The 576,716-nt window shown below is 41.2% G+C and overlaps 7 protein-coding genes and 1 long non-coding RNA gene across 14 annotated transcripts; 4 read left to right on the top strand and 4 right to left on the bottom strand.

Moving 5' to 3' along the window:
* Positions 1-80,783: 80,783 nt before the first annotated feature.
* On the bottom strand, positions 80,784-94,407 carry si:ch211-67e16.11 (uncharacterized). 3 transcript variants are annotated; one of them, XM_063498147.1, is made up of 8 exons: positions 93,397-94,407; positions 92,833-93,105; positions 90,004-90,228; positions 85,907-86,077; positions 84,495-84,638; positions 83,911-84,077; positions 82,767-83,039; positions 80,784-82,688 (listed from the first exon to the last, which is right to left on the bottom strand). In XM_063498147.1, the coding sequence occupies exons 1-8, from the start codon at positions 93,641-93,643 to the stop codon at positions 82,512-82,514; spliced, it is 1,677 nt and encodes a 558-aa protein (XP_063354217.1). In that variant the 5' UTR covers positions 93,644-94,407; the 3' UTR covers positions 80,784-82,511. The 3 variants fall into 3 exon arrangements, with proteins under 3 accessions (XP_063354217.1, XP_063354219.1, XP_063354218.1); XM_063498149.1 differs by having other exon boundaries at positions 84,507-84,638; XM_063498148.1 differs by having other exon boundaries at positions 93,400-94,407.
* A 2,721-nt stretch (positions 94,408-97,128) lies between these two features.
* Positions 97,129-123,186, top strand: ttll4 (tubulin tyrosine ligase-like family, member 4). 5 transcript variants are annotated; one of them, XM_065472047.1, is made up of 22 exons: positions 97,129-97,227; positions 98,264-99,333; positions 103,454-103,643; positions 103,725-103,916; positions 106,896-107,046; positions 107,125-107,195; positions 107,340-107,394; positions 110,782-110,900; positions 115,543-115,653; positions 116,141-116,217; positions 116,304-116,498; positions 117,196-117,278; positions 117,375-117,503; positions 117,593-117,715; positions 118,098-118,196; positions 118,679-118,813; positions 118,899-119,036; positions 119,126-119,222; positions 119,502-119,712; positions 120,792-120,859; positions 120,949-121,019; positions 121,140-123,186. In XM_065472047.1, exons 2-22 carry the CDS (start codon positions 98,803-98,805, stop codon positions 121,291-121,293), a joined length of 3,000 nt encoding a protein of 999 aa, XP_065328119.1. In that variant the 5' UTR covers positions 97,129-97,227; positions 98,264-98,802; the 3' UTR covers positions 121,294-123,186. The 5 variants fall into 5 exon arrangements, with proteins under 5 accessions (XP_065328119.1, XP_065328120.1, XP_063353044.1 ...); XM_065472048.1 differs by lacking the exon at positions 103,725-103,916; XM_063496974.1 differs by having other exon boundaries at positions 103,454-103,916.
* Positions 123,187-130,647: 7,461 nt separating this feature from the next.
* Positions 130,648-145,442, top strand: prkag3b (protein kinase, AMP-activated, gamma 3b non-catalytic subunit). Its single transcript, XM_063496978.1, has 10 exons — positions 130,648-130,743; positions 130,842-130,923; positions 134,286-134,344; positions 134,593-134,638; positions 138,757-138,811; positions 139,134-139,260; positions 139,748-139,913; positions 144,448-144,485; positions 144,733-144,879; positions 145,124-145,442. The coding sequence occupies exons 1-10, from the start codon at positions 130,663-130,665 to the stop codon at positions 145,238-145,240; spliced, it is 918 nt and encodes a 305-aa protein (XP_063353048.1). The 5' UTR covers positions 130,648-130,662; the 3' UTR covers positions 145,241-145,442.
* A 23,437-nt stretch (positions 145,443-168,879) lies between these two features.
* On the top strand, positions 168,880-169,899 carry LOC134644291 (uncharacterized). Its single transcript, XR_010096478.2, has 4 exons — positions 168,880-168,955; positions 169,069-169,220; positions 169,334-169,366; positions 169,671-169,899. It is a non-coding gene; the product is annotated as an uncharacterized LOC134644291 (long non-coding RNA).
* Positions 169,900-178,373: 8,474 nt separating this feature from the next.
* On the top strand, positions 178,374-234,843 carry fer1l6 (fer-1 like family member 6). Its single transcript, XM_063497649.1, has 45 exons — positions 178,374-178,449; positions 188,007-188,118; positions 189,199-189,253; positions 193,372-193,503; positions 193,633-193,695; positions 193,805-193,883; positions 196,389-196,545; positions 198,689-198,875; positions 199,162-199,263; positions 199,412-199,502; positions 199,596-199,713; positions 199,883-200,109; positions 202,340-202,438; positions 202,584-202,833; positions 203,842-203,962; positions 209,993-210,093; positions 213,837-213,939; positions 214,274-214,393; positions 214,666-214,818; positions 214,920-215,091; positions 218,929-219,053; positions 220,116-220,250; positions 220,365-220,514; positions 220,609-220,716; positions 220,818-220,880; positions 220,982-221,080; positions 221,586-221,811; positions 222,521-222,669; positions 222,762-222,881; positions 222,981-223,023; positions 225,617-225,661; positions 226,124-226,215; positions 226,354-226,482; positions 226,575-226,718; positions 228,911-229,038; positions 229,113-229,283; positions 229,519-229,673; positions 230,401-230,543; positions 230,760-230,848; positions 230,935-231,033; positions 231,361-231,481; positions 231,589-231,709; positions 233,062-233,219; positions 233,314-233,414; positions 234,663-234,843. The coding sequence occupies exons 1-45, from the start codon at positions 178,374-178,376 to the stop codon at positions 234,841-234,843; spliced, it is 5,613 nt and encodes a 1,870-aa protein (XP_063353719.1).
* Positions 234,844-235,166: 323 nt separating this feature from the next.
* On the bottom strand, positions 235,167-246,135 carry si:ch211-67e16.4 (uncharacterized). Its single transcript, XM_063497143.1, has 10 exons — positions 245,898-246,135; positions 244,726-245,215; positions 244,507-244,656; positions 244,015-244,244; positions 243,391-243,510; positions 241,103-241,187; positions 240,632-240,819; positions 240,428-240,514; positions 237,273-237,351; positions 235,167-236,806 (listed from the first exon to the last, which is right to left on the bottom strand). The coding sequence occupies exons 2-10, from the start codon at positions 245,162-245,164 to the stop codon at positions 236,577-236,579; spliced, it is 1,608 nt and encodes a 535-aa protein (XP_063353213.1). The 5' UTR covers positions 245,165-245,215; positions 245,898-246,135; the 3' UTR covers positions 235,167-236,576.
* Positions 246,136-251,876: 5,741 nt separating this feature from the next.
* Positions 251,877-469,498, bottom strand: ttn.2 (titin, tandem duplicate 2). The gene is given in 249 exon segments (XM_063497648.1): positions 251,877-252,230; positions 252,470-252,760; positions 252,869-258,646; positions 258,774-258,984; positions 259,112-259,494; positions 259,722-260,027; positions 260,198-260,773; positions 261,051-261,350; positions 261,822-262,127; positions 262,284-262,599; positions 262,721-262,989; positions 263,112-263,414; positions 263,525-263,827; positions 264,158-264,457; positions 264,610-264,900; positions 264,999-265,592; positions 265,721-266,002; positions 266,096-266,398; positions 268,033-268,196; positions 268,299-268,440; positions 268,582-268,881; positions 268,966-269,256; positions 269,531-269,842; positions 270,231-270,533; positions 270,675-272,406; positions 272,685-273,019; positions 273,177-273,476; positions 273,611-273,898; positions 274,012-274,305; positions 274,456-276,222; positions 276,337-276,636; positions 276,725-276,875; positions 276,974-277,125; positions 277,296-277,595; positions 277,686-277,973; positions 278,104-278,400; positions 278,495-278,797; positions 278,916-279,503; positions 279,608-279,904; positions 280,001-297,094; positions 297,254-297,556; positions 297,696-298,283; positions 298,486-298,782; positions 298,927-299,124; positions 299,213-299,317; positions 299,673-300,260; positions 300,345-300,632; positions 300,790-301,080; positions 301,525-301,812; positions 304,744-305,049; positions 305,128-305,430; positions 305,785-306,087; positions 306,187-306,474; positions 306,559-306,858; positions 307,807-308,109; positions 308,194-308,493; positions 308,597-308,872; positions 309,012-309,314; positions 309,394-309,693; positions 309,817-310,101; positions 310,218-310,544; positions 310,728-310,992; positions 311,117-311,804; positions 311,928-313,932; positions 314,244-314,537; positions 314,813-315,112; positions 315,338-315,619; positions 315,734-315,890; positions 316,065-316,216; positions 316,303-316,466; positions 317,499-317,637; positions 317,744-317,855; positions 318,072-318,259; positions 319,333-319,614; positions 320,576-320,881; positions 321,368-321,670; positions 321,871-322,152; positions 322,240-322,390; positions 322,794-323,017; positions 323,258-323,572; positions 323,939-324,238; positions 324,724-325,020; positions 325,207-325,303; positions 326,855-327,075; positions 327,170-327,317; positions 327,577-327,728; positions 327,840-327,969; positions 328,161-328,342; positions 328,432-328,740; positions 328,889-329,003; positions 329,117-329,431; positions 329,532-329,758; positions 329,895-330,203; positions 330,363-330,662; positions 330,771-331,064; positions 331,149-331,433; positions 331,602-331,779; positions 331,891-332,009; positions 333,316-333,458; positions 333,588-333,744; positions 334,013-334,315; positions 334,426-334,932; positions 335,034-335,336; positions 336,936-337,116; positions 337,220-337,338; positions 337,436-337,560; positions 346,283-346,436; positions 346,521-346,826; positions 347,067-347,263; positions 347,499-347,604; positions 347,719-348,018; positions 349,037-349,336; positions 349,418-349,533; positions 350,984-351,170; positions 351,519-351,815; positions 351,896-352,183; positions 352,427-352,726; positions 352,907-353,054; positions 353,298-353,449; positions 353,550-353,840; positions 353,968-354,082; positions 354,442-354,629; positions 354,927-355,229; positions 356,000-356,299; positions 357,051-357,320; positions 357,493-357,759; positions 357,869-357,993; positions 359,411-359,819; positions 360,429-360,707; positions 361,205-361,471; positions 361,863-362,132; positions 362,829-362,997; positions 363,103-363,200; positions 364,086-364,352; positions 365,934-366,057; positions 368,197-368,339; positions 369,563-369,689; positions 369,791-369,930; positions 370,426-370,692; positions 370,924-371,190; positions 371,329-371,595; positions 371,692-371,818; positions 371,992-372,131; positions 372,706-372,969; positions 373,223-373,489; positions 373,619-373,885; positions 374,830-374,956; positions 375,060-375,199; positions 375,323-375,592; positions 375,936-376,214; positions 376,313-376,708; positions 378,606-378,656; positions 379,164-380,810; positions 382,624-382,668; positions 383,300-383,407; positions 388,017-388,493; positions 388,955-389,053; positions 389,298-389,423; positions 389,700-389,975; positions 390,132-390,383; positions 390,630-390,707; positions 390,796-390,873; positions 391,041-391,088; positions 391,302-391,373; positions 392,916-392,972; positions 396,350-396,376; positions 396,484-396,561; positions 396,675-396,884; positions 397,249-397,509; positions 397,751-398,018; positions 400,988-401,071; positions 401,160-401,343; positions 401,463-401,748; positions 401,838-401,948; positions 402,106-402,393; positions 402,792-403,082; positions 403,217-403,504; positions 403,920-404,207; positions 404,301-404,579; positions 405,213-405,494; positions 405,845-406,123; positions 411,013-411,300; positions 411,554-411,832; positions 411,934-412,215; positions 412,332-412,610; positions 414,309-414,590; positions 414,916-415,194; positions 415,283-415,570; positions 415,658-415,936; positions 416,017-416,295; positions 416,384-416,662; positions 416,888-417,169; positions 417,460-417,738; positions 417,837-418,124; positions 418,218-418,496; positions 420,383-420,661; positions 420,830-421,108; positions 421,198-421,479; positions 421,596-421,874; positions 421,977-422,264; positions 422,491-422,769; positions 422,864-423,145; positions 423,228-423,506; positions 423,598-423,879; positions 424,116-424,679; positions 424,964-425,242; positions 425,947-429,712; positions 437,622-437,629; positions 441,623-441,673; positions 443,016-443,231; positions 443,234-443,296; positions 443,899-444,165; positions 444,499-444,624; positions 445,519-445,803; positions 447,048-447,279; positions 448,027-448,195; positions 448,328-448,472; positions 448,554-448,814; positions 449,203-449,463; positions 449,723-449,983; positions 450,119-450,382; positions 452,299-452,559; positions 453,956-454,216; positions 455,253-455,516; positions 455,611-455,883; positions 456,158-456,424; positions 456,511-456,792; positions 456,877-458,573; positions 458,660-458,828; positions 458,935-459,099; positions 459,198-459,430; positions 459,726-459,967; positions 460,163-460,390; positions 460,473-460,621; positions 460,730-460,869; positions 461,555-461,752; positions 461,846-461,912; positions 462,139-462,397; positions 463,136-463,195; positions 463,493-463,732; positions 464,259-464,372; positions 464,464-464,697; positions 466,603-466,758; positions 467,378-467,453; positions 467,543-467,754; positions 468,023-468,102; positions 468,273-468,560; positions 469,097-469,300; positions 469,408-469,498. Coding segments are annotated over 249 exon segments (93,966 nt in total). The 3' UTR covers positions 251,877-251,937.
* A 41,775-nt stretch (positions 469,499-511,273) lies between these two features.
* LOC134644269 (trichohyalin-like) lies at positions 511,274-529,784 on the bottom strand. The gene is made up of 25 exons (XM_063497138.1): positions 529,695-529,784; positions 528,505-528,647; positions 527,904-528,062; positions 527,686-527,823; positions 527,525-527,602; positions 527,354-527,412; positions 525,159-525,324; positions 524,969-525,075; positions 524,409-524,786; positions 524,197-524,323; positions 522,622-522,759; positions 521,714-521,862; positions 521,441-521,590; positions 521,288-521,366; positions 520,727-520,804; positions 520,482-520,628; positions 520,292-520,401; positions 519,875-520,192; positions 519,664-519,791; positions 516,677-518,757; positions 514,518-514,670; positions 514,262-514,411; positions 513,699-513,749; positions 513,497-513,559; positions 511,274-513,411 (listed from the first exon to the last, which is right to left on the bottom strand). The coding sequence occupies exons 3-25, from the start codon at positions 528,042-528,044 to the stop codon at positions 513,184-513,186; spliced, it is 5,217 nt and encodes a 1,738-aa protein (XP_063353208.1). The 5' UTR covers positions 528,045-528,062; positions 528,505-528,647; positions 529,695-529,784; the 3' UTR covers positions 511,274-513,183.
* Between the last annotated feature and the right edge of the window lie 46,932 nt (positions 529,785-576,716).

Below are 576,716 nucleotides of genomic sequence, written 5' to 3'. Positions count from 1 at the left end.
GCTATATTATAATATTTGTGCTAAACTAGAGTATTTTTGCTAAAACATAGTATTTATATAAAATTACAATATTCATAGTATATTACAGTGTCTCTGGTAAATCACAGCATTTCTGCTATGTTGTACTGTTTTTCTAAATCATAGTATTTCTGTAATGTTTAAGAATGTTTGGTTAAATATTTTCTTTCTGTTATCTTATACTATTTCTCCTAAATTCTTGTATTTTTGAGAAGTTATCATGTTTCTGGTAAGTTACAATATTTCTGCTAAGTTCTGCTATGCTATTGTATTTCTGCCAAGTATTATGATTCCTCTAAGATATTATAGTTCTGCTAAGTTACTACATTTTAGCAAAGTTCCTTTGCTTCTGCAAAGTTTTTACAATTTCTGCAACTTTTCAGATTTTTCAGCTATTTTCAGCAGACAGCTTCAGCTTTAAAGCATCCACACTGCATTTTCGCAGGAAATGCAAATTTTTCTAGTTCTTTATACTTTATTCTGGTTGCTTCCGTACGTTTTTTGCCGTTTAACTACTTCCTCAGTTTTCAGCCGATTTTCTCAGTTCAAACTCTAAACTGTTCTGCTATTTCTGCTAATGTGTGCTATGACTTTTGGTGTTTATTACTATTATACTTTTTAAAATATTACACTTTTTTCCTTTAATTTGTCCCATTGAAATGAATGGAAATCTTCAGAAATTCTGCTAAAACTTGCTTGTTTTTGAAACTTAACTACTTCCTCATACTTTCACCTAGAAACTCCATTCAAACTTTAAAATGTTCTCAGATTATTGGGCTATTCCTGTATGATTCAGCTTTTTCAGATCTTTTACCATTTTAATCTTATACCTCTTTAAGTTTTCAGTTGCAAAATTGTGATTTATTAGAAAATACATGCGTTGTTATCGTTGCTATGCAATTAACTCAGAGTGTGCACTTGTCCTTTCTGAATTTTCTCTTCATGTCTGAACAACTTCTTGCTACTCGCTCAATTTCCACTCAAGCCCCACAAATTATACATCAAAACGTAGGTATTTTTGCTGGCTTTCAGAAAATGTGACTATCATTGTTGTGGGATTTATAGAATTTTGGCAAATCTCCTCAGAGCAACACAAGGTCTTAAAACGCTCCATAGAAACTGAATGGAGAGTTTGTTCAAAATCACCGCTGGATTTCTCTAATGACAGGCATTTTCAAATCGTCATATCTCCTTAACAAAACAAAGTTGAGACATAACGCTTGTGCCAATATATCGTCAGACACTACTGATGCTCACAATTCAAGAAGTTTTTTCTCACCTATTACCGTTCTGAGATGACTTACACTTGTTTCAGGGTAGGAAATTCGTCATTCGCTCAGATTTCTTCAGATTTCAAACTCTGGAAATGAACCACTTTTTTCTCTCGTCATATCTTTTTGATGGATTTCCAGAGAGACCTGAAAATTTCCATGACTGTTCACCAAAGCCTGCTGTTTCTTACGGTGAAAGAATCATTTTGATGCTCCATATAGATTTAGAGTTACAAAACGTTGTTTGAGGGCAAGTCAAGGCAGTTTTGCTTTGCCTCTACTCAGTTACAGTGTATTACAAGTCATATATCTTCAATAATTTATATTTTATCTCTGAATTATGAAGACCTGCAGATTCCCCCATCTCTTCTGAACAAAACGGTGTCAGAATGAGCGTTCTAGCCCCTACGGTTAGGAAATGATGGCCATTTGTTCGAGGGGAGTCCTGAATGTGAGAAATACACTGAAGAAGACTCCTACTTCTCTCTGTGTCTGTGTGTGTAAGTGCTGATTACAGCAGGTGCAGCCAATTTAGCTGACCTAGATATTCCAAGCCCAGAGTCTTAACAGCCACTGCTCCCTTTACTCTCTGTGTATGTGTGTGTGTATCAATATTTCTCCCATGTTAAAGTATTACTCCTCCATAATAGTATTTCTGCTAAATCAAAGTACTTCTACTACATCTTAGTACTTCTGCTCAATCATAGTAATTCTGGGAAATCATAGTATTTTTGCCAAATCATGGTATTTGTGCCAAATCATGGTTTTTGTGTCAAATCATGACATTTCTGATATGTTATAGTATTACTACTAGGTGGAGGTATTTCTGTTATGTTATAGTATATGAGCTGAATATAGTATATCTGCCAAATCATAGTATTTATACAAAATTACAGTATTTCTGCTAAAAAGCAGAAATAGTACCTTTTAGCAGAAATTTCTGTCAAAAGATATTATTTATGTTAAAACATAGTATTTCTGCTAAGTCATAGTATTTGTGCCAAATAATAGTATTTGTACTAAGTCATAGTACTTATGCCAAATCATAGTATTTGTACCCAATCATAGTATTTCTGCCATATCATCGTATTTGTGCCAAATCATGGTATTTTTTTGCCAAATCATATTATTTGTGCCCATTTAAAATTTCTGTTATGTTATAGTATATCTGCATATTATACTATATGTGCAAAATCATAGTATTTATAGCAAATCATAGTATTTGTGCCAAAAACATAGTATTTCTTGCCAATTCATAGTATTTGTGCCAAATCATGGTATTTGTGCCAAATCATGTTATTTGTGCCCAATTAAAATTTCTGTTATGTTATAGTATTACGACTAAGTCGTAGAATTTCTGTTGTGTTATAGTATATCTGCTGATTATAGTATATTTGCCAAATCATAGTATTTATAGCAAATCATAGTATTTGTGCCCAAACATAGTATTTCTTGCCAAATTGTAGTATTTGTGCAAAAACATACTATGTCTGCATAATCACACTATATCTGTTATGTTATAGTATTACTACTAAGGCATAGTATTTCTACCAAATCAAAGTATTCCTTCAAAATCATAGTATTACTGCAATTTCATAGTATTTGAGCGAAATCGTAGTATTCATGCAAAAACATACTATGTTTGGAAAATCACAGTATATATGTTATGTTATAGTATTACTACTAAGGCATAGTATTTCTACCTAATCATAGTATTCCTTCAAAATCATAGTATTACTGCAATTTCATAGTATTTGAGTGAAATCGTAGTATTTGTGCAAAAACATACTATGTTTGGAAAATCACAGTATATATGTTATGTTATAGTATTACTACTAAGGCATAGTTTTTCTACCAAATCATAGTATTCCTTCAAAATCATAGTATCACTGCAATTTCATAGTATTTGAGCGAAATCGTAGTATTCGTGCAAAAACATATTGTCTGTTAAATCACAGTATATCTGTTATGTTAAAGTATTACTACTAAGTCACAGTACTTCTGCCAATTCGTAGTATTTGTACTAAATCATGGTACTTGTGCCAAATCATAGCATTTTTTGCAAATCATAGTATTTAAACCAAAACATAGTATTTGTACGAAGTCATAGTATTTCTTCTAAATCATAGTATTTCAAACAAATCTCAGTAGTTGTGCTGAAACGCAGTATTATTGCCAAATCATAGTATTTGTACTGAAACATAGTATTTCTGCCAATAAGAGTATTTCTACTAAATCATAGTACTTGTGCCAAATCATAGTATTTCTGCCACATTGTGCTAGTTGTGCAAAAACATAGACTGTCTGCAAAATCATAGTATATCTATTATGTTATAGTATTACTACTAAGTCGTAGACTCTCTATTTTGTTATAGTATCTCTGCTGAATACAGTATATGTGCCAAATCATAGTATTTATAGCAAATCATAGTATTTGTGCTAAAACATAGTCATTCTGCCACATTATAGTATTTGTGTAAAACCAGAATGTCTGCAAAATCATCATATATCTGTTATGTTATAGTATTACTACTAAGGCATAGTATTTCTGCCAAATCATAGTATTTGTACTAAATCATAGTACTTGTGCCAAATTATAGTATTTGTACCCAATTATAGTATTTGTGCCATATCATCGCATTTGTCAGTTCAACTTATTCAACTCTTCTCAACAGCCCAACACCTCTTCTTCACCCCGTTTCAGCATAATTTTGAATTTTTCACCCCTTTTCAGCACAAATCCCAGATTTTTCAGGTGTTTTCAACAGAAATCTCTTTTTAGCAGACATTCTGCTGATTCACCTGTTTTCAGTGCCACGTTGTACTTCTTTACCTCTTTTCAGTAGAAATTCTGCTGATTCACCTATTTTAAGCAGAATTTTCAGTCTTTCACCTCTTATCAGTACAAATCTCAGTATCTTCTGCTAATTTCAGAAGAAACCTTTTCACCTCTCCTCTTTTCAGTACAAATTTGAACTTCTTTACCCCTTTTAAGCTGAATCTTTGCCTTTCCACCTCTTTTCAGCAAAGGTTTCTGTTTTTTCACCTGTTTTCAGCAGAATTTTTCAGTTTCTTTACTGCCATACAATTTTTGCAGCGTTTCAAAGTTTTCAGTCATTTTCAGCAGACAGCTTCAGCGTTAAGGCATCCACACAGCATTTTCGCAGGAAATGCAAATTTTTCTAGTTGTGTGGATGCCCTAAAAGGGCTTCCACACTATTGAGTTCCTGTTTCTCTTTATTCTTTATACTTTATTCTGGTTGCTTCCGTACGTTTTTTGCCGTTTAACTACTTCCTCAGTTTTCAGCCGATTTTCTCAGTTCAAACTCTAAACTGTTCTCCTATTTCTGCTAATGTGTGCTATGACTTTTGGTGTTTATTACTATTATACTTTTTAAAATATTACACTTTTTTCCTTTAATTTGTCCCATTGAAATGAATGGAAATCTTCAGAAATTCTGCTAAAACTTGCTTGTTTTTGAAACTTAACTACTTCCTCATACTTTCACCTAGAAACTCCATTCAAACTTTAAAATGTTCTCAGATTATTGGGCTATTCCTGTATGATTCAGCTTTTTCAGATCTTTTACCATTTTAATCTTATACCTCTTTAAGTTTTCAGTTGCAAAATTGTGATTTATTAGAAAATACATGCGTTGTTATCGTTGCTATGCAATTAACTCAGAGTGTGCACTTGTCCTTTCTGAATTTTCTCTTCATGTCCGAACAACTTCTTGCTACTCGCTCAATTTCCACTCAAGCCCCACAAATTATACATCAAAACGTAGGTATTTTTGCTGGCTTTCAGAAAATGTGACTATCATTGTTGTGGGATTTATAGAATTTTTGCAAATCTCCTCAGAGCAACACAAGGTCTTAAAACGCTCCATAGAAACTGAATGGAGAGTTTGTTCAAAATCACCGCTGGATTTCTCTAATGACAGGCATTTTCAAATCGTCATATCTCCTTAACAAAACAAAGTTGAGACATAACGCTTGTGCCAATATATCGTCAGACACTACTGATGCTCACAATTCAAGAAGTTTTTTCTCACCTATTACCGTTCTGAGATGACTTACACTTGTTTCAGGGTAGGAAATTCATCATTCGCTCAGATTTCTTCAGATTTCAAACTCTGGAAATGAGGCACTTTTTTCTCTCGTCATATCTTTTTGATGGATTTCCAGAGAGACCTGAAAATTTCCATGACTGTTCACCAAAGCCTGCTGTTTCTTACGGTGAAAGAATCATTTTGATGCTCCATATAGATTTAGAGTTACAAAACGTTGTTTGGGGGCAAGTCAAGGCAGTTTTGCTTTGCCTCTACTCAGTTACAGTGTATTACAAGTCATATATCTTCAATAATTTATATTTTATCTCTGAATTATGAAGACCTGCAGATTCCCCCATCTCTTCTGAACAAAACGGTGTCAGAATGAGCGTTCTAGCCCCTACGGTTAGGAAATGATGGCCATTTGTTCGAGGGGAGTCCTGAATGTGAGAAATACACTGAAGAAGACTCCTACTTCTCTCTGTGTCTGTGTGTGTAAGGGCTGATTACAGCAGGTGCAGCCAATTTAGCTGACCTAGATATTCCAAGCCCAGAGTCTTAACAGCCACTGCTCCCTTTACTCTCTGTGTATGTGTGTGTGTATCAATATTTCTCCCATGTTAAAGTATTACTCCTCCATAATAGTATTTCTGCTAAATCAAAGTACTTCTACTACATCTTAGTACTTCTGCTCAATCATAGTAATTCTGGGAAATCATAGTATTTCTGCCAAATCATGGTATTTGTGCCAAATCATGGTTTTTGTGTCAAATCATGACATTTCTGATATGTTATAGTATTACTACTAGGTGGAGGTATTTCTGTTATGTTATAGTATATGCGCTGAATATAGTATATCTGCCAAATCATAGTATTTATCCCAAATCATAGTATTTATACAAAATTACAGTATTTCTGCTAAAAAGCAGAAATAGTACCTTTTAGCAGAAATTTCTGTCAAAAGATATTATTTATGTTAAAACATAGTATTTCTGCTAAGTCATAGTATTTGTGCCAAATAATAGTATTTGTACTAAGTCATAGTACTTATGCAAAATCATAGTATTTGTACCCAATCATAGTATTTCTGCCATATCATCGTATTTGTGCCAAATCATGGTATTTTTTTGCCAAATCATGTTATTTGTGCCCATTTAAAATTTCTGTTATGTTATAGTATATCTGCATATTATACTATATGTGCAAAATCATAGTATTTATAGCAAATCATAGTATTTGTGCCAAAAACATAGTATTTCTTGCCAATTCATAGTATTTGTGCCAAATCATGGTATTTGTGCCAAATCATGTTATTTGTGCCCAATTAAAATTTCTGTTATGTTATAGTATTACTACTAAGTCGTAGAATTTCTGTTGTGTTATAGTATATCTGCTGATTATAGTATATTTGCCAAATCATAGTATTTATAGCAAATCATAGTATTTGTGCCCAAACATAGTATTTCTTGCCAAATTGTAGTATTTGTGCAAAAACATACTATGTCTGCATAATCACACTATATCTGTTATGTTATAGTATTACTACTAAGGCATAGTATTTCTACCAAATCAAAGTATTCCTTCAAAATCATAGTATTACTGCAATTTCATAGTATTTGAGCGAAATCGTAGTATTCATGCAAAAACATACTATGTTTGGAAAATCACAGTATATATGTTATCAAGTCTTTTTCTGTCAATAAAATGACTCAAACCTTTCCTAAATTTGTTGTAAAAGACTCAGTCTCAATTAATGATAAAACTGAAATTTTGAATTGCTTTAATGAGCACTTTTTATCAGTGGGTTCCTTGTTTGATTCTGCAGAAACTTTTTTAACAAATTCTTGCCCAAAATTCTCTATGTTTTCTGGAGACCGTTTTAACTTTGTACCCTTTAGTGTTTATGAAGTGCATAAAGCTTTAAAGGCTTTGGATCACAGAAAACCTCCTGGTCCAGACTTGATGGAACCTTATTTTTTGAAGCTGGCAGCGGATTATATTGCAGAACCACTTTCAATTCTATTTAATTTTTCAATTAAAACCAAAGAAATTCCATCGGTTTGGAAATCAGCTTTTGTCTTGCCTTTGTTGAAAGGAGGTGATCCATCGGTGTTGACTAATTATAGGCCAATATCAAATTTGTGTGTTTTATCCAAAATCATGGAATCTCTAGTTTGTGACCAGTTGAAGGAGTTTTTGTACTCTAATGATATTGTTTCTAAATTTCAGTCAGGCTTCAGGAAAAAACACAGTACCAACACTGCCACTATGAAAGTGATAAATGATATTATTATGGCACTTGATAAGAAATTGTACTGTGCGTCACTCTTTATTGACCTCTCAAAAGCTTTTGACACTGTTGATCATGCTGTCCTAAAAAACAGACTGCTCAGCCTTGGATTGTCAGAACATGCAATAGCGTGGTTCTCAAATTATCTGAATAATAGAACCCAGTGCATTAAACTTGAAGGTCTTTGTTCTAAATTTGTTGCTGTCCACAAGGGGGTGCCACAGGGCTCAGTTTTGGGTCCCCTTCTGTTTCTTTTATATATCAATGACTTGGGTCAAAATGTCTCAGACACAAATTTGCATTTTTATGCTGACGATACAGTTATTTACTGTTATGGATCATCTCTTACTCAGGCCATTGAAACCTTACAGAAAGCCTTTGTTGCTTTCCAGCATTCACTTATCCAGCTAAAATTAGTTCTCAATGCTGATAAGACTAAGCTAATGTTGTTTTCTAAGTCAAAGAAGGTCCCAGAGCCTATTCCAGTGGTGTCCACCCTTGAAGGAAATGTCATAGAGATAGTTCATGAATATAAATACCTTGTTGTCTGGATAGATGACTCCTTTACCTTTAAACCACATATAGAGAGACTTGTAAAGAAACTTAGGCTGAAACTTTGTTTTTTTTTCCGTAATAAACAGTGTTTTTCCTTTGCAGTAAAAAAACGTCTTGTCACTGCAACCTTTTTATCTGTGTTAGATTATGGTGACATTCTGTATATGAACGCTTCTTCTTCATGCCTTCTAATGTTGGACACGGTGTATCATGCCTCCTTGAGGTTTATCACCAATTGTAGATATTTGACCCATCATTGTGACTTGTACTTAAGAGTAAATTGGCCTTCTTTGGCCATTAGAAGACAGGGGCATTGGTACACTTTTATTTACAAAGCTATGCTTGGATTGCTGCCTCCTTATATTTGTACTTTGGTCACAAGGACAAATAGTGGTTCTTACTCCTTGCGTTCAAATGATCAGCTGCTGCTGTCTGTTCCCCTTGTCCGCACAGAGTTGGGTAAGAAAGCCTTTGTCCACTCTGCGCCTTTTTCGTGGAACCTGTTACAGAAAGACTGGAAACTGACTGAACTGTTGTCTTTAAATGTTTTTAAAACTAAACTCAAAGGCCTACAGACTGCCTCAATAATGTGTAATTGTTTTGTGTAATTTTTAATCTTGTTTGTTTGTATGTATTTGTTTGGAAATGTGCTGCCTCTTGGCCAGGACTCCCTTGAAAAAGAGGTTTTTAATCTCAATGGGACATTCCTGGTTAAATAAAGGTTAAATAAAAATAAATAAAAAATATGTTATGTTATAATATTACTACTAAGGCATAGTATTTCTACCTAATCATAGTATTCCTTCAAAATCATAGTATTACTGCAATTTCATAGTATTTGAGTGAAATCGTAGTATTTGTGCAAAAACATACTATGTTTGGAAAATCACAGTATATATGTTATGTTATAGTATTACTACTAAGGCATAGTTTTTCTACCAAATCATAGTATTCCTTCAAAATCATAGTATCACTGCAATTTCATAGTATTTGAGCGAAATCGTAGTATTCGTGCAAAAACATATTGTCTGTTAAATCACAGTATATCTGTTATGTTAAAGTATTACTACTAAGTCACAGTACTTCTGCCAATTCGTAGTATTTGTACTAAATCATGGTACTTGTGCCAAATCATAGCATTTTTTGCAAATCATAGTATTTAAACCAAAACATAGTATTTGTACGAAGTCATAGTATTTCTTCTAAATCATAGTATTTCAAACAAATCTCAGTAGTTGTGCTGAAACGCAGTATTATTGCCAAATCATAGTATTTGTACTGAAACATAGTATTTCTGCCAATAAGAGTATTTCTACTAAATCATAGTACTTGTGCCAAATCATAGTATTTCTGCCACATTGTGCTAGTTGTGCAAAAACATAGACTGTCTGCAAAATCATAGTATATCTATTATGTTATAGTATTACTACTAAGTCGTAGACTCTCTATTTTGTTATAGTATCTCTGCTGAATACAGTATATGTGCCAAATCATAGTATTTATAGCAAATCATAGTATTTGTGCTAAAACATAGTCATTCTGCCACATTATAGTATTTGTGTAAAACCAGAATGTCTGCAAAATCATCATATATCTGTTATGTTATAGTATTACTACTAAGGCATAGTATTTCTGCCAAATCATAGTATTTGTACTAAATCATAGTACTTGTGCCAAATTATAGTATTTGTACCCAATTATAGTATTTGTGCCATATCATCGCATTTGTCAGTTCAACTTATTCAACTCTTCTCAACAGCCCAACACCTCTTCTTCACCCCGTTTCAGCATAATTTTGAATTTTTTCACCCCTTTTCAGCACAAATCCCAGATTTTTCAGGTGTTTTCAACAGAAATCTCTTTTTTAGCAGACATTCTGCTGATTCACCTGTTTTCAGTGCCACGTTGTACTTCTTTACCTCTTTTCAGTAGAAATTCTGCTGATTCACCTATTTTAAGCAGAATTTTCAGTCTTTCACCTCTTATCAGTACAAATCTCAGTATCTTCTGCTAATTTCAGAAGAAACCTTTTCACCTCTCCTCTTTTCAGTACAAATTTGAACTTCTTTACCCCTTTTAAGCTGAATCTTTGCCTTTCCACCTCTTTTCAGCAAAGGTTTCTGTTTTTTCACCTGTTTTCAGCAGAATTTTTCAGTTTCTTTAATGCCATACAATTTTTGCAGCGTTTCAAAGTTTTCAGTCATTTTCAGCAGACAGCTTCAGCGTTAAGGCATCCACACAGCATTTTCGCAGGACATGCAAATTGTGTGGATGCCCTCAAAGGGCTTCCACACTATTGAGTTCCTGTTTCTCTTTATTCTTTATACTTTATTGTGTGAATGCTGTAGGCATTCACACTATTGAGTTCCTGTTTCTCTTTATTCTTTATTGTGTGAATGCTGTAGGCATTCACACTATTGAGTTCCTGTTTCTCTTTATTCTTTATTGTGTGGATGCCCTAAAAGGGCTTCCACACTATTGAGTTCCTGTTTCTCTTTATTGTGTGGATGCCCTAAAGGGCTTCCACACTATTGAGTTCCTGTTTCCCTTTATTGTGTGGATGCCCTCAAGGGCTTCCACACTATTGAGTTCCTGTTTCTCTTTATTCTTTATTCCACTATATTCCAGTTGCTTCCGTACACTTTTTGGCACTTAACTACTCCCTCAGTTTTCAGCCGATTTTCTCCGTTCAAACTCTAAACTGTTCTGCTATTTCTGCTAATGCCGGCTATATCTTTTGGTGTTTATTACTATTATACTTTTTAAAATATTACACTTTTTTCCTTTAATTTGTCCCATTGAAATGAATGGGAAACTTCCACAATTCTGCTAAAACTTGCTTGTTTTTGAAACTTAACTACTTCCTCATACTTTCATCTAGAAACTCCATTCAAACTTTAAAATGTTCTCAGATTATTGGGCTATTCCTGTATGATTCAGCTTTTTCAGATCTTCTACCGTTTAAATTTTATACCTCTTTAAGTTTTCAGTTGCAAAATTGTGATTTTTCAGAAAATACATGCGTTGTTATGGTTGCTATGCAATTAACTCAGAGTGGATTGTGGAAATTTCTGAATTTTCTCTTCTTGTCTGAACAACTTCTTGCAACTCGCTCAATTTCCACTCAACCCCCACAAATTATACATCAAAACGTAAGTATTTTTGCTGGCTTTCAGAAATTGTCACTATCATTATTGTGGGAGTTACAGAGTTTTGGCAAATCTCCTCAGAGCAACACAAAGTCTGTAAAGTCTCCTTAGAGAGTCAATGGAGAGTTTGTTCAAAATCAGCGCTGGATTTCTCTAATGAGAGGCATTTTCAAATCGTCATATCTCCTTAAGGAAACAAAGTTGAGACATGACGCTTGTGCCAATATATCTTCAGACACCCCTGATGCTCACAATTCAAGAATTTTTTTCTCACCTATTACCGTTTGGCCATGAATTACATTTGTTTGAGGGTAGGAAATTCGTGCCTTGCTCAGATCTCTTCAGATTTCAAACTCTGGAAATGAGCAACTTTTTTCTCTCGTCAGATCTTTTTGATGGATTTCCACAGAGACCTGAAAATTCCCATGACTGTTCACCAAAGCCTGCTGTTTCTTACGGTGAAAGAATGATTTTGATGCTCCATATAGATTTAGAGTTACAAAACGTTGTTTGAGGGCAAGTCAAGGCAGTTTTGCTTTGCCTCTACTCAGTTACAGTGTATTACAAGTCATATATCTTCAATAATTTATATTTTATCTCTGAATTAAGAAGACCTGCAGATTCCCCCATCTCTTCTGAACAAAACGGTGTCAGAATGAGCGTTCTAGCCCCTACGGTTAGGAAGTTATGGCCATTTGTTCGAGGGGAATCCTGAATGTGAGAAATACACTGCAGAAAACTTATAGCTCTCTCTGTCTGTGTGTGTAAGGGCTGATTACAGCAGGTGCAGCCAATTTAGCTGACCTAGATATACCAAGCCCAGACTCTTCACAGCCCCTGTACACTTTGCTCTCTGTGTATGTGTGTGTGTGTCAATATTTCTCCCATGTTAAAGTATTACTCCTCCATAATAGTATTTGTGCTAAATCAAAGTACTTCTACTACATCTTAGTACTTCTGCTCAATCATAGTATTTCTGCTAAATCATAGTATTTTTGAGAAATCATGGTATTTGTGCCAAATCATGGTTTTGGGGCAGAACCATAATATTTACTTTATGTTATAGTATTACTACTAAGTGGAGGAGTGTCTGTTATGTTATAGTATATGTGCTGAATATAGTATATCTGCCAAATCATAGTATTTATGCAAAATTACAGTATTTCTGCTAAATAGCAGAAATAGTACCTTTTAGCAGAAATTTCTGTCAAAAGATATTATGTTAAAACATAGTATTTCTGCTAAATCATAGTATTTGTGCCAAGTTATAGTATTTGTGCCAAATCAAAGTATTTGTACCCAAATCATGGTTTTGGGGCAGAACCATAATATTTACTTTATGTTATAGTATTACTACTAAGTGGAGGAGTGTCTGTTATGTTATAGTATATGTGCTGAATATAGTATATCTGCCAAATCATAGTATTTATGCAAAATTACAGTATTTCTGCTAAATAGCAGAAATAGTACCTTTTAGCAGAAATTTCTGTCAAAAGATATTATTTATGTTAAAACATAGTATTTCTGCTAAATCATAGTATTTGTGCCAAGTTATAGTATTTGTACTAAGTTATAGTACTTGTGCCAAATCATAGTATTTGTACCCAATCATAGTATTTCAGCAATATCATCGTATTTGTGCCAAATCATGGTATTTGTGCTAAATCATGGTATTTGTGCCAAATCATGATATTTGTGCTCAATTAAAATTTCTGTTATGTTATAATATTACTACTAAGTCGTAGAATTTCTGTTATGTTATAATATATCTGCTGATTATAGTATATGTGGCAAATCATAGTATTTATAGCAAATCATAGTATTTGTGCAAAATTACAGTATTTCTGCTAAATAGCAGAAATAGTACCTTTTAGCAGAAATTTCTCTCAAAAGATATTATTTATGTTAAAACATAGTATTTCTGCTAAATCATAGTATTTGTGCCAAATCATAGTATTTATAGCAAATCATAGTATTTGTGCCCAAACATAGTATTTCTGCCAAATTGTAGTATTTGTGCAAAAACATACAATGTCTGCAAAATCACAAAATATCTGCTATGTTATAGTATTACTACTAAGGCATAGTATTTCTACCTAATCATAGTATTCCTTCAAAATCATAGTATTACTGCAGTTTCATAGTATTTGAGCAAAGTTGTAGTATTTGTGCTAAAACATACTATGTCTGCAAAATCACAGCATATCTGTTATGTTATAGTATTACTACTAAGGCATAGTATTTCTACCTAATGATAGTATTCCTTCAAAATCATAGTATTACTGCAATTTAGTAGTATTTGAGCAAAATTGTAGTATATGTGCAAAAACATACTATGTCTGCTAAATCACAGTATATCTGTTATGTTATAGTATTACTACTAAGGCATAGTATTTCTACCAAATCATAGTATTCCTTCAAAATCATAGTATTACTGTAATTTCATAGTATTTGAGCGAAATCGTATTATTCGTGCAAAAACATATTGCCTGTTAAATCACCGTATATCTGTTATGTTAAAGTATTACTACTAAGTCACAGTATTTCTGCCAATTCGTAGTATTTGTACCTAATCATGGTACTTGTGCCAAATCATAGTATTTTTTGCAAATCATAGTATTCGAACCAAAACATAGTATTTGTACGAAGTCATAGTTTTTCTTCTAAATCATAGTATTTCAATCAAATCTCAGTAGTTGTGCTGAAACGCAGTATTATTGCCAAATCATAGTATTTCTACTGAGACATAGTTTTTCTGCCAATAAGAGTATTTCTACTAAATCATAGTATTTGTGCCAAATCATAGTATTTCTGCCACATTGTGCTAGTTGTCCCAAAGCATAGACTGTCTGCAAAATCATAGTATATCTATTATGTTATAGTATTACTACTAAGTCGTAGACTCTCTATTTTGTCATAGTATATCTGCTGAATACAGTATATGTGCCAAATCATAGTATTTATAGCAAATCATAGTATTTGTGCTAAAACATAGTATTTCTGCCACATTATAGTATTTGTGTAAAACCAGAATGTCTGCAAAATCATCATATATCTGTTATGTTATAGTGTTACTACTAAGGCATAGTATTTCTCATAAATCATAGTATTTCAACTAAATAATAGTATTTCTGCCAAATCATAGTATTTGTTTCAAATCATAGCATTTGAACCAATTCATATTATTTGTGCCAAATTATAGTATTTGTACCCAATCATAGTATTTGTGCCATATCATCGCATTTGTCAGTTCAACTTATTTAACTCTTCTCAACAGCCCAACACCTCTTCTTCACCCCGTTTCAGCAGAATTGTGAGTTTTTTCACCCCTTTTCAGCACAAATCCCAGATTTTTCAGGTGTTTTCAACAGAAATCTCTTTTTTAGCAGACATTCTGCTGATTCACCTGTTTTCAGTGCAACGTTCTACTTCTTTACCTCTTTTCAGTAGAAATTCTGCTGATTCACCTATTTTAAGCAGAATTTTCAGCCTTTCACCTCTTATCAGTACAAATCTCAGTATCTTCTGCTCATTTCAGAAGAAACCTTTTCACCTCTTTTCATTACAAATTTGAACTTCTTTACCTCTTTTAAGCAGAATCTTTGCCTTTTCACCTCTTTTCAGCAAAAGTTTCTGTTTTTTCAGCTGTTTTCAGCAAAATTTTTCAGTTTCTTTACTGCCATACAATTTTTGCAGCTTTTCATCTTTTTCAGTCATTTTCAGCAGACAGCTTCAGCGTTCCGGCATCCACACAGCATTTTCGCAGGAAATGCAAACTTTTTCTAGTTGTGTGGATGCTTTATGCATCCACACTATTGTTTTCCTGTTTCTCTTTATTCTTTATTATTATTATTCTTCTAGTTGCTTCCGTACGTTTTTCGTCCGTTAACTACTTCCACAATTTTTGTGCTATTTTCACCATTCAAATTTTAAACTATTCTGCTATTTCTGCTAATTCCTGCTATGATTTTTGGTATTTTTTGCTATTATACTTTTTAAAATATTACGTTTTTTTCCTTTAATTTGTCCCATTGAAATGAATGGGAAACTTCCAAAATTCTGCTAAAACTTGCTTGATTTTGAAACTTAACTACTTCCTCATACTTTCACCTAGAACAACCATTCAAACTTTAAAATGTTCACAATTTATTGGGCTATTCATATATGATTCAGCTTTTTCATATCTTTTATAGTTCTAATCTTATCCCTCTTTAAGTTCTGAGTTGCAAAATTATGATTTTTCAGAAAATACATGCGTTGTTATGGTTGCTATGCACTTGGCTTTCAGTGAGCCACTGTAAGTTTTGCAGTCTTCTCTTCATGTCCGAACAACTTCTTACTACTCGCTCAATTTTCACTCAACCCACACAAATTATACATCAAAACGTAGGTATTTTTGCTGGCTTTCAGAGAATGTCACTGTCATTATTGTAGGATTTATAGAATTTTGCCAAATCTCCTCAGACCAACACAAGGTTGGAAAGGTCTCAATACAAAGTCAATGGAGAGTTTGTTCAAAATCACCGCTTGATTTCTGTCATGAGAGGCATATTCGAATCGTCATATCTCCTTAACGAAGCGAAGTTAAAACATGAGGCTTGTCCCAGTATATCTTCAGACACTCCTGACGCTCACAATTCAAGAATTTTCTTCTCACCTCTTACCGTTCTGAGATGAGTTACACTTGTTTGAGGGTAGGAAATTTGTCCTTCGCTCAGATTTCTTCAGATTTCAAACTCTGGAAATGAGGCACTTTTTTCTCTCGTCATAACTTTTTTTTGGATTCCCACAGAGACCTGAAAAGTTCCATGACTGTTCACCAAAGCCTTCTGTCTCTTACAGTGAAAGAATGATATCGATACTCCAAATAGATTTAGAGTTACAAAGCTTTGTTTGGGGGCAAGTCAAGGCAGTTTTCTCTTCGCCTCTACTAAGTTATGGTGCATTAGAAGTCAAATATCTTCAATAATTCATATTTTAATGATAAACTGTCAACACTTGAAGATTCCCCCATCTCTTCTGAACAAAACGGTGTAAGAATGACCGTTCTAGCCCCTACGGTTAGGAAATTATGGTCATTTGTTTGAGGGGAGTCCTCACTATGAAAAGTAGACAGCACAGATGCTGTCTCTGTGCTGCGTGTGTGTAAAAAGAGGTGCACCTGTTTTGGCGGGAAAAGGTACACAGCCTCTCTGATTGGTGGATTCAAATTTAGCAGCTCCCAGGCTGCTTGAATGACCTAGAAACTTGATTTTCTCTCCGTGTGTGTGTGTGTGTGTGTGTGTGTGTGTGTGTGTGTGTGTGTGTGTGTGTGTGTGAGAGAGAGAGCCTTTTTATGGGAGCATCTTATTGTATGATTTAAATTCAATATATTTAGACTGGTTGACTGAATTTGATCCTGTGTGTCTCTCTGTGCTTGTGTTCCATATGTGTTCATATTTGTGATTGTGTGACTGTTATACTTTTTTTTTGCTGATTCTTTTTTCATTTAACAATTACATTTGAGGGACCCTTAGTAAGTTCAGGATTTTTTTAGCTGTCCATTTTGCTTTTCCAATTTTTCTATTTAACTTATTACTATTGTGCTAAGTCATAGCATTTCTGCTGATTTACAGTATTTGTGCTAAATACAGCATTTCTGCTAAATCATACTATTTCTGCTATTTTATAGGATTTGTACTTAATATAATATTTCTGCTTAATTATAGCATTTCTGCCATTTTATACTATTTGTGCTAAAACATAGTATTTCTACTAAATGCAGTACTTCTGGGTAAGCATTGTATTTCTAAATATTTCTGCCAGGTCCCCAGGGAGTCAGTCCTCTGTAAGGACTGTAATATTCAAACTTACCTATCAGGACCTGGACGGCTTCCCAGCCAGCCAATCATATCTGAGCCCTGGCACATTCAAATTTGCATATTGGGGCCTTCATGGCTTCTAAGACAACCAATCATATCTGAGCCCTGGCACATTCAAATTTGCATATTGGGTCATTCATGGCTTCTAAGCCAACCAATCATCTATGTCATATATCTTTAATACTTCATATTTGTATTTTAAATGGTCAACATTTCAAGATTCCCCCATGTCTTCTGAACAAAACGGTCTAAGAAGGACTGTTTTAGCCCCTACGGTTAGGAATTTATGGCTGTTTGTTTGAGGGGAGTCCTGACTATGAGAAATAGACTGCAAAAATCCAGTCTCTCTCTGTGCTGCATGTGTAAAAGCCTGCACTTGGAGCACCAGTTTTGGTGGGAAAAAGCACACAGCCTCTCTGATTGGTGGATTCAAATTGAGAAGCTCACAGCTGTTTTACTGACCTAGAAACATGCTGTTCACTTGCTGCTGCTGTGAGAGAGAGAGAGAGAGAGAGAGAGAGAGAGAGAGAGAGAGAGAGAGAGAGAGAGAAGCATCTCATTGGTGGATAAAAATTTAATATATTCAGACTGGTTGACTGGCATAGACCCTGTGTGTTTGGCTCTCTCTGTGCTGCGTGTGTGTAAAAACAGGTGCATCTGTTTTGGCAGGAAAAAGTACACAGCCTCTCTGATTGGTGGATTCAAATTTAGCAGCTCCCAGGCTGCTTGACTGACCTACAAACTTGCTGTTCTCTTCCTGTGTGTGTGTGTGTTTGTGTGTGTGTGTGTGACAAAGAGAGAGAGATAGAGAGGGCGAGAGAGAATTTCTATTGAAGCATCTTATTGTATGATTTTAATTTAATATATTTAGACTTGTTGACTGAATTTGATCCTGTGTGTCTCTCTGTGCATGTGTGTTTCCATATGTGTCCATATTTGTGATTGTGTGACTGTTATACTTTTTTTGCTGATTATTTTTCGTTAAACAATTACATTTGAGGGACCCTTAGCATGTTCAGCATTTGTTCAGCTGTCCATTTACTTTTCCAATTTTTCTATTTAAGTTATTACTATTGTGCTAAGTCATAGCATTTCTGCTACTTTTCAGCATTGGTGTTAAATACAGCATTTCTGCTAAATCATAATATTTCTGCTTTTTTATGAGATTTGTGATAAATAGAGCATTTCTGCTAAATCATACTTTTTCTTCTATTTTATGAGATTTGTGCTAAATACAGCATTTCTGCTAAATCATACTTTTTCTGCTTTTTTATGAGATTTGTGCTAAATAGAGCATTTCTGCTAAATCATACTTTTTTTGCTATAATATGAGATTTGTGCTAAATTCAGCATTTCTGCTAAATTATACTTTTTCTGCTATTTTATGAGATTTGTGCTAAATACAGCATTTCTGCTAAATCATACTTTTTCTGCTATTTTATGAGATTTGTGCTAAATACAGCATTTCTGCTAAATCATACTTTTTCTGCTATTTTATGAGATTTGTGCTAAATACAGCATTTCTGCTAAATCATACTTTTTCTGCTATTTTATGAGATTTGTGCTAAATACAGCATTTCTGCTAAATTGTACTTTTTCTGCTATAATATGAGATTTGTGCTAAATACAGCATTTCTGCTAAATCGTACTTTTTCTGCTATTTTATGAGATTTGTGCTAAATTCAGCATTTTTGCTAAATTATACTTTTTCTGCTACTTTATGAGATTTGTGCTAAATACAGCATTTCTGCTAAATCATACTTTTTCTGCTATTTTATGAGATTTGTGCTAAATACAGCATTTCTGCTAAATCATACTTTTTCTGCTATTTTATGAGATTTTTGCTAAATTCAGCATTTCTGCTAAATTATACTTTTTCTGCTATTTTATGAGATTTGTGCTAAATACAGCATTTCTGCTAAATCATACACTTTCTTCTATTTTATGAGATTTGTGCTAAATACAGCATTTCTGCTAAATCATACTTTTTCTGCTATTTTATGAGATTTGTGCTAAATACAGCATTTCTGCTAAATCATAATCAATTATGTTTCCTCTAAGATATTACAGTTCTGCTAAGTTACTACATTTTAGGAAAGTTCCTTTGCTTCTGCAAAGTTTTTACAATATCTGTATTTTATCAGCTTTTTCAGCTAGTTTCAGCAGACAGCTTCAGTGTTCCAGCATCCACACTGCATTTTCGCAGGAAATGCAAATTTTTCTAGTTGTGTGGATGCCCTAAAGGGCTTCCACACTATTGAGTTCCTGTTTCTCTTTATTCTTTATTCCACTATTTACTAGTTGCTTCCGTACACTTTTTGGCACTTAACTACTCCCTCAGTTTTCAGCCGATTTTCTCAGTTCAAACTCTAACCTGTTCTGCTCTTTCTGCTAATGCCGGCTATGACTTTTGGTGTTTATTACTATTATACTTTTTAAAATATTACACTTTTTTCCTTTAATTTGTCCCATTGAAATGAATGGAAATCTTCAGAAATTCTGCTAAAACTTGCTTGTTTTTGAAACTTAACTACTTCCTCATACTTTCACCTAGAAACTCCAATCAAACTTTAAAATGTTCTCAGATTATTGGGCTATTCCTGTATGATTCAGCTTTTTCAGATCTTCTACTGTTTTAATTTTATACCTCTTTAAGTTTTCAGTTGCAAAATTGTGATTTTTCAGAAAATACATGTGTTGCTATGGTTGCTATGCAATTAACTCAGAGTGGACAGTAGAAATTTCTGAATTTTCTCTTCATGTCTGAACAACTTCTTGCAACTCGCTCAATTTACACTCAACCCCCACAAATTATACATCAAAACGTAGGTATTTTTGCTGGCTTTCAGAAATTGTCGCTATCATTCTTGTGGGAGTTATAGAATTTTGGCAAATCTCCTCAGAGCAACACAAAGTCTGTAAAGTCTCCTTAGAGAGTCAATGGAGAGTTTGTTCAAAATCAGCGCTGGATTTCTCTAATGACAGGCATTTTCAAATCGTCATATCTCCTTAATGAAACAAAGTTGAGACATGACGCTTGTGCCAATATATCTTCAGATACCCCTGATGCTCACAATTCAAGAATTTTTTTCTCACCTATTACCGTTTGGCCATGAATTACATTTGTTTGAAGGTAGGAAATTCGTCATTCGCTCAGATCTGTTCAGATTTCCAACTTTGGAAATGTGGCACTTTTTTCTCTCGTCATATCTTTTTGATGGATTTCCACAGAGACCTTAAAATTTCCATGACTGTTCACCAAAGCCTACTGTTTCTTACGGTGAAAGAATGATTTTGATGCTCCATATAGATTTAGAGTTACAAAACGTTGTTTGAGGGCAAGTCAAGGCAGTTTTGCTTTGCCTCTACTCAGTTACAGTGTATTACAAATCATATATCTTCAATAATTTATATTTTATCTCTGAATTATGAAGACCTGCTGATTCCCCCATCTCTCCTGAACAAAACGGTGTCAGAATGAGCATTCTAGCCCCTACAGTTAGGAAATTATGGCCATTTGTTCAAGGGGAGTCCTGAATGTGAGAAATACACTGAAGAAGACTCATGCTTCTCTCTGTGTCTGTGTGTGTAAGGGCTGATTACAGCAGGTGCAGCCAATTTAACTGACCTAGATATACCAAGCCCAGACTCTTAATAGCCACTGCTCCCTTTAGGCTCTGTGTATGTGTGTGTGTGTATCAATATTTCTCCCATGTTAAAGTATTACTCCTCCATAATAGTATTTCTGCTAAATCAAAGTACTTGTACTACATCTTAGTACTTCTGCTCAATCATAGTAATTCTGGGTAATCATAGTATTTTTGCCAAATCATGGTATTTGTGCCAAATCATGGTTTTTGTGTCAAATCATGACATTTCTGATATGGTATAGTATTACTAGTAGGTGGAGGTATTTCTGTTATGTTATAGTACATGTGCTGAATATAGTATATCTGCCAAATCATAGTGTTTATGCAAAATTGCAGTATTTCTGCTAAAAAGCAGAAATAGTACCTTTTAGCAGAAATTTCTGTCAAAAGATATAATTTCTGCTAAATCATAGAATTTGTGCCAAATCATAGTATTTGTACTAAGTCATAGTACTTGTGCCAAATCACAGTATTTGTACCCAATCATAGTATTTCTGCCATATCATTGTATTTGTGCCAAATCATGGTATTTTTTTGCCAAATCATGGTATTTGTGCCAGATCATGATATTTGTGCCCAATTGAAATTTCTGTTATGTTATAGTATTACTACTAAGTCGTAGAACTTTTGTTATGTTATAGTATATCTGCTGATTATAGTATATGTGCCAAATCATAGTATTTATAGCAAATCATAGTATTTGTGCCCAAACATAGTATTTCTTGCCAAATTGTAGTATTTGTGCAAAAACATACTATGTCTGCAAAATCACAGTATATCTGTTATGTCATAGTATTACTACTAAGGCATAGTATTTCTACCTTATCATGGTATTCCTTCAAAATCATAGTATTACTACAATTTCATAGTACTTGAGCAAAATCGTAGTATATGTGCAAAAACATACTATGTCAGCTAAATCACAGTATATCTGTTATGTTAAAGTATTACTAGTAAGTCACAGTATTTCTGCCAATTTGTAGTATTTGTACTAAATCATGGTACTTGTGCCAAATCATAGTATTTTTTTGCAAATCATACTATTTCAATCAAATCTCAGTAGTTGTGCTGAAACGCAGTATTATTGCCAAATCAATAATACTGCGTACTGCACATTCAGGGGAATCCTGAATGTGAGAAATACACTGCAGAAAACCCATAGCTCTCTCTGTGTCTGTGTGTGTAAGTGCTGATTACAGCAGGTGCAGCCATTTTAGCTGACCTAGATATACCAAGCCCAGAGTCTTAACAGCCACTGTTCCCTTTAGGCTCTGTGTATGTGTGTGTGTTTCAATATTTCTCCCATGTTAAAGTATTACTCCTCCATAATAGTATTTGTGCTAAATCAAAGTACTTCTACTACATCTTAGTACTTCTGCTCAATCACAGTATTTCTGCTAAATCATAGTATTTTTGAAAAATCATGGTATTTGTGCCAAATCATGGTTTTGGGGCCAAACCAATAATATTTATTTCATGTTATGAGGTTACTACTAAGTGGAGGAATGTCTGTTATGTTATATTATATGTGCTGAATATAGTATATCTGCCAAATCATAGTATTTATCCCAAATCATAGTATTTATGCAAAATTACAGTACTTGTGCTAAAAAGCAGAAATAGTACCTTTTAGCAGAAATTTCTGTCAAAAGATATTATTTATATTAAAACATAGTATCTCTGCTAAATCATACCATTTGTGCCAAATCATAGTATTTGTACTAAGTCATAGTACTTGTTCCAAATCATAGTATTTGTACCTAATCATAGTATTTCTGCCATATCATCATATTTGTGCCAAATCATGGTATTTTTTTGCCAAATCGTAGTATTTGTGCCAAATCATGTTATTTGTGCCCAATTAAAATTTCTGTTACATTATAGTATTACTACTAAGGCATAGTATTTCTACCAAATCATAGAAATCATTCAAAATCATAGTATTACTGCAATTTCATAGTATTTGAGCAAAATTGTAGTATTTGTGAAAAAAAACATACTATGTCTGCAAAATCACAGTATATCTGTTATGTTATAGTATTACTACAAAGGCATAGTATTTCTGCCAATAAGAGTATTTGTAATAAATCATAGTACTTGTGCCAAATCATAATATTCCTTCAAAATCATAGAATTACTGCAATTTCATAGTATTTTGAGGAATCCCTTTTGTTATAGTATTACTTCTAAGTCATAGTATTTGTACTGAAACATAGTATTTCTGCCAAATCATAGTATTACTGCTATTTCATAGTATTTGAGTGAAATTACAGTGTTTCTGCAAAAACATTGTATTTCTGCTAAATCATAGTATTTCTCTCATCTTAAAGTACTCAATTATAGTATTTGTGCCAAAGTTTAGTATTTCTGCCAAATCATATTATGTCTGCTAAATCATAGTGTCTGCCAAATCATAATATTTGTGCCTAAGCGCAGCATTTGTACCAAAACATAGTATTGCTGCTATATCATAGTATTTGAGCCAAATCATAGTATATGTCCTAAAACATAGTATTACTGCCAAATCATAGTATATGTCCTAAAACATAGTATTACTGCCAAATCATAGTATTTGTCCTAAAGCATAGTATTTCAACAAAATCACAGTATTTCTGCTATGTTATAGTATTTGTGCTTGTAGAAAAACCTGTGTTATTGTGAGCTACATTACCCAGCAGCCTCTGAGCAGTGAGGGAATTCATGGGATTCATAGATGGTCTTCCTTCGTTCCTGGGCTAACGACTGAGGAGAGAGCTGCTGGGAAGGGGAGCAAATAGCCCATCCTGTATTTGTTGGGGATGGTGTGTGTCACATAAACATGAGTTAATGTTCCATGCTTAAGATGTTCACCCTGCTCCTTGTGTGTACTGGTTTTAGTTACCTTTAGCGTATGTGCTAGTTAGTGATAGCTTTGGCAGCCCAGTTATTTTATTGTTTTGGGCTTGTTCCTGCTTTGTTTGTTCCCCCTGCAAATTTATGTGAATTTGTACACTGTAATATCGTTGTATTACGTAGTGGCTAAGTAGGAGGCTGACTGTTACTAAGTGCATCAGTGTACATAGGTCATCTCTTGTGTTGGAGTGCCCTTTTGTGGCACCTTTTGGGTAGTGCCTTAGTAAACGTGAACACTGCAAAGAAGTGGTATCAGACTGGTTTGTAGTGGAGGAATTTCTTTGACAGTTTCTTTCATCTTTAATCCGTATTCATGTTGTAATGTAGTAATTTTTGTGGCACAAATACCACAATATGGCAGAAATACTATGTTTTGGCACAAATACTTTGATTTGGTATACTTTAGCTTCTTCACCCCTTTTCAGCAAAATTTTCATTTTTTTCATCCCTTTTCAGCACAAATTCCAGCTTTTTTGGCTGCTTTCAGAAAAAAAAACTATTTCCAGGAGAAACTCTGCTGATTCACCTCTTTTCAGCGCAACGTTTTGCTTCTTTGCCTCTTTTCTGCAGAAACTCTGCTGATTCACCTCTTTTCAGCGCAACGTTTTGCTTCTTCGCCTCTTTTCTGCAGAAATTCTGCTGATTCACTTCTTTTCTGCAAAATTTTCATCCTTTTCGCCTCTTATCAGCACAATTCTCAGCAGCTTCTGATAAGTTCAGCAGAATTGTCAGTCTATCCACCTCGATGTAAAGAGCTATGAAAATCGCAGTCAAAATACACCAAAGTCCGCTGATTCACCCAGTATAAGAATTATGCTGCTAGCACTCCTAGTTTTTGAGTTACACGACGTTTTGTAACTCCAAAAAACGGCGCTTTTCGCCTCTCACCGCAATCTATTTCTGATTGCTGATCTCTTTGTTTTTCAGCCGCCCGCCCCCTTGCCAGGTGGCGCAATCAGTAATGACACGGCTTTGCAGCTCAAAGGTCGTGGGTTCAATCCCACCTTGGTCAACATTTTTTTTTTCACTACAAATTTATACACTATCACAGACCTGTAATTTATATTGCTAATTTTTTTCACTACAAATGAGTAGTGCAAAAACATACTATGTCTGCAACATCACAGTATATCTATTATGTTATAGTATTACTACTAAATCAGAGTATTTCTGCCAATTCAAGGAGGCTGACTGTTACTAAGTGCATCAGTGTACATAGGTCATCTGTTGTGTTGGAGTGCCCTCTTGTGGCGCCTTTTGGGTAGTGCCTTATTAAACGTGAACACTGCAAAGAAGTGTTATCAGACTGGTTTGTAGTGGAGGAATTTGTTGCCAGTTTCTTTTCATCTTTAATCCATATTCATGTTGTAATGTAGTAGTACCACAATATGGCAGAAATACTATGTTTTGGCACAAATACTTCAATTTGGTATACTTTAGCTTCTTCACCCCTTTTCAGCAAAATTTTCATTTTTTTTCACCCCTTTTCAGCACAAATTCCAGCTTTTTTGGCTGTTTTCATAAAAAAAAAAACCTTTTCAGCAGAAACTCTGCTGATTCATCGCTTTTCAGCGCAAGTTTCTGCTTCTTTGCCTCTTTTCTGCAGAAATTCTGCTAATTCACCTCTTTTCTGCAAAATTTTCAGCCTTTTCACCTCTTTGTAAGCACAATTCTCACCAGCTTCTGCTCATTTCTGCCTTTAGACAAGGAGGGCCAGGTTCAAATCCTGCTCAGGGCGACTCAATGTTTTTTTTTCACCACCATACAACTTTTTGCAACTTTTCATCTTTTTCAGTTTTTCAGCAGACAGCTTCAGCGTTAAGGCATCCACACAGCATTTTCAGCCTTTTCACCTCTTATGAGCACAAATCTCAGCTGTTTTCAGAAAAAACACTTTTGAGCAGAAATTCTGCTGATTCACCTCTTTTCTGCAAAATTTTCAGCCTTTTCACCTCTTATCAGCACAATTCCCAGCAGCTTCTGCTAATTTCAGCAGAATTGTCAGTCTGTCCACCTCTTCTCTGTGACAATGAGTTTGCCTCAGTGAGATGAGTAGCTGCCTTCAGCCCAAGAGGGCCAGGTTCAAATCCTGCTCATGGCAACATTCTTTTTTTTTCACCACCATACAAATTTTTGCAACTTTTCATCTTTTTCAGCTTTTCAGCAGACAGCTTCAGCGATAAGGCATCCACACAGCATTTTCGCAGGAAATGCAATTTTTTCTAGTTATTGTGTGGATGCCCTCAAGGGCTTCCACACTATTGAGTTCCTGTTTCTCTTTATTCTTTATCTTTATTATTCTTCATCTGCAAGTTGCTTCCGTACGTTTTTCGGCACTTAACTACTCCCTCAGTTTTCAGCCGATTTTCACCGTTCAAACTCTAAACTGTTCTACTCTTTCTGCTAATTCCAGCTATGACTTTTGGTGTTTATTACTATTATACTTTTTAAAATATTACACTGTTTTCCTTTAATTTGTCCTATTGAAATGAATGGAAAACTTCCACAATTCTGCTAAAACTTGCTTGTTTTTGAAACTTAACTACTTCCTCATACTTTCACCTAGAAACTCCATTCAAACTTTAAAATGTTCTCAGATTATTGGGCTATTTCTGTATGATTCAGCTTTTTCAGATCTTCTACCGTTTTAATCTTATACCTCTTTAAGTTTTCAGTTGCAAAATTGTGATTTTTCAGAAAATACATGCGTTGTTATGGTTGCTATGCAATTAACTCAGAGTGTGCACTTGTCCATTCTGAATTTTCTCTTCATGTCTGAAAAACCTCTTGCTACTCGCTCAATTTCCACTCAACCCCCACAAATTATACATCAAAACGTAGGTATTTTTGCTGGCTTTCAGAAAATGTCACTATCATCATTGTAGGGCTTATACATTTTTTGCAAATCTCCTCAGAGTAACATGAAGTTTGAAAACTCTCCATAGAAACTCAATGGAGAGTTTCTTCAAAATCAGCGCTGGATTTCTCTAATGAGAGGCATTTTCAAATCGTCATATCTCCTTAACAAAACAAAGTTGAGACATGACGCTTGTGCCAATATATCTTCAGGCATCCCTGATGCTCACAATTCAAGAATTTGTTCCTCACCTATTACCGTTTGGCCATGAATTACACTTGTTTGAGGGTAGGAAATTTGTCCCTCAATCAGATTTCTTCAGATTTCAAACTCTGGAAATGAGGCACTTTTTTCTCTCGTCATATCTTTTTGATGGATTTCCACAGATACCTGAAATTTTCCATGACTGTTCACCAAAGCCTGCTTTTTCTTACGGTGAAAGAAGGGTTTTGATGCTCCATATAGATTTAGAGTTACAAAACGTTGTTTGAGGGCAAGTCAAGGCAGTTTTGCTTCGCCTCTACTCAGTTACAGTGTATTACAAGTCATATAACTTCAATAATTTATAATTTATCTCTGAATTAAGAAGACTTGCAGATTCCCACATCTCTTCTGAACAGAACGGTGTTAGAATGAGCATTCTATCCCCTACGGTTAGGAAATTATGGCCATTTGTTCGAGGGGAATCCTGAATGTGAGAAATACACCGAAGAAAACCTATAGCTCTCTCTGTGTCTGTGTGTGTAAGTGCTGATTACAGCAGGTGCAGCCAATTTAGCTGACCTACATATACCAAGCCCAGACTCTTAACAGCCACTGCTCCCTTTAGGCTCTGTGTATGTGTGTGTGTGTATCAATATTTCTCCCATGTTAAAGTATTACTCCTCCATAATAGTATTTGTGCTAAATCAAAGTACTTCTACTACATCTTAGTACTTCTGCTCAATCACATTATTTCTGCTAAATCATGGTATTTGTGCCAAATCATGGTTTTGGGGCCAAACCAATAATATTTATTTCATGTTATGAGATTACTACTAAGTGGAGGAATGTCTGTTATGTTATAGTATATGTGCTGAATATAGTATATCTGCCAAATCATAGTATTTATCCCAAATCATAGTATTTATGCAAAATTACTGTATTTCTGCTAAAAATCAGAAATAATACCTTTTAGCAGAAATTTCTGTCAAAAGATATTATGTATATTAAAACATAGTATTTCTGCTAAATCATACTATTTGTGCCAAATCATAGTATTTGTACTAAGTCATAGTACTTGTGCCAAATCATAGTATTTGTACCCAATCATAGTATTTCTGCCATATCATCGTATTTGTGCCAAATTATGGTATTTTTTTGCCAAATCATAGTATTTGAGCCAAATCATGTTATTTGTGCCCAATTAAAATTTCTGCCATGTTATAGTATTACTACTAAGGCATAGTATTTCTACCAAATCATAGTATTCCTTCAAAATCATAGTATTACTGCAATTTCGTAGTATTTGAGCAAAATCGTAGTATATGTGCAAAAACATACTATGTCTGCAAAATCACAGTATATCTGTTATCTTATAGTATTACTACTAAGTCACAGTATTTCTGCCAATTCGTAGTATTTGTACTAAGTCATGGTACTTGTGCCAAATCATAGTATTTTTTGCAAATCAAAGTATTCGAACCAAAACATAGTATTTGTATGAAGACAAAGTATTTCTTCTAAATCATATTATTTCACCCAAATCTCAGTAGTTGTGCTGAAATGCAGTATTATTGCCAAATCATCGTATTTGTACTAAATCATAGTACTTCTGCCAAATCATAGCATTTCTGCCATATTGTGCTAGTTGTGCAAAAACATAGACATAATAGATAGTATATCTATTATGTTATAGTATTACTACTAAGTCGTAGACTTTCTGTTTTGTTATAGTATATGTGCTGAATATAGTATATGTGCGAAATCATAGTATTTATAGCAAATCATAGTATTTGTGCTAAAACATAGTATTTCTGCCACATTATAGTATTTGTGTAAAACCAGAATGTCTGCAAAATCATCATATATCTGTGATGTTATAGTATTACTACTAAGGCATAGTATTTCTGCAAAATCATAGTATTTTTGCAGAAACATTGTACTTCTGGTAAATCATAGTATTTCTACTAAATAATAGTATTTCTGCCAAATCATAATATTTGTTTCAAATCATACCATTCGAACCAAATCCTAGTACTTGTGCCAAAACATTGTATTTTTAGTCATAATATTTCTTCTAAATCATAGTATTTCAATCAAATCTCAGGAGTTGTGCTAAAATGCAGTATTATTGCAAAATCATAGTATTTGTACCCAAACATGTCAGTTCAACTTGTTTAACTCTTCTCAACAGCCCAACACCTCTTCTTCACCCCATTTCAGCAGAATTGTGAGTTTTTTCACCCCTTTTCAGCACAAATCCCAGCTTTTTCAGGTGTTTTCAACAGAAATCTCTTTTTTAGCAGAAATTCTGTTGATTTACCTGTTTTCAGTGCAACGTTCTACTTCTTTACCTCTTTTCAGTAGTAATTCTGCTGATTCACCTATTTTAAGCAGAATCTTCAGCCTTTCAACTCTTATCAATACAAATCTCAGTATCTTCTGCTCATTTCAGAGGAAACCCTTTCTACTCTTTTCAGTAGAAATTTGAACTTCTGCACCCCTTTTAAGCAGAATCTTTGCCTTTTCACCTCTTTTTCAGCAAAAGTTTCTGTTTTTTCACTTGTTTTCAGCATAATTTTTCAGTTTCTTTAATGCCATACAATTTTTGCAGCTTTTCATCTTTTTCAGTCATTTTCACTAGACAGCTTCAGCGTTCTGGCATCCACACAGCATTTTCGCAGGAAATGCAAAATTTTTCTAGTTCTTTATTCCACTATTTACTAGTTGCTTCCGTACACTTTTTGGCACTTAACTACTCCCTCAGTTTTCAGCCGATTTTCTCCGTTCAAACTCTAAACTGTTCTGCTCTTTTTGCTAATGCCGGCTATGACTTTTGGTGTTTATTACTATTATACTTTTTAAAATATTACACTTTTTTCCTTTAATTTGTCCCACTGAAATGAATGGGAAACTTCCACAATTCTGCTAAAACTATCTTGTTTTTGAAACTTAACTACTTCCTCATACTTTCACCCAGAAACTCCATTCAAACTTTAAAATGTTCTCAGATTATTGGGCTATTCCTGTATGATTCAGCTTTTTCAGATCTTCTACCGTTTTAATTTTATACCTCTTTAAGTTTTCAGTTGCAAAATTGTGATTTTTCAGAAAATACATGCGTTGTTATGGTTGCTATGCAATTAACTCAGAGTGGACAGTGGAAATTTCTGAATTTTCTCTTCTTGTCTGAACAACTTCTTGCAACTCGCTCAATTTCCACTCAACCCCCACAAATTATACATCAAAACGTAGGTATTTTTGCTGGCTTTCATTAATTGTCACTATCATTGTTGTGGGACTTACAGAATTTTGGCACATCTCCTCAGAGCAACACAAAGTCTGTAAAGTCTCCTTAGAGAGTCAATGGAGAGTTTGTTCAAAATCAGCGCTGGATTTCTCTAATGACAGGCATTTTCAAATCGTCATATCTCCTTAATGAAACAAAGTTGAGACATGACGCTTGTGCCAATATATCTTCAGACACCCCTGATGCTCACAATTCAAGAATTTTTTTCTCACCTATTACCGTTTGGCCATGAATTACATTTGTTTGAGGGTAGGAAATTCGTGCCTTGCTCAGATCTCTTCAGATTTCAAACTCTGGAAATGAGCAACTTTTTTCTCTCGTCATATCTTTTTGATGGATTTCAACAGAGACCTGAAAATTTCCATGACTGTTCACCAAAGCCTGCTGTTTCTTACGGTGAAAGAATGATTTTGATGCTCCATATAGATTTAGAGTTACAAAACGTTGTTTGAGGGCAAGTCAAGGCAGTTTTGCTTCGCCTCTACTAAGTTACAGTGTATTACAAGTCATATATCTTCAAGAATCTATATTTTATCTCTGAATTATGAAGACCTGCAGATTCCCCCATCTCTTCTGAACAAAACGGTGTCAGAATGAGCGTTCTAGCCCCTACGGTTAGGAAATTATGGCCATTTGTTCGAGGGGAATCCTGAATCTCAGAAATACACTGAAGAAAACTCATACCTCTCTGTGTCTGTGTGTGTAAGGGCTGATTACAGCAGGTGCAGCCAATTTAGCTGACCTAGATATACCAAGCCCAGACTCTCAACAGCCACTGTTCCCTTTAGGCTCTGTGTATGTGTGTGTGTATCAATATTTCTCCCATGTTAAAGTATTACTCCTCCATAATAGTATTTCTGCTAAATCAAAGTATTTCTACTACATCTTAGTACTTCTGCTCAATCATAGTAATTCTGGGAAATCATAGTATTTTTGCCAAATCATGGTTTTTGTGTCAAATCATGACATTTCTGATATGTTATAGTATTACTAGTAGGTGGAGGTATTTCTGTTATGTTATAGTATATGTGCTGAATATAGTATATCTGCCAAATCATAGTATTTATCCCAAATCATAGTATTTATGCAAAATTACAGTATTTCTGCTAAAAAGCAGAAAGAGTACCTTTTAGCTAAAATTTCTGTCAAAAGATATTATTTATGTTAAAACATAGTAATTCTGCTAAATCATAGTATTAGTGCCAATTCATAATATTTGTACTAAGTCATAGTACTTGTACCAAATCATAGTATTTGTACCCAATCATAGTATTTCTGCCATATCATCGTATTTGTGCCAAATCATGCTATTTGTGCCAAATCATGGTATTTGTGCCAAATCAGGTTATTTGTGCCCAATTAAAATTTCTGTTATGTTATAGTATTACTAGTAAGTTGTAGAATTTCTGTTGTGATATAGTATATCTGCTGATTATAGTATATGTGCCAAATCATAGTATTTATAGCAAATCATAGTATTTGTGCCCAAACATAGTATTTCTTGCCAAATTGTAGTATTTGTGCAAAAACATACTATGTCTGCAAAATCACACTATATCTGTTATGTTATAGTATTACTACTAAGGCATAGTGTTTCTACCAAATCAAAGTATTCCTTCAAAATCATAGTATTACTGCAATTTCATATTATTTGAGTGAAATCGTAGTATTTGTGCAAAAACATACTATGTCTGCAAAATCACAGTATATCTGTTATGTTATAGTATTACTACTAAGGCATAGTATTTCTACCAAATCATAGTATTCCTTCAAAATCATACTATTACTGCAATTTCATAGTATTTGAACGAAATCGTAGTATTTGTGTTAAAACATACCATGTCTGCAAAATCACAGTATATCTGTTATGTTATAGTATTACTACTAAGGCATAGTATTTCTACCAAATCATAGTATTCCTTCAAAATCATACTATTATTGCAATTTCATAGTATTTGAGTGAAATCGTGGTATTTGTGCAAAAACATACTATGTCTGCAAAATCACAGTATATCTGTTATGTTATAGTATTACTACTAAGGCATAGTAATTCTACCTATTCATAGTATTCCTTCAAAATCATAGTATTACTGCAGTTTCATAGTATTTGACCGACATTGTAGTATTTGTAATAAAACATACTATGTCTGCAAAATGACAGCATATCTGTTATGTTATAGTATTACTACTAAGTCACAGTATTTCTGCCAATTCGTAGTATTTGTACTAAATCATGGTACTTGTGCCAAATCATAGTATTTTTTGCAAATTATAGTATTCGAACCAAAACATAGTATTTCTACAAAGTCATAGTATTTCTTCTAAATCATAGTATTTCAATCGAATCTCAGTAGTTGTGCTGAAACGCAGTATTATTGCCAAATCATAGTATTTGTACTGAAACATAGTATTTGTGCCCAAAGAGTATTTCTACTAAATCATAGTACTTGTGCCAAATCATAGTATTTCTGCCACATTGTGCTAGTTGTGCAAAAACATAGACTGTCTGCAAAATCATAGTATATCTATTACGTTATAGTATTATTAGTAAGTCGTAGACTCTCTGTTTTGTTATAGTATATCTGCTGAATACAGTATATGTGCCTAATCATAGTATTTATAGCAAATCATAGTATTTGTGCTAAAACATGTCTGCAAAATCATCATGTATCTGTTATGTTATAGAAATAATACCCCGGCATAGTATTTCTGCAAAATCATAGTATTTTTGCAGAAACATTGTACCTCTGGTAAATCATAGTATTTCTACTAAATAATAGTATTTCTGCCAAATCATAGTATTTGTTTCAAATCATCGCATTTGTCAGTTCAACTTATTTAACTCTTCTCAACAGCTCAACACCTCTTCTTCACCCCGTTTCAGCAGAATTGTGAATTTTTTCACCCCTTTTCAGCACAAATCCCAGCTTTTTCAGGTGTTTTCAACAGAAATCTGTTTTTTACAGACATTCTGCTTTTTCACCTGTTTTCATCGCAAATACTTCTTTACCTCTTTTCAGTAGAAATTCTTCTGATTCACGTATTTTAAGCAGAATTTTCAGCCTTTCACCTCTTATCAATACAAATCTCAGTATCTTCTGCTCATTTCAGAGGAAACCCCTTCACCTCTTTTCAGTACAAATTTGAACTTCTGTACCCCTTTGAAGCAGAATCTTTGCCTTTTCACCTCTTTTAAGCAAAAGTTTCTGTTTTTTCACTTGTTTTCAGCATAATTTTTCAGTTTCTTTAATGCCATACAATATTTGCAGCTTTTCATCTTTTTCAGTCATTTTCAGCAGACAGCTTCAGCATTCCGGCATCCACACAGCATTTTCGCAGGAAATGCAAACTTTTTCTAGTTATTCTTCTAGTTGCTTCCGTACACTTTTTGGCACTTAACTACTTCCTCAGTTTTCAGCCGATTTTCTCAGTTCAAACTCTATACTGTTCTGCTCTTTCTGCTCTTTCCGGCAATGATTTTTGGTGTTTATTACTTTTATACTTTTTAAAATATTACACTTTTTTCCTTTAATTTGTCCCATTGAAATGAATGGAAATCTTCAGAAATTCTGCTAAAACTTGTTTGTTTTTGAAACTTAACTACTTCCTCATACTTTCACCCAGAAACTCCATTCAAACTTTAAAATGTTCTCAGATTATTGGGCTATTCCTGTATGATTCAGCTTTTTCAGATCTTCTACCATTTTAATTTTATACCTCTTTAAGTTTTCAGTTGCAAAATTGTGATTTTTCAGAAAATACATGCGTTGTTATGGTTGCTATGCAATTAACTCAGAGTGTGCACTTGTCCTTTCTGAATTTTCTCTTCATGTCTGAACAACTTCTTGCTACTCGCTCAATTTCCACTCAACGCCCACAAATTATACATCAAAACGTAGGTATTTCTGCTGGCTTTCAGAAAATGTCACTATCATTGTTGTGGGACCTACAGATGTTTTGCAAATCTCCTCAGAGCAACACAAAGTCTGAACAGTCTCCACAGAAAGTCAATGGAGAGTTTGTTCAAAATCACCGCTGGATTTCTCTAATGAGAGGCATTTTCAAATTGTCATATCTCCTTAACGAAACAAAGTGGAGACATGAGGCTTGTGCAAATATATCTTCAGACACTCCGGATGCTCACAATTCAAGAAGTTTTTTCTCACCTATTACCGTTTGGCCATGAATTACACTTATTTGAGGGTAGGAAATTTTTCCCTCGCTCAGATTTCTTCAGATTTCAAATTCTGGAAATGAGGCACTTTTTTCTCTCGTCATATCTTTTTGATGGATTTCCACAGAGACCTGAAAATTTCCATGACTGTTCACCAAAGCCTGCTGTTTCTTACGGTGAAAGAATGATTTTGATGCTCCATATAGATTTAGAGTTACAAAACGTTGTTTGAGGGCAAGTCAAGGCAGTTTTGCTTCGCCTCTACTCAGTTACAGTGTATTACAAGTCATATATCTTCAATAATTTGTATTTTATCTCTGAATTATGAAGACCTGCAGATTCCCCCATCTCTTCTGAACAAAACGGTGTCAGAATGAGCGTTCTAGCCCCTACGGTTAGGAAATTATGGCCATTTGTTCGAGGGGAATCCTGAATGTGAGAAATACACTGAAGAAAACTCATACTTCTCTCTGTGTCTGTGTGTGTAAGGGCTGATTACAGCAGGTGCAGCCAATTTAGCTGACCTAGATATACCAAGCCCAGACTCTTAACAGCCACTGTTCCCTTTAGGCTCTGTGTATGTGTGTGTGTATCAATATTTCTCCCATGTTAAAGTATTACTCCTCCATAATAGTATTTCTGCTAAATCAAAGTACTTCTACTACATCTTAGTACTTCTGCTCAATCATAGTATTTCTGCTAAATCATAGTATTTTTGAGAAATCATGGTATTTGTGCCAAATCATGGTTTTGGGGCCAAATCATAATATTTATTTCATGTGATGAGATTAAGTGGAGGAATGTCTGTTATGTTATAGTATATGTGCTGAATATAGTATATCTGCCAAATCATAGTATTTATCCCAAATCATAGTATTTATGCAAAATTACAGTATTTATGCTAAAAAGCAGAAATAGTACCTTTTAGCAGAAATTTCTGTCAAAAGATATTATTTATGTTAAAACATAGTATTTCTGCTAAATCATAGTATTTCTGCCAAATCATAGTATTTCTACTTATTCATAGTACTTGTGCCAAATCATAGTATTTGTACCCAATCATAGTATTTCTGCAATATCATTGTATTTGTGCCAAATCATGGTATTTTTTTGCCAAATCATGGTATTTGTGCCAAATCATGTTATTTGTGTCCAATTAAAATTTCTGTTATGTTATAGTATTACTACTAAGTTGTAGAATTTCTGTTATGTTATAGTATATCTGCTGATTATACTATATGTGCCAAATCATAGCATTTATAGCAAATCATAGTATTTGTGCCCAAACATAGTAATTCTGCCAAATTGGAGTATTTCTGCAAAAACATACTATGTCTGCAAAATCACATTATAACTGCTATCTTATAGTATTACTACTAAGGCATACTATTTCTACCAAATCGTAGTATTCCTTCAAAATCATAGTATTACTGCAGTTTCATAGTATTCTAGCGAAATCGTAGTATTCGTGCAAAAATATACTATGTCTGCAAAATCACATTATAACTGCTATGTTATAGTATTAGTACTAAGGCATACTATTTCTACCAAATCATAGTATTCCTTCAAAATCATAGTATTACTGAAATTTCATAGTATTTGAGCAAAATAGTGGTATTCGTGCCAAAACATACTATGTCTGCAAAATCACATTATATCTGCTATGTTATAGTATTACTACTAAGGCATAGTATTTGTGCCAATTCGTAATATTTGTACCAAATCATACTACTCGTGCCAAATCATAGTATTTGTTGCAAATCATAGTATTCAAATCAAAATATAGTATTTGTACCAAAGCATTGTATTTGTACGAAGTACAGTATTTCTGTCAAATCATAGAATTACTGCAATTTCTTAGTATTTTGAGGAATCCCTTTTGTTATAGTATTACTTCTAAGTCATAGTATTTTAGCTTTGTCATAGTATTTGTACTGAAACATAGTATTTCTGCCAAATCATAGTATTACTGCTATTTCATAATATTTGAGAGAAATTACCCTGTTTCTGCAAAAACATTGTATTTCTGCTAAATCATAGTATTTCTGTATATTAAAGTACTTGCACTCAATTATAGTATTTGTGCCAAAGTTTAGTATTTCTGCCAAATCATATTATCTCTGCTAAATCATAATGTCTGCCAAATCATAATATTTGTGCCTAAGCGCAGCATTTGTACCAAAACATTTGTTTGTTCCCCCTGCAAATTTATGTGAATTTGTACACTGTAATATCGCTGTATTACGTAGTGGCTAAGTAGGAGGCTGACTGTTACTGTTACTCATCAGTGTACATAGGTCATCTCTTGTGTTGGAGTGCCCTCTTGTGGCGCCTTTTGGGTAGTGCCTTAGTAAACATGAACACTGCATCTCTCTCATCATATCTCCGCGACGGAGGTACAAAGAGCTATGAAAATCGCTGGCAAAATACACCAAAGTCCGCTGATTTACCCAGTACAAGAATTATGCTGCTAGCCCTCCTGGTTTTTGAGTTACACAACGTTTTGTAACACCAAAAAACGGCGCTTTTCGCCTCTCACCGCAATCTATTTCTGATTCCTGATGTGTTAGTTTTTCAGCCGCCTGCCCCACTCCCAGGTGGCTCAATCAGTAATGACACGGCTCTGCATCTCAAAGGTCGTGGGTTCAATCCCACCTTGGTCAACATTGTTTTTTTTCACTACAAATTTATACACTATCACAGACCTGTAATTTATATTCCTATTTTTTTCACTACAAATGAGTAGTGCAAAAACATACTATGTCTGCAACATCAAAGTATATCTGTTATGTTATAGTATTACTACTAAATCACAGTATTTCTGCCAATCCACGGAGGCTGACTGTTACTAAGTGCATCAGTGTACATAGGTCATATCTTGTGTTGGAGTGCCCTCTTGTGGCGCCTTTTGGGTAGTGCCTTAGTAAACGTCAACACTGCAAAGAAGTGGTATCAGACTGGTTTTGTAGTGGAGGAATTTGTTGCCAGTTTCTTTCATCTTTAATCCGTATTCATGTTGTAATGTAGTAGTACCACAATATGGCATAAACACTATGTTTTGGCAAAAATACTTTGATTTGGTATACTTTAGCTTCTTCACCCCTTTTCAGCAAAATTTTCATGTTTTTTTCACCCCTTTTCATCACAAATTCCAGCTTTTTTGGCTGTTTTCAGAAAAAAAAACTCTTTTCAGGAGAAACTCTGCTGATTCATCTCTTTTCAGCGCAAGTTTCTGCTTCTTTGCCTCTTTTCTGCAGAAATTCTGCTGATTCACCTCTTTTCTGCAAAATTTTCAGCCTTTTCACCTCTGACTGTTACTAAGTGCATCAGTGTACATAGGTCATCTGTTGTGTTGGAGTGCCCTCTTGTGGCGCCTTTTGGGTAGTGCCTTAGTAAACGTGAACACTGGGTTTTTTTTCAGTTTTTTCACCACTTTTCAGCACAAATCCCAGCTCTTTCTGCTGTTTTCAGCAACAACGTCTTTTCAGCAGAACTCAGCAGAAATTCTGCTGATTGAACTCTTTTCAGCAGAATTTTCACTTCTTTTCAGCCCAAATTCTGCTTATTCACCTCTTCTGCAAATTTTTCAGCCTTTTCACCTGTTATCACCACAAAATCTCAGCTGTTTTCAGCAAAAACCTCTTTTCAGCAGAATTCTGAAAAGAGTTCTGCAGAACTCTTTTCAGCAGAAATTTCACCTCTTTTCAGTCCAAATTCTGCTTATTCACCTCTTCTGCAAAATTTTCAGCCTTTTCACCTCTTATTAGCACAAATCTCAGCTGTTTTCAGGAAAAACTCTTTTGAGCAGAAATTCTGCTGATTCATCTCTTTTCAGCGCAACATTCTGCTTCTTTACCTCTTTTCAGCAGAAATTCTGCTGATTCACCTCTTTTCTGCAAAATTTTCAGCCTTTTCTCCTCTTATCAGCACAATTCTCAGCAGCTTCTGCGCATTTCAGCAGTTGTCCGTCTCTCCACCTCTTATTTGTAAGAGTGAGTTTCGCTCAGTGAGCTGAGTGGCTACTTTCAGACCGGGAGGGCCAGGTTCGAATCCTGCTCAGGCCAAGGTTTTTTTTTTCACCACCATACAACTTTTTGCAACTTTTCATCTTTTTCAGCTTTTCAGCAGACAGCTTCAACGTTAAGGCATCCACACAGCATTTTCGCAGGAAATGCAAATTTTTCTAGTTGTGTGGATGCCTCAAGGCATCCACACTATTGTTTTCCTGTTTCTCTTTATTCTTTATTATTCTGGTTGCTTCCGTACGTTTTTCGGCACTTAACTACTCCCACAGTTTTTATCCGATTTTCGCCATTCAAACTTTAAAAAATTCTGCTCTTTCTGCTAATTCCTGCTATGACTTTTGGTGCTCATAACTTCTATACTTTTTGAGATATTGAATTTTTTTTGCAATATTTTTTGCCCATTTCTGCCATATCATCAGTGGCCTCACTGATTTTCCTTGCCGGGATGACCTGTGTTTTAGCTCAGTGAGATGAGCATCCGTTCTCAGACTGGGAGGCCCGGGTTCAAATCCCTCTTATGGCAACATTTCTTTCAGTTAACAGTTAAACTTTTTTTAACTCAATTTCAGCTTTTTCACCCCTTTTCAGTAAAATATTTCAGTTTTTTCACCACTTTTCAGCACAAATCCCAGCTTTTTCTGCTGTTTTCAGCAAAAACGTCTTTTCAGCAGAATTCTGAAAAGAGTTCTGCAGAACTCTTTTCAGCAGAAATTCTGCTGATTGAACTCTTTTCAGCAGAATTTTCACTTCTTTTCAGCCCAAATTCTGCTTATTCACCTCTTCTGCAAATTTTTCAGCGTTTTCACCTGTTATCACCACAAATCTCAGCTGTTTTCAGAAAAAACCTCTTTTGAGCAGAAATTCTGCTGATTCATCTCTTTTCAGCGCAACTTTCTGCTTCTTTATCTCTTTTCAGCAAAAATTCTGCTGAGTCACCTCTTTTCTGCAAAATTTTCAGCCTTCTCACCTCTTATAAGCACAATTATCAGCAGCTTCTGCTCATTTCAGCAGAATGGTCAGTCTGTCCACCTCTTCTTTGTGAGAGTGAGTTTGGCTCAGTAAGATGAGTAGTTGCCTTTAGACTAGGAGGACCAGGTTCAAATCCTGCTCAGGGTGATTTTTTTTTTTTTTTCACCACCATAAACTTTTTGCAACTTTTCATCTTTTTCAGCTTTTCAGCAGACAGCTTCAGCGTTAAGGCATCCACACAGCATTTTCGCAGGAAATGCAAATTTTTCTAGTTCTTTATTATTATTCTTCTAGTTGCTTCCGTACACTTTTTGGCACTTAACTACTTCCTCAGTTTTCAGCCGATTTTCTCAGTTCAAACTCTATACTGTTCTGCTCTTTCTGCTCTTTCCGGCAATGATTTTTGGTGTTTATTACTATTATACTTTTTAAAATATTACACTTTTTTCCTTTAATTTGTCCCATTGAAATGAATGGAAATCTTCAGAAATTCTGCTAAAACTTGCTTTTTTTTGAAACTTAACTACTTCCTCATACTTTCACCCAGAAACTCCATTCAAACTTTAAAATGTTCTCAGATTATTGGGCTATTCCTGTATGATTCAGCTTTTTCAGATCTTCTACCATTTTAATTTCATACCTCTTTAAGTTTTCAGTTGCAAAATTGTGATTTTTCAGAAAATACATGCGTTGTTATGGTTGCTATGCAATTAACTCAGAGTGGACAGTGGAAATTTCTGAATTTTCTCTTCTTGTCTGAACAACTTCTTGCAACTCGCTCAATTTCCACTCAACCCCCACAAATTATACATCAAAACGTAGGTATTTTTGCTGGCTTTCATTAATTGTCACTATCATTGTTGTCGGACTTACAGAATTTTGGCACATCTCCTCAGAGCAACACAAAGTCTGTAAAGTCTCCTTAGAGAGTCAATGGAGAGTTTGTTCAAAATCAGCGCTGGATTTCTCTAATGACAGGCATTTTCAAATCGTCATATCTCCTTAATGAAACAAAGTTGAGACATGACGCTTGTGCCAATATATCTTCAGACACCCCTGATGCTCACAATTCAAGAATTTTTTTCTCACCTATTACCATTTGGCCATGAATTACATTTGTTTGAGGGTAGGAAATTCATGGCTTGCTCAGATCTCTTCAGATTTCAAACTCTGGAAATGAGCAACTTTTTTTCTCTCGTCAGATCTTTTTGATGGATTTCCACAGAGACCTGAAAATTCCCATGACTGTTCACCAAAGCCTGCTGTTTCTTACGGTGAAAGAATCATTTTGATGCTCCATATAGATTTAGAGTTACAAAACGTTGTTTGAGGGCAAGTCAAGGCAGTTTTGCTTTGCCTCTACTCAGTTACAGTGTATTACAAGTCATATATCTTCAATAATTTATATTTTATCTCTGAATTATGAAGACCTGCAGATTCCCCCATCTCTTCTGAACAAAACGGTGTCAGAATGAGCATTCTAGCCCCTACGGTTAGGAAATTATGGCCATTTGTTCGAGGGGAGTCCTGAATGTGAGAAATACACTGAAGAAGACTCATACTTCTCTGTGTCTGTGTGTGTAAGGGCTGATTACAGCAGGTGCAGCCAATTTAGCTGACCTAGATATACCAAGCCCAGACTCTTAACAGCCACTGTTCCCTTTAGGCTCTGTGTATGTGTGTGTGTATCATAATTTCTCCCATGTTAAAGTATTACTCCTCCATAATAGTATTTCTGCTAAATCAAAGTCCTTCTACTACATCTAAGTACTTCTGCTCAATCATAGTAATTCTGGGTAATCATAGTATTTTTGCCAAATCATGGTATTTGTGCCAAATCATGGTTTTTGTGTCAAATCATGACATTTCTGATATGTTATAGTATTACTAGTAGGTGGAGGTATTTCTGTTATGTTATAGTATATGTGCTGAATATAGTATATCTGCCAAATCATAGTATTTATCCCAAATCATAGTATTTATGTAAAATTGCAGTATTTCTGCTAAAAAGCAGAAATAGTACCTTTTAGCAGAAATTTCTGTCAAAAGATATTATTTATATTAAAACATAGTATTTCTGCTAAATCATAGTATTTGTGCCAAATCATAGTATTTGTACTAAGTCATAGTACTTGTGCCAAATCATAGTATTTGTACCCAATCATAGTATTTCTGCCATATCATTGTATTTGTGCCAAATCATGGTATTTTTTTTGCCAAATCATGGTATTTGTGGCAGATCATGTTATTTGTGCCCAATTAAAATTTCTGTTATGTTACAGTATATCTGCTGATTATAGTATATGTGCCAAATCATAGTATTTATAGCAAATCATAGTATTTGTGCCCAAACATAGTAGTATTTGTACGAAGTCATAGTATTTCTTCTAAATCATAGTATTTCAATCAGATCTCAGTAGTTGTGCTGAAACGCAGTATTATTGCCAAATCATAGTATTTGTACTGAAGCATAGTATTTGTGCCAATAAGAGTATTTCTACTAAATCATAGTACTTGTGCCAAATCATAGTATTTCTGCCACATTGTGCTAGTTGTGCAAAAACATAGACTGTCTGCCAAATCATAGTATTTCTGCCACATTGTGCTAGTTGTGCAAAAACATAGACTGTCTGCAAAATCATAGTATATCTGTTATGTTATAGTATTACTACTAAGGCATAGTATTTCTACCAAATCATAGTATTCCTTCAAAACCATAGTATTACTGCAATTTCATAGTATTTGAGCGAAATCGTAGCATATGTGCAAAAACATACTATGTCTTCAAAATCACAGTATATCTGTTATGTTATAGTATTACTACTAAGGCATAGTATTTCTACCAAATCATAGTATTCCTTCAAAACCATAGTATTACTGCAATTTCATAGTATTTGAGTGAAATCGTAGTATTTGTGCAAAATCATACTATGTCTGCTAAATCACAGTATATCTGTTATGTTATAGTATTACTACTAAGGCATAGTATTTCTACCTAATCATGGTATTCCTTCAAAATCATAGTATTGCTGCAATTTCATATTATTTGAGCGAAATCGTAGTATATGTGCAAAAACATACTATGTCTGCTAAATCACAGTATATCTGTTATGTTAAAGTATTACTAGTAAGTCACAGTATTTCTGCCAATATGTAGTATTTGTACTAAATCATGGTACTTGTGCCAAATCATAGTATTTGAACCAAAACATAGTAGTATTTTTACGAAGTCACAGTATTTCTTCTAAATCATAGTATTTCAATCAAATCTCAGTAGTTGTGCTGAAACGCAGTATTATTGCCAAATCATAGTATTTGTACTGAAACATAGTATTTGTGCCAATAAGAGTATTTCTACTAAATCATAGTACTTGTGCCAAATCATAGTATTTCTGCCACATTGTGCTAGTTGTGCAAAAACATAGACTGTCTGCCAAATCATAGTATTTCTGCCACATTGTGCTAGTTGTGCAAAAACATAGACTGTCTGCAAAATCATAGTATATCTGTTATGTTATAGTATTACTACTAAGGCATAGTTTTTCTACCAAATCATAGTATTCCTTCAAAACCATAGTATTACTGCAATTTCATAGTATTTGAGCGAAATCGTAGTATATGTGCAAAAACATACTATGTCTTCAAAATCACAGTATATCTGTTATGTTATAGTATTACTACTAAGTCACAGTATTTCTGCCAATTCGTAGTATTTGTACTAAATCATACTACTCGTGCCAAATCATAGTATTCAAATCAAACCATAGTATTTGTACCAAAGCATTGTATTTGTACAAAGTACAGTATTTTTGCCAAATCATACAATTACTGCAATTTCATAGTATTTTGAGGAATCCCTTTTGTTATAGTATTACTTCTAAGTCATAGTATTTCTGCTTTGTCATAGTATTTGTACTGAAACACAGTATTTCTGCCAAATCATAGTATTACTGCTCTTTCATAGTATTTGAGTGAAATTACAGTGTTTCTGTAAAAACATTGTATTTCTGCTAAACCATAGTATTTCTCTTATCTTAAAGTACTCAATTATAGTATTTGTGCCAAAGTTTAGAATTTCTGCCAAATCATATTATCTCTGCTAAATCATAGTGTCTGCCAAATCATAATATTTGTGCCTAAGCGCAGCATTTGTACCAAAACATAGTATTGCTGCTATATCATAGTATTTGAGCCAAATCATAGTATATGTCCTAAAACATAGTATTTCTACCAAATCATAGTATTTGTCCTAAAGCATAGTACTTCAACAAAATCACAGTATTTCTGCTATGTTATAGTATTTGTGCTTGTAGAAAAACCTGTGTTAGTGTGAGCTACATTACCCAGCAGCCTCTGAGCAGTGAGGGAATTCATGGGACTTCTGAGCTAGATGGTCTTCCTTCGTTCCTGGGCTAACGATTGAGGAGAGAGCTGCTGGGAAGGGGAGCAAATAGCCCATCCTGTATTTGTTGGGGATGGTGTGGGTCACATAAACGTGAGTTAATGTTCCATGCTTAAGATCTTTACCCTGCTAGTTGTGTGTATTGGTTTTAGTTACCTTTAGCGTATGTGCTAGTTAGCGATAGCTATGACAGCCCAGTTATTTTATTGTTTTGTGCTTGTTCCTGCTTTGTTTGTTCCCCCTGCAAATTTATGTGAATTTGTACACTGTAATATCGCTGTATTACGTAGTGGTTAAGTAGGAGGCTGACTGTTACTAAGTGCATCAGTGTACATAGGTCATCTCTTGTGTTGGAGTGCCCTCTTGTGGCGCCTTTTGGGAAGTGCCTTAGTAAACGTGAACACTGCAAAGAAGTGGTATCAGACTGGTTTGTAGTGGAGGAATTTGTTGCCAGTTTCTTTCATCTTTAATCCGTATTCATGTTGTAAAGTACTAACTTTTGTGGCACAAATACCACAATATGGCAGAAATACTATGTTTTGGCACAAAAACTTTGATTTGCTATACTTTAGCTTCTTCACCCCTTTTCAGCAAAATGTTCATTTTTTTTCACCCCTTTTCAGCACAAATTCCAGCTTTTTTGGCTGTTTTCAGAAAGAAAAAACTCTTTTCAGCAGAAACTCTGCTGATTCACCTCTTTTCTGCAAAATTTTCAGCCTTTTCACCTCTCATCAGCACAATTCTCAGCAGCTTCTGCTAATTTCAGCAGAATTGTCAGTCTGTCCACCTCTTCTTCATGTGAATGTGTTTGGCTCAGTGAGATGAGTAGCTGCCTTTGGACTAGGGGGGCCAGGTTCAAATCCTGCTCAGGGTGACTTTCTTTTTTCCACCATCTTGGAACTTTTCAGCTTTTCAGCAGACAGCTTCAGCGTTAAGGCATCCACACAGCATTTTCGCAGGAAATGCAAATTTTCTAGTTCTTTATTCCACTATATTCCAGTTGCTTCCGTACACTTTTTGGCACTTAACTACTCCCTCAGTTTTCAGCCGATTTTCTCCGTTCAAACTCTAAACTGTTCTGCTATTTCTGCTAATGCCGGCTATATCTTTTGGTGTTTATTACTATTATACTTTTTAAAATATTACACTTTTTTCCTTTAATTTGTCCCATTGAAATGAATGGAAAACTTCCACAATTCTGCTAAAACTTGCTTGGTTTTGAAACTTAACTGCTTCCTTATACTTTCACCTAGAAACTCCATTCAAACTTTAAAATGTTCTCAGATTATTGGGCTATTCCTGTGTGATTCAGCTTTTTCAGATCTTCTACCGTTTTAATTTTATACCTCTTTAAGTTTTCAGTTCCAAAACTGTGATTTTTCAGAAAATACATGCGTTGCTATGGTTGCTATGCAATTAACTCAGAGTGAGTGCTGGTCTGTTCTGAATTTTCGCTTTATGTCCGAACAACTTTTTGCTACTCGCTCAATTTCCACTCAACCCCCACAAATTATACATCAAAACGTAGGTATTTTTGCTGGCTTTCTCACAATGTCACTATCTTTATTGTGAGATTTACCGTTTTTTCGCAATTTGCCTCAAAGTGACACAAGGTGTGACAAGTCCCCATTCACTGTCTATGGGGAGGTTTTGAAATTCAGAGCTGAAATTCTGTAAAGGGAGGCATTTTCAAATTGCCATATGTCTTGAACAAAGCAAAGTTAGGACATGAGGCTTGTGCCAATATATCTTCAGACACTGCTGACACTCACAGTGGAAGCAGTTTTTACAATTATCTTACCGTTGAGCAATGAATTACGTTTGTTTGAGGGGTGGAAATCTGTCCTTCTCTCAGTCTTCAAACTCTGGAAATGAAGCCGTTTCTTCTCTCATCATATCTCCGCGACGGAGGTACAAAGAGCTATGAAAATCGCAGTCAAAATACACCAAAGTCCGCTGATTCACCCAGTACAAGAATTATGCTGCTAGCCCTCCTAGTTTTTGTGTTACACGACGTTTTGTAACTCCAAAAAACGGCGCTTTTCGCCGCTCACCGCGATCTATTTTCTGACTGCTCATGTCTATGTTTTTCAGCCGCTCGCCCACTTGCCAGGTGACGCAATCAGTAATGACACGGCTCTGCAACTCAAAGGACGTGGGTTCAAGCCCACCTTGGGCAAAAAAAATTTTTCACTAAAAATTGATACACTATCACAGACTTGTAATTTATATTGATCATTTATTACAATTTTGCAAAGTTTTATAATTTTAGCAGCTTTTCTAATATGGACCGAAATACATACAAGTACCCAGACAGCAGACAGAGGCAGTAACTCTGATTGGTGAATTTGAGCAGAATCAGGTTGTTCTTTCATTTCATTTCTTTATTTATTTCACACATGGTTCATCGTGTTTCTTTTTCTACATACAGAACCTTCTGCCTCTTTTCAGCAGAAATTCTGCCTCTTTTCAGCAGAAATTCTGCTCATTCACCTCTTTTCAGCGCAACGTTCTGCTTCTTTGCCACTTTTCAGCAGAAATTCTGCTCATTCACCTCTTTTCAGCGTAACGTTCTGCTTCTTTGCCTCTTTTCTGCATAAATTCTGCTGATTCATCTCTTTTCTGCAAAATTTTCAGCCTTTTCACCTCTTATCAGCACAATAAATTTGTAGAAATATATACAAGTACACAGCCTGATGAAGCAGACAGAAGCAGTACCTCTGATTGGTGAATTTGAGCAGAACCAGGTTGTTCGGCCTCTTTTCAGCAGAAATTGTGCTGATTCACCTCTTTTCAGCGCAATGTTCTGCTTCTTTGCATCTTTTCTGCAGAAATTCTGCTTATTTACCTCTTTTCTGCGAAATTTTCTGCGCTTTTATGTGTTATCAGGACAATCCTCAGCAGCTTCTGCTCATTCCACCATAATTGTCAGTCTCTCCATCGCTTCCTTTGTCAGAGTGAGTTTGGCACAGTGAGTATGGTTGCTGCCTTGAACCCAGGAGGGCCAGGTTCAAATCCTGCTTAGGACAGCATTTTTTTTTTCACCACCATACAACTTTTGCTACTTTTCATCTTTTTCAGCTTTTCAGCAGACAGCTTCAGCGTTAAGGCATCCACACAGCATTTTCGCAGGAAATGCAATTTTTTCTAGTTGTGTGGATGCCCTAAAAGGGCTTCCACACTATTGAGTTCCTGTTTCTCTTTATTCTTTATTATACTTTATTCTGGTTGCTTCCGTACGTTTTTTGTCGTTTAACTACTCCCTCAGTTTTCAGCCGATTTTCTCAGTTCAAACTCTATACTGTTCTGCTCTTTCTGCTAATTATTGCTATGACTTTTGGTGTTTATTACTATTATACTTTTTAAAATATTACACTTTTTTCCTTTAATTTGTCCCATTGAAATGAATGGAAAACTTCCACAATTCTGCTAAAACTTGCTTGTTTTTCAAACTTAACTACTTCCTCATACTTTCACCTAGAAACTCCATTCAAACTTTAAAATGTTCTCAGATCATTGGGCTATTCCTGTATGATTCAGCTTTTTCAGATCTTCTACCATTTTAATTTTATACCTCTTTAAGTTTTCAGTTGCAAAATTGTGATTTTTCAGAAAATACATGCGTTGTTATGGTTGCTATGCAATTAACTCAGAGTGTGCACTTGTCCTTTCTGAATTTTCTCTTCATGTCTGAACAACTTCTTGCTACTGGCTCAATTTCCACTCAACCCCCACAAATTATACATCAAAACGTACGAATTTTTGCTGGCTTTCAGAAAATGTCACTATCATTGTTGTGGGACCTACAGATGTTTTGCAAATCTCCTCAGAGCAACATAAAGTCTGAACAGTCTCCACAGAAAGTCAATGGAGAGTTTGTTCAAAATCACCGCTGGATTTCTCTAATGAGAGGCATTTTCAAATTGTCATATCTCCTTAACGAAACAAAGTGGAGACATGACGCTTGTGCAAATATATCTTCAGACACTCCTGATGCTCACAATTCAAGAAGTTTTTTCTCACCTATTACCGTTTGGCCATGAATTACACTTATTTGAGGGTAGGAAATTTGTCCCTCGCTCAGATTTCTACAGATTTCAAACTCTGGAAATGAGGTGCTTTTTTCTCTCGTCATATCTTTTTGATGGATTTCCACAGAGACCTGAAAATTTCCATGACTGTTCAGCAAAGCCTGCTGTTTCTTACGGTGAAAGAATGATTTTGATGCTCCATATAGATTTAGAGTTACAAAACGTTGTTTGAGGGCATGTCAATGCAGTTTTGCTTTGTCTCTACTCAGTTACAGTGTATTACACGTCATATATCTTCAATAATTTATATTTTATCTCTGAATTATGAAGACCTGCAGATTCCCCCATCTCTTCTGAACAAAACAGTGTCAGAATGAGTGTTCTAGCCCCTACGGTTAGGAAATTATGGCCATTTGTTCGAGGGGAATCCTGAATGTGAGAAATACACTGAAGAAAACTCATACTTCTCTCTGTGTCTGTGTGTGTAAGTGCTGATTACAGCAGGTGCAGCCAATTTAGCTGACCTAGATATAACAAGCCCAGACTCTTAATAGCCACTGTTCCCTTTAGGCTCTGTGTATGTGTGTGTGTATCAATATTTCTCCCATGTTAAAGTATTACTCCTCCATAATAGTATTTCTGCTAAATCAAAGTACTTCTACTACATCTTAGTACTTCTGCTCAATCATAGTAATTCTGGTTAATCATAGTATTTTTGCCAAATCATGGTATTTGTGCCAAATCATGGTTTTTGTGTCAAATCATGACATTTCTGATATGTTACAGTATTACTAGTAGGTGGAGGTATTTCTGTTATGTTATAGTATATGTGCTGAATATAGTATATCTGCCAAATCATAGTATTTATCCCAAATCATAGTATTTATGCAAAACTGCAGTATTTCTGCTAAAAAGCAGAAATAGTACCTTTTAGCAGAAATTTCTGTCAAAAGATATTATTTATGTTAAAACACAGTATTTCTGCTAAATCGTAGTATTTGTGCCAAATCATAGTATTTGTACTAAGTCATAGTACTTGTGCCAAATCATAGTATTTGTACCCAATCATAGTATTTCTGCCATATCATTGTATTTGTGCCAAATCATGGTATTTTTTTGCCAAATCATGGTATTTGTGCCAGATCATGTTATTTGTGCCCAATTAAAATTTCTGTTATGTTATAGTATTACTACTAAGTCGTAGAATTTCTGTTATGTTATAGTATATCTGCTGATTATAGTATATGTGCCAAATCATAGTATTTATATCAAATCATAGTATTTGTGCCCAAACATAGTATTTCTTGCCAAATTGTAGTATTTGTGCAAAAACATACTATGTCTGCAAAATCACAGTATATCTGTTATGTTATAGTATTAGTACTAAGGCATAGTAGTTCTACCAAATCATAGTATTCCTTCAAAATCATAGTATTACTGCAATTTCATAGTATTTGAGCGAAATCGTAGTATTTGTGCAAAAACATACTATGTCTGCTAAATCACAGTATATCTGTTATGTCATGGTATTACTACTAAGGCATAGTATTTCTACCAAATCAAAGTATTCCTTCAAAATCATAGTATTACTGCAATTTCATAGTATTTGAGCGAAATCGTATTATTCGTGCAAAAACATATTGTCTGTTAAATCACAGTATATCTGTTATATCATAGTATTACTACTAAGGCATAGTATTTCTACCTAATCATGGTATTCCTTCAAAATCATAGTATTACTGCAATTTCATAGTATTTGAGTGAAATCGTAGCATATGTGCAAAAACATACTATGTCTGCAACATCACAGTATATCTGTTATGTTATAGTATTACTACTAAGTCACAGTATTTCTGCCAATTCGTAGTATTTGTACTAAATCATACTACTCGTGCCAAATCATAGTATTTGTTGCAAGTCATAGTACTCAAATCAAAATATAGTATTTGTACCAAAGCACTGTATTTGTACGAAGTACAGTATTTCTGCCAAATCATAGAATTACTGCAATTTCATAGTATTTTGAGGAATCCCTTTTGTTATAGTATTACTTCTAAGTCATTGTATTTGTTCTGAAACATAGTATTTCTGCCAAATCATAGAATTACTGCTATTTCATAGTATTTGAGTTAAATTACAGTGTTTCTGCAAAAACATTGTATATCTGTTAAATCATAGTATTTCTCTCATCTTAAAGTACTCAATTATAGTATTTGTGCCAAAGTTTAGTATTTCTGACAAATCATATTATCTCTGCTAAATCATGGTGTCTGCCAAATCATAGTATTTGTGCCAAATTATGGGATTTTGCCAAAACATGGTACTTGTGCCAAATTATAGTATTTGTGCCCAATTAATATTTCTGTTATGTTATAGTATTACTACTAAGTCGTAGAATTTCTGTTATGTTCTGCCAAATCATAGTATTACGGCTATTTCAAAGTATTTGAGTGAAATTACAGTGTTTCTGCAAAAACATTGTATTTCTGCTAAATCATAGTATTTCTGTTATCTTAAAGTACTTGCACTCAATTATAGTATTTGTGCCAAAGTTTAGTATTTCTGCCAAATCATATTATCTCTGCTAAATCATAGTGTCTGCCAAATCATAATATTTGTGCCTAAGCACAGCATTTGTACCAAAACATAGAATTGCTGCTATATCATAGTATTTGAGCCAAATCATAGTATATGTCCTAAAACATAGTATTACTGCCAAATCATAGTATTTGTCCTAAAGCATAGTATTTCAACAAAATCACAGTATTTCTGCTATGTTATAGTATTTGTGCTTGTAGAAAAACCTGTGTTATTGTGAGCTACATTACCCAGCAGCCTCTGAGCAGTGAGGGAATTCATGGGACTTCTGAGCTAGATGGTCTTCCTTCGTTCCTGGGCTAACGATTGAGGAGAGAGCTGCTGGGAAGGGGAGCAAATAGCAGATTCTGTATTTGTTGGGGATGGTGTGTGTCACATAAACGTGAGTTAATGTTCCATGCTTAAGATGTTTACCCTGCTACTTTTGTGTATTGGTTTTAGTTACCTTTAGCGTATGTGCTAGTTAAGCGATAGCTATGGCAGCCCAGTTATTTTATTGTTTTGGGCTTGTTCCTGCTTTGTTTGTTCCCCCTTCAAATTTATGTGAAATTGTACACTGTAATATCGCTGTATTACGTAGTGGCTAAGTAGGAGGCTGACTGTTACTAAGTGCATCAGTGTACATAGGTCATCTCTTGTGTTGGAGTGCCCTCTTGTGGCGCCTTTTGGGTAGTGCCTTAGTAAACGTGAACACTGCAAAGAAGTGGTATCAGACTGGTTTGTAGTGGAGGAATTTGTTGCCAGTTTCTTTCATCTTTAATCCGTATTCATGTTGTAATGTGGTAACTTTTGTGGCACAAATATGGCAGAAATACTATGTTTTGGCACAAATACTTTGATTTGGTATACTTTAGCTTCTTCACCCCTTTTAGCAAAATTTTCATTTTTTTCACCCCTTTTCAGCACAAATTCCAGCTTTTTTGGCTGTTTTCAGAAAAAAACCCTTTTCTGCAGAAACTCTGCTGATTCATCTCTTTTCAGCGCAAGTTTCTGCTTCTTTGCCTCTTTTCTGCAGAAATTCTGCTGATTCACCTCTTTTCTGCAAAATTTTCAGCCTTTTCACCTCTTATCAGCACAATTCTCAGCAGCTTCCTGCTTTGGGCTTGTTCCTGCTTTGTTTGTTCCCCCTGCAAATTTATGTGAATTTGTACACTGTAATATCGCTGTATTACATAGTGGCTAAGTAGGAGGCTGACTGTTACTAAGTGCATCAGTGTACATAGGTCATCTCTTGTGTTGGAGTGCCCTCTTGTGGCGCCTTTTGGGTAGTGCCTTAGTAAACGTGAACACTGCAAAGAAGTGGTATCAGACTGGTTTGTAGTGGAGGAATTTGTTGCCAGTTTCTTTCATCTTTAATCCGTATTCATGTTGTAATGTAGTAACTTTTGTGGCACAAATACCACAATATGGCAGAAACACTATGTTTTGGCACAAATACTTTGATTTGGTATACTTTAGCTTCTTCACCCCTTTTCTTCACAAATTCCAGCTTTTTTGGCTGTTTTCAGAAAAAAAACCTCTTTTCAGCAGAAACTCTGCTGATTCACCTCTTTTCTGCAACAGTCTCTGTCTTTCAGACCCTCGCAATCAGTAATGACACGGCTCTGCAGCTCAAAGGTCGTCAGTTCAATCCCACCTTGTTCAACATTGTTTTTTTTCACTAAAAATTGATACAATATCACAGACCTGAAATTTATATTGCTAATTTATTACAATTCTACAAAGTTTTATTATTTTAGCAGCTTTTCTAAAATGGACCTCAGATTCTTGTTAACGCTCCATGGCAGAAATATATACAAGTACACAGCCTGATGAAGCAGACAGAAGCACTACCTCTGATTGGTGAATTTGAGCAGAACCAGGTTGTTCTGCCTCTTTTCAGCAGAAATTCTGCTGATTCACCTCTGGTCAGCGCAATGTTCTGCTTCTTTGCCACTTTTCTGCAGAAATTCTGCTGATTTACCTCTTTTCTGCAAAGTTTTCAGCCCTTTTACCTGTTCTCAGGACAATTCTCAGCAGCTTCAGCTCATTCCACCATAATTGTCAGGCTCTCCATCTCTTTCCTTGTCAGAGTGAGTTAGGCACAGTGAAATGAGTTACTGCCTTGAGCCCAGGAGGGCCAGGTTCTATTCCTGCTCAGGATAACACTTTTTTTCACCACCATACAACTTTTTGCAACTTTTCATCTTTTTCAGCTTTTCAGCAGACAGCTTCAGTGTTAAGGCATCCACACAGCATTTTCGCAGGAAATGCAAATTTTTCTAGTTCTTTATTATTCCTCTAGTTGCTTCCGTACGTTTTTTGCCGATTAACTACTCCCTCAGTTTTCAGCCGATTTTCTCAGTTGAAACTCTAAACTGTTCTGCTCTTTCTGCTAATGCCAGCTATGACTTTTGGTGTTTATTACTATTATACTTTTTAAAATATTACACTTTTTTCCTTTAATTTGTCCCATTGAAATGAATGGAAAACTTCCACAATTCTGCTAAAACTTGCTTGTTTTTGAAACTTAACTGCTTCCTCATACTTTCACCTAGAAACTCCATTCAAACTTTAAAATGTTCTCAGATTATTGGGCTATTCCTGTGTGATTCAGCTTTTTCAGATCTTCTACCGTTTTAATTTTATACCTCTTTAAGTTTTCAGTTGCAAAATTGTGATTTTTCAGAAAATACATGCGTTGCTATGGTTGCTATGCAATTAACTCAGAGTGAGTGCTGGTCTGTTCTGAATTTTCTCTTCATGTCCGAACAACTTCTTGCTACTCGCTCAATTTCCACTCAACCCCCACAAATTATACATCAAAACGTAGGTATTTTTGCTGGCTTTCAGACAATGTTACTGTCTTTATTGTGAGATTTACCGTTTTTTCGCAATTCGCCTCGAAGTGACACAAGGTGTGTTAACTCCCCATTCAGAGTCTCTGGGGAGGTTTTGAAATTCAGAGCTGAAATTCTGTAACGGGAGGCATTTTCAAATTGCCATATCTCCTTAATAAAGCAAAGTTAGGACATGAGGCTTGTGCCAACATATCTTCAGACACTGCTGACACTCACAGTGGAAGCAGTTTTTACAATTATCTTACCGTTGAGCAATGAATTACGTTTGTTTAAGAGGTGGAAACCTGTCCTCCTCTCAGTTTTCACACTCTGAAAATGAAGCCGTTTCTTCTCTCGTCATATCTCCGCGACGGAGGTACAAAGAGCTATGGAAATCGCAGTCAAAATACACCAAAGTCCGCTGATTCACCCAGTACGAGAATTATGCTGCTAGCCCTCCTAGTTTTTGAGTTACACGACGTTTTGTAACTCCAAAAAACGGCGTTTTTCGCCTCTCACCGCGATCTAATTCTGACTGCTCAAGTCTCTGTCTTTCAGCCGCCCGCCCCCTTTCCAGGTGGCGCAATCAGTAATGACACGGGTCTGCAGCTCACAGGTCGTGGGTTCAATCCCTGCCTTTTCTGCTGTTTTTATTAGAGTTGTCAGCTTTTTCACCTTTTTTCAGTTATGTGAGAACCAGTTTGGCTCAATGAATAGCTGAAAAGTTCCAGCCTCTTCTGCTCTTTCGCACATTTTTCCTCTCATCATATCTTTGTTTGTCACCAGACCTCATTTGGCTCAGAGAGTTGAGCAGCTTCCGTGAGACGCGGTGGCAGAGGTTCGAGTCCTGCCTGTGATAGTTGCTACATATCTTCCCCGCTTGCTTGCATGCACTCTGCTTTCTTGACACTCTTCAGTGTACCCTTACACATAAAGCCATCTTCATCAAGCACGTCTACACCTCTATTTTGCAGATAATTCTGCTTTTTCAGTTGTTTTCAGCAACTGCTGCTCAAGTCTCTGTCATTCAGACACACCCCCCCCCCCCCCCCCTTCCTTTCCAGGTGGCGCAATCAGTAATGACACGGCTCTACAGCTCAAAGGTCGTGGGTTTAATCCCACCTCAACATTTTTTTTTCACTACAAATTTATACACTATCACAGACCTGTAATTTATATTGCTAATTCATTACAATTCTGCAAAGTTTTATGATTTTAGCAGCTTTTCTATTATGGACCTTAGATTCATGCCAGAAATACATACAAGTACACAGCCTGATGAAGCAGACAGAAGCAGTACCTCTGATTGGTGAATTTGAGCAGAACCAGGTTGTTCTGCCTCTTTTCAGCAGAAATTAGTGTGATGAGTAGCCACCTTGAGACTAGAAGAGCCAGGTTCGAATCCTGCTGGTGAAAACATTTTTTTTCAGCAGAAATTCTGCTGATTCACCTCTTTTCAGTGCAATGTTCTGCTTCTTTGCCTCTTTTTTGCAGGAATTCTGCTGATTTACCTCTTTTCTGCAGAATTTTCAACCACTACCAGATATTGAATTTTTTATGCAATATTTTTTGCCCATTTCTGCCATATTATCAGTGGCGTCACTGATTTTCCTTGCCGGGCTGAGCTGTGTTTTAGCTCAGTGAGATAAGCAGACGTTCTCAGACTGGGAGGCCCGGGTTCAAATCCCGCTTATGGAAACATTTCTTTCAGTTACCAATTCAACTTATTTAACTCTTTTCAACACAAATTTAAGCTTTTCCACCCCTTTTCAGCAAAATTCTGCTGATTCACCTCTTTTCTGCAGAAATTCTGCTGATTCACCTCTTTTCTGCAAAATTTTCAGCCTTTTCACCCCTTATCAGCACAATTCTCAGCAGCTTCTGCTCATTTCAGCAAAATTGTCAGTCTTTACACCTCTTTGTTGGGAGAATGAGTTTGGCTCAGTGAGATGAGTGGCTGCCTTGAGACCAGGAGGACCGGGTTCGAATCCTGCTCAGGGTGACATTTTTTTTTCACCACCATACAACTTTTTGCAACTTTTCATCTTTTTCAGCTTTTCAGCAGACAGCTTCACCGTTAAGGCATCCACACAGCATTTTCGCAGGAAATGCAAATTTTTCTAGTTCTTTATACTTTATTCTTCAAGTTGCTCCGTTCTTCGCCGCTTAACTACTCCCTCAGTTTTCAGCCGATTTTCTCCGTTCAAACTCTAAAATGTTCTGCTCCTTCTGCTAATTCCTGCTATGACTTTTGGTGTTTATTACTATTATACTTTTTAAAATATTACACTTTTTTCCTTTAATTTGTCCCATCCCATTGAAATGAATGGGAAAATTCCACAATTCTGTGCAATTAACTCAGAGTGAGTGCTGGTCTGTTCTGAATTTTCTCTTCATGTCTGAACAACTTCTTGCTACTCGCTCAATTTTCACTCAATCCCCACAAATTATACATCAAAACGTAGGTATTTTTGCTGGCTTTCAGACAATGTCACTATCTTTATTGTGAGATTCACAGTTTTTTCGCAATTTGCCTCGAAGTGACACAAGGTGTGACAACTCCCCATTCAAAGTCTATGGGGAGGTTTTGAAATTCAGAGCTGAAATTTTGTAACGGGAGGCATTTTTAAATCGCCATATCTCCTTAACAAAGCAAAGTTAGGACATGAGGCTTGTGCCAATACATCTTCAGACACTGCTGACACTCACAGTGGAAGCAGTTTTTACAGTTATCTTACCGTTGAGCAATGAATTACGTTTGTTTGAGGGGTGGAAATCTGCCCTCCTCTCAGTTTTCAAAATCCAAAAATGAAGCCGTTTCTTCTTTCGTCATATCTCCGCGACGGAGGTACAAAGAGCAATGAAAATCGCAGTCAAAGTACACCAAAGTCCGCTGATTCACCCAGTACGAGAATTATGCTGCTAGCCCTCCTAGTTTTTGAGTTACACAACGTTTTGTACCACCAAAAACCGGCGTTTTTCGCCTCTCACCGCGATCTAATTCTGACTGCTCAAGTCTCTGTCTTTCAGGCCGCCGCCCCCTTTCCAGGTGGCGCAATCAGTAATGACACGGCTCTGCAGCTCAAAGGTCGTGGGTTCAATCCCACCTTGGTCCACATGTTTTGTTTTTTTTTTCACTACAAATTTATACACTATCACAGACCTGTAATTTATATTGCTAATTTATTACAATTCTGCCAAGTTTTATGATTTTAGCAGCTTTTCTAAAATGGACCTCAGATTCTTGTTAACGCTCCATGGCAGAAACAAATACACAGCCTGATGAAGCAGACAGAGGCAGTACCTCTGATTGGTGAATTTGAGCAGAACCAGGTTGTTCTTTCATTTCATTTCTTTATTTATTTCACACATGGTTCAACAGTGTTTCTTTTTCTACATACAGAAATTTCTGCCTCTTTTCAGCAGAAATTCTGCTCATTCACCTCTTTTCAGCGCAACTTTCTGCTTCTTTACCTTCAGCCTGAAGCCAGCTTCAGCTGAAAAGTTCTGTCGAACTCTTTTCAGCCCAAATTCTGCTTATTCACCTCTTCTGCAAAATTTTCAGCCTTTTCACCTCTTATTAGCACAAATCTCAGCTGTTTTCAGGAAAAACTCTTTTGAGCAGAAATTCTGCTGATTCATCTCTTTTCAGCGCAACTTTCTGCTTCTTTGCCTCTTTTCAGCAGAAATTCTGCTGATTCACCTCTTTTCTGCAAAATTTTCAGCCTTTTCACCTCTTATCAGCACAATTCTCAGCAGCTTCTGCTAATTTCAGCATAATTGTCAGTCTGTCCACCTCTTCTTTGTGAGAATGACTTTGGCTGAGTGAGATGAGTAGCTGCCTTGAGTCCAGGAGGGCCAGGTTCAAATCCTGCTCAGGATGACATTTTTTTTTTCACCACCATACACCTTTTTGCAACTTTTCATCATTTTCAGCTTTTCAGCAGACAGCTTCAGCGTTAAGGCATCCACACAGCATTTTCGCAGGAAATGCAAATTTTTCTAGTTATTCTTCAGTTTCCGCCTGAAATTTTGCAGCGAATCTCGCCTCGCAGTTTTGAGACAAGCTTCATATATGTTACCTCATTTTGTGCGGCTGGATCAGGAATGGTGTGCTATGACTTTTGGTGTTTATGACTATTATAGTTTTTTAAATATTAATATTTTAGTGAAAATTTTCCCGCGCTTCTCTGCCAAACAGTTTTGACAATAGGGTTACATATGTTAGATCATTTTGTGCGGCTGGAGCTGGACTAGTATGGTATACACTTTTGGTGTTTATGACTTTTATAATTTTTTAAATATTATTATTTTAGTGCAAATTTAGAAAGATTCTTCTTTTGGCGCCATAGAAACAGACTTCATTTGTGGTGTGTTGGCTCCATCTTTTGGTCCCACTGATACAAATTTCAAACTTCATTTGTGGTGTGTTGGCTCTCTCTAGTGGTATGCCGGGAGTAGTACGGCCTGTCTACCCTTATTTGGATTACCGTAATGATGACAATATCAACGGTGCGCACAGCGTCGCTGCTTTCAGGAGCCATTGGAATTTTTAAGGTTGCGCAAATCATTCAAAAGTTACGGTAATGCTTGGTGGAAAACTCAATATCCCACAATTCATAGCACGCCTCTGCCGAGTCAAACAATGGCGGCCATCACTTAGTTTTTATTTTCCTCTTAATACTGTTTCTAGGTCACAAAATAAACTTTTAAGATATTTTCAGGCGAGAATATAGGTGTGTAAACTTCAAATATCTGCTCATTTTGTCAAAACATCCCATATTAGCGACAATGTTCTGACGATGTCGTTTCTGCTTGAGGCTAGCTGGCTAGTGTGGCTAGCGCGGCTTTGCTAACAAGCTACAGCCGGCCTGGATGACAGTGAGAGCGGCTTACTCTGGTTTCACACCCGGTCCTTCGTAAAGTCTCGTGGTCACAGCTGGACTTATTTTAAATAAATAAATGATTTATTTATTTATTCATTTTAGTAACGGTATAAACAGTGAAAGGTGGTGGATTGGCCAGATGTAAACTTCAAATATGTGCTCGTGTTACCAAGACATCCCATATTAGCTCTGATGGTTTCGGTGCCTGCAAAGAGCTAGACAGCTAGCTAGCTAACTGGCTGTCTTTTTGACTCAGGGTCATAGCTGGACTTATTTTTCGTTTTTATGAGCCGATGAGGGTTTTTTTTTAGTAACGGTACAAACAGTGAAAGGCGGTGGATTGTCCAGATGCTGGTCGATGTGGAAAAAATAACTGAGTTGTTTGGTGGTCGCTGACGCGGAGCTACAACCGAGGGCAGCTATCCACCGGTGTGTGTCAGACAGAGCATGCAGGGAACGAGGCGGCGAGGCGACCGCCGATCAACCGGTGGTAGATCGTGGATCAGGGAAACCGAAGGCAGGAGAAGCAGGCGGCTGCCGGTCAGAGCGTGAGGTGAACTGAATTTCAGGTAAGAAGTTATGAACTGCACTCTATTTGGGTCAGATATAAACCGAGTTTAGGTGTAGTTTATTTTCGTTGTGCTGACTTTTCAGTTATAATAACTCGTACTGCGTGCTAGCTAGCACGACGGAGTTTCTATACAGCTGTGTGCGCGCTAAGTTATTGATGTTGAACTTTATGACAGCCTCCCCTGTCATTCTCTCGCCTGTTCAAACTTCAGTCATGAAACTGATCAATGATCGGCTTTTCTCTCTTGTTTGTTTATCGCGCTAAACAACAGCAGCACGTTTAAGCTTGATCAGCTGTTGTTAGAATTCATTTGATTTTAATTTCTAGTATCAGCTGATGTTTGCTGGAGCCACAGCTGTAGAAGCGGCTGGTGGAAACCAGGAGATGACCTTACCGAATCATCAGAGCTGAACTGGTGATGGAGAAACAGGTTTACCTTTTTTTTAGGTGACATGAATGAGTTGAAGGGAAGTTATGAACTGTTTCTGAGAGAAATAAACACCAAGCTCCTTTTTTATTTAGCTGACAGCTGGTAACTGTGCAGGGGCGGATTTAGCAAAGCTTTTGCCAGGGGGCCAGGTAGGGCATCTTACAACCAAAGTTTGTATAATAATACACAAGATTGGCTGTAGACCATTGTTAATCATTCAGAACACTGTGTAAAAATAACAAAAAACAAAAAGTGAATGCAAAAGTGCATAAATATTTATTTTACGTGATTGATGTGTGTGGCGGGGCGTGGTCTGCAGTGCCGCTGCAGGGGAGGTGAACCCACCTGAGCGGCATCTGCAATCACGCCTCTCTGGCGTAGTCTGTGCTCTCTCGGCTGTTTTTTGGGTGTGTGTCAGGCTGTGAGTTGAAAAGCTACAGCCGGCTGTGTGGGTACACCAACCATGTGTGAAAAGTGGTCCATAACGTAATGCTTCAAAGCGTGTTCATGCAAACTTACATTTGAGAAACAAATTAATTCAGTTGTCCAGCGGTCCTTTTTTAAATTAAGGCTCCTATCCAAAGTGAGATCTTTTCTATCCTTTAGAAACTTGGAACGAGCAATTCATGCGTTTGTCTTATCTCAACTGGATTACTGCAATTCACTTTATGTGGGTGTCAGTCAGTCTAGCTTGGCCCGGCTCCAACTTGTACAGAATGCTGCAGCTCGCCTTTTGACTCGTGTGAAGAAACACCAACATATTACTCCGGTGCTTGCTTCCCTTCATTGGATTCCAGTGCGTTTTAGAATTACATTCAAAATCTTACTTTTAACTTATAAAGTGCTAAATGGCCAGGCACCGGACTATTTGTCTGATCTTGTGCAACTGTATACACCCTCTAGAGCACTTCGATCAAGTGATCAGCTACTCCTTACTGTGCATAAGTCTAGGATGGTTCATAGAGGAGACCGGGCATTTGCAGTTGTGGCACCGAAAATGTGGAACGATCTACCTCTCCACATTAGAAAGGCCCCAACTGTTACTCTTTTTAAATCGCATCTTAAAACATATTTTTTACTCTGGCTTTCGAAACTGTAGGAGAGTTACCGATTCTTTTATCCTAATCTGCTTTTAATTTTTATCTGTTGTTGTTGTTAATGTCACTGTTTAATTGTTATGTTGTACAGCACTTTGGTCAACGCCCTGTTGTTATTAAATGTGCTATATAAATGAATAAATGAAATGAAACATTGTCAGGTCTGCCGTGGTACAATGGGACTTCTGCTCATGAAACTATGTGCACAGCGTCTGCAAGTCGGGGCTGTACAAAGTCACTTCATCTTTACCCAAAACTGTAAGCTGTCATCTGTGAGGCGCGAGCGGTGTTTGTTTTTACCATAGTTCATGGTGGAGAATGGCTGCTCTGCTGAGTTTTGCTCTCTGTAGCTGTATGAATGGCAAACTACACTGATTACCAGCGGCATAGGCACACTTAAAATTTCTTCTGAAATTTTCGCTTTCTAGTTTTTACTTACAACCTTAAATCACCAATTATCAAACATACATCTCTTTGAGCAGTGGGAGGAAGCGCCTCCCAGTACCCAGAAGCACCTGCTGTTGGCACAAATGTTAGCCTAACTTTATATGCTCTTTAATCTCCAACAGCAGTCAGTTTGTTACAGTTTTCACGACAAATGCAATTAGAAAAATAAGAAACGGGACAACAGAAGTACGGAAAGATCCCAAGAGTGAGTTTGTTAGCACTTAGAGAGACTTCACACACACAGACACACCCACACAATGGCCGTTTATCAATGCCCAAGTACGCGAGTACGTACTCGCGTGCTCGGTGAGTACGTACTCGCCGAGAACGCACGGGAGTACGTACCCGCCGAGAACGCGAGCACGGACTCGTGGGCCGTCTCTCAATTCTCAAGTACGCGAGCACGGACTCGTGATTTGTACCAGCGTACGTGATGATGTCACAGGTCCGGAGTTTTTACTGCCGTCCCCTCCTAATTTAACTGTGAGTAACATGTTATGAAGCTTAACTTTAATCACAGCCAAACCGGTTTACTCAGGAACAAATAAAACACTGAAATAAACCAAACATTAACATTTAGAAGTGATCTAAGTGACTTATATATCATTTTTAACCTCAGTAGTGAAACCTCTATTAATAAAAATAGTGTACATGTACATACGTGTACATACCTTAATAAAAACAAGCAGGTGAGATGTTAGAACGCTTTTATTTCTATTCTAGTGGACACTCAATACTATAGACAGCTGCTGGGGTTTCTTTAACCTGAGTAGTGAGAAGACCGCGAGCGGGCGGGGAGGGGAGGGGAGGGGGGGGGGGGGACGATGTGCCGGGAGTCCGCTGTTGAGTTTTGGACGAAATGCATTCTGGGATATATAGCTGTACCAAGTCTACACCGATGCATGCTCGATAAAACGGGCAGATCGAGAACACATCCGGGACTTTTTCGCGTTCTCGGCTTGATGCGTACTTCGAATTGGAACAGTACTTGGTCTCCGACTGATGACGTATCACGAGTACACGAGAACGCAAGTACGCACAAGTACGCATATTGATAAACGCCCAATGTCACAGGTTAAAGCAGAATGCTGACCATAGCTACTTTAAGCTCAAAGTTTGAAACACAACAGAAATGTGTGTGTCACTTTAACTGCACTGAAGAAGCATTACGGCAGGTAAAACCATCCTTACTCAAAGGTGCTGATAGCGGTCCTGCTGATAGGTTAATGAGCTGGACCTCTGTGTAACTTATCATCTTGTTGCTGAAGAAATTAATTTTATAATCCTGTAAACTGGAGGTAAATCAATGGCATGGTAAACAGAAAAGGAAAATATGGAGTTATAAATATTTTTAATAAGTTGTGGACACAATTTTCTTCTGTAACTTCATTTTGCATTTCAGGTGAAGCCAGATACATAATATACATGTCTTTAATTGACTTCTATACCCCAAACTGGGCATAAAGCAATGATCATTTTGTTCAATAAACATTTATTTATGTAGCACCAAATCAAGATAACAGTTGCCTCAATGTCCTTTATATTGTAAGGTAAAGACTCTGCAATAATACAGAGAAAACTCCAAGAATCAGATGACCCCCTGTAAGCAAGCTCTTTGGTGACAGTGGAAAGGAAAAACTCCCTCTTAACAGGAAGACAGAACCAGCATTAGGGAGCAGTAACCATCTGCTGCCACTGGTTGGACACGAGAGGAGGAAAGCAGGACAACAGACACGCTGTGGAAGAGAGCCAGAGGTTATTGATAACTAATGATTAAATGCAGAGTGCTGTATAACACACAGAGAAGGGGAAAAGCTGAAAGAAGAAGAAACAGCCCCCAGCAGCCAACACCTACTGCAGCATAACTAAGCGAGGATTCAGGGTCACCTGATCCAGCCCCAACTATATGCTTAAAAGTAGAGACGATGTCTGTCTCCCAAATCCAAACTGCGAGCTGGTTCCACAGAAGAGAGGCCTGGAAGCTGAAAGACTCTGCCTCCTATTCTACAACCATACGTTCGCTGAATTGTGTCATGTCTTAACTAACACAATAAACTTGACAGAATCTTTGTGAATTTGACATTTGAATTTGGCATCTCAGGGACGATGCCAGGTTGGTTAGAATGGAAACTGCCGAGTTTTAATAACTGTAGTTAACTGGACGGAGCTCGTTCCTTATGCTGCTTGACTAGATCACTTCTGTGTTTTAAATGCACTTTAGAACAGCACACAGCAACACTACATATGAGCGGACGGAGGGAGGTTTGGGGTCTTCACACACCCCTGTTCTCTGTTAGCCATTGGGGCGGGGGGGGCTGGGAGGACCTGTTGGCCCTCCGATTGGGGCCTGGGATGCGGGGCCTCCCTGCTGCTGCGGAGCCGGGGGCGGTCTGCTTGTCTCCACCTCAGGGAAAAGGGTAACATCTCCTGGGTCTAGGTGCAGTTTCCCCCTCTGGGGGCGAGGGTACCTGGATAGAGCATGTTTGGGGAGTGTGATTGTGTGTACAGTGTCTATTTATGTCTGTCTCCACGTAGGGTGAGTGCTGAGTATTTGTATATGTGTGCATGAGGGTGGGAATGCAGGTTTGTGTCTGTGTGTGCCTGTTCGTCTGTATGTCAGGTCGGGTGTTAGGCTCCACCTCTCTGGGAACATCTCAGGCCCTCCAAAGTATGGAGGTCTATCTCCCCTCACCACACTGGCTGATGCCCTCAGGCATTCTTGGTGTCCGGGGCTGGGCGCTCAGGTATGTACCAGCTCACTCCCAGTGGCTGCTTGGTGGAGCCTGGCGCCGGTGGCTCGGTCAGGCCCCTTCTGGGGGGTGGGGGGCTCGGGTCTCTAGGCGTGGTCAGACACTTCGAAATTTTGCTGGTCACCCACCTGTGCAAATCTCCCGTCCGGACATCTGTAATGCTCAAAGTGTTGTATGGAATAAAGAGAATTGTGTTGATTGAAGTGATTATTGATTGAGCATTTATACAGCGAGTGTTGTTCTTCCTTCAGCCCAAAGATCAAAGAATTGAGATATTTAGCAATTTGCAGTACCCTCTGGTATGCACCTAGTTGGTCAGGGGTTCATCCTACAGCAAGATAATGACCCAAACCCAACTTAAATCTGTTGGGCATCTTTCTTGGTCTTCAGACAATAATTCTGATGGCTATAGATACAAACGGGACAGGCAAAGAAAAAAGAAAAAAAGGCACTGACCCTAGCCATGTGCAAAACTGGAGAAAAAAAACAGTCAGAAAAGATGAGGAGTGAAATTGTGGGACCTCAATCTGTAAAACCATTCCTATTTTGGGGGGTTGTCTCATTGTTGACCCTTTAGCGTGCTTGTTAATTTCAATAACAGTAAAGCAGCTGATCAATATCCCAGATGTTTTTAGCTGTGGTGGTATACTCATGAAAAGTATTCCGTTTTTGAGCATGATATTTTATTGGAATTATTAAGCAATAGATAAAGCAACTTAACAGCAGCTTGCAGCTCTTTTACTTGTAATTTTGTTTTTAAAACTCTAGATGGTAGCATGGTCACGATTTTGAAGTGTGGTCTACTTTCTTTCCCTGTCACTGACCCATTATATCCTTAAGCTCTTCTAAGTGTCCAACAGTTTCAGCTTCATCGTTGTTAACAATATTGAACTTGAAAAATGTAGGACTGCTTATCTGTATCTGCAGAATACAGTTTACAGGAAATTACATGATTTCTGTGAATAAGCATTTAGGATTATTGTTGTACATTCAGACATTCTATATGTCTGAAGTTATAATAGTCAAACATATTTGTTTTCATATATTACAACTTTATAATGTAAAGTTATAATATAACTGCTGTGGGTGTAATGCATGAATAAAAGAAGCACAGCACACTAGCTTAAGCTACAGAAGCAGTTATAAAGGATTAATGTATCCTCCTCTTACAGCACCCTGCTGCTCTGATTACATGATACAGAGCATCACCTCTAATTAATGACATCATTCTTCTAATATTGTTGGTTTGGGGTTACTGCTATTGTTTAGCATGAAAATCACAATGAATTACCATTTGGTTTCACTTGTGAATCAAAAAGAAAAAATCAGCAATTCAGACAACAGCAAGCTGAGCTGGTGGAAAGAAGCGTTTCACTTTCAACAGCTGTGCACAAGACTTTTGTACCCTCGTTTTGGATTCTAGCTGACCACTACAAGGCAACGTCCCACAGGTCCAGTTTGTCTTCAGCTACGTTTACTTTTAAAAAGCTGAACATTTGGCTCTTGGATGATAAGCTGGTGAGGCTAAACACTGCTCTGTGCCATGAGGAAGGCACTGAAGGATTTTCAAAGGGGGGGTTACTTGTTGTTGGTGTGTGTATGTGGAGGGTTGTCAGGAGGTCCCTCCTCTTGTCAGTCATGCTTAGCTGGTATTAGTGGGCTTTGTCATGAAGTTAACACACCACTGCAGTGGATGTGCCCCCCCAAAGACCCTAGGCCACACACACTAGAAAGTTAAGGACTAGACTCCACACACATTGATGTGGATATATCTATCATTGTCTTTTATTTTATCTCTTCTCTTCTTTTTTTCCAGCGTGTCTGTCTGGATCCATTCTTTTTTCTTTTTTCTTTTACTTCCTCGTCATCTCTCTCGTTTTTTAACAGCTTGATTCCTAGCACTTGTACAAAATGGTGATAAATATGAATGAGAAAGTGTCTGGATTCCAGAATGAGGAGTGTGTTTGCTGGGTTTCCACTGTGAAGTTTAAAAGCATAAAAGCATAACAAAATGTTGTGGATTTACCCTGCAGGTATATATAATACTCACACAAACAAACACACCTACACACACACACCAGGTACCATACCCATTAGTGATGTGTCGGTCGCGAACGAAATGGCTCTTAGAGCCGGGTCTTTGAAGCAAACGACGCGAGCCGGCTCCCATGGGTTTTTTTTTTTTTTTCTTTCTCTCACCCTCTCTCTCGCACTTTTTTTCCGCTTCACTCCTCACGCGAGCCTTGTGCTTTGCGCTGGGCAGAAGGGGGAGGGGCGGTAGTTACACTCTCAGTAGTACAGGAACAGAGCGGGAGGGAGAGAGAGAGAAAGAGAGCCAGGGACAACAACGTCACATTAGAAAGGTATAGTAATCATCCACAACTATTTTCAGTTGCAGATGATAAAGGATTCAGAAAGTTTATTCATGCAGGCCCATATGACAGAGAATGTGCATCTTCTTTTGTTTTCATATTTTAATTTATATTTAATTGTGTTGTGGTTTGCAGTGTTTTGTGTTGTTTCATTTTAAATTTGTTTAAAAGGAAAAAGCTGAAAATTTAAATAGTTAAAAGTTGAAATGTAAATATTTGGTTTTTGTATTATATGATTTATTTATTACATTTTATGTGGAGTGAATAAATAAAAGTATATTTACGGTGGGCCCTAGAGACAAAGCACGTACAAACTCCGAAGCACGTAAAAACTCCAAAACACGTCCAAACTCCGAAGCACGTACAAAACACAACAGAAGTGCTCCAGGATGCTAGGCGCAGTGTTGAGTGTCACGGTGGGGAAGGAGGACCCAAACGCAGGACTCTGCAATGCAAACAGTGCACTTTATTTACAGTGAAGGCTGTTAACACAACAAATCCCCGTGTGTTCCCCCGACTCCTGAGTTGTGTCTTCTCCCTAAAGTCCGTGTTAGGTGCTCTCCGCTCCCGTGTCCCCGCACTCCCCGTGCTCGCTGCTCTCTGCCGTTCCACGCTTCTCCTGGGGGGCAAAATAACAGAAGCATATGGGCTCAAAATGTGGTCATAAATATTTTGTACTTGTAAATCAGTTTTGTACTTGTAAATCAGGATTTGTATGTGTAAAAAGAATTTGTGTGTGCGTAAAAAAGATTTGTATGTGTAAAAAGAATTTGTGTGTGCGTAAAAAAGATTTGTGTGTGGACTTAGCCAAAAAAAACCCTGCAAGTTACAAGTACAAATTTTGACCCTATTTTTCTTCCTTTCATCTGATTGGTCAATGTCATGTCAATCACAAATGTAACTATCCAATCAGAGAACAGATGGGTTTGGCTGTCGGAGGGGCGCTTTTTTTGAACTGCAGGTCCTTGAAGGGTAATACAGTTTGAAGCAGTTTGAATAGAGATAATAGAGATATAAATTTATCTCTATTTATATAGAGATAAATATTTATTTTTATCTCTATATAAATATCTGATAGCAGCTAGGTCCAGTGTTGCCAACTTAGCGACTTTGTCGCTATATTTAGCGAGTTTTCAGACCCCCTTAGCGACTTTTTTTCTAAAAAGCGACTAGCGACAAATCTGGCGACTTTTTCTGGTATTATTGGAGACTTATTTATGACGACTTTTTGACGTGAAAACGCGTTTCGCTCTTACTCTCAACAAGCAGCGGGTGCTGCCGTGGGCACCTCACCCGTGCCAAAGAGCTCACGGGCGGAGGATAGTCCTCCCCCAGCTGCTATCAGGGCAGGAGCTGTTCACACCTATGCGTCCAAACGGCAAATGAATCGCGCATGAGCGAAGCCGCTGTTCCCGCACTGACTGTAACGCAGTCAGTTCTTCTTTTACTGTTATGCTGTTTTGTGGATCACAAAGTTTAAAACTACTTATAAACACACACTCACACACACAAAGTAACTAGACCAGACTGCCAATTTCGGGTCACTTTTGCCGGTCCAAGCCCGGATAAAGGAGCAGAGTTGGAATTGTGACATTAAAAAACAATAATTGCTAAAAGAAATTTAATTTGTAGTTCTAAATTAATTCTATCTGGATTTAGGACGTTTTTTTTTACTCACTTTGTCTCTTCCACGATGTTATTTCTCTCTCCAACAATGTAGGTTACAATTATATTAGCATGACCAATTATGCAAATTAGGCGATGACATCATTCAGCGACTTCTAGCGACTTTTAGGACAACCAACAGCGATTTTTCTTACTGAGGAGTTGGCAACACTGGCTAGGTCCCCTAACTTTCAGCAGCTGTTGAAAGGATAAAGTTGTGGTATATCAGTGGTTAGAAATACCATTATTACTTTAGGATTAGTTTAACACAAAGTCAGGGCTGACCCGGGACCATTGCTGTGAGTCACAGTACGCAGCATAAAAGTCCTTTCACATCGGACGCAGGATGTGCTGCTAATGCTAACTGCTAACTAAAAGCCAAGGATCCAGACTTGGTTGTGCTGGCTGCTGGGCTCTGTGGGTTTTTGCAGCAGCTCTACCTGTACTAGATGCACCTGCTCCTTGTCGTTTCTATCTCTGACTTTATGTCCTCTACAAGAGTTTCTGGGGTTTTTTTGCTAGTTCTTCAAATGTTCAATAAAAACATGTATGCTAATTCATAACGAAGAAAGCTTTGTAATGAAGACTGTCATTTCCAAAACACTGCCCCCCCGCGGTCCGCAGCGCTGTTGAAAAGGCTGTGGAAGTCCCTGTATTAAGCACGTAGACCTGTGACACAAAAATCACCAAACTCGGACGACCACAGACTGTTTTCCTTCGTGGTGATGAAGGAAAACGCTGGGTTGGCATGTAAAAGGGCATTTATTCCCTTCAAAGACCTGCAGTTCAAAAAAAGCGCCCCTCCAACAGCCAAACCCATCTGTTCTCTGATTGGATTGTTACATTTGTGATTGACATGACATTGACCAATCAGATGAAAGGAAGAAAAATAGGGTCAAAATTCGTACTTGTAACTTGCAGGGTTTTTTTGGCTAAGTCCACACACAAATCTTTTTTACGCACACACAAATTCTTTTTACACATACAAATTCTGATTTACAAGTACAAAATATTTATGACCACATTCTGAGCCCATAGAAGCAGCCGTAAGGACACACTCCCTAGCAGGCATACACTCACAGACTTCTTAACTAAACTAGCAGACTGACGTGGAGTCTCATGCAACGATCCAGCGCCGGTGGGAGCTCCAACACTCTCCTAAATAGCTGCCCCGACAAGCCCTGATCAGCAGCAGGTGTGTGGCAGGGACTTCAGGTGTGGCCAGTCCTCCAGCAGGGCCACACCCATCAGGCCTGCAGGTGGCTGTCCTCCATCCTACAGCCACACCCGCAGACACACACATATACACACCCACACTATACACACCTATACAGATAACGTGTGGAACACAGAAAAGACAGCATAGCAGAAGGCACAGCAAATAATAGTAATAATAATAATAATAATAATAATAATAATAACAACAGTTCACGCTGCTCACGGACCCCGAGACCCCAGAGCCGGGTCCGTGACAGTTGAGCTTTTGTTACCTAGTGGCTACACAAGCCAAGAAGTACCAACGACCGGATTTGGTGTGTGGTAGTAACAGGTAAATGAACTTTTTTTTTTAAATTATTTGAATATATATGAGTGCTTGTGTATAAATATACAAACAATACACATATGCTTTCAATTGTGTAATTTAAGTGATCTAGGTAGCTCTGTTTGGAAGTTCAGTTAAAGCTAGAAATGTGTTTTGGAGTTTGTACGTGCTTTGTCTCTAGGGGCCACCGTATATATTTATATATAAACATATATAAATAAAACCACGTTTTTTTACATTAGTAATTCCTTTTGTGCATAATTTTATATTGTTGTTGATAATAAATTAATTACAAACAAACAAAACAACCTGAAGAGTCGGTTGGGAGCTGAAAGAGCCGGCTCTTTTTAGTGAGCCGAGCCGAAAGAACCAGTTCTCTAAAAAGAGCCGGAAATCCCATCACTAATATCCATAGCATCAGTTAAACAGTATTGTACTGCAGAAAGTAGAGTTTTGCTACAAAAATGGTATGCAAAAGGCAATTAACAATGCAAGAGAGACAGACCATCATCACACTTATAAATGTAGGTCTGTCCTACAGAGAAATTGCAAAGAAAGTCACAGTGTCAGTGAGTACAGTTTCCTTCAGCATCCAAAGGCTCAGAAACAAACCGTGACAGGAAGAGGTCTGCAGACCCAAAGACACGACTGAATCAGAGGACAAGTTTCTGAGAGTTAACAGCCTGTGTGATGGCGGCTCACAGGACAACAGCTTCAAGCAGCTTAATAGTGGTCGTAGTAAGAAAGTCTCAGTTTCAGCTGTGAAGAGAAGACTTTGAGCTGCAGGTTTGACAGGACGAGCTGCAGCAAGAAAGCCAGATGTCAGAATGAGACAAAGAGTCTTGTCTGGGCCATGAAACACTGTGTGTTTCATGACTACTGAAGACTGGAAGAAGGTATTATGGAGTGATGAATCAAAATGAAAACTTCTGTTAATCACACAGGATCTTTGTACGGCGTCGAGAAGGTGAAAGGATGGTTCCACTGTGTGTGGCATCACCTGTCAAACATGGAGGAGAAAGTGTGATGGTCTGGGGCTGTTTGCTGGATCCAGGGTCGGTGACTGAACCAACACAGATACCACAGCACCATGCAGCACCATGCAGTACCCTCTGGTATGAACCTAGTTGGTCAGGGGTTCATCCTGCAGCAAGATAATGACCCAAAACATGAGTCCAAGCTGTGCCAGAACTACCTCAGGAAAAAGAACAAGATGGTGAGCTTGCAAACATGGAGTGTCCAGCACAGTCTCCAGACTTAAACCCAGTAGTCCCTGCGCTGCACTGCTTCCGGCTCCAAAGGAGCTGCCCTGGAAGAGGTTGGGACCCTGAACTTGGACTCTGACAATGGAGAACAACCAATGAAGCTCCCCCCAGCAGAACACCTGAGGTGCCTTTAAGGGCATGAGTGCCTCTATTGAGGCAACAAAGGACATTTAATTAACCCTTCTTTGTCAGCCAAACGAGAGGGCCCAGCAGTAAATTAGGGATACTGGCAGGCAAAACTGAAAATAATTCATCCTGCCTCGATTGCTTGTCTCTGCTAAGCTCTACTTCCAGCCTCGTTTACACCCCCTGTAGCTGCTCATTGACTCCAGGGCTGAGCAGAGCTTCCAGGATGGCTCTTTGGCTGCAGAACTCGGCCTTCCTCTGGAGCCATTACCTGAACCTCTTCACATTTCTGCCCTCAATAGCACGTGTCTCCCAGATATCAGTTACCACTCCCTGTGAATCTCATCTTGTCCAGTAATCTGCCGATGATTCAGACACCATAACCCCAATACTGACTGGGAAAAGAACACTATCATGGGATGGAGTCTGTCTTGTCACCAGTTTTGTTTCAGGTCTGCTTCTCCCCCAGGATCTACGACCCAGCCGGATCTTGCAGAGGACCTCTGGTACACGTATCACCTGATACAGATCCAAGCAGGCGATGAGTGGAAAACAGCGTTTAACACCCACCTAGGGCATTTCGAATACCTTCGGCCTCACCAACGTCCAGGTTTTCCAGGAGCTAGTGAACAATGTAATCTCAACACAGTTTGTTTTTGTATATCTCAACAATATTATTATTTTCTCCGAGTCACTTCTGGAACGTGAGTCACACGTTGGTTCTCCAACGTTGGAGAATGTTGGAGAACCAACGTGTCCTTGAAAATAACAGTTTTGTTAAGTCCAAGAAATGTGAATTCCACACCGATACCATCTCCTTCCTCGGTCACATAGTGGAGAAAGGACACATCAGCACTTCTTGGGGTTTGCCAGTTATTACTGCCAGTTTAATCAAAATGTCTGTAAAACTGTTCTACCTCTCAGTGGTCTGACTCCACCCAAGCTGCCATTCATGTGGAACGATGCTGCTCAGAATGCCTTAACCACTCTTAAGGACCAGTTTGACACCGCACCGGTCCTCATTCAGCCCGACACTGCCCAACAGGTCATGGTTGAAGTGGATGCTTCAGACTCCAGGGTCGTACAACAATGTAAATAAACTCACTGAACTTTCATTCCTGAGTCCAGCCAGACGAACCTTGCCAATGATCAGGGTTTGGGTCTTTAACCTCCTAGGACCTGGCATCCACATATGTGGGCATCACATTTTGGGTTGTCTAGACCAAAATACTAAATTTTGCTCTGCAAGGGCCTGATATCCACGTACGAGCACGTTATGCTGCCACTGTTCTATCGAAATTTAAAACGAATGTCCTCATATGTGGATCTCATTTTTCTCAGAAACAAAAATCAGGTAAAAAAAAAAAAAATCACGTAATTCTTTGTTTTTACATTCATCAGGTTTCAATCAGCCCAAATAGCAAAGAGAAATTAAAAATGCCATGAAAGAGTTCGGGTCTTAGGAGGTTAAAGAACTGCACAGTACAGTTCTGTATCATACCAGCTGAATGAAAACACGTGGAGTAATGGGTATAAAAACGCCTTCAGCTGTATTAGATTTGGACTGAAATTGAACGTAGCCTGTAGCCTCCTCTTATACAGCTGAGCATATTTGGAGGAGGAAAGCAGGATCATAGCAGAAAAATCCATTCTGAGCAATAATCTGTGATGTGTACAAAATCCATTATGGTCTCTAACAATGCAGTTTCAGTAGCAGTGATGATTTGAAGACGAAACTATAAAGACAAGAACAAATGCGAGTGAAATGGGAATGAAAGTAAAACAGGATTAGAGCTGATAGAAAGAGAGGGATGGAGAGATTAACATGGAAAGCTGATTAAAGGATATACAGTGACACATGATGACAGCTCATCAACAGTAAAGAAACAGATATCCAGTTTTCCATCAGTTGGAGTGTGTCTATTCAAAAGATTAGAAAGGCTGACACTCACAGACATTAAAACACATCTTTAGTGAAGGAGCAAAAGTATAAGTCAGCCTTTCATGACTTTCATTATTAAATTGTGATTTCTATAGTAGAGCTAGACAGCTTTTGTTGTGTAGCAAACAAATTTATAATACAGGGTAAGTTTTCTCAGGGCACTGTGGGGCAGTTCAGACAAATGAGAGGCAGCTGACCCACACACACACACACACACACACAAAGAAGAGCATCTATGTGGTCTTGAGGACTGAGACTCAAGTGGGGCACTATATTTATGCAGAGGAGACCTGCATTGTTACATGATAACACACACTGGGCGGCAGGTATTTATTAAAGCTGATATTTGTTATAGTAGGTCACTTAAATACTACATGTTGTCTTCATACTACATGATGTTTAACGAAGTCTAGAGTTTGGTTAACAGTGGAGTTTAATGGATTTACAACAACTTCCACTTCATCCATCCTCTTTATCAGAGTTGCTGGGGCCTACGCCAGATGTGAGAGGGTAAGAGACAGGGTAGACCATGGACAGGTCACCAGTCTATCACAGGGTTAGGGTTACACAAAGAGAGAAACAACCATTTACATTAACAGGTAATTTAGAATCACCAATTAACCTAGAAAACCCCGTAAACTGTGGGAGGAAACCAGAGTGCCCTGAAAGGATTTAAACCAGGACCTTCTTGCTGTGAGGCAACAGTGCTAACCACTGCACCACTGAGCACCACCACAGAATTCACGAAAGTAGGAAAGCTATGATTACCAGGCTTGATGCAGAATTTTCTTTACTTTTTTGTCCTTGACAGGTTAAACCACAATAAATAGCACCAGCATACACATGGTGTGTGTAGTTATAACTCCAGTGGTTTTCCTGTGGTTTGAAATCTCGTGTGATCTTGTGAATTTTGTGAGTCCAGGCAACTAAGCACTCTTATTAGATTGTATGATGTCATCTCAACAAGAACAAGTTTCCTGCAGATCCTACGTGATGTAATTACGTTCACCATAAAAGCATGAAATTATTTTGTACAAATTACAAGTTAGACTTTTGTAAATGTAACAACCTCCCACTTTTCTTTGTTCTATTATCCTCCACTGCATTTACAGGTTTGTCCAAGTCTAACCTTAAAAAGAGGACAGAACTCATACACATTCAGCTTTTTTCTGCTGAAAAAAATCTAAATGAGGCGAGAAAAAAACTCTTTGACGTCTGCAGTCTCTGAGGAGAGATATTTCTACCTGTGACCGAGGTTTCTATGAAATATTGAAGTTAGCCCTCCAAAGATAGCATTGAATGGCATTAAAGCAGAGTGGTGGTTCTGCAAAAGCCTAAAGAGACACTCAGCAGTTTGGAGAGGCCTGCCATAACCATATAATCTTTAAGACCTCATAGTACCATATCACCCCGAAGGAGTGCTTTGCTCTCAGAATGCTGCCTTAGTTCTTGTTACTATTTAAAAGTTGAGTGATTATTAAAGTTAACTCAGAAAAATAAACTGGAGAATAAGAGTATAAATAATTATCAATTTTACTGAAAGTAGATGTAAAGTTAGTAGTACATAAGATTACATCTGTGAGATAGTTATCAATAATCTTTTCTCTAATGCTTAAAATTTTATTTTTGTAGAAAGTTATGAAGTCATAACTAGTTATGATTGGAGGAATGCTTGGCTCGAAAGAGCTCTGCCTTTTTGTCAGCCTGGCTACAGCACTGAAGAGAAAACTGGAGTTGCTCTTATTTTATTCAATCAGTGATCAATAGTAAGATGTTTTCAAACTGATTTTATCTTTTTCCTGGCTAAACGCAGAACTTCTAAATCAGTGAGTTGCCATTTTCTCTCCAGCTTACAGGTAATCTGCTTTAAGGTGTGCATTTGAGAGTTACAGGAAGTCAAGTACTTCTAATTTGAGAGTTCTTATTAGGAGGAGCCACAGTAGCTATGTCGTGGGTGTAGCCTCTGTGGGAGTACAGTTTAGGTTGCTGCTCTGCACTGTGTTGGCACACGGCACTAAAGAAGACAACAATAGAGGAATTATACCCTTAAACTTACAGTACTTAATAATAATGTATACTTTATTGGGGAATTTGCTCTCTCTCCATTTAACCCATTCACTCAGTGAAGCAGTGGACAGCCATGTGTAGGGACAACACATTGCTCGTGGGTACCTCAGGTTAGCTGTTCAGAGGAATCGAACCCCCGACTTTCCGATCATAGGGCCACCACTCTACCTACTGAGCTACCCCTACTCAACAGCACTTTCACAAAAGTGCTACTTTACTATCCCACTGCTGTGCAGTCCATTATTGTAATTTTAAATATTATTAATTAATGATTAGACAAAAGGGGTTTTCAGACAACAGTGTCTCTGTGCCATCTGTCAGAACAAGATCTAGAGTTTGATTAAAGTTGTGGGTTCTTTTATGTCAACTGAGCCGAATAATAAAATAAACGCAGTGTTGAGGCTGTTATTAACATGACCCATAATCATTTTATCAGAACTAAGCACTAAATCAGCAACCCAGTATCAAAGCAAAACATGTGATGGTCCATTTTAAAAAGCGCGAGATGGACACGCGTGCAGAAGTTGCAGTAAGCTGCAGCACCAGCAGAGGGAGCTGTTTTACTTCAAGCCAACATGAAAATAATCACGTGATAGCGTTTAAACAGACATTATTAACACATTTACATGTAAATACACGTTAGCCACCTAGCTTACTTCCTACCTTTCTATCTCACAACCAACTTGTTGGCTTTAAATATATTGTCTCCCCCTGGTGGTAATGTAACTTCTGCATGTGTCTCCGTTTCATGCTTTGCAAAGCATGAAACGGACAAGGTGGTGGTCAGGGTGCAGACACAGTCTGTATTGGGATGGGGTTTAGGGGGGATAACCTAAGAACCTAAGAGCTTGTAATTCTGCTTCTTGGTCCCAACTCTGGGATGCCTTCAAACACCTTCAAACAAAAAAGTGAGTTGAGCCTAAATGAAGGGAACAATGACAAATAAAAGCAATCCTATTAGTGTATCCATCACCAGTACTTATCACATACAAAGTGATAAAAGAGGCAAAAAAAGCAAAAAAATCTGTGATTGCTATACTTCTACTACGCTGCAGAAGACAACGGAGCATAAATGGTGTAACCTGCATAAAGAGGCAAGTAATTTCAAGTGTCACGTTTCTATCAGTTCCACATACATCAGCAACCATGAAAACTGTTTCCATGCAGTGTGTCGCACAGTGTGCTGCTAGCTAGAGGACCAGCTGCTGTATTGGACAGGGAGAGAGGGACAGGAATGAGAGCAAACATCACTGAGAGATGCAAGAAAGAAGAGAGGCTAAAGATAAGGACTGCTCAGGCTCATTTGATAAACTGGAAATTCAAAGCTTACATGTGAGGTCATAAAATCAGATATGATGACATCTATATAGTGAATATATTCATATTGTGAAATGTCCTGCAACACAACCGCGGGTGTACATTAAGCTGTTCAAAGGTTGCATGAAAATACGCAGCAGTTTAGAAATCAGCCATGACAGCTTTTGAAATAATGGGTTACATCTTGCTGATTTCAGTTGTGTAGTACAGGTCAGCTGATCACATCAATGCAGACACCAGAAATCCTTCGTTCTTCATTAGAAGCAGCAGCATGTTGGCTATTAGTCATAGTGTTAGCTAGCTAGCAATCTAGCATGCTGTGACACTAGTGTAAGCTTGTATATTCCACACATTCAGTCCACTTGCCAACGCCAGTGCTGGCAGTAAACAGTGACTGTTAGTTCACCTCTGAGCCCTCGCTCTGACCCACAGGACTGTCACTCAGGGACATCAGTCAATCACACTTTAAATGAAACTATACCAGAGTCATCTCAGTACCAAAGTACCAAGCAAACTTTACTGAGCTGGTGTTATGAAGCAAGTTGGTTTGATTGCCACTGTGTAATTAAATTGCCAGTTTTATATTAATAGCTTATGTCTCATGTGACTCAGTTGCTGGCTGACACTAAATTCTACTGTGGACCAAGTCCTCAGGTCCGGCTTCCCCTGCGACCTTCATCTGTTGTTGGGAAAAATGAAAACGATGCAGAGTCTTGTTAAGCTCTACCAATCGTCTCTGCATTTGAGTCGTTTTGCTTATTGTACAGAAGCGAAACTATAAACATGTAATCCTCCAGAAACTGTAAACCTGTTCAAGACATAAATATACATTTACAACAATATCACTCGTCAGCCGTTTTGTGGCTGCCATAATATGAAAGTACAATGTTTACAGATCATTTAGAAATACATAGTTTTCCCTTTTTCGTTTCTATTGCACCAACGTGTTCTCTCTCCTGCCCTCTATATCCCCTATTTCTACCCCCCCACAGACACACACACCCCTCGTCTGGCAGTCCAGACAGTAACAGACTTGTGGCTTTATTAATTTATAGTAAAGTTGTTTAAAGTCTGCCAGAGGATTTTATACAGCTAAACTTAGTTCTAAAAGTAGCGCTGGTGTCATAAGACATTATGAGTGACCCGCTGTCTCCTCAGCCTGCTCTTTTCCTTTTTTGTCACTTATGTCTTAAGTCATCCAAAAGATTTGTGCTGATGTTTTGGATAGCATCAGTAAAAATGTTCAGGATGTTTGTGCTGCAGAATTGATCTTTTTGTTCCTTTAACACAAAATTAATTGGCTGCTGCTAGTCTTTGTTTTTCTATTTTAATATTTGTGTTTCCCCATTGAGAAGCCATCGTGAAGTTTGAACATCTATTGAAGAATGACTGTGTCTAAGTGAACGGTCACACAGTGCAAAGTCATGAGAAAATAAATTTACAAGTCTTTATCATTTGTCTTTTCTCTTGGTTTCCTGTTCTTTCCAGCAGTGGCGTGTGGTGAAATGCCCCACCTCCATCACACGTGTGAAAACATTGGACCATGTTCATACTCTACGGTTTGTGCTACTGGTCTTTCAGTCTTTTACATTTGATGACAGCCTTCTCAACACAGAGCTTGCTGAACTCTGTGTCGATGTCGTCACTTTTCTGCATTCCTACCTCGTAATATTTTATCCTTTGTTTATTTTAGAATCATAACTTTAGCAAAAGAAGCAATGAAACACTATAAAAACACTTCTCCAAAAGTTGATTCTGTTCATCTGGACGTAGTGTATTGTGGGAGAAACTCTCAGCTGACTGCAGGTTTCCTCAACCTTATAAACAGTATATTTGCATAATGACAGAAACCAGCCCACTGAAGGAACAATGGGCTGGGAGGTCAGTTCCTTAATCATAATTATGCAAATTCTCATGATATAAAAACACTTCTTTCCACATAAAACTATATTACTGGCAAATTGGATTAAATCATCAAATATGAAAATAATTGTGCAGAAAAATGTTCTCTCTGTGTTATATTAAAGACTTTTAGGACTCATTTTAAATAGTTAATTATTTCATTAAATAATAATTCACCTACAGTAATATGTTTGTAGTGGCTCTCCTGTAAGGCCCACGTATCATTGTTTTGTTGTTCTTATCTTTTGAATAGCTCAGAAAAGCAAGCCTACATCTTTCATGAAAGTATAATAAAATAAATGAGAAATCAGCAGAACTAAAGAGCTCGAGCACTGTGGGACATCGTTTATCTACAGTGGGATTAAAAATATTAATGAAAAATGAAGGTGGTGTGTTTTGAGAATAGCTGGTTAAACTTTTCCCATTTGGTCAACCAGCTGATTTCTCAGAGACACGAATCAGAAAGTACTGGCTGAGCACTTGTATTCCAGATTTCATGTCTCCATCATCAAGGCTGTCCTTGCTAATGTGCTCAAGCAGAAACACACTGCATTCCATCTTCTATATGTCACATATGTTTACCAAGACAGGGAGAACGTATCTGTCGTGATATAAATCATAGAGGCTTGTCTATTTGCTAATCTTATTGTGTTTGTGCATCTTCCAACTGTGGCAGCTTGTCCAGCACACTAATCTCCCATCAGCCTCTTGTCAAAGACTTTGTGGATCACCTGTGTAAACAATGTGCATGTGCAAACCAGAAAAAGCTGCTGGCCTCTTAGCTTGACGAGATTAAGTCAATGATAAGTGGGAGCAGACACACCCATGAAACAGACACACACTATAGTTTCCAGTGGAATCCAAGGCAAGGGGAGCTTCCAGTGACGGAGGCCAACTGGGCACACAGAATGGGAATAATGTAAAGAATCCCTGCAAGCATGTGAGAAGCTTTATGACTCAACACTTTGAGATGAAAGGAGAGTGACGGCTTTCACTCTGGTGCGTTTTCACTGATGTTTGTTTTTAGATTTTACAAGCACTGCTGTCCTTGCTTTCCTGACAGGATGTCACTGCTTTTAGGACACAGAGAGCTGCTGATGCAGAAATGTGGAAAAAACAAAGTCTTAACACACAGAAACAAACCTATGATGTAACTTAAGTTACACAGCTGTGAACTTCTTTGCATATTCACATTTTGCTACGCAGCAATATTTGACAAACACTGAAGCAAGATGTTCATTGCAGGCTATGGTTCATGTCATAACCGGGTTTAAACAGGGCTCAGTGTAAGCTGTGTATAGTAGTGCTGTGAAAGGATTATGTGGCCACTGAGGACGAGAACACGAGTATGTCCTTCTTCACCTCGCCATCAATCAAGACCTAGTGCTGTCAAAGGTAACTGAACTTGGAGAAATGATGCAATTCATTCGTGGTCAGTCTCAGCCCTTCCACATCACGCCCACCCCGCACATTCCTGCCGCTTTGTCTACTCCACCCACTCCACCTCTCGCTGCTCTGCTTCACCAGAGTGGTGCCTTTACCTGAAAACTTCATAAATGAGTTAGACAAAGAGTTTCCTAACCCAGTAAATGTTAATCTCAAGCAGTCGCATCGATCCTATACCTATGATTTTGGTAAAATAATCTATGACTAATCTCATGAGAGGCAGAGCGCTACTATGGGCACAGACCCAGTAACTCAAATGATGCGTTGTCTTATGTGTCAACAGTTCAAGTGTGTATTTGATAAAGGCACTGTCTCTGATGCAGCTGCTCATTCCATGTATGCAGCAGGGAAAGTAGAGCAATGCATTTTAGGACAGTGAAAGGCGGGCTGGGACTTTCCTCCAGGGCCTAAACCACCAAAACGGCTCAAACAGCTTTGCAAACAGCTTGACATTCTTGTTGGTATTCTTGATATTCTTAGCTTGTTTCTATGTGTATTAGACTCGACAACCACCTCCGAGAACATCGGCGCTTCCGAGCCAGCTAAGACCAACAGGCTTTGGCTCAAGCAGCTTTTGCTGGTCCTGGACCCCTGGTTAACACCAGAGGAGTGGAGCAGGAGAATAACAGCTGGTGAGAAACTGGAAATTTTCTTAACACCTGTCAGCGTGGCAGAGACCACCCAATGATTTCTGTTCTGTTCTCATTAGTGGTCCCTGTGTACCAAACACCCTGGCAGCAGAGCACGCTCTTCACTGGGAAGCGGTAGAAGGTCCAGCAGCAAGATCTCCTCCGAGTTATTCGTCCTCAGGACATGTAGGACATGCAGCCGTTGCTGGGCCTTCTTTACCAGGGAAATGGTGTTGTGAGTCCATTTGACCGATTGAAGTTGAAATCTTTGATCCAGGAGCCGGTGGTAGGGAGAGTTTGGTCCATGTCTGGGATAATGGTGTTGAACACTGAGCTCAGGTCCACAAAGAGCATCATACTCTGATTTTGGCCTCACTGTCCTGATTATTTCTTCATTTGAGAAATTTAATAAGGTTTTCTTTTTTGTTTTGTAGTATTGCAGTTTTGTGTTCTGCATAAATTAGCTCCCAAGTACCCAGGCAATGTCTGGTCATCAGGTAGAGAAATACATCTCAGGTATTTGACTGGTCCTTAAAAACTCTTTGTTGACTACATGTTGTGATTTGCTGCACACAACTAGAAACAAATCATTACACAGATAGCGAATATGCACTTCTCAGAAGCAACTCGGCTGCAAAAACAGCCCACACATTTGGAAAACTATTTGTCTCATCAACTTGATAAAGATTAACAATGAATAGATTTCAATAAAATCAATAAAAGACAGCAAGACAGGAAGGAACTCACCGGAAAAGAGTGAGACAGGTCACCCACAGACACAAATCTCACAGAAAAGTGGAATTCAGAACATAGTCTGTCAGTTCAATGCATGTTTTTCTGTGACACACTCACGCACCCTTATTAAAATGCCAGAGCCAGTCTGTGTAGCAGGAAGGGCAGTCTCAGTGCTTCATCTCTTAATCATGATTGCTGCGAACAGATCTCTATTTCCTGACTGTCAGCGTGTCTCCTGATCCTTAGTGCTCAAAAAATAGTTTTGGCCGCACGATGTGTCTGAGGAGGTGTATTCACAGTGAGAGGAGAAAGTAGGACCCAAATTAAAGCTTTCATTTTATTTCTAATAAATACCAGTTAATGTTAGTGTTCCTACATTTTAATTTCCAGACTTAGGAAATAAATATTTTTCATGCCAGGCTAATGCTGCCTTACACAAAAAAAGAACGATTCTCAGTCACTCAGAGTAAAGAATACAGTTTATTAATTTAACACAGCAAATACCTAAAGACGAGACACCAGCAATGTATCGGAACTGGGAAGAAACGTGGAATGGTGCATTCCTATCTAGTATGAGTGCATGACTGCGTTCAAACGGACAAACACAAAGTGTACAAGAAGAACCTCAAAGATGTGCTCTAGCTGTTAATAGGTGTACATTTAAGAGTTGCCATCTCAGCTTTGTAGTAAAGGTGGAAGCAATGAATGCATCTTTTTTTCAGCCATTAGGGAGATAGACATTTAGGCCATAGACATTAAAAAAGATTAATTGGGTCTGAAAAATGAAATGTGATGCCTAAAAACCCAGATGTTGAGATGTTGATCACTATTGCTGAAAAATAAAAATCTGATTCTATAAAAGTCTACGAGGAAACAGTTTCTGACCTGATCTCTCTAAATGCTCTGCTGCTGAGTTCATGGGCTCAGTCACTTTTGTCGGTCAGCCTGAAGAAAAACAAATATATAACATCTGCTTTTTTTATCGTTAGCCAATGAGCATGCAGTGTCACAGTCAGTCACTATCACCTGCTGAGAGCTGTCTGGACTACCAGCTTCAAAGGGGGAGTGAAGAACATGGACGTCCTGTAACGCTGTAGCCCAGGACTTTTCATGAGGTAATTTTTTTATTTCCTGACACATTTTCATGATATTGTAGAGACAATACTGACATCTATTGTGAAAACAGATACATTTTAAAGATGTAAAATAATCATTAGGAATTTTGCCTGAAGTGAGCAGCAACATCTTGACAGTCGGCTAAAATCTTGTACTTGTGTTGTTGTTTTACACTCCTAATGTGTAGCTATCATTTGGAAATGAGCGCCATCAAAGGAATATAATGCTAAAACTGTGTCCTCGCTGAAGAAAAATACCTAAATGGTCAAAGTTGCTTTGTTTTAATAAAGAAATATAATTAGCTGTTTTATGAACACTAACATTAAACATCTGCTGTAGCTCCATGCTGCAGTTGCTGCTGACTTACAGACAATTAAAAGGGCGCTGAATGAATTTCCTTACCGGAGAAAGACTCGCCGTTCAGCATCCTCTATTAATCTAATATCACTGGTCACCAAAACACAAACCCTGCATGTATAGAAGCGAATACAGTGATATACAAATATGGTCAAAACAGGTTAACAGGTTTGCTGACTTTACATGAGAATCCTCCTCCTCCGATACACAAGCAGAAAGAAGTCCATGGCAAGTGCAAAATGCAAACAGAAGCCAAATGAGAATAAATAAAGGACAGACAAAAATAGATAGGGATGATTGGATCTAAAACATTTAAGTGCCCAGGAGATACAGCGTACACACCGTCCCACACTCCAACAATGGCCAGAGCATCAGCTAGCGCTGGTCTCTGAGAGCGTCTGTCCTCTTGCTGAACTCACAAACACACACGCATACAAACAAGCACACACACTGGTAACACAGAGTTCAGGACAATCCCGTTGGGATGAGCTGTCATCTTCATGGTTACAGTCCAAGTTCAGAGTTAGGACATAAACGGCACACACACACAGCAGTGTCCACCATGTTCGTTGGTTAATGCACACACACTCATACGCAGCAACAAAATTGTAGTTTTGCATTGCAAACTCCTATGTGTGTGTGTGTGTGTGTGTGTGTGTGTGTGTGTGTGTGTCCATAATTCATCCTCTCTCAAAGTCTCCCAGTACGTCTCCATGCTCTGCTTTTAGTTTGCCCTTCTGAGTTTCTGGTGCCAAAGCGCAGTCGGCAGATTCTGGCAGCCCTGGTACTCTCGCCGCATCTCGCTATCTGTTAGAGGTGGTGTGGCATTGCACGGGGCACCAGCCAAGGTCACGTTTAAAAGACCCGCCCATGGTTCCAGAAGGCGAAACATCCCAGCATCCTGACACATCATGAGAGGAGATTAGAAAAGTATTCAGGGGAGTAAACACTGAAACAAAAATTCACTCTAAAAAGTCACCTTTCCCAGGTGGTCCAGCAAGCAGGTGGCAGGACTGATTAAGGACCAGCTGCTGTCCTCCCAGCCTGGACTTAACCTGTGGTTCAGGTGGGCATAAGTCTGCCTGGCCTGGTTCTGGATTAGAACCACATTGAGGTGTTTCTGAGAGCCTTGCAGCCGCTTGGATAGGACACCGCTGTAGCTCTGATCCACAAACAGCAGGACACGAGTTGCCCTGCAGCCGGCCAGGTCGACCAACAGCTCGTTGACTGAGTAGCGCTCTTTTAGATCTGCCTGGAAAAAGAAAGGGAGGTAGAGAGAATCAGAAATGGAAGTGTGTGAAGGCACACAGGGACAGATGGATTACAAGGAAACACATGCGAGACAATCAGGAAAGAAAAGCAGTCAAGTGCCAACAGTAGGAAAGAAGAAAGGACCACATCAGCATCTACTGTTTACCATGTACCATGTTCACTTTTTGGCTGGCCTCTTGCACCATAGCTTTAACTTTCTCCAGTCCATCCAGTGTAGTTTTGGCTCTAAAAGTAAATCGCTACAAACTCCCATGTTGTCCAGTTTTACACGATAAATAAACAGGGTGCTCGGGGCTTCCCATGATGCACCGAGTGTTCTCTCGTCCCCTTTTACCTTACAATATTAAGCACCTTGAGGTGGCTTGCTGTGCTTTGGTGCTATATAAATTAAATTGAATTGATCCCTGGATTGTGCTGGTGCTGTTGTTGCCTTTTAAAACATTTTTAATATCGTTATTAAAATAAAAAAATAGGCCAATTTATCCACATTGTGCTTGAGTGTCAGTGAGTGACATTTTGGTATTATACGAGTCTTTTATGTAGCACTAATTAGCTGATTTGTGTGTTTGTACATTATACCCATATACTTGGATGTAGCGTACTACCCGGGCTAACTAGCGTTACCTGATAACTGCCACTCTAGTGTGGTTGTTGTAGACAGCAAAAGACTTCAAACCTGTGACGTCACAGTGAATTTTTATAATATATAATATCATCTGTGGCCACGCACATTTGTTTGATGTTTTTTTCATGTTTGATTGAGTGCCACTACCAAGTTTTATCTTTATGTTTACTCAATTTATTCTAGTGTAGTTTTCTTTGTGTGTGTGTGTGGTGGTGTACCCTCTTACAATGCCATTAAGGTTGGCATCCCACAGTAGCATGGTGCCATCCTTGCACGTTGGAGAGTTCAGGTACAGAACCAACATGTCGGCACAGTGCTGCTTCCTGCAGACGTACGACACGTGGTTACGGATCACCGATTTCTCTGTTGCAGAGTATGCACCCTCTACATCCTCTGCAAAGGGAGGAGACCGCAGAGATGGGTCAGGTACAGATACACATTTTAACAAACAGTCGGTGGGTCAACGTCAATAATATTCGGCTTTTATCATCAGCCTACGTTACTGAATTTTAGCAAGATTGTTGTTAACAAAACTCAACAGACATGATGTTGAAAGAACAGAATAAGCTACAGTGAAAGCATATTTTTAATCTCCAAAATAGTTCAACCTTATAAAAATTAAAAGGAGGAAGTGTTTGTAATTAAATAATAAAAATTAGTGTGATTATTCAGAATGCATCAGAGCAACATATCAAAACAGTTCTGCAGCCAGTGAACAAGCACCTATTTTTAATTCGTTTCTATACTTGGCAAATAAAGATATCAAGTAAATGTAGTGGACATTTTCAAAGTAAAGAGTAAAAACTCCACCAGTGTTCCCACCAGGAAGCTGTCCACTGCTGCCGAAGAAGGTCTTAATGTGATCCTTATGGAAGCCGTTGTTCTGCAGCATTTTGTAGAACCGCTGAAGATTCTGAACATGATGCTGGAACATCACTTGTTGCTGCCAGCCACCTACACACACACACACACACACACACACACACACACACACACACACACACACACACACACACACACACATTTCCATCACTGTACTCTGACTTGCATTCACTTCTTAAAGACTCTAACCGTAGACCAATCATTAATACTAAAACATAATGATCAACATTGTGGGAGCTGCATTTTTGACCAAAAGGTAAATTATTCTCCATCACATAAGTAGGTATACTAAACAACTATGTGGCTATATAGAGCTGACATGTCACCATACTAACTTATTTATTTACTACTAAACTTTACTGACAGCTATGGTTAGCAATAAGGAACAGTTTGCATTTTATTGGAAAGAGTTTCATGTTGTGAAGTAAAGAGCCTGCAGTATTACAGAGAGAATCCCAGTGATCACAGTGTCATCTACGAACACTTGGCAGCAGTGAGAAGGAAGAACTCCCGTTTATGAAGAAGAGACTCCTCCCACTAGGTGGTAATTACACCAGATGGGAGGAACTGAATGGGAATACCAAAGATGAATAAGAAACCTATCAACTAAAACCAACATGGAACTTCAAGCACACATAAGAAATTCATAAACAGAAGGAAAGTAAAACTACCATCATAAGCAGAAGGAGCTTGAACATTAATCCCATTTCATAACCCAGGATGAACCTGCAGACCTTTGGAACAGGACTACAGAACTAACCGCATGAAATAAGACCAAGAGGAATTTGTATAAGGTAAGGAAATAAACAAGACCGGCAAACACTAAGCGATAACAGAAAGCTACTCACGATGCTATTGTTGTCTGTAAATGTTAGGTAGAAACAAGTGCTTGTATGAATGTGTGTGAATGGGTGAATGTGACATGCTGTACAAAGTGCTTTGAATGCGCAAGTAGAAAAGGGCTGTATAACAAGCAGTCCATTTACTAACCATGTGTCCAAGGTCACAGGACAGGGGAAACCTATCCTACCTGTCAGACAGTTACACCCTGGACAGCTGGCCAATATGCAGGGCTAACACAGAGACATAATTCACACCTATGGTCAGCTTAGAAATGCCCATGCATGTCTTTGGAGTGTGGGAGGAACCTTAAGTACCCGGAGAGAATATGCAAACTCGTCATAGAAAGGCCACAGACGGGATTTGAACCCAGGACCTTAGTCGATGTAATTTGCATGTAACTGTAGTAATATACTAATACTAATTTACTTGCATACTACTAAAATTTGCTGTCAAGGTTTATTTCATGAGACCGTTACATAGACATAAAAACAGCGTACCTGAAATGAGGACAGCATGGTCACAGGTCTGGTAGAGGCGACAGGAGAGGTGAGTGCCCAGTGGCTGCTGATGGCAGCGTCTCGTGTTTTTATTCAGCTCACAGCTTGAGACGGGCAAACTGGGAGGGTTCATGGGCAGCAGCTGAGGACATGCTGCAAAGTCTGTGTGGTCTGTCCAGGGAAAAGGAAAGTATCACAGAAAAGACACAGAAAAGGACGTCGCGTTTTCAGTGGGAGAAACGTCACTCACCCAAGTGACTTCTTCAGTCTCAGCTGACTGCAGGTTTGAACAGTACACTTACAAAATGACCAAAGGTAGCACCACTGACTAACAATGGGCAGTCTGGTCAGTTTAATGATCAATAATACACAAATTGTCATGAGCACTGATCAATGGTTGTAAATACCATTCACAGAGAGTTAAAGAATGGCTGCAGTTAAAACATTGTAAGATGTTAAAAGATGCACCCTTGGGCCCCCTCCTCGATTCAGAGATGTTTCTTGCACTGAAAACACTACGTTCAGATGAACAGAATAAACCTTCTGGGATTTCCTTACCTGGATGATTGAGCATGCATCAAACACAGGTGTTTGTCCTAAAAGACTACTTTAATGAAAGACTTTGGACTGATATATCTCTAGACGTGTCAAATTAGTGTTGGTATCTTTCTACACTCACCAACAATACAAAAATACTTAATTGCTAAAATGTGCACTTAATTGCACATTTGGCATGTGAATGAAACTTTGCACAAACATCTTCAAAGATACAGTGATTATTAGCATATGGGTTTTTTTAGATTTACTATAAATCCCAGTTATTTGGATTTTCATATAAACTTAGCACAAAATTGTTAATGATCTGGATAGGGCCCACACAATAGGGCAAATTCAAGCTGGTGTTCTCTAAAACCAAGCTGCACCATTATTTGGCGCGAGTCATAGTACCGTCTCCAAATTGGCCAGTTCTAAGTTAATAATTGGGGATGTCAAAGATGGGCCATGAAGAGGGTGTCCCAAGAAGAATACACCACAACAAGACCATTTCCTCACCCCACTTCAGTCTGAAGAAGTCACTTGGATGAGTGACGAAACGTTTCTCCCAGAAAACGCTACGTCCAGATGAACAGATTCAACTTTTGGAGATTTACTTTCCTGGATGATTGAGAATGCATCAAGACGTTTTTATATAGTCAATAAATGGGTTCCAAGTCGCAGAGAATTTTTGTTTTTTGTATCTAAGTTTTTCCAGTGGTAAAAAGAAAAGCACCTCCTTTAACCATTGTATATATGAAGGAGCCTTATCAGACCTCCAGTGGAATAGAATGAGTCTACGGGCAAGCAATGTAGCAAATGCTATGGCATTTTCCTGAGATTTACTAATTTCATATTGAGGTGGCATAACTCCAAAAATCCACTTGATTTTTAGGAGGTAAGTAGGAGAATGAAGGAAACAATGTTTTTGCAAAACTTCGTATTTGCAGATATCTAAACATATGTGAGGTTGGTATATTGTAATCTCTCATCAAAGCGTCAAAGGTGTTAAAAGTTTCTCCTGAAAATAAATTGTAAAAAAACTTCAAACCATTATTATGCCAAATTTGGAATGCTTTATCTGAAATGGATGGCAAAAAAAGGGTTAAAAGCAACAGGGCAAAAATTACTAACCTGTTGCAAACTGAAGTACCTTCTGAACTGAAGCCATATTCTAATAGATGTTCTTACAACTGGATTTGTTATTTTCTGTTTTTGATTTAGAGCTAGGGATGAGGTTAGGAGGGGAAGTGGATTAGACATCAGTTCCATTTTTACCCAAGCCTCACCCTCGCTGTTCTCATAAACATATTTCCAGTGCAATAATTTGGTGATATTAGCCGCCCAGTAGTAAAAGATAAAATTTGGCAACCCTAGCCCACCAGCCTCTTTTGTACTTCCAAATATGTACTTCCAAATATGTTTTTTCCATTCTGGGATTTGAATTTTTCCAAATAAATGTCTAAATCTTTGAAAATTGATTTGGTTATGAAAACAGGAATCATTTGGAAAACATAAAGACGTTTTGGTAAGACCGCCATTTTAACTATATTTATTCTGCCTGCTAATGAGATTGGAAGTGTTGCCCATTTTTTAAAATCTTGTGATGTTTGTTCTAACAAAGTGTCAAAATTATGAATCCGCAACTCCATCATTGTGCGGGTTATATTTATTCCTAAATATTTAAACGTTTCTTTTTCTAATTTAAAGGGGAAGGCAGAGAAATCTTGCTCTATGTTATTAATAGGGAACAGTAGGCTTTTCGAATAGTTCAATTTGTATCCAGATATGCGTCCGAAGTGATCTAATACCTTGAGCAGCTTAGGGATTGATGCCGTTGGATTAGATATATACAGCAATAAGTCATCTGCACACAATGATACTTTGTGCACTGTCCCGCCCCTAGAGATTCCGGCAACCTGATTGTCCTCCCTAAGAGCGATAGCTAAAGGTTCGATTACTAAGTTGAAAAGATAGGGAGATAAACTACAGCCTTGTCTGCAGCCTCTACTAAGCTGAAAGAAGTCAGAAGTTACATTGTTTGTCCTCACTGCTGCAACCGGAGAAGAATACAGTATTTTAGTCCATTTTTGAAACAATGGGCCAAATTCAAATTTATTTAGGACCGCATGAACATATGGCCATTCTACACGGTCGAAGGCCTTTTCTGCGTCAAGAGAAATGATTATTTCTGACTTTTCTTTTGGCTCTGATGCGTACAGGATATTAAGTAGGCGGTGCATATTATAAAATGACTGTCGCCCTGGTATAAAGCCAGTTTGATCAGGATTGATAACTTTTGGCAGTATAACATCGATTCTATTAGCTAAGACTTTTGTGAGAATTTTGTAATCACAATTTAAGAGGCTCACTGGTCTGTAGGAGCTGCCTTGTGAGGGATCTTTACCCTTAGGAGTAAATAGGAGTAAACTTAATTTCATATACACAAATATCGTGACACAGTTCTTTTTTCGACACTTTATTTATGTTTATTCGATTTTGTTGAAATAAATGAGTTCTATTTGTAGTGCGCACATTTAGTTAGCTTTGATACATTCATCTTTATTAAATTCTTTTTTGCGTTTCTCTGTGTTACCGGTGCTGGCAGGGGTTCATGTCGCTGCTCAGGGCTGCTGGCGTCATGAAGGGCAGAAGATATGCTCTGGAATGCAGCACTGTTATATACAGGAAGTGCTGATTGGGTGATAGTAAGTGTAGTTCTATCATGAGGAAGAATAATTATCTTAAATGTTGCATAATTGCTTTTACTTATAAGTTGCTTATTTGCTGAGTATTATTAATTTGAAATAAGTATTAAACTAACTGCTGCTTTTGTTGATGTTAAATTTGTTGGTATTTGTGTTCCCCTTATGCATCAACCTGGTCTGATCAGCCAGTATTTATGTCCTTTGTGTTTCTTGTGTGTTAGGTCAGTTTTATTTTGTTGAGCAATTAGTCTGAAGTTATGTTGAATTGTTATTTTGGCTTGAGTTTAGTTCTGTTCCTCTGCCCTTGTTTAGTATATATATTGTTGATTCATTTTGTCTATTTTTCTGGGGTAAGTAAAACCACCATTTTTTAGAATACCCACTTTGTGCTCCTGCCTAACCACCTCACGAGGTTCAGTGACATGGCGAAGGAGAATATGCAGAGCTGGAGGATGCTAAAGGGTGGGATGGAAGCAGATGATCCTCTGTGTGGTAACTCATAAAGAGGACAGCCAGAAGAAGAAGTAGCTGTAGCCACTTAACCATATTTTTTTTCAATGTTTTGTTTAAATGTGGGCGATCGTCTAATTGGCTGCAGGAGTGTGCAGAACACAGTAGACTCCCATTTAAGACACTTGTGTATTTATGTCAGTTGTTGGGCTTTCTGTGGTTATTATGTATTTCAGTTCAGCACAGAGTCATTACATATACTCCAAATACTCTGAATACAGTGCTGTTAATTAGTTGTTTGTAAAAAAAAAAGAAAAGAAAAAGGGAACAGTATGCCATCTAACTGGTTAGTGTAGGGTGGTTGCAAGGACTGAGCTGGGCTTTTTTCAGACCTGCTGTACCTACCAACACATCTGAGTCTTTGTGTTCGGTTACTGTCTCTGACTCCAACGACCAGTGGGAGGAAGTGGACCTCACAGAGCCCTCCAATGGCACGCTCGAGCAGACGGTTACCACCGCTGGTGCCAACTGTCATGTGACCATTACCAATCACCCTTTCTGCCCCGGTGTGACGATGCTTCAGCTGGTTCTCACAGCGACCCTTCAAAGCTAGCGTCAAACATTCATCACCTGAAGACACAAAGGCAGAAGACAGCAGGAGAAGGTTTAGGGTCAGTTTCCTGTAGTGGGAGATGAATGAAAGTGAAATTGTGAGCACTGTGAAAGTAAAAATAAATTATAAAGTTTGTTAGCCTGGCCTCCTTTTCTCAGCTTTATAAGTAGAGTAGGGTTCTACAAATGTTTAATATTGCCCTTAATCTTTAATGCACACCAAACCACTAACTGGGAGAGACATGAACTACCTTGGACCCTATTGGTTTAGAGATCTTTGTAAAACCAGTGAAAAGTGAATTGTATATGGCTTTTCTTCCACATCTGTTTATCCTCTCTACTTCTTTTTTTGTCTTCTACTTTTACCATTTTCTTTTTGTTATTTCTCTCTTTCTCCTTCTTTCTGCCCTGATTTGGTTAAATTAGGTCAAAAGAAAGTTTCTCTCTAAAGAAAATGCTCATCTAAATCTACCTATGGGACCCAGCAGGGGGCACAGTGCTGTGTGTGCATGCATGAATAGCTCAACATTTGGCCTCAACCCCTCTCACAGAGGGAGGTCATAAAGCTGCACTTGAACATACTCTGCTTTTATCAGAGATGCAGGAACACATACATCACAGAAAGCTTTTATTTGCCGTCCCTTTGGAGCAGTAGTGCAGGAATAATGCACTTTTAAAAAACTCTCCTACTCTGCCTTTTGACCTTTTGTTCCATAAAGCTGTTGTTTGCCACTGAAAGTGGAGCTTTTCAGATGCATGCAAATTAATTCTTAACTTCACCAGAATACTCACATTGGTCTGTCTCCTTGTGAATGATAAGGCCATGTATTAAACTTACCTGCAACTTGTACCTGTAGAAGAGGCACAAAAAAAAAGAATTTCGCACACTTCTCAAGATGAACGGCCAAGTGATGGAGCTATAAGTCAAGTTTCATTATGGCAGAAGAATAACACAAATTAGAAGTTTTGGGGGGAAAAAACCCATCAGTCCCCCCCCCCCTCCTTCCCCTCCCCCTTTCCCAGCTATTTTTCTTAGTTGCAGCCTGCATGCTAGGCTCCATGGTACAGGTGAACCATATGTTCAAAGAAGCCTTTTTTAAATGGAGTTTCTCAATCATTGATTGAAACCTGAGGAAAACTGAGGCATGAGGAAACACAGCTGAAACTAGTCAAAGCAACAAGACAAGGAAGTAAAACTCAATACAAGATCAAACCACTATCAAATAAAGCAGAAAGTGAAACTGCATTTACTGATTATTGACTTGACATACACTATATTGCTAACAGCATTCACCCACCCATCCAAATCACTAAATTCAGGTGTTTCAATCACTGCCATTGCATTGGTTTGGTGGTTGCCAGAAAACTGTGAGCCTGGTCCTCTTATCCAACATCAGTGTCTCATAAAAACAAAAATACTTCTAAGCCTTGTGCAAAGCTTTCCCAGAAGAGTTGAAGGTGTGCTGACAACATATTAAATCCTATGGATTAAGAATGTGATATTAAATTCATGTGCATGTGAACAAGTGAATACTTTTGGCAATGTAGTGTAGGAGGAGGAACAAGAGCTCATAGAAAACAAACTGTAATCAAGATTCAAAACCTAATGGGAACCAAGAACACCAGACAGTAAAACAATCAACATCTGGAACTAAGAAACCATAGACATAGACTGGTACCAGTACCATACTTACAGAGATGCGTGGTAGACTTCCATGAGTCAAAACTAAAAAGCAGTGCATGCATACATGCATGTGGCGCAGTAACATAGCAACTGGGACAGCTCGTGGTCCACACATCGTACAGGTCAGTAGCTGCACACAGATTTCGGGTTTGTGGGGTGGGAGAGTTTTAAATAATGAGGCGCTCCACTGGATAAATCTTTCGTTTTACCTGAGTCCTAATCCTCACAATCCTTTGCACAGTGCACAGCGATTTCTATCAGAAGAGTTTTCCCTTAAATCAAAAGCATATTATTCCTCCCTCAGCCCAGAAAGAAACACATGCTTGAAACCTGACCTGATATATCAATGCATTATTTTGCTTAGTAGGCCTGCAGCTTTGTCCCTCATGCTCCCTCCTCAGGATGTTTGAGCCACTAATTCACATTATTTAGGCAGAGTGTTGGTTTTTACTGAACTCAACTGGCTGCATCTTTGTATATAAATTAGAGCACATTGTTAGTCGATCATCTGACAACTGCAGCATTACAGTAACTCGCCTCACCCAGTAAATCTGTCCCAAACATCTTATTTTCTTATATTTTACTCTTGTGATCCAGGGAAACTCCTTTACTCCTCCCTGTTCTGTGACTGCAGCAACATTTCCTACATCCATCACTTCTCCCAGCTGACCTGTACCAAAGTCAGAATTAATCCTAAAAACTAAAACTTCTATAGAATTTGATTTCTTTCTGCATCCAGAGGAGTTACCTCCTGCTGGCAAACAGATCCACGTAATCTTGACTTCCAAGGCTAGGCTATGTTTTCTATAAACTGTATGATTTATCCACAACATGAGTTTTGTCATCAAATCAACTAGCAGTGACATTTTTTTTAAATTGGCACTTTGTAAGCTCTTAAAGTTCATGGACTGGATAACTGCCGGTGTCTTGTGACTCACCCAGGTAAATGCCATCTAAGTGGGAGCATCTTTTCTTTGTCACATTCACATCCACATAGAAGAGGACCACTGGGTGTCCAAAGTTCTCCCCAGGGCTTGGATCTAGCACTAACACAGCATCATGGGCCATGGAGCGAGGGAGAGACTGCTGGTGTCTGTGGGGACCCTGCATCCCATTCAGCACCTGGCTACCGCTGAAGCGTCTCTGTAGCTTGGAGCTCAACATCCCGACGGAGGAGTCTGGTAGGATGGCCAAAACTTTGTCAGAGTGACCTACCGGGATCCGAAACAGTAAAACGTATTTTATAGCTGGTACAATGCTATTCATGCATACTTAATAATATGTAATAACTTAGTAAGATACCTCTGTAAACATCTGGTCAAATCTTTGTTAACTTGTGAGTAAAATTAGGTATGTTCTGAAAAATTGTTTGAAAGCACATTCTCCTGATGGTCATGGATATTTAAAGACATCTTTGGAATAAATATGTGTACATCCACCAGACCTGTGTTCTCAGAGAGAGCACACTGAACACAGTGAATAACAGAATAAGAGAGTACTGCTACCTGCGACACTGTGAGGCTCCGCCACGTACACAGCCACCGAGGACAGCGGCAGGTGGGCGTGCTGCCTGCATTCAGCCTCAGAGAGGGAGGACAGGCGACGGCAGCGCTCCAGCTGGTTCCACTGCAGTGACTGGAGGGCTGATCGGACCCAGCGCTCCAGCCTGCTCAGGGTTACGCTGGCTGCTGGGACCACAACTGTAGTGTGGAAAATGAGGACGAGGAGGAAAGCTCTGACAGAAACCATTGTCACACCTGGAGTTTTTTCAAGTGTTTACCTTTCTACTGTATTTTTGTGTGCAAATCTCTTTTTCTTGGTTTTCCAAACCTGTTAGTCTTTCTTCTCTTCTATCCACATATCTTTTCTCTGACCACTTTATGTTATTGAACTTTTCTGTTCCTCTATGCAAAATCAGAACCTCTGTTCTGTTACTCAGTTTGATTTATTAAAATCTCAGCTACAGTTTTTTTTAAACAAACCAAATTCTGTATATCTTCAGTTGTGCCTTTTTCTTCTTACTTTATTTAAACTAAGACACAAATATTACTCTACAGCATCTTATCCATTAACAGGTGGACTGAAAGTCTGTTCTCTTCTATGTTTGTTTGGTTTGTTTTTTTTTACTTAATTGTTGTTTTCATATTTTTTTCCTTTCATTCTGCTTTTCTTTGCATCTGAGTGGATAAAGTGGACATCAACATCTTCTGACTGATCTTCCAATCAAACACCTTCTTCACTTTTTTAAATCCTATTTTCTTCTTGATATCAGCAGGAAAAAAATCCCAAAATATCCAAAAGTCTCCAAAGTCTTGTTCTTTCTTGGGTCTTTTTCTTCTTTATTCATCTCTGGTCCAGATTAGTGTCAGGTTCAGAAATAGTTTAGTAAGTGAGAGATCATCATCAGTTCTTAGTTCTCATTTCTCCTTCCTGTCCCGTCTGCCCTGCCCTTCCTCCTAATGAACCAGAGACTTGTTCACAGAAGCATTCCTGCTGCTACTAAACTCACTGCTTGGCTTCTCGGCTTCAGTCAGCTTGTGGTCTCCTGCTCCTTTTATCTCTCTCTCTCTCTCTCTCTCTCTCTCTCTCTCTCACACACACACACACACACACACACACACACACACACACACACACACACACACACACACACACACACACACACACAGTCTCCAAGCTGTGACATGCAAGACAAAGGTGAAAGGATCGATGGTAAAAAAGGAAAATAAAGGAGGAAAGTGAGAAAACAGAGGAAACAGAAGGGATGATGAAGAGAGTTCTGGGGAGAGGAAGGAAAAGGAAAAGAGGGAGGACGTGAAAAGAACATGGAGAACAAGGAAAGGGACAGTCCAGGAAAAGGAGAGGAGGAAAAGGAAAAGAATGCGGCAGGGAAGAAAAAGACGACAAGGGAGAATGAAACAGAGAGTGTAAACTTCAAAGAAGTGAAAAAACAAAGGTAAATATGAAAAGTTAAAAAGAAGATATAAGGAGAGAAGGAGTAGAGGAAGGCAAGAGAGAGAACAGGAAACAGAGGAAATGAGAGAGAGTGAGAGGGAATGTGATGGACAGTCAAGAAGGACAATACAAGGGACAAGGAGGTAATGAGAGAAGGGACAGAGGAAGGAATAAAGAAGGGAAAAAGGAGGAAAAGACTGAGAAGAAGCAAAAGAGTATGACAAAAATGGAAAAATTTGTACTTGAGGGAGTTAAAGAAGAGAGAGGAGTAAGAGCTGGAAGAGGCAGGACGGGGAATCTACAGGGACTCTAGTCATCCCTCTGCTGGTGAAAGCTATAAAGACCCAAGGCTACATGATGTTTTCTTTCCTTATCTGTTAACTTTTCGACTGATTTATGTTGATTATAATTCTGAACTGCAGGCAAGCAAGACGGCACTGTGGCAGTCACCACCTGGTGGTTCTTGGACAGCACACATCTGCCAAAATAAAGTGTTAAAAAAATACAGGAACACTTTTTATAGCATCAAGTCACCTTCTGGGATACTGATCTGAAGAGGGCGTTGTTTAACAACACAATGAGACAATCCCCATAATAAGAATGGCTTATTATGCTTTTTTTTTTAAACTAGATTTTTTTTTTAACTAGGAGAAGTCACAGCCCCTCAGAGTTTAAAGCGCTGGGTCCATTTAAACTCACCATGTGTGGTTAATTCTTCAGAAATATTCCAAAAACAAGCATTTTTAGGCAAGTTAATGAAATTAAATCATGTCTGCTGTTCAGTACTTTAAAAAATTCAACTCCAAGGTGTGCCAAAATTGGACAAACTGCACATCGACTCAGTATTGATTTATTAAAAGTGCAGTTGGGCACGGTGGTTAGCACTGTTGCCGCACAGCAAGAAGGTCCTGAGTTCAATTCCACCATGAGGCCGGGATTTTTCTGTGTGGAGCCTGCATGTTCTCCCTGTGTTTGCGTGGGTTCCTCCGGGTACTCCGGCTTCCTCCCACCGTCCAAAAACATGCAGTTAGTGGGGATAGGTTAATTGATTAATCCAAATTGCCCATAGGTGTGAATGTGAGAGCGAATGGTTGCCTGTCCCTGTGTGTTAGCCCTGCGACAGACTGGCGACCTGTCCAGGGTGTACCCCGCCTCTCGCCCTATGAAAGCTGAAAAGGACAAGCGGATGGATAAAAGTGCAGTTTTGTTTTTTTACTGATTTAGAAGCATAAATCTTTGCACAGGTGATGTTTATATGCTGATTACTGATTTTCTGGATTAAAATGTGAACCAACGCATATTTTAAAAGGGTTGCATGCTAAAATAAATAAATAAATTAGGCGAGGAAAAATCGACTTAATTTTTCCAGCCTCAGTAACTTTAACATCTGCTGCAATATCTACACCTCTGATGAAATCTCACAAGTGTTAGCTTCATTTTGATACCAAGATTGTTTACACAGTGTTTGTTTCAGAGAAATACTCCATTCATTTTGGGCATGTCATTTTAATGCATACAAATTACTGAGGACCATTTTGTCTTTGAATTCAGACACCCCGAGTCCTAATACACACCCAGGCCAGAGGATTTGTTTTCCCACTGAGATCTGACGTGTTTGTTAAAATTATTTTAGCGGCGTTCATTCGGACTGCAGCAGATACTGAAGCTTTATAACGGGGAGATACGTGCTTTAGAAGTGCATTCAAAATATTTGTAAAAAGAATAAAGTGATAGTGAAAGTTTGGAGAGTGGGGGAGATAGCACTTTCGTTTGACACCCCACCTCTCGTTACTTTGCTGCGTTAGTATCATGTTAGAACACAATATATGGTGAAAGAAAACACCTAAAAAAGGAAACTGGGAGAGATTAAAATAAAGTTTAATTTAGGAAATGTTACGCAAAGGATTTCAGTAGATTCATCTAATCTGTTTGGTTTCGAAGCAAATAAACGTTTCTTTTATTCCCGTGTGCCCACTAAGCTCTGTACCAGATTCCCTTAGCAACAGTTACTAGGGACTTTAGCACGGAATCGGATCCGCACTATGAAGTGACGTATCTTTACCAGGTGATGGCAGTAACACTCCGCCAAATACCTCTACGAAGAAGAAGTCCTGCTCTAGGGTTCGTTTGTACGGTCCACACTCCACACCAGTTGGTGGCGGTAAGGCACCATTTTGCTGTTTGCCAACCGCCAATAAATAATGATAAAAGGAGGAAGAAGAAGAAGTCCTGCTCTCGTATTGGTTCAATAGACGATCTTGGGTCATGCTGGTGTATCATTTGGATTTTTAAGCTCAGCGGTGCAACATTAGAAACTCGAAAACAAGCATCCTATCGTTCGACTAGGAACACCAGCTTTAGTCATTACATGAGACAAAGTAGGTACGAACATAGAATAACAAGATTCCTATGAGTTCATAAAAGTATTTTATCCTCCGGGCAGTTCTTAGAGCACATGACGACAGTTTGGCAGTTTAATTGAATCGGTCTGGGTTGCTAAGCTAACGCGAAGTGAACATTGTAGCGGTAAACTGAAGGTAGGTTAGTTAAACTGGCTTTATGTATCGCTACCCCACAGGGTGGGTGCATTGTTCCTATGGAAACTCAGTTACGCGTGATCTAACACCATTTTATCACTTAACGTAATCAAACTAGACTTATAAGTAGGGCTAATGTGAAGCTAAACTGAAGCGGCATGTCAGCTCACACGTGAATTCTCCACGCTTTCTCTGACAGTCGTCACTATGACAAAAGTCAGCAGCGATAGCCGTGAATATGGGACGTTATAGTTTACTTCAAGCTAGCCAACTCCCCTCGTTCGGGCTTACTGATCTATAGGACATCGCCACAGTGTTCTATATGCCCTTAATATTACCTGAAGCATGTTAGCCGTAGTATACGTTACATAAAGGCATCCAAAATTAAAAATGCATAAGGAATGCAAAAATCTGCCCCCATTGTGGCTGGGCTATGTGTTCAACGGCTGTCTCTCAAATATAACATATAATTGGAACACAATCTGACAGAAAATCTGGGGAAAGAAAACCCCCAAAACAAAAACAACTGCAATTAATTGAGTTAACCACCAACACAGATATATTCTTCCAGTCACCCAATGCTATTCTTTAAAGATTAAGCCATAAAGACACAATATTTCTAAGTAGTTTAATGCCAATCTGAAACTTGTTCTGTAATTTAAGCAACTTTCACAACCCAGTTTTCCAGTGACAAAAATTTGGATTTTCTCCACTGTGTATACAAAAAAGATCAAAACTCGGGATTGCCTGTGACATCATATGTCCCTACTGCAGTAAAATTGCTTGAATATGTGCAAATACTAAGTGATTATAATATGAAAGGATTTTCAGAATAATTAATAATAATTGACTGTGCTTTTTTCTCTTGTGCTTACAGTATTAGGGCTGAGAGTGGACAGTTTCATTTCCTGTAAAGTGACTGAGGATGATATGATGGCTGTAGGGCATCCCATTCTCCTGTCAAGTCCTGATACCTTAGTGTGAACAATCTGGTGCAGCCACATTTCTTCCCCCAGCAGTATATGAGAAAATGACGGAAAAACACCTTCCTCCTAATGAACCAGAGACTTAAGATTCAGCTTGAATTAGCCACGTATACTTCACACCTGAAAATATCTAAACCTGCCACAAAACCACAAGTCAATGTTTTCCTGCTTACCACCATCCCAGATGAGAGGCCCAGACATTTGCCATGGCAGTAGTGGTTACTGTTGGTCTGGCTTTATCAAGAACTGGTTATCTGTTTAGTTGGAGTTGACCTTGAAAATCATCAACTTTGGGTCAGCAAGAGGAGGAGGAGCTTTCAGCCATTCATTTATTAGGGTTTCTCAACTGTTAAATTGTTTACTGTGATCATTCAAAACTCTGCCACAAAACCAGCCTTTAGAAATAAGGACGACGTCGCTGGATTTTACCATGCCAACCAACCAGTCCTCCCCGTGGGGTGGAGGGAAGCTTGTGGCTTGTTCTAGTGTAGATCATCCCAACACCACAACCTCTGTAAGTGCACAAGCCAAGACAGTTAGAGCCACAAAAGTGCCTTATAGTTATGTCTCCTTTGAGCTATCCAGGAAAAATGACCAAGCCAAGTCACCAGTGGTTGCTGTTTGTGAAAAAGGCGATGGCACCTTCACTGCTGTATCAGATGGAATTCTAACCCCAAACAAACTGCTGGTACCAGGGCTGAAGCAGACTGGCTGCAGCCTTACAGAGGCCAGTAACTCGTCCTCTGTGCCCAAGATGGAAAACCAGGTTGGCCTTAATGTCCAGCTGCCAGATACCATGCCAAAATCTACATCGCTTGAGAGCTCTCAGTCTGCAAACATTTCAGCAGTGGAGAGTCATCAGGCCGCCACAGGTGATGCACTTATGGGACTGGGGACAGTGTCTCATCAAGATCTGTTGATTATAGGGAAGCAGGCTTCCCAGCACACCAAGAAGCTGACGGTGAGTGCTTTTCCAACACTGATGATCATTTCTAGGAATTTTTTGGGTTGCAACCAATTGCTCATGCCATTGTTTAAATGACTGTGTAGTCTACAGCTACCTTTATATTTTTTCCTGTTCCTTTTGTATTTTTGCTTTGATTTCCTTCCTGTGTAAGATATCTTTATTATAATATATATACATACATAAATAACAGACCTGTTTTAAAACTCTTTAGGTCTTTACCAGTGAAAATATGATATGGCATTACTAATTGTGTTATTTGCACATATGCTTTCTGACTTGGCAGGGCCAATATGAGCCAATACTTAGCCCACATGTTGATTCATTCCAGTATATTTTCCATTCAGTTGGTAGAAGTACCGGGCATAAGAATGTTTAATGGCTGGATTTAAGCTTAATTTCTTTAGTCCTTGCAGTCTGGACGTGCACCTGGGCCACCAAATAATCTTTGTCTGTATTGAAAAACATTGACTCACACAGTGGGAAAGATGGTTGCAGCTAAATGGCTAGGTTGGAGTGGGGAGTATATTGTGTTTGTAACTTGTTCTGGTGTGATAAACACAATTTTGGGGGGTTTTAAGAACAAGGGAGATTTGTTTTCAACAGGATGTACCTGCTAGCTTAAGCATAACCAAAAAATCGTTTTGCTTAAAGTTTGTCAGATATTTAGTTTTTAGTCCTTGCAGTGCACTAAAAACTAAATAAATAGTTTTTAGTGTCTCATTAATATACATTAATTAGTGTGTAATTACATCGTCCAACAACTGTTGTATTCTCCTAAATCCAGTAAAAAATACATGTGAGTGGGTGCTGGTTTGATGAAGCTGCCAAGCTGCCCCGGAGGCAAGTCACAGACAATATATTGCCAAAAGTAATCACTCATCCATCCAAATCATTGAATTCAGGTGTTTCGATCACTGCCATTGCCACAGGTGTATAAAATCGAGAGCCCGGGCATGCAGAGTGCTTCTTGTCAAAGATTGGCTTGCTCTCAGTGAATTCCAGTGTGGTACAGTGATAGGTTGCCACCTGTGTCCAGCCATGAAATTTCCTTGAAACTAAATATTCCACAGTCAACTGTTAGTGGTATTATAGCAAAGTGCAAACGCCAGGGAATGACAGCAACTCAGCCACAAAGTGGTAAGCCACGTAGAATCACAGAGCGGGGTCAGCAGGTGCTGAGGTGCATAGTGTGCAGGAGTCACCAACTTTCTGCAGAGTCAGTTAGGGGTGGAATATACTCGGTATACTGCGAGTTTTTCCACGTACGATGGTTAAAATGGCTTTATCGTAGCAATCGAGGGTAAGTTGCCATGGAAATATTTAAGCTGTCTGCACCTAATCCGGTCTTTATGTGATGACGTGATGAATCCTGCTGCCGGGTCCAAACTATTCTGCGTTTATTAAGCCATTTATTAAGGATATATGAGTATCTTGTTCTATTTAATCTGAACAAGCCCCTAAAAACAGTCAGTGATCACTGTCGGCCTCTGAGTTTTTATTACCACTGTTCATTTTAAAGCTCAGTTTTTAAACCTTACGATGTAACTCCAGCCCAGCCCATGCAGCATTATATTAATGACTAACCTGGTATTGTGGATCGATTATCTCAGTTGTTCTCCTGACTGAAGTTTGGTCCGTTTACAGCATCCTGCCATGCGACTACATTTGTCTCTAACCATCAGGAACCCTCACGTTAACTTTTATCGCGTGGAAAAAAATTAGAGTTCATCCTCCAGCTTCACTGTGTTTATGCTATGCTAACATAGCTGTGTCGCTAGCGATCACATAGCACATCATTATATACCAGCTAGCCCAACTTCAGTAACCCTACAAACGTCACTGCTGTTTAGTTTTCTGTTGAAAGTAATAGGTACATTTTAATCTTTCAGAAATCTCTCAGTCAGAACATGTTATATCATGTTTAGGTGGAACCTAGCGAGCTAACTTCCTGCTAACTTCTAACTCTGTTAAACTTCATAAATCCTGTTTTCATTGATGCCTGGATGTTAAACTTAATAGTTACACCTGGTAAAGCAGCAACACTGATCATTTTATTAAAGATGAAAGAATTTAGACAGTTTGTAACTCTCAGTGATGTCGCAGTGTTCGTTTGACTTTGGGACCTGAAGTGAAGTTTGGACCTGGAAACAGCTGATGATGTAAGGCTTAAAGACCGGATTCACTGTGAGTTATTTTTCTCTCACACCCTGCGAATGCATCATTAATCCCCCCCTCCCAACTGGAAAATTTTCTACCTGTCACACTGTGTTGAGCATATGTATTTATACACTACCAGATAGGAGAAAATTTGACAACAGCTGGAGTTTCAGATGGAAACTCGAGGGAATGAGACTTTATGTCGTTTGGATTTCACAATGAGGATGTCGAACAAAATGTGATAATTTGCAAAACATGCCATAAAACTATTGCTCTGATTGTTTGTTTGGTAAAGGTCTAGTGCTGACCACAGAGATACTGTGACAGTATTGTCGTTTGTGAAAAAAACCTCTTGTGTGGTTAAGATAAAGCATTTCAGTTCATTCTGATTTTTGTAATGAATATGGGATGGTAGATTTCAATGAGTTTACCAGTGCAATTTTAGGCACTATATGGTTAAATGTAACATTTGTTTTTGGAGGTTATTTAAACATATCTCAATGTTAGATTTTCCTCATATCGTCAGGCCCTAGAGTCAATTGCTACAGACATCCTAATTGGAGCAGATACTGCGAGCCAGGCCTCCTCATCCAATAGGAATCAGAACACTTTATTAATCTCTAAGGAAATGATTTGGTTACAGTTTCTCTAAAAATAAGACAAAGACATTTAGAACAGTAACAAACTGAACTAACTAAATAATACAATATATTACTAAGTTACAAAATATAAGAAATATCTGTAATATAGCCAGCTTCTGTGTCTGACCTAACAAATACTGCACTGCTAGAATGGTCAAAATTTCCTATGAACTCGTAAACCTTCCCAGCCTTCCCAGAAGAGTTGACGGTGTTATAGCTGCAAAGAGTGGGCCGACATCATATTAAACCCTGTAGATTAAAGGAACCAATAAACCGCCGGAATGGTCACTTCACTCACCGCCGCAGCCTCGTCCCATCGACACTTGTATTTATACTCGCCATTGATCTGCAGGAAGCCGCTGCAGTATTCTCCTGAGTGACGGGTGTGGCCACTCAGACAATATTACCAGATAAACACTTATAAAGAGCAGAAGTTGAACTTTGTCAGAGTGGAATACAGCAAATAAACCATTTGGACAGGTGTTCACATGTCCTCTGACAGAACCTCTGAACAGCCGTATACCACTGTAAAACTTGGATATGGTTATCAGCAGAGTTTCCTGTGCAATGGCTGCATGTTTGTGGGTAAAGCCCATTTGGAACATGCTTTGTCCTGTACATTGTATTCTGTGGAGAGTTGTGTGTTGTACAAGTTGTATGTTGGGTCTTTTAGTGATTTTGAAGGTATTTAAATATATTTTGTATACAAAAATTTTGATGTGGGTTGATGGAGAGAACTCACTCCCATTTTGCAGCTGGAAGTGAAGTTGAGTCATCAGTAGTGAGCAATAACTCGTACGATAATAATTAAATGCAGATGTAATAATAATTACAAAGATTTAAAAACTGGGATTTAATATGTGGCACACTTCAACTAATGAAATTTAAGGAATCAATAATTCCATTATTTGATATGTTCTTGGAATAAAACAAAATTTCTATTGTGAATAACATGTTCCAGATTTTAGACTTTTAAAGCTGTTATGATGCTTAATGCTGGAACTCACGAAAGCCAACTTTTATTTCTACTTTTCCACACAGTGCTTGTTGTAGGTGCAGCCACAACAACCATCATGGTTTGTCTTTTAAAGAGTTTGAAAACTATTTTCATGGTTTGTTTTTCCATAAAAATGTTTGACATGTTTAAGTCTAGTGATTTAAACCAATCATTGTAAGGGGTGTATTAGGGATCAGTGAAAGCAAATATTTTATTATAGGCAAAACCGTAATTTAGCCATCTTCAGAAATATACCTATAATTATAGGTAAGCTTTATGCAAGTCTGTCTGATATTGTTTTGTTTTGTTTTCTCCGTAGTGTGAGGCTGCAGACTGTTTCTCTTTGCCACCAGTGCCTGATATGTGCCTTAGTCTTTGTCAGCATCAGGGGCCAGCTGTGGAGAAGGATGCTTCCAGCCTCGACAGCACAAAAGCAGAGATGAGAAGCACAAGAGGAGAAGCAAAACCTACACAGAGGAGTTATTCAATCCCACCAGCAGCAAAATACGGTCAGACACACAACAGCAGCACAACTTTGTTTGACATTTCTTTTGACTGTCAGCTCCTTGTGAAAGGTGTTCCTCTCACAGTTTTGGGAGCAACTACAATCACCAAGTCCCAAAAAAGAGCATCACTAGATCTAACCAAGCAGATCCCGTGTAGTCTGCTGGGAAGAACCCAGCCCACATGCAAAAGTATCAGTTCCTTTCCAAACAGTCCCACGCCACCTTTGAAATGTGCCAGTGACTCAGAAAAGCCACCTCCACCAGACGCTGCTGCAGGTAATCAGAACTTTTTGTTTGCTTGTACTACACCCATACTAAAGGAACCCAGGAAGTGGAGATTGTCTGGGTATAGATATGAATATGGATAACAAGCTAATTTAAAGGTACAGTTGTTTTTTGAGTTTTATGAATAGAACAGCAAAGAATATTGTACTCCTAAATGGATTGATGGTGAGATCAATTAACTGCATCTTCCAGCTAACTGACTGATTTTCATAAACTTAAAATTAATCCATTGAACACTCATATGAACCGGTTTGTGGGAGCCACCGTCATACCATCCTGACTAGGTCAGACGAGATGGATATCGCCGTTTGGCCTAATTGTGTTTTATGAATGAGACTGGCCACACTGGGAAAGGAGAAGATTTGTGGGTGCTTGTTTGCTATTGAGGCAGATCTTATGTTTGCGCGTTCAGACTCGAGATATGACAAAATATGTCATCTGAGAAGGCGTTCTCTTTCCCCATGAAGTAAAAACGTGAAGCAAGGAAATGATGCGGATTGAGGATGGTTTGGACCTCAGACTGTGGAGATATGGAGTTGGCATTGGTTGCAAAATCGTCACACTACTAAGGCTGTTGTTACCCTGTTGATGCAGCAATCAGCATAGCAACTGCAATAGACTAGTGCTGGGCGATATGGAAAAAATATTTATCACGATATGAATTATTTTATATCACGATAACGATATATATCACGATATACCACCTGACCTGTGGTCATCTGGAAAGTATTTAGTCTGTAAACAGCGAGTGGAGAGGGTGCAGTCTTTGTTTTGAGTTACCGTAAAGCATGTCGCAAATCCGGGTGCACGTAAAGCAGCACCATGTCGCAAAACCACAAGAGTTATCATTTTTTTATACTTTATTTTCTCTTTATTAGCCTATTTGCCACAGGCTATTTAACCCTTTAAGACCTACCATAGAACCAAGTCCGCCAGAGCTTATCTTTACATTTTACATGCTGTAGTGCCATTTGTGGGAGCATTTCAAGTTGCTATACATCAATACAACCGTTATAGCCCAAATTTTAATAATATGTATGCATTAAGTCCATAGTAACTACATAAATTGCAAAAAAGTGCAATAAACTACAAAAAAAAATGAAAATCGTTTTTGTTTTGTTTTTTTACATATATTTCTAGTTAGAGAAATTTAAGAGGCTTATCCCTCAAAACTGTAAATACAAAAAAGTTGCACAAAATAGTTTCCAACCACAAGAAATTTATTTTGAGTGTCTTCATAGTTTTATTTTTGAGATACACTAATTTTTATATACTACAGGAAAAATGAAAATAAATATTATAATGCATCAAAATAAACTATTTCCAACAGTGTCATTTGAGTTCTAAGCATCCCAGAAACGATACAGAAAAGCATAAAGTCAAACATGACTTTTAAAAACTACATTTTCCGCAAAAATGACATCACTTCCGGTTTCGGACAGGTAATGGCGGACATGCGATAGTTTGCGCTGACTTATATTCCAACGTAGGAAGTGTTATGAACAGCTGATCGGATCGGCAAAGCCTGTTTCTGGAATATTGTTTTTGTTACTGCAAGTCTGGAATATAATGTTTTTGTTGCTGGAAGCGCTTTTTATGCAATTTTTGCAAAGCTATATGTGGAAGGAAACCGTGACCTAGGGCAAGCTAATGGCATAAGAAAGTAAGTACAACTCCTACGGTTTCATATGCAAAAAAAAATTATTGCGCTACCTTACGTGGTTCCAGTTCTACAGGGATTTAAAAATAGTTAGGCAAAACGGAGTGTGCCTGCTCCGACCGGTTGTAAAGGGTTAATGATAAATTTTATGTAATAATTTATAAATTTAGGGTTAGAAACGATAGAAGACAAATGGCACGATAGACACTTTTCTATCGTCCACACGATATATATCGTCATATCGCCCAGCACTACAATAGACCCAATCTGGACTAGGGCTGTGCGATATGACCAAAATCTCATATCCCGATATAAGACATCTATCGTCCCGATAACGATATAAATCACAAAAATTTAACATTTTCTGTAAATTCTGCGCCCATTGTTCATCAGTGGGCTAGTTTTAGTCATTGTGCAGATGTACTGTTTATAAGGTTGGAAACCTGCAGTCAGCTGAGACTGAAGAAGTCACCTGGATGAGTGACAACTCGTTTCTCCCACTGATGCTACGTCCAGATGAACAGAATCAACCTTTGGGAAGCCCAAGCAAAAATGTTGGACTTTTAACTCTGTGTCTGGGAACCTTATACAAGTCAATACAGCAGCATAGGTCGTGTTTTACACAGGCTGTCTTTGGTTAATACAGAGGTTCCATAAAGTGTGGGGCCCGCACTTCATTCTAAGCCAAAGACTAGAAAATATGGTGAAGCATATCTTCCTTTTGGCTTCACCTGCACAAGTGCCAAGGTAGGTCTCCCCTGCAGAATTGGTTTTCCCTGCGTCGGGAGCACGCACTGGGCTCTTCAAATCACGGACAAACAGAATCCCACATTCTTGATTTTTAGTTCACAAACACTTGTTGTAATGACTAACTACTCCTGACATTTTGGAGAGGTTAGGGGGGGCAAAGATTTTTCTTGTAAAATAAAGGGGGGCCTAGCAAAAAAAAGTCTGGGAACCACTGGGTTAATATGTTTCCACCCACTGTTCTTTGTTTAAAATGTTGCAAAAAAAAGTCACAAATTTTTAAAAACACATACTCGGTCAGCCATACCCAGGATTATGATTCTTTAGATATATTTTCATTCTCAAGAATTGAATATCCTTTAATATCCTTATTGAAACAAAGGCCTTTTTATTTATTTATTCATTTGTTTGTCTGTTTTTCTTTTAATTTAAAGATTTTTAATGGTATACACATTTCTTGATTTGGTATGAGCCCCAGTTTTGTATTCACAGTACTGTGTAGTTATGTAGCACAGTCCTACATAACTGTAGTTCACATGCAGATGTTTCCTCCTGTCCTGCAGGAGCCTTGGTGGGCTCAATGACCAATCAGATTTCAGCCATTCACCTCACAAGACAGGGACAGCCAGCCTCCACATCAGATTTCTTTCCATCCCCTTCCTCTCCTTCACCGACACAGGAATCCCTGCTTGAAGAGACTCCCCCTCCCCCTGGGTGAGAATCAGCTACATTACATTTCAGGTTTCCCTCCTTCACATCTTTCCTTGAGTAATTACACTTGATTTTGCTCAGCCCAGAGCATGCTGCACAGGTGGGTGTAGAAGAAGAGGAGCTGGCTGATGAGCTCGCCTGCAGTGATGACGGTGAGGCGTTTAAATAAACTCTATCATACTTGTGCTGTAATTAATCAACTGGTCAGTTTTCTGTTGATGATATTATATGACATTTTGTATAATTATGTAATAATATAGTACTGATGAGAACATTGTTATTTGTTGTTGAGTCAGACAGCTCATCCATCACTGGCACTTCATCCGGAGGGTGCATCACTTTCCCCGCCAGGTAAGACATGCAGTAACCATACACACACCATCATTGGTTTATTTACTGTGACCTTCATAGAACAAATATTCTTCCAATTCCAAATATGGTTCTTTGTCAATTAAAAGGGAACTAAAAGTAAAAAAACAACAAAAAACACCCAAACATGCTGCACAGGCATATTTGCTTAAGCGATATTTAAAACCTAACCTAAACACATTCTTCAGCAGCCACATCCTTTTTTAGTGTGCGCTCACTCAAAATGTGAATCTGTTGCCACAAGCATGGCAGCAGCATTGTGGTACAATACTGTAGACCAGCGGTCCCCAACCCCCGGGCCTCGGACCGGTACCGGTCCGTGAGTCGTTTGGTACCGGGCCGCGAGAGTTGAGGCTCGGGTGTGAAATGTATGGTTTTCAGGGTTTTTATCGGTTTTCAGCGTTATTTTGTTATCGTTTTTATCGTTAACTCGGTTTTCCTGGGTCTTTTCACGTGTGTTATGAATAAATCTTAAAATAAATAAATATTTTGTTGTATTTATCCGCGACACCTTAAAGACCGATCCGTGAAAATATTGTTGGGCATAAAGCGGTCCGTGGCGCAAAAAAGGTTGGGGACCGCTGCTATAGACGTAGCAGTTCAGTGGTGTCAAAAAGAACACGAAGGCTCGTCTTGTGTTTGCCAAAGCACATCTTGAGTTTTGGGAAAATATTCTGTGGACTGACAAGTTTGCATTCTTCATTACATCCATCTCATAAGAACATCATCATACCAACAGTCAGATATAGTTGTGGTAATGTGATGGTGTGGGGCTGCTCTGCTGCTTCAGGACCTGGAGGTCTTGCAGTAATTGATGAAACCATGAATTCTGCTCACTTTTGCTACCCAGCCTTTGTGCTTGATCTCTGCACTTTTTGGTAGCGTGTTTATCAGCATTTATCAGAGTAAACAGGTGTTGTAATCCTCCTTGTGAGCCAGCCGTAACACTGGCATCCAGTGTCCTTACGTAGGAGGATAATGATCCAAAACACCAGCTCTCTGAATCACTGAAGAAAATAAATAAATCCATCACAATAATGGTTTTGCAGTCAAAGTGTGTACTTAAATCCAATTAGCACTTTTTATTTACTTGGGTTATCTTTGTCTAATATTACAATTTGTTTGATGATCTAAAACATGAAGTGTGACAGGTATGCAAAAAAATAAAAGTAAAACCGATTCAATGACATAAATAAAATTTAAGCACCAAAACAGTCTACGCAAGTTTTTCCCGAGAAACTTTAAGTAATAATTTATTTAATACTAGTTTATCAACAGTAATGATTGCTTTCATCTCCTCATCTGCTGACACAATTTTGTCATTTATAAAATTAAACTGAATTGGAATAATCCCAGGTAGAAATGATTTTTCGTCTGCTTAAAGCCGTCCTTCATCACCGTGTAACTGAATCAGTAATGTCCAGCAGTTGTGTCCAGAATATCTGAAAATACTGAAATATCAATCCTTCTGATAACAGATATTCATGTTCTAGAATTGATTTTCGTATTAAAATATCAATGTTTTAGTCATTTGAGGGGAATTTCTAGTTTATGATTAACATGAACACAGTGGAAAGTAACTATATTACTGTGATAGTCTAAAGAAATTGTCTCCAACCTCCTCTCCTAACTGGAATACCTGAAGTAGAGAAGACGAGAGCAGATTCCAGACGGGTTGTTGCAGAAATCCTGTTAATTCCAAAGTATTTCTCAACTTTTTCCTGCGGCTGGCTGTTATTGATTTACTAAGACTCGCAACATTAGTGGCTGTAGATCCAGCACCTCCTTCCCATGTTATGCTGCTCTGCCACAGCAGTTATTTGGGATACATATGAGACTGTATACCACCACAATTACAGCAGTTCCAGTACTTCAGTAACCTGTACTTTTACTCTGACCTTTAGCTAGCTTTTTTACCATTTTCCATACCATACCAGCTTTATTTATAAAGCACTTTAACCACTTTAATTTTCATCAGAAACTTTTAAAGATTTGAACGTTCCTTTCAGGACCTGGTGCTTTCTGATTGGTCTCCTAAAATAGTGTCAAATGTCCGTCTGTCCATCAGAGCTTGTGAACTCTTTCAGTTTCTCTCACTGTATTGTTCAAAGGGGCAGACAGCTGGAGAGTGGTGGAAAGGTCTGCAGCATTGTGCATCATATTGTTATCCTCTGTTATGGCGTGAACAGTAGAACTGCCTACCAAAGACTAGGAACTGATTCTCTGTAAAACCACTCTGGATCAGGACTGCTATTGTCACATTTTTCCTTTTAACCCATCCAGCTGATTGGTTTGTGTTCATCTAAATAGACTGGCACTCTAAATAGAATAACACCCCTCCCTGAAAGCTAAAGCTCCTGTATGTCACAAATCCCGTCAAGCTTACCTGTCATCACTGGAAGAAGATCTCTGCTTCCTATGACGGTCATGTGAGTGTTTTGGCATGTTTGTCTGCTCAGGTTGACTGTATATCATTTAACATGTCATTTTGAACTAGGGCTGTTCGATATAACGATATATATCGGATGACGATATAAAAACGTCTATCGTTTGTTTCATGGTGTCGCAAAATAAACTGTTTACGGCAATATTTTTTCATGGTTTTGATGGTCACTGTAGTGGCTATAATCATTTGTTAAAGTTCTCTCTTTCTCTTATATTTAATATAACCACACTACGGACGGACAAGAGCCTGTTTTTATGCGTTGTCGTTAGCAACAACGACGGTAAAACCATCGCGTGTCCGCTTGTTTATTTTCCACATAAACCTTTCACAATAAAGCTCAAGATCCTGTTGAGACTTTTCAAAATAAACTGAATCACGTGAAAGAGTATGCAGAGAGTTTACGGATGAGAAGCAAAAAAGAGCCGTCAGGTGCTAAAAATAAACCTTAGACTCAAACGTTAGAACAGGCTTTTCCCCGCAGCACGCCGTGTAATAAATACTCACAAAGAAAACGGCGGCCGTTACAACTTATGTATAAAAATGTATTGTTTCATGCATCGGTTAAAACACTGGACTCCAGGTACACGACGCCCAGCTGGAAACACTTCACGCAAGTCGAGCTGCTCGAGATTCACAGAATTTACAGAAAATGTTAAATTTTTGTGATTTATATCGTTATCGGACGATAAATGTCTTATATCGGGATATGAGATTTTGGTCATATCGCACAGCCCTATTTTGAACCACCTTTGAAATACTGTCCTATGAGATGGTGTACTTGCTTGCTCTCTATGAGCAGAGGAGACTTGACATTACAACGGTGAACCAGATGCCAGTGTCTCGTAGTTAGAAGTTGGCAAACGTAACTCTAACCATGAGCTGTGGGCATTGGGATGATGTTCATTACTTTGTCTTTCTGTCAGCGTCGAGGAGCCAATGTCGTTGGGACCAGGAGACAGTCCAGAAGAGCAACCAGCACTAGTTCCCAGTTTGTTTCCCCGTATCCCTCCGACCCTCTATTTCAGCACCGCCAATGAGAAAGGTCAGAGTTGTAACTGTAATATAATAAGTTTACTATCACAGATCATTGATCTTCAGTTATTTATATAACTCTGCAACTTATAAGGCCCTGTAACTTCTTCATTTATATCTTTACAACACGTCCACATTATCTCGTTTTTGGCTTTTTTCCTTTTGGGTCACCAAACGTTTGGTTCCACAGCTACAGTCACTGCCCGGGGCTAAAGCAGCATGGAAAATAGCTAAATCCTCTAGATATGTTTAAGAAGTATTTTTAGACTCCACAGTTACTGCGTTGCAGATATTTACAATACTTGTTTGTCTAAAAAATGTTTGCTCTTACCTGGAAGATTTGCACTTCTGGTTAATTTACGACTGAATTCACACTGAATCGGTCTAATTTGTGACTTGTTAGCTAATCAAAAAGTAGTCAAAAAAGCTTAAGTTTAATATTTATTTATATTGTTTGTTTTTTAAGACCTATTTGAAGACCTTAATTACATTTTTTCAATAATCAAATTTGTGGCACCAGGGCTCGCAAAATCGCTAGCCCGACGTCTAGCGATTTTTCCAGTCGGGCTTCCAGAATCTATCCCTGCCCGTTGGGCTATCATAGGAAGGAAAAATAAAAAAAATAAATAAAAACGCGCGTTGCAACTTCTTATCTGGTGCGCGTCTTTTATTTTGACAGCGAATGCGCACATGCGGACCACTTATGTGCACCCGTGTAAATAACATAATGTTCTGCCGGGTGTGTTGTTGGTTTCCCTCGATTTCTGAGTCGACAAGTGCCTTTGTTACTGGGACCAGTAATTTTAAGAAAGGCCCCCATTAGAACCCATGAGAAATGCAAGAAATGGATTATTGCTCAGTCTGCAAATAACATACTAAAAATCAACCTGATAAATCTGTTTAGAACAGCCTACTATGTTGCAAAGAGTGAACTACCACTGGCAAAATTTAGCAGTCTTTGCAAACTTCAAAAAGCAAATGGCCTAGATCTTGGTTCCACTTGCCTCTTACCTGTGATTTCAGTGGAAATTTCAAATTCAGGATCTGACACAGACTGATTCCTGTTGTACAGTTCTTACAAGTTCATAGAAATTTCTGTTCAATTACAACCAAGTATTTGAGTTGATGATTGTAATTTTTATACAATATTGTAATTTGTGTTTCAACAATTTTTTGATTAATGTTTTGTTTCCGTTACAATATTATACATTAAAGTATAATATTGTAACGGAAACAAAACAGGAAACAAAACATTAAAAAAATTGCTCCCTTTTTTATTCGGGCTACTTAAATTTATTTTGGGCTACCAAAAACTGAAGAGTCCCTGCCCGAAGGGCTACCAGGGATTTTGAAATTTTGCGAGCCCTGGGCACTTTATGCTGTGTTTAACATGGCATACACACAACATCAGATCAGCCTTTGGAGTCATGTTAGCAGTGAGAGCTGAAGCAGCTGAAGCAGCTTGCTTTTCTGTCATGTTAACATCCACACACCTGTACAGAATGCACACCTGAGCCCTCGACAGATGCTAACCTTCTGTGTCAGCTGACAAACAGGGAACATCAGTGGTTTGAGCAGCTGTCACCTGCACAGAGTGAGGGACACCTACGCAGTCGTACTTGCATGCAGTTCTCATAAAAACCAGCAGCACATAGCTTTGGATGGCACTGTGCATAGGTCAGATGCTGATGGGTGAATTCAGGCCTGGAACAGAAAAGGAGCTTAGAAAGCAGGATGAGAAGGAAAGTGTGGCTGCACTGTTCAGCGCTTTGTTTGTCATAACGTGTGTCTGAAGGACCAACATCAGCACGAGCAGGAGAAGCCCACAGACATGTTGTTAGTGACTCTGTCCCCTGGTGACCGTAAACTGCTACAACACGTGGAGATCGGTCTGCAAAGCTGGCTGTGTGCTGGAGGACCAACCATGCTCCAGCCTTTACAGTCCATCAAACTTTTTTACAACTTCCTGTTACAGTAAGAGGGACACAGACAAGCCACCCAAATTCACACACCACCTGAAATATGCTGTCTGTCATTCATACCTACAGCCATGCAACACTACCAGAAACCAACCAGTATTGCCAAGAAAGAAACTTTGAAAGATCTGCATTAGTTTCTCCAATACTTGTAGGTTGCTGGTTAGTGTGACTCTCGATACCACAAGTCTTTATGTTATGGTTGGAAAAAACAGTGTGTATGTGGAACAGAGCACTCCAGACAAGTGCATAACACCAGCAGGCTACACTGTCTTCAGAGTAGGGCTGCCACAAACGATTATTTTGATAGTCGACTAATCAGATCATGAATCCATTGGACGTAAAACGTACAGCTTATTGCACCAGCAGCATCTGCTCTTATATAACTATCATTAGCTTACAGCTTAAAGTGTTTCAGGTATGTGCCAACTAAAAATAAAGACAAGATGATAGTTTGCAGATTTGCAGATTGTCTCGGTGGAGTTTAATAAACTCAGCCGTCTGCTCCTTGCTATCTAAAATATAACAGGACACAGGAGTAAATTCTCGAGCATCTCACACTTCTGTTTAATCAGTTTTCTGTTTGACGTTTATTCAGCTGTGTAAAAACTATAACTTTAATCTCAGCCAAACCGATTTACTCAGGAACAAATAAAATACTGAAAAAAGCCAAACAATAACATTTTTAAGTTATCTAAGAGACTTATATATCATGTTTAACCTGAGTAGCCAAAGACCGCGGGGGTTTGAAAACGATGTGCCGGGAGTCCGCTGTTCTCGCGGGCTCGAGTGACCCTTGACCTTCCTGTCGGCTATCGAGCTGGTGGGTAACAGACGTCTCTGAAAACTTTGGAGCACTTTTGGAAATATGTGATGTCTTGATGAACCGAGCAGATATTTGAAGTTTACACAGCGACATTATCACCTGAAAATATCTTTAAAGTTTATTTTGTGACCCAGAAAGAGTAATAAGAGTGATATTAAAACTAAGCAGCTGCTGCCATTGCTGGAAACTGGGATTGGCTGGGCCGTGCTATGAATTCTGGGATATGGTGGACCACGAAGGATACACCCAACCCATCCTTCAAATCTGGGGAAAAGGAGGACACATTTGACAGCTGCATTTGTCGGAGTCTATGAATTTGGACAGGCTTTGCCGCGTCACCGTAATCGGCCTTCAAATGCGGCCTCAGGAGGATGCGGCCCCTGAATTTGGACAGAAGACGTTTAACGGCAGCTGGCATCCTTGTACATGCAGTGCTGCCACCTTCTGTTTCAGTCCCTTATTACACTCTTAAATCCTGCTACTTATTCCTGTGTCTTTCAAGATCTCACAAAGCTTCAAACGACGCGTTGACTGTTAAATTAGTCGTCGACGATCGTGACTAGTCAAGTAATCGTGGCAGCCCTACTTCAGAGCCTACATTAATGCTACGGAGTAAGATAAAACCCATGACAGAGGAAGAGGTTTACTCATCAATCAAACGTGGTGCATTGTTACAAGAGTAATATTCAGTGATCTGTAGATTTCCGGTCTATCACAGTATGTAGACCATTGTATGTGCCCAGAAAACTCCAGCATACTTCTGTAGAGCCCACCCTCAGATAATGAGGATAACCCAGTCAGAGAACAATCCTTTGAGTGGCTCTCTCACTTAGTTTTAGCTCTCTCTGCAGTAGAGTAGCACTTCCTGTTCCTCTCAGAACACAGAGCACACTCTCCTGCCTCTGTACCCTCTTAACAGTGAAAACCCTCTCCTGTCTGATCATTTCCTGATAACATTTACAATAATTGATTACACAGCAGTGGGGAATAGACTTTATCACAGTAGATGTCTTTCTGAAATCACTGTAACTAAGTTTAAGAATATAATCCACCCACTGTTATCATCTTCAATGCCCTGTACCAACACAGAGCAGAGCAGCTACCTGAACGCTACCCCAACACATGTTGATTATTATGTTAATATTGTCGGAAAGAAAAGCGTCTGGACTTCTTTAAGTTGCTTGAAGACGTTTCACCTCTCATCCGAGAAGCTTCTTCAGTTCTAAGGTCAAATGGCCGAGACTCCCAGATTTAAACCCAGTGGGAGTATCCCCCCAAAGAGGGACAAAGGACCCCCTGGTGATCCTCTAATCACATGAGTCAAGGTGTGAAAGCGGGTGTGGGACCTAATCAGCCAGGGTTTCGGGTGAGCTCATTGTGAAACCTGGCCCCACCCTGTCATGTGAATTCCTGAGGTCAGATGGCCCAGGATGTGAGTGGGCATTAAGGCGTCTGGGGAGGGAACTCAAAACTGGATTATAGATGGCAGACAGTTGGTGTCGTAAACCACCGCCTCTGTTCAAAGATGGTCGCTCACAGTGGACATAGATGGCCTCTTTCACTCCTCTTTCAAACCATCTGTCCTCTCTGTCCAAAATGTGAACATTGGCATCCTCGGAAGAATGACCTTTATCCTTAAGATGCAACCACATGTTTTGACTGCTTCCTTTACGTGTGTGTGTTCCGTCCAGACGCTTTTCTTTGCAAACTCCTTTGACTACGATGACCTGGATGACTGAGAACCTTCACAGACGTTAATATTGTCGCTTCTTCACTGTGTACAACTCTGGATATTGTATTTTATAGCATGTGTTACCCATTAAAAGAATGAATCGGTGTGTTCTTTGCAGTGGAGCTGCTTCCTGCAGAGCAAAGGCGACTGTTAAAATGGAAGATGAGCACTGTAACTCCTAATATTGTCAAGCAAACCATCGCCAGATCACACTTCAGAGTCACAAAGAGTAAGTTGTTACATGTTGTTACATGTTACACACAGATATTGCTAAAATTGGTTCTTTCTCTGGGATTAGCTGTGTTAGTACAAGATTACTTTTTTCTTAAATGATTTGTGTACAGTTAAAACGGCGTTTTTCCTTCCCACTGTCGCCAACGTGCTTGCTCATAGGGGTCATATGATTGTTGAGGTTTTCTCTGATATCTTTGTATTATTGTGGGGTCTTTACCTTACAATATAAAGCTTGTTGCTGGAGCTGTTCTTGGTGCTATATATTTAATTTAAATTAAATTGAATATTTTGCATTGATTGTGTGTCTGGTTCAATTTCAGATGTCACTTTAAACCAGACCAGCTAAATGCCTCATTAAAGTGTATATTTATGATTGTGGGCAATACAAACATTAGATGGTGAAGAATTTCAGTCTAATATTTAAAGGCTAAGATAAAAAGGTAACTCCTGACCCTGGTTGATAAACATGTGTTTTCACATAGAAAGCCATGACTGGCTGGGCTGCTGGGGACACCACATGAAGTCTCCTGGCTTCAAAGCTCTTGGAGAACACCAGAAGGTCAGCACCTGCACATGGACTACTCTTGATAGTACGCTGAGAAAGTCCAGATTTTTACTGTACTTCTGTGTATTTGTGTGTCCCAGCTGAACCATTTTCCAGGAACATTCCAAATTGGGAGAAAGGACCGGCTGTGGAGGAACCTATCCAAGATGCAAGTCCGCTTCGGCAAACAAGAGTTCAATTTTTTCCCCCAGACCTTTGTTCTTCCTCAAGACATCAAGCTGCTCCGCAAAGCCTGGGAGGAAGGGGGCGCCAAACAAAAATGGATCATCAAACCTGTATGTTCAGTTCAGAGAGTGTAATTTTATGTACCAAAGATCTGCAGGCAAGTCTGTGAGCACCCATTGTAATAGACAGACAGCACACTATCTGCCAGATTTACTTAGCAGCGATATTAGCATAAAAAACATACACAGTACACATGAATGCAGAAGCCACCAGTTCATTTCATCGACTAAAGGAAACTAGCTGCTCAGACGGAGCGAGTAATCTAATAACAGAAATAAGACAGCAGCAGGCTTTCACTGTCTTTGTGGAAACAACAATTCAGATGAACTTCCCATTACAGCTGAGATGGTTTGTTGTTGTGGAGATGGAAGCAGCTTTTCTCTGGATAAACAAACCAGTATACTGGTTTATTAAAGTCACAAACACCTACGGGGCAACAAACATGTGCCACAGACAAACAATACATCTGTCTGACGCACATTAGCTTTATTTTCTTAAGATAATTAAAAATGTTATGTTATAGATTATAAACAGGTTGAACTATGGAAAAAACATAAAGTGTCATTGTATAGCTCTGTGTGTTGGCACTGTTAACACAGAGGCTTGCCTGTAGTCTGGGTAAAACCACTGTGTGGATCCACCTTCACATATTACACATGATTTATATATGAATCGAGTAAAATATGTTTTATTTATGTTTTAGTTTATTGTTATTACTTGTTTCCTTTCTTTCTTTTTCTTCAATAGCCCGCATCAGCCAGAGGAATAGGCATTCAGGTTATCCACAAATGGAGTCAGATGCCTCGTAAAAGACCTCTACTTGTTCAGAAGTGAGTAGCCCAGAGTAATCCTTTAATAGTTTAGAGCTCAGCAGCCTAAGTAACTCAATGTTGGTGCATTAACATGCTCTAACTGGATGTTTGCAGGTATCTAGATAAGCCCTACCTCATCAGTGGGAACAAGTTTGACTTGCGGCTCTACGTCTATGTGACATCTTACAACCCACTCAGAGTCTATATGTTCTCAGATGGACTGGTTCGATTTGCTAGCTGCAAGTGAGTTTTCCACCACGTTGATCGTGCCACTTAAATTCACATGGAATGCATATGAATGAGATTCAGTGATCACCCCTCCATGCCTCTAGGTATTCGTCTTCCATGAAGACTCTGGGTAATAAGTTCATGCATCTGACCAACTACAGTGTCAACAAGAAGAACTCTGAGTACCAGACCAACAGTGATTACAAGGCCTGCCAGGGGCACAAATGGTAACACAGAGAATCGAGCTGAAGCGTGAATTGTAGAGAATGTGACCTTTTGACCTATAGACACAGATGTACGGCTGAGTTTTGTCCTGTTGAGGCGGCTTTTCTATGCTGTTCCATGCTTTTATGGAATGTAGAGGTCTGAGCGTTCCTCACTGCACAGCATACACCATGTTGTTAAGCTTGTTTTGCAAGAGTTTTCCTTGGAATGAGCCCGTTTCTACTCCTCGTCCGTTCTCTGGCTGTAGCGTTTTGGACCAGTGGACAGCTTATCAAGGAGCTTTTAGTATAACCTGATAAGGAAATACAATAGTCCAGTGTAGTGTAGAATGTCTTTGCTGTTTCTGTATGTATGAATTGGGAGGATATTACTTTGTGTTTTCAGGGCTTTGAAGGCCTTGTGGCAGTACCTTGGGTCAAAGGGAGTCAATACCACCCTGATATGGGAGAAGATTAAAGACATCGTGATCAAAACTATCATAGCGTAAGTTTGCCTGCTCAGTGACTGGCTGCAGAGACCAGTTTGTTTTTATTATATCTTTTAGCTAAAACCATCTACATCCATAAACTACTCACAGACTCGCAGACAGATTCCCACCCATCGTTTGTGTTCTAGCTCAAAGGTCTAAGTTCTTTTCCCAGTTTTAATTGCTTCACAGCTGAGTACCTATCTAGAGTAAATATTGGTATTTGATTTGAATCTTTGTTTTTATTTATAGCCTGTGCCTCTGTGATATTTCTTTAGATTGGGTATTTCAATGCAGAAATTGTGATATCTTTCCACTGAGGAACATGTCCTCAAAAATGCTCTAAAAGGTGCTAACCTCACAAACGTGCTGCACCTTTAAAGCCAAAAAGGTTGTTAAAAGAAAAAACCCCTGTATGTGTTTTCTGAAGATAAAACTGTGCATTAGGATAATGATTAAGATGCTGAAATCAGCTTCCTCCCTCCCGTGTCGTGGCCAGGTCAGAGCCGTATGTTAACAGCCTGATGAAGTTGCACGTTCGGACACCTTACAGCTGCCACGAGCTGTTTGGCTTCGACATCCTGCTGGACGAGAATCTCAAACCCTGGATTCTGGAAGTGAACATATCGCCTAGGTAACGAACGCCCACATTAAAATAACACATTTCTTTAAAAAAAACAAAAACGTTACCTTTAACTACATCTGTAACTCTGATCCAGCCTTCACTCCAACACGGGGCTAGATGTTTCCATAAAGGGTCAGATGATCAAAGATCTCCTGAACTTGGCTGGCTTTCGTATTCCGTCAAGAGAAGATGTGGTTACCCCCTGCAGCAGTGCATCCAGCTCCACCAGCAGGTAAAAATAAGACACTACCCCTCTGGGTTTTTAGCTGCAGCCTCAGAAATGACCTCGTCATGAACGTGTGCGCACTTTTTTGTTTGTAGTTTGTGTGCAGGGAATGGAGAGAGGACCAAAGTGGATCTGTCTGCTGATGAGAAGGTCAAAAGAGCCTTTTATCTGAAACAGGGTGAAGCTAACCGGGTACACACACACACACACACACACACACAGAAGGGAAGTAAAACACTAATGATATGTAGTGTTTGCTGAGTGAGATGATTAAACAGGTTTACACAGTGACTTTAATAGACTAAAGTTTAACAGTAAGCGTAAGTGCATACAGCTACATGTTAAGGTTTTTTGGTTTTATTATTTATTAATTGGTTGCTTGTGGTGGAAACGGAGTCAAGCACTGGTTTCATTATTAGCAATAAAACAAAGAAGCAGTTATGACCTTGTGCATTTCATTCTCTCTATCAGGACTTAATGCCAACAGTGTTGGATGTTTTGACTCCAGAGGAAATCCGAGTTCTGGCAGAGAGTGAAGATGAGCTGAACCGTCGAGGAGAGTTTGAGCGCGTTTTCCCATCACCATCATCATCTCGCTACCTTCACTTCTTTGAGTGTCCAAGATACCTCAACATCTTACTGGATGAGTGGGAGCAGAAGTACTGGAACAACAGGGCGAAATGTATGTGCACTGCTGTTTTGAAATAAGATAACGGTCACCTGACTGACATTACCTTTTTTTTAGGTTTTGCAGTTCAGGATAACTGTAACTTTGTCAAAACACTGTCAGATTCTGTAGTGTTCTCTGATCCCCTCCCCCATTTGGAACAGGATTGATATGTTTAGCTGAGTGATGTCCAAAAATGATGCAGGCATTATAGATATTTGGGAGAAAACGCCCACCCCTCAGAGACTGTGTCTACTTCCAGGCCACCAAAGAAACAACCATAAATCAGTAAACTGTTTCAGCATAAAACACCCCACAGATAGAACAATCCGGTATCCACATCTGCACCAAAGAGTAAATCAGTGAAATGTGGATTATTAAACATCAGGTCATGAGTTAATAGTTGATGAACCTTACAGAAACCTGGTAATAGCAGGATGATTATGTTGGTTTAAATGAATCTATATCCCACAGTAGATGTCTTTCTAAAGTGCTGTAACTAAGTTTAAGGATATAATTCACCCACTGTTATCATCTTCAATGCCCTGTACCAACACAGAGCAGAAAGGGCTTTAGTGAAGGTTACAAATGATCTTCTTATGGCCTCTGACAGTGGACTCATCTCTGTGCTTGTCCTGCTAGACCTAAACACGCAAATCAGTCTGTGCATGATTGCATTGCTCCGCCCATCAAATGGTCTGCACATATATCGCCTATCATCGGTTATTGGACTGATGATTGTTGGTTGGAAAATTTTTACATATCACCCAACCATAGTGTGTATGGTGGTAAAAACCATTCTGGCAAAATAAACTAATAATAACATCAAATAAACATATAGAAAAATTATTGCAGCTCATGCGACTCATGATTGTTATCTGTTATTTCTGATTTATTTATTTTAAGCTGTTACTCCAGTGGGCTAGGGGGCGCTAACCTTGTAGTATGCTTTGTTCATCTTCTGCTGGTCCATGTGCAACTTCACTGTTACATGTATTCAGCTGGGTTGCTGTGACTTTGGCGTGTGGCCACAGAGACAGAGGGAAGGGAAAACAGTGAAACTGCAGCTCAGGTTTGCTTTGTCTTATGTGCAGGTATCAGCCTACTGAGACCACTCTGCCAGCAAGGAGTCCATCTGGGAACCAGTGACCCTGCTCACATGGTGAGAAACTGCAGAACAATGAAAAGAAAAAATAAAACTAGAAGAGAAAGTGGCTCCTTTAAAATGCTGAAATCAGTCTGTCTTTGTAGTGGTGTAAGTACAGCTCCAGCTCCAGGTTTGAACACAACAGACAGGACGTGGTTAGCCCTTCCAGAGCCAGGTATAAGGTTTATTCCAGTAATACACCTATCATATGGAAGTTAGAGTAATAAAGGATGTGGATTTATTGCACACTGATCTCTAAGTGAACTCTGCTGCCCTCTCCTGTGTTGCCCTTCAGGGTGGTGGTCAGCCATCAGCTCTGGTCTCAACGTAACGGCAGTACCGACGAGGATCACCAGCAGTGCCTGGATCACCAGCAGTGCCTCAGCCCGGCCTCACCCACAGCCTGCTGTCCCAGCAGTTGGCCTAACTCTGATGATCTGATTTCCTAACCCAGAATACACTGAAAGCTCAGGGTCTGTTTCTTCCCATCCTCTGACCAGTGCTGTCATTTAGCCCTCACCAATCACAAGAAACAGCAAACAAACTCTGTTGGAGGGAGTGGATTTTTAGGGTTTAACCCCCTATTTTGTCTCGTTTTAAACTAAAAATTAGTAATATATCATTTGTTAAGCGTCTCGAAGGTGAGGTGATGAGTAATGGCACAGCACTGTAATTCTTGTGTCTTTAAATCTGACTGTTGGTTTTTAAAAAGACATTGTGAGCCTTGAACATCTGTGTGGGACTGGGAGCTGTTTGTGTCACTGCTAACTTTGGGGGTTTCTCTGGGTGAAGGTGTTACTGGGTGTTTGACAGAATCTTGTTCTGATGATAGTGACTTACAGGGTCTTGCTTGATGATCAAATATTTACTAAATGGCCTATGATGTGCAAATTGGTGGTATTAAAATTTGAGCAGTTTGACTTGAACTTGTAAAACGGACTGTCCTTTACACATAGTATTTCATGGAGGCTGCCAAGTGCAAGTAAAGCACCAGAATTTAGGTAATAGGTAGGGATGGGTATCGTTTAGGTTTTATCCGATACCGGTGCCAAATCGGTACTTTTGAAACGGTGCCGGTGCTTAAACGGTGCTCGAACCGGTGCTTAAAGAATGGAGAACACAAACTTATGTTTTTATTTTTAGCAGTCTCTTTTTTTCTGCAAAATGATAAGCACCGTCCAGCCCCACGCATGGGGCGATCCGTGCTAACTCGCTAATGGAGATTTACCACACCCGCAGTAGATGTGTGAGGTGTGAGGTCTTGCATTTCTCGGCTTTTAAGAAATGCTATGCGTCGCCAGGTGTTTCATCAGATTCGAGGTGTTACCTCCTTTGCACAGTATCACCTTAAAGCACTTGTTGCAGGCTGCTGAGTTTGCATCTTTTGCTGTGAAGTACAGCCAGACTTTTGACCGCTTCGCTGCTGATGTTGTTTTAAGGTGATTTTGATTCAAGAATAAACTGCTAAAAATGTTTTGGTACATCTTCTGTTAAAACTGAAAAATATCACAAGCAACGCTATTGTAACAGTGTTGTTGCTGCCAGATGTTTGTCACTACTGCATAATTATTTTCAGTTCTCTTAGTCATAGCAGGAACTTTAAAGGAGACGTGTTTGATTCTTGAACTGTACTTGGGAGACATCCTCCGCTGGTTGGCAGATGAACAAATTGATGTTGGCAGGAGAGAGAAGACAAATATGCCCAAAGTGCATTTTCTTACATTTAAGAAGCAGGTGAAAGTTCAAGTCAAAAAACGGCTGCCGTGTCTCTTTGCTGCCTCGGGAGATCCAAACGAACAAAGAGCCCCACAGCCAGACGGTTAATGCTTTTTATTATGTGTGATCAAGCAGCTTAAAGAGTTTTGGCTCAAAGGGAGCACTTTACTGCATTATTTGAAACCACAATATGAATTTCTGACAGACACAGAATGAACTGACTGGTTCTTATATAGTGCTTTTCTACTCTGCTTGAACACTCAAAGCACTGTTACACCTACATTCATGCAAATACTTGTTTCTATTCCTAAGGGCTTTGTATCTAAGACTGACACTCTGGACACATCAGGAGCAACTTGTGGTTCGGTATCTTGTCCAAGGATACTTTGGCGTGCAGACTGGAAGGATCGACCTTCCAGATTAGTATATGACGTGCTCTAAGTCCTGAGCACAGCGTGACAATGACAATAACAACAAATCTGAAAGAAAAGTCATAAAGTTTGGGGTATTTCTTTGCCCCAACCAGGCATTGTGTAAAATCGGTCAGTACAGGTAAGAGGTGTTGGTTTGGGTTTTTCCCTTTTTTTTGTCACTTACTCTGATGAATATTAAATTAAAGAGAGTTGGGCTGCTTATAAATACTAGCTTCTTTTTCACATGGTGCCTTTTGAGAAGCAGCGTGCATTCAGCAGATCTAACAAACAAATGTTTTCTGGTGTTTGTTTAAAAAAAAAAGTTCCACGAGATAGAAATTAAGGTGAACATAATTTCGGTAGTTTGGAACTAGCAGTTTTGTGGTGCTAGTCTTTTATTGTGGAAATGAGTGAGACCAATTCTAGATTGGGCGCCTCCATTAGTGGGGGTGATGGGTCTGTCTGGCACAGACTCACTGCTGGAACGAGACAATTCTACTACAACAGCAAAAGCAAGACGCAAGTCACCAAAGTTCTTTGTGTTACTCGTGCACGAGGGCGAGACCTGTGAGAGCGCCGTTCCTTCGCTTGACCCCAGTTGCTCTCGTCTGCTCCCTCATAACACTGCTCTTTATTGCAGTTTCATGACTATGCATAAGTTCATTAACATATGACGTCTTACATAGGCATACATGTGAACAAAGAGTACCTTGTGTGTGTGTGTGTGTGTGTGGTCAAGATGTGACCCTGTGAACGACTCCCCAAAGCTGGTGCCAGGAGTCCAACGGTCCACCTAAACAAAGGCTCTTATACTTAAACAGATACAGAGTAGGTGTCCTCCTATAGCAGACCTTCCCAAAGTGTGGGGCACGCCCCCTTGGGGGGGCGCAGAGCCATTGCAGCAGGGGCGCGGTATGAAAAGGAGAAGAAAAAAAACAACGTTTGGACACTGCTAGCATGGGGCTCCCACAAAAACGCAAATCAGGAGATGAAGCATCGCTGAATATGTTTCCAAACCAACTTCATTCTAAGCCAAAGACTAGAAAATATGGTGAAGCATATCTGACCTTTGGTTTCACCTGCACAAGTGCCGAGGTAGGTCTCCCCTGCAGAATTGCTTTTCCCTGCATCGGGAGCAGTGCTGGGCTCTCCAAATCACGGACAAACAGTATCCCACAGCTGTTTATGTTTTTGAACCCATTTTGCACAGAGAGGCATTTTTTGAAAAATGTATTGATAGCAATGTTGAATATTATTACACAGGGAAAAAAAACAACTACAGTAAAATAATCACACCGTGACGCCTCTGCCTTTCTAAATGGAGGGACAGTAACTGCGTGTGTGCATGTAAGCGTGTAAAACCTGCAGACAGTCAGATTAACAGTATTTTGTCTCTATCTGCTATTCTGCAATTCATCTCATGTAAACAATAACAGCGTGACGTGAAAAAAGGCACATACCTTTGACGTTGCGTGACGAACTCTGTATTCCTCGTCCACACGGAAACACAAAAACTGAGTTTTAAAAAATCTCCGTTTTCGGTGATTCAAAACGCCGTTTACGTGTGGACGAAACAGCTGCGTTTTCAAAAATACCTGAACATTTTTCTTGTAAAACAAAGGGGGGCCTAGCAAAAAACGTTTGGGAACCACTGTCCTATAGTATGAATCAGAAAGAGAAGGTATGACCTCTCTCATGACCTTAGGGTGTGTGTGTGCATGCCAGAACACTCTGGAAGGCTCACAGAGTCTTTGCAGACTGCTAAGGATCAGACCTCTATCATTATGCAATCGATTATAAAACCCTAAGCATATATGAGTAAATATTTCTAAGCATAAATGACAATCAACAAGATAAACCTAACAGGGGGTGAAAAAAAAACGTAGTTTTAGATATGAATTTATACAGATTTACTGTACATGGTCCAGTCACTATGCAGTGGATCAAATAAGGTTCCCGTGAGTACTATGGGAGCCATAATCTGGAAGAAGAAAGAACATAATTTCACCATAAACCGGCCATGACCAGTTGCTCCCCACAAGATTTCAGACAGAGAAGTGAAAATTATCAGAAGAGTTGTCCAAGTGCCGAGGACCAGAACTACAAAAGGACCTGGAATCATCAGGTGCAATAGTTTCAAAGAAAAAAACAATAAGAAATGCACACCATGGCCTGTATGCATGCTCGCCATGCAAGACTCCATTGCTAAAGAAAAATGTTGAACATTAAAAGTTTGCTGAATAGCAATAGACGCCTGTGAAATACTGGGAGAATATAGCCTGAGACCAAAACTGAACTCTGTAGAAGCCATTATGCACACCATGTTTGGAGGTCAAAGGGCACTGCATATCATCTCAATATACCATGCTAACAATAAAGGCTTGGCTCTCGACGGAGGCGGTCACATCTTCCTCCCTCCCTTATCTTTCCTGTTTGGCTTCTTTTGTCCTTGTCTCGTCTAACTCAGCGACTCGCTCCCTCTTGTTCTCTAAAATCAAGAAATTCTGGATTTGATCATGATAACGGGGGTTCCCGCTGATTGGAGCTGGCATAGCCCTGGCTTATCGACGACTAATGAAAGCGGTTACAGCTGCCCAAAATCACATAAGGTTGGCCGGCATGACTGATGCGGTGAGTAGAGCCCCGAGTACTCAGACTGTGCTTATTGAACGCAATATAGATAAAATCATGGAGAAGCTCGCGACTCTGCAACGGGAAATCGATAGACCTGGGACCAGTGATGGACATTAGATCAACTGCGGAATTGGAATGCAGTTTTTTTCGCCCTAAACCAAACCCAAACAACCACTATCTTCACACGGCTGGAAGCTCCAGGGCCGAAGCTGGAACAACAAATCCTCCCAGATTAAAGACGGTGTGTGACTCTCTGCCCTATCCTCCTACTTCCTCAAGGTCACCTGCGTCGGCTGGGGGATTGTTGACTTTTGCTTAAAACTAGGTGAAAGGGAACTCTCTCGAGTTGGACACAGGATACACGCACACATACACATGTACTCAGACAGATATACAATAACCTCCCCCCTCCAAACGGCTTCGAACTTCCACCCGATGCAGTCAGGCGGGTCTGTGTCCAGGGCCAGGGTCCGACTGCAGGACCGGATGGCTGTTGTCTACATCGCCTCTCTCCCAAACCCCACCCCATCGCAAGTCACGTGTTTTTTATGTTGTAAGGTGTGAAGACTCATGTGCTTCATTGTGCTGAGGGTTTTGTTCCCAAACTGCTCTCCTCTCAGGAGCTCAGTCTGGGTGGAGTTCTTTTTTTCCCTCCTCTCCCCTCATGTATTGTGTATTTCATTGTTTTTCTTACCATCCTACCTCCCTCCGACCTGTCTTACCAACGTCATGTTTGTGCATGTATGTACGGTCGGAAGGGGTCCTGTTTCACTGCATGTACGTGTAACATTACTAGTGACAATCAGTCAATGCTTGTGGGCATTGATTTTTAGCATATGGGACTGTCACGCTTCATGTAACTCAAGAAAAGATGAATAGAAAAATGTACTGAGACATTCTTAATAAAAAAATCTGTCAGGATTCCAGGATCAAACATATACATGTATATAATTCCCTTCTCACCCTGGGGCGATCTTTATCCTTCAGGCCTCTCTGCCAGAGGCCTGTGCAGTATCTTTGCTGTTCCTCGGACTGCGCTCTTCTACAGGAGAACAGTAACCACTTGCTCCAGCTGTGGAGAGTGTGTCTGCAAGAACTACTGCACTGCAAGTGCCCTCACTTTGCTATATTTTACTAGCACATCAAGTGGGAGTGTCTTTTTTAGTCACTGCGTAAAAGAACTAATAATGAAAAAACAAGGAAAACTACATAAATATGAATAATAATCAGTGTTACTGTTACTGGCACTGATCTGCAATGATGATTTTTATATTAAATATATATTTATAGTTTTTTCGTTTGTTTCACTGCTCTAAGAAGTCATAGCACTCCAATGCAAAACAAAATCCTTTTGATGAAAGTCCTTTGTATTTTTCTAAGTGGTTTATGAGAATGGATTATGCGACCACCCAGTGAAATTATTTCAGCTCACCTTATTTCTGGGTTGTCACGAGTTTTGACCCACTTCAGATCAAATCTATTCAAACATAAATCTCCAAAGGTGGGATTCTGGCATTGTCATTTAAAAAGAAATGGCTCATCTCATCTCATTTAACCAAAAAGTGGTTAAGTTTGAGCACATCTCCACAGATGTGTTCTGATGCTCACCTTTATTCACTTTTTGCAGACATAGATTTTACAGATTTGCTGTTTTTTAGTTTAATCGCATTGTGTTTGTTCTTCCGTTCAATCACTGCAGCTTCCATGCGTTTTCAGGGCGCTGACAACTTTTCTTTGCAACTGTAACACAGACACCCAGCTGTGATACTCCAGCAACATTTTAAAAGGACTCTGTAAATAGCTGTAAACTATTAATATCTGAGGTCTCCTGTAACCAGCAGCACAGCCTGTTTGGACACCTGCAGTTATTATTAGCACGACGTTGTACGAGCTGGCTGTGAATCTGAATTAGAATGTAAACTGGATTCAGAGAATGATCTACATGTTTGAGCTGTGCTTAACACCTCCTGAGAAGAAGTGGTGAATCTGTGTGCGTTAGCCAACAGTTTCTTAATTTTTACTCAACAAACTGCAGAGTTTATTTTGTTATGTTTTGTTGGAAATTAAGGGAGAACACATGGTTTCAGGTTTCAAAGGGGTTTTTGGCAAATTTTAAATCTTTTCTTTAAAAATGTGAATGTTGATTATGTGTTTAGTGATGTTAGAGGCTGCATGTAAACTGACTACGGTGCAAAGTAGGAGATGGTTTACTAGATTTATAAATAGTTACTGGCCCAGTAAACCTTGAATGTCTCCCACAGTAGTACCAGCAAAGTCTTAAAGCTGTACTGAGCACTTCTTTTTTCCTGTAACACAGAAATATAAAGTTCAGTTATCCTGGGAGAAGTTAAATGCACCTCATTAAAAGCCCTACATCAAAGTTGGTTATTAAAAATGTAAGCTAAAATATGAACATTTCCACATTTAAAATCAAAGTAATATTAGCTAACAAAGGTTGATTCTGCTCATCCAAGTCAAGATTAGCAGAATCAACCTTTGGGATTGACTTACCTGGATGATTGAGCATCAAGACACATATTAGCTAATATTTCTTGCAGCTGTTTCACAAGAATTAGAAACATTACAAAACTAAAAGTAATGTAAAATTCTTTAAGAGTAAAAATTACACTTTGGACAGAGCAGTTATGTCTACTGTTAAAACATGTCTGATGATCTAATAGTTAATCTTAAAAACACACAAACAGGATGAAATAGTTAATGAAATTGAAACTAATGGATGTGCTGAAGTGCCGCTGGTTGCTACCGTAGCTGGATGTTGTCACTGCTGTATCATCCACTGGTTCTCGAGTCTGCACTCAAGAACCAGTATAAATGTTAGCACTTTGGCTGTTTTCATGGAGCCAGAGGTGGAGGAGAGGATGGATTATTGGATATGCAGACATCTCGTACATACAAACTGCTTATTAAATCTGTGTTTCGTTTCCACTTTCAGAAGATGAAGTGACCGGGATGAGCGTCCTCTGCTCTGCTACAAACGTTAATAAGGCAATACCCCCCGTCTCCACCCACTGTCCCTCTAAATGCCACTCTCACACTTCAGTCCAGATTTAGACTTCAGTCTTTCCCAGACATTCTGTCCCAGCTGTCTCAGGCTTCACGGAGCAATTTGTCTCCCTCTTTCAGTTTGTCCAGTTTTCCGTCCTTCTCACCATGCCTGGACTCTTTCAACACCTCTTTATCTGACTTGGTAGCAAAGTCTCACAGGTCCTCCAGCTAGAAAGTCCGTCACAGTGCTGCTGTCTGTCATTTTGATGCCCAGGGTTTTGCGGGTCAGTGTGATTCTACAGGTGCAGACCTCTTATTGCTGTTGTCTGCAGGCTATGGAACCTCTGGCAGAGGTAAGACACTGTCCTAACCCTCCACCTCGCACCTCTATGTGCTGCTGTTTGTTGTACGTGACTTTGAAAAGTTGCTAAGAAAAAACACTGGAACTACTTTTACATTACCTCAGATTACACATAGATAATGAACTGGACTGGGTTAAAAACACTACTGCAGTCTACAGGAAGGGTCAGAGTCGTCACCTGAGGTCTTTTAACATCTGTCAGACAACACTCAGGATTTTCTGTGTGTTGTGGTCAGTGCTATCCTCGATGCTGTTGCATGCTGGGGCAGCAGGTTGAGGGCCGCAGATGCCAACAGACTCAATAAACTGATCCTAAGGCCAGTAACGTGGGGATGGAGCTGGACTCTCTTAAGGTGGTGTCTGAGAGGCAGATGTTAAGGATAATGTGATAAGGACAATGCTGGACAATACCTCCCACCCACTCCTCGATGTGCCGGCCAGTCACAGGAGCGCCTTCACTGACATACTGAGATTACCCATAATGCACCACTGAACGACACAGGAAATCATTCCTGCCTGTGGCTGTCTCTCTGCACAACTCCTCCATCTAATGGACGGTACATTGTACAATAGTTATACCCACATCCTTCACAGTGAAAATAACAACAGAGTTTTACAGTTTGACATTTAGAATCAAATGTCAAACATATATATTTAACCTCTGTAGTATTCTGGATAGCCATTTGTATATATCAGAGCTATTTCTTATATTTTGTAACTTTGTAATGTACTGTATTATTTAATTAGTTCAGATTGTTACTGTTCTTACAGTCTTGAAGCAACTGGAACCACACAGTTTCCTTAGGGATTAATAACATATTCTGATTCTGATAATTACTTTATAAAATAATGTGCAACCTTGTTTACACAACTAAATTCCAGGTGTAATCTGAAGCAGTGGAAAGTCGGGGACAGACACCTAACTGAAATAGTGATGACTTGAAGCTTTAGGGTTCATCAGTGCATTTATAAATATACACAATATGTTTAAAGCTAATGTTACAGGTACCAGGTTGCCCGGTACCTGTAACATACATATGTCCTGAAAACGGGAAAGAAATCAGACGGGGAGATGTGGCTCGTGTTTGCTGAATTCTCCATAATATTTATTCTGCTGCATATTTTCTGGTCACTTTACAAGTATTGAAACTGCACAGTTGCTATTTTCAAATATTGCTACACGGTGGTAAAATTGCCCTATTGCCCTGGTCCTTTTTTTTTTTTTTTTTTTGTATTTTAGTATCTTTAATATCTTACTGAATGTCTCAGTGTTTTTTGAAATTGGGATTGTAGATGCAGCAGTCCCAGCTACCAGTAAGATCAAGGAAAGAAGGAGCACGAGCAAATCAAAACTTACCAGGGGCCAAAGAAATAACCAGAGTAAATGTAAAAGGTGGTCCAAACATCACATCATCACATCAGACGTCTCTGTCCAGAAGACTGCAGATACTGTCAGCATCCTCAAACTCTCAAAACACTGTTAGACCCAAGCTTGAAGAACATATAATCTTTTTTTTGTGTGAAAACATTATGATGCCCTTATAAAAAAAATAAAAACCCTCATATAAATACCCAACATGAAACCAACATTTTTAACAGTAGTGTATATTATATTTCTTATTTGTCGGTGGCTTTACATAAGCAACACCTGCTCTTTTCCACAGGTCCAGACTGACACATTCATTTACATGAACTTCATGAAGAGTCACTCCTGCTACGATGCCATCCCAACCAGCTCCAAACTGGTCATCTTTGACACAACACTGCAGGTCGAATGTTCACAACACATCCTCTTATTCTGCCAGTAAAACAAGCCACAGTTACAAAACATGTTCATGGTTTCAGTGACTGGGTGTTTGTTTGGCAGGTGAAGAAGGCTTTCTTTGCTCTGGTGGCTAATGGTGTGAGGGCAGCGCCGCTGTGGGACAGCAAGCTTCAGTGTTTTGTAGGTGAGCCAGTAGCGGTTTTAGATACGGGCGACACGGGCGGTTGCCCGGGGCGGCATCGTGGTGGGGGGCGGCATCACGGGCATCGGCAAAAAAAAAAAAAATAGCTCGTACTCATGCTGCCCCGACATCATGCCAGCGCATATTGGGAATGGCATAGGCACCGATCGGTTTTCTATCGCCCATTTGCTGGGAGTAAGGGCGCCCTCCATTTGCGAGGTGCGCCTGCTGCTTTCTGCACAGGGGGGCAGGGCGGCGGGGGATTCACTGTCTGGCTGGAGCAGCATCTAATAACCAACTCGCAAAATAAAACAAAATAAAAACAAACCACCAAACACGAAAACACCAGACATTATGATACAGACTTATAATTTGCACCGATGTTTTTTCAAAATTCTATACGCGAAAAGTGAGCGCGAGAGCCCTCGGTGCGCCTGCGCGCTGCTGAAGTCAAAGTAAACTTTATTGTCATCTCCGCTACATACAGTCCAGTATATAGAGACGAGACCACGAGGCTCCAGTTACAACAGTGCAAGTAAACAAACAATAAATATTTAAGAGTAAGAAAATAAATATACACTTTAGGACCAGGGGTAAAGGGATCAATAACAATTTAACATTTATATTTTATATTTTGTTGATTTAAAGTCTCACACACAACCCGTTTTTAAAGTTTAAAAAAAAGAGAAAAGAAGAGGAGTGTAGCGACTTCCACAGTCGCTAGAGGCTGGGGATGGAGCCTGCCTATTTGCCTGACGCGCTGTCAACTTTACGCAATAATGCGAGAGGTGGAATTGCTTGCTTGTTTATTAAAGTGCTTGAAAAGTTTACAGAGCAATGTGATCGGCTCGCGATTCAAACTCTTAAAACATCACAGGCTCTAATGCAACAAGGGGAAACTCGTTGTGCTGCGGTCAACAAAAACTACGGCTACCCAGCCCTCCTCTCTGTCAAAATCAAACCAGTGAAAGACAGACTGACAACGCCCTCTTAATGTCACCGCTAGCACCCACGTGACTCCCGTTACACATCACCATAGCAACCAAACAAATGAAAACCCAGTGATCATTAAAATTCAATACCTTTAATTATGGCTCCTACAAGGAGAAACGAGCAAAAGATACAGGTAAGCAGCTGTGTGATTGGATAATGGCAGGTCATGTATCCTAAAACATTAAGAATCAGAATACTTTCTTAATCCCTAAGGAAATTATGTGGGTTACAGTTCCTCCAAGAAGAAATGGTAAAAATAGTAACAGTAACAGACTAAACTCCAAACAATACATTATGTTACAGATTTTAATATTAATTAGTCAGTGTCAATTGTTGATTTGTCCTGTTCTCATTGTATGACGAATTATGATGTCTGTTTAGTAGCCGTTTGCATACAATGCATACTCGCTCTCTCTTCATATGTGTGTGTGTGTGTGTGTGTGTGGGGGGGGGGGGGGGGGCGCCAGAGGGAGTGTTCGCCCAGGGCGCCAAACAGGCTAGGACCGCCACTGAGGTGAGCCATACATCATCTGTCTGTAGCACTGAGCGTCTTGCATGAGTAACATGAATCTCGATTGAAGCTTGAGCTCCCCTCATACAACCTTCAGTGGTTTATTAATTCTTTATAATCCAAGCTGCTCTGCGAATGCTTTCCCAGCTTGCATCTTACATTCTGCCACTGTGTGTTAGATGGTGTTTGGGGTACCTGAGCACAATCTGCAACTGTGCTGTTGGCTGTGGTAGGCTCCCCCCCTTTATGAATATGGTGCTTAGGACCTGTTTCTGTGTGCAGGAGGCGGCTGATGGTCACTCCACTCCTAACTCTATATCAATATCTATTATTAGTGATGAGCTGGGTTAAGGGGTTGAAGCCCATGCAGAGCACCAGTAAAGTAAATGATTGCTCCGATCAGAACACCTTGCCATCGGACTGAACAAGGTCTGCATCAGGGAAACCAAGAAATGCTGATAACAAGTGGACTACTGCAACAATCCATACAAGGACTAAAAACGTGGAACTGATTCAGTGGAATTATTTTTCTGTTATACGTCGCATGGGAAAAAACATCACTAAATAATTTCATTTCCTGGGCACAGGTGCCACCCACTCATTTAAATTCCTCAGGCATAAATTCAAGAACCTGCAGGGGTAGAACTTAGCGCACAAAGAAACCATTGCACACACTGAGCATTTGCATTGCACACGCTGCTACAGTGTCACTCCTAAAGGTAGTTCTTTGTGCTCACAGTGAAATCCTGCTGGCTTGAGTCAACTGCCTTTTGACTGGTTTCTTCAGCATAATCCAGTGACAGGTGTCAGGGTTTCCACAGCTACACAGTAAACAATAACTTGATAATTAATTTGGTAAACTTTATTTAACAAATTGTATTGAGCAGCACTGAATGCACCCATGAAATGAAATTATTTGCTTGGATTATGTTTTTCTTGCACACGACTCGACAGAAAAAATAATTTCATAATTGAATGCTACTATGCCAGTTCACCCAGGTGCAGATTATATGCAAAGCATCTAGGAACTTGGATATATAATACATATCTTTAAAAGTGTCCGGTTTCTAGCCACAGAGCCAGCCTCCATGATCATTTTATCAGTTGGTGTCACCAGCTCGGATGCTGGTCCTCTAGAAGACCATCGTGAGGTACACTGTGTTGGCCACAAATGGGTGATTAAAGATATCCAACATTTTAGGATTTAAGGATCACAGCTTTCCAAGAAAATAGAGCCTGCTCATCTCCGTCTTCTATAAAGCCTCTGTATTGGTCTTCCCATTCAGCCCGTTGTTGATCTGGTCACTGCAGTGTCTGTATACCACTATTACATCTACATCCTATTCCATAAGAGACACAGGTTATGTAGCTTTTCCCTTCTATTTTATGTGTAAGACCAGAGAGACCATCTCGCTGTCTTATATCTAGTCACATAGTCAGTCATCCATGAGATGGTGGCTTACTGACACTTCCTGTAGCATCAGCATCAGTAACATCAGCTGGATGGTATTAAATTCACTTGAAATCAAAGGTCATCCTCACTCTGCAGCCATTACTATCTAGATATGAGTAAGCTCTTGGAAGCATGTAGTAGATCCAAGACTAGTCTTCCAGTACCTTGATTAAATGAGACGTGAGGGCAACTGGTCAATAGTTATTAAGCTCTGATTGTGTTGATTTCTTCAGTATTGGAAGTAGAAAAGTAAAAGTAAAGTAGACAGCATTTCATGCTCACTTGTACTAAATAAGAAACTTCCAGATGTGTGTCAGTTAGCATCATAACTGACTTCTGATGAATCCATGTTCAATACGTCCAGTGTCACTCAGGCTAAACATGATGTATCTATATGTTTCTGTCCAGGTATGCTGACCATCACTGACTTCATTAACATACTACATCGATACTATAAGTCTCCTCTGGTGAGCTGAGTTTCTGAGTACTATAAATTTATTGTATATATTTAGCTGCTTTGTGTTTTAGTTTTGTGCTTTTAGCAGAAGAAGATGGATGGATGGATGGATGGATGCTTTTGTCAAATGCATTCACCCAGTGCTTTCAAATCATATTATAATACAAAAAAGCATACTGATTAAAAAAAAGTAAAAATCCTCCATCATGTCAGATGTTGCCATAAACATTGGATCTGAAATGTTTGGTTTGTCTGCAGGTTCAGATATATGAGCTTGAGGATCACAAGATAGAGACATGGAGAGGTCGGTTCAACAATACTGTCAGCAAGCATGAAAGAATAAGAATTTAGAACACCTTTCCAAAAAAGTTGTGACATTCAACAAGATGTAAATAAAAACAGAATGCTGTGGTTTATAAATATTTTAAATATGTTTTTTTTTAATGAAACAATCTTTTCTTGTTTGTTTGGAAATGTGCCTATTTTACTGTTTATCACTGCTTCCATAAAAAAAGACACTGAACTTGTATTTAGAGGTCATCTATGCGTATTAGAGATTCAGACTCTGCACAATATTGATTGATCCTCAACAGTGTGTACAGCTCTTGGAGCAACATACTCATGTTGCCATCCAGATGATGTTTTTGGTTTTTCCTCCCCCTTAGATGTTCTTGCTTATTTTAACAAGACAATAACCTCATTACATTGTATTCCAACAGCATAGCACTGAAGTAAGAGTTTGGGTGCTCCTGCCTGGATGTAGACTGGATTGGCAAGCTCACACACACACTCGAATATCCTCAAGAGGATTGCTGCTGGTCTAGTGTTCTGTGAACAGGACAAAACTGCATTGTTCCTCCTGGATCTGAAGTTTGACTAATGTATGAACTCTCCTTTCAAACACCCTGGCATAGACCTTCCAGGGATGCTGGATATGATATGACTGTACACCAACCAATGTCACTGGCAAAGTATGCCGCTGGTGACCCCTGACTTGAACATGTTACGGGCTGAGCATGACGCCGGCTCCACTCTGGATGCATCAGCTGCAGCTGCGTTTGCAGTGGCGCTTAAGCTGCCGGACTTTTGGCTCCACAATCCCCCGTCGTGGTTCGTGCACGTGGAGACTCAGTTCGCCCTTCGCAGCATCTCGGCTGATGACACAAAGTATCACCATGTGGTGGCCTCACCCGCTAGCCACCCATCGTGCGATGACCCTCCTCCGGGCCCCACCCGCCCAAGGGAAATACACCGCCCTTAAAGAGCTGCTTCTTCTGCACTACGCCCTCTCCAACGCGGAGTGAGCCAAAAAGCTTCTCTCCCTCTCGGGCCTGGGTGGTGGTACAGCTCGGAGAATATGCTGTCCTTGCTCGGACCGGATGACGGGGGATTCCTCTTCGCCCACCTCTTCTTCTGACAACTGCCGGCTGCCGTGAGCCCCTGGTACGGGTTAATTTAGTGACCTCCAGGTTTTCAGCGTTTGCTTCTGGAATTCCTAACGCTGACTGTCCCTAATTTCTCTAACACGGTGTCGAAGCACGGGATTGAGCATTATATTCCTACGGTCGGGGCCCGGTGTTCGCGTGCGCCGCCTCGACCCCAGTGAAACTCTCCGTTGCTCAGGAGGAGTCTGCGGCCATGGAGGGCCTTGGCAATGTACAGCACTCGAATAGTGCCTGGGCCTCTCCGCTACACATGGTGCCCAAATTGGATGGTTTGTGGCGGCCATGTGGAGATTTTCACCATTTAAATAATGTCACGGACAACAACCGTTACCCCATTCCCCACATTCAGGATTTTTCCGCCCATCTTACCGGGACCTCGATTTCTTTTCTAAAATTGACTTGGTGCAGGGGTATCATCAGGTTCCCGTGTGCACCAAAGAAAGGTGCTGCCCAGACTTTTCAGCGATTGATGGACTCTGTTTTGCGCGGGCTGCCTTTCATCTTTGTGTACCGGGACTATATTTTGGTGGCCAGCTGCTCAGAGAGTCAGCACGTGTCCCATCTGCGTCAAGTTTTTCAGAACTTGTTGGCACACGTCCTTATCATAAACACTTCCAAATGCCAGCTTGGGTTGCTGGTTCTGATTTCCTGGGGCACTGCATTTCCGCTGACGGTGTGGTCCCGTTGCCAGACATGCTCAATGTCATTTCGGCTTTTCCGCGTCCCGCGTCGGATGTCGCAGGAGTTCCTGGGGGTGATCAATTTTTACAACCGCTTTCTCCCCAGAGCTGCTCACCTGCTGCAGCCGCTCTACGCTGCATTGAAAGGTAAAACCGCTAAAGACGCTCCTGAACGAATCCAGGCATTTTCTAAAGCTAAGTCCACGCTGGCTAACGCCTCCCTGGTGGCCCACTTGTTTCCGTCGGTGGAGATCACGTTGCCCACCGATGCGTCGGACATGGCAGGGGGCGCCGTGTTAGACCAGCAGGTCTCCAGTGTCAGGCAACTGCTCACCTTTTTCAGTTGTACGCTCAGGGACAGCAAGCGCAAATACAGTGTTTTTGATAGGGAGTTGCTGGCCCTACACCTCGCAACGCAGCAATTTGATTTTTTTCTCGAGGCTCGTAGCTTTACTGCGTACGTTGATCAAAAAACCCTTGACGTTTGCAATCCAAGGTCTCTGATCTGTGGAGCATGCACCAGCAGCGCCAGTTGGCAGCCATTTCTGAGTTTACGACAGCTGCCTGTCGTAAACTAAAGGACAGGCCCATGTGGGACGGAGGTCCTCGCCTGCTTTGCAAGGTTTCCACCAGCCGCCCACGCCCGGTGGTTCCCCTTTTGTGGCGTTGTCCTGTTTTCGATTCGGTGCATGCCCTCTCTCATCCAGGCGTCCGGGCCTCAGTTAAGCTTTTCAGTGCCAGGTTCGTTAGCCCTGGCCTTTACAAATGGGTAAAGGTCTGGGCAGCGGCATGTATTCCATGCCAACATGCAAAGATCCATTGACACACACAGGCGCCCCTCGAACCCTTCCTTGTCCCCGGTAGGTGTTTTGATCATGTGCACGTTGATCTGGTTGGCCCTCTGCCGCAGTCACAAGGTTTCACGCACCTACTGGTGGACCCCACAACCAGGTGGCCGGAGGCGGTACCCTTGGCATCCACGACAGCGGCGGTGGTGGCCAGGACATTTTTGTTGATGTGGGTTTCGCGTTTCATTCCCCCCTGCTGACGTTACCTCAGACAGGGGCCCCCAGTTCGTTTTGGAGCTTTGGTCTGCCATGGCTCACAGCCTGGGGGTCAAGGTCCACCAAACCACAGCATACCACCCGCAAACCAATGGGATGTGCGAGCGGTTTCACGAGTCACTCAAGGCCTCCGGGGTTCTCTTACAGCTTTGCGCTGCGCGGTTAGGGAAGACCTCTGGGATTCTCCAGCTGAACTGGTCCTCGGCCAGCCGCTCCGGGATCCCTGGGGAATTCATGCCTGCGAGCCCCCCCCCCCTCGTGTTTCAATACCTCTATGCTGTCTCTCCGTCCCGCCAGAGACTCGTTTTCCATTCCTGGTGCACCATTGCCTGCCCGACCCTATTGTTCTGTATGACGGCCCATTCAGGGTTATTCAACCAGGCCGAAAACCTTTCCTTTTGGACTTTGGGGGTCGGCAGGAGGTTGTTCCTATTGATAGACTTAAGCCTGCACATGTCCTGCTGGATGATCAAGTGGTGCCGGCCCAGGCCCTCTTCCGCAGCTGTCCGCCTACCACCGGGCTGACAGACTTTGCTTTTTCCTGTAGGAGTGCTCCCCACCCGGCAGAGCTTGAGCTGTCTGCAGCTTTTCCTGACCGCCAGTGCCAGCCTTGTCCACAGGCTAGTCCCCCCAACCCCTCCATGCACAGTGTTACAAACACTATGTATGGAGCAGCCATAATTTCATTGTACATGTAGAATGACAATAAAGGGCTATTCTATTCTAAACCTGAAGGCTTTGCCTCCCGTTCTACTTTTAAATCCTAGGAACTACAAGTAAGCCTGCTGACTGCTGCCCATTTTCTGAGTTGTTGTTATATTTTAAGTTAAATATACGGTTTAAATGACTTGCTAATCACTACATTCTGTTTTTATTCACATTATTGACAGCATCCCAACATTTTTGGAAATGGGATTCTAATTCTTTTAAACCAACTATTCCCAAAACTTGCATTGTGGCCCACTGGTGGGATCTGAAGGTAGTGTGGAAGAGCAGTGAGAAATTATTTACAATAATTAGTTGCATAAAAAACTGAAAACACAAAAAGCAAACACTTGATCTTCGGCTTGTGCAATGATCAAGTTCTGATCAAAGGTTTGGCTGCACCACAAATGATGTTCATAGGCTACAATGGTCTTTAGTTTGGGAATGGCTGTTTTTTAAACATTTAAATTAGCTTTAGGCTATGTTTCCAAGTAGTTTCTGGTTTGTTTGTTTTTTTTCTATTTGCAGAAATCTATCTCCAGTACTCATTTAACAGACTAATCAGCATTACACCAGAGTCCAGGTAAGGCCAGCTCTAAAATTGATTTATTTAATTTAGTCATAATATAGTCACACTTTATCATTTTAAAGGCTACAGTTCTTTTCCTTAAATTACACCAGATTTACAACTACAATTTCAAACAAAGTACAAAATATCAACATTTATGGAATTTGGTATCTATTGACTTCCGACCAGTGTTCATTGCTAGAGCTAACTAATCTGACCATGGGCTGTTTGAAAGCCATATAAAATAATAAGCAGTGATGTAGGAAATTTACCATGGATAGCCTGTTTATTCTGAAATTCTTAAAATCCTAATCACAAATCGTGTTTGTCTTTTCAGTTTGTTTGATGCCATATACTCCCTGTTAAAGAATAAGATCCACCGCCTGCCAGTTATTGACCCAGCATCAGGAAACGTCCTCCACATCCTCACTCACAAACGCATACTCAAGTTTCTCCACATTTTTGTAAGGAGACACTTCTTGTGCAGCACACCGTTAACTTAATCCCATAATTTAATTGCAGTTAAAAGATTGTAATTTTGAGGGGCTACAGGTGCCCAGAAATACATCCGATGTGGTTAAAAAAATCATGGTAAATTACTCTGGACCACTGCTGTGCCTTAATACCTTGTAAATGTTTGTTTTTCTTGAACAGCATTGCTCTTGAAATGCAGTGATTTCTCATGCCACATAGTAGACAGAGGTAGAAATATGTAGCTCCTTTGTGTAACATATGATACAGATCGCAGCCTGGATACATCTGCATGCCCTCAATATGCTCACAAAAAGGGCTGTCATCACTGTTTAAAGATGTAATATCTACTTTTCCATTTTAATTGATGCATTATATTATTTCATGATATTGAAACATTATATATTAAGAATAATAATAGTGAAATGCAAAATCTCGAAATCACAATATATTATCTTTTATTATGTCTTTTTCCTTAAGGGATCTATGATTCCCAGACCCAGGTTTCTTCAAAGGCAAATCCGTGAAGTGCCGATTGGTACCTTTAAACATATTGCAACAATCCAGGAATCCGCTTCCGTCTACGATGCTCTGAGCATTTTTGTGGAGAGAAGAGTGTCAGCTCTGCCTGTGGTCAGTGAGCGAGGTAGTTTGATATCATGCTAATTTCCGTCATGCTAATTGTTCCTATTGATAGACTTAAGCTGAAAACTGCATTCTTCCTCCTGTATCCGAGGTTCTACTAATGGACAGACTCCCCTTTCCAGCACCCTAACATAGACTTTCCAGGGAGGCTAGGGAGTGTGATCCTTCAATAGTTTGAACACACCCTCCAGTCTCCCTTCTTAAAAATGGGGACCACCACACCAGTCTGCCAGTCCAGAGGTACCGCCCCTGATCTCCACTTCAGGAACTCAGGGCGAACCTCATCCACCCCAGGAGTTGTTTAACTGCCTCAATGACCTTGCTCCTGAAGATAGGTGAGTTGTCCCCCGCATCCGTATCAGACTCTGCTTCCTCCACGGAAAACGTGTCAGTGGGATTAAGGAGATCCTCAAAGTATTCCTTCCACCACCGGACAACTCCTCCCACACTTGAGTTTTTGCTTCAGCCACTGCCTGAGCCACGTTCCTCTTGGCCTGTTGGTACCATTGACTGTAGAAAACATGGACGACGCGACAGCTCCCCAAAGCCAAGCCAAATCGTCTCTATCGCCCCCTGGTGTCTGGCTGCAGTATAGGTCATAAACCCCGCCTCCTCCATGTTAGCGGATGGGACTGGGGTCAGACTAAAATAAATAAATTCTCCTCAGATAATTTTTTTCCAAAGATTCTTTCTTTTGTTATCAATAGTTCTCATCATGCTGATTGATGTCCAAGGGGTCTCCTCTCCCATAAGTTTGATTCTAATTCCTACCGCGGTGATGTTAAATTGGGGTGAAACGTCATCATAACAGCTTTGACTGGCAGCTGCAGTCATGGAGAAACTTGCGTATCTCTGTTCGGGAATAGCAGATAGAGCGTAGGCTCTGAGAAGAGGGCCAGCATTTACGCTACGAAAACACGACCGACTGTTTTAACCTGACAGCCTGAGGTGTTCTTCAGAAAACTGGACTACCCGACAGAAGGACCCGAGGCCCCGCTGCACTTTTTCGGTAAGTTAAACGTGTTTGTAAGCTAATCCGTAACTACCGTCCTTAGCTCGGTCCTGAGACCTAGCTAGCTAAGATGAGCACTCGGCTGTCAGGGTTCGTTTAGCTGTGCAGGTGAATGAATTTACTAAAGAAATTTACTAAAGAAATCAAGAGAAACGCCCCGGGCTGCTCAGTCACTAATTACTGTTACTGTACTTTTATTACAAGTATTATACTGTAAAAGCAACAGGCTGCATCCTGCTTCAGCTCCTGTGCAGAGCTGAGTATTAAAGATGTGCAAACAACAGCATGTTTTCAGTCTCTTGCCACATCTGTAAAGACAGTAACAATTTTTTTAAAAGCTTGTACTTCAGTAACTCCTCATTAATCAGGAACTATGGATTAAAGTACTGTAGTGTACTGTAATACTGAAAAAATGTAAGAGAAGAACTTCAGATCCTGAGTGTGTGAGGACAGAAGAATCAGCTTTATTTCAATCTTGAGGGATAAAATTTATATCTGAGTTTGATGGTTCTGTTCTCTTTGTGTTTACAGGAGCTGCCCTCAGATTCAGACCTCAGCACCACCCAGTGACAGCAGACAGATCATCCAACATGTTCACATGTTAACTGCAAAATTAGCTGATGAAAACAGTACAAAGGTTAAAGTACCACATGTGCTGTAGTGAAAGCTGCAGCTTTATTGATAAAGTTAAAGACAAAAAAACAAAAGGATTAATCACTCATGTAACTGTGTCGCTATATATCAGCATTAACAGGACCTCAGTTTGGTGTTTCAGAAAGATGCTGATCTCAGACCTGCACAGCTTCTGTTTTAAACACTTGATGTACTCAGCTGCATGAAGAGCATGAGATTTTCTCTAACACAATTAAATAAAACCTGATGAAGGTCAAAGGTCGTCACTTGTATGTTGAACTACAAACTTGTCATCTGGAATTCTTTCACAGTTTTTTGCAGATAGTGTGTTATTTACCATAAAGTGATTCAGAGTTATTCATACCAGAGTAACCAGAGAGGATCATATATTTTTAAATATATAACTTTCTACAGGACTGAATATAATATCTTTATGTAAAAGTCCGGAGCCTCTGGGGAGTATCTGAGTATTTATAACATTACACAAACCAAAAGTCTCAATCACAGTGTTCATGAAATGCTGGGTTTATCCATCTCCTGGATCGGGCCTACGGAGGAGTGCTGAAGATTTCCCTGTGAGGGAGCTGCTGGTGAAGATCATGAGTCCTGCTTGATCAATGCGATGAGCTTCAGTCTTCCTGGTGTTTCTTAAATGATGCCTCTTACAGCGGGTCAACAGAACATCTGGCACAGGACAGCTGTGATAAAAGAAAAGGAAGAAGTTTCTCCAAACCTCTGGACCCAGGAAACCCAGCTTGGTCCTGATGGTCTCCCTCACTAGTTTCTCTCCAGGGTGAATGTAGCTGTTGATATAATATGGACTCTGTTATTAAATGAAAAGAACAAATTAGACTACACTACTGAAACGTTCTGCTGATGTTTTTAAAGTTTCCATGTTACCAGGCTGTAGAGGGCTCTGAAGATTTAAACAGTTTTAGATCCATTACTCTCACAGTCTTATGTTAAAATCTCAAAGGACAGAATTATATTTCTGATATTAACAGTAACTCTGGGCCTCTGTGGAGTGTGCAGATGATCTCATCGCTGTCTAAAAATGGATAAAAAAAACATAAGAAGTGCTGAATCCTTCAATAACACAGACTATTAGAGTATTAGGTGTGTAGCATCGCTAACTAGCTAGCAACAAGCCTCCAACACAGTGCGTATGCTAGCGGCTAATCTAACTAACGAATTAACAACAGTGATTTTAGAACTATAAGATGATAAGCTGTGTGCCTTTTTTTATAACAGTGACATGGTTGTATTTACCTTAATTAAACGAGTCGTCAGTCGCGGTAAACCAGCAAAAAACTCGAGCAGCCGGGCTACGTAAAAAGTGTAGGGGGGCGTGTTTGCAGTCATGTCCAGCGGGTGTGTGGGCGGGAGCGTTACACAGTCGCTCCACCTCAAGTCACTACTGCGCAGACTCTGGCTCCAAATTTGCAAGATGGCAGCCTCCACAAGCGGGGTATTTTGGCTTCATTTTTGCACAATGGTAGGAGGCGGGGTCGCGTCGTCCATGTTTTCTACAGTCAATGGTTGGTACCTATCAGCTGCCTTCAAAGTTCCACAGGCTAACCAAGCCAGAGAGGACTCCTTCTTCAGCCTGGTGGCTCCCTTCACCTCTGGTGTCAACCATTTGGTTCAGGGGTTGTGGCCACCTTGTGGCTGCAGCTCAGTGCAGCCTTGGCAATGGAGGTCCTGAACATGGTCAGTTCGGACTCAATGTTCCCAATCTCCCTCGGAATGTTACTGAAGCTCTGCGGGAGGTATGCGTTGAAGATCTCGTAGACTGGGGCCTCTGTCAGGCATTCCCAGCGCCAGGTCTGTCCAGCATCCTCCCCCACTACCTGATCCAACTCACCACCAGCCCCTCTCTTTACCCAAGTGTCTAGAACATATGGCGGCAGGTCTGGTAATACGATTACAAAATTGATTATCAACCTGTGGCCTAGGGCGTCCTGGTGCTACGTGCACTTACGGACACTCTTATGTTTGAACTTGGTGTTGGTTATGGACAAACTGTGGTTGGCACAGAAGTCCAAGAACAAAACACCACTTAGGTTCAGATCTGGGAGGCCGTTCCTCCAAATCACGCCCCTCCAGGTATCACTGTTGTTGCCCACATGAAGTCTCACAGTAGGACAACAAAGTCCCCAGGTTGAGCACCCTCAGCACACCACCCAGGGACTCCAAGAAGGCTGGGTGCTCTGAATTGTCATGCTAAGTTAATGTTGTTATTCACCTGGAAAATTTGAAGTTTGCATGATCATGAGTCATCAGCAGGTAATCACATGCAACTAACTGAATTTTGTAATATATGAAAAAGCTTGATACGTTTACATATTTAATTCTTCACCACTGATTACTGCTCATGTTAGTCTTTATTCTCTTACCAGCATGTAAAGCTTTCAGTCCCTGGTCTTGTCATAATACAGATTACTAAAGAAGATCAGCTTTTTTTTTTGCTATTTGACAATGAAAGGCTTCGACGCTTCAAGGCCTTCTGTTATAACATTTTCATGTGCACATGTTATATAGATGTAAATTCCATACAAAGCAGCAGAGGTGAACCTAGCCCTGCCACCAACCCTAATCAGAGACCTAGTGGATGCAAAGGAGTTAAGAATAAAATTCTACCAATTGATTTTTGACAAGGCTGACAATAATGACAACAGTTTGTAAAGCTGTTATCAAGGCAAACAATAGCCATATTAAACCAAAAACCTTCATATTACGAAGAGTCATAATATGAAGGTTTTTGATTTGTTTGCTACATAATTTAATAAAAAAATGTTTTATTGTTCTTCTTCAGTTTTCTTGCATACTTTGGAAAATGGTAAAAAAAAAAAAACTTACCCCATGGCCTTTCTGTGTATGTCCTCTGTAGGTAAAGTGGTGGCGCTATACTCCAGATTTGATGTTATTGTAAGTTGCTGGGTTTTTTTTTTCATGTATTATGTATGCTAAATAGGACCCACATGTGTTACACTGTATATCTTCACACACAATTTCTGATTAAAATACCATAAATTTATTAAAGAAAAAATAGAAACAGTTCAGAGTTAAATACTTTATATATAAGCAGTTAATCCAGAAATGTTATTATCTTATGAAAGTAAAATCAGTAGCTGCTAACAACATTAAGCATTGTTGTTTTTTTTCTGTCCCTAAGAACCTTGCAGCCCAGAAAAACTATAACAACTTAAATATGACAATGCGGGAAGCCATTGCATCCAGATTCTGCTGTGTTGAGGGGGTCCTTAAGTGCTACCCTCATGAAACACTGGAGACCATCATTGATCGCATCGCACAGGCAGAGGTAATACAGTGCAGCCTGCAGCGCTGCAAAAATAATACTTATACACAAACTGGGATACTGTTGGTGGCAATATGAGTCAGAAGTGAGAGCTCTTGACTGTGTAAGTTAGTCCAAGCTACAATTAGGTTCAGGTACATTAGGTAGATGCACAACCTAAGTACTTAAAAATACAGCTTCGATACCTAATGTATACTGATGTATCCAGCAGAGTGGAGCTGAAAAATGTTATCTTTTGTTTCACCAGGTACATCGGTTGGTGTTGGTTGACACTGATGATGTGGTGAGAGGGATTGTGTCTTTATCTGACCTTCTCCAAGCCCTCGTTCTCTCTCCTGCAGGCATTGATGCACTGTACTCCTAAGCAATGTTCCCTCTAATTTTTCATGTGTCTGAGCGAACACACAAACTCCCTGAGCGGTCCCTTGGACCACTGTGAGCAACAGCAGACGTGTGCACTGTGGTCACGCCAGCATCCAATCCATCCAAGTTACATGGTTTATTAAAATAATCAAATTACAGCATTTACATTTATGTTAGACTACTTTTAATTAACTGCTTTAGCCCACTTACAATGAAAATTTGAAAAAATCTTGTTCATGACATGTGTAGTATGTTAACACTATTGGAAGTAAAAATAACTTGAACTCCAATTTTGAAAACACAACTTTCTTTCTTTTTTTTATATAAAGCTCTGACTTGTATTATGAGTCTGAGTCTGTGGTCTGGGAGAGAGTCCTGTAACTCTCTGTCTGCAAAATACAGTATATAATGACCAATGTTGGGCAATTAATTATATAGTTACTTCTTCAAAAAAGTAACTGAGTTTTGCAAACAACAAAGTTTTTTGCAGCTGTTTACCTAAAAATGCAGCCAAGGCGTTTTTAAATAAACATTTCAAACTATTTACAGAACAATCAGCTGTTCTGCATCAAATTTGATGCCACACACCTTCCTAAACAACTAAATGCCATGTTGCCGTATCATTTTTTTTTTTTTTTTGCCTGTCCCATTTGGTTCTTTAGCCGTCAGAATTGTTGTCTGAAGACCAACAAGGATACTCAATGGATTTACTTTGAAATGGATCATCACGGCCTTGCCGTATTGGTCCATTTGATCGACCTTTGTTGTTATTATTTATTTTATTTTATTTTCAGTTGTTACAGACGGGACAGACATGACTGGGGGATAGGAAAGGGAGAAAGAAAGATGAAGGAAAAGAAAATCAGAAGGGAAGAGGGACAGTGAGAAAGGGCACTTAAAAAGAGAAAGAAAAAAAAATCTCCTGGATCACCTGTTGAGAGAAAAAGAAGAGAAAACAAGGAAAAAAAAAAAGAGCAACATACTAAACACAACACCATCACGTTAATCTAGCTAAGTGTAAACATCAGTAAATACTAAATATTGAATGTTGTTGTGCAGCACGCAGGACCGACAGCGCACAATGTGCTTTGAAGTAGCAGCCAAGAAAGGTGTAGTTTATGTCTATGAACAGTGAACACCCGTGTGCACACCTGTGTGGATCAGCGCGCTTGTATTCAAAAGGTTTCCCCATGTAACGGTCTGCTAGAGGGTGTAGAGAGCCATAGCCCCGTCCCCCAGGGCATGAAGCAGGCATGGAGGAGATCCAGGCTCCAGACATCCAGAGGCCCCAGAGTGCGAGAGCCCAAGGAGGACCACCGGAGGGGCATCCGTGCCACCCTCCTGGGAAGAGCTGAGGAGATCTCCAGACGAGGGGTCACCCAGTAGCCACAGAGCAGAAGCCAGAGGGGGCTGCACTGGCGTGCCCGCCGGCCCTGCCGGCAGCCAGCTGTGCCAGAGTGAACCGAGCCGCAGGCCCAGAGGCCGGAGGCCCGAGGGCTGCCATATCATTTTGTGATTGGTCCACATGGTACATTTTTCCACCAATAGGAAAGGGTGGGGGTTTTTGGGGTTTTTTTTAATCACAGGTGGAGAGCGCTTTCGAGCGTTTTCCTTATAAAACACAGTTTTTGCCATTTCTTCCTGCAGTAAATATAAACACTGATAGTATTCAGGAAGAAAACCAAACATTGCAGATATTTTTATCATAACTCTGGTTTTATGTGGCCTATCAACACAATTTAAAAACTGGTATAAAGTCCACACTTTTTCCATCAATTGTTCCGTCTGTCTTGCTCACATCTCCAATGGTTGTACACGTTGTCATTAACGTGGCTTCACTCCACATCAGCCACGCCGCTTTGCCAGCTAAAACACCGGTGTCGGCACATAAGGACGCTGTCATAGCCTGTCAACCACGTTGATTAGCTGCGTATATACGAATGTGAATCGCATCATTGGCTGGAGCAGCCAGTCACCGGTCACTTACTGACGCACACTGCAAAACAGAATGAATTGTTAACGTATTTATTTTAATTTCAATTCAGGTTAGATTTTTGTTTTGTGTGCAACGCCGATTTTCTGTGTGCAGAGACCATGCCAGCAGTGCGCGACTGTGCACGCACGGAGCTTAGAGGGAACATGGCTCCTAAGTCCAACCCATACTCTCCTTTGAGGAGCCGCCCATCCACCTATTTGCCTTGAAATCCTTAAAGGTTTCCTGCTCCTTCTGGTGTTCTTGCCTTCCTTCTGAAGGCAATGGAGATTTTTTCTTTCTGGCATCAGTGTTCTAACCCTACTATAGTCCTCCTTCATAATATCTCCTCCTAATTCTTTCAGTTTTCCTTTTCTGACTCATAACCAGAATAATTGTGCTTATTCACTTAACTGTCTCATTGGGAACTACTTCCTTCAAGAACAATTTATTCTAAAACAGTTACATGATTTGAATGGTCTCCTTAAATCTTTTGCTTCAGCTATCAAATACTGGCAATTTCTGTATCTCTGCCAATATATTGTCATTTCACCAAACAGTCAAGCAAATCATCTGAACTCTAGTCACTTGTTAGCTCTTCTTCAAACTCTTAGTTTGTCAAATCTGACATTAATACTCCACAAGCTACTCTTTCCTTTGTTCAACCAGCAGCTTCACTGTGTAATTCTTCCTCTGAATCCACTATGCCATCAGCATCAGCATGCCATAAGCCTAAACTTAGCACATGTGAGTACACGCTGTTGTGATTCTTCTGTTAATTTATCAAAAGTTATACTTTTTTTTTAAAGGAGTTTGGACCTCTTACAATTAAGATGTAATTCAGATCTGTTTTGTATTGTTTCCATGAACAATGCAAAAGAATGTGCTGTCTAAGGCTACAGTATCAGTCAGAAACTTGCATCTGTTCATTTTATGAGGCTTTCCTAATTTTTCTGCTGTTTCTAAGAATGCCTTAAATACTGCTGGAAAAGTTCCAGGCTACTGTGAAATAATGTTTCATACTTTTTTATTAATCATATAATTTAATATGTCCTATTTCATATTTCTGATGTCTTTAGTTTTGTTGTAGACTGTTGAAAATAAATAACAATTCTTAAATCAGTATTTGTGTCTGAACTTTTAACTGGCGCTGAAGTTACATAGCTCTTACATGCCTTCAGATAAAGAAGTATACTTGGTCATTAATATTAATGATGCTATGACATTGTGAATTCCAATGTTGTACTATTCCCACCTGTCCCTGGCTGAAGAATTGGTTGGATAGGTCTTTATTCCAGGCAATCATATAATTTATATGAATGGAGATGACATGTTGTGGTCCCTGGCTTGGCTGCAGGGGAGGAGTGGTGCAGTGAGCTCAACGGGGCGGTGCAGGGGAGGCAGATGAGAACACAGCTGGTGGCGTTTGGACTGATGACAGTTTTCTTTTCCATTTTTTAGTGAGGTGGGAGACAAGCGAAGGGTGCTTGAAAAAGCTTAGACTGGCGCTGACCAGACTGTGAACTGTCGCACAAAAAGTCACAAATAAACATCACATCTCTCTGCATCAAACTGTGTGTGTGGAGTGCATTCTACAAGTGGTGCCGAAACCCAGGAAACGTGGGGATGTCAGACCCACATGCTGCGCCACCTACCCAGCCTTTGCCGTTCCTGGCGCAAATGCTGGCGGGGATGGCAAAGATGAGCCAAGACCAGGCGGCTGCCCAGCGGGTCTATCTGGCAAAGCCGCAGGAGCAAGCGGACCGGCAGACTCAGGTTCTGGAGCGGCTGGTCGGGGCCGCTGTGCTGCTGAAGGCCCCTTCACTATTGGTGGCGATGCACCGGATGGGCGACAGGGACCCCCGGCTGGTGGACAAGGTGGTGCTGGAGCAGTTCATGGAGTGGCTGCCAGCGGAGAAGGCAAGATGGGTCCGGTGCCACCGACCCGCGAGTCTGGAGATCGCGGTCACACTGGCGGAGGACCATCTCGTCGCCAAAGCGGAGGAGCCCGGAGAGGCAGCCAGACACCAAGCAAACAAGCCCCAGTGCCGGCACCAAGGCACCGGGTACCTGCGCCTGCACTGGGAGAGTGGGCGCCGGTGTTGAGCCCCACTAACCCATTCGCTTCCTTTGTGCCTTCCCAGGGATCGGAGGTAACCAGTGCTGCCCCTGGGCCACGGAGAGCGGCACAGACGCCGGGGCAGGAATGCTGGAAGTGTGGCCAACCGGGACGCCTGAAGAGGGACTGTCCTCTGATGGAAGTAAGGCAGGTGTTCCGCGTCGCCCGTGCCCCAGCACCCTTTCCCAGTCCAGGAGGGACGTATAGCATTCAAGTAAGGACTCGAGGGGGTATACGCCATGCTTTGGTGGACACGGGCTGTGCGCAGACCCTCGTGCACTGAAGCTTGGTTCGTCCCGGGGCATTGCTGGTCCTTCATGGGAGGCCCTGCCGGCTCCGGAAATTCCCCCCATGGGAGATTTCCCACTGGAGCAGTCTTGTGATGACTCCCTATGCTCAGCCTTCGACCAGGTGATTGAGATTGATGGTCACATGGTGCGCCCTGAAGCCGTGCAGACCTACCCGCGCTTCGTGTTACTGAAAGATAGGTTATATCGAGTGAGTCGTGACACTTGCACAGAGGAGACACATGCCCAGTTGTTGGTGCCGCAGAAGCCACCGGGAAATGATTTTCCAGGCAGCTCATTATAACCCCATGGCAGGGCATATGAGATATGAAAAAACTCTGAAGGGAATAACGGCCAGATTTTATTGGCTGGGCATCCGAGCGGATGTGCACCGCTGGTGCGCGTCCTGCCCTAACTGCCAACTTGTTAATCAGCTGGCCATACCAAGAGCGCCTTTGCGCCCGCTCCCACTCATGGAGATCCCGTTTGAGCACATTGGCATGGACCTCATCGGGCCGTTTCACTGGAGTGCACGCGGCTATCACTTTGTATTAGTTCTGGTGGATTATGCGACGCGATACACGAAAGCAGTGCCTCTGCGCAACATCCCTGCAAAGAGTGTGGCGCAGGCACTGTTTCAGGTCATCTCCTGAGTTGGAATCCCGAAAGAGATACTGACTGACCAGGGCACTTCGTTCATGTCTCGCACACTACGGGAACTGTATGAATTACTGGGCATTAAATCTATTCGGACCAGCGTCTACCACCCTCAGACAGAGGGCTAGTGGAGCGTCTGAACAAGACTTTAAAGTCCATGATTCGTAAGTTCATTCACAAGGATGAACGCAATTGGGATCGCTGGTTTTTATTTGCAGTGCGGGAGGTGCCCCAGGACTCCACGGGAATTTCTTCCTTTGAACTACTGTTCGGCAGGAAGCCGCATGGGGTGCTCGACCTGATTAAAGAAAGCTGGGAGGAAGGCCCGAGCCCCGCCAAGAATGAGATTCAGTACGTGTTGGACCTGAGAGCAAAACTCCACATTTTGAGGAGGTTGTCACGGGAGAATTTGCTCCAGGCTCAGCAGCGTCAACAACGCCTGTATAATAGAGGGGCTAGACTCAGGCCGGGAGACAAAGTGTATTACTCCCTTCTTCCACCTCAAAATTGCTCGCCAAGTGGCAAGGACCCTTTGTGATTACACGGTGAGTGGGGGACGTTGACTATGAGGTCGCATGGTCGGACAGGGGAGGGGCTACGCAGATTTATCACCTCAACCACCTTAAAGCGTGGAGAGAGGCTGAAACCGCTTCTCTGGTGAGCTTGGTGAAGGAGAGAGATGAGTTGGGCCGGAGGTGCCAAATTCCATCATTCCCGCCTCCCTCCCTTGTGATGATCATCTCACACAGGCCCAGAGAGCGGATGTTGCCGCGTTGCAACAGCACTTTGCAGATGTGTTCTCCCCCCTGCCTGGCCGAACGTCTCTCATTGAGCATCATTTTGAAATGCAGCCTGGCATGACGGTGCGTTCACAGCCCTACAGGCTTCCTGAGTAAAAACCGCAAATTGTTTATGCTCAGCATTTCAGTAAATTGGCCAAAATGCTGAAAATGGGATGGATAGAAGAGTCGCACAGCGTCTGGTGTAGCCCCATAGTTCTTGTGGTGAAGAAGGATGGGTCTATACGGTCCTGTGTCGACTATCGCAAGGTGAATGAAGTGTCACGCTTTGATGCTTATCCCATGGCCCGGGTCGACGAGCTCCTGGACCGGTTGGGCACGGCCCCGTTTGTTCGGGCAGGTGCATCCACAGGTGGAGAAGATGGCAGCTATCGCATCCTGCCCACGCCCCAAGACTAAAAAGGAGGTGAGATGGTTCCTGGGGTTGGCAGGTTACTACCGCCGTTTTGTGCCCGGGTTTGCGGAGCTGACCAGCCCCTTGAGCAAGCTCACCCGGAAGGATGCTCCAGATCTGGTCCAGTGGACGGGGGCCGTGCCAGATGTCGTTTGTGCAGGTAAAAAAAGCTCTCTGTGCAGAGCCGCTGCTCCAGACTCCTAACTTTTCCCTCCCTTTTGTTCTGCAGACTGACGCCTTGAACAGAGGGCTGTGGGCCGTTTTGTCCCAGCAAGTAAGGGGGGTCGACCAGCCCATTCTTTACATCAGCCGGAAGCCGACGGAGCGTGAAAGGCGGTACAGCACCGTAGAGAAGGAATGCCTGGCTATCCGGAAGGCGGTCGACTCCCTTTGCTATTACCTCCTGGGGTGCTCCTTCACCCTCTGCTCGGACCATGCCCCGCTACAGTGGCTCCACCGCATGAAGGATACCAATGCCAGGATCACCTGGTGTTATCTGGCTTTGCAGCCCTTTAAATTCAAGGTGGTCCATAGGCCAGGGGCGCAGATAGCTGTGGCCGATTTCCTCTCTCGCTCGGGGTGGGGGGGAGTAGGTTCGGCCGGATGGCTCCCCAGCCTCAGTCGGGCGGTGGGGGTGTGTGGCAGAGGTGTGGTCTCTGGCTCGGCTGCAGGGGAGGAGTGGTGAGAAATTTTACAGAGAGGATGTCAATTAACCTTCCAACTGTATTTGTTTTTATGAATCCCTTTTTCTAGCCTCACATGTATCAGATCATAGTTGTTTTTATTTCTGGAAAGTTATACCATTTATAGATCAACTTAAAACAAAACAACCCCCCAAAAACATCAACATGGACATCTTCTGAAAAGACCAAAATCTAGTGTGATGAAGTTTTTTTCTTTTTAAAAAAACAAAAAAACAAAACACATACATGGATTATGTAGTAAGCAAAAAAGTGTAAAATAACTCAAAACATGTTTTTATATTTTAGATTCTTCCAAACAGCCTTTGCTTTGATTCCTGCTTTGCTCACACTCCATGAGCTTCGTGAGGTCGTCACCTGAAATGGTTTTCCAACAGTCTTGAAGGAGTTCCCACAGATGCTGAGCACTTGTTGGTCCTCTTGCCTTCACTCTGCGCTCCATCTCATCCCAAACCATCTCCACTGGGTTTAGGTCAGGTGACTGAGGAGGCCAGGCCATCTGGTGCAGCACTCCATCACTCTCCTTGGTCACAGAGCCCTCACACAGCCTGGAGGTGTTTGGGGTCATTGTGCTGTTGAAAAATAAATGAATCCAACTAAATGCAAACTAGATGGGATGGCATGTCGCTGCAGGAGGCTGTGGTAGCCATGCTGGTTCAGTGTCCCTTCAGTTTTGAATAAATACCCAACAGTGTCACCATCAAAGCCCCCCCACACCATCACACCTCCTCCTCGATGCTTCACGGTGGGAACCATGCATGTAGAGACCATCCGTTCACCTGATTCACACAGTCTCCTCTGAACAGACTGGTGGCTCAGATGAATTTATCCTCAGCAGCAGAGGTGACTTTATTTATTTTACTTTATTTATTACTTTATTTCACTTTACAGGAATTATACTTGCATTAATGCCTTCTTTTCTTCACATTTCGATCTCTCTGATACCACGCTGGTAGTAGGAGCAGATTTCAACTTGGTATTTAATCCAGAAATTGACAGGATCAGTACAGCAGTGAGTCAAAGGAACTGGCAGTCTACACACAGTCTTAAACAATACATGAGTGATTTTGGTCTTTGTGATGCTTGGCGTTCACATCACCCCACTCTCGGGGATTACACCTTCTTTTCACCTGTACACCACTCACAATCTCACTTAGATTACTTTTTAGTTAGTAGCTCCATTATGAGGGATATTATAGACACTCAGATTCATCCTATCAGTGATCATGCACCAGTGTCTATCTCCGGTGTCTGTCCTAGGAGGTGGAAATTTAATACATCATTCATCATCATACATCAATTTCTGATGCAAAGGCTCCATTTTGGAGAACTTTGAACATGGTAACAAGTCTGGATAATTCCTTGCTAACCAGTTAAAGCTAAATAAAGAAGAAAAATAACAACTATTTATTCTATAAAGGATTCCACTGGAAACATTACCTTTGATCCACAACAAATAAATACATCTTTAAAGAGTTTTACGAAGCTTTATACTCATTACAGATTAATCCTTCCAACACTGACATTGCAGAATTTTTTAACAGATTGTGGCTCTGGATTTATCTCTTTCAATGTCAGAATTCCATGAAGCCTTCAGCATCTCCCAAACCATAAAGCCCCAGGTCCAGATGGTTTTCCGGCAGTTTTACAAAGAATTTTGGCCTACACTAGCTCCCACTTTTTTCAAATTGGTCACTCATTTTCAGGATGATCAGACTCTATCCCCAAACAAACTCTACCTCTATTAGTCTACTTCTTACACCGGGCAGAGATCCTATGCTCCCATCCAGTGGCCCAGTTTCACTTATAAATGTTGATCTTAAAATACTTTGCAAAGACCTCGCCTGAAGATGAAAAAAAAAAATCCCTTCATTCATAATATTTTATGACATATGTATGAACTTTTATTAAGGGTAGACACTCAGCCAATAATACACACGGATGCATCAGAGAGCAATTTGGGGTTAGTATCTTGCCCAAGGATATTTGGCATGCAGACTGGGGGAGCCAGGGAACAAACTACTAACCTTCGGATCAGTAGATGACCTGCTGTACCTCCTGAGCTACAGGGACCCCAGCATCTCTATATAAATTTGGATTTGGTCAATTTTTCATAGACTGGATCAAAACACTACAGCTCAACCATACAAAGGGGCACCAGACAGGGCTGCTCACCTTCCCCCTCACTTTTTGTTATTTTTATTGAGTCACTAGCAGCAGCAATCTGACAAAATATAGATATCAAAGGAGTTCAAACTGAAAATACAGACCATTAGGTAAGCCCGTATTGTTGTTCATAAAGATGATCACACTTATAGACTTACAAGTTCTTATCCATATCAGACTATTCCATCAACTGGGATAAATGAACAGTTTTGCCTCTGAACTGTAATTAACAAAACAGCATGTCACCCTTTTTAACTGAGTAGTCAAAAAAATCAGTCAAATCCACAGTAATCTGTCATCCAAGGTCAAGTATGTTGAGTATTGCAGCATCGACAGCGATCAACTCGAAGGAAAAATGACGACGGAGGCAAAAATGTCCTTAATATTTTGGGAACTTTATTCCACATCAACACGGGGCAAAACTTTCCTCATGGGGGCCATTTTTTGTTGTGGTATACTTCTTATTTTTTGGGGCGTGACGACGCAGCATAGTGCCCTTACAACAAACAGTGCCTCCTTGTGGTGACAACCAAAACACCGTCTCTGTCAAACATACTGTACAACATGAGTACACACAATGAATATCTTAACACCCCTTCTTGTACTCAGGTTGCTGGAATCTAAAGAAAAGTTGTACAATAAACAATAAACAGTTGTACACTCTACCACACTTCCTTTTTCTTTTTCTCTCTCTTTTTTCTTCTTCTTTCTTTTAAGCACCAAACATAATATCAGCAAACTTTGCAAGTTTTGGCTTAGAAACAGGTTTGGTCATAACATCTGCAACCATTTCTTCAGTAGTGCAATATAACAGACACATTTTCCCTTCATTTACAATGGACCTTACAAAATGATATTTAATGTCCACATGTTTGCACCTCTGTCGGCTCACAGGATTTTTAGCCAGGGCAATTGTTCCCTGGTTGTCCTCGTACACTATTGTTTGAGTGTATTTGTAGTCGTCTATACCTTTCAAAAGCTGTTCTAAATATATACACTCTTGCATAGTGGAAGCCAGAGCCATATACTCTGCTTCACAGGTAGAGAGCGCCACAGTGGGCTGTTTCTTGGTCTTCCATGAAACTAAAGAACTGTTCTTACATAGATGTACACAGTAACCAGTAGTGCTGCGTCTGTCGGCGGTGTCACCTGCCCAGTCAGCATCACTGTAGGCCACTAGACCCAAATTTTCATCTGTGTTTCTCCTAAAACACAACTTCTTGTCTTTGGACCCTTTGAGATATCTCAACACATGTTTCACAGTTCCTCACTGTTCTTCTGTAGGCTCATGGAAATGTTGTGATAACTTGCTTACCACAAAACTCAGGTCAGGACGGGTACCTGATGCGAGGTATATAAGACTGCCTACAGCCTCTCTATACATCCTCACATCTCTTATCTTAGTAGCACCTTCTGTGTAACACAACTTCTGATCACATGGAGTTTCTCTGGGTTTACAGTTCTGCATGTTAAACCTCATCAGTATCTTGTTGACATATGTTTCTTGTGACATTGTTACACATCCATCAGACTGAGTGAAATCAATACCCAGAAAATGCTTAAGTCTGCCCAAGTCTTTCATCTTAAATCTGACTGAAAGCATTTCTTTCACATCCTTCATTACCTTTTCATTGCCAGCAGCAATTATCAGGTCGTCCACCCAGATGATCATAATCACCATGCCATGTTTTGTCTCTTTGGTATAAACACAGTGGTCTGCTGGGTTTTGCCTGAAACTGTCCACTGTTAGGTATTCATGCAAGATCCTATTCCAGTTACGACCAGATTGTTTTAACCCATACAAGGATTTTTGTAATCTACAGACTAACCCTTTTCCCTCTTCATAACCTTCTGGCTGATCAATGTAGATTTCATAATCACTGGGAGCGTGTAAATACGCTGTCTTCACATACATTTGATGAAGTAACAGGTTCTCCTGCGCTGCTTTCTGTAACAAAACTCTTATGCTGGTTAAGTTGGCTGTTGGTGAGAATGTCTCTCCATAATCTATCCCCAACTGTTGTCTGTAACCCTTGGCTACGAACCTTGCCTTGTATTTGTCGTTTCCCTCAATGTCACTCTTAACAGAATAAACCCACTTCCCTCCCACTGTTTTCTTTCCCTTTGGCAAAGTGGTTAGGGTGAAAGTGTCATTTTCCCGTAACGAGTGAATTTCTTCATCCATGGCTTTGATCCAGTTCTTTGAGTTAGCTGATTCTATGGCTTCCTTAAATGTGTTTGGGACACCACACACTGCCCTGTAGCAGTAGTCTATGGTAGTGTGGATCTCATCACTGCCACTGTTGGCAGCTACAAAGTCATTTAAATATCCCGGTTTTCTTCTCTCCCTAATAGGATACCTTGTGTTGACAGATCCATCACTTGTTACACTTGACCCTTTTCGTTCACGCTCATCAGGTATACCACTTTGTGGGCTTTTGTCCGTCACAATAGGTTCTGGAACCTCCTCATTGTCCTTGTCACCTTTCTCTGAAGGTCTGTTAGCCATAGGCTGTCCTACTCTGCTACAGTCATCATTTAGTTCTCCCTCATCTGTCTGTGTTTGTCTTTCTACATTTACTTTGCTCACAAACTTAACAAGTCTATGTTTCTGAACTTTCTCAGTTTCGGGGTGGTAAACTAAGTAGGCGGGACTGTTCTTATCATAACCTACAAAGAAACCTTGGTCACATTTTGAATCAAGTTTCCCCTTGTCCTGTTTGTATGCATAGCACACAGACCCAAATTTCTGCATCTTTGACAAGTCTGGCTTTTTACCTGTCAGCATTTGGTAGGGCGTTTTCCCTGTTCGCTTATTAAAGCACCTGTTCCGTGTTACAGCAGCAGTTTGAATGGCATAGTTCCATAGGCATTTCGGTAGCTGACTCTCAATTAGCATACACTTGCCCATCTCGAAAAGAGTACGCCACCCCCTCTCGGCTGTACCATTCTGATGGGGTGAGTACGGGGCTGATGTCTCATGCTTAATGCCATTTTTTCTTAACAGGGTTTGGAAATCTCTGCATGTGAACTCTGTCCCATTGTCTGATCTAATGCATTTTACATTGCCATATGGTGCAACATCCGCTAGACATTTCTCTGTTGCCTGCACTGTATCAGTTTTCGTCTTCAGGAAATATACAAACACTGAGTTTGAATAATCATCAGTGAATGACTGCACATATTTGTACCCATCAATAGATTCAGTGGCTATCGGACCTGCTAAATCTGTGTGTACCATTTGTAAAGGAGCCTCTGCTCTTGTATCAGGATCTCTGTTTCGGGTTTGTGCAAACTTTCCCTGGATACACACTTCACATTCCTGGTCAGGTCTATCAGTTCTCCCCTTAATCTGCATACCGTTAACCACACCTTGCAATCTTACTACATCTTCATAGTTGCAATGACCTAATATCTCATGCCATGCCTGTATGTCATGACAGGTGTTACACTTATCATTACCCTCAACTTCAGTCTGCAAATAGTACAACTTGCCATACACATGAATGTTAAAGTTAGTACCGTCTTTGTGGGTCAACATGTCCTGCCCTTGTTTAAAGGTGACTGTTGCTCCTAATGCAGTGGCTGACTTTACGGAGAATATGTTCTGGGGGTATGATGGAATAAACAGTGCATCTTTCAGCGTTGCTTTGCGTCGCTGGCCTGTATTGTCAATCAGGAACACCTCTGCATCCCCCCTCTGTTGGGCGATGCCTCTGCACTGGGTACCGTCTGCCAGTTCCACGCTGTGTGACTCCGGTCTGAACGTGTCGTCGAAGCTCTTGAACTTGGCGATGTCGTTAATGATGTGTGAGGTAGCCCCAGTGTCGACCAACAGGCCTTTCTCCTCAATGCTGTATGCTGACTGCTGGACTTTGATGTCTGCGCCCTTAATCCTGAAGGCATTGTTAGGTTTTGTATTGTTGATTGTCATTTATGCTTAGAAATATCTACTCATATATGCTTAGAGTTTTATAATTAGTTGTAGATTAATAGAGGTTTGATCCTTAGTAGTCTGCAGACACACGTTGTGTGCATTCCAGAGCACTCTGGCTTTCACACCCACATCCTGGGAGCATGGGATAGGTCGTACCTTGTCTTATTGTTTTATGGTAGGATAAACGTATCTATGCCTGTTTTAGTCTAAGTGCATTTTGTTTAGATGAACTGCTGGACTTCCAGGCCAACAGGGTTAGAAAGTCATTTTATGGCCACACACACACACACACACACACACAGGGTATTCTTTGTTCACATGTATACCTGGGTATGCTGTTATATGTTAATGAACCTATGCATATTCATGTAACAACAATAAAAGAGCAGTGCTACGGGGGAGCGGAGGAGAGCAACTGGGGTCAAGCGAAGGAACGGCGCCTGTCCAGTTCTCTCCCGTGCACGTGAAACATAAAGAATGTTGCCTACTCGTGTCTTGCTTGCTGTGTAATTACATTGCCTTCAACGTTCCAGCGAATAGGTTCAAGCTACAAACCTATCATTAATTGGTCCTTCGACGCCGGAGCCCTGGAGTCGGCATTCACCGAGGAGAGAACCCTGACGTCAACGAGACGTGAGAATTTGTCATCGGATTGGTGGATTAGCTGTCCGTTTTCTCTCCTCGACGAATGACGATTGGCGGGATCCGAGGCTGATATTACACGCTAAGCAACGCCGAGTAAGTTGAAAGAGTGACTCTATAATTGCGAAAGATTGGGTTAGTGTCCCACAACTGGGTTAGGGTCCCGAAAGAGAGGTTTTGGTAAAATCGCCCAAGCGTCTGGTGAGTGTCCGGTTTTGAAATCGCCCTGGGTTTGTGTCCCGAGCGTCCCTTCATTGGGTTTTGAGTCGCGCGACTGGGTTAGCGTCCCAGAATTGGGTTAGGGTCCCTGGGTTAGGGTCCCAAAAGAGTGTTGCTGTGTTTGTGTGAATGACTGCGGAGCAGGCGCGGTCTGTGACACGGTTGTTGTTGTTTTCATGGGTTCCCGAGCAAGTAAGACTGCCTCACAGGGAGACAACACATTTTTGCAAGAATTTACTCCCAACAGTGCGAGGTATTTATTTTCTCATAACTGTCATGAGCGTAAACTGGTTGCGGGAGAATGTCAAATGTTGGAAGTTTTCAGAAAACACGGCAGCCTTGAAGAGCGTGCAGAGGAGGCCAGCCCACATCAGCAGCAGTTGAGCTATGCTCTGATGAACGGCTTTCACCCACCCATTGCTGATTTCATGCCCGTCAAAACTGCCAATACACACATGTTTAGATTATTATTATTATTTTTTTTTTTTTTAGCTTGCCCTGATCAACAACAGCCGTGCTCCAGACCACAGATTTAATTGAGGTGTTAAAAGTAATCTGCATTAGGCTTAAGGTTGCTCAAATACAGTACAATGACATACGAGATGACACTTGACCTGTTTGAAAATTGTCGTCCTAATATGAGCCATTGTTGAGATATAGAGCACAGATATGAAAACAACTAATATGCTGAACCCTATATGAAGCAGTTGAAAACTACATGATGGAGAAGCTGAGTGAATATGAAGGTGCAAGTCTTTGCCATTGTGGGCAAAGCACACAACCACTATGTGAGGTTGCGTTGCTGTCTCTTCTGAGCTGATGAGCAAGCTACACATTATCAGATCAGGAGCTGGCTGAGAACTCATCCAAGAAAGGGGAAGAGAACTATGATAACTCGAGTATGTAGCGTATCCGTAAGTTCAGCTTCTTCTTTCAGATGCGCAGCAGTTTTCTTGGATCTTGACTCGTGTGTAGAGTGTTCATAGCATCAGCATCATGTTCTTGTTTATTTGCTTTGTTGGGTTGAAAACTAACTAGATAAATTTGTGATCATACTTATGGATCACCATGGCACATATCATCAGCCATATGATTTATTTACGCAGATGAAAAAAGTGAGTGTGGATGTGCCTGATCACAGATGTGTGTGTGCGTTGTGTAAAAGTAATTGTCACAAATTGTGAGAGCGGTGATTCTGCAGGTCACCAGCTATTGTAAAGAAAAAAAAAGAGTAAAAAGAGACGAAATTTACGTTGTAGATGACAAATAATCATAGGAAAACGGTTTTGTGTTTATCAGCCAAGAATAACTACAATCTTATTTTTTAAGGAAGGAGAGTTCACAAAAGACAGAGAGAGAGTTCTGTGTGTCGGTTAAGCAGTGATGATAATAATGAAATGTCTTAGTTTGTCACTTTCAGGTGAATAGCAGACCTGGATCGATTTTCCACATGAAGCAGTCGGAAGAAAGTTATAGTTTGAGATCATTGGAAACAATCAGGCCAGGTTTCTGGCTAACTTATTTACAGCTCCATGTGTCCCTCAACCTCACAAACGAGCTCTCACTCCTCCCTGAAGACAAGGAATGCAGTTCCAAAGAGCAATAACGTGGCAGATAAAGAGACAGCAAAGTCCTGAGCAAGGAGACCCAGCAAGCAGCAGCAGTGTGGACAAACAGCATCGCAGAAGAAGAGCAAACCATCATCCTGACTGATTGATGAATGGCACTGTGTTTCCAACAAGCTGCAACTTCACTGTGCTTGTGAAAAGAACTGAGGAGACTGTTGTAAGTTGACATTTGCCACCTTTGGAGAAAATGGCAAGAAGACACAGTGAAGAATACAGGACAAAGCTGGAAGAAGAACTGCCGGCTATTGGACTGTTGAAGTGGGAGAGGACAACAGAGTGAGAGCAGTAGGTGAGAACACAGAGGAATGCTGTTGTTTAATGTGGGAAATCAAAATTTTGGTTAGAAAATCTGGGGAAAAGAACACTGACTGCTTACGTTGGAAAACTGTGAAAGAGTCTGAAACACTGCAAAAAGAAACGTATACAAAATCACACACACAAGCAGAACATGCATTAACCCTACTAACACAACCAAAAGAGAGTTCATGAAGATTAGGCAGCATCTTGATCATGTGAGTCTGTTTATCATCTTGTCCAAGTCACCTCGTGTGATGCAAAGATCAGTGGACTCATAGCACATTAGTTAAAAAATGATCAATTAATAGCAGAGAAGTGTGTAGGAAAGGCGGCTTTAAGAACATGCCCTGCTGGACATGCAGCTCCACAGACATTGATTAAACCTGCCTAATAACACAAACATACATGCAATGAAAATCAGCTTGTTATCTCTCATCCGTGTTAAAATAGTGTCAATTTAACAGAGACTTGTTATCAAATGCTGAGTTTATCCAATGCTGACAGTTAACTAACTAGGTTGCAGGACAACAGTTTAATTTTTGTGGGAAAAAAGATTCTGGTTTGAACAACCAGTGATCAGACAATAAATTTAGTTGTTTATATAGTAAATTGGGAGATGCTTTCTGCCTGATTGATGCAGCACAAAATATTTTACTGTCTGAGGGAAATTCTATTTTTGTGATAATATTTTGAACATGCATTTCTGTTGTCCTGTCATCTTAGTGGGTTAATAGCTGATATGCAAATTTGTTGATCGTTCTTAGATTAATGCAAGGTGATTGAATTCTAGCACGAGTGAATGGGATGTGTTGGAGTTTGTTAGAGTGGAGACTCTAAAACACTGAGTTTCCTGTTGTGATGTGCGAGTGAATCCTGCACCCAGATACACAACTCTGAATACATAAGAACACACTTCTTTTGTGAAATATCTGATGACATGTCACATGTTTTATGATGACGGGGAAAAAAGAAAAACTAAATGAGATCTTTGGCCTAAATGAGTAAAAAAGTACAGATTAAATTCATAGCTGATAAGACATTAGGTTTATGTTATATGTTGTGCGGCTGATGGTTGGTTTGGAATTAATCTAGCTGATGATTTTTCTTTTGTTGTGAAGTTGAGCCTGGCAATTAGTATGATGGTTTGATAAATCATGCTAATGGTATGATTTACCCTCCTGAGATGAGGAGTGTGTGTCATGACTTAACAAGGCCTTTTTATTTTGATACTTTCACAGTGCACTGAAAGTTTTGTTTGATAATCTCTGTTTGAGCAGATTGGAACAAAAGCGCTATACGACATGTCGAGAAAACCGTTGCAAACCGTTGACTTTCTCCAAAATATTGAAATGGGGTCAGGAGAAAGTCACTTATCTGGGATAATTAAAATGAAAGTCCCTGTCAAAAAGGATTCAGCGAGATAATCCAGCCTAAATTCTTTTGAAATTTTCTTCTTTTTCTTTTTAAAATGACGTCATTTTGCTATGTGTGGAAACTGAATGCGTCGCGGGGTTCCACTTTTAGCAAAGAATGAATGAATGCATGAATGAGTGAATGACAAATGAGTAAGAGAAATAAAACTGACTGACTGACAACAGCTGACAAAAGCTGACACGATTTTACTGATGTAACACGACTGTGCAAAGTTAACCCCCACCTGAGAAAGGTGTAGATAAATCTATGTGTGTGTTTTGTTCTTACAAGGAGCAGGAAGATGATAGCACCATCCGAGGTTGCATGACGATTTAGCCTTTTAAATGCCACTTTCTGTGTTTGCATCTACCAAGGGTGTTATTCACTACCTTGTGTTGCTCACAGAGGTAACTGTGAGAAAGTGTGTATACACCTGCGCAGCGCTAACATTTCTACAGCATTACAGTTCTTCATGTGATTTGATCATGTGGTTGATGTTTTCCTACTACAGGATTTCTGGGTTCATGTATGAAGAAAACTGTGTTTGCAGGTTATGAGTTGGTGATGCAGTTACACTGTGTTGTTGGGGAAATGTGAAGGTTACTTTGACGATGTGAATAACATGTGAAACATTTCCTGTGTTGAAACTAGTGTCACTTCTGTCCACAGCTATGGATGGCTAACTTTATGGTATTTTTACAGCACCTCTGGACCCTGTCAATTTGTGCCTGACCTCCAGGATTGTCCATGTGTGTTGTTAATGTTTGTTTTTCTAAGAGTGCATGTAGAGGATTCAGCAGAGACGGACAAGTAACATGAGAAAGCAAATGAGAGGTGCAGTGTTTATGTAATAGTTTAATATGGGGCTCATTAGCTGGCCACTACTGAGCTCCTAGTGATAGCTAAGTGGAGTGACTTTGCTTAAGGGAAGTCACCGATTACATTAATGTTAACTGAGTACATGGGATGATCCATGTCTGAGGCAAATTATGCCAATAATTGCAGTTTACCGATTTGAGAAAACCTGCACATGATACTTGTCCTCTTGATGCTGAATGCTTTATTACTCGTATTATACAATTGTTTATAGGTGTGAAGGTTGATTTTACTTCTAGATCTTGTTTTCCAGGCCATGATGGTGTGTATGCAGGCTCCTGGCGGAGCGGGGTTTTAAGCAAACCTAATATGCAAAACACACTAACATCTTTTATTGCAGTATTATAGGTCCGGGGTGGTGCTGCTCCAGAGGGGGAGACACCCTGATGTTGCCTGGGACATGATCTAGCTAACTTTTTATTTCAGACAGGAATCTAGGTTTGATGAGTTGACTCATGGGAGTGTCCATGCGTCAAGAGGAGGGGTCCAGAATTACAGAGTTACATGAAACAATCTTTTTTATGTTTTCTAAACTATGTTTTTAGGATTTTTGTGTGATTAACGGTTCATTTACGGGTATTAAACCTATGCAAGTGGTGCACCCATGTTCAGATGAGGCTTTGATGGTCCATAGATGAAGCTCACTGAACGTGAATGTGGTTCGATGATGATTGACATGCTTTCCAGATAGAAGTTTTTTCCTCCTAGCAAGGAAATACAGGTGCAGCAGTCTTGCTGAAAGGAATCTCTTGAGAAATCTTCTGAGGCCCAGTGAGAAGCGAACCCATTCCAGGCATAGCTGACAGCCAAGGCAGTGGTTGAGGTCAAAGGTCGAGCTGTTTGGAGCCCATCATGAGATCAGACTTTGGGGCCACAGCAAGGACCACGAAGCTGCGTTGGAATGAGAGCTGTGCCAAGGGGGCTTTCCAGAGACCAACAGAGGAGATTGTGGACGACATACGGGCACCTGAAGGATGAGGGGAGCATGCCAAGCTCCACCGACATCGCAGGCGGAGTCCAAGGATGGCATCATGATTCTGTGAGAAGCACAGGAACCAGAAGCGATGGTGGTGATGACAGCAGTTTCCTATGAACATCACCTAATGCTGTGTCACTGTACTGTGCATACGATGGCACACTGAAGACTGCTGGGACTGGGATCATAACAGCAGTAAGATAACTGGATCCAGCACCCTTTCCACAGAGGGTTTCCTGCAGAGGATGGACAATGGAGGAGTCATAAATATCCCCCACAGGACAGAGGCCTGAAGTGAGGTGATGGGGGTTGGCAGAGGCCATAAAACTAGAGTGCTGAAGAGGTCTGCAGCTTTTACGATAGCTGAGACCCATGGTGACAAACAACAAACTCAACTGGTATGTTTGAATGTCTATTCTACATACATTTGGACTCTGGTCCTATGGACAGTGATGGAAACAATTGGAAGAGACATTTATGACGCGCTACAAAACCACCCTGTAGAGAGACGTGTGATTTACATGTCTTGCAGAGGAGCACAACCAAGCTGGAGTGTTTTGAAAATGTTAATTTCTCCTTTGACCATTAACAATTCATTTGTTCACTTGTAGGATGCAGTTTACCATTGAATGAGATCAATGAAAAATTGGATAACTTCTAATACATTTGTCAAACTGTGCGTGTTACAGTAATTTAGAGTGATTGACATATGCTGAGTATAAAAATGGTTGCATTGACACTGTCAGACACGACATATTCATAACTGGGTACTTTTCTAGCATAACTGCCAAAAAGGGGGGAATGTTAGGTTTTGTATTGTTGATTGTCATTTATGCTTAGAAATATCTACTCATATATGCTTAGAGTTTTATAATTAGTTGTAGATTAATAGAGGTTTGATCCTTAGTAGTCTGCAGACACACGTTGTGTGCATTCCAGAGCACTCTGGCTTTCACACCCACATCCTGGGAGCATGGGATAGGTCGTACCTTGTCTTATTGTTTTATGGTAGGATAAACGTATCTATGCCTGTTTTAGTCTAAGTGCATTTTGTTTAGATGAACTGCTGGACTTCCAGGCCAACAGGGTTAGAAAGTCATTTTATGGCCACACACACACACACACACACACACAGGGTATTCTTTGTTCACATGTATACCTGGGTATGCTGTTATATGTTAATGAACCTATGCATATTCATGTAACAACAATAAAAGAGCAGTGCTACGGGGGAGCGGAGGAGAGCAACTGGGGTCAAGCGAAGGAACGGCGCCTGTCCAGTTCTCTCCCGTGCACGTGAAACATAAAGAATGTTGCCTACTCGTGTCTTGCTTGCTGTGTAATTACATTGCCTTCAACGTTCCAGCGAATAGGTTCAAGCTACAAACCTATCAGCATAATCCGGCGTTTCTGCTTTGGATCCGTTGCCGCTCTCATCTGCGACCTTCCGCGCGCCATCTTGTTTGTCTTTATGTCTACATGTGGTATCACTGTGTGTGTTGCTTTTGCAATGCCTGCACCACGTCCTCCGTCTGCACACTTTTGCTCGGTGGCCTTTTAGTCCACACTTGAAACACACAATGTCCACATCGCTCTTATATCTGCATTGTGCGCTGGATCTCGTGTGCTCACGCCCGGTTCTTACTCCTGTTTTCATTACATTGTCGCTGTGCTCCGATGCGCTTGACTTTTCAGTGTCTTCGAAACTCCGTAGCTTTGTTTTGAACTCAGCAAATGTCATATTGTCTTCATCGTGGGTAACGTGTATTGCAAATGGATTAAAACTTTCAGGTAGTCCTTTTAAAACCATAGCAATCAGTAATCCATCACCTAAAGTCTCACCCGCATTGCGCAGTGCTGTAATGGCGGCCTCTGCTCTGATGACATAGTCTGTGACAGTCTCTTCCCTCTTTTTCTGAAGCGATGTCAGCATGGTGTACAGGTTGATGATTCGGGGCTTTCCCTTTCCAGCGTAGTAGTTCCTCAATATTTCTAATGCTCTTCTCCCATTATCAGGGGCATCTCTCATAATCAGTGAGAGGCTTTTATCGTCCAAAAATTGGATTAACTCGGCGTAAGCGTCAGCGTTCTTCTTACTGTCTGCCGCTACTTCAGCCTCACTGTTCGGTTCCTTCAGAACAGTGTCTTTTAATCCCAACAAAGGTCTCATCTCCGTCAAACATGAGTCGAGGCAGCCTGCTTGCTCCTCGTTGATCCATGTTGCTATTTAGCCGTTAGCCCGCTATCCGTTGCGGCTCCGGATCTTCATTAGAAAACACTCCTCTTCGAGTCGGCTCTGGGCCCATAACCTGTTGAGTATTGCAGCATCGACAGCGATCAACTCGAAGGAAAAATGACGACGGAGGCAAAAATGTCCTTAATATTTTGGGAACTTTATTCCACATCAAAACGCGGCAAAACTTTCCTCATGGGTGCCATTTTTTCTTGTGGTATACTTCTTATTTTTTGGGGCGTGACGACGCAGCATAGCGCCCTTACAACAAACAGTGCCTCCTTGTGGTGACAACCAAAACACCGTCTCTGTCAAACATACTGTACAACATGAGTACACACAATGAATATCTTAACAAAGTAAAAACAAATATTTGAGAATCTACTCTTGTTGGGTTCAGTTAGGATCGTAAGGAGACTGGCAGTGGTAACTCAACTTAAAGAAGGAAAAACCCTCCACTCAGAATGAGACACTGACAACAACTTAAAGGAAAAAAAGTGATTTGAGTGTATTCAACATTTAAATGGTCCAAAACATAGACATGAACAACACATTTAGATAATCTCAAACATGTAATCTTCAACAATGTACAATATCCCAGATAGCAAGACGACATTGAGTCTATGTTGATTTTTCATCCGAACCGTCGTATATGGTCGGGGTTGAAATACCAATGTTGTAACAACATTGAAATACTGTGGTAAACCGACGGTCTTACTATAGAGACGTTGTAACGATGTTGATTCACCGTTGTTTTTTTGTCATTGATATTTGATCTATTTATAGTCGACCAGGTGACAACAACAACGTCGAGAAAACGTCTATTTATAGTTGACGATCATTCGGCTCTGGTCACCATCAAAAACCATCGATTTGTAGTTGAGCATTAAATTGCATTGCAACTGATCGGGTATAAAGTACCAGAGAAAGTAGATTTATTGTTCATTTGTTATCAATGACTTGGTCTAGTTCACCAGCTTTAAAAAATCGTGTCTACGTGCAATTTATGTATAGTTGACCGGGAAATTAAAGCAGCGATCACTTGGACTATTCCACAGCACCCCTCTCACATTGGTACATCCCTCCAGGTATTCATTGTCTTGTACAGTAGAGCGGGACATTTGATTTACTCTCAGCAGAATTGACCGGAGAAGGCATCAGTTCATGCACTGCACTGGCCTGCACCACGATTAGTATAAGGTAAGAATGAATGATTTTTTTTTCCTACTCGTTATTTCCATGTTTGCATTTGAATAACAGTAAAAAACTCGTTAATGTTGTACATTAACAAGTTTTTTACAGTTATTTACGTTGCTCCCACAAAATGTGGGAGCCCGAAATTGTGTCTATACTTCTTACAATCCGGCAACAAATAAATTGCACTGCGGACAAAGTATATCAACAAAGAAAACATTTTCGTTTCATAATTTCTTCGTTATATTCCCTTACAAAGCTAGCTTTAACGCTTCGAGGTTTCCTTTGTTCTTGCCGTCGCCTCGGCGCTTGACCCAGACTTTCGCTCTGTAGTTGCTTAGTACTACAAAAAATTCTAAATCTGTGATATATGATTGATAAACGTAAAGTTAACTGTATAAACGTGTTCAATGACTTTGTTACTTTTGATGATTGGAGAGCACTCGCTTCAATTCGCACACGAAAACTTTAGACTCAGTTTGAAAGCTCACGCTGCCCACGTGACTGTACGTTGCACGCTCACCTAACTTTAAGTTGCACGCGTACATGACTTTCCGTTTGTGCCTTGAATAATGAATAAGGCTACGTCCACACGTACCAGGGTATTTTTGAAACCGCTGATTTTTCTATGCGTTTGCACCTTTTGTCCACACGTAATGTATGTCTGGCCGTACATTGTATTTGTATTTCCAGGCACATTTCACGAAGCAGAACGCAGTCTTCAGAGATATCCACGTGAACGCTGTGATACGTCTGACCTTCAGTCCGAAGAAGAAACCCAGACCAGTCTTAAAAGAAAGCACAAGTAAAACCTTTTTATTCACAAACATATCTTTGATTGTTAAGAATTTATGATCTTGTCTTTTATACATATCTGTGGTGCTTGCATACTGCAATATCGCCACATAATATAGTCCAAAAAGTGGAAGTTTGTAAACTTTTTAAAAATGCAAAGCCGTGTACACTTGTGCACTTCAAAAATTCATTGTATTCTGTACCTTCTTGCACGTCTCTGTTTCCTGTGTGTGTTGTTAGAAATCAAACTAACTTTAGGAAACAATATGCCAAAAGCATATTTACAATTACTTAAGACCGTTTTTAATTTATTTTCTTTAGACCAAATCCCCTGTACACATATACGGACTCAGAGGATGAGCAGCCTACAAAAAAACGGTTTCCCCAGGCCCCTCGAGTGAAAATACCAGGTAATAAAATACTGTCTAGTGTCTGTGTACATATCTGTGTCTGACACAAGGAAACTTTTTTGACAAGTTGTCTGTATTCTTAAATACTTAAAAAATTATCTTTTTCTAAACAGCCCTCATCACTCCGCAGTCTGCCCCCCAGCCCACTGATAGCAACCATCATAATGCCCCACCCAGCTTCCGGCACCTTTCGCCACTCCGGCACAAACCGACACAGCTTTGCGATCTCCCCAGCATGCAGAGTCTGATGTCTTCCCTATAGATGGTATGCTTTTAAAAAAGCTTTAAAGCTGCATCACAATGTCATTGTACTCTTATCTTCAAAACACCAGTTTATACTCCTGAATGTCATCTTGTTGTGATTTTTTTTTTCTGTAGATTCCAGAGACTCTGTGAGGCCACTATTGCAAGGCAAGTTTGAAAATCTTGGAATTTCACAGTTTACATGGTATAACAAATATATGTGACAGGCAAAAACTAGTAAACACTTTTAGCAGTTACAAGAACTAACAAATGAATATCCAACAAAAGGGAATAGAAATACATTGTACTGCCAATACTTTGGTTTATTCTTTGTATGACTTGAAAACCAGGCTTTAGGGAAAACCAAATGACATGTTTCTATCATCAATTACATGAAGTAAACACACAAGCACTTGCATACACATTTAAGACATGAGACACACTAATTCCATCTCTTAAAATGTGTCTATAGGTGAGACGCTTTGCGTTGATTGGTGCTGCTGGACCACACTGGAGGTGCGAGTCCGCCGTGTAATGGTTTATGCCATTACAAAGGAGCTGGCCTCTGTACTCAACTGGGCAGGGGAAAAAATACCAAGGACCAGACAAAGCAAAAAAGGGCATTTAAAGAGACAGCGCTGTGCAGATGCATATTTGGTAAGTTTTAACATTTATTGTAGTTTTATGAGCCTAAAGTGAACAATAAAGGGATCAATTGATGTGCTGGGTGTGTTTCACATTTCCTATGTCTGTTTTTTGCTATATTACTTTGTCTTTCTTAATAACAAGACTTTCATGTCCAGTTAATCTGGAGATGGAGTCTTTGGTCTTCGGCTTGTTTTGTCCTCGGGTTGTACACTTTGTACAGCCCGAGGACCCCATGTTTTCTTTTTCTTTTTTAAGGATACACGGCACACCATGCTAAGACATATCACATTTTCAGCTTATAGCTCTTTGGGAATCAAATGTGGCAGTTTGCTGATTTCCGCCTGGTGACTTTCATGTTTATTAGCCTAGGAGTTTACATACTTTCTCCCTGCTGAAGACAATTAACAAGAGCTTATTCATGTGCTCTAATTCCCTTTTTTTGTCTTTGTTTTTTTGTGTGTGTGTCTATTTTTGTCCTAGATAGCCTGGCGCAGCAGGTAGGGGCGAACTCTATGTCTGAGTTGGTCTTTGCTCAAGCAGTCCAGAAATGGCTCAGATATGCTCCAGATCGTACGGGTGGCACGCAGGACGCACATCATCCATCCCCATCCCGGAGTAAATAATAAAAAGTGACGTGAAACATAGAAATGTAAATAGGAAACTTTGTCTTTTAATAAAGTATTTTGCAAATGATACATGTCTATTGACCTTTTTTGTTTTTTTGTTTTTTTTCAATAAAAAGCAACTGTGCGAAAGAGGTGGAAAATCAACACCATAGCTCAACAGTGTTTCAATATCAGAATCTGACATTGTTTCAATGTCAACAGTGTTAGAAAATATAACATCGAATCAATGTCAGGTTTCAACATTGATTCAACATCAAAACCTGACGTTGTTTCAACATTAAAAATGGGTGCAAGAGTGACGTTGGGTCAACGTCAGATCTCAACGTTGGTTCAATGACATCGCCTGATATTGACTCAACATTGTTTCAATGTTTCCTTGCTATCTGGGATATCACTTAAGGTGTCCATAAATGTTTTAGGTAGGCTGTCCTTTCAGTTCAGTGCACTTTGTATTCAGTGTTCTTAGTAAGTGTTCAAGTTATTTGGATTGTCTTTAGTCACAGTTTTGCTTTTAGATGCATCAGTTTTTTGTGTTAAGTGGAATCAGATCTGACCCAAAAAGGAAAAGTAACAACATAAAACGTCCTGAGATCTCAGTAAAAAACGTTAATCCTTAAAAATAAAATTGTAAATCATTGTATCCTACCACCCTCCAAGGAAACAGGTGGCCTTCAGATTGAGAACGTCCTTTCTAGGCACCTCCAGTGGCATCCAGTCCTTAAATGGCACCGCTCGGTCCTTGCAGCAGGTTTCTACCACATAAAAAAACCCAGCCTGCACACAACATGCAGAGCAATCACTTCGCTTGTAAAATAAAACACATATTTCTCTAGTGTTATCCCTTTTTTTTTTTTTGTCTTCACACATCACACATCTATACAGTTCTTATTGGCCAATAACAATTTATGAACGACAAAAATGCATTTCACTGCAAATCATGAAGCATGAAAAGTGTCTCACGTGGTGTGTTAGCTAAAACTTCACATGTAAGCGCATTAGCCCAGGGAGCACATGTGGGTACGCTAGCATACTTTCCACAGGCTAACACAGCTAAGCAATCGGTAGCAGGTTCTAGACAAACATCACATTTCCGACAAACATAGTATCCTGACTGGTTTTATACTCAGAAACTGGACTGTGAATCACAACTTAAACTGCAACTGTGAGACTCACCAGGATATTCTTCAAAGAAAACATTAATTCCGTAGCGCAACACGTTACAGGACTGAATCTCCACACAGCTTTGCGCATCTAGGTCCATGCAGGCGGATGCAGTGAAAGAAAGTCACCACGCACAGCGCTATGGTGCATTCATGGTAAATGGGAAAACTCAACACTAAACAAAACAGTAACACTTAAAATTAGAATAAAAATAGAATACAATTGGCAATAAAATAACCATGGGTTACAAGCACAACCACTCCACTAGAATAAGGTAACATTAGATATCTAGGTATAAATTCTTCTGCCAGGCTCTCAGACCTGGTACAGTTGAATCATATTTTTTTTTTACTACTGGTTAGGTGGGCTTGGGTCTGGGGCTTGCCCTTCCCTGGGATGCAGGTACTTGTTGGTTCTGGCTTGATGTTTTGGCATGATTGTTTTTGGTCATTGGTGGCTTGGACTGCTTCCGTGTTGGGGCTCTGCCAGGTACCAAGTAGTTCTTAGGTACTTGGGAGCCCCTGAACCCTGATTTTGACTCTCAGCAGATTGGCATCTGCAGGGTCAGCTGCCTCTGGGACTCCCATCTTTTGGCTGTCTGTGCACCATCTGGGGCCTCCCTCCTTTTCCTGATGGGCACAGATTTCGCAGAGATGTGTGGCCTTGGGTCTTTGGTACTCTTGGGGGCTGTGAATGGCCTGCTTTGGGAGGCATTATTGCGGCTTCCCACCCTCATTTTCAAATACATTTAGCAACAAAGACACATACACACTCACTCGCTCACACTCACAAATGCACACACCCACACACTAAAAAAGATTTATTGATTTATGTACCTGTGCATTTTTGAACTTTTGCGTTCCAGGTGCTAGAACTTTTTTTTTTTTTAGTAGCTAAAATAACATGAATAGAAATGAAGTATTAAACAGATAAAAGCAACACCTGAACAAGAGGAGCCCAGAGAGAATTTAATTTCAGCTTCAGATTTATTTACAGAGCACCAAATCACAACAACAGTCGCCTCAAGGCACTTTATATTGTAAGGTAGACCCTACAATAATACATACAGAGAAAAAACCCCCAACAGTCATATGACCCCCTATGAGCAAGCGCTTTGGTGACAGTGGGAAGGAAAAACTCCCTTTTAACAGGAAGAAACCTCCGGCAGAACCAGGCTCAGGGAGGGGCGGGGCCATCTGCTGCGACTGACTGGGGTGAGGGAAGGGAGACAGGATAAAGACATGCTGTGGAAGAACTGATCTTGGAAAAGCCAAATGTGTTTGGCACAACAGTGCATTCACCTCATAATTCAGACTCCAAAAGCTGCCAAACAGGACAAGATTATAGAAGGGAAAATAAGATATCTGTAATCTGCTTGTGGCAAGCAAAACCAATTAGACAAGAGTTTAGGAAGACAAAAACTTGCAATTCACAATGAACGTTAGAAAAAATAAAACAGCACAATGTAATACCTCAATGAACATCACTGTGATAAAACTGCTATGAGGCTTAGATAAATGCAAGGGCATGAAAACATAAAGTGCTTCGTCCAATAAGTTTGAACTGGCAGAAGTTTGGCACTTTCAGGACTCTTCATGTCAGCCAACAATGTTATAGATTGTCACTGTAATAATGCAAGTGGACCTGAAGAAAGTACAACAGAAATGAATGCATGTCAGCGGTACCACACAGCTGTCCATCTGAGTCGATGACAAGGTCTATTAGGACAGTAAAATTCTGTCCTAATAGACACCAAGAAGTCTCTACCAGTAAGAGCTGAAACACTACATATGGTGACGCCTTTTGTTTTTCAAAGCTCAGTTATAAAAGTCTGCTCACATTCATTTCAAAAGTCTTTAGTCATATCATAGCCAAAAGAAGTTAGAATGAAAACTCTATTTCTGTCCATTATCATGTTTTTCAGACATTTATAACCACTGTGATGGAAATTTCTTTTGCCTTAGTGTATTGATCATGTGTTTTGACAATAGTATACATATAGATGTATTAGGTTAGATATAAAAGATAGCATCATATATGTGTTTTACATTTTGTTCTGTTAAATTTCCCAATTCTTTCATCTTTGGGCTGAAGGAAGAACAACACTCGGTGTATAAATGCTCAATCAACAATCTCTTTATTCCATATTCCATACAACACTTTGAGCATTAAAAAACGTCTAGATGGGAGATGTGGACAGGAGGGTGTCCACCAGATCTAAAAGTGTCTGACCGTTTCTCACATTCTTATAGCTTCAGCCCCCTCCAAAGCCATAAAACCTAAACATCCACATTCTTTCTCTCTCAGTGAGCCTACGTTATGACCTTGGCTTCCTGTGCAGTATGTTCTGTTCTTTCTAATCAGACAAATAAGGCCATGACTCTCTGAAAATAGTATTTCTTATAAATCAGCAGTATAATGCATCATAAAACAGTATAAGTCATTCACAATAAATCAGCACTCCAATGTAATACAAATCAGTCTAATAAATCTAATAGTTATCACCTTCTTCTAAGTCAGGAGTATAATGCAAACTAAAACTACATAATGATTTCCCAATCTTTAATCCAAGGCATAATGTGGCCTATAGCTATATAATGATTCAACAATTCTTTGATTAGAAGTATAGGGTGGTATAAAATAGTATAATAATCTCACAGTTCCACACACAGTTATGTATTGTAAGTTAGATGTAGACTGGCACACCCAGGCACCATTAGATAGTAGAGATGTTAGGCAGATAGTGAGACCCCTCTCTAACCCTCAGGGAGGAGGGGGCCTCTGAAGCTAAATCTACATGTGACTCTTAAGAGAAAAACAAGGTTGTAGCTCGCTCTTATTGAAGTTGAGGCGCTGAGCAGGGAAAGTTGGGGAATGTTCTTTGTTTCTCACTTTGTATATAAGGAGCGACTCCAAGAGCTACTGTGCAGAGTGCAAGCTAGTCAGCAGCAACTCCATGTTTGGACCCAACAAGGTGACTGGAATTTGGCTAGCTTTGCTGGTGCTTTAACAATTGTGAGAAACGAAAAGCCATTCACAGATGGGGAGTATGCCAAAACATTCGTGCTTGATGTTGCCAATGAACTTTAGAAATACAGTCTTATCCCTCCAACAAGCAGTTTGCGTTCGAAAACAAACTCTTCGTCGCCAACATTAAAACAGGTCATTTACTACACTTTGAAAAACTGGGAGAGTTTAAAGAGGCATGCACAGCAAATGACCCTGCTCAACATCTTGATCGTCAGCAGCTAGCAGGCTTCACATTTAATCTCCTGCAGTCATTCAAAGCGTGCTTTGGAGAATTTTGTGAGCGCACTCGTCTTTTTAAGTTCATCACCCATCCACACGAGTGTGCAGTGGACAGCAAAGACCTGAGTTACATCCCCGGTGTCTCCGTCAGAGATTTTGAGCTACAAGCTGCTGACCTGAAGGCCTCAGACATGTGGGTGAATAAGTTCAAGTCACTTAATGAAGATTTGGAAAGACTTGCACGACAGCAAGCAGAGTTGGCGAGCAAACACAAGTGGGGAGAAATGAAAAAACTTCAACCCGCGGCCCAGCTGACTGTGAAAACTTGGAACGCGCTTCCCGTCACAAACCACACACTGCAGCATGTGAGTATTGCTGTACTGACAATGTTTGGCTCTACATATGCATGTGAGCAGTCGTTCTCACATCTAAAGAACATTAAGACCAACCTACGATCGCGTTTAACGGATGGAAGTCTCAACGCCTGCATGAAGCTTAACCTCACCACGTAGCAACCAGACTACAAAGCCATCAGCAAAACCATGCAGCGCCAGAAGTCGCATTAATGGTAAGATGTACTTTATTCATCTTTGGGTAGCAACAGGATAACAACAATATTAAAAAGAATTCACAGACTTAGTGTACTTTAAAAATGTTGGTCTTGCATAAAATACACTCATTTACTTGTATTTAGTTTTAAGCATATTGTATGGCTCTCACGGACATTTTAAAAAATGTGGCGTTCATGGCTCTCTCAGCCAAAAGGGTTCCCGACCCCTGCTCTATCAGATCATTACATGGAGAAACCTTTTGAATACACGTGCGCTCACACACACAGGGTGTACGCACGGGTGTACACATACACACTGTATCTTCCTTGGCTGCTGCCTCAAAGCATACCGTGCTTGTCGGTCTTTAGTGCTGCTCAGTAACATTCAATATTTATTATTTACTTTTACTTATATTTATCTAGGTTGCTGCTGTGGTCTTCCTACTGTGTTGTTCTCTTTTTTGCTTGTTTTCTTTTTCTTTTTTTTCCCAGCAGCTGATCCAGCTGATTTTTTGTTGTCTTTTCTCACTGTCCCTCTTCCCCTCTGTTTTTCTTTCCCCTGTCCTATTTCCTGGTCATGTCTGTTCCGTTTGTAATAACTTAAAAGTTAAAAATAAATAATTACATAAAATAAAATTAATTAATAAATTAATTCATTAATAATAATAATAATAATAATAATAATAAAGATCAATCACATGGACCATGCAAAGCCATAATGATCCATTGGCCTTCAGACTGATTGCTACAGTGCCGAACGGGACAGGCAAAAAGAAAAAAAAAAAAAATTAAAATTAGCACATCTGTTGGCTGAGCAGATGTACTAAGCTTAATAAATGTTTTTGCTAATGCTTCATCTTCATGAGAAACTGACCTCACAGGGCATTGTTCCTTCAGTGGTGCTGGTTTCAGTCATTATGCAAATGCACTGTTTATAAGGTTGGAAACCTGCAGTCAGCTGAGACGGAAGAAGTCACCTGGATGAGTGAAAACGCCACGTCCAGAGGAACAGAATCAAATTTTGGGGATTTCTTTTCCTGGATGATTAAGCATGCATCAAGACAACACTTCATCTTGAGTTTTAATTTTTAATTCATTTTTAATATGTCCCTGTTGATATAAATATGTCACATAATACTCAAGTTAGCTATGTCCCATAGTGCTAAGGCTTTTAATTACGATTTTATTCTTATGTAATTATATTTATTATACTTTTTGAGATATTTGTGGTAATGCATAGAATGCATTACAGTAGATCAAAATGAGTTTAAATGAAATGGGCAAAATAATGATAATGGGAAATTTTCTAACTATATGTAATAATAGAAAAACATACTTTTATTTAGTGCATTTAAATGGGTAAAATTTTTCACATATAAGCACAGATCATATCAAAATGAGCAGACATTTGTTTCCCTAAAATCTGATGTTCTATTTAATAAAAGGTCACAGTCTAGAACATACATAACAACTACAAGGATTTCTTTGGCACCCAATATAAACGCACACATGCAAAATGTAAATAAAATGTGCTGAATTAGCATTTAGTTTAGTCCGAAATGCTCCAGCTGATATGTAAAAACATAACATGACACTGAGCATCTGTCATCATCTGGATGATTGCACTGACAGGGTGTGAGTTCCTCTGTTTACCATGGGTGGGTTTGTTAACTCTCCAAATATCATACATCCTGGTCACATGATTACAAGGTTCAGGATAAGCACACACATACAGTACTAGATAAACAGCTTTGCTTATGTATTAATTTATTAGCCTCAAATTAGAGACAGTAACTTATTTTCAAGTGACTAGCAGATTAGATTATTTGACATCCAATGACAGATAAATAGAAAAAACAAATATTAGCACTGCTGTCAATAATACTACTACTGCACCTTTACTAGCAGTAAACTAGCATTAGTTTTGCTACAGCTTCAGGTACTTGTAGCACAATGTACAAGCTACATCTGCTAGCATTACTATTTAATGTAAAAACACAAATATTAGACCAAAGAAATTGGTAGGAGGATGCTTACAAACTTTCATACAGGCCATCAAGGAAAACAGGAATTATCCTGTTTTCCTTGATGGCCTGCCTGAAGGGTTGGTGCGTGCATGAACCAAATGCTCCCTCAGTTTTACAACTGAATTTTTTGAACAAACATTTCAACCACCAATCACATAATCAGGCTGCTATTCAATGCGTTGCTTCAACAGCTCTGACTCTGAGTCACCGAAAGCATATAACATGCAGTCTTGCGTGTCCAACTGACAAAAGTGAAGAGTGCGGTCTTGTGACTAACACTGGATCCCAAACAAAGGTAGGAAACTTCTCACTGCTGCGATGTTTAGCTTATTTGTCTTATTTGAAATTATGAAGCTTATGTCTCTCCTGAACCATAGTAGATGCGCATGAGAGCTAAAGCTCTGCCTCACATTCTAGTTTTGGACTAGGTCTATGGTTAAACCTCTGTTTCTATGATTATATATTTACTATATGCAAAGGAGTTAAACAGGCAACGATTTTTGCCTTGAAACTTTGAGTTTAAACACCTTTTTCTTCAGTGAAGCCACATTAAGCAAACACATCAAAGAGCAGTTTAATAGAAATGAATGATAGTTTACATATTTCAGCTTCTCATGCTGCAGGAAAGACATCGAGCCTATGCTCATCAGTGGCTAAAAACAGATCTTAAAACTGAGTTATTTTACTCAATAAATTAACAATAACATACAATTATATGTTGCCAGTGATCTGTTGGATGTTAAAAGGTTAAAAAAGGGGATCAGACACAAAGATGTATCTGGCTTTTCCTTTGTCTATGCTCTAATGTTTATTAGCTGACCTGCATTTCAACATAAAGATAAAGCTGATAATGGTCAAAATAGGTCCTGACTACATGAAAGGTTTACTCTCCTGTGAGCAGAAAGCCCAAAAAAATGTTTGGCCTGAAAGTGAAGAAGAAGAAGAAGAAAGACAATGAAGTACTGGTTCTGGCAAACAAGGGAGCCACAGGTAAGGCCTGCAACACACACACGCACGCACACACACACACACCTGCCTCCAACACGCACATGATACAAACACACAACATCCTTAAAAATATGATGTCGTGCTGTAGATGACCTTACACTAACATATATAAAGCATATAAACATCTTAGTGATATTAATGCAAAGTACATCATGTTTCATAAAACTGATAAACACTTAAAAACTGTTGAAAGAAGAACTTTTCGTGCTCATTATACTTTTTACTTGAAATCAGGAATCCAGAGCCAGCTTGGTCCTAATGGGCTCCCTCACTCTTGAACAGTGTTGGTCAAGTTACTTATGTAGTAATTAGTTACTAATTACTTATTACTTCTCAAAGGAAGTAATCCTGCTACTTTACTGATTACTTATTTTCAAAAGTAATTAGTTACTTTATTAATGAGTTACTTTTTAAAAACATGATACACATCCTGAATATGTTATAAAGCAACTTTTCAGCACAATTCTATTTTTATCAAGGTTTGCTGCGTGGCAGGCAGAGGTTGGACCCAAACGCAGGACTCTGAGGAAGCAGCTTTTATTCACTGGCAAAAGCAAACTGAGAAACACAGCACACGAGCATTAGAAAAAAAAATAAAACTCAAACTAGGAAAAATGACCTAAACAGTGAGGATATGACATGACATGACAAAACATGATGAGTGAGGAACACACAGCTATGATTGTGGTTTTTCTCTGTATCTATTATTGTAGGATCTACTGTACAATATAAAGTGCCTTGAGGCGACTGTTGTTGTGATTTGGCGCTGTATAAATAAAATAAAATTGAATTGAATTGAATTAATGAAGGACGCCACAAGAAACAGGGGAAGACTGAGGACTTAAGTACACCGGCAGGATAACGAGACGATAGCGAACAGATAGAAACACCGCTGGGACTAACTGGACATAACAGGACAAGGGGGAGCAAAACTGAACACACTTACATAGGACATGTTAAAACATGACGTATGCACAGAGACACAACTGCTTGGATATGAAACACAGAACACAGGAAAGACGGTGACTGAAACTAAAAGCTAGAACAACGAATATAACATCAAGAGAACTAAAACCACGAATAATAGTAATCAAGAAATATAAATTAAACACAAAACACAGGGTCACAGACACAGTGCCGTGACAATTTTTCTGCATAATCCATCATATAAAATGTAATCAAATGAAAAAGTCTCTTTTTTAAAATTGTTTAATTACTTTTAATCTTTTGACTTTATGCACATTGCATTAAGCAAAATTAAATTATATACAACTGTCTTTGACTAGAAGAAATGTGTTTAACATTTAAACCTATTTTCTGCATATTCCAGCATATAAAATAAAATCATGTTTTGTGTTTACACTCTTTCAAATAGATGCAAGTAAAACAGCAAAAATAAATAAAATCAGACATTCAGCAGCTCTTACGTCTATTGTCACCTGTTTAGCAGGAGTGGGGCGGGTGGAGGTTTGCCCACAGCGGTCATGTCAGTGGGGGGATCCGGGGGTTTCTCTGTGAATGTCACATTCCCGTGGCAGCGTGCTCGCTGCTCGCTCAGATTTGAAGTTTAATTTTTCTCTGTAGAAAGAAGTTTTCTTTCCACACAGAGTGAACAGTGGACGCTAATGTTTTTGTCACTTATTACAGAATCAAACTCAAAGTAATGTGATTACTTCCAAGCTTTAAACGCTGCATGGTCGTACTCTCTCCATCACTCCATATTATCCATTGTTGAGCTGCACACGTCTGTTGCTGCCACAGACGCACGCTCGTACGTCATCATCATGAGACACTCTCACAAACAAAATCACGACAGTTTAGTTAGCTGGTGATTTCCAGCTTTAACATATGGACATTTTCTTTGATAATGACTGTCACTGACTTTAAGATTTCAACGTGGTACGTGCCACTTCTGTCTTGTAGATATGTTCAAGAGGTACTCTCTTTTCCATATACTCCAAAACTGCTCAGTGAGATACTGGACTCTGCACCACCTTTTCCTTGCATATGAGTCATCTTTCACAAACTTTCCTGGTGGAGGCCGTGGAACCTTTAATTTCATCAATATGAGGTGATTAGGAGTTAGAGGTTCAGGAGATTTAGGATCATTGATTCCATCGACGCACAGTGGTCGGCCATTAATGATGAACATCGCCTCATAGAATAGAGTTCTTAGAGAGCTGTCATCCAGCCTGCCTTGGCATTAAGCAATGGTGGCATTGAGAACATTGCGGATGGTTTGAATCTGTCGTTCCCACACACCTCCTGCGTGGCTAGCAGATGGGGCATTGAAGACGAACTCACTGTTTATTGGCAAGGAATGCTTCTAAGGCATCTGTGTCACATTGTTTAAGAGACTCTCTTAGCTCATTTTTGGCTCCAATGACATTTGTACCCTGGTCACTGTACAACTTGCAAACAGCTCCTCTTAAGCTGATGAAACATCTCAGAGCGTTGACGAAAGAGTCTGTAGAAAGACCTTCGAGCATCTCAATGTGGACTGCACGTGAGGAAAGACATGTAAAGAGGAGTCCGTATCTTTTATGTGTAATGGACTCCGGAACAGTCCACAATACATGAACGGATCTGAGATTTCAACTGGTTTCTTTGGAAGTTCAGACATGCGTTGTTTTTCTGGTGAATGTCTTAGTTTCCGAACGCATTTGCTTACTAGTTTTGCAACTTCCTTGCTCCCACGAATCACCCAAAATCCGTTCGATCTGATTTCATGAGAGTTTGGCTTCTACTTTGATGACAAATCTGTGCATGAAAATTAGCAATAATCAGCTTTGTAATGTGATGGTCTTTCGGGAGGATGATGGGGTGTTTAAGTCCCTGACAGAGTGTTGACTTCTTCAGTCTTCCTCCAACACGGAGAAGTCCTTGATCTAGTACTGGATCTACTCTAAAGAGGGGACTTGAACTTGAACTTGAAGAAAGGTTATCTCCCACCTTCAACATTTCCATCTCTCGAGAAAATGCCTGCTGCTGAAGGAGCTTTATTATTGTGTCAGCAGCTGTTTTACGTTCATCTACTGTTACAAAGTTGCCATACTGAGCTTTGCTGGATTTTAATCTTTTTATCCTTGCGACCACTTTAAGGAGCGTTGACCAGCTTGAAAACCTTGACAAACGGCTGAGGATATTGTCTTGTTCCCTTGTTTGAGTTGCGAGAGCTTTGACTGCTTTGACTTCTGGATCCCCTACTAACAACACAGCTGAGGGGCTGGGTGCATATGAAATGTCATGTTCCCACAGAAACTTTGGACCGGACAACCAACAAGATGACATGATCTCTGATGCACTGAGCCCTAATTAACTGCATATGATTAGCAACAAAGACATGGAACCGTCGTGCTTCATTGTTAATATACGCTAAGACTACTTGGGAGTCAGTCCAAAAGAACTCTTCACCAATGTGCATCTGAAGCTCTGCTTTTAGCATGCTGCTCATTCTGGCTGATGTGACTGCGGCTGAGAGTTCTAATCGTTGGATACTTGTGACCTTGGTAGGTGCGACTCTTGCCTTAGCCATAACAAGACTACAGTGGACCTTGTCATTGCTGAGGTACCTAATATATGAGCATGCACCATATCCTAAATCACTAGCATCACAAAAATTGTGCAGTTCCATCTTTACAATGTCTGTTAGTTCTGGTGGGTGGTAACATCTAGGTACCGCAACAGATTTTAGTCTTTCCAATCCATCTTTCCAGTCCTCCCACCGTGAACATAAGTTGTCAGGAAGGGGGTCATCCCATTCAATGCCTGGGCGACACAGTTCCTGTAGGATACTTTTGCCTCTTAAGATGAAGGGAGCTACGAACCCTAGTGGGCCGTACAGGGATGAGATGACTGACAGTATCCTCCGGTGAGTAGGAGGCTGGTCCTTAGTGTTTATATTGAAACTGAAAGTGTCATTTTTGATTGACCACTGGATGCCAAGCACATGGCCTTCATCTGTTGTATCAGGTTTGAGATCGAGCGGTTCTGTGGTGTCTGCTCTGTCTGTGGGTTCCAGCTGGGAAAGCGCATCATTGTGCAGATGTAGACCGCCAAGTCTACAAAGCGCTTGCGTTTCGGTGATGAGTTCTTGTGCCTCTTTAACTGATGGGACACTAATTAGACCATTGTCTACATAAAAGTTCTGTTCAACAAACTCTGAGGCCTTAGGATAGTCTGCTCTGTCCTGTTGTGCTAAGTATTTCAGGCCGAAATTAGCACATCTAGGGGATGAACTGGCACTGAATAGATGTACAGCCATTCTGTATTCTCTGGGTTCTGTGTCTAATTGTCCATCCTGCCACCACAGAAATCTCAGATAGTTGCACATGTCTGGACAAACAGCGAACTGGTGGAACATTCTCTCGATATCACCGATTATGGCTACATGTTCCTTTCTGAAATGACAGAGTACCCCCACCAATGAGTTGATCATATCTGGACCTGTGAGAAGAGTGTCGTTTAATGAGACACCGTGAAATTTTGCTGAACAGTGAAAGACGACTCTTAGCTTGGCTGTTTTTTTTCAGGTGATACACCCCATGGTGTGGGATGTACCATGCAATCTCACCATCGGTCAAAGGAGGGGCTAATTCTGCATCACCACTGCTGATAATATCTCTCATAAAGGAACAGTAATGTTCATGATACTGTTTATCAGCCTTTAGCCTTTTCTTTAGGTGTTCCAGTCGGACTGTTGCTAGCTTCTTATTGTTGGGAAGAGCTGGTGGATCATTGCCCTTGAAGGGAAGCGGCATCTCATAGTGCCCATCTGGTCTTTGTTTTATTGCATCACTGAGGATTTGTATAAGGCGAACATCATCCTGAGATACATACTTATCCTCATAGTGTCTCTCATTAAAGTCTGTCTCTAGGACTTTGAGTACGTCTGTGGCTGATGGAATGGGCATTTCTTTGATGTGATCCTGTGCACGTAACTCTGGTTACCTTCTCTGTCTAGGTGGGGATTACCAAAACCAATAATACTCCATCCTAGTATGGTTCTTTGTGCAAAAGGTTTGTTTATTTTGCCCGTGACGATCTCTAGGGGGGCTAGTGCTGATGGACAGTCATAACCAATCAATAGACCTACTTCACAGTTCTGCACTGGCTGTAACTTGTTAGCTAAGCCTGCAAGGTGTGGCCACTGTAGTGCAGTTTCCTTGCTAGGGATATGAGACTTGTCAACTGGGATAAAGCCATGAGAGTAGGCTTGATCTATTCGGACATCAGTCTCAGAGTCAAACCCACGCACCTGTAAGTTGTTGGCAAGTTTACTAGCAACAACTGTGTCAACAGAAGTCATGGTGCTAAGTTTTAACTGCACTGGTAGGGCGTCTACATTTAGTTCTGAAGCCAAATCCTCTAAAATAAATGATGAGTCACTCTGGGTGTCAAGCAGGGCATATGTAAGTATTATTGGTACTATGCTGGATGTGGAGGATGTTTTCCTTGTTAGTACATGAGTCATGACATTATGCACTTCCTTGTTTGCACCTTCAGCTGGGGATTTAGAATTCTCAGTGTTCCTTTCTTTATGTTCATTCACTCTGTCTGTGTGTAGACAGGTGGGGTGACGCTGACCACAATTACTACAGGAGTGACGTCCTCTGAATTCTTTGGTTACATGACCCCTTCTCAAACATCCAAAGCAGAGATGATTTGCCTGGATGAAAAATTTCTTGTCATCACTAGTTTTCACTGCGAAAGCAGGACACTTAGCTATGCCGTGTGATTCTTCTTTGCAAAACAAACATGGGTGTTTCGGTCTAGAAGTGGATACTGGGGTTGATGGAGACTTTGGTTGGATGGTGGTTCTGAGTGCCTTAGCTCTTTTAACGTGCCGCTCTTCTGATGTCTTTTCACTCATTAGGAATGGTGAGGCAACAGGATTACAAACTACTTTAGCTTCGTTTTGTATGAACGTAAAGCAAGCGAAGTTGGGGTAGTCTTGGCTTTTGTCTAGCTCCTCCACTACAATGCGGCTCCATCTCTGTACTATCCACTCGGGCAGTTTTCTTAGAAGCTTGTGATTTTCCTCACAATCATTAAGGATATCTAGGCCTTTGACATGAGGGATAGTCTCTGCACAGCTTTGGAGAAAATCTGCAAACTCCCTCAGTGCCATGGGATCATTGACAGCTATTTTAGGCCATTTTGTGAGTTTAGCCCTAAAGGCTCTTTGGATAACTAATGGGCTGCCATACCTTTCCTCTAGAACGCTCCAAATGCCTGCGTATGCCTCCTCACTGTTGCAGAAGAAATATCCCTCTACTGCCTTTTGTGCTTCACCTGCAAGATAGCTCTTTAGATACAACATTTTCTCACACACAGGTAAAGGTTTGTCACCAATTAGTGCCATAAAGGATACTTTCCAATCCACAAACTTTAGATGGTCGCCACTAAAGATGGTGGGCTCAGGTACAGGAAGCCTGTTTAAGGTAAGAGAGCTGGCAAGGGCTTGAACTAAGCTAAGTTCATCTCGTTCTGGAGTAGTATTGTGAGCTCTAAATGTCAGTGCTCGTGGATTTAAGGAGAGCTGTGGTGTGCTGTTGGGGAGATTTGTGAAATTTTCTAAGTTGTAGCAGGACGCTAGATCATGGCTTTCAATGTCATTTTGAGCGCTAAGGGCTCTTACTCGTGTAGCTGCTACTTTCACTTCACTGTCTGCCTTTAACTGTTGAAGTGTAGTCTTCTATTCCTCCAACTCTTGGTTTCCTGTGCCATTATTTCTTGTGTGCCCTTTGCTTGTTCCACTTTGGCTGCAAGTTCAGCTTCTGCTTCCACCTGACAACTGCTAGTGGAATCTGCCTTTGAGTGCGCAGCTGACCCATGTGGGAATGCCGTTTCAGTTTTCGTATCACCAAACACAGAACCATAGACCCTTTTGTTTAACATTAGTCGTACTCTTTCCTTTTCAAGGCAATCGTTAAAGAGCTGATCGATATTTTCGTTTAGCAATAACTTCACAAATGTTGGTTGTAAGCACTGCACAAGCATCCATTCGTTTATCTATGTCTGGCGTCATGGATTGGCTGTGGCAAATGGGTTCATAATGCTGTTATACTACAGCGTGCTTGTCTCTTATCGCATGACTGTCATTATTTAGCTCTTCAGGTGAGCAGAAAGTTTTTAGCTTTGTTCTGATTTCTTTAGCTGCCTTCTTCCAAGCGTCATAAGCTTTGTTGAATGCCGTCTCATTTTTCTTTGCCTCATATTCCTGCATTTCTTTACCCCTTTCAGTTAAATGCCTTTCACGATTGCTGGATCTCACTCCTTGTTGCTCTGAGTCGTCAGCTTCTTCAGCAGGGTTCAACATTTTGTTACTGTAATGTGTATGTTGCTCTATGTGATAACGTCTGGACTTAAATTTAAGTAAGTGTTATTTTAACTTTTGGAAACAATGCTCACATCAGACGTTAACACCATGTAAATAAACAGATTAGCACCCACATATTTGACAAAATGTAACTGTAAATACTGCTGATATACCTGCACCTTTGCAAAGTGACCATCAGAGTTAAAAGTAGAGGAAGGCAACGAAGCAATGATGATCTTGACTGGTGTAAAAGTCTCTCACAGCTGACACACGGACCTCGCTTGACAGGCTGCACTCATCTGGCATGGGGGTAGCAACTAGCCTTCACTCAGCGACCGAGTTTTCACTGTAGCAGTCCCCCGGACCAAGGAAGAAATAGAGAGAGCCTCGACGGGTGCAGTGATTTCTACTTCAAGATTCATTCAGAATCTAACAGTGCTGAGGTGGCCAATGCACTGTGAAAACCAAACAGAAATACAAAATACATCTTTTAGACGCTTATTACTAATATAAACTCAAAGTAGAAAATACAACAAAATATCAACTAAGCATTCAAATACAACTTAAAACATGTACCTCGCTCTGCATTCCAAGGGCTGCAATTTGTTAATGTCGTGAGAGTCCGGTATCATGCTGCTTCCCGCTTCATTGAGAGCTGCCTACCGGCACATGTGCGCCACAAAATCCAGTCTGAGCTGGAAGTGCAGCTTGCCGCTAACTAAGCGACAGAGCCCTCTACTGGACACTAGCTGTAGCTGTACAGGCTTATATCAATAAACGAAAAACAGACCTTTACACATATTCCATTTAAGGCCATAACCTGCTGATATTTTTTATAAACTGTTTGATTAACGCACATCTGAACATCACATTGTTAAGAAGACACAAATGTAAGGTCGACTTCTCAGCGCTATTCTCTTTTTCTAAGTCCTTGTCAGTTCTCCTACCCATTTTTTCTTAAGGTCAATGGAAAGAGGTTAGAAATAGGAGACAGGAGGGACTTTGGCTTTATTTTTATACAGTAGGTGGAAGTGCAGCTACGTCATCCACCTTTTATACCGTCATTGGTGCTGACATGGTAAACACACACACACGCAGAGAGAGAGTGAGCTCAATAATTAAAAACGTGTGCAGCAGCTTTTGGTCTTTTATAAATAAAACAGACGCACAAACTCCTTTTAGGTTTCAAATTAACAATCAAATAAAATCCATCTCAAAATATAACATGTTTCTTGTCTATTTCAGTACCATGACAGACAGCTTTAAACTCAATAAGTAGGGAGTTGAATTACTATAACAAATCTAGTGTTATGATTTTTAATTATGAGGTTTTTTTCTCCTAAATTCCTTTTTAAAAAGTAGTTGTCATATTCATGTTTCAGTTTTAGAATTAACTGTGTGTTACAAGTGGTTTGAGGAGGATTTCATTATCATCTGCTGTTCACAGTATATGCAATATCTCAGCTATAAATAAAACACATACTTCATATTGTTATTATCACACAGTTCAAAAGCCAACATTACGGTGACTGATGTACAACTGTATAATAGCACTACAATAACCACTGTCTGATGTTTACTCTCTTTTACTTGGAAATACTTGTACTACTGTGACTTTTATGTACGTATCTTTCATATCATCTTGCGTGCGTTAAAGATGGGTGATGGCTGCCTTCTTAATCCAGCATTAAAAAGAATAGAAAAGAAATATACTCACTTCACCTTTAGGAAAATCTAAATTTTCAAAGAATCCTGATCCAAGCTGATCCAAAAATAATAGACTGAGTTCAAAATTTAAATTACTTTAAAATTAATTTAAAATTTACACAAAAAATTACATTTTAAATTTTTCACTTACATTTTGAACAGATGCAAAACTCGAAAACCTGAGAACTTTCATCTCTAAACGTTTAAGATCCACAAATGAATTACAAAAATAAGAAGGAATTGAAAATACCACGAGCAGCTTTAGGGTTATTTTTCAAAAAGACTAAATTAATTGAATAATAGGCAGCAGAACTGAATCAAATGAAAGCATTACAATAAACTAATAAGGACATGTGGCCAGAGAGAAAGGAAAAGGGATGGGGGCACTCATGCATATACATGCACATGGTTTCGCATTTTTCATGCACAATTCCACCAAACTATTACTACTTGGCCTTTAAGATCTTTTCAGTCAGGAAAGAATCCTGAAATTGTTTGTTTATGCTTATAGACAGTGAGGTGGAGGCCCCTCCTGAAGCTTCTCTCCTACTGGAGGGAGAAAACACTGACGATAAACCAAAAAAATCTGCAGCAAGAACCAGAACAATCCCGAACACCAACAGGTATGAGTTTTCATGCTTACAGTACCACTCAGATTATCTCTGTCCAGACAGGTGTTTCCACAGTAACACTTCTAGGAAAACATATAATGCGTCAGTGGTGACTGGTGGTAACAACATTTTGGGGTTGGAACTGGGTCAGTAAAAGAAGATGTTATGAACCTGACAGTGGGGGAAATAATCATTTCCTCTCCCACTGAATTTATAAGCTAGCTCTCTGAGAAAGAAATGAACAGTCTCTAATTTCATGGTAGTTTAATTTTATAACATAAAAGTTATAAATTGTTGGTATGCACAGTGGTATAGTGTTTCTTGTAGTTGGTCACCAGGTTTGCATCCATCCCAGGAGGGATTTTAGCCAACTCCTCTCTCTACAGATACTCTCTAAATCCTGTAGACTTCTTGAAAGCTGCTCTGCAACTCGAAGCTTCAGCTCCGCCACAAACCTTCGTGTGGTGGGTGGGAGGTATTGTCCAGCATTGTTCTTATCCTGGACAACATTGCCCTCTGCAGCGCTGCTGTTAGAGAATCCAGCTCCACCCCCAAAGGGTTACTGTCCTTAAGGATAATTTTTTTTGAGTATCTTAGTGACCCTCAACGTGCTGCCCAGCTTGCAACAGCACAGAGGATAGCAGTGGAGTCTTTCAGACTCCATTTCAAGACTGATCAAAGACGTCCTACCAATAGTTAATCTTAAATATGATCAGCCTGTCTATGATATCAGCTACGTACCACGGGCCTTCAAGCTGGCGGTAGTTAAACCATTACTTAAAAACCCGTCGCTTGACTCAGCCCTCTTAGCTAATTATAGTCTTACTTTACATTTATCTAATGTTTTTCTGGAGTTTTGGTTGATGTCCTTCTCCATCAAAATGAAAATACTATAAAAATTGGAAATTTTACATTTTTTGGAAGTAAGCCAACTTAAAAATTCAGCAGGTGATCAAATAATTATTTCCTTAACTGTAATATTTAATTGTAGAAACAATAGCCAATTAGAGAAGTAACCGTAGCCCTAAATACACCTGAACTGTGTTTCTCTACTAGCAATAACCTCATTTGTCTCTGACTCTCTTTCCATAGGTCCAAACTGAATACTCGCATTCAGGACAGTGAAGCGAAACCCCAGAGCTTCCAGGTAATTGCATGCACAATTCGCTGGTAGTCTACTAGATGTGTTTCTTTTAATGTACTGAGAAATGTGAGTGCTGGTATTTCATATTGTCAGTTGTATGTAAACTAGAGATGGACCGATCCGATATTATGTATCGTTTTGGTCCGATACTGACCTAAATTACTGGATCGGAGAGAAATAAAAAATGTAATCCGATCCATTAAATATCACAAAAGCATCTCACAAAACTAGCGACATGGCGTAACTCAGCTCATAACCTTAGCACGTTGGAGCAGTATGCGTCTCGTGATAGAGCGGCTGTGGCGTGCGAGACCTGTCGGCGGTCTGGTTGAGCATTTGGAGCCTCGCGACCAAATGCCAACCAGCATTTCATCTCGGAGAAAACTATCCCAGAGAAGTAAAGCAAGTGTGTAAGTTCATCTCTGAATGTTCATAAAGCATTTCCACGTTAAGCTTAACCTCCTAAGACCTGAACTCTTCCATGGTATGCATTTTAAATTTCTCTTTGATATTTGGGCTGCTTGGCACCTGATGAAAGTTAAAACAAAGAATTACCAGATTTTTTTTTTTTTTTACCTAATTTTTGTTTCTGAGAAAAATGAGAGCCACATATAAGGATATTTGTTTAAAATTTCAATAGAACAGTGACAGTATAATGTCCTCGTAAGTGGATATCAGGCCTTGTAGAGCAAAATGTAGCATTTTGGTGTAGACAACCCAAAATGTGATGTCCACATATGTGGACGACAGTAGTGATGTGCGGATCGATACTGAAATATCGATTCCTCCGATACCAGCCATTTATGTTCTAGAATCGATTCTCATATTAAAATATCGATATGTTAGTAATTTAGGTTAAATTTGTAGTTTATCATTAACAGGAACACAGTGGAAAGAAACTATACCATTCGGATTGTTTACATTGGAAGGACCTATTGCCTCTTCCGCCTTTCATAGTCATGTGTGAAATACGGCTGTATAAATGTGTCGCAGCCTCGGGCGTGCGCACTCACAACAATGGCTGAGCATAAACGGAGTCATGTGTGGACGTATTTTACCTCCACAAACAGCCGAAACGTGGTTTGCGATACATGTGGCAAGAAAGTGAGGTGTTCTGGCAACACCGCTAACCTCGTCAAACACCTCAGAGTAAATCATATCACAGAATATGACGAGCGTATGTTGAGGCGAACTGAAGAGGAGGAGAGGGACAGGTGCTGCTGGGGGGAGACAGACGTCTCTCACAGAGTCCTTTAGTGCTGCAGGCAGGCAACATGTTCAAATAGCGCACAACTTCAGTTTATTTCTATATGATAATTCTGCATTATTAAGCAATAAGAACAAGTAATCTGATGTCCTGTAATCAGTAGCGGTTTTAGATACGGGCGACACGGGCGGTTGCCCGGGGCGGCATCGTGGTGGGGGGCGGCATCACGGGCATCGGCAAAAAAAAAAAAATAGCTCGTACTCATGCTGCCCCGACATCATGCCAGCGCATATTGGGAATGGCATAGGCACCGATCGGTTTTCTATCGCCCATTTGCTGGGAGTAAGGGCGCCCTCCATTTGCGAGGTGCGCCTGCTGCTTTCGGCACAGGGGGGCAGGGCGGCGGGGGATTCACTGTCTGGCTGGAGCAGCATCTAATAACCAACTCGCAAAATAAAACAAAATAAAAACAAACCACCAAACACGAAAACACCAGACATTATGATACAGACTTATAATTTGCACCGATGTTTTTTCAAAATTCTATACGCTAAAAGTGAGCGCGAGAGCCCTCGGTGCGCCTGCGCGCTGCTGAAGTCAAAGTAAACTTTATTGTCATCTCCGCTACATACAGTCCAGTATATAGAGACGAGACCACGAGGCTCCAGTTACAACAGTGCAAGTAAACAAACAATAAATATTTAAGAGTAAGAAAATAAATATACACTTTAGGACCAGGGGTAAAGGGATCAATAACAATTTAACATTTATATTTTATATTTTGTTGATTTAAAGTCTCACACACAACCCGTTTTTAAAGTTTAAAAAAAAGAGAAAAGAAGAGGAGGAGTGTAGCGACTTCCACAGTCGCTAGAGGCCGGGGATGGAGCCTGCCTATTTGCCTGACGCGCTGTCAACTTTACGCAATAATGCGAGAGGTGGAATTGCTTGCTTGTTTATTAAAGTGCTTGAAAAGTTTACAGAGCAATGTGATCGGCTCGCGATTCAAACTCTTAAAACATCACAGGCTCTAATGCAACAAGGAGAAACTCGTTGTGCTGCGGTCAACAAAAACTACGGCTACCCAGCCCTCCTCTCTGTCAAAATCAAACCAGTGAAAGACAGACTGACAACGCCCTCTTAATGTCACCGCTAGCACCCACGTGACTCCCGTTACACATCACCATAGCAACCAAACAAATGAAAACCCAGTGATCATTAAAATTCAATACCTTTAATTATGGCTCCTACAAGGAGAAACGAGCAAAAGATACAGGTAAGCAGCTGTGTGATTGGATAATGGCAGGTCATGTATCCTAAAACATTAAGAATCAGAATACTTTCTTAATCCCTAAGGGAATTATGTGGGTTACAGTTCCTCCAAGAAGAAATGGTAAAAATAGTAACAGTAACAGACTAAACTCCAAACAATACATTATGTTACAGATTTTAATATTAATTAGTCAGTGTCAATTGTTGATTTGTCCTGTTCTCATTGTATGACGAATTATGATGTCTGTTTAGTAGCCGTTTGCATACAATGCATACTCGCTCTCTCTTCATATGTGTGTGTGTGTGTGTGTGGGGGGGGGGGGGGGGGGGGGGGGGGGCGGGGCGCCAGAGGGAGTGTTCGCCCAGGGCGCCAAACAGGCTAGGACCGCCACTGCCTGTAATCATTAATTTGAGATACAATAAAAGATACAATAAATAAAATACGTTTTTGTACAAAGTATCATATTGGATCAGAATTTTGCTTGGTATCGGATCGGAAAGGAAATCAGTGGTATCGCACATCACTAGACGACAGGTCCTAGGAGGTTAACAACCGATACATGGAGCAACTGCCTCTCTCTCCCCCTCCTTCTCCTGCTGCTACTTCAATCATGAAACTGATCAATGATCAGCTGATCGGCTTTTCTGTCCCGAGTCCGTCTCTCTTGTTTGTTTATCGCCCACTTTGCACCAGAAAGAGGAAACCAGCGGCTGAACAACAGCAGCACGTTTAAGCTTGATAAGCTGTTGTTAGAATTTATTTAATATTACTTTCTACACCAGGATCCTTTTCTACGCAGCTGACAGCTGGTAACTGTGCAGGGGTGGGTCTAGCATGGTTTAGCCAGGGGGCCAGGTAGGGCATTAACAGGGAAAGGGGGGCACAAAGACATACTTTTCTTTCTAATTGTCATGTCTAGCTTTTAATAAATAATTATCTGAATCTTACACCCAAAGTTTTCGTCTGATGTAAAATGTATAGAAATCTTAATAGTAACTATTAAGTCAAATTTATAACCTAGAAAGCTACAGTACTTTTTCCTTTGCAATTCTATTGAAGAAAGATGTTGAATCTATTTAATTATTGTAGAAAAATTACTGACTTCTGTGCATTTTTTTTTACACGCGCTTTAAATTAAAGTCGATTACGTCAATTAAGTATTATGAGGGTGGGGGGTGGTTCCCTATTTTTTTTTTTTTTTTTGCTGGGAGTTGGCAACCCTGTTAGTTAGGTTGTTTAATATTTCTGCTAAGTACTCTTTAAAATACCAGAATAGGAAGGATGGTGCAGGTTTAAGTTTATTAGATTGATCAGTGTTGCTGAACTATGAAATATTTTGGGTGCAGTGTATTTTTTGCATACAGGTTTAACAGAATAGATTTAGTGGGGGGGGGGTTTAAACTTGAGTATGAATTTATACAAAATGCAGCAAGATATTTAAAAAACAGTTTTATTGATTATGAAATACCCTATATCGGATTTATATTGGTATCGGCAGATATCCAAATTTATGATTTCGGTATCGGTATCGGACATAGAAAAGTGGTATCGTGCCATCTCTAATGTAAACTGGACAACTGTCTTAACCCTGATGGGAACAAATGCTCTAATAACACGTGCTATTGTTTATCTGGCTCATAGATTGCCATTAATATCACAGAGGCCAGACAGCTTGTGGGGGAAAACATTGACCCGAGCATAGTGATAGAGATTGGTGATGAGAAGAAACAGACATCAGTCAAGGAAGGAACCAATGCTCCTTTTTACAATGAGGTAAAAAATAAAAAGAAACAAAAAGAACTGGACCAGAAACGTCCCATTTGAACCACCTATGCTTCAGTATAATAGTTTACTGTGCCTTAACACAATCTGTCACCCTGTCCTGTCATTTCTTTCCATCAGTATTTCGTGTTTGACTTTTTTGCCCACAAAGATGTCTTCTTCGACAAAGTGATCAAGCTGACGGTGGGTAAAGACTGCAGCGATACGTTTCTGGCATCCCTAAATGATTGGTTCAAAAATCCAATGTTTACCTTTTAAGTGATTTTAGTTTCTGCCTTCATTCTCTCTCCAGGTTTTACACACTAAAATGCTGAGGAGTTTCTGTGTTGGATCCTTTAAGTTAGATGTGTGGACAGTCTACAAACAGCCAGGTATCCTAAATTTTTAATATGCAATATGTTGCCAAACGTATATACACACCAATCCAAATAACTGAATTCAGTTATCAGCATGGAGACTACAAACATTAGAAAACAACGGGTTGTTCTAAGTAACAACCCGTTGTTAGTAAATTCCAGTGTGAGACGTGATTATCAATATTACTTCATTCATTTTATTTGAAAAGTAATCATGTACAATATTAACACAAATGTTGCCGTTCAGTGCATTGTACCAGAGTTAGCTTAAGTTAATTTGCATCAGTATAGTCCCTTGGCAGGTCAGGTGATAGGATGCTACCGGTGCTACAAGTCCAGTCATGAAATTTCCTTGATACTAAATATTCCACAATTAACTGTTTGCTGTTATTTATCATAACAAAGTGGAAGCAATTGGGAATTTGCTTCCACTTTGCAACTTAGCCATGAAGTGGTAGGCTGCATAAAATCACAGAGCAGAGTCAGTGGATGCTGAGGCACATAGTGCACAGACGTCACCAACCTTCTGCATATTCAGTGGCTACAGACTTCCTACTAGAGTTGTCTGACTGCATTGTGGCAAGTTTAAAGTTTGGTATAGTGTGTGGGGTTGGTTTTCAGAAGTTGGGCTCAGCCCCTTAGTTGCACTGAAAGAAACTCTAAAAGCTTCAGCATACCGAGACACTTTGGATAATTTCATGCTCCCACATTTGTAGGAACAGTTTGCAGATGGCAGCAAAGGTCCAAGAACCATAAAGACATGGATGAATATGTTTGACTGGCCTGCACAGGGTCCTGACCTCAACCCCATAGAACAGCGGTCCCCAACCCCCGGGCCTCGGACCGGTACCGGTCCGTGAGTCGTTTGGTACCGGGCCGCGAGAGTTGAGGCTCAGGTGTGAAATGTATGGTTTTCAGGGTTTTTATCGGTTTTCAGCGTTATTTTGTTATTGTTTTTATCGTTAACTCGGTTTTCCTGGGTCTTTTCACGTGTGTTATGAATAAATCTTCTTTTTTCGGTACCGGTACTAGTTTTATTTTGTTGTATTTATCCGCGACACCTTAAAGGCCGGTCCGTGAAAATATTGTCGGGCATAAACCGGTCCGTGGCGCAAAAAAGGTTGGGGACCGCTGCCATAGAACACGTCTGGAATGAGTTAGACTGGAGAAAGTGAGCCAGGCCTTCTCTTCCAACATCGGTGCCTGATTCACAAATTTGTTGTTGGAAAACTAGTCAAAAATTCCCAGAATCCAAATCAGAATACTTGGTTACAGTTGCTCAAGACAATAAAAAGAGTAACAGAATGAACTAAATAAGTATTACAACATTGCAAAATATAAGAAATAGCTCTACTATATACAAGTAGCTCAATTATAAATATCCAGAATATTACAGAGATATATATGATTGGTATTTTACTATAAAGTGTAAAACTTCATGAAAACACATCATGGAGTGGGTGCGAGGTACTCTCCAGCACCTGGACAACATCCGCCTCTCCGACACCGCCTTAAGGGAGTCCAGCTCCATGCCCACAACATTACTGGCCTTGTGGATCAGTTTATTGAGTCTGTTAGCATCTGTAACCCTCAACACTCCTAAACCCTGTGGAAAGCTTTCCTACAAGAGTTGAAGCTACTGTAGCTGGAAAGGTTGAGCAACATCCTATTAAACCCTGTGGATTAAGGATGAAGTGTCACTCTGACCTCACAAATGCGCTTCTGGAAGAATGGTCAAAAAATTCACACAAACACATTTCTTCTGGAAAGCCTTCCCAGAAGAGCTGAAGCTGTTATAGCTGTAAATGCTGGGCCAACACCACATTAAACCCTGTGGTTTTAGAATGGGATGTCTCTCACTTTTGGGTGGATGTAGCTCACGAGGTAGCGCAGATGATCGACTTATGGGAAGGTTGGTGTTTCATTCACTGGCTGCTCAGGTCTTCATGCCAAATATCCTTGGGGAAGATACTAACACCAAGTTGCTCAGTGTGTGCGAATGTTAGATAGAAAGCACTTTAGCATAGAAAAAAGTGCTTGTATGAATGGGTGAAAGACACATGTTGTGTAAAGCGCTTGGAGTGCTCCGAGAGAGCAGGAAAGTGCCATATAAGAATGAGGCCATTTACCATAACCATTTACTCAAGTTCATAGGTGTGTGAAGACAGACGAGGGAATAATTTTGGCAACGTAGCGTCTGTAACTTAACTTTTCTAGTGGAGAGTTTTAGCAGTTTGGTCAAGATAAAGGCAAAGCAGCCTTTGAAAACTGTTTGCTTTTCCATTTTGACGAACTCTGACCTGTTTGACTGTAAGCTTTTCCTGTCACAAAAAACAAAAAACAAACTAACAACAAGACTCAGTGCCAAATTCTAATGAAATGATCTTCTACAGAAATGTGTTTGTGCCAACTTGGCACAGATTAATATATTTCTCAGATAATTTATTTAATTTATTTAATTTAATCTATTTAATTTACCTGTTCATAAATCACACTAGTGTCTCTTCCTTACGCCTGTAGGTCACCAGTTCATCAATAAGTGGGCAATGCTAACCGAATGTGGTGACATTAGCACTGGGGTCAAAGGTTATGTCAAGTGTGACATCAGCCTTTCATCGAAGGGAGATACCATGCAGCCAGGACAAAAAGCGAGTGATGCTGAGGAGCAGATAGACAAGTATGAATCTACCCATCTTTTTAATGTCATTCATAATTTAACTGACCAGATGTTTTTGTGGATTTCTGAGAAAGAAACATAAATTGTCTGTTTGTTTGTTTGTTTTCAGTCTAGGATCCAGTTTTCAAGATATCATTTTCAATATGTCCGTGAAGGTTCTCAGTCATCCAGGTCATGGTAGTCTAAGGAGCTTGGAAAGAAAAGCGTCAGTACTTCTTTAATAATAATGCACATAATTATTTTAGATTTCCATATCACTCCCACTGGGCTTAAATCTGGGACTCTTCACCATTTGACCCTAGAACTGAAGAAGCTTCTCGGACGAGAGGTGAAACGTCTTCAAGCAACTTAAAGAAGTCCAGACGCTTTTCTTTCCAAGCTCCTTAGAATATCATTTTCAAATTTTGTGTGATGGTAGATACCAATACCAGCTCGAGCTGATTTAATTTTTGTGAAAATCAGGTTAATGTCAAGGCCACCAAAGATTTTACATTACCCACAATTTTTATGGATCATCTTCAAACATCAAAACAATATACTGTGTTTTGCGGGACATGAGTACCGTTGGTTGGCAAAGCATTTGATCTTCACCTTTATTATAAATGCTAAAAGTCAAAGTGGACCTATATTGAATAATATATCACATGACAGGGCATGGAGAAAGCTGTAAAACACACTTTTTTCAGTACAATGCCCTACAATGTTACAAAATTCCATGAATATATCTTAAAATCTAAAGTTTGTACTGCTTATAGAAGCTAAAGATTTCATTCATGTTGCTCCGATCATATGAGTAAAAAATACACTGTTTCATTTTCATTTTAGAATGTGATGCTTCAAAGTCAGAGGTGAAAGGTCAGACGAATTAGGAAAATGTTTCTCTTGAATCATTCCCAAACATTAGAGCAATATATTTATCATTAAGGGACACATTTTTTCAATACAACATTATTTGACTTCATAATGACAATTAATTAATATATTACTCTAAATGTCCACGTTAACAATGTTGACATCACATGATCTATGAAAATAATGCACATCATTATTGGAGATTTCCATATCACTAATACTTACATCAGCATAAAACATCAAGGTTTTAGTATAGTTGTTGTAGAGTATAGCACTTCTTATCCTCCCATACTTTCCCGTATTGAGACACATTTTTTAATGTGATTTATGTAAATAAATCAGTCAAGGAGATGCTGTGAGCACCACTGTGCTTACGTGAAAAATAAACTTGACTGTTGTCCACATCACAATGAAAAGAAATATTGTTCTTCTGGAAAATAGTGCCAAGTGGCACCTGGTACAAAGACAAAAGGTGGTCCAAGAATGGAAACTTATGGTACTCCCCAAGGGAGGGAAGCCGAGGTCCAGCTAAAACTATCAGTGCTGACACAGAAACTTATCAGAGAGGAAGGACCTAAACCATTGGAGAGCTGAGACAGTGATGCCCACCCACCACTCATGATCCACAGTGTCAAAGGCATCAGTAACATACAGCCACCAGAATCAGTTGCTTATAAGAAGATCAATCAAAACCTTTAACAGTGCAGACTCAGTGCTGTGGTGAGTATTAAATATCGCTTTGTATTAGTTCTGCTGGATTATGCAACGCGATATCCGGAGGCAGTGCCGCTGTGCAGCATTTCTGCAAAGAGTGTGGCCCAGATGCTGTTTCAGGTCATATCCCGAGTCGTTATCCCGAAAGAGGTACTAGTTGACCAGGACACATTGTTCATTGTCACACTAAAAGAGCTGTACAAATTATTGGGCGTTAAATATGTTCGGACCAGCGTCTGCCACCCTCAGGCTGACAGGTTGGGGGAGCGGCTGAATAAGACTATAAAATCCATAATTAGTAAGTTCTTTCATGAGGATGAACACAGTTGGGATCGCTGGTTAGACCCTCTGTTGTTTGCAGTGCAGGAGGTGCCCCGGGCGTCCACAGGATTTTCTCCTCTTGAAATGAGCATCTTTGAGCCAGTCCAAGGGTTGCTGGAATCAGTATTGTGAGATATCAGTATATCCAAAAGCTTAAGTTATTATGAGACTTGCCTTTGTGCTGCTCATCCCTCCACTTGTTGCTCATAATTCGTAGCAAATTTGATATAAGTGTATGGTTTATTGTCATCCTCAGGAACCTGTTGATTCCAGAGGGGTATCCTTCTGAACGACCGTGGGCTCGTTTCTGTGTGAAGGTGTATCGAGCTGAAGGCCTTCCCCGCAACAACTCCAGCATCATGGCTAATGTCACCAAGGCCTTCATAGGAGAAAACACAGCACTCATAGACCCATATGTTGTGGTCAGCTTCTTCAAACAAGTGGTTGGTTAAATGTCATTTATTAGCAGATAAGACTGATCATTTATATTTAGAAATTAAACATAAAAGCTACTTTTCACTGCCTCCTTGTTCCGAGGGTCACTGGGGCTGGTATCTCTGCAGGTGATTTGGGAGGCTTTTACACTAGAGTGTAAAATTACACATTTATACAGTGTTTTACTATTTACATCTTAAGCACTTTGCACCAGGAGCCCCCTCGCAGTGAAGTGACAGTGCTCACCACTGTGCAAATCTAAACCATGTTCTAATCATTTACCCGTCCCTTCAGGGTCGCACATCAACACAAAAGTCGACAGCAGATCCGGTGTGGAATGAGCAGATTGTCTTCACTGAAATGTTTCCTCCTCTGTGTCAGAGACTGAAGATCCAGGTATGAATGTAACGCAGAAACGCTCACTTCATGTTTGTATGTAGTTTCACTGTAATTTACACTTAGAAAGAGTCATAGTTTAAGTCCATAATCACTGACCTCATATCAAACTAATGTTTCAAGAATTCTGGCTTCTCTTTCCTCGTAGGTTTGGGATGAGGGAAGCATGAATGACGTTGCCATTGGAACCCATTACTTTGACCTGAGATGCATCTCCAATGAACAGGATGGTGACAGAGGTAGGAAACAAAGTCCATGACACAAGAATTACTGAGGAACTGTTAGTTGATCTATGGTGACTTTTATTTCTCTTGTTTTTATTATTTCTCTAGGGTTTTTACCAACATTTGGCCCTGCTTGGATCAACCTGTATGGTTCTGCTCGAAATTTTTCTTTGGGTGATGACACAGGGGAGCTTAATGAGGGCATTGGAGAAGGTGTGTCGTACAGGTAATATTAAAAGTTGTTCATTCTGAGAAAAACTTATTTTGGGGTCTTTACCTTACAATATAAAGTGTCTGTTGTTGTGATTTGGCACTATATAAATAAAACTGAATTGAATGGAATGGAACTGAATTAAACTGAAACCAATGAGCTGCCCGATTTCTGTTGGTATCAGGGGCCGACTCTACATGGAGCTGGCTGTTGAGATTCTGTCAGGAGGGACAGGGTCAGACTCCAAACAAATCAAGCCAATAAAAGATGCTAAAGCAGGAAAAGCTGGAGGGAAAGATGGGAAGACCCCTGCAGGAGGAGCAGGCACAGGTGGAGCTGCTGATGATGACAAAGGAAAAGCTGCAGCAGAGGTCCTGCCTGTGGATCCTCCTCCTGTGGTAAGAGGAGTCTGTGTGTGTGTGTGTGTGTGTGTGTGTGTGTGTGTGTGTGTGTGTGTGTGTGTGTGTGTGTGTGTGTGTGTGTGTGTGTGTTCCAGTATTTTATCAATATTTACACACTAAGATTAATTATGGTGTTCCACAGTGTTCCATGCTAGGACCAATTCTATTCACATTATACATGCTTCCCTTAGGCAGTATCATTAGAAGACATAGCATAAATTTTCACTGCTATGCAGATGACACCCAGCTCTATCTGTCCATGAAGCCAGATAACACACACCAATTAGTTAAACTGCAGGAATGTCTTAAAGACATAAAGACCTGGATGGCTGCTAACTTTCTGCTTCTTAATTCAGATAAAATTGAGGTTATTGTACTTTAGCAATGGGTGCCGTTTAGCTCAGTGCATTGAGCAGGCAACCACATGTCGTACAACTGAAAGTGGCCAGCCCGGGTTTGAGTCCAACCTGCCGCCCTTTGAAGCATCTCTTCCCCTCTTTCTTTCCCTCTGCTTTCCTGCCATTTCTTCACTGTATCTGTCAATAAAGCTGTAAAAGGCCCAAAATAAAAAAAACTTCAGCAATATGATATACAACCAGGTGCCTACTCAGCATGGCATTACCTTGGCCTCCAATAACACTGTGAGGAACCTTGGAGTCGTTTTTGACCAGGACATGTCCTTCAACGCACATATTAAACAAAGAATTCAAAATCCTGCTCCTCACATACAAGGTCTTAAATAATCAGGCCCCATCTTATCTTAATGACCTTGTAGTACCATATCACCCTATTAGAACACTTCGCTCTCACACTGCAGCTTACTTGTTGTTCCTAGAGTATTTAAAAGTAGAATGGGAGGCAGAGCCTTCAGTTTTCAGGCCCCTCTTCTGTGGAACCAGCTTCCAGTTTGGATTCAGGAGACAGACACTATCTCTACTTTTAAGATTAGGCTTCAAACTTTCCTTTTTGCTAAGGCATATAGTTAGGGCTGGACCAGGTGACCCTGAATCCTCCCTTAGTTATGCTGCAATAGGTGTAGGCTGCCGGGGGATTCCCATGAAGCATTCTGAATGTTTCTCCTTCACTCACCTTTCTCACTCACTATGTGTTTAAACACCTCTCTGCATTTAATCATGAGTTGTTATTCATCTCTGGCTCTCTTCCACAGCATGTCTTTATCCTGTCTTACCCCACTCAGCCATAGTCGGTCACAGCAGATGGCCCCGCCCCACCCTGAGCATGGTTCTGCTGGAGGTTTCTTCCTGTTAAAAGGGAGTTTTTCCTTCCCACTGTCGCCAGAGCTCTTGCTCATATGGGGTCATATGATTGTTGGGGTTTTCCCTGTTTTGTCTGTATTATTGTAGGGTCTACCTTACAATATAAAGCCCCTTGAGGCCACTGTTGCTGTGATTTGGCAGTATACAAGTACAATTGAGTTGAATTGAACATAATTCTGAGAGCTTCCACCAAAGCTAAATATATTGATTACACAAAAGATGATTCTAACTGGGAACCATAAAACCGTTGAGTTAACAACATGAGGAAAAGCATCTAATGGGGCAACACCATGCTGCCTTTTTCTAAAGTCAGATAAAATTCCAGGACTTTTGGCAGGACTTGCAAACAGTTCATGATTTTAGTAGTTTTACTGACCTGTAATATCTCCCTCTGGATGAGAGCATAGTGAAGCGTAAAAATGCATTTAGTAAAGTAATTAAGTATGGTTGAAATGTAGTCATACTTCAAATACTTCAATTTTATGCTGCTTTCTAGTTTTCTTCATTATTGTACTTCAAACCACTTTTTAATTGTTTAGATTTCTCCTTTCATGCAGATTTTAAAATATGGTGAAAGACCTGGTTCTAGTGCTTCTCTTTTGTACCTGGGGACTCAATGCACTTTATGCAACATGCCGTATCCTAATAAATAGCCTAATAGCGTATAATTATGATTAAAAAGTGTAAATACATGTTTTACCATTTGTGCAGTGCCACTTTTCATCTATTTTTCTATACAAAGGCACATGAGCTTGAAAATTAAACCCAGGTTTCATGTTTTTCCGCCCGCTCGCTGGTACTTGGTTCCTCGTGTATCACCTCACTGAAAAATTCTGGAAACCTCCGTGTCTCCAGATGGATAATTACTTTCTCCATGTGGGTTGTGCAATGTGCAAAAAGAGTATTGTGCAAATTTCAGAGAAATTAATACATCAAGATGTTTCTGTGTGCAGCTTAATGCAGACGACAATGAGAGCTTCCTGTTGTTTGGTGCGTTGTTTGAGGCCACCGTGATTGACAGGAAAATTGGAGACAGGCCTATCAGCTTTGAGTTCTCTCTCGGTAAGTGGATGTGTGGAGTGTTAGGGAATTTAGTGTCCTGCTAATCATTTAGTCACATAATCCAAACATGAAGAATAATACCAGTCTTGCATTTATGTGTTTGATAGATAATGAAACTATCATTTACTATTCCTCCCACTATCAGGTAACTATGGCAACACTTTAGAGTCTGCCCCTCAGCCCACTATCAGTGTCAGCAGTCCTGCAGTCCCTCGGAGGATGACAAGAGTGCTGGATATCCCAGACACTAGTGATATGTTCGGCTCGTTATCTCTCCTCAGCACCTCTCCTAACAGCCCTACTTCCCCCCTGCTACCCAGAGAAACTCAAGATACTGCCATGACTTCAAAATCCACCACACCTCCAGAAAAACCAATCATTGTGGAAGGAAACAGGTTGAGTCTCTTTGCTGATCCTTTGAAAAATATTAAAGTTTTTGTGGATGTCAGAAACTCTGTTCTATGCACCAAAGACAGCATGTTTAATTTTCATTGGACAGTCATTGCAAATATAAACTGTGGATTACTTTTAAAATTTGCAATAAAACATAAACAGTGCCTTTATTAGAAAGCACAGATAGACAGATGGAAAGAGAGCAGGTGAATGGCATGCAGTAAAGGTTCAGCCAACAGGAAGTCACACATCATATTTGGTCTCAAATTAACTATAACTAATCAAAAAGCACAAAGCAGGCATATTATTTGTTATATAAGCAAAAGACATCAACAGCAAAATAACAGTGGCTGTCTCCAGTATGAATAAGTGGAAATGAAAGCTAGAAGAGATAGATATTGGCTCCAGTTGCTTGTGTCAGTGAGCTGAGTGTGGAAGTGAAGCTGTCAACGTACTGGTCGAGCTACGTCCCTACCATTACCTAGGGTCACGAGCTTTGTGCAGGGACTAAAAGAACAAGATTTCCTATACAAGTATCAGAAATGAGCTTTCTCCTGGCCTCTCACTTACTGACAGGGTGAGGAGTTCAGCTTAGAGTAGAGCTGCTACTCCTCCACATTGAAAGGAGCCAGTTGAGACCTCCTGTTCTGGGCATGTCAGCAGGCCTTTTAATGCCTCTGTGATTCCTCACATAAGCTGGAGGAGGTGGCTGGGAGGATGGAGGTCTGGGCTTCTCCCCTTAGGTTGTTGAATAAGAGGATGCATGGATGGATGGATTAGGTTACTTGTGCTAATGATGTTAATAAAGAAGAGTCAATAATATTTAATAATAATAAATCACTCCTAGTCAAACCTATTGATATTAACAAAACAATCATTAACAGTAGTGGTCTGAAACAGTATCATTTTTTTTTTCTTTTTGTAAAGTTTCAAGTTTACAGTGTGTGTGTGTGTGTGTGTGTGTGTGTGTGTGTGTGTGTGTGCGTGTGTGTGTGTGTGTGTGTGTGTAGGTGCTACATGTACTTGCCTCTGGAGAAGCAGAAGCCATGTATTAATGTGCTGAGTCACTGGGAAGATAGAACCTACCGAATGCACAACTCAAACATGCTGGAGAACATAGCAGTTCTTCTTGTATGTATACACACACACACACACACACACACACAGAGAGAGAAAAACATCTCTTTCAGTGTTTGACAATGTTATAAGTTATAAGATTCCAAACATGGTGTGCACTGTTAGAAACTTTTAGAGTCTTTTGTGTGTTTTTATTATAATAACAACACAAAATAGCCTGATTTGTATATTTAATGACCAAGTTAGCTGAGTTAAACCCTGAAGAATGTGAAAAAATAATATATTAGTTTAAGATTGTAACTATGAAGATGCTGTATTTACAAATGAAGCAAACAGCATAGATGACATATCTTAAAGAAACAGACTGTCAACAACTGATGTGTGTTGATGAGTGTGTTAAAACTTCATTCTACTGTATATTAAGACACAGTGACACTTGATATATTTGTTAAAGTGAAAAAACTTTGACTTGGCTTTGACTAACCCGATAACTGTGTCAACATATCACCTATACTCTCCTATACTCACCTACACTCGTGAGAGAAACTTCATCTACGTGTTTTGGGGTTTAAAAGCCACAGAGATCCGGTGTTTAGAAAAAATGTGTCTCAGCTGTTCCGATACTCCTGACACATACGGGATCACTACAGGTTTTCGCTTGGGCAGCGGTTGTCCTTCTCTCCTGGATCGGCTGGAGCTTTCTTTAGGTGCCTTTCCAGCTTTGACAAAAGTCCAGCTGGGATAACCACATTTACTCAGGGCCTTCTTGATGTGCTGTTCTTCTGCCTCCCTGGCCGCTGTGTCAGTGGGGATGGTGTTCGCTCTGTGTTGTAGCGTCCTAATGACACCCAGTTTGTGCTCCAGTGGATGATGAGAGTCAAACCTTAGATACTGATCCGTATGTGTAGGTTTACGGTACACGTCAGCTTTCAGATGTCCCCCATTGCTGATGGAAATCTCACAGTCTAAGAAGGCTAACCTGCCACTTTTCATATCCTCCCTGGTGAATTTGATGTGTCGGTCCACCGAGTTAATGTGATCCGTGAAATGTGGTACGTCCTGAGATTTGATTTTCACCCAGGTGTCATCCACATACCTGAACCAATGGCTTGGTGGTGTTCCAGGGTAGGATAGCAAAGCTCTCTTTTCCACTTCTTCCATGTACAAATTGGCCACGATGGGTGAAACTGGGGAGCCCATGGCACACCCATGTATGTGAAGTAGGTGGAATGAAGACACAGTTTAAACACACTTGGTCGATGCTGAGAGCGGTCCTGTTGCTGAGGTTGGTGTCATCCTGTAATTTCTTACGGACTACCTCCAACGCTTCCGTGACTGGGATGCAAGTGAAGAGAGATGTAACGTCGTACGAGACCATGGTTTCATCTGCCTCCATCATGACATCTCTCACCTTCTCAACAAAATCCAGGGTGTTCTGGATGTGGTGTTCAGAGCTGCCCACCAGCGGGTTGAGGATCGAAGCCAGAAACTTGGAGATGTTATAGGTGACAGAGTTGATCATGCAGACAATCGGTCTTAAAGGTGCACCCTGTTTATGTATTTTCGGTAAACCACACAGACTTGGTGTAGACTCCCCTGGGTACAGCCTGTGGTATGAGGTCCGGTCGATAGCCTTGTCTTGTTCTAACTGCTTCAGACAGTCTATCACCCTCTTCCTGTAGCCACTTCCTGGGTCTCGTTTCAGGGGCTCATAAGTATTTTCATCACTGAGTAGTGACAAAATCTTCTCATGATAGTCTTTCTGGTTTAGCAATACTGTGCACCTACCCTTGTCTGCCGGAAGGATGATAATGTTGTTGTCATTACTAAGTGATGTGAGTGCCTTCCTCTCCTCCATGGTGATGTTGGATGCTGGGGGCTTTGCATTGCTGAGACAGGGCGAAACCTTCGTCCGTAGTTGCTCTGCTTCCACTTCTGCAACATTGTTGTTACGAATTGCTGTTTCTGTGGCTGTGATCAGCTCCACTAGCGGGATTTGTCTCGGTGTGACAGCAAAATTCAGTTCAATTTCAATTCAATTCAATTTTATTTATATAGCGCCAAATCACAACAAAAGTCGCCTCAAGGCGCTTTATATTGTACAGTAGATAGCACAATATTAAATACAGAGAAAAACCCAACAATCATATCATATGACCCCCTATGAGCAAGCACTTTGGCGACAGTGGGAAGGAAAAACTCCCTTTTAACAGGAAGAAACCTCCGGCAGAACCAGGCTCAGGGAGGGGCGGCCATCTGCTGCGACCGGTTGGGGTGAAAGAAGGAAAACACGATAAAGACATGCTGTGGAAGAGAGACAGAGATTAATAACAGATATGATTCGATGCAGAGAGGTCTATTAACACATAGTGAGTGAGAAGGTGACTGGAAAGGAAAAACTCGATGCATCATGGGAATCCCCGGCAGCCTACGTCTATTGCAGCATAACTAAGGGAGGATTCAGGGTCACCTGGTCCAGCCCTAACTATATGCTTTAGCAAAAAGGAAAGTTTTAAGCCTAATCTTGAAAGCAGAGATAGTGTCTGTCTCCCGAATCCAAACTGGAAGCTGGTTCCACAGAAGAGGGGCCTGAAAACTGAAGGCTCTCCCTCCCATTCTACTTTTAAATACTCTAGGAACAACAAGTAAGCCTGCAGAGCAAGAGCGAAGTGCTCTAATAGGGTGATATGGCACTACAAGGTCATTAAGATAAGATGGGGCCTGATTATTTAAGACCTTGTAAGTGAGGAGCAGGATTTTGAATTCAATTCTGGATTTAACAGGAAGCCAATGAAGGGAAGCCAAAACAGGAGAAATATGCTCTCTCTTCCTAGTCCCTGTCAGTACTCTTGCTGCAGCATTTTGGATTAGCTGAAGACTTTTCAGCGAGTTTTTAGGACATCCTGATAATAAAGAATTACAGTAGTCCAGCCTGGAAGTAATGAAGGCATGAACTAGTTTTTCAGCATCACTCTGAGACAGGATATTTCTAATTTTAGAGATGTTGCGCAAATGGAAGAAAGCAGTCTTACATATTTGTTTAATATGTGCCTTGAAGGACATGTCCTGGTCAAAAATGACTCCAAGGTTCCTCACAGCATTACTGGAGGCCAAGGTAATGCCATCCAGAGTAAGAATCTGGTTAGATACCATATTTCTAAGATTTTCAGGGCCGAGTACAATAACCTCAGTTTTATCTGAATTAAGAAGCAGAAAGTTAGCGGCCATCCAGGTCTTTATGTCTTTAAGACATTCCTGCAGTTTAACTAATTGGTGTGTGTTACCTGGCTTCATGGATAGATAGAGCTGCGTATCATCTGCATAGCAGTGAAAATTTATGCTATGTCTTCTAATGATGCTGCCTAGGGGAAGCATGTATAATGTAAATAGAATTGGTCCTAGCACTGAACCCTGAGGAACACCATAATAGACCTTAGTGTGTGAAGAGGACTCTTCATTTACTTGAACAAATTGGAGTCTATTAGATAGATATGATACAAACCACTGCAGCGCAGTACCTGTAATACCTACAGCATGTTCCAATCGCTCTAATAGGATATTATGATCAACAGTATCGAACGCTGCACTGAGGTCTAGTAGGACAAGCACAGAGATGAGTCCACTGTCAGAGGCCATAAGAAGATCATTTGTAACCTTCACTAAAGCTGTTTCTGTGCTGTGATGAGCTCTGAAACCTGACTGAAACTCTTCAAATAAGCCATTCCTCTGCAGATGATCTGTTAGCTGTTTGACAACTACTCTTTCAAGGATTTTTGATATGAAAGGAAGGTTGGAGATTGGCCTATAATTAGCTAAGACAGCTGGGTCTAGAGATTGCTTTTTAAGTAAAGGTTTAACTACAGCCACCTTGAAGGCCTGTGGTACATAGCCAATTATTAGAGATAGGTTTATTTAGAGATAGATTATATTTAAGATTGAAGAATTAATTAATGGCAGGACTTCTTTAAGCAGTGTTGTAGGAATGGGGTCTAAAAGACACGTTGATGGTTTGGAGGAATTAATTATTGAAGTTAACTCAGAAAGATCGATTGGAGAAAAAGAGTCTAACTTAACATCAATGGTGCTGAAAGTAGCTGTAGATAATATTACATCTGTGGGATGATTATTGGTAATTTTTTCTCTAATGATAAAAATTTTATTTCTGAAGAAGTTCATGAAGTCATTACTAGTTAACGTTAAAGGGATGGTTGGCTCAGTAGAGCTCTGACTTTTTGTCAGCCTGGCTACAGTGCTGAAGAGAAACCTGGGGTTGTTCTTATTTTCTTCAATCAGTGACGAATAGTAAGATGTTCTGGCTTTGCGGAGGGCTTTCTTATAAAGCAGCAAACTATTTCTCCAGGCTAAATGATGATCCTCTAAATTTGTGACACGCCATTTCCTCTCCAGCTTACGAGTTATCTGCTTTAGGCTACGTGTTTGAGAATTATACCACGGAGTCAGGGACTTCGGATTTGAGGCCTTAGTTTTCACTGGAGCTACAGTATCCAGAGTCGTACGTAGTGAGGAGGTAAAATTATTAACAAGATAATCGACCTCTGTTGGAGTAGCGTTCAGATAGCTGCCCTGCTCTATGTTGGTACAGGGCATTGAAGATGATAACAGTGGGTGGATTATATTCTTAAACTTAGTTACAGCACTTTCAGAAAGACACCTACTTTGATAAAGTCTACTCTCCACTGCTGTGTAATCAATCATTGTAAATGTAAATGTTATCAGGAAATGATCAGACAGCAGAGGGTTTTCAGGAAACACTGTTAAATGTTCAGTTTCTATGCCATATGTTAAAACAAGATCTAGAGTGTGATTAAAGTGGTGGGTGGGTTCTTTTACATTTTGAGAGAAGCCAATTGAGTCTAATAACAGATTAAATGCAATGTTGAGGCTGTCATTTTTAGCATCTACATGGATGTTAAAATCACCCACAATAATTATTTTATCAGAGCTGAGCACTAAATCAGATGAAAAGTCTGAGAAATCAGAGAGAAACTCTGTGTAAGGCCCAGGTGGACGATAGATGATAACAAGTAAGACTGGTTTCTGAGTTTTACAGCTGGGTTGGACAAGGCTAAGCATCAGGCTTTCAAATGAATTAAAAGTCTGTCTTGGTCTTTCGTTAATTAATAGACTGGTGTGAAAAATTGCTGCCACACCGCCCCCTTGGCCTGTGCTTCGAGGTTTCTGGTAGTTAGAATGACTCGGGGGTGTTGATTCATTTAAACTAACATAATCATCCTGCTGCAACCAGGTTTCTGTAAGGCAGAGTAAATCGATTTGTTGGTCAATTATTAAGTCATGTACTAACAGAGACTTGGAGGAGAGAGACCTAATATTTAATAATCCACATTTCACTGTTTTACTCTTTGGTTCACATGTGGATTCTGTATTGTTCTTTCTTTTTGATTTTTTATGTTTAAGTTTTTTATTGCTGGTTTTTGGTTTGTTTTTTGTCTTTTTGGGAGCTGACACAGTCTCAATGGAGATGGGTTTTTGGGGGGGTAGCAGGAGGAGAGAAGCTGCAGAGAGGCGTGTAAGACTGCAACTCTGCTTCCTGGTCCCAACTCTGGATAGTCATATTTTGGGGGGTTTAATAAATTGGTCCATATTTCTAGAAATGAGAGCTGCTCCATCCAAAGTGGGATGGATGCCGTCTCTCCTAACAAGACCAGGTTTCCTCCAGAAGGTTTGCCAATTATCTATGAAGCCCACATCGTTTCTGGGACACCACTCAGACAGCCAGCAATTTAAGGAGAACATGCGGCTAAACATGTCACTCCTGGTCTGATTGGGGAGGGGACCAGAGAAAACTACAGAGTCCGACATTCAGCCCTTTATCAAGGATGTTCATTGTTCCTTCAGTGGGCTGGTTTCAGTCATTATGCAAATGTACTGTTTATAAGGTTTGGGGAAACCTGCAGTCAGCTGAGACTGAAGAAGTCACTTGGATGAGTGACAAAACATTTCTCCCACAAAACGCTACGTCCAGATGAACAGAATCAACCTTTGGAGATTTACTTTCCTGGATGATTGAGAATGCATCAAGACGTTCATCTTCATGTCTTGCAGGAGGAGGGGGTGACAAATGCATGGGAGCTCCACAGAAAGTCAGATCCTGCAGCCGAGCTCCTGATGAAATCTGTCCTCCAGGATTTTTGTGCAGATGCCAGGTAATCACAGCAACTTTTTAATGCTACTTTGTGAGCTGACTGCTTTGATTTCTAAAGTGTCTCCCGTGGTTCACTTCCTGGGAAAATAAAGGCCAAACAATCAACTTAAATATGGAATTTAAATTTGAATAAAAATGTATTATTCTATAGCACAGAGCATAGCAGCAAATGTGATGTGACATTACAAGTCAATAAATACTGAGAATAGAACTCCTACAGCAAATACAGTTTACTTAATGGTTGTCATTGTTCTAATTTTAGACATTCAAACTCCATTGTCACATTTTAAGCCATGACAGACTTAACAGACATTAACTTTGTCCGTGGAATTGAAGCTTAGAATGTCTTCATAATGACACCATCCTTCCATGTTGGAGACCAAGCTCCTGCAACGGTTGTACAGGGACTAAATGGCCCATAACCCCAAATTCCTGAAACACACAGGGGGAACATCATCCATCCCAGGGGCCTGGCCACCAAGGAGTTGTTTAACTAACTCAGTGACCTCATCCCCAGTGATGGGCAGTGATAGACGAGTCATCCCACTCATCCCCAAATTCTGCTTCCTCTACAGAAAGGATTAAGGAGTTCCTCGAAGCATTCCTGCCTATATGAATTGCATTTATTACTTCTAGGCTGGACAACTGTAGGCTGGGCACTTAGACAGTATGGGAGGGCAGAATTACTAAAAATTAACAAACAGAATATCCAATTCGTACATTTGAAGCAGGATTTTATCCCACTGGAGCTACAACAGATGGAAGAGATTTTCACCATTTCCGCTCTGTGGCTCAAGAGACGGAGGAGACACCGCAGTGAGAAGTGAGGCAAGCGGAGCGCCTTACGTGCTAGCTAACAAGCTAACCCATACAGACCGTCTCTCCCCATCCTTTTAGTCGCCAATACCAGGACCCGCGCAAGCCAGACGAGATCCGGCTGGACAGTTGTGTTGTGATCGTCACCGAGATAACAACATCCCCGACACTGTGGTGGAGCTTGAGAGCTGCTCTCTGTTTTATTACCTGGATACCATGGATCAGGGACTTTCTCACCAACCTGCCTCAGGTGGTGAGAGTAGAACAGAACATCATCCATCCTGGTCCTGAATAGGACCCCAGTTGCGCAAGTACTTTTACAGAGCCGTGATCGAGAGCATACTCTGCCACGGCACGACTGTGGGGTATGGCAGCCGCACAGGACAAAAAAGACTTGGCCTGAGTGGTCAAAAATGCCCAGTGGATTGTGGGGGGACAGCTAACAGACCTCAGTTCAGTGTCTTGATACATGCTCAATCATCCTGGTAAGTAAATCCCAAAAGGTTGATTCTTTTGACCTCCGTTACTGGTAATGGGCACAAACACACTCTCAGAATGGCTGACTGGTTCACCAGCTGACATTCCAGATAGGATGTCCACCACATCCCCGTGGATGCCTGGCTAAGACAATCGGGCCAGGACTTTATCCGGAGTTTTGTCATATCCCATGTGACCAGACATCAGGTTATAATGAGCCACCTGGAAAAAAATTTCCCAGCAGATTTTTGACATAACTGGGTGTGCTCTTTCTGTGTAGTGTTGTCTCAATACAGTCTGTCCCTAATAAACACAAAATGTGAAAATGTCAGGGTTATGTCAGTGCACATCATCTGACCATCAATTCAATTCAATTCAATGTTATTTATACAGCGCCAAATCACAACAACAGTCACCTCAAGGCGCTTTATATTGTACAGTAGATCGTACAATAATAGATACAGAGAAAAACCCAACAATCATATGACCCCCTATGAGCAAGCACTTTGGCGACAGTGGGAAGGAAAAACTCCCTTTTAACAGGAAGAAACCTCCAGCAGAACCAGGCTCAGGGAGGGGCGGGGCCATCTGCTGTGATTGGTTGGGGTGAGAGAAGGAAGACAGGATAAAGACATGCTGTGGAAGAGAGACAGAGATTAATAACAGGTATGATTCAATGCAGAGAGGTCTATTAACACATAGTGAGTGAGAAATGTGACTGGAAAGGAAAAACTCAGTGCATCTTGGGAATTCCCGGCAGCCTACACCTATTGCAGCATAACTAAGTGAGGATTCAGGGTCACCTGGTCCAGCCCTAACTAACATCAATTTTCATCGCTTGATCTAAGGCTGAGCTTAGAGTGTCGTCACAAGATCGTTCTAGTGGGAAATCTTTCCTGGAGCGAATCATCGCTTTCATCCTCCACAAGGTCGGTGTCGGACAATCACCGGTGAGAGCAACACAAAGGTCTGATCCCTCGGTCCCATTTCCAGAACTGATGGCGGTGGTCTTCAGGTGAGGCACAGCTGGTCCAGGATTGCCCAACAGACATCTGGGAATCACCTCCTTGTTGTCAGGCTTGCTGAGTGCTGCCACCTGGGTCTCCCCTGACAGCTGCCAAGCGACCATTCCCCCTCAGGACACTGGCTTTCCTGCGCCATGACCTAAACCATTCTTGAAATGACTGGGGCAGGTGTCATCTCCTTCCCCCATCTTGTGGAGCCTCACTGCAGAGCCTGGGTGAAGGGGTGGCACTGCTGGAGAGCCAGCATGAACAATTAGATTTTCCAGAATTTTTGTCTGGCATTCGGCCTGGTCCAGCTGCTGCTGGTGCACCTCCACCTACTCCTGATACATGGCAGGCAGCTCCACCATCATCTGTGTCAGCACCTTTAATCCGCTGCAGAGGTCATGAGTCTGACATCGTCTTGCTGGGAAGTTGGGCACCACTGTAACATACGTCTGTGTTATTTCACCCAGCATGACACGCACAGACACACACGCACGCACAGCCTACAGTGCTCAGCAGTCCTTTTATTTACAATGAGCCTTTTCATGCAGTGCTTTCTTTTCCACATTGCAAACGTCTTTATTAATCCAGGCTACCAAGTACAGCAATTGAATCTAAAGTGGATGTACAATAGAGGTTAAAGTCACTAGCACATCCAGAAACTATTCACAGTGCTTCACTTGTTTCACATTTTGTCATATTACAGCGTTATTCCAAAATGGGTAAAATTCATTTTTCACATCCAGAACCCCAGCCATACTTGTCACATGTAGGTTGCATACTATTTTTACTGTGACTCACACTTTGTTGGGTGGCTCAGGAGGTAGAGCAGGTCATCTGCTTATCGGAAGGTTGGTGATTTGATCCTTGACTGCTCCGGTCTGTATGCAGAATGTCCTTGGGCAACATACTAACCCCAGGTTTCTCGCCAATGGATCTGAATATGAATGTGTGTGAATGTTAGACAGAAACTACTTGCATAGAAAAAAGTGCTCTTGTGAACGAGACAAGTTGTGTAAAGTTTTCTGAGTGCTCAGATAGAACCAGTCTATATAAGTACCAGTCCATTTACCATTCACCCTATGGTTCTGTTTTTGTTGTCCTACCTTGACCGGTTTTTTGACTGGGGAAATAACAGCAATGTTTCAGGCAGGTTTTCCAAGTTTACCACCTTATTAAACAAAATGCAAACAATAAGATCCTGAGCTTTTTCAACTACAGTCTCTTTGAGAAACCCAAGATCTTCATTACAGACTTTTCTCTTCCTGTCAGCACGCATTTTCTTTTCTTTATTTTATTTTAGTTTTGAAAGCTCAGTAATTGTTAACATTTCACTGAAGAGGCATTTTGCAGCAGTCTTAGTCAACACTGCAAACTAGAGAGGACTGGAAAAAAAAATCATATTCTGTTTGTGCTAAATATGTTTTTGGCTGTTTGTCAGGAGTTTCATTGAAGCAGCGGAGGCTAAGTTGAAGGCTGAGCTGAAGTCGACTTATCTAACACAGCTGGACAAGAAACGCCTGACCATGTGTAAACAGGAGCTGGTAGGAAAACTAAGTAAAATTCTTATAGCGGTCCTTTACATCTCAATTAACTTTTGTCTGCTTTTACCTCTGTACCTATGCAAAATGAATAAAAAGTCTCACAGACCACAAATTATAATACATTTCAATCATATTGCAGTCTTAAACTGTTTTGGATATAGATGTTTGTTGGCAAAAATGTCCAGTATGTAAGATATTTATTTACAACTCCTGGGCAGGTGCGACCAGATTTGCAGTTTAGTATTTCATATGCATAATGTGCATTACACAATCTTAACAAGTACACAGCATTTATACAACACTGCATACAACAATGGATGTATGTGTATTGCAGGAAAGTATGATAGGGGAGGCACAGTCCCTGGTAGGGAGGAAGAAAAAAGCTGGTGGTGTGAAAGAAATGCTACAGGACGCAACAAAACTCACACATAAACTCCGCTTTCTTGTGGAGGAGGTTTGTATCTGTTTGTTGTCACAGGGATTCGTCTGATGGTTCTGGTTCGCTCACTGACATTGCAGAGTGTTTGTCTTGTGATATAAGGAAACTTCAGATGACTGATGCTGTGAAGTTGTACTATATAGGTAAAATAAATGGAAAAATTGAAGTCAAAATTGGGATGCAGGCACAGGAAAAAGTGTGAATTTTGAAATTTAATTTTTTTCTTTTACTTGCCTTATATATGACAACTTTTCTCATTCACACATGTACATCCTCACAATCTCTAGCCCCAGCACACAGTTCCAGACATGTTTGTGTGGCTGCTGAGCAACAACAAGCGAGTTGCATACGCCCGGGTTAGAACCAGAGACCTGCTGTACTCCAGCAGGCAGGAGGCCCGAGGAACTAACTGTGGCAAGGTCATAACCCTGTTTCTCAAGGTAAACTCACATACGCAGAACATGTCTTATCCATTGTAGGAAGGCTTCCAGATGAAAAATAATCTCTGTGTGTGCGTGTGTGTGTGTCTGTGTGCACGCAGCCTCCAGGTAAGCGTGTTACAGGCTTATCAGTCCAAGCGAAACTGGATGTGTATCTGTGGTTTGGAGCTTGCAGGGACTCTAGCCACATGCTGGATAACCTGCCTGCAGGATTCACTCCAGCTACAGGGGGCGCTGATGCCAACAGCCCTCCCACACACTTGCACTGCAAAGGTGAGACTGAAGCTAACTTTTGCAGTGTCTATTTACCTTGTTTTATGTATTGTGCTTTTGCAGTGTACAGGCTTTCCATTTCTTTTGATCCCTACCTAGAACCAGAAATCAGTCCATACTGACAAGACAGTTTCCTGGGTTATGATATGTAGAGACATGGAAAACATGTACATAGTTTCCAGGTCTAAAAAGTGAAACCAGTGTTTCAAATGGCTCATAGAATTCATTAAAAACACAACCCTACTAATTACTTACTTACTTACTTACTTACTAATTGTCACGGACTCAACTGTTTTAACATTAATCTAAATTCATGACAGACGTGTGTTTCTATGTATCCATTATAGTGTGTTTGTGTGTGTGAATGTTAAATAAAAGTGCTTAGGTGTAGATAAAAACCAAACACACTGATAAGTCACACCAGTCAGCTCAGGGGCAGTCCCATGACTCACCAAGGGCTACTGGGCCCTTGAGCAGCAAATACACATCATACCCCAAAACGTTCTGTTGTACTAGGACAAGGACATCTCATCTTGCATATGAAGCAGAGGAATAAGCTTGGCAGCTAAGAGACCATGGCCATAATGATGACAACTTGGTCACACCTAAGAAACTGGTACTATGATATGACTATATTTCAGTTCCCTGACAGGAGATGAATCTACACAGAGTCTGAGTCAAGACTCAGCAGTAAGTCCAGGTCTACACAGCTGGTGGTTAGGCACTTCTTCTTGTGCCTCCGGCCTATTTGATGGTGAAGGAGCTGAAGCAATCAACACGAAGACCAGGGCTGTTTTGTCCTTGTGATGAATTTCAGTAATTCCAGTTTCGACAAAGACTTTTTAACAGCAGGACTCAGACCAAACCAGCACAACAGTGTAATGAGTCTGTAAGGTGATGATCTGCAGTGGTACCATGAGCTCACTTTTGAGAGTCTTAGCCACCTGTACTCCAGTCAGAGCAGCACCGAGCCCAAGAAGACAACTTCGTTTGAGGAGAGACACGGGATCTGGCCATCACGGGTGAAGTGTGAATATTTCCATGGAAACATGTGATCCTCAGATAAGTTACAGATTCATTAGCTTTTTCTGATGTGTCACAGAACACATGCACCTCAAGAGTGAGAGTTGGTGACTCTGTAACTCGTGGCATATTTCACCTTGGTAAGGTAGGTCCTGTCGGCTCCTTCTTCTACTCTATTCAAGTGGCAAGAAGGGTACTGTGAGAGGTTCATCCCAGCTCCTCTATTTTGGCCACATTGGTGTGGTGTGGAAGACTGGGCAATGGTTATAACCCAAGGTATCACTGGGACAATCACTGCGTTGCCCAAGCATTGACTTTCATCATTGGCTTGATTAAAGAGTCAGCCGGAGCTAATGTGGTGGTAGGCAGGTGGGACACCACTTCAGGAACATTACTGGCTCACTGTTATACCTCAAATCCTCCAGTAGCCAGAAGTTCTCTCCATTTGTCCAGGAGTTGTTTAGTTTGATGCAGAGTCAGAAGAGACTGGAGACAGTTGTCCACATAAAAGGCAGGATGGACAAACTCATACACATCTTCATTCCCCTTTCAGTGGTCCGGGACCCGTCGCTGTGAGGAATAAGTGTCACAGCAAGGGTTGCCGGTGGTCCCAAATGGCAATTTGGTGACTTACAAGTGCCATTTATTGTACAGATCAGGCGGTCACTCCTGCTGTCTATCCCTCCACAGGAAGTTGAGCAAAGGTCTTCGCATAGCTTACACCTAGGAATGAAGGCTAAGTGTGCTGCCTGGTAGTAGGAGGCCATTTAGGGGAGTCATGGTGAGTCACATGGTGACGCCATGCTTTTTGACCTGGTAAGTAGTCCTGTGATGACACATTCTTTATTCAATTCTTTGGTCTGATGCAGAGCAGCCTGTGTTGCCCTCCAAAGTCACTGACACCTGCAGAGATGGTGTTCAACAGAAGGTACAAAGCACTCACCTTCAACAGTTGAAAACAAAGGCGGCTGATACCCCAGGGAAGCCTTGAACGATGAGAGCCCAGTAGCTGATGACATTAGGGAGTAAAAGGCATACTCAACCCAAGCTAGCTGGGAACTCCACGTGAAAGGATTGGAGGACACCACACACCGAAGGGAAGCTCCCAGCTCGCTGCTGGTCTGCAGGTAAAAACCAGATGAAAGACTAGCCAGGGGTCCCGGGACAGTGCAAAACTCTTTCCATATACTGGAGGTGAACTGAGGACCACAATCCGACACGATATCGATGGTTGTTGGTGTGAGACAATCATTTATCGTCTGAATCTTTGCTGGGTCAGCCCTAATTTGTCCTTTCACAACAATGCAGCCTAAAAAGGAGACTTAGCACGTCGTTGACCAGGGCTTGGAAGACGCTCACCAGCTGAGCTTCCTGTTGGGCAAGAGAGTGCTGAACGGAATTAATTCAATTTTCAATTCAATTCAATTCAATTTTATTTATATAGCGCCAAATCACAACAAAAGTCGCCTCAAGGCGCTTCATAGGTACAGAGAAAAACCCAACAATCATATGACCCCCTGTGAGCAAGCACTTTGGCGACAGTGGGAAGGAAAAACTCCCTTTTAACAGGAAGAAACCTCCGGCAGAACCAGGCTCAGGGAGGGGCGGGGCCATCTGCTGCGACCGGTTGGGGTGAGAGAAGGAAGACAGGATAAAGACATGCTGTGGAAGAGAGACAGAGGTTAATAACAGATATGATTCAATGCAGAGAGGTCTATTAACACATGTTGAGTGAGAAAGGTGACTGGAAAGGAAAAACTCAATGCATCATGGGAATCCCCAGCAGCCTACGTCTATTGCAGCATAACTAAGGGAGGATTCAGGGTCACCTGGTCCAGCCCTAACTATATGCTTTAGCAAAAAGGAAAGTTTGAAGCCTAATCTTGAAAGTAGAGATAGCATCTGTCTCCCGAATCCAAACTGGAAGCTGGTTCCACAGAAGAGGGGCCTGAAAACTGAAGGCTCTGCCTCCCATTCTACTACTGAGGTAGTAGAGTCTGCTGAGTCCAAGCACTCTGTCATAACCTTCGAGCAGACGGACTCAAAAGCGAGACCCAGGATGCCAGTTCAGTGAATTTATTTACAGTGAAGTGCAGGTACTATTTACAGTGTCTATCAAAAGGGGGAAAATCCACAGTCTCTATTTACAATAATCCGGTAGATTTATCCTCCGTCTTCAAACAGGACCGTGAAACAGAATCCTCTCCCCTCTCTCCTCTCAACAGAACCCTCCATGAGACAAACATATCAGTCTCCTGGACAGAAGAGAGGATGGTTGAGGAAAAGGGGAACATGGAAATAGGTAAACAGACTTACAGACTGGAGGTGAGTATCTACTGCAGTTGGTTTAACGCTCAAGCGATGGCTGAAAGAACGTCCTCTGTATTTAAAGGAACGTCAGATGAGGAACAGGTGAGTTGATTACTGCAGGTGTGTCACTGGTCAGAAGGAGGAGACCCAGGGGGATCGTGCCCCTGAAAGATGTGGTGTGGTTATCACATACACGCACATACACAGATAGAGAGAAAAGAGAGAGCCGAGGGAGAGATGGCAGGAGTACCAGGAGGAATGGAGGATCATGACAACTCAACTGCATTAAATTAAATGTTTCCTTCTGAAAGCAAAACTCGTGTAATACACATGGAAATAATTCAACTACAGCAATTTATGTGTACCCACCATTTAGAGACAAAGTTGACATTGCAGCTCTAGTAAACTCTAACAATAACTTTTTAACAAACTTTCAGTTTTGTTCTGGACCAGGCAGTTCATCCTTAAGGTTTTACATTTCCAGCTGTGTTTGTGTGTCTGCAGAGCAGCATCAGTTCCAGTTGAGGTGCCACATGTATCAGGCTCGTGGTCTGATCGCTGCTGACAACACTGGCTTGTCAGATCCCTTTGCTCGAGTCACCTTTCAGTCACACAGTCAAATCACCAATGTAAGTGAGTGTGTGTGTGTGTGTGTGTGTGTGTGTGTGTGTGTGTGTGTGTGTGTGTGTGTGTGTGTGTGTGTGTGTGTGTGTGTAAAAAAAAGGAACACTTAGAAAACAGATCTCAACTGGGAAAAATAATGTGGTATCTATACTAATATGGACTGGGTAATGTGTTAGTACCAAAAACATGCCACGACCTACAGAGGGCTGATTTCAAAGACCCCAGAAACCAAAGTAATAAAAGGAAATAAAAACGATGCAACAGTTCTGTAAAGGTTCTCATCATGCAGGTCATGGCAATCTAAAGAGCTTGGAAAGAAAAGCGACCAGACTTCTTTAAGTTTCTTGAAGATGTTCACCTCTCATCCGAGAAGCTTCTTCAGTTCTAAGAGCAATTGGTAGAGCGTCCCAGATTTGGCACCATGAAGCCCAAGAGGCATTTGCTGTTTGCCCTCAGAACTGAAGAAGCATCTAGAAACTGATTAAAAAGTATTCCTTTAATATTTTTGAGCAGTATATTTTGTCTGTTTCTAACATGTGTTTCCATTTGTGGAAAGATGATAATTAGGTAATAGATGATAACGTGGTTCATTATAATATGTCCAGATGGTGGTCAGAAGGTTAAAATTTCAATATGGACACACAGTGCTTTACAGATGTGTATGGGACTATGTAGCCTCAGCTGTGACTACAAGTAATATAATAGATATAATCCCTACCTAAACACTCTTGCAGACCATAAATACTCCTTCATGGCAGCAGTATGTCCTGATTGGCTTCTTTCGGTAGGTTAATGTGCCCTGCCATATTATAAATGTCAAATCCAAGTACCCCAGTCTGACTCAACATTTGAAGATATGCTGGAAAAGCAATTCTGTTTCATGAAGGCTCCAACTTGGACCTTCCCGGACTTCCAGAATTTGCTGCTAAGATCTTAGGGTGTCTGATAATACGGAATACTTTTAGGGGTCTTTTGTAGTATGTCACTTGATGATCTAGAGATGCTTTCGTTTGCTTTCAAGCTGGTTTTGTCCAAGTCTGATTTGCTTGGTGATACTGTGTTGTCAGATTATCAGTCAGACTCTCAGTCCTACATGGAATCAGTGTTTGCCAATGAGCCATCTGCTGCTGAGTGGAGATCTGCAGTATATCCAGCGAGAGCCACCACATGTCCTCATAGAGGTGTACGATGATGACGCACTGGTAATCCCTAATTCAAATAAATGATTCAATCAAGTTATTTGAACTATTATTTTTAGCTATGTTCCTGCTTGACTCTCCCCTCTCTGAGCTCACTCTGCCCGCTGGTGTGCGCAGGGAAAGGCTGAGTATCTGGGTGCCACAGTGGCAGTGCCTGAGGTCTGTCTATCCTCTGCTCCCTACACACCTCCAACTCTCCAGTACAATGCTCTGCACTGTGGTAGCCAGCCAGGGGGAGAATTGCTGGCTGCATTTGAATTGCTGCAGGTCAGTCAGAGTCTTTTAAATAACCATACATGCTCCAATATAATATTGCATGAGTGACTCCTGACTGAAATCTTATCTTATTATGATTGTGTAGATCTCAAATTCTGAAGAGCAGAGTCTGCCAGACTTAGAGGAACAAGATGGAGGCATCTACACAGTTCCTGCATATATCAGGCCTGTCCTCAGCACCTACAGACTAGAGGTTTGAGTACACGAATGTGTGCACGTGTCTGGATTTGAGACTAGTAACCCTCACCACTCCCCCCCAAAATAAATATATAAAAACTGTATTTTTTTCAATAGGTATTATTCTGGGGTCTGAGGGAACTGAAGAAAGTCCAACTTCTGTCTGTGGATAGGCCACAGGTACAAACACAATCTTTACAATGTATCTGTGTTCTCTCTAGGACCTGATATGCTGGTGTCCAGGATCACAATATGCTTACTTAATATCTGTCTTTCTCTAGGTCATTATAGAGTGTGCTGGTAAAACGTTACGCTCTTCTGTTATTCAGAAGTACAAGTCCAACCCAAACTTCACCACACTTGTTGATGCCATAGAGCTGGTAAGACAAACAGATTTCTAACATTTTAAAACTGGAGCCCAGCCAATACTCAGGGCTGGTACTGATTTTCAGGACAGTGACCGATTTTTCGTAATTTTGTATCAATGATTTTCAAATAATCAAGATGTGATTGAAGTTCAGACTTTCAGTATTATTCAGTAAACTATTTAGGAATTAGATCCATTTTAAACAGTACAGTGTAGTGTACAGAAGAAATATACAAATATACAAATCTGTTGATATACAGAAGAAACCTCAAATCTCAAAACCCTGGAGCCAGAGACCACGACAGGACTGCTTGGGTTTTCTCTCTATTGTTGAAGGGTATTTACCAATATAAAGTGCTTTGAGGTGACAGGCGGTGTGACTTGGTGGTCTATAAATTGAACTGAATCAGCTGTGATGAGGAAATACTGACCTATTTCTGCATTTACTGAATTTGTGAAAAAACCAACCCTGGAACTGTGTACAACTTAAAAACCTATACTCTGTTACTGTTCTGTAGGAGTTACCAGAAAATGAACATCTCCATCCTCCGCTCAGTATCACGGTTGTTGACTGGCGTGCTTTTGGTCGCAGCACGCTTGTTGGGAACCACATCATCAACAACCTCAAAGCTTTCAAACCAATTTCACTTCCAGCCCTTCCTGCACCCGTACAGACACACAAACCACCCAAAGACATCAGCACCCCTGGACCTACCATGACATTAGAGCGACACAGTGCTGAGGGTAATGCTAGTGTGTGTACTTGTTCATTGCATAATTATTTATTCCTCTACCCCCCCCCCCCCCCTTTTGCACATGTCGAGGAGCGTGTCAGGATACATTTCACTGTGTGTTATACTTGTATAACTATGCATGTGACAAATAAAGAACCTTGAACCTTGAACCTTGAACCTATTTGTTACGACATGCATATTATATCAACTAGCTATGATCCATATGCATTATGGAGAACAATGGCAGTCTTGCAGAGGATGGTATTTTGTTGAGACTGTGGAAAAGATCACCTGACAAAAAAGTACTTAAAAGAATATAAATGAACCACAAAATGACTACAAAGAGGTAAAAACCCAACAACAATGGCATTGCAATTATTTTCACTGATGGCTGTAGAGGGTCAAAAGCAGCCACTACATTTTCCTGTAGAACTGACCATCTTGTACAAAGCACGCATAAGGACTCAAAGTGCTGGATTAACAACTTGCTTGGAATAATTATTTCATTCATATTTAATTAAAGGACAATTAAAGACTGTGGTTCACGTCATAGAAATACCCTTTTTGGTCAACCTAGACAGACTGAATTACCTGATGTGTCAATGTGCCGTTTGTCCTTTTCCCTCTTACATATTCCTTCCACAAAGATTTTCTTTTGAGGATATTTTCAATAGTAGGTTCACATGACAGCATCCTAAAAGCTGCCTCTTGTCCACCAGGACGGTCACAGGATTCTCCAGAGACTAGTTCGGCTGTAGCAGTGGCTAACCAAGATTTCCGGATCACTGTAGAGCATGAACCCCTACCACCCGCTCCACCACCTGCTCCACCCATTCCTAAGCAAGAAGCCAGGAAGAAAAAGTTGAATGTTAGTTCACACAATAAAAAATCTTTCTGTCAGTCACATAAAATGCTCTCTATACATTTTTCAAATGTGTATATATGTTTTAAATCCAGGAGAGCAGGGCAAAGTCCACTCGTAGTCGTTCCACCAAACGCAGGAAGCGGACTATCGCAGATGAATCAGCTGAGAGTGTCATCGACTGGTGGTCCAAATACTACGCCTCAGTAGAGAGAGAGGTATCTAAGATTGCTGGGCTGTTGTGTAAAAAGATCAAACAATTATTTAAGTAATTTTAAAATGTGATGTGAACATATGCTTCCCTGATTATGTTCCAGATCAAACAACGGGACAACTCTCCATTTTCCGAGGTCTCCAAAGGTACATATGATCAGTGCTTTTTGAGCAGCTGCTTGTGTTTTGTTCAGGGTCAAGGGTCAGTATTAGAGGACTGGCTCCCTATTTTGCAAGGTGTGAGTGACACAGTTTCCAAAACTTTGGAAAATTGAAAAATCTGACATCGTCAAATTGGGTAAAAACTCAATCTTATAAGATACCTCTCCTCTCTCCCAGTTTAGATTCAGGATAATGGTATCCAGATTTTGCATAAAACCTTTGTTTTTGATAAAGCTTATAGTTGGGGTCTGATCACTCTTTTCACTTTGCACATGTTTACAGACAACTTCTGGACGTTTACATCGATATTAGTAATTATTAAACTGTCTCTCTCCCATAGTGTGCCTTTTGTCCTGTCTCCCTCTGCTGTCTTCTCTTTCCCCTCATCCCAACCGGCCGCAGAACAGAGCTGCCCCTCCCAAAGTTCTATCAGTGCTTCCTTCCTGTTGAAAAGGAGTTTTTCCACCCCATTGTTGCTAAGTACTTGCTCATAGTGGATGGTCTGAGTGTTCAGGTTTTCTCTGGAATATTGTAGGATCTTTACCCTACAATAGACGAGGAACAATTTCAGAAATGTGCCTTGTGTGAACTGAATAATGTGCAGAAAATAGCCTCTAACCACTCTCAGAGCCATTCTTCTTGTGATTTGATTGTGAGAAAAAAGTATTTTTGACCCACCATCTTAAGTGTCTGGACCAATGACTATATAAAAAATGAGAACACAGCTCCATTTCCTCCCACAAAATTGAAGCCAACATTTTCAGTTTATAGGTGCTACCATGTTGCATTTTTGGAGCCGGAGTCTGCACAGTGGTGACTTGAGGTGGAGTCGTGGAACTCTTTATGTAGCCTGGTTACTCCATTTCCAGTTTAATCTCAATTTAAATTTGTATACCTCAAAAATCCTAAAAGTTCTAACAAAATATGACTATCAAGAAGACCATTATAGCAAATGGTCCACTTGGGAAAATAAATCTGTTGGGCATTTTTTGACCTTCAGACAACAATTCTGATACATTTCCGGACAGGAGAGGGGGAAAAAAACCCAGCAGCTGTGCAGGCGAGGAACCAGACCACGTGAGAAGGTTTGCCAACACTTCTGTTTGACGTTATGCCTAGTCCAGCAGTTTCTCCAGCTCCCTGCACCTGCTCCACCACCAGCTGTGCCTCCATCATGCCAAGACCAAACGCTCAGCAGTTAGTGAGCATTTTGACATGATATCTCCCAGTAATAACTTACATCTTCTCAAATCAATCTCAGAGAGGAGGGTTAGGCTCTTGTCTTTACCAGGTTTAGGTAACAGAGTAATGATACCTTGTTTCGTGGTTGACATCAAATTAATATTTTCTATACTTTCATTTAGAGCATTAAATAGTAGTTTTTTAATGTCCTGAATTTATTTTTATTTTTTTAATTTGAGGTTAAACAAATGAAACTCATTGAATCACTGAGATCTGTTGACTGTTAATGAACCCATATATAATGCAAAAGTGCACCTTCGTCTTCATCTTTGTTGTTTCCTGTATCTGAGACCACAGAGCTTCTCTGACTTGTTTATCTGCCATGGTAAGATCTTCCAAAAACCAAACTCAGGATTCCTAACACTTCCAAATCTTCACCCCTGTATTGTTGACAAACTGGATGGTGATCTGACAGGTTTCTTTTCTCCTCTTTCTTCCCAACTCGGTGTCCACTACCGTCTTGAAGCAGTATGTGCTACAGTCGGTCTGTGGGCCACTCTTGTTCATAATGTTGTTGGTCCGTGAGCCAGCCATCATGAACAGAGGGAAGTTATACCATACTAAGAGCTGAAGTGAAACAAAATGTTAAAAACAATGAAAAGTGTGAACTGCAGCTAAGCTGCTGACACTGCTGTAAGACAGTCAGGCCATCAGAAATACTTGACATGACAATAAAAGTTTTGACTTTTTAACTGTTTTAAAAGTTTTGACTGATTTGAAGCTGTGTGCCTTTTTAAAAATAGTTGCGATAAAACCAATAGCAAAAATCATTAAAACTGGAGCAGCCAGGCAATGTGCAGGGGTTGTGTTTGCAGTTACGTCTGGTGGGTGGGAGTTCAACACAGCAACTCCACCTCAAGTCACTAGTGGACAGACTCTAGCAACACGGTAGGCCCCATAAACTGAGCCTAGCACACCTAGCATGACAACTGGAATTTATCAATCACATTTACATATACTACAGTTCCTCACACTGTTCAAATTATAATGGAAAACTTTGTTGGATGATCATTTTCACATAATCCAACAGTCTTCCTGCCTGTGGTTCAGGGGCAGAAGCTCATCTTTGTATCAGCATTAGCTAAATTCTCCCAGCATCTGAGAACTGTTCACATTCCAGCTTAAGCCACGAGACAGGGATCGTTTTGTGATACTTTATAATAACATAAAAAGAGAAAAATAAATGATAATGTGTCAAAAACTTGGTGTCAAAGTATTGTTTTCTGCGATAACCTAAAAATCATGAAATTGGGAAATATCAATTGGTACGCACTGGTTTTAGAAATAATCACCCCTTTTTTCCCCACTGACCCACACACACTGTTGTGCATTGCAGCTTTGTCGTACCACAGCTTGCTCAGCGATGGATTAGAATCTTTGGGTAAGGATTAAGATCTGCAAAAAAAGAGACAAAAAGATTTGAAAAAAGATACAACGCCGTGTCATTGAGGGTCATTTTTACTTTCTGGGAGTTGAGGTTCTGGGAACTGTCTGGTTTTGGTGCTACGATCCTGCAGACAGGTTTTAGCAGCTCTGTTTTGGCTAGTTTATGATGTTACTGGATGTGGTCCTCTCACTGCATGATCTGATTGGTATGACTGGATATTTAAGATGGCAGCATTTGAAAGATGTGACAAGTTCTTCTGAAAATCCCTGCAAGAGAATGACTGCAAATGTCGTTAAATAACAGACAACTTTTGAACTGTTGCTTCTGGTGAATAGGACAGTTCTGAGCTCAGGGCATGGCACTTCTTAACTAAACTCGGTGGCTCACTTTGTTACCTGCTGTTAAATACTGTAGTCACATTTTCAATATGATTATATGCCTTGTCTGTTTCATCAGTCAGCAGCCAGTCTGATGGAGATAAGAAGAAGAGGCAACATAAAGGAAAGGGAACAAGCGTCAGTCCCCATACCAAATTAGCTACACTCAAGGTAATTTTTTTCAGAGATGATACAATTCTTGTACAGGTTTACCAGGCCCTGTTATGCGTTTACTATCCAACCAAAGAATAAAAGGGGTACCATATGCTAGAAAGAAAAGCTTGAGTTACTCTGATCTTGGCTCTGCAGCTGTACAACAAGGAGTTGGAGTCAGAGTTTGGGTCCTTTGATGACTGGGTGAAAACATATGAGTTGTTCCGAGGGAAAGCCAGTGAGGAAGAGGGATCAAATGAGGAGAGGTTTGTTGGAAAATTTAAGGTGAGATACTAAGTAATGTTCTTTGTGGGTACTACTTTGGTACTGCTTAACAACTAGCATATCTACACATAAATCTTCATGCTGTCTCTTAGGGTCGATTCTGCCTCTATAAGCTCGCTGAGGAGGAGAAGGAGGAGGACTGGGATGAAGCAATAGACACTGGGAGCTTCAGAGTCAACAGAGGAATCCCTCCCAACAGCCCAGTCCAAGTTCTCATACGGGTTTACATTGTCTGTGTGAGTCCTGCTCACATGGGAATTTTCTGCTGAGTCCTCTTTGGAATGTTTTACTTGAAAGTTGTAGAAAAGTTTTCCATTGTACTGAGAAACAAAAAGAGCAGCATTTAGTGAGACTGACGTGATACAGTAGTTAGTACATCGCCTAACGTTAGAGGTTTAAACTGGTCTAGGTCCTTTCTGTGTGGACCTGATTGAAAGCACTTCCTGAATGTGTAGTTACGTCTGCCTTCGCTCTCAAAGTGCTTCTGCAGACTTAATTATGTCAAAAGTCGCATGCAAGAAAAAACATAATGACAAGCAAATTATTATTATTATTGGTCAAGTTACTTAAAAATAGTAATTAGTTACTAATTACTGATAACTTCTCCAAAAAGTATTCCCATTACTTTACTGATAACTCATTTTCAAAGTAACTTAGTTACTTTTAAAAAATATGTTACACAACCTGACTACGTAATATAGCAACAGACCTTTCAGCCCAATTCTATTTTTTCTGCATAATCCATCATTCATCCATCATACTGGAGCTGCTAACATAAAGTAGTGTGAGAATGTGAGGGCTGTACCGGTGCGAAAAACAACCTGCTTTGGATTCCTGGATTCAAAGGGAGTATTTTCCAGGTCTGTTTCTGTTGCATTGCTTTTCAACAGACAACGAAGATGGCACAGAGACATTCAGTCACACATGCTCAAGTCCATATCTGACGACCTGTCCGCTCATGTTTTGGAGATTATCATCATTTTATCAGTTTGTGGCTGCCTTAACAGGTGTGCCAAGAAAACGTAGCCAGCTGTTTGATTTGATCATCTGTTTGCACTCTTTCAAATAGATGCAAGTAAAACACAGCAAAAAATAAATCAAATCAGACATTCAGCAGCTCTTACATCTATTGTCACCTGTTTAGCAGATTTGAAGTTTAATTTTTCTCTGTAGAAAGACGTTTTCTTCCCACGCAGAGTGAACAGCAGACGCTAATGTTTGTGTCACTTTTTACAGAATCAAACTCAAAGTAATGTGATTACTTCCAATCTTAAAACGCTGCATGGTCGTACTCTCTCCTGCACTCCATATTATCCATTGTTGATCTGCACACGTCTGTTACCACGCACGTCGCACGCTCGTACCTCATTGTCATCAGACTCTCGCGGTTTAGTAACGCAGTAACGCAGCATGCTTACAGGAAAGTAACAGTAATCTAATTACTTTTTTGCAGTAGTAATCCCTTACTTTACTCGTTACCTGAAAAAAGTAATCAGACTGCCCATCTCTGATTGCCACACAATTAAATTCCCCTGAGGTAAATTTAACAACCTGGAGAACTCAGCAGCCTGAGTTTTCAAAGAAGCCACCACACATGTGAGTGCCTGCTGTGCGAGCGATGCCGGAGATTCAGGCTCTCACATCAGCTCTGTTCTCAAAGCTTCATTTTTCAAACAAATGCAGTTTAAAACAGCGCCTATGTTACTCCCGCAGCCTAACTCCATTTAACACTGAACCTGTCCATCACAGAGCCTGTGGTGTCACTGTTTTGAAAGTGACCAATCACATTAGGACCTCTATTCCTTTAGGCTCATTGACTAGCTGCACCACTCTGTGATGAAAACTGGTATTACACAAAAGTACCTTCGTTAAAACTGTCACCACATTTGCTAAACCCATCTGGTCTCATATTCAGAGGCCAAATAGCATTCAGCACCAAGTTCATTAAAAGCTGTAGCAAAGCACCTAATTACATTTCAAACTGCAGCTTTTCGTAAGCAACCAGTACTTTAATATAGGCTGTCCTTACAGCCCAAACAAGCACTGCAACACTTGACAACCACAAAAGCCCGACTGTGAACACCACAGCGAGGGCGGGAGGATCTCTCTCACAGTCTTCCTCAAGATTTACACTCAGACAAAAGGTCAATCCCTGATTCCCAGTCCCCCGTTACCTAAAGGAGGACTGTACTCTCCCCTTCCTGTGCATGAACATCTCTTACACTTGCCTGTTGATGATGCTTTGGTGACCTCTAAAAGGAGCAGCTGAAATAATAAGAATAAGCAGCAGACATCTTGAACTATAGCATATTTTATAATGGAAGTTTTTAAAAAAAAATTAACATAATAATTTACAAATAGTGCCCTTAATAGTACTACTTTTAGTACTTGTTTGTGAGTTCTTTTATGATACCCCTTCTCTTTCCAGGCCTCTAACCTGCACCCAGCCGACCCGGATGGGAAGGCGGACCCTTACATTGTTCTACGACTTGGCAAAAATGAAATCAAAGACAGAGACAACTACATTCCTAAACAGCTAAACCCTGTTTTTGGAAGGTAAATAACTGGTAAAACTTCTCAGGAATTGTCTCACATTTTAAATATGACTTCTTCTATTCTCCTTCTTCCAGATCTTTTGAGATGCAGGCAACACTTCCTCAGGAGTCTCTGCTGTCAGTGTTCATCTATGACCACGACCTGGTGGGAGGGGACGATCTGATTGGAGAGACCCGCATTGACCTTGAGAACCGATATTACAGCAAACACAGAGGCACCTGTGGACTCCCTGCTGAGTATAGTCTGTAAGCCTGGACGTTTGAACTCTTTCAGATCAAAGTCCAAGTTATTTATTCCATTTGGTCACTTCAATAAATTACCATCCTACCTCATAGTTACATTACTTTTTTTCTATTACATTAAACTACCAAATTCAACTAAAGGAGCAGAAATTCCAGGCATTTATATCCATCTACAACTCTGCATTCAATGAATCCATCGCACTGAAGTATTTACTGTTCCTTCCTTGTTGTCTGTCAGTGAGGGTTACAATGCCTGGAGAGACTGTTTGAAGCCATCAGAGCTGTTGGCAAAGATGTGCAGAGAGAGCGGTTTGGACGGTCCTCACTTCAGTCCAGGACGCATCATTGTGTCAGATAAAGTTTTCACTGGCAAAACGCTCTTCATGCATGAAGGTAGATATAGGACATTCTAGATCAGCTGCATGATTATTTTTTTAACTTAACATTTAGAAACAGTATTCAGACATTTACTGCATGAGTCCATGTGATACCTTTTAATCAGGTGCAATTCCATCTTTGTAGTCTAAAGCAGCGGTCCCCAACCTTTTTTGCGCCACGGACCGCTTTATGCCCGACAATATTTTCACGGACCGGCCTTTAAGGTGTCGCGGATAAATACAACAAAATAAAACTAGTACCCGTACCGAAAAAAAGAAGATTTATTCATAACACACGTGAAAAGACCCAGGAAAACCGAGTTAACGATAAAAACGATAACAAAATAACGCTAAAAACCGATAAAAACCCTGAAAACCATACATTTCACACCCGAGCCTCAACTCTCGCGGCCCGGTACCAAACGACTCACGGACCGGTACCGGTCCGAGGCCCGGGGGTTGGGGACCGCTGGTCTAAAGCACTTGTCTGTCAGTATGAGTAGGAAAAGCACTATATAAAATGTAAGTGCAATACAATGTGAGTACAGTTGCATAAGTAATAAATATCCCCATCAGTAGCTGTAGATGTCATTTCAGTTTTAGAGAGAACACCAACAATCAGACGATCCCTATGATCCAACACTTGGTCACTGTGGGGAAAGACAGTATAGATCAAGAAAATATGCTGGAGCTAGAAAATGTATATAGGAGTCTGATTTGTCATTGTCTTGTGTATCTCTCAGACGAGCCAGTGGAGTCCTATGAACACTTGTCACTGAAGATCCTACACCGCTGGGCTGAGATCCCAGGTGTAGGATGCACACTGGTACCAGAGCACATTGAGACCAGAACTCTGTTTAATAAGGCCCGGCCTGGAATGGACCAGGTATGTTTGAGTTTAGTATCCTGGTAAAAATAATCGTTATTCATGCATTTACAACCTTTAAGCTTTCTGGGTTTTCTGGGTCTTGCCCAAATGTCTAATTAAAATGCTTATTTTAATATGGTAAAGTAAATTTATTGGGCTGTACTTCATTTCACACCAATTGTATGAAAAGTTTTCTTTCATTAACTGCCTACATTTGTGTGCATGTACGTGTAGGGTCAGGTCCAGATGTGGGTAGACATGTTTCCAATGGACCTGCCACATCCAGGACCTCCAGTGGACATTTCACCTCGAAAACCAAAAGGGTGAGACTTACCAAAAACGTAATAAAACAATGTCTGTCAACGTTGTTTTGGAATGCGGTCATTCAAACTCAGATGTGTTTGTTCAGATACGAGCTGCGTATTATCATCTGGAACACAGAGGATGTCATTTTGGAGGACAGCCACTTCCTCACGGGTCAACAGTTCAGTGATATTTACATCAAGGGGTAAAAAAAAATCTATTTGTTCCTGGTATTTTTTGGCATAATAAATATTTTGGAAACTTTGGAAATAATAATTCCAAAACTAAAGTGACGTTTGCTCTCTGTTGTGTAAGCTTGGCTGATTCCTGATTGAACGACACATTGAATATACTGAATATATCTCTGTTAGCAAGTTAACGTGGATCGCCCCGTGTGAGGGCTGCACGGTGTCAACACGTTAGCGCCTTGCAGCCCCCAAAGCTAAACTAGCTAGCTAAACCTTTATATAAAAAAGCACTGCTAGAAAATCACTCACCTTACCAAATCTACTGTTATTCTCTTTGTCTGTAGCTGGCTGAAAGGTTTAGAAGATGACCGACAAGAAACTGATGTGCATTACAACTCTCTGACTGGAGAAGGAAACTTCAACTGGCGCTTCGTGTTCCCCTTCAGCTACCTGCCTGCTGAAAAGGTACTCATATTTGTGTGATCTTTGGTCCTAGGAGCTTTGGCTCCAAGCCTGATGTAGATAAAATAGCTGCTACAGAATCACATCGTTACCAACTTTACCTCTCACAGGTAGTGGTGGTGAGGAAAAGAGAGAGTATTTTCTCTCTAGATAAAACAGAGCAGAAGATTCCTGCTATCCTCATTCTGCAGGTCTGGGACTTTGAGACACTCTCCTCTGACGACTTTCTAGGTGGGTATGCATAAGTGCCTATTAACATGGAGAGGCAATTATACACACATATTTCACTGATGAACATAAAATACTGAGGTGATACAGTGGTTAGCACTGTTGTGTCACAAAAAAGGTCCTGAGTTTGACTTCACTATGCTAAATGGACTGGTTATTAGACAGATAAGAGAGAAGAAGACAAGAGAGAAGAGCCTGCATTAAGGCTCAAGGCCGCGAAAAGGCTGAAAATTGCGAGACTCCCTGTGGTCGTCACAAAGCACCTCCCACACAGTGGACTCCAAACAATCTTCTAGAACCTCCTCGCTCTCCTCCGACCGTCTCTGCACTGTGCGGGTGGCTGGTGGCTCCCTGTGTACTAAGGGCTCAGGAACAAGGTGCACCAGGTTGTGATCAGATCTTTCCAGGGGTGGGAGAGGTGATAAACTGTATGCCTCATTTGCGTTGGCATACAGTAAGTCCAATGTTTTATTGTCTCTGGTGGGCCTTGTCACATACTGGGTGAAGGTGGGCAGTGTTGAGTCCAGTGATGCATGAATATAGTCCCCAGATGTTCAAAAAGGGCTCTCACAGATTGCGTTTGCAGTCTGCTGACCACAGTCATAGGCTGCCTCCACACTGGCCGACTGGGGGGGGGGGGGCTATACTACGCTGGTATCACGATAACATGCGAGAATTCCCGGGGCAGGTAGCACGGACGCATTTTAACTGCTAACAGCTCAGTGTCTCTGCTGCAGAGCTGTTCTTTCACAGTGATGTGCCCTGATGCACCTTTAGTTCACAATCACTGAAGAATAGAAAGTGTTACTGCATTGTGTTCAGGATAATGCTGCTATAATGGCATTAAATACAGGGACATATTGCCAATTTGAACGTATAAGGAGCATGCTTGAATCATTCCTGTGGAGGACAGGAAACAGCAGAAATTCAGGAAGACTACTCCTGCTAACTATTAACAATGCTAATACCCCCAAAACCCAAAGATGGTGCTAAATGTTTAAAGCACTGAAAGCAGAAGAAACATGAAGACATAGAAAAGGAAATACCATTCAAAATATTGAGCAGGTATGACAAACCTTCTAAGACAATCTTTAATGGCAAAAAGTATTAGAAGTCGCACTGGAGAGTCAGGACGAATAATCGAGATAAAATGTGCATGACTTGAACGAAGGCAAAAACAACTTGACAAAAGAGATTCAGATGGCAAAGCAGAGGAAGCAGCTGATTTTTAATGGATGAGGAGCCTGGAAGTGTGGGTTTTCAAACTGATAACCTAACACTCCACACTACCATAAAATCTGGTGTTGGCTGCAAAAAAAACATGGCAGTGTACCTGACTGACTGTGTGTCTGCAGGCACACTAGAATTAGACCTCCATGGATTTACTCGGGGAGCTAAAACAGCCAAGTCGTGTAAGGCGGACATGCTGACAGATGGGACTGAGAGAATCTCCATCTTTCAGCAGAAGAGAGCACGAGGCTGGTGGCCCTTCACAAAGTCAGGAGAGTTGACCGTAAGTACACAGTAACACACACATGCAGTGTATAAACAAATATAAAAATAAAGTCAGGCAAATACAGATCATCAAATAATCGATCTTCCTCCAGGGGAAAGTGGAAGCAGAGTTCCATCTTGTGACAGCTGAGGAGTCGGAGAAAAATCCTGTTGGCCGTGCCCGCAAGGAGCCAGAGCCACTACCAAAACCAAAGTAAACATAACCACACAAGGCTCTGTTTATCTGTCAGAATAAAATCTAATTTATGTACGAAAAATGTGTCAAAGGAATACAGGGACATTTCTGTAAATCTGAGGTATATTTACATATATATTTCCATTCCACCTCATTTCATTTCTGTATTTTATGTATATACGTTTAGATTAGTTATTTATAGTTGGTTTACACAGCTTTGTGTATGTATGTGTATGCATGTGTAATGTATATATAGACACGCGTGTGTGTGTGTGTGTGTGTGTGTGTGTGTGTGTGATTTACATTGCTGTGCTTGAGAGCCACCATCTACCGGAACCAAATTCCTTGTATTTGTCTGCACATATACTTGGCCAATAAACACGATTCTGATTCTGATTCTGATATTTACACATTTTCAATAACAATATTTGGGTAGCCTGGGGATCCTTACTGGATACAGAGACCCTGGTCAAGAGTCCCTCCAACCTGAAGTGGAGCTATATCTATCTGTTCATCAATGCACACACAGATATAGAGAGAAAAAATGGCCTGTTCCCAAAGATCAATCCAGATGTAATCTCATTTACAAGAGAACAATAACACACGGGCAGACCCACCCACACCAGAGACTGCACAATACTAGATCCACATTTTACTAATTTACTTTTTGGTGCAGTTGAGGATATCATATTACTTTCTCTTATGTATTCTATTCTTTTCTATTCTATACTTTTTGATGCTCAAGTCATTTATCTTTTTAGTAATTTTTGCTTGGGTTTGTTTGTTTTTTTATTGTCTGGGAGCAGACACAATGAGGCTGTTATGGTGGGAGAGAAGCTGCAGAGAGGTGTGTAAGAGTGCAACTCTGGTTTCTGGTCCAAATGGATAGTCATGATTTCAGGGGTTCACAGTTTGGTTTCTATAAATGAGAGCTGCTCCATCCAAAGTTTTAGTCTTATTACTCATATACTTTAATTTTCAGACACAGGAGATTGACTGGTTTAATGTGCCAGAATAAAATCCCTCTTTCACTTGAGCTGTTCCATTTAACCTCAGTATTTAATATGAAAATGCTGTCAGTTTATAATACACATCATCTGGATGCACTAGGACTCCGTTATGATTTCTGGAATCACGTTTTTAATGTCGCAACATTAGACACTTTCCCAGGTGACCCATTCAGGGTTGCAAAAGCATCATCTCAGCCTGTAAGAATCTGTAATGAACTAAACCAGTTCATTTGCTTTTCTCCTCTCTTTTCCGCAGTCGTCCAGACACCTCCTTCTCGTGGTTTGTTAACCCTTTCAAATGTTTCTTTCACTTGGTGTGGCGAAGCTACAAGAAGTACATCATCATCGGCATCATTCTGCTGATCACAGCGCTGTTCCTTGCCCTGCTCTTCTACACACTACCTGGAGCCATCTCCAACAAGATTATCAGCGGCTAAATGGATAAACTATGTATGTGTATACTGCAGCTCTAAACAGCTATTCCAAATGATCAAATGCTTTTACAGTGAAGAGTCCAAAGTCTCAATTTTTTTGAATATTGAAGTTGTGTAGATGTTTGGTCTCACTTTTTAAAACAGTCATTTACATCAACGGGAATAAAAAGAATGAAGGCTGGCCATTTTCTTTTAATTAGTTTTGTGTCTGAATGATTTTTTTCCAAATGTTACTAACCTGTGAAAGTTAACATATTAAGATTTTAAGATGATGAAAATGGAAAACAAAATCTGTTTAACCAGAATAAATAAATGTGAGTCAATAACATGTCTGGATTTCATACCTTCATTTATCAGGCACCTCATTCAGCAAAGACAGATTACAAACACATTATCACTACAATACTTATTCATAACCATCTTGCAGATCATTACACAGAGTTGCTTTCAAAACCAGTTGATACTTACTTACACTTTTTCTCTGATTTATCAGTTAACTTCTGTAATTACATTACATGTCTTTGAAGTCCTGCCATTAACTAAAGCTTCAATACTGTTGACCATAATATATTATTACAGTGATAAGAGCATGTTTAGGAATTAAAATACTGTGCCGTAGTGGTTTAAATCATATCTAACAGACTCCAGTTTGTCCATATAAACAGGGAATCCTATACAGACTCCGCAGGGTCCTGTACAAGGACCAATTCTGTTTAAGATATATATATGCTTAACCTAGGCCGTATCATTAGAAGACATATATTTTCACTATTCGCATGATACTCAGCTTTATCTGTCTATGAAGCCAGATAACACACAAAAATTAGTTAAACTGCAGGAATGTCTTAAAGTAATTAAACACGTGGATAACCTCCAATTTCCTGTTTCTAAATTCAGATAAAACAAGGTTATTGTCCTCTGTCCTAAAATGTATAGGATATTTAAAAGAAGAATGGGATTCAGCCTTCAGGCCCCTCTTCTGTGGAACCAGCTTCCAGTTTGGATTCAGGAGATGGACACCCTCTCTACTTTTAAGATTAGGCTTCAAACTTTCAGTTTAGATAAAGCACGTATTTAGGGTTGATCAGGTGACCCTGAGTCCTCTTAGTTATCCTGCAATAGGCCTAGGCCTAAATGTTTTTTCTTCACTCACTTTTTGGCATTGATACACCACTTTGCATTTAATCATTACTTATTAATCTCTGGCTCTCTTCCACAGCATGTCCTTTGTCCCGTCTTCCTCTTTTCTTCCCAAACTGCTCGCGGCAGATGGCTGCCCACCCTGAGCCTCATTTCCTCCTATTAGAGTGCTTGCTTAAAGGGGTCATCCTACTGTTGAGGTTTTTGTACAGTATTTACCTTACACTATAAACACTGTTGTGATTTGGCAGTCTTGTATCAGTTGGGATGATCCAGTCTAGCTGCATGTTCATTACAAGTTCAGTATTGATATGTTAAAGGATACAGTAAAGGTTTGTACATATAAACACAGAGATTTGATGAAAATAACATTAGTCCTTGTGAAGGGTATGGCAAATGTTTATTGTGTATTTAACTGTGTGATGGATGTTAGTTTAAGGATTTGGGGCTTTCTGATACTGACAGTACCGGATTACAACATTTAAGACAAAATGATCCATAGTGGCCGCTGTAAACGCTGACCCGAAACCTTGGTTTCCTTACGTGTCGAGTAAAGATAAATCTGAGTTCTGTGTTGTGAATGGAGCAGTGTTAGCTCACTGTAAGATAGTGTCTGTCGGAGAGAGTCTCTGTGGAGAGGTGTTGCCATGGGGGTAGGAAAGTGACACAGCGTGCTCATGTGGAGCCATGTTGGGGCCTTTCAGAACCAGGGTGGAAGAGGATGTAGACATCAGTGGGATGCTATTCGATGCCGATATGTTGCTGAGGAAGCCGCTGGACTGAGATGCTGCTGAGCTCTGTCTCTGCTGAGTGCTGGAGGTGGAAGCTGAAACACAACATAGAGCAGCTGATTGAAGTGACAAACGACAAGTGTAGCACCACCTGCTGAGTCTCACTGAGCAGACAGTGAGCTTTACTGTACTTATATACGGCTGGTTTAGAAAGTTTTCTCTGTGAACATGACTTCTTTTACAGTTATCCATCTGGCAAAGTAAAAGGAAGGGCTGACCATCTAGGCTCCAGTGTGCAGTACATCTGGAAAGTATTTAGAGATTCAACAGTTCCCATTTAGTCATACTGCCTTATTCCAAAATGGAGAAAAAAATCTCACAATTCTATAAATGATACCTCATAATTACTGTAATTCCTGCAAATTTATTTAAAATAAAAAGGAAAAATATAACATTTACATTAAATATTCACAGTTTGGAACTTGAGCTCCAAAGTGTGTTTTTGAGGAGCAGCAGGCAGTTTGTAAATGTGTGTGAAAAGTCATCTGAGCCACAACTTACCACAAGCTGATCTGGGCTGCTGATGCTGACTGCTGATGGGAAAGCCAGTCTGAGAAAGACCTTGAGTGTCTCCATAGGCCTGAAAGGGAACAAAACAGCAATGATAAGGTGTGGCTGATTGGTAAGCAGCTTAATTACTCAACTTTAAACAGACAGACAGAGAGAATGGGTGTGAATTCCATTTTGCCAAAGAAGGTTTCTAACTGAGATCTACAACTACAGGTCAATAACCAGCGAGATTGAGAGGCTCTCTGAGGGTTACAGTTACAGAAGGACAAAGAATAACAAATTAACAATAACAATTAACTAACTGCATGTCTTTGGACTGTGGAATCGAACTCAGGACCTTCTTGCTGTGAGGCTAATCACTGCACCACCGTGCTGCCCCACTGAACTTCTAATATGAATTTACAAAGTGCCTGATTCTCCTTTTGCTTTCGACTGAGGAGAAACGTTAAAACTGGAGTTAACAGCAGAGGTGGAGGCCACTCCTGTTAGTCTCACGCTCCTATATTAGATTTTGTAAATCTCTGTGTTTAGAAAAGGTCATTTTTCTAAAAAGAACAAGCATACATAAAATTTAACGTTGGTAGACCGAAAATGTCAGAGGTATTTAAAAGAAGACAAATGTTTCCATAACCTGGAAATAAAATGATACCAATGGAGCAGCAGCTGAACGAGAATATTTTCAGATCAATCATTGCAATTCGCCCACTCTGACCAGCAGATATTTTGCACAATTCAGACCCATTAATAACTGAAATAAGCCCAAAACTTACACTAATAATATCATAGATATACATTGTCAAAGGAAAATTGTTTTTATATAGTGTTATCAACTACATGAAATGTATTCTTTTATGGATCACTAAGCAAACCATATGTCTACGTGACTTTTCACCTAATAACTTTTGTGATGGTGAACTTATTTACCAACTAAAAGCTTCCTCTGTTCTAGAACATACAGATTTAGAAAAGGGGAACCTCAGCTCTGAGTTCTTAGAATAACTCTGTTATTCTTACACACACACACACACACACACACACACACACACACACAGACTTGTATAAATAAAGAACGCAGGCAGTGATGAGATGCAAGTCTTGCGTTCCATGACTGCCCCTCGCGAGTGAAAGACAACTGCAGTGTTTGTGTTTTCTAACTCAAGAATCTTAGCTGAAGAACTACGGGGTGATTTAAAGAAATCCCCTGTCATACATATAAATAATAAAATAAACAATAGATATAATATATATCTTCTCATCATTTTAAATTTGATTTGTGTCTTTAGCCAAAAGTATGTGGAAGCAGTTACAGGTGAAAATGAGTAGATTTATATCTGATACCAGTTTAATAGCATTAGATTATGAAAATAGTCCTTGGTCTTAAATGATTTTGACTGTATGCAGCTAAATGGAGTCTGTCCCAGCTACCATAGCGTGAGAGTATTAACAAAAAAAATAAATAAAAAAATAAAATACTCTAAATATATAAAGAAAAAAACAACAACAACACCTCCACAATGGTTTACTAAAAGCACAAAACAGAAAAAAAAAAAAAAAAAGCTGAACAATTGTTTATAAAATGTAAAATGAGTTTTTTTAAGCAGACAAAGATTTTAGTATCAGAATAATGTGATGGAAACAGGGTGGAGACAAGAGTCTGTGAGGCAGGCAGAGACACTGTGTTGGAGGAAGGCAGGGACTGTGTTGACACAATCAAGAACAAATATATGCAGATCAAACAGATGATCAAATCGAACAGCTGGCTACGTTTTCTTGGCACACCTGTTAAGGCAGCCACAAACTGATAAAATGATGATAATCTCCAAAACATGAGTGGACAGGTCGTCAGATATGGACTTGAGTTTGTGTGACTGAATGTCTCTGTGCCATCTTCGTTGTCTGTTGAAAAGCAATGCAACAGAAACAGACCTGGAAAATACTCCCTTTGAATCCAGGAATCCAAAGCAGGTTGTTTTTCGCACCGGTACAGCCCTCACATTCTCACACTACTTTATGTTAGCAGCTCCAGTATGATGGATGAATGATGGATTATGCAGAAAAAATAGAATTGGGCTGAAAGGTCTGTTGCTTTATTACGTAGTCAGGTTGTGTAACATATTTTTAAAAGGTAACTAAGTAATGTAACTAATTACTTTTGAAAATAAGTAATCAGTAAAGTACCGGGATTACTTTCTTGGAGAAATAATCAGTAATTAGTAACTAATTACTTACTAACTTGACCAACACTGGACACTAACACTCATCACTGTCAGTGATCATGCAGCGGTGTGTCTCTGACACAGACAACAGTCACACGACCAATTGGAGATTTAATACATGGAAACATATTTAGAAAAATGATGACCTGCCAGGAATGTCACCGTGTGCTCTAGGGCAGGGTCTCAAACTCCGGTCCACGAGGGCTGCTGTCCTGAAACTTTTCCATGTGTCCCTGTTACAATTAGTAGGTCATTAGCAAGACTCTATAGCACTTGGCTGCATGCTGAGGTGGCGACCCCTAACCCTACTCAAGTAAGTTAAAGTAAATGCAAGTGTTTGGAAAAATGTACTTCTAAAAGCACTTTTATTGCACCATGTTCATTCACACAGGAGCTGCTGTAACATGAATCAAATGGATGAGCTGCCACCTCAGCATGCAGTCAAGTTCTATAGAGTCTTGCTAATGACCTACTAATTGTATTCAGGTGTAGAACGTTGCACGGAAAAGTTGCACGACACCAGCCCTCGAGGACCGGAGTCCAAGACCTCTGCTCTACACTGAATAGTTGTGAACAGTCCACACCCACCGAGGTAAACATTACTCTGGCAGCCTACACCGACCAGAGAAATGCCTCCCAAAGCATTCAAGGTAACTTTGGGTAAAAATGAAAAATATAGTGAAATTTCTTTTTGATTGTCATATACACGTTTTAAATTCTTGATTTATTGCCAAGTGTTGATATTATTGAAACACGTCAAAAATAGTTTGCAAAAATGTTTTTATTCACTGACCACCAAATTGATTAAAAAAATTTACATGGAGAATTTCCACTTTAAGCCCTGAGAGATGGAGATCTCATTCATGAGAAAGAAACAGACAATTTCAAAAAACAATGTCTGAGTGCAGAGACTGTGGTGGAATCACCGACCTGCATCTGGTTAAGGCAGGCCTGGAGTTTCCGTTTTGCCCTCCACCTGGCTACCCTCAGTCTGGTCTTCTCTCGACGCTCCCGCACCTTCAACACAAAATCACCTTTATTTTTCAGGATGACTTGATGCCTTTATAAATGAGGCACTTTTTTAACGTAAATATGCAGAAACCTTCTGTCCTCAACAATTTGAGGTGGACTGACCAGATCTGCCAGCAGCGGTTGAGGTAACGATTTCTCCAGTTCTCTGCGCTTTGTCATGTTTCGGCGACGAAGCTCACTCCTCCGCATTTTGTATTCTTCATAAAGACTAAGGTCTTTAGCCCAGGGTCGCACCGCTTGGCGAGGTGGGACGCCAGGTGGCAAGATGGCAGCTGACTGAGGTGCTGAATCTGAGAGTGCACACACAGAAAGTGCCCACTCTAAGTTCCAGTTGTGAGGCTATATTAAGCCTAGGTCACAGCGATAAACCTCCTTCATCACTTTGTTCTCGAGCTATAGCAATCAAAAACTCGAGTGTCAACATCACCTGGAAACCCAGCAGGGTGACAGTAACATCCCGAAAGCCTTTTACAGCTGAGGTTTTAGGACAAGTCCCAGAACTTTTTTATCATATCTAGTAAAATTAGACTAGAAGCATACATACATGAACGACAGTTATTCACATCAACTCACGGGTGCTTCGTCCAGCTGAGCTGAAGGCTGTAGTATTTCTTTGGCTTCCTGGAGCACTTGGGCACTCTGTCACTGACTGTTGAGGCTGAACACAGAGATGAAAGCATTCATTCTATTCGATAGTCTGCAAGAACAGGATTCCCCAAGAGTTTTCCAAAAATGTCCTTCAGTCTGTTGTTGAACTTACAAACATTTGTTCAGTCCAAAGACATGCACGTGCGGTTAACTGGTAATGCTAACATGGCCGTAGTTGTGGATATGACATAAAGTAACACTGGCACGTGCCTGAGCAAAAGTGTTTTTTAGTGTAAACTGCTTTAAATGGTCAGAAACACAAAAAGAACTACAGTGGTGTTAAAAAGAGTCCGCCCCTTCCTTTTTTTGAATGTTTGTCACAGTAAAATGTTTCAGATCATCAAACAAATGTAAATATTAGACAAAAATATCACAACTAAACAAAAAAATGCAGTTTCTAAATGAAGGGGGAAAATCCAAACCTACATGATCCTGTGTGAAAAACTTACTGCCCCCTAAACATAATAATGAGTTGGACGACTCTTAGCAATCGAACATTTGCAATAACTGGCAAAGAGTTTTTTTACAGTGCTGTGGAGGAATCTTGGCCCACTAGTTTTTGCAGATTTTTTGTGATTCAGTCACGTAGCAGAGTGAACAGCCTCATGTCACAGCACCTCAGTCAGATTCAGGTCAGGACTTTGAGCAGGCTCCTCCAAAGTCTTTATTTTGTTTTTCTTAAGGCAGCAAAACAGCCAGAGACCACCACACTACCACCACAGGTTGCCGTTGGTGTGATGTTTCTTTTCTGAAATGCTGTGCTAGCCACTTGTAATGCGACTCAAACTGAACAAAAAGTTCAGCTTTTGTCTCGTCAGTCCACAGAGTATTTTCCCAAAAGTCCCGGGCATCATCAAGATGTTTTCTGACAAATGTGAGATGAGCTTTTTTGTGTAGCAGAGGCTTTCTCCTTCAACTCTCCCATGTAGGCCATTTTTGCCCAGTCTCCTTCTTATTGTTGAATCATGAACTCTGACCTTAACTGAGACACGTGAAGCCTGCGGTTCTTTAATGTTTGGTAGGCCGGCCGCACTCCTGGGAAGCTTCACCACATTTGTGTATAATGGCTCCCAGTGTGGTTCAATAAATGCATTTGTAACCTTTTGAGATGTCAGTGACTTTGTTTCTCAGGTGTTTCTTTAGATCTCGGCATGATGTGTTGCTTTTGAGATGAAACATGTAGAGTCAGGAAGGGGGCAAACAGTTTTTAACAGCACTTCATATAAATGCCAGTGCACTCGCTCAATGTTTGCTTAAAGTCCTTTGACGTTTCCTTATCTGTTTTCTTTGACCATCTTTCAACGTCATGAATTCCAGCAAAGCTGTGAACGAGCGTTTACTAAGAATCCTTTAAAAGACCTGGAGCGCTCAAACAATCCAGCTGCACTTATAGAAGACTTCTTCACAGCGTGATGTCAGATAACGGCTGGGATTAAACTACAATGTTGCAAAGACTGACATCCAAATGCTCATCGTCCAGGATGCAACTTATGGAGGAGAAAAAAAAGGAGGAGGAGATGATCTTTCCCCCAAGAAAATGTCCCATGTATTCTGTCTTTGTCTCCGTTTCATGCAAGCTCTTTAACCTCCTAGGACCAGGCGTCCACATATGTGGACATCACATTTGGGTTATTTAGACCAAAATACCAATTTTGCTCTACAAGGGCCTGATATCCACTTACGAGGACATTATACTGCCTCTGCTTTATCAAAATTTAAAACGAATATCCTCATATGTGGCTCTCATTTTTCTTAGAAACAAAAATCTGGTAAAAAAAAATCAAAAATCAAAAATCTGGTAATTCTTTGTTTTTACATTCATCGGGTCCCAATCAGCCCAAATATCAAAGAGAAATTAAAAATGCATGCCATGGAAGAGTTCGGGTCTTAGGAGGTTAAATAAGGACATCCTAGCTAAAAATAAATCTTTAAAGTTAGAACAGATATAAGGTTTAATAAAGTGGCTGTCACTTTGAGATTAGCAGCTCATCCTGTTTATCAATATACTCTCTTTGGCCTAATTTTACAGAATTTGACAGTAGATGGAGAAAAGAAAGAACCACTTGTTAAACCTTTAAAACAAATAGAGAATTGACCACGATGGGACATGCACTCCCCGAGTGCCCCTACAGCTCTTAGATTGAATAAAAGTTACAGTGAACACAAATGTAACTTATGTTGTTGAAAATTGTGCCCCACAACTGTAACCTCACCTCTGACTCTGGCTGATGACCCTGCTGTTCGTGGCAGTCAAGCAGCAGGGTGGCCATCACCTCTGGCTCCTCTTTTATATAGATCACCTCCTTCTCTTTTTCCTGTGCCTCCTGCTTCACCTAGTTTGAAACAGGAGACAAACTGGACTTTACAAGTGCATTAGTTTGGAAATTGAAAATAAAAGAGCCTATACTTTATTAAAATACCTACATAAGGCTTAATAAAACTGAACTGAAAAGAAAGTCTAAATATTTCTGTGTTAGAGTGTAAAAATACAGTTTTAGGAACTGTATACATTTCAGATCATTTACACATGCATTCATTTCTGTAGGGCATTGTCTTATACGATATAAACCTTGCCAGCAGGATGAGATCTCGAGCCCTGAGGCAAATGTTTTCACTCTGTGCTATTACACTTTTCTGCTTCCATGCTTCCTGACAAGCTTCAGTGACTCCTGACAATATATCCCTGGTTTCCTTGTTACCTACCAGGATTTCCTTTAATACTCCAAAAACAAGTTTTATCAGGTTTTTTGTTAAAAGAAATGTAAATTTTAAAAAAACCAAAAAAAACCCATTGTGATATATCAAATCTGGAAAACCTGATTTGAATGAGTTGTTACCTCTGAAACAGAGAAGAGCAGCGTGGAGCTAGCTGCATAGGTGGCGCCATCTGGAGACAGAGAGGGATCCCCTGACTGCTGCCCGTCATCTAAAGTCGGAGCCGGGGCAGGAGACGAGGCTATGGCACTATCCATGCCTTCTGTATTAGAGTGCAGAATGGCCCATTCACACTCATCCACCTCTTCAACTTTCTTACACTGAACTGGGTCTGAGCTAGGACAGAACAACACTGCAGAAACAACATGTATTTAGTCTAACATATCAGTGTAAGGCTACACTGTGTCACAACATGCCAGTCCTACATTAAGCTCATTGCCTAAGGGTTTGCTACTCTCCTGAGTAGCAACACCCGCCTTGAGGAAACTGCTGTTGTGAAGCAGTGCTATATAAATAAAAAATAAAGTAATAGTAAAACTACGGTAATGTTCATCTAAAAATTTAGTGATGTTCTCAGTGATGAGAGAGAAAACATGTACGCACGCACTGTGTACCTGTACTGCTGTCCAGAGATTCTCCAGCCACATTCAAAGTGAGTGAAGCAGGAAGCAGCAGGTCAGATGAGTCAGCGTGGGCCACGTTTGAAGGGCAGGACACTCTGACTTTTTGCCTGTTCATGCTGTTTGGTGAGGTGCATTCTGGGACTAGAAACATAAGAAAGAGTACAGTCAGCAGAAGAGCAACCAGGACTCAAGCATTTCATTGGTACGTACTGTTGCTGTTCCTCATCAACGCTCCCTCAGCAGTCCTGGTCTGAACTGAGAACGATGACAGGGTCTTAGTTGGGGAAACGCCAGATCTGCTTCTCTGTGTTCGTGTTAGGGTTGGTGGCTGAATCCAGACTAGGGTAGAAGCAGAGGCTCTCTGCTGCAGCTCCTCCTCCACTCCTTGCCTGTAGTACTTTAGCTTCAGCTCCGTGTAACGCAGCTTGGCCCGAATGTTGTCGTTCTCCTTCTCTTTTTGAGCCTTCTCACTTTGCAGCGCCATCATCTCCCTCTTCATCTGCACCACTTGAGCCTTTAACTCCTCAAATTTGACTCCGACCACTTTAAGCATCTCGGCCAGCACCGTCTCGACCGCTCCATTTACTGCTCGCTCGACTACGGTCCCCATCTGGCCTCGAATTAGTGATACAGCAATGCTGACATCCATTGAGAATGAGTTCGGACCTAGAAACTGCAGGAGATGGTTCGTGCGTTTTACCTGCATGCACAAAAGCAGTTTAAACACGTATCTACATTACAATAGTCACGTCCACATTTACACAAACATTTTCACAGATAATTTAGCTCAGGTGACAGTACACCTTACTTTGAAATAATACTGTTAACACTCACAAAAGCCCTTCTGAATGCAAGAATGCAAGAGTCAATAAGACCCTGAACTCAAAGCTGGGTAATAAGAATCACAGACACGAGAAGCAAACAAACAAACAAACAAACAAACACCACCTCATCTGACCATACGACAAAAATGCAAAAGGAGGAGCTGGATGTCTCAACCATGGACCAACTTTTAAAAATGTTTAGTTTCAGAGACTTTATGTCGACATATACCAGTGACTGTAGCATTAAAGACTACAAGAGAACGAAGTTGTACTTTCAGCAACTTTAATAAGTTGACTATGAATGAGTTCGAAAGTAAACTGAACATTTGTACACTGTCTAAGTTTTAATTGCGTTTTATTGACATAGACACCACACTGTGTATGGGAAACAACAACATCGAAAACAGTTTACACACAACTTGACAGATTCTGGTAACATTAATGGCCGCTATAAAGACTATTTCTCTGTATCCGAGGCTCCTTTCATTGATAAAAGCGCTGTGCTGAATTAATTCTATTTAACGCCCAAATCAAATGGGAGACAAACACGCCACTTACCGTTTACTCTCGCTATTAGCCCGGTTAGATGACCGTTCAGTTATCTTAGCTGCTAACAGAACTTATACGAGTAGACAGCTAACTAGCTTAGGTTAACGTTAATTTCTTAAATGGCTGTTAATGCTAACTTCCAGTTAAAGCTTAACAGACAAACAGTGTAACAGAAGAAGGTTAAACTTGTAAGACCTGTCATGCTCTGAACATTTTTTATGTGTAGCATAATTTTACCAACAGAAGCGGATGCACTTTTGTTTCTGGCGAGTAGCATTATCGCCACCTAGTGGTATGGAGTGTGAATGCCAATAGTGGTATTTGGAGCATTCAATAATTAAAACAGTCAAATTCAAACAATTGAGTCCAAGATGCTGCAATATAACTTCTTAACAGTGAAGGTATGGGTTTTATTACATACTTGATATCTATATATTATTTTCTGAAATCCAGTCTTTGTAAAATGACTGTTGGGTTTCCAGTTGTTCGTGTCTATGTCCACAACGGAGCCTAATCAAAGCACATGAAACACTCTGACGACAGACTTTTCCAGCTTTCCTGCAGAGTTTTATCTGCAGTGGATTGCTCCTTTTATTCCTATATCTGTTAATCTTTTTACAGGGAACAAGGCGACCCAGTTCATTTACTGTATTATTGTGGGGTCTTTATCTCAGAACATAAAGCGCCTAGAGGCAAATTGAATTGAATTAAATTAAGATCAGCAGCATACTTTTGAGACTGAGAGTCGTTAAATATGTGAAAATGAATCATATAGGCCACCAAAACTAGTTACAGCATGAGTGCAAAAACTGAACTGTCAAAGATGTTGACATTATTTCTAAGTGAACCAGAGGTCTAGTGCTTACAAAGCAAGAACTACAGATCTTATTATTGCAGTAAGGGAATGAAATTTATCTGGCTTTATTTGAAAAAAAAAAACAAACAACTAATTTGGTTACTAAATAGTTCTAAACAGACACCCACACTATGTGTTTGCCAATTGCACAGAGTCTGTTTCTTAAGAAAAAAGAAACACTTTTAAGCTATTTATGTTCATGCAGTCTACAGCTAAGTTCTGTCTCATTTGTTGCAGGGTGAACTCGTCAGACTGTTATGTATCACTTAAGTATCACTTCTCTGTTCCAGATGTCAGCATCATACACTCTGGGATTGAATTAGTTAGGTCTGAAGTTACTTAGTTCTATGAGATAAAGAACAATTTTCTGTCAAGATTTTTTATAAATACTTCATAAAGAGATAGTAGAAAATACTTCTTGAACAAAAAAATTCTCTTGTTAGAAAGTCTAACAAAAAGATCTAGACAACACTGAAGAGCTACTGTAAGTGTAACATAGTTTAAAAAGGTTCAAGTTAATCCCGCTAAATGGGACAATAGCACCACCTACTGTCACAAATGTCACCCTACATTGACTAAGAAGGGCAAAGAATTGTGGGTAATCCTCAGAGTAATGGAGGATTCACGCTGGTTGTCCACGAAAATTAACCATTCTATGTTGTTGCCCTTCGTCTTAATAATTATAAAAGGGGTTGTTGCTACAAAAGATATTTAAAAACTGGATTGTAGATGGCAGACAGTTGGTGTCATAAGCCCCACCCTCTGTTCAAATATGGTCGCTCATAGTGGACATAGATGCTTCTTTCACTCCTCTTTCAAACCATCTGTCTTCTCTGTCCAAAATGTGAACATTGGCATCCTCTAAAGAGTGACCTTTGTCCTTTAGATGCAGATGGACTGCTGAGTCTTGTCCCGTGAAGGTGGCTCTTCTATGTTGTGCCATGCGTTTATGAAGTGGCTGTTTGGTCTCTCTGATGTAGAGGTCTGGGCATTCCTCGCTACACTGTACAGCATACACCACATTGTTAAGTTTGTGTTTTGGAGTTTTGTCTTTGGGATAAACCAGTTTGTGTCTGAGTTTTTTAGAGTGTGTTGCTGGGTCTGAAGTAAACTGGGATGTCGTGCTTGGAGAAAACTCTCCTGAGTTTTTCCTGATACACCGGCTACATAGGGGATGACAGTGTTGTTGCGTCTGTCTTTCTTATCCTCCCTAGCTGGTGTCTGACCTTCTTTTCTGTGCCTCTTTGCTGACTTGATAAAAGCCCAATTAAGATAACCAATTAAGATAATTAAGAACATTTTCTGCCCAGTGATGTAGGGTCCTGATTACTCCAAATTTGTGTTCCAGAGGGTGGTGGGAGTCAAAGAGGTGGTACTGGTCCGTGTGTGTGGGCTTCCGGTAAACTTCAGTGTTGACGTTTCCATTCTCCTCAATGTGCACAGCACAGTCCAGGAATAGCAAACAGTTATCCTTTGTGTCTTCCCTGGTGAACTTTGTTTTTATCCACAGCATTGATGTGAGCAGTGAGGGATTCTACTTCGTGGATTTTGATTTTGACCCAGGTGTCGTTCACATATCTGTACCAGTGGCTGGGTACTCTCCCTTTAAAAGAGCCAAGAGCCTTTCTTTACACTTCCTCCATGTAAAGGTTGGCTACAATAGGTGACACTGGGGAGCCAATGGCACGTCCATTCTTGTCCTTGTTGGTGATAGAATGAGGAGTGTTCCCCACAAGGGGCGCTAGGATGGTGGCAAGGTGTTTGGAAATGTTGTAGGTGGCTGAGTTTATACTGCTATCAATGGGTCTGAGTGGGACTGTGGGTCTTTGGAAGTCTGTAAATACAGCGTATAGACGATGGTATGTAAAGCAGTCAATGACTTTACCCTTTTTAAGTTCTTGTAGGCAACTGATAACTTTCTTTTTGTAGTTCCTTGTGTGGTCTTGTTTTGAGGCTTCATATGTATTGTTGTCACTGAGGAGTGTAGTAATTTTTGTGCGATAATCCATTGTGTTTAGAACAACAGTGCACCTTCCCTTGTCAGATGGTAATATGGTGATGTTATAGTCTTTGCTCAGGGATGTAACGGCCTTCTTTTCTTGTATTGTGAGGTTAGACGGGGGAACTTCAAGAAACTTACAGAAGTCCAGACGCTGTTCATTCCAAGCTCAGACTACAATGACCTGGATGACTGAGAACCTTCACAGATGCTGAAGAGTTACCTCAACGCTATGTTGGCGTAATAGTCACAGTTTTGGTTTGGCTGTCATTTCGGACCTATTATATAACTAGGACTAGAATTTTTTTTTAAATGCCACCCAATGATTGTACAGTATTAAAATATTTGTTGGGAGGTTCCATTTGGTTGTTAGGACATTAGGATTAATCTTTTATCACAGAAGTGCTTCTGCTCCTAAGAAAATAGGTGGATGGGTGGACAGATGGGTATTAAAATATAGGCAAAAAAATCATAGGTAAGTCTTGAGGACTAAGGGACATGGTTAACTGTAAACAGGGGGATTAAAAATATTAATGAAAAATGAATACATGATATATTAGCAAAACAGCTGGTTGAACTTTGCACATTTGGTCAGATTTCAAAGAGAAGTGGTGGTGGTTGAGCCTGCAACTGATCCACATGTACTTATTTAAAAAATGGATTTGACATTCCTCTACATCATCAATGCTTTCTGTGTCAAAGGTGTTATTAAAAACTCCACACTGCAGTCCAACTTTTCCACATCACACATGTTGGCCAATCAGGAGAAAACTTATCTATTATGATGACACAGGCATGTCTGTTTTGCCCTGTTTCCACATAAAGTGCGTCTCCTAACTGATTAGTTAAAAGCACAACCAGTGTTAGCTTATCTAGCTAATCTCCCATCATTCTCTCATCAAAAGAGTGGAGGTTTATCCACATTCCACAGGCTAGAAGCTTTATGACAGAACACTGTTTGACATGAAAAGAGAGATCACTTTCACTTTGTTACAGTTTAAAGTAGATATGAAAAGTAGACACCTATTAAGGCTAATTTACACCATGGAGCCCCACTCTAAAACAAAACTCTCATAGCTTTAACACTGTTATGAAGCTGGATTTAAGAAGTGTTTAAAGTTATAGTTTTTAGACACAACTTTGTTCCAGTACAGAATGTGGAACTCTCTAGACTGGCTGGTTGGTGGTTGCAGTTAATAGACTTACATTAGTCTATGTTAGCCAGCTAGTGACAGAACTAGTAACTCAGTGGAAAATATGGAAACTAAAACTAAATTGCAGAAAGTTTTAAAATACCTTAAATGATACCATGAAAGATCAAAAGCAACCTGTGATGAACCTAAAAGCTTGGAGGAAATTATAACTTTGGCCATTTTGGCCAATACATAGGGAACGACACTACAAGTCCCAACCAACTTCCAGTTATAGCCCCATTTCTGCTTCCAGTGGTTGATTCTTCTCATCTTTTTGTTGTTGTTTTTTTTAGTTCCCCAGCTGCTAACGCTGAAGAGCCAAAGCAGTTGGGGAGAGCTAACTTAAAATCAGAGGAACTGATTATATTTGCGTATATTGTGGTTAGCCAAGGCATTTTAACACCACCAGCCTGTTGCATCCAAATAATTAAAGATGGGGAAACTGGCAGGCAGGGTCAAAACTTCCCCACATTCAACGTTCTGTCACAGTTTGCGCTGGGCATGATAATTTGAGGCCTGAACAAAATTGTCTGGACAAACAACTAATTCACCAGCTTAGAATTCCCCTCGAACCTCTGGATTTACCCATGGTTGTCACAGCTCATAATGGTCAATATTTTACAACCAGAACTCACCAGACAGTGCCAGCTCAGCTGATTCCTTCACCTAACCACTGCAAAGTGATCAGATTCTTTGTGTTCCAATCTACCCACAATCCCAATTTTCTTTGGCTCTCATGGTTAGAAAAATCCTCACATAAACTGAGCAAAAAGGCACAATTACAAATGGAGTCACTTCTGTTTCTCACATTGCGTGCAGCCTACCTCGCCATCTACTCAGTGCGCTGTTGAGCCACATGTCATATAACTCGGATCTCACACTTACCCCTGAATAACAGGTTAATTCCTGAAAATAGAAACCTAAATGTGTTAAACGATGTGTTCTAATGTGATGAATAACCACAGCAGAAACATACTGTAGTGCTGATAATCATGCTTTATTAAAGAAATAACTGGAGGAAAGACTCAAGGAGGGTGCGAAAATAGTCAACACTACAACTCAAACTTCAATCAAACCCTTAAACTGCAGGGCGACATGTGGGACTTGTTGTTGAACGCAGCAGTAGGTGGTTTCATACATCTGCTTTGCCGCACCCACCTTGACTGACAGGTGAACTTCTAAAAACTAACACACAAACACACTGCATACCTCCAAGAGACAGCTCTGTTTCTGCAAACAAGCACAGGAGGGACTCTTATTTAAAGTGATTGGCCAGGTTGGTGGTACAAGTGAAAAGTCTCATCAGTGGTTGTTTGCCAGATGCAGAGCACAAAATATAAAAGAAACACTTGTGCTCAGGGAGTGCAGGCCGCTTGCACTCTGAGCACGTCAGTGAAATAGCAGTACGACAGAATCAGTCGGAGTGCGAGGTCCAGTCATCCTGCTTACATGAGGGTAAATGCAAACAGCATTCAGGATCTCACACTGCTTTCACAATGCTAATGCACTGCTCTCTAAAGCAATGTATTCATAGTTTTGTCTCTGATTGAGTTAACATCAACAGGGAGCCTCTCTACCTGTTGAGGCAATCTTAAGACTTCAACTTATCGTTGAGGCACAAAGTTTAGTTTCTTAGTTTAACAGAGTATTCGTTCCTGTTGGAACTTTCTCCTGTTAAACCATATACAGTTTCATTTTGTTTTAGTTAATATTATTGTCATAAATAACAATGCATACACTTCCCATAACCGGTAAATTCGGCTATATACATTATGTACATGTCACAGAATAATGGATCAAAAATCCTAAGTCACAGTTATCCAATATGGTACATTTTATAACACCTTTAGACTTTAATTAATGTCAAGATAGGTACAAAAATAGTTCATATTTACAAGAACAGAAATCCAGATCTTTATCAAGTAGATTCTTTTGCTTGATTAAATAAAAACGCATGAGAAAAGGAAAAAGGGGAAGTTTTGAAGAGTTGGGGTTTTTTTCTTACACCGATCGAATACTAATGTGAACAGTTGCTGTATCAGATCCCAGCTCATTTGACAGTTTGAGGGTGTAGCTTCCAGCATCCTCCTCCTTCACCCCAGTGATAATGAGCGTGGTCAAGTCCTCAGTGGTCTCGATATGGAAGCGTCCGGCAGCAGTCAACTCAATCGTTTTGCCGTCGTGCGACCACTCAATGTGTCTGGCATCACCAGAGAAGGCACAGGCGACTGTCAGGACTTTGCCAGGCTCAATGCTGATGTCCTCTGGCAGAGCTTCAATCCTTGGAGCAGAACCTGGAACCCATGATATATGCACAGAACAAGAACCTTTTGTCATTTAGAGTAAGGCAGGCACACAATTTCACAACAGACACAAACAAAAAAATGTTATGACAAAAAAGCATGTTTTGCTAATTGAGCTTAATTCAGCATCTTTATGAGGTTTCATTTCAAAAGAAGGATAATTGTGCTGATGGTGGATGCGAGGAAGCTAAGTACAGTTTTACAGATTACCAAGAGTCTTATGATCTTACCAAGAGCTCTAAGTGATCCCTCCATGTGGGAGGCCATCTCCATGAGGCTACTGGAGCTCATGGCATATGCCTCAGATGACACGGAGGACATGCTGGACATGGACATGGTCTCAAACTTCATTTCAGCTGCCATGCTGCTGAAGGAGCGGGAATCCGTCATGGATGACATCACTGCCTGCTGGGAAGTAGAAGAAAAGGCAGACGACTCCTCCATTGTATGGATTTCTTTCTTCATCATCACCGATGAACTCAAGGATGACGATGACTCCTTTTGACTCATCAATACTGATCCTGGCAGAAGTAATGATAATACACATGTCATTGTTAAGAATGACATCAACGTTATGGCTCTGTTATAATTTCTTTAAAGCATGAAACTGGATCAGATTTTCTGCCTACCTTGAAGTCCCAGCTGCTGTTCACAATAAGCTGTAATCTTCTTGCGAATTGACTGAAACACTTGTCCAGTGAAGTTGAAAGAAGACTTGGATACTCCTCCTTCTGATTTCATCTCACAGGTGTACTCTCCCTGATCACTGTCTGTTAAATTATGGATCAAAAGGCTGCAAGAACCCTCAGAATAGTGCATCTCTAGGCGACTGCTTTGTGAAAGCCTCCTCCCATTCACATACCATACCACCTCTCTGACGGAGCTCTCACAAACACAGGACATCCTCACTGACCCCTCACAGGCTTCTGCTGTTAGCTGACTCATGACCTTGGGGGGTTTTGGGATTGGGGATTTTACGGTGGGTGGAGATATAACTCTCTTGGGGGACATGGTGGGAGGAGGAGACTTCATTCTGGGAGGAGATTTGATCCCTTCAGGTTCAGGGGACTTCAGTGCCCTTGGTGATTTGATGCCTGTTGGTTCTGGGGACTTGATGCCTTTTGGCGTTTTGAGTCCAGGAGGTTCTGGGGACTTGACACCTCTTGGCATTTTGATTCCCGTAGGTTCTGGAGATTTGATACCCCGAGGTGATTTTACTTCCTCAGATTCCAGTGACTTTCCAGTCCCCAGGGTCTTAGTTGGCGGTGGTGACTTGAGTCGTGGCTCAGGAGATTTTAGACCTCGTGGTGACTTAGGTCCCTCAGGCTCAGGAGATTTGACACCTGGAGTCGGTGATTTTAAGCTCTGTGCAGGAGAAGGTGCAGTTGGCTCAGGAGACTTTATGCTCTTAGGAGACTTAATCCCCTCGGGTTCAGGAGACTTCACACTTGGTGTTGGTGACTTCACACTTGGAGCAGGAGATGTTGCACTTGGTTCAGGAGATTTTATACTTGAAGCTGGTGATGTAACTGAAGGCTCAATGGATTTGGTGCTAGGTTCTGGTGACTTCACACTGGGAACAGCAGAGGTTGTGGAGGGAACAGGGGATGTGACTGAAGGTGCAGATGACTTTACACTGGGAGTGGGTGACTTCACGGATGGCTCAGGGGGTTTGACTATTTTAACTTCCTGCTTGGGGGTTGGTCTATGGATGGTTAAAGTAAAATGAGCTTCCTGTCTGCCTGCTGAATTCTCTACCACTACTGTGTAACTGCCCTCATGGGAGGCTGTCACAGAGGAGATTTCCAAACTGGATTTATACTGAGTTGTGGTGACCTGAATGTGGTGGGATGAGACAATGGTTCTGCTCTCATGTATCCATGTCACAGTGGGTGCAGGCTCACCATCAATATCACAGGTAAATCTGACAGTCTCTCCCTCCTCAACTGTCACAGACTGAGGCTTAGTGAGGATTCTAGCTGGAAGAGAAAGTTTTGCCTTCTGGACAGAAACTTCCTCATCACCAGCAGTGGTAGATGATTTCAGTTTAGCTTCAGATATGGTGTGTTTCCCACTCAGAGAAAATTTGTCAGATGAATAAGAGGAACTAGATGACAGGTATTCAGCAGAAGCATACTTGATAGATGAGTCATACCTCTCAGCAGAGGAGTACCTTTCAGAGGAGGCGCCATATCTCTCATGTGTGAAAACCTCACGTGTTTCAGTTAACCTAGATTTGGTTTCTTCTACCTCAAAGTGGGTCTGTGAAGCATAGCCAGCTTTGAAGTGGGAGATGTGGTAGTGGTCTGTTCGAGTGACTTCAGGGACATATGCTTTGGGAGCTTCCTCATCCTTGCGACGAGAAGAGAAAGTTGTGTAGCTACCACCTGACACCTCCAGGGTAGCATAGTCTGAAGCCTCTCCCTTAGAGTTGGAACATACACAGCGATACGTGCCACTATCCTCTTCCTGACAGTCCAGAATAGTGATGGACAAGACACCAGTCATGTTGGTAAAGATGAATTTCTCACTGGATTCAGAGATTGCAGTTCCATTGTGGAACCACGTGACCTCAGCCTCTGGTTTAGCTTGTACATTTAGGGTGAATTTTGTATCTTGACCAACTGGGATACGATGAGAACGCATCCTAACAGTGACACGCGGGGCATGGTCTAAACTGAAAGGTGTCTGACTGACCACCTGATACTTCCTTTCAGATTTCAGAGCAGCCTTTCTGGCCTCGTAACGGGACATGATATCAAAACGGGCAGACCGCTCAAACCTCGAGGAGGAGCGTGAAGACCTTTCAACTGACTTGATAGGGCTGGGGGAACGTGGTCGGGTCCTCTCTGGGGTAGGGGACCTCCTCCCCACAATCTCTCCCTCTACTTCCACAGGATGCCTAGCATGTGGTTGTCTTATCAGTTCTGAAACTGGACGCATTAGCTCAATGTAAGTGGGTGACAGTGACCTTCTCCTCCTCATATACTGAGAGATGGTACGTTTCTTCTTTGTCTCAACAACCTCAACAGTTTCATGTCTACCTTCCTGCCTTCTTTCCTCATGCTCCATGGCATGTCGCTCAATGCGTACAGGGCTGCCAGCAGGTGAGGCAGAAAAGCCAAGCTCCAGTTCATCCTCCAACATCATTCCTTCTTCTTCCTCTGTTCTCCTCAGCTGCTCATCGCTAAGGTCTCCCAGAGATCTCCTCCTAGATCTGAACAACGCCTCTGACACAGGACTGGGAGAGCGGCGTGCAGGTCTGACAGTCTCCAGATCATCTAGAGTGAGTTTTGGAATACGCCATCTTGGCCTATACTGGTCAGTGATTCTAGGAAGGGGCATGACGTAGAACTGTTCCCATCTGGACAAACGAATACGTTTCTGTCTCTTCTGCACAATCCTCTCCATCCTCTCTGAAATCTCATATTGATCTTTTAGCTTTCTGTACCACTTCATATCTGACAGAGGTACAAACTGTTTGATACCTTTGTTCTCATCAAGAACTCTGGGATCGTGAACCACAGGCTCAGGAATTTCATAGGGCATGAAGATCCTCCTCTCCTCCTCCAACTTCTTGGTCTCGGACTTCTCCTCTGTGATGTCAAACTCACCCTCGACATTCTTCGTGCTCACTGCTGGCTTGTAAATCTCTGCAGCATATTTGAGAGCTTCTTGAGCAGTGGGATTAAGAGGTACAAGCTCCTCAGTAGCAACGATTTTCTGAGCCATCTTGTTGGTCTTTTCAATTTGTTTCTGTATGTGCATGTATTTCTCTTCCTCACTCCTATATTCTCTCCTTGTATAGGTAAGGCGGTCCACCTTCAATGTTGCCTGACAGCTCGCGGTGCCAGCAGAGTTGGTTGCAGTAACTTTGTAAACACCAGAGTCCTCAAGTAGAGTCTCTCTAATGTGAAGGACATGAGAGTCAACGTCCTCCTGTATGACAACCACCTTGGGACCAAACTGTAGTGGATGACCATCCTTTTCCCATTTAAGAGTAGGAGGTGGTACACCTGAGACTCTGAGCTCAAAGTGGACACTCTGTCCCTCCATGCACTCAACATTAGCCAGCAGGCGTTTGAACATGGGCCTCATAGTTTCTTCCGTCACCGGATGTGGTGCTGCAGTGAGACGGGCCTTGCAGCTGTCTTCTCCAAACTTGTTGTGGGCCATAACAGTGTATTCAGCATCATCAGTCATGTCCAGGTTATGGATCATGAGCTGGTATAGACCCTTATCACTGGTGAAGGTGTACTTGCTGTCATTATCACCTGGCTTGATTTTTTCACCATTCTTAAGCCAAATTATGCAAGGCTCTGGATGCACAGTAACAGTAACACCAAAGCGCACATCTTCGCCAATGAAAGCGGTGCGGTTGTAGAGAGGCAAAGTGAACTCTGGTGGTCTCTGCAGAAGCTTAGTCTTGTCAACTCTCCTCCTTAATTTCTTGATGGAGCGGCTAAGATAGTACTCTTTGATACTCCTCACTGTCTCGACAAAAAGCTCTCCATAAGCACTGTCTTCTCCATCATCACTCACCACTTTGCATCTATACACACCATCATCACTTTCTTCAATGTCCTTGACGTAGATACTGGCAAAGCCATTACTATAAGTAATCTCATACTTGTGGCTTGTGTGTAGCTGGCAGTTACCAAAGTACCATGACACCTGTGTACTCTTGTCATACTTGGCAATGCTGCAAGTGAATCTTGCATAACCACCTTCTTCAGCTGAGGCATGCATGACTGGGCCAGCACGGAAGCCATGGCACTCAGTTCCAATCTTCACTTTACCAACAGCCAATCCCCTCTGGTTCTTGAAAGCACCACCATAGGCCACACGAGCTGCTGATACAATAGTATCAACCCTCTTTACCAGAGTCTGATAGTACCTTCTGTGTCTCAGTGTCCTGATAGCCTTGTTGCTAATGTGCTCTATTTTCATCTTGAGCCATGGGTGCTCCAGAGCCTCATGGGCTGTCATACGAAGCTTCCTGTCCTTGACAAGAAGTCTGTCCACAAAGTCCATAGCCTCCAGGCTGAGATCCTTAAATGCTTCACTGTCGAAGACATACTCACAGTTGGTGATATTCTCAATCATCTTTGTGGTAGACTCTGCTGCAAATGGATTAATGCCACTGAGTAGAACATAGGCCATAAAACCAACAGACCACATATCTGTGGCCGTTGTGACCAAATCATGGCGGTGGACCTCTGGGGCGCAGTACTCCGGTGCTGAAAAGAGCATTCTGATGTTTTCTCCCGGCACCAGAAGCCTAGCCTGGCCCATCTCAATGATCTTTATGTTGGTACTTTTCCTTGTAGTGTACACAATGTTGTCTGGGCGGATATCAAAGTGGCCAAAGTTGTGGGAATGCAGGAACTTGAGAGCAGAGCAGACTTGTCTAAGGTACTTGACAATCTCCTGCTCTGTAAGCTCAAAGTTGCTGGTGCCAAGCCGCTCAAAGATGTCAACTCCAGAAATGAATTCAAAGATAAGGATGATCTCCTCCATGCTTTCAAAGTATTCATGCAAGTAGATGATATTCTTGTGCCTTCCCACATTAAGAGCTTCAATTTCCCTTAAAACCAACTCACGATCAGTTCCTTTGACTTTGATAAACTTGGCCATGTAGGTTTTCTTTGTGGCAATCTCAATACAACGGTGAACCACACCAAACTGGCAGTGAGCAAGCTCCTCAGAGATAATGTACTTTGAGGACAGCTCCTTCACCTTGTAGAAAAGAGCCTCCTCTTTAGTAATTTCTCTTGTTTCGTCCACTTCCTCATCATAGTTCCTAATTACAGACTTGTCTTCCTTTGTGGTGATAGGCTCAGTTGGCTCAGATGGTGGGCTCAGACCAAACTGGTTCTCGGCAATAACACGGAACTGGTATTTGGCCTTTCCAAATATGTTGATGATAGTGATACTACAGTCAGTAGTTTGTCCAGCACGAATCCATCTATCATTGGTGGTGGGGCACTTCTCCACAATGTAGCTAATAATGTTGCTTCCACCATCACTGACAGGGGGCTCCCAGACAAGAGTGATAGAATCCCTTGCAATTTCACTAACCACAAGGCCTTTTGGAGCTTCAGGAATGTCAGCCACATTCACCTCGATGGTTTGCTTGTCCATTCCAAACCTGTTCTTTGCAGTAATAATGTAGTAGCCAGTATCTTTCCTCTGGACTCCCTTCTGGAATACCAGGGATGTGAAAGACCTTGTGGTGATGACTTGGTGATAAGGAGAGTTGGAGAGGATCTCCTGACCTTTCTGCCAAGTGATTGTTGGCTCAGGTTTGCCAGAGATGGGGATCTTGATGGTGATGTGATCACCACGGACAGCATGGACTGCGCCCATTCCTTGGAGCTCTTGAGGCAGATGGATCTTAGCAGGAACTACAATAAAAATGACCAAAATCATGACTATTCTCATGAATGTGGGCTTTTTTTTAAATCAGGAATTGGAAAGAAGATATCATGCATTTAGTGCAATCTAGAAAATATTTGGAAATTATGATATTACCTTCCACCTCCAAGTTGGCTGTGGTAGAGATGGATCCTGAGGAATTAGTTGCTCTGACTTGGTAAACTGTGGCATCATTCTCATCAGCAGAAGTGATGACAAGCTGATAGTAGCCTCCCTTGAACTCCAGCGCTTTGATCTTAGTTCCATCTGCCAGGATCTCCTTTCCACTACGGTACCATTTCACAACAGGCTTTGGATAGCCCAACACCTTGTTGGAGGAAAAAGAGACAAAATAAATAACTGGTGTCTACTGAACAATGATGTTATGATTGTATTTTTGACTTAAAAACTGAGAGATTTTAAAGGAACAAGCAATGTAGTTTTTAAAAAAGTACCTTAGTGACAAATGTGGCGCTGGCATGGTATTTGACAGCCATGTCTCTGATCTCCTCCCTGAATGTGGGAGCGCGAGGAGCCTGGTCAGACTTGGGGATGATGGGTGCAGAAATCTCACTCCATTCGCTCTCACCGCCCATGTTCTCACATTTGACACGGAACTCATACTCGAAGCCTTCAATCAAGCCTGTGACCTCATAGTTGGTCTCTGCAATCTTCTTGGTAGTTACTGACATCCACTTGTTCTGTTTCTTCTCACGTTTCTCCAGGTAGTAGTTTGTGATTTTAGCTCCACCATCGCTGCTTGGAGGCTTCCAACAGACAACACAAGAGTCCTTTGTGGAGCTGATAATGAAAGGCTGCTGTGGGATGCCAGGTTTTTCTGAGAAACAAATAGGAAAGTTACTGTAGTGCAGAAGTCCCATCTTCTATGCAGTGGCAGATCTTGAAAACTAAATACGCTGCTTAAAAAATGAACACATTTAAGTTTCTAGATGGTACTCTATAATTTATGCAAATAGGAGACGGTCGAGTAGAAGCTGTGGTTGATTTGAGACAGAATAAGCCATCTGTGAAGAGGACACCAAAATAAAATATAAATAAACTTACCAAATGGACTCTTGATTATAACCACTGATGGGATCTCTAGAGGCTCGCTGACTCCATATTGATTCTGAGCTGAAACCCTGAAGTAGTAGCCAGCATTCTCCGTCAGATTGAGGACACGGCAGGTGGTTCCAGACAAAGAGGAGGACACCAGGTACCACTGTTCCCCTTCTTTGGCCTCCCGTTTCTCCACAATGTAGTTGGTAATCATTGATCCTCCATCATCCTTGGGAGCCTTCCAGCTGATGACAACTGAGCTCTTAAGCAGGGCTTCAACAATTAGGGGCCCCTCAGGCATGCATGGCTTGTCTAGAAACACACACACACACAGACACGCGCATATATATATGAAAGATTTGTAGACTGAAACTGAAAACTCATGCAAAGGGCTTTCATTTGTAACTTTGATTTTAAATTTATGCATAGATGGATAGATGGATGTGGAGCCCTTAAGCAATTTGTTTATAGTTTGATCTCACCTTGGATTTCTACACGAAGCACAGTGTCAATAGTTCCAAAGAAATTGCTGAGCTGCACCTTATAGCGGCCAGCGTTGGTCTTTCTCTGAACATTCCTCACCACGAGGTGGGTGTAGCTCTCTGTGTTTTCAATGATCACATTTTCAGATGGATTCAGAGGCTTCTTGCCATAGAACCACATGATCTGTGGGATGGGACGGCCAATGTATACGACATGAAGGCGGAGACTGGTGCCAGCCCCAGCAAAGTATTTTTCCTTCAGGGGAAAGCCAGGGTGAAACTGGGGAGCTGCCTGTAAACGCAGTTTACCACTGCTCTCGATCTCTCCAGCCTCATTGATTGCCCTGCACGTGTACAGGCCCTCATCTTCCTGTTCATCTGTTAGAATGCTGAGGGAGTGGTTCCGACCATCTGAGCTCATTTTGTACTTGCGGCTCTGGATCAGTTCCTTGCCAAAGCGGTACCACTTAATCTCAGGCAGAGGTCTGCCAATAATGCCACAGGTCAGAGTGCCAGACTCGCCAAGTTTGGTTGTTACATCTTGGATGTCTTCTGTCAAAGCTGGAGCCTCACCAACTGCAGAAAGACAGCAATATTTAATCACACTAAATGTATTAAATTTTTACTTTTTGCTGTAATTTGAAAGGGTTGTCTTTCCCTTTAAACATTAGGTTTTACACGATTTTGACTTTAACATTAAATCTTGGTCAAAATTTGGTTCTAAGATATATTTTTCTGTTGTCAGTTAAGCAACATTTGTATTGAACTTGCCAGATATGTTACACATTGACTGTCAAATTCTACTGCAACTAGGTCATTTGGTTTGATAGACCTCAATCCTGCAACAGCTTACCACTCAATTTGGTCTTGATGCCCATAGGTGTGCGACGAGGTCGGCTGAGTCCAGTCTCATTCTCAGCAAAGACTCTAAACTCATACTCAGTGGCTTCCATTAAGCCACCCATGGTGAACTGACGATCCTTCGAGCGCTCCTTGTTGCATTTTTTCCAGGCACTCTCTCCAGCCTGCCTGAACTCAATCCAGTAACCTAGGATCTCCTTGCCACCATCATGCTCAGGCCTGAGCCAGTGGATGGTGATACAGTCTTTAGTGACAGAGACAATGTCAATCTCTCCTGGTTGGCTAGGTTTGTCTACAGGAAAACAGAAAGGAAAAGGGTCAATAATCTTGGATAATTTCATTCTAACATCAATTTAAGTATTTTAGAATGTATGAGATGGGTTTCCCTTATCAGTACAGACTGATTTAGATTGATTGCAATGAGTTGGCAATCTGTCTGCATTTATAAATTAGATAGCAGTTATTTGCAAAATTTCATCAGAATCTCTGAAAGTAATTGCAGTCACTCTGAGTTGGACTGTGACTGTTTGGAGGTGGTGTCACCTCCTACCAGGCGACCTGTGCAATCACGTTGCAGTCAAAAGTGGTGACACAGAGGTTGAGGGTGTTGCACGTTCAATCTCTGGGTGACTAGTCACCGTTACTACATGCAAATGGTTGACAAATGCCAGAAACTTAAAAATTAACAGTCACTAAGTAAAGGAAGAGTTGCAAGGAGGTTGTTGCCCTATTTGTACTCTAGTGTGACTGAGCCATAACTCACCAAATGGATCTTTGCAGCGTACAGATTCAGAAGTAGGACCAGGTTCGCTCTGTCCAATGTCATTTTGAGCGACAACTCTGAACATGTACTCTGCATCAGGGATGAGACCAGTGACATTGTACATGGTGGTGGTGATGTGGGTCTTGTTGTGGCGGACCCACTTCTCTGTTGAAACCTCCCTTCTTTCAACATAATAGCCAGTGACACGAGAGCCTCCATCGTCGCGGGGCCTGGCCCAGGAGAGAGAAACTGTGGACTTGGTAACATCCATGATCTCTGGTGGGTTGCTGGGAGGTTCAGGTGGGCCTGTGATAAAGGATGGTTTTACAAATTAAATTATTAGAGTTACAGTATGTTCAGAGTGTATGATTATCACAGCAATAGGTTTATTAAAATCAAAATACAAAATTTTCCCAGTTCAACTGAGAAAGTTGGACTAATAACAAAAGTATCACTACTCACAAAGTGGAGTCTTTGGTGTGACAGACTCGTCAGATTTTAAAGCTCTGCTGACACCAAACTGATTCTCAGCAGCAACCCTGAAGTGGTACTCCACATTCTCCTTTAGGCCCTTCACTACTAGAGAGTTCCCGATTACTCGAGCATCCACTGTATACCAGGCAGCCTTGGGTACCTCCCGCCTTTCCACTATGTATCCCAGGATGTCTGCGCCACCGTCATCTGATGGTGGCCTCCAACTGACTCTTACTGATCGGGCCTGAATGTCGTCAAATTCCAGAGGCCCTTCTGGGACATCTGGGCGACCAATCACTTTCACCTACAGAGAGGAGGTACAGAGAGTTCAGTTTTAAGGCTGCAAATATTATTAGATTTTATACAATATATGTTTTCATTTCATTAGCCATGCTTTAATAAAGTCTTTCAGACACGCTCCTCACCTTGATATAAACAGCCTTCCTGCCACATTTGTTTTCCAGCACCAAGTCGTAGGTACCAGTGTCATCTTTATGCGCCTCTTTGATGACCAGCTCAGTGATGTCATCATGGGTAGCAATCATGGCCCGATGGGAGATGTCACGACCATCCTTGGTCCACTTGCATGTAGGGATGGGTTTACCCTTAATGGGTACAGACAGGTGGATGACCCCACCTTGTCTGACCACATAGCCCTCTTCATATTTAGGATCCAGCTCATAGTCAGGATAATCTGAAAAAGACAGAGGTTTGATTTTTTTTTTTAACTAAAGCTAAAATGGCCAGGATGCTATATGCCATGCCACCAAAAAACTGAAGTAAAGGATTTATAAATATTTCAAATTCTTTCTTTACCAAGCATCTCCTGGACTTTAACCACTCCAGGAATCTCAGCAGCTTCTCCACAGCCACCAGCATTGCAGGCGATGATCCTAAATTTGTATTCAGCCCCCTGTGGCATGTGGGTGATGATGTACTCGCACATCTTCGTGGGAGTAGTGTTACACAGTGTCCATTCCAGCTGGTCTACCTTCTGCATTTCAATAAAGTAGCCAGTAATGACAGAACCACCCTCCTCTTCTGGTGGAAGCCAAGCTAGAGAAACAGAAGTCCTGGTAGTGTCTGTGACTCTGGCCTGAACTGGAGGACCTGGAGGTTCTGTTTAATAACACAGAGAGAATAGGTAAAGATAGTGACCCCACAGTGGTATGGCTAATTTAAAACAGAAAAGTAGTACAAATGTTACAGTGATCTTTTGCGGGACATACCAATGGGGTCTAAAGCGATGGTAATGACAGAACTCTCGCTGGGTTTCCCAGCCCCTCTAGAGTTAATGGCTGTGATACGGTGTTCATACTCCAGGCCCTCAATCAGTCCGGAGGAACGGTACCTGGTCATAGTAACAGGGTTTTTGTTGATCCTCAACCACCTGTCAGAACGGGCCTCTTTCCGTTCTATGATATAGCCCGCAATAGTGGAGCCACCATTGTCCTCAGGTGGTTTCCAGGTCACGGTCATGCCCTCATGGGTGACATCAAGCACTTCTGGCCTGCTTGGGGGTCCGGGGATGGCTACATAGAAAAGAAAAACAATCAGAGATGAATTACAAACAAGACATAGTACCATATAGTTGAGTGAGAATAAACAATCCACAGTTTAATAGGATTTTTAAGTTTATATATCAAATCAGAACCTGTCTACCTGTAATTGTATACAATGACCACCAATAACAGTGTGAAACTGAAACTGAAACTGTAAAAAAATGCTTCAGAAAGAAGCTGGACTAGTGGGCTTGAAAAGAACAAGAAGAAGGTTTTCAAAGCAACAGTGCAAGTTATCAAAGGCAGCACAATTCTCATTGAAGGTGCATATGAAGAACATTTTATGGAAAGAGAACTTACTCTTGGCGCTCTTGCATTCCACCACATCAGACTGCAGGAAGCCACCAATGCCAAAACGATTCATGGCTGCAACACGGAACACGTACTCAGTTCCTTCAGAGAGCCTAGTGAATTTAAAGCAAGGCCTTGTCACCGACTCGGAGATGGTGGTCCAGCCAGGCCGGTGGGCATCACGCTGCTCAACGACATATCCGCTGACATTGGCACCACCATCATTCTCTGGAGGTTGCCAGCTAACCGTCACTGAAACACCGTCAACTTCCTCGATCTTTACTGGACCCACAGGAATACTCGGTTTGTCTGAACAGAAACAACAAGGCAGCTATTTAGGAAGACAGTTTTTGTCTTTTTTATTTCTTTGTCTTTTGATTTTTCTCTGAAGGAAAAATACACCTTACTAAATAAAAACTGACAATATGAAACATTCAGTTTAGTAAAGAATGTCTGCTTACCCAGGATGATAACCTTGATAACTTCAGTTGCCATGCCTATGGTATTCTTCACCTCCAGTGTGTAGTCTCCTGTGTCAGAGATGGTCGTCTCACGGATGACGAGATGGGTATATTTGCCGTTGCTGTCAATCTTGATGCGGTCCAGGGTGTCCTTCAGCTTCACACCACCAAAGTACCACGAGCAGGCCGGCTGTGGTCTGCCCCTTATTGGGATGTTGAGGTCAATGGGTTTGCCACGATGCACATGAACTATCTTCTGAGGGATACTTGTCATGTCAATCTTGGGCATAACTGCAGTAAACACAAAATATTTCATATGACTTATGTGGAGCTTTTTACAGCTTAGTAAAAACAGAAATGATGTGATGATTTGTGTTTTGATATCTTACCCTTGATCTCTTGGATGATCACTGGAGTGACAATGTCAGTGGATTCACTGGCTCCCCTGCTGTTCGTGGCTCGGATTCTGAACAGATACTGGTCATTTTCTGTCAGAGACTGGATGGTGTGCTGGGACACTGAGGCCTTAACTGTCGCCACAGCACTCCATCTGTCGGAGCCTACTTTGCAGGCCTCAATAATGTAGCCTGTCAATCTGCTGCCACCATCATGCAAAGGCTTCTCCCAGTGCAGGGTGACAGAAGATTTGGAAACATCAACAATCTCAAGCTTCACAGGCACTGAGGGCACTTCACACACCAGCACAGTCTCTGCTGTCTCACAGGGCTCACCGACACCATAGATATTCTCTGGCAGGACTCTGAAAAAGTAGTACACACCCTCCTCCAGTCCAGTGATTCTGTACAAGGTTTTCCTACACTCAGTGGTAACAGTCTTGTAGGACTTCATGTTGGCCTCACGCTTCTCTATAATATAGTTGCTGACATGAGCACCACCATCAATGCTTGGGACATCCCAGGTGATCACAACAGATTCCTTGGTGTAGTCCTTCACTTTCACTGAACCTGGAGGACCAGGAGTGTCTGACAAAGAGAGGCAAGTAAAAAGATCATATTTATAAACTAAATTATTTTACTAACTGTATGGTGACTGTACATATTTGATATCCAAAATCTTTTAACAAACTCTGTGGAAACTTTGGTTGACATACCATAGACTTTAACAAGGATGGTGGCTGTCTTTTTTCCAGATGGGTTCTCTGCCTCTACAATGTATTTTCCAGAGTCATAGCGATTAACCTTCTCTACTACCAGTGATGTGTACTTGTCAGTAGTCTCAATATAACCACGGCTCTGTAGTTCCACCCCCGTCTTCCTCCAGGCCACTACTGGCGTCGGTCGACCAGTGACAGACACAAACAGGCGCAGAGTACCTCCAGCGCGGAGGCACACTGTTTTCTTTAGGTCATCAGCCAGCTCCAAGTCGGGTATTTCTGAGTGGATGGAGCATAGTTTACATAGAACATTAAAAAGTTCAGACATAGTTCAGATATTGATTTTTTCAACAGAAATCTACACCTACTTACCAATTTTCTCAAGTGGTTCGACTTCAGCACTTGGTTCACTGAACTCTCCAGTCCCATTGCTGTTAATGGCAGCAACTCTGAACCTGTACTTCTTATTGGCAGCCAAACCAGCAGCCACATACTCATTAGTCTTGAGGGCTTTGGCAGTGGCACGGTACCACTGCTCAGAACCCTCCTCTAGGATCTCCACAACGTAGCCGGTGACATCTGATCCACCATCATACATGGGCCTGGTCCAAGTCATGGTGATGCTGTGTTTTGTTGTGTCTGTGATGCGAGGCACTGATGGAGGAGCTGGGGTGTCTGTAGATGAAATGGAATTTTTGAAAATGTATTTTATCTAAACAAATATGTTGTAAAATATGTTTGGGGTGGTGCTTTCAGCGTTGGTATCACTTCCTCATCCTGTTGCAAAGCACAGTAGGTGTCACTTGATTAACTACAAACATAGTGACTTCATCTGCACTTGCAAATTATATTTGAAATAGTCAGTTATTGTATTCTTGTTCCTAGTTTTGGAGTTGTGGAGTTGGCTGGCTTTACAAAAAACCCCTCTAAAACTTTGGGACCAAAAACCGGAGCACCAGAGTTGCAGTCTGGGGAAAACGTAGTCTTCTTAGGAGAGATGGAATCTATCACATTTTGGAGCTTTTATTTCTTAAAATTTGGCTGAATATATTAACCCCCCCAAAACATGACCCTTGATACTGTGGTTTGTTACAAGCTTAGCAATAAAGCCTGTGAGTTTGCATTTTGGGTTCTCAGTTTATTATGGCAAAGCCAGGATTTAGAGTGTATCACAGTATAAATATATCACTAGTGAAGGTTACAGATGATCAAATGGCCTCTGTCAGTACTTATCTTGCTGTGCGACTACACCACAATGCAGGGTTCAATAGCACTGTGCTATGTGCATGTAAATGGGGAGTTTTCTTCGCACACAAAGGTTAATTATGAAGTTCCACAACTAGTTAAACCAAAGGCATGTCTTAAAGACACGAGACCTGAAATACCTCTAATTTTCTACTTTGTTAATTTACTAATTTCAGAGAAAACAGGGCTTGATGTACTCAGGCCTAAAACAACATGGTGGAGACATCGAAACATGGTGTCTAACCAGGTACTTACCTTGGCCTCCAATAACACTGTGAAGAATCTTGGAGTCTTTTTTAATCAGGATATGTCCACATTAACACAGTATGTTGGACTGCCTTCATTGCCTACTGTATTAAATCATTAGTAAATATTAAACTCTGCCTATCCTTTAGTTTGCCTTTTTCCAGAATCTTTCTCCTCTCTTTCCCCTTATTCCCAACTGATCGTGGGGATGGCTGCTCTTCCCCTGAACCTGGTTCTGATGGAGGTTTCTTCCTGTTAAAAGTTTCCTTCCCATTGTTGCCAAGTGCTTGCTATTAGTGGTTAGTATGATTGTTGGGTTTCTTTCTATCATTTTAGCATTTTTACCTTACAATATAAAACACCTTATGGTGACTTCTGTTGTGAATTGGTGCTATATAAATAAAAATGAACTGAATGGAACTGAAAAATATTAAATAATATCTCTTTTCTCTTGGCATTAAAAGGCCAATGTCTTGAGTTTTATTTTTTTTTTAACCTCCTAGGACCTGGCGTCCACATATGTGGACATCACATTTTGGGTTATTTAGACCAAAATACTCAATTTTGCTGTACAAGGGCCTGATATCCACTTACGAAGACATTATACTGCTACTGTTCTATCGAAATTTTAAACGAATATCCTCATATGTGGCTCTCATTTTTCTTAGAAACAAAAATTAAGTAAAAAAAAAAAAAAATCTGGTAATTCTTTGTGTTTACATTCATCGGGTCCCAATCAGCCCAAATATCAAAGAGAAATTAAAAATGCATGCCGTGGAAGAGTTCGGGTCTTAGGAGGTTAAGTAAAAATGTCTTACATGTGGGGTCTTTACAGAGGATGTATACTGAGGCGTCACTTGGCTGGCTGTATCCAGCAGAGTTGACTGCTGTAACTCTGAACTGGTACTCGCTTCCCTCCAGCAGGCCTGTGATCTTCAGACGGGTGTCATAGATGGTGTAGGTCTTATTCACTCGAGTCCACCTGGTCCAAACAACAAAACAACATCATGAAAGAGAAGGATAAGCATCTTTATTTAAGAAATGATGTCTCAACATCTTCAATGAATCCAGAATTTGTTCTGACCTGCTACTGTTCTTCTCTCGTTTTTCAACGATGTAGTTTTTGAGCTCGCTTCCTCCATCACTCTCAGGCTTCTGCCACTCGATGATAACATGCTCCTTACCCACTGCAGTGGCCTCTGGTGTGCCTGGCTGGGAGGGGATTGCTGTGGAAGAGTGGGAGCAGGTCAGAGTCACGCAAACAAATCTACATTACGTTTTCCCTTTCATAAGATGTAATATAATCCATAACACCTAAATCCAAAATTGAAATTGTAAGTAAGATTTGGAAAAATGCTGCAGCTTACTGTAAGCGTTTCTGGCGATGATGGGATCAGATTCCAAAGGAACTCCAACCCCATACTTATTGACACCTCTAACCCTAAAGATGTACTCATTGTTCTTGATCAACCTAGTGCTGACACATGACAGGGTCTTGCACTCAGTCTCCATGACGACCCAGTTGAGGCGGCTGGTCTCACGACGTTCCACAATGTAATGGGTGACAGAGTCTCCACCATCCTCCAGAGGTATCTTCCAAGACACTGTACATTTTTCCTCTGTGACTCTGCTGATTAGAATCCTGTCAGCTGGAGCTCCAGGAGTGTCTAACAGACAGAAAACAACATTTCAATCAGAAAGTTCAAACTATTAAGACACACTAATTAATTAATGTCCTTTTGGCTGCTCACCTAGAACTTTAACGCTGACAGCTGCCGTCTTAATTCCACTGGCATTCTTGACAGTTAGAATGTATCTACCTGTGTCGTATCTGTCACAGCTCTTGATGACAGCCATGGCTCTGGTGGCAGTGTAGGTCAGTGAATATTTTTCTCCAAGCTCTAAAATCTTGTCACCCTTTGACCAGTACACTGTAGGCTCTGGTTTACCACCCACAGCACCGTCCAAGACAAGGTCAGAACCAGCAGTAACAGTGACAATCTCACCTATCAGTTTGCTGTCAAGTTCAGCTTTGGGAGGAGCTGCAAAAAGTAAGGGATGATTAGTGTTACATTAAAAAATAACAACATATACCAGTATATTGAACCTCCCCCTTGAAAACAATCTTTGTTTTAGTCATTTTTATTGATATTCTGCCTGTTACACCAAGCAGGGGAGCTTTTTTTTTTCCCTTTAAATTTACATTCATTCATAGTTATTTATTGTTTCTAAAATAATAGGAAATGTAGATTAACTTATTTAAATACTATCAAGGTAAAAAAAAAAAAAAAACCCAAACAAAACCCTTGAACTTACAATATTCATCCTTGCATGTGACTGGTCCAGTGGTCTCTGAAGGGACACTTTGAACACCAGCAGCATTCTTGGCAACGACACGGTATTCATAGGTCTCTCCTTCACCTAGGTTTGTGATGGTAAAGTAGTTCTCTGTGATTGTGGTATAGTTGCACTTGAGCCAGCGGTTGTCATCCCACTCATCTGTGCTGTAGACTTTTCTCTCCACCACGTAACCAATGATCTTACTGCCACCATCATTGAAGGGCACCGTCCAGCACAATGACACAGAAGAGCGGGTGATGTCTGTCACCTCGGGTTTGCCAGGAGGATCTGGAGGGTAGAAACGATCATAAAACATTTATATCAGTTTATTCACACAACATCAGATATTGTTAAAATTTGTGCAGGTTCTCAGTCATTCAGGTCTGAGTAGTCCTAAGGGCTTGAGTTGAAAAAATGTTCTTGAAGATGTTTTATCTGTCATCCAAAAGTGTTCTCTAGCTTCAGAAGTTCAGAAAAAAGAAGTACAATTGACTTCAACTCAAGCACTTAAGACTATGCTCTTAAAGTCTCCATTATGCATTTTAGTTGGGCAATATCAACAGTAATAACAATACATCTGTTTTTAGGACCTTAAGTGAAATTAAGTATTGACCATCTGTCATTTCATAATACATCTTCATAGTTAGGATGAATGTGAATGTGAATATTTTCTTACCAACAGGATTGAGTGCCACTACAGGTCTGGAGGCTTCGCTGGCTTTGCTGAGCCCAGCAAGGTTCATAGCATACACCCTGAACTGATACTCCAGCCCCTCAATCAGGTTCGAGACCTTGTATTGGCACTCCAGGCAGGGTAGCTTGTTCTCCCTCACCCACAGGATTGTGTTCCTCTCCTTTTTCTCAATCCAGTAGCCTGTCACCTTGCTGCCACCATCAGCATATGGAACATCCCATTTGATGCTAATGGCATTGGCAGATACAGATATCACATCTGGGCGAGTTGGAGGACTTGGTGGAACTATGAAAATCAAGTAGAGATGAGAATATGGTTTGTTTAGAAGAACATCAAAAGCATTAAAAAAAACCAAAACAAAACCAATGATGGCACACACACATATAAAATCAGGATCATATATTCAAACTGTTGGACAGCACCTACCAAATGGATGCTCAATGACAACAGGGGCAGACTCAACGGACTTGCTGACTCCGAACTTGTTCTCAGCACAGACTCTAAATGTGTACTCCATGTATTTGGTGAGATGTGTCACTTTGATGGTGGTTCTCTTCACACTGGAGTTCACCACTTGCCAAGAAGCAGAGCCAGATTCCCGTTTTTCTACAATGTAGTTGCTGATGTCAGTACCACCATCATCAGCTGGCTCAGACCAAGATAGGGTGCAGGACTCTGAAGAGATTCCAGAAATTTCCACTGGTCCTGTGGGTGGACTTGGTCTGCCAACTATGACCACAGTCACCGTGAATGTCTTCACACCAGCAGCATTCTCCAGTGTCAGGTAGTACTTGCCGCTGTCGCTTCTCTTGCTGTCTTTCACTACCAAAATGGTTCTTTCCTTTGAGGTCTTAATGGAGACTCTGTCAGTCTCCTTCAGCTTCATCTCTTCCAGTTTCCAGGTAACTTTAGGTGCAGGCCTGCCACTGATAGGGACATCAATTGTGACGGTGTTGGAAGTCTTGCAACTGATGAGCTGGTTGGTGATGCTGCTGAGATCAGCAGTTGGTTCTATGCAAGGCTCCTTTATGACCACAGAGCTAAAGGTGCCCTGAGGTTCGCTAATTCCAGCGTCATTCTTGGCTTTGACTCTAAAGTCATATTCTGTGTTCTCAATCAGACCTTCTACCACCATCTTCTGAGACTTAGTCTCTCCACTAACAACCCAGCGGTCAGTGCCCTTAGCCCTGAATTCAACAATATAGCCTCTAATGCGGCTGCCTCCATCATGCTCAGGTTTTAGCCATACCAGTGAGGCTGTGGAATTGGTTGTGTCAACAACATCCAATCTCTTGGGTGGTGCAGGTTCTTCTGTGGCAATTATAGGCTCAGTCATCTCTTTTGGTTCTCCCTGGCCATAATGGTTAACGGCAATCACTCTGAACAAATATGGTACACCAATTTCCAGACCGGTTGCTCTGATCATCTGCCGTGAGCACTTGGTGCTGACTTCTTGCCAGGCAAGGCGGCTTGCTTCACGCTTATCCACAATGTAGTGGTGGATTCGGGATCCACCGTCATTGGCAGGAGCATCCCACATCACTGTCAAGGCTCCGCGAGTAATATCTTTGAAGGTTATGGCTCCTGGAGGTCCAGGAGTATCCAGTACTTTAACAGTGAATGTGATGGATTTGCGCCCACTGTTGTTCTCCAGGGACAGGGTGTATTTGCCTGCCTCATACCTGGTGCAGTTCTCTATGGTCAGAGTGGAAAATGAATCTGTGGTGTTGATATCAGCCATTATCGGAAGCTCACTGTCTAATTTAGACCACGTGGCTAGAGGAGCTGGCTTTCCTCTGAAAGCAATATGTAGGGTTACAGTGCCTCCATTCTTCACAATATGAGTTTGCTTGAAGTCAGGACCAAGATCAATTTCAGGAGATGTAAGTCTGTCCAAAGACTGAACAGGGTTTGGCATCACTGATGCTTCGCCCTCTCCTGATCCATTTACAGCACTGACTCTGAACTTGTAGAGTTCTCCAGGTACTAGACCTGTGACAGTATACCTGGTGTGAATACAAATCTGTCTGTTGACTCTGTGCCACTCCTCCAGACTGGCCTTACACATATCTATATTGTAGCCAATTATTTCCATGCCACCATCAAAGACTGGCTTGGTCCATTCCAGGGTGACAGAGGACTTAGTGGAGTCAATGACCTGATGAACAAAAAGCAAAGTTAAATTTTTTTTAATGCGTTTTGTTTCTATAATCTAATATTGAGTCGAACTCAGTGTTCTTCACTACAAAGCTGCACCTGTTTTGTATCCAAATTGCCTCTTTTTATATGTTTGCCATTCTGTAAAATTAAATAGTAAAACCAAAAAGAATACATCTTATATGATTGGCCTGTAAATTTCAAGACCAGTTTAGGAAATGGGTTTTTACTTAAAAGATCCTCTGTGTATAATTCAATGAGTGTTAATACAAGATCTACCTTGATTACAGTGGGAGCACTGGGAGCACTCGTTGGTTCTCTGCATCTGAAGAGCCTGGAGGTGCTGCTGGCTGGTCCGACACCAGCACCATTTTCAGCCATAACACGGAACTCATACTCATTGCCCTCAGTAAGTTTGGTCACACGGTGCCTTAACTCTGTAATGGGCCTCTTGGAGGAGACCTTAACCCAGCGCAAGCTCTTCTTCTCTCTCCTCTCTAGGATGTAGCATTTAATCTCATTGCCTCCATCTGACCGTGGCCTGGTCCAACACAGCGTTATGCTGTCTCCAGTAATATGGGTGGCATCTGGTGTACCAGGGGCATCAGGAACAGCTGAGTAACAGAACAAAAAATACAATTTTTTTAAAGTAATATCTTTGAATGGTGGAAAGCATTTCTTCCATTAGTGCTTATGTTCAATAGAAAATTCAGACCACTTTTAAGAGTTTCCCAACAAGTCAGACAGACAGCACTGAGTAACTTTACTTACTGTATTGCATCTTTGCAATTATAGGCTCAGAGTCCAGTGGTTTACCGACACCAAACTTGTTGACAGCAGAGATTCTGAACTGGTACTCATTGCCTTTGATGAGGTTGGTGGCATTATAAGAGCAAGCTTCACACTTGGAGGTGACCAAGGCCCAAGTGATCCTGGATGTCTCCCTTTTCTCCACCACATAGTGAGTAATGGCAGCACAGCCATCGTTCTCTGGTGGGCTCCACCACACAGTGCACTTCTCAGCTGTGATGCCTGTGAAACGGATTGGGCCCTCGACGGGTCCAGGGGTATCTGCAAGGAAACAGTTGATTGAGGAGACTTGTTACAGTAAAAAACATTTGTATCACTTGTGTCAACAGAAACGGATTTGTCTAAAACAGTGTTTTTTTAACAGATATTATAACAAATTGCACACATTTACAAACCTTGGACTCTAACGTTAACATCAGCTTTCTTGGTTCCAGAGCTATTTTTGGCCTCTACAGTGTAAATTCCACGGTGGTTCCTGTTAGAATCGCGAATAAACAGACTACTGGTGCCAATGCCAGTAGTAATCTCAATGTCAATCATAGTCCTCTTGTCGATCTCTTTACCATCCTTGTACCAAAGAACCTGTGGGACTGGACGTCCGGTGATTTTGCAGCTGAGACTGACATTATCTCCAGCCCTCAGGGTGAGCACCTGGTCTGGAGACCACTCAATCTCAGGAGCAACTGGAGATGCAGACAAAAAGATTATGAATCAGCATCAAGTAAGATGTGATTAATTAAAAAACAAGCAACAATTTGCGTTCTTCTAACATGTTTTTTATATTAAAAATACTTACTGCTCTCATCCTTGGTCATTATGTATCCAGAGGAGTTGGATGGTGGGCTGACTGTGCCAACAGCATTCCTGGCAATCACTCTGAACTCAAATCTGTCTCCAGGTGAGAGACCAGTTACAGTGAACTGGGTCTCACTGATATCAGTGAAGTTGCACCGTAGCCATTTGCCTCTGCCTTGACGCCTCTCCACACTATAGGCCACAATTTTGCTTCCACCATCCCTCTTGGGAATGTCCCATTGAAGGGTGACTGAGTCTCTGGTTACATCAATGCAGACTGGGGTACCGGGTGGATCTAATTGAGGCAAGAAAGCAATTAATCCATAATAATTTAGATCTAAAGAGTAAGTAAATAGGACAAAATGAAAGAATCATAATGTCTAAACTCTGTAAATACAAAACAACTCCTAAATACAGACCGATGTACTGAGCAACATCTACTTACCAACAGGGGAGATAGCGAGCGCATGTTTGCTCTGTTCACTACAAGGGCTGAGTCCGGCATTGTTCTCTGCATAGACTCTAAAGGAGTACTCCAGACCCTCCACAAGACCAATTATCCTGTACTCTCTGTTGGAGATGGTTGTGGAATTCACTTTCTGCCATAAGAGGCTGTTCCTGTCCTTCTTCTCGACATGATAACCTAAGACTGGGGAACCCCCGTCAAAATCTGGGGCATCCCACTTTATTGTCATACCATCACTGGTGATGTTGTAGGCAACTGGTTTTCCTGGAGGACCTGGAGGTTTGTACTGGTGCTGGGCAACAACATCTGAAGAGATGAGTGGTTCACTGACCCCATACTTATTCTCTGCACGGACTCTGAACTGGTACTGAGTTCCTTTGACCAGGTTAGGAATCTTAAAGGTAGTCCTGACAACACTGGAGCAGACCATCTTCCAGTTGGCCTGGGAGGTTTCACGTTTCTCCACACTGTAGCAGGTGATCTCGCCACCTCCATCTTCCTTCGGCTCATCCCAGGAGATAATAATAGTCTGAGCTTTTATCTCGTCAAAACGGATGGGGCCAGTAGGGACTGAAGGGGGTCCCAGAGTGATCACATTGATGTCAAAGTAGTTCTTAATGACTCTGTTATCCAGAACCAAGGTGTATTGTCCAGCATGTTCTTTCTTAACCCCTCTGACTGTAACTGAAGTCCTGTTGTCAGTGGTCCTAAAGCGAATCTTCTCACTTTCCTTCAGTGGGAAATTATCCTTTAACCAGCTGATTGTAGGTCTTGGTTTTCCCTTGAATGGTAACTCAATATGGATGTTTTGACCTATACGAACAGCAAGCTCTCCATTGGGATAATCATTCAGGTTGGCTTCAGGTGGAATGATGAGGTCCATCACTGTGATCGGACCAATTTGGGAGAAGTCACTGTTGCCTTTCTCATTCTTTGCAAACACTCTGAAATCCAGGATAGCATTTTCCTTGAGTCCTGTCACTTCACAGCTGCACCGCTTGCATTTAGCAGCTAAAGTCCATTTGACTTCATCCTGGGCTCTCTTCTCAATGATGTAGTCAGTGATGTGGCTGCCACCATCGTGGTCAGGTCTGCTCCACTGAAGGGTGACAGAGTTCTTTGTGGAGTCCACCATTATTAGGTCTTTAACAGCTCCTGGAGTTTCAGTTGCTCGGACAGCATCAGTGGTTTCACAAGGGTCACCCACACCAAACTCATTTTGAGCAGACACACGGAAGAAGTAAGCTATATCTTCCTCCAGCCCTGACACCTTGTAACTTGTATTTAAACACTCATCAGTTATCACTTGATAAGCTTTCATAGTGGAGGCCTTCTTTTCGACAATGTAATTAGTCACAGGGGAGCCACCATCTATGAGCGGAGGCTCCCAGCTTAGTGTCAGTTTTCCTCTTGTGACATTCTTTATCATCAGTTTCTGGCAGGTGGATGGACTGTCCAGAACCTTAAGGGAAACAGTAACTATCTTAGGTTCTCCAACACCATTCTCAATTTCCAGCACATACTTTCCACAGTCATCACGGGTGACCTTGGGGATGAGGAGTGTGGTGGCTCTTTCAGTGCTTGTGATTGTGTACCGGTTATCACCAGCCATGTTACGGTCACCACGGCGCCAGATGACATTTGGTGTAGGACGACCCTTCAAGGGGATAAAGACTTCCACATCACGGCCAGCCTTTGCTGTGTATTGAGTTGTCATAGCAACATCCAAGTCCAGATCAGCCTCCTCTGTTGGACACAAATGTCATACAAAGATGGAAAAGAACATTAATTTTGATTTAATTATTGATTTGTCTCAAGACTAATATCTTGTACTATAAAGGGAACTATATCAATACGAACCTAAAATATCTTTGGCTTGCACAGGCTGGTACATTTTGATGTCTTCTCCTTTGCCTTTACAGTTGACAGCAGATACTCTGAAGAAGTAGTAGATGCCAGGTTTGAGGTGGGACACCACATATTCACATGTCTTGACTTGTGGGTTGGTAATCACCCATTCTTTGTCCTCTGTATTCATCTGCTCTAAAATATAGTGTGTAATTTCGCTGCCACCATCATAGACGGGCTTCTCCCATCCAAGTGTGATAGATGTCTTTGTGGAGTCAACCACACGCAGCTTAGTGGGTTCACCTGGTAGATCTGGAGAAGAAAAAAGGAAAATGTAAACAATAAAGGAATTCCTCAAATGCTGACGAGATGAGGATAACTGCAAATTAAAGTCATATACCTATTGGGTCATAGGCTTTATAGAGCTCAGAAGGTTCAGAGTAGTTTCCTGCTCCAGCCTTGTTGACAGCACACACTCTGTACTGGTACTCATTGTTCTCCACCAGGTTAGTCACTTTCTGCCTGGTGTCTCTGATTGTGCCCTTCACCACCTGGATAAAAAAAATGGATGTATTAAAGCTAACATCTCCTATTCATTGGTAGATTTTCTTTATGCTTGAACTTTTTAGATTTGGGGCAGCAAACAAACCTTGAACCATTGCAGACTCCTCTTCTCCCTTTTCTCTAGATAGTAGCCATCAATATCACTGCCTCCGTCCAACGCTGGTCTTTCCCAGATCACTGTCATGGTAGACTTAGTGATCATAGTAACTTTAGGCTTAGATGGCTCGCTGGGAGGTACTGTGCAAAATAAAAATGATAAGGTTAAAGCTTTTAAGTTTACCATTGTAATTTACCACTGTCTATAATGAAAGTTGATATATTTTCAAACACGAGAGCAAGAGAGAGAGAGAGGGAGAGATACACCTCATCAGTCACCCTGATGAGGTGACTTTATTCTATTTGCTTACCAAATGCATTCTTGGCAATAATGGGCTCAGACTCCAGTGGCTCTCCAATGCCATACTTGTTGACTCCACGGACTCTAAAGATGTACTCATTGCCCTTTATGAGTCTGGGCACATTCACAATGCAGTCAACCAGTTTCTCTGAGACAATCGACCACATTACCCTGCTGGTCTCCCGCTTTTCTACAATGTAATGTGTTACCATGGCACCACCTTCATCAGCAGGTGGGGACCACATGATGGTGATGTTGTCAGCTGTCACCTTCTTAAACTGAATCTCTCCAGCAGGTGGGCCTGGCTTATCTGATTAGACAAGGAAAACATTTGACTCAGGGTGTATACTGCATATATAATACATGTTATACAATGAAAAAATAAATATTAAATAAATACCTTGAATGAGCAGCCTGACAATGGCACATGAAGATCCGAGGGAGTTCTTCACCTTGACTTCATAGGTTCCAGAGTTAAGACGAGTTGTTTCCTTCAGGAACACACTTGTGGACTCGAAAGTGTGTTTAAAAGAGAGCTGAGAAGTAGGCTCAAGCTCTCTGCCATCTTTAAACCACTCAATACTGGGAGCAGGTTTGGCTCTTATATTAAATTTGAGTTCCACATTAGAGTCAGCCTTGTGCTTGACCTCATTAAGATACTCCTGAGGTATTTCAATCTCTGGGGCACCTGGACCAGAGATGGTAAAACAAGTCAGGATGTAGAATATGTAGGGTGTGGAATAAATATCTTAGAATACAAGACAACGCATAATTGCAGAAAAAAATACACAAATATAATCCAACATGAAAAGACCTACCATAAGTGTCCACACATGTAGCCGGTCCCACAGTGATAGACGGGTTGCTCACTGAACCAACTGCATTCTTTGCCATGACTCGGAACTCATACGTTTCATCCTGGGTGAGGCCAGTAACAATGAAGCGGCTGTCTGTGATATTGGTGAGGTTAGCTTTAGACCATTTGGAGCTAACACCCTCTCTCTTCTCAATGACGTAACCAGTTATTGGGGATCCACCATCATATTCAGGCTTCTGCCAGGCCAGACTAATGGAGTTCTTAGTGATGTCAGTTATGCGCAAGTATAGGGGTGGCTCTATAAGAAGATACAGTGAGAATGATTTTAATAAATATTGCAGAAAATCTTAAGTCAAAGAATTCTTTGTGCATTTTATCGACTACAAACTCACCACAGGCATCAATGGCCAATACGGCATCAGAAACCTTGCTGAAGGCACTAATTCCAGCAGAGTTCTCTGCTGCTACCTTGAACTCATAAATAAGTCCAGCATTTATGCTGGTGACTTTAAAGTGTGTGGCACGGATCACTGTTTTGTTGACTCTCTGCCAAAGGATGCTATTTTTGTCTTTCATTTGGAGATGGTAACCAAACACATGGCTGCCTCCATCTGACTTTGGCTCCTTCCATGCAACAGTAATGCTTTCCCTGGTTACAGCAGTAATTTCTGGAGTTGATGGCGCATCTGGTATAGCTGGAGAACAAGAGGCAGAGTTTGAGAATTTTGGCATGCTCACATAGTGAAGGTGTAAAAGATGAGTAGCAAAATTATTATGTTTATGTATAATAAAAAGAAAAGAAAAACTGCTTACTGTAAGGAAGACTGACAGCGACAGCTGGTGAGTCAATATGTTCACTGATTCCATATCTGTTCTCTGCCCTAATTCTGAATTGGTACTCCAGGCCAGTGGTCAGCTTCATAATTTTCATGGTGCAGCGGGCCACAGCTGAAGACACGTCCATCCAGTTGGCTGTAGTTGTCTCTCGCTTCTGGATGATGTAGTTGGTGATGGGACTGCCACCATCATATGCTGGTGGGAGCCACTTTAAGCTCACACTGTCTTCTGTGACATCATACAGCTCCACTGGTCCAAGTGGGACACTGGGGCGGTCAAGAACCACAATATTTACAAAGGACTTGGTGGTTCCACTGGAGTTGGAGGCAATGATATCATAGCGGCCTGAGTCTCCTGCAATGCTCTCACGCAGAGTAATCTTGATGCTGTCAGGAGTGACTTCTGAGTTAAACCTCATTGTTGATTTGAGCAGCACATTATCCTTGGACAGAGTCACTTTAGGTAAAGGCCGGCCTGTCAATGGAATCTCACATTTTAGGGTAGATCCAGCTCTAACATATACTGTGTTGTGGGGGAAGTCCTTCATGTTGATCTCAGGAGATTCTAGAACAGAAAAGTACCAAAAAGAGTTACAACAGGAGAAATTAGGTGTAGTCTCTACTAATTGCATGGCATGTTCTGATAATTATAACAAGCTTGTAGTTTACCAAGCTGGTCTTTGACCACTACAGGAGTAGTCATTTCCTTAGCATCACTGAATCCAGCATAGTTCTCAGCTCTGACTCGGAAGAAGTACTCCGCATTCTCCCTCAGACCAGACACTGTGAAGTGGATGGACTTTGTTGTACCACATTTAACCCACTTCTCTTGTCCATTCTCCAGTGCTTCTACTAGGTAGCTAGTAATTCTGCTGCCTCCATCGTGTTCTGGCTTGGCCCAGGCCAAGGACACACTTTCCTTGGTTACATCCGTTACACCCAGTTTTGGTGGTGGACTTGGTTTTTCTGGAGAAAGAAAATATATTGTCTTTCAATTACAACAAATTTTGACATATATTTTCTATAAAAATTTAAAAAAAAAACCAACTCAGGATTTAATACCTGTGATCTTGGTCCCCTCTTTGGTCTCAGCAGGAACACCAATACCATATTCATTCTCGCCTGTCACTCTGAAGTAGTAGACTCCTCCCTCCTGCAGGTCTGCCACCTTGTATGTCAGTCTGTGGCATGTGTCAGTCAATCTAGTCCAGCCTTTCTTGCTAGCCTCACGGTAATCAATAAGGTAATTCTTGACTGGTCCTCCTCCCTCAATCTCAGGAGTATCCCAGGTTATAGTAGCAGAGGTCTTTGTGACTTCCTTGACCTCTATATGACTAGGAGGCCCAGGTGAGTCCAAAACTCGGACAGTGAGCGTCAAGGAGGAGGTACCAGCTACATTGGATAGAGTGACAGTGTATTTTCCAGAGTCATTCCGAGTTGCTTTTTCTAAGGTGATGGAAGTAAAGGTATCTGTGGTGTCAATTACAGCACGAACTCTAAGGTCTACATCAGGCTTAGCCCAAGTAACACTAGGGATGGGTTTGCCTTTGAAAGGAACTTTCATTGTGAAAGAGCTTCCATCCTTTACAATAAGAGTCTTTCTCATTTCATTGCTAACATCAAAGGTTGGCTCCTCCTCTCTTTCTTTGGCAACTTGTTTGTCTGACTCAGGACTGGGCTCACTCACTCCAATCTTGTTAATGGATTTGACAACAAACACATATTCAGCTCCAGGTGATAATCCCACCACTGTAAATTCTGTGTTTTGGGTGTTCTGTACTCCAACAATCCATTCATCATCTAATGTCTTCCTGTATTCTACTCTGTAACCAGTCACAGGTGCTCCACCATCAAAAAGTGGCTTATTCCATGACAGGGTGACTGTAGTCTTTGTGGAGTCAATTATCCTAGGCTTAGCTGGAGGTGAGGGTAAAAACTGTGGGTCTTCTGCCCTGGTGAGTGGGCAAGGAGTGCTAGGAGCACTGAGGCCAGCAGCATTCTCTGCAAAAACTCTGTATTCGTACTCACAGCCCTCGCGAAGGTGTGAAGCTTTCACTCTAAGGTCATAAACAGGTTTCTTGTTGACACGGCACCAGCGGAGGCCAGTCTTCTCTCGCTTCTCAATTACATAGCCAGCGATACTGCTGCCACCATCAGAAACAGGTCTTTCCCAGCAAATGGTCATTGCCTCACTTGTAACAGAGGTGACCTGGACATTAGTGGGAGCTGAAGGGACAGTGAATGGATCAGTGGCCTTTGTTGGCTCACTCTCCAGGCTTTCACCATCTCCATATTTGTTGACTCCCCTGACTCGGAAGATGTACTCATTTCCTTTGAGCAGTTTAGTCACTTTGCAGGTAGTTGCCTTCATGTCACCATAGACAAGAGTCCAGGCAAGACGACTGGTCTCACGTTTCTCAACAATGTAGTGCATAATTTCAGCACCACCATTTTCCTGAGGTGGTCCCCATGACAGGGTGCATTTCTCTGCTGTGAGACCAGAAACTGTTAAAGGTCCTGATGCAGGTCCAGGTCTGTCCAGAACCTTACAGTTGATAGCCACAGATCTGGTTCCAGCTACATTGTGCAGAGTAAGAACATACTGTCCAGAGTCCCTTCTGATAGCATCTTTGACAATGAGCGTGGTTGTGAAGTTAGTGGATGTGATTTCACATCTGGCCTTGGCCTCAATCTCCTTTCCATCCTTAGACCATGAAACAACTGGGAGTGGACGCCCAGTGATTTCGGCATCAACTCTAATGATTTCTCCAGCCTTAATGACAACCAACTGTCTGAATTTATCCTCCAGTATAATGGTGGGAGGGTCTACATCATCCTTGACAGTGACGGGTCCAGTGCTTTCTGAAGGAGCACTCAATTGCTCTGCAGAATTTTTAGCAATAACACGGAAATCATATCGGACATCTTCTGTGAGACCAGTGACATCGAAGTAAGTGTCTTGAACATTGGTGAAGTTGCATTTCAGCCAGCGACCATTGGGAAGCTCTTGACGCTCAACAATGTAGCCAGTAATTTTTGCACTGCCATCATATTCAGGTCTTTCCCAAAAAAGAGAAACTGAATTTCTAGTGATGTTTGTGACTCTAAGGTTATGTGGAGCTTCACATGGATCCCTGGCTGCCACAGGGTCACTTGCCCTAGTGCATGGACCAATTCCAGCAATATTCTCAGCATACACTCTGAACTGATACAACAGACCTTCTTCCATTCCTGTCATCTTAAACTGGTTCTCAGTCACCAGACCTCTGTTGACCTTGGTCCACAAGATGCTGCTTTGGTCTTTGCTTTCAATGTGATAACCAATAACAGGACTTCCACCATCACTTGCAGGTTTGCCCCATACCACGAGCATCCCAGTTTTGGTGGCATGGACAACATGAAGTTTGGTTGGAGGGCCAGGAGGCTCAAATGGATACTGAGCAACAACAGGAGCAGAATCTATGGCAGGACTCTTCCCATAACGGTTCTCAGCTGCAATGCGGAACTGGTACTCTGTCCCCTGAGTAAGTCGAGAAACCTTTATTGATGTTCTGGCCACTGTGGCTGACACGATTTGCCATGTTGTAGTAGTAGTGTCTCTCTTCTCAACTACATAGTTGTTAATCTGACAACCACCATCATAGGTTGGAGGATCCCAAGACAGAGAAATAAAGTCAGCGCTCACCTCATCCACCTTAATGTTACTAGGTGGTCCAGGTTTATCCAGGATTATAACAGTGATTTCAGCTGACTTGGTACCAACTGAGTTAGTCAGGGTAATCACATACTTCCCTACATCCTCCTTCGTGGCATCCTTGATGACAATCTTAGATGAGGTTTTTGAACTGAGAACATTTACCCTGGTTGTCTGCTTAAGCACTTGGCCATCCTTCTTCCAGCTCACCTCAGGCTGTGGTCTGCCTTTGAAGGGAACGTCAATCTTCAAATCGTCTCCTGCTTTTACACTGTATGTGCTGAATAAGAGGTTGATGATGGGCTCCATCGTGATGTCCCTTACCACCACAGGAGTAGCCAGAGGCTTAGCATCGCTTCTACCCTTATCATTCACAGCAGTTACCCTGAAGGAGTATTCCTCTCCAGTTGTGAGTCCATCAATGGTAGCTTCCAGTGCTTTGACTTCACTGCACATAGTCCATTTGTCATCTCCCTTGGGCTGCATCTCCACAATATAGTTTGTAATCTTACTGCCTCCATCATGATCAGGTTTCTCCCAGGAGAGTGTAACAGCATGACGAGTAATGTCAACCACCACAATCTTACCAGGAGGCAGAGGAGGCTCAGACACCTTAACTTGATCTGTGGATGCAGGCAGACCTACTCCGAGTTCATTCACAGCTAACACACGGAAATAGTATCGGCCTCCTTCCTGCAAGTCTGAAATAATGTAGGAGTTTCTGACGCAGTTAGTGCAAACACTGGTGAAAGCCATTCTCTTCTGTTCTCTCTTCTCCACTATATAATGTGATATCTTAGCCCCACCATCAATTAGAGGAGGCTCCCAGGAGAGAGAGACAGAATTTCTTTTAACATCCTTAACTTCGAGGTTAGTAGGAGCACTAGGAGAATCCAGAACTCTCACATTGATAAAGGCTGATTTAGAGCCACTGAGGTTTTCAAGGGTCAGTACATATTTGCCAGTGTCAAATCTGTCAACATTCTCAATCACCAGCATTGTGTAAGAGCTTGTGACTTCTATCTGGGCACGTTCATTTAGAGTGCCATCAGCCTTTGACCATCTGACCTCAGGCTCAGGCTTCCCTCTGGTTGTCACGAACAGACGCAAGGTAGCAGAGGCACGGACGTTGACCATCTTTCTTAGGTCACAATCTAGTTCAATTTCAGGAGCCTCCAGCTTCTCTGCAGCAATCACGGAACAAGGCAGATCTACATGTTCTCCTACTCCCTCACAGTTAACAGCACTTATGCGGAAGTTGTACTCCGCATTCTCCTTAAGTTTCTTTACCGTGTAGTTAGTGGCTTGGACGCCAGTGTATGGTGTGCAAATGATCCATTCATCATCTGTTGCCTCTTTCATTTCAATAATATACCCAGTGATCTGTGCACCACCATCATAGATAGGCCTGGACCATGAAAGGGAAACTGTGGTGCTTGAATGGTCAGTGACCTTTGGATTATTTGGGGGTCCAGGTGGATAAGTGGCATCACAGGCCTTGATGTATGGAGTTGGTGCACTAGGCTTTCCTACACCAGCAGCATTTTCAGCCAAAACCCTGAATTCATATGAGTGGCCCTCTGTGAGACCAGTGCATCTGAATCGCAGGTCATTCAGCCTCTTCTTGTTGCATTTAGTCCATCTGATACCATCTTTATCACGCTTTTCAAGGACATATCCCTCAATCTCTGCTCCTCCATTATCATTGGGCCTCTCCCAGGAAAGCACCATGGAGTCCCTAGTGATAGCACTGACCTCAGGGGTTGAGGGGGCACTGGGAGTGGTGAAAGGGTTACGAGCAACAACAGCTTCTGATTCTAAAGGCTCGCCAACACCATATTTATTTACAGCAGTGACTCGAAAGATATATTCATTGCCAGGCAATAGTTTTGTGATTTTGTAGCTGATTGCCTGAATCTTGGGCTCAACCATAGTCCATGACAAACGACTAGTCTCTCTCTTCTCAATGATATAGTGAGAGATGCCAGCTCCACCGTCATGTGAGGGATGATTCCAATGCAGATAACATTTCTCAGCTGTGACCCCTTTGATTTCTAGAGGTCCATCTGGAGGCCCAGGTCTGTCCAGAACTTTGACATTAACTGGGATCATCTTGACTCCTCCCACATTAATAAGCTTGAGGACAAAGTGGCCACCATCCACTCTGATGCAATCCTTGACTGTCAGGATGGTACGCGTGAGTGTGGTCTTGATTTCCATTCTTGGTGTGGCTTTGTCAATCTCTTTTCCATCCTTTAACCAAATGACCTCAGGTAAAGGTTTTCCAGTATAGTCAGCATCAATGACAAATGTCTCACCTGCATGAACAATAGTCAGATCCTTGAATTTCGAATCCATGGTGGCTGCTGGAGCCTCAATTTCATCTTTGGCAGTAATTTCCCCTGTGCTCTGAGAGGGTTGGCTCAAAATCCCAGCAGCATTTCTGGCAATGACCCTGAACTCATACACACAGTCTTCAGTCAGACCAGTAAGTGTAAATTGTGTATCGATGATGTTAGTGAAGCTGGCCTTCATCCAGCGGGTGTCTGGGTGCTTCCTTCTCTCAATCACATAGCCAGTGATTGCACTCCCTCCATCATACTGGGGCTTGGTCCAATGGAGAGTCACATGGTTTCTGGTGATTTCAATAGGCTCAGGAGTTCCTGGTGGGTCACAAGGGTCCCTTGCTACTGTGCTCTCAGACAGCTTGCTAGCTGGGCTAAGACCAGCAATGTTTTCAGCATAAACCCTGAATTCATACTCAATACCTTCTTCAAGTTCTGTAGTTTTGAAACGTGTGTCTGGGATTAGAAGCTTGTTTAATTTAGTCCACAAGAGGCTATTCTTTTCTTTTCTCTCAAGGTGATAGCCAAGAATTGGACTGCCCCCATTGTTGGTAGGAGGTTTCCACTCAACAACCATGCTATCCTTGGTTACAGAAGAAATAACTGGTGTTCCTGGGGCAGCAGGCTCATTAAATGGATACTGAGCAATAACAGCAGGAGAGACAATTGCAGAACTCTTCCCGTATCTATTTTCAGCTGACACTCTGAATTGATATTCAACACCAGTCTTCAAGTTGGTGACTTTGATGGTTGTCCTGGCAATAGTAGCAGAAACAATCTGCCATGCTGTGGTGGTAGTATCTCTCTTCTCCACGATGTAATTATTGATGGGACAGCCTCCGGTATACTCTGGTGGCTCCCAAGAGAGAGTGACAAAATTAGAGCTCACCTCTTCTACCTTTACAGGGCCCGTGGGTGGCCCAGGCTTATCAAGAATAATAACAGTAATCTCCTCTGTAGCTGTTCCAATGCTACTGGTGGCTGTGACAGTGTATTTGCCAGAGTCCTCCTTATTTGCATCTTTGATGTACAGCTTAGTGCATGACAATGTGCTGGAAACATTAATTCTTGTTGTCTCTTTAAGAGCTTGTCCATCCTTCTTCCATTCAACCTTGGGAACAGGTCGTCCAATCACTGGAATCTCAATCTTCAAATCCTCACCGTGCTGTAAACTATAAGTGTTAAATTGAATCTTGAATTTGGGTTCAATGGTTATATCTTTAGCAGTGACTGGTGCAGCCAAAGGTCTAGGGTCACTCTTGCCCTTCTCATTGAAGGCTAAGATTCTAAATAGGTACTCATGTCCTGCACTGAGGCCTGTGACAGTGCCTTCACAAGTTTTGCTTGTGGCAGCTACCACCCATCCCTCTGAGCCCACAGGCTGCATCTCAATGTAGTAACCAATGATTCTGCTACCTCCATCATGATCTGGCTTCTCCCATGAGAGTGAAGCAGTTGTTTTTGTCACTTCGGTCAACGTGACCTTACCCACAGGCAGGGGGGGCTCAGATGTTTTTACTGATTCTTCTGTCTCAGCTGGCTGTCCCACACCAAACTCATTCTCTGCTAAGACTCTGAAATAATATATAGTTCCCTCTGTCAGGCCAGTTATACGATAGCTTGTCTTTGTGCACTTGTTGTCCACATTAGAGTAAACCTTCCTTGTGGACTCCCGCTTTTCAACAAGGTAATTCTTGATTCTTGCACCACCATCAATAAGAGGAGGCTCCCAGGTCAGAGTCACACTTTCCCTCTTGATGTCTGTTACTGTTAGGTTTAAAGGAGCCCCTGGAGTGTCTAGCACCTTAACGGAAACAAAAGCTGATTTGGTGCCAGCACTATTTTCTAAATTGAGCACGTACTTTCCAGCATCATATTTGTCACAGATTTCAATTGAGAGCTGTGTGTAATCTTCACCAGTCTCAATCTGAACTTTACTGGGTAATTCTCTATCCTCTTTGGCCCAGTTTATCTCAGGAGTAGGACGGCCTTTGAATGGAATGCAGACTCTCATCGAGCCTCCTGCACGGACAACTATTCCCTTCCTGAGCTCTGAATCCAGAATCACTTCTGGAGGGTCAATCTTATCCATAGGTTTGACGACTCCCTGGATCTCAGTGGGCTCACCAACACCCACCTTGTTGATGGCACAAATGCGGACCTTGTATTCTTGGTGTTCAATCAACTTTTTGATAGTAAACTTGGTAGCATTGACTCCACAAGGTGGGGTGCATATGGCCCATTCCTCCTCATCAGCCTTGGTTATTTCCACAGCGTAGCCTTGAATCTCACAGCCACCATCATAGATAGGTCTATGCCAAGCCAGACTAACAGAGTCTCTAGTAGTGTCTACCACATGGACATTGGTGGGACAGCCTGGCTCGAAGGTGGGGTCACATGCCTTAAGATAGGGTGCCGATGGACTTGGCTGGCCCACTCCAGCTGCATTCTCAGCAGATATCCTGAATTCATATTCATGGTCCTCAGTCAGTCCTGTTACTCTGAAACGCAAGTCTGTCACTCTGCGTTTGTTGCACTTGGTCCACCTCACTCCTGCTCTGTCTCTCTTCTCAACAATGTAGCCAACAATGTCACTGCCTCCTGATGTCTCAGGACGGTTCCAACATACAGTCATAGAATCCCTGGTGATGTTTGTGATCTCAAGATCCTGAGGTGCGCCAGGTGGAACAAATGGATTTCTCATGATAACTGGTGCTGATTCAAGCGGCTCACCTGTGCCATATTTGTTGACAGCCATGACTCTGAAGATGTACTCATTTCCCTTCAGTAGTTTTGTAACTTTAAACATGGTAGCTTTACAATCACTGCAGACCACAGTCCATGCCAAGCGGCTAGTTTCTCTTTTCTGAATGATGTAGTGAGAAATGCTGGCGCCTCCGTCATGCCTGGGTGGCAGCCATGACAGTGAGCATTTTTCCTCAGTAACATTGCTGATAGTAAGAGGTCCTTCTGAAGGCCCTGGTCTGTCCAGAACCTTCACACTGAAGGGGATAGTCTTACTTCCTGCCACATTTGTGAGAACCAGAGTATACTGTCCACCATCTACTCTGATAGCATCCTTTACAACAAGCAAAGCTTTAAAATCTGTGTTTCTGATCTCTGCTCTTGCTGAGTTTTCAACTTCAAGATTCCCCTTGAACCACTGAGCAGTTGGAATAGGCTTTCCTTCCACACTGGCCTCAAGATTGAATGTCTCTCCTGCATTTATAACAAGGGTCTGGTTGTACATAGGATCTGTCTCACTCTTAGGTGGGACAACTTCATCCTTAGCAGTTATGGATCCTGTGCTCTCAGAGGGCTTGCTAATGGCACCTGCAGCATTCTTTGCAATTACTCTGAAGTCATATTTGTTATCTTCTGTCAGGCCAGTAACTGTGAATTCATGTTCAATGATGTTTGTGAAGCTAGCCTTCATCCATTTTCCTTCAGGAAGATCACGTTTCTCTACTAGATAACCTGTAACTAAACTTCCACCATCGTACTCTGGGGGGTTCCACTTAAGTTTCACTGAGTGCCTGGTCACAATCACAGCCTCAGGACGGCTAGGAGGATAACATGGATCACGGGCAACATAAACCTCAGACACTTTGCTACATTCACCAATGCCAACAATGTTCTCTGCACAGACTCTATACTCATACTCAATACCTTCCTCGAGTGGAGTAGATTTGAATCTACAATCTTGGATGAGCATTTTATTTATCTTTGTCCAGAGGATACTGTTCCTTTCTTTCCTTTCCAGATGGTAGCCCAAGATGGCACTGCCGCCATCACTTGGGGGTTTATGCCACTCAACTACCATGTAGTCTTTAGTGTATGAAGAAACAAATGGTGTTCCTGGTGGTCCTGGCTCCTGGAATGGATACTGTGCCACAACAGGCTGTGAATCAATTGCATAGCTCTTTCCATATCTATTTTCAGCATAAATCCTGAACTGGTACTCAGTGCCTGTCTTCAGATTGCTCACTTTTAGAGTGGTTCTAGCCACAGTGGCAGACACAACTGACCAGTTTGTTGTGGTTGTGTCTCTCTTCTCCACCACATAGTTTGAGATTGGACAACCACCTGTGTATGTAGGAGGTTCCCAGCTGAGGGTGATGCTCTCAGCACTGATATCCTCCAACTTTACAGGGCCTGTGGGTGGGCCTGGTTTGTCCAAGGTGATCACCTCTACAGTGGCATTCTTTGAACCAAGGTCATTGGAGACACTGATAGTGTACATACCTCCATCTTCTCTGGTAGCATCCTTTATGGTAAGAGTGGTAGTTTGTGCTGAGTCGGTGACATTGACTCTGGTAGTCTGCTTAAGGGCTGCGCCATCTTTGGTCCAGGTTATAATTGGTTTAGGGTGACCAGCGACTGGGACCTCTATCTTGAGGTCATACCCCACCTGGACACTGTAAGAACTTGCCTTGGGTCTAACAGCAGGTTCAATAATAAGGTCCTTTGCTACAACTGAATGAGCCAACTGTCGTGGGTCACTTTTGCCCTTGTCATTTACAGCAACAACTCTGAACTGGTACTCCTCTCCCTTGAGAAGGTTTGTTACTAATGTTTCCAGTGCTTTCACACTAGCACATATAGACCAAGCTTCACTGTCCTTGGGAGCTAGTTCAACTTCATAGTGGGTGATTCTACTACCACCGTCATGCAGAGGCTTTTCCCAAGTTAAAGTTACAGTGCTGTGAGTAACGTCAACAACACTGACCTTGCCGGGTGGCTGAGGTTTCTCAGATATCTTAACTGGTTCTATAGTTTTAGCAGGGAGACCCACACCATATTCATTCTCAGCCAATACTCTAAAGAAAAAGATTCCACCCTCTGGAAGAGGTTCAACTTTCCATGACATCTTGTTGCATGTAGTGATGGGAGAGTACACTTTCCTGGTGCTCTCACGCTTCTCAACAATATAGTGCTTAATCTTTGCGCCACCATCCAGATGTGGAGGCTCCCATGTGAGAGTGACAGAATTCTTGGTAATCTCTTTCACCACAAAGTTAGTTGGTGGACTAGGGGAGTCCAGGATTCTGACACTTATGAAGACTGATTTTACTCCACTAGCATTCTCAGCAGTCAGGGTGTACTTGCCACTATCAAATCTGTCAACATTCTCAATGACAAGTGATGCATAGCTGCCTGTATTGTCAATCTGAGCAGTCTCCTTAATCTCACCATCAGCCTTGCCCCATTTCACCTCCGGAGCTGGACGACCCCTTACAGGAACAAACAATCTGAGCGTACTTGCTGCTCTGATGTTGATCATCTTTCTCATATCTGCATCAAGATCAAGATCAGGTGCTTCAAGTTTCTCCTCCAAAAGAATTTTTCCAGGAACATCAGCATGCTCACCAACACCAACCTTGTTGATTGCACACACTCTAAATTGGTACTCATGCTTTTCCAGAAGTTTTTTCACAGTATATTTTGTGTCCATGATTCCAGTTGGTGGAGTACACATAAACCACTCATCAGATGCACCATTACATGCCTCTACAATGTAAGACTGAACCTCGCAGCCACCGTCATAGATGGGTTTGCCCCATGTTAGGGAAACAGTGGATCTAGATGTGTCTACCACCTTGGGGTTGTTTGGTGGGCCTGGTTTGAAGACAGGATCCAGTGCTTTGTAGTACACTGTTGGTGCACTAGGCATGCCAACACCTGCAGCATTCTCAGCAGCAACTCTGAATTCATAGCTATGGTTTTCAAGAAGCCCTGTAACTCTAAAGCGCAGCTCACTAATATTGCGCTTGTTGCATCTAGTCCATCGTACACCATCCTTGTCACGTTTCTCAACAATGTATCCCTGGATTGGGCTGCCACCATCATTAGTTGGTCTCTCCCAGGTCACCACCATAGAGTCTTTGGTGATAGTGGAAACTTCCACATTTGTTGGTGGGTTGGGAGTGACAAATGGATTCCTGGCAACCATTGGCTCAGATTCCAGTGGCTCTCCAACTCCATATTTGTTAACAGGAATCACTCTGAAAATATATTCATTACCAGGAAGTAATTTGGTGATCTTCAAGTTCAGTGTCTGAACTTTTGGTTCAACTACAGTCCAAACCAATCTGCTGGTTTCCCTCCTCTCAACAATATAATGGGAAACATCACTTCCTCCATCTTGCAAGGGAGGTTTCCAGGAAATTGAGCATTTTTCATTAGTGACACCATAAATGGATATAGGGCCTTCGGGTGCACCAGGTCTGTCTAAAACCTTAACATTAATGTTAACAGATTTCTCTCCTCCAACATTCTTTACTAGAAGTATGTACTGACCTCCATCAACGCGGATGGCTTCTTTAACAACAAGACAAGCTGTAAAATCTGTGTTCCTAAGCTCTAAGCGAGCTGCTTCGGTGATCTCCTGGCCCTCTTTCAGCCAGTGAATTGTGGGTACGGGTTTACCATAAACAGCAGCCTCAAGTTTAAATGTCTCTCCAGCATTAACTACCACAGCTTGGGAGTATTTAGCTTCCAAGTCAATTTTGGGTGGATCCACCTCATCCTTGGCAGTGATGGCTCCAGTAGAATCAGATGGCTGGCTAAAAACACCTGCTGCATTTTTGGCAATGACACGGAATTCATAAGTCTGATTCTCAGTAAGTCCTGTGACAACAAATTCTGTTTCAGTGATGTTAGTGAAACTGGCCTTCATCCAGCGACCAGCTCCCTCCTTCTTCTCAATAACATAACCTGTGATCTTGATTCCACCATCATATTGGGGTTTTGTCCATCTTAGTGTCACTTGGTTTCGTGTTACAATGACAGCTTCTGGTTTTCCTGGTCTGTCACAAGGATCTCGGGCAACTTGTATTTCACTCACTTTGCTGGCTTTGCTGAGGCCAACAATGTTCTCAGCATAAACTCTGAACTCATATTCAATACCCTCCTCCAGGCCAATAACCTTGAATCTTGTTTCTGGGACAAGTTGTTTGTTCTGTTTCAACCACAATATATTGTTTCTCTCTTTTAGCTCTAAATGGTATCCCAAAATCTTGCTTCCACCATCATTGCTGGGTTTTTCCCATACAACCACCATACTTTCCTTGGTGGTTGACTGAATGGTAACAGAACGTGGTGAACTAGGAACCTCAAAAGGATACTGAGCAACAATAGTATCAGATAACAGGGCTGAAGATTTGCCATATCTGTTCTCTGCAGCAATCCTGAATTGGTACTCAGATCCAGTTTTCAGACGTGCTGCCTTGATAGTGGTTCTGGCTACTGTAGCTGACACAATCTGCCAGTTAGTGGTAGATGTGTCTCTCTTCTCAACGATGTAATTATTGATGGCACAACCGCCATCATACTGAGGTGGATCCCAGGACAGGATCACGCTATCAGCAGTGACCTCATCTAGCTTAATTGGGCCAGTTGGAGGGCCAGGCTTATCTAAAACAATAACACTGATATCTGTAGATGCCTCTCCAGCTGTGTTAGTAAGTTTGACAGTATATGTTCCTACATCATCTCTGCAAGCCTCCTTAATAACCAGGAGAAGATTTTTGTCTGTGGTATCTGCATTCACTCTTGTCGTCTCTTTGAGAGCAACACCATCTTTGAGCCAAGCTGCTGTAGCCTTGGGATGGGCAGCATATGGTACATCTATTTTCAGATCATCCCCTGCTAGCACACTAAATGTGCTGAAAAGAAGTTTGAAGGTTGGTGAGATGACCAGATCCTTGGCGACCACAGGCACATTGAGAGGGCGGGGGTCACTGACTCCCTTTTCATTAACGGCTGAAATACGGAATGTATACTCCTCTCCTTGTGTAAGGCCAGTAACATGAGCTTCATTGCTTTTTACAACCATGACCTGGGTCCACTTCTCACTGCCTTTTCCCTGCATCTCAACTATATAGCCAGTGATTCTGCTTCCACCGTCATGGTCAGGCTTTTCCCAACTTAATGTGACACTTTTGCTGGTAACTTCACGAAGAGACACTTTGCCTGGGGGAAGAGGCCTCTCTGATGCTTTAATTGGTTCAAGAGTCTCTACTGGGAGGCCAATGCCATATTCATTCTCAGCCAAAATTCTAAAGAAGTACATCTTTCCCTCCTCTAGGTCTCCAACTTTCCAACTTGACTTATGGCAGCTGGCACACACAGTTGAATAAGCCTTTCTGGTTGATTCACGCTTCTCCACAATGTAATTGCGGACTCTGGAACCACCATCAATGACAGGAGCATCCCAAGCAAGAGAAACTGAATCTCTAGTGACCTCCCTGACAATCAGATTCTGAGGTGCTCCAGGACTGTCTAGCACTCTGACATTAACAAAGGCTGTCTTACTTCCTGAGGCATTCTCTACAGTCACAATGTATTTACCCCCATCAAATCTGTCAACATTGTCTACCTGAAGAGTGGTGAATGATGAGGTGATTTCAATGTTAGCTTTATCTAGAGATTCTCCATGCTCTCTAGACCATTTTATTTCAGGTGCTGGTCTTCCCTTGATAGGGACAAAAAGTCTGAGTGTGCTGCAGGCTCTGATGCAGACCACCTTACGCAGTTCTGCTCCAAGTTCAATTTCTGGAGGAACTAGTCTGTCTTCAGCCTTGGGTGTTCCAGGAACAACCGCAGGCTCTCCCACTCCTTCACAATTAGTGGCAGAAATATTGATTTTATACTCTTGGTTTTCCCTCAAATTGGTGATGGTGAAAGAAGTGGCTGTCCAACCATTCTTGGGAGTGTGAATTGTCCATTCATCCTCCTCAGGCAGGCAGGTCTCCACTATGTAACCAGTGATTTCTGAACCACCATCATAGACAGACTTGTTCCATGCAAGTGTGATAGAAGACTTGGTTGTGTCCAGCACTCTGGGGTTCCCTGGAGGTCCAGGTTGGAAGATGGTGTCAATGGCTTTGTAGAATGGACTGGAAGGACTGGGCTGACTTAGACCAGCATTATTCTCAGCAAGAACTCTGAATTCATACTCATGCCCTGGTGTGAGGCCTGAGACTTTGAATCGCAAGTCAGTTACAGTCCTCTTGTTGCACTTCACCCAGCGCAGGCCAGTTTTGTCCCGTCTTTCAATTATATATGTGTTTATTCTACTGCCACCATCATGTTCAGGGCGCTCCCAGCAGACAACCATAGAGTCCTTGGTGATTATGGTGACTTCAGGCTGCTGTGGTGGGTCACTGGGTACATAGGGGTTGGCACAGATGACAGGTTCCGACTCCACAGGTTCACCCACACCATACTTGTTAACAGCCATAACTCTGAAAATGTATTCATTGCCCTTTAGAAGCTTGGTGACCTTGAACCTATTAGCTTGAAGGTCTGTGGCCACATTTGTCCAAGCCAACCTGCTGGTCTCTCGTCTCTGAATGATAAAGTACTCAATCTTGGCACCACCATCATGTGTTGGATGGAGCCAATTAAGGACACATTTCTCAGCAGTGACATCTGTAACAGTGAGGGAGTTGGGAGGTCCTGGTCTATCTAACACCTTGACATTGTATATGAACTTAGCAAAGCCACCAGGATTGCTCGCAATCAAAGTGAAAGCACCACCATCCCTCCTGAGCGAATCTTTGTTTGTTAAAGTTGTGTGGAACTCGGATGTTTTTATCTCAATTTTGGCTGTATCCTCAAGCTCTTTTCCTTCTTTGGTCCATACTAGAGATGGAATTGGCCTTCCAGTTACACTGGCTTCCAGCTTGAATACCTCTCCTGCCATGACAACAACAGTGCTGCTATATGATGCATCTACATCAAGCCGGGGCTCTTCAATGTCATCTCTGCACAAGATTGCTTCAGATGACTGGGATGGAGCACTAACAGCACCAGCTGAGTTCCTAGCAAACACACGGAATTCATAGGTTGCATCTTCAGTTAGACCACTGACTGTGTAGATAGTTTCCAGAATGTTGTTGAAGTTTGCTTTGAGCCAACGTCCATTGGGCATCTCCCTCCTCTCTACAGTGTATCCAGTAATAGAAAATCCTCCATCTCCCTCTGGCTTGGTCCATGACAAGGTCACTTCATGTCTAGTAATATTTAGTGCTACTGGCCTGCCTGGTGGATCAACTGGGTCCAAAGCATACATGGGCTCAGAGGGTTTGCTGGCTTTGCTGAGACCAGCCATATTTTCAGCAATAACACGGTGTTCATATACAATTCCATCAATAAGGCCTGTTGATTTAAATATATTTCCAACAACAAGGGCTTTGCTGATCCTCTGCCACAGAATACTGTTTTTCTCTTTTCTTTCCACATGATAGCCCAGAATGGCACTACCTCCATCAGAGGATGGCTCATTCCAACTAAGGGTCATAGCATCCTTGTTGAAAGAGGTGACCACAGGAGTGCCAGGCTGGCTTGGTACATCAAATGGATAGACAGCTACCACTGGTTCAGAGATAATGCTTGGTCCAATCCCATATCTGTTCTGGGCCTTGATGCGGAACTGATACTGAGTTCCAGTAGTGAGTCTGGCTGCCTTAAATGTGGTGCGGATGACTGTAGCTGCCAGCTCTACCCATGAAGTACCAGTGGTCTCCCGCATCTCAACAATATAGTTGTTAATAGGAACACCTCCATCATTTTCTGGTGGGTCCCAGGACATCAGCACATAATCACATGAAATTTCTTCCAGCTTAATAGGACCAGTTGGAGGTCCAGGAATGTCATGAACCAGGATTGTGATTGTCTCTGTCATTGTCCCTAGCATGTTTTTACCAGTCATAGAATACTGGCCTCCATCTTTCCTTTTTATCTCACTGATGTTGAGAATAGTTGATGTTGGTGTGGTTTCAATGTTGAGTCTTTGTGTCTCCTTGAGCACTGTATCTCCTTTCTTCCATGAAACCACAGGCCTTGGTTTGCCCAACACTGGAATCTCCACCTTCAACCGATCTCCTGCCTTAGCAATGATCGTTTTCTGGTAGACCCCACGTAGGTCAAATGAAGGAGCAGAAGTCTGCTCTTTGATAACAGCTGGTCTGCTCTCACGGGGATCACTCCTGCCCGATGCATTGACTGCCATTATACGGAAGGTATATTCAGCACCCTCAATTAGATCTGTAACAGTATAATCCAGAGCCTTAATGGTGGCCACATGGACCCACTGATCAGTGTCCTTCTTTTGAGCCTCAATGACATACCCAGTGATCAAGCTGCCACCATCATGTAAAGGCTTGGTCCATGCAAGGCTGGCACTATCAGAGGTAACATCGGTGACATACAAATTTTCTGGGGCAGAGGGGGCCTGGGATACCCTGATTGGCTCTGGGGTTTCAGCTGGCTCACCCACACCCAGGTCATTCTCAGCTGAGACACGGAAATAGTAGTAAGCTCCCTCCTCAAGGTCTGGAATCTTGAAGGAACACTTCTGCCATGTGGTGCTAAGCACTGTGTAGGCCTTCTTAGTGGCTGCTCTTTTCTCAATAATGTAGTTACGAATCTTAGAACCACCGTCAATAATGGGAATTTCCCACTGTAGGGTGATGCTGTTCTTCGTGACCTCTCTAGGTTTGAGATTGACTGGTGGTCCCGGTGTATCCAGAACTTTCACATTAACAAACCCAGTCTTCTTTCCAGCAACATTCTCTAGACAAAGGTTGTACTTTCCAGCATCATATCTTGTGCAGTCTGGAATAACCAGAAGCGTGTACGACTGTGTGGTGTCAATATGTGCACGTGTTTTCAGGTTAGCATCATCTTTACTCCATGTGACTTCAGGGACAGGACGGCCCTTGATAGGAACAAACATACGGATTGAAGCACGAACCCTAACTACCAGAGTTCTTCTGAGTTCAGCATCCAGCTCAAAGTCTGGCAACATCTCCTGGTCCACCAATTCAGTCACTTTCTCAACCTCTGCAGGCTCGCCTATTCCCTCAGAGTTTACAGCACTAACCCTGAAGTGGTATTTGCCTCCTTTTTGAAGTTTACCAATCACATATTCTGAAGCTTTCAGTGGGTACTGTGTCTCTGTCTCCCAATCATCATGTCCTTCCTTTTTATATTCAACAATGTAGCCCTCTACTTCAAGACCACCATCATAGTGGGGTCGGCCCCAGGTGAATGTGGCTGAGGTTTTGGTGGTTTCTGTAATTCTAGGGTTGGATGGGGGACCGGGTGGATCTAATAAACACAAAAACAAAATATGTAACAAAGTTAATAAAGGTAATTGTGTATTTGACAAAGCTTGATTTGTATTTTCTAACTCTCCTGCATTGCAGTTTTACAGTTTTAAAATACAATTCACATTGCCGTGAGAACATTGCTGCGAGTTTTACTTACACACAATATCTTTTGTCATGACAGGGCGCGATGGTTCACTTGGCTCCCCAAATCCAGCCTTGTTCTCAGCAGTGACTCTAAACTCGTACTCTACTCCCTCACTCAGGCCTTGCACCTTAAACCGCAGGTCAGGGATAGTCCGCTTACTGGCTCTGACCCATCTCAGTCCTTTTCTCTCTTTCCTCTCAACACAGTATCCCCTAATGTCACTTCCCCCATCTCGTACTGGTCTCTTCCATGAAATGGTGACAGCATTCCTACTAACATTATCAATCTCTGGTGTTGAGGGCGGACCTGGTGGGGCTGGGGAAACAGAAACAGGAAGGGCATGTCTATTAGCTATATTTTTATTTCCAGTATCTGCAAGATCCTATAGCTAAGTTGCTTTTATTGTTTAATTATTAATACACAGATATAAACCACATAAAAAATATAAACTTACAGAAACTATCAACCATTTTGACTGGACCAGACTGGGTTGAATCTCCTGTGCCATACTGGTTCACAGCAGACACTCTGAAAATGTACTCATTGCCTTTAATCAGTTTGCTGACTACATGTCTGCAATCCATGACATTTTCAGCTAGCTTGGTCCACTGTAGTCGGCTGGTTTCTCTCTTCTCAAGGATGTAGGATTTGATAGAAGAGCCTCCATCCTCCTCCGGTGGAAGCCAGGTCAGGGTACACTTTTCGGCTGAAATGTTACTGGCTTCAATTGGGCCTGGAGGTCCAGGAACATCTAAGACCTTCACCTTAACATGTTCTTCCTTAATGCCAAAGGGGTTGCTGGCAGTGATAGTGTACTCCCCTGTGTTCTTCCGACTTGCGTACTTAATAGCCAGAGTAGAGGAGGTTGGGGTACTGGTGATGGTGACAATATCAGAAGTCTTCAATTCACGTCCTCCCTTGGACCACGCTGCAGTAGGTGGAGGTTTGCCCACAATTTTAGAAGCTGAGATTACAATTGTGTCTCCTGCTCTGATGGCTATACCATCTTTCATTTCTGGGTCAATAGTGATGGTTGGGGGCTCTGTAGAGATGACAAAAAAAAGTTGTATTTTGCATTGTAGACAGTTGTTGAAATTTCAAGCGTTCAACAACTGAAAATTTCAAACTTTTGACAATTATTTTTAAGTCCTAACTGTACATATATACATAAAGGGGGGGGGGGGGGGGATGAATAATCTACAGTCAACTCCGAAACTAGTCAAACTGTTTACCACTTAGCTTACCATATTCATCCTTGCAGGTCAAAAGCTGAGTAGGCTCTGAAGGAATACTGATGGCACCTGCAGCATTCCTGGCTCTGACTCTAAATTCATACTGGGATCCTTCAGTCAGGTCAGTGACGGTAAAAGCACAGCCCTGAATGTTGACATGATTTGCTTTCATCCAGGCCTTACCACTGGCCTCAAGTTTCTCTATGATATAACCAGTAAGCTTGTAGCCACCGTCATATTTGGGAGCTGTCCACATCAGAGTGACTGTGCTCCTGGTGACACTGATTACTTCAGGCTTGCCAGGAGGATCTGACATGACACAAAAGAGAAGAAGATTGTAAAGCATTTCAAAAAAGAGACATGGTTGCCATAGCTCAGGTAATAAGTACTGTAAACAGTACAGAGTTGAATAAGATTAGAGCAAAAAAAAGATTCCAATAACAGTGGACTCACCAATAGGATCCAGAGCAACCACGGCCTCAGTTACTTTGCTAGCCTTTCCCAGGCCAGCCATGTTCATGGCCATTACCCTGAACTCATATTCTAATCCTTCTGTCAGTCCAGTGACTCTACATTCTTTTACTCTCAGAGGAGTCTTACTTGCCCGTTTCCACATCAGACTGTTCTTTTCCTTATACTCTATGTGATATCCTAGAGAAAACACAAAATTACTTGTTCAGACTGATTGTTATTTGCTGTTTGCTCATACTTAGCATGTACATTAATCACTGTTTGTTACCAGTAACTGGGGCACCACCAGTGTCCTTTGGATCAACCCAAGTCAAGATGGCTGATTCATGCCTGATGCTCACAATTTCTGGTGGAGCAGGTGCCCCGGGAACATCTGGAGGAAGAAGAGAAAGCGAGAGGAAGACATTATTAATATGTGTAATAAAATGTATTGAACACCTCAGTTCAGTATAATGCAGATGGTGTCATTACACGAGAAAGACTGATTAAAAAAATCCCTCAACAAAGCTGTAGTTTCATTTAATTTTCTAGTATTTTAAAAGTACATTTGTAAAACAAATACATCAGGTCTTATAATGAGCACTAAATGTTGCTAAAACAGAGTACTAGAGATAATTTCGCCCCTTTTTATTAAAAAAAAATTAGAGACAATGTCTTGACAAGACAAAAAGATCTGAAGTATAATCAGTTATAAATTAACAGTGGTAGTAGTCAATGGCCATACTTACTGAAAGGATGCTGGGCAACGACTGGGTCAGACCTCAGATGTTCTCCAACCCCATACTTGTTCTCAGCGAACACTCTAAAGATGTATTCTATCCCTTCATGGAGTCTGATCACTCTCATGGTGGTCTTCTGGATGGCAGAAGCCACTGTAGCCCACTTGTTATCTGTTGTTCTCCTCTTCTCCACAATGTAATTAGACACCTCTGCACCACCATCATCTTTGGGTGGTCCCCACTCTAGTGTGATGGCATCGGCAGTTATCTCATCAAACGTAATGGGTCCAGTGCAGATACCGGGTTTTCCAACCACCTTCAGCTGGAACTTGCAGTCCTTTGAGCCAGCACTGTTCCTGACGTCTATAGTGTAGGTGTCAGCATCTCCTCTCTGGCAGTCTCTAATCAGTAAGGTGGTGATGCTCTGAGATGCTTCAACACACATCCGGCCAGTATCACCCAGTCCCATATCGCCCTTCTTCCAGGTAGCAGTGGGGTTTGGAACTCCAGTGATGGGGATGTTAATGCGTGTTGTGCTGCCCTCCTTAACCACACAGCAGCCATCGTGCAGATCACTTAAGTTGCAGTCGGGTAGCACTGAAGTTCAAAAGGATAATCATCATTAAAAAGTTCAACATTATAATTTTAGTATAACTAAGAATAGCATGATGGCATTTTTACCAAATTGGTCCTTTGCAACAGCAGTGAGCTCAGTGGGTGGTCCCTCTCCAGACTCGTTGAGTGCCTTGACCCTGAAAGAATACTCCTTGCCTTCTGTCAGTTCTCCAATAGTGTGTGAGGTATTCTTGCCTTTCACGATCTGCTTCCACTTCTCCTCGCCTTCACCCTGCTCCAAGATGTATGCAGTAATATAACTTCCACCATCATTGATTGGCTTCTTCCAGGACAGGGTGATAGAGTTCTTTGTAGTCTTCTGAGCTTTGAAGTCTGTCACTGGACCAGGTTGCTCTGCAGAGGAAGGACAAATGGACGAAGGTTGAACATCTGCGTTTTTTTTTTAATTGATATTTAGCTACATATATAGTGTCTTTCTTTAAGCTCACGAATGCAGTGGCTATACAGCATGAGTATATTTAAATTTAAGTATCAAATATCTTGTAACTACCAGAGGCCCTGATGCTGCCTGGGGTCTCACAGCCTTCTCCAATGCCGTATGCATTTTCAGCTAGAACTCTGAAGCAGTAGGCCTGTCCTGCCTCCAGGTTGGTGATCCTGAAGGAAATCTTAGGACAATCTGCTGACACACAGGTCCAGGCTTTCCTCTCAGCCAAACGTTTCTCTACGATGTAGTTCTTAACTGGACTACCACCATCAATCAGTGGGGCATCCCAGGTGATGCAGGCATGGGTTCTGGAGGTTTCCTTCACAGTCAGGTTTAAGGGTGGGCCCGGAGAATCTAAGTGGGCAAGAGAAGCAATTTCTTTGCCTTATAGCTTTCAGAAAGTTATACAAGCACGAGTACAAATGCATATCTGAAGTGAAAACACACATTAAGCCTATGTGTGCACTCTATATTTATTTTTAAAAAAAATTTCTTTCTTCATGCTGATATTTCTGATATATCTTATATAATCATGTATATGTTCTACTTTTTTACACATTTTAAGGTGAAAACTAGGTTCGACTCCATTTAGTACATTTAATATTTAATTTTTAAACCCACTATTTCAAGAATTTTATTTCAGCTTGATGCAGGTTAAGAAAAATCTCTTGATAGATTTGAACTATCAATCAGTGAAAGGGTTTTTCACTAACTTGGTTTCATTTACATGTCTACATTGCATGTGACAGTCCAACTCACTGGAGTGTACTCAACATTTTATATGACAGAAATTCTTACCAAGGACCTTTACTACGATGGTGTAGCTCTTAGAGCCACTGCTGTTCTCCAGTGACAGAACATATTTGCCAGAATCACATCTGTTAACATCCTCAGTCATCAGTAGGGTGTCCCAGTCTGATGTCTTGATCAGTAGTCCTTGCCTTTCCTTCAAATTAGCATCAACTTTAGTCCATGTCACCTTCGGTGCTGGGCGTCCTCTCAGTGGTACATAGAGCCTCATGGTTACTCCAGCTCGCAGAACCAAAGCTTTTCTCAGGTCAGCGTCAAGCTCAGCTTCAGGAGCAACTGGAGGAAACAAAGGGTGGGTCATTAACAGTGTTGGGTAGGTTACTTTGAAAAAGTAATTAATTATAGTTACTAGTTACTTCTTCAAAAAAGTAATTGAGTTAGTAACTGAGTTACAAGATTCTAAAAGTAATTAATTACTTGAAAAGTAACTATTGCGTTACTTTAAAAAAAATCCAGGTATACCCTGGATTTGGCCGTTTTTAACCACTTTTGATGTTTCCTCTACATTTCACCTTTAAAAACTATTTCCTTTGCCTTGTTTGGTATCATTCTTTTCAGCACAACCTCACGTGTCTGAATTTACAGTTATGTTTTCATTTTGACATACTGTATTAACACAATTGATCTAAAATCAGACAAAAAACATAAAATCCGAGTAGAAAAAGTTATATTTTTACTGTAACAACCACAAACATGTTTAATGAATCATATTTCATAACTTTAAATGCAAATATAAGTTGTCAATTTTAAAATCATATTCACAAGTTTTACAAACAACAAAGCTATTTGCATCCATTTACCTTTTACCCTTTTTTAAATAACCATTTCAAACTATTTACAGAACAATCAGCTGTTCTGCATTCAATAAGATGATACACAAATTATTTGTGCCACTCCAAAAATTTCTATCCACTATAAAGGAGAACATCACAGCCTGATACCTGCAGGTCTGACAGCAGCAGGTGTATCACTCCTGTTTCTACCTGGAGACAGCAGTCGCCTCATTGTTCTGACACACAACACAAAACCATCCACAACACTACACACTAACTACACAAGACAACACATTAACTACACACTCCAAACACGCTAAACGTCACAAATCTCTCACATCTCAAAACTCTCTCTCTTGCCGCCACTCCTAAAACTTCCCCCTCTTCCTAAACAACCAAATGTCATGTTGCCATATCATTTTTTGATTGGTCGATGTGGTGTATTTTTCCACCAACAGGAACGGGCTGTTTTTTTTGTTTTGTAGCTGTAGCTCAGGTGGCAGAGCAGGTCAGCCACTAATCAGAAGGTCAGGCTGCCAAATATCCTTGGGCAAGATACTAGCCCCATGTTTGCCTACTGGTGGTGGTCAGAGGGTCCGGTGGCGCCAGTGTCCGGCACCTCGCCTCTGTCAGTGCGCCCCAGGGCAGCTGTGGCTACAATGTAGCTTGCCATCACCAGTGTGTGAATGACTGAATGTAGTGTAAAGCGCTTTGGGGTCCTTAGGGACTAAGTAAAGCGCTATACAAATACAGGCCGTTTACCGTTTGTTTTTTTTTATTTTTTGGTCATAAGCAGAGAGTGCTTGCTAGCGCTGTCCTTAGACAGTAAACATGAAACTATTCAGGAAAAAACGCACGTATATATTGTTTATCATGACTCTGGTTTCACATGGCCTATCAACACAATTTAAAAGTTGGTATATATCACCTTGTTGCTTTGTCATCTTGAAGTGGTCATGTGATTGGCTTACCACGACTACTTTATTCTTCCTCAGTCAAACAGCAGCACTCATGCGTTTTTTTTGCTCCCTTAAGCTGGGCATACACTGTGCGATTTTTTCAGTCGCGTTATTCAACTTCTGCTCAAACTGCACGATTGACTCGCAGGGGTTAGAAGTTCGTAGGTCATGATGCAGGGTCTCACACTATGCGGCCTGATGCTCTGATGCGACCCGGGTACTCACACTGTGCGTCCATAACTTGAAGGTTATAACAGAAAATCTGTCTCTCCCTCTCTGTCTTTCACTCACACAGACACGCACACCACCACCATCAACTTTGCTAAATTGCTAATGAAAAACATTGATCAGGCAGCTGTGATTGAGCAGCAAAGTAAATCCAATTATTTTCACGGTTGTTGTGGTCATGATAGTTTGTGAGGCCACATCGAAAAGGCTCGGATGAGCTTTCCAAAGTTCTACAAGTGCCTCCATCGCTTGTGTCCAGATCACACACTGCACTGCCATGCTACTCCATCTTTTCACTTTCATTTCTGTGTTTGCTTCAACTGTCTGTTTGTTGAAAAATAGTAACGGACCGCATTTTCTTGTTAGTAACGGTAACGGCGTTGTAACGATAGAATAGTAATTAGTTAGATGACTCGTTACTGAAAAAAGTAACGCCGTTACTTGTAACGCCGTTATTCCCATCACTGTTCATTAATCACAATGAATAAGTTAACTGTTATGTCATCTGTTAGTTGCCATTATTTCTTCTGTTAATCTGTCTTGCCCATTAGGCAGTATTCTCTTTTCACAGTGCTAATTTGTCCTCCTGAAAATATTAAGTGTTAATTTTGGCTAATACCAAGAAAGTGTTAGTTTATGAATTTCACCAAGAATGATATTAATTATTGACAATATGTTTTATTAATAAAGTTAATTCGCTAGCGGAAACAAGTAATATAATATATAGATTAAAAAGATAACCACAAAGGCCAGACCAGCAATTTCAATTACGCTGGAAAATTGCTGGTTGGTCAAATTTTTCTAATAGTTGGACTATGTTGGATTAGGTAAATGGTTATTTCATTTTCTTCGATTACCACTGAGCCAGTTAGTAGTCATGCAATCCGATCTCCATAATGTCATATGCATTAAAGTTATTTAATGAAATGAAGTTCCTCTTTAACAGTGATACACTGTGATATAGTAATGAGAGACAAGGTGTACTACTGTATTTGCTGACACAGTCTCTCCTTCAAAGCCAAGCTAACTTGATTGATTTTTATATCGCCTCTTGATTTAATTCTTTTTTCTTTTAGAGATTCAGCAATAGCCACACATATTCATAACAATGATTTAGACATAAGCTGTTGATCTCCAGTGGAAACACCCCACAGAAAACCATTAATTTAAACCAGTAAATTAAACAATTTTCCTTTTGGAAATTATTTATCTAAATAGTGTTGAATCAGAGACAGCTGGGAACATACTTAGAATATCCTTAGGCATGTAGTTTCCAGGCACCTCGCTGGGCTCACTGTAGCCAATCTTGTTAACAGCCGTGACTCTGAACTGGTACTCAGTGTTGTCCATCAGGCCTGTCAGCAGGAATTTCGTGGCCTGGAGTTTCTTCGGCACATTGCATCTTGTCCAGCTCTCTGCATCAACTCGCTTGCACTCAACCAAGTATCCAATGATCTCACAGCCACCATCGTATGCTGGTTTGGTCCAGCTAAGGCTAACTGACGTCTTGGTAGAGTCCACCACCTTGGGGAAGGCAGGTGGCCCGGGAGGATCTAAAGAATTATTTATGAATAATTAGTTGTCTGCATTTTACTTTCATTTAGAAAGTGTGTTTTAAAGCAGGTACTCACAGACAGGGTCAACAGCCAGGGCACCATTTGAAGCGTCACTGGGTTTCCCAAGACCAGCCTTGTTTATAGCAATTACTCTGAACTCATACTCAGAGCCCTCAGTCAGTTGAATGGCCTTGATGGTCCTATCAATGACTGGTCGGCGGTTAACCTTAGCCCAGCTCAGCTCAGTGGCCTCACGTTTCTCCACCATGTAGCCAAGGATGGGAGACTTGCCATCATTGGCTGGGGCCTTCCAGCTGACTGTCATGGAGTTCTTTGTGATGTTGGTGATGACAGGTGGCTCACATGGACCAGGAACATCTGACACAAGAGATAATGTTTTAATTCTCTCCCATTAGCGTCTGTCTTTACTTTTGGTCATCAATAGGCAAGATGGGCTACACCAACTTTGATCAACATGGTGTTATAAAGGAATAAAAAACTTACACATTAGCCATGTCACACAATTCACAATTTGAAAAATTGAATTTAAGCAAAAAATGTTAAGATATATGTCAAATCACAGTAATGTTAATGATTTAAGCATGGCCAAGCTAATATGAGACTTTCAAAATGTATTATAGAGATGTGGGAGAAAGGTTTATGCAGTCAGTAAAACATGCATGCTTTCATTTTTTCTGTACTCCTCAAGTAGAATACAGTGAGTTTTCTTACCATAAGGATTCTTGACCGTGACAGCGTCAGTCATAATGGGATCTCCCACACCATACTGGTTCTCAGCACTGACTCGGAACTGATATTCGTGTCCTTCAATAAGTTTCTCCACTGAACAGTCAGTGATGTGTCCATGGATGTTTGAGGTGACCAGTGCCCAGTTGGCCCTGCTAGTCTCACGCTTCTCAATGATGTAGTTAGTGATTTCAGAACCGCCATCTGCAAGTGGTGGCTCCCATCGCAGCTTAACATGGTCAGCAAACACCTTAGTAATTTTCACTGAGGCTGGAGGGCCTGGTTTGTCTGTGGTAGAAAAAACACAAGGATAAGCTTTTTTCTCTCAAAACATGAAACGCTAGCTTAAGCACTACAATAAAATGAACTAACATAACTTTAGCTTACCGAGTACTTTGACCTTTATGGTGGCGTACTTGGTGCCATTGACATTTTCAGCTGTGATAGTGTAGTCCCCAGTCTCTTTCCTGGTGACAGAGTATAGCTCCAGCAGATGAAGATGTTTCTTTTGGGACATCTTCATTCCCTCAGCAAGGACCAGAGGTACTCCATCCTTCTTCCAGCTCACTTTGGGAAGTGGTTTGCCAAAGACCTCAGCATCCAGGAAGACATTTTCTCCAGCTTTCACCACAATCAGGTTCTTCATGTTAACACCCAATTCCACACGAGGAGCAACTGCATAGAAGGGAAAAAACCCCTCATGATTATTTGTATATAACTGTATTTGTGTATCGCTTTCGTTACTGTGCAGAGTTGTACCATTCTCTGCGATGACAGGAATAGGGTCAGATAGCTCAGATGGAAGGCTGCTGTTAATTGCGGTCTTGGCGATGACTCTAAACTGGTATTGTTGACCCTCCTGTAGATTAGTCACCACATAGTTCTCTGTCTGGATGTTCATGCAGTTGGCATTGCAGCGAGTCCACTTCTCTTCTGGAAGCTTTGTATATTCCACGTAGTAGCCAATCAACTTGCTGCCACCGTCATGCTTTGGACGGCCCCACACTAATGATACAGTATTCTTGGTCACATCCATGGGCTCGGGTTTTCCTGGTGGGTCTAGATAGAAACAAAACCCCCCACAAATGAACAGTTGTAGACTATACTGTTTAAATAACAAAGAATGAACTTGAATGCAAAAGAGTGCAAATATATATAGCAATATATTCTGAAATTAAAAAGAAAATATATTGACCAGAAAAAGTAGAATTTGAATCATTCTGATATGAGTCAAAGAAGATTGTGGGTGGGTAGGATTGCGTAGATGATTTTGACATGGAATAATTAAACTGTTGATTTTATCATTGAATTGCAGCATCTGTAATCATTTAATTTTTTTCTCCTCAGTTTTTGTGGGTATTAAATCAACTACAGCATGTTTATTTAAAGGAAGGGTTCCCTAGCTTTACTGTTATATACTTTACTATAATACTGTTGAGTTGATATTGATTGATTGATAATTAAAAAAAAGTGTAACTGATTGATCAACTGATAGACAGAAAAATAGATATCACCACTTTAATGTTAGGGCTAAAATGGGCTTCTGTATTTCAGATGTATTTGGTTAAGTTAACTTGCAACGGAAGTAGGTATTTTAAAAATAAATTTCCCTTATCTTTTTGTTTGACATGTATTAAAGGGCCTGGGGCTGCTGAACTGAATCACTATTAAATATTTAGCCTTGGTACATGGAGCACGTTATCTAACAGGTGAGATACATTTTTATTCTGTGGTTAAAAAGAATTTAAAAAAACAAATGTTTGCTAGCTTCAACAAACTGATCAGGGAATGTTAAAACAGCAGAGGGCATACATAAAATGATGTATATGATGTTTTTTCCAGTTAATAAAAACATGAATGACATAAAAATGCAGCTGTGTTGTGAAGAGCTCTTTGAATTTAAAGTTGTCATTTTTGTATTATTGGTTTTAACTGAAATTTATCAACAATATGGTGAAATGGTGAGAAAAATTATGATGTTTTTCTAGTTATAAGAAGTGTTCATACCGACAGCAGTCCTGGCAGTGATGAAGTCTGTCTGTTTACAAGGTTTGCCCTGTCCGGCCTGGTTTTGTGCTGACACCCTGAAGGTGTACTCCAGGCCATCAATCAGGCCTGTGCAGGTGTACTGAGTGGCTTTGACCAGAGTCTCATTAGCCTTCACCCACAGAAGGCTATTCCTCTCCTTCTTTTCAATGCAATATCCAGTGATGGGGCTCCCACCATCAGTGCTGGGACGCTCCCATGATAGGATGACGAAATCCTTGTTGACCTTGTTTATCTGCAGGTTTCTGGGTTCACTCGGAGGATCTTTGGGGAAAAAAAACATTAACACATAATGTTATTCTTGTAATGTTGGGAAGCTATGATACATATTAGAATACAAACGCTCACCAAATGGATATCTGGCAATCATCCTCTCAGAGTAGGTAGGCTCAGAGATGCCAAACCTGTTTTCAGCACGAACACGGAAGCTGTACTCTTTGCCAGGTGTCAGTTTGGTCATTCTGAAGCTCGTCTTTGTGCAAGATGCAGAAACGGTGACCCAATCACCCTGGCTAACATCACACTTCTCTACAATGTAGTTGGTGATGTTGCTACCACCATCCTCCTGTGGCGAGTTCCAGAGCAGTGTGCACGCATCTATGTCCAGTTCAGTGATCTCCAAAGGAGCTTCAGGGGGTCCAGGGATGTCTGAGACACAGACAGCACACACGTTGATAATGGAAGGCAGGGCAAAGCACTGTTGATGTGTTTACAAGAACCAGCGGTGTAAAAAGTTTCCGTTCTAACTTACCCATGACGATGACTTTGAGGATCTGATTAACCTTGGCAGTACTGTTCTCAGCTGACAGGCTGTAGTAACCACTATCCTTTCTTGTTACATTCTTTATAATAAGTGTGGTAGTTGTCAGCGTCTTTACAATGGACAGGCGATCAGAGGTCAGCACATCCTCATTGCCCTGCTTCCACTTGCAGACGGGAGCAGGTTTACCTGCCACAATAGCCTCAATCGTCATCTTGGATCCAGCTCTGACTGTCACAATGTCAGGCATGATTATCTTTGGAGCCACTGAGAGGAAGACAAAATATCAATAGTTACTTCTGTATTTCACATGATTTAAACTTTTTGATTGACCTATATAAATGACAGTGTCTCAGTTACTATTATCCATACTAGTATTAGGAAATGTTTAAACTTGTCTACTCACTGAGCTGCTCCTTAACTTCAAACATTCCCTCAGCCTCTCGAGCCAAACTGACTCCCACTGAGTTCCTAGCAGCCACTCTGAACTTATACTTCTTTCCTTCTTTCAGACCAACTACCACGATAGTCAGGTCTTTGACCACAGAATATGGTGTCCATTTGTCCTCAGGTGCACCCTCCTCCTGGTAATCCACCACATAACCATTGATTTTGGCACCTCCATCCCTGAGTGGTTTTAGCCAGCCCAGTGTAGCACTATTCTTGGTGATCTCTAACACGTCCATCTTCTTTGGAGGGTCTGGCTCACCTGAATCCAAAACAAAGCAGGGATTAGGAACAAATAACAAAACAGACTAAATTCAGAGTCAGAAGAACACAGAACTTACTGATTGGGTCAACAGCCAAGTAGGACCTGGGTGAGTCCTGAGGAACTCCAATGCCATACTTGTTGCATGCCATGACTCTGAAGTAATACTCAATGCCAGGTGTAAGGTTGGTGACCTTGAAGCTAGTCTTCTTCAGGTCCTCTATGCACTTGGTCCAGGTCTTCCTATCAACCTCTCGTTTCTCCACAACGTAATTGAGGATGGGGCTGCCTCCGTCATTCTCTGGTGGCAACCAGGAGAGTTGAGCTGTTGTTTTGGTGATGTCAGTGGCATCCAGGCTGCCAACCGGACCAGGTGTGTCTTTGGACAAAATTTTTAAATCAAAGACATGACAGTTTCCTCATTAGTGACCAGTCTTTTTAAACGGGTTTAAAAGTTATTAAAAGAAAATACACCATTTGACATTCATTTTTTGTTTCTCACCAAGGACTTTGACACGGACAAATATTGCTTTCTCTCCAGCTGAGTTGGACAGAGTGAGTGAATATTTTCCAGAATCCTCTCTGGTGCTCTCAGGGATAACAAGGAAGGACATGGTGTCAACCTGGTCCACGTGACCTCGGCGGACTACATTGTCCACACCCAACCGCTTCCACGTAACCTTGGGGGCAGGCCTTCCTCGGATCACGGCGAAAAGCCTTATAGGACAACCAGCCCTCACAGAAAGGCCTTTCCTCAGACTGGCATCCAGCTCAATTTCTGGAGCCTCTGTTTCACATGAAAAACAAATGAATGTTTAGTGTCATCAACTTTGGAACATTTACAAGACTACTGTACTGTAATATAACACATTTATTGAGGCACAGAATCTGATGACTTCTTACCCAGGATCTCCTTGGGAGACACTGCCTCCTTCAAATAAGCATGGCGTCCCCAGCCCACCTGGTTTTGGGCTGACACCTTGAACTCATACTCCTGCTTTTCATCAAGCTGGCCAATAGTAAATTCTGTGAGCACCAGTGGTCCATGAGTATCAATTCTCTTCCAGCCCACTGTGGGATTCTCAGGGTCCGCCTCACTTTTCAGCCTCATGTCCAAGCTATAGCCAATAATGGGGGCGCCACCGTCATAGACAGGTTTAGACCAGGACAGGGTGATAGAGGTTTTTGTGCTGTCGGCCACCTTCAGGGCTGCAGGGGGACCAGGTGGCTCTGTAGGTGGAGACAGTGAAACAAAACTTATTATGAATGCTGAAATAAAAGACGAAGCTTGTCAAATCTTAAACCCCATTGTCTGGCATTTTACATGTTCTTCGGCTCTACCACAAAAAAACAAAACAAAACAAACCCCCCCACTTGAACTTCTTAATAGTAAAGTTGTGACAGCAAACTCACCAATAGGATCTTTGGCTGCAACTGGTCTGCAGGGTTTACTGGGATCTCCCAGACCGACTTCATTCTCAGCTCTCACTCTGAACTGGTACTCATGGTTTGGAATCAGGTTGGTTACTTTCATGCGTCTCTCAGAGATTGGGCTCTTAGTGCAGGGCACCCACCGCACTGCCCTCTTCTCCTTCCTTTCAAGGATGTAGCCAGTGATTGACTTTCCTCCATCATTCTCAGGAGGAGCCCAGACCACAGTCATCTCATCTTTGCTCACCTGGATCACAAACAGTTATTATAGCTATGTTAATTACTATGTTATAAAAGCTTGAAGATGTTGAAATGTTTTCCATGAGACACAATTTGAAATAAAATCGAGTAGAGAGTATACAAAATTTTACCTTGGTGACTTCAGGAGCTTCAGGGGGTCCAGGTTTGTTGAACTGAGTCTTGACAGTTACAGGCTTACTCTCCATGGCAGGGCCAGTTCCCATCTTGTTTTCTGCCCTCACTCTGAATATGTATTCATTGCCCTCCACCAAACGAGTGACATTGCAGTATGGTGTGACCACAGAGGCTGAATATGTGGACCAAACCATCCTCCTGGTTTCACATTTCTCTAGAATGTAGCTGTCCACCTCACAACCTCCATCATCCTCTGGAGCATCCCAAACCACTCTGCACTTGTCAGCTCCAATGCCAGTAACCCTCAGGTCTCTCACTGGGCCGGGAATGTCCAGGACATTAACATTGGCATATGCTGTGAAAGTCCCGGCCGAGTTGGTGGCAGTGATAATGTATTTTCCTGTGTCACTACGCTTGGACTTAGTCATCAGAAATTTTGAGTAGTCTGGGCCAGTTTCATAGCTTATTCTGGGATTGTCTCCAGTAGCCTTATCTTTCATCCATTTAACCTCAGGCTGGGGCTTTCCTCTCAGAGCAGCCTCCATCCTGACTGACTCTCCAGCTTTTACTGTCAGTGTTCCAGCCAACTTCAGGTCAATGACAGGCTTCTGGATCTCCTCCCTCACCAGAATATCTGCAAGTTTTACCCAGGCACTCTCACCTCCTTCACTGACAGTCTGCACTCTGGATAACAAATTGTAAAAATAAAGGTAGATAGCTGGATAACCCTTACAGAACACAATTTCTGACCAGATAAACACCCAACAAAACAATCAGTAATTACAAATTAGAAATGAAGTAACCTACCTGAAGGTGTACGTCTGATTTTCCACACACTTATCAGCCAAAAAGAAGGTGTCTGTGAGAGTAGTGGTGTTGAGTTTTTCCCACTGCTCCGCATCTTTAGTTTTACACTCCAGGTTGTAGGACAGATGGGGGCTTCCACCATCATAGTCAGGCTTCCGCCACCTCAAATTGACATAGTTCTTACCAATGTCAATTGCTCTGAAGTTCTCAGGCTCACCGGGCTTGTCAATAGGGTCAATGGCCAATGTAGGAGTTTTGGTCTCCACGGAGGGTCCTGGTCCTATTTTGTTCTCAGCACAGACACGGAACAGGTACTCATGGCCTTCCATCAGCTTTGCCTTGATCTTACGATTAGTGCAGTGGGAAGAAATCATAGACCACATGCTAATACTAGGCTCTCTGCACTCCACAATGTAGTTGGTGATCTCGGATCCACCATTGTCCTTAGGGCTCTCCCAGTTGATCATGCATGAGTCCTTGGTGACATAGGTCACATTCAGATTCTGGCAGTGGCTGGGTCGGTCTAGCACATTAACTGTGATTGTGCGGGAAGCCTCACCACCTTCATTTGAAGCTTTCAGAATATATTTGCCATGGTCATTCCTTGTAGCTTCCTTGATCTTTAGGTGGACTAAAGGAAGATTCTGCAGGATGGTAACACGTTTGCTGTTCTCTAGAATAGTCTCTTCTTTTGACCAAAAAACTTCAGGGTCAGGGCGAGCCTTGATGTAACCAATGATGTTGATGTTGTGTCCAACACGCACAGTAACACAATCTCGACAAGTGGCCTCCATCTCAATCTCTGGAGGTATAAGAATATCCTGAGCAGTGACTGATTCTGGGATTTCTCTTGGCTCCCCGTCTCCAATCATGTTTGTAGCAAAGACTCTGAATCTATAGGTCACACCCTCTTCCAGACCCTTCACCCTGTAGGCACACTGCTTGATGAAGTCATCCAGGTTGACTTTTTTCCATTCTTCAGCGCTAGCTTTCTTCATCTCCACAGTGTAACCAAGGATTGGGCTGCCTCCGTCTTTGGTAGGTTTGGTCCACACCAGGTCAGCAGTGGCCCTGCTGTAATCTTTAACTTTAGGATTGACAGGGGGACTCGGGACAGTGATGGGCCTGCAGGGCTTGTAGGGATCGGAGCTCGGGGAGGGGCCACTATATCCAGCAATATTTTCAGCAAACACTCTGAACTCATACTCGCTGCCCTCGTAGAGGCCCAGGACTCGGTACCTCAGGTCCTTGCAAGGTGTCTTGTTGACACGGATCCACTTTCCTCCCTTGTGTCTGCGCTCAATGATGTAGCCAGTGATCTGACTGCCACCATCAGTTAGGGGCATAGTCCAGCCAAGTGTAACAGCATCCTCTGAGGTATCATAGGATTGTGGCTTACCAGGTGCACTAGGGGGCATGAAGGAGTGCTCAGCAACAGTGGGCTTGCTCTCCAGAGGGGCACCAATGCCCATCTTGTTCTCAGCACGAATGCGAACTACATATTCTACTCCTTTCTGAAGGCGAGTGATCCGGAGCTTCGTGGCAAGACTACCAGAACTCACACCTCCCCATGTCTCTTTGTTGGACTCTCTTTTCTCCACAATGTAATTGGTTATAGGGCTCCCACCATCATCTTTAGGAGGACGCCACTCAATTGTCATGGAATCTGGCATGACCTCCAGTATGTTGACAGGTCCAATCGGAGCAGCTGGAACATCGAGTACAGTAACATTTAAGGCCACCGTCTTGGTTCCTGCTGGGTTGGACACAGTGAGCAGGTAGGTTCCAGTGTGGTTTCTGGTGCACTCATTAATGCTGAGAACAGTGGAGAAATTATCAGTGTCAATCTTAATGTTGCCCTGGCTGGTGATCTCCTCTCCTTCGATGGACCACTTGGCAGTTGGGACAGGGATTCCTCTCATTATAGCTGGCAGTCTGATGGTAGTCCCGGCCTTCACAATGATGCCTTCAGTGAGTTTAACATCAACTTCAACAATTGGGGGCACTGTGCAAAAAGAGGTCACCTCACATTACTAGACTCATATGAAACAAATATGAAACAAAGTTAAATTACTCAAACTTTACCAGTTAGAGCCTTATCAACAGTTTCTTTTTTTCATTAAGATCATCTGCCTCCTCTAATTCTAAGTACTCACTCGAGACTCCATCACAGAACACACATCTGCACCACAATTCCTACTCTATAAAGTAAATATCTAATTTCAGGTGAAAACAAACAACTGGAACAATAATTTCATGCTATTAGATATACGTGAAATCCAATAGGGGTCGTGCAAATACTGTCTTCTGCCCTACCTAGTTTCTCCTGGCAGAGGATAGGCACTGTGGTATCAGGTCTGCTGAGGCCAATGGCATTCTCAGCCCTCACTCTGAAGCGGTAGGTTTTTCCTTCCTCCAGACCAGTCACATGACTCTCAGGGATGCTGACGGTTTTCCATTCATACCACTCTTTCTCTCCCTCTTCCTGGTACTCTACCAGGAAGCCTGTGATTTCACTTCCTCCATTGCGATCAGGCCAGTTCCATGCTAACCATACCTCAGTCTTGTCCACATCAACATGATGCAGGTCTTTGGGAGGACCAGGAGGGACTGGAGGGATGAAAGCAAAATGAGAGCGATTCAGGCTTCAACTACTCACTCTTAGTACAACACAGTTTTCTTTGGTGCTTAAGGAAATTTATTTTCAGTATCCCAGAAAGTTGATTCTGTTCATAATCTGGAAATAGCATTCCCAGAAAACCCTATGCCAGGTAAGATTTTGGATGATTAAGCAAGCATCTTTGGAATTTTCATTTTTTTGTTTTCCAACACCAAAATAATATAGATAAATTTGAAGGATAAACAGTCACTGTGTTGTTACTCACAGAGCGGGTTCATTGCCTTGATGGCCTTTGGTGTCTCGACATATTCACTGCGGCCGAACTGGTTTTCAGCGGCAACTCTAAATGAGTAGGACGTGCCCTCCATCAGGTGCTTCAACATCATGCTGCGTTTCTTTGATGTAGAGCAGACAGGGACCCACTGAGTGGAAGCTGTGTCTTTCTTCTCTACCACAAAGTTAGTGATGCGAGTACCACCATTATCCTCTGGATCTTTCCAGGACAGGTAGGCAGAGTCACTCCTGACATCAGACACACGGAGGTGCTGGACAGGACCAGGTTTGTCTGAAGAAACATACAAAGAACATCACTAAAGTCTGACCCTTCATTAGGGGTAGACACAAAAATGAAACTGACTTGGGTGATGGCTCACAAAAATAAAATGTGCTTAATCACAGTCACTTTTTCAAAATTAAAAACCACACAGATGATTCAGTTCCAGATGTGTCCCTTCAAACCACCACTGAATTTTAGCTAATAATCAGATTCTACAAATAATTCAGTACTTACCAAGAACTAGCACAGTGCAGGTGGCAGTCTTGGTTCCAGCTGGATTCTCCACAGTTAGGGTGTAATCTCCACAGTCACCACGATGGCAGAACCTCATCTCCAGCTTGGTGCCTGTCTGGTTGGTTTCGATATCTGCTCGAGGGGGAACCTCTGCGTCATTCTTCTTCCAGGTGACAGTAGGAAATGGGACACCTTTGATGCCGGCTATCAGAGCAATATGAGTGCCAGCCATGGCCTTAACTTCTCGGGTCATTCCGGCATCCAGAATCAACTCTGGAGGCTCTGAAAGATGTAGATGAAGGAAGTGAGAGAATTAATGACTACAAACACTAGAGTACCTCAATACACATATGTAGCACTTATGTAGCATTCTATGACACTGAAATGGCAACTCACCAAGTCTGTCCTGTACTCTAATTGGCTCAGTAATGTTGGCTGGGTTGGACTCCCCAGCAGCGTTGACAGCCATGACTCTGAAGCGGTACAAAACACCATCTTCCAAGTTGATAACCTTAAACTTGGTTTCTTTGCAGGAGTCTGGAGTCTGGTTCACCTGTTGTCCAAATTCACAAAATTCAGTGAAATAAAAAAGCAAGAAAGCAAGAAAGAAAGAAAGAAAGAAAAGAACATTAGAATTGAAATGAAGAAATTAAAAGGTTAAATGTAGTTGTAAGGGTTGTCTACATGTTATATCTCTCGCCTCAATGGCACATAGTAACTTCCTCACCTTGTGCCATTCCTCCTTTCCAGCTGCCTGGAACTCCAGCAAGTATCCAAAGATTTTTCCTCTGCCAGTGTCGGTAGGTGGCTCCCATGACAGGGTAACTGACTCCTTGGTAAAGTCGATAGCCTTTAGGTTCACTGGCGGACTAGGTTTCACTAGGGAAAAGAAGAAGGAATATTCTTGTGCTGCATTTACATCCACTAATAATAACATGGAGTGTAATTGTAAGAGATCAACTCACCAATGGGATCTTTGGCAAAGACAGGTTTAGATGGTGGGCTTGGGTCTCCAGCTCCCACTTCATTCTCAGCACTGACCCTGAACTCATACTCGCAGCCTTTCAGGAGGTCAGTCACCCAATACTCCACCTTAGGATGGATTCTTTCTGTGTTGCAGCGAACCCACCTGAGAGGAGAAACATAAAGGCTAATGTCTTGATGCATGTCAGCTAAGTAAATCCCAGAAAGTTGATTTTGTTCATCTTGACGATGCATTTTCAGTTGGAGAAATATTTCCTTGCTCATCAACGTGACTTCTTGGATGAGTTGAGACACCGCATTTATATAAATATAAATAACATGCATATTTTTTACTTGAGGAAGGAGGAAGCCAGTGTTAAAGTGAACTGTTAAATGTTGTCATTTTTATGCTTACCATCTCTACATTGTTTCAAACTCTGTGATCAAAGGCATTCCTTTGTCCCCCTCCCCAGCGTGTCGAGGTTGTGGGGGAGGTTGTGGTGTTTTATCACAAGCACATCGTATGTGAAGGTTCTGTTTGATGTTTGGTAAGCTTCCTGCCCTTTAATGGCTTCACTGTGTTGTGTATGGTGAACCAACACAGGAACTGAGCCATATATTGGGTATGGGGGAGATTACCCTCTTTATGACCAAGGATGTTGTTAAGAACAGTTGTGATCAGGAAGTCACTCACACAGAGAGACACACACACACATTCTCGCACACGTGCACACACACACACACACACACACACACGGTGCCTTTCTTTGTAACCAAGGGGGTTTTACGAGGGGAGGTGCTTGTGTAAATTATTGTGTATTGTAACTGTTTTTTCAATAAAAGGCAGCGAGCGGAGGCCAGAGTCGGGGTCATTTTGTGGTAGGATTCGAAGTGCGTTCCTGAGATACCGACGAGGCCTCCCTTGTGCAAGTAAAATAGATCGACCGCTGTTGCCTTGCTTTTTTGTCCTTCACGGGAATAAGTCTCTGAGTCAGCGAGGTCTGAGTTTAGACCCGACAGCCAGAGTACTCAGAAAAAAACAACGCATGGTTTGCATGAGAACATGAGAACACAAGTCTGGATTGTGTACTTTGACATGCCAGTCATGGCTGTGTAAGTACACGAAAAAGCAATTAGAAGAAAAACCTACAAACGTTGCCTGGGCCCTAAATTATTAGTGTTATATGTATTTATGAACCTGTTGGCCATGGTCTCCTTCCTCTCCACAATGTAGCCTGTGATTGGTTTCCCTCCATCAGCAGGCGGCTCCCAGCTGATTAGGGCAGAGTCATGGTAAACTTCCTTCACTAGAGGCTGCTTGGGAGCATCTGGTGTCTCTGTAATAGACACAATGAAATGCAATTACATGCTGTTTTTACTTTATAAACACAAAAGCGGATTGCTTGCTGTTTTTGTGTGTCGTTCTCTGTGAATATCACTTACTGAAAATGTCTCTAGCTTTAGTCTCTGCAGACAGAAGAGGGTCACTGATGCCATAGATGTTTTGAGCCATTATACGAATGATGTACTCCCGGCCCTCGATTAGCTTTGGCACCTGAAAGGATATTAGTAATCAAAGCCTTTGTACTATTTTCTTGATAACAAAAGAATAAAAAAGAATGGTAAAAATTCTGGCATTTCAAATAAACTTTTTATTAAAGATCTTCACAGGATCTTCTTACATATAAGGTGCATACTAAACTTCTGGTCCAGATTTGCACTTCTTGTCACTGTTTCCAACATTTTCTGTGCTTAAAATATCTCTACTCACTCTGCAGGTGGTTCTGGTACAGGATGAGGTGACAGGCATCCATAGGTCTCTGTTGGTATCTCTCTTCTCAATGATGTAGTTGGAGACAGCACAGCCTCCATCATCCAGAGGCGGCTTCCAGGAGATTACCATGTAATTCCTGTAGACTTCGTTGAACTCTACGGGTCCCTCTGGTGGCTGAGGACGGTCTGACAGGAAAAGAATTTACAGCGATCAGCAACATGAAAATCTTCATTTATTTTCACACCTCGGCTTATAAAAGGTTATAATACTGGGATACTCAAATGTAACATTTATTACACATTTAAACAGTTACTTGTTCAACATGTTAAGTAAAGGAAAATATCTAAAATCTCAGGGTACTTACTATAACTTAAATTAAACATCTTGACCACTGACAAAACATTTTAAAATAATGTTATCATTTAGATATTAAAATTACTAAACTTAACAAATATGTAGGAGTGCTTTATTGCATTAGTATTTTTGCAGTATAGAAACATTCTGTTTCAGAGTAATTCTAAAAAACAAGTTCAAGCCTTTTTTACTTCTAGGCTCAGTTACTGTAGTTATCAGGTTGTTCTAAGTTCCCCCAAAAGCCTTCAGTTGATCCAAAATAATGCAGCAAAAGAAATGAGAAAAGAAAAATAGAAAAAGAGGCTATAATGCTCTCATATTAGCTTCTCATCAGTGGGTCCCTGTTAACCCCAGAATCAAATTAAAAAATTTCCTCCTTATATACAAGGTCTCGAAAAAAACAGGCGTCTTCTTATCTTGAGTATGTTGCACATTGCCCCAACAGTACGTCGCCCTCGGATTGCTGGCTTACTTTTGTTTCCTATGGTATTTAAAAAGAACAGAGAGAGAGCCTTCCAGGCCCCTCATATGTGGATCTGTCACTCATTTTTCCTGATAATATACCATAAATATCTCTTATGGTCCATATTGCAGCTCCAGTCTGATTTTGATGTGTTGTGCATCCAAGTAGTCTAAAAAATCTTGACTTTTTCCAGACTACAAGTGGCCATTAGGTCTTAAATGCTCAGACAGACAGAGGCACTGTTTTAAGTGCCTTCTCTGAATTTTAGTTTTTAAACCTCTGATTTGATTTTGAGTCATGTACAAGCAGCTTACCACTCGTCTCGATACATCCATTAACATATCCTTCATTTCTGGTGTTAGGTGTTGGTTCGGATCAATACTACTTTTGTGTTATGTCAGTTCCACAGCTGGAGGTCATTAGCTCTTTGCTGTGACTCACCGACCACAGTGATGGTGCAGATTCCCGAGCGAGTGCCAGCAGCATTCTCCACGCTGACACAATAGCGGCCGGTGTGTTCTCTCTTGGCCTTGCTGATGTTGAGGCTGAGGTGGTGGGTGGTGCTGTGGAGGCTGATGTCCTCATCTGCCTTCAGGTCCTCATCATTCTTTGTCCAGGTGATAGCAGGGGCCGGTTTGCCACTGTAGCGTCCCGACAGCATGCAGTTGTCTCCCACCTTTACCATGAGCTTTTCCCTGAAGTCCAGGTCCAGAGTCGGTGGCTCTGCAGGGGTAACAGTTAAGCTAGTTATTATATCAGCTGAAAATCTTCCCCTAGATCATTTTCTCTGATATATAAGACCATTTCCACATCTACAACAGTTATAATGGCACATTTTGTCACATTTTCTTACTTCATATCAAATTATTTAATCCTGTTTATTGTATTTCCACAACAACCACGAAGATCAAGTTCCAGTCCATGTGTGTTGAAAATCATACAACAGATGCATTGAAGCCTTTAAAAATAACTTAAAATAAAAATATATTTACAGTTATTTTGTAAGAACAAACATAGGCAACAGGAATGTTCACACATAGTTTAAACCCTACAATCAGCACACATGAAGGTGGGGTTCAAAAATGAGTGAATGTCACCAATTCGGTATCCAACCAAATTTGGACTTCCCCTCTTTTGCTGAAATACGACCTAGAAGAACCTGACCTAAAAAGGATTTTTACAGATGAACATGACCTATTGAATATAAAATGTCATAATTTTGTCTTTTGACATCATTTGGAGAAGCAGGGTTAACATATAAGACTTCCATACACACTACGGTGACACTCTGCCATTTAGATATTCGTATTAAATTTCCTCATAATTAGAAAATAACATATTGGCCAAGAGTATGTTTAGTGAGATTAAGGTAACCATGATCTTTGACAATCAGAATCTAATCAGTTTATCCGTGAGACCAGGAAAACTCAAGATATCTCCATTATCAGAATAGAACGACTGAATAAAAACACACAGCCTCTGGCATTTGCTGACAACTGAAGCATTAAAACATCACTTTATGTAAAACACTGACAAACCTTGAACTACAACCCAAAACCAACTTGCTGAAACAACTGTTATACCTCATAAGCAATGTTGAATCATAATTACCATCCTTGGTTTTCACATTGGTGTGTCACTAGTTTTTCTGATAAAATGAATGTTGTCATGTTGTGTCACTTACCAAGTTCATCCTTGCACTGCACAGGTTTGGTGGCAAAAGATGGTTTGCCTTGTCCCACCTGGTTGACAGCTGAGACTCTGAACTCATGGCTTGAGCCTTCCTTCAGCCCAGTTAGTGTGAACCTTCTGTCCATCAGCTTGTCCTCTCCGCCTACTCTCACAAAGTTGTCATGGCCCATCATTCGGGACTCAAGGACATAGCTGGTCACATCTGCACCACCATCATATTTGGGTGGTCTCCAGGTGACAGAGATGGAGTCTTTGGTAATAGCTGTGATGATTAGATCCTCAGGACGCTCTGGGACAGCTGCAGAAGATACAAACACAGAGTGATAGCAGTTTTTTTTGTTCTACCCAAATGACTGTCAAAGGGTTTCATGCCTCACGAGCGGTTGTGGTTGTTTTCCTGTAGATATTCTGCACAAATTGTGAGGAGTTGACTTGTAAAAAAGATTTACTTCCAGGTTATAATTAACATTCAAATTATTGAAAGTATATAAATGAAAAACTATTTTTGCGCTTCCATAGATTTAAAACAAATTTGTAATAATTAATTGATTCATTAATTAATTTTTAAAACTACATAAAATCAGTGTCTTCTAAAGATTTCATGCCTAATAGTTGCAACTTTGAAATGAGGATTTAAAAAAAACTTTGTATATAACAATTCAGTAATAACTCCTATTATGTTTTTTTCTAGTTTGGTGATAACCCTTAAAATTGTAAAGAAGTTGCAACTAAAATGTTAAATAACGGACTCTTTTCCTTTCAGGTTACTACATGTTGGACTTACAGATGGGATCTTTGATGAGAACCATCTTGTCGGTCTCGACGAAAGGTCCCATGCCTATGATGTTCTCAGCTGCAATCCTGAAGAAGTAGCCCTTGCCATCGATGAGTCCTTGTACTACAGCATTGTTTCTTGTCACTGTGTAAGATACAGAGGTCCAACCCATACGGTCTGACTCTCTCTTCTCAATAATATAGTTGGTAATGGCTGAGCCGCCATCGTCCTCAGGGGAGTACCAGGTCAGCTTGCAGGAGTCATTGGTCAGGTTCTCTCCAGCGAAGGGAAGACCAACTGGTCCAGGAACGTCTGTAGAGATAAGGACGGAGTCAGAGTCAGACAAGAAAATATAGAAAAAGTTCTGTTTTAAGTAGAGAGTGGAGTTCTGCCATGCGTGCTCAGTTACTCTGCACATAAAGGTGCCTTGGATACGCGGTTAAGAAAGTGGATGGGACAGCTCTTTATGCATCAGCATGTTCAAATTGTTTGAGGTGAATGTGATTACCCACCCAGGACCTCAACAATGACCGCCTTCTTCCTCTCTCCGCCCTCGTTCTTTGCACTTAGTGTATAGATGCCCTGGTGTTGGCGTCTGCAGTTCTTAATGACCAGTGAATTAGAGATGCCTGTCGTCTCCACCACGGCCTCTTTGGGCACCTCACTGTCATCTCGGCACCAAGTGATCTGTGGGGTAGGTTTGCCCGACACGTAGGCGATAATGCGGATGGTGCCACCGGCATGGACTACGATTTTCTCCTTCACTGAGGCGTCAAGATCCATCTCAGGAGGAACTGCACGAGACGGGGACAATTTTTACGTTTGTGTTATTAACAAAAATCATTGTTTTGACATATGTTAAAGTTGGATCTGTATCTTACTTGTTCTGTCTTTGAGCTCAATTAGCTCAGACACTAATCCAGGGTCTCCTACTCCAGCAGCATTCACAGCTCGGACTCTGAAGCGGTACAGACCACCTTCCTTAAGGCCAGCCACCACAAATTTAGTTCCTCTGATCTCAGTGTCCTTTGCCTGGGCAGAGGCGAAATGCAAATTAACTTTCACTTAATCATGTTAAAAACACTACATACTGGATCTTCATTGGCTTTGTGGAGTTGTCTCAAATCCTGAAGTCAGAGAATCAGTAGAATGAATGAATGGATCTAGAACAGTTTCATATGGTCTCGTACTTTAGCAATCTAACACAGCTGTATTTTATGGAACTAAGGAAGGACCACACCAAACCTCACCGATATGTTCACAAACAATTCAAACTAAGTGGTTTTCACCTCAGCATAATCATTCTTCCTTTATTTTTATCATGTACAGATTTATGATTCACTTCAAGCAACTGGATGAATAAAAACAGATAAAAACAAAGAATCTGAAGTTTAACAGTATATTTTTGTTGTTATTCATCTGTTTCTCTTTTTACCTTCTCCCAGGCCTCTTCAGTTTCTGTTTCCTTCTCCTCTTCAGCTACACTCAGGAGTAGCCTCCTCTGAGCTTTCTTCTCCTCTTCCTCCTTGTTCACCTCCTTGAACTCCACAATGTAGCCTGTGACTTTTGACCCTCCGTCCACCAGAGGAGGTATCCACTCGAGCTCAACTGTAGACTTTGTCCAGTCTGTTACCTTTGGAGTGGGCGGTCCAGGAGGCTCTGAATGCACAAATTGAAATACTGTAAAGCTCTAGTTTCTGCTAAATCAGAAATGTGATTAGAAGCATACACAAAGGTAAAACATGTTTCACCACCAACACAATTTGCTGTCTGGAGTTTCATTTCATTTCATTTGGGATCATTTACTTTAGTTTTGCTCGAGAATCATTTAACATGATCTAATCTCTGTTACAATGTTGCTGCTAACATGCTTTAACACAATAATAACTTCTGTCTTACTGATGGGGTCTCTGCAGAGTATGGGGTCAGAAGGTATACTGGGCAGTCCACAGCCAGCAGCATTGACAGCAATGACCCTGAACTGGTATACGGCCCCTTCCAGTAGGCCAGTGACATCCCAGTTGTTGCCCAGTGGCAGTGCCCTAATGGGCTCACGGTTGACACGTATCCAGCGCTTGGCAGTGGTCTCCTTCTTCTCGATGATGTAGCCAGTGATGGGGGACCCGCCATCGTACTTGGGTTCTTCCCAGTTGACAGTCATTGACTCCAGACAGACTTCTGTCACAGTGGGCTTTTCACACTGACCGGGGACAGCTGCAAGAGGACAGGGCTGTTATCCATGATCCATCCATAATCAATACATAATTTGTCTATGAATTACCTGACAGACAGATCAGAGTCCTCTAGAAGTGTGGGTGTTAGTGACACAGTGTAATATGTAATATTGTCCAAGATTGGCCTGTTAAAGGCCAATTTCTTTTTTAATATGTCCTGATATATAAAACCATAGAATTAACAGTACTTTTTTTAATAATAGAAAATGATGATGGTAAATTATGCAGTAAGTGGACTGTAAAGAAATAATTTAACATGTAATAGTTAATATTAACATAAAGTGTAATACAAGTTATTTGTCATCATTTGGGTAATGAGGGTGAAGGCATGATGGTCTAAACTCACTGAAGAGATTTCTGGCCTTCTCTGGATCACTGACCAGTGGTGGGCCTACTCCAAACTTGTTTTGAGCCATGACTCTGAACTCATACTCATGGTTCTCTGTCAGCCGGGTTACCACATAGGTACACTCTTTGGGATCATTGGAGACATGGACCCAGGATTTCCTGTTCTCCTCGCGCTTCTCAACCACGTAGTTGGTGATCTTAGATCCACCGTCATCGATGGAAGGGTTCCAGGCGAGGCCTATTCTTTCTGCAAACACCTCCGTGAACTTGATTGGTCCGACTGGGGGACCGGGAGGTCCTACATAGGGAGGGAGGCTGAGTCATATATCTAAAGAGACCTGGAAATCACTTCAACCAGTCATCAAACCTGCTATCACCTGATAATTAAACTACTACAAGACTTTTAACCTTAATTTGACAACATCACACAATTTGAATAAACTATGAGTCTCTGTTTCAAAATACAAGTGGACAAAATGACATTCTCATTCTCTCTGAAGATTGTTGTTTTTAATTCAACATTAAGGACTTTTTTAGACAAAGAACCGACTTTGGATACTGCAAAGGCTTTGAGTTGGGGCATAGCGCTGTTGATTTGAAGGTGACACAGCGCTCTGCCAGGCCTCGCGTCTGTTAATGAAACTTGTACTGTTGTTGCTTTTAAATTAAATTATCTGATAAGAAATATGGTTTGCTGTGATTCAGCTTTGTTGAGAAATAAAATCCAAATATTTTTTGAGAGTTGAAAAGACACATGCAACATGTTTAGGTTGAATTTCTTACCAAACACTGAGAGCTTGATGTCCTTGCAAACAGTGCCCAGACTATTAGTGGCTGTCAGGCTGTAGAGTGAGCTGTCATGCCTGCTGGCTTGCTGTATTAGAAGGGTGCACTTATCCTGGGTTACTAGTTTGTTGATATGTTGGTCATACTGAACGGCAGACTTCTCCTCAGGTTTGTCCAGACTGGCTTTGTGCCAAACGAGGCTGGGGAATGGACAGCCACTAATTTTCGCAACAATGCTGATGTCACAGCCCTCCTCTCCCTCCATAGCCTCACGTAGTTCAATAGTGGGCGGACCTGCAGAAAGATGAAACAAACTGTTTGTTAATCACCATCATAAAGCTAACTAAATGCAATATTCTCAGGCACCCACAGATGTTCGTGAAACAGTCCCTATAAATATTTGACTTAAAAAACAAACGTGCTGGTGAAATAGAGTGGAATATGAGTAGCCTGTCATTGGCTGAAGAGGCTGTTGCTCACATGTCTGATCCTTGATGACCATGGGTCCAATGGTGGCAGAGGGTCGGCTGGGTCCAGCAGCATTTACAGCTTTTACTCTGAACTCATATTCTCCTCCCTGTAGATTAACAAGACAGTCAACACAAAGTTTGGGTAAAATTCCGGTAGAAATTCCCAAATCACTGTGGAACAGTGGGCTGAAAGCTCAGTTTTTATCCTCTCCTGTTATTTTTTGTTGTTTGTTTTTTTAAGTAAAAAATATAAATGCCCCTCAGAAGCAACTCTCTCTGCAGGATACATTTTGACTTAATTCTCAAATTTTGTGTTGGAGAAATACAAGTTAAAATTACAGTAACATCGCAAAGACATAGACATAAAGATTATGCACTAAATATTTATCATCTTAAAAAACTTTAAAAAAACAATCTTTATTGCATTATGTCTTGATGCATGCTCAATCATCCAGCTAAGAAAATCCCAAAAAGCTGATTCTGTTCATCTGGAGGTAACGTTTTCAGTGGGAGAAAAGTTTTGCCAAAAATTGGTTCCCCCCAAGGATCGGGTCCCCCGACACAAACAGAGTAACATAGTGTACACTGTTAAGTGCCAGGAGGATTGGCAGGATTTATACATCGGGGAGAGCAAACATCTTCTCGTGAAGAGGATGGCACAACACAGAAGAGCTACATCGTCAGGCCAGGACTCTGCAGTCTATTTACACCTACAGGCCAGTGGACACTCTTTCAATGATGAGGATGTACACATCCTGGACAGGGAGGAACGCTGGTTTGAGGGCGGAGTCAAGGAGGCCATTTACGTGAAAAGGGAAAGACCATCTCTGAATCGAAGAGGGGGCCTAAGGGTACATCTGTCACCATCTTACAATGCTGTGATTGCAGCCATTCCCCAGCTCTCTGTGAATGGTACTCATGGACATTGATCAGTGGTCATGAGAATTTGCATATTAATGATCTTGAAACTGACCATTTTTCGCTAGTGCTGCTTGTTTCAGTTATTGGGCAAATTTTCTGTTTGTAAGGTTGGTAAATGGTAATGGTAAATGGACTGGTTCTTATATAGCGCTTTTCTACTCTTCTGAGCACTCAAAGCGCTTTACACAACTTGTGCATTCACCCATTCACACCCATTCGCACAAGCACATTGTTCTAAGTGCTTTCTAAGTAACATTCACACACATTCATTTTGGGGTTAATATCTTGCCCAAGGATATTTGGCATGCAGAGTAGGGGAAGCCAGGAATCGAACCACCAACCTTCCGATCAGTAGATGACCTGCTCTACCGCCTGAGCTACAGCTCAGGATAGTCAGCCCCTATGGTAAGGGGCTGACTGCAGCCTGAGACTGAAGACGTCACTTGGATGAGTGACGAAACGTTTCTCCCACTGAAAACGCTACACCCCGATGAACAGAATCAACTTTTGGGGATTTATTGCATTACATTTTCATCAGTTATCAGTTTGAGTTTTCTAGAAATCATCTTAAATAACTTCCAGAAAGAAAACGATCAATCTTAAAACTAGGACAAAAAGTGAAATTTAAAATATGCCTTTGCTCTGAATTTCTCCAGCCATGTATTAATAAATGTGATTCTAATTAATACAGGAAACAAGCAGTACATGGAGGAATACTTTGAAGAGGAAAGACTGACCTCTTTGAGATCCTCTACCACGAAGGTGAGCTCTTCCACATCTCTCTTGTTGCACTGTTTCCAGGTCTCTTTCTCCTTGCCGGTGGTGTCCCAGCTCAATCGTTCAATGATGTAATGCTTCACAGGAGAGCCACCATTATTTTTGGGAGCCTCCCAGCTCAAGGTGACAGTGTTCTTTGTCACCAGGTTAACCTTCAGCTTGGTGGGGGGGTCAGGTGGGTCTGAGAAAGAGGACAGTTAATATTAGGGCAATTCATGTAAACTTTGGAAGTATGTGCTGCATATCTGGAGCTGAAATTCCAAGCAAGTCCTCACAGGTGGGGTCTCTGGCCCGGGCAGGTTCAGTGGTGACAGTGAACGGGCCGAATCCCAATCGGTTCTCTGCTCGCACTCTGAACAGGTAGTCCTGACCCTCTAGCAGTCCTGGCACCACGTAGGCCTGGCTAGCACAGGCTACATTAACCTGATAACAAAGCAAAAACCTCAGCTAATCAATCACAAACAGCAGAATCTTAAAGTTAAACTTAGCTGTTTAAGATTAAGGGTTACATCTAGTGCTTCTGAGTCATGGACATATTATTAGAATCATAGAAGCAGCTTACTATTTAGCCTGGGAGTCTCTATCCATTCCTGCAACATCTAATCAAAGGGACTATTTCCATACATTACTTTTGAAAATTAGCAAAATAGGATAGAGAAACTGACAACAAGGTGATGTTTACCTTCGTCCAGGCCTTGTCGGTCACAGATTTCTTCTCAATAAAGTAACTCTTGATTCGCTCTCCTCCATCTGTATCGGGGAGCTTCCAGATCAGCCTCATGGTTGATCGGGTGATGTCAGTGATCTTTAAGTCCTTTGGAGGTCCGGGAACATCTGCAGCCACAAGCACAGTAAAACATTTAGGACACGGGAAAAATATGCCACTCTGCCATTGCTAGTCATCTATAAGTATGCTTCTCTTAAAAAAAAGAGTCACAAACATACCGAGGACAATGACCCTGATGTTGAGGTGTTTCTGTCCGGACTTGTTCTTGGCTGTGATGGTGTAACGTCCAGAGTGACTCCTCAGACTGACAGGTATAGTCACAACAGAAGTGGTGTCTGTGGACTCCACCTGAATAAGCAAAACAAAAAAATATTTAAAGAATTGTCTTCTGTATTTTGTAAGATATACAAACACAAATATAATAATGCAATGGTGATAATAAAATTTTAACAGACAAGTGAAAAATAAGGGAAACAAGGGCAAGAACTCTTCAGAAAGGTGATTTTTTTTTACTGGAAAATGTGGTATTAAGGTCTCACCTCAGAGTCCACAGGCAGTGTGTGGAGTTTGTTTTTCTTGTGCGTCTTGGCTTTGCCGTCAAAGTCCCAGGTTACCTTAGGAGTGGGCCGGCCTTTGATGGTGGTGGGGATTCTAATGGGATCTCCAGCACGGATGGAAACCAGCTCATCTGCCATCACGTCAAGTGTGATTGAAGGTGGAACTGTTGAGTAGGAATCGATAGACACATCAGTGGATGAAATACACAGTATCTACTTATTGTAGTGAAAATTACTTTAAATTCAGACATACGTTGAACATCCTCAATAAGAACTTCACTAGTGCGGGGGCTGGGATCAGACTCTCCAATGTCATTGACAGCAATGATCCTGAAGCGGTAGCGCTTCAGCTCGCGGAGGCTTGGCACTGTAAACTCAGTAGTGGGGTGCAGGGTTTCAGGATCATTTACTCTCACCCACTCTGATGTCCCCTCGTCCTGTATCTGGATAATGTAGCCCTTGATGGGACTGCCACCATCACTCTCTGGTGGTTTCCAGGAGAGTGTGACATTGTGTTTTGTCTTATCAGCTACCTCAGGAGCAGCAGGCATGCTTGGAGGAGCTGCAGAGAAAAGCAACAGAATGTGAAAAAAGTATCCATTTTAGGAATCTTAAATTCTATCGTTCATCATCCCCCCGAATCTGGTGGCCAACACCAGACTTAAGTAAGCTGGTGGGTTTGAAAAAGACACGCGTTGTCCTTTACTTACTGATAGGGTCAACAGCAAAGGCAGAGTCAGATGGTCCACTGAAAGGTCCGGTTCCTGCTGAATTACAGGCTGCAACCCTAAACTCGTACTCTGTTCCTTCAAACAGACGTGTCACCTGAGAGACACATAATGCAACAGTATTCAATTTCTAAACAAGGAGTTGTACACGCCGAGGCAGTGCTTTGCTTAAAATAAATGTTAAAATTACTACAAAGCCCCACAGCTCACCTGGTAGTCCCAGCCTTTCATGCCCCTCTTTGTGATGGGCATCTTATTGACTTTAGCCCAGTAAGCAGTGCCTTTCTCCCTTTTTTCCAGCCAGTAACCAATAATCGTGGAGCCTCCATTATCTCTGGGAGGTTCCCAGGTTAGAGTCATGGAGGTCTTGCAGTACTCTGCAATTGTTGGTTTCTCTGGTGGGCCAGGAAGGCCGAAGGGGTCTATAATATGAACTTCCTCAGTTGTGCAGGGATCAGATTTACCGTAGCGGTTCTCAGCCCGTACCCGGAAAAGGTAGGTCTTTTTGTTTTCCAGGTTCCAGACCTTCAGAAGATGTAGGTGATGTTACAATTGGAAACCAATTGGACTGCATTTATTATTATTAATATAACTTGTAGTTGGTGCCACTATTATAAAGACATACCCCATATTTTCTCTCAATTATGCTATTTGTAACCTCCTCCCACTGTGGTTCAGGTGGAGCTTCCTGTCCCTCTTCCACCTCAGGCACCTCTGTTACCACTTCCTTCTTCTCAATGATGTAGTTGGTCAGTTCACTTCCGCCATTATCAAGTGGTGCGTCCCAGTTGAGGTAGCAGGACTCACCCCTGATATTGGATACTGTCACATTCCTTGGTGGAGTTGGTCGGTCTGAAGAGAGGAGCATGAGTTCAGTCAGGACACTGTCAGCTGGTTATTCTGATACAAACAGAACTAGCATAACTAATAACATAACACCATATTTTATGTTATAAAGTACCACCTCGGTGACATGATTTCAACTCACCAAGCACCATGACATAGACCGTGTGCTTGGCTGAACCCATGTTGTTGGAGGCAGCCACAGTGTAACTGCCACGGTCCCTCCTGTTGGCTGCTGGGATGGACAGCATGGTCTTGCAATTCATTCTGCCAGTCACATTTGTCTCCATCAGTAGAGTCTCAGTAGGCTTCTCGATCACTACGTCATCCTTAGACCACTCGATCTTAGGGATGGGGAGTCCCAGGACATCAGCTGGGATCTCGATGGATTCACCCTTCTTCACAGTAATGGTGTCCCCTTTGAACTGATTCAGCATGTGAACCTCAGGAGCCACTGAGAGAGGCAAGACAGAAATCAACCAAATCAGAATGCAAATAGGTATGAGCCAAGTTATTAGCATCCACCAGGGTTGACTTCTTTATTTTATATACATTTTTCTGGAGAAAACTCTTCCGTCCATTACTTGAACAAGTAGAAGTTTTCAGGCTTTACCTTCATCATCTTGGATAACCACAGTCAGTGGGATGGATGGCTCACTCTCTCCAATAAGGTTGGCACACTTGATTCTGAACTCGTACATCCAGGCATCATCCAGGCCCTCCACAGTCATAGTCATGTTGGGACAGATCTCAGTGTTGCAGGGCTCAAAGGCCTGCTGGTCCTGCCTCTTTTTCTCAACAAAGTAACCAATGATAGGGCTGCCGCCATCATTACGTGGTGGTTTCCAGGCGAACGTGATGGAGTTCTTTGTGCGTTCAGTGTAGTGGAACTTCTCAGGATATGATGGCGGGCCTGCAAAACCACACAAGAAACTTGTTTCAAATACACTTCCACATTTCACACTGCTTCTAAACTCAAAATCCCCAACATCCATAGAATGAAAATAAACGTAGCACTCACCCTGTGGGTCTACAGCCTTGATGGGTCCTAGTTCAACAGGTGGGCCCAGGCCATATTTGTTCTTGGCGATGACACGGAACAGGTATTCTTGTCCCTCATTAATGCCCACACACTCACACTTGGACGAGGCGGTTTCAACAGGTTGCCTCCATGTGTGCATCTTGGGATCTCTTCGCTCCACGAGGAAGCCGGTCAAGTCACTGCCTCCATCGTCTTCAGGGTCATCCCAGTTCAGAAAGATCATCTTACGAGTGACAACAACAGGCTTCAGGTCTGTGACAGGTCCAGGGACATCTGAAAATAAAACAATATTATTCTGTTTGATCATTTGTTCAACTAATTAGAAGTTCAGCCTGAATTCTAACGTCCTGGACTCACCCACGACCTCCACTCTGGTCCATGCAGACTTGGTGCCACTGGGGTTGCAAGCAGAGATTTGATATTTGCCGCAGTCTTTCCTCTGGACATTCTTGACTGAAAAGATGCTGTTGTTGTCCTCAGTGAGGATCTCCACACGGTCTTTGTCAGGTTTGCCATCATCCTTGGTCCAGGTGATGGCTGGGTAGGGTTTACCTGTGACTGTAGCAGGTATAAGGAGGTTTTCTCCAGCTCTGATCACGACGCCATTCTTGACAGACAGATCCAATTCAATTACAGGGATCTCTGTTAGTGATGACCAGCAAAGAAGCAAAGAATGAAAAACAAACAAATAAAACACAAGAAGAAGAAGGAGATATACATCAATACTAAATTAAACAAGATTTGATCTAATTGAACACTGGTTCAAATTTCTACATTTTTAAAAACATTTTTCTGAGTTTTTCAGCTAACCTGCAGGATTTCTGACGAATACAGACTCTGTGAATCCTGGTGTTCCCTCTCCAGCAGCATTACAGGCAATGACTCTGACCATGTACTTTGCTCCCTCTCTGACTCCATAAACAGTGAAGTTCCGAGTCTTCCATGGACGTTCCGTAGATCTCGACCAGTCCTTGGTACCAGCCATAGCCTGAATAACACCACAGAACAAACAAGAACATCCATCAGGACTGAAATCAACTTCTAACATGACAGAATCTCAAGAACAAAGTTAAAAACTTATGAGAAGTAACTTTTTCACCTTATCCACATGATATCCCAGGATTTCCCCACCTCCATTGTCAGCAGGTGGGTCCCACTCAACTTCAATGGAGTGGTCAGTAGTTGCTGCCACTCGGGCAACTGGAGGACCTGGAGGCACTGTAGGGTCAAAGTAAACACAGATGAATCTCACCTTACGATTGACTATATTTCAGTGAGAATAACTATACCCAGATGAGGTAGGAAGTAATTCAGTTCAAATATTATACTAAAACAAAAAAACACTTGGAAATCATCTAATCTAATGTTTTAGATCATCAAACAAATTGTATTTAACAAAGACAACATAAGTAAATAGAAAATTCTGTTTTTTGTAATGTTGATTTCATTTAGTAAGAGAAAAACGTTATCCAAACCTACCTGGCCCTATATGAAAAAGTGAACCTAACAGCTGGTTCTACCACCCCTCGCAGCAAGAACTGCAATCAAGTGTTTGCAATAACTGGCAATGAATCTTTTATATTGGTGTGGAAGAATTTTGGTCTACTCTTCTTTGCAGATATGTTTGAATTCAGCCATATTGCCCTGTTTGAAGTCATGTCAATCCATTTCTATATGTTTTAAGTCTGGAGTTACTCTAGGCTACTCCTAAACCTTCAATTAGGCTTTTTAGGCCATCCAGACGTGAACTTGCTGGTGTGTTTTGTATCATCGTACTGCTCCATAACCTGGGCGCACTTGAGCTTCAGGGCACAAAGTGATGACTGAATATTCTCTTTCAGGATTTTCTAGTAGAGAAGAGAATTCATGGTTCCATTCATTTGCTCATTTTATGCCAGATGCAACAGGACTCTTCAAAATGTTAAACTGTAACCCTTTCCCTCCACGGCGGCGATGTCTCGTTCGAATGCTTGCCATATTAACTTTCGATGGCACCTTATCTGCCTGCCATGTTTGACCACAGGTAATGGGGAATCAGGGTTCGATTCCGGAGAGAACCTGACAAACGACTACCACATCCAAGGAAGGCAGCACGCGCACAAATGATCCCCTCACGACTCGGGGAGGTAGTGACGAAAAATAACAATACAGGACTCTTTCGAGGCCCTGTAATGTGAATGAGAATGAAATAATCTTTTAAAAAATATTTTCTATTTACTCAGGTTATCAATTTCTAATATTAAAATTTGTTTGAAATTTTATCTGAAACATATAAATGTGACAAGTATAAAAAAAAAAAAAAAAAAATTCTGAAAAGGAGCAAATAATTTTACCATAACTTTTTCTTCTTCATACTTCTAAATTCTAAAAATTGCCAGTTGCTCATTTTTCAAATATTAAATAAGTGTTATACATGGATATAACTACGAATAAAACATTTAGTGATGCTTTTTATTTTCACGGACAGATACAAGAACACAACTCGCAGTTCTGTCGAACGAAGGATTTAGAACAGTTTACGTACAAATAGCTGGGTGGGCAGTCTTGGGTTCAGAGGGAACACTGAACTTTCCAGGGCCGGCCTGGTTTTCGGCAGCCACTCTAAAGATGTAAGTCAGCCCCTCGATCAGACCTTCAACATTTAGCTCAGGGACAGGGATGATGTTCCTGAAGACCAAAGGTACCATGAAGGCTTTGTTATTACCCTCACACAAGCCAATATGCACTTTCATGTGTCTTGTTTCAAATTGGGAAAAAAGAAAGAAAGAAAATGGTTACATTGTATGGTTTTCTCACCTATTTACACGTGCCCAGTGTGAGCTGTTGATCTCACGGCGCTCCACCCAGTATCCCAAGATGGGGCTGCCATTATCATTTGGTTCATTCCACGTGACCAGCATGCTATTGGCTGTGATGTCATCAACTTGTGGTTTATCAGGTGCTTCGGGAGGTTCTAAGGACATACCGAGATGAAATAGCAGAACAAAAATAAGTGGTATGTTACTATTGTTTGTATACCTTTAAGTTCATTAATAGTACAGTTATCTGTTAATTAATCTACATAATGACATATATTTAATTTCAGCTGACCTTTAATCAGTTACAAACATTTTTGTGCTTTAAAGCTCTACAAACCAAGCTGAAAAAAACAACAAACAAATAAAACAAAACCAAAAACTAGCTTACAGCATAGACCAGAATAATAATAACTGCACCCATACCAAAAGGATTCTTGGCAATGACCGGTTTGGAGACACAGGGTGGGCCTGCACCATACTTGTTCTCAGCCACGACCCTAAAGATGTACTCCTTCTTCTCAATGAGTTTGGGCACCAAGTAACGACATCCTTTCAATATTGCGGTAACGGTGCTCCAACCAATCTCCAGCTTGGAGTTGTCTTTCTGTTCCAGGGTGTAGTTGAGAATCTCGCTGCCACCATCATCCAGAGGGGGATCCCACTTGCAGATCACAGAGTTCTTCCTCACCTCCTCGAATCTAAAGTTTACTGGAGGCCCAGGAGTATCTGTAGACAGAATAAATGTTCAGATTTGAACTTTTTGTATCTTTTTTGTAACACATGATTAGCTTTGAAGTATAAAGCTTTGGTTATAGAAAACACAAAAGAACTCGCACCGAGTATGTTGACCTCGCAGGTTGCCGAGGCAATGCCATGGTCGTTCTCCACCTTCACCATGTAGACACCATGATCAGGGCGAATCGAGTCCCTGATAATGATAGAGGATACACCCCTGTGGCTATTGTCGATGGCCAGGCGTTCATTTATGGTGGGGTAGTCTGGCTCCTCCACCTCTGGTTCTGGAACTTCCTCCTCCTTTTTCACCTCGCCTTCTTTTTCCTCAGGTTCTTTCACCTCTCCCTCCTTCTCCTCTTTCTTCTCAGCTGTCCCCTCTTCTTTCTCCTTTTCCTCCTTCTTTTCCTCTTCCTTCTTTTCCACCTTCTTCTTCAGGGGTTTTTCAGGTCTCTTCCGGAGTGGCTCAGGTCGAATTGATTGGTTGTTCCAGTACCAGGTGATCTGAGGGTACGGAGATCCTGAAATGTTGGCATCCAGGCAGATCTCGTAGCCTCGCTTCACGCTGAGACCAGACTGCAAGCTGCCACTCAGGAAAACCTTTGGAGGATCTAAGAGAGAAATAAAATCAGACAAACAGAAATGCGTACCTAGAAATAGAGAAAGTGAGAGATAGATCGAGAGAGAACGAGACCACACGGCTGATACATACCAATGGTATCGGCGGCCTTGATAAATGGCGTGTTGCGTGATGGCTCACTGATCCCAGCAGCATTTTCAGCTCTGACTCTAAAGGTGAAGTTCTTTCCTTCTGTCAATCCTCTGACGGTGTAGGATAGTACAGGCACCAGGAAGTCATTGCACCTCTCCCACTTGTCCTCTCCTTTCTGCTGCTTCTCTAGGATGTAGCCCATGATTTTGGAGCCACCATCATACATGGGAGCCTTCCAGGTTAGAGTAACAGTACTGGATGTGGGGTTGTGGGTCTCCACATCCACTGGTGGGTCAGGAGCATCTGGAACAAGATTTTGCATTCAGTTAGATTTCTCTTGGAAGCAAAATGTCAAACATTTAAAACTTAGAAAAATGAAATATTTATTTTCACATGGATGAAATATTCTGTTGAATGTTTCTCTCTAATTTAACACACTAAAAAGACTTCATATATGATAAGATACATGCCACACAAATACTAATACAGCTTTAATAATGCAAACAGCTTAAAAACCTCAATAAGGTTATTGGAATAACATAACTATGGCATAGTGTTGTGCTATGCCAAAGTCTGGCTATTAAAACATGAATTGGCTCATATTTGAATGAAGAATTCAATCAATATTATGACTGAGTTGTTAGGGTCTGCCCTGCATTAGTTTCACATCTACTCAATCTTAATATAAGTACGAAATGCAACATGAGACACGCCCATATGTATTGTACGCAGAGATAGAGTTGCAAGGTGAGCAGATGACTACAAGCAGTGTTGGGAAGGTTACTTTTAAAATGTATTCCACTACAGATTACAGATTACATGCCCCAAAATGTATTTTGTAACGTATTCCGTTACGTTACTCAATGAGAGTAACGTATTCTGAATACTTTGGATTACTTAATATATCATCATGCTTTTTACAACTACATGAATGTACTATTGCTGTGTGATTTATTACTATTACTGAAGGTTACTCTCCATACCAATACCAACTAGATGTTTAAATCTTAATATAAATGAGTAACAGTAGGTGGACATTAGGTAAGGCTGCACTTTTTGCAGCGATCTCGTATAGAAAACTATTCCGCGCGTATATAAAACAGGTCCGTGGCTCTGAACCGTAGTAAAGGGACCTCTGGCTAATACGTCGGGTTCGTGTCGGGCTCATAGCCGAAAACTAGCTTTACTTTGTTGTCTGGGTCAACTTTGCTAGCGAGAGACAGAGAGAGGCGTTGAAAGGCTGCTCCAACGGAACTTATTTTTTCGGAGGAAAACACGAACACAGTGTACAGTCGAGTCTTAATAGCTTACTTACAACTGGGCTCGTCAGGCACTCTTCTTGGCTGCAGTGGTTATTATTATATTTACATGCTTCCAGCTCCCGTTTCTGCTTGGTGACAACCTAAATAATGTTTTGAGTAATAATTTTAAAAAATATTTCTTCATGTCATTATGCAGCTAGGGGTGACATGGGCCGTGAGATTGAGACACGGGCATTAGGGCCTGTAGCGTGTTTTGTTTGGGTTTCCATCGACGTGGAATCACCAAAAATAGAGAGGACATAGCCGAACATATGAAACAGGAATCCATTTAGTTCAACAAAGTAACTGTATTCTGAATACCACCTTTTTAAACGGTAACTGTAACGGAATACAGTTACTCATATTTTGTATTTTAAATACTTAACGCTGGTACATGTATTCCATTACTCCCCAACACTGAGTACAAGTGCTATAAAACTTTAAGAACTAATAATCAATCTTAAACTGGAAAAATCGAATGGTTAAGGGTGAATGCTTTAGCTAATCTCCATCTCCATCCCAAGTGATCATATTCTCTACTGGCATTCTCACAGCAGGAAGTAGAATCCTTCTATGACATCACCAGATTTGATTTCCTTACGTTTCTGGTCCTCGGCGATGACTGGGTTGCGGAGCTCGATGAACTCTCCTCCTCCAATCTTGTTAACGGCCTGGACCCTGAAGTAGTACTCTCCATTGTGGATGAGATCTTTGACCACCCAGCTCACCTTGCACTCTCCTGACATTATGTTGACGTATGTCCTCCTGCCAGCCTCACGCCGCTGTGTGGCACCACAAAAGTAACAAATGAAAAAACACATGAGCATTTTATTTTCACTGTCAGATTTCTAACGTGATCAGTAAAAACACGCTGCCATCTCAGACCTGCAAGACATAGTGAAGAATTGGACTACCACCATCATAATCTGGTGGATCCCATGTAACTTTACAGGAGCTCTTTGTGATCTCAGAAGCCACAATTTCCTTGCAAGGACCAGGAAGCCCTGAAGACAAAGACATAGAGACATGAAAAAAAAAATCGGCTCCAGGTTCAGTGTGTCTCTCCAGTGATGTACAAACTGGCCATGTGTGTTTAAATACCGATGACTTTGACATTGATGGTGGCACTGGCACTTCCCAGCTTGTTTTCTAGTGTCACTTTGTACACTCCAGCATCGGAATGAAGACTGCTGTCAATCTCCAGGTGACAGGAGGTATACTCCTTCCTGTTGAGCACCAACCAAGAAAGAAAAGACACAAAGCCATTTTAATGAAGCTCATGTTGGGCTATTTCCCAGCAAAAAAAGATCAGTTTTCTACTGTTTGTTTGAAGAGTAATTTCAATATAGTATTCTTTAAAGAATATGTTCTTCTATTATATCAGTCATTCCATCTCAAATCAGTACATCCATGAGGGTCTGAAAGGCACCTATAAATAAAATGTATTATTATTATTATTATTATTATTATTATTACATGTTTGGTAACATTTTCTACTTAAACAACTCCAATTTGCTTAAAGGTTTTATGGTCCAAAGTTTACCCATATATAGTGAGTGCTGTGAAATTTTAGTTTTATACATTAGAATTAGTGCTGCCAGCGTTACTCTCATTAAAATGACGTTAACGTCATAACCGCATTCACGCGGCAAATCTCTGTTAGCACGGATTGCCCCATGCTAGGGGCTGCACGGCACTAACGCGTTAATGGGCTAACCGTGCTAACACGTTGATGCTGTGCAACCCTAAAACATGAAATTTTAGTTTTTCACATTAAAATCTTTTTCAAGAAATATTTTTTAAATGGTCACTTTCAGACCATTGTTTTGCTAACTGAAATATGAATGTATGTCTCAAAAACTAATAAAAACTGGTCTTTCTAACAGCTGAAATAGATCAATTTGGGACAGATACGCACATAAAAAAATTGCCTACTAACCCCACTGACCCTAAACCCCTAATCTATCCCTAACCCAACCCTAAACCTGACATGACTTCTACAGGTAAGCAGAGATCAGGCATGCTACATATAAATTCCCCATTCTTTATACTCCCAGATCGGGTCTGTTAAGATTCATAAATTGAGGGGGATTCCAAAATAACGACCACTGATCCGGCCGGGTAAAGTTAGACGACATTTTAACGAATACACGCAGCGTGGAGCCAACACTGTACAGATTCAGTGTTGAACTGTCTTACAATAGTCAGAACAAAGACTTTATAGGGGTGAAATAGTACAGCCCCTCTTCTGTTGCCAGGCAGATCCAGTACAGCATACGTCAATCCAAAACCACAATGACTTTTAACATAGTTTAAAAAGAACATCGTCTCGTCTCCATCCAGGTGTCTTCCTGTTGTCCCCGGACGCTCGCTTATCTGTCTGGAACATCAGGCACACGTTCTGCACAAACTATCACATACGCACGCACAATTTTGCAGTTGCAAGCAAAACATGATTAACTTTTACCTATATAACTGAGTCTATCTACGGTGTGTGTGTGTGTATGTGTCAGCCCCTGCTTGCACTTTGTTTCACCCTTCACTTCATCAGCTAAACCTTGTAACCTTTCCACCAGACAGAAGGCCAGCACGTACACAACTGAAACTGTGTGTGTATGTGTGTCTCATCCTTAAATGCTCTCTCATCTCTCCCGTTGCACTTCTGACCTCTCACCAAAAACCAAATTGGAACTTTATATGTAATATGTTAAGTAAATGTTTTAATCAAGAACCTCTACTAAAAGCTTAATCCAAAGATATAGATACATAAAAGATACTAAAGAATAACCTGATTGTTCATAACCTACTCAAAATACTTACACTCAGACTCTGCTTTCGGTTTCACTTTTGCAAAGCATACACTGCACAAGCCTGTGTCTCCTGTCAAGACCTTTTAGGCCCAAAGTTAGACCTTTTCTTCTATAAAATAATGTGGCCAGCAAGTACGTATTCAGATTATAAATTTAAATCTCAATAATTCCCCCTTTTTGTGTTTCCATAGAAACACAACACAATACCTAGTTTTAACCCTATCTGTCCCCTCAAAAGCTTGTATTTTTTCAATGTTTCCTTATTTTTTCATAATCACTTCTATCCACAACAAATAAATCAAACAAATAAGCTGTGACCGGTCCTAAATCTACTTCCTTCACCCCCTTTTCACCCAGTTTAGTTTTCTTTCAATCCTAGTTTAAACTCTTCCTGACTTTTGTTCATAGATAGTCTTAAACATCACTTATTTTAATCTACAACATTCTAACAGTCTTAAAGCGCTGCGTTCACGCCCCTGCATATATTTCCTGCTGCTCCCCTTATCTCATCATCAACATCCTGTACTGTCGCAGCTGCATGTAACTCTGATCTAAAATCACCTTTCACAACAAAAATCATCATAAACGCCTATTCTACTAAAGGATTGAAGAAAAAACAACCATTCTAATCAACTAGATGTAAGCATATAATCAATTACTCCTCAATAAATTTCCTCATAGCTAAAGCTCTCTATTAACAACTTCTATGTGTTAACCCTAACTTAATTTTTTTTTTCTTTAAAACCCACATTTCCTGTGTTATTTCGATTCTTGGTATAACATTTTATTTCATTTTGCTGCTCTTAATGTAATGATACATTCTAATTTATACTTTATCAGACTTAACCAAAATATATAAGCTTTCTCCGTTTACTTCTGTTTTAAAGCAAAAACTTGGTCACTTCAACAAGCATTTGTTATTCTGTAACTGCATTCATCTAATAAAACTCATTTGGAGCTCCATGTGTTATCTCAATATTTTACATGTCACACAGTTTAGTCACAAGCAAACTCCTATTCAGTTCCTCTTTTCTGTCACCTGTTAGTGGGCCAACTCAAATTCAGATAAAAGCTAAAGGAATTTCAGGCCCTTGGCCTCAACTCAATACTGTCATGTGTGTTAAGAACTCCATATGTCTGTAAGCGTGTGCAATCCTTCAATAACTCAGGTCATTCTCACAGTAGATTGGCTAATCATTAACGCTAACCAAAAGTTTATAACCCTCAAGAGACGACTTTCTGAGCCACAACTCCTTTAAAGGCACAGAATGCAATGTGTATGAAATCATTTCTATGTATGTAATCTTCAATGCTATTCCTTTGGGTCAGTGACACTTTTAACATCCTCATAAAAAGCTCTCCTCTACCCTAGAAATAAATCTATTTAATATCTGTTTCTAAAGCCTACATTATAACAGCTTATTCTAAACATCAAAAGAAATCACACATTTCTGCTCGTCAAAATTTCTGCCTCAGTGCTACCATATCTAAATTATCAACAAACCCCAATAATTATCAAATCATACTGAAACCCATTTCAATCCCCCTTTTTTATTTGGACTTCACATGTGTGTCCAAATAAAACTCACAATGCATCACCCGGGCTTAAGAAATTAAAAGGGAAAAAAGGTTAGGCATATCATCTCTCCAAACACTTCAGCCATCCTCCTCTCGGGTATTTTGCTCCGGCCCTAAAAACCTGTGTTCAAGGAATAAAATCAATTTAATCATCATGACACATCTCCTCGAACTCCTTACTCCATTCGAAATCTGGATCCTTGGAAATTCTTGGAAACAAAGCCTGTACTTTACATTTCATAACCAACTCTCCCCCCTTATGATCCAATCTGTGTTATACCAAAAATAAACTTAAAACAGAACAGTTATCAATCATGTGTTACTTCAGTTAATGGTAACTTGAGTTACATCAAAAAATGTTTCCCTTTTCGCATTTAGCATTTTATAATGTATTAACATAATCTACCCCCAGTCAGTAAAACAGAAATTTTCTCCAAGCAACTCAAAAATCAGCCTCCCCAGAATTAAGTCTTCCACTCGTCCTGCTTATGACAACACTTTATTCATTCCCACCTTGGTCCAGTCACTTACATTCACTCACACGCATTCACACATGATGTTTGCTGATACCACAGCCTTCTGCGCGAATCATCAGATGCTCCACATCAGCAAAATGAGCTCAATCATTTGTTTTATTTCGTTTTCCTGTTTAGGAAAATAGTCCTTTAGGCTTTTGACTGGATTGAATCGCTACAATCCTTTTAGACAGAGACCCACAGTCAATCAGGTCTCCTCCTCCGCCAATTATAATCTGTAAAGCCCACCTTATTTTGTTCTCCCAAGAATTTTGTCAGCGCTGTTAGTTCACTCTCTTCCAGGCCTGCTTCAAAACAAAAATGAGAAAAAGAGAGCTGATTATTAGCTCATCAAAACACAAAACAAAATCACCTGACAGGTTTTTTCTAAGTGCACTGTTACAAACTAATGGGCCCCCTTACACATCTCCATGTTTATTAAAACTCCCTCTATTAAAATAAAACACAACAACCTCAAAAATCTTAACCAATCTTAAATGTCACCCGTTCAACACACCGAAAACCTCGTCAAAAGCTGCACCGTTTTCCACACAACAATGGTCCCCCTTTACAACAACGTATCATCACTAAATTATAAATTTCCTGTCCAAATCTGCCCCTCTGAATAGACCTGACCACCGTAATCAATTATCCTGTTACTTTACCATTCTATTTCGCCAAATAATCCTCCCCAGTCACTGCTCTGTTTCCTCAACTGAAAGCCTCAGTCACACACGCACACCAGTCACTCCAGCTAATTTGCATACTTAGTCATATCTCAACAAGTTGCCGTGACAAGAGAAATGCCTGTTTAAACCTTAACACATTCTTCAATTATTTTCATTTTCTTGCTGTAATAATCACTGGTTTTGATCACTCAGTACAAGAGCACTCCTAAGTCACTCTTTTAAAAACTACTTTAATCACTTTGCTTTTGTTTGTTTTTTCCATAACTCACTCCCTTGTCATACAGCTACTTTTGAGTTATTCCTCAACTCTATTTTATCCAAGTGTATTTTCTTCAACCTTCACACCATTTTAACACTCATGAAATTAGCAAGCTGATTTAATTACATGTGTTTGTGTTCTTAGCCAAGTTTAATCACTATCTATGCATTAATCTTCCTGAGCTTGTCTCTGTAAGGTTAGTGCGTTTTCCGTTTGTATGTGTGGTTTTTTAAATGTTTCTTTTACTGTGTTTCAGACTCCTTTTAGACAGCGTGTTTTTCTCTCTTTGTCTCATCACTGGTCATTGTTAATGACATTTCCCCTCTGGCTCTGCCCAGCGGCTGTACCCTTGAAGTGCCATCTCCACCAGTGAGTCCAAGCTCACACGGACTTAGGTCAAGTAGTCGTGACTGTGCCTGCCTTAGGTTGTCCCAGGATTTTCAGGTGGGATCTTACCCGTCATGGGCTATCCAGCCTTCCGTACTCGCCTGATACAGGGGCCAACTGGGCAATGGTGTTATCAGCTTAGGGGACACACTGGTTCTGGAAATTAAAGGAGTGTAAACTGCTTTCTTTATTTCATGTGTGTATTAAACTTTCCAACAATAATTTCACATGTAACAATTGTGTACGTGCGTTTTCAATTCATTAATGTAATTGATAGTTCTTCTATTTATTTTCTCGGTCTTTCTCTTTTCTAAAACATATAATTAATATAATTTTATTACTTTCTCTTAAGACATTCATTCGCTTCATCTTCTTAGAGTTTAACTCGTCTGTTTCTCTTTGTCAGCTGTCTTGACACAGTCAGCTCCTTTTATGGGCATGCAAAGTTCCTCTCACAACCACCACTTCCTCTCACACACAGCAGCACAGTATTTTCTGTCTCTCTTTCCTGTTTCTACAGATTAATCAAACTCTTGTTTTCCATATTTACAGTCTACAAACCCTCTTTAGTTCTACTAAATCTTCGTCTAAAAACAATACACTCTTATTTCATGCACACTTTTAAATATCCTAACCTCTTTCAGACATCATGAATCGTCTCACACACACTGCCTTTTAGATATACTAAATTCTTTGCATTTCTACTCACAACATTCACACAGTTAAAATCACTCCAAATACGCTCTCCTAACAGTACTTTAGACATGCTTTTCATAATCAGAAAAAGCAAGTCAAAGAAAAACAATTCAAACCTCTAATCATTCTCACAGCACACACATAACTCAAAAAAAAAACACACCACCATTTGTGGCTCAAGATAGGTTACTACTTTAAAATAATATATTGGTCTTAGGTACTGTACAATGCACTCAATCTATATATATATCTATCAAAAGTCAGTCAACTCCTATACATCTACAGTAATGAATTCACAGTCTATTTATACAATTTTAGTCAGCAAAACCAGCATCTCAGTCACAGGCTTTTAGCCATTTTGCAAACAATAGTTATAAAGCTCAATAACACTCTAAACCGAAAGCAACACTCTCCATGCGCGTCACCGCTCCTCATTTGCATTCTCACACACACACCATCAGTGCACATCCGGCAGTGCGCTGCTGACTCAGAGACTTCTCTCACACAAAGATCTCTTATCTTATATTACACAGACGTCTTATAATTACAACTGCACAGATTTTAGGCCTCTTAGCTCCTACCTAATTTAGATAAATTTATCCTAACGGTCCAACCGATAAAGCCTCTGCTTTTCTGCGACCAATTCACCAGGCCAGACTCGAACTGCTCTGTCCAGATTTCTAACCCTAACTTAATTTACCAGTAGCCAAACAAGCGCAAATAGGAGACTCGAACTCCTAGCAGTTTTGAAGGTTCCCAAGTTCTTCCCGGCTGTCGACCGTACTATCCCTAATCCTCCAGTTAGGTCAAGGGTCAGCGTCCTGCCCAGGCGCAAGCGTTACCAAGGAGAAAATGCGCTTCTTAACAGACGCCGCTGTCGTTCTAGATAGATTTAGAATAATTTGAAACAACAATCTACACCCAAAACAGGATTACGATTGAGGCCAACCCCTAGCAATTTTGGAGGTTCCCAAGTTCTCCCCGGCTGTCGACCGTACTATCCCTATTCGCCGATAGGTCAAGGGTCAGTTTCCTGCCCAGGCGCAAGCGTTACCAAGGAGAAAAGTGCGCTTCTTAAGGATTGAAAGAACCAAAATGACCAACGGGACTTAATCCCACACAATGACCAAATTCCCTACTTTCTACGTGAGACTCGAACTCACTTTAACTCTTTTCCTTTTCCTTTATTCTCTTTAACTCAGTACTGTCACTTTATCACTTTCATTTCATTATCATTACTTCAACTTCAGTTTTCATGAGATTTTCACCAAAATCAAAACAGACATTCACCAGTAATTTCAGTGAGTAGACTTTAATTTTGTAATGTCCAATCTGGCACACTTTGGAAAATTCAACAGGTATGTGCCTTACCTTTGGATAAGCCGGCTTGTCACTCACTTTCGACCACTGACTCGTATCTGCCCGTCTAATCACCACGGACCCCGGATCTCTCCACCTACACCTCCAAAATCCCCCTCAACCACCGGACGAGCCCCCAAATGTTAAAATTCATAAATTGAGGGGGATTCCAAAATAACGACCACTGATCCGGCCGGGTAAAGTTAGACGACATTTTAACGAATACACGCAGCGTGGAGCCAACACTGTACAGATTCAGTGTTGAACTGTCTTACAATAGTCAGAACAAAGACTTTATAGGGGTGAAATAGTACAGCCCCTCTTCTGTTGCCAGGCAGATCCAGTACAGCATACGTCAATCCAAAACCACAATGACTTTTAACATAGTTTAAAAAGAACATCGTCTCGTCTACATCCAGGTGTCTTCCTGTTGTCCCCGGACGCTCGCTTATCTGTCTGGAACATCAGGCACACGTTCTGCACAAACTATCACATACGCACGCACAATTTTGCAGTTGCAAGGAAACATGATTAACTTTTACCTATATAACTGAGTCTATCTACGGTGTGTGTGTGTGTATGTGTCAGCCCCTGCTTGCACTTTGTTTCACCCTTCACTTCATCAGCTAAACCTTGTAACCTTTCCACCAGACAGAAGGCCAGCACGTACACAACTGAAACTGTGTGTGTATGTGTGTCTCGTCCTTAAATGCTCTCTCATCTCTCCCGTTGCACTTCTGACCTCTCACCAAAAACCAAATTGGAACTTTATATGTAATATGTTGAGTAAATGTTTTAATCAAGAACCTCTACTAAAAGCTTAATCCAAAGACATAGATACATAAAAGATACTAAAGAATAACCTGATTGTTCATAACCTACTCAAAATACTTACACTCAGACTCTGCTTTCGGTTTCACTTTTGCAAAGCATACTCTGCACAAGCCTGTGTCTCCTGTCAAGACCTTTTAGGCCCAAAGTTAGACCTTTTCTTCTATAAAATAATGTGGCCAGCAAGTACGTATTCAGATTATAAATTTAAATCTCAATAATTCCCCCTTAGAGGCTGGGAGTTTGAGGGTCCTGCTCAGTTTCTTGGACTGCACTCTTCTACCTCTTAGTATATTTTAAACTTAATTTTAAATATCAGACTGAATGATATGACTGCTCCGGTGCATTAAGTCTCAAACTGGTGGGTAGAGCAAGTGTCAAAAATGAAAAATATGAATATATTTTAACAACATTATTTTTCAGTTATCACAAAAAGCAATACCTGGAAACTCTAGAATTTTCTTCTATATTTGTTCTTACCTTAACTTGCCACTACTCAGACATTTACACATCTGTCCCAAATTAAGGATCTTGATGCATTTTGATGGTAAGAATAATGAGTGAAAATTTCAGACTCAAATGTTTTTGAAATATTCATGTTCAAACTTTTCCTCACATTTAAATGTGTGAAAAATGGCTTGAAAGTGGGTGGATTGTAGATTTTTAAATTTTTGTTTGTTTGTTATATTAGGATTAAATTTCACAGCAAGCATAAAGTTTTTATGCAAATCAGAGATGGATGAGTGCAAGGCCTGTGTTGGTGTGAAATGAAATAACCGATATGAGAAAAGTTCTAGATGAAAGGATTCGCACAGAACACTCACCTAAAGCCAAGGCGTTCATCCGCCTTCAGCTCTTTGCCATCTTTGTGCCAGGTGATTTTAGGTAAGGGGACTGCTCTAAAGGGAACTGGAATGTGCAGCTTTTCTGTTTCCACAACAACTAGATCCAGAGTCTGGAATTCCAGAGTTGGGTTGCCTGAAAACACGGAAAAACAAAATCTTACTCAGCCACAAATGAAGGTCACTGGTGACTTTCAGAAACAAATATGAAGATTCTTACAGTCAGAGTCTTTGGCAAAGACATTTTCAGAGATGTCCGACGGTTCGCTCTCTCCGATAGCGTTAACGGCCCTCACTCTCAGAATGTACTCCTTTTCAGGGGTCACACCCTCCTCTACGCGGTACTTGAGCTCCTTCACTGGACGGGAGTTCACCCTCATCCACTTCTCAGTTCCAGCCTCGCACATCTCAATGTGGTATCCTCTGACAGGGGCGCCGCCATCTGTTTGTGGAGGTTTCCAGGCAATTGCCAGGAAGTCTCGGCTGGCTCCAGTCACGTGTAATTCAATGGGTGGTGATGGGATGCCTGCAGGGGAGAATATAAACTCAGACTCTCCACACTTTAAATTGTTTTTACTGTTACAATATAATTATTAATGAATTGAAAGCCTTTATTGTCATTATACATAGTATAACGAGATTAGAAACAGCTCTATAAAAGTGCACACGTGCTTATAGCATTTATAAAAACTATACAATAATTTAACTATACACTTACTATAAATATATGAACCTTATTTATTTATTATCTATTTCCTGAGCTGACCTGTTGGATCTTCTATGGTGAGAATCTCGGTGGGTTCACTTGGGTGTCCACTGCCAGCCTCGTTCTCAGCTCGGACCTGGAACTGAACCTCTGTTCCTTCAATGACGTCTGTTACCCTGTACTTACAGTCTGGACCTGAAGTCTTCCCACATTTCACCCAGCGAGTTCCAAGCTTCTCTTTTTTCTCAATGGAATACCTGAACACCCAATGGAATACAAGGGAAATAGACCTTTATACATACTAGGTCGAGGAAACAAATCTGCTGCTTTTGCTGCAGGTGCCATTTACATGGTGGTATACTAAGTGCCTATCCTGCATGAGAAACGTAAGGAAATCAGTTTTGCAGAAATTTTTAAGTTGCACGGGACTTAAGTTGTGCAATGTCACATACAGGGTACAAGATAAAATGTGATAAAATGGTAAAATGTAACCTGAGGATGGGTCTTCCACCATCGTTTTTCGGTGCCTCCCACTGCAAGTCCACATATCTTTTGGTCACAGCACTGACAGCGAGAGCGTAGGGTGGGCCAGGAGTAGCTGGAAATGAGGAAATATTATCGTCATTCTTTGACAGATCAGCAGTGAGGATTTTCATTGCCTTCAAATTGAAATGATTTGTGCATTCACGACTGCGCATCCTTTCTAACTTACTGAAAGTGTCTTTTGCCAGCACAGAGTCCTCCATCTCACAGAAGGGTCCGACACCCACAGCGTTCTCAGCAGCAACACGGAACACATAAAGCGATCCTTCATTGAGCGGTTTCACGTCGCACTTCAGCTCTTTGACTGTGGTGTCCACAGTCTGCCAACCTTTACGCCTCACATCACGTTTTTCCACAATGTAGTTGGTGATGGCTGAACCTCCATTGCGCTCAGGAGCTGCCCATTTCAGCTCAGCACTGTTCCTGCTGATGTTGACAACCTCTAACCAGCGTGGAGCTGAGGGAGGGTCTGGGGAAAGGAAGACAAACCACAGTTTGGAAATAGCAGACCTTAATCTGTCGTTGTAACCTGGCCAGCTTCAGAGCACCAGCTGTTAGATGTATCGCCCATATACCATAGTGTACCACGCTTATTCTCTACCAGTTTGTCTTAGGGGGAAATGTCTTGACTGTTTAAAACTTCAAATATTCCAACAAACTAAATTTAAACAATTAAACTCAATTTAAGAAAATGTGAAACTGTGCTTTACATGTCACATCATTTGTCTTTTCCAGTCCCTTTTAATGTCTTTTAAAAACACATTTCATCTAAAAACCCTGTTTAATTCAGGGTGAACATACTCAGAGTTTGAACTTACAGTGATCAGCTGTCCTACAACAGTAAATGCTGAGCTGCCAGTCTGAGAGTTCAGCTGTTGAACATCCCTCCTGTCTTGTATTCCCCACATTAGTTATAGACGTTTTCCCGAGGGCGTTCCATTTTTACCAATTATCTAAGCGTGCATTTAAGTTTTGGTTTTCAGTTTTGGTACTGAAGCTATGATATATCCCATTATACTGATGCTCATGATTGGACATAGATTTAAAAAACAAAAAAACCCACCCTGAATAAATGCAAGATTTTAATCTTATGAAATTTTGAACATAAAAAAATATGCTGGAAAAAATAAGCAGCTCTAATCAACCCCACCTCTGTCTATTTTTATCGCAGTTTTATTAGCATTCTGAGAGGGTTATGTGGGAACCTTTCTCAGAGAACCCCACGTATGCTTATTGTACAGTTAACCGTTTGCTAAAGTGTTCTAGACATTTGTTTTTATTTCATGTTTGTCTAAATTGTCTGACAGCACCTGTGTTATAGAACCACACACACTAAATATCTATGTTTATTTGTGTGTGTGTTATAAATTGCATATTTTTTTTAAGCTCACCCTCTTGTATTATGTGGCAGATAGTGCAGAACAGATCACTGATCTATGTCTTGCTCCAGTATGTTTTTCTGTTTTTAGATCATGAGTTATTCTTACTGAGTCTCTCTTTGCAGAGCACTGGGTCACTGGGTTCACTGGGTTCGCTCTCTCCAGCCACGTTAACAGCTCGCACTCTAAACGAGTACTCCTGCTTCTCCATCAGGCCCTTTAGGAAATATTCCAGCATGGTGATGTTCTCTGCCACGCGGATCCAGTCCGTGGTGCCGCTCTTTAGCATCTCAGTGACATAGCTATCAATCTTTGCTCCGCCATCATGCTCTGGTTTGGTCCACATTAGGAAGCATGACGTCTTAGCTACGTCCTTCACTGTGGGTTTGCCAGGGGGCCATGGAGGGTCTGGCAGGAAAAACAACCGTGACATATTTATCTATTCTAAACATTTTTAAAGTGCTTATAGAAGTAAGGGAAATTTAGTACCAATAGGATCTTTAACAAGGATCGGATCTGTCTCCTTGCTGGGTTTTCCAGTTCCGGCCAGATTCTCAGCAAGGACTCGGAACTTATACTTCTTCCTGGTTGGAAGACCTTTGACCCTAATGAAGAAAAGTACACTGTAATCTACCAAAGAAGCTTAATGTAAAAGTGAGCTTTGAAATTCGACAGCAGAGTAGCTAGGCTAACCTTTTTTGTGTCTTTGACAGGTCAAAAAAGTTATAGCATATGAAAGTTCTCTTTTTACCTGCATTTTAATGCAAATATAAAAAACTTCTATAAGACCAATAGTGTCAACGTTTTGTTTTTTCAGTTTATGCTGTTGCCTCATTTCCATTGTCAGATGTTGAATAATAGAGATGATGCATAATCTTAGGTTCCCATATGCTTTTACACAAATCATTTGTTTTTAACATTGGGAACTATCACAAGGTACAGTGCATTTCAGATGAAGACTCAGTGGCCAGTATTAACACTGCTGTGTTGCTGCTGTAGTGTTGCAAATGTGAACAATGGAGATTGCTGTGGAAGTTTTCCATTAAATAAAGCCTGCAGACGAGTGGTGAGCGGTAGCTAACATTCTTTAATCACAAACAAAGAACAGAAAACCAAGCTTGGTGGAGCCTGCATGATCGTGGGGCAGACGGTCAGCAGAGTCACTGAGCCTAGCATGGCTCTCAGTTAAATACCTTCTCCAGGAACAAAAGGCAGTACACAGCTGTTTCACAGCTTAAGGTTCGCACTCCCTTTCTACCTCCAAGAGTCCTCGAAGAGACAAAAGACTCTTCCTGTGGAGTTGTCTGCTTCCCCCCAACTTCCTTACCAGACCCCCACCATCTGTCTTACTGCATGAGTGTGAGACATGCTAAAATCCAGTGGCACCAAGCATTATACAATAAAATAATGCGATTAATACATAAATAAAAGAAATTCTTATACAAGATCTATTTGCCAGACAATTTTTCAGCTCGGTGTAATACACTGAAGCACAGCTGTGACGGCTGTATGAATTTATTGCTTCAGTCAGCCTTTGTCTGTTGGCATCAAAATCAAAACTTTATCTGTTTTTCTAATAGGTTAACTTATGGGACAGGTGTTTTGTGAAAACAACAAAATTAACCAGATCAGTTAGATTTCAGTCTGGTGTTGCTAAACCACACATTTGTCCATACACAGTGGTCGCTCATAAATGAAATCTAAAAAGTTATTATCTCCAAAAATATATTTGATCCAGAGAGTCCTGGATAGAAGGTGAACCTGATAACAGTGAAAACCTTTTAGATGCTATAACTTGTTTTGACCAGCCACCTATCCCACATAGTTGTTCTGTGTTTTTATAGTTAAGAACACATTTCATTTCATTTCATTTCAGTGAAGTATTAGAGAAAACAGAAAACATCAGGAGCACCAATACTTTTTCTATTATTCCTGTCACTTTCACTGTGCACTCTGAGTTTAAACTTTTCTGTTGGAAAAGTGCATCAGCACACTAATCTACCAAAGAAGCTCAATGTATAAACATCAGTTCTGAAATGTGACAGCTAGGCTCACCTGTAGTTTGTGTCTTTGACTGGCAGCTTGTTACATCTTATCCACTTGTCATGGTCAGCTTCGTATCTCTCCACCCAGTATCCAGTAATTGGGCTTCCTCCATCCTCATCAGGCTCATACCAGTTCAGATTCAGAGAGTCCTTTGCAATATCTGAAGCCTCCAGCTTGTAAGGAGCCCCGGGAGTATCTGAGGACAAGATCAGATGCATCAGGTTAGTCCAAGTCATGAAGACTTGATGTTACTTGACCAACTAGGGACCTGAAAGTAAAAAGTGTTTAGTGTTCCACACTAAACTCTTCAATTAGCTGACAATCAACAAGAACAAGAATCTCTCACCGGATCTTATAAAAAATGTTATAAATGCACTGTACGATTAAGCTGTTTTTCCATCTTAATGCTGCATCAGACATTTTAATCCAAACAAACAGAAAAAATACTACTGTATATGAATCTTTACATAAAAGAAAACTGGAAATGGACTCATCTACAAATGGAAATTTCTGTTTCTAAGATATTAGATGTAAGGTAGCCTACCAAAGGGGTATTTGGCAGTGATTGGTGGGTGTTCAGCAGCTGGACCAACACCAAACTGATTTTCAGCAAATACTCTGAAGATGTAGTCCTTGAACTTGATCAGACTGGTAGCTTTGTATGTGGTCTGCTTCACAGTGGAGGACAGTCTGTGCCAGATCTCACTATCAGCAGCTCGCCGTTCAACAATATAGTTGGTAACTTTGGAGCCACCATCATCACGTGGAGGGTTCCAAGCCAGAAAGCAGGACTCATTGGTGATTTCAGAAATGTCAAAAGCAGCAGGAGGACCAGGCTTATCTGTTTTGAAGAGCAGATTTAAAATTGAAATCAGCAGAAACTGAGAATCTGTACCTTTCTCGGTCGTTGATTCATCTTACCAAGGATGTTGACATCCACAGTGGCAGTGGCACGACCGCTGCTGTTGGTGGCCTCGATGATATAAGTGGAACTGTCATCTCTCTTTGTCTTGGCGATGGTGACCATGGAGTGTCCTGGCTTGGTGTCAATGGACACCCTGTCGTCTGGTTTGAGGACCAGGTCGGCTTTGGTCCACTTGACTCGTGGCTCAGGCTTACCTGTCACATCAGCAGGAAGTTCAATCTTGCTGCCAGCCTTAGCAGTCAGACCAGCCAGAAGCTTGGCATCCAGCTGGATCTCTGGAGGCTCTGCATAGAAATTAAGAACAAGAAGTCAGTTAGTAGGTTGGCATTGAGATGCCATAGTCACAATAGAGTAAAGAGGACAGCAAGCTCAGTGTGACCACGTAAAGCTAATGGCTTGCTTGAAGCAAATCTTTTTGCTGTTCTTTACCAATTGCATAATTTTAAGTTTATACGGAGGAATAACTTGTAACCTTGGATTACACCATGTGCAATTTCGTGGTCCTAAGAGGACTACATCACAAGTACCTTTAGGATCAACAGCCTGGATCTCATCAGTGGCTTTGCAGGGCCGGCTGGCTCCAAGTCGGTTCAGGGCTCTGATTCTGTAAGAGTACCACTGACCCTCAATAAGATTTGTCACCTGGCACTTCAGCTCAGGTACCAAGTCGCCACAGGGCTCCCACTTATCCGTTCCTCTCTGACAGCGTTCAACATTGTAGCCCCGGATGCCGCTCCCGCCATCATACTTTGGTGGCTCCCAGGTCAGGAAGATGCCACTGGCTGACTTGTCCCTCCACCTCAGGTTTTCTGGAGGGTCGGGGACAGCTGGAGAAAAAAACAGTTGGAGCACTTAGAAAGTTTCTCAGAAGCACTTTAATCGAAAGGAAGTCTCGTGTTGTTCTGACTCTACGTGTATGAAGAATGTGGTTAAGTATTTTGATTAATAGAGACAGCCAGTATCATCATTAACATCAATATTACACATTAAACACTGCCTTTACTCACTTGCAGGAGAGGAGACGTTAACTGGCTCGTCAATATATGCTGGCTCTCCCGGTCCACATTTGTTGCAGGCGGTGACTCTGAACAAATACTCCTTCCCTTCAACCACGTCAGTAATGGTGAACTCCAGATCCTGGATCCCTGTGGTCACCTTAGAGAAAGAAGATTTAACGTCAGCCTTAACTGGTCCTTCATCACCATGTGCAGTCCAGCTAAACATTTCTTCATGATAGGTAGGGGCCATGCAGATACTATAAGGGGAGATATTATTGAGTGGGTGATAATACTGGAAATAAAATATAAAATTGCACTTTTTTAATTTAAATATTAGATGACATGTTATGTAGTGATCAGCTGGTTCAGCACACTCTGAAAGCCGATGTCACTGTTGTACCTTGACCCAGGTCTTGCGGGACACGTCTCGTTTCTCCACCTGGTAGCCAATCAGAGGACTTCCTCCATCATGCTCTGGAGCCTCCCAGCTCAGGTGGACATGCTGCCGAGTCACCTCAAGGACCTTGAAGTCCTTTGGAGCACTGGGTGCAGCTGGAGACACAAACAGAAATCCGATGACACAATTTTAACAAAAATGTAACATCTGTCAAGCCTCTGCTCAGTTTTTTTAAGGAAGATTTTTAAGGCGTACCAATAACATTGACTTCAATCTCTCCAGAGACCGATGTGACATCATTCTCCAGATGTAGCGTGTAGGCGCCTTTGTCTGGACGGACACTCGGAGTGACCATTAGTTCTGTAAATGTTGACTTTGTCATGAGGAAAACCCGCTCATCATCCACACTGGATAGCTCCTTCTCTCCGAAGGTCCACTTAGCAACAGGTATTGGATATCCAGTTATGGGGACTCTGATGGTGAGAGGCTGGGGAACAATCACTTCCAGGCCATCTTTAAAAGCACTCAGGTCAAAGCTTGGACCAACTGGAGAAGAGACAGAGGTTTTAACGTGCCTGCCTTTGCCAAGGATTTTACTATGAAGAAATAGCATATGAATAAAATAACTATGAACTAATACAAAAACCAAGTGAGAAGACATCATTAATCTCACCATGTGGGTCGTCAGCTAGCAGAGGTCCGATGATGTTTGAAGGCTCAGAGACTCCGGCAGCATTTTCAGCAAACACTCTGTAGTTGTACTTAGTCCCATATTTCAGACCTGACACCTGAGGCAAACGTCAGTGAGGGATTACAACAAAGAAATGTCAAACTTTTAAAAAACCTTGTATTTAAAAGACTTTAAAAGACAGTTTTGGGAGGTTTTTACTTTGAAACAACTGGTTTGCCTTTTTTAAATGACAGGTTTTTTTAAACCCTCGCTGGAAGGCTTGTCAATTATCTAATGACACGCTTTTAGCCCGAAGGAGCTGATAAAGGGCTTTTACTCAAAGGTTGTTTTTTTAACATATGCATCAATAACCTTTCTATGATATTCTATAACTTGTGTTTGCAGTGTCGGTCACAAGACATTCAACATCAATGAAACAGCTACTCAGGTTTGCAGATGATTTTCTTTGATTTGCACCTTGTAGAAGAGGTCAGGGCAGAGACGGGCGTTGCAGCGGAGCCACTTGTCAGAACCGTCCTCACAGCGTTCAATGATGTATCCAGTGATCATGCTGCCTCCGTTCTTCAGTGGAGTCTCCCAGGTGAGCTGCACTGAGCTCTTGTTCTGGTCCTGCCAGGAGAGGTTCAGAGGGGGGCTGGGACGCTCTGCAGGTCAGAAAACACCAATTTTTATTAATTTATACACATTTTGGATTTTTTTTTTTTAAACCTGTTAAGTTAGAAGTATCCAAGGGTAAACCAGTGTGTGTGCCACGTTTTACCAGGCAAGAAAAGTTGACACTGAACTAGTTAAGTTGGCTTCGGAGTGCTAACTTCTTTCTGTTCAATATTGTGTCTGGATTTTCCCTGATTTTGAGGGACAGACTAACCTTATCAAACCATTAGATAATCATTTTCTTACTCTAAAGGCTAACCAAACTTCTTTCCATGAGCCAAACTCACCGATTGGATCCATGATTTTGACGGGCTGTGAGGCAGCACTGGGTTTGCCGACACCGGCTCTGTTCTCAGCTTTCACTCTAAAAATGTACTCTTTATTCTCAATTACATCATTAATGATGGCACTGAGGTCATCAGGTTTGGTCACCAGGACAGGAGACCACTTCACTGACGTCCTGTCGCGGAGCTCAATGATATAAGAGGTAATGGGAGAGCCTCCATCTGACATGGGAGGCTCCCAAGACAGAGTGCAGCCAAACTTGGTGACGTTTCCCACGATCACATTCAGAGGAGCTTCAGGAACATCTACAGAGATAAACAGAACATATTTTAGTGAACATATGTTCAAGCATCCAAGTATTAAAGTATATATCAAATTAAATTTGCACCTCAAAGATCTTGAACTTGGAAGTTTGGGCTACTTTTGTCCACTTAACTAGACTCTGTTTAATTTCCTTTCATCAAAATATCAATGCCTCTGTTTATTCTGAAACATCCTGTGGCTCATAAAGGAGCTAAGAGAAGGTTAGTGGCTGTGTAAAGGAACAGTTTAAAATAAAATATCATGGGTTATTTTGAACTCTAACAGAGTAAAGATTTTAAAAAAGAAACAAGGATATGAGCAGATCAGGTCAACTTAACTTCAGATGTTAAAGATTTGGTATGTTTGTAAGAGCATGTGCGTATTTACTAGCCTAAAGCCTAGGAGGCGCTGGGACATAACCTGATAACCTAATGGTTTAGAAAATGTGGTTATATTAACTCACCATATTCAGATAATTTGATTTAGCCTCCGTCTAATTCAGTTATGAGAACAATAAACTAACATTACCAAGATGTCAGTTCATGCACTACAAATTTTTATCAGTATTTTGCAATATAAAGTCTCTATATTTATAAAGGTGACCAAACTATTGTTTGTTTTTATTTTACCTAAAAAAGTAACATCTCTTCAACTTAGTTTTACGTCTTTTTTTGTTACCTTAAAGTGAAGCTTACTGTCTAACATCAGAACTACTTTATATCATTATTTAAATGTCAATCTGCGAAAGATGAATAAATACAGTAAATCTCACCAAACTTGTTCTTAGCTTGCACAGCTTCGTCAGTCTCCACAGTGGGTCCACTGCCAACCCGGTTTCGGGCACAGACTCTGAATAGGTACTTGGAGTCCTTCTGGAGGCCGGTCACTGTGTATTCAGGACTTTCGGCATGGTCGGTGGCCAGTGTCCAGGTCTTACGTTTCACATCACGCCTCTCCACTACGTAGCCGATGACTTTACTGCCGCCATCACTCTCAGGCTCCTCCCATGCGAGGCTGATCTCACCATCTGCAGTGTCAGTCACCTGGAGGTTCTTCACAGGTCCTGGGACATCTGGAAAAAGAAAATCACATTATAGGATAAGATAAGCAGCCTATGGACATCTATTTACATTTACTGTGAAAGAAAAAAGTTAATGTCAACATTTTAGTACACTACAGTATCAGCTCTGAATGAAGAGAAACCCGTTCTAAATCTTTAAGTTTATTCTTAATCACAGAAACAGCAGATGTGAAAATACCACACGACACCAATTATTCTGTTGTTTTAAGTATGACTGGTGCTTTTAAAGTTCACTCGTTATTACGGGATTTGAGAATTTTTATGCTTTTCTTTTTGAATATTTAAAAAAATATTTTGCACATTTGCATGCATGCAAATGTGCATGCATGCTTTCCATGCTGCTTCAGCTACTATTGAAGAAAAGAACCTGCAGATTTAAGTAACATTCATTATGTATGGGTTGAGAAATACTGAGGCACTATGTATCATCTGAATTAGATTAATATAGAAGAACACTAGCTTTTGCCAATGTGTTATCCAGATTTGGCTTCACATCATTTTACAATATATATTTAACATTAATGATCCCAATAGTGGTCAGACTATTTAAAAAAACTAGCTTGTACTAGTAACTATTTTATCTCTAATATCACACGTAATTACTATAAAATCCCTGTGAAAGCTGCAGTTCAGTATAATTTTAATTGTAAACTGTCTTAACATTAATTTAGTATAATTTTGTTGCAGTTTACTTGTAGTTAACCAGCTTTTAGCTGCTCCTACATAACAAAAGAGACCTTACCAATGACATTCAGGTTGATGAAAGCTTCTCCCGCTCCATGTTTGTTTTTGATGATGATCTTGTAGGAGCCCTCGTCGACCTTCTTGGGGTTCTTTAATCGGTACTCTGTGTGCTCAGCTGAGGTGTAGATGTTGTCTTTTTGCAGACTTAGGTTGTTGTACAGCCAGTCAGCTTCAGCTTGTGGATAGGCACTGTAGGGGACGACCATGATAATAGGCTTTCCAACATCTGTGACGTAGTTCTGGTCAGTGGTCTTTATCTGTGGCACAGCTGCAAGAGGTGAGAGATATCATCAGTAGCACATGTAGCGGGTACAATAACTACTGAACACAACACTGATTTTTCTAAGTAACCCATGGGTCACTGGACAATGCCATGGACTTGGACTGCAGTAGCAGTGACTGCAGTGACAGTTATTGTATTTTTCTGTCTGCACTCTCACCTGCCAGTTCCAGCTTGGCCTTTGCGTCCTTATCCTTGGCAATGACTCTGTACTCTCCCTGGTCCCGAGGTCTGATCTCACAGACCTGCAATCTGTGGACTTTACCCTCGCTCATCATCTGGTATTTGTCTCCCTGGACAACGGTCATATTGTTCCTCAACCACTTCACCTCCACTCTGTCTTTGTTGAGCTCCACCTCAAACACAACGTCCGAGCCTGGAGGTTCAAACACGTTCTGCGGGGGTCTGATGATTTCCACTGGGGTCTCTGCAGGACAAAATAACATTTTTAAAGTGGTCACACCAAGCAGGAACAGAAGAGGAACTACATTCTACTGAAAACTCTTGGTATACTGAGGCAACTCTGAGGACTTCACCTTCAACAAAAAGCCTGGCTCTGGATTTCTTCTCCTCCACACCACAGGCATATTCACATTCATCATCAGGTCTGCATTCCTTGATGCGCAAAGTGCAAATCTTTCCATCTCGTTCAAATATGTATCTGAGACAAAATAGTGAATTGTTTAAAAGTAAAGAAGGAGACAGATTCCAAAACAGTAAAGTGTAAAAACGGAGGACACTGTTCATCAGGAAGAATTCTGTATGGATACAAAAATAAACTTTTGTTTTTTCTCCTTTGTAAATGTGTAAAGTCATTAAGTCTGGGAGTTACTGCAGTTTGTGATTTGGGGGTGCAGTGTAGCTGGCCATGCTCAGATTACGGCTGCTAACTGAGAGTAATTGTGCAGGAACGTGTGTTCAAAACCACTAAAATTACTGAGGGCAACTTCTCCCGTTGTTTTTGTTGATTAATTTGTATTTAAACCGTACTGTGCAAAAGACTCAGCCACCCCTCATTTCTTTATCTTTTGTTATGACAATGGGAAACAGGTGTGGTGATTTATTAAAACACGTGCACACATGTATGGAATATAGTATGAGGAAAAAAGGTTCCCTAATGACTGGAGGTCTCTACATATGTGCGTCAAAAAGTTCACTGAACTTGGATCTGCACAGAATGTTTTCTTTCATTGTGTGGTTGAACCTGGCATAGCTGTAGGCTTCATTTCTATTGGCTGAGCAAAGGCAAGTCACAGGGTGCAGCGGTTAAAGTTCAACTGGTTTGAAAGCAGAAAAGCAGATTGAAAGAGGGAACATACAGCAAAGGGCGGCAGGTTGGACTCAAACCCGGGTCAGCCACACAGCATATGGTTGCCTGCTCATCCCAGTGAGCTAAACCAGCGCCCAACTTGCTTAAACTTTGACCATGCCATGCACGAGTACTCCTTGATGGCGTGCATGTGCTTCGCCTTTCTCTGCAAAGTGGTAAACCGTTATTGTGCGGTGCAAGTAATAGAAATGAGTGCAGCACTAAATGGGACGTGCTGTAAAGGATGCCCCCCTGGGTGAAGTGTTTCGGGCATGTCCGACTAGAACGAGGCCTGGTGAAGACCCAGCACACGCCCCAGAGAGGTGACATCTCTGTGAACTCCTTGACATTCCACTTATTGAGGGTTGACCCGGCCCCGGATAAGCAGAAAAAAATGGATAGGTGGACAGATGGAAAATGGACTGGGCTGAAAGTGAGTAAAAAAGCAACCAGTGCTCAAACAAAAACAATGAAAAACCTTCAGAAGGCCTGGAGATCTATTGCTCAGGACTACTTCGAACAACAGGACATAGTATGGCTTCTTGGAACCAAAGTATGAAGAAATAAGCGGCGGCTCGAGACCTTTGCACAGTACAGTATATATTTAGTACTCTGTATTTACTTATAATATAAATATAATAAGGTTCTATAATGAAATATATTACCGGTGAAATCAGTTTGGTCTTTGTTGTGTTGGTCACAGTTTAAAATTAAATGAACAGAGTGTGTTCACATCATTCACAGAGGAAATAAGAAACGTTTCACACACCTGGGTCCTTCTCTGATCTCTCGGCCATTTCTGTACCACTTGACTTCGGCTTTCTCTTTGGTCAACTTGCATGTAAATTCTGCGTCCTCAAACTCGGTGATTGTTTGGTCTTTTAGGTGCATGGTGAAATCCGTCGGTGCCTCGCTGATGATGAGCTCTGCTGTGGCTTTGTCATCTCCGGCTACAGCTGTGTATTCACCCTCATCGGCCAGGGTGCAGTCTTTGATGGTAAGCGTATGCTTGTCTTTGTCAACTCTGTAGACAATGCGTTTGCTGAAGGTAATCTCCTCACCGGCCTTCATCCACTTCAGAGTGGCACTGGGCCTGTTGACCTTACAAGAGAAGCTGATGGTCCTCTTCTCCTGAGTGTCAATGTCCTCCGGGGGAACCACAATTCTTAGACTCTCCTCTGAAAAACACAAAGTACAGTCATATTTCAGACATTAATACTGTAGGTACTTTGGTACCATGCATTTATATACTTTGCTAATAGTGCATTGGACGTCCTACAATTCTCCTTCTCATGTCAAAGGTGATCTACTGGACCAAATCTGAGGACTGTTGTTCGGTGAACCCATCATCATGTTAGAGATGATGTGAGTCTTGTAATGTGATACATTAAGTCAGGGGTCCCCAATCCCAGTCCACGAGGGCCGGTGTCCCTGCAGGTTTTAGATGTGTCCTTGATCCATCACAGCTGATTTAAATGGATAAATTACCTTCTCAACATGTCTTGACGTTCTCCAGAAGCCTGGTAATGAACTAATCATGTGATTCAGGTGTGTTGACCCAGGGTGAGATCTAAAACCTGCAGGGACACCGGCCCTCGCGGACTGGGATTGGGGACCCCTGCATTAAGTGCTCAAAGTAGAAATCATCAAGTGATGTACATGGTCAGCAACAATACTCGGGGATGTTTGAGTTTAGGTGACAGTGGGACTGCAAACACAACAAAACTGTTGCGGTTTAGCCGCAGACCTAAAAACATGCAGCCATGCTGCTGCCAGGAACCACTCACCTCTGATGGTCAGGCTGCACTGGCTCTTGGCTTGCTCTCCTCTCTGATTGGTCAAGTTGATGCTGTAGTTGGATTCGTCTCCCTTCTGGACATCTTTGATTCTCAGGGAGAAGACATTGTCTCTCTGGGTTATTATGTACTTGCTGCTCTCAAATATGGTGTCGTCGTTCTTCAGCCACTTGGCCTTTGCTCCCTCTGTGTTGACCTCACAGTTCAGGACGACCTCCTGACCTTCTTTGCCCTCTGTGTCTTTTAGAGGAGTGATGATTTTCAGTCTCTCTGCAGAAAATAATAGAGCAGACACCAATGAGAATATTTCTGGGTCATCTGGACAAAAGACTTTTAATTTCAAACGGCTGAACTCCTTGAGCCAGGAAAGAAACAAAACCCAAAGATGACACCTTCTTGCACTGCAAGTACTTTCTTGGCATTTCTGCCAACAAGCTAATATTATGTTTCAGAATGTTTTGCCAAAAATATTATTAATAAAAAAAGATATACTTTAAATATGAAAAAGAAATTTTACTTCAATAAATTCCTATATTTTGCTTCATGCTGCCAACCTGTATGTCGAACAAGATCCTAAACTGATCTCGAATTTAAATGTAAAAATAAATGATGAAATTGATGAGTTTTATTGCATTTTTGTTAAATACAGATTCAGGGAAAATGCGTAGTGTACTTGAATAACAAACTAATTTAAAAGTTCATTTGGTCTCTCGGGAGCAGGTTTTCTTCCCATTAACTGAGATCAAATTAAAGTGGGCAGGGCTTACCAAGCACAGTAAGGTCGGCGCTGGCTCTAGTTGGTCCAATCATAACTATGTATCCACCCTCATCTTTAAGTTCACAGTCCTTGATTTCAAGGATTCGTCTCTTGCCATCGGTGACTATCTGGTATTTCTCTCCGGCCTCGAGCTCCACGTCATCCTTCATCCATTTGACTTCATAGGTCTCCTTGGATACGGAGCACGTGAACGCTGCCTTCTCTCCTTCCACCACCTCTAGGCTTTGTGGCCTTGAGATGAACTCAGCAGCTAATTCTGCAACACAGGAAGCATTTCAGAGCTTAGAGATGGTTTTATTTAAGTGAGACTAAGGCTTAGACTCGGGTTTCTTTTAGCCACATGCTAAAAAGGAACATTTCCTAGAGGCTGTCACATTTCAAATCAAGTCAAATCAATCAAGTTATCTGTTAAAAGCTTTTAATTTGGGTGCTTCAAATTGTAAAATATCCTATAACAATGGCCTGAAATTAACCAAAACCTAAACTTTACCCAAGATGGGTTGCAAATGGAGTGATAGATGTTGAAAGGTAAGGGTTTTAAATAATAAATCCTGATTTTAGATTTATTTCTCTGCATTTTCTTTTGTGTGTGTGTTATTGCTCTCGCTGTTACTTTGTCCCAGGTGCCTTTAACATTTTTTGCGTACCATTAATCTTGAGATTTCCTGAAGTTTTGTTGCTGGGACTTAGCCTGCAGTTGTACTCTCCAGCGTCAGACATGTTCAGATCCTTGATGAGGAGTATCCTTCTCTTCCCATCTACAATTTGCTCATAGCGGCCACCCTCTGGCAGCTCCTTGTCTCCTTTGTACCAGATAACGTCTGCGCTGGGTTTGGAGACTTCACAAATAAGTTTTACACTGTCAGTCTCAGTTCCCTCCACATTGAACAGGTTCTTGGTGAACCTTGCCTCCTCCTCTGCAATGAAAGGAATCCTCCATTAGTTGCTTAAAACCTTTTAATACATTTTTAACAACATATATTTTAGCAACTTGTAGCAACATTGCCTACACAACAGACATAACACAATGTTAGCCAGCTATTTATTTATTATTAATCATCTTCATAAAATTTTCATTTTTATGAATATTTTAGTGTTGTTGTTCTTTTTTGGAGTTCATGAAATGAATAATTAAAAAAACGAGATTAATTTTCAGTAAACTGCCATAACTGCTATCATGCTCACATCATTTATATTTAATTCATAAAACTCATTCAGCTTCAGCAAAATTATGTTAAATTATCAAATCAATCTCTCCACTTCTGCTTATCCAACTTGTATTCTAATTTCACTGACTGATCTCCAAATCACAAACATTTATTGGTCACACAAATGTAAAATGTGCTATTTTCCTTGAGTTATTTAATTTAATCCAACTAAACCAAACTGAAGAAAATGACAATATGCAGTTGTAATTTTTTATTCTTGTGATGGTTCAAATATCTGAGAAAAACTTTACTTTGAGCATCAGAAATTGTTGTCTAATATTATCTTTAGCTTTGAAGAACTGAACAATTACATCTAAAGTTAAATAATAAAATCGAGTAACCAAACACATTAATACGTGTATGAAAAAAGGGGCTGTGATCGAAGAAGAACTTTTTGATTCTTACCAACGACAGTAAGCATGCCAGAGGACTTTGAGGTCTTTGCATCACATTCGTACTCAGCCTCATCGTCAAACACAGACTTGTGGATGATGAGGATGTGCTGGCGACCTTGTGCAATAATTTCGTATTTCTTTCCCTTTCTGATTTCATTTCCGTCCTTAAACCAGCGGACCTGTGAGATGTGAAGGAAGAGGTCACTGAGAGGAAGATTACTCCAGAGAAAACATGAAATGTAACCTTTACAGTAAGTTCATCTGACAAAAGCGTGTGTTCTCACTTTGACGTCTTCTCTGGACACTTCACATTCAAACCTGGCAGATTCCTTCTCTACAACCTCGACGTCGTGGAGTGGCTTTGTGAACTCAATGTGTGGAGCTATTCAGACATAAAAAAAGACAATCGTTAATACACTCAGTTTCCCACATCCTGGAGGGGAGGTTCCCTTAATAGAAGAGCAAAGCCAATGTATCCTCTGGGCTTCATGTGGAAGTTTCTTTACTGTTTTAAAAGGTACTTTAACTTTTGTGGGGAGTTCATGATTTGGGATTTGACAAATGAGTATGTATACAGGCATGCTAAAAGTAATTTGATTTTAAGTTGGAGCTTAAAATCACAAACCTCAGAGTGCCATCTATCTCTTAAAAAGGGTTCCTTAACAAAAACAGAGACTGTTTTTTCAAGGATTTTTCAAGGATTCCTTAATGACCAAAACTACTTAATCATTGAAATCCGGTGTTTTCAGTCCCATTGCCACAGCTGTATAAAATCAAGGACCCACCTTTACCAACATTTGTGAAACAATGGGTTGTTTTGAAGCGCCCACAGAATTCAAGTCAAAGGCTCTCACTGACTGAAACTATAAATGGTATTTTTGCAAAGTGGAAGCCTTAAAGAAACACTGCAACTCAGCCATAAGGTGACAGAATGGGGCTGCTCAGTGCTGAGATTCAAATTTATGAGCATTCAGCTGGCTCAAAACCTGCAGCTTTCCAAATCTCTGCCAGGATTAATACCAGCGCAGATCTGGAGATTCACAGGATGGGTTTTTATGACCAAACAGTTCCTTGTGGGCATAGAGACAATCGGCAGTTGGCCCAGTACTTCTGTCCCATTTTGGGCCCATTAGTTACCGTGGGGACCCCTTCTCATTGAGAGGTTTGTTTTAGGCCAATAAGGGGTGAGTCACAGTCTAATTGGGGTTCCTTTTTATGCCTAATAACTTCTAACTTAATTTTCCTCCCATTTCACAACTATACTTACGTTCAACATTGAGGAAGCATGAGGTTTTGAAGTCTTTAGCATCACAAGCATATGTTCTTGAGTCGTCCAAAGTGCAGTGGTGGATGACCAGCGCTCGCTTGCAGCCGTCAATGATCATCTCATATTTCTTTGTCTTGTGGATCTCCTGTCCATCCCTGAACCATCGCACTTCTGCATTTTCCCTGGAAACTTCACATTCGAGTGTGGCAGTGGCTTCCTCTTCCACTGTCTGGTCCTCCAGAGGCTTAGTGAACTCCACTGGTGGTTCTGAATGAACAAAGAAATAGAGAAGACAGCAGTTTGAATTTCAGTAAAGTAGAAACTGAACATTAAATCATTAATCATTAATCAGTTTATTTTTCGTGGGATTTGCTCTCATCCTGGCCAATAAAATAAGGCTGCAGTGATAGTCACATATTGTGGTTGATTTATCAGTGCAACTTTTCACTTCTTCTAGTCTTAAAATGCCCACAGAAAAAAATTAAGTTAACAATGTAAAGTCTCAGTAAGCTGCAGTAAGCTAAGAGAGTAGCTGTGGTCCAAGCCAATTGTGTTTTTTGGCGTCAGATGGGTAAGTGCAAAATAATCTTGGGGATTTGATAATATACCTGTGCAGCCTCCACAAGTAAAGTTTATACATTGGAAACACTGTATATCTGAATAATGTGTTCATAATGACCTTTTTAAATAACCTTTTTTTCATATCTCACAGAATAAAGTTTTCTTTCTTCTGTGAGATATGTACCTACACAAACAGACCTAAGTAAAACAATCAGGTATACAAATGACAAGGACCTGTGCCAGTGAGCTGTCTGTGATCCTGAGTCATGCTTACAATCTGAATCAGAAAGATTTACCATTGTAGCGGAAACTACTTGGACCATGCACTGACAAAGTCTCTCCCTGAGCCTGGTTCTGTCGTAGGTTTCTTCCTGTTAAAAGGATGTTTTTCCTTCCCACTGTCACCAAAGTGCTTGCTCATAGGGGGTCATATGATTGTTGGGTTTTTCTCTGTGTGTATTATTGTAGGGTCTACCTTACAATATAAAGCACCTTGAGGCGACTGTTGTTGTGATTTTGTGCTATATGAATTAAATTGAATTGAATATCTTAAGTGCATTTAACAGTATCCATCCACATTGACAAACAAACAAATTGAACTGGAAGACACAACCAACACAACCACTGTATACAAAATGGGAATGAGCAAGCTCTATTTTATAAAGACACCAAGATATACCAACTTGCAGAGTAAAATGCTGGAGATTTCAGTCAGCTGTGGCAAGTGCAGTGTTGATTGCTGTTGTCTTCTAGAAGGACACTGAAACAATTCCATTTTGTTTATATAGCGCCAAATCACAACAACAGTCGGCTCAAGGTGCTTAATATTGTAAGGTAAAGAGCCAACAATAATACAGAGAATCCCCAACAATCAGGCCTGTGAGCAAGCACTTTGGCAACAGTGGGAAGGAAAACCTCCCTTTTAACGAAGAGGAACCAGCAGAACCAGGCTCAGGGAGGGGCGGCCATCTACCGCCACCAGTTGGAGGTGAGGGGAGGGAAACAAGATAAAAGACATGCTGTGGAAGTGAGCCAGAGATTAATAGTAACTCATAATTAAATCCAGAGTGGCGTATAAACACAAAAGGGATGAGAGGAGAAACAGTCAGTGCATCCATGGAAGGCACCAGCAGCCTAAGCCTATTGCAGCATAACCAGGATGGATTCAGGGTCACCTGATCCAGCCCTGACTATAAGTTTTAAGCCTAATCTTAAAAGTGGAGAGGGTGTCTGTAATTAAGTTAACTCAGAAAGATCAAAAATACTTAAATACTGTTGTTGGGTTACCTTTGACAGTAAGACTGGCCTCAGTCTGGAAGTCTTTGGCTGTGAGTTTGATTTGTCCGGCTTCGTTTTGCTCGACATTGCGTAGAGTCAGGGTGTGGACTTTACCCTCCGCCTTCAACACCACCTGCAACAGAGTCGATAATCACAGGGTTTAATCTGTCCTCTATACTTCCTGTCAGGTTGAAAGGTTCATTCATATTTAGTATTTTCCTGCCCTGAATGTCACAACATGTCACAGGTTTTAACTTCCCTGAAGATCTTATATCAAGTTTAGAGATTCAGTTTTTGTCTGTATAAACCTTATCGCACCAATCTCACTGAACCAACTCACTAATTTCCAATCTAAGTTGGATTTTTCTGTTTTTTCCCAGACTATGAATAAATATATGACATTAAACCTCATTGCTTCAAGGATTAGGTATTGCAGTGTCACTGAACATCGCCCGTGAGGTTTAAAGCCACTGAAAATATCTATATCTCCCCTGATCCTCCTCCTCATGTTAGCAAAACAATAACTGCTAATGGTAAGACAAGTTTATATGTGTTATGATCAATAGTCTTTGTTTTTTGGAGGTTCCTTTGTTTCTCTTTCCACATCTCCAGAATGTGAAGCACAGAGATTTTCTCGGTTAAGCCTGGACAGCCAAAATGAATATAGGCACCCCTCCCCCTCTGCCCCTCCCCATTTTCCCAATTTAAACTACACGACCTATAACACCCAACAGCTGCTTTTACCACTGTGTCCTGCATGTGACAGAGCTGCCTCAGAACACACTCACAAATGAAACATGCAGCATTTCTTTATCAGACTAACAAAATAAGCACAACTGAAATTTATGTGACATCCAATGAATTTGGTTCGATTTTTCATTCCTAACAATTATATTTTTCAGAACCGTATAAGATGAAAGTAAAATGATATTTTTCTTTATAACTGCTGTGTGCATGAAAAGACACACCAGCTGTCAACAAGTAGGCAGTACATTCAAGTGTGGAGGATAAAGTGGCCCATTAGTGTAATAGTTAAAATGCTGCTTGATCAGAAAAACACTTTTGCTGATAAGTAGAAATGTAACAGAAAAAATAAAAACAAGACAAACTGATAATAAAGTTTATTTAGCTCTATTAAAAAAACCTTTATTTGTGACATCTTCAGCTAAAAACCTGCATATTTTTTCTTCAAAATAAAAGATAAGATTAGATTAATTGGGTTGTCATGTGAGGCCTGAAGCACTTTTTTGTAAGAAGAAAGACAAACTGCTGCTTTTTTATCAATTTTACTTAGCCATTGATATTTTAAACTCTTTGTGAATGTATATCTGCCATAATGCTATAAAATTTGCTTTGACAAACTCTAAACCTAGATTTTTTTTGGTGTTTCTCCTTTTGGTTTTAATTTTGAAACTTACATTTTTGCCCTTCATACTGACACTTTTATGAATCTTAACTGAACTCGAGGAAGTGCAGTTCTTCATAATCTGCTACACATGTACCAATGACACTCTTCTGTTTGTTTGTATTTAAATGCTCTGCTGAACAAATCAGCCACTTTTGGTATTACCCAAGAAAAACACGTGCTGAGATGGAAAAGCTATTCATTGAGCCCGAGGAACCATTCAGCTTTACATTTTTCTGTGCTTCAGCCACAGTAGTTGCTGAAACCTCCACCTATGCTAAACATGCAACATGCAGTGCAACCGAGAAGGAGGGAACGATTCATAAGGACCACGGCGTTCTCAGGTTACTTCAAACTTCAAACACTTGGATCTGGATATGGCTCGATTTCATTTCAGGGCCTGGACTATTCACTGTTCAACTTTAAATTACAATGTGAAAACAGAAAGTGCATCAGCACAAGCAAAACATTTATAGCAGTTCATGTGTTTTGTAGCTGTAGCTGTCATAGCTCTGCTGCCACTTGCCCTGCACCTCAGCCTCCTTCAGCTGTTAAAAATAACCCTGCAGAAACGCTTGTGGGGCAGAAAAGCCTTCCTGCCTATGTTATCTCAAAACCAGGAATCCCAAACCCACACCAGCAGAGCCTTACATGAAGCCGGAGCAGTTCACTGGACAAAAAAAAGAACATTGTGTACAAATGGAAAGGGAAATTCTGGCTGTGGGACACAATCATGAGGCCTGGACTTTTGTAGTGGTTTGTAACTGAATGTTAATGGGTCTTGTGTTTCAGGAAGTGACTCTCCTAGTGATTCTGTCCACAGTAAAGAAACATTGGGTGGGCTCAGTCAGATGTGTTGAGACTTACTCTATCGCTTGGCTCCAGCTTTGTACCCCCCAGGAACCACTCGACAGCGATGGCTTCGTATGACAGCTCGCACTCAAAGGTGGCAGTCTCCCCAGCAGTCACGGTGACATCCTTCAGAGGCCTCTGGAGGCCAATCACTCGGGCTTTAGATTGGGAAGAAAACATGGTTAGCGCCCCTGACCGAAAAACAGGTCAGTGAAAACCAAAAAAAGCCCAGAGAGACATGGCTAATCCTCAGTGGTTATTCCTCATGGTGTGTTTGAACTGAAGGCGGGCTGGTGCAAGACCTTGGACAACTGAAACAAGCTGCCCTGAGACTTGGCATTAGGTGTCCAAGCTCATTAGCATGAATCCTACTGTCAGATGTAAACGGCAGGCAGAGCCAGTGAGAGTTGCGGTTCTACCCTTCCCCCCTGCCAATCACTGCAACCCTTCTCTAGATAAGGAATGTGGCTTCAAAAATAACTAAGGAGCCTGATAGGCTGAGAGCCCACATCTGCCAAATCCATTGAGGGAAGCCGGTCTGCTCCTGTCAATCACAAGCTTGCAATTTCCCAGGAAAAGGAGAATGTGAATGTCCTCACAGGAGTTACCCAACATCACACTACTGGGGCGTTTGGTAACACAGGACATACAGAGCTCTAGGAAGTCAGTGTGGATTAGCAAGCCACATCAATTATTTATAACAGGCTTCTTCACATGCCTGAATTAAGGCCCCTTTACACCCTGTTGAAATGCACTCTGGCAGCATGACAGCTCATGTAATCAGAAAGCTGTCAGTCTGAGGAGTTTGCAGTCTCACCATAAAAACGACTCACATTTAAATCCTTACACTGTGAACAAGAATGAAGTTTTTCTTAAGCTGGACTGTTTATGACTGTGTAGTTGGACTGCTGAACCTTCTTTGATTTCTGAACATTTACTGATTTGATAAATCTTGTATTCAAAATGTGATCATTAAAGAGAAGCAAAATATGAAATAGATGCCGTTTTTAAATCTAGAAACTTGTAAGACTGTGCTGTTATAGGAGCTTTTAATCAGTCGCTGAGTTATTTAAATATTGTACTGAATTAAATTCAAGAGACAAGTTGGAACATGATCAATCAAAATGAATCATGTGAAGGGAAACATTATTAAAATAACTGCATCACTAACTTTTAATTATTTCTTGAATTATTAAAAACAACAAATTATAATCTTATCAAATAGTGCTCCTTGTGTTAATTCTATTACTGAGGATCAGAGGATGGCTTGATAACTCAAATCAAGAGGAGGAATTTCAGGAATTTTTAGTTTCATACTGGCAAATGTTATCACAGACATTTCAAAAATCACTGTGATTGACTTCAGACTTGTTTCAGTCACCTTTGACCCTGAGCTGAGCTGAGGATTTGGCATTCGCTGCTGCAAAGTCAACACTTCCAGCCATGTCCATTTTGCAGTTATAGAGGATCAACAAGTGCCGGGCTCCTTCCTCCTTGATCTCCACATTCTGAGAACAAACAATGTGCAAACCAACAAGAGATTCAAAACATTTTCATGAAATTTCCAACAAATGTGTTGAAATTATATTTTATAGGTTTGAAATCTTACAGCAGATGGGTGAAGTGTCTTGCCCTTCAGTTTCCAGGTGGCATGAAGGTCCTCCTCAGAAATCTCTGTCTCAAACTTCGCCGTCTCGGTCTCTGTAACTTCCACGCTGTACAGTGGGCGGACGACCTTGATGTCACGTTCTGTAAAGTTTGTTAAAATATGTTAGCGAAACTTACAAGTGAAGGGAAGCGAACGGAAACGTATTAGACGACATCTGTGAAAAGAGTTTCACATTGTCAGATACAGTGTAACAGACGAACAATCAGATGATCAGTAGAGAGCATGAATTAAACATAGGACAAGACAGGAGAGTTAAAATCAGAAGAGAAGCTTACAATTTGTGTAAAAACAGAAGTTGAGGAACGCTTGAGAATAATTAACCCCATAAAATATTTCAAAGCATATCCACATCTACTTTTTTCTTATCAGATCCATAATACCATTCACTGTAAGATGTGCAAGGTTGAATTATTCTCAAGTATTATAATGATAACTTTTACAAGCATTTAGAATAAAAGTGAGTAATGCAGGACAGATGGAGATAACAGGAGGCGGGGTTTGGAGAATGCTGGTGGGTGGGGCCTGTCTCTGCAGTCCCGGTGGAGTCTGAGGGGCTGGATCACCACAGGTATTACCTTCGATGTTAAGGTCAGCGGTAGTTTTGTCAGTTCCACAGTCGCAGCTGTAAGCGCCCATGTTGCTCTTTGCTGCCTTCTTGATGACCAACATATGTTTCTTGCCATCAGATTTGAAGGAAATGTTTTTGGAGGGAAAGATTTCTTCGCCATCTTTGAACCATTTGACCTCAGCAGCGGCCTTACTCAACTCGCAGGACAAAATCACCTCATCTTTCTCAACAGCGGTGTAATTCTGGAGCTTCACAGTGAAGTACAGGTCGCCCTCTGTGGGCAGACACCAGGATTATATCAGCTGAAAACATTAACTGGCTAAAGTCATGGAAAGTACAGCGTATACATTCAACCAAAAATGTCACAAGTTAATTCCATTTTAATACAGTAAGAGGAAGGAACGGCAAAAAAAATAGTTTATTCATGGTAACAAGTAAACGAGTCCTGCACTCCGTACATTCTTTATGGAAATCTGGATGCATCCCTCTGCAGTACGATACTAACCGAGAATGGTGAGCATGGCCTCTGAAGTCTTGCCCATCGCCTCCACTTTGATCATAGAGGTGTCATCAATTGTGACCTCCTTGAAGGCCAGCGTGTGCACTTTTCCTTCCTCAGACATGTGCACCACTTTGCTGGGGTGCAAACGGACGTCATTTTTGTACCAGACGACTGGGATTTTTTCATGAGAGAGTTCAACGCTGAACTCTGCAGTTTCACGTTCCTTTACGGTCACATCTCTTATTGGCTTGATAAATGCAAGGCGAATACCTGACAAGAAATGTGGCGTTTGTCGTTAAAGGGCTTTTGGCATACAAAGTTTAGCGAGCACGCAAAAGGAGAATTCGGTCACGTACCCACCAAACAATTCTTCTCCTAAAAACACTAAAGAGATCCGACTTTGTTTACCTTTGATAATCAACTTTCCGGATGTCCTCTTATCTTCAGCCTCGAACATGTATTTACCTTCATCTTCATATCTGGCAGATTTTACAATAAGACTGTGTCTCTTTCCTTCCACATGGAGTTCAAACTTGTCATCTGTTGACAGCTCTTGAGATCCCTTCAGCCAACGGAAGCTTTTGGGCTCCCGGGAAATTTCTAGTTCAAATTTTGCTTCATCCTTTTCATACACGTGTACATCAGCCAGAGGTGTAATGAATGACACTGGGACCTCTGTTGATTCAGACAGATAATTAATAAAAAATCAAAATATTTGAGTGGGCAGAGACTTTCCACGCTGACTCAAAAAAAGGAAGGTGGAAAGCTCACCCTTCACTTTCAGGTTAGCAGAACATTTGGCATTAGCAGCAGTGAACATGACCTCGCCGGTCTGAGGTACTCTGCAGTTGTACAAGACCAGAGTATGTTTTGCACCGTCCTCCACGATTTCAACATCCTGCAGATGGCCAACAAACGTTTTCAGCAAAATTGTGAGAGTGAAAGAAACGTGATGAGGACACAACTACGGTTTATCTCTACTAGCGTATCGACATCCAGATTTAAGTCAAGTAAAAGAATGAAACCACAGATAAATGAATATCTGCTGAGATGCAGTTTAACGGGACATACAGTGGATGGACTGAGGAGTTCTCCGTTCAGTTTCCACTGGCCATGGACATCGTCTTCACTGAGCTCAACCTCAAATCGAGCTGTCTCTCCGTCAAACACCTCAGCGCCATACATCGGCCGAACCACCTTTATGTGACGAGCTGACGTTTTAAAGAGGGGACAAAAAAATCAACGGCATGAACATATAAACATGTACACACAAAAACAAGTCAACATCAGACAGTCACAGACAGAGTTGCCTTGGCAACTGACACACATACAGAAACCAGTGCATCGTGGTCCCGGTAATAAGATGTTGTGATGATTTAGTTTGATCCAGTATGAAACTGTGTGATTACTAAAGTGACAAAGTGCTTCGAAAGACAATAAGTGATGTGTTTTGAAAAGGAAATCTCATAACCAAAAGTCACCGACATGACAACGACACCACAGGACTGACACATAGATTCGAATACAGTTTAGCTTCTCGAGCCACGTTTTTGGAAACTTTAAATCTTCTAGTTTTTAGTCTTCCAGTTTCTGCTATTAATGGAGAGAGATGAAAAAAAAACAGTAAACGCTGATTGGAAAGTGAAGTGCTTCAAGTAAAAAAATGCAAAAAAGAGTGAGTGATTGGACGCGATGCACAGGCTGTGCAAGTGAAGATGAGTATCAAGAAGAGAAGGAAGCTGCCTCAAAATGACCAAATACCAAAATCAATTTCTGGGTCTTTACCTTCAATGTGAAGCGTTGCTGTCGTCTTGTCTGTTCCACAGTCACATAGGTACTGTCCTTTGTCTTTGTCCCCAACTCTCTTGATTATGAGGACTCTGCGTTTGCCTTCAGCTTTAATGTTCACTGTCTTAGAAGCTTTGATCTCGGCCTCATTGTGGTACCACATGACATCGACATCTTTGCTGAGCTCGCAATCTAGAACCACCTCATCTTTCTCCACTGCAGTATAGTCCTGCAGCTTAACTGTGAAGTACGGATCTCCCTCTAGAAAGGGAATATTTTGAGGTAATTTCACAATACACCACAAATATACAGTGCACAAAACACGACAGTGAAGACACACGAGAAACACAAATGAAAACCATAAAAAATGATTTCGTATATCACAGAGACAAGAATACAATACTTTTGTGGACCCAGACAGACACAACAATGGACAAACTGTACACAAAGCTGTGGGAAAGACGACACACTTGACAATGAGGACAGAAAGGACAGGTCGTTATTCTTGGATTACCTATAACTGTCAGGTTGGCCATGGAAAGAATTCCTTTGGCCTCAGCCTTAATTTGGCAGATATCATCTAGAGTCACTTCTCTCATTTCTAGTGCATGCTTCTTTCCATCCACATGAATGACAACCGTTCTGCTCGGATGAATTTTGTTGTCGTTCTTGTACCAGGTGATGGGGATGTTCTCGTGAGAAAGCTCCAGCTCAAAGCGAGCTGTTTTGCCTTCCTTTACAGTTTGATCCTTTATTGGTGAGATAAATTTCAGCCTGATACCTACAATTGCATTAATAAAACACGGTCATATGAGTTAGCTCATATGATGGTGGGGTAACCAAGACAATGGCTGCAGTGAAAACAATCATGTTCTGGCCTTTTTCCCAGTAAATGTGGCCCATTACTTACCCTCGACTGTGAGTCTAGCTTTTGAGGTTTTGCCTAAAACTTCAATCATGTATTCATCCTCGTCATCAAACTCACAGCAGTTTATAATCAGCATGTGCTTCTTTCCGTCGTCGATGATGTCATATTTTTGGTCTTGGGTGATGATGTCGGCCCCTTTATACCACATGACTTTAAAAACATCTTTTGTGATGGTGCATTCAAACTTAGCTTGTTTCTTTTCTGGCACAGAAACATCCTTCAGCGGGACAACAAAGTCCATTTCGACTTCTGAGATAAAAAGTGACATAGGTACAATATGTCAACAACAGAACAGAACACAACAACAGGACTGGAGTCTACAGCCTGAGGTCGGTGTACCTTCTGTATCTCTTTAAATGTCCCTCTACCTGTATAATTACCCTGAATCAGGAAGCACTTAGTATCAGGGACCATTAAAACACTAACTTAGTTCTTGCTGTTGACTAAACTGAAGATCACTGCAAAGTGCTTAAACTGGTCAGTAAGACAACAAAGGTGCTATTGCCAGCACACAGTCTTCTTCCTATCTTGAACTACATCAGTCCTCTTTCTCACAAGGTGTTGAAGGACTTCCTACATTGAAGTTATTATTAAGGAACACCATGTTGTTAGTAACAAGAATTCAAAATATTCACATTCAAGTTTTGCCACAGGTTAGAAAAAACATCTTCTGAACATAGTTCCCAGAGAATGCAATAATAAGAGGTTTCTTCTTTCCACTTCTTAAAGTCTGTACTCCAACAGATGTTTGCCGGGGAAAATCAATGATTTGTTGCAGAACTCCATTGCTGTTGCTAAAACCAAGTCCCTCTCAAATTGAGTCCCGTAACACTTTCACTAACATGTGCTAACTAATAAACTGTCCATGTCCACAGATTTAACCACAAAAGATACAAATAAACTTTAGAGGGAGACAAAATCTGACACATTTATACTTTATATTTTCCAGTGAACAGACTTTACAACAAAAACAACAACAAATACAGCACACCAATTCAACCAGTGAAAATAGATCCCACACCAGACTGTATATAGTGGCACAAATGATCAAGTTGTCTCGTCGATCCTTTTCAATAAAGGTGTAAGGTCCACTCTCACAGGACGCCTCGGTTAAGACCTTACACCTTTGTTTTTACAGGACACTTTTACAGCACACTGCATTTGCAGTTCTTGGTGACAGGAGTTCCCCTTACCTTTGACATTAAGCATGGCGCTGGTTATGGCGTTCAGAGCCGTGTAAGTCACTTCTCCCGCCTGGTCCAGCTGGCAGTTTTTTAGCTTGAGTCTACGCACTGTACCCTCCATTTGGATGTCGCATGTCTAGTGAAAACATTACAATATACTAGCGAATAAAGAGTGAACATACAAATTAAAGAATACGTGTGAACCAATATAAATGGAAGACAAGCTCTTTGTGCCTTACCGGGGATCTGGTCAAAACCTCTCCTTTGAGCTTCCATTCCCCGGGAATGTCGTCCTCAGAAATCTCAGTCTCAAACATGGCATCTTCCTTCTCAACCACCTCGACGCTGACCAAAGGCTTTAGGATCTCAGCCTCCCGCTCTGTGAACACATTATTAGAAATTAGTACTCAAGTCTTAAATATTATGCATCATCAACAGAAAACTATTGCAATGATTTAAATGATTACAGTTACTATGAATATAGGTAACTAAATGGATGAACCTCCAAGTGTTAGCTTGGCAGTGTAGATGCGTCCTTCCACCTCCAGTGCATATTCTGCTACGTCATCAGGCTGGCAGTTCTTAACGACGAGCGTCAGCTCCTTTCCTTCCTTCTTGATCTCAATCTTGTCAGATGGCTGGACTTCATTCTCTCCTTTGAGCCACTTCCAGTTGGGAGTTTCCTTGAAAAGCTCGCATTTAAATGTTGCAGCAGCCTTTGGTTTTACATGCTGATCTCTCAGTGGTCTCACTATCCAGTCTTTGACAATTTCTGTTGAATTTTGAAATTACTGAGTCAATGAAAATCTTATGTTTCAGAATTTGCACAAATAAAACATTGCATGACAAAATCAGCTCAGTCTTAACGTAGTTTAAATTTTAAGCGATACTCAGTTTGAAAATTCCAAGGATCTCTATTTAATGTCCAAGATGTGGAAATAAATCAAATTTAGCTGCAGGACACTTTGCGGCATTCTTTTTCAATAGGATATCAAGATGCATAATAATGTTATGATATTTCTATTTCTTTAGGCAAACTACAAACAAGCCACAAAATTTGATAAAGATGTGTACTGAGATATGTAGGAGCATGTAGCACGTCTCATTCTGCTTACCAATCACTTTGACATTTGTTGTAGTCTTAACGTCTTCCTGGCCAGCCACTTCACACGAGAAAACACCGGCGTCCTCCTCCGTGGAGTTCTGGATGGTCACCGCATGCTGCATACCAATGATATTGATCTGAATCTTGCCCTCCTTTTTCTTGAGGACCTCACCATTCTTCTTCCATATCACATCCCTCTCTTTGTTCAGCTCGCAGGTCATATACACAGGCTGACCCTTGATTGCTGATGTCTCCTCTTCCAGTTCTTTGATCCATTTCACAGGTAGCTCTTTAACACGACAAAATAGCAGAGACATCACACATTATTTAAGGGGATTCCAATGGTTACATTTTGTGCATCTCAGGACTGCCAAAACATTATTATACCTTCAACGATAAGCTTGGCGGTGCAAGATATCTCTTTGCCAGCGTTCTTGGCCACACACGTATATTCCCCAGTGTCAGACAGCTGGACATCAATGATGTTCAATTTGCGATCTTTGCCATCCGAAGTGAACTTGTGCTTGGGGCTCTCACGAAGATTACTACCATCTTTCATCCAAGAAGTAACAGCAGTGGAAGGTGAGACCTCACATTCAAAGACAGCAGATGAGCCGATAGACTCGGCTTCCTGCAGAACAATGTTCTGAAGCTTTTTGATAAACTTTAGAGGGACAGCTTTGAGCTTGAACCCTGCAAAAGGTTCCTCTGGTGGTGGTGGTCCTTTCCCACCAGGCCTCAGCCCCCGACCCCTGCCCTCTCCAGGAGATGGGGTCTGCTTAGCTGAATAAACAAATTGAAGACCATCAATTCACATTTCATTTGAAAAAAGAAGACATGCTCACGTCATCATATCTGTATCTGCGTACTGCGTCAGTAAAGTATTCACAGCGCTTTACTTGTCCCACATTTTGTGATGTTACAGCAAAATGGATACATTTTTTTCACCTCAATGTTTGACACAGAATAACCCACAAAACTGGCAAACTGACAAAAGCTAGAAACCTTTCTCAAGTTTCTTAAAAAAAAGACCAACAAAAAAACTCCAACATTTACATCAGTATTTAGAGCCTCTGCTCAATACTTTGCTGAAGCACCTTTAACAGCAAATACAGGCTCAAGGCTTTTTGAGTATGATGCTACAAGCTTGGCACACTGATTTTTGGGCAGTTTCTCCCATTCTTCAGGTTTCATGGGTGGTTCACAGCCATTTTCAGATCTCTCCAGGTGTGTGGGGTTGTTGTCCTGCTGAAACATGAACCTTTGCTGCAGAGGTCCGGAGCGCTCTGCAGCAAACTGTCATCAAGGATGTCTCTGTACATTGCTGTTTTCATCTTTCCTGACTAGTCTCCAATTCCTGCTGCTGAAAAACATCCCCAGCATGATGCTGCCACCACCATGCTTTACTGTAGTGATGGCATTGGCCAGGTGATGAGGGATGCCTAGTTTCCTCTAGACATGACACTTGGCATTCAGGCCAAAGAGTTTAAACTCTGTTTCACCAGACCAGAGAATTTTGTTTCTCGTGGTCTGACAGCGCTTCAGGTGGCTTTTAGCAAACTCCAGGTGGGCTGTCATGTGCCTTATACTGAGCAGTGGCTTCTGTCTGGCCATCTACCATGCAGGCCTGGTTGTTCTTCTGGAAGTGGGTGCGACCGTGGTCCAGGTGGTTGGGAAGCTCATCTGTAACCGGAAGGTTGCCGGTTCAATCCCCCAGCTCTCTCTGTCCTGGTCGTTGTGTCCTTGGGCAAGACACTTTACCCTACCGCCTACGGGTGTTGGCCAGAGGGGCCGATGGCGTGATATGGCAGCCTCGCTTCTGTCAGTCTGCCCCAGGGCAGCTGTGGCTACAACTGTGGTTTGCCTGCATCAGTGTGTGTGAATGTGAGAGTGAATGAATAGTAGAATTGTAAAGCGCTTTGGGTGCCCAGAAAAGCGCTATATAAATGCAATCCATCATTATTAATAAGTGGTAAGAAACATCTGAGAGGTGGTCAGGATGCACCTGAGCTCAAGTCTGAGTGCCATGGCAAAGGCTCTGAATACTTACGTACATGTTTTTGTTTTTTAATCTGAATCAAATGGGAATAATTCAAAGCAACTTTTTTTACTTTGTCACTATTGGGTACTATGTGTCAAAGTTTGAGGTAACAAACTAATTTAATCTATTTTGACAAAGACAAAACAAGAGCATAAAGACATTCTTCTCAAAGAAAAAAATGAAACAGTGCATTTAGCAGGTCTAAATACCGATTATTTATGCACAACTCATTAAGTTTAGCTTCACGAATTGAATCAATTTCTCTTTCAAAAAGCTTGCAGTGCATACAGATGTCTAAAACTACACATAACATCTCACTTGCTCACTTACCAAACCTTAACTTTGAGTGCATGAATAGCCTGATGCACACAGATTACGCTGCATGTCCACGTGAGGTTTTGAGACAAATTGCAGGCTGCCAGCTGTGTTTAGGTGTCCCAGTGTAAAGCTGGGACATCTGGGCTTTGTCATTAAAGTATACTGGGTTCAGATTTTGAGGTGAACAATGAATTTAATCCATTTTGGAATAATGCTGTCATGTGACAAATTGTGAACAAATGAAGCGCTGTGAATCCTTTCTGGATAAACGGTAACATTGGTTTTGCTGGAACATCATTGTTTTATCAAGGTAAAACTTACGTTTCAGCCCTCTACCTCTACCTCTTCCTGCTTCCTCTGTTGGTTGTCCCTCTGTTCAGAAAGAATATAAATTATTTGATGCTCACAGGCTAATCATACATACTTATCATGCTAAACATGCCAGGGTAAGGAAATCCAGTGTAGTGAATGGACTGGGGAATATGAAATGGTTCTGATGGTAAGTTTATGAAGTATTGACACTCACATGGGGGTCGACAAAAACACCACGATGAAGACAATACATTAAAATTAAAATAAATGGAAGAACAAAGACGAATGCAATGAGTGGGGACAATACATAATGGAGAATGGTCAAACAGCAGAAACATAAACGACATAACAAAAATGAAATAAAGCGGTAAACGTGACCGGCAGTCGGACACGGAATGATTACACAAGTCTAAGGAAAAGATGAAGAAATCGCATCACACTTAAAATACGATGGAGGGAAAACGATTTTAGATGAGGTTATGGAAGCGAAGATGAGTGGATATTATTGATGGCAGGGAGGCATGGTTTTTTCTTTTTTGGTTGTCACCGAAGATGCCACCATCTCACCTCTCCTGGCCACCCCTGGAACCTTCACAGCACCTTCCTCTGCTTCACCTTCCCAGTCCTCTAGCTCGTAACTCTCCTCTGGAACCAGCTCCCAGCCCCATGCCTCCTCTCCCTCTGGCACAGCCTCATTCTCAGCTTCAAACTCCTCTTCAAATACTTCCTCCTCTGCCTGAGTGGCAACCTTCTTCATCTCCACGGCTCCAGGAGAGACTTCCTTTACCAAGGGAACCTTTCCTTCATCAGGCTTTGCCGGTTCTGCAACCTTGGCTTCCTCTTGCAAAGGCTTCTTTGGGACTTTTTTTAGAGTCACATCCTCAATAGATTCTTTGGGTGAAACAGTTTTAGGAGGCTTTTTGAGTTTGTCAAGACTTGGCCTTCTCTCAGCTGCAACGGTCTCTGCTTCTTTAAGTTTCTCAACTTTCGGGGATAGTGTCTTTTTGAGCTCTACCTTCTTGAGCTGCTCTACAGGTTTTAGAGATACTTCTTCCTCTTTTTCCTTTGATAACACTTTTTTCTTCACTTGCAGAGGTTTTTTCTCCTCGAGAACCTTTTCAGGTTTCTCAGCAGGGGCTGGAACAGGAAGTATGGTCTTTTCCAAGGGAGCTGCATCTACCTTCTCTGGTGTCACTGGCTTCTTCTCTGGAGCTTCTGGGATCTCAGGTTTCTTTGGTGTAGCCTGTTGTTTCCGTTCTTCAGGGGTCTCAGCTGGACTTGTGTGACGTTTTGGCAGATCATCAGTTGGCCTCCTTTCTTTCTCCTCTGCGGGTTTCTTCTCAGGCTCTGTAGCCTGTTTGGCCAGCCTGTCAAAGGGCTTCAACTTGACTGTTTCTATCTCTGGTTCCACTGTTGGAATCTTCTTCACCTTTTTTGGCTTTTTGTCCTCTTCAGGCTCCTTCTCTGGAGATTTCTTTCGGTCTCCTGGTTTTGGCACCTTGGCTGGTGGCTCTTTTACTTCAACAGGTTCTTTCTCAGATTGCTTTGGAGGTTCTGTGGTTTCCACCTGCCTGGGAAGCCTTTCCCCCTTCTGAAAAGGTGACGTGTCCTTCTCTGGCCTCTCCTTCTTGTCTTTCTCTGGATCCTCTGCTGGTTTAAGAGGCTTCTCGAAGGGTTTCAGTTTGACTACTTCTGGTTCCACTTCATCTAAAGGCAATTTTTTAACTTTCTTTAGGGCTGTACTGGGTGGGGCGCTTTCCTCCTCCTTAGGTGTCTTGGGAGTTTTCTTCAGAGAAATGGTATCTTTTGGTTTCTCATCTTTTGGGACAGGCTTCTGCCGGGTCCACGCATCTTTAGGAGTCTCTTTCTGTTCCTTTTCTTCTTTAGGTTGAATAACTTGTGGCTTTTTCACCACATCTGCTTTCTCTTTTAGCTTCTTCTGCTCCTCATGTCTCGTGGTGACAAACATAATCTCAGCAGCTTCTTCTTTATGTACCATCTCCTCAATATTAACAACTGTGGTCTTGGTGACCAGCGGTAATTCCTCTTGTTCAGGCTCTTTGTGTGGAACTGATGGGATCTTCTTCAATATGATAATCTCTTGTTCTTCTTCCACCTCTCTCATGACCCTGGTTGTCTTTCTCAACGTGGGGATCTCAAATGTCCCATCCTCTTCCAATTTGACCTTTTGACCTTTTTTGTGTAGAACTGTTTCTGAGGCATCAAACGTTTCATATTACTTGGTTAAACATCGGCTGTATGTATAATACAGTTTAGTAAACTCATATCACAATTTGTACAAACAAAGCAAATAGCAATTCGTGAAAAAAAGAGCATAAATAAATAAATATTAATATACAAGGGATAAAAATGTAATCAGGGATTTTAGGAAGATAACTTTGAATGATTTAAGAACAACAAACAAAAAAGACATAAAAGATGACAGGGACATTTCCAGTTTCTCCAACAAAGGACAGAAAGTTTAATGGTGCATTTAGTAGGGCTAATAGGAAATTCGCAAATTAGTGATCAGCTTAATTAAAAAAACAGTGTTGGACTGATGACTGAAAAGTTATAGATATAGGAAATATACATGCATGGTTATATACATGCATTTGGAGACAGGTTTCAAAAAAGGCTACAAATGCTAACTTTTGAGACCTCATGCGAGCATGCTTCAATCCACAAATACAAAGCAATTTGACCACACCTCAAACTATTTTAAAAATGCCTGTACCCAAACCTGAATAAATACTGATCATTTACGCACAAGTGATTACGTTTTGCTTCACGAATTGGATCATTTTCTCTTTCAAAAGCTTTCTGTGCACACAAACATCTAAAACTACACATATCATCTCACTTGCGCACTTACCAAACCTTAAATTTGAGTACATGAATCGCCTGATACGCAAAGATCATGTTGCATGCCCATGTGAGATTTTGAGACAAACTGCAGGCTGCCAGCTTCTCACAGATCGTTCAGTCGTCCCAGTGCAAAACTGGGACATCTGGGTTTCCTCTATATTACTTGAACTGGGTGTTTCTTTTCTAAATAAACAGAACAACTCATCACCAATTACAGACACTACGCAGTAACCTATAAAAGGTAATATATAATTTAAATAAGCTGCTGCTACATCCTGAAAGGTTAAGAATTAGTCATTAAGCTAACATTAATGTTAGCCTACTGTTATTAGAGAATGGTAGGATTAACATGAAAGTGTTATTCCACATTACCTGGATTATATGAATATTCAAAATATACAGAGATTATTTAGCACATACTCACTCCAGAGAATGATCCACAGTGATGTACAACCATGGTGTTCCCCCATCTGCAGCTGAGCACTGAATGAGTCTTCCCAGCAGATTGTCCAGCATGTAGCAGCAGCTTATTTAAACTATTAATATTTACAGGCTACGCTGTGTTATCTGTAATCTATGTTTGCTAGCAGAGGGGTGACAAGTTGTTCTGTTTATTTAGAAGAAAAATGACCACTTTATTTGAAAAAAAGAACAAAAACAAACAAAAACACAGGAGTACAGAGGAACCAGATGTCCCCGTTTTACACCAGCACGTTGACACCGCTTATGTTTGTGGATCCATGTGAAGCTGGCAGCCTGAAATTTGTCTCAAAACCCCACAGAGGCATGCGGCGTGTGCATATCAGGCGATTCGTGCACTCCTATTTAAGGTTTTGTAAGCAAGCGAGTGGGAGCTTTATGAAAGACAAATGTATCCAATTTGTGAAGCTGAACTTAATAAACTGTATGCAAATCATTACATTTATCCAGGCTTGTGTATTTGAATTTGCAAAATAGCCTGACGTGTGTTCAAATTGTTTTGTATGTGTGTGGACTGAAGCACATGCTTGTGAGTCCTAAAAAGTTACACACAAATAATCGTACACATTTATACATTTAAGTGTAAGCTTGTGGATCACACCATTTGTAACCCTTTTGAGACATATTTACTCCATACATGCTAGTAGCTCTATACTGAGTGTACTGAGAGTACCCCTACCTTTCTTGACTCCTCCTGGTGCTTGGACTGGCCCCTTGGATTCATCTGATATAAAAACATAGTTCAAAAAGTTGTAACTTAATGTGGAGGAGACACAAACAAAGATGTGACTCACGTGCAGAGCAAAGAAGTTCACTGTCCTATCATTTAGATGAAGAGCAACAGAAAAGAAATAACACCATAAGTAAACACAAAGAATAAAATGAAGTTAGGCTGAGTACAAGGACACAGTAGCTTATGTTGAATTCAAGATCAATAAATTCATCACCAACAGACACTAACACTGCAACAACACACAGAGAGGCTTTACTTTGGCTAAGGGTCCTATCCTCCAACATAAGAAAGACCCATAGCAACAACAGTACACATACACAGTGGAGTATAAATAAAACTGCTGTTATCAAACAAGAAGTTTAAAAAAAGAAACTGGAACAGAGTAAACACCTTAAACAAAGAGAACATTTCCATCTCAGTCCTTTAAATACCTCTACCTGTTCCAGGTGATATCTTTTTTGTTAGTGGTTTTTCCTCCTCTGCAATCATCTTAGTTGGTTCTTCAGCCGTCATAACGGGCTTTGTCGCGACCACTTTAAGTATAAAAAGGAAAGAATTGAAGTATAATCACCAAAGCACGTAATATTTCTAAAAGCGTTAGCCGGAATCACTGTCTGAATACCTGGCTTTTCTTCTGGTGGAGTAATTGTCTTTTTCAACTTGGCATCATCAGTGACTTCAGGCTTTTTGGCAGCTTCTTGATCTTTAACAGCAGCTTGTGGTTTGCTCTCTTAAAGTAAAAAGTATACAGGATTTTCAGCAAAAGTGCTCTATCTAATCTACATCATCTCACAAAAAGGGAACCAGAAGTTCACGTTGCATTCTTTCTCTATAAACACCTTGTTTTTGTCTATTTTGTTTCAAGACACAGTCAAAGATTTATATCTGCATAAGAGTGGCATTCTTTTCTGAATGCCTTAATAAACCCTCCACAGAAACACATAAAGAGGTTTAAAGAAGTGGCTGGGTACCTTTTTGTGGAGCAGCTGGCTTTACCAGTGATTCTTTGATTTTTGGCACCAACTCCTTCTCCTTTACAAGAACTTGAAAATGAAATCACAAGACAATTAGCGCCTCACAGAGACCGATATGGGAAGCATGAGACCATTTAAAGACTAAAAACACGTGACACTGCATAGAAAGCTGGATGACTGAGATTCAACTCCATATGACAGCTGGATATTTGACCTCACTGTCCAAAACTATTGATAAAGAAATATTCACAACAAATACAGAATTAGAAGTAACTGAAACAGCATACAATAGAAACCTTTTGTGATTTAACTGTAGTGATAAGAAACCAAACAGCATGACGATCAGTTTGTGCCTAAATGAACTGGCTAATATGACATGCGCGTCCTCTAGAATTGATGAAGACGAGGAGTTATGAATTCAAAGTCTTTTAAGAATCAAAACAATGACTGGCTCTCATATCAAGAGTGTTTCTTTTTTCCTCGATACCTCTGGAAATTTCCTGAAGGAAGAGTTTCTTTTTTCTCTCTTCTATTTCCAGTGTCAAATCCATTTGTCTGTAATGGAGTGAATCATTCCAGCTTCTCCCTTCTTAATGGCTTGAAGTTCTTGAGGAGACATGCGTCTAGCATGCGGGACTTCCTGCTTACATAAACTGTAGCGTCACCAGTTAGCTTGGTGTTATCTGTCACTGAAGGCTCATGACTATACGTCACATCTTTGTTACCAGTCTCCTGTGATGTGCACGCTTCTTTCTGTTAGCTTTATTAGCATTTTGATCCGTTCTTCTTTCAGGGCTCTTTTATCTTCTTCACCTTTCCCGTCTGTTTTAGCTGACATACTTGTTTGCAATGACTCTTTCTTTGAGTGGTTCCATTTTCACATATTTTTCAGGCCTGTCATCTGCTATGTGTAATTGCTAAGATAACACCGGCGTAACTTTTGCTTTGCTTTCAGTGTCTTCTAACTTCACTTTGTTTCTTGTCACTATCTTTGACTGAATTTTTCCTATTATTACCTTTGATTTATCATTTTCACCAGATTTCTGCTGTTCATCTTCTGTAGATTTGCTTTTCATATAAAACTCACTTTTTTGGCAAAATGTCTTTTACAGTATCATCTGGGAAAATTTTACTAGAGGCTCTAATGAAAAGTCTTGCTCCTCTACAGTTAATTGTTTTGCAGATCCATTACAGGGATCATTGAACCCTTTCTTTCCATTTGTTGCTGCTTTGTATCAATGGTAATAAAATTGTCTTTTCACATTCAGTTTAGACTGGATGTCTTTGCTGTCCTTGGTCTTTCAAAGAATCTGGTTTCTTTGAAGATATATTGAACTTGTTCATTCTTTGACTTCGTCTTCCATTAAAGGCCTAAACATGAGGTTTCTCTCAGTGTGGTTTTTTTGTTGAACTGGTCTTCTTCAAGTATAATTCCCCTAATTCTGTCCTGTTTTTCAGGGGCCTCCATTGAAAAAACCGATCATAATACGGGACAATTTATTAACTGACAATTTTCTTGTATTTTTCACATTTTCTTTAGTTTTAAGAATAACTTAATTTTAAGGTCCGGTGTCTTGAAACCATTAGTAACAGAAATATAACCATGACATTTATTTTATTACCCTGACACTTTGTTGGGTTCTTGTATAGTTCTTAAAATCTCCTCTTGCCGTACAGAAACAATATTTTTGCCTACAGTGTCTTCATTATCTTTGTGGTTTATTCGATGTTGTTTCCTCTTCTCTTCTCTGTAGAAGATGTTTTCTCTCATTGACATTGAGAAATTTAAATGGCGTAAAGTGTAGTGGTGCCAAGAGATTAGAGAAAAAAATACAGACACAAACATTTTTAGTTAAGTAAGACAGACGCTGCCGTAAAAACGAATATCAGGAGCTGAAAAAAAGACGTGAAATGTGCTGTGATTTTACCTCTCTCTAGTCTTTCTGTTTTAGCTGCAACTTGTGTTTCAGGTGACAAAGCATCAGGAGCAGCAGTGACAATCTTGTCTTCTGTTTCTTTAAAAAAGAAGTTCTTATTCAAAGGAAGGTACGAGTAGATTTTAGTAGAATAACAGAGGGCAGGAAAAAAGATTTTTAAAAAAATGAAAAAGACCAACTGTGAACATGTGACATGAAGAGAGGTTTACAAACTGAGGCTGATCATGGACACACACCAGAACAAAGACTGCAGGCAAACATGGAGTCAAATGACACAGGCAAAGATTAACAATGCAATAAGAATGGTACGTTTGGTACCTCTGGAAGACTTTTTTGAAGGAATCCTTTTCTCGTCTGGCTTTAATGGCACTGAAGGAACTGTCTGAAGAGGATCCTCGGATAAAGATTCTTTTGTTTCCTTTGTTGTCTTGTATTCGACTTCAGTTTTTGCAGAAACAGATTCAAATTCCAACCCCTGTTTGATCATTTTTGTCATGTCAGTATCTGTTACTGAGGGTTTTACAGCAACATTCTCTGTTTCTGCATAAAACATTTCCTCAGATTTCACCTTTTTCTCCTTTTTCTTTTCAAATACTTTGTGTGCACTTTGCTCACGTTCAGGGGTAATAGGAATGACAAGTGCTTCCTCTTTTCTCTTTTCTTCCATTTTCACTGCAGTGGGAACGATTTTTGCTTCTTTACCTTTAACTGTGTCTTCCCTCAGTGCACTTGTCATCTCAGAAACTTCATTCCTGTGTTTTTCATGTGGAGTCGTTGATACGTCACGATCGACTGCTTCCTTAAAGGTGACTTCAGCTAAAGCCTTTGTTTCAGCTTCCAGATTTTCAGTCAGTTTTCTTGCTTCTGTGGTGATCACAACCGAGGAAGGTTTGGTTTCATCTGCCTTTGTCACCACCGTGACATCTTTCAGTGTTTCCTTCTCTTTGAATGAAGTAGGCTCCTCTGATTTTTCTTTCGTGCGTCTCTCTTTGCTTTCTGTTTCAGTGCTCTTCGCTCTCTTTTTAGGTTCAAAGCTGGCTTCGTGTATAGCTTTTTTGTCTTGTTGGTGGCTAACTGATGCACTGTCTTTCCTTTCATCTGTAATTTCTTTGCTTGGTGACTCAACTGCCTTGACAAAATACTCTGTTTTTTCTTTTGAAGGTTTATCTTGTAGTATTGTGAGCTTCGATTCAGAGTCCTGGGCTAAAACTACAGCTTCAGGTTTTTTCAGGCTGATTCTTTGTTTAGCCACGCTGCTTTCCTTCCTCTTTGAAGTATCAGTAGCAGATAGCTCACCTCTCACTTCAGACCTGTTATCTTGTTGGCTCTGTGTTTCTGTTGTACTTAAGACATCTGTTTCTACCAATACCACCACTGCCTTGTCCAGTGGAGCCACATCTTCATACCAGACTGCAGCATGTTCTTCTACTACTTGTTCACGCTCCCAGACAGCTTCTGTAAAAGGTACTTGTTCTGTCACATAATACATTTCCTGTATCTCCTGAGCTCCTTTCCTTTCCCATTGTTCTTCTTCAGTCTTCTCAACACTTGCAGCTGTGAGATGTTTTAAGAGGTGTAGAAGAAGAGGCGTCATGTGGCGGCGCCAAGATTTGACAGCAAAACACAAAGACAATCATCAGTGTTAGGAGACAACACAGAAATGAAGAACCACATGCTTTAGGTGACAATCCACTTGTTGTTTCAAGCATTAAAGAATAAGATGTGTTTAAGATCCATGTTGATTGGTAGTACCTTTTTTAGTAGCATAAATTTTTATATCCTGTTCAATCTCTGTGTGCAGAATCCTCTCAATCTTCTTAGCTTCGGTTTCTTTTAAGCAATGAATCAAAATTGATTCCAAGATGGTGTGTGGTGAAGAAAACAATTTGGAAAGAGAAAAATGTAGACAGTCAACAAACATATGGAAAAAAGGCGCATGTCAAATAACACAAACAAGCCAAGAGATGGAAGATGTTGACAAAACCTTTGGAGAAGTGGCAACAGTTCAGTCTGAACTCAATGCACACATTTAGTCAGCTGGATTTTCTTACCACCAATATTTGATGACACATCGATAGATATCACATTTACTTATTTTCCTCACCACTGAGGCCAAATGAATTCAGTTCTCTCACTTTTTCTGATAGCATTTTGTTATCTTGTTGCATTAAAGATGGAAATGTAACAAAGAAAAAATCATTTCTTTTCACTGAAAACTTTAAGTGATAATTAAGAACAATAAAGAGGTTTTTTTACCTGATCAAATGTTTTTAAATATGAAGCAATCAAATAAAAGAGCATCATTTCATAACATTTAAGTGATTGTTGAGATTCTGGCTTCAGTTCAAATCTTGGCAGTCTTCATGCGAGCTCAAACATGCATGATGAAGATACAAAGAAAGACAAAAACAGCTGAAGTCTGCTGTACCTTTAGGAAGAATTTCTTCTACCTCTTGTTTAGGCTTGGCCTTAGATACAGTATCAGGTATTTTATCAGGGGCCTTTATGTGAACTGTTTTCTCTGCAGAGATCCTCTCTGTTTGCTTCTTCGAAATGAGCTCAACTTTGATTTCCTCAGTGCTTACAGATGTCTGCTTCTCAGTAATCAAAGCTGCTTCAACCACCTTCTGAGGAACCTTTGCAGGCTTCCTCTTAGGAAGAGCCTCCTCTGGGACTTTTTCCTCACGTGGTTTTTCTGGTACTTTCTCAGGTAATTCTTCTGGCTCCAGCTTTGGAATTTCCTTCATGCCTTTCTCGGGTTTCAGCACTTTCTCCAAGCGTCTCTCGGGTACTGATTCAGATATTTTCTCAGGAAGCCTCACAGGTTCAGGCTCCAACACAGCAACCTCATCAAACACCTTCTGATAGCTTTTTTCAGGTACAGGTTTAGGTTCGAGCTTCAAAGCTTTAAGAGGGTGTGACACAAGAACATGCAAAAGACATGACAATAAAGAACACAAATGTGCTTTCACACAAGAAACAAATCCTTTATAAGTTCATGAAGTCATTTAGACCCAAAAGGATCACTCTGTGGAGAATAATATATGACTATGACAATTTTCATAACTTAATTTCTTTTAGAGGTCAATTAGATATCTAATTTGTGTGATGGTCTAAATGTTTACCTTCATATCTTGCAGCAGAAACGAATGTGTTAAAAAGGAAATATCATAGAGTAAAGACATTGAAAGGCACCTCTAAAAGTACATTTTGGATATAAAATGAATAATGAAATGTGTCTTGGTAATTTGAGCTGGGTATGAGTATATATCATCATAGCATTTCTTTACTTAAAGAGACTCAAAAGACCGTGAATAAAGTCTGCCCTTGTATTAAAGAAACTTCATATGTGAAATAGAAATGTACCTTTCTCTTTCTTTGTTGGCTCTTCCTTTGGTGGAACAACAGCAGGCTCTGCTTTCTTGGCTGCTTTTGGAAGCTCAGTTATTTTTTCCTCCACAGGAACTTTAAAGAGTATTATTGGCATATATTAAAAGTCTTTTAGCAAATTCAAGTTGAAGAGTTTCGTTAGAGAACAATGAAACACTCTATTGAGTGCAAGACAAGAACAATCACAACATGCAGCAACAAAATGAGAGAGGTTAGCCATTATAAAATAATATGCCACAGAACCTAAAGAGTTTAGGGTTAGTGTAAGAGTTTTGGTTTTAGTTAGAAGTTTCCGGATGACTGAATTAGCTTCAGGTACCTTTAACTGCCACAGGTTTCTTCTGTGGCGCTTGTTCCTCTGTCTCAAACTTTTGTGGTTGTGCAAGTGAAGGTTGGGGTGGTTGGATTGGAGATGAAACCTCCTTCTTTGCTGGTTCTTCTGATGCTTCAAAATAAAATTTTGTTTTTTTATCATTTTTATTATTATTATTATTATTATTATAGTCAGGTAAATATGCAGTCGTCAGATATCAACATCAAAATGTACTCACAGATAAATCCCTGAAAAGAATCTGTGGTATTCAAAGGTTAATACGAGATTTGTTCGCACTACCATCAAAAACACTAATGTGAAGACACCTCAGATGAGTTAAAGTTGGGCAGTGGAGTTAAGAAGATTAAAGAAAAAACACCACATTAAGAAACTCCACAGCCATATTACCTTTTTTTGTAGGTTCCTTTGGTGCAGGAGTTGGTTCTGGTTTGGTCACTGGGGGTTCCGGTTTTGGCACCACAGGCTTCGGTGCTGTTATTTCTGCTTCTGATTTTTTCACCACAGGTTTAGGCTTGGGGACCACTGCAGGTTCTTTTGGTTCTTGTTTTGTTAGAGGAGGCTCGGGTTTATGAGCTTCTGGTTTAGGTTTGTCTGGTTCTAGCCTGGTTTCAGCTGGCTTACGCCTGGTCTTTGATGGGTCTGGTTTTGGAGCTTCTTCAGGGACTAGCAACATTTAGATTTGTTTAGATAAACAAAGACAAAGACTTAGCTTCCACTCTTGAAGCTAAATGAACAGCTAGAAGAACTTAATACTAAAGACAGAAACATACACAGTAGACTACAAACTCAACACGAACATCCAAACAAAACAGGAAATACCTTTGGATGGTGGCGTCACCATTTTCTTTACAGGTACTGGTTTAGCTTCAGGCTCCTGCTCAGGGATTTCTTTAGGCTTAACCTTGGGTTCTGCTTTGGGTGTAGGCACTGGCTTTGCTTCTGGTTCTGCTTTGGGTGTAGGCACTGGCTTTGCTTCTGGTTCTGCTTTGGGTTTGGGCTTGGGCTCAGCTTCAGGCTTAGCTTTAGGGGCCACTACTTTGGAGTCTGCTGGCACCTGAGGCTTGGGTTCATCTTCAAATGGGTAAAAACATAAGTTGTTAGGATTAAGCAGCAGGAAAATCTATAATTTTGCAAGAAGTGCTTCAGAGAATGAGAAAATCAACAGAATCGTGTATAGAAATAGCATGACATATAAAACAGATAAAGTGTAAAGATCGAGGTTTCAATGAAGCCAGAATGACTCAACGTGGTGGGAAACTGTATAGTGTGGCGCACAGTTGATAAGACATCAAAGAAACATTAAACAAAATGAAGTACCTTTCTTTGGCACTCCAGGCTTCTCAGTAGGTGGAGGTGGGGAAGCAGTAGGCCTTTTAACTTCCTCTGTTTCTTTTTAAGGAAATATTCAAACATATAATAATCAAATGAGACAACAGATTGTCATTAGCAAAGTTGTTCTAAAGAAATTTGTAGGAATCCCCACCTCTGGGAACAGGAACATCCTTTTCTGGGACTGAAACCACAGGAATCTTTTCCTCCACTTGCTTTCTGGCTTCAGGCTCTTCAAATGTGCAGTTAAATTAAATGAAGGTCAAGCAACATTAAAGAGGTTTAGGAAGTAAAAGATCATACAAACACAAAGTATAGCTGAGATAACAGTAAAAACAAAAGAAGCTAAAAATTTAATAAATAAACATTTACATGTCAACATCAACAGTTTGTCAGTACCTTTCTGTGGTGATGCTGGTGTTGGCTTCTCTTCAGGCCTTTCCTCAACTTTGGGAAATTAAAAAAAAAACACAACATAGGTGAAGAAGAGAAGTGCAGCAGAATACACGGCGCCATAACATTTTAAAAACTGAAAACACCACTACAGCAGATAATGTAATAAAAGAACAAAAAGACACAGTTGTAGGACGGGGGAAAGCAGAAGATGGGGAAGTAAGTTTGCACTGCTGGCGTGACAGAATACGCTCAGCTCTGCTGTACCTTTTGTTGGGATTTCCTCTCTCATTTGAACTTGTTTGGTCTCCACTGTCTCCTCAATGGCAACTCTTACAACTGCTGGAAAAAAAAAAGCACAAAGGAATACATCCAAGATCGAAGGTAAGTGTCATAAAACATAAACATTCTTAAGTCTTCATAAGTCTAAGTCAAACATGGGATCCAACACTTTTAATTAAATCTTTTTTTCTTTTAAGCTCAGAATTTCTAGATAAGCTTTTTAAGCATTTGGACATAAGTCAGTGCAATCTTAAAGCATTTGGTCATTAGTGTGTGGTGTGTTTTAGACGGGACAAGAGAGTTCAAAAGAGAGTTCAGTTTAGTGCAAACCTAAACTGTGCAAAGTACTCTGATAGTAGCCAGAATGATAATGCAGAACAATGTATATGTGATAAGAAACTAAAAGATTCAGAAGGTCAACAGTAACCAAAAATAGATCATCAGATATTAGGCTGTTACTGAACCAAAAGTGGTTATTAAAAAAACAAACACACAAACAAAGGCCGACAGTGAAATGAGGGATGAAAAAGAGAGATGTATGCAAACACAAATATATAAGATAAGAAAAAACATACATTTAAAAAAAAAGACAAATGTCAAGATAGACATGATTAATGTGGCTCAAACGCACACAGGTATTGCTGTGCATGCTCTTGACATCTTGCACATCATACAAAACTGCTGGCCAGTCAAAGGCCTCAAACCCGGGCCAATCAATACCCTAACACCTGTACAGTCTGATGTTAAAGAAAAAAAGAGATAAAGCTGCACATCTTTGAGATGGCAGGACAAAAATCTACATTTTATTTGTCATCATTTAAAAACAGAAGTTGAACTTCTTAAAATCTTCAAACTGGAACGACTTTTTTAAAAAGCTCTATTCTTAGTAATCCATTACACACCAAACACCATTTACATGCATAGAAAAAGCTAATACAAATGTATGTGTGGAGAGGGCCTTGTCTACCCATATATACTTGTTGTTGTTCAGCTGGTGGAGATAGAACTCTTACCTAATATTGTGCTTTTTCTTACTAAGCCTAGCCACAATACAAAAAGTGTAAAAGCAAGAGTGCAAAATGTAGTATTTTTACTGTGCTTAAACCTAATGGAACAGAACTGAACACAACTTGTTTTATGTAATAAATCTCATCCCTAAATCCAGACTGACACACTTTTAATGTTAAATGGCAAAACATAAGTAAAAGTTAGTGAGTGTGGCATCAAGATGGAAAACTGGATTAAAGTTACAAAGTGACAACAAAACACATTCAGAACATTGGACACAAAGAAAGAAAGAAGAACAGATACAAATTAACAGGAAAAAGAAGACAAAACGCAGGAGCATAAAAACAAATAGTAAATACCTCTATCTTCAATCTCTTCTTCATAATGATAGAATTCATAAGATTCTTTAAAAGACAAAAAACATTTTTGTTCCATTTCATTGTTAAATTCAGGTAAACATTGTCTTAATTCTATGTGGGCCACAAATCTACTATGAAATTTCTATAACAGAAACATCAGCAAAAAGTCATCTGCTCTGTAAATTCCCTGATGTAATAAATGGAAAAAAGTGAGCTGCTTATGATGCCTTACCTTGAATTGCAACTGATGTAGGCACTTCAGGCCTCTGAACAGAGGAATCTGGCATATCTACAGAGTATGGTACCAAAAGTTTTGTTTTGGTTAAGTGGTTAACTATTGGTTAACTGTTAAAAACAAAACAAAACCACTGTGTGAGTAGAAGTGTAGGACATTTTGGAAAATCCTCTTGCTTGGTAGCATTTGCCAGTTACAAGATAAAAAGTATAGATAGGTACATTTCAACCATAACATCAATTAAGTACAACCAGCTAGCATAGTCCTGTAGTAACACAGGCTAGTGGGTACCATACCTAACCACCTAACTTGAAACTAGTAACTCCATATCTGGCCCTTTAGGCCTAGACCTTAAGTTCAACATCTTAACAGCTTCCCAAAAATAAGCTAGTTGGTTTCACTTTTATAAAATCATAGATAATAGTGTTATAGATAATGGAAAAATGCATCTGGTCCTAGAAGGTCTTAAATTTGGTCAAATACAACCTCAGATGAAAAACAATATACATTGTGTCATTACATATTTAACAAACACTGAGCAAAAAGGCAGACACAGTATGAAATACCCCTACTGCCTTTATATGAATAAAGCATGTAAGTAACAGAAAGTTGCTGCTGGTCACATTCAATAGATTAAATGATGATCAACACAAGTGTGTCTACAACTGTAAAAGCAGAAGTGTTAGCAGTTTGCTAATCTGACGCATTCAGGTGGAATTGGAAAGCAAGTGGAAAATCATTCCCAGGAGTGGACATCAAATTCCCCTCAAGGACAAATGACAAACGGCAATGACATCCACCCACTGATCCATCCATGCCCAGACAAGCCCGGAGCCTCCTCAGCCACCACCTCCAGCTCTTCGGGTGGGTGGCTGAGGTGTCTTAAAGATAGCCAATTTGTCCTGGGTCTTCCCCAAGGTCTCCTTCCTGTGGTAAATGCCCAGAAGACCTAATATAGCAGACAACCAGGAGGCATCCTACTCACATGCCTGAGCCACCTCACCTGGTTCCTGTGTGCAGAAGTTGCCACAGCTTCTCTGAGCAGAGCTGCTCTTTTGAGTCCCTCACCCTGTTTCTAAAGAAGGGCCCAGCTACCCTTTGAAGAAAGCTCATTACCGTCATTCGCATCCGTGATTTCGTTATTTAAGTCACGACTCAGAACTTGCTGCAATAGGTGAGGGCAGTAACGTAAATTACTAGTCAACACCTTCAGCTCTCAGTTCACCACAACAAATTGGTAATGACTCCTAATCACTGCTGATACCACCCTAATTCATTTGTCAAGCTCCCACACCACTCATCTCTCAGTTACTGTAGGAACAAGACCCTGAGATACTTAACCCTTTTCTACTTGGGACAGGAACTCACAGTTTTCCAGATAAGAAAAACCTGTAGGTTCTAATTCTCATTCCCACATCTTCAGACTCTCCTGTGAAACAGCTCAGTGCAGGCTAGAAACGACCATGTGATGAAGCCAAGAGAATATCATCATGCAGAAAAACATAGATGAGTCCCTGAGGCCACTAAAGTGAAAATTTGCCACTTAGCTATGTCTACAAATTTTGTCCACAAAAATTATGTACAAAATCACTGAAAAACCACTAACAGAGTCCAACAGCCAGTGGGGACAGGTCTGACTCATTACTGACAGTACAGACCTTATGTCATGGTCCCCGTGTCTCGCCGGCTGACTCCGTGTCAGGGGACATGTTTGTTTTGCCCTCTCTCCCTCTCTTCCCTCCGCCAGGGCGGTGCTCACTGCGGGCTCCCACCCTTGGCCCACGCACCTGCACTTGTCATCACACCTGCTGCCGATTCCAGTGGATTAAAGCACTACTTAAGATGGCGGACCTGTGCTATTCTTCGCTGGATCGTTGAGCTGTCGGCATCATCCCTGAACCCGTTTGTGACTGTGTTTGGACGAGTGAGCTAGAGGAGCGGCGAAAGAGAGGTGTTGGACTTTCTGAGAAAGAGAGGAGCGTTTTTGACCCATCCCCTGTTTCCCTGTGGACCCTGGAGCCCCGGACCCCTTTTCCCCTGGCACTCTGTATATATATTCACCTGGTGTTTCCTTCACTGTAAATAAACACACTGTTTTCTTGCCCAAGAAATCCCTGGTCTGCGCCTGAGTCCGTTTAAGGAACCTTGTCACCTTAAAACAGGGAACCATTGCTCTAGTCTTCCAATCTAGAGGCATCACAGTGCCATGCAAAGTTGCAGAAGCGTGTCAATCAGTATAGTCCCACAACATCCAAAGCCTTAAGGAACAAGGCAAATCTCCTCCACCCTGGGGGTCTTACCACTTACAAGAAGCTGTCTTATCCCAGTAAGCTTCACCTCTAGTGATTGCAAATCATCCACCTCATCCCCAGACTCTGCTTCCTCTATGAGGAGTATTTGTGACGCCACAGGCTAACCAAGTCCACTAGGAGTCCCTCTGACAGCTCTCTTTAGCTCCAGTGTCCACCATCTGGTATGCTTGCCCCAATGGAGGTATGGAACTCAATGCCCTCAGTCTCTCTCAGAATGTATTCAAAGTTATGCCAGAAGTGGAAATTGACCAGGGCTTCGGCTAGATGCTCCCAGTGCACCTTCCCCATATATCTGGGCGTGCATGGCCAGCATCCTCTGCTCTCACCTCATCAAACTCACTACCAGGTGGTGATCAGTTGACAACTCAACTCATGACACAGATATGAAATTAATCACCGACCTGCGACCTAGACTGTCCTGGTGTCACCTCCACCTAGGAACATCCTTATACTTGAACATGTGTTCGTTATGGACACACTGTGATTATCATAGAAGTCCAATAACAGAACACCACTTTAGATTGGGCAGGCTTTTCCTCCTAGTCAAACCACACCCGGTCTACCAAACCAAAGCCAAACACATCATATCAGAAGCCGTGATCATTGTTTGGCACTAACAGGACTTGGGCACCTGGCAGCCATGTGAGTTTAACATGAACTCCGTGATTAATGGTGGCTCAAACGAACACAGGCATTGCACACAGATATTGTCAGATGTAAAGCCATTTGGCTGAAATTGGGTCATGCAACAGGAAATTCATCCAGAACAATGTGAGAAAATAATTAGTTCAAAAAAAGTGGTTCTACAAGCTAGTGAATCATAGTGTGGGCTTATTTTTTCACACATTGGTCCTAAATTTTGCCTTGAATTTTTTAAACACATTATGACATGATGTAATATGTCATGTGATGCTATTCCTCTGAGGTTGCATTTGCCTAGTTTTAGAACCTGGTAAGATAATTTTTTATTGTGTCTGAATTCGTAAAAACCTACAGTGGTGAACTAGAGTGGTGGACTGTGTCCATATCTGACTGTGATAAAGAGGGACAGAAAGAGGTTTTCCAAAGATGTTCCTGAATGATTAAAGTCATTGAGGGTCTTGAAAATAAAATACCTACCAATGGGGACCATTGCTAATTCAATTTCTGTAAAAAAAAAGAAAGAAAAGAAAATATAGAATAAACAGAGTGTTAAACACTTCGATAAAAGGTGAGCAGAAGCATAAAAAGTGTTGCCTGACTCAGAACTGTACCTTTGCCAGACAAATAAAGCTCAGCTGTGCTCTTAGCCTCTCCCCTGGGTTCCAACCTCACAATTACTGAGTACACGCCTATAAGGAATTAGTAATGAAGATCTTTTACACTCAGGTCTCAACAAACAACGAGGAAAAAAATCTATAGGACTTTGTGACGAGCCTTTGTAGCTTGATGGCACACTACACACCTTCGTCTTCAACGGTCACGTTTTGAATGACCATGAAATGTCTTCGGCCCTCGCTTCTGAAGTTGTACTTAGGGCTCTCTTTCAGTTCCCAGGTGTCTTTGTACCATGAAACAATGGCATTGTCAAAGGACACTTCACACTCAAAGGTGGCTGACTGTCGCTCATTGACTTCGATGTTGTGGATGCGTTTGGTGAAATGAATTTGTTCAGCTAAAAAAAAGATAAAGACGGGAATGGGTAAATGGCATCACAATTGGGAGTGTATGACAATAGCTGAATGGTAATTTTTCATCAAAATATCATCTAGATGGTTAAAATGATGATCATCATTTATGGGACAGTTATCAAAATGCATGTAAAAATACAACAAATGGGATAATGGGGCATGTTTTTGGAACACGATCATGAAGAAAGTTATGAAAGAGAAGGATAAAATCAAAGAGGAAAAAAGAGGGCAATCTTCAAATTGCCAACATTATTTTAAGAGTTTGATAATGGAAGTCAAAAGAGGTTAGTAACTGGGAACTACGTAAAACATGTCTATAAGTTTGCAGGATGGTTTCCAGGTACAAACCTTCCACCCAGAGGTCTGCTGAAGACTCCAGCTGTTGGTACTTGCAGGTGTATCTTCCTTGGTCTTCTGGCTTCAGGTCTCTGATCAGTAGCTTCTGAACCTTGTGTTTCACCTCAGACGTGTACCTGTCCTTCATTTCTAACTGCTTTCCATTTTTAAACCACTGAGCCTCTACATTAGGGATGGACATCTGACAAGACATAGTACATGACTGGCCTTCCTTACCCATTGTGTCCTGTAGATGTTTCTCAACCTCCACCTCTAAAAGACAAAACACATAAAAACAAAAATGAAGTCAAAACAAAATAGTTTATTTAAGATAATCTAGTTTTTACTATAAGGAGGCTTTGTTTTCAATCAGCAAAGAAGACATAACATTTACAACCACTTAAAAGCTAAAGCCTCTAAGCTAAATTAGACAACTACCGAGGTGAAATGCTAACTACCCTTTATCAAACGACAGATATTTTTTAACAGATGCAGTAAAGCTGTCAGTACTGACCCATGACACTGAGCTTGGCACTGGATATGTGGGGCCCGCACACCACCCTGTAGCTGCCCTGGTCAGATGACTGGCAGTTCTTGATCCTGAGCAGATGGCGGTCGCCGCTGATGGTGATATTGTACTTGTCACTAGTATCTAATTTCTGTGTGCCTTTGTACCAGGACAGCGTGATCTCTGGGTAGTTGATCTTGATCTCACACTCAAACACTGCTTCTTCATTAATGAAGACAGATTGATTGGAAATGTCCTTCACCACAGTGACAGGCTGCAATAATGACAAAGAGCATTATGAAGTACATGCCAGACAGAAACAGTATTTCATCCTTGTGATTATTTCTATTAACTGTACACTGCAGTAAAAGAAAGATTCTCTGATGGCTCAACAGCTTTTTCTAATAATATTTATGTGCACAACATATGTTAAGGACCAAAGAAAATAAACCTGGTCTATGGCTACAACGTAATTGGTCATTTGCAACGTTGACCCTGTACCAACATTAGTTTTGTTAATTCAGCAAAAAAAGACCATTGCAACGATTTCAGAATAAAGTTGGACTGATATAAATGCAAATGTATCCCATAACTGTTGGTTGACAAAAACACATCAACGGCACACCAACCACTGGTCTTATCGTTAATAACAAAGCCAGTGGTTCATCTGGTGTAAAATCCAGTTATCCTTTAAATATGCTTTGAGGATCTTTAGCCTTCAGCTGTAAAAGGCTTATAAGGTATTGTCGCCCCACCCGCACACCCTGCCGGGCATGTGGGTGTGTCACGTGGATACCCAAGTTTGTCAATGCGAAACCTGAGAACGAAACAAGGCGTGGGATTTACAAATTAATACCACAGGTGTATCTACTATCTCTGATGAGTTCAAAACTCAGTGACCTTGACCTCAAGGTCTGAGGTCATAGGTGAAGTTTTCTGAAAATCTTGTCCATTGATTTTCTTCCGCTTATCTAGGACTGGGTCGCTGGGGCTTCAGCCTAAGCAGAAAAGCCCAGACCTCCCTCACCCTAGCCAGCCAAGATATATAATGTCTTTAGCTTGTCCTGGGTCTGTCCCGGGGCTTCTTCCTGGTGGGACTTGCCTAGAACACTTCACCCGGATGGCTGAACTCCTTCCGTCGCTTGTATCCATGATTTCAGCCACTACCCAGAGCTCATGAAGGGTAAGGATGTACATTGGCCGGTAAATTAAGAGTTTTGCTTTTACGCTTAGCTCTCTCTTTACCACAATGGACTGGTACAGCGTCCGCATCACTGCAGCCGTAGCACTAATCTGTCGATCTCCTACTCGCCCCTGACCCGGAGTGGGCACTCCACCCTTTTCCAGCCTCAGACTTTGAAGCGCTGATTCTTATTCCCACCGCTTCACACTCAGCTGTGAGCTGCTGCAATGTGAGCTGGAGCAGCTTATCTGCGAAAAGCGGAGACGAGATTCTGAGACCATCAAAGTGGAAACCTTCCACCACTTGGTTACTCCTAGAAATCCTTGGTGGCAGGTCCTCTAGGGTGTGTGAGGTTCACCATGAGTTCTTGAAGGCTCTGGAAGTTGTAGGGCTGTCTTGGTTGACAAGCCTCTCTCTACTGTTGTTTAGAGATTAGGCAGTACCTCTGGATTGGCAGAGGGTGGTTCCCCTGTTTAAAAAGATCAAACTCCTCAGCCTCCCTGGGAAAGTCCAGGGTGCTGGAAACAAGAGTCCGTCCACTAGTTGAACTTTGGTTGCAGGACGAATATGCGGTTTTCATCCTGGTTGCGGAACACTGGACCAGCTCGTTACCCTCTCATGGATATTTGAGGACACGTGGAAGTTTGCCCAACCAGTTTACTTAGGATTTTAAATTGATAGCTGCATCCTCAACAAATACTGGACAAGGTAAAATTTCAGGGACCTGAAGGTCTGAGGTCAGAGGTCAGGTTTTCTGAAAATTGTGTGGCTGTAATAACTTGAAATGGAAGTCACCTAGGATTTTGAAATTGATACAAAGGTGAATATGGTAAAAATCTCAAATGAGTTCAAATCTCAGTGACCTTGACCTCAAGGTCAAAGGTCAGAAGTCAAGTTTTCTGAAAATCTTGTAAATGTGATAATTTGAGAACAAGGCAACGTAGGATTTTGAAATTGATACCATAGGTGTATCTACTAAAAGGCTCAGGGGAGTAAAAAGAAGTTAGCTGACTAACAAAAAAATCAGTGAGAGATTTCTAATTGCTGCTGGAAAACACTTTAGAGCAGGGGTGGGCAATCTCAGTCCACGAGGGCCGGTGTCCCTGCAGGTTTTAGATGTGTCCTCGAACCAACACAGCTGATTTAAATGGCTAAATTAGCTCCTCAACATGTCCTGAAGTTCTCCAGAGGCCTGGTAACGAACTAATCATGTGATTCAGGTGTGTTGACCCAAGGTGAGATCTAAAACCTGCAGGGACACCGGCCCTCGTGGACTGAGATTGCCCACCCCTGCTTTAGTAGGGGTGGGCAATGAGTTGTAGACACCCAGTTCACGATTAAATAAGCAACTCTTTCCGACAGTTGCAAGTAAAAGCTTTACTCAATAAAGTTAAATATTAATTGTACTGTGATTCAACTAAAAGAAAATGTAAAACTTTGGATTCTACTGTGGGCCTAAGAGTATTATGGTGGCCCTAGGAGGGCAAACGGATTTAAGAAAACACCAGCAAATAGAAGAACGCTGCAAAAGCACACAATACACAATGGAAACAGAAAAAAAGACAACGGGAATGAAAAAAACATGACAAAAACTACAAAAAAGAAATCAGAAAGGAAAACAGAAGTGAATTCACGGGACACGATAACTTGACGGAAACATTTCCGTTTTCTTTCTGATTGTTTTCTTTATTTTCTTTATTGTCTTTTTGTCTGTTTTCGTTGTGTTTTGTGTGTGCTTTTGCAGCGTTTTCCGTATTTGCAGATGCTTTCAGTCTGTTTGGCCTCTCAGGGCCACCGTAAGATTCAGCTTCAGAAAGATTTTGTAAATTGATGTTATTGGTGAATTTTTACCTTTAAGCTAATAAATCTCCTTTATTTTTATTTTTATACTGATGACCTGCACAAACAAAAGTTATATTTACCTTACTGCATCTTCCTGTCTGAAATCCATTTCTAAATTCTTTATAAACATTATGAAACGATGAATTTCAAGTTGCATTTCACTTTTGGTGTAACAGTAAAGCTTTGGTTTTCAAAACAGACTTTGCACATGTCCTGACCTCAGTCCGTTCCATCCTCTTCTGCAGGTCAGCCACCAGTCTGGCCATGTCCTCATCAGACTCTCTGTCTCCACGGTCTACCTCCTGTCAGCAACACAAACAAGCGCATTACTCAGCACTAGACATCCACAGATTGAAAATCATCAGACCAAGTGATTGTGGAGACCCTTACTTGTCTTCCACTTTCTTCAGCTCTCTCTTTTTTGAGCTGCTCAATTGCATGCAGTAGGCCTCGGTAGTCAGTGATACCGTACATTCGGGCGTATTTCTCATACTCTTTCGGGTCCACGTTTCTCAACAGCTCAACTATGTCAATGTCTTTTTCCTCCTGTGGGCTCTTTTGCTTTGATGGAGTTCTGAGAACAAGGAGATGTCAAACATTTTTAAAGATAAATAAAATGACAATGAAAAATTAAACAACATTTAAACTACATTTCAGTCTGAATGATTCTGTGTTGTCAGATTCTAAACTCACTTCTTCAGTTTAGCGCGGAGGTCTCCCTCAAGCATCACTACGTCCTTCTTTTCCTCTACGTGCATGTCAGCGCTGCACTCGATCTCGCCATGTTTGTTGGAGGCGACACACCTGTACTGACCAGAGTCCGATTTCGTCACTTCTCTGATCTCCAGTTTGGCCTCTTGGCCCTTCTGTTCAATGGAGATCCGGCCACCATGGGTCACTTGCCTCCACTTCCCTTTCATCCACTTCACACTGGGAATGGGGTCACCACCCACCTTTGCGATGAAGGTGGCGGTTCCCTCTGTGAGCAACAGGTAGAGGAGTTAGATCAGAAATGCCTACGTTTTTACATATTTGGATTGTGCATTGTGCAAATGTTGAGACCCTCACTCTCGGTAACGTGTGCAGTTTTAGGCTCTTCAATGAAGAACAGATTGTCCATTTTTTTGGATGGAGAAGCTGCTGGAGCTTCAGCAGGAGACAGAGCTGCTCCAGGTTTCTCTGCAAGATGACAAACTACAAATGAAAGATTCTCAAAAGCAACAAAAATCTCAATTTTTCAACTTTTGAGAAATAAAAACAATTACAAATAAACAAAATCTCAGAGTACAGTTCTCAGGTGATATTTGATTTAACCTTTTTTTTTTCTTTTTTTCACCTTTGACAGTGACTTTGGCTTTGCAGAATTCGCTGCCAGCCTCATTGGTAGCCTTGCAGAGGTAGTCACCAGCATTGAGTTTAGAGACTGTGCTGATCTCCAGACATGCTGTGCCATCAGAAAAGCTGATTCTAGTGCTGCTGGATGGTGTCAACTCCTTCCTGTCCTTCATCCACTGGATCTTCAGAGGGGAAGATCCACAGACATGGCACCTGAGAATTAGCTTCTCGCCCTCATCCACAGTTGCTGGTTTGAGAGGTACGTCAAACACTGGGGGCTTCTTGGCCTCTGAAAGAGAGATAAGCCAGTCTGATTTAGCTGACTGTACTGCTGTCAGTGCTCAGATTCATGAACTATGTAAGCACATCTGAAGACCTTTAAACAAAGACTTAGACTTTTTGTCAAAATGACAAAAGCTTCAAAGTAAATTCGAATAACAGGGTTAAAAAGCAAATATACATGAGGAGAAAAAGTCTGACCTGAAGCCTTCATTAGTTAACAATTTATGCAAGATGTTTAACCAACAGTCCAAATCATCAAAGATTATAACAACGGAATAAAGAAAACCAGAGACTTCGATAAACATACCAAACCACTAAATAAGCTACGTCATTTTTCAATCATTCCTGCTAGCTGTCCAACATTCTTTGAGCATCAATTACGCTTCGACTTTAAATCAAACATACCTGAGATGCCAACAGTGACATCACAGGAGGCTTTCCCAGCTTCATTAGAGGCCTGGCACGAGTACCTTCCGCTGTCAATCACTTGGCTGTTCTTAATGCACAGCACTGCCACATTACTCTTAAAGCTGATGTCATACTTGTCAGAACTCTGTATCTCCATGTCATCTTTGAACCAGCTGACTGACATGGGCTGCGACCCGGAGACTCGGCCCTCAATCTTCACCAGTTTGCCCTCCATGTCCTCGATGTGCTCTGAGGGCTTTTTGGTGAACACTGGAGGATTTTTGCGCTCTGAAATCAAGAGAAGAAAGTAAGAATGGTCAGAAGGGGAGCAGCTTTCAAAGACAAAAAAATGTCCTTCGAGAGACGTGAGTGCTTTAGAAGAGAGAGCCGAGATGGCATGAGTGTGCCCCAGGTTCAAATACCTTTGACAGTGATATCAGAGGAACAAGAGTCCTTCCCCATGTCATTAGAGGCGTGGCAGAAGTATCTCCCTGTATCTGATTTATCTGCCTTCAGAATGGTCAGGTGAGGTGTATTATCCGCACAGCTAATCTTATAATTCCCCCCAGAGCGAATATCTTTGTGGTCTTTGGACCAAGTGACTTTAATGGGGGCAGAACCAGTCATGTGACATTCCAGCTCAATGCTGTCACCCACTGTCACCTCCTGTAGTGACAACTTCCTGTCAAATACCGGAGGGTATCTGGGTTCTGCAGAGTGGCGAATGAATGAAAGGAAGATAAAAGAACAAATCTTTAGATGGACACGATTAAACAGTTTGGGGCCTTAAACAGCCCAGCACCATCTGACCAAAGCGCTGTCAAAAATAATAAACAAAAGACATTTACCACTTTTAGAACGTCTAGAACGTGAAAGAGAAAGGTGGTTAAGTAGAACAGAGCGTGGCATTTTCAGAAACGTGAGGAGCAGTGACCAGAAGTCATGAGGTCTCCTAACACGTTGAGAAATTCACAGTTTCACAATAAATAGAAGACTCGTTTTTGTCTAAAGTCAGAATCAGTAGGTGATGGTGAGATATCTAAACGTTGCATTGTTTGCTTCATAAGCATCCAGTATTAATTAGATTAGAATCATGAATCAACCATCCAGTCATGCGTCACACACCTTGCAGAGTGAGCTTGGCTCTGCATGAAGCTGAGCCCACACTGTTGGTGGCCACGCAGGTGTACTCCCCAGAGTGCCTCATCTCACTGTTGTTGATCTGCAGAACAGCTGTGTTATCATCATACAGCATGGAGAACTCCTCCCCCTGACTCAGAGGTTTGCCGTCTTTCAGCCAGGACACCTCGATGGGCAATGAGCCAGCCACGCGGCACTCAAAGCGCACTGGCTGGCCCTCAGTTTGCTGTAGGCTGGTGATCTTCTTTGGGAATGATGGTGGCGTTTTAGCTTCTGGAAAAGATAAACACATGGCAGACATTAGTCTGAAAAGCCAGTGATTTTTACAAAGGTGTAAATGCAGTACTCTGGAAAACTAGGTTTTACCTAGCACATTGAGTCTGCAGTTGGAGGAAGCAGAGCCAATCCTGTTCTCTGCCTTGCAGGTGTACTCTCCGATATCAGACTTGGTGGCTTTACTTAGCTTCAAACAGGCAACACCCTTTGTGTACTCCAGCTTGCAGGTGGGGCTAGACCTGACTTTGCCATCAGCCTTGAACCAGGACACCTTGATCTCAGGTGTGCCTGCAACCTGACATTTCAGACAGACAGCATCTCCAGCTGTCACCTCCATGGGCTCCAGTGACTCAGTAAAATATGGTGGCTCTGTGTGTGCAAACGCCAGAAAACATAGGGACACACTTTAAATTAAATCAGATCTGCAGGCTTTGGGACAGCTACACATATAATAAGTCTTGCTTTGAGTGTAGTTGTATGTATTATTGCTTATAGATTAACCTATCAGGCTTTTCCTCATCATATAGTCTTATATGCAATTTTACTGATTAAAAGTGGGCAACTTCTCAGATTCAAAAATGTGTAACATCCATAATGCAAAACCTCTGGCTTCTGTATGTTTGAGGTTTCCATATTTTTATACCTTTGCAATGTGCTGATATCAGTTTGTTACTTATTACTGCAGGTTTACAACCACTGCACACTGCTTCTAAGTAGAGTCTCCTAATTTGCCTAATCAGAAGGAAAGATTTTGTTAAGGTGGTCGGCTCTGAAGAGAGTATAAAGTTTGACTCTGAGAAAATTCAATTAATATAATCGATTATTACCTAATAAGAGGCATTTTTCAATCTTTTAACTATTCAGTTTGTGTTGCTCTTTCTATCTAACATTCACACACATTTGTACTCTGGTGGATGCATCGGACGCTTGCCCAAGAATATTTTGCACGAACAAATCAACAAATGAACCCAAACAGAATGGGCTCAGTGATCTTGTACTAACCGAGGATAGAAACCACTGCCTCACACGTGTCTTTCCCAGCATCGTTGCACACTTGGCAGCAGTATTTTCCTGCAGCCTCCTTGTCATCAGTGCTGAGACACTCTAAGATACAGGAGCTTTCTGTTGTGGTAATGTTGTATTTGTATGAAGCAAAGATCTGCTGGCCATCTTTGTACCAGCTCACAGTGATCATGGGGGTGCCCGTGTATGTACACTCCAGAGTTAATGGTTTGCCCTTCTCAACTGATATGTCCTTCAGCTTCTTTGAGAAAGTTGCTGGCTCTGAAAAACACAACCAGATATGTTATTAAAATGATTGCGTTAGAAGAAATTTATAGACAAGAAAAACCTAAAGTCGATTACATTTAACTAATTAATGTTGCTAACAGAAAGGTGTGTGGTGCCACTGAAAAGATATTTGCCCCTTTCCTGATCTTAAAATATCTGTCACACTTACGTGTTTTAATATTAGACAAAGGTACCCTTAAGAGGAAAAGAGTTACCCAAACCTACCTTTCCTGTGTGAAAAAGGAATTGACCCCACTTGTTAAACCATGAATTACCTGTGATTAACCACATTTTTAAAAAATATATTTTTTAGTGAAATAAGAAATAAGTTCTTTCTGGCCAACCTTTGACAGTGAGATTCACTGGATAGCTTTCTTTTCCTGCGTCATTAATGATCTGACAGGTGTACTCTCCAGCATTAGATTTGTCCACGTTGTAAAGCTCTAATAGAACTTTGTTATCATCCAGGGAGAAATCGTAGCCATGTCCAGCTACGAGCTCTTTCGTCCCTCTGAACCACTTGAGTTTGAGAGGGGCACTGCCTTTCACCATGGCTGAGAACGTCACGTTAGAGCCTGGCATGGCCTCCACTGGCTGCGGTGGCACCACAAAAGTTGGAGGTTCTGGGTCCAAACAGAAATATCAAACATTTCTATCAGACATAGAATTGTCAGGGCAATAACAGAACGGGCTAAAAAGAAGAAGCTGCAATACTAACAAATAGAGAGCATAGCATCAGGGAAAGCTAAACGATATGATGACTGCATTACAATCTGAATTCTTGCCAAAAGCTGTGATTTTTGCCTCAGTGAATGATAAATGATTCTGATTCTATCTTAACTGTTTAATAAAGGTATTGGGGGCAGGAGGTGGGGCCCGTCACATGTGTAGGCACCACAGAGGAACCAACACAGGTGGTCTCCTGTGGGGTGCTTGTATGTTTTCCCAACCTGGTTGGTACAGTGGTCCAGACAAGTCAAACACCTTGCAACCAAAGAAAACATCAGCAAGTAGAAAACTGCAAAAATAATGTTCACGGTGGAATAAAACAAAACCTCACAAACACAATAGTGATTTAAAGGAGACAATAATGTGACGGAACAGCTCAGAAGGTGACTGATAGCAAATATGTATCTACAGGACTACATGAATCATATGTTGAGCACACACATTACTCCAACACTTCTTTCAATCCACAGCTGTTCTCTCATATTATTGTCTCGCCTAAATAATTTTTAATTTAATTATATTTCCGTTTGTTTTGTGTGCTTTTGCTGCAATTGTCTATTTGCTGGTGTTTTCTTAGGCTGCAGTGCATTTGACCCTTCAGAGCCACTGGGAGTGGGGTCTGCAAGTACTGAACACTATATTTTAGGGTCTTTACCTTACAATGTAAAGCGCCTTGAGGCAAATGTTGTTATAATTTGGTGCTTTATGAATAAATAAAATTTTATTGAATTCCGTTATTGTGAATTTTGATATAAAACACCACCTGTTAAGCCTGAAACAGTTTTCTAACATTTCCTCAACAATACAGTCAAAATCCAAGAATATATCAGATGCATTCTGCATAAATATTGATTTTTACAAATTTTAAATCCCTGTTAGATATCAGTCCACTATTTTAACACATTTTTTATGATTAGTCTGTCAGGATGTAAGTACAAAGACAGTAATCAAAGAACATTGTCACTTTAGATTTGATTTGTGATCAATGTTCCCTCTAATTTTTCATGTGTCTGAGCGAACACACAAACTCCCTGAGCGGTCCCTTGGACCACTGTGAGCAACAGCAGACGTGTGCACTGTGGTCACGCCAGCATCGAATCCATCCAAGTTACATGGTTTATTAAAATAATCAAATTACAGCATTTAGATTTATGTTAGACTACTTTTAATTAATTGCTTTAGCCCACTTACAATGAAAATTTTAAAGAAAATCTTGTTCATGACCTGTGTAGTATGTTAACACTATTGGAAGTAAAAATAACTTGAACTCCAATTTTGAAAACACAACTGTCTTTTTTTTTTCTTTTCTTTTTTTTTAAATAAAGCTCTGACTTGTATTATGAGTATGAGTCTGTGGTCTGGGAGAGACTCCTGTAACTCTCTGTCTGCAAAATACAGTAAATAATGACCAATGTTGGGCAATTAATTATATAGTTACTTCTTCAAAAAAGTAACTGAGTTTTGCAAACAACAAAGTTTTTTGCAGCTGTTTACCTAAAAATGTAGCCAAGGCGTTTTTTTAAATAAACATTTCAAACTATTTACAGAACAATCAGGTGTTCTGCATCAAATTTGATGCCACACAAATTATTTGTGCCACTCCAAAAAATAATTTCTGTCCACTGTGAGATAAAGGAGAACATCACAAGCCTGGTACCTGCAGGCCTGACAACAGGAGATGTATCACTCCTGTAACACCTGTAACATTCAGTAGTCGCCTCATTGCTCTGACACACACACAAAACTATTGACTACACTACACACTAACTACACAAGATTTGCGCTAAACGTCGCAAATCTCTCACATCTCAAAACACCGCCGTCACTCCTAAAACTTCCCCCTTCCTAAACAACTAAAGGGGTGGGGTGTTTTTGCTCACAGGCGGAGAGTGCTTTCGAGCGTTTTCCTTATAAAACGCCGTTTTTACCATTTCTTCCCGCAGTAAATATAAACAACGATAGTATTCAGGAAGAAAACCAAACATTGCATATATTTTTTATCATAACTCTGGTTTTACGTGGCCTATCAACACAATTTAAAAACTGGTATAAAGTCCACACTTTTTCCGTTAATGGTTCCGTCTGTCCTGCTCACATCTCCAATGGTTGTACACGTAATGACTTCACTCCACATCAGCCACGTCGCTTTGCTAGCTAAAACACCGGTGTCGGCACATAAGGACGCTGTCATAGCCTGTCAACTACGTTGATTAGCTGTGTATATACGAATGTGAATCGCATCATTGGCTGGACTATGGGATAAGGTGGCATCGTCAGTGTTGGGGAGTAACGGAATACATGTACCGCCGTTACGTATTTAAAATACAAAATATGAGTAACTGTATTCCGTTACAGTTACCGTTTAAAAAGGTGGTATTTAGAATACAGTTACTTTGTTGAAATAAATGGATTACACGGCGGTATTTTCCTGTTTCATATTGTCCCAGGTCAGGACTGTTTGGGTTTTGTTTGTTCTGTTGTTCTGTTGTTCCAGGCGGCAGCGTTACGGTTGCCATGGTTACAGGGCGACGCGCTCTCTCTGCGACTGTGTGTTTCCTGGGTGAGAGAGCACCTTTTTGTTGTTGTTGTTGTTGTTGTGCTAAGCTAATAGGCAGAATGCTACAGGCATAGCCCTAAAGAATGTAGCTTCATGGCCAGTGTAGTCCGTGCTGCAGGGAGAATGGACTGCCATACCCGTTATGTGTCTGTGAGCGCGAGGAGGGAGAAAAAGGAGAGTGGAAAAGTACGAGTTGTCATCGAGCAGAAATGGGAGCTGGAAGCATGTAAATATAATAATAATCACTGCAGCCAAAAAGAGTGCCTGACGAGCCCAGTTGTAAGTAAGCTATTAAGACTCGACTGTACACCGTGTTCGTGTTTTCCTCCGAAACAGTAAGTTCCGTTGGAGCAGCCTTTCAACGCCTCTCTCTGTCTCTCGCTAGTAAACTTGACTCAGACAACAAAGTAAAGCTATTTTTCGGCTACAAGCCCGACACAAACCCGACGTATTAGCCAGAGGTCCCTTTACTATGGTTAGGAGCCGTAATAGTAATAAATCACACAGCAATAGTACATTCATGTAGTTGTAAAAAGCATGATAATATATTAAGTAATCCAAAGTATTCAGAATACTCTCATTGAGTAACGTAACGGAATACGTTACAAAATACATTTTGGGGCATGTATTCTGTAATCTGTAGTGGAATACATTTTAAAAGTAACCTTCCCAACACTGAGCATCGTTCTAATCCTATACGGGAGCAGCCAGTCACTTACTGACTAACCGTGCGTTCACACCGAACGTGATAGGCGCGAGCGAAAACGCCCCAAACGCCCCTAATTTGACACGTGCACATTCGCACCTCAACGCGTGTCCAAGAAAAATCCATCGCGCCGCAAAATTGCATCTTTTAACGCGCGTGAACCGGAAATGTGGGAGGAATGTGGGAGGAAGTTGTGCCAGATGTGTTGTGCTGCAGATGTCCTCTGAATAAACACATTATCTTGTTAGCGGAAAGGTATTTGTACATCAGTGGGAAAATAACGGGACAGTAGGCGGGCTTGCTAGCTTTTGCGCGGCTTCATCGGGTCAGTCTGAAAATTAAAAAGAAGAATGAATGAACTTACCAGGTTGCCCAATCTCCTCACTTATGTGCCTCCAAGCTAGGTCCTTTTTATTCCTGTCTCGGTAGAAGTAGCAGCTAGCATCATATAGCTCTGGATGATTAGCCACGGCACTGATGAGCTTTTCCTCCATACTGAATGACGAATGAAGGGCTTTGGCTGGATCTGCCCCTTTGACCTAGTTACAGCCACGTCACCAGGCTCCTGATTGGTTGTCGCGGCGCGATTTGACGCCGGAGTTCAGATTTTCCAACTCGAGCGGTTGGCGCGATACGCGCGTGTGCACAAAATGCAACACAGAATCTGACACGCGTAGTTTTCTTCGTGTGTCTACCTTGCTCACGGGCAGGGTAGACACACGCTGATCCGCGTTTCAGGCGTTTTGGCGACGCAAATCTGCTTCCGCATGTTCGCCGGACGTGCAATCGCGTGTCATCACGCTCTTTCCATTGACTTTACATGTGCACCTGACGCTCTGGCCGCCTCTATCGCGTTCGGTGTGAACGCACGGTAACACTGCCAAACAGAATTGTTAAAGTATTAATTTTAATTTCAATTCAGGTTCGATTTTTTTGGTGCGCAACGCAGATTTTCTGTGCGCAGAGACCGTGCCAGCAGTGCGCAATTGCGCACGCGCGCAGCTTAGTAGGAACATTGTTTGTGATGTTGCAGAGCTCTGTGTGCATGCTCTGCTGAGAACAGACACAGATGGTTTTGTGCATGGACTGTAGGATTTATTTGTCACAGAACTGTTTTTCATTGTAAATGGCCTGTATTTGTATAGCGCTTTACTTAGTCCCTGTGGATCCCAAAGCGCTTTACACTACATTCAGTCATCCACACATTCACACACTGGTGATGGCAAGCTACATTGTAGCCACAGCTGCCCTGGGGCGCACTGACAGAGGCGAGGCTCCCGGACACTGGCCCTTTGACCACCACCAGTAGGCAACGGGTGAAGTGTCTTGCCCAAGGACACAACGACCGAGACTGTCGGAGCCGGGGCTCGAACTGGCAACCTTCCGATTACAAGACAAACTGCCAACTCTTGAGCCACGATCGCCACGTTGTCCCTTTTCACTGAATTAGTTGGAGGCAGCTCAGAGAAACGGGTGCTGAAACACTTCTTTGACTGGGATGCTGGGATTGGGATACTGACCTCGAACAACCAGGAAGGCTGTAGTTTCTGTGGTTCCCGCCTTGTTGACAGCCTTACATTTATACGCTCCAGAGTCAGCCAGCTTCAGTGTGAGCACCCTTAGTGTACAGTTGTTGTCACTGAATGAAATCTCATAATTTGGCCCACTCTTTATCTCCTCGTCATTGTGGTACCATGAGATGGTAAAAGGAGATGAGCCTGACACTTTGCACTCCATTTCTAAAGGTTTTCCAACAACAGTGGTACAGTCTTTCAGTTTCCGTGAGAATGTTGGAGGAATCGTCTTATCTGTTTCAGAGGGAAACAAACAATGCTGTTAAAGAGTATCCATTTGTCAAGAAAAGTACCGTATTTTTTGGACTATAAGGCGCACTTAAAATCCTTTAATTTTCTCCAAAATCGACAGTGCGCCTTATAGTCCGAAAAATACGATACTAGGGTAAAAGTCCTTTCAATGAATCCTCTTCCCACATGTCAGTGGGGTAATGGGTGAACACACTGATCAGCATCTTCCAGCTCAAGGTACGAAGACGTTACCTACCTAAAACAGTGAGATTGATTTTACTCAGGTCCTTCCCAACTTCATTCATAATCTCAAATGTGTATTCTCCAGAGTCAACTTTCTCAGCAGACAGCACATTCAGGCTGGAAATCATCCGGGAAAATGAGATTTTGTATTTTCTCCCAGAAGCCAGCTCAGCACCATCTTTGAACCACTTGGGTATGAGCTCTGGGGTTCCACACACTTTGACCTCCAGGGCAGCCATATCACCTGCCGTCACACTCAGAGCATCGGGCTTGTCCACTATTTTAGCAGGCTCTGGAGTCAACAGAGAGGGAGCAGAAAATACTTAAAGTCACACATTCAGGCTGCAGGTAGAAAAACAAAACAGAAAGAGAGAGAATTATATGATTACAAACCTAGAACAGTCAAGTTAGCGAAACACTCCACACTCCCAGCATCGTTTCTGAGTTGGCAGGTATATTTGCCTGCCGTAGTTGCATCAGCGTTAAAGATTTTAACTGCCACCTGGTTGTTTTCATAGGTGATTTTCCTGTTGTCACTGTCCCTGAGAATGTGATCCTTGTCTTGAACCCAGGACACAGTAATGGGTTCAGAGCCTTTAACAGTGGCCACAAGGGTCACCTCCCCTCCCAGTATCACTGTCATGTTTGACAGTCTCTTCACAAATGATGGTGGCTCTGAAGAGAGGAGAAAAACAGTGCAAAAGGCAAAGTCAGCAAGGTGACAAAGTCATTTGAAGATCTAATTTTATTTTATATTATTTTAATTTAATGCTATCGCGATTTCTACTGACCTCTGAGTTTAATTGATGTCTGGCAGGTATCGCTTCCTACACTGTTTGACACTTTGCACTCGTATTCGCCGGCGTCTGAGGGCTCTATTCCAATGACATGCAGTGTGGCTGAGCTGCCCTCGCTCACCAGCTTAAACTTCCTGCTCTCCATGAGAGGTTTCCTGTCTTTAAACCAGGTGATCTGGAATGGAGCTGTACCACTCATCTCGCAGTACAAACTTACGTCCTTACCCTTCAGCCCTTCAACAGGCTGGGGTATTTTGACAAAAGATGGGGGGTCTATAGAAAGATGATGGAACCGTTAAAGAGGAATACACGAGGAAAACAATAAATATCTAGATCTTAAAACTGAAACCCATAACTGTTGAATGAAGCTCAAAGCTGGCAGTGTTGAAAACGTTACTATAGATTAACGGGTGGAATTTTTGTAAGAACATTAGGTCTTAGAAAAGATTGTGTATTTAATGTGGAAATTTTATGGAACAATTTGTCATGGTCCGTCAGTCCTCGCTGGTCGAACTGCTTTTAATGTTATGTCATTTGTGTGGTTTGTTTTTAGTCCCCTGTTTCCCTCTGTGTGCGTTTGTGTGTGTGGCCAGTGTGCCGGTTCTCGGGGAACACCAGGCTTGTGGCGTTCCCGGGCTAAGAACAGCAATCAGGATCCATCTGCTGCCAGTGATCCTCATCAACCGTCTGCTATTTAACAGTGTGGCTGGGCTTCGATCAACACTCGATCGCTGAGTGGCAAAGTTAGCACAAGCCCGGCTCGCGGAAACTGAAAGCTGTCTCAGGCCATCGTCTGGTGAAAACGTTTACTAAATCGTTACGTCTTCATTTGTCAGGTAACCACGGGAATTTTGGAAATCGCACTGTTTTGAACACTTTTTGCTTCTCACTGTTTATTTTAACACTGTAAATAAATTCACAGTCGCTACCAGGAAAGTCCTGAGTTTGGGTCATGTTCCTAGCCAAACACACAAAATTGGAATGTGGAATTTTGCTGGGGTCTTAGAATTTGTTGGAACTGCAATTAGAATAGCAGATCTCTAAGAAATGTGGAAAATTAAGTTGGAAGTTGTAGTGACAGCAAATCCGTAATTTAAGCGTGGTTTAAGTTCAGTGAAAATTTTGGAATTGTTGAAATTTGTTACGGAACTTGGAATTTTTCTAAACTGGTGTGGAATTTTGGGGAAAGTGAATTTGAACTATGATGCAGATGAGCTGTTAGAGTTGTAAACACATATTTGGTATGCTGCTGTGCAATCTGCTGGAAATACATCTGAGACTGTGTCATTTTTGTTCTATCGTGAATAAAATAAGGGCTTGTATGAACTACTGCATTCTGTTTTTATTGACACAGTGTCTCATCTTTGTTGGAACTGGGGTCGGATTTTAGAAATGTACCTTCAATATGTTTTTATACCAAAACGGTTGCTCTAAGTACAAATGGACACAATTGTAAGACTATTGAGATGTGTAGAGATGTTATGTTATCTTGCACTGCAGCTAAGATCATGGAATCATAGAAATGTATCAGAAACTACAACAGACAAGCCAGCACGTTTGTGGAATAAAACCTATTTGTTGAACTACAGACAGGATGGTGAATTCCTTTAGAGTTGTAGAAGTTCAAACATATGTTGCTGGAGCTATAGGTAGAATGGCTTAGATTTTAACAAAGAGCATTACAGTTAACTTAAACGGTTCCATCTCGGTAAGCGTGAAGCGTTATGTAAAATGTATTGGCTCAAGTGAAATGATCTGTTTTGACTTGCAGATTAACATTTTTCAGCAGTACAAGAAAGGGAAAAGCCTCAGATGACCCTCGGCCATACTGGATTGTTAAATAAAGTAGTGCAATCAGTTATGGATACCAGCTTTAAGCAGTGGAACACAGCTATATAACCCACCAATACACTGAACAGCCACTGAGATCAGAATAATAAAATATATTTCAGAAGTCCATGGGATGCTAACCTTTAATGGTAAGTGTAGTGCTGCAGCTCACACTGCCAGCATCATTCTGAGCCTCACAGGTGTAAACTCCATCATCCTCAAAACTAGTGGAGACCAGTTCTAGCACTGCTACTGAGTCAACAAACGACATCCTGTAGTTGCCACCGTCTGTGACTTTGGTGTCGTTTTTGTACCAGGTAATTTTCAGAGGGACTGTGCCACTGACTTTGCACTCCAGGCGGAGTGACTCACCCTGCTTCAAAAACTTATTGGCAGGGAGTTTCAGCAGAAATTCAGGTGGTTCTGGAAAGCCAAAACACAGATATGTTATCAGCTGGAGGCATGAGGAAACACTCACCATTTAACATGGTTAAGATGGGCAGGAGGTGAGCAGATGAGATAAGCCAACAATGATGGGTTAGAAGGAAAAGCAAAATGGCTGTGTGAATGCCATACAAATGCTAAATATATTGCTTCATAGAAAATGCAGCAGTGGAAAAGCTGTACATAATAAACAAAATGCTGCAAAGCTACACAAAATGTAAGAGAAGGATTGGGTTTTGCCAGCGATGAAGAAATGAGATAAATACATCTCTGCAAGAATTGATTTAAAAGATGTAAATCCAACCTTTTACTGTCAGGTTTGCACTACAGTGTACGGAGCCAGCATCATTGCTGACTTGGCAAGAGTAGACTCCACTCTGTGTGACGCCCACTGAATAGAGCTCTAAGAAACAGGACAGCCCATCAAGCCCTATTAAACAAGTAGGCCCAGTCATAAGCTCTGTGTCATCCTTAAACCATTTGACTGTGAAGGGAGGAGTTCCCTTAAAAGTGCCTTTGAAGCGTGCAGTGGCTTTGGGTAGAGCTGTCTGCGACTCGGGCACTGTCACAAAGCTTGGAGGTTCTGAACACAAGATGAACAAGGTTAAAGATGTACTCACCTTTGGTTTAGGATCATATGACCAATCATGTTTAAAAAAGCAGTGTCTAACCTTTGACCACGATGGACCCACTGCATTCACAGCTTCCTGCTGCGTTAGTCAGTTTGCAAGAGTATAACCCTGCGTCAGATCTCTCTAGCTGTTCAATTTCAATGGACACAGAGTTGTCCTGCTGAATGAGCTTGTGCTTTAGACCACTAGAGATTTTGGTTCCATCTTTCTTCCATTCCACAGAGATGGGGAGAGAACCAGATATTTTGCAACATATCTGAACAAAGGACCCCAATATCTCGTGCATGTCTACCAGGGGTTTGATGAAGCTTGGTGCAATTACTTGCTCTGTTGCCAAGAGAACACCAAGACACAAGTTAGACTTTGCGAACATATTATTATGTATAGCAGCAGCAGTGTGTTTTTGAAACTAACCTAATACAATTAGCTTGACTTTGCAGGTGCAGCTACTGATGTAGTTTACCACCTCAAAGACATACTCTCCTTCATCCTCTTTCTGCGCAGCCTGAATCTTTAAGCTGCTGATATTGTTCTCAAAGATCAGCTTGTGCTGCCTGATGGACTTGAGCTCCCTGCCATCTTTCATCCATTTCACCCTGAGTTCAGGGGAGCCTGTAACCTTACAGTCCAGACTGACTGGATCTCCAACTGTAACCTTTACCACCTCAGGTTTCTCTGTGATCTGCGGAGGCACTAAAATCCCAAGCAAAGTCAACAATTCAGAATGTTTCTGAGCCAGAGTGTAAAAAGATTTTATAGCTGCAACTAGTTACCTTGCACTGTGAGGGTGGCAAAACACTTATCCTGCCCAGCCTCATTTACCACCTGGCAGGTGTATTTGCCACTGTGTATCGCCTCACAGGCAGGGATCCGGAGTGTAGCCACATTGCTTTCAAATGTTCTCTGAATCTTTGGATCCTCCAGTATCCAATTCTCATCTTTTTTCCACTGTACAGAGATGATGGGAGAGCCTTTCACAATGCACTGAAACTCTGCCATTTTACCCAGAACAGTAGCAGTGTTCTCAATTGTCTTGATGAATGTTGGTGGTTCTATTAGAAAAGAATGAAACATTAAAGTAAGTTTAAAGACCTCACCTCAAATGAAAATATGCAGAATTATTCTTCTGCTTAGACCAACCTTTGAGGCTTAGTGTAGTCTTACAAGTACAGCTTTCCACCTCGTTAGCAACAGTGCATTGATATTCACCAATATCTACAGCATCACATTTGTGCACTTCAAGACACACAGTGTCATTTAACTGAGAGAAGGCATGTTTAGCACTGGGTTTGAGCTCCTTTCCATCTTTGTGCCATGTTATCTCAAAGGGACCCGTCCCAGCAACTTGACACTCTAAAATGGCAGTGGAGCCCTTCACAACATCAGCTCGAGCCAGTTCTCTAATAAATGATGGCGGTTCTGAAATGAGGGAGAGCAAACGGTCATGTACCTATTCTACTCCAGCAAGTATTTCTTGCTGGTCCAGAGGTTCAGTTCATATAGGTAAAAATATTGGATAGCCCTGTTTTATGTTTAACTTAAATCAGATCAGTCTAGCTCTTTGTTTGAGGGAAACCACTGCTTTGAATTCAATGCTCTTGTAATTCTAGCACAATGAACATCATGTACTTTGATTCAACACACCTTTGACCTTCAGCTCCATGCTGCAGCTCTCACTGCCAGCTTCATTACGAGCTTCGCAGTAGTAAAGCCCACTATGTTTAACCTCAGCCCCACAGACTTCCAGTGTTGCCACAGAGTTGACAAAGGCCATCTTATAGTGATCAGTGGGGCTGATTTCAGAGCCTTCTTTGAACCAGTAGATGTCAATCTCAGGTGTGCCGGTCACCTGGCACTCAAAAACCTTACTCTGACCAGGACAAACTACAGACACACGGGCTGGGATCTGTGTAAACTTTGGAGGCACTAAGGAATAAAAGAGAGTGACTGATAAACCATCAGATGAACAACATGGGGGACACATTCACAAAGTGTATGTTTCCATCCAAGTGTTGATAACATTTTAAGCAAACTCATAGCAAGTTTTGGGAACTTGCAAGGGGGGTATTTTGGAAAATTTAGGTACGAATTATCAGTCGAAAGTGGAGATTTCATGTGAATCAAAGGGAAAAAGTCAAATATAATGTGAGAAAAATGGCTCCAACAGATGGCTGGAGGCATACTTGGCAACTCAGTTTCACATAAAGATTAGTAACCTTTGACAAAGAGTGTTGCTTGGCATGAAGCGGAGCCAACATTGTTCTGTATTTGGCAGACATAGTCTCCAGAGTCTGTGGTTTTTGCAAAGAAGAGTTCCAGTGTGCTCGAGGTGTTATCTTTGATCACTGACCAGTCAGCACTGGACAGCATCTCTTTATTGCTTTTAAACCATTTGGTGGTGAGTGGTGGTGTGCCAGAGAACAGTACACTAAATTGGACTTTTGAGCCAGGCAAAACATTTATGGATTCAGGTTTTTCAAGAATGCATGGGGATTCTGAAAGACAGAGACAAAGCAATTCTGGGTAAAAATGCTTCTAACTATATTTCTTTGTACACATCCATCTGCTCAATGGTACAAAAATATGTTCAGACCTTTCACAAATAAGACTCCAGAGCACTGGACCGTTCCGGCTTTATTTGTAGCAATGCAGGTATAATTGCCACTGTCTTTAGTGTCAAGATTGGAGATTTCTAGAAACGGAACATTTTCAAAGAATGTGCATTTGCGTTTGTCATCGGTTTGGATCTCTTTCTCATCTTTGTACCACTGTATGGTTATTGGAAGAGAACCAGACACAAGACACTCCAGATGCACAAACGATCCTTTGACACCCTCTGTCTGTTTCAGTTTTCTTGTAAAAGACGGAGGAATTATTTGATCTAACATGGACAAAAGAAAAAGGCGAGTGAGAAACAATGTTCAAAGCAAGATTAAATCAAACAAAACTACGGTGATAGACATTAAGAACAGACCGAGGATGGTGAGTGTGGCATCACACGAACTTTGTCCAACATCGTTTGAAACCTCAAAGATATATTCACCATCATCACTTTTCTGAGTTTTAATAATCTTCAACACAGAACTGGTATCTTTGCTCTGTACTTTATATCTCTGGCCTGAGGTCAGCTCCTTGCCAGCCTTTAGCCATCTGACCTTCAGGGGTTTTGTGCCTGAGAACCTGGCTTCCAGAGTAGCCGGATCCCCCTGAGTCACACTAATAGACTTTACCTCTTCTGTGATTTTTGCTGGTTCTGGGGTGTCCCCCCCAAAAAAAAAAAAAACAGTCAGCAAAGATCTTAAAGCTTCCTGTACTACAACACATCAACTACAGACCATCAACCTAAGCCTACAGAACACTAAAGATTCTACAGTTGTATTTGGTTCTTGTCAGCTTACAAGGTCACATTCATGTAATTTCAAGCATGAATGAGTTTGAAAGTCATCAATGTTTCAGTCAAATCTCATTGTCTTGGTCACCTGAGTGAAACTTCCTGCTAATATATTCAGATTTTAGAAAGCCGTGTGAAAAAAGTACACCTTCATTCTAAGGTTTCACATATCAGGACATTCTCGCTTAACTCAGTTTACTGATGTTTGCCAGCATTTGTTTATGCATAACTTTCTTAATGTCCCACCAAACTATTTATATCAGATTCATGTCTAGGGATGGGAATCAAGAGCCCAGTAGTTCATGTCCTTGAAATTGTTATTGTGCTTGCCCATCGTTTCCACTTGCGCTACAGTCAGCTGATTTCAGTTTGTGTGGCAGAGGAGGAAAATAGCAGCGCCATCTACAGCGTGGATATGGACATTACTTTTACTTTTATTGCACTAAAGGGCAGGATGGTAAAGTGGAAACTGCATCAACTGCATCGTCAGCTAAGCTAGCCAAGAACCCAGAGTGATGTTAAAACTGAGTGAATGCTGACTCCAGCCCAGAACTTCGACAGGTAACAAATGGATGAGCAGTCAGGCTTCCTGTTTCTGCTTCTACAGTAGAATCTGTGTGACAATCACTTTGAAGTCTCTGTGGGCCAAGTTTCTTTTTTGCTTTTATTGTCAGCGTTGTGTGTTCATATCTAAAGGAAAGAGCGTATGTTTGCCCTCATTAGGACAGAAATGTGTGTTGGTGTGTGGAACTTTAGCCCATTTTTTATATTGTTAACTGGCATTAATGAGACATTTCAGGTCATTTTACGAGGCAACAAGAAAGCAATGGAAAGAGTTGTTTAACGAATGACTTTCTCCGGTGAGTAATTAAGTGATATTATGTGATATTATGTGATATTATGTAATAATGTGATGTCTCTGATATGCTATTTAGTGACGAGAGCCAATGGGAGCGAAGCAAGAATCGAAGAGAATCAAATTGAAAAGTGAAGAAGATTGATAAGTGAAATTCTTATCTTCTGATTTCTGGACTTTGACTAAGCCTTTGCAACACCTTTATTTTCTTTTTCGGCCATGATGTTGTAGTTTTGCTGGTGTACTTGGGAATACTGACCCTTATTTACTAATATGTGCATGGAAATGTTCCTACTTTGTGCAAAAGGTCTACATGCAACATCACAGATGATGATATAAGTAATTTTTAATTTAAGATCATTTAAAATAAGGAATACTGTTATATGTTTAGATTAAAAGGTAAAAGCCTACATCCTTACCTTGAATATTTTATATGCTTTACATGTATTTTTTTTTAATCTAATTGTAATCCTGAGCACTTTGTGTCTTATGGTGTTTTAAAAAACTGTGACTGATGACCAATAATTACATTATAATCATTATAATAATAATTAATATTATTCAAAGTGTGACATGGACATGCTTGCAAAAGTTGCAATATGTTGCAGTAAGCTGCCATGTTTTTTTGCCAGTTTTTGTTTAGTAAGTAATGTTATGGTGTATTACGGTACGTGTAATTATTCATTTAAAGTTGTAGTTACATAATTTTAAGACCTACTAAGGGCCAGTTACATTTTTATTATGTCCAAATATGTGGACTCTTAGAATTGAAAGAGGGTGTACTTCCCATTTCACAGGACTGCAAGAAAACAGTCAAGTTTATCAACCTGTGAAGGCATACAAAGATTTTAATAAGTTTGCAAACAAAGTTGAGTTTAATATCTTAACCAACCTTTGACTGTCAACACAGCAGAGCATGTCTGGCTGCCAGCCTGATTCTGCACCTGGCAAGAGTATTTACCACAGTGACTGCTCTGTAAGTTGGTGATCTGCAGTAGCGCAGTCTTGTTCTCATATGTAATCTGAATGTTTTCAGCCTCTTTGAGCTCATGGTTGTCTTTTAGCCAGGCCACAGTTATGGGCTCAGAAACTTTCAGACTGCAAATGAGAGAAACCTCGCTGCCAGCCAATGAGCTGAGGTTCTCCAGCTTTCGAACAAATGATGGTGGTTCTGCAAAGAAAAATGTAAAAAGCTGAGCAATCTCAAGTAAATTCCTTCTGAACTAAAAGAGAACTGTGCTTGCTAAGATTTCAAAATATGATACAGATTAAAATGCAGCCTTTTGAAATGTAAGGAGAAGAGCTTACGGCAGCTAACAACAAAAGCACCTAAACTAACCTTTTAGCGTTACGTGACAATCACAGGAGGCCCTTCCCACTTCATTCTCAACACTACACTGGTACAAACCAACATCTCCTGTTTCTACTGCCAGAACCTGTACTGCTAGCAGGTCATCTTTCACAGTAATCCTGTGTCTTTTGTCGTTCCGAATCAATTTGGAGTTTTTATAAAATGACACAGTAAAAGGAGCAGAACCAGAGACTTGGCACTCTAGCATCAGCTCAGAACCTTTCACCACGTCCTTGTGCTCCAAGCTACGCAGAAACAATGGCGGTTCTACAACAAAACAACAGACATGTAATATAAATAGTTACATCACCTAAGAAAAGAAGAAGTAAAATCTTTAAAACTAACACTAAACCAACCTTTGACTATAACTGTGCAGTTGCAACGGTCACTTCCAGCCTCACTTGATGCCACACACACATAATCTCCAGTGTCCTCTACTGTACAATTAGCTATTTCTAGAGTTGCCATCAAGTCGATCAAGCTCATTGTGTATTTAGTACTGGCACTGATCTCCATTTCATCCTTGAACCATTTGAAACTGATGACTGGGCTGCCAGTTACTTTGCATTCCAGCCTGGCAGAGTCACCACTGGTGATGAGTTTGGTTGCCTCGGGTTTCCTCACAAACATGGGAGGTTCTGATAGAAGAGGTTAATATTCAGTATGAGACAGAAGAGATTTATGGTTAATATCATATCAGTGGCATAATCTGAAGTCAGGTTTATGAAGTTGCACATGATACTAAAGACTGCACCTTTCACAAAGAGGACTACTGTGCAGTCTACCTTCCCAGCATCGTTGGATACTTCGCACGTGTATTTCGAGGTATCAGTGGGCTTTACAGAGTGTAGCTCCAAAGAGCTTGAAGAGGCATCTTTTTTAATGAAATAAGTGCCCCCTGTAATTATCTCTTTTTCTTCCCTGAACCACTTCACAGTTAAAGGAGCTGTTCCAGTGAATGCTGTTCTTAAGGAAACTGTAGTTCCTGGAATAACATCCTGGTCGTGTGGTTTCACTGTGAACGCTGGGGGTTCTGGAGGCCAATAACACAAATGTACATTTTACGTTAGTATGAAATAATTCAGAGATTACACGTAAAAAAACAAATGCATAAGATAAGCCAAGCCTTCATGACCTTTCACATAGAGCGTGCCACTGGTTTCTTTAAAGCCAGCTGAGTTGGTGGCTCTGCATTTGTAAACACCAGAGTCAGCCTTTTCTAGCCGCATGATTCTCAGTATAGCAGAGCTGTCTTTGAATTCAGGCTGGAATTTGTCTCCAGAAACAATCTCCTGGTCGTCTTTGAACCAAGTCACGGTCATGGGCTGTGACCCAGACACCTTGCAATCCATGGAGACAGGATTATCAATGTTACCGTCAACTCTTTTCAGCGACTTGGTGAAAGCTGGAGGCATTATCCGATCTGGACGTTAAAGAAGAAAAATCATTTATTTGCAGTTTCACACTGACAGGAACCACTGAGCAAAATCCAAAAGCAAATAACATTGTACACAGAACATTTTAGGACTATAGCATAATGCATTTCCCAAAATGTATGAATACAATGTGTTTTCCGTGTAGATATAAACACACACAGCTAAAACAAAGATTTTAAGAAATTTCAGAAGTAGCTGAAACCAGCAGCCAACCTAAGACAGTGACTGAGCATGTGCACTGGTCTTTCCCGACTTTATTTGCCACTTCCATTTTATACTCTGAAGTATCTCCTTTTTCTGCAGTAAGAATTTTCAGGGTGGCAATATTATCCTTCAGAGTCATCTTATATTTACGGCCACTAATGAGCTCCTTCCCATCTTTAAACCACTTCACTTTGAGATCTGGGCTTCCAGAGACTGTGCACTCCAATGCGGCTGAGTCCCCTGCCGTCACACTAATGGACTCTGCAGGTTCTACAATCCTGGCAGGTTCTGGGATAAGACAGTTTTTAAGACAAAGAGTTTAGACATAAAAACCTATATTACAATATGTAAAGGCATCGCTGCATCAGAGATGCTATCTGACCTTGCACAGTCAAGATCGCTTCACACTTTTGTTGCCCAGCCTCGTTCTCCGCTTGGCATGAATACTTGCCACCATGGCTGATGGCAACTGTTGTTATCGACAAACTAGCAACACCGTTCTCAAAAACCATCTTGATATTTGGATCATCATCTCTTAGCATCTTGGAGTCTTTCATCCATTTCACAGTGATGGGAGTTGAACCCTTAATCATTCCTTGTAGTTTTACTGTATTTCCCAAGACTGCTGTAACACTCTCAACCCTTTTTGAGAAAGTTGGTGGATCTACAGAAACACATTACAAGTTAAAAATGGACAGAATTAAATCTGATTCCGCAACTGCTGTGATGGGCTTGAGTTTACTAACCTTTAAGTTTAGCCATAGCCTTAGTGGTGACTTTTCCCACATCATTTGATATGACACACTGATAATCTCCAATATCTGTAGTGTCAAATGTTTGAATCTCCAGCCTTGCTATTGAATCTTGGGAAATCAATTTATATTTCTGATCACTGGTGATGGGTTTCTTATTTTTTAACCAAGTGATTTCAAAAGGAGCTGTTCCTGTGACCTCGCACTCCAGGTGAGCAGCTGCTCCCTTCACTGCCTCTACTGTCTGCAGGTCTTTTCTAATGCACGGTGGCTCTGTGCATCATAGGTAAAGTAAATGCAGTTAATGCCAAAGTTTGTTTTTTGTCTGAACTGAAGTAAATGTAAAGTAAATCCTTGGACAAACCTTTAACAGCTAAAAGAGTACTGCAGCTTTCACTCCCAGCATTATTTGACACCTCACAGGTGTATCTGCCACTGTCTGTGACCAGAAGGTTCATGATCTCCACAGTAGCAACTCCACTCTTGAAAGATATTTTATATTTGTCTCCATTACTCAGCTCTCTTTCATTCCAGAACCAGTGGATGTGAAGTTCAGGCGATCCTTTGATTGTGCACTGTAAGCGTGCAGCTATACCCTGTTTCCATGTGAGCTTAGATTCCATTTTCTTCACAAAGGCGGGGGGCTCTGAAAGAGTGTTTTGTTCAAAAACACTAAGACTTTTTATACATTGGTGAAATATAGAAAAAAGTCAACCAAGACATAAGAAAGCAAAAAAGAATGCAAAAAAAGGCATAAGACAGCAGCACAGTATTAGTATCAGCTTGGAGCTAGCTAAAAACTCTTGTCAACATTGACCTCACTTCAGGTAAATGCATAGGTTTTCATCACAGCAAATGGAAAGATCACCGTTACGATCTTACCTTGAACTGTTACCACAGCCTCACAGGAGGAGCTGCCAGCCTCGTTTGCAGCTGTGCACACATATTTCCCAGAGTCCTTTAGTTTGGACTTGGGGATCTCCAGAACAGTGACCTTGTCCTCAAAGGACAGTTTACACTCCATACTCTGGTGGACTTTTTTGCCATCCCTGGTCCAGGTGACAGCCACACCAGTGTCCTCATTCACGTGGCACTCCAGCCTCAGTGGGTCATTAACAGCTGCAGATACTGGCTCAATGACCGTAACAAACCGGGGCTTGTCAATAACCTTGAGTACTACTGCAAAAGTAGCTACACCAACACTGTTGGAAGCCTTGCACAGGTACACTCCCTGATCAGTCAGTTCAAGACTTTTAATGTGAAGGGAATACTTGTTCTTTTCACATTTCATGACATAGTTCCCTTCAGAGGAAATTGTTATGTTGTCCTTGTGCCAGACAACTTCCATAGGCGAGGATCCAGTAAGTGAGCACTGGAACACAGCTTGTTTTCCCACATATAAAGTCATTGGGTCTGGTTTTGATACAAATACTGGTGGGTACATCTCTATGGAGAGCAGGCAGAGCACACAAAAAGTTCAACAGGTTTAAAAAACCACCATTAAAAATAAACCTGTGCAACTCAGTGATCAATATGACATGGCAACATTTTGCTTCTTAATAGTAATATACTGCCAAATAAAACAGCAGCTTAGCGCTATAAACTAAGCATACCTTCCACGCTTGACCTTGATAATTCACAGTACAACACAGTGTTTGTATATAATTCTCTCTCTCTCAAACACATATATGCATAGCGATAATTTAAATGAGGTCCTTTTGGGATCTTACCGGTGACAATGAGCGAGGCAGTGCAGCTGTCTGTGCCGTGCTGATTTGAAGCTTTGCAGGTGTATTCTCCACTATCAGCTTTGACAGGGTTCAGGAGCTCTAAAGAGGAACTAGTGTGGCGGCTGACGATCCGATACTTTTCACTCTGTCTGATTTCAGTGCCAGATTTGTACCATTTGAACGTCACGTCCGGAGCTTCTTCAATCTCACATTCAAACTTTGTGTGACTGCCGACATTTATCTCCAGAGGTGTGATTTTCTGCCTAAAGACAGGGGGCACTGTTGCAGACACAGACAAAAAAAGCACATTTTAGTAATGAAATTTACTGCTACTCTTTAGGTAAAAACAAACAAACAAAAGATTAGGAAAAGGAATGGTGGAATGTACAATAATGGTGGATGGCAAGCCAAGGTGACTGTGGAGAAAAACAAAACCAAAAAAATGCCAGAACATTAGCCCCATGGTTTTACCAAAAGCAGCCTAAAAGAAGATGATATCAGTGTACGTGATTTTCTTGGTTTGTGAAAGATGAGGCAATCTGAAGCCCTTAAAACATGCAGAGAGACATTGTGGACGTGGAGAATGGCGACAGATCATGGGAAAACACGTTTAAAACAAAGCAGTCTGGTGCCACTTGCATGCCAATGTGAACATCCTAATGGCCAGATCATGACAAACATTACAGCAAGAAGCTTATGCACTTCAGAAATAAAATTACATTACGACTGCGATGGTTCTGGCCTTTAAGGAAATACTGACCAAGATGATGTGGAAAAAAGAAGAGAGTGAGTTAGTACCATCCAGTGCCCTGCTTAGACTGCTCATGCCAAGCTATGAAATGAATAGAGGAACCAAAGTGACAAATGCATATATTCATGTGAAGACAAAGGTTTGGAATGATCCACTGAATGATTAGTTGCTGTCAAAGAAAATGGATTGGATGAATGAGTGAATGATACATAGATTTTTCCTGTTATCAAACCTCTTGAGACCACAGTGAGCCTTGAAGATGTTGTTGTCCTGCCGGCTTCATTCTCAGCCTCACAAACATATTCTCCTTGATGCCTCTCCTTGACAACTTTGTTGATAACCATTGTGTATGTGTCATGGTCTTTGGAACACTTGAACTCTTTGCCAGATTGCACCAATTGTCCATTGAAAAACCAGTTTACCTTTGTGACGTACTTAATGGTAGTGCTGAAGGTTACTCTACTATCTTCTTCTATCAGCATGTCATTGAGAGAATTAACAATTACAGGGTATTCTCTCACTTCTGGCCTGGATACTTCGATGCCCTCTTTGGAAATGCTGACATCCACTGCCTGCTCAGTGGTAGTAGAAGTGGTAATGATAGACACTTCTACATCTTTTTCTTGACTTGTAATGATTGTTGACCTCACCTCCTGTCTTGAAACTTGCTCTGACTGCTCAGAAGCTATGTGACCTTCAGTTTGAATTTTGATATGGGATGACCATTTTACCTTTGTGTCCATGGATTCCTGCACTACAACCTGTTCCTCCAATGTAGCATGCTCAACTGCCATTTTAGACTCAGTTTGAAGTGATGCAGAATGAGATTTAACAGCAGTAAAATCCGCTGTGCTCTCTGTCACGCTCACAGTCTTTACCATGGATGACACTGTTTCGCTAGAGCGAGCTGAGGTGACTTGTGCCCTCTGAGGTTTGTCTAGTTGCATAGTGCCTTGCTGTTCTGAAGTAAGAACATGGGCCTCCTGATATACCATGGAGTGAAATGCTGCCTGAACCTCAGTCCTGAGGTCAGCTGTCTGAGGGTATTCACCCTCAAAAGCTAGAGTGATCTCCACAGGGACACCTGTTGTTGTGATCAGATATGTGAACATAGCCCACTTGGGCTCTCTTTGAACCTTGACTTCCTGTACTTCTACAGCGTGTAGGTATCCTACAACTTCAGCTAGTAACACTGGCTGTTCACTGGCTACAGCAGACTGAAGAGCATCTCTGAGCTGACACTGTATATTTGAAGTGGATGATTTAGGGATCTGGATCACAAATGTCATCTCTTTAGGCAGAGCTGTAATATCTTTAGATTCTGGTGCCAAAAGGGACAAGTTTTGCTGTGCATTAACAGCAACTTTGGTGGTCTCAGACTTGGTGATCTCTTGAGAGAATTCACCTGTCAGCACTCGCTTCTCGTCCATCATTACTGACTGCCTGACTGACTGACCCTCTTGGATCTGAACAGCAAAGTCCTGTTCTGCTGCCTTTAGAAAGACACTACTCTCAGTGGAGATCTCTTTCTCCTCAATCTGGATGGGCTCAGTGGGTACTTTTGGCTCTATGGTTGTCTGACATGTGAATCTGTCTATAGCTGTTAAATGATCTGTGTGACCCTCCTCCAAAGCCTGTTCATCTGTCACAGAAGTGACATGCATCACGTTCCAGCGATCCTCCTTCTGTAGCAGAGCTCGCTGATGCTTGCACTCTGTGCTAACTGGTGTCTCTTTTGACAGCTGCACAGGCTGGTAGCACAGTTGGAGGATACTTTGTGGCTTGGGCTCAGTTCGAGACTGAGACTGAACTCCAGACAAGGACAAATCCAGTTCTGAGTAAAAATCAGCTGTGAGCTCTCGTTTCTCTTCTGAAAGAGCTGCGTGGCTTCTTGCTTTTTCTTGTTTCTGCATTGCCACCAGCTGGTCAGGCTTCTCAACTGTGAGAATGCCCTCTTTGGGTAGGACCTCCACAGGCTGGGTTGACTGGAGATGCAGCAGGGTAGGGGCCTCTGTCTGGTGCTCTATGGTTATAGTGTCTGCTTTGGAGTCAAACTCTGATGTGGCCTCACAAACTACTGTTCTCTGCTCATCCTGACTAACAGTATGTAGCAAAGTGGGACTCTTTCTGGTCCCTGCGTGCTCTGGTGTTGGTTTTTCATATGTTAGTCTTTTCTCAGATGGAAGGAGGTCCTGTTCTGTTATAACCTGCAGGTGTAACAACTGCTTTCCTTCTATCTGGGACTTAATGGACATGGCACTGTCTAGGCTAGGAAGCAACTGTGTGGACTCACCCTGCAGCATTTGTGTCTCTTCAGCAGTTAGAGCTGCTTTCATCATCGTATCTTTACAGGTACGGGCTGCTTCCTCAGCAGGCCTCTGAATAGAGAATTCTGACTCCTTGCAAAGAGTTTGCTTAGACTCGTTCACTAAAGCTGTGACAGGTGGCTTATGTTCTTTTCTAATTGCAGACTTAACAGCAGATTCTGCTGTTGCTAACTCAGTTGTGTGACCCTCTGCAAGCACCTGCTTTTCTGTGGACTGGGCCGAATATAAAATCTTAATACCTTCCTTAACCTTATAACCCATCTCTTCCTGTGGTTTGGGGATCTCTTGAGACTCCTCTTTCAGGATTGACAGTTGTGTTTTCACTTGATGACCACTGACTAGATGTTTAGGTTCTGAAGTGATTTTAACAGTAGCAGACGTCCTGTCACCCAGTGGCTCTGTGCTAACAGCTGAAAGTGGTGTGAGCTCCTCAACAACAGCTAACATGTGTTTTGACTTTTTTTCACTGACTGCCTGAAGCTCAATGAGATCTGGCCTTTGAATGTCATCACAGTGCTGCTCTGTGAGGTCCTGACTCTCTTCAACAGACGATGTGAATGCGGCCATGTGAAGCTGTTTCGCAGGAACAGCTGACACTTGGTCTGGGTGAGTAGGAACCACAGACACCCGTTCCTCTGTCTCATGTGCCTGAAGTATTGCTGCCTGGTGGGTAACCCTCTCACGGTACACAGTGGCAGTGGAGATATCTACTTCTCTAAGGGAGCTCACTTGCTCGCTGGGAATGATCTGCCGATCTTCTGTGCCGATGGTGTAAACCATCTGATCTGACTTAGCTTTATCCTGGCCTGGGAGGCTGACCTGGTACAAGCGTGACTCTGTTGCTTGTTCTGTCACTAAAACCTTGTAACCTTTCTTCTGAACGGCTGTCTCCTGTTTGTGAGAAGCAGAGACTGATTCTTTGAATACAACAAGCTCTGCACTACAAGCGGTCTCACCAAATTGGTTGGAGGCTTTACATGTGTATAAGCCACTGTCCTGTTGTTTGACATTCTTAATAATGATGAAACCAGATCCATCTGAATTGGTTCTAATGGTACAGTTTCTACTGGGCTGGATCTGGAAAGGCCCCTTGAACCACTTTATATCAGGGACCGGATCACCACTGACTTTGTAATTAAAAGAAGCCTCTGTTCCTTCTGAGCACCTCACGGGTTGTATCTGAAGTGTGAAACTAGCAGGCTGACCTGTGAGCTTAAACATCTTCTCAACCCATTTCTCTGCCTGGCTGGCTTCAGGCTTTTTCACCTCCAGGTATGTGGTGCATGTCGTCTGGCCAAATCTATTCGTGGCAGTGCACGAGTACTTGCCCTCATATTCAGATGTGACTTGGGTGATAACCAGTGTGTACTCATCCTTCTCCTCTATCAGCTTGTATACAGAAGAGCTCTTTACAACCTTACCATTGTGAGACCATTGCACAGTTGGCTTTGGAAAGCCAGATACTCTAACTGTAAACCTGGCGGTTTCCCCCGTGTTTACAGCTGCTCCAGAGAGCTGAGTAAGGAAAACAGGCTTTTCTTTTTTTTTCTCTAAAGTGGAAGAGTAAAGTTTGGAATCTGGCTTGAGTTCAAGTGTTTTAGTTTTTTGTGGTAACTGGACACCAGTGTAGTAGGTTTCCTCTTGTTCTTCCACAGTGGTGATGGTGGTTTCCTCTGTCAGGAAATATTGAGCAGGACATTGGATAATAATATCCAAAGACAGCAGCTATGGTTTTAACACTTCATTCACAAAATCAGATATTAGGACTGTCCTCATGTAAAACAAATCTCAGCAGAGAGGACTTTTGCAGTCAGTTGTTGAGTTCAATCCGTATTTTGCTTTGTAAAAGTGAAAGCAAACATATCTTTATATTTAAATTACAATAATGAAAAATCTTTTAACAATAAATGCCTCAGTTTAAAAATATTCAAATTTTGCTTTAGCTGCTGAAGTAATTATGAGGACAATCCTAGGACATGTGACAAAACTACAATAAGCACATTAACTATTAACAATTACATGAAACACAAACGCTCTGACCATTCTGGTTTGTTTTTAACTTTCGACCCATTTACAGTGTTAATTTATCAGACCACCACCTAGTGCAAGAATTATGTCACAGCTGCCCTTAATTAGCAGAACTAGTATCAATTTTTTATAATTCTGAAATTTGTTTTATGTCTAAAATTTCTTATACACATATTACGTATATATTTTATTTTCTTTGATTATTGATATTCTTTTTCTCTTTTAGCTTTTGTTTTTTAACCACTTATTCCACACTAAATTCTGCTCTGCATGGTGTGCACACAGTGAAGGCTGGGGAGGGCCTGGTTGCGTTAAGAGATTTGATTGGGCAATGCAGTATCGGTAATGAAAATTAATGAATGGGCTGCTGTCAGTACTTGTACGGCTTGTTAGTAGCGGCCCTTTAATTGACCAATTGGCTCAAAAGTGCATGGCCCATTGGGAAAATACCCAATATTCCAGATTACCAGTTCAGCCCCAGTAATGCTTGATTAATGTCTGATTTCTCACGTAAGTCCAGTGTGCAGCTTGAATTTGGGAATTAAAATATTAACTCAGTGCATTGAATTCAGTAAGTTTTTGAAATACTTTTTTTGATTTTTATTGACAATTGGTCTGTATATCATTATAGCTGTTACATTCTTATTCATGACATATAAGGCAACTGTATTTCATGCATTTATATTTTCTTGAATATTTTTGTCTTTTATTCTGGAATGTTGCACAGAATAAAGACTGTTTGGTATGACTCCGAGAATCAGGAATTTTCAGCAAACTTTTCTACAAAACATAGCTTTTGATGACTCAATTTTCTCTTTTAATGTTCATAGTGATAAATCATCCATTTGAAAGCTGGTTTAAAAAAGCAAGCTCAGACTGCATCAGAAATTTTATTATATAAACTGAGACAAACCAAGATGACAGCTGTACATATAAATGAAAGATTTCAACCTTAATATCAGAATCTTGTATTTTACTGGGTAAACATTCATACACCCCTAAAATTACACATATTTACAAGATGCCAAACTTATATTTTGTTTTTAAAAGATTTTTCACAGTATTATCTATTTTTAAAATAAGTTATCAAGTTGCTCTTCTGTGACATTTAAAAATGCTTCAAAAAGCCATAAATTTCATTTAGAAACAGCAAGAACTTAGAATCACACAAAATCCAAAAAAAGAAAAAATCTGCTAGAAAAACTTCTGTCTCATCCAAACTAAAGAGCTTCAAATTTCCAAATTGATTTGTGATAAGATCACTGCTTAAAATGTGTTGTTTTAGCGTTGTTAGGGCTGGGACGAACTCACCGTTTATATATTATGTTTTATTTGTTAGTTATTCATAGGTGCTGCCTTTGAGCAAACATGGAAATATTAATGTCAATGATATTACACAGGTTTTTGTATTTGTGATATTTGCCTGATACAAAGAATTTGCCTAATACAAATAATAGTGTTGTTGCTATCATCTCCATTAGTGCAAATTTCTCTTAACACCAAAATAACAAAAAAAACAGGCTGCTAACATTTTTAGATTTTGGATACAACACTTTGTCACTGAATTGTAAATACATTATGGTAGTAATGTTGCTTTCAAAGAGTTGTCGGACAATAGAAAAACACATAAAGCCATGTTTTTGAACAAAAGTGTAAAGTATCACATTACTGTCACTGACACACTAAAAGAAAAATTTACTACATACATACTCAGTTATTTGAGCGCTAGCTTTGTTCTTAGACACGTCCCATATGTACGACAGGTAACCATATTATTGTTAGCCACAATCCTAAACCAGTAAGAAGAGTTTAAGAAACTAGTTAGTATGAAAACATTCTCTTTTCAGAGAAAGACGACATTTTTATGCTCTCTATAAAAGCTCTCTATAAAAATAATGTTTCTCCTTCATTCAACCTCTATCCAGTCTTATCTGCAAACTTCTAGAAGACTGCTAACAGGCAGCACTTGGCTTTAAGTTGTAGAGCCTGTACTTCATGGGTTTAATGTGCCTGTAGCATATAATCAGATATTGTAAAGAAATCTTACTGATTACTGAAAACTTAAACCTCATGTACTATATATATATATATATATGTGTGTGTGTGTGTGTGTGTGTGTGTGTGTGTGTGTGTGTGTCAAAATAGATAGATAAATTGCACAGACGGTCTCTTTGAATATAAGCTTTTCCTTCACACTCTGTTTTTCATTCATTCATCTTTTTCCTCCCCAAGTCATAATCTAATTCTACTCTGAAAGCACAATTTACATACAACACAAAATATGAATATATGACCTGTCCCAGCACCTTTACCTCTAAAACACCTTCAGGAGTGCTGCAGTTTCAATGCAGCCAGCTGTGTTTTGGATTATGCACTTGTATTCACCAGCATCACTCTGGGTCACATTAGTAATGAGCAGATTGAAGTGGCCTGCAGTTTTCACCTGGATTATATACCTGCTATCTGTGATACGGTCTCCGTCTTTGTACCATTCAGCAGTGGGGTTTGGCTTACCATTAACCAGACACTGGAGAATGACAGGTGTCCCTACTGCTGCTGTTACATCAGTCAATGGTATGATACATTTCGGGGGTGTCTCAGTCACCTGAAACTGGAAGCTACACATATCACTGGACTTACCTTTAAATTCTATCTTTTCATCTTTTGCTGTGTCAGCAAATACATCAAAGTCAATGCTGACATATTTCTCTCCCTCTTCACTTGTTTTATTGTCAGTGTTGGCCACCAACCTGACTGCCCGCTGTGACTCATCAGCTTCTTGTTCAAAATCAAACTCCAGCTCAATTTCTGACACCTGTTCACCATCAAATGATGTGTTGCCAACCATCAAGTCAAACCTCTGGGGCTGGACTTTGGCACTGCCGAGGGACACAGCGGTCAGCTCCCTGCCCCTGGTCTTTCCCGAGAAATCCTTGGCACTTAACACCACTAGGGAAGCCCTACATAGAGTCTCTCCGACAATGTTAATTGCCCTGCAGGTATACACGCCGCTATCCTGTGTAGTGACTTTGCAAATCTTTAGGAAATGATTGTCGCTATCAGAAGAGTGCAAGTATTTTTTGTTATTTTGAGGAATTTTTCTATCACCTTTGAACCAGGATACGATGGGAGATGGAATTCCCATAAGTGAGCACTCAAACATTACAGTGGTGCCTTCTGGGGTTTCCATGTCACAGATTGGATTGATGAACCGTGGGGGCATCTCAGTGACTTCAAATGCTATTTTCAAGTCATCATGCTCCTGGGTGACAAAGTCCACAGCACCCTCCTCATAAATACTTGGTAACACATTCAGAGATATGATCATACTCTTATTGTCAGCTGTGTATTCAGGTATGGTGATGATCTTCACCTGTTTCTCAAATTCTTTGACTTCATTTTCATCCAGCTCTACTTCAAGCAGAATCTCTTGAGGAGATGGTGAACGAGAAGAGTCATCTTCCTCCACATCAAACTTCATGACGTGCTGATGGGAGACAGCAGGTGGGACGGGCGTAAACCTTACTTCCTGTGATACAACGATCACTACAGCAACACTTCTGGCTTCGCCAACATAATTCACAGCTTCGCAAATATACTCCCCCTGATCAGCTTTAGTGACATTTTGAATTGTTAGTGAGATGCTGTCACCATCCCGCTCTATAGTAACTCTGTCATCCGCTACCAGCTGGGTTTTGTTGCGGAACCACTTCACCTCGGGGGAAGGTAGGCCAAACACCTCAGCATAAAATGTTAATGTGTCATTCTCAAACACGTTTTTCTTCATGAGAGGTTTTAGGAAGGCCGGAGGGATCCCCTGCACTTTCTCCTGCAGGGTTGACAACCCCAAAGACCCTCTGGCCTGGCTGAGGAATTGATTTTCTTCCACATTCATTCCAGATAGAGTTTTTTCGATGCCCTCATCAGTAGGAGAGGTTAGGAATTGAACAGGTGAGAAGAACCTCTCGCTTGAGTCTTCTGTTGATGGTCTTTTGTATTCTACAGGGGAGAATGGATATTCCTGAGGGGTCTTAAACCCACCAGATTCATCAGAACTTGGAGTATGAAAGAACACGGGAGACTTCGGAGCGTGAAAGGACTGTGCAATTGGTTGTGAGACTTCAGTAGAGGAGCCTGGGGTGTAGAACCTCTCAGCTACCTCAACTATGTCTTCACTCACAGTGCTGCCAATCTCTATGGACATCTCAGACTCAGGGGACAGCGGCCTCCCCCAGTCTGGAGGAGGACTGTAATAGTTGTACACTGCACCAAAAGTGACCTCCTCTTCCTCTATGGAGCCAGCTGCTGCTGCTCCCCTAGCTTGATCTGCTGAGTCTCTTTCCATACTATCTCCTTCCTTTCCATGGTCAGCAGCAGCTGTAGACCGACCAAGTGGGTTTGCTGTTGTGAGTACTTTAGGCTTGACATTAAATGTTTCAGGTTCTGACTTCAAGCGAACCTCAATTTTCTCATCTTCACCCTTAATTTGTGTAGGAGGTTTAATTAGATCATCAACCACTGTGTTCTCTGATACTTCTCTCTTGTCATCCTGGGATTCTAGCATACTACCAAAAACACCGCTGTCCATAGATACTTCTGGGAACGAAATAAGCTCCTCATTATGAGCTTTGTCCTTAGTGGGCTCCTGTATGGAAATAAGCTTATCACCAGAAAGTTCACCCTCCTTACGCACATGCTCTAACATTAAATCAAATTCCTCTTCTAATCCTTTCACATCACGCTTCACATGTTTTTCTACTTCTTCTAAAACCCTCCCAACACTAGTATGGTCAGAATAATTTGCCATACATGAGATTTTAGCCTCACTTTCTACAGAGCAAACCCTTGGAACTGCACTTTGGCTTGCTGGTTTTAGAGATTTAGAAATTTGTTTGGGCTTAACAGTTCCTTCAGGTTGAGAAGAAAGTGTGGGAAGGCAGCTTCCTGCAGGTACTTTCTCAGACTCGAAAGCAATGTGGCTGCCAGTTTTGTCAAATGTTTCCCATCTAAATCTCTCCACTTCACCCGCCTCAGTGTGTTGAGGGAGTAGGCCAAGTTCCTGTGACCCCGGTCTCACCACCTCTGAAGACTCCCGCATTTCCTCAATAAACTCTTTAACTGCACCACAACTTACTCCTGAAATAACTTCCTTACTGACATCAGTGACCTGGGAGGTTTCAAAAGAGATGGGCTTGTTGGATTCTACTGGAGCATGAGAGGCTTTGTAAGAACTTTCACTTCTGGTTGTAGGTGAAGCAAGCTGATCACAGCTCTCTGTATGCATAGTAACAGGTTTATGTGGCATTACCTCTTCCTGCTGGTTAAGAGACATGGTAACAGATGGTATAAACTCCTCTGGGAACAGTGTTTTCTTTCTTTCCTCTTCCAGAGAAAGGTTTTCCGTTAATCCATTTGGTGATGTTGATTCGAAAGCCTGTTTAATCTGAGAAACTTTAATTACAGCAGCAGAACCTTGCAGACCACAGCCGGATATAACCTGAGGCTCTCTAGAGAGACTGGGTCTGGATATAGTAGTTTTGACAGGCATGTCTGTTGGAGCTTGTGAACTCGGAGGTTTAACTTTTGGCAGCACAACACTATCCTGAGCTTTTTGGAAGATGTCAGGTTTCTTGAAATCCTCAGTTAAGCCATAAGGAGACTTCCTCTCTGTCTGAGATGGGGTGAACTCAACACCTGAAAACTTCTTAGGTTTTTCAACTTGATAAGAGACTTCAGAGATACTGGTTACCTCTCCCAGCTTATTTCTAGCAACACATTTGTACAGTCCAGCATCAGGGTATGTAAAATTGCTGATATACAGCATGTACATTTTATCATGTATCTCAGTACTATATTTTCCAACAGTGGCTTCAAGGCAAATATGGTCATGATACCATGTGACGTCTGGAGCAGGTTCACCAGTTATAACACACTTCAAGACAGCTGTTTCGCCCTCAGAACAGGTTATATTCTCTAATTCAGTGACCACACAGGGAGCTTCACCAACCACATCAAATGAGAAAGTAAATTTGTGTCTGACAGTCTGGGATGCTGCTTCACTACTCGGTCCAGATGACATTTCCTCTGTAAAAACCTGAGGTTTGTCCACAGTAATTTCCTCAGCCATCTCAGGGATGGGGGTGGCAGCTGTAATTCGAATTTCTACGGGTGAGGTGCTAAAAGATTCGTCTGAGCTGCGGCGTTTAATGATGTCCATCCGAGGCACCTTTAACGTTACCTTTCCTGAATCAGTGTAGGTCTTAAACTGCTCCTCAATCAGACTCTCCTGATTTTCCTCCTTCATTGGTGCTTGTGTTTTTACCACATCCGGTGTGACTCCTGACACTTTTGGCACCTTTTTGTTAGAGATTTCAAGAGTAGCACTGCAGATGGATTTGCCATGTTGATTGGTTATGATACAGTCATATGTGCCCTCGTGATCTGTTGTTGGATAGAATATGGTGAGCTTTGAGTTGTTAGATTTCTGTATGATATCATAGTCAGGATTGTGGTCCACTGGATGGCCATCTTTGAGCCACTTCACAGTAGGTGGAGGATCACCTTGGAACTGGCAGATAAACTCAGACATCTCGCCAACTTTTACTTTAAGTGAAGATATTTCTTTAACAAATACGGGATGTGAGCCTCCAAGACTTCCAAGATCCTTTATGTTTAACTCCATATTTTCAACTCTTCTCTCTTCCTTCTTTATAGCATCTATTTCGGTAGTCATCTCCTTACCCTGTGTAGATCTCAGATTTCTCAAATCTCCACTTCTTTCATCCCTCTGTTGTTTCCATTCAGTGTTTTCTCTTGCAGTTCCCATCTCCTTTTCCATGTCTCTCTCTTCTCTTACCTCTGACTGGAAGTGTTGCCTGTTGGATTTATCAACATGCATAGCATGCTTGTCCCTTCTCAACCTCATCACTCCCTCTCTTTCTGAATCATCCTGTCGACTAAGGGATGGGGAGCTTCTCCTGACTGGGGAAGGCTCACGATGGCTTTCATAAGAGGCAGAGGTAAGTTCATATTCCTTATAAGGATGCCCAGTGAGCTGGGTTGGAGAGTATTTCTGAACTGATGAAGCCTGAGAGTCCTTTTGATATCTTACAGGGGCATCAGGTGCACCCACATGGTGTAGGAAACTAGCATCTGCAGCGGGGTGCCTGGCCATAGAAGCCTCAAAAGGAGGTGACAGGTCACACTTTGCAATGGGCTGAAAACCTGACGGTTTTTCTGTTGAAAATAAATGTGGAGGTGGGGGTTCACTGGGGTGGGCTTCATGAGACATGCCACTATGATGGGGCTCACAATAAGTCAGGGGCAGTTGGGGCCACTCAGACTCAAGCTCAGCTGTATCCTCTTGTTCAACTGCATCCTGTTGCCATTTTAATATGCGCTGAGCCAGTGCCTCTTCCTCACTTACAAAGTACTCACTGTCCCTCTGCAGCCTTGTCACACGGCCCTCTGTTGGCAGTTCACCAGCCAGAGGCCACTGCAGAGTTTCACCCTCCTGATCTTGGAAACCAGCAGGACCAGACTCACTAGAAACACATTTCTCTTTGACTGTGTTTGCCAATTCTAAAGCAGACGCCTCTGCGAGATTTGTTCCTGCCTCAGTGGTCTTCCCGGCCTGGAAAGGTGAATAACCTTGTAGTTCTGCAGTCTGCTCTTGTTCCATTAAAACATCCTGTTGCCACTTTCTTATTCGCTGAGTCAAAGCCTCCTCTTCACTAATAAACTTCTCACTCTCACTCTTCAGGTCTGAGATGTTTTCCCTCGACAGCTGGAGCTCCTTTTCTGCTCTCGTCTTCTCAAACAGCATCTTCTCTGCTCTAGCTTTTGTTTCAGATCTAGACTCAAATTCAGCTTCTGCTGCTTTAGCTTTAAATCTCTGCAATTTTTGTTTCTCATGTTCCAGTTCTTCTAGTTTTGTTTTCATTTGTCCTTTGACCAACTGGGCAGATGTTTCAAGCTGCTCTGCTACACCTTTGACTTTAGGTGCCATAGGCATTGGCACAGGAGCTATCTTTTTCTCCATTACTTCTTGTGGGGTGTGAATGTGCTTCTCACTCTCCTTGTACTGTGTGCCTGCTGGAATAGGCAGATCGGTTTCTGAGTCAAATGTCTCCTCTTCTGATATTCTCATGCCTTCCTGCCTGATCCCTAAGGGAAGGCGTTTCTCTTCGCATTCAGTTCCTCCAGTTTCTAGCTTCTTCTCATACGGAGCTCTAAAAAACTTGCCTGCAAACTGATCACATGGCTCAACCTGTTTTTCCCCTTTGCTGTCTGGTGTTACTTTTTCACTAATAAATCTCTCTGAAATTCTAAATCTGTCCTCTGGCCTTGGTTTTGTTCTTGGTGACTTTTGGGACTTTTGCATCAGCGTCTGTGGTGCTGTGTCTTCTTCTAGCCCAATTGTCACTGTGGAAGCTTTTGTACCCACAGGGGCAGACCTTTCCACTTCTCTGCTTCTCATCTTTATTGTAGATGTGGGTGTTGATTGAGCCATTCCTTCAGGATTATCTTCCCATGCCTCTTTTTTGAGTGATTCATGAAAAGAGGAGTGTATGGCCTCAGTTTCCACAGTTGCTCTTTTCTCCTGCTGGTTGTAAATGTGCCCTGTGGGCTCTGTGGACTTTGCCTCAGGGACAATGGGCAGATTAGTTTCAGGATCATATGTCTCCTCTTCTGACATCCTGCTCCCTTGCTGCCATTTCCTGATCCTCAGGGCAAGGAGTTTCTCCTCACAAGCTATTCGTTCAGCTTCCAGGCTCTTCTCGTAACGAGCCCTCAAATCCTCCCCAGCAAATGCTTCTTTACATGGATCAGCTATTTCTGTTGCTGCTGTGTCTTCTCTAAGAAACTTCTCTCTGGTAGATGTGACTGACTTTGGCATGGTTGACTGTATGAGTAATGTTGCTTCTTGAGAAGGCAGACTTTTAACAAGTTCCCCACTTTCAGTGTACATTGTAGTTTCTGGGTAAACCGCTTTCTCACCGAGCGCTCCTCCAAGATTACATGCTGTCATCCCAACATTTGTAACCTGCACCTTATGGTCATCAACCACATCTGCTTGTATTTCAACAAAACCCATAACTTTTTTATCCTCTAGTTTCTCTGAATGTTTGTCGTCTGATGTCTTTTCTGTTTCTGACACACTTGTACTGACCAGCTCACCTCTCATTAATTGGATGGCCCTGGTTCTCGACTGAGGCTCGAATGAATGTCTAACAAAAGGCTCAGCGGGATCCCTGCTAGAGGTTTTACCTTGAAACTCCCTATACGTCTCACCCAAATCAAAGGGTCGATTGAAATGCTGAACATCAGGCAGAGAAGCAGGCTTAACCCTGAGTCTCTCAACATAATCTGCATAGCTTGGCTCGCTGGCAACAGATTCTAACTCAAACTCAGAGGAAGACATGGTGGAAATAGAAAGCCTCTTTTTCTGTTTGACAGCTTTTTGGAGTGTAGTAAGTTTTGTTCTTATCTCATTGTGGAGACTCTCAGTGTCACTGAACCTCTCACTGTATCTGTCACTGCACCTGTCACTGAACTTATCACTGAACCTGGTGCCAGTGCGTCGGTCACAGTAGATGTCACTGAATCTGTCGTTGAAGCGCTCAGATCTGTCAAACATCGGGGTAGGGGACAGGGCACGCTCAGAGGCAGTTTCTAACCGCTTAGACTCCTTTTCTGGTTCCTTGTCTTCTGAATAGGAACCAGGCATGAAGTATACAGTACGCACAAGAGCACTCTTAGATCGAGATCTACCCTGATGGACCTTGGACATTTTGTCAAAAGGAGACCCGACATATCTGAGGTCAACCCTAAACTTCCTCTCTTTCCTCTGCTCTGCCATGGTATCGATGCTCTCGTGGGCTTTAGCAGTGCGTCTAATAAAGCCAAGATAGTTAGCAGACTGCTCTTCCCTCAGTGACACCAGAAGTGATGCTGTGGATTCTGCAGAACCCTCTATGTTTATTGCCATTACCTTATAACTGCCCGAGTCCTTTTCTTTGACACCATGAATAACTAGACTGGTAGTGTGAACATGCATTCTGCTGTCAGTGTAGATCCTGCGTCTATGCTCTTTAGGTATAGATCTGTTATTATGAAACCAGAGGATAGTAGGAGGAGGACATGCAATCAGTTTACATTTGAACTCTGCTGCCTCCCCTTCTAAGACGGACTGAAACTTAAGTTTCTTTGTGAAAGATGGTTTAATGTTTTCTGTCCATGAGTTGATGGATGAAGTCCTGCTGGAGCAACGATTGGCTGACACCAGGCCATGATCTATGAAATCCTCAGTGTCGGAGAAGGCTCCTCTAAGCTGCCAAGTGGCAGTGAGTTCTGTGCTGCAATGCACAGTTTCTTCTTTTCTTTGAGGACAGAACAGTTCTGCAAACAGAAATGGACAACTGTCAGACCAACACAGCTTCCAGGGGTAAAAACTGAAAAAAGGACTTGAATGAATCATTAATGGAAATATTAAATGCATGCAAGGACTCACAATGCCATAAGAAAATTCACTCACCATATTTGTTCGAATAAACGCAAGACTTGATTCTTTTTATTAGAAACCTGCAGGAAGTTTTGATCCTTCGTCTGTGGAAATTTCTTCAAAACATATATTATTTTGTTGTGATTAAAGAAGCATATTTTCAAGATGGACTGCTACCGTTTGCGTGTTTTAGTTCTTGAAACTTGTTTTATGCTAGAATATTTCTTACCTGACTTGCAGACAGAAGAATAAACGCCCTTTCTAATCCTTAAACTTAAACAGGGAATGAAAGATGCACACGTATGAGATGCAGAACTCTCTAAAAACAAATATTATATTCCAAAATTAACCAATGAAGCAGCAGAATTTGGTGAGACGGCGTTTATTCGAACTAATATAGGTTTACTGGGGTTATTTAGAAAGCAAACCACAGGAATCACATTCCACTATCTGCAAGCCAGGCTAAGAAATATTTTGCAGGAGGAAGGTATCAGTTCCAGATTCGGCAATCCCCCATGTCTTTAAATACAGACCCGCGTTTTTCTGGGAAAAAATCAGATGAACTTTCATGCCAAAGATAAAATAAACGTTTGAATGCAAACTGTTCAACAAATTCTCACCTGAGGGAAACCACAAAATATTATCAAAGTAAGACCAGATGGAATATGAAAGACAATTTAGAAAGTGTTTCCTATCAACATATACATCTATATACATATATATATATATATATATATGTATATAGATATAGATGTCATGCAACTGTGGAAGGTCAAAGTTCATCCTGAAATATAGAAATGATAAAAGTATGGACGCATGACAAGTACGATCCAACACAAAGCATCCACTCATGTAGCGGTTATCACTTTGCTCTCACAAACAATTTATCTGCTTCAGTGAGCCACAGCTTGGAGTTATCCAGTGACAGACTACTTTCAAATCAAAATTCAGTTGAGAGAAATCTGCTCCAGCTGTTGTTTTTCCACTCCATCCGTGATGGAGTAATGCTCGTTCTAATATGTGATGAAAAGTAATCTTTATGACCTTACCTTTGACTTCCAGCTCAGTCTTGCTTTCAGTCTGCTCTCTCACGTGAGTCACTGTGAAGAACAGACATGACATTTATTCCCTTTTCATCAACACACTGATCCCAACATGGGCAGATGTAGACACACATTTCTTTCACATATAATGTACATTTACATAGAAGACTGACAGTTTTCTACACCTCTCAATGTCTTTCCCTACAGAAAGTATTGCTTCCATATCCTTATTCTGAGCGGGTCTCAGAGTGTTTGGATAATTTTCTATATGGAGGAAGAGGAGGTAAACACCCAGGTACTGTTATACAGCCTGTCTGGCTGATGTCAGGTCCATCAGCTGGACCAAGAATGTGCCAGCCCACTCAGAATACAAAATAAAAGTTTTTCTGTCACAAGGTTGTGTTGAAAAAGCAGTTGCCAGCACCTTGCTCTATTTTGCAAGCGAAAACTGGCATTATTCTTGACAGGGCTGATGGCCTCTAATCTCTGTGGGTGCAGGACCTTCAGCATTGGGTGTCCTCTCTGTGACTGTGGCCTGAGCGTCTTCTAATAGAGGGAAGCCTAGGTCCATTCAACAGTTGTTATCCTGGGTCATGGACGTTATTGTAATGGTATATTGGTGCCAGGGACTGTAGCCTCTCCTGCATTTGTGTGCACATTCTACCTAAATAATGCTGCTTTGCCTCTCCAAAACATGAAACGGACACACATGCAGATCCTGCACTACTGCATGTAGAAGTTGCATTACCACCAGGGGGAGAAAATATATTTGAAGCCTTGAAGTCAGTAGTGAGCAAAAAACGTCCAAAGTGCAGTCCACGGCCCTTAATCATCAGAAACAATTAAGCTCGGCGGCTAATATGTATGTAAATGTGTTAATAACATCTGTTTAAACACTTGCCTGTGATTATTTGAATATAATGAATTTGTTAATATTAATTAAACAGTTTACTCTTCTTTAAATACAGTTATTCACAACTTTATCTTTTTAATAAAAACATGTTTGAGTTTTGTATCGCATATTTATTTAATGGAATTTCTGTTTATTTTTAACAATACAGACATACTGACTCATTTAATTAGTTTTTTGTCTTTGTTTTTTGTCTTTGCTGTTTTTAATACTGCAGTGCGCTCAAACACACTAAAATAAATGTAAGTCTTACTGTAGCTGCCTTGAAGCATCTTCACATTCTGTATCTGAAAATGAGTCAGGTTACTAACTTTGGTCGGTTCCTGTTTTGAGGCTTTTTTGTTACATTTTTCTGATTGAAAAATAATTTCAAAGAGAATCAAACCCACTCGTAACTAATGTGACAGAGATGTTGCACATCAGTTCAGGACGTCCTCTCAGGTTTTGTCTTAACAAGTGTTTTGTCTGGAGCTAATTAGGACGGGTTACCTTCTTCGTTTATGGTGAGTGTGGCTGAGCACGTGACCTGTTCAGCAGTATTAGCAGTCTTACAGGAGTACTGGCCTGCATGCTAGTACAAAGCATCCACTACGATGAGAGTGGCAGTGTTTTCATTCTTCTGAGGCTAAACCGAGTGTTGGTTGTGGAACCAGCTTATTTCTGATTTTGGCATGCTAGCTACACACGCATAAAAGTGGGCCTCCCCCCATGTGGCACTGTACAGCTTGTGATTGGTTGGATGAAATTGGCTTTTGGCAAATTGAAGGTATCTTTAGGCGAGTGATGTTGGTAGTGGCAGATCTGTCCCAGGTTTGCTTTTGCCCTGAAATAAAGCATGTTCATTGGCTCAATGTACTTTGTTCTATTTACATCCCAGTAAGCACCATTTGTGTGATCTGTCAGGAGCTGGGAATAAGGGAATATCTTCCGTCCTTTCACAGCATAACAGAAACTACAAACTAAACTAAATACAAAAATACTCAAAACAACCAAAACTATTTGGACAAGCGCAAATGATCCCTCACTATCATGGCTGCGCGTCCCCACTAGTATTTCAAATCACTAAACTGAAACTGACTGGGGGCTCATGAGGTCATATTTCAGTAAAGAAAGTGTGGATAAAAACTTTGACACAGAACTCAGGTGAAAAAGGAAAAAGTAAACACAATGATATTTACTTGTTTGTATTTTTATGAAAGATTGTTCCTGGCTGCTGGTTGCTGTTGAGATTCACTTTAATGTATAACTTAATCCTAACCTCAAAGAACGAGTTCTGAAAACTGAATGTGCAGGATTTGTTATCACCAGACAAACACAACACCAAATCATAATCTACAGATTCAGTGAGAGTGTGTTGGTCTGAAACCAGCACTGCTGTGAGCTTCTGTTATTGACACTTCAATTGTCTCAGAGTAAGAAAAGCAGCCTTTCTTTTTAGTAATAAACTCACCGTCTAATGTAAGAGTTGCAGAGCAGGATACCGTCCCTCCATTGTTTGTGGCCATGCAGGTATACTCGCCCTCATCCTCTGGATAAACCCTGGAGATCTCCAGCTGACAGCTGTCATCAAACTGAGATATCCTGAAGAATTCAGACTGTTTGATTTCCTTTTTCTTGTGGAACCAGCTTATCTTCACATCTTGATGGTTGACAAAGGAAAAAGCAAGGCTTGTGTAAATATACTGCAGTAAATTTGCACTGTGGGTCAACAGCAAGAGTAAATAAGTCAGAAGGTGGCTAATTAGTCGCGTGCCATAATCAAGTTTCAGTGAAGTCCCACTGGCTTCAAGAGAAGACCAAAGGACACACTACTACTACTGAAACTTATTCACAGGAAGTGGCCACAGGTTTGAATAAAGTTTCAACTTAAAATTCTGTGCAGCGTAACTACCAGAAACTGAGCAATACTGTCACTTTGTTTCAGTATAAAAAAAAATCACAGCATCACTCAATAAGAAACTGTATTTTTTACCATCTCCACGGACTTTGCACTGGAAGCAAGCTGGTGCACCCTCGCAGGCTGAAGTGCTGGCAATGGGTGAGATGATGACAGGGGGAGCAAAAGTAGCGGGGGAGTCTGGAGAAACCACCTCTGAAACTGCAACACAAGAACCTGAATCAGTACAGATACAGCCACTTACAATGTCTGCCTGGACCCTGACAGGGCCATGGTGGGTCCTTGGCCAATCCTTGTAACGCCCTTAATGAGCAATCGGTGGTAAAAGCATGTGTATCCACCAGGGGGAGCAGTGTGGAGGCTCCCCTGCAGGCTTGCACTGCATATTCATACACTTTCTAGTTAGTTGGTTGGTTAGCGGTGCAAAAACTCCACGTGCTGTCAGGTAAGAACACTCTTATACAAATAGTCTTCTTCTTTATCTTTTCCAAAACTTTAGGAAAACTTTTTGCTTTTCTTATTTTAGTGCTTGTTGTTCAGCTGCCCTACATCATTTGCATCATATTGAAGCTATCATCACCTCTTAATGATCACGTTGAATTAATAATAAAGTGCAACTTAAAAATATGCAGAAGTCATTTCCACCTTCTGATACGATCTGACCTGTCAGAAAACACCTGTTTAGTTTATTTAGTCGGAAAAAACTATTTCTGGTGGAGAGTTGTGTCCATGAAAACTCTGATGTTGGGCTAATGGCGAGAGCATGCAGTCTACTCAGGAAAAAATGCCAATTTCAGCAGAAACCAACAATCTGTTTTATACAAAACTGAATATCAAGTAGGAAAACCTTAAATTTATGGAATTCACATATAAGTCTAGACATCATTTTAATCTTAGTCCTATTATGTCACATTTTCTAGCACGCACCATCTCTTGGTGAAACTCTGAAGTGTAGGCCCCAGGAGGAGGAGGAGGGAGGGACTCCCAGGGGCAACTGGCCGACAGCCAGCTGGGAGTGGGAATTCTATGTGTGTCCCACGTATTTCTGCATATTTCTTTTGTGTTTATTGTGTGTGTGTCACATCCATGTCTCACCTTCAACATTGAGTGTTGCAGTGCTTGTGGCAGTGCCATACTCGTTCTTGGCCTCACAGGTGTAGACGGCAGCGTCTTCAGGAAAGACCTCGATGAGCAGCAGTGTGTGCTCGTTGCCATCGTGCAGGAACTTGCACTTGAAGCCAGCGGAGAGAGCCTGGGAGTTTTTGTACCAGAAGACCTGAGGCTGGGGAACACCGCTCACCTGGACTGAGAAGCGAGCTGGTTTTCCAGCCTCCACCGACTGGTGCTCCATGTGGCGAAGGATCTGAGGAGGCTCGGGGACTGAACGAGGCAGAATATTTTAGAGGTAAGGTTTAACTGGAATATACGGCGGCATGAAAACTACATAATTTGTTCTGTTTCCGGTGTGTTAGTTTGCTCCTTGTTCAAAGCTTCTTGCTCCATCCTCTCATGTCACTTCCCCTGTGTTAATTTCATGTGTGTCTATGTATTTGGTTACCATATTTCACTTCCTGTGTTATTTGGATTCATTGTCCTCTGTGCCTTGCTTTTAGTTTTCTCATCATCCATTTCTTTTCAGCTGTGTCTTGCTTTCCCCACATCTCCACTTTCCTGACTGCTGTTCTCTGTGGGTGGATTTAATTTTCCCTTGTGTGCTTCATGTTTTGTTTCCTGGACCTTTTGTAATGTAATATAAATTGCTTCCTTCCCTGTCTGCATTTAGGCCTGCTAGAACCTTCAGCAGCACTTCTGTATGTACAGCGCTCCCTCATTTATCGCAGGAGTTACGTTCTAAAAATAACCCACGATAGGTGAAATCTGCAAAGTAGCAACTTTATTTTTTACAATTAATATAGATGTTTTAAGGCTGTCAAACCCCTCACTACACACTTAATACACTTTTCTCTCTTGTTTAAACACTCTCAAAGTTCAAACCTTGTAGAAAAATAAGTCCAGTATTATAGGATGAAACCAAAGGCTCCCGCAGGTGACGACGTTTTGCCGACACTGTTGTGTTTGTTGGGGAGAAAGTTTACAAACATGCAGTACAGCACTTCAGAGTCACGCTGCTAGGATCGAAGATTTATGTAAATTTGACAAGCTGAACACGTTCTGTACTGTTCAGGAGACACGGCACGAGATTGATTGACAATGCGCTGTAAAAAAACAACAACAGCAAAACAAAATTGCACCAAAAAAAATCCGTGAAACAGCGAGACCGCGAAAGGTGAACCGCGTTATAGCGAGGGAGCGCTGTATATACTTGAGCTTGTACGTATACGTTTAACCCTGTGATTAGAGAAAAGTCCTAAAAAATTCAAATGCACCCAATTCTAATTTTATTTAAGTCATTAAAGATATATGCTGAACAGACATTTTACCCTTCAAAATAATATATGTCAGAATGATGAGTATATGTAACCTTCAAAGCACAATTGTACCACTGATGAGAAAGTTTGAAATAAATGGCCTTTTTAGAAACAAACAAGAAACAACCAGTTTTTATGTGTTCAGTCATACTGTACATCATTCTGTCTGTGTGATGTACGTCACGCTGGACTTACTGTTTATTCGAAGCTGCATGGTGCTTCTATTTTTGCCAGCGATGAAGGTGTACTCCCCAGCATCACTCCTGTAGGTCTCTGAGATGGTGAGGCGATGCAGCTTCCTGATGGTCACGTAGTTAAATCTGTCTTCCATCGAGAACTGGATCTCCACACCATTCTTCAGCCAGTGACCCTCCACATCTTCTTCATTCACTTCAAACTCAAAGGTTGCACGGTGTTTCTCCAGAACCTAGGAGGGGATAGTGTAATATTTACATTTCTATCTCTGTTCAATTCAGTTCAATTTGATTTATATAGCGCCAAATCACAACAACAGTCGCCTCAAGGTGCTTTATATTGTAAGGTAGATGCTACAATAACAGAGTTAAGGCCCTATTTTCTGTTGAAAATGTCATTAAATACAATCACCCAGCACCCAAAATTCTACCATTTAAGTTCCTTTTTTAAAATGTGAGTGCAGTAAAACATGTTGTGGGGGACTGACAAACCTGATAGGTTCATATGTAAACATTAATATTTACTTTTTATTTTTATGGCCAATCGTTATTCTCCTTTTGACTTAAGGTCCCTGCTTCCACAGAGAGAACAGAATATATCTAAATATTTACACACTGTTTCTAGTGTATCTTTGTGCCTTATTACTTTAAGGCATATTTCTAAATAAGAAATAAAAGAGAAATAAAAATTTTAATCTCAGGTTCAGTGTCTGCAAACTGTCTTTCCAAGCTAAAACATATAGATGCACCAAACTGACACGAATTTCTCCACCAGACCCTGCGTAACTCCTGTGGTTCTGAAACAGCAGCTTTGGTTGCAAAAGTTAACTTAGGATTAAAATAAGATGAAACTCATTGCAATTAAATAAATGAGCAGTCTTAAAAAACAGCGAATCATCTTTAATCCTCAAACTGTGATTACCTGAAAGACACAAGTTTTATTCTGAAACATAAGTAAATGGACTTTAAAACCACCTCACCGTAATTTCCCGCTCAGGAGGTTCCGAGATCCGAATGTCGCGACCCTCCACAGTGAGCCGGGCCTTGGAGACGCTTGATCCAGCTACCACTGAATATTCCCCAGCATCAGACATTCGAACCGTCTGGATCGCGAGGCGGTGAACATACTTCTCTGCTGTCACAATATACCTTTGGATACAAGGCAGAAGATATCCAGCTCACAATTAACCTCTAAAAGCTTTCATTGTCTAAAGGAAGGAGAAGCTGGTAATAGTGATTTTCAGATTAAGCGTGGCCAAACTTTAACGAGCACTGACAGACCTTTCCTCAGACATGTCCATCTCCTGACCATCCTTCATCCACATCACCTGGATGTTTGGCTCAGAAACCTCACACTCAAAAACCGCCTTCTTCTTCTCTGTGATCTTTATGTCCTTGATCTTCTTGGTGAATTCAATCACACGAGCTGAGAAGAACAACATTTTCAGAGACGTTTCGTAGCATTTCTCACCTCTACAGACTGTAAACGTGCTCAGCACCAGGCTACCTTCGACAAAGAGATTAGCAGTGGTGGCAGCAGAGCCGGCCACAAACTTGTACTCTCCCCCGTCTCCAAAGTGAACGTTTCGGATGGTGAGGGAGTGCGTAAGCTGCCGACTGCGGACCTGGCACCTGTCCGATGACTTAATTTCCACGCCGTTCTTCAGCCATTTGTACGTGATGCCTTCATAGTTGATGGTGACCTCAAAGGTGATAGTGTCTCTCTCTTGGGCATTCAGGTCCTTCAGCATGGAGGTGATCAGAACCGCTGGAGGACGAAATTTGAGGGAAATACAAAAAGACACATTCACTGTGTTTGCTTTTGAAGAATTTCAGCTTTACTGTATGCAGTTATTCAGATACTTTTATTTTGTTTTATGATTTCCTGTACCTCAGATGAAGAAAATACAACCCAGTTTCTCTGATGTTCACAATCTAAGGACAAACTAGCACTCTGAGGACAGAATAGTAATATAGCTCAAATATATAACGAGAATTCTGAAACTGTAAAGCTTAAAATATGTTAAATTAGGTGTTTATATAATTTAGAAATTATTTGAACCCCCCTACTATGAAATCTGTTTCAAAGTTTTACTTTTGAGTCTTATTCTGATACAGTATTTTCATATCACGTTATGGGAGGTCAGAATTCTTACGGTTGACGGTAAGTGTTGCAGACACTTGGTTGTTGCCACAAACGAAGGTGTACTCTGCAGAGTCGTCCCTGCTGGTGTTCATGATCTTCAGCTGATGGAGTTTTCCCTGAACCACAATCCTGAACTTGTCGCTCATCTCGATCTCCACTCCGTTCTTCAGCCAGGTGGACGGCACATTGAAGTGGGAGACTTCACACTCGAATGTGGCCACTTGAGTCTCTGGTACCTCCACACTTTTCATGGGTTTAGTGACCTGCAGAGCTGCATGTAGTAAATCAGGTCACAAGACATGAAGAACAAAAGATTACACAAATATTCTTCTCATCTCAAAGACCATAAACATCCTTTATATTCTTCAGTAGGTGGATGGACTGCTTTTCACTCTACCTGCAATCTGTGCTTAAGTGCTTTTGATCTAACATTCATACTCTGATGGATGTGTCAGAGAGCAGCTTGGGGTTACTATCTTGCGATCTAAATGCAAGACTTCACGTGCAGTTTGTCTTATAGTGCTACATACCCTCCACGGTGAGTACAGCACTGCACTGCAAGTGTCCAACCACAGCCACGTACTCTCCTGCATCGCTGCTGTCCAGATTCTTCAGGATCAGTTTGTGTGCTTTCCTCTCAGACAGAATCTTACACTTCTCACTTGACTTCAGCTCCAAACCTTTAAACATCCACCTAACAGGGATGTTGTCATGTGAGAGGCTCATCTCAAAGGAGGCTGTGCCATCCAACAGAGACGTCGCATCTTTTATCTTCTTCACGATTTTGATTTCTGCAGGAAAAAAAGTAGCAGATAAAGCACTCAAATTTTTAAGCAGTCAAGGGCGATGATGATACGTGACGACATTGTGCACAATTCTTGGTTATGTGAGTGCAGAATGTGAGGCTGATAAAATCTGACACTTACTCTCTACGTTGAGTCTGGCATTGGCAGAAAGTTTTCCAAGTTTGAAGGAATAAACAGACTCGTCCTGTATGTTGCAGTCCTTGACCTTCAGCGTTTGGACCACACCACTGGAGACGATCTCGTACTTTTCGCTGTTTTGCAGCTCCACCCCGTTCTTAATCCACTGGGATCCTTTCACATCAGGGTGTGTGAGCTCCAGTGTGAACACTGCTTCCTGGGTCTCCGTCACAGTCTGGTTCCTCAGAGTTTTCTTGATCTTCACTCCTGCATATAAATATAAAACTCTGCTAACTTTAATGTATACACACAGAGGTAATTCATTAGTTTTGAAAGTATTTTAGTTCTGTCAGGAGAGGTGGGACAGACAGAGACTGAAGTCCGCCTGGCTTACCTCTCATCACATCTGAGAGTACAAGTTCTTAACATCCAGCCTCTTATGTTAAAAGTGATGCAGAGTGCTAAATGGAGTCTGTCTGTATGTGCTTTCACTCATAAATCATCTTTGTTTTTAATCAAACATACAATAGAGATATAAATCTAATTAATATGAGTAATGAAACTTATTCTAATGTGTAGATATTATCCAGCTTCATCCTTGGCAGATTAGTGTCTGTGTGTGGCTGAAAAAAGAAATGTGTCGCCAACCCATCATCATCATCATACATGATTGTATGATACATGAAGTATGTTGCAAGTGTTAAACACAGATTAACATGAGGGGATTTTGCTGGTGGTTGATCATGTTTAGCTTCCTAATAGTGATGAGAATATAATCAGGTATAAATTTAACCAACATACAAATAAGAAAATATAATCTATAATAATGATTCTAGGTGCAGGCCTCTCACTGAGTGTGTGTGTGGAGATGACCTCAGAGGCTGTGGGTGTGTGTGGGTGTGTGTGGGTGTGGAGGATGGGAGGGGGAGGTGAGCGAGCCTGAGGAGCCACTAATCTAAAAGAATGTCTGATTTTAATGTGCATGATTTAATAAAAGAAATCATATTGAGTATAATGGGACAAATAAACAGAGTTATGAAGAGAAAAAGTGAGAAATATATTCCTGTCTATTTGAATTAAGAAGAGAAAATGTTAAAATGAATGTGTTAGGACAGATGAGGTGTCAGTAATGGTGGATGGATGTCACAGCCACTGTTATTGAGGTGAAATTATAGCAAGTAACACCAGAGGAACAACCAATGCCGACACTGTGGATTCCCTAATTGGATTTTTGATTTTTGACTTTGTCTCTACTTATTTTTGCCGTTTGGGATTATAAATCCAAGAGGATTGGGATTTCCATTGTTTCTGAATGGAATGCAACTTCCATGAACTTGGCTGTATTCCTATTGGACAATATCCACACAGAGATGAGTGTGTCTGTGCCCATTCGCTCCTCAGACCATCTCCTCTCAAAGATTCTAATAAAATCAGCATTAACTCAGAATCCGTTAATTAGGTAAGAATAATTCAAGTAATTTGATTCTGTAATAATTTATTTTGGCTTTTGCTTTAATAAAATACGTTGTATTCAAAAAGTTTCAATTGTGAACCTTTTTAAACTTTTGTGAAACAGTAAATGTAAAAACCTGAGGATGAATCCATATTAGTATAAATAGCTCCTATTATTCTTAGATTTACAAGCTGCTAAGTTACTGAGGGCTCCTGTTTTTTGTTTTTGTTTGTTTGTTTGTTTTAAATGAGAGGGTAAAACTGGGTAAAACCCATAGGATCAGAGATTAGGATTAATCCCGACTTCCAGTATTCGAGTACTGGTCCCATCGATCGACTGTACAAATATAACACTTATTATAGTTACTATAGCTATAATAAATATATATAATAACTACTGCAAATATTCTGATAGTGAGTCTGTCTGAAACTATCATAAAAGTTTAAACAAACATTTACCAAGTCATGATTTTTTGCGACAAATGAACAGGACATTCACAGATAACCTTTAGAGCTGTATATAATATGCAGTGCAGACAGAAAATCCTTCAGTTTTCAGCACTCTGCATTTTGCCCACAAAATGCTCATTTTTAAATTTTCTTTCAATAACTACTTTTATTTTGATTGTCGTATTTAATTTACCTCAGTATGTTCCCGGTAAACGTCCTGTTTTATTTATCTTGGTTATGTGAACACTATGTGTGTGTGGTAGTGGGAAGCTAGTACTTACCCTCCACCCTGAGATTAGCTGTAGTTTTGGAGTTGGCCACCTGGTAGGTATACTCTCCGACATCCTGTGGCCTGGTAATGTTGATGATGAGGCGCCTGATCGCCCCGTTCACCTCACTCACTACATTCTCATTGAAGTCAATGGGCTGGCCCTCCTTAAGCCACTTGCCCTCAGCATTGGCATTTGCAACTTCACACTCAAGCTCAGCAGTCTGAGACTCCGCCACTGTCACGTCCTGCAGGGGCCGTGTAATGGCTCCACCTAATGGCAGCAGAAAGTAACATTTCTGTTTCACTTCTGACCACATGTCATAATCACAGAAACAGCAAATGCCAACACACACAATCTTCTGTCATAATAAAAAAACAGCTGCTTTAAAATAATCCACGTTTTTGTCAAAGATGGGTATGGGTAGGTATAAATGTCATGATGTGGATTTCCCTTATCTGAAGTGGCAGGTCAAGGAGCAGCAGCCAAAGAAGAGACCAAACCTTCTTCTTCCCACCCACTTCCTCCAGCTCATCCAAGGTTACACCAAGTAATTCCCAGGCCAACCAAGAGACATAATCCCTCCAGCATGTCTCGTGTCTACCCTTCCTCGAACACCTCAACCAGGAAACATCAGATGCACGAACCAACTTACCTGGCTCCATTCTATGTGGAATGAATCCCTCTCAGATAGCTGAACTCTTATCTCTAAGCCTGAGCACAGCGATCCTTCAGAGAAAACTAATTTCTGTGCCTTGTCGTTAAGATCTCATTCTTTTGACCATTACCCAGAGTGTATGACCATAGAACAGAGTAGGGACGTAGATCAACCAGTTTATCAACATCTTTGCTTTTACGCCCACCTCTCTCTTCACCACAATGGAGGGTTACAGTGTCCAAATCACTGTAGTCGCTGCACTAATCCATCAATCTCCTACTTCCTCCTCTCCTCTCACTGTGAACAAGCCCAGGATTCTTAAATTCCTCCACAAAAACTCATCTCTGGCCCAGAATGGGAACTCCAGCCACAACTTTGACTGCCGAAACCATAGCCTCTGACTTGGAGCTGCTAATTCAGTGCTTCACATTCAGCTCCAAACCACTCCAGTCTGAGCTTGACGCCACTTCCTTATGACATAAACAGAACCAAATGCCTCCATTGTCTTTGTTTGATCCAATTGTGGGTCATGGGGGAGCTGTCTATAAGAATTATGAACAGAATTTGTGAGAAGGCGCTACCCAGCTCCCACTGGGAGCGAGTCCAACTTATTGCTGGCAATGCAGACCAAGCTCTCACTGCGGCTGTACAGGGACTGAAGCAAGCAAGCAATGGATACCCCATGTTCTCGAATGCCTTCTCCTAATCCACAAAACACTTGTAGAATATGCTTGAATATTCTTGAGAGGATAGAAAACTTGTCCAGCTCTTTACGTTGAGGAATACAACCACGTTGTTCCTCTTGAATCTGAGGTTCAACTAGCTGATGTACTCCCTTCTCCAGTAATCTGGCTGATGATGGCTGATGCTGAGGAGTGTGATCCCCTTTCTTCAGGATGGGAACTACCACCCCAATGTGCCAGTGAGTCTTTTTTAAAATCAGTGATTGTGTAAATGATTTCATCTGAGTAAAACACACAATATCCATAATATCTTAAAAGTTAGACATACCAGAGACAGTAAGCTTGGCACTAGATGTCTTTTCACCAGCATGAAACATGTACTGGCCCTCCTCATCTTTCATGGCGTCAATGACTGTCAGAGAGTGAGCCTTTCCCTTCGACTCAATCTTGGATTTGGGTCCAGGTTTGATTTGCTGGTTCCTGAATGTCCAGACTGAGTCAATTCCAGGGTGAGAGACTTCAACATTAAACGTCACATTCTGGGACTCTGAACACACTTTGTCCTCCATGTGTTTCACAATGTGTACCTCTGTAAAAATGAAATGGTTAGAATATGAAAGTGAGACTGGAACCTAAAAACAGTATCACGCTGAAAGTACAATGCTGTGAAAAAGTATTTGCCCCCTCCACGATTTTTTTGTATATATTTCTCTCACACTAATATTTTCAGTCAGCAAAATTTACACAACGTTTAGACCAAATGATAATTTAATTCTTTAAGGGAAAAAGGTGCCTGAACTTACATGGCTTTATGTGAAAAAGTAATTGCCCCTCTTGTTAAATCATTAACTAACTGATTAGCCACATATTTTGGAAAGCCGAGTTCAATAGTCACACCCAGGGCTAATTACCAACAGACCTGTTGACAGACTCCAAGAAGGCACTGATTACTCTTCCAGGAGGTCACAAAAGAACCCAAAACAACCTCTAAAGAACTTCAGCCTTTTACAGCCACAGTTAAAGTCAGTGTTCATGATTTAACAATAAGAAACATAAGTGCAAATATGGCATCCAAGGGAGACGTTGACTACAAAAGACAGTTGACCAAAAGGCAAAAAACATTTCAATGATTATGCACCCACACGGTGATCTGAAGCACTTTAGAAAATTCACCTTTAAACTGGTCAAAAAACAAAATAAAGGTTCAGGAGTCAGTCAAATCCAGTTAAAATCTGGACTGGGATCCTGTTGTGATGCTTTGGCGTGACTTTAAACAGACCATTTATGTTCAAAAACCCGCCAATGTGGCAGAGTTAAAACAATTCTACAAAGACGGCAGACAAAATTCATACACAGTGATGTGAAAGATTCAATCTTTCATTGCAGTTCTTCCTGCCAAGAGTGGCCTAACCAGTTATTTGGTTAGGGTAGGCCAGATAGGTTTGGATAGCTTTTTGCCTTAATAGATAAAATCGTCATTTAAAAACTTCTAAAACTTTTGCGTTTACTTGGGTTATAATATTAAAATGTGTTTAGTGATCTGAAATATTTAAATATGAGATATATGAAAAACAAAATCCAGAAGGTGACATATACTTTTTCACTGCACTAAAAATCTTTCTTACCTTCAACCGTCAGGCTACAGCTGGTGTCAACCTTGCCAACAACTAGTTTATAGTGACCCTGATCAGATGCAAAGGTTCTGGTGAAGACCAGCCGCTGCTTTGCTCCCTTTGCCACCATTTGGATTCGGTCACTGGGTGTCAACAGTTTGTCATTATGGTACCATTTGACAGAGCTGATGTCCTGGGCAGAGATCTTAGCCTCCAGGACAGCCTTTGTGCCTTCAATAGAGGATACATCCTTCAGTGGCACTACAATGTCAATAGCTGTAAGAAAGAGCAATAAGATGACAGTCAAAAGTCACAATTTTTTAAACAAAATATTTTTAGGTTTATATCCAAACCCAATTCTAACTCTTACTTTGAACACTGAGTTTGCCTGAGGTGGAGATGTCCTGGGCAGGAACCACAAAAGAGTACAAGGCAGCATCTTCTGTGCTGATATTCTCCACCAGCAGCTTGTGAACCATCTTGTCAATGACAATGTGGATACGTTCCGAGGCAGAAATGGCCTGGCCGTTCTTCATCCAGGTTCCCTCAACATTCTCTTGGGAGAACCTGACCTCCAGCTGAGCAATATCACCCTCACAGACTATCAGATCAGTCAGGGGCTGCATCAGTGTCACTGGACGCACTGAAGGCAGAGGAACCCATTTCTTATTAGATTTTACCATTACTACCAGGAACAGTAAAATATGCAGTAAAATGTTAGAGAACAACCACCAGGTTGGGACAAGTGTTTTTTGACATCCCAAAAATACTAAGGTAAAAACATGCAATCAGAGAATTACCCAAAATGTTTCTCAACAGGTTAAAGTTGTGAAACAACAGAACGCTGTTGAAATACACTGATGAAAATTCTCTTGTTTGCCAGCAGCAATAACATGCACTTCACATTTTAAGCTTACATTTCATTTTTAGTGAGGCACTGGTCTTCAGATCACCGCATACAAAGGTGTATTTTCCCTGGTCCTCTTTCCTGACATCCTTGACAGACAAAGTGTGTCTTCCTCGACGTGACGATATGATGTATTTATTGCTGGGTGAGAGAACTTTGTCTCCAAAGAGCCAGCTGCCCTCAGCATCTTCACGAGATAACTCCACCTCAAACTCGCCAGCATAGGATTCTGGTACCTCAATGTTCTCCATGTGTTTGATGAGCTCGAGAGCAGCACCTGGATACAGAACAACATACCGAACCATTTTTATGTAATTTACAGGAACAGGACGGTTCCGGTGGATATTCTAGGTAATAAATTACCTTCCACGTGAAGCCTTGCACTCGTTCTCATGTTCTCATCATCTGCAATCACACAGGTGTATTCTGCGTCATCCCTCATTTCAATCATTAGCACAGACAGGAAGTGGACTTTTCTGTCAGAGTGCATTCTGTATTTGTCTCCTGAGAAGATCTCCATGTTGTTCTTAAACCATTTGACTCTGACGAAGGGTTCATTGGTTTCACACTCAAAGGTCACCATGGTATCCTTCTCCTTGGCGCTTGTATCCTCCAAGTTTTGGGTAAAGCTAACTGCTGTCTTGGCTGCAACAGCGAAATGAAGAAGACAAAAACAAATCAAGACAAAGAAAATTTAGCATGGCGCAGAAATGATTTTAGATGCTTTACCTTGTACAAGCAGGAAGGCATGACTTGAGGACTCCCCAGCAATATTAATGGCCTTAACCATGATGCTAGCAGAATCTTGTGTTTCGACATCTCTTATGACCAATTCACATACATTGTCCTCAGGCCAGTACCAGTAAATACGGTCAGACTTTTCCAGCTGAATGCCATTCTTGAACCACTGACACTCAGGTTCTGGTCTACCAACTACTCTGACTCTGAAACGAACCTCATCCATTGGAGCAACAGTCTTGCTTGCAATGCGTTCCAGGATCTTGGGTGCTTCCATGCTGGGAGAGAGCAGGACCCGTTCAGGTTTTATTGTGGGGATAGTGAGTTTACCCTCTTCCTCCATCTTCCTCCTTTCAGCTTCTTCTTTCTCTTTCATGTGATGGAGCAGCTCCTCTTTAGTCTTCCTCAGTAGGTCTTCATAAGAGTCATCCCTCTTGCGAGACTTAAGCTCTACAGCCGAGATAGACTCATAGAAACCCTCCTCTGTTCTGCGCTTGAACTTGCTCTTCAGTTCTTCAGACTCCTCTGAAGTTTTCTCATGAAGAATTCTCTGTGTCTTACGCAGCTTAACCACTTCCCTGTCTTGTGAAGCCTCACTAGGTCGGTCCATCTTCACAATATCAAATCCAATCTTGCCAGGCTCGTGTGTAGCCTCTGCAAGTTTTGGTTCTGGTGCACGACGCAGGACAGATCTAAAGTCTTCCCTCTGCTGGATCTCTAGCTTTACTGTGTGCTCAGCTGTTCCTAAAGGATTGTCAGCAACCACCCTAACCTCTCCTGAGTCATAGGACTTGATGTCAACAATCTCTAAATAGTAAATACCATCATAACGGAGTCTGTATCTCTTGCTTTTGCGGATAAGTTGTCCGTTGAGGTACCAATTAACCTTTGGTGCTGGATAACCAGTTACTCTGCAGCGGAATCGTGCAATGTTGCCTTCCAGCACTCTTGCTGGTTCAGGAAGCAAGACAATATCAGGTTTTGTCTTTTCAGATTCTTCATCAGCGCCGACTCCTGCAGGTCCTCCCTCATGAGCCATGCGCTCAATCTCATCCATCCTATATGCTCCCTTCCTGCCTTCAGGAAGTTGTGTTTCCTCAACAAGTCCTTTCTCATCCTTGACAATCAGGGTGGCTGAGGTCTGGTCAACTCCAAATTTGTTTGTGGCTCTGCAAGTAATAACACCGCTGTCCCTAGCATAAGCAACTTCATAATCAAGGCTGCAGTATCCAAATTCATTGACCATATGCAACCTATTAGCAGCAGCCAGAGGTTTGCCGTCATGCAGCCACTCCACTACCATAGTGGGGTCACCAATAGGAGTGAGTCTACACTCAAAGTGGGCTGGTCCAAAACACTTCATTCTGATAGATGTCAACTTCTTCTTGAATTGTGGTTTCTGTTGCTTCTCCTTGTCATAAAGATCACCCTCCTCCCACTGCTCTTGACCGTATCGCAAATGAAGCGGCTCCAACTCGGGCGCTGCAATCTCTTTAGCTTTGTAGGTTCCTCTAGGAATAATGAGCTTCCTCTCAGTTTGAGGGGCAGCAAAGTCCACCTCAACATTGACTCTGCAACGAGTGGTGTCTCTACCAGCCTTGTTGATGGCTGTAGCAGTGTACCAGGCACTGTCTGAGCCTGAAGCAGATGGAATCTGGAATTTGGCTTCTCCTTTGGTGCCATCAATCCTGAAAAAGTAAAGGGCCACATATACTGAAGAAAGCATTTTTATACTGCTCTGAAAACAAAATATAAAATACTAGATATTACATACTTTATCTGTGGATGCTTGTGTGGGGTGATGATGTCACTGTTTTTCAGCCACACAATGTCTGGCAGGGGGTTTCCAATGGCTTTAACAGCCAACTCAACCAGAGTGCCCTGCTTTACAGTGATGTTTTTCAGCTTTTCAACAAATTGAGGACGTGCCAGGGTTTCTTGAGCTATAGATAGCAAAAAACAAAACAAAAAAACAACAATGTCTAACAATATGATCTTTTGGTTAACTAAAAATAAATTATTAGTTCAAGAGTGCTATATATCACTCACCATCAACAGTAAGAGTTACACTGAGAGATGCCCGTCCAGCTCTATTCTGAGCAACAACCGTCCACTCTCCAGAGTCTTGTGGCATGGCTGGGACAATGATCAGGGACTGAGTACCATCCTCTTTAATCACTATCTTGTGTGTGTTATCATTGATCACTTGTTGTCCTGGGAAAAGAAGGACAAAATGAGTTGACTGAGAGGCTGAATCAGAAAACAAAGGTAGACGTCAAGAAATTTTTCTCTGCTACCTTTTCTGTTCTTACCATTGTGGAACCAGTATGTGTCAGGCATTGGCCTGCCAACAACTTTCAAATCAAATCGGGCAGTTTGCCCCTCAGAACATTTTATTGAGGAGGGCTTCATGACAAATACGGGTTTGTATAGTCTTTCGAACTGAGCCTCATCTGTTTCGTCAAATCGACGGGCAGGAGACTGTCGAGGAGATCGGCTGGAAGACCGCCCTGGGGAGCGGCTCAGAGAACGAGGAGATGTCGATCTGAGAAAGAAGCAGTGTCGTCATTTGACATGGCTGCAGTTAAACTAAACAAATTTTAATTTAAAAAATGCAGTGGATAGAAGCTTTGAAAGCTTTCAACCTGATATTGTGTGCTTGTTAAAAGTGTGTGTATTATTAGTGTATTATTAAAGCACCACTATTATTCTGCTAGTCACCAATATTGTCTGCCTTTTTTTAAAGCTAAGCTATAAGCCAAAACATCCAACGTCCAGTTCTCATGGCCATATGTGATTTTCTTAATTTCTTTTTTAATTGTGCCATCATTAGATTATACCTTATCCTCTGTACTGCTGGCTGTGGTGTATATCTCTGCGGCGTTACAGCTTCGGATGGCTCCACATAAAGCTTTCCAGAGCTGACTGCATTTCCCTTCATGTTTGTGGCAAAAGCAGTGTACACGCCTTCATCCTCTGGCAGCACCACAGGCAGACGAAGACTGGCTCGCCCATCTTGAAGAACTTCAATCTGGTAACGCGCACCAGGCCTGATGCGCTGGCCATCTTTGTACCAGGTAATCTGGCACAAGATGACAGTAGTTCAACAAAGCTGGCTAAATGCTCTAAAACTGTGAGACTGCGATGACTCGACAGAAAGCATGAAACATAGCTGTTTGTTGTATTGTCAGATTTACAGCAACGCTGTAATGGTATTTACAAAATAATAAAGGCCAAAAACCTATATTTCTTGGCACATATGAATGTGTCTCAATACCTTTGGCAGTGGTTTTCCAACCATCTTGCAGTGGAAAGTGACTCCCGCTCCCTCCATGATCCTGTAGTTTTTCACTGGTGTGTCAAAGGCTGGCTGCACTGCCTCCTCATCTGCTATAGTCACTAGCACCTCTCCGTCCTCTGCCACAAGCTCTTTGTAAGTAATTCTCATGATACACAGTTCGATCTTCTGTATTATCCTCTCCTCAAAGGCTGAAATGAGGAATTCCTGCAAAAATGATGGACATTAATTATGAACCGTAGATTGAGATCTGTTATCACAGCACTGCAAATGTTTATAGCACAAGTACCGTTTCTGAGACAAAGCTCATCGGGGTTATTGTCCTCCTCTGTTCCAATTCATACTGACTCACGACCACAGAGGGTTCCTGAACCACTGTTGTAGTCACTTCAGTTTTATATGTTACATCGTGCTGCTTCATATGTGCTTCATATTCCTCTGTAAACACAGATACGGATACGCAGATAAAGCCAGACACATCTTTTCAAAGTGATTTTTAAAGAAAGTTTAAAAAAACTGCAAAAAACAAAAAAAGGATGCCAGTACCTTCCTCCAACAGGCTGGTGGAAGCTGAAGCTTCTCCGTGGGGATTTTTAGCAAAGATGGAGTATTCTCCGGCATCGTCAGCAAAGGTCATCGAGATCTCCAGTTTACATTCTCCAGTTTCCTTGTAGGCAACTTTGTATCTGATAAGAAAACCAAAATAAGCTAGTGCTCCATCATCACAGCATGATTTCAAGGCTCAATAACAAATTGTTCTACCTTAATATTTGGTTTGTCACTGCCATTACTTACAAAGTAAAGTGGATTTTTATTTAAAATACAAAAAAACGATGTGTTAGAGAGTGTACAACGTACAAAAGACAATGATAGCTAGCTCAAGTTAAGCAAATCCACAAAAAACCTTGGCCAGTGATGTAAATATGTCTTTTCAAAGACACTAACCTGCTTAACTTTGCAATAACATGGTCATCAGAGGACCACTGTTAAAAGGACCTCATAAAGAAAATAACTGGACTGCTAAATGCAGGTAAGTTACCTACATGTTAATAAAGATCATTACCACAGTTGTGGTAATTATTAAGGTCTGATCTAAAACATTAAAAATATTGCAAACATTACAAAAAAGCTGACTCATAACGGAGCAGGACTATAATTGTTCCTGTTTGTTCCACAGATAGGAGATGAAATCAAAGAGATTAAATACTTATTTCACTCAGTGACATGCAAATCAATTTATAACTATTATGGATTTTTTTTTCTAGATTTCTGGTTGATATCTGTTTCTGTTCATTTCTTTGCAAGTCAGCAAACTCAGATATTCAGCAGGGGATCCATTTTTTCCTGTATGTATTTTATAATCTGTATCACCTGTATCCAGTGGTAAGCAGCACGCCATTCTTCTTCCAGATAATGTGAGGTCTTGGATTTCCTCCAACCTGGCATTCAAACACAACACTTCCTCCCTCCACTAGCTTCTGCACAGTGGGTTTCTTGATGAAGAACGGAGCTGCAGGCTCTCCTGCACTCAGCTCTGTCACTGTCTGCAGCTTTGTTTCAGCTGCAACACTGAAGAGGAGCAATAGCTTTATCAATTCTGCAGCTTTGGATTCTTACATGACTGTAAATCTGCAAAGAATGAATCTGAATTTTACAACTCACGTTTTTTCTTGTGTGATTGCAATTTCTGTGACAGCTGTTTCCTCTCTGCTTTCGATTTCTTCTGAAACTACAAGAGAAAGTGAAAGTCAAATTAGTTTGTATAAAACTTGATGATCTGTAGTTTTAGCATGTCCACAACTTGGACATTTGAGTCTGTTGTGTTCATCAATTTTCAAGTGTACCAGGTGACCACAGGCTCATGCAAAAATCCAGTTGTTTTTCTCCTCTACAGTATATTCATTTCCATACAAGCTTGTCAGCTTTGCTTTGGCTTATCATTCCAACATAGATACCTTTCACAAGCAGGTAGCAGGAGGTGCTCACAGTTCCTGCTTCATTGGTGGCAGTGCAGGTAAACCGGCCACTGTCTTCAGCAAATGCCTCACGAATAATCAGCCTGGCAAATCCGTGCTCGTAGCTGATCTGGAAGTCAATGGAGCTCTCGATCTTGTAGTCCTCCCTGAACCAGATTATGACAGGGGAAGGGTGACTGCTGATTTTGCACTCCAAGGTCACTGACTCGCCTTCGGTCACAGTCAGGTTCTTCAGTCCCTGAAATAGTCATAAAGAAGTTTACAGGATGTACAGCAATTTTACATCACATTTATATTCTGAAGACAAAAAGGCCTACTAGGACTAAATAGTGATCAGAATACGCTCTTTAACTCACACATTAAAATGTCGTCTTGTAATATTGTCAAAATTAAAGACATGCTGAAAACTAGTTCATGCATTTGTTACTTCTAGGCTAGACTAATGTAATTCCTTATCAGGCTGTTGTATAAGCTCTGTTAAATGGTTAAAAATTGATCCTAAATGCTGTAGCGAGAGTACTAAGGGAGAGAAAGAATGAACATATTTCTATAATATTATGTTGTGAATTGTTTTCATGTTCTCGTACATTATTGGGTTCACTTAGCCGTGCAAAAAATGCAAAAATATATTATTTCTTACATTGAATGTGCAATAGAGACATTTGAATCACAAACTGTAATTATGTAGTATTATTATGAAAACTGATAACAGGAAGAGCTTTAAATGTTGCTACCTTCAGTGGCTGTTATGAAGTCAGATGCAGCACTTTGTACAAGTGAAATGATCAGTTATCTTTTAAAGTTTTCACTACAAAACATGTTACCTTACTTTTATTGGGTCTTTCCTTGATAAAGTGTATGGTTAGGGGTGGATCAGGTTTTCTCTCTGATATTTAAGGTACATTCTTACCAACTAGCTCTTTAGAAATAAACTGAATTTAATTGGAAACAGGAAGTAGATAGGAAAAGTACTCACAGCAATAAGAGTGGGTGGAACAACAGGCTCCTGGGATCTTGTAGGCACTGCAGCCACCTCCTGCAGAAACCAACAAGACAACTTAAAAATTGTCCCCCAAAAAACAAAGTATGGGGTTCTGTTAGAATAAAGGGAGAAAACAGGTTAGATTAGACAAAAACCATATAAAGAGGACAGAGGGATGAAGGTGAAGCAGCAAAGACAGGAATAAGAGGAGGAGGATTCTTCATGAGGCAGGTGAAAGGCAGCGTATCAGTTGCTGCTGCGTTAAGATAGGTAAAAGAACTCAGGTGAACATCCACACAGGATTAAGTTGAGGAACGTTAGGAACGATAGCAGTGAGGACATCAGACCAACCTGAGGTTCCCATTCCTCAAATTCTTCCTCACTAAACGCATAAGCGCCTCTGCTGTCAAGTTGAGTCTTATATCGCACATCTCTGAACGGTGGTGGGAAGGGCTCAGGTATCACATGAACCTCCACTGCCGCCTGTCGAGACGGACTGGGAGATTTGACTGGCTTGATGATCTTTCTGGGGGTGGAAGGGGAGGATAGCTCTTTGTGCAGTGTAGCGATGGCAGAGCCAGCACGGGACACCTGATCAGCCAATGAGAACAGCATTAACCATCACACACAGATAGTAAGTCCAAATTCTGCTGGGGATTAGTGAGCAAGAGACACTGAACCTAAACAGGAAATCTAAACCAGCTAAAACCGGACTAAAACTAAAACAGGTTGAGAAACAGCAACTGTTTCTTTGCTGTGACTGATTTAATCCGTGAGGTGAGATTAGCTGATGATAGCTGATTTAGATGGTTTTTCCACGAGTTGACTGCTTCATCTATTCTACAGACTACTACTCTGAACCACAACACAAAGTCATATCTAAGAAAAAAAGAACAATGTGATCAGTGTTACTATTGCTGTTATATAATAACCACAAACTATAGCTAGTGGATGTTATGATGGGGTAGTCCTCAAAAGAAACAAATGCTGTGGTAGGATGGGTGATACTGTGAGGACAGGATCAACGGGGATTAGACGGAAGGAAAACTGTATGTTAAGATGTTCACATTCAAATGAAGGTTTTGAGATGACGATGGCCTCAAGCTGTTCTTCTTACCTCATGTCTAGGTTCATGTTTAGGAACAGAAACTTTAGAAACTGTGAAATGTGGAACTGGGGGCTGGACGACACCAGTGTCCACACAGGAGAAGATTTCTGTTGTTCTCTGAATCTGGAGTAATCAACAGAGTATGTTAGGATAGTTGATGCTCCATATCATTAAAATGAGACGTAAGTAACTGAATTCAGGGAACTCGTCCAACCTGAGAGACCTGGACTCTGTGCTGCTCTGCAGACACAGCAGGCTCAGTAGGAAGTGTTTTTGTTGCAATAACTTGTTTCTCTGCAGTTGCTGCCGCCTGCTGCTTTATCCTCAACTCCACATGCTCCTCTTCCTCTTTCCGACCACCCTCCCCATGCACAGGCTTGAGGACACGAGCGAGGTCAACAGCGGCCACCACTGTGGCCACTGCCTCAGCCTTTTTTTCTCCCTCATCCTGAAGACACAACAAGCAGCACACAGATCTCAGAGAAGACAATGCTCCACCAAAAGCCTTAAGGACTGAAAAAAACACGACAAATAAAGCATCCATAAAGTCATGCAACACACAAGTGAAATATCACGCAGTCTTCTATCCAAGATTCACAACTTGAGGTTCAGTATCTTGTCCAAGGATACTTGGCATGCAGATCGGAGCAGCCATGGATCGACTCGTCATCCTTCCAGTTATTAGATGAGCTGCTCTACCATCTTGATCTGCAGTCACCTAATGAATTAAATGCATAAGATGGCCGTGGGAGGACACAAACCCAGGGCACTGTCGCAGGAACTGTAGCCCTCAGTATGTGGGTCATTTTCTCAACAAGGTGACCAAACACTCTCTCTTTATCCTGAGCCAAAAACTTCATATGTAAATTATGCAGTGCTGGCTCTTTTAATAATTGTGATTTGTACAGCACTTTGTGATTTTTATGCCTGTAAAAAGTGCTCTGTAAATAAACTTTTCTTATTTACTAGAATGTCAATAAACATGCTGTGTATGGTTAAAATGGGACCTTCCTTTTTTCTCTTATCATTGCTGACTAGTGCAGCGTCTAAACTTTAACAGTCTTATTAAGAGTGGAGTCAGATTACCCCTTAGCTTTGAGGGGCAGATGTCTGTTGCACTGTAATTACTCTTGCTGTTCTACGTGCACTACATGTTTTACAGCTGCATTAAAGAGGAACATGGCGAGTGGGAGTCAGCTGTTCAGTTATTCTAAAAGCTACATCTTATTTTTAGAATCTTCTTTGTTAACCAAAATGTGTAAAATCTAACATCACAGCAAACAGAGGCTCTTTCATAACCAGCTAGCTAGGCCTGGCGTTAGCCGATAACTCCCAATTTAGAGCTGAGCAAGAAAAGTATGCAGGACAAAAAGTCACACTTGAAGCATCAAAATGATCATCCACAAACCAATGAATGTAGTAGCTACATCCATCTTTTTTATACAGTCTATGGTTACAGCATGTGATGTTCACACTGCACAGCTGTTGTTTACAATACAGAATGCGTTATCCATCTTTGTACTGCAAGGCCAGCTGTTCAGTCTCAACTCCTCAAGTCAGACTTTGTCTAGGAGCAACATACTACAAACTGCCCCTGATGCACCACTAAATGTGAATCAGTGAAAATGTTTGTAATTTTAAGCTTTTTATATATGTGTGTGAATGTGTGGATGACTGAATGTAGTGTAAAGCACTTTGGGGTCCTTAGGGACTAAGTAAAGCGCTATACAAATACAGGCCATTTACCATTTATGCCTGCAAACTCAATTCTAAAAGATCTCACAGAAACTTCTTGTTTGCAAACTGATTTAGAATTTTTCACAACAGCCATACCTTCTTAAAAAGAGCTTTGTTTTTTCTTTGGATTGAACATAATTTTTTCAAAACTGACCCTTTTGCTGCCCAGCGCTTGATTGTTACTGATATTATCTCTATGATGAGTTCAATTTGATAAATATGATTTTAAGGTTATGAGTGAATTCAAAACTGTAACAATGTCCTGAAGGAAGACTGGGTCAAAATGAAAAAGAGTCACGCTTTGGCAAACAGGATAATCACATTAGAAGCCACAGCTAATAACCAAGAAAGGACAAAGTTGCATTAAAAGAAAATAAACGAAGAAGATAGAAAGAACAGAAAATAAATGCATATTCACTTTACATCCAATACATCGGCACAGCTGGGCCAACATGTTCACAACATAAAAGTTAGTGATGTTAGTTTAAAAAGCAAAATTAAAAACAGAGTATTTGTCCGTGTTCATTCTGCAGTCACAAATAAAACCCACTAACATGTCAGGTTGGATGTACTGATTGAGTTGAGTTAACCAGCATGCAGGCTGTACCACTCTCACCTCTCTGGTGGCAGCCACCTGCTGCTCCCAGTGCTTCTCCATGTGAAGCTGAGTGGTGCTGCTGACAGCGGTCATGCTTGCCATGCTGGTATAGCTCGCTTCAGTCGCGTAGTCTCCCTGTTTCCAGGGCGGCAGAACCTCTGCAGAGCTAGATACCTGCAAGTAGATGATTGAGGTTACGCTTTATCTAACACACATTCAAAAAATGAAGGTCTGCAAATTTTGACAGCAATTGTTGTGTGTGTGCTTTGAGAGACAGATCAAAGCCACTTTATGAACTAGTTTTCAGACTTTATTCATTGTGTTTTATTTTTCCTCTGTATCCTGATGTTACATGTGATCTCCTGCAGATTTTCATCTTGCCTCTAAAAATTGTTATTACTATTGCCAAATGCTGTAATTTCAGTTCATCATATATACTACTTTCTAACAGTAACTTACACCCTGCGTCTCTGCAGGAAGACAAGAATAACAATACCAGAGAAAACAGGACTGTTGCAGGAACAGTCATTAGTGCGTCAGTGATCAATAATATTTGTACAAAAACTAGCTGGTATTCAAAACTAGAGTCACTAATTGTGTTGCTGCCCCACACCTGAAGATGGCACCTAATACAGTTAAATACATGGAATATGCAGCATTTTAAGTGTTATCGTTAGTTATAAAGTTGGTATTTGCTGAGCAAACTGAAAAACCAAACAAACCGAGACATGTACACTAAGTCACTGTTACAGCATCGTGAAAGTGAAAGCAGACTCCAGATAGATGCTCTGACCTGTTTCCTGGTCATGATGGGAGACTTGACTGGTCGGATGGGAGAAACAGACAGTTTGGTGGATGGAGACACTGGTCTGTAGACAACAACACACGACGTAGATCAGTCAGTTCATGTAGTCAATTTAGATGACCACCTGCCTTCACTGAGATCACAGTTGTATACCTGACAGGTGTCGGTGTTGGCCCTTTCACATGTCTGACAGGCGAAGGGGACTGCTGACGTCCTGCCGTCACCTTAGAAACATAGGACGGCGGGGACTTGGAGGTCGGCTTTGGAGGAACCCGTGGGGGGGTTTTGTGAGCCAAATGCTGAGTGATCATTCCTTCTCCTACATGGATCTCCCTCTTAGTGGAGGCCTGGAAACTAGTCTCCACCTTCAAAAGGGGAAAGTTTTATATTTACTAAGAAGTGAGATATGAACATATATGATATGACCTTATACACATTAATTCCACACTCTGTTACTTTTTCATGTATTTTTTAGCAGACTTTATGATCAATACTGTCAGCATAACATGACAATCGGGCAGAAGTACCTGAATAATACTGGGAAAAGAAATATTTACTATTTAAGAACTAGGCTTTCTGCTTTAATCAACTTAAACTCAGATAATTGTTTCCTAGAACACTTAGTTATCTCACCCTCTGTACTCTGCTCTGGGAAGCCGTTATTTGGGATGTGGAAACAGTCTTCAGTTTCTTAGCTGGCACAGCTTCCTCACCTGCAACAACAATAAAAATGAAAGTTTAGGTTGATTAATTATAGTAAACTGTCATTTAACACATATTAAAAACTGGAGTATTCAATTATTATGAGGATTATGTGTGTCAACATAAAATATTTTGATCAAACTTGACGTATTTGAAGAATTAATTAAACTGTGGTGCTTACCCTGAACTAGCAATTCAGCAGTGGAGGTGGCCCGTCCGCTGTTGTTGGTGGCAGTCACAGAATATGTCCCAGAGTCCTCTGGGAAGGCTTCAGCGATCAACAAAGTATACAGGTCTCCATCTTGGAGAATCCTGAAGTCGGCCGAGCTCTGAATCTCGGCCCCTTCTCTGTAGAACTTAACAGCTGGTGTCGGGATTCCTGTCACTCGCACATCCAGCCTCACCTGGCTGCCTTGTCTCACTGTTAAACTCTGAAGTCTTTGAAGGAAATTTGGAGGTGCCGTCTCCACTGCAGAGATAGAAGATTAGCTTGATTTTACTGCTGACCTACCCTTACCAAGCAGTAACCTAACTAAAAGCACCAAAGACTAATAAACAAAAATGAAGAGTTCTAATCTGGTAACTGCAGTTTACATCCATTTCTGTGCAGATAACAAATCTGCGATAACGACGTGATGCTGTCGTGTCAGTGTGGACCAAAATCACTTTGTTAAAGCTTCTCATGAAAAACTGAAAATAGAAAACAAAAGGGAACCAGCCTGGTACTAGCAAGTGTCTGTGTGTACATAATAAAATGACCGTCAACATGGAGTCCTGATGTCTTTTATATTATCATTAATAAATTAAAATCAATGATTCAGACCTCAGTGGGTTTGAGTTTGTTAATAACTTTATGCAATAATATGCTGCAACAGCTGCATCTATACTGAGTTTATCACTGGATTAAGTGACAGGACGAATTCAATGATTTGAATGGGAAAATACTTCAGTGTATGTTTCCTGTGTTTTCCCAGGTCACCGGTGTCCCAGCCTCCCTGCTCTCACCTGTAACGAGGAGTTCAGCGGTGCTTGTGGCTTGTCCAGCTCCGTTCGTGGCTCTAACAGAAAACCTTCCGCTGTGTGCAGCCGTCACAGCAGGAATCCTCAGAACAGCGCGGCCATCGCTGAACAAGATCTGTATACCTGGCAGAGTGGTGGTGGAAAGAACCTGGCCATCGCGGAACCAGCTCACCTCAGGAACTGGAGAACCTGTGGACGACAGAACAGTACTATTTTGTAGTGATCGGGGAATATTTGACAGTCACAAATGGTCGGGTTCAACATGTGAGTCGGGTTCAGTCTGGAAGCTGTCTTACCACTAATTTGAGCCTCAAACGTCGCGGCACTACCCTCAAGTGCCACGACGCTCTGTAGCGGCTGTGTGAATGTCGGTGCTTGTGTTGACATGTTGGCTGGCACCCTACACACAAATAAGACAAAGACACAGTCAGTGGACACGTCAAACAACATCAACAAATTAGTGCAGCATAAAATGAAACGTCCTTTCAAAGAATTGTTGGCATTACCTGGCAGCAAATATCAGTATCACTCACATCATGCTCGGAAGTAGACATGAATGAGAGGAATCAGTCCGGAGAGATAATAAGGTCTACTCTATAAGACTGCTCCAGTTCAGCTCAGCAGTTTTTAGCCTCTAACTAATTTTGTGAGAGACCTTTGTTTTTAGCTTTTTACAGTTTGGGAGAAAATTAAGGAGTCGTCTTTAACCCTGTAAGACCCAACCAATCAAAAAATAGCCAGCCATGTTTATTAACCCTTATAAACAAGCAGGGTTAATAAATATTTTTTGCTATATCATGTTGTGTATGATATATTTTGTTCTATATTTATTATATATTTTTATCGCATGTCATACATTGGGTGTTTTTGGCAACTTTTTGGTAACAACAATAATTTTAGACAAAAAAAAGAGTTTTGTCCGTAACATTTTGAAATTATGGCAAGTATTGATCATGTTGATGAGATCGAAGTCTCAGAAACTCAAAGGGCGTTATAGGGTTAAGACTTGAGATTTTCTTAGTTTAACTCATGAGGCCAGATAATTTTTAGAAATAGCCTCTAACTATTTTTGTTTATAGACATAATTCATGGTTTGTACCTTTTTATTGAATTGTCCACAGAGACAAGGCTGTAAAGGACAAATCTAAAGCTAACTTTACCTTTACGTTGGAAACAGCAACAAAGGGAGATGACTTTGGGGGTTTTTTCACGCTGTCAGTCAAACCAGCACGACTTCAGACAAGCTGTCTTAGTTAGTAAGATGGCTTTTACTTCAGTTTGGACATCTCAAAGGGAATCAGCACTGCAGCAGAGTTTTACCCAATAATGCAGTGACAGGAGTAATACTGTAACCTTCACATATGAGTCCTATGAGTTTAAGGTGCATTGTGGGTAATATAGGTGATATGAAGAAAGACACATTTGGAACCATTCGTGTGCAGAACAACATTACAAGCATTACGTTCGTCTATAATCTGAGTGAAAAATATATTTCAGGATGAACCTTTGCAGATTCTGTACCAAATACATGTCTTTATATTTCTTATCTGCAAAAATGAAGACATCTTCCTGTGTTTAGGTAATGACCACAGATGAATTAGATCATCTCCACTCAGAATGTCTTTACAGACTTTGCCCATCAGACAGTACACAGATACACAGCATCAGTTTTTAAATATTCAAATGTGACCAACACAACAAATATCTTTCAGCACTCTATGAAACTACACTATCTCTGTCTTCATTAAACTGCATCAAATATCCCACTGCTGCTCACTCCAGTAAATAAAACATATGTAAAAACACACACAGCTGTATCTGAGGCTCTGTAGATGTTGTGTCCATAGCTTCTCTTTGATGGTTAGTGTGCTGACAGCAACTCTGTTGAGTTTATTTTAGGAACGACATCCCCAGATGTAGTCCAGGCTCCTCACAGTCTGGCTGATGAACCACTAGCTGATCAGGCAGATCAGAACACCAGTTTAAAACTGGGAATCTACTCTCAGGTTTCAGTTCATTCAGTAGATTGGGCTGTGATTTTATGATAGTTTGCTTTTCCTCAGGTTTTTTATTTAATAATTGAACTTTTTTTTTTAATGTGTTTACTTTACAGATTCTTAAAGGAAAACCACGATAATCCCTCATGCATCGTGTCTCAGGTATTGAAAGTTGGGTTTTTTCTGATGATGCTACAACCTTTCAGTCCCATGTGGTGTGTGGATGGGCCGTTTACAGTTTCCACATTAAATAAGTGATTCATTAACCCAAAATTCAATTCAATTTTATTTATACAACACCGTCACAACAGCAGTCGCCTCAAGGTGTTATATATTGTGAGGTAAAGACCCTTTAATAACAGAGTGAAGGCTGTATTTTACAAATGTGACTCTAGCCATTGCTATCAGCCACTTGCATTAACAGGAAGTTTGAAATGAGAAGTTTCTTAGTGCCACTTTCAGATTAATAAAGGCATTTTCCAACCCACAGTCATAGGCTTTATGTCTGAGTTCATCTTTGTAAGGGTGGCTAGCTCACTTAGCATTGCTCCGTCTTGGATTCTCATTCACAAGTGGTGGGAGAGTGGAAGCAAAAAAGCTGCTGGTAGTCATCAAACGAATACTGTTGCAGATGCCTGCATTGGGAATGAACTTCTAAACTTCCCGGGCTCAAAAGGAGCCAAATTAGGTAGCTGTTACGTATGACTGCATCCTGCACGTTTCTCAGGTTTGTGTCCTGTTTATGTCCAACCAGTGGGAAACCCAGCTGGGGGCACCAAGGGGGGCTGGTGCCAATCCCTGGACAGATAACTGCCAACAAAGAGACAGGCAGCAGTTCACAGTCTTCCATGATCTTATACTTATTTCCTGAACACGTTTGCTCTTAAAGTTAACTCCAGTCTGAGAGAGTGAATCTTGAGCTGCTTCTGCTCAGCTGTGCTGAGAATCATTAAAGCGATGGTTGGGACCTTCAGTCAACCAATCAATTACCTATTTTAAGTGATATCGACTTTAATAGCAGGAAATTAACTAGGCGTAAAATTCTTCTCTCCCCCCCCCTCCCCCCCACACACATATTTTTCAAGTAACCTATATTTGACAGCAGCATAATAAAACTGAAAATTCTGGTTTTGCTGTGCCACCCCCCATGTGGCCACCCGTACAAAAAAACTCTGGAGGTGCCCCTGAACCCAGCTAGTCCTGGATCATGGCAGAAAGTTTAGGAAAAGCACTGAAACTACAGAAACTACAGAGAAGGTGTTTTTAACAGCACCACTCATCAGTCAAATATTACTCTGCTACTTTAGGAGTGCCTCAGTATCCTTCTAAAGAAGGTAGTAGAAAGAAAAAGTCACACTTACACGAACGACATGGTAAGAATTACATTTGTTTGTCTAACCAGGCTGAATACATTTCCTATTTGAGCTTAATTTTCTTCACATTAATTATAATTAATTCTGTTTCAGGCAACATCAGAAGATGAATGTCAATGATGTGCTTTATATTATTTAGAAACTGTTCACACTATTTAATGAACTGTCAATAAATCAGTAGGCTGGAGTCAGCATGGACAGTGAAACTTAACCTAGTTTGACTGATCAGCGACATTCCCGTCACACAGGCATTTGTCCCACTGCCTGAAGGGAAAACTTACGGATTTTGTTTGTCTTTATCAGTGTTTTGGCTTTCATTCGTTATCAGCAGCATTCACTGCCACTGCTTAGCTCTGCCTGGCGTCTTACTGGCCCTTTTTGGTGAAAATGGCTTTGACTGGTCGTAACTGGCACTGGTGTCTTCTTGGATCTGGTCCAGCCCACTTGAGAGTTTTGTCAACTTTACAATGCACAAAGACTGACAGCTGTTGCTGTTGGAGGCATGAAATAACTCCCACTCTGGTTATTAAGGTAATTCAACTTCAACTCAGCAACTTCAACAGTTGCTGAACTGCAGAGCTCCTTCAGTGACAGACGGCTGCATCCTCCATGCATGAAGCAGCATTTCCGCAGGTCCTTCCTCCCTGCAGCTGTCAGACTGTACAATCAGAACTGCTCCCAACAAACATAGATGTTTACGTCAGCGCTGTAACTGCACTATTTTATCAACCGATTCACACCATAACCAGGGTTTGCCTCTTATCTGTATTTAATTTAATTTAATTTAATAACGGTACAGTACTCTGTTTTTGGTAACCATTGTCCTTCATGTAAATATGTAAAAATTGTGTATGTTTCTGTTCTGTGTCTTGTGTACTGTTTGTTTGTATATGTGTCTTCATTGCTGCTGTTACACCCAAATTTCCCCTTGTGGGACAATTAAGGGACTATTCTATTCTATTCTATTCTATTCTATTCTATTCTATTCTATCCCATTCTATTCTATTCTATTCTAACTAGTCGAAAAATCTCAAGAAAACAAAAAATGTTGAGCTTCAAATCAGAAAATAAAGAATAATTTCAACATAAAGACATCAATAATTTTATTTGATATGTTATGATGTGTGGAATTATCTTATTGCCGTAACGATGGAGCTAAAATTCTTAATCTCACTTTGTAAGGAGAATGGGCCATTAATAGAATTAATTTTTAAATGTTTATTTATTTTTCTTATTTTATTTTGTAATTTAATAATTGTTAGTTGATTAGTTTTCCAGGCCATCATCCCAACAACACAAAAAAATGTCATTTCCAATTGTAAAGTTTCATTTGTTTCCTTCACACTAAAGAGAAGATGAACATCCAAATATCTGACAGTTCATTCTAATTAATCTGATCTTTTGAATACCATAAAATTTACTCTCCATCCAAAGAATCACAATGTTAATATTATTTATTATTTTAATAACCACATTAATAATATTATATATAAAATCATATATGTCATCATCATAAAAGAGTAATATATTTTATTATTTTAATTATTTTATTTATTTAAAATTAGTAAATAATTAACAATTTATATTAATCATTGTGTAATAAATAACAAAAAGGACTACCCCAAGCCCCTAAAAACATTATGTGAATAAAAACATAAAGACATATATAGTTTTACTAAATGATTAACATGAGTTTTTCAACATTTTTAAACCTCTTAAGAAACATGTTCTCATCTTTATATCATGTGGAGTAATAATATCATAACAGTTATGATGTGGGACCTACTGAACAATAACAGCATGATATAGCTAAACAGATGAAATGAAACACTGAACATACACATCATGTCACAGTTCAGTAACTGAGCCCGAGGCAAAGCCGACCAGCAAGGGGAGCATTTATAACACATTAAAAGAAGCAGCAATAATAATGTAAACAACGAATTATTATTATTTTACAATCATTTAATTTCAGCATTAAAAGCAGAAATCAGATGACTTGCTAATAATTCTTAGGATTATTACGTTTTCTGTTAAAACTGAGTCCTCCTTTATATTTAACTTTATTCATTTGTATTCATATTATATGCTTTCTTTAAACAGTTAAAATAAATTACTTTACAATGTAAATATATTTAATGCAACAACAAAAACACTTAACTGAGCTTTTATGTACTTTTTAAAATTGCAAATCAATGTTCTTGGGCTGTTTAGTTATAGGACACGTCTGGAAACATCTTAAAAGCAATGACAGCGTAAACGAGCCAAATGCAAGAACCTCCACTTGAAAAATAAAACACAAGCTCAAAACATTATATTAACTAAATGATATTACATTTATTGTAAATACATTTAATAAAAATAAAATACAAACTCGGCTCAGCTGTTGACTATTCTGTGTTCTAAAATAAAAGCTTCCTTGAGGTGTTGCTGCAGTCAGTCACCACCACCCCAACCCGTGCCCGGGGGTTGGGCGCTAAAGCCAATGACTAAAAATATCACCACCTCCAACCCAACACATCTCAGTTTGATTGACAGGCACCATGTGGCACATATCTGGAGGGGCAACTGATAGCCCTGCTGCCGATTCCCTTAAAAAGCCATCAGCCACTCAGCTGGGATCCAATCTGATGTTCTCAGCGGCTATTCTGGGATGCCCTGCTCTAACCTTCAGCTAAAAAAATATAAAAAGATCACTTTGTCTGGTTCTCTGTTGGAGCTCATTAATGACAACAGTTTAAAAAACTTTAAAGACACTTACTTGTCTGGACAAGGATGCCTGGGAAGCCCAGATTTGGGCGCTCAGCAGGAAATCTAAAATCTTTATCCAGAAAACGGAGTCAGAAAATCCAAAAGGGAACAGTTGAGCCTCAAAGGAACCCCAAAGAAAAAAACAAAACTACAGGCCTATGCCGCCGTGTAGTTTTGTAGTTTTCCTCGTAACAGCAGTCCCTCCAGCCGAGGCGTCCAGGCTGGGAACGCTGACTCTGCTCAGGGCAGCTGGTCGGCCGATTGAGGCCTTTATACTGCTGTGACATCACACAGGGCACCACATGACATTGGTCAGCTCTGTACAGCAATGCAGGGGATTGTGGGAGGAAGGGCAGACATTTTATGCAACTTGTCACACCTGTCAGCTACTTTTGTCAAGGCAGCCTCTTCCTCACTGTATGTGCTTCAAAGAATCAGGAGATTTGTTTGAAAGCTGAGGTGTTACCAAAGTCATCAATAAACTCAATCTGATCATCTGATCAATGCCAAGCTTCCACATTTCTCTGCAGATATGGTGGAGCGGGGCTCATCTGATGGTGACTCAGTAGTATAATACAATGTTTGCTCTTTTATCTCTTGCTAACAAACACCTGGATGTTGATTTTTCTTATCACTGTGTGAATGCATTAATGTACTTCACAATCAGTTGAAGAGGCTTTTCAAATGATTTTTTGTATTGATTTTATCTTTGATGTTAAGAATCTCCACCTGCCTAACAGAGTTATTAAGTTGTCTAAGAACCTGGTGTTAAAACTGAGTCTAAAACCTGCTAACAACTGGGACCACAGAGTGAATTCCTTCTTTTTTGTTTCTCATATGCAGATTAGGCTGAAGGGACAGATGACTTTACAAACTAAGAAAAAACCTACTTAAGTAAGGTAATGTTAGTTGTACAAGTAAACTTGACAGGTTACTACTTGCCAATATCGGCGATTGTTGATACTTGTGTATGTATTGTTAGATGTCTGAAAATAATATTCAGTACATGTAGATGACTCCTGCTCTAAAAAAACACTCAAACAAAAAAATAATACTTTGGTACCAACTCAGCATTGTTTAAACATTTCTGTGTTTTTCTTGCATCATGATGAAATCATACTGAATTATCTGCTGCAGGTTTTCAGCAAGTAAATGTTGTCCTGAGGTGGTGCCTGCTCCACTGTGCTTTTCTCATCACCCTCACAACAGCCAATCAGGTCACTGCTCAGTTTGTAGAGCTGTTCGTGTCAATCAAAGCGAGCCATCAACAACTCACCACAACAGCAACAGAGTACTTTTGTATTGTTGTGAGCTGATACTCTAACTGCATGTGTACTTTTCCTATAACCTATATTTAAGTTAAATGATTCAAAAGATATGAAGAGACAATCAGCACTACCAAATGAAAGCTGAAAAGGATATTAGCATTTTCAGTTATCTATTTACTTAAATGTGAGATGTTACAACTGTTTGTGAAAAGTAAGTTTGCATTGTCCTATTTTTTTCATTTATTTTTATCTAGTTTTAACTAGGTTTGCTACTGTGAAAGATCAATTTCTAGTTCAACTTTTGTACGGATCTTATGACATCATTAAGTATATTTTATCATGCATAAATTCATAGTTAAAATAAAAGATCCAAGCTGCTCAGTCAACAAGGCCATGAAGCATGCCCAAACCATCAAAAGCTACCTTTGGTCTGGATCAAACACATTTACTGTTTCTCTGGTCAAACATCTCCATCTTTGTGCTCTTTAGCTGTATGTTCACTGGCAAACTGTAGGTTTGTTCTAATGTTGTTCAGGTTTTGTTGTTGTTGTTTTTTTTATTTGTTTGTTTGTTTTTAACAGTCTTCCAATAAATGGGAATTTACAAAATCTCTTTCTCATTAAAGATGAGAGGATACAGATATGTGTCAGTGACAGTATGTGTCACCTGCAGAAAATCTGATGAAATTCTGGGTTTCTTGGAATCTTTTGTAGATGACTTGCCACACAACCAAATGATTTATGTTCATATTTCATATATAAACTCTTAAAGTCTAAGACTATGTGGAGCCATTCTGCATAAACACTGGAGAATGCTGCCTAACATATTGTTTCAAAATGTCCTGTTGCATCATTTTTACATTCAAACTTTTCAATGATGACCTTGTCATCCTTGGCAAGACAACTCCCATTGGCCACTAAAGATAATCACTTAGAATAACTTTGTATTGATTTACAGTGACCTTTCGTTCTGGGGTGACAAATAGAGCCAAACTACACTATTAATATATTTTATTTTAACAGTATTTGGTAAGTAAACAACCACAGCAGGTTGTTTTTAAATAATACCCATTTTTATAAAAGTTATTTTCACTAAACCTACAGAAATAGGTTTTCAAAATATTAACTTCTGCTGTCCCTTAGAGGAAAGCAATTGTTTTCTGATTTCTGATTAATACTGTTACGGCCGGGTGGCCAAAACCATGTGAATGGACCCAAACGCAGACACAGAACAGAGGCAAAAGGTTCAAACGTGATAACAAAACTTTTATTTACAAATAACTCTGACAGTCAGGTGATGGCTGTGAACTAAAAGTCTCGAACATGAGCTATGAACTATGAGATGGAACATGAAGTATGAACTATGAAGTAGAAACATGATCTATGAAACATGAGCTATGGACGTCTTGATGCATTCTCAATTATCCAGGTAAGTAAATCTCCAAAAGTTGATTCTGTTCATCTGGACATAGCGTTTTGTGGGAGAAACGTTTCGTCACTCATCCAGGTGACTTCTTCAGTCTCAGCTGACTGCAGGTTTCCCCAATCTTATAAACAGTACATTTGCATAATGACTGAAACCAGCCCACTGAAGGAACAATGGGCTGGGAGGTCAGTTCCTTCATCATAATTATGCAAATTCTCATGAACATTGATCACCAACCACTAATCAATGGTCATGAGTACCATTCACAGAGAGTTGGGGAATGGCTGCAATCACAGCATTGTAAGATGGCGACAGATGGACCCTCAGGCCCCCTCCTCGATTCAGAGATGGTCTTTCCCTTTTCACGTAAATGGCCTCCTTGACTCGGCGCTCAAACCAGCGTTCCTCCCTGTCCAGGATGTGTACATCCTCATCCTTGAAAGAGTGTCCACTGGCCTGTAGGTGTAAATAGACTGCAGAGTCCTGGCCTGACGAGGTAGCTCTTCTGTGTTGTAGCCAGAGGTTGTTTGGTTTCCCCGATGTATAAATTCTGGCAATCCTCCTGGCACTTAACAGCGTACACTATGTTACTCTGTTTGTGTCGGGGGACCCGATCCTTGGGGGGGACCAATTTTTGGCGCAGCGTATTTTGGGGTTTAAAAGCCACAGAGACCCGGTGTTTAGAAAAAATGTGTCTCAACTGCTCCGATACTCCTGACACATATGGGATCACTACAGGTTTTCGCTTGGGCAGCGGTCGTCCTTCTCTCCTGGATCGGCTGGAGCTTTCTTTAGGCGCCTTTCCAGCTTTGACAAAAGCCCAAAAAAACCCCAAATCAAACAAAAAAACAGTTTGGTGAGAGAATAAGGACGTTGAAAAGATGGTGCAGAGTGCTGCATCTGCAATGTAAATAGTCATGAAAATACAGAAAAAACATTAAATGAGAAGGTGTGTCCAAACTTTTGAGTGGTAGTGTATCCCCTCAAAGGGTTCTACCAGTCTTAATCAGTCATTAATCTTGAACATACCACAGCAAAATTAAATAAAGCTCAACCCACGACTGTTGAAGCTTGGAAAATCTTCTCATCCAAAGTTATCTCCTGGAATAGGCAATTACTGGTTATGACTTTGTGTTTTTGTGTTTTTTCTTTGCTGTCCCTATGCCTTGTGACCAATGTTTGCTTTGCTACTGCAGTTTACAGTTGTGCTGTATATGTCTGTACCCCCCCCCCCCCCCCAACCCCGTTTTAAATCAATAAAATGTTGATCACAAAAAAAAAGGGTTCTACCAGATGATGTGAATGCAGCACTACAGATTACAGATACATTAGACGAACCAGCTGATCTACACTACGGCAACAGTAATCAGTGCTTGGCTACAAGATGAACAGCCACAAGGAGCAATATCCTCCATGGAGAAGAGGATAGAGGACAAGATCAAGGTAGCACGGAGGGAGTTTAGACTACAATCACAATATATATATTTACATATATTTACATAGTGGCTTGCAAAAGTATTCGCCCCCCTTGAACTTTTCCACATTTTGTCACATTACAGCCACAAACATGAATCAATTTTATTGGAATTCCACGTGAAAGACCAATACAAAGTGGTGTACACGTGAGAAGTGGAACGAAAATCATACATGATTCCAAACATTTTTTACAAATAAATAACTGCAAAGTGGGGTGTGTGTAATTATTCAGCCCCCTGAGTCAATACTTTGTAGAACCACCTTTTGCTGCAATTACAGCTGCCGGTCTTTTAGGGTATGTCTCTACCAGCTTTGCACATCTACAGACTGAAATCCTTGCCCATTCTTCTTTGCAAAACAGCTCCAGCTCAGTCAGATTAGATGGACAGCATTTGTGAACAACAGTTTCCAGATCTTGCCACAGATTTTCGGTTGGATTTAGACACCAGACAGGTCAGGGATAAAGTTATTGAGAAATTTAAAGCAGGCTTAGGCTACAAAAAGATTTCCCGAGCTTTGAACATCCCACGGAGCACTGTTCAAGTCATCATTCAGAAATGGAAGGAGTATGGCACAACTGTAAACCTACCAAGACAAGGCCGTCCACCTAAACTCACAGGCCGAACAAGGAGAGCGCTGATCAGAAATGCAGCCAAGAGGCCCATGGTGACTCTGGACGAGCTGCAGAGATCTACAGCTCAGGTGGGGGAATCTGTCCATAGGACAACTATTAGTCGTACACTGCACAAAGTTGGCCTTTGTGGAAGAGTGGCAAGAAGAAAGCCATTGTTAACAGAAAACCATAAGAAGTCCTGTTTGCAGTTTGCCACAAGCCATGTGGGGGACACAGCAAACATGTGGAAGAAGGTGCTCTGGTCAGATGAGACCAAAATGGAACTTTTTGGCCAAAATGCAAAACGCTATGTGTGGCAGGAAAACTAACACTGCACATCACTCTGAACACACCATCCCCACTGTCAAATATGGTGGTGGCAGCATCATGCTCTGGGGGTGCTTCTCTTCAGCAGGGACAGGGAAGCTGGTCAGAGTTGATGGGAAGATGGATGGAGCCAAATACAGGGCAATCTTGGAAGAAAACCTCTTGGAGTCTGCAAAAGACTTGAGACTGGGGCGGAGGTTCACCTTCCAGCAGGACAACGACCCTAAACATAAAGCCAGGGCAACAATGGAATGGTTTAAAACAAAACATATCCATGTGTTCAAATGGCCCAGTCAAAGTCCAGATCTAAATCCAATCCAGAATCTGTGGCAAGATCTGAAAACTGCTGTTCACAAACGCTGTCCATCTAATCTGACTGAGCTGGAGCTGTTTTGCAAAGAAGAATGGGCAAAGCTGGTAGAGACATACCCTAAAAGACTGGCAGCTGTAATTGCAGCAAAAGGTGGTTCTACAAAGTATTGACTCAGGGGGCTGAATAATTACGCACACCCCACTTTGCAGTTATTTATTTGTAAAAAATGTTTGGAATCATGTACGATTTTCGTTCCACTTCTCACGTGTACACCACTTTGTATTGGTCTTTCACGTGGAATTCCAATAAAATTGATTCATGTTTGTGGCTGTAATGTGACAAAATGTGGAAAAGTTCAAGGGGGCCGAATACTTTTGCAAGCCACTGTAGATAGATAGATAGATAGATAGATAGATAGATAGATAGATAGATAGATAGATAGATAGATAGATAGATAGATAGATAGATAGATAGATAGATAGATAGATATATTCTTTTTTTTTCTTTATTCTTTTGCCTGTTAAATTAAAGCTGAAGAGAATTACCAAATTACAGATTTTTACATTCGAAGACAAAGACTGACTGAACACAGGGATCAGAGGGAGCCAGAGACACGACTGGGAAAAACAGAATGAATAAACATGGAGACAGAACTTGGTGAGAGCATCTGTGCTGCGATTGTGGAGTGGGAGAGCGTTCCAAAGACGAGAGGCCATGGTGTTCAGGCGAGCAGATGGTACAGTTGTTGTTGGAGTTCTTGAAGCGAGACTCTGGTGAGACAGGTGCATCTCCACACCGCAGCAAGTCTGGGGCAAATAACAAGACCTTAGAGTGACGGTTTGAGCTCAGAGCTGGGACTCCTCCCTGAACCACTAATAAAACAATTTAAACCAGCAATCGGAGAGAGACTTGAAGTTCTCGCCTGCCTAAATTTCACCTAATGACAAGAACCATCACTGAGGGTTGAGCCATGACCTGGAGCTCCTCTGTGGGCCTTCAATAAACCAATTAAGAGACAGGGAGGCTCTAGCATCAGCCAATGGGAAAAAACTGGAGAGGACTGACCTTTCGGCTAATGATAGACCAGGGGACGGTTTTGACCTGACCAATGAGAAAGGTAACTGATTTTAGGGCCTTCTGAATCACACAGTTTTTGAAATCAACTAATGCAGCTTTGCAGACCCTCCTGACCAGCTGTTCTGCAGCAGTTTTACCAGCCAACATCACTTTGTGTGTGAGACTGTTTGTCACAAAGATGGTGGACAGAAAGTAATTTTCCAGTTTAGAATAAATCAAATGACTCAATTAAAACGTGTTAACCTCTTCGACATGTCAATGGCTGTGAACAAATAGAAACTTGTAAATAACCCATGAAAGAATAAAGTTACGTTGAAATGGGAGGGAGAGCCTTCAGTTTTCAGGCCCCTCTTCTGTGGAACCAGCTTCCAGTTTGGATTCAGGAGACAGACACTATCTCTACTTTCAAGATTAGGCTTCAAACTTTCCTTTTTGCTAAAGCATATAGTTAGGGCTGGACCAGGTGACCCTGAATCCTCCCTTAGTTATGCTGCAATAGACGTAGGCTGCTGGGGGATTCCCATGATGCACTGAGTTTTTCCTTTCCAGTCACCTTTCTCACTCACTATGTGTTAATAGACCTCTCTGCATTGAATTATACTTGTTATTAATCTCTGCCTCTCTTCCACAGCATGTCTTTATCCTGTTTTCCTTCTCTCACCCCAACCAATCACAGCAGATGGCCCCGCCCCTCCCTGAGCCTGGTTCTGCCGGAGGTTTCTTCCTGTTAAAAGGGAGTTTTTCCTTCCCACTGTCGCCAAAGTGCTTGCTCATAGGGGGTCATATGATTGTTGGGTTTTTCTCTGTATCTACTGTACAATATAAAGCGCCTTGAGGCGATTGTTGTTGTGATTTGGCGCTATATAAATAAAATTGAATTGAATTGAATTGAACATCTCTGAATTGAGGAGGAGGTCTAAGGGTACGTCTTTCACCATCTTACAATCGCTGCAGCCATTCCCCAACTCTCTGTGAGTGGTACTCATGACCATTCATCCATCGTTGTTGATCAATGGTCATGACAAGTTGCATTAGTGATCAAGAAACTGACCTCACAGCTGTTCGTCAGTGGGCTGCTTTCAGTCATTATGCAAATGTCCTCTTTATAAGGTTGGAAACCTGCAGTCAGCTGAGACTGAAGAAGTCACCTGATGAGTGACAAAACGTTTCTCCCACTGAAAATGTCCAGATGAACAGAATCAACTTTTTTTTGAACTCCTTACCTGAATGATTGAGCATGCTTTAAAACATCCCACAAAGGGGTCATAATTTTATGACACATCATAAAAATGATGACTGTCACAAATTTGTATTTTTTCCTTTAATACTTACCCTGTCATAAATCTTTTGACAGGTGGGTACCTGAAGTAGCTCATGGTACTTAAACACGTATACTAGTACTCTGTTTAAGTCGGGGGACTGGATCCTTGGGGTGGACCAGTACTTGGCGCAGTGTGTTTTGGGGTTTGAAAGTCAGTTTGTAGAAAATATTTCTCAGCTGTTCCTGTTACTCCTCACGCATAAGGAATGTCGGTTCCAAGGCAATGTTCTGTTCTGCCCCCTGGGGGTTGTGGTGCGGGGTGGCTCGAGGATCTCTGTGTGAGTGCGTCTGTGGGGTGGACTGCTCTGCTGGGTGTCCGGCGGCTCTTGGGTGCTTTGGTTCTGGGACCCTGTTGGTTGGCCTGCCCATTGTCTCTACTTATTTGGGGCTGTTGACCATTCACAATCTGAATCTTTATTGTCATTATTCCAAAAGTACAATAAAATTATATACTGTTGTTAAGATTCATAAATTGAGGGGGACTTCAAAATAACGACCACTGATCCGGCCGGGTAAAGTTAGACGACATTTTAATGAATACACGCAGCGTGGAGCCAACACTGTACAGATTCAGTGTTGAACTGTCTTACAATAGTCAGAACAAAGACTTTATAGGGGTGAAATAGTACAGCCCCTCTTCTGTTGCCAGGCAGATCCAGTACAGCATACGTCAATCCAAAACCACAATGACTTTTAACATAGTTTAAAAGAACATCGTCTCGTCTCCATCCAGGTGTCTTCCTGTTGTCCCCGGACGCTCGCTTATCTGTCTGGAACATCAGGCACACGTTCTGCACAAACTATCACATACGCACGCACAATTTTGCAGTTGCAAGCAAAACATGATTAACTTTTACCTATATAACTGAGTCTTTCTATGATGTGTGTATGTGTGTGTATGTGTGTGTCAGCTTCTGCTGCCCTTTGTTTCACCTCTCAGCTCCCCAGCTAGACCTTGTAACCTTTCCACCAGACAGAAGGCCAGCACGTACACAACTGAAACTATGTGTGTGTATGTGTGTCTCGTCCTTAAATGCTCTCTCATCTCTCCCGTTGCACTTCTGACCTCTCACCAAAAACCTAATTGAAACTTTATATGTAATATGTTGAGTAAATGTTTTAATCAAGAACCTCTACTAAAAGCTTAATCCAAAGATATAGATACATAAAAGATACTAAAGAATAACCTGATTGTTCATAACCTACTCAAAATACTTACACTCAGACTCTGCTTTCGGTTTCACTTTTACAAAGCATACACTGCACAAGCCTGTGTTTCCTGTCAAGACCTTTTAGGCCCAAAGTTAGACATTTTCTTCTATAAAATAATGTGGCCAGGAAATACGTATTCAGATTATAAATTTAAATCTCAATACTGTCCAATTTGTACCAAAGAAAGCAATCTAACTACTAACAGAAATAAAAAAGAGTTTTTTAAAAAAATAGATAGTTTAAATAGAAAAAAGCATAAAAATATAAATATATACATAATATATATATATATATATATATATATATATATATATATATATATATATATATATATATATATATATATATATATATAAATGTACAGACATGTATATTTATATATACATGTATCTGTTATATAATGCGCAGGTTGGTGTTAACATGCAGGTGTTTCTAAAACTGCAATAAAAACTGCAATAAAAACTCAAATCTGCAGTCTGGTAATGCACTTTAAAATTTATTTAACAGGCAAAAGGACAAAGAAAAGCTTTTAAGTGTTTTCTCCAAAAAACTTAATTTTATTTTTTAAACATGAACATGATCATAAATTGATACCTGCAAACCCGTACTTAATACTTATTTTTCCCACTGTATATACATAAACATACAATAATATTACTGCAGTGTATTCTTCATCATTCATCATCAGCAAGAAATACTAAAAACAAAAAAAAAAGCCAATGTAATCTATCAAGTTTCCCCGACAAGTCACAGCAAAGATTCAGCTAAAAAATCATCTGATGTGTTCAATAAACTTGTCATCAGATAGAAACATCCTGTATCCTGCGCTGGCTTTCCTTACCACTGTCATCAGATTGGAGTATTTACAAATCATAGCTGACCACCAACGTTAAGGCTGAAGTTAATATCATGACTGAATGCATTAACATGATTGTGGATTACAGTAATCAGGGATTTCCTGACTAAAATGAGCTTCTGAAGGGTGAGAATGCAAATCACACACTTTTATTAAAGATAAAGATTTAGACAATATTGCAGTCAGCCAGTATTATTATGGATGACTGTGTGTTAGGAGGCAGCTGTCTGCTATTCAGTGGTCACCACCAGCCAACCTGGGGAAGTAGCAGCTGCACATTGAGTGTCTCCCACATGACCAAACTCTTAGCTTTGTCTCTCATGATACGTTGAGCCGGCTTTCAGAAGTTCTGTCCCTTTTTTTCTAAATATTATTGCTTTGTTGCTACCCGCAGTTTGTGGATACGGTGAGGTCGGGAACATAGACGGGAAAACTGATGAACTCCCACTTTGAGCTGAAAATTCCTATCCAACTTGGACTGGCTCTCTAACCTTCCCTGGCTCAGAGCCATGGATGGAAATTATTTCAGGGCAATTTGGAGGACATCAATGAAACCAGCAGCACATATTACAAGAAAAGCAAATATAATGCTTAAATAACTGAAGCGTTCACCCCTTTGACTGTCCCACGAAATTCTATCCAAGAGATTATGAATAAGGTTAGTGCGAAACAGCTGCCCTGAGGCTGATTTTTAATCCAGTGTGAATAGTATCATTATATTGTTTATCATATTTTGTGTTATAACTTTGCTGGGCTTTGGTTATAACTGCTTTCTTGGGGTTTTAACCAGCCTGGTGTTAGTGTAACTGAATATAGTTTTGGTAAGATTATTTTTAGAGTCGGAGGGTTTAACAGCAGCCAGACATGTCAGCCTCTCACAAGAGGAACAGCAGTGTCCAATGACTAATCTGTCAGCTGAGGACAGCTGAAAGGAGTAATCCCCAACGAAACAGTGTCACCCATTAGGTGAACAAATGGACGGGTTAAAAAAAGCACAGCATGTAACAGAGGAAATAAAGGTGGAGGTTGTTGCTTAAGAAGTGTATATTGCTATATTTTAGTTAGTGTTGTTTAAAATAATTATTCAAACAATGTGCCTATTGAAGAGCAGATTTCTTGAAGTGTTCACCTTTTAAACATTAAATTGATGCTTTTCTGTAGGAATCATATGCTTAAGCCCAGGGCCGTGCTGACATGTTTGAAGGGGCAGGGCTCAAAGTTTAAAAGGGGCACACAGAACCAGGCTGAAAAACAACAACCCACATTCATCAAGACTCTAATAATCGGATCACATCATACTATATCATTATCATCATGTGGGGACAATGCGAAGCAAACGTAGCCTATGTTTTACCTGATGGGTACAATGTTTCTGCTGCTGATAGTGCTGAAGGGCAGGGCTGCGCTGATCTCAGACTGTAGACATTAAAGGGTCCACAGGAGAGATGGGAGCTGATTAAACAAGTGTTATGAGATAATAATAAAACGCAAAGATTGGTGACAGAGCTTGGAACCATAAGGCAACAGATTAAAAAAAATAAACTCGGCTCTGCCTGTGAATCACTCTTTGCCTCTCTTCCATCTCCTCGTCTCATCTATCACTCTCCACTTGCTGTCCATCTGAGAATATGGCACAATTTGCTATTTCATTAATCTATTATTTAATTATCTTAGCTTATAAAATATTACCTCCCAGCTGTACGAGCTAGCTGCGTGTTTTGTAAGCTGCTGTGCTCTTCACAAATAAAGCTGGAAGCAGCTCAGACTGTTAGAACCAGCACTGAGGCCTGTTACATTTATACAGTGTTAGAGCAATGGCTGCAACCTACATCCTTTAAACTAGCGATTAAAATGCTGACAGTAAACACATCAGTCCAGATGTTACCACTATAACTTTGTGATACTTAGTTTAACAGAACTGAAACAGGCTGATTAAAATAACAGCTGTCAGTTGTCTCATTCCTTATATTATCTCCAGTCTTAGCAGAGGGCAGTGACACATCACACATGACCCAGTGCTGTGTCATGTGTGATGTGTCATCATACGAGGACATTGCATTTCGGCTTTTCTGCATCGTGATTCTGCTCAATTAAGTGTTTTAAACTTGGATAAAATGTCAGCTTTGTGTTGTGCTGCAAGTTAAACCCAGTGTCCTCATGAACACAACATCTAACAACTTTCCTTAAAAAAATCGATTGAATTTAACTGGACACACTGGTTTTCAGTGGGAAAAACATTCATCACTCATGCGTGACACTGGAGAAGTCACCTGGATGAGTGATAAAACTCTTTTCCATGGAAACATCCAGAGGAGCTAAACTTTTTTACTGTCCTTGCCTGTATTTCAATCATCAAGAGATTTTTTATGTATACATCTTTTTTCAGTTTTTTTTTTCTCTTGGCTTAATTTCAGCCTCAGCAGCATCTCTCAGAAGAAAACCACTGTAAACTTTCTGCCAGTCATCAGACAAAAAAGTAAATATATCATGTTCATTCTTTCTAATGATCTGTCCTTATTGCTTCCGTACGTTTTTTGTCGTGGAACTACTTCCACAAACTCTGTGCTATTTTTGCTGTTCAAATTTTAAAATATTCTGCTCTTTCCCACTATATCTTACGGTATTTATAAGTTCTATACTTGTTAAAGTATTAAGCTTTTTATGACTTTTTTTCTGTAGTCCTTTCAGATTTCAAACTTTTTTCTCTCGTCATATCTTTTAAATAGATTATTGTAGAGACAAGAAAATTGGCACGATTATTCACCAAAGCCGTCAATGAAACAGGCCTTTCAAAATGAACTGCTCATTGGTTTCCATTTCATAAATCACGTTTTAAAGTTTAACTGCTTACATCTGTCAAGAACAAAAACAAACCCTTTGTATGTGCGTGCCATATTGAATTTTATTTTTTAAAGAAAACATTTTCTTAAATCCAAATATATACAAATACTCTCAAGTACAGTCAAAGTCAAATAAAAGAAGAAAAATATGAAATCTAAACTAAGGTTTAAAAATGAATGTTTCCTGTTTTATTGGAAGGCTTTGAGTTTTTCTACTGCTGTGTCCATATTCATGGGCTGCATCCTCCTGAGCACGCATTTGTAGACCGATTACGTCACAGCGACGCGCTGAAGGCTGTCCAAATTCATAGACTCCTCCAAATGCAGCCGACAAATGCGTCCTCCTTTTCCCCGAATTTGAAGGATGGGTCGGGCGTGTCCTTCGTGGCCCACCATATCCCAGAATTCATAGCGCGGCCCAGCCAAACTGCAGTTTCCGGCAATGGCGGCCGCTACTAAGTTTTAAAATTACTGTTATTAATCCTTCTGGGTCACAAAATAAACTTTTAACATATTTTCAGGCGAGAATGTGGGTGTGTAAACTTGAAATATCTGCTTGGTTTATCAAGATATCGCATATTTGCATAAGTGCTTCGACGTTTTCGGAGACGTCTGTTACCCACCAGCTCGATAGCTAGCCGGGAGCTCGAGGGTCACTGAAGCCGCCGAGAACGGCACAACTCCCGGCACATCATTTTCAGATCACCGCCGACTTTCGCTACACGGGTTAAACGTAATATATAAGTCACTTAGACAACCTAAAAATGTTATTGTTTGGCTTTTTTCAGTGTTTTATTTGTTCGTGAGTAAATCGGTTTGGCTGAGATTAAAGTTATTAGATTAGATAAAATAAAACTTTATTAATCCCCCGGGTGCAGTAGCGGTTTTAGATACGGGTGACACGGGCGGTTGCCCAGGGCAGCATCGTGGTGGGGGGCGGCATCACGGGCATCGGCAAAAAAAAAATGCTCGTACTCATGCTGCCCCGACATCATGCCAGCGCATATTGGGAATGGCCAACATCGGTTTTCTATCGCCCATTTGCTGGGAGTAAGGGCGCCCTCCGTTTGCGAGGTGCGCCTGCTGCTTGCGGCACAGGGAGGAGAGAGCGGGGCGGCGGGGGATTCTCTGGCTGGCTGGAGCAGCATCTAATAACCAACTTGCAAAATAAAACAAAATAAAAACAAACCAACAACACGAAAACAGCAGACATTATGATACAGACTTATAATTTGCACCGATGTTTTTTCGAAATTCTATAAGCGAAAAGTGAGCGCGAGAGCCCTCGGTGCGCCTGCTCGCTGCTGAAGTCAAAGTAAACTTTATTGTCATCTCCGCTACATACAGTCCAGTATATAGAGAGACGAGACGACGAGGCTTCAGTTACAGCAGTGCAAGTAAACAAACAATAAATATAAGAAGAGTAAGAAAATAAATATACACTTTAGGACCAGGGGTAAAGGAATCAATAACAATTTAAAATGTATATTTTATATTTTGTTGATTTAAAGTCTCACACAACCCGTTTTTAAAGTTTAAAAAAAAGAGAAAAGAAGAGGAGGAGTGTAGCGACTTCCACAGTCGCTAGAGGCTGGGGATGGAGCCTGCCTATTTGCCTGACGCGCTGTCAACTGTACGCAATAATGCGAGAGGTGGAATTGCTTGCTTGTTTATTAAAGTGCTTGAAAAGTTTACAGAGCAATGTGATCGGCTCGCGATTCAAACTCTTAAAACATCACAGCCCTAATGCAACAAGGGGAAACTCGTTGTGCTGCGGTCAACAAAAACTACGGCTACCCAGCCCTCCTCTCTGTCAAAATCAAACCAGTGAAAGACAGACTGACAACGTCCTCTTAATGTCACCGCTAGCACCCACGTGACTCCCGTTACACATCACCATAGCAACCAAACAAATGAAAAGCCAGTGATCATTAAAATTCAATACATTTAATTATGGCTCCTACAAGGAGAAACGAGCAAAAGATACAGATAAGCAGATGTGTCATTGGATAACGGCAGGTCATGTATCCTAAAACATTAAGAATCAGAATACTTTCTTAATCCCTAAGGAAATTATGTGGGTTACAGTTCCTCCAAGAAGAAATGGTAAAAATAGTAACAGTAAGAGACTAAACTCCAAACAATATATACAATAATATAATATTAATTAGTCAGTGTCAATTGTTGATTTGTCCTGTTCTCATTGTATGACGAATTATGATGTCTGTTTGGTAGCCGTTTGCATACTATGCATACTCTCTCTCTCTTCATATATAGGGTCATATATGTGTGTGTGCGTGCGTGTGTGTGTGCGTGTGTGTGTGTGTGTGGGGGGGGGGGGGGGGGGGGGGGCGCCAGAGGGCGTGTTCGCCCGGGGCGCCAAACAGGCTAGGACCGCCACTGACGGTAGCTCTCGAGGACTGGGATTGGGCACCCCTGATATAGAGAGACGAGACGACGAGGCTCCAGTTACAGCAGTGCAAGTAAACAAACAATAAATATTTAAGAGTAAAAAAATAAATCTACACTTTAGGACCAGGGGTAAAGGGATCAATACCAATTTAAAATGTATATTTTATATTTTGTTGATTTAAAGTCTCACACACAACCCGTTTTTAAAGTTTAAAAAAAAAGAGAAAAGAAGAGGAGTGTAGCGACTTCCACAGTCGCTAGAGGCTGGGGATGGAGCCTGCCTATTTGCCTGACGCGCTGTCAACTTTACGCAATAATGCGAGAGGTGGAATTGCTTGCTTGTTTATTAAAGTGCTTGAAAAGTTTACAGAGCAATGTGATCGGCTCGCGATTCAAACTCTTAAAACATCACAGGCTCTAATGCAACAAGGGGAAACTCGTTGTGATGCGGTCAACAAAAACTACGGCTACCCAGCCCTTCTCTCTGTCAAAATCAAACCAGTGAATGACAGACTGACAACGCCCTCTTAATGTCACCGCTAGCACCCACGTGACTCCCGTTACACATCACCATAGCAACCAAACAAATGAAAACCCAGTGATCATTAAAATTCAATACATTTAATTATGGCTCCTACAAGGAGAAACGAGCAAAAGATACAGGTAAGCAGATGTGTCATTGGATAATGGCAGGTCATGTATCCTAAAACATTAAGAATCAGAATACTTTATTAACCCCTAAGGAAATTATGTGGGTTACAGTTCCTCCAAGAAGAAATGGTAAAAATAGTAACAGTAACAGACTAAACTCCAAACAATACATTATGTTACAGATTTTAATATTAATTAGTCATTGTTGATTGTTGATTTGTCCTGTTCTCATTGTTTGACGAATTATGATGTCTGTTTAGTGTTCGCCCAGGGCGCCAAACAGGCTAGGACCGCCACTGAGCATGAAAGTACAATAAGTAAGTAAATAATGCCGGAAATAGAGATTTTTTGATGGTAAACAGTTCCTGAAGTACACTGAGAGAGAGAGAGAGCTGCAGGAAGTGTGATTTTATTGTGGTGGAAGCAAAACAGTGACAATATGGAGAGGAGATGTCATCCCTGTGATGGTCCTGGGTCTCCAGCCCAGCTGAGCTCTTTGATAGTAACCCTTCCATAACTGCTCCTCCAGTTATGGAAGACCTGGTAAGGCTACAAGGGCAGCATTGGCCACCACGTTCTGGGTATCATACTGATCTAGGTAGTGTTTCACCCAGCCGTTCTAGCTCTTTGCTCTGGTCAGTGATGATGTCTGCAGCTGACTTAATCCTGCAGAGGTTCAACCAGCAGCCATTAGCGTAGCGGTGGGCGGTCCACTGGACTATTCCAAGCAACTCGAAGAGCGTATGTTAAGAAGGTTTTGAGAAATATGTGTACTTGTAAACTATTGTTTAAGTGTCTCTGTTTCAGTTATCACACCCTCTCAAGAAAGAGGAACAATGTGTAGTAGGACACGAGAGAAGACAAAAGGATCATGACTGCTCTGGAGAAAAATATCACTGAAGTCTATGTGACCTTGTATCTAAGCCATGTGTCTAAAAGTACTCAGAAACCCACAGTAGAGATCAGGAAAGCTGATGGGGCTGCCCCTGAGCTTCCTTCTTGCAAAAATAAAAAAAAGTGTCTTTGTTTGTTATTAAAGTGGTGTCAGCTTTGGATATATCTGACATTTTGGTCTTGTGGATCCTACATCCCAGCACTTTCCTTTTTTCTCAAAAATGAGGAACATGCACAGGGACTGTAAAATCAAAGCCTTCAACCCCACCACTGTAAGAAGCGTGGTCTGGATATTTGTAAGGCCAGAACCACTGACTGGATGGTGCGGAGGGATCTGCTGACTCATTTAAAAGGTAGGAAGAAAATAATTGTCATTGAAAGTGTCTGTGAACATGAATGAGACTGAGAACAATCTGGAACTATTGCAGGTAGTGTCTGGGTAGACAAAAGTTGAAAAATATCCAATATGTACACTTAAAGCTTAAATAACAGAATATATAGATGAGCTAGTGTATCAGTAAAAAGGGAAGCTGTTGTTCATGCTGTGCTGTGAAACATATGGGAAAACAACTTAAAGTATGCTCAATGTATTTTTCCACAGCAATCTTAGTAACACGGATGATTTCTTCTCTGCTTTTATGTTGATTTAGAAAAAACTGCAGGTAGACTCAGTGAGTCTGAAAGATCAATTTCCTCAGAGTAGATTATTGTATTATTATACTTCTGACTGTATCGTATTTATATAAGAGTTATTTGGTTTAAGAAATGTGAAATTATTTTGTGTGTGGTAATAGGGAAGGTTCTGTAAGCACAATGGGTTTGGGCTGATGGCCACAGGCAGACGCAGGTTAACAGCAGTGTGGGTTACATAAGTGCTGAATTCACTGAATCATTGAGAATCTAGAGATTGGCTCTGTGAGATGACGAGTGGATAGCACCAGGAGCTAATATGGGGAGCTCTAATACCTAAACATAAAGCCAGCTCAAAGTAAGTATAACTTATAATAGTCAAACAAGTAGTAGCATAACAATATCATAATAGATGAGCAATAAAATGTGTGGCTAAATGAACTTGCATTTTTCAAAAATGACACATTTGACTAGTATATTTTTTCTTCTCTAGATTGTCTCTGTTATCGATTTTATACTGAAATACTCAGTGTGTCAGAAGCCAGTAGACCTGGACCTGGATCGACCTCCATCATGGCCACAAAGGCCAGAGCAAAACAACAGACCGACCCCATCAACATCATCAGACATACAGTACTGTGCAAACGTTTAGGCAGTTGAGAAAAAATGCTGTAAACAAAGAATGCTTTCAAAAATGGAAGTGTTTAATCATTTATTTACACCAATCAACAAAATGCAGTGAATGAAGGCACCCTTTGCTCATCACAACAGTGCAGTGCTCATGCGCTGATCATGGGCCTGAATGTAAACGTGTTCACACAAAACAAGAGGACAGTGAGGACTTTGTTGCCTTCTGGTTGAATTTAAACCAACAGCAACTGATTATCTTAAAGTGGGGGCAAGCCATCTCATCAAGAGTCAATGACAAGTGGCAAGACAATGACAATGCCCTTACAGAGGGCCCAGCAGCATATACATACTAAGAAATTCTAAGAAATAAACGTGTAAAACATTGCCCAAATTATAATACTGTGAAATGTCATATTTTACAGTATTGCAGTAATGTTTTACTTTGTTAGCATGTTAGTTTGGAACGCTTAAATCTAACACTGGTTGTCAGTCCATCACCACTTTGATCCAGGCTGAAAAAACAAACAGCTGGACTGACGACCAGAAAACTTTATTTGAAACTGTGAACAGAAGTAATCTGGCTTTTTATCAGGGATTATATGACCACATTTTCTGCTTTTCAGTACTTAGTGTAGCTCTCATTATGAAACCCACAAACGCTGTTGACACAATTTAGATGGTTTTGAATCAATGTATCTGTTCAGTCATCCCCCTTTTAACTGGGAAATGGACTGGTTCTAATATTGCACTTTTCTACTCTACCTGAGCGCTCAAAGTGCTTTATACAACTTGTTTCATTCACTGCTTTCTATCTGAAATTTATACACATTCACACTCCAGTGGGTTCATCAGAGATTAGTATCTTGTCGAATGATACATCTTTATAACAAATGTATCAGACTGTCAGGAACACTGGGCAGAGTGGACTCAATGGCAGCAAGTCCAGAAATACATGAATAATTCAAAACAAACTAACTACACAGGGTCAAACCATGAGTCCACATATTAAAAAGTTCAGGGAGCTGACTGAAGGCAGTGGCGGCGACAGAGCAGGTCCGGAGGTCGGCCGCGAAGCCAGCGTCGTTGGCGAATTCTTTCAGGAGGCCACCCTCAGCGGCCATGATGCCAACTTAGAGGCCTGGAAAGCGGCCGACGAAGGCGAGGTGGAACAGGCCGAGCTGGCTCTGACGGCAGTATTGCTACCGCAGGACCAGACGAGGCAGGACCAGACGAAGGCGGAGCTGAAGCTGGACCAGGCGTGGATGAAGACACGGAGGCTGGACCAGGCGTGGATGAAGGCACGGAGGCTGGACCAGGCGTGGATGAAGGCACGGAGGCTGGACCAGGCGTGGATGAAGGCACGGAGGCTGGACCAGGCGTGGATGAAGGCACGGAGGCTGGACCAGGCGTGGATGAAGGCACGGAGGCTGGACCAGGCGTGGATGAAGGCACGGAGGCTGGACCAGGCGTGGATGAAGGCACGGAGGCTGGACCAGGCGTGGATGAAGGCACGGAGGCTGGACCAGGCGTGGATGAAGGCACGGAGGCTGGACCAGGCGTGGATGAAGGCACAGAGGCTGGACCAGGCGTGGATGAAGACGACGTGAATGAAGATACAGAAACTGAACCAGGCGGCAGCGTGGCGGCTGCGGAACCTGACGGTGGTGATGCTGCAGGCGACGGTGTGAATGCTGCAGGCGACGGTGTAGAAGTCGCGGGGGATGATTCAGCAGGTGACGGCTGAACAGACTTCCCCGGACCGTCAGCAGACATGAGGATGTGCTGGCTGGGTCCTCCAGGACCCTCAGCTAACGAGGCGTGGTGCTGGACGGGCGACTCGGGCCCTCCAGCTGGAGCAGATGCAGGGCCAGAGGCAATTGGGACCCCTAGCTGAGGGTGAAGATGAGTGGCTGACTGAGCAGATGACAAAGTTAATGATTCCTCTACTAACCGAGCTACTGACTGGGCTATGGACTGTACCAAAGTTTGCAGTAAGTCTGGTTGTGGTGATGACTGAGCTACGGGTGACTGCCGGGCGGCTAACTGAGCTGAAGGTGGCTGCCGGGCGGCTAACTGAGCTACAGGTGGCTGCCGGGCGGCTAACTGAGCTACAGGTGGCTGCCGGGCGGCTAACTGAGCTGAAGGTGGCCGGGGAGCTGACTGAATAAACATAGCCCCAGAATAAAGAGTTCCAGACGAAACAGTCTTAACTCCTGGGTCCGAAGGAACATCAGGAGCACAGTCTTTTGAACCAAGGGGAAAATAATCGTTCTCAAATCGAATACTGTTATTTTCCCAAACAGGAGAAACACGAGCACTAGTGTTCATGAAGCTGGCATTTGCAGCCTTGGGGGAAACAGTCTGTTTATCCCTTGACACAAAAGGCGAGTGAAGGGAGACTCTGTCACTCACCCTAGGCGGTTGTTTGAAAAGAATCCCAGGCTCCTGCTGGAGCTGTGAGTGCTGGCGGCGCGTTCGCTGCTTCCCTGTTGAAGAGGGAGCAGCGCTGGCTGAATGCGACGAGGGAAGACTCAGCTGTGGCTGCTCCTGCTGTGATGTGGAAACGCTGGGTGAGGCGGGTGGCACGATAATAATCCCTAACATCTTGTAGAATGCTTGTGCAGGTGCAAGCTGGTTGCTCGCGGTCTCATAGTAATCCTCCCGGGACCGGCTGGAGCGTTTTCTGTGAGACCGGGGCGTCCGGAGGGAAGAAGCAGGTGCGTGGGCGGAAGGGTAGGCTGCTAGCGAGGAACGGCAGCACGGATCCATTACTGGTCGCGTCGTTCTGTAAGGGCTCTGTGTGCGGGCAGGTGGAGATGAGGATCCAAACGCAGGACTCGAACACAGAATTGTAACTCAAAACCTCAGCTTTATTGCTGGCATGAAAACAAAACATGAAGTGAATACTGAAACCAAAAACACACAGGCATAATCTGAGGGTACGACGCGACAGAGAGCACAGGAACACACAGGGCTTATATACACAGGGAGGTAATCAGGGAATGAGAAACAGGAGGGAGACACAGCTGGGAGAAATTGGACTAACGAGACAGGGGCGCAGTAGAACTGAACACACTCACATGAGACACAGATAAAACAGGAAACAAGACCCCACTAAACAAAGACGCAGACAGAATATAACACATGCAACTCAAACAATACATGAAACAACAAATCCTTAAACACGGATAAACAGAAACAAGAAACTAATAATAATCCATCATCATCATCATCATCATCATCACCACAAGCACTACAAGAGAATAAGAAAACAATCCATAATTCAAAAACATACCAAAATAACTGAAACACAGATTCATCATAAAACCCAACAAAGCACCAGAGAAACATAAAGAACAATCCATCATTCAAAAATAAACCAAACCATAACAACTCAAAATACTGGGTCAAACTGACCCAGAACCGTGACACATTCAGAGAGTTTTTTGCATTTATTTACAGAAAATGAAAACACCAGGGTGATATATACAGGTAGTGATCGGGGGGAAACAGAGGCTCCGGGGATCCTGGGCGAAAGGGGCGTCTAAACAATCCAACTCTCCTCACCCACTCAGCTCAGGCAGTCGCTCCAAACACTCCAGGGCAGGGAAAATCCAGGAAAGGTCTGTACAAGAGAGAAAGAATGATGAGATTAGTTACGAAGAAAAAAAGCAAGAAAAAACACACTAGACTAGAGATTTGGGGCTATAGTAACAGCGTAGTTCAATGATCCAGTGAAGAATGAATCTCAGCCACCACCTTAAGCATTGGCCTGCTGATGAGATCTGGAACAGGTGGGTGATTGCTGCAGGTGTGTTCAGCCAGAGGCGGGAACCCTTGATGAATTCCACCCATGAACAAAGACACAGACACACAAGAATAGAGAAAGGAGCGGGAGACAGAGAGGAACCAAAGCCTGGAGCAGGCAGCTCAGGAGGACTGAGCGACCGTGACACAGACAGTCCAGTGAGCTGGATATTTGCTCGGGTTGATTTCAATGAAAGTTGTTGGTACGAGGAAAAAAGAGGAGGATTTATCTCGGAAAACACGGACTAGCTAAAATGGTACAGTTACGTTTGATGATGATGCTTACCATACACATGTAAAATGTTAAACGTATTCTTAGTATTGCTTTGTTTTGTCCTTGACATATGTTGGATTGTTGAATAATGAGGAAGCAGATGAGCATATGATTTTGATATGTGAAGTTCTTTTGTAAAAACTGGGTGAGGGTGGGTAAGAGTAACACTGAGGGTGACAATGGTGTGATATCAGCTGGTGCACACTATCAGCATCTGCAGTGTTTAAATATAAATTTATCCTGAGGTCTACAGATGGCTGTTGTGGGCTCAGCTGCAGTGCCTTAAGAAGAAAATGCCTTTATCTGTGACATGCCATCTAACAACAGCAGCTATTACTACAGCTCTTACAGACATCCCACTTTTTATGGCAAACTGTGAGGATAGAAGTCACCACAGATGGGAAGGCAAGTTAAATATCTTGTAATCTAAAGTAGAAAGTGATGACATTTTATTCAAGCTCAAGTATCACTATACTAGTCTTTGCTTATGAATTTGAATGTTCTTAGAGATGGAGCTGGAGTAACTGTGAGGATGACACAGCACCACAGAACTCTTAGCTCCCCTTATGCAGCACGGCAGTGACTCATGCTACAGATGTGTCGATTTGTGTAGAAATTGCCCTCGGTAAGTGTATGGAGACAGATTTTCACCAATTGTAAATGTGCTCCAATGCAGCCCATTTGCCCTGCATGTTGCATGATGTGGATGACACTGTCCTTCATGGAACTGATGGCGGACAGTGGCCCACCATATCCCAGAATTCATAGCACGGCCCAGCCAATTCCAGTTTCCAACAATGGCGGCCACTACTTAGCTTTAATATCACTCTTATTATTCTTTCTCGGTCACAAAATAAACTTTTAAGATATTTTCAGGTGAGAATGTAGCTGTGTAAACTTCAAATATCTGCTCGGTTTATCAAGACATCGCATATTTGCAAAAGTGTTCTGACGTTTTCGAAGACATCTGTTACCCACCAGCTCGATAGCTAGCTGGGGTTCAAGGGTCACTCGAGCCAGCGAGAACAGCGAACTCCCGGCACATCATTTTCAAACCCCCCGCGGTCTTTGGCTACTCAGGTTAAACATGATATATAAGTCACTTAGATAACTTAAAAAATTTGATTGTTTGGCTTTTTTCAGTATTGTATTTGTTCCTGAGTAAATCGGTTTGGCTGAGATTAAAGTTGTAGTTTTCACACAGCTGAATAAACGTCAAACAGAAAACTGATTAAACAGAAGTGTGAGATGGTCGAGAGTTTACTCCTGTGTCCTGTTATATTTTAGATAGCAAGGAGCAGACGGCTGAGTTTATTAAACTTTATTTATTTAAATATCCCACAAGAATACAGAGAAAAGACCCTGTGTGTGTGTGTGTGTGTGTGTGTGTGTGTGTGTGTGTGTGTGTGTGTGTGTGTGTGTGTGTCTTCCTCTGATAGTGGATGTTCTGACTCATAATCAGTGTAACAGTGTATAAAGAGGACAGACAAACATGGCTGTTTGAGGCAGTGTTTGTGCTGTGTGTGTGTGACAGAGAGGACAGATTTTTGTGTTACTCCCGTAGGGAGTGCGATCTTTGTGTGTGTTCAGTAGCAACAGGCGTGCACTGGATTTAGTGATAGTGGGATTTTGTTCCTTTCCTTTTTCTTTTCTCTCACAAGACATGCTTCTTCAGGTTGAAGACTGCTGGAGCTCAAAGTAATGGTATAATCAATAAACAACTGAGCTATCCACTGATTATTGTCAGTGAAGTGGTGAAGTCACTAATGCCTCACCAACTTCAACAGCTGTGAAGACTGAGACTGTTTTTCTGCCATAAACCTAGAAAGGTAATTCATTGCCCCACTTTTAAAAAATAAGCAGCGGGGGGGCGGCTATGAAGCAACTATTCAACCTCAAAGTATAAACCCACATAGCAAAACTGGTATGGCCCAGATCTGGCCCACACAATGTGCTTACACATGGCCCACATACTGCAAAGAGGGCCAGCACAAGACCAGTTGCAGACACACTGCTGGCCCTGTGCTGGCCCAGAACAGTTTCAGCTCTGGTCCCAGATGTCAGCCTAATGTGTACCTTAATCAAGCCATGTAATAACAACATGTGCATAATAGTGCAAAAGTAACATGATGAAACTCTGTTCAGACAGTGAATGGACTGATTCTTATGTAGCGCTTTTCTACTCTCCCAGATTACTCAAAGTGCTCTATACAACATGCCACATTCACACACTTTCTCTAAACTGAGTGCTTCCTAACTACATTCATAGCTCTTGACATGCAAACTGGAGGAGCCAGGGATTGAACCACTAACCTTCTGATCAGTAGGTGACCTGGTCTACCTCCTGAGCTACAGCACCCAGTGGTAAGTATAAGTAAACCGTCACTAGGTTTTGGATAAAGTGTACACTCACAAACCTGTCAAACCTGCATTTGAAACGTTGGCCACCATAGCAGTATAGTATTGCAACATGGCATTTGGGTCTTCTAACTAAAATAGGAAAATAGGAACATAAATAGTGCCATCATTGCCAGACCTGGCCCACATCTGGTTGACATACACCCTGCGATGACACCAGTCAGTCAGAAGTGCCAGCTTGATGCCGGATCCAGGGAAGACCTGTTTTCTATGAGCCTGGGCCACATACACCAAACCACAATCGAGCCAGATATGGCATGCCATCGCATAGACAGTGCCATCTACGCCAGGCCTGGCCCATATCTGGATGACATACGTCTTATCACACCAGAAGTCAGCCAGCAGTGCCGGCTTGACACCAGATCCGGCCCAGACCTGTCTGCTATGTGGGGAAAAGTCTCAAGATAATGAGCCACAGCCTTGTTTTAAAGTGTTTATCTTTGAAGGTGCTGTGTCTCTAATTGCAAATCTGGAGGGTGGGCGATCAATTAAAACTCTGAGAAATACTGGTAAATACATTCTGAATAATTACTGCTGGGCTAAATTGGTCATAAATGCAATGCTGAGCCAAGGCAGAGTGTGTGACTGAGTTTCCTCTTGCAGTGCTAGCATCTTGGTCCAAGGAGTGAAAATGGGATATATATTGTAGCTCCCTTGCATCCAGAGTACATCAGCTCCAAGCTAATCTGCAGGTTTTTCACCATTGTTGCTCAGCCCTCCTTCCCTTTTAAAGGTATTTATTTTATTATGGTTCATTATTATTTATTATTGCTGGGGGCAATGTGAAATCTGTCCTGAGGTCATAGAGTGGTGTCAAACAACAACTGCAATCAAGTGTTTGCGATAACTAGTAATTTTACTCGTCTTTGTAGAATTCAGCCATAATTTGAGGATGAACCACTTTTTTAAGGTCTTGCCACAGCATCCCAATCAGATTCAGGTCTCTATTTTATCTTAAGCAATTCAGAGGTGGACATGCTGATGCGTTTTGGATCATTGTCCTGCTGCAGAACCGTTCTACACTTCAGCTTGAGGTCATGAACAGATGGCCAGATTCTCCCTCTGAGCTGTGTGAAGTGCCCTCCTGCTTGAAACGCTCCAGGATCTCCTGGTCCCAAAGTCCACCATCACATAATTAACTACACTACAGGCATGGCTCCCTGATGTCTGAATGTCATGAAAGACTAGTACTGAGCCACCTGAAGGACATCACAGAGCCCCTGCTGAACCCCCTGCAGTCTGCAGTTTACAGTTTGCAAACAGGTCGGCCAAGGATGCAGTGAACACGGGACTGCACTACACCCTGCATCACTCTGACCAACGTATGCCAGGATCTTGTTCGTGGACTTCAGCTCGCCCTTCAACACTAATACTAGACTTCCTCCACCAGAAGCTTACCCAGCTCACTGTGCCCACCTCAGTGGATCACTGACTGTGGAGATGATGGTAGACTTTTGGACCCCCCCAAACAAATACTTGCACTACTTTCAAGCACTTTGCAACCTTTCCTCTGTGTGCCTTTCTATTATATGCCTTCCTCCTGTTTTGTATATATTTCTCCTGTTGTACACACTCCTCTTTTCTATTATTTATTCTTGCTGTCCTACTATTTATATTATTACACCATGCACAGTTAGTGTGGAGCACCTACAATTTCAGTGTATATGTACAGTGACAATAAAAGATGTTTCTATTCGATTCAAAGTGGACTTCACCGTTGATAAAACAGGTCAATTCTGGGTCTGGGACAACATGAGCTGAATATGAGACAGCTGATGACTGGAACACTGTGTGGGTCCATTTTCAGTGACTGCATCCTTCAAAGGCCATATTTTAAGGTCAGTTAGGTTACAGCAAAGTGCCGAAGGGTGTTCTAATTTGAAGCGTCCTCCAAATGTGGCCTCCTTTTCACCGGATTTGATAGATGGGTGAGATGTATCCTCTGAGGTCTGCCCTCCCATTCATTACGCTAATGTTAATGTTAGCATGGTTATTTTCCTGCCTTTGTTTGAGATGGGGAAAGTGATATGAACTCAGAGCTCCTTGAATTTTTTACTGAAACTGAGTTAAATTTCACTGCTGTAATTTTTGAATGAAATTTCTTATATAATAATCCAATAAATTTAATGTTGGTCATATTGTATTTACATTATTTGACCAAAGTGAGATGACTTTAATCTCATGAATCACATTAAGTAACTGTTGTTTGCCAGCTAATGTTAAAGTTACTTTTGTGTAAGGAGACACAGCCTAACGATCCCACCATCACTCAGCCTCAAATACATCACCCGCCAGCACCTGCCCCAAATTGTAGACTCAGGTTGAGGATCCTGTGGAGAGGTTGACACACTCTGTGAGCCAGCAGCCTACCCAGAACATCGTCTTCTCAGCTCCAACCTCAACCCTGTGTCTGTGGTAAACAAGGTTGGAGGTGTAACCCTCTCCTGGGTAAGTACACCTCACTCTAGGTTCGGCATCCATTCGCTTCCGCTTCTCCTTTTCAGGGTCGTGGGGGGTGCTGGAGCCTATCCTAGCTGTCATAGGGTGAGAGGCGGGGTACACCCTTGACAGGTCGCCAGTCTGTCGCAGGGCTAACACACAGAGACAGACAACCGTTCGCGCTCACATTCACACCTATGGGCAATTTGGATTAATCAGTTAACCTATCCCCACAAGCTGCATGTCTTTGGACGGCGGGAGGAAACCGGAGTACCCGGAGGGAACCCACGCGAACATGGGGAGAACATGTAGACTCCACACAGAAAGACCTTGGCCTGATGGTGGGATTGAACTCAGGACCTTCTTGCTGTGCGGCAACAGTGCTAACCACCGTGCCACCGTCTTTGTATGTTATATTATTAAAAATGATGTGACTGTATAGCTGCAGACTATCTAGAAAAGAAGACTGGTGGAAACAAATAAGACTCCATTTAATGGGTGAAATGTTTTCCCTTTAAGAGGCACTTCACTCTGTGAGGTAAATGGCTTTTTATGGTAAATGTTTCACAATACATACAAATCAGAGCTCTGAATCCAAAGTAAACCCTGCGTGAGCCACTGTGGCAGAAGGTCTCTGCCTGTTGACAGCTGTCACATTTCATAAGACATACTCGTTTCCATCACCCCCATTTCTGTCCCACAAGACCTTCTGCTAAATGAGAGGCAACAGGTTTTTATGGCTATACACAAAAATCTACAAACGGTGCGCCACAGTAGCTGGTATAAAACACTCGATTTGTTCCTTTTCTGCCTTTCTCATTTAGGCTGCTTCAGAAGAGCTTGGGTGCAGGCAGGTGTGTGCTTTATGTGTCTGATTGACACCTGAGCAGGGGCTCTGACATAGATGCTCCATTCCCTCTGCACCGGCACTAATAAAACAAGAAGACGCTCGCTGTCAGTGTTTGTCACTGAGAAACAAACAGGGGAGGTGGATGGTGCTGCTGGCGAGCATTGGCCATTGCACGCTAACTTTTTCTGACAAGAGGCAACAGTTTAAAATAGGTTTATCTCAGAGAGAAAACAAAGGGACTATAGAGTGAATAGAAAGCTTCGGGGACAGATTTCACTACAAAAAAATCCAATATACTGAGAAGTGAGGGGAAAAGATGTGGTCGGCACATGCTACAAGAATATGTTGAAAATCTTTGTCATTCTAATTTTCATTCAGAAGGAAGAAAAGAAGGTCATGCTAATCAAGAGCAGCACACATGGCCAATTCTTCTCACCGTCCGTCAGGTGGCTAACCAAAGTATCACTGGACTTACCCTCCTGCTTCATTTGCATCAAAACATATGTTACTTCTTTTTGGCCTGTTTCAGGGAGGGTGGAGATGAGATGATGAGCTGCTGTGAAACAATCAAGCAATAACCACGAGGCACGAAGAGCTTGTGCAGGAGTTACTCAGGTCTCAGCTGTTTGAAGACTTGCTCATGTACTTTAACCCTCTGGAGTCGTGCTGGTGTGTCCAAATCACACGGCCTTGCTGCTACATTTAAGATGATGTAGCGTAGCATGCAGCTGTGTCAAGTCTCTGTTTCAACTTGTGTTCAAAGTGTGGACTTCAAGCTATGTACCAGTTTTTATATTGTATTGATAGGCCAACTAAAACCAGACTTTTGATAAATAATTTATTTACGCTTTTTAATGAATACCATTGTCACAGGAATTCAAAGGTCCGCGCAAAACAAAGCGAAAATATGACACCAGCTTTCCTGTTTCCAGCTCTTTGTATGTCTGGCAGTTGAAGTGTTTTGTGACTTTTTTCCTCATTCTGTAAGAATATCATAGCTTGATTTGTCATAGATTCTGAGATAATACAGACACAAGCTTATATGTTGCCCATTTATTTTTCATTGTGTTAATATTAGATTGTATATTCTTAGTTAAAGGAGCTGGACACTACCATGTTAAGTATTCATTAGCCAGTGCAACTATCAACCTATTACATGGTTATTTTTTTTGATGTTAACATTAGATTTTATCCATGTAAGACACTTACCTTGTAGTCTTCTGTAGTCGTACTCACAGTTGAGGCCAAAATTTTTAACCCTCCTTATGAAATTGATTTCAGTATGAAAATCTGCTTCCAAAATAACAATGTCCACTAAGTTTAATTAGGATATTTTATTGATACACTGAGTTGGAACAAGAAAGGGTAAAAATGAGACATCCAAAATGATTAGCCCCATGGCCATTAATAGTCAATACTGCACCCTTTCTGAGCCATAACTGACAACAGTCTCTTAGAGTAGGTCTTTACCAGGTTGGCACAGGTCTCCTGAGGGATTTGGGACATTCCTCCATTGCAAATTGTTCTAGTTGGTCCAAATTGCACAGTTTCCGAGCAGGGAGATTAACTTTGAGCACTTGCCACAGATTCTCAATAGGACTGAGGTCTGGGTTCTGTGCGGGCCACTCCAGGATCTTGGTTTTGGTATCCTTGAGGAACTGTTGGACTGTTCCAAAAAATACATTTTGGGTGAAATTCATATCAGCACATAGGTGGCTGGTCAAAGATCCTGAGACCCTGTATGAAGGAAAATGTTGAACAAAAGTCATGGATCATTAATAATACTCACCGCCCTCTGCTTCACTTGGGGACCTTGGTCCCCAGGTCCTCCTGTGCTGACCTGCCTTTTCTATCTGTCTCTTCTTTTTGCGCCCTCTCATTCTTTCTCCATTCAGTTTGAGAGCGTGCATTGTTACCCTGCTAGTTTGTTCCTCCTCCTACTAATCACACACACCTGGAAACGGTCTGCTGATTAACTCACCTGTTTTGCAAGCAGCCATTATCTGTAGCCTTCTTAAGACTAAAAAGAGTCGCTGCCAGAGCGTTGCATCTACTTCATGCTCTGTTCTACACTATGAAGCTTGTTCAGCATACCCAGGATACCTTTCCATTATCTGGATTGACTTACCCTAACGCTGTCAATCGGAATAACCAATCACACGAACGCAGAACTCTGACCAATCTAAAAGGGGCATCTTATATGACTCTTCTTTGGCAGAAAGTGATCCCTATGACACCTACACCAGAGACATTATAAAATCTAAAAACAGAAAATAATAGTGAAATGCAACACTGTTGTAAAAGGAAAAGAGATGAAGTTTAATCATTAACCTGGTGGTTAATGGCACAGAGCATTAAAATAAACATTTTAATTACACTTAATTATTGCTGTGTGCTCTCAGTGCTGCTGTTGATTTTTAAGGATAATGGCTGCACACATGCGAGTTCTGAAACTTGAACAGGATCCATTCAAACATTAAAGCTTACTGTCCCACAGTCTAATAACGAGATGTGCAAAGTGTTTCAGTTTGACGCAGATCAAAGTAAAATTAATTGAGCAGGTATTGTTGATGTGTGTCCTGTGTTCCAGTTCTGCATTTCCAGCAGTGTAAAAGAGCAGAAGATGAAAATCATGTATAACAACACTAAATGACCAAATGAATACATGGAGATTCCTGTGACAATTCAACATGTGGTTTGTGCTTCAGTCAGTGATTTTAATAAGGTACAGCTTAAAAAGCTCCACATGTTCAACCAGCAGCATGAATGCAGAACGTCTTATGTATCCTGACACTTTTGAGACCCAGCATTCAGTTTTCTGGGAACATAAGCTCCAGTTGCTCGTCTGTTGGACCCTCACCGGCTGGTTCTTGGGTGCTGGATCCCTGGGACCCTGATCTCGGCTTGCACCAGGGTCAGCTGCCCTCTGAGACTCCTACCCTTTTGCTGTGGGCACCCCATCTAGGGCCTCCATCCTTCTCCTGCTGGGATGGGCGCACAGATATCGTGGAGATGTGTGGCCTTAGGTCTTCGGTATTCTTGGGGACTGTGGATGGTTCTGCCTCCTGGGACATTATTGTGGCTTCTTCATTTTTAAGTACATTTCGTGTGAAAGACACATACACAGTCCCAATCTCTCTCTCTCTTTTTCTCTCTTACACTCACACACACACAAACCCCACAAAGAAAGACCTGCCTGTCTTTCCTTAGACATTGTCATACTGTAACCACTTCTAATGTAATAACTGAAATAGGACAGATAGAAATGAAGAAATACACAGATAAAAGAAACACCTGAGCAAGAGGAGAATTAATAGAGCTGATCTTGGAAAAGCAAAATGTGTTAGACACAACAGTGCATTCAGATCATAAAGAAAAGAAGTGCAGTTTTTGGAGATGCTCTGACTCAGTTTTCTACCCATCACAGCTTGGTCTTTGTCAAACTTGCCGATTTTTCCTGCTTCTAAAACATCAACTTTGAGGACAAAAGGTTCACTTGCTTCCTAATAATCCTGATAATATCCCACCCACAAGCAGGTGCCCTGATGAAGAGTTATTCACTTCATTTATCAGTGATCATAATGTTATGCCTGATAGGTGCATCAGTATTTAGAATCATGTAACATGTTTAGAGATTTTATTGTTGTTGACTGAAGGATGATGCAGGACATATAAGTATGCCCCCATCAAGACTGACACGGGTACTTTGTTAATGTTACTGCACTGTTGTTAATTTATTTCAATCATGTAAACAATAATCAAAGTTCATTTAGCAAAGAAAGAAGAGAAAGCAATGCTATACAAAATAAAGCTAATACATTTCAATATTGCTTCAACTGTTCTGATTCAGTTACATGTCAGAAAAGAGCAGGAAGAAGTGCACACTTATTTAATCCCACTCCTTTACTATAAGTTATCGGTCAATATTCAGTCAGCTTCCTTACTGATATAATCTGCAGTAATGATAATGAACAGATTTCTGATATTATATATACATCACATCATAACATTTCCTAAACAGAGACAATCACTTAATTTCAACATTTTTCCTTTCTTTATAATTTATGAAGATCATATCTTTATAACTCTTTTTGAACTGCTTTATGTTTGGACATTGTTTCAACTCCATATTCAAACTTTTCCACAGCTTCAGAAACACAGAAGCTTTTTCTGGTAGTACGCACACTCACAGCTTTGAAGTTATAAAAATCCCTTAAATTATAACTTCTTTTCTCTCAAAACAAAAAGGAGTTTGTGCTGTTTGGAATTTCACTAGATTGGCAAATTTCAATATTTCATTCAGTAAAATAGTGAGTTTAGTGAGTAAGCTGCATTGTGGATGATTCGAGCTGCTTTTTTTTGAAGAGTAAAAAGTGAATGTAATGTACTTTTATAGTTATTGCCCCAGACGTCTGCACAATAGCTTAAGTAAGGTGAAACCAGTGAACAGTAGAGAATATGAAGTGATGTCCCATCTAATACCTGCTTTGCCTTGTTTAGGACTGCAGTGCTTTTTGATACTTTGAAATGAATATATAGTTTTTCATCTTATTACCCCTAGAAATGTATTTATTTCACTGACTTTTTCAATATCAGCACCATTTATTTGAATCTGAGCGTTTGTACTTAAATTACTATTTCCAAATGACATAATTTTAGTTTTATTCAAATTTAATGATAATTTGTTTTTATCAAACCAGAACTTCACTTAACTTATTTCATTTGTCATCTCATCCAATAAATGCTGCAGAAAATCTTTGTATCGTCAGCAAAGAGTACCATTTTTAATAGTTTGGACACTTTACAAATGTCATTAATGTACAAGTTGAAGAATTTGGGGCCCAAAACTGACCCTTGGGGTACACCACAAGCAATGTCCATACATAAGGAGCAAGAACAATTTAATTTCACAAACTGTCACTTAAATAATTTAATTTAAAGCTAGCCAGTAGCGGTTTTAGATACGGGCGACACGGGCGGTTGCCCGGGGCGGCATCGTGGTGGGGGGCGGCATCACGGACATCGGCAAAAAAAAAAAATGCTTGTACTCATGCTGCCCTGACATCAACCAGCGCATATTGGGAATGGCATAGGCACCGATCGGTTTTCTATCGCCCATTTGCTGGGAGTAAGGGCGCCCTCCGTTTGCGAGGTGCGCCTGCTGCTTGCGGCACAGGGAGAAGAGGGCGGGGCGGCGGGGGATTCTCTGGCTGGCTGGAGCAGCATCTAATAACCAACTCGCAAAATAAAACAAAATAAAAACAAACCAACAAACACGAAAACACCAGACATCGTGATACAGACTTATAATTTGCACCAATGTTTTTTCAAAATTCTATACGCGAAAAGTGAGCGCGAGAGCCCTCGGTGCGCCTGCGCGCTGCTGAAGTCAAAGTAAACTTTATTGTCATCTCTGCTACATACAGTCCAGTATATAGAGAGACGAGACGACGAGGCTCCAGTTACAGCAGTGCAAGTAAACAAACAATAAATATTTAAGAGTAAAAAAATAAATATACACTTTAGGACCAGGGGTAAAGGGATCAATAACAATTTAAAATGTATATTTTATATTTTGTTGATTTAAAGTCTCACACACAACCCGTTTTTAAAGTTTAAAAAAAAAGAGAAAAGAAGAGGAGGAGTGTAGCGACTTCCACAGTCGCTAGAGGCTGGGGATGGAGCCTGCCTATTTGCCTGACGCGCTGTCAACTTTACGCAATAATGCGAGAGGTGGAATTGCTTGCTTGTTTATTAAAGTGCTTGAAAAGTTTACAGAGCAATGTGATCGGCTCGCGATTCAAACTCTTAAAACATCACAGGCTCTAATGCAACAAGGGGAAACTCGTTGTGCTGCGGTCAACAAAAACTACGGCTACCCAGCTCTTCTCTCTGACTCCCGTTACACATCACCATAGCAACCAAACAAATGAAAACCCAGTGATCATTAAAATTCAATACATTTAATTATGGCTCCTACAAGGAGAAACGAGCAAAAGATACAGGTAAGCAGATGTGTCATTGGATAATGGCAGGTCATGTATCCTAAAACATTAAGAATCAGAATACTTTATTAACCCCTAAGGAAATTATGTGGGTTACAGTTCCTCCAAGAAGAAATGGTAAAAATAGTAACAGTAACAGACTAAACTCCAAACAATACATTATGTTACAGATTTTAATATTAATTAGTCATTGTTGATTGTTGATTTGTCCTGTTCTCATTGTATGACGAATTATGATGTCTGTTTAGTAGCCGTTTGCATACAATGCATACTCTCTCTCTCTTCATATGTGTGTGTGTGTGTGTGTGGGGGGGGGGGGCGGAGGGCGCCAGAGGGAGTGTTCGCCCAGGGCGCCAAACAGGCTAGGACCGCCACTGCCCGGGTGGGTTCCTCCTTGGTTTTTACACCACTGAATAAACGTCAAAACAGAAAACTGATTAAACAGAAGTATGAGACGGTCGAGAATTTACGCCAGTATCCTGTTATATTTTAAATAGCAAGGAGCAGACTGCCGAGTTTATTAAACTCCACCGAGACATCGGTGACGTTAATCAGAAGGCTAGACCGTCCAATTTCATGGCCGTTTACTTCCGGCCTACCCAACCTTCTGAGGACCCGGCCCACGTAGACCGCAAAGGCCGAGTCCTCAGGAGGATGCAGCCCATGAATTTGGACACAGCTTACATGTGTTTCTGTGTGTTTAAGTGAACGAGTGAGTTTGTGTCTGTAAGCCTTTAAAGGAGAATGTGGAGGCTGCAATGAAGAGAAGGGAGCATATCAGCATTCTGGAGTTTGCCCTGTGCAAAGTTTCTGTGCTGCTGAAAACAAGATGTTATGATGGTGTAGACTTTAATTAATATTAATAATAAACCACTCAGGTCAGTGTTTTACCAGCCCTCTACACTTTTATTGGCTTGTGAAAAAAGCTTTATTTTTATATTTTAAACATTAATTCTATTTAATTGAGACAGCAATTTAAATCATTTCACTTGAAAAAGGTTTGAAAACCTTGAAGTAAATGCGGTCTAGTACACCTCGTGCCCCCCTTTAGACTCAGCCCTGTTCGCTTCAGCTTTTAGAAACCCTTATAATTGAAACATGGTATCAGACTAAGTTAACAGTTCACCTGAGTATTTTAATACAACTACACGTCGTTTGTTGATCAGGTGCTTTGATGAAGGACTGCTGCTCGTTTTTTCCCAGTAAAGGTTTTAATGGTGATCACAGGGACAGCGCTGCTGTGTCACTCAGCTTGACCTCAGCATCTCGGTCCACCCTCTTTGCTCTTCGCGGTGTGTAAACAGACTCCGGCTCCACGTTAAACTATTTCAGTACTGCACTGCACTGCAGGTCCGGCCAGGTGCTGAATCTACATCCACACTGTTTACAGTCCCAGCGAGAGATAGCGAGAGGTGAAGCATGTAGAGGCAGGTGTCCCGTAATGGGCTCTGGCTCAGTCTCTCTTCCTAAGCCAGGGGATCGGCAACCTTTAACCATTTGGACCTGGTTTCGACGAAAAACAAACAAACAACACCCCCCACTGGGAACCGCAAACACTTTTTAACAACTAAAACGAAGATAACACTGTATATATTCTCTTTTATCTTTACACTTTATATAAACTACTATAGTGTGTTGCTTATGAAATCCATGAAGTGCTACAGAGAAAATAAAATGTTATTTATGTAATGAACACATTTGGAACACTTAAAAATAATAACAAAAAAGAAACAAGTAAAAAGCTGAACTTAAATGATCCAGCAAACAAAAATGTCGCGAGCCGTCATCCTTATATCCTGGAGCCTTGACCTGATATAAAAATTAAACTGGAAAAAAGCACCATGTTACTAAACAATGAAAAATAAATACTTGCAAAATATCTGAATATTTATTTTGCCTGGTCAATGGGACGTCTGCTCCTGAACCTCTGCGCACAGCGTCTGCAAATCGGGGCTGTACGAAGTCACGTTCATCTTTACGCAGGACTGTAAGCTGTCGTCTGTGAGCGGTGTTTGTTTCATGATGGAGAGAATAGCTGCTCACGTACGTATGTGTATCAGAAGATCGACATGACTCCGAATGCATATCTCTTCATGTTTAAGTGTCGGGATGGCATTCCACGTTTCAAACACGGAGCCGCAGGATGAAAGAGCCGCGGGATGCCGCCCCCGTCCTAAGCACTTGGAGTATCCTCCTTCAAGGTTGTGACATCATTTTCCCATCATTTGTCCATATATACCACCAGATCTTTAATATCAAAACTATTAACATGTTCATTTATTCTGATTTTCTCACACTGGTATCTGCCACCGCGTCCACTTTGTCACTTTGGAAACATTTACAAGCTTTTGTTTTTTCTGCTGTTTAAAATATATTTTTGTAAAAAGGTAACAAAGAAAAATCAAAATAGCATTTATGATTTATTTCAGTATCATTCTGTGAATTCAACAATCGGAAAGCATAAAATGTTTGACAACTTTAGAATAATTTTATTATAAAATGCAAGTAAATAACTTTTAAAAGTAGCTGTTAAGTTAAAACTAAAGCTATCCGGGCTGGGCATCACACCTGAACCTCAAACTATGAAATGTTCAGAACAAAGTGTCTGCAGCTGCATTTTAAACCTTAATTTACACACATTTAGTTCAGTGTTAAAGGCATTTTAGCCTCATGTTTACATCTCTAAGATCCAACTGTGACAACTTTCCATCAGTCAGCTTATAAGACAAATCACTCATGATTAATGTGTAACAGAAAATGAGACGAGATGATAATAAATGTGTGATGTAATCGCTGTCTCCGCTCTTATATGTTGACAAATGAATAACTATAAAAACAGCAAACTATCATAAATCTGGGATTTCAGTGTTTGTAAAAATGTAAACTTGTACAAGTTGATTCACTCTGACGGTGATTTTATGAAACAGGAAATGAACTGGAGGGCCAGTCAGCTGATTCAGGTGCAGCTCTCAGATTTCAGGGTGTTGTCTAAACCAGCTTCCTTCCCCCCGGGACGCTTCCTCGAGCTGGCCGCACATATTTACACACAAATACACACCACGAGTTGATCTTTGACTTCAACATGAGCCTGACTAAGCTCAGGCTGGAGGACTGTGGGAAAAGCAATGCAATGTATTTCAGGGTTTCAACATTTAGTGGCACTTCCCCATACACTGGCCAATTCTGACACTTGTTCTGTATTAATCAGTGTCCAAGTATCACAGCTGCTGTGAACACTGCATCCATGATCCTTCAGTTTTGCAGAGTGACGATTATTTTATTAATATTAGTACTCAGTATAAATGGGCACACCTTACACCTGTGCAATTTATAAATACATCTTGGTAATCAGGGTGGCCACCTTAATAAGGTAGTGTTAAAAAAAACTGTCACTTTTGGATCTAGAAAAGACAACATGATGGCCCAGACTCACCTGAGCCACTCTGACTCAGGTGAGTCTGGGTTTATGCTCGAGGAAGAGCTGCTCATTAAAACAAACAAATATAAATAAGTGGCATTGTTGGACTGTAAACATTTATCAGCTTTTTAAGCTTTGTGACTGTAAAAAGGTGATGTTGTTATTACATGACTGTATACAGAAATAATGGTAATAAAATGAGACAAAAGTATTAAAGTGCCAGCATGTGAAACATGACCAGTGTAACCACAGAACAAAAACAGAAGAATAAATATGCAGAAACACTGAAAACAATTTGAAGGAACTAAAATAAGAATTTCTTTGCTTTGTGTGATGCAGAGAAAAGAAACCACAAGGTCACAGAAGAAGACCGTAGTAATGTCTACAATGCAGCAGAACTGTTATTACATCGTGTTAATTCTGTGTGTATTCTAACAAATGCAGAAAAGGTTGTTTTGGCTTTAATAGCGAGAAAAGCAGGTGTATGTGCATCACTTCCCTTTGTATTCTGATTGGCTGGTTTTAATTAGTTGCTTCAAATCCTCTGACAGGAAGAGCTCTATTTGGATGAGTACGTGGCACAACCTGTGGCACATGTGTTTCTACTGTAAATGAGAAACCAGGTCTCAGTGGGACTGCCTGTATAAATAAAGGTTAAATAAACATGAGGTAAAGGGCTCACAGAGAAGAGACCTGAATGTTTAAATGGAGACGATGGGATGAAGCCGATCCAAGACGGCTCTCCATCTCAATTTAATGAGTGTAAAGTAATTAAGAACATGTGGTCCTGAATTTTCACAGCTGGCTGAAGGACATTCTGAGCTCCTCCTCCCTCATGCTACGATCCAATCGCTGTGTCTCAGACTCTAGGATGGATGGGACTGGATGTTGTGTGATAGTTGCTAGTGAATCACTGAGGTCAAGTCTCAGAGAGAGCATTGACTGGCTGTTTCTGGAGGACTGCTGAATGAATTCTGCCCTTTGTTGCTGACCGACAGCCAGTGCAAACTGGAGCTGCTTCACCTGGAGGAGAGGAGATACAGAGACATCATCAGCACCCACCTGACATCAGAACACCAGGAAGTCTTCTTTTGTGCTTTGCACTCACCTGGTCCTGTAGCTCCCTCACTTTGCTCCTCAGTTGCTGCTCTTCTGTATTGGTTAAAGACCCCTAAAACACACAATAGGTTTGCAACCACACTTGCCTCTATTGACATTTGTCACAAACACACACCTCATAGTCTGGAGAAATGCACTTACACTAACACAACCTGTAATTATTACTGTAATAAGGGAACTGTGTGTCTCACCTGGATGCTCTCACTCAGCTGCTGTCTGAGCCTCGAGCGCTCTTCCGCCACCTGAAATACACAATAATGTGTACTCATATCAATGTGTCTGCTGTGTATCTGTATACCTTTCTTAGTGTTGTGTGCCTCAATATGCCAAAGTGGTGTCTCTGTATATTGAAATCTGTCTGGTCCTAGGCACACACTGGGTCTGTGACTCAGACACAGTCTTGTTTTGCCCTTTGTTTACACCAGGAGCAAATATGGTGACCAGATTATATCCTATATCAGAATATAGTTTGACCAGATTCTCTGTGCTGCTCCTGGGTCCTAGTTCCTGCCATCTTTACCTTGCTGTGTGCAACTCGACACTTCTTGTGTTAAAAATAGATCCAACACTATTTTACGTGATGTGGAGCAAAGACACGGCAACGTTTCTTTAAAGCTCCGCGGCACATCTGCTGGGATGTGGTTGCAATCAACTGCATCCTGCTGTGTACCTGTGTCACTGTGGCTTAATGCAGATGTGTACACAGCGTCTCTCTGGGTGCGTGCACGTGTACCTGTCTCATTGTTGTGTATACCTGTTGCAGCGTCTCTCTCAGTGTGTGTGTCGCTCTTTTTAGTTTGTCTTTCTGATTTTCCAGATGAAAGTTTTTCTTATTCAGTCGTTTCTGATCCAGTTCCAGTTCAGCCACCAGACTCTGCAGGACCATCAGTCTCTCCTTCAAACCCTGCAGACACATTTTTCCCACACAGCTCCACTTTACAACCTGTTTCCTGTCGATGCACTTGTGTTCTTTGAGTACAGCTGCACTGACAACCTGACCACACACTGACCTCTGTATCAGACGTGGCCACTGGGCTCTGCTCCTCCTTCTGGGGCCTCCTTTTATAGCCCATCAAAGCTGCATCTGTTTGCTGTGATCGAGCTAACCCGATCCCATCCCTGTCCTCCCCCATCTCCTCTGTGCTGTGACTCAGAGTGTCCACCTGCACATCAGCAATAAAAACAGTTACATTACAATGTCAAATTAACAGAACAGCGTCATAGCGATTAAATGCAACCCATATACAAGATGACGTTATTTATAATAATGCTTAAGCTCAACCCCAGATCTATGAATCTTTGTGAACTTATGTAGCATGTTTTTCAGCTCAGAAGCATTTAACACCCTGTGATCAACTTCAATAAAATCCTTGATAACACAAGTTTGAATGATCAATATAGTGGGGCAGTGCTATTATTCACAGTTTGATCTGATAGCAGAGTTCAGGCATTGAACAAACACTATACGAGGACTTACACATGTTTTAGGCTTCAATTAGAGAATTCACTCATTAACAGGTATAAGCTATTTCTTTGTTACTTCTTGTAAAGGGTCTTGAGATAATTCCAGGTTGCATTTGTAAGAAACAATATCTGGATAATATCTGGATGGACAGATGGAATCATGATGGGTGGGCATGTGGTTTTCACTGGCACTGTGTCACTGGTGTTTATTGCTGTGACAGAACACAGGAACACGGGAGAGTGCTATAAACTACAGATCTGTAAAACATGGGATCCCAGCCTGTGAACCGCTTCAGCACAAGCTGGAGGTCACCAAGACGACAGAACCACATCGTCCACAAAAGCAAAGACGAAATCCTGAGGCCCCCGAGGTGGAGACCCTCCACCACCTGGCTATAGCTAGATATTCTGTCCATAAATATTATGAACACAATCATGACAAAAGGCAGCCTGACAGAGTCAAACACCCACCAAAAATGAAACCGTCTTACTGTCGGCAATGTGAACCAAGCTCTCGCTATGGTTGTACAGGGACAGAGTGGCCCGTAACAACAGGCCAGACATTTCATACTCCCAAAAGGATACTGCCCAAGAAATGCAGTCAAATAACTTCTCCAAGCCAAAACCCACATGTAGACTGGTTGTGCAAACTCTCCTGCACCTCAAATATCCTGAGAGGATAAAGAGCTGGTCAGGTGCTCTGAGACAACAATGAAAACCACATTGTTCCTCCTGAATCTGAGGTCTGACTAATGGATAAACTTTCACTTTCACAGGCTGAGAAATGTGCAAAATTACAGACAAAGTTCTGGCAGCCTATTGCCCAGACAGTCTTTTTGCTGTTTAACTGCAGTCGTTAAAAAACAGACATTTCTACAGTAGAAAGTGAAAAACAGAAACAGTTAAAGTTCAAAATTTCTGCTCGTGCTTGTTTGTGGTGAGAAACAAATTAAACGAGTTAAGAATTGGCTTCAAGCTCACAGTCAGGCCTGTCAGACGCATCCAGACACCCAGTATCACTGAAATGCAGCCAGATGTTTGCTCATTTCACGTTTTCACTCCTTCCTTCACTATTTCCCGACACGCTTGCTCTCCCATCTTTCTATGCACCTGACCTGTACCCCTACACGTGGTGTCTTTTGGAAAGTCATACCATTTGACATTCCATAAGACTGGTAATGGTATGATCCCAGTCTGTCTGTGCATCTGATTGGCCACATGGTGAGCCTATCAAAATAAAGTCCCACCCCTGCCTGCATGGATTCTCAGCAGTGATGAAGATTAGGCTCACTGACGTGTGAAATCGTCTCTCAGGCTGGATATGATTGTATATCCTGTGTTCAGTCATTTCACCATACAGAATGCTTTAGTCACATGTACAATAATTCCACCGTGTCAAGAGCAGCCTTCAGTTCAGCGTACAGACGACAAACGGTAAGTACATGAGGTTTACTTTAACGACAGCACGTTGTTCTTCTTACTGATATATGGTTTGTGTTACTGCTGGTCTCAAAACATACGGTTGTCTAACAAAAAAAGCCGAGCTGACAATGACAGAATACTGGCCCGTGGGCCGTATGTTTGACACCCCTGCTACAGAGGGTTCAAGCAGTTTGACCTCAAGGTGGTTTCTTCAGTTCAAGCAGTACCGTTGTCAGGGCGACTGTTTTTCTACAGTGTTTGTGTGATTGACAGACTGAAGTACCTGACTCTGCAGGGGGTTTTGCACCATCACCTCCAGGCTCTGCTTCACTCCTCTCAACTCCTTCTGAGGAAAGTCATCTTTCGTCTTTGTCAGCTTATTGTTTTCCATCTCCTGCACCTCCTCCTTGAGAGCTGTCACCTCTTCCTCCGTCCTCTGTAGCTTCTCCTTTATCTGCTCCTTCTCATTTTGTTCTTTTTGCAGCTCTTTTTTAATAACCAGTAACTCCATCTTAGTCGTCCTCAGCTCCTCCTGCGTCTCCTCTCCCCACACCTCTCTGAGATATTGTGCTTCTTCTCTCCATTTTAACAGCTCATCTTGTGCCTCCTCCTTCCTTCTTTTCTCCTTTTGTACCGCCTCCCTAAGCACCAACATCTCTAGATTGCTTCTCTCCATCTCCTTCTGCACTTCCTTCCTGAGAGCCGATGCCTCTTCCTCCTCGGTGTCCAACAGCCTTGCTTGCTGCTCTTTCGCTCTCATTTGTCCATCAGCTTCTTTTCCCTTCTCTATCGATTTATCCTGCAGACGTTTCTTCTCTTCCCTCAGTATGATCAGCTCATCCATTTCTCCTTTCATCGTCTCCTGAACTTCCTTTAGCGTGTTCTCCAGTCTCCTCTTCTCCTCCACCGTCTTCCTCAGCACCTCTCTTTGGTCCTTCATGTCACTTTCTACTTCAGACAGTTGTTCCCCCACCCTCTTTGTCTCCTCCCCAGCTCTCCTAAGTGCTTCTCTCTCTTCCTCGGCCTCCCTAAGTTTCTCCTCTAAACTCTTCTTCTCCTCCCTGACCTCCATCAGCTTACTTTGCAGTCTCCTCGTGTTTTCTTTCTCAGTTCTACTTAGTGCCTCCCATTCTCTTCTCTCCTCGTCCTTCTCCTCCAGTATAGCTCTTAACCGCTGCACCTCCTCCTCTTGCTCCACACAGATATGGTTAAGCTTTCTGGCCTCACTCTCGCTGTGTTCTGCCCTCTCCTGCCACTCCTTTATCTCCACCTGCAGCCTGTCACGGGCTTCCTCCATTTCTCTTACTCTTTTCCTTGCTCCCTCGCTCTTTGTCTGTCCCTCCTGTAGCTCCCTAACCTGGGAGGAGATCGTGTCATCTTTTTCCATACCTTTCCTACTTCCTTCCAGGTGGTCCCCTCTTACCTCCTTTTGCTTTAGTCTGGCATTCACCCTCTCTCCTTCCTCCTCCCCCTCCTTCAGATGTTCTCGATGTTCCTCCACTACTCCTTCTCTTTCCCTCACCTGTAATTCCAGGCTCTGCTCCTTACATTTCGCCTCCGCCTTAAATTCATTAAACTTCTCATTGGCCACATTCAGCCTTTGCCTCATCAGCTCTGCCTCCGCCGCTTTCTCCTTTAGCTTCTCGAGCAGCTTTGCAACCACCTCCTCCTTCTCCTCTAGCAGTTTGTCTTTCTTTCTCCTTTCATCCTCTTGTAATGTTGAGATTTCTTTTTTCAGTCTGTTAATCTCCTCCTCTTGTTCTTCCACTCTCACCCTCCATCTGTCCCTCTCAGCTTCTGTCCTCAGCTGGTCCACCTTCTTCTCTCTTTTTAATCTCTCCATCCGCTCACAGAGGGCTTCCACTTCTCTGTCCCTCTGTTTCGTCTCCTCTCTTCTCCTCTCCTCCCAAAACTTCTTCTCCTCTCTCAGCCTTTCCTCTGTCCTCTTTACCTCCTCTTCCAGTTCCTCCTTCTCTCCCTCTAATCGCTGTACTCTTTCTATCATGAGGTTGATTTGAGTCTTCATCTCTATTACCTCCTTCCTCATTTTCTCCTCTTCTCTTTGCCTCTCCTCCACCTCCTCAGTTAATCCCTCAATGTAATTCCTCAGCACCTCAGCTCCTCTTCTCCCCGAGTTCTCACTAAAGAAACTCCTTTCTTCCTGTTCGGCCTCCGTCTCATCCTTCCTCTCCATTTCCTCCCTCCTTCTTCTTCTCCTCCTCAGTTTCTCTATCTCCTCTGTCATCCTCTCCATGTCCTCTTGCAGTGCCTTCCTCTCCTCCTCACTCATCTCTCTCCTCTTCTTCTCATCTTCTGCCCTGGACATCATCTCCTCCAGCTCGCCTCTCAGACACTGGATCTCCCCTTTAAAAAGACAAAAAAAGTTTTAAATACAACTACAGTAATTTACATCAAAATCACTGTTGTTCCTATTAATGTCAGCACAACTGATACGTTTCACTTGAGTGTGTTCACTGGGATGGATTCATTCACACTGCATTTAATCAGTGTGTGTGTGTGAACGTTAGAAAGTCAATTATCACAACTGTGTCCGAGGAGGAGAGCAGCTGTGGTCTCGAGACACGCTGCTGGGAACAGCAGGAGACTGGAGGGAGACAGGACTGTAACCAGCAGACTCAAGCCTGCTGCTGTCTGAGGAGTCTAAACCTGTCATGTTGCTGGAGTTGCTTGTCTCATGGGAAAGCTGCTTAGAGGCTCAGGAAAGAAAGAGGGGAAATAAGCAGACCTGGCAGCCAACTGTTGGAGGCAGGGGTTAAAGCCATGCTGCAAACCTGTGGAGGTGGGGTGTAGGGGCTCTGGGGCCCAGTCACTACAACGAGTCCTGTGAAACAATAAAGCCATCGAAAATCTGAGAAGCTGGTTGAAGAGAGGCAAGTCAGAGCTCGATCACCCTGGGAGAGAGCCTCTCTATGATGGCTTTTAATACTCAATCATGTTGCCAATTAAGCTAAAATCTTTGGTGCTATTTATTTTTCAGCCTTTTGATGCCACCTTTGTTGAGATGTGTTACCGACTAATAGTTTTCTTAAAACAGGCCCATTTTCTCAGTTCAAACATCTTTAATGTTCTATTGTGAATAAAATGTTGGTTTATGAGATCTGCCAATGATCGCATTCTGTTTTTATATCTTCACCACTTTTTTGGAATTTGGTTTGAACTGCCACATTTATATGTTTTCATTATTCTTGTTTTAAGCAAAATCTAAGGAATAAAGGTTTGATATTATGACTTTAGTGTACTGTCACTGACCATGTAAGGTGTCTTTGGCCTGCTTCAGAGTGTGGATGTGTGTGTTCAGCTGACATTTTTCCACCTCTGACTGTGAGAGACGCTTCTGCTGCTCACTGAGCTGCTGGTGGGCAGACAGCGACACAGACCTGCAGGCAGAGAGAGAGCCAGGATGTCAGTATGCATGCGACCCGTACAAACAAATCCTGATTTTATTTCGTGTGCTCAGCACCGGATCTCCTGCAGATCAACTTCGAGCTGCTCCTTGTGTTTCTGCAGACTATCCAGCTCCTCTTGTAGCCTCCTACTCTCTCTGAGCTGCTCCTGCTGTTGTATGCTCCTATTTTTCACCTCCTCCATTGCTTGCCCCAGCCGGTCCTGCACCTCCTTCAGCTCCTCACACATTGCGGCATGCTGAAAGGACAGCTCATCCACCTGCCGTCCAGCCCTCTGTCTCTCACCCACAGAGGGAAACCTCTCGTCTTCCCCCGGCTCTGTCTCTCGTTCTCTCAGCTGCTGAACAGCATCTTCCTCAGCCTCTCTCTGTACTCTAACAGACACAGCACAATTCACACTCTAATTATTCAGGATTAAAATCAAATTAACTTTACTGTTCTGGCCTGACGACTTGGGTGCAAACTGATCTCACCTGAGCTTGCTGAAATCCATGTTTAGGGTCTTGACTTCCCTCTCCAGAGAACTGACTTGTGACCTTTGAGCCTGCAGCTGTGATTGGCCCTCTGACAGCTCAGACTCCAGCTGGTAACAGACACGTGAACTGACTTACATGATGTACTAAAGCTGGAAGCCACAGAGAGAGGGCATGTAGGGAGGAGTACCTTCAGCAGCTGCTTGTTCAGCTCTCTCTTGTCTGAGGCCAGAGAAGAGTTCAGGGCGGACAGCTTGTCTAGCGCATCCCGTCCCTCCTCCACCTCCCGTCTTAATGCGCTCTCTTGCAACGACAGATGCGACACGCACTCCCTGAACTGATGAGACAAAGATGGCAGCCAGAACATCATTCTATGCAAATGAGTAAAGCTAAGAGTCTTCCTCTGAGGACACGTTCTCGGTGTCATGTCTGTACCTTCTGTAAGGCATCTCTCATATCAGAAGCGTCTTCCTCGGCTCGCTGCTTGTCCAGCTGCTCCCTCTCTAGTGCTCCCTGCGAGAAAAGAGGACGACGACACCAGACGATGTTCAGCTGTTTTAAATGATGCACTACTTATTTTAGTGACAACAGTTTCTGAAGGGGATCATTTCCTGCTGTGTGTTAAATGGAAGAAAAGCTAAATCGCCCACAATACGATAGTTTCACAATATATGATTGCGATTTTTAACATTTTGCAATAAGCGTAGTATTTGAATCACATTTAATGTGATTTATCACCTTTTTCAAACAGCAAATCATCAGTCTGTAACTGAATGGGGTCAGACTGGCAGTTCTACCATTCTATGTTGTTTTTATTCGAGCTGATTTATTCCACGTTTGCTGGGCTAACGTTCTCTCAGAATGGTGACGCAGGAGTTTATTATGATTTTCATTGACTGAATAAAACAGTGATATTTGGTCTCCACATAAAATATCACATCACTGCTCCGTCTCAGTTCAGGTATAAAAACTGCTTGAGTGAGTGAGCCTGTTTACCTTCAGACTATAAATTTCTGCTTGGGTCAAAGTCTCCCGCTTTGTTAGCTGGACGTTCTCCAACACCTCAGTCTCAACTCTGAAACAAAACCAGTGCATTGCTGATGAACCAGTAAAGCACAGTGCAGTGCAGTGGCGACCTATGCTGAGTACCGTCTGCGCATTTCTGTCTGCAGCTGTCTGTTTCTCTCTTCTTGTTCGTCTTTCTCCTTTCTCAGTCTGTGATTGTCTCTCCTCAGCTCTTCCTCCCTCCTCTGCAGTTCCTCGACCTGCAGACGCAGGAAAGACGCCGTCTCCTTCTCTCTGTCACACACATCAGTAAATACAGAGCTGTAAACTCTGTCAGAGTCGTTCACTAATTCATTTACAAGCATGAATTACACAAAAGTGTAGCATAAAATCTGAATTGATTTTCTCTGTGTGAACCTGCTCAGTACGTCCATAATGTGGCCAAGCTCCTGCTGCTGTTGTTGTGTGTGTGTGTGTAGCTGCTGGTTGTCGTCCTCCAGCTGCTTCAGTCGCAGGTGCAGGGCTGCTCTCTGCTCACCGAGCTGCTGCAGAGATCGCTGCGCCCCCTGATACACACACACACACACACACGCAGACACACAGTAAGGCTTTTGACTAGCATACACATAACCATACTGATTCAGACTGCAGGTGTGCGTGTGCCGCTTTTTGACTGTATAATGAACATCAGGCTGAATAACTTTAGACTTCTAAAATACATCTGCAATATTTTAAATGTGATAATGATTTTTTATTTCATTTAATTTATTTAAATTAGTTAAAATTAAGGAGCTGTCCTACAACAAAATTACGCTTTAATACAACATTAAGGAAAAAATTGAATTTATTAGAAATGTGTGAAAATGATCATTTTCAGTTACAATGTAGCTGTCTGCATTTGTTTGAAGCGCTGTCATATCGCTTTAGGATCAGCTGCACAGCGCTGTCCACACAGACTTGTTTTGTGTGTCGACTCCCAAAAACTGGGAATCATGTACATCAGTGTAATGCACTACAGCAGTGTCCGGACCTGGGCCTAAACACACAACTCTTTAAAATGATGGACTAATCCTGTCAGTTTGCACAGCCAACACTCAGTAACATGAAGTTTTGAACAGTATACACATTTTTAACTACTTCAGTACTTTGGTGTTAAAATCTGCACTTTGAAGTATTTCACATGACAAATACACACTTACATTTCCAACAAACCAAACTGTGTGAAAACAATCAGGGATCAGGAGGCAGATATTGTGGCTACACTGACACATTAATCATAAAAACAGTAGTGACTTTGCATATAAGAACTATATTGCGTTGTTTACCTGTAATTCCTCATTTCTCCACTGTAGGGCGCTCTCAGTCTGAGACAGGACGGAAAGCAAGCAGGACAGATCCAGGCTAAGGACACCCTCTGAGGAGATGTTCAGCGACTGACTGCTGGCTGAGGTCAGGACTCTGGACTGAACACAAAGGAGAACACAAGCTAACTTCAAATGCTTCACTTACTGCTGCTGACAGAGGTTCTTAGAGCTTCATGTAGACCAGCCATCAACACCAACTACTGCAAGAATTCAATTCAATTATATTTCTATAGCACCAAAACAGCCGCCTCATAGACTGTATATTGGAAGGTAAAGACCGTACAATAACAGAGAGAAACAGCCAGAGATTAAAAATAACTCAGTTACATGCAGAGTGGTGCATAAACACATGGTGAGAGAAGAATGCTCATTGCATCATGGGAAGTAGAGCCATGCATGGGACTACTTTACTTCTTAATTCTGAGCATTACCCTCCTGTCCGTTTGTCACTCCCACAATATTTGCGTCCAATCCTGCCCACACTCACAGACTCATCATAGCTTCCACGTGACATCAGAGCTACTGGGACACGCCCACCTGGAGGGCAAAACGGTATTGTGTCCTTTGCCCTCCAGGGATCCTTCAAACATCTTTTAGTTTAAATTAGCAAAAGTGACAGACAGCTGCTGAGCTATTGGATGCACTAAGTGACGTTAGTTTCCAGCTGCCAGAGGGAATACAGAGTATGGCACCCGTATGTGAACACAGCTCTCCTAACCCCGCCTTACGGGCCAAATCGCACCAATCCCTGCTTCTCCACAGCAACCCTGGCTGTCTGTGGTGGCTCATTCAAACCGTAGGAATGATTTACTGACATCAAAAAAAGTACTCTGTCAACTTTACTGTTATGACACAACTTTTCTAGCCCTACACAGTAAATGTCAAAGTCAACTAAACGTAAGACGAGTGCGAGTTCATTGAAGCTAGCTATGTAGCGCTAACCTGTGCTTCAACAGTGAACAATCTCTTGTTCTTCGTCTCCTACACGGTGGCATTATTTACCCATCTAGGTCGAAAACACACAGCTGTCCACACTTTGAAAGCTTTAATCCTGGCATCAATGTAAGGGGAGCGTTTCTCTACAAGATACAGGTAGATGTCCCTGAACTAGAGCTCTGGGAGAGACGTCATCACTTTCAGGGATTTAAATAAAGCTGGGTCACCTGATCCAGCCCCAACTTCAAGCTTTGTCAAAAAAGTCTTAAGCCTAATCTTAAAAGTAGAGATGGGGTCTGTCTCCTGAATCCAAGCTGCGAGTTTCTTCTGCAGAAGAGGGGCCAAAAAGTCCAAGGCTCTGTCTCCCATTCTACTTCTAAAAATCCCAGGAACCACAAGTAAGCCTGATGGGTTGTTACTGGTGAGAATCTCATGTCAACACCACCTTCAGAAATAGACTGACTGAGAAAATTGGTGACGTGTTCAATAATAACTGTACTCACGTAACAACAGCAGTGATTCAGTTTCTATTTCACTTCATTAAACAGGACAACAATAGAAACGCTGTCCTTGGACATCTGACCAACATAACAGACTCACCAGTTTGATCACAGCATGGCTCACAGACTGCAGGCTTCTCTGTATTACTCTATGTCTCTCGGCCTCCCTCTCTCTCTCCTCCCTCAGACTGACCTCGGTCTGCAGCGAGCCAGTGAGCGCCTCAATCCTGGCAAAGAAAGAAGGAGAATGATCGAGAGGAGAACAGAGGGAGGTGCAGGATGTGTTTGAACGTCTGGTAGAAGCTAATTTACCTCTGCTTCAGCTGTAAAACTTGAGTCTCCTGAACAGACTTCACCTCTGAAGTGCCTTGCTCTTCCTCGTCCCTCCTTTCCTCATCCTTCTCCTCTTTGAGTTCCAACTCTCCCAAAGAAAAGATTCGCATTGTGGATGATGAGAGGAGAGGAGGTGCAGAAGAGTTCGGAGGACAGAGGGCCAGATCGGAGGACGGAGGAGGAGAACAGAATGAAGAGGGAGGAAAGTGGGAAGCGAGAAGAGGGGGAGAAGCGGAGGAGAAGGAGAGAGGATTAATGTAAAGTGTGCTGAGCCTCAGAGAGGAGGAGACAGAGTCACAGCTGGAGAGGAGAACGGATGAGAGGCGAGAAAACTCGGCCTTCAGCTGCCACAAGTCCCTGCAGACACAGACAGGTGGGTCAGCATGTTTACAAACTCAGGTTGGTCAAAACGGTCTGAACCCTGTCCTCTTCTAAAGTTCTCTCTTCTTCCTCTGAATGCTGATTGGTGGTGCTAATAACTGGACTGAACCAACTGTAGAGACGGTCCTCTGAGTGAAGCGGCCTCGCCTCAGACGTACCTGTCAGCACCCGTTTTCATAGCGTGACAGTCCCGTCTCAGAGCAGCCACAGATCTCCAGATAGACAGCAGCCGAGCCTGCTGCTCCCCCACGAGACACAGCCGACACTACACACACACACACACACAAATATAGAAACACAATAACTGCCATCTGAGTGGTCACTTTTAAAATCAATTAAACTGCAGACCTCTCGCTCTTTCTGCAAATCAGCCTCTCGCTGCTCTGCCTCCTCCACAGCTGTCATCCAATCATTCGTCAGCTTCTGGAGGTCCTCCTTCAGGGCGTGGTTGGCCTGCTCTGATTGGACAAGTTGCTTGCAAAGGAGACTATTGGTGTCACCTAAACTGACTGACCTGAGGAGGGAGACACATATGGTGACAATAATTTATTAAATCAGCAGCTTCAAATAAAACCACAAACTTCTTTTTTAAACTGTCATGAAAAAACTGACAATATTTGCGTAGAACAATTACAATTATAAGTGAACTTCATTAAATTAAACACTTATAGCAGTAATTCTGGCTCTGGGTTTGATAAAGCCTTTTTAAATACAACACAATGATGTTATGACTTTTGGTCACTAGAAGAAAACCTGTAACAAAGATGAAGGACTGCAAGCTTCAGTGGATGGATGCACCTTTACTCAAACAAAGCTTTGGAGAACTTCAACACAAATGGTTCCTGTGTTTACTTTTCAAATAAACAGAGTAAGAGGCATGAAAGTGGAATTTCATTCATGTTTCAGAAGGAGAATCCCCTCCAGTGACCGAGGAGCAGACTCTGACAGACGCGAGACTCTCTTAATGTCCTTATGCATGTAGCAAGAGAATTAAACAAATGTTTCCTTAAAGTGAGTAACAATACATGTTTATGTAAAATAGCAAAAAGCTACATTTAAATATTGTAATATTTTTGTGACTGTTTCGTATATGTCACAAGAAATAAAATCAGTGCATTAATTCTCAAACGCTGATGAGCTGCCACCTATCAAGAGCTGAATTTACCACATGAACTTTTTTCATTCTAACCACACAAACGTGTATAAAAACTACACTGAACTATATAATAAATGTGAACATAAGGTTGGTCCTGACAGCTTTGTTCCTCAGCTTCTCTGTATTTTGACATCGCTCGTTGTGTTCTGTAAAATTCAGTATTCAGACCAACATGAAGTGGATGCACTGATGAACACATAAATGTACAATGCCTGAGGCTGGCATGGAGGAAGCAGCAAAATGATTTGACAATAATTAGCACTGATAACTTTGCAGAGTTTCACTTTTGGTGCACAGCTGCATGAAAACGTTTGCACAATTTTGAAATGATGAGAACTTCTGAAACATCTTATAAGCAAGAACAATAAATAGTTGTTGATGCTAACCCTCATAATGCTTTGACTCCTCTGGGGTCAAAATGATCCCAGTTATTGAAACTATACAGTATAAATTGTTAATGCTGTGTTTCATGTTCTTCTCATCCTGCAGACCTTATACACAGACACCCTGTTTTTGACTGAAAATAACATGAAACCATGAAATACTTTGACTTAGCACAGAGTACTGTATGCTGAACTTTAGTCAGAATGCTGTTTGTGAATCAGCACACAATCACACTCTGGGGTCAAAGTTCACCCCATCACACCATTTCTTTAGTCCATTTTAAATGTAAGGCCAATGCGACCTCATTTACATGAACTTTTACTTTTGAGCAAAAATGAATAAAATCATAAATTATTCTGATTATAGTTAACGATCAGAGATCAGCAAATAATTACACCTGTATCTGTACTCCTGAGTCAAAAATGATCCCGTGTGTTCTGGCTGTTAAGTGTAAATTATCACCTACTAATGTGTTTCAACATTTTAGTCAACTTTACTCCAACTTTTTACCTGACATTTTTCTGTTTTTGGGGTGACGGCACACCAGAGCGTGGGTCACTTTCATGAGGCGAGCCCTGCTCGTCTTTGACACGAGGGCGGGGCAAGCTCAGGCTTACTGTTCCCACCGTTTGCAGGCCAAGGGTGTATGAAGTACAGATTGTCACAGGTGATTATTTCTTCCCCTGGAGACCTTCTGTAATGTGTAACTCGCATGTCTGAATTTTTCTGACTGCCAACCAGTACGTTTGCCAGCACACACCTGCAGCTTAAAGAAGTCCAGACACTTTTCTTTCCAAGCTCCTTAGACAAACTACACAGTACTTTCTATATACTGACAATGCACAGCACACTGTGGGAATCATAGTTTCTAAGTTCTACATAAGAATTAATTCACAACTTCTTGCTTTGATTTCCAAACACAGGCGTGTCACCAGAATCTGAGTGTCTAAATTCATGTGGTCACAGCAGGTCTAACCCAGCACAGACAGACATCCCCACTTACCTCTGTTGTTCCTCCTCCAGTCTGAGAAGGGCGCTTTCCAGAGAGTCATCTATGATTCTCTGTTAAAGCAAACACATAACAGCTGTATGCCGACACTCGCTGTGGTAGTTTTACTGTATCGTAGCAGGCAGTGTGTTAGTAGTACTGCAAATACTATTACTTGAGTCTGACCTCAGTGCTGAGCATCTGTGTATGATTATCCTGCAGCCGAAGCTCCAAATGCTGACATCGTTCTCTGTATTCCAACACCTACAATAAAATCACAATCAATATTTTCCATCTCCCACTACATCTACTCCAATTATGAGAACAGCACTACTCTTTGGCCTCACCTTGTTCTGGAGCCTGTGGATCAGCAGGGCCTGCCTGGCCTCCCTCTCTCTCCCCTCCCTTACCTTCTTCTTCCATTCCCTCTGCTCACCCTCTAGTTGCAGAGAGAGAGCAAGTGAGGGAGACAATGACCGCCACAGCTGGTGGGAGGATGGAGAGAGAAAGATGTAAAGGCTTAACTTCATCTAATGATCAGCAAAACTCCCCTGCTCCTTCTCACCCTGTCCTTCAGAGCTCTGTTCCTGGATTCCAGCTCATCTTTTTCAGCATGACTCTGTGCCAGCTCCTCCTGCAGCCGACACACCTCCTGTTTAAGATGCAGCTTCTCTTCCTGCCAGCCTATCAACAACTCTTCTTCCATGTTTGGAAGTCCACCTGTCTGCAGTGCACCAGGAGACACACATGACTTTAGCAAATAAGTGAATTAATTAAAATTTTTTGGGGAAAAAACACAAATAAACACTCAGAAAAAATAAAACAAGAAGTCATTGTATGATTATATTATTAAAGATTTATTCAAACTAAATATAAAAATTGGCAAAAAAAATGGGGCTTTCTTATTCGACCTAGTGTGTGTGTGTGTGCAATGGGGCAAAGGAGAAAAGGCAGCAAATCTTTTCTGCATTGCTGTATTTTGTATGGTCTTCACAGATCTCCATCACTCACTCCTCCTCATGTCTCTGACATAGTTGGAGGGACAAAATCAACTCATTCTGTGCAGAACTAGAGTAAACTTACATGTCAAACACAGATTTTATGCAAGTGCACGCAGAGACTGAAGTAGAAACAGGAAAAATGAAAACCGCTGTTGTAATACCCACCTGCGATTTCAGGTTTTGACGAGCCAGCTGATCCAAACTAGCTATGATGAACTTACTTCATGGTACATCCCTCAAAGCTGAGATCGCTCCAAAACTACATACTAATGTCACATGACTGTTTGGCGTTTGTGCCCAACCTTGAACTGAAGTGAAACACAATAAAGGTAAATAATAAACACACAGAGCTGACGAGGCTGATGCAAATAGGCATTTAAAAGTTACACACAACCATAACAACTTTAGATTAGGGATGTGCACAACTAGTCAACTAATCGTTGCTATTGTCACTACTCGGTGCCAGAAGTTAACTGGTAGTCAGTGCTGGTGCGGTAACAATCCTAACTCAGAATTTGGACCATTCGCTGAACTTGTCCCTTCACATATTCAGGTTTCCGTGCACATGTTGCAAACACCGGCACTACCATCTGGCTGCGTGCAGTCTGTTCTGTCTGGGTCGAGAGCTTTCGGCCACATCGTCCTGCAAACCTTGGCTGGACGTCTGTATGAGACTGTCTGCACTTCCTAACTGCTGCTGACAGGGTGAGGAAACTGTTTTCTTCTGACTGCCTCTGTTTTATTGAAATGCTTGGCCGTCAATTATTGTTACAATAAAGAAATAACTGAGAAAACACAAATTTCTTTACATTTGTGCTAAATTTAAATAAACTGCCTAGGGTACCGGGATTAGCAACATCTACGTAGCTTTTGGGAACCATCATAATGCTCACATCCATATTTGGTGTAGCAGCTGACCGGATGGAGACGTATGTGTACATTACGTTATTGACATTGGGTGTCACGATCAACGTACGTCGCTTAACGGTCACTCTGTTTTAAAGGATATGAAGGACTTTTGAGGCGTTTAATCGTTTTAAGCAGGTTTTATACTTATGCAGCGTTGTTTTCAGAGCAAAATAAAGCGGAGGACGTTTTATAACAGAGGTTGGTCTCTCTGCAGGTCTAGCGTGATTTCCTCATCATATGAGCTAGCTACTGACTACCTGACTGTTGAGCAACACGTTCTTTAACGTGGAAGCGCAGTTTTCCCCTCTGCAGGTAGCTGCTCGGATATAATCCCAGAGTCTGACTAAAATGGTTCCAACAATCCGTTTCGTGCTCTAACTACGGGGAGCACACTTCTTCTGCTAGCATGCTAAGACCAGGAAACATACATTCAAGAACGTTCGTACCTTGAACTGTTGCCTCGTTCAGAAAATGTCAGAAATAAAACATTAAGAGTGTAAACACAAACTGGTGTTGTCAGCGTATTCAAACCAAGAACCTCACCTCTCACCCGGACATAGACAGTCATGTGATCCCACCGAAACGGAAACTTCCCGCTTTGAGCGACACCTGCTGGCAGGAAATATTTACATTTCCCTGTTTATTCTCAATAGCTTTGTCAGCGCGTTTGCAGCTGCCTTAAGACGTACGTCCTTCAGCAAACACTATTTTCACCCAGCTAACATATATTAGGTTGTTTACATTGCTTAGGAATTAAGCACAAAACACTGCTTGTTGGGATAACCACAAAGGTTTGTAGTTGTTTGGGGGCTGGGTCACCTTAGTTTGAGCTTTCTGGGAGTTGTCATCAGATTTGTTTTACACACTAACAAACAAAGCTAGAATCACAGTGTTTTATTTTTACAGCAGTGAAAATAAATGTGAATTCCCCATTTTTACCAACTATAGTCTCGTGTAAAGACAATATTAAGTTTACTGTTAGTGCAGAAAATGGAACTCAGCCAAGGTGGCTCATGAAACTGTGTACATGTTTGCAAATTCAGCTGTGTAAATCCACAAAGAGCAGTAGGTCAGCGGATTACAGCATGTACACAAAGAAAATCTACTAGAGCTCACATTAGAAATCATTGTTAGTTGTGACAAGACTACAGTTTTCCCCCACATGCCAGATCTCACTTTAACCACTGACTGTACGCATTTTCCTGTTTAGGTACTTTGTCACTTTAACTTGCATAAAGAAGTTAGTTCAGTAATTCAACTAATACTGGAGTATTTTTTTTAACACAGGTATCTGTACTTCTACTTAAATACAGAATGTCTGCACTTTTCCCACCTCTGGTTATGAGGACCATTCACAGAGAGGTGGGGAATGACTACAATCACAGCAGTGTAAGATTGGGAAAGATGTACGCTAATATGTACCTTCTCCAATATCAGCATGGAGGAAACGAAGGCATTCACATGGATTTCAGTGGATGCACTGTGTATATGTATAGCAAGAAGTAAGGTATTGAAGCCTCATGGTTGTTTTATATTATGTTTATTTTAAGTACTTATTTCTCTGTATTATGTTTAAGAAATTAGCAGCAGGAAAATAAGTTCATGTCCAAATATATGTTACATTACATGTTTAGCAGATAAGGATCTCTTTATTATCTAATTTATTTCTTGTTACACTTTACATAGAAACGAGCTGAAGTGTTATTTGCGCTTAATTTCAATAAAGGAGCTGGATTCCAAGCCACAATTTTTATGAACTGGCAAATCTACTCCTTAAAACCACTGAAACACGAAGAGTGGGTCTCCTCTGTTCAGAGAGGGTAAGAGGGTACCATCTTACAGTGCTCTGATTGCAGCCATTCCCCAACTCTCTGTGTATGGTACTCATAGTCATAATCATCATGACCTCACAGGCCATTGTTAGTCAGTGGTGTCAGTTTCAGTCATTATGCAAATGACTGAAACTGGCTATAAGGTTAAGGAAACCTACTTCCATCCATCCATTTGTCCACCCATTATCAGCCCGTTTAAGTTTAAGCGATGTTTTCAATAAATTGCATGCTGAAAAAAATGTTTTGTATCACTAACATTTCTTCTTGTTGCATGTTGAAGCTCTAGTTCGAACCTTGTTAAGAACCAACCATGCAAAATATGATTTTCATGCCATTTTTCAAGTGGTCTTAAACTTTTGATTGGGACTGTATCAGATTATTGTCGAAGTAATGAAATACTTGTTGATGGAGGAATGCTGGAACATGGACTTGATATAGGGTTTTATGGGGTAGCTGAACTACGTTGTAAACCTTATCTTCCACAAGAATGATTTTTGAGGTAGAATTTTCTTTCATTTTACTCTTTTCCACAATTTTGTCATATAGACTTTGGACAACAAAAATATTCCTGGTGAGCTTTCTAAATGTCCTCAGAAGGGTAGTGTTTTTTTTGGAACAGAGTACCATAGCACAAGTGAGGGGCTGTGACTCATCCATATAAGCTCTAGAAAGGCCCCTCAGTCATGATGGCATAGTGTTAAACCTGCCTTTTTTGTATTCCGCTGTAAAAGACAACTCCTGGAGGCAAAGAGCCCAACAAATTAACCTTGTACTGGGTTTATGAGTTTTAAAAATGCAGAAAAAAGAAAAATGTTGGGGGACTATGGTAAGATGTCGAACCTCTGGATAGTAGGGTAATTTTTCCAAGGACCAGGTGACAGCAAGACATTCTTGTTCTGTATTGGAGTCGAGTTGGTTGAGCCAGCACTGAACCCAATACTACGTCACTGGCATCTGCATAGACAATGAATGGGTGACCTGGTAACCCTAACCCTGGTACAGGTGGAGAAACTAGGTGTTGTTCTAGGCTTTTAAAAGCAGTTTAACACCTGGGAGTCCAAATGAATTTTGTTTCTTTATGCTTCTGGGATTCAGTGGTTCTGTGAGCTGTGAGAACTGGGGCAAAAATTGTTGGTACCACTCATGCCCAGTGTTGGGTGTAACGCATTACTGTAATTAAATTACTTTTCCACTGAAAAAGTAGAGTAACTGATTACGGTTTATTTTTAGGTATTTTAATTGCAGTTACAATGTACTTGCGTTACATTGTAAAATAATTAAACTTGCTGAATATCATTATTTAATTTCAATAATTTATCTTCTAAAAGTAAAAGTAAACTCTGCCGCTTTAACATAGCTGTAGTGCAGCTGCACGTCATTTCGCGCCAGTTTGCTGCATAGTCGTATTCTAAAGCGGAAGCTGTCGGACTCGGCTGAAGCGAGTGGCTGTTTTATGAAATGGACATATTCCCGTCTCTTCACTTTTCTGAAACAAGCAGACAAGAATATTACAGTAATATGTAAGCTATGTCCTGGGGAGAAAAAACTATCGGCCGCTGTTAATAGCACGAGTAATCTACTGAAGCACCTGACACGAGAGCATAGACGAACACTTCTGAGTGATCCTTGTTCATCATCCATGGATAACACCGCGGCAACTCCTGTTAAGCAGGCAAAACTTGATTTTACTTCAGCAGCACAGAAAGCATCTGAAGGTGAGCTTAAAAAATGATTGCAGGCTACATTGTGGAAGAGATGCTACCGCTGCGTACTGTAGAGTCTCCGTCTTTAAAAAAAATTATTTATTATTTATAGAGTTTAATTTCTATTGTTTGTCCACTCAAGGTTTATAGGGATTTTAAGAAGTATTTAGTTAAATTACTTATTGAGTAATTAAGTTACTTTTCAGACACAGTAATTAGATAAGTATTTTAAATACAATATTGATTAAGTAATTAGTAATTAATTACTTTTTTAAAGTAACTTACCCAACACTGCTCATGCCATTCCCAGGAACACTTGCAGCTACTTTATGTTTCAAGGAGAAGGGAAATCTTTTTTTTTCAGGATTTTTCAGGATCCACTTCCACCCTGAAGAAGAAACTGTGTGTCCCAAAAACCTAAGGTAGGTCCAAAAAAATGTCATTTTGACAATTAACTTAGCTTCACGTAGTTTATCCAGGACAGCATGGATGTCTGAAGTATACTGTTCTAGAGCGGTGGAGTAGATGATAATGTCATCCAGATAGACGAGACAAATTTCCCCTTGCAAATCCCCAGAAATATTTCCATCAGTCTCTGGAAGTTAGCGGCTGCATTCTTGAGTCCAAATGCCATTACCTCGAACTGATACAAACCAAAGAGACAGATGAAGGCCGTTTTATCTCGACTTTCCTTATCTATTTCACTTATCAGTAACCATTATTCAAAACCAATAACTACATTCAATACTGCTTGCTATTCTCCCAAGCCAGCGTCCCATCTGGGATGCCACTTTTTTATGTGCCCGTTTGCTTGCCAAGGAGGTTTGACAATGAGTTGCCTCTTCTGGGGTGCCAATCAGGTTTCCCTGCAGACACATAAGATGAACCCTAGTTTGTTTTGCAAACCATGCACAAGGGATGCTTGAGCTCTTTCAGACCACTCTAAACATTAAACGATTCCAGCTCAATATACTTTGTAACCACTAAGCGATATATTTAACACTGAAGTTCTCAGCTCATAACGGGCTCATAAATCTCAGTAAACAACACAAAACAAAAGAAACAAACAAACCAACAAAAGATTTTCAGTCTGGGTTCCCTGTCAATCCCTTAGTTCATTCTAGTCAGTTTAAAGCAAAAGAAAAATACACATAAACTCCTCTTCAGATGTCCCACTCACCATGAAGCTCCACCAGGAAGTGGAGATTCCGTAGAATAGTTTGTAATTCTCCTTCCCATTGTTTAAAATCTTCATAACAATAACCTTTTCAATCCGCCATGTGTAGACATAGGGAAGACTTATGGCACCGAGCTGAAATGAAACACTTAGGTGCAGTGCGCCAATCCGACTGTCTCACACTGTGTGCCAATATGCTTTTTTATATACATTTGACCAAATTTCTGCGTAAGTCTCTAGATGCATTTGACCCAGTATTTTGTGTTTTTCCGGTCAAGTTTATTCTGTGAATTATGGTCTTCTGTTTGTATTATATTTTATAGTTGTTAAGTCTCTGTTCTGTTTCTGTGCTAGTATTTCTAGTTCTCAGGTTTTATATTTTGAGCTCCTTCTGTTCTGTGTCTCTGTGCCTGTCCTACATCTCTGTGTTCCCTCCCTGTTGCCATGTCTGTGCATACCTGTTGTATTTCCTATTTTACTTTGATAGTCCCTGTCCTGTGTATAGTGTGTCTGGTTTTGCTTCCCCTTGTCTCGTCAGCTCTGATTTTTCCCAGCTGTGTTTCTCTCCTGTCTCCCATTCCTGGATTGCTCCTGTGTGTATATAAGTTTCTCCCTGCATGTCATTCTGTGAGTTGCGGTTTCTGATTCATTTGTAGGTTTTCCCAATTTAAGTTTTTCGTAGTTCCTGTTGTTCCCATCGCCACGTCAGTCTGTCTCACCTTGTGAAAATAAAGTTTGCTCACATCCAAGCCAGTACCTGCGTTTGGGTCCTTCTCTCACAAACTCCACACGTTTGCTACTGCATCTGTGACAAAATGTGTATTTATTCATTAAATAATTCTGAAGACTAAACAACAGGAACCACAATGGAGAAATGATTAAATAAAATTCAGGGAATAAACTATAAAGATAACTACAAACAGAAACAAAAAAAGGCAAAGGTGATAAAAAAAATAAAACTAAGATACCCTAAAAGTTGTTCTCTATCATATCAAGATCTCTCCACGCCGTTACATATTCCATATGTACGGGGTATGACGCCATCCTTGGTCGTGGCATGTGGATATTTCTTTAAGAAACTCTGGCTAGCCCGGCCACACCTGACAGCTTACGTATAAAACAGCTGTGCAAACGTGACACCAGTGATCGTTTGATCTCCAATTGGGTTGTGCGTGTGAGATTGACTGGTACCAACGTATGGCACTGTGTGTCTGGGGTTGTGTGTGCATTGTGGCAGTGTGTCCATTAGGAGCTTATTTCGGCAACCTCCCTGGACGCTGCCTCTCCCCTAGCCCCGATCTCCCTTAGAAAGCTAGCGTCTGTGCTCGAGCGGCTTTGTAGGCTGTGTTGCCCTGGCATATTGCCCGCATTTGCCAGCTTACACGCCAGTCGGACCTCGCTGTGCTGCTTCTTCAGCCGGCAAGTGAGAGTTCTCCGGCCTATTTTAGCCGGGATTTCTGTCTGGTGTATTGCCCGCAGCGCGGGTTAACACAGCCAGCGGGACCCCACTCGACCCTCGAGGTTTGATGATGTCACGCAGCCTCAAGCGCCTCCTATCGCAGGTGCCGCTGCTGCCTGATTTTCAAGACCTGGTGTGCAGGCAGGTTGAGGCCCCTGCTGCCCTGCATTTTTGGTCCCCTGCCTGTAAAAAATTTGATGCTATGCATTGCCGGGAGCGGATTGCTGTGATCCCCTTCCCCCGGTGCATCCAGCCCTGACCCCTCTGGTTGGCCCCTTTGGGCTCCCTCCTGGCCATTACTACAGGCGGCTCCTTAGCCTTGTTCTGGGTAGCACACCGCCACCTCTGGCTGTGTCAATTCCGGCTCCGGTCGGATGACCAGGACTGCCTTACGAGGCTGCAGGTTGACCCTACAGCCATGTTCGGCCTAGGAGCGGCCCAGCTCCTGCAGCAGGCTACAGAAACTCGCCGTGCCCCTCAGGAGATATCACAAGGCCTGCGCAGGCATTTGGCCAGGGTGGGGCGCTCAAGGGCTTCTGTGCCTCGACCTGCCCCCGAGGCTCCAGTATGGGGCACTGGAGATCTCCGGTCCCAGCTGGAGGCCTTTTGTAGACACAGCGGCCGCATTCAGGGCAGGCGGGGAGGACATGGAGCCAAGGCTCAGCCGTCCTCCACCGTCCCCTTCCTCCTGACATCTCTTGGAGCCAGGTCACCCAGCTCCCCTCCCTATCTACAGAGCAGCACAGGGTGGCTTGATCAGCCCTGGGGGTGGACCCTTGGGTTATCGCCTGGTTATAGCCACCATGACCCAGGGTTATTGCCTGCAGTTTTGCCGCAGACCCCCTGTAACTACCGTCCCGACCTTCACCTCTTTGGGCGACCCAGAGCAGGCCCTGGTGCTGCGGGAGGAACTGGTGAAACTTCTGGCAAAGAGAGCCATACGGGAGGTAGACACTGCGGACCGCCAAGCGGGGCTTTTCTCGCACTGCTTCCTGGTCCCCAAGCGGGACGGGGGTTTTCGTCCCATTCTGGACCTCAGGGGCATCAATTGTTATTTCTCGCCCCTGAAGTGCAAGATACTGACGGTCCCCAGGGTGCGTCAGGCCATCAATGCAGGGGATTGATTTGCCACGATCAATCTGAAGGATGCCTACTTCCAGATCCCTATCTGTCAGGGTCACTGCTGGTTCCACAGACTTAGGTTTGAGGGGTGGATCTTCGGGTTCCATGTCCTCCACTTTGGCATCTCCCTGGCACCCCAAACCTTCACCAGGTGTGTAGACGCAGCCCTTGCTGCTATGAGGCTGCGGGGCCTCAGAATCTTGAATTACCTGGACGACTGGCTGGTCTGCACCTCCTCAGTAGAACAGTGCCGCAGCCATGTTGCCCTCCTGGTCTCCCATGTTCATGTTCTGGGGCTCTGCCTTAATCATCAAAAGCCTTCCCAGTAGGGTGGGGAGCGGTCCACGAGGGGACTAGGCTAGGCTTTCCTCCCCTCTGCAGACCGGCCGCCCAGCTGTGGCTGTGGGCTCACCCCCTGTTCCTCTCCCTCAGGGCAGTCCATGTGCCAGGTCCCCTGAACACGGCAGCAGACATTATGTATGTGGGGGACCGAGCCCAGGCGAGTGGAGACTACACCCACAGGTGATCGCACAAATCTGGTGCCGTTTCCAAAGGGCGGAAGGCACACAACATGTGACTCAGTGCAAGAAAGTGTCTTTCCAACACTGAAAAGCACAGAGGCCAACTTTAACAATAAAAGGTGCAAATACAAGTACAAGATATTTACAATAAGCAGACCTCAGTGCAACAAAGTGTCTTTCCAACACACAAAAGCACAAAGGCCAACTTTAACATTAAAAGGTGTAAAAACAAGTACAAGAAAATTACAATAAGCAGACCTCAGTGCCAGAAAGCGTCTTTCCAACACTGAAAAGCACAAAGGCCAACTTTAACATTAAAAGCTGTAAAAACAAGTACAAGACATTTACAATAAGCAGACCTCAGTGCAACAAAGTGTCTTTGCAACACTGAAAAGCACAGAGGTCAACTTTAACATTAAAAGGTGTAAAAAGAAGTACAAGATATTTACAATAAGCAGACCTCAGTGCAACAAAGTGTCTTTGCAACACTGAAAAGCACAAAGGCCAACTTTAACATCAAAAGGTGTAAAAACAAGTACAAGATATTTACAATAAGCAGACCTCAGTGCAACAAAGTGTCTTTGCAACACTGAAAAGCACAAAGGCCAACTTTAACATTGAAAGGTGTAAAAACAAGTACAAGATATTTACAATAAGCAGACCTCAGTGCAACAAAGTGTCTTTGCAACACTGAAAAGCACAAAGGCCAACTTTAACATTGAAAGGTGTAAAAACAAGTACAAGATATTTACAATAAGCAGACCTCAGTGCAACAAAGTGTCTTTGCAACAATGAAAAGCACAAAGGGCAACTTTAAAATTAAAAGGTGTAAAAACAAATACAAGATATTTACAATAAGCAGACCTCAGTGCAACAAAGTGTCTTTCCAACACTGAAAAGCACAAAGGCCAACTTTAACATTAAAAGGTGTAAAAACAAGTACAAGATATTTACAATAAGCAGACCTCAGTGCAACAAAGTGTCTTTGCAACACTGAAAAGCACAAAGGCCAACTTTAACATTAGAAGGTGTAAAAACAAGTACAAGATATTTACAATAAGCAGACCTCAGTGCAACAAAGTGTCTTTGCAACAATGAAAAGCACAGAGGCCAACTTTAAAATTAAAAGGTGTAAAAACAAATACAAGATATTTACAATAAGCAGACCTCAGTGCAACAAAGTGTCTTTGCAACACTGAAAAGCACAAAGGCCAACTTTAACATTAAAAGGTGTAAAAACAAGTACAAGATATTTACAATAAGCAGACCTCAGTGCAACAAAGTGTCTTTGCAACACTGAAAAGCACAAAGGCCAACTTTAACATTAAAAGGTGTAAAAACAAGTACAAGATATTTACAATAAGCAGACCTCAGTGCAACAAAAGTGTCTTTCCAACACTGAAAAGCACAAAGGCCAACTTTAACATTAGAAGGTGTAAAAACAAGTACAAGATATTAACAATAAGCAGACCTCAGTGCGAGAAAGTGTCTTTCCAACACTGAAAAGCACAAAGGCCAACTTTAACATTAAAAGGTGTAAAAACAAGTACAAGATATTTACAATAAGCAGACCTCAGTGCAACAAAAGTGTCTTTGCAACACTGAAAAGCACAGAGGCCAACTTTAACATTAAAAGGTGTAAAAACAAGTACAAGATATTTACAATAAGCAGACCTCAGTGCAACAAAGTGTCTTTTCAACACTGAAAAGCACAAAGGCCAACTTTAACATTAAAAGGTGTAAAAACAAGTACAAGATATTTACAATAAGCAGACCTCAGTGCGAGAAAGTGTCTTTGCAACAATGAAAAGCACAGAGGCCAACTTTAACATTAAAAGGTGTAAAAACAAGTACAAGATATTTACAATAAGCAGACCTCAGTGCAACAAAGTGTCTTTCCAACACTGAAAAGCACAAAGGCCAACTTTAACATTAGAAGGTGTAAAAACAAGTACAAGATATTAACAATAAGCAGACCTCATTGCGAGAAAGTGTCTTTCCAACACTGAAAAGCACAAAGGCCAACTTTAACATTAAAAGGTGTTCAAACAAGTACAAGATATTTACAATAAGCAGACCTCAGTGCAACAAAGTGTCTTTCCAACACACAAAAGCACAAAGGCCAACTTTAACATTAAAAGGTGTAAAAACAAGTACAAGAAAATTACAATAAGCAGACCTCAGTGCCAGAAAGCGTCTTTCCAACACTGAAAAGCACAAAGGCCAACTTTAACATTAAAAGCTGTAAAAACAAGTACAAGACATTTACAATAAGCAGACCTCAGTGCAACAAAGTGTCTTTGCAACACTGAAAAGCACAGAGGTCAACTTTAACATTAAAAGGTGTAAAAAGAAGTACAAGATATTTACAATAAGCAGACCTCAGTGCAACAAAGTGTCTTTGCAACACTGAAAAGCACAAAGGCCAACTTTAACATTAAAAGGTGTAAAAACAAGTACAAGATATTTACAATAAGCAGACCTCAGTGCAACAAAGTGTCTTTGCAACACTGAAAAGCACAAAGGCCAACTTTAACATTAAAAGGTGTAAAAACAAGTACAAGATATTTACAATAAGCAGACCTCAGTGCAACAAAGTGTCTTTGCAACACTGAAAAGCACAAAGGCCAACTTTAAAATTAAAAGGTGTAAAAACAAATACAAGATATTTACAATAAGCAGACCTCAGTGCAACAAAGTGTCTTTGCAACACTGAAAAGCACAAAGGCCAACTTTAACATTAAAAGGTGTAAAAACAAGTACAAGATATTTACAATAAGCAGACCTCAGTGCAACAAAGTGTCTTTGCAACACTGAAAAGCACAAAGGCCAACTTTAACATTAAAAGGTGTAAAAACAAGTACAAGATATTTACAATAAGCAGACCTCAGTGCAACAAAAGTGTCTTTCCAACACTGAAAAGCACAAAGGCCAACTTTAACATTAGAAGGTGTAAAAACAAGTACAAGATATTAACAATAAGCAGACCTCAGTGCGAGAAAGTGTCTTTCCAACACTGAAAAGCACAAAGGCCAACTTTAACATTAAAAGGTGTAAAAACAAGTACAAGATATTTACAATAAGCAGACCTCAGTGCAACAAAAGTGTCTTTGCAACACTGAAAAGCACAGAGGCCAACTTTAACATTAAAAGGTGTAAAAACAAGTACAAGATATTTACAATAAGCAGACCTCAGTGCAACAAAGTGTCTTTTCAACACTGAAAAGCACAAAGGCCAACTTTAACATTAAAAGGTGTAAAAACAAGTACAAGATATTTACAATAAGCAGACCTCAGTGCGAGAAAGTGTCTTTGCAACAATGAAAAGCACAGAGGCCAACTTTAACATTAAAAGGTGTAAAAACAAGTACAAGATATTTACAATAAGCAGACCTCAGTGCAACAAAGTGTCTTTCCAACACTGAAAAGCACAAAGGCCAACTTTAACATTAGAAGGTGTAAAAACAAGTACAAGATATTAACAATAAGCAGAGCTCATTGCGAGAAAGTGTCTTTCCAACACTGAAAAGCACAAAGGCCAACTTTAACATTAAAAGGTGTTCAAACAAGTACAAGATATTTACAATAAGCAGACCTCAGTGCAACAAAGTGTCTTTGCAACACTGAAAAGCACAGAGGCCAACTTTAACATTAAACGGTGTAAAAACAAGTACAAGATATTTACAATAAGCAGACCTCAGTGCAACAAAGTGTCTTTTCAACACTGAAAAGCACAAAGGCCAACTTTAACATTAAAAGGTGTAAAAACAAGTACAAGATATTAACAATAAGCAGACCTCAGTGCGAGAAAGTGTGTTTGCAACACTGAAAAGCACAAAGGCCAACTTTAACATTAAAAGGTGTAAAAACAAGTACAAGATATTTACAATAAGCAGACCTCAGTGCGAGAAAGTGTCTTTGTAACACTGAAAAGCACAAAGGCCAACTTTAACATTAAAAGGTGTAAAAACAAGTACAAGATATTTACAATAAGCAGACCTCAGTGCAACAAAGTGTCTTTCCAACACTGAAAAGCACAAAGGCCAACTTTAACATTAAAAGGTGTAAAAACAAGTACAAGACATTTACAATAAGCAGACCTCAGTGCAACAAAGTGTCTTTGCAACACTGAAAAGCACAGAGGTCAACTTTAACATTAAAAGGTGTAAAAAGAAGTACAAGATATTTACAATAAGCAGACCTCAGTGCGAGAAAATGTCTTTGCAACACTGTAAAGCACAGAGGCCAACTTTAACATTAAAAGGTGTAAAAACAAGTACAAGATATTTACAATAAGCAGACCTCAGTGCGAGAAAGTGTCTTTGCAACACTGAAAAGCACAGAGGCCAACTTTAAGATTAAAAGGTGTAAAAACAAGTACAAGATATTTACAATAAGCAGACCTCAGTGCAACAAAGTGTCTTTGCAACACTGAAAAGCACAAAGGCCAACTTTAACATTAAAAGGTGTAAAGACAAGTACAAGATATTTACAATAAGCAGACCTCAGTGCAACAAAGTGTCTTTGCAACACTGAAAAGCACAAAGGCCAACTTTAACATCGAAAGGTGTAAAAACAAGTACAAGATATTTACAATAAGCAGACCTCAGTGCAACAAAGTGTCTTTGCAACACTGAAAAGCACAAAGGCCAACTTTAACATTGAAAGGTGCAAAGACAAGTACAAGATATTTACAATAAGCAGACCTCAGTGCAACAAAGTGTCTTTGCAACACTGAAAAGCACAAAGGCCAACTTTAACATTAAAAGGTGTAAAAACAAGTACAAGATATTTACAATAAGCAGACCTCAGTGCAACAAAGTGTCTTTGCAACAATGAAAAGCACAAAGGGCAACTTTAAAATTAAAAGGTGTAAAAACAAATACAAGATATTTACAATAAGCAGACCTCAGTGCAACAAAGTGTCTTTCCAACACTGAAAAGCACAAAGGCCAACTTTAACATTAAAAGGTGTAAAAACAAGTACAAGATATTTACAATAAGCAGACCTCAGTGCAACAAAGTGTCTTTGCAACACTGAAAAGCACAAAGGCCAACTTTAACATTAAAAGGTGTTCAAACAAGTACAAGATATTTACAATAAGCAGACCTCAGTGCAACAAAGTGTCTTTGCAACACTGAAAAGCACAGAGGCCAACTTTAAAATTAAAAGGTGTAAAAACAAGTACAAGATATTTACAATAAGCAGACCTCAGTGCAACAAAGTGTCTTTGCAACACTGAAAAGCACAAAGGCCAACTTTAACATTAGAAGGTGTAAAAACAAGTACAAGATATTAACAATAAGCAGACCTCAGTGCGAGAAAGTGTCTTTCCAACACTGAAAAGCACAAAGGCCAACTTTAACATTGAAAGGTGCAAAAACAAGTACAAGATATTTACAATAAGCAGACCTCAGTGCAACAAAGTGTCTTTGCAACACTGAAAAGCACAGAGGCCAACTTTAACATTAAAAGGTGTTCAAACAAGTACAAGATATTTACAATAAGCAGACCTCAGTGCAACAAAGTGTCTTTGCAACAATGAAAAGCACAAAGGCCAACTTTAACATTAAAAGGTGTAAAAACAAGTACAAGATATTTACAATAAGCAGACCTCAGTGCGAGAAAATGTCTTTGCAACACTGTAAAGCACAGAGGCCAACTTTAACATTAAAAGGTGTAAAAACAAGTACAAGATATTTACAATAAGCAGACCTCAGTGCGAGAAAGTGTCTTTGCAACACTGAAAAGCACAGAGGCCAACTTTAACATTAAAAGGTGTAAAAACAAGTACAAGATATTTACAATAAGCAGACCTCAGTGCAACAAAGTGTCTTTGCAACACTGAAAAGCACAAAGGCCAACTTTAACATCAAAAGGTGTAAAAACAAGTACAAGATATTTACAATAAGCAGACCTCAGTGCAACAAAGTGTCTTTGCAACACTGAAAAGCACAAAGGCCAACTTTAACATCGAAAGGTGTAAAAACAAGTACAAGATATTTACAATAAGCAGACCTCAGTGCAACAAAGTGTCTTTGCAACACTGAAAAGCACAAAGGCCAACTTTAACATTGAAAGGTGCAAAAACAAGTACAAGATATTTACAATAAGCAGACCTCAGTGCAACAAAGTGTCTTTGCAACACTGAAAAGCACAGAGGCCAACTTTAACATTAAAAGGTGTAAAAACAAGTACAAGATATTTACAATAAGCAGACCTCAGTGCAACAAAGTGTCTTTGCAACACTGAAAAGCACAGAGGCCAACTTTAACATTAAAAGGTGTAAAGACAAGTACAAGATATTTACAATAAGCAGACCTCAGTGCAACAAAGTGTCTTTGCAACACTGAAAAGCACAGAGGCCAACTTTAACATTAAAAGGTGTAAAAACAAGTACAAGATATTTACAATAAGCAGACCTCAGTGCAACAAAGTGTCTTTGCAACACTGAAAAGCACAAAGGCCAACTTTAACATTAAAAGGTGTAAAAACAAGTACAAGATATTTACAATAAGCAGACCTCAGTGCAACAAAGTGTCTTTGCAACAATGAAAAGCACAAAGGGCAACTTTAAAATTAAAAGGTGTAAAAACAAATACAAGATATTTACAATAAGCAGACCTCAGTGCAACAAAGTGTCTTTCCAACACTGAAAAGCACAAAGGCCAACTTTAACATTAAAAGGTGTAAAAACAAGTACAAGATATTTACAATAAGCAGACCTCAGTGCAACAAAGTGTCTTTGCAACACTGAAAAGCACAAAGGCCAACTTTAACATTAAAAGGTGTAAAAACAAGTACAAGATATTTACAATAAGCAGACCTCAGTGCAACAAAGTGTCTTTGCAACACTGAAAAGCACAGAGGCCAACTTTAAAATTAAAAGGTGTAAAAACAAGTACAAGATATTTACAATAAGCAGACCTCAGTGCAACAAAGTGTCTTTGCAACACTGAAAAGCACAAAGGCCAACTTTAACATTAGAAGGTGTAAAAACAAGTACAAGATATTAACAATAAGCAGACCTCAGTGCGAGAAAGTGTCTTTCCAACACTGAAAAGCACAGAGGCCAACTTTAACATTAAAAGGTGTAAAAACAAGTACAAGATATTTACAATAAGCAGACCTCAGTGCAACAAAGTGTCTTTGCAACACTGAAAAGCACAAAGGCCAACTTTAACATTAGAAGGTGTAAAAACAAGTACAAGATATTAACAATAAGCAGACCTCAGTGCGAGAAAGTGTCTTTCCAACACTGAAAAGCACAAAGGCCAACTTTAACATTAAAAGGTGTAAAAACAAGTACAAGATATTTACAATAAGCAGACCTCAGTGCAACAAAGTGTCTTTCCAACACTGAAAAGCACAAAGGCCAACTTTAACATTAGAAGGTGTAAAAACAAGTACAAGATATTAACAATAAGCAGACCTCAGTGCGAGAAAGTGTCTTTCCAACACTGAAAAGCACAAAGGCCAACTTTAACATTAAAAGGTGTAAAAACAAGTACAAGATATTTACAATAAGCAGACCTCAGTGCAACAAAGTGTCTTTGCAACACTGAAAAGCACAGAGGCCAACTTTAACATTAAAAGGTGTAAAAACAAGTACAAGATATTTACAATAAGCAGACCTCAGTGCAACAAAGTGTCTTTGCAACACTGAAAAGCACAAAGGCCAACTTTAACATTAGAAGGTGTAAAAACAAGTACAAGATATTAACAATAAGCAGACCTCAGTGCGAGAAAGTGTCTTTCCAACACTGAAAAGCACAAAGGCCAACTTTAACATTAAAAGGTGTTCAAACAAGTACAAGATATTTACAATAAGCAGACCTCAGTGCAACAAAGTGTCTTTGCAACACTGAAAAGCACAGAGGCCAACTTTAACATTAAAAGGTGTAAAAACAAGTACAAGATATTTACAATAAGCAGACCTCAGTGCAACAAAGTGTCTTTTCAACACTGAAAAGCACAAAGGCCAACTTTAACATTAAAAGGTGTAAAAACAAGTACAAGATATTTACAATAAGCAGACCTCAGTGCGAGAAAGTGTCTTTGCAACACTTAAAAGCACAAAGATCAACTTTAACATTAAAAAGTGTTCAAACAAGTACAAGATATTTACAATAAGCAGACCTCAGTGCGAGAAAGTGTCTTTGCAACACTGAAAAGCACAGAGGCCAACTTTAACATTAAAAGGTGTAAAAACAAGTACAAGATATTTACAATAAGCAGACCTCAGTGCAACAAAGTGTCTTTGCAACAATGAAAAGCACAAAGGGCAACTTTAAAATTAAAAGGTGTAAAAACAAATACAAGATATTTACAATAAGCAGACCTCAGTGCAACAAAGTGTCTTTGCAACACTGAAAAGCACAAAGGCCAACTTTAACATTAGAAGGTGTAAAAACAAGTACAAGATATTTACAATAAGCAGACCTCAGTGCAACAAAGTGTCTTTGCAACACTGAAAAGCACAAAGGCCAACTTTAACATTGAAAGGTGCAAAAACAAGTACAAGATATTTACAATAAGCAGACCTCAGTGCAACAAAGTGTCTTTGCAACACTGAAAAGCACAGAGGCCAACTTTAACATTAAAAGGTGTAAAAACAAGTACAAGATATTTACAATAAGCAGACCTCAGTGCAACAAAGTGTCTTTGCAACACTGAAAAGCACAGAGGCCAACTTTAACATTAAAAGGTGTAAAGACAAGTACAAGATATTTACAATAAGCAGACCTCAGTGCAACAAAGTGTCTTTGCAACACTGAAAAGCACAAAGGCCAACTTTAACATTAAAAGGTGTAAAAACAAGTACAAGATATTTACAATAAGCAGACCTCAGTGCAACAAAGTGTCTTTGCAACACTGAAAAGCACAGAGGCCAACTTTAACATTAAAAGGTGTAAAAACAAGTACAAGATATTTACAATAAGCAGACCTCAGTGCAACAAAGTGTCTTTGCAACACTGAAAAGCACAAAGGCCAACTTTAACATTAGAAGGTGTAAAAACAAGTACAAGATATTAACAATAAGCAGACCTCAGTGCGAGAAAGTGTCTTTCCAACACTGAAAAGCACAAAGGCCAACTTTAACATTAAAAGGTGTTCAAACAAGTACAAGATATTTACAATAAGCAGACCTCAGTGCAACAAAGTGTCTTTGCAACACTGAAAAGCACAGAGGCCAACTTTAACATTAAAAGGTGTAAAAACAAGTACAAGATATTTACAATAAGCAGACCTCAGTGCAACAAAGTGTCTTTCCAACACTGAAAAGCACAAAGGCCAACTTTAACATTAAAAGGTGTAAAAACAAGTACAAGATATTTACAATAAGCAGACCTCAGTGCGAGAAAGTGTCTTTGCAACACTTAAAAGCACAAAGATCAACTTTAACATTAAAAAGTGTTCAAACAAGTACAAGATATTTACAATAAGCAGACCTCAGTGCGAGAAAGTGTCTTTGCAACACTGAAAAGCACAGAGGCGAACTTTAACATTAAAAGGTGTAAAAACAAGTACAAGATATTTACAATAAGCAGACCTCAGTGCAACAAAGTGTCTTTGCAACAATGAAAAGCACAAAGGGCAACTTTAAAATTAAAAGGTGTAAAAACAAATACAAGATATTTACAATAAGCAGACCTCAGTGCAACAAAGTGTCTTTCCAACACTGAAAAGCACAAAGGCCAACTTTAACATTAAAAGGTGTAAAAACAAGTACAAGATATTTACAATAAGCAGACCTCAGTGCGAGAAAGTGTCTTTGCAACACTGAAAAGCACAGAGGCCAACTTTAACATTAAAAGGTGTAAAAACAAGTACAAGATATTTACAATAAGCAGACCTCAGTGCGAGAAAGTGTCTTTGCAACACTGAAAAGCACAAAGGCCAACTTTAACATTAGAAGGTGTAAAAACAAGTACAAGATATTAACAATAAGCAGACCTCAGTGCGAGAAAGTGTCTTTGCAACACTGAAAAGCACAAAGGCCAACTTTAACATTAGAAGGTGTAAAAACAAGTACAAGATATTAACAATAAGCAGACCTCAGTGCGAGAAAGTGTCTTTCCAACACTGAAAAGCACAAAGGCCAACTTTAACATTAAAAGGTGTAAAAACAAGTACAAGATATTTACAATAAGCAGACCTCAGTGCAACAAAGTGTCTTTGCAACACTGAAAAGCACAGAGGCCAACTTTAACATTAAAAGGTGTAAAAACAAGTACAAGATATTTACAATAAGCAGACCTCAGTGCGAGAAAGTATCTTTGCAACACTGAAAAGCACAAAGGCCAACTTTAACATTAAAAGGTGTTCAAACAAGTACAAGATATTTACAATAAGCAGACCTCAGTGCAACAAAGTGTCTTTGCAACACTGAAAAGCACAGAGGCCAACTTTAACATTAAAAGGTGTAAAAACAAGTACAAGATATTTACAATACGCAGACCTCAGTGCAACAAAGTGTCTTTTCAACACTGAAAAGCACAAAGGCCAACTTTAACATTAAAAGGTGTAAAAACAAGTACAAGATATTTACAATAAGCAGACCTCAGTGCGAGAAAGTGTCTTTGCAACACTTAAAAGCACAAAGATCAACTTTAACATTAAAAAGTGTTCAAACAAGTACAAGATATTTACAATAAGCAGACCTCAGTGCGAGAAAGTGTCTTTGCAACACTGAAAAGCACAGAGGCGAACTTTAACATTAAAAGGTGTAAAAACAAGTACAAGATATTTACAATAAGCAGACCTCAGTGCAACAAAGTGTCTTTGCAACAATGAAAAGCACAAAGGGCAACTTTAAAATTAAAAGGTGTAAAAACAAATACAAGATATTTACAATAAGCAGACCTCAGTGCAACAAAGTGTCTTTCCAACACTGAAAAGCACAAAGGCCAACTTTAACATTAAAAGGTGTAAAAACAAGTACAAGATATTTACAATAAGCAGACCTCAGTGGCAACAAAGTGTCTTTGCAACACTGAAAAGCACAAAGGCCAACTTTAACATTAAAAAGTGTTCAAACAAGTACAAGATATTTACAATAAGCAGACCTCAGTGCGAGAAAGTGTCTTTGCAACACTGAAAAGCACAGAGGCCAACTTTAACATTAAAAGGTGTAAAAACAAGTACAAGATATTTACAATAAGCAGACCTCAGTGCGAGAAAGTGTCTTTGCAACACTGAAAAGCACAAAGGCCAACTTTAACATTAGAAGGTGTAAAAACAAGTACAAGATATTAACAATAAGCAGACCTCAGTGCGAGAAAGTGTGTTTGCAACACTGAAAAGCACAAAGGCCAACTTTAACATTAAAAGGTGTAAAAACAAGTACAAGATATTTACAATAAGCAGACCTCAGTGCGAGAAAGTGTCTTTGCAACACTGAAAAGCACAAAGGCCAACTTTAACATTAAAAGGTGTTCAAACAAGTACAAGATATTTACAATAAGCAGACCTCAGTGCAACAAAGTGTCTTTGCAACACTGAAAAGCACAGAGGCCAACTTTAACATTAAAAGGTGTAAACACAAGTACAAGATATTTACAATAAGCAGACCTCAGTGCAACAAAGTGTCTTTGCAACACTGAAAAGCACAAAGGCCAACTTTAACATTAGAAGGTGTAAAAACAAGTACAAGATATTAACAATAAGCAGACCTCAGTGCGAGAAAGTGTGTTTGCAACACTGAAAAGCACAAAGGCCAACTTTAACATTAAAAGGTGTAAAAACAAGTACAAGATATTTACAATAAGCAGACCTCAGTGCAACAAAGTGTCTTTGTAACAATGAAAAGCACAAAGGCCAACTTTAACATTAAAAGGTGTAAAAACAAGTACAAGATATTTACAATAAGCAGACCTCAGTGCAACAAAGTGTCTTTGCAACACTGAAAAGCACAAAGGCCAACTTTAACATTAAAAGGTGTAAAAACAAGTACAAGATATTTACAATAAGCAGACCTCAGTGGCAACAAAGTGTCTTTGCAACACTGAAAAGCACAAAGGCCAACTTTAACATTAAAAAGTGTTCAAACAAGTACAAGATATTTACAATAAGCAGACCTCAGTGCGAGAAAGTGTCTTTGCAACACTGAAAAGCACAGAGGCCAACTTTAACATTAAAAGGTGTAAAAACAAGTACAAGATATTTACAATAAGCAGACCTCAGTGCAACAAAGTGTCTTTGCAACACTGAAAAGCACAAAGGCCAACTTTAACATTAGAAGGTGTAAAAACAAGTACAAGATATTAACAATAAGCAGACCTCAGTGCGAGAAAGTGTGTTTGCAACACTGAAAAGCACAAAGGCCAACTTTAACATTAAAAGGTGTAAAAACAAGTACAAGATATTTACAATAAGCAGACCTCAGTGCGAGAAAGTGTCTTTGCAACACTGAAAAGCACAAAGGCCAACTTTAACATTAAAAGGTGTTCAAACAAGTACAAGATATTTACAATAAGCAGACCTCAGTGCAACAAAGTGTCTTTGCAACACTGAAAAGCACAAAGGCCAACTTTAACATTAAAAGGTGTAAAAACAAGTACAAGATATTTACAATAAGCAGACCTCAGTGCAACAAAGTGTCTTTGCAACAATGAAAAGCACAAAGGGCAAATTTAAAATTAAAAGGTGTAAAAACAAATACAAGATATTTACAATAAGCAGACCTCAGTGCAACAAAGTGTCTTTCCAACACTGAAAAGCACAAAGGCCAACTTTAACATTAAAAGGTGTAAAAACAAGTACAAGATATTTACAATAAGCAGACCTCAGTGCAACAAAGTGTGTTTGCAACACTGAAAAGCACAAAGGCCAACTTTAACATTAAAAAGTGTTCAAACAAGTACAAGATATTTACAATAAGCAGACCTCAGTGCGAGAAAGTGTCTTTGCAACACTGAAAAGCACAAAGGCCAACTTTAACATTAGAAGGTGTAAAAACAAGTACAAGATATTAACAATAAGCAGACCTCAGTGCGAGAAAGTGTGTTTGCAACACTGAAAAGCACAAAGGCCAACTTTAACATTAAAAGGTGTAAAAACAAGTACAAGATATTTACAATAAGCAGACCTCAGTGCAACAAAGTGTCTTTGCAACACTGAAAAGCACAAAGGCCAACTTTAACATTAAAAGGTGTTCAAACAAGTACAAGATATTTACAAGAAGCAGACCTCAGTGCAACAAAGTGTCTTTGCAACACTGAAAAGCACAGAGGCCAACTTTAACATTGAAAGGTGTAAAAACAAGTACAAGATATTTACAATAAGCAGACCTCAGTGCGAGAAAGTGTCTTTGCAACACTGAAAAGCACAAAGGCCAACTTTAACATTAAAAGGTGTAAAAACAAGTACAAGATATTTACAATAAGTGCAACAAAGTGTCTTTGCAACACTGAAAAGCACAAAGGCCAACTTTAACATTGAAAGGTGTAAAAACAAGTACAAGATATTTACAATAAGCAGACCTCAGTGCGAGAAAGTGTCTTTGCAACACTGAAAAGCACAAAGGCCAACTTTAACATTAAAAGGTGTTCAAACAAGTACAAGATATTTACAATAAGCAGACCTCAGTGCGAGAAAGTGTCTTTGCAACACTGAAAAGCACAAAGGCCAACTTTAACATTGAAAGGTGTAAAAACAAGTACAAGATATTTACAATAAGCAGACCTCAGTGCGAGAAAGTGTCTTTGCAACACTGAAAAGCACAAAGGCCAACTTTAACATTAAAAGGTGTTCAAACAAGTACAAGATATTTACAATAAGCAGACCTCAGTGCAACAAAGTGTCTTTCCAACACTGAAAAGCACAAAGGCCAACTTTAACATTAAAAGGTGTAAAAACAAGTACAAGATATTTACAATAAGCAGACCTCAGTGCGAGAAAGTGTCTTTGCAACACTGAAAAGCACAAAGGCCAACTTTAACATTGAAAGGTGTAAAAACAAGTACAAGATATTTACAATAAGCAGACCTCAGTGCGGGAAAGTGTCTTTGCAACACTGAAAAGCACAAAGGCCAACTTTAACATTGAAAGGTGTAAAAACAAGTACAAGATATTTACAATAAGTAGACCTCAGTGCAACAAAGTGTCTTTGCAACACTGAAAAGCACAGAGGCCAACTTTAACATTAAAAGGTGTTCAAAGTACAAGATATTTACAATAAGCAGACCTCAGTGCAACAAAGAGTCTTTCCAACACTGAAAAGCACAAAGGCCAACTTTAACATTGAAAGGTGTAAAAACAAGTACAAGATATTTACAATAAGCAGACCTCAGTGCGAGAAAGTGTCTTTGCAACACTGAAAAGCACAAAGGCCAACTTTAACATTAAAAGGTGTTCAAAGAAGTACAAGATATTTACAATAAGCAGACCTCAGTGCAACAAAGTGTCTTTCCAACACTGAAAAGCACAAAGGCCAACTTTAACATTAAAAGGTGTAAAAACAAGTACAAGATATTTACAATAAGCAGACCTCAGTGCGAGAAAGTGTCTTTGCAACACTGAAAAGCACAAAGGCCAACTTTAACATTGAAAGGTGTAAAAACAAGTACAAGATATTTACAATAAGCAGACCTCAGTGCGGGAAAGTGTCTTTGCAACACTGAAAAGCACAAAGGCCAACTTTAACATTGAAAGGTGTAAAAACAAGTACAAGATATTTACAATAAGTAGACCTCAGTGCAACAAAGTGTCTTTGCAACACTGAAAAGCACAGAGGCCAACTTTAACATTAAAAGGTGTTCAAAGTACAAGATATTTACAATAAGCAGACCTCAGTGCAACAAAGAGTCTTTCCAACACTGAAAAGCACAAAGGCCAACTTTAACATTGAAAGGTGTAAAAACAAGTACAAGATATTTACAATAAGCAGACCTCAGTGCAACAAAGTGTCTTTGCAACACTGAAAAGCACAAAGGCCAACTTTAACATTAAAAGGTGTTCAAACAAGTACAAGATATTTACAATAAGCAGACCTCAGTGCAACAAAGTGTCTTTGCAACACTGAAAAGCACAGAGGCCAACTTTAACATTAAAAGGTGTAAAAACAAGTACAAGATATTTACAATAAGCAGACCTCAGTGCGAGAACGTGAGGTGGGGAGGGGGTACTCACCTTCCACTTCACTGACACGCATCAGCATCCAGTTCTTCATGAGAAGAGGAGGATGGTAAGAGGGCGATGTACTCACGTTTAGTGACACGCTCAGTATCAGTGTCCCACGCTTCATCAGAAGAGATGGCGCTCAGGAGACTGTCATCAAGGATCCTGATGACTTCAGAAAGGTCTCGTTCTCGGAACTTTCAACAATGTAGTCAAGACAGCCTGTAAGGAAACAAAGTTTAAAATAACATTAGGAATGTAGTAAACACCCAGGGCTAAAGCTACAGGCTACATGTATGTCAGACTGAATGACACTTTACTTGTTCATGTGAGAAGAAAACAAGATTTCAACTATGTCCACATTCATTAAGTGAAGCATCCAAATCTCTGCCAAGGCAGCTCACTCTGTGCACACTACACTTTTAAGGTAACAGTATTGTATTTTGTATACGTTCATTTTGTTTATTTGTTCTTTTTAAACCTTTATGCAAACACTACGTTGGAGTAGGTAATGGATAATAGGTACTGATTTGTAAAGAACTGGACATGAATAGCTTATTATATAAATATACTACAGTAAATTTATAACTAACTTCACAGCTCATTCCCTTATTTATTTATTTTAATTCTTTCATTAACGATGCAAAGTATAACGCAACATTTAATCTCCCCATGAACCAATTCCATGTCCTAAATATTGCCAATACAAAAAAGGCAGTAGAACTCCAAGCACAATTTTAAAAATAAAACAGATTTTCGTAACAGTTTGACTTCATGATTATTTCTGACTATGATTAATGTTTTCAATATTCCTTTTTATATTATTTCATTTTTACTATTTTTTTTATCATCGCATTATGTAGCTGGGAAAAAGTTATAGTTTATTTAAATGAAGCCTTTGATCCAGAGAAGAAAATGATGTCAGGACCTACAGGGGATCTGGTGTGTTTACTCCTATATGTTCTACCATTGTGAGGAGATGCTGTTACCATAGAAACCGATATACACATATACATAATATTTGGGGGAGGGGGCATTTTACGAATTTTAAGCTAATTTTAACCATTTCATTGGAAAAAAGTGTCAAATTTGAAGGCTTCAAATCAAAGTAACACCTTTTTTCACATTCATACACCAGTCGGCAATAAATTCTACACCTCTCCTGGAAAATTTAAAGCATACAAGCAATTTACCGGGAAAAGTCTTGGAATACATTTAATTTGATCACATTAAAACGTGATATTCACACTGGAACCTGTTAAATTATTATAGTCATCTAGTGACTCTTGAAATAATTGAAGAAATTTTGAAATGTACCAGGTGTCTGTCGACGAGTCGGGGTCCACGACGAGCCATCTTCAAGCTTTGCTGTTATGATGAAACACAAGTACAAAAGATCCAAAGATGCAGTAGTTGTTGTCGCTTTGTAGTAAAATCCGCTTTCTGTAGAAATATTCTCCAAACGTTATCTTTCCACAAGCTGAGCTTGGAGAAGGTCAAGACAAGTCCAAGAGCGAGTGTAACGGCCGACTGGAACCTTGTGCAGCATTTATATACCTACCTACAGCGGGCCTTGGTTACGGTTGCTAACGTGCGTGTGCACGACATAGAACTATATGAATTGAGCCCATGGCAGTGTAATTTACAGTAAAGTCATGGTCATTTATAGTTACTGCCTTTGTCACCATTTATGTGGGATGTCTAATAACCATGTAGGTATATCCAGAAATAAACACAGATATTAGAAAGCAGCAAGTCAGTACCTGAGATGTTTGTTTGAGTGAATAACATTAGCATAGCTCATGCTAATATTACATCTTCACATTTTTCTTTTCAAAGGTAACAAAAACTTAGCGTTCTCGCTACTTACCATGCTGTAATACAGGTATATGCTAGCAATGACAACATTTAACAAATATTTTTTAAAATGCTAGCCGTGCTAATTAGCCTTAGGATTGCTTGAGGTCTTGTTTGCAGCTCTAGTTGTCATAAGGGAACTTAGGCCTGTGAAAGCCTTTGGCACGAAAATCAGTCATGTAAAGCTCACTATTAAACTGACAAAAAGCCTTAGAACCTAGAAACTATGATTCTTACAACTGTGCTGTGTTTATGTCATAGCATATAGCAAGAACCTATAACGATAATTGACATTTGACCTCACCGTATCATTATAGCAGCAGTGTGTTATGCCATGGCATGTTTTAAAAATGCCACCTGAAATTTATGCAACCAGTACGGAAGAGGATTAGGGCCACTGGAAAGAAAAAAAAAAGAATTCTGACTTTAATCTCAGAATTCTGAGAAAAAAGTCAGAATTCTGAGAAAAAAGTCAGAATTCTTTTTTTTTTTCTTTCCAGTGGCCCTAATCCTCTTCCGTAAACCAGTGGAAGGAGGGGGGTTCTTAAGAGTTTTGTACTTTCATCTGATAACACATACTGTTTATGTATATTTAACACAACAGGCAAGGGATTGTGGTATAATTATAATTAACACAGATTGTGTAGTCTTTAAATAGACGAGCATTTTTAAAAGCACACATATTATTTGAACACTTCCGTAACTTATTTTTAGTTTTGCTGCACATAAGTTGAATGCAACTAAATCACATTACCTTTTATTATCCTTGAACTTATTAATTCAACACGTAATATAAACACTGCTTATTTAAAAAATAATAATGAAAACACTCCTTGTAATGCGTTAAAATCAGCCCAACTTTGATTTTCAAATTTAAATAAAGCATTTCAGCCAACATACTGGACACTGTTCTGCTGAACAACACACATATTTCCAATATTGTAGCTGGTGTTACTTAATAATTTATTATTTTATTTGTCACACACTTTAAAACTTTAATAAATTTTCAATAAAACAAAGTCTCAGATTTAATTATTCTGAAACTAAGTTTAAGCTTCCCATAACTTTTTATTGCAAGTTACATTACTAATATAATAAATATAAAATGTTTTTATTGTTCATCCACAAGTGCAGTCTCTGGCTCAAACAACACAGAAGCTTGGTATGTTCGTTTGTCAGTCGAGGCATTACTGCTTGAGTGCCTGTCATGAATTTAGCTCATCCAAATGCAACTGTCTGAAGAAAGTCTTTAACATTGTCCCAACTTCCCTTAAGTACAGTGGCAGTAGATGTGGGCTGGAGATGCAATGACCTTGAACCTGCAGGTGACCACACCATCTGTGATGGAGGGCTCATCTCTCCTGGTGTCCTGCAAGGAAACAACAATATTCTTTAGAACACCAAGTTATATTTGGTCTACTTATTTCATTTATCTGTGGCCGGGTTGTGGGGGCAGCAGCCTAAGCAGAGAACTCCAGACCTCCTTCTCCACATCCACCTCCTCCAGCTTATCTAGGGGAGCTCCATCATATCTTGGGTCTGATTCAGGGCCTCCTCCTGGTGGGAGCTCGGCCAGTACACCTCACCTGGGAGACACCCAGGAGGAATCCTTGTCAGATGCCAGAACCACTTTAATTGGCTCCTTTTGATGTGGATGAGAGAAAAATACAGAACCCCCCCCCCCCCCCCCCCCCCCCCCTCCCCAATAATCATATGATTTCTGATGAACACATGCTTTGGCAAGAGTGGGAAGGAAAAACTCCATTTTAAAAGAAAGAATCCTCCAGTAGCACCAGGCTGAGGAAAGGACAGCTATCTGCCACAACCGGTTGGGATGAGCAGAGGAAGACAGGACAAAAGATAAGCTGTGGAGGAGAGCCAGAGATTGATAATAAGTAATGATTCAATGCAGAGAGGTGTATAAACACATAGTGAGTTAGATACTCAGTGTATCATGGGAATCTGCCACCAGCCTACGCCTATTGCAGTATAACTAAGGGAGAATGCAGAGTCACCTGATCGAGCCCTAACTATGTGCTTCAGCAAAAAGGAAAGTTTGAAGCCTAATCTTAAAAGTAGAGTCTGTCTCCCAAATCCAAACTGGAAGCTGGTTCCACAGAAGAGGGACCTGAAAACTGAAGGCTCTGCCTCACATTCTACTTTTTAATACTATAGGAACAACAAATAAGCCTGCAGTGCAAGAGTGAAGTGCTCTGATGGGGTGATATGGTACTACAAGGTCATTAAGATAAGATGGGGCCTGATTATTTAAGACCTTGTATGTGAGGAGCAGGATTTTGAATTCAATTCTGGATTTAACAGGGAGCCAATGAAGGGAAGCCAGCACTCAAGATTGTGTCTGTGAACAGTGAACACCTGTGTGCACACCTGTGTGGATGAGCACGCTTGTATAAGGTTTCTCCATATAACAATCTGCTAGAGGGTGTGGGCAGTGTTGCGAAAAGCAGTTTCACCCCGGTTCTTTTTTATTCCTCTTGCATCCAGAGACAGCATCGGACTCAGCAGTCATTTTCACAAAAACCTTTATTCATCTTCATTCATCTTCTGTTAAGCATGCATCTTCTAGAAGGGGAGATGTGCAAGGCCGGTGTCCCTCTGCAAATCTTCCACTCCTTTGTTTGTTACAGTCAGCTTTATAGAAGCGCATAAAACCCCCATGGTGTGCTGCAAACTCTGTGTCTGTGTGTGTATGCGCGAGCACGTGAGTGCCTGTGTGTGCGCGTACCCGTATGTCTATGTGAGTGCACGTGAGTGACTGTATGCGTGTACCTGTGTATGTGTGAGTGCACGTGAGTGAGTGTGCATGTGGGTGTGTGAGTGTAACAGTCAAAGCACTGTGTGTGTGTGTCCCTGTGTATGTGACTTCCTGCTGGTCATAAAAGTAATCTCCTCGCTCAATCTACACCAAATTCCTTTAGACAACATACAAAACAGAGTTAACATATTACAAACACTGAGACCCCCGCTCTGCATCCACTGGGCCATTGGCCTCTTGTTGTCTTACATTTACAGATAAGGTGGAGAGTCTCCTGCAAACCTACTTCTAAGTTATAACAATTATGACTGTTTATTAGATTCAGGTTAAAGCATCAGCATCAGCAACACCCAACTGTAGCTTCCTGTCTCCTTTTATGACAGCAGACCCCCAGTGTCAATAAATTCCTTTCCCTGTACACAATTACACACACTCTCAGGCCTACAGCTAAGCCAAACTGAAACACAGACAAATCCTTCCTTATTCCTCTGATCTAAACAAATTTAACACATCATATTATAATAATTATTTTCTTGTACTCACAGCAGTCATAGTCCCGTCCCCCAGTGCATGTAGCAGGCATGGAGGAGATCCAGGCCCCAGACACCCAGAGGCCCCCAGAATGTGAGAGCCCAAGGAGGATCATCGGAGTTGCAGCCGTGCCACCCTCCTGGGAAGCGCTGAGGAGAGCCCCAGATGAGGGGTCACCCAGCAGCCACGGAGCAGAAGCCACAGGGGGCCGTAGTGACGTGCCCGCGGGCTCTGCCGGCAGGCAGCTGCGCCAGAGTGACCTGAGCTACAGGCCCAGAGGCCAGAGGACTGAGAGCCCCCCACCCCCCGGAAGTAGCCTGACGGAGCCACGAGTGCCAGGCCCCGCCAAACAGTCACTGGGAGTGAGCCGGTACATACCTGAGCGCCCATCCCCGGAGACCAGAACCACCAACACACCGACGCCTGAGGGCATCAGCCAACGGCAGGGAGTGTGGTGAATCGAGATAGGCCTCCATACCTTGGAGGGCCTGAGATGTTCCCAGAGAGGTGGAGTCTAAGACCCGACCTGACATACAGACACAGTCGAACAGGCGCACGCAGACACCAACGGGCATTCCCACCCTCATGCACACATATTCAAATACTCGACAATCACCCAACGTGGAGACAGACACAAATGGACACTGTACACAGTCCTCTTTTAAGGAAGAAAAATTATTGCAGATTCATGCATGACTGACTTCGAAACAGTTACAACAACATATCTAATAAAATGGACATTCTCAGTCACCTACACATGAAGTGCTCTACCCCACCACCGTCAGAAAAAAAACATACGTTACTTATGTTGTTTCTTTTTATGTTTTTTACAACTGTGAAAGATTCACTGACTCTTACTAAATGACCTCACACAGTGCCCAATTTCTAAAAAGGAGTTCACACTAATAGAAACACACCGACTTCTCTTTTTTCAGAGAGAAACATGTAAACCTGCACTCACACTGTATTCTTTTTGTTAAACCGTCACTGGCTCCTTCACTGGCCTCCTCATGTTTGGGTGACACTTAACAGCTAATTACTGAAATGTTCTCACTGCATGTTTGTATATCAACTAACGCACTGTTGGATCACCCAGAGAACTTTCCACTCACATGGAACATTTTTGCAAATGCATCCTCATGCTAATTTGACCTGCAGGCTTTCAATTGTGCCTCTGTTGTAAACCCCACAGCAGCTTTTTCAGGCCAAAAGAAGGCTTTGCACTAGCACAGAATCTGACCCTGAATATCACCATGATAGCTCTGACCACTTGATTTCTCGTCATTAACTTTATCAAATGAAACACTCTGAAGATGACATCTGAATTCCAATCAATTAAACTAAGTCTGCATATTTTATTCCTGTATTGGGATCAAAGTGCGGGAGAGGTGATCCGGTGAGTTCCTGCAGGACTACATGATGTGAAAAATTCTTGTTTGGTTTAAACAACAATACTGATGAGTTGCTGACTGTGAGCTGCAGCTAGTGTAAATCATGCTTTTGATGGATATTTCTCACTGACACACTTTTTGACCTCCTCTAATAACAAATGTTACTTGAGTTCAGTGTGTACTGCTTTCATGTCAAGTAGATATGTGTCAGATGTTCTTGATTGAACCTCCTGGTCTGGTTGTTTCATGCAGGCTAAACTTATGTTCTTGATCAAAACCGACCTCAAAAATAAATGATGTTTATCTTAAGATAGACACTCAGTGATGCTGCAATAGCAGGAACTGACCTTCAAACCCTCATCCTGCCCTGCACCAATGGTCACAGTGGGAGACTGAAGTAGTTTAAGCAGTTTTTGTCCTGTTGAAATCAGCTGATCTTTAGTGAGCCCCTCTGATAAATATTTCACACATTTCAGGTTGTAGGAGTGGGCTGATTAAAGTGTCTACTTTCTTCACTTTACAAGCAGCTTAAATATCGTACAAGATCATTGCTCAAACTTTTATAACACATCTGTTCTGCTATCACTCCTGTCAGCTAAGAACAGAAAGGCTACAGTTCATATGGGCTTGGAAGATTAGGAAACAATGCTGAGTCTCAATTTCAATCTTGCTGTAACACAGATTATATTTGTCATGAATAGAATCAGCCAGGACACAGCCTTCCTCTGCACCCGTACCTACTCCTAATACCTAATACAAAGAAGAGTAAATACAGTCAGTAAGCTTGTCACTTACGGAACTCATCAGGAATCAGAAGAGTGCAAATCCTATAAAAGAGTGAAAGATGCAGTGTTAAGAGCATATGAACTGGCATTATGGTTAGTTTATTGAAATTTAATTTTACACTTTTTTATTTAACAAGCTTAGGAGCCCTGGCCAGTGTGAGTGTAGAATAATCAAGTCTCCTCCTCTGATAAACCTCCATCTGTATTACTGAAAACAGTTAATGAGACTGTATGTGAACATGTTATGTGTCCTAAGCTGACATACATGGCCAGCTACACTAAACCAAAGGAATCCCAAAAAGTTGACTCTGTGCATCTGGATGTAGGGTTTTCAGTGGGAGAAACGTTTTATCGCTCATCCAAGTGACATCTTCATCCTCAGCTGACTGCAGGTTTAATCAAACTTATACAAGAGTACATTTCCATAATGACTGACACTAGCACCACTGGAGAACAGTTTTAGCCATTATGCAACAGCCCAGCCACAGTTCACCATCAATTTAAACTGAATAGACATTTGTAGCTAACCTCTAAGAGAACTTGCAAGAATATCTTTTCACTTTGTGCCATAAGTCTTAATGCAAACTGAACATTTAACAGTCTTTCCTGAAAACCCTCTCTTATCTGATCATTTTCTAATAACAGTTTAATATACAATAAATGATTACACAGCAGTGGGGAGATTTCATCACAGTAAATGTCTTCATATGTCTTTCTGAAAGTGCTGTAACTGTCACGGACCCGGCTCTGGAGGACTCAGGGGGGTCCGTGAGCAGTTTTGGACTATTGTTGCTGTCATTATTATTATTATTATTATTATTATTATTATTATTATTATTATTAGGTGGGGGCTCTGTCGTCTACTGCTCTGTTCACAGTTGTATGTCGAGTGTGGGTGCGTGTGGGTTTGCTCCTCTCTCTCTCCCCGGTCCTCGGGCTGTTTACAGAAGTGCACGCCGTGGGAGAGGCGTGTCCTGGCGACTGTCGTCATTGGGAGTCTCTCTTCACTATTACCGGCCCACCTGCAGCTGATTACCTGACCAGCTGTTGGTAATCATCCCTCCCGGCTAGAGAGAGGTATTTAACCTGGACTCGCGGCGACAGTCGACGTGGGATTATTACTCTGAACTGGTATAGTCCGTGCGAGCAGTGTGTGTTTGTTAGTCGGCCAGCGTGTGGCTAATTGTGGACTCTCCTTCTTCCTCCAGGATAGCCGAGCGGAGAAGCAAGTTGGGGAGCTACAGCACGGGACGCTCTGGGAGCAGGAGACGAGCACCATTGGAATATTGCACCTTTGAGTTTATTGTTGGACTTACCTGTCTGTTCACTGTAAATAAAGTGCACTGTGGCATCGAAGAGTCCCGCGTTTTGGGTCCTACTTCCCTCGTCCCCACGGTCTGAGTGGCAGACCGTGACAGAATAATCCCACCACCATGGACCCAGCGGACTCAATGGAGAGAGTCAGGAGAAAGGTGACAGACAAAGTTTATCGTCTGTGTGACCTGTGGCTGGAAGCGCATGAGGAGAGTTTACGTCGCGCTGTGGAGAAGCGGCTGAAAGAGACGCTGTCTTGCTTTCCTTGGGTATGGGATACGCTCTACCCGATCGTCGCGGACTTCCTAGTTAACACGCTCCACCTCCACCCTCCTACTCGGGCTGCTTTTCTGCCCGACCAGCTGGTGGACCCGCAGCCTGAGACGCCGACCCCGGCATCGTTAAGGAAACGACGCTCGCGCCGCCGGCGCTCATCACCGCAGCCGGATTCACGGACTTCACTACAGCCGGCTGTGGTGAGTTCTAAGGACAATTTTTCACTTTCCACTCCTTCTGTTTGTTTACTTAGGAACTGTGAGACCGCTAAGCCTGTTACTCAGGCAGCCATCCAGTCTATAGCTGAGCGGTCTGCGGTTCGATCATCTACCCTACCTACAGCAGCCTCCACTCCACTACCCGCTCCAGCAGCTCTGAACGCAGCTGGGAGTAAAACGAACTCAATCAGTGTGTTTAAGCCTTTCCCTGTGACGGTGGAAATGGAAGGGGAGGAAGGAAAGAAGAGGGTAAAAGAGATCGCGGAGATTGAGAGTGTTGCTAAAGAGTGTTTCTCGCTGCCCTTACCCAAACTGACTGCCGGCACTGCACAGCCCAAGCCACAGCATCCCGGCCCGGCCATGCGCCCTGTGCAGGTGCCATTAGTACCGCCTCTGCCCGAGGTCTCCACACCACCCTCCGTCTCACTGTTAGCTGCTGCCACCCTACTGACTTCACCACTAGCTCCGTTAGCTGCCCAGCCAGTAGCCCCGTTAGCTGCCCAGCCAGTAGCCCCGTTAGCTGCCCAGCCAGTAGCCCCGTTAGCTGCCCAGCCAGTAGCTCCGTTAGCTGCCCAGCCAGTAGCTCCGTTAGCTGCCCAGCCAGTAGCTCCGTTAGCTGCCCAGCCAGTAGCTCCGTTAGCTGCCCAGCCAGTAGCTTCGTTAGCTGCCCAGCCAGTAGCTGCAGCTCAGTTAGTTGCTCAAGCACCTGCTCACCTACCTCAACAAACATCCCTACACTCAGTAGCTCTGTCTTTAGTACCGTCAGCCGATCAGCCTGTGGCTCAGCCAGCCGCCCAGCACGTAGCTCCGCCAGCCGCCCAGCACGTAGCTCCGCCAGCCGCCCAGCACGTAGCTCCGCCAGCCGCCCAGCACGTAGCTCAGCCAGCCGCCCAGCACGTAGCTCAGCCTGCTGGACGTACCGAGGAGCCCACTCTGCCAAGTGAGGACTGTTTACCTGGGCTGGAACAGACTGATTGCCCCGCACCGCCCCAGCTGCAGCATCACGAGCTGGCTGTAAACCCTGTGCTGTCTCAATCAGCTTCACCTTGGCCAGGGGTCTCCATACCTGCTGGTCATACTTCTGTCTCTGCTGAAGGGTCCGAGGGGCCGCTTCAGCTATCAACTGTTTCACCCTTCACATCGACTACGCTGTCATCCATTCCACCATCCACGTCCCCTACTCTGCCACCGCATCCGCCATCTGTTGCTGCCGTGTTGCCGTCGTCACTGCTTGTTGAGGAGTTTGGCGAGCGGGAGGAGCCCGAGCCGCAGCAGGAGAGAGCGCCGCCTGATCAGGAGCTCGGCGAGCCGCAGCAGGAGCTCGGCGAGCCGCAGCAGGAGAGAGCGCCGCCTGATCAGGAGCTCGGCGAGCCGCAGCAGGAGCTCGGCGAGCCGCAGCAGGAGAGAGCGCCGCCTGATCAGGAGCTCGGCGAGCCACAGCAGGAGAGAGCGCCGCCTGATCAGGAGCTCGGCGAGCCACAGCAGGAGAGAGCGCCGTCTGATCAGGAGCTCGGCGAGCCGCAGCAGGAGCTCGGCGAGCCGCAGCAGGAGAGAGCGCCGCCTGATCAGGAGCTCGGCGAGCCGCAGCAGGAGCTCGGCGAGCCGCAGCAGGAGAGAGCGCCGCCTGATCAGGAGCTCGGCGAGCCGCAGCAGGAGCTCGGCGAGCCGCAGCAGGGGAGAGCGCCGTCTGATCAGGAGCTCGGCGAGCCGCAGCAGGAGAGAGCGCCGCCTGATCAGGAGCTCGGCGAGCCACAGCAGGAGAGAGCGCCGCCTGATCAGGAGCTCGGCGAGCCACAGCAGGAGAGAGCGCCGTCTGATCAGGAGCTCGGCGAGCCGCAGCAGGAGAGAGCGCCGCCTGATCAGGAGCTCGGCGAGCCACAGCAGGAGAGAGCGCCGCCTGATCAGGAGCTCGGCGAGCCACAGCAGGAGAGAGCGCCGTCTGATCAGGAGCTCGGCGAGCCGCAGCAGGAGCTCGGCGAGCCGCAGCAGGAGAGAGCGCCGCCTGATCAGGAGCTCGGCGAGCCGCAGCAGGAGCTCGGCGAGCCGCAGCAGGAGAGAGCGCCGCCTGATCAGGAGCTCGGCGAGCCGCAGCAGGAGCTCGGCGAGCCGCAGCAGGAGAGAGCGCCGTCTGATCAGGAGCTCGGCGAGCTGAATAGACATTTGTAGCTAACCTCTAAGAGAACTTGCAAGAATATCTTTTCACTTTGTGCCATAAGTCTTAATGCAAACTGAACATTTAACAGTCTTTCCTGAAAACCCTCTCTTATCTGATCATTTTCTAATAACAGTTTAATATACAATAAATGATTACACAGCAGTGGGGAGATTTCATCACAGTAAATGTCTTCATATGTCTTTCTGAAAGTGCTGTAACTGTCACGGACCCGGCTCTGGAGGACTCAGGGGGGTCCGTGAGCAGTTTTGGACTATTGTTGCTGTCATTATTATTATTATTATTATTATTATTATTATTATTATTATTAGGTGGGGGCTCTGTCGTCTACTGCTCTGTTCACAGTTGTATGTCGAGTGTGGGTGCGTGTGGGTTTGCTCCTCTCTCTCTCCCCGGTCCTCGGGCTGTTTACAGAAGTGCACGCCGTGGGAGAGGCGTGTCCTGGCGACTGTCGTCATTGGGAGTCTCTCTTCACTATTACCGGCCCACCTGCAGCTGATTACCTGACCAGCTGTTGGTAATCATCCCTCCCGGCTAGAGAGAGGTATTTAACCTGGACTCGCGGCGACAGTCGACGTGGGATTATTACTCTGAACTGGTATAGTCCGTGCGAGCAGTGTGTGTTTGTTAGTCGGCCAGCGTGTGGCTAATTGTGGACTCTCCTTCTTCCTCCAGGATAGCCGAGCGGAGAAGCAAGTTGGGGAGCACACGCACTAAGGGAGCTACAGCACGGGACGCTCTGGGAGCAGGAGACGAGCACCATTGGAATATTGCACCTTTGAGTTTATTGTTGGACTTACCTGTCTGTTCACTGTAAATAAAGTGCACTGTGGCATCGAAGAGTCCCGCGTTTTGGGTCCTACTTCCCTCGTCCCCACGGTCTGAGTGGCAGACCGTGACAGTAACTGAGTTTAAGAATATAATTCACCCACTGTTATCATCTTCAATGCTTTGTACCAACAAAGAGCAGAGCAGCTACCTGAACGCTACTCCACCAGAGGTCGATTAACTTGTTTATAATTTTCTTCTTTACTACATATGACACTGGATACTGTAGCTCCTGTGAAAAAGAGAGCTTCAAAACAGAAGTACTTAACTCCCTGGTATAACTCTCAAGCATGTAGCTTAAAGCAGATAACTCATAAGCTGGAGAGGAAATTGAGGATCACAAATTTAGAGGTTAATTGAAAAATCTAAATTGCCCATAGGTGTGAATGTGAGTGCAAATGGTTGTCTGTCCCTGTGTGTTAGCCCTGTGACAGACAGGTGACCTGTCCAGGGTGTACCCTGCCTCTTGCCCTATGACAGCTGGGATAGGCTCCAGCACCCCCCGCGACCATGAAAAGGATAAGCGGAAGAGGATGGATGGATAGTAATGACTTTATGAAATTCCTCACAAATACAATTTTAACCATTAGAGGAAAAAACACTCATAATCATGTCACAGATGTAACATTATCTACAGCCACTTTCATTCATTGATATTCAATTAGAGATTTTTCTCCAATTGATCTGAGTTAACATCAGTAATTACTTCCTCCAAACCATCAATGTGTCTAGACCCCATTCCTACAAGAGTGCTCAAAGAAGTCCTGCCATTATTTAATGCTTCAATCTTAAATATGATCAAACCCTCTCTAATGATCCACAGGCCTTCAAGCCGGCTGTAGTTAAACTGTTACTTAAAAAGCATCTCTTGACCCAGCGGTCTTCATTAATTATAGGCCAATCTCCAACCTTCCTTTCATATCAAACATCCTTGAAAGAGTAGTTGTCAAACAGCTAACAGATCATCTGCAGAGGAATGGCTTATTTGAAGAGTTTCAGTCAGGTTTCAGAGCTCATCACAGCACAGAAACAGCTTTAGTGAAGGTTACAAATGATCTTCTTATGGCTGGTTTGAGCGCGGAGTCAAGGAGGCCATTTACGTGAAAAGGGAAAGACCATCTCTAAATCGAGGAGGGGGCCTAAGGGTACATCTGTCACCATCTTACAATGCTGTGATTGCAGCCATTCCCCAACTCTCTGTGAATGGGACTCATGGCCATTGATCAGTGGTCTTTGATCAGTGGGTTTTGGTCAGTGGTTGTTGATCAATGGTCATGAGAATTTGCATAATTATGATTAAGGAACTGACCTCACAGCCCACTGTTCCTTCAGTGGGCTGGTTTCAGTCATTATGCAAATGTACTGTTATAAGATTTGGGGAAACCTGCAGTCAGCTGAGACTGAAGAAGTCACTTTGATGAGTGACGAAACGTTTCTCCCACAAAACGCTACGTCCAGATGAACAGAATCAACTTTTGGAGATTAACAGAAAAGGAAAAAGTACAGTGGAAAGACCACCTCCCACATCTTATACATGCGTACAACTGTACTCGACATGAGTCTACCGGCTACTCACCATTCTTTCTCCTCTATGGATGACACCCGCGTCTACCAGTTCATCTGCTGTTTGGATTGAATGAGGAGAATGAAACAAACTCACCTACAGGATGTGCCGAGAAATGGGTTGAAAGAATGTCAGAAGCTTATCGGATTGCTAGTGAAAATAGCAAGAAGTCTAGTGCAAGAGGCAAAATAACATATGATAAAAAGGCAAAAGGAGTCATGCTCCAGCCAGGAGACAGAGTTCTGGTCAGAACCCTCAGTGAGCGGGGAGGACCTGGCAAGTTGAGATCATATTGGGAGAGGGCTATTTATATAGGAGCAGCTAGCAGTTTATGTAGTCCATCCTGAGGCTGGAGACCCAAAAAGAACCCGAACATTGCACCGCAATCTGCTGTTACTGGTAAATGACTTACCTGTTCAAGTCACTCCCCCCCAGGCCAAGCCTGCTACTGGAAAGACAACACACAACAGACGAAGGATGGAAAGATCTACAGATGCACAAAGACAAACAGACATGTGGGATAACTCTGACAGCGGTTCTGAGAGTGATTGCTCGGGTACTGGCTAAGAGCACCTGTTGAAAGGACTGTGAGTAGGGATCTGGACCATGAGCAACACCCTGCATCTCAGTCATACCAGACCAAAGAACCTATTAGGGTGACAACAAACACAAAAAATGGACATTCACCTGTGCAGACTATGAAAGACACACTGACTATGCCTGAGCATTCACCATCCCTCAGCATTGAACAGTCAGAAGAGGAAACTGGGAGAGAATGCTCACCTCTGCCATTTTCTCTGAGAGAGAAGATGAAAGAAATGCAAGTGGGTAGTGACAATCTATCTGAACCCAGAGGGTCTGGTGAGCATGAGTGTGAAACTCATTCGCAGTCTAACTTACAGGTTCAACCACCGTGACATACTTGTACAGACATTAGAAGGTCTACCCGTCACAGAAAGCCACGACAGTTTCTGACTTATGAATCACTGGGTAAACCCTCAGTGCAGTCACATGCAGCAGTTAATCTAGTTGGGGAACACACAGCACCACAGTTACCTGCCACAACGCACTGTATTTCCATACCCACCATTAGCAATTGTGCCGCCTGTGTGTATGTCACATTCACCAATGTACTGCACCCCAATACCATACTCACCATACCAGTATCACGCATCACTGACCCCATCTGCATACACAGCACCCCCATTGTTTGTTTCATAACTAGTTCTTGGATTGTTAAAAGTTAATAAGAGAGTTTGAGAAAAAAAGGTGAAAAATGTCATGATTTTTGTGAATGTCGGGAGCCATTTTATTTTTGTCAGGGAGTGTGTGATACCCACTAATGTGTGATCACATTTATGTGAATTAATTCAAGTAATTTTACTGAAAGTAATTTTACTTTCAGTATAAGTGATATTTCCATTTGGAAAATAACTAAAGTAGTTTTAACAGGAACAGGGGCAGATCTAGAGAAATTTTCTTAGGGTGGCAAAGAAATCAAATGGGGTGGCAAAATCAAAGCCTTCTCCCCCCCCAAACACATATGCAGGTTGCTACATATGGTTAAAATGATTCAAATGCAGTAAGTATACACGTTTTTCATACAAATAATAATAATAATAATAATAATAATGCATTGGATTTATATAGCGCTTTTTCAAGGCACCCAAAGCGCTTTACAATGCCATTATTCATTCACGCTCACATTCATACACTGGTGGAGGCAAGCTACGGTTGTAGCCACAGCTGCCCTGGGGCAGACTGACAGAAGCGAGGCTGCCATATCGCGCCATCGGCCCCTCTGGCCATCACCAGTAGGCGGTAGGGTAAAGTGTCTATATATATCTAATATAGTCTATAACTTAATTATTGTCTGTTGCCCACATAATTAAACACTTTAGTTACATAAAACATGTGAGTTCTGATGTTATGTACTGTATAGCCTGTATAATAAATAAATATGTAGCTCAATAAGTATAAAATCCAGAAAGCTACACAACATGGGGTGGTTCATTTGCAAACACAAGTCTAACTTAAGTTTCACACTGTTTTTTGTTAGAAATCAATCACATTGTTACAGCTTAAATTACACAAAATGTCAGAAATCTGCACTGTCATGAACAAAAATTTAAACCTAATTTTTCATGATTTGTTGGATTAACCCACTGAGGTCTGAAATACAACCGACCATTTTTGATTCCTTTTGAGTTTACGTTTGTATTTCACCCTCAAATTGTTTAATTTTATTTTTTCCCCTTGCCTTGTTTGGTGTTATTCTTTTCAGCTCAAGTGAATTTAATTGTTTTTTCACTGACATACTGCATTAGTATTACTGATCTGAAATCACACAAAGAACTTAAAATCCTAGTAGTATTTTTTACTTAAAAAAAAAAAAACACAGACATGTTGAGCAATGTTCCCTCTAATTTTTCATGTGTCTGAGCGAACACACAAACTCCTTGAGCGGTCCCTTGGACCACTGTGAGCAACAGCAGACGTGTGCACTGTGGTCACACCAGCATCAAATCCATCCAAGTTACATGGTTTACTAAAATAATCAAATTACAGCATTTATGTTAGACTACTTTTAATTAACTGCTTTAGCCCACTTACAATGAAAATTTTAAAACAAATCTTGTTCATGACCTGTGTAGTATGTTAACACTATTGGAAGTAAAAATAACTTAAAGTTAGGGCTGTGCGATATGACCAAAATCTCATATCCCGATATAAGACATTTATCGTCCTGACAACGATATAAATCACAAAAATGTAACATTTATGTAAATTCTGTGAATCTCGGGCAACTTGCATGAAGTGTTTCCAACTGGGCATCCTTTACCTGGAGTCCAGTGTTTTAACCGATGCATGAAACTATACATTTTTAGACATAAGTTGTAACAGCCACCATTTTCTTTCAAAGTTTGAGTCTAAGGTTTATTTTTTTAGCACCTGACGGCTCTTTTTTGCTTCTCATCCGTATGTCTGTGAAGGTTCTCAGTCATCCAGGTCATCATAGTCAAAGGAGTTTGCAAAGAAAAGCGTCTGGACTTCTTTAAGTTGCTTGAAGACGTTTCACCTCTCATCCGAGAAGCTTCTTCAGTTCTAAGGTCAAATGGCCGAGAGTCCCAGATTTAAACCCAGTGGGAGTATCCCCCCAAAGAGGGACAAAGGACCCCCTGGTGATCCTCTAATCACATGAGCCAAGGTGTGAAAGCGGGTGTGGGACCAGTACCTCCTCTTTGACTCCCATCACCCTCTGGAACACAAACTTGGAGTAATCAGGACCCTACACCACCGGGCAGAACATGTTCCCTCTAAGCCTGAGGGAAAAAAGAAGGAACACACACACGTAAAGGAAGCACTCAAAACATGCGGTTATCCTAACTGGGCGTTCATAAAGTCAGCAAAGAGGCACAGAAAAGAAGATCAGACACCAGCGAGGGAGGATAAGAAAGACAGACGCAACAACGTTGTTATCCCCTATGTAGCCGGTGTATCAGAGAAACTCAGGAGAGTTTTCTCCAAGCACGACATCCCAGTGTACTTCAGACCCAGCAACACACTCAGACAGAAACTGGTTCACCCGAAAGACAAAACTCCAGAACACAGACTTAACAACGTGGTGTATGCTGTACAGTGCAGCGAGGAATGCCCAGACCTCTACATTGGAGAAACCAAACAGCCACTTCACAAGCGCATGGCACAACATAGAAGAGCCACCTCCACAGGACAAGACTCAGCAGTCCATCTGCATCTTAAGGATAAAGGTCACTCTTTCGAGGATGCCAATGTTCACATTTTGGACAGAGAGGACAGATGGTTTGAAAGAGGAGTGAAAGAGGCCATCTATGTCCACTGTGAGCGACCATCCTTGAACAGAGGCGGTGGTTTACGACACCAACTGTCTGCCATCTATAATCCAGTTTTGAGTTCCCTCCCCAGACGCCTTAATGCCCACTCACATCCTGGGCCATCTGACCTCAGGAATTCGCATGACAAGGTGGGGCCAGGTTTCACAATGAGCACACCTGAAACCCTGGCTGATTAGGTCCCACACCCGCTTTCACACCTTGGCTCATGTGATTAGAGGATCACCAGGGGGTCCTTTGTCCCTCTTTGGGGGGACACTCCCACTGGGTTTAAATCTGGGACTCTCGGCCATTTGACCTTAGAACTGAAGAAGCTTCTTGGATGAGAGGTGAAATGTCTTCAAGCAACTTAAAGAAGTCCAGACGCTTTTCTTTGCAAACTCCTTTGACTTCTCATCCGTAAACTCTCCGCATACTCTTTCACGTGATTCTTTATTTTGAAAAGTCTCAACAGGATCTTGAGCTTTATTGTGAAAGGTTTACATGGGAAAACAAACAAGCAGACAGCGGAGCTACGCGATGGTTTTACCATCATTGTTGCAAACGACAACAAGTAAAAACAGGCGCTTGTCTGTCAGTAGTGTGGTTATATTAAATATAAGAGAAAGAGAGAACTTTAAGAAATTAATAAAGCCACTACAGTGACCATCAAAACGATGAAAAAATATTGCTGTAAACAGTTTATTTTACGACACCACGAAACAAATGATAGTGTAATAGGAAACGATAGACGTTTTTATATCGTCATCCGATATATATCGTTATATCGAACAGCCCTACTTAAAGTCCAATTTTGAAAACACAACTTTCTTTTTTTTTTTTTTTTTTTTTTTTTATAAAGCTCTGACTTGTATTATGAGTATGAGTCTGTGGTATGGGAGAGAGTCCTGTAACTCTCTGTCTGCAAAATACAGTATATAAAGACCAATGGTGGGCAATTAATTATATAGTTACTTCTTCAAAAAAGTTACTGAGTTTTGCAAACAACAAAGTTTTTTGCAGCTATTTACCTAAAAATGCAGCCAAGGCGTTTTCTAAACAAACATTTCAAACTATTTACAGAACAAATTATTTGTGCCACTCCAAAAAATAATTTCTGTCCACTATGAGATAAAGGAGAACAACAGCCTGATACCTGCAGGCCTGACAACAGGAGATGTATCACTCCTGTAACACCTGTAACACTCAGCAGTCGCCTCATTGTTCTGACACACACAACAAAACTATTGACTACACTACACACTAACTACACAAGATTTGCGCTAAACGTCGCAAATCTCTCACAACATTCCTAAAACTTCCCCCCTTCCTAAACAACTGTTGCCATATCATTTTTTGATTGGTTGACATGGTACATTTTTCGACCAATAGAGATTAAAAATGTGACGTCATTGAGGGGTAAAACCGCAAAGGATTGTGGGTATCCGTGGCAAGAGGTACTAGCGCAAGCAGGCTTTCAATTGAAATCAGTTACACAGCGATAAAAAGAAACAAAAAATGGCAAGAAGCTGTTGTATTATTAACTGCACAAGCCGGGCGAACGACAGCTGCGTGAAGCCGACGGGTAAAGCGAATGGTTTTTATCAGATTCCGGCGTGGAAGAGAAATTGTCCAAGCCATGTCTCCGAAGTCACGAAGAGGCGACGGATGGCCTGGACAGTAAATATTCAGCTTTGAATAAATAGTGAATTGTCCTGACAGAATATTGAGTTTCGCTTCTGTTATTACCATGGTACATTGACAAAAACATATACTTTTATTCACAGGATAAAACAGTTTTTTGTATCACTAATTGCCCAGTACGGTTACAGCATACAATATTATTGTCACTGCTACATTTCTGTAATGCGTACCATTTCCACTACTAATTAATTACCGTTGAGCTCAAAGTTCCTATTAATAAACGGTTAACGAATGTGTATTTATGAAGACGATTTGTGAGACTGGTAAACTTACCTTTGTTCGTACGATGGTCTTGTGTTCTACACGGTGCATTTCAAGGTCCTGTACCCATCCGTCGGTAAACTGTACCTGGGCTTGTTGCAGTGACCTGAAGTTACTAAACTTCATGAGTGTATGCACTCACTCCAAGAACCGTATAATTATAAATCTGAGCGTGGTGAAAGTTAGGCAGCACGCTGACGTCTTTTGTCCACTCTGTGTGCATGTAAGGGTCTGACCCTTTCATTCCTTTGATTTTTTCCTCGTACCTTTTCTTTGCCTTTTCGTCGAGTCTGTCTTTGTACGGTCCGGCATTGTTCTCCTTCGTTTTGTACATTTCTCTTTTGGGGGGCAAAGAAAAAGCAAGAAGGTATTGAAACCGGCGAATGAACGTTTTGCGGTGCTGCAAATGCTTGCATTTGATGCGGTACTTTGATTGTTTTGCCACGGGTTCCCGGCATGCAATGCGCGAAAGTCACGTGGTCTGTCAATCTCTATAGGAAAGGGTGGGGTTTTTTTGGTTTTGGCTTTTCTCACAGGGAGAGCGTTTTTGAGCGTGTTTTGGATTTTGCAAGTGTTTTGGATTTTGCAAGTGTTTTGGAGTTTGCAAGTGTTTTGGAGTTTGCAAGTGTTTTGGAGTTTGCATGTGTTTTGGAGTTTGTACGTGCTTTGTCTCTAGGGGCCACCGTAGTTTTCCTTATAAAACGCTGTTTTTATCGTTTCTTCCCGCAGTAAATATAAACAACGATAGTATTCAGGAAAAAAAACAAACATTGCGTATATTTTTATCCTAACTCTGGTTTTACGTGGCCTATCAACACAATTTAAAAACTGGTATAAAGTCCACACTTTTTCCGTCAATTCTGTCTGTCCTGCTCACATCTCCAATGGTTGTACACGTTGTCATTGGCTTCACTCCACATCAGCCACGCCGCTTTGCTAGCTAAAACACCGGTGTCGGCACATAAGGACGCTGTCATAGCCTGTCAACCACGTTGATTAGCTGCGTATATACCAATGACTGTATAAAAGATGGACGACGCGACACCGCCTCCTCCCATTGTGCAAAAATGAAGCCAGAATATCCCGCTTGTGGAGGCTGCCATCTTGCAAATTTGGAACCAGAGTCTGCGCAGTAGTGACTTGAGGTGGAGCGACTGTGTAACGCTCCCGCCCACACACCCGCTGGACGTGACCGCAAACACGCCCCCCTACACTTTTTACGCAGCCCGGCTGCTCGAGTTTTTTTGCTGGTTTACCGCGACTGACGACTCGTTTAATTAAGGTAAATACAACCATGTCACTGTTATAAAAAAGACACACAGCTTATCATCTTATAGTTCTAAAATCACTCTGTTGTTAATCCGTTTGCTAGATTAGCCGCTAGCATACGCACTGTGTTGGAGGCTTGTTGCTAGCTAGTTAGCGATGCTACACACCTAATACTCTTAATAGTCTGTTATTGAAGGATTCAGCACTTCTTAAGTTTTTTTTTTATCCATTGTTAGACAGCGATGGGATCATCTGCACACTCCACAGAGGCCCAGAGTTACTGTTAATATCAAAAATATAATTCTGTCCTTTGAGATTTTAACATAAGACTGTGAGAGTAATGGATCTAAAACTGTTTAAATCTTCAGAGCCCTCTACAGCCTGGTAACATGGAAACTTTAAAAACATCAGCAGAACGTTTCAGTAGTGTAGTGTGATTTGTTCTTTTCATTTAATAACAGAGTCCATATTATATCAACAGCTACATTCACCCTGGAGAGAAACTAGTGAGGGAGACCATCAGGACTGTTACCGGCATGGCCCTTTAAGGGTGAAGCCTGATGGGAAATGTATTGGGGGATGTGTGTAGCGGGACCGCCGTGTGGGTGTGTGAGAGGAGAGACGAGGAAAGGAAAAAGTAACGGTTAGCGACAGAAGAGACGGGAAAGGAAATCAGAAAAAGGAATATAATAACGCCCTCGGCAGCCAGAGTTGTGTCGGCGATGTTCGCTGTGAGTAAATTGTTTTCAGCTCACTGTACTGTTCGTGTCTCGGAGAGGAAATAAAGTTCGGTGAAGCAGTTTGCCTACACCTCCTTCGATCTTTTTACTAGCGGAGTTGACCTGCGCAGTAAGCTAGTTGCCGGCTACGAGCCAGTCACGGAAGCTTCAAGTAGCTGCCAGAGGTTTCCTTACTACGGTTCGGGGCCGCGGATCTGGCGCGGTAACAGGACCAAGCTGGGTTTCCTGGGTCCAGAGGTTTGGAGAAACTTCTTGCCTTTCTTTCATCACAGCTGTCCTGTGCCAGAAGTTCTGTTGACCCACTGAAAGAGGCTTCATTTAAGAAACACCAGGAAGACTGAAGCTCATCGCATTGATCAAGCAGGACTCATGATGTTCACCAGCAGCTCCCTCACAGGGAAATCTTCAGCACTCCTCTGTAGGCCCGCCCCAGGAGATGGATAAACCCAGCATTTCATGAACACTGTGATGGAGACCTTTGGTTTGTGTAATGTTATAAATACTCAGATACTCCCCAGAGGCTCCGGACTTTTATAAAGATATTATATTCAGTCCTGTAGAAAGTCATATATTTAAAAATATATGATCCTCTCTGGTTACTCTGGTATGAATAACTCTGAATCACTTTATGGTAAATAACACACTATCTGCAAAAAACTGTGAAAGAATTCCAGATGACAAGTTTGTAGTTCAACATACAAGTGACGACCTTTGACCTTCATCAGGTTTTATTTAATTGTGTTAGAGAAAATCTCACGTGCTCTTCATGCAGCTGAGTACATCAAGTGTTTAAAACGGAAGCTGTGCAGGTCTGAGATCAGCAGCTTTATGAAACACCAAACTGAGGTCCTGTTAATGCTGATATATAGTGACACAGTTACATGAGTGATTAATCCTTTTGTTTTTTTGTCTTTAACTTTATCAATAAAGCTGCAGCTTTCACTACAGCACATGTGGTACTTTAACCTTTGTACTGTTTTCATCAGTTCATTTTGCAGTTAACATGTGAACATGTCGGATGATCTGTCTGCTGTCACTCGATGGGGCTGAGGTCTGAATCTGAGGGCAGCTCCTGTAATCACAAAGAGAACAGAACCATCAAACTCAGATATAAATTGTATCCCTCAAAATTGAAATAAAGCTGAAATGTAAATATAATAATAACCACTGCAGCCAAAAAGAGTGCCTGATGAGCCCAGTTGTAAGTAAGCTATTAAGACTCGACTGTACACTGTGTTCGTGTTTTCCTCCGAAACAATAAGTTCCATTGGAGCAGCCTTTCAACGCCTCTCTCTGTCTCTCGCTAGCAAAGTTGACCCAGACAACAAAGTAAAGCTAGTTTTCGGCTACGAGCCGATTCGGAGCCGCGGACCTGTTTTATATACGCGCCGAATAGTTTTATATACGAGATCGCTGCAAAAAGTGCAGCCTTACCTAATGTCCACCCGACTGTTACTCATTTATATTAAGATTTAAACATCTAGTCAGTATTGGTATGGCGATGAACTTTCAGTAATAGTAATAAATCACACAGCAATAGTACATTCATGTAGTTGTAAAAAGCATGATAATATATTAAGTAATCCAAAGTACTCAGAATAAGTTACTCTCATTGAGTAACGTAACGTAATACGTTACAAAATACATTTTGGGGCATGTATTCTGTAATCTGTAGTGGAATACATTTTAAAAGTAACCTTCCCAACACTGCATATTTGCAAAAGTGCTTTGACGTTTTTGGAGACGTCTGTTACCCACCAGCTCGAAGTTTTTCAAAAGTTTTGCAAATCAAAATCTCGCAAAGGTTCATCTTAATTTTTTTTTCTCCCATGTCCCTTGCGGGGCTCCGTAGCTTACAGAAAAAAAAAGGCAAAACGACATTTTACTGAAACGACCACATGCTATGTTTTCTTCCAAACCACATTTGACATTTAAAAGAACAAAAGTCACCTTACTGTACGAAATGTGCAGACAAACTGAGCTTATGCCTTCACGTAACATTTCAGCCGTTGAAATTGAAACATTCAGTCCCTTACATCCAACAAACATCACAAATTAGGGTGTTTGGACTTGTAGCTCATCCAGCTCATGATCCATCACAATTCACAGTTAAATTTAAGTACAGAAGAAAGGAATACATTTTCGTGTCAATGACTGGCTATATTTCCACTAATAAGAATTAAAATCCATTGTGAATAACAAATGTGATCTTGGCCTCATGCACAGTTTTGTTGAAGCCCCATTAGGAGATCTTTATGTTTAAATTTGATTCAATTTTTACCAGCACTGTAGGAAAAGCAGTTCTTGTGAATGGTGACTGGAAGGACTGACAACGGATGTCATGATCCTGAGTCCATGACTCAGTGATTTTGTGTTTATTGTTATTATTATTATTTGTGGGCTGTTTTGGGATGGTTTGTGTTTTGAGATTTTAGATACGGGGTTTCTGGGTTTGTGCTCCCTCTGTTGGTCCCTGGTGTTAGTGTTCCCCTGTCTCGTCAGGTTAATCAGGTCCAGCTGTGTCTCCCACCTGTGTGTGATTTCCCAGTGTCCCTCTGTGTATTTATAGTGTGTGTTTGCCTCTGTTCCTCGTCACGTCATCTGTGTTCATCCTCTGTGTCACCCTGCGTGCTCTCCCTGCTGTCCTCCCTCCATGTTCAGGTTTGCTGCTCTTTGGTTTAGTTTCTCCCAGTTTAGTTCATCCTTAGTTCTGTTTTGCCATCTCCACTTTATGTTTGGTATTTTTAATATATCACCCTCACGTCTGAATAAGTACTGCATTTGAGTCCTCCTTTCCACACATCACACGGCCGCTGCCCCGAGCCGTGACAATGGATGTCTTGCCATGACATGAGCTCATCAGTCCTTTGGCCAGATGAGCTAAAAATATTTTTTACTGCATTTTAAAGATGTGGTATTTAACAGATAGACGTACTCACTGATAACCAAGGTGGCATTTTTAGATATATCAGTATGGGAATGCCTTTTTCTTTTC

The sequence above is a fragment of the Pelmatolapia mariae genome, linkage group LG16_19 (genome assembly GCF_036321145.2).
Source record: "Pelmatolapia mariae isolate MD_Pm_ZW linkage group LG16_19, Pm_UMD_F_2, whole genome shotgun sequence".
NCBI classification, from domain to species: domain Eukaryota; kingdom Metazoa; phylum Chordata; class Actinopteri; order Cichliformes; family Cichlidae; genus Pelmatolapia; species Pelmatolapia mariae.
Note: the sequence above shows the minus strand (reverse complement) of the source record. Positions and strands in the feature narration are given on the sequence as shown.

What these genes read in the sequence shown, in the direction of transcription:
- ttll4 (XM_063496974.1), top strand. Translation starts at nt 98,803, where the DNA reads ATGCCAACCAACCAGTCCTCCCCGTGGGGTGGAGGGAAGCTTGTGGCT. An exon ending in TGCATCACTTTCCCCGCCAG is followed by an intron (nt 107,395 to 110,781) that starts GTAAGACATGCA and finishes TCTTTCTGTCAG; the next exon opens with CGTCGAGGAGCCAATGTCGT. An exon ending in GTTCGATTTGCTAGCTGCAA is followed by an intron (nt 117,504 to 117,592) that starts GTGAGTTTTCCA and finishes CCATGCCTCTAG; the next exon opens with GTATTCGTCTTCCATGAAGA.
- prkag3b (XM_063496978.1), top strand. Translation starts at nt 130,663, where the DNA reads ATGAACTTCATGAAGAGTCACTCCTGCTACGATGCCATCCCAACCAGC. An exon ending in GCCTGTGGTCAGTGAGCGAG is followed by an intron (nt 139,914 to 144,447) that starts GTAGTTTGATAT and finishes TGTCCTCTGTAG; the next exon opens with GTAAAGTGGTGGCGCTATAC. An exon ending in ATCGCATCGCACAGGCAGAG is followed by an intron (nt 144,880 to 145,123) that starts GTAATACAGTGC and finishes TTGTTTCACCAG; the next exon opens with GTACATCGGTTGGTGTTGGT.
- si:ch211-67e16.11 (XM_063498147.1), bottom strand. Translation starts at nt 93,643, where the DNA reads ATGGTTTCTGTCAGAGCTTTCCTCCTCGTCCTCATTTTCCACACTACA. An exon ending in ATGCCAACCTTAATGGCATT is followed by an intron (nt 83,040 to 83,910) that starts GTAAGAGGGTAC and finishes TTCTTTTTCCAG; the next exon opens with GCAGATCTAAAAGAGCGCTA. An exon ending in TGCTGGACCACCTGGGAAAG is followed by an intron (nt 82,689 to 82,766) that starts GTGACTTTTTAG and finishes ATGATGTGTCAG; the next exon opens with GATGCTGGGATGTTTCGCCT.
- fer1l6 (XM_063497649.1), top strand. Translation starts at nt 178,374, where the DNA reads ATGTTTGGCCTGAAAGTGAAGAAGAAGAAGAAGAAAGACAATGAAGTA. An exon ending in GTCAGAGACTGAAGATCCAG is followed by an intron (nt 199,264 to 199,411) that starts GTATGAATGTAA and finishes CTTTCCTCGTAG; the next exon opens with GTTTGGGATGAGGGAAGCAT. An exon ending in AGAGCGACACAGTGCTGAGG is followed by an intron (nt 221,812 to 222,520) that starts GTAATGCTAGTG and finishes CTTGTCCACCAG; the next exon opens with GACGGTCACAGGATTCTCCA.
- si:ch211-67e16.4 (XM_063497143.1), bottom strand. Translation starts at nt 245,164, where the DNA reads ATGGATGTCAGCATTGCTGTATCACTAATTCGAGGCCAGATGGGGACC. An exon ending in GTCATCAGCCAGAGTCAGAG is followed by an intron (nt 241,188 to 243,390) that starts GTGAGGTTACAG and finishes CTCTGTGTTCAG; the next exon opens with CCTCAACAGTCAGTGACAGA. An exon ending in AACCGCTGCTGGCAGATCTG is followed by an intron (nt 240,515 to 240,631) that starts GTCAGTCCACCT and finishes TTTGTGTTGAAG; the next exon opens with GTGCGGGAGCGTCGAGAGAA.
- LOC134644269 (XM_063497138.1), bottom strand. Translation starts at nt 528,044, where the DNA reads ATGGAAGAAGAGTTGTTGATAGGCTGGCAGGAAGAGAAGCTGCATCTT. An exon ending in CTGGAGGAGGAACAACAGAG is followed by an intron (nt 525,325 to 527,353) that starts GTAAGTGGGGAT and finishes CTCCCTCCTCAG; the next exon opens with GTCAGTCAGTTTAGGTGACA. An exon ending in AAAACCCCCTGCAGAGTCAG is followed by an intron (nt 514,671 to 516,676) that starts GTACTTCAGTCT and finishes GCTGATGTGCAG; the next exon opens with GTGGACACTCTGAGTCACAG.